We start from the raw sequence: 576,716 nt of genomic DNA, 5'->3' as shown, positions 1-576,716 counted from the left end.
GATCACTTCCTCCTTTGAGGCTCATCCACATTTTCTGTCTTCTGGCCCTCCTTAATGCTCTAAGCGCCCCACCCTTCTCCCGACCCAGATTCACTAAGTACAGGGGTCCTGGGGTTCTCTTCCAGGGGATTGCCATCGTCTTGGGCATATTGTTATCCTTGCTCAGTTCCTTCCCATAGCGCTAGACTCCCAGTTCTGAATTTCTTCATCGTCAGTGATCTTCACGGCCAAACCCCTTTAGTCACACACGCCTGACACATCAGGCCCATCAGTCATCACCACCAGGAAAGGCCTCATCTCTGATAGATAAACACCGTCATCCATTCTGTGATATAAATAGCGTCCTACCCTTTTAATCCTCCCAGGATGTAATTAATTCTGGGTACGGGCATTATGGTAGATTTCAAAATACTTTAAATTACTTTTGGGTATTTCCTAAGATGTTAGGATGTATAACATGAATAATTCCCTCCCCCCCAAATCCTCTACACATTATTTTTTAATCTTTAAAAGTATGTGTCATCTACCTGCACATCCATCATTCTACCTCTCTCCTTCTAGAGGGAACAGAGAAGCGAAAAAGTCCATGTTACATTATATACAAGGTTGGACAATTAAGTTTGCGTACTCATCCTAGAAAAAGTGCTATATCCCTCATTGCTGAATATCACTACGGTCACCTTCGAAGCACTCCCCTTGGGAAGCTATACACCGATGCCAGCACCTAGTCCACCCTTCAAAGCAATTTTGGAACTCTTTTTCTGGAACCGCCATCAGAGCTGTCATCATATTACCCTTGATGTCCTGAATGTCATCAAAATGTCTTCCTTTCAATATTTCCTTTATCTTTGGGTAAAGAAAGAAGTCATTGGGGCCAGATCAGGTGAGTAGGGAGGGTGTTCCAATGCAGTTATTTGTTTACTGTCTAAAAACTCCCCCACAGACAGTGCTGAGTGAGCTGGTGCATTGTCGTGATGCAACAGCCATGAATTGTTGGCAGAAAATTTAGATCGTCTAACTTTTCCCACAGCCTTTCAGCACTTCCAAATAGTCAACTTGATGAACTATTTGTCCAGTTGGTACAATTCATAATGAATAATCCCTCTGATATCAAAAAGGGTTAGCAACATCATTGCAACAAGTTCTCGAACTTGTCAGACTTCGTAGTCATAATTACAATGTAATCAGAACCCACAGTGATGGAGTTTCTTTAAAATGAAGTTACTGTAATTATTTTGGAAGATCTCCAAACGTTAAGACAAACACAGCTGACCTAGCCATGTTTGAGTGGCATGTTACGATACTCATGGTGGTTCATTTTATGTGTCAACTTGGCTAAACCATGGTACCAGTGTTTGGTCAAACACCAGGCTAGATGTTGCTGTGAAGGTATTTTTTAATATGTGATTAACTTTAAATCAGTAAACTTTGAGGAAGCAGATTATGCTCCATAATGTGGGTGGATCTTATCCAATCAGTTGAAGGCTTTAAAAGAAATACTGAAGTCCCTTGAGGAAGAAGGAATTCTGCCTCCAGACACGATCGCAATATCAGCTCTTCCCTGGCTCTCGGGCCTGCTGGCCTGCCCTGCAGATGTCGGACTTGCCAGCCTCACAAGCTCATGAGCCACTTCCTTAAAGTTTCTATCTATTTGCCTCCTATTGCTCCTATTCCTCTGGAGAATCCTGACTAATACACTGGGAAAAGGCTGGATATGCAGGACAAAACTTCTGCACAGCACAAACGAAGATAAACAGGAAGCGCCTCTAAATTACTTCCCACCCCACTTCTTAGCCACAGTATTCTGTGTATATTCTGTGTATATACTGTATTAAATCAGGCTCAGCATCCGATAACCCTCATGTACGGTTGTTGTCTAAGAAGTTATTATACTTAGCAAGTGGTTTTCAACCAGTGTGTGTGACGTCATTAGCATTTTAAGCTTCTTGTTTCTAAGTTGAAGAAGGAAGAGTCTTAACATTATCCTTGAATAAAGAATGTACCACTAACAGGCTAAGAGATGTGCTTATCATCCTGAAAGTAAATCTGTCTTAAGCCTCAGGGTGGGGGCACAGCCAGGTTTTGTGGAACCTTAAGTTTATACAATTTGTAGATCCTGATTTAGAAAAAAGGATACAGAAATAATCTATCGTTTGCAGTTTTTCAGTGATATGTGGTCATATGAACACCGAGCTATGACCCCTCCCAGGGCTTTGGAAGGGAGACGTAAAGTAAAGGGCTCTGAAGCTTAAGTTTTATTAGTTTCAGGTGGTAAATCTAGCTGTGCTTCTGGGCTTTTTAGGGCAGGGACAGAAAGAAGGGTGTTGGCCTCTCCTTAGCTTGGTTCCTGCTTCCCTGGGGAGGAAAGCTGAGGCTGGCCTCTGGATCCAGAGTGTCCCTCCCCTCTAAGCAATGGGCGTTGACAGATCCTTGCCCCACTTGCATCCTTCCCTTGCCCCCTCCTCTGCCTTAAACCCTTGTTCCAGAGTTTTCGGGGGTCTAGTTTTTCCTCTCTTGCACTCTGTTTCTTTAGGGAGTGTCCATTGGTATTTCAGATAACAACGTGCAGCCTGTCTTGTCTTCCATCCTGCAAGTGCAAATGCATTTCTATGCTTCCTGAAGTTTTCAGTATCCAAGGGTAGCATTTCTGACTGTAGGGAGTGGTATGATTTGCAGCTGTTTCATGAGTGGGCACTTTTGTCAATGGTCCTTTTGCCATATCTATGACCAGCATCTCTTCCCTTCTTCCTGTCTGTTCAGACTTCCAAATGCTGGGTTTATCTTATAGAATCACAGGAGCAGACTCATGCTATTCAAAGCAGTGGCTTTCTAGTTTTACCCAGGGATAAATATTTTATATATTTTGCTTTCATGTATTTCACTGAGTATATGAATTTATTAGCAACTCCTCTCCTCATTCTGGAGAAAATTTCTGCAAATTCCAGGGGGCTGACATTTTCAGTGTCTCTCTGAGCTCTGAGTTTCTGCATCTTTAGAATCACTGGGCTCATTTGCACCCCACATTTCATGGCAGTTCCTTCCCCTCCGCTCCCACCAACTAAAGTTGGGTCTGATCTTGCTCCAGAATTACTCATACAAGACACATATGTGTATCATATATACTTTACTGAAAGAGTTGGAACAATGGAGTTGTTTTATATCACAGCAAAAACAAACAACGTGAAATTATATAATATAATCCTCATTTCTTACAACCACTTTTGGGAATTCCTCTCTGGCTTCCTTTCCCCCAGACTCGAGCCTCTGCTAAATGAATTGCCATCCCTTTCCCCTCATCCCTTACTCCCTCGGAAGGCAGAAGCAGCCTCATTCAGTTTAGACTGAAAATAAAAACAAGTTCTTCATCTTCCTATACTTAGTATGAATAAAACACAGAGAGGTATGAAGAACACAGAAGCTCTCACCATTGTGCAAAAATAGATCTCCTCTTTCACACGTTTAAGCACTTCAGATGTAGATAGTAGATGCACACGCACACTCACGCACACGCACGCGCACACACAGACGCACACGCCGCACATGGTTAGAACTTAGAACCCTACCTGAGGCCCCAGCAACACTCCATCTCCTCTGTTTCCTCATTTCATTTCCTTCTCTGGGGTCAGAGAAAAGCTATCAGAGAAAAGCGCCGCTCCTTGTTCTGACTTCATGTAAGTTCATGGCCAGGAACCATGAACATAGTGAGACAGGAAAGAGACAGACCTGGAGAGAACAGAGGGATAGAAGTAATCCTATGAGCTGGAAAGTTTATTTCCGAACAAGGAAGATGACACCTGTGCTGGAAAGCCACATTGTGGATCCCAGGACATTTCCATGCTATGCCACACAATGGCCATCCTCAAAACATTCGTTACAAAAGGCTAGCACAAAGACAGATTCGTAACCTAGACACCTCCACCCTGCAGCTCGGCCCCTGCCCCGAGTTTCTCGAGCTCTTCGCTGCTGTAGCTTGTGGGGCATGGCTGGTACTTGGCACCTGAGGCCCCTTTCCCGGAGGAGCAGCGGTGATGCCATAGGCTGCAGATGCCATAGACAGCGGCCAGCATGGCAGCCCCTAAGGCCAGGTGCCAGCAGAAGAAGATGGTGAGGAAGGCGAGGTCCCGGGGTTTTCTCCTCGCCAGGGCTGCCCGGATGGAGGAATGTACATCACCAAGCAGATCTGCAGCAGCCAGTTGCTGAGCACCAGTCCCATCCAGGTCTTGAGAACCCAGAGCTGGGGCTGGTCAGGCACCCAGACCTCGACGGCGAGCACCAGGCTGACCAGGAAGGTGGGCACTATGAACAGGACGTGCACTCGGACCTCCAGGGCGCTCTTGTTCTCGATGTGGGCCACCATCAGCAGCGCCAGCACGCAGAAGGCCAGGGCCTCGGCCGCCCGCTCCAGCTTCATGTTCTGCTGTGCCTGGCATGACCGGCTCACAGTGTCTACCATGCCGCTGAGCAGGAAGAAGCCGTACATGGTGATATGCTGCCAGCTGTTCTGGAACAAGAACGGCCGCCGAGGGTCCTCCCAGTCTACGATCTTCAGCCGGTTGACTCCTGGGGGGTAGAAGAACTCGAGTATAATGCCTAACAGGCCGATGGCGACCTTCACCACCCCTTCCAGAGGTAGCAGCTGCCACCAACCTGTGTCCTCGCTTCTCCCTTGGGGGCAGAGGAGGCTTGAGGAACCTCTGTCCCCGTAGCAGGGCCAAGGATACCAGCACCGAGTAGTAGAGTGAGAAGAAGAGGAAGACCACCCCGGTAGCAGGTGTCCCTCGAAGGTCCCCATGGTCTCCGCGTTTTGTCGGGCCAACAGGGCGAGAGCTGGCAGGTGAACGGCAACCTCACGGGTCTCTCCTCACAAGCTAGAGTGACTGCCTTTGAATGGGAGAGAGATCTCCCGATGCAGCCGCACCCCCGCCTCCCACACGCCCGCCCCGAGAGGCATACCTCTGAGCTGGGGCCACTCCCAAGTGGATCTCGTCTAGTGATGTGGCACTTCACCTCTCTCTGTTCCTCACTTAGATTGGCTAGGCCTGAGGTTGCCACCTATGCACTGTTTACTCTTTTTCTCACCTTCCTTCTACCTCACCCCTCAACACAGAGATGGGAGGGAGAGTTAAGTTGCTCCAACAAAATAGGGTGGTAGCTGACTCTCTTTTATGACTGTTTCTTGCTGCCACTCACATTGTATTTTTTTTTTCATTTAAATCTCTCAACATCTCTATGAGGGAGTTACTGTTGAGCACATTTTACAGGAGATTTTAAAGCTCAGAGGGGTGAGGGAATGCACACGAGGTAACACACTTAGCAAAGCAGAGCCAGGAAGGGGTCCAGGTCTAGTCATCTGTTTAGAGAGTCCACAGTTTGTGTACAGCTCCAGCACTCAGCAAGTCACATGCCTATGGGCACGTTACTGTGTATTCTTGAGCCTCAGTTTCCTGATCTTTAGAATGGGAACAATAATTATTTCACAGGTTTGTTGTGATGATTAAATAGAATAATGTATAGAGGTTCTGATACATAGCAAATAATAAATGGTAATGATTATAGTAATTTTACTATTATTACTAACATTTAGCAATTGTTAGTGCTAAATTCCTATGATGCTAAAGTTGGTCAGATATTTCTATGAATGATACCAAAGCTTGAATCATAAAGAAAAATAGTGAAAAACTTAATTATATTTAAATTTTTAAAAGTTTTTTATTAATAGAAATTAACTATCACAATTAATTATTTATATATTAAATTACTGTTAAATTTCAAAAGAAAAACTGTTAAAATTTTACTCCATATGTAGCAAAATATTAGTCTCCTTCCAATATAAAGAACTCTTACAAATCAAAAAAGTTAAAAATGAACACCTCAGTAGGAAAATGGATAAATAACAAAATGGCTGTTCAATCCAAGAGAAACAATAAATGCTTAATAAACCTATGAATTCAAGATAGTAAATCTCACTTGCAAGCAAAATGAATAATGCTAACATCTTCATGATACCTATTTTGGACTGAAAGTTTGTCACCCTCCCAATAGTCATATGTTGATGCTCTAACCCCCAATGTGATGGTATTTGGAGGTGGGAAATGATTAGGTTTAGATGAGGTCATGAGAGTGGGACCCTCATAATGAGATTAGTGCCCAAAAGGAGGAAAAGAGAAAGATTGTCTCAGAAGAATGTGTGTAATATTCTTGTTGGGTAGAGTGTTCATATATGTTTGTTTGATATATTTTGTTATTGTGCAGTTCAAGTCTCTATTTCCTTACTTATCTGGTCTGGTAGTTTTCTTCATGTGCATACAAATAGTGAGGAAAGACCATGTGAGCACACAGCGAGAAAGTGGCTGTCTGCACGCCAGGAAGAGGGCTCTCATTGGAACTCAGTCATTTAGCACCCTCATCTCAGACTTCCAGCGTATAAAACTGTGAGAAAAGAGTATTTGTAGTTTAAGCCACCCAGGCTCTGATATTTTGTTAGATCAGACCAAGATGACTAAGACAGAATCTTGGTACAGTGAAGTGGGTACTGTTGTAAGAAACACCTAAAAATGGAACTGGGTAATGGGTAGAGGCTGGGAGAGTTTTGAGGTGCGTACTATAAAAAGCCAAGATTTCCGTGAAGGGTTATTAAAGGTGATACAGGTGACAGCTCCGAAAGAAAAAGAGGGAGGGAGGGAGAGAGGGAGAGAGAAATGAATTGAAGAAGCAATTGTTAAGCAAAAAAGAACCAGAACTTAAAGATTTGGAACATTCTCAGTCTGTCCATGTTGCAAAAAAATGAGGAAAATTTGTTCTGAAGAGAAGTAGGGTGTGGCCCAACAACGCTTTGATAAGGAGATTAGTGTAGGTATAAACCACGGACAGATGTCAGCAGCCATCTCATCAGAAACACTGCCAGTTTGAACAGAAGACGATGGAAGCAAGAAGGAATGAAGAAAGGCTGTTAGACTTCTTAGATCCTACAAGACTGGACCATAGAACTGTTTGGCTGTGAATGTGTGCTGTTCTTCAAGACAAGGGATGATGGTCCTGAAGACCACTCAGAGATTGTCAGGGCTGGTTTCAAAAGACGGGGACTATTGCCTTGGTTTCAACAGGCCCGACAGTGGCCACCTGGAGACTCGGGGGTGGGGCCACCCAGCACTGTGGGGTGGCATCCTGCCCAGCAGAGCCACAGGGCTGGTTCTGAAAGTAGAGCCACAGGGGGTCCTGAAGGTAGGACCACCACCCCAATGGGCCAAAGAGCAGAGTATCAAATCAAAGAGAATTATTCTCCAGCCTGAAGATCTAATGATGTTTGTCTTGCTAGGTTTTGGACTTGCTTGGCACCATCTCCTCTTTCTTCCAATTTCTCTCTTTTGGAATGGCAGTGTTTACCTATGCCTGTCCCATGACTGTATTTTGAAGTACATAACTTTTCTGGTTTCACAGGTTCACAGCTGAAGAGGAGTTTTGCCTCCGGATGAATCATACCTTGAGTCTTACCCATACCTGATTTAGATATTAAGATAAGACTTTAGATTTTAGAGCTGATGCTGGAATTGGTTGAGAGTTTAAGGGTGGAATATATTTTACATATATTCATGATTTTTAGGGGGGCTGGGGGCAGAATTTTGTGGACTGAATATGTCCCCCCAAATTCACATGTTGAAGCCCTAACCGCCAATGTGATGGTAGTTGGAGGTGGGGGCCTCTGGGAGGCAATTAGGTTTAGATGGGGTGATGAGGGTGGGGCCCCATTGATGGGATTATAGAAGATAAAGAGAAACCTGAACTCTGCCATGTGAGGAATAAGCAAGGAGGTGGTTATCTGCAAGCCAGGAAGTGGGTCCTCTCCAGGAACAGAATTGACTGACACTTTGTTTTGGACTTCCCAGCCTCCAGAACTGGAGAAATAAATATCTGCTGCTTAAACCTCTCAGTCTGTGGTACTTTGTTTATGGCAGCCTGAGCTGACTAATACATTGACCCATTGGTTGTTTAAGAATGTTTGTTTATGTCTGTTATTAATTTCTAACTTCATCCCATTGTGGTTGGAAAAGGCACTTTGTATGATATCTTTCTTTTAAAATTATTGAGACTTGACTTGTGGCCTAACATGTGGTCTACGCTGGAGAATGTCCCATATGCGCTTAAAAAAATGTGTGTACTGTTGTTGGGTAGAGTACCCATATATGTTTGTTAAAACTAGTTGGTTTCTTGTGTTGTTCAGGTCTTCTATTTCCTTACTTATCTTCTGTCTGATCATTCTGTCATTGAAGTCTCCAGCTATTATTGTAGAACTAATTATTTCTCCCTCCAATTCTGTCCATTTTTGCTTCATATATTTTAAGTGTTTGTTATTAGGTGGGTAAATGTTTATAATTGTTATATCTTCTTGCTGTATGGAACATTTTATTAATATATAATGTTCTTCTTTGTATCTTGTAAACTTTTTTGCTTTAAAGTCTATTTTGTTATTACTAGAGCCACTCCTGCTCTCTTTCAATTAGTGTTTGCATGGAATATCTTTTTCACCTTTTCATTTTCATTCAATTCATGTCTTTGGATATAAAGTGAGTCTGTTGTAGATTGCATATGGTTGGATCATATTTTTAATCCATTCGGCCAATCTCTGTTTTTTGCCTGGCAAGTTTAATCCTTTAACATTTAAAGTAATTACTTAGCAGAAGGAACTGGCATTTTGTTATTTGCTATGTGCTTTATAGCTTTTTTGGTCCCCCCCGCCCCAAAAGTCTTCTTTTGCATTTAGTTAATTTTTAATAGTTAAATGTTTTCATTCCCCTCTATTTCCTTTTGCATATATTCTATAACAGTTTTCTTTGTGTTTACTATGGGGATTACACTTAAAATCCTAAAGTTATATCAATCTAATTAAATTTATATCAGCTTAACTTCAATAACATACAAAACTCTGCTGCTATACGATTCTGTCCCTATCCCCTTTCGATTATTGATGTCATAAAATTACATCTTTTTTTTTTCTCCCAGCCCCTGGTTTTTAAGCCATTGTTTCTCAGTCCAGTTGTGTAGGGCGCAGCTCCCTGGCCCATGCTGGTATGAGGAGCCTTGCGCTCCCCACCAGCTGAGGTAGTCGGTCGCCGGTTCGCTGCTCACATCAGCTCTTGTTGGCTGCCGGCCACTCACACTGCCTGCCAGCCAGTGCGGCCACCAGCCACTCACGGCAGCCCACATCAGCCCACGGGAGCCCACATCAGCCACATTAGCCCATGGGAGCCCACATCAGCCCACATCAGCCCACATCAACTCACAGCAGCCCACAGCAGCCCACATCGACCTCCGGCTGTGCACAGCAGCCCAGTTCCAGGGAGAGCCATTGTTCACAGTCTTAGCTGTGGGGGGTCACAGCTCATTGGCCCATGTGGGAAGCGAATTGGCGGCCTTCGGTGTGGGGAACCCGGCGCTCCAACCGCCTGAGCCACCAGGCCGCCCCCTCGTAAAATTACATCTATGCATTGTGCATCTAAAACTATAGGTTACTAATTGGTTTTAATGCATTAGTCTCTTAAATTGTATAGAAAACAAATGTGGAGTTACAAACCAATGTTACAATAATGCTAACTTTTAGATTAATAATTGTTTTTTTAAATGTATTAGTCCCTTAAATCATATAGAAAACAAAAAGTGGATTTATAAACCAAAGTTACAATAGTACTAGCTTTAATAATTGCCCATGTGTTTACTTTTACTGAGATATTTATTTCTTCATATGGCTTCAAGTTACTGTCTAGTGTCATTCATTTTAACCTGCAACTCCCTTTAGCATTTCTTGAGGAACAGGTCTAGGAGTAATGAACTCCCTCAGCTTTTGTTTATCTGGGAATAACTGATTCTCCCTCAGTTTTGAAGGACAGATTTGCCAGACATAGGAATCTTGGTTGACAGTTTTTTTCTCAGCACTCTGAGTATGTCAGCCCATTGTCCTTAGAGCTCCAAAATTTCTAATGAGAAATCTGCTGAAATCTTATTGAGAACCTTGCATATGAGTTGCTTTTCTCTTGCTGTTAATAATTTCAAGTTTCTCTCTGTTTTGGGCTGTTATTAGGTTGATTATAATGTGTCTCGATGTAGGTCTCTTTGAGTTCATCCTAGTTAGACTTCATTGAACTTCTTGGATATTTATAGTCATGTCTTTCATGAAATTTGGAAAGTTTTAGGCTATTATTTCTTCAAATATTCTCTCTGCTCCTGTCTCTCTTTTCTCCTTCTGGGACACTCACAATACATATGTTGGTCTGCTTGATCATGTCCCACATGTCCCTTGTTTCTATTCATTTTTTAAAAAACTTTTTTCTTTCTGTACCTCAGACTTGATAATTTCAATAGTCTTATCTTCAAATTCATGAATTCTTTCTTCTACCTGATCAAGTCTGCCTTTGAATCCCTCTAGTAGTTTTATAAATTTTTTTTTAGGTATTATAATTTTCAGTTCCAAAATTTCATTTTTGGTTTCTTTTTATTTTTTATTTTTTTTTATATCTCTCTGTTGACCTTTTTATTTTTTAATATATAATTTTCTTGACTTTCTTTATGTCTTCCTTTAATTCTTTGAGCATCTCAGGACAGTTATTTATTTTATTTTTCAATTAAACTTATTGGGGTGACATTGGTTAATAAAATATATAGGTTTCAACTGTACAATTCTATAATACATTATCTGTATATTGCATTGTATGTTTGCCACTCAAAATCAAATCTCTTTCCGTCACCATATATTTGATCCCCTTTAACCATTTCTACCTTCCCCCTGTCCCCTTTCCCTCTGGTAACCACTAAACTGTTGTCTGTATCTATGAGTTTTTGACAGGACAGTTATTTTAAAATCTTTTTCTGATAGGTCTGCAATCTGGTCTTTCTCAGGGATGGTTTTTGTTGATTTACCTTTTTCTCTGAATGGGCAATATGTTCCTGTTTCTTTGTATGACTTGTGATTTTGTTGTTGTTGTTGAAAACTGAACATTTGAATCTAGAAATGTGGTTACTCTGGAATTTAGATTCTTCCTTCCCCAGGGCTTGCTGTTTTTGTTTTTGATTTTGTAGGCTAGCTCTGTGCTGGGGAGCACCCTGAGGTGTAAATTTCATATCTTCTTGGGATTCTCTTACTTGCTCCTTTCCCTAGGCACATGCAATGATTTTCTGAATTCCCCTGTATGTGCGATTGTTTTGAGTGTCCTAGTCCTTAAATGTTTGGTTCCCAGAAGGTAAAAAAGAGAAAAAATAAAGGGAAAAAATGTGCTGGCCCTTTAAATCTCCTGAAAGTTGTTTCCACTGGGGCAGTGGGGACAATGGATGGACAACAATGGCTCCCCACCCCTGTGTCTGCACATCTGCAATCAGTGGTTAGTGCACAGATCCCTGCTATTTGGAGAAAAGGGTCCTTTTGCCCACCCTTGCTCCTGCCACCTGTGTGCAAGCTGTTCCTGGAATGTGTGTATGGCTGCCTGACACGGGGTTGAGAGATGGGGAATAGGTATCCCATGCTGAGCTAAGAGCTGAAATTGACTGAAATTAATAATTTACCATCAAAGCTTTCTTCTGAGAGTTGCAAGCCTTCAATAGACCACAGTTCCAAAATAGTTACATCAGACAGAAACTGTCAGTACAATTGTTGTTAGGTAGAGAGATGGATTCCTGGTGCTTCCTACTCTACCATTGTCCCAGAATCCTCCTTGGTTCCTTCTTATATTTTCTGTCTTTTTATTTATATTTATCTTTTTATACATTGTTTTCTTGACTTTATTCACATCTTCCTTTAGTTTTGAGCATCTTTAAGACAGTTGCACTCAAATCTTTGTCCTCCAACTGGTCATTCTCATGACCAGTTTTTGTTAGTTTATTTTTTTTCCTTTGAAGGACCATAGTTTCTTGTTTCTTTGTATGCTTTGTGATTTTTTTTTTTTAAATGATGAGACAGCTCTGGAAATCAGATTTTCCCCCTTACCCAGAGTTTGCTGGGTTTTGTTCGTTTTTTAATTGCTGTAGGGTGTCTGTGCTAGGGATCAGCCTGAGGTATAAACTTAAGGCCTTCTCAGCTCTTTTCTGAGACTATCATTTTTGCTAGGCACACAAGGTTACTTTCTAAATTTTTCTGTATATACGGTAGCTTTTAAATGTCCTGGCCCTTAAATGTTTGACTCCCAAAAGGGAAGAGGGGGAAAATGAAGAGGGCATAAAACATGCTTTGTCTTTTTAAAATATCCTTGAAACTGGTTCTGCTGGTGGGGGTTGCCTCACCACAAAGGTGGGCTGCCTCTTTGTGTTCACCTTTGTGATTAGAAACAGTAATCAGTGATCAGAACACAGATCTCCAATATTTGGAGGAGGATAAAGTATTTATTGTCTACTCTGGCTGTCTCAAATCTCTCTAGGACGGCTGGTATGGCTGCCTGTCATGAAATTGGGGTGGTTGGGGATGGGTAATCCTACAGTGCTAAGCTGAAGTTGATAGAAAATAATTGGGACTTACTGTCCAAGACTTCCCCTGGAAGCTGAAAGCCTTCAAATAGACTCCAAAGTTCCAAAATAGTTACGTCAGATAGATTCTGACAATACAGTTGTCTAGTTGGGGAGACCGAGACCTGACCCTTCCTACTCTGCCATCTCCCCTGATGTCACTCTTTCATAATTTTGTACATGAATTCATTTGTGTGTGTGTTTTCTTTCTTTCTTTCTTTCTTTCTTTCTTTTTCTTTCTTTCTTTCTTTCTTTCTTAATTAAAATTCATTGGGGTGACAATTGTTAGTCAAGTTACCTTGGTTTCAGGTGTACAATTCTGTAATACATCATCTATATATTATGTTGTGTTGCTGTGTTTCTATGCAATTTTATCTCATGCACAGATTCATGTAACACCACCACTTTCACTTTCGTATCTTAAAATTCTTGCAGTTATCTGTCTTTTGGCCACAATTTCGTTATCAAAGACATGGACTGTCAAGCCCGTTCTGATCCATAGCATTGGTGAAATCATGCTGGGAAGACCTAGAGAGCAAGAGGTAATAGGTAAGACACATGTCTTGTAGAGAGTAGGAGGTAAAACAAAAATGCAGGATTGTGCCACCACAGCAAAAGTTTTAGGAGTCCAGTAGTCTGTAGCATGTCAAGATATTCTCTGAAAGGGAAAGACAAGTTGCTGAGCCTTGTACCCACACCATTAAAAAGGAGAACACATTTTAGGTCTCTTGGAATTAGGAGGTAACATACACAATATCTGTGTGTGCTCTTCTGGTCCTCTTACAGTTTTTAGGTGGAGGCCAGTGTAAAGGAATAATTTCCAACAGGCACAAATTGCAGTGCAAGCATCTTTATCATTGCCTAGTGGATTCAGTAGTGGTAAATTTCATGGGAGCTATGCCAAGTCCAGATAGGAGAATCACAGCGAAGTCTCCAAAATTTTGGAGCAAAACCACGATCATGTTGGCAAGTGACTATCCATTCTCATTGTGAGAAACCTCTCTTAGCCTGCAACTGGGCCTTTCTGGAGACTGGCCACTTTCACACTGGCACCAGGTGACTATAGGATCTGGGTGCTTTCTGATTCTAAAGTCAGGAATGCATAACAGTGCTCCATCATCAAATAGGTATGGTGCAGTGAGGCTCGGTTTGGCCATATACCGATAGCACAAGTAAGTGGCATGAATATGTTGCTCCCATTCTCAGCATGCTTCCTCCTCCCTCGTCTCCCTCAGCCCACACTTACGTGTACAGTTCTCTGTGACCACTCGATGAGGGGGAAACGTTCAAATTTGGTTACCGACGGCTCTGTCAGGAATGCCGTCACTATATGAGCCGCACTCTCGTCCCCATCCAGGATGCTCTGAGGAACAGCAGAGAAAAGGAAACACTTCCAGGGAGCAGGACTTTGAACAGAGTATTTAAAAAAAATTTTATTTTCTACTTTTTCTGGAAAGTCTCAAGGACAACTAAATCATGGGTTATGGTTAAAGTCTGGTCACATGATCAGTGACCTGGAAGAGCTAAAGTGATAGGATTTATGACAAAGAGGTTTGGGGAAGAGTTAGTGGCTAGAACTCTCAGAATGGGCCCACAATATTTGTGTCTTGTGTGAATGCTCAGCAAAATATCCCCACAGTGGGCGTTTTCAGTAATTAGGGACCAGAATCGCCCACACTGTGGATGTCATTCTGCTCCCTTCCCCGCCACTCCAGTGAATGCTCAGTGGACTCATGAACTGTGTAGCATCCATGGTGACTGAGGTGGAGCTTATCTATGGCCTTAACCACAAAGACTTGCCCTCACAAAGGATGAGTACTTCCTCTACTCCTCAATGTCAAACAAGAAAAGTGGTAAAGAATGATGAATGATAAACCAAAAAAAAACAAAAAAAAACAACAAAAAAAAACAACCCAGATATATATATATATATATATCTTAAGGCTACTGAAATAATGAATGGCTATATAAAATATTTTTACCATCGTAACACTAGACCCTGAGGGTTCAGAGTTTTAGCACTAAAGGGAAGAATATTCCCAAGGAACACATTGATGATTTAATTGAACTGGAAGCTGAGGCAGTCACATGGGTATTTCAGGCTCCTCAGGGCACAAAGCAAACAAAGAGGGGTATGGTATTGGCTGTGGCAAGAGTTCTAATTAACACAGGGACATAAACAAGAAGGTGGGAGGAAGGGGTGTGGCTGAAACAGGTGCTTCACCAGGTTCCTTTCTTAGGCTACGTGTCCAGTTAAAGGAAGAAACTTTCACAATCCTGGCATGACCACCAAAGGCCCTTTGATTCATTTACTCATTCAATAATGAATAGTACTAATGTCTGGTACTGTTCTAGGCCTTGAGGATACAACAATGAAGCAGAGAGGCAAGAAACAAATAAATATACACATAAACAAGAAAAATGGTAAGGAATGATAAATGATAAGCCCTGCCGCCCACCCAATAAGGCTATAGCAATAGTGAGTGACTCCTTTAGACAGAGCCATCAAAGAAGACTTACAAAAAAGTAGCATTTAAACCAAGATCAAATCGGCATCAGGGTCTAGCTATATGTGATTGAATGTTTGGGTCATTCTATCACATAAAGACCCTGGTAAACCCATCTCCCATTGATGATGTATGTGACTTTCAATCTTCCCAGTAATGTCCTTCTCTTCCTAACCAGAATTCGACTTTTTTTTCACAATTAAGAATCTTGATGGGGGCACCCCAGGTAGTAACGCCATGAGTAACTTGTCTTTCCTTATTTATTTTTTTCTGCTGTTTTACAATGAACAAGTATTTTTGTAATCAGAAACTAACTGAAAACTTGAAATCAATGATGCAATTTTTAATGCATAGAGAAAAACCTTGCATATGAGAACATGAAAATGTGGCAATTTCTGGATGATAATTGTATGGAAAATATTAATTTGTGTCTCTATTTTCTTGTATTTTTTCAAGTGTTTTAGAAGACTATTAATTTAATTTTATGGTAAAATTTTTAACATGAAAAACTTCATAAGAGCTCTCCTCATTCGTTAAAATTCTTCTTTATACATGTATATGTGTACAATTATTTATAAAGATATAAATGTAATATTGACAACTTTTAAAGATACTGAAAAGCCCAAAGAGAAATAAAAAGAGTAATATAACAGCAAATGCCAAAACAAAGTGACCAAGTATTAAGTTTTTGTCATGTTTGCTTCCAGGGTTTAAGTAAATAAATAAATGAACATTCACATCCTTCCAATCCCCTGTACATACCTTTCTCCTTCCATAGTGGAAACCAATATCATGAGTTTGGTGTGGATCTTTGTTGTCATTCTGTCATTTTATATATGTTTGCATCTCTCTCTCTCTCTTTCTTTCTCTCTCTTTTTCTCAGGGTTTCTCTGATCTGTCTGAGCATTTTCTGTGTATTTTTAGTTCTGTAGAACCAAGCAAGAAACTCTCCTTGAACAAGACACTGGTCATGCCTCAGTTAGAACCCATGTAAGTAAAGTTCCTTTGTAATGAAGTCAGTGCAGTTAAAAAAAGGGGGGGGGTATTCAAGAATCATGCAAAAATACCGTTGATGGGAACCATATGTCCGAATGGCTATGTTCCCGTAAACTGAGCGAGCGCACAGATGTGTTGGTCCTAAATTCCTCTTCTCCCAAGTCTTATTGTGTCCACAGGATACCTAGGTAAACAGGACTAACCTTTATCACAACCCCCACAGCAAAATGCCATGAGTCCCTGGTGTGTCTGTCTCTCCCATCTCCCAAGTTGCCAGTTACTCATCACCTGCTACTTTCTGAGTCTTACTGGCTTTCAAGGAGAGACAGTGTCTGATAATAATCACTTACACTGCTGCCTGATAGGTTAATCTTTAGCAGATGCGTTTCAGTCACTGTGATGTTTCAATCAGTCATGTTAAGCCCCTCATCTCCAGCTGAAGAAGGAAAATCCTTAGCTTTACCCATGACTGTAAAGGAATTTCAGACACTGGCCAGCAGGTGCTGCAATGTGTTGCTATGGAGAGGGGTTCCTGAAAGTAAATCTGATTTAGACCCGGTAACCCAGTAGTGTTCAAGGCTGCCCATTAGAATCACCAAGGAGCTGTTTAAATGTTTGCCCCCACCCCTGGACATTCTGATGTAATTGGTCAGGGATTGGACTTGGGCATTCATAGTTTTTAAATCTCCTCTGTAGGCATGGAAGGACAAATACTACATGACTCCGCTTGTATGACGTATCTAGAGTAGTCAAATTCACAGAGATAGGAAGTAGAATGGTAGCTGCCAGGGGCTGGGAAGAGGGGGATTGGGGAGTTGTTCAATGGGTACAGAGTCTCATTTGGGAAGATGAAAGAGTTCTGGACAGGGGTTATGGTGATGGTTACACAGCAGTGTGAATGTACTTAATGCCACTGAACTGTACACCTAAAAATGGTTAAAATGATACATTTTATGTTAGGTATTTTACCACGATAAAAAAGAAAAGAAAAATAAACTCTCCCCTGGTGATTGTAATTTTCAGTCAGGTTGAGAACCACCTTGTGTTATCTGGAGTGACTGTTGGAAGGGTGGCTCCTAACTCCCGTGGGAGGCTCAGCTAGGTGCTGTTCTGGTTTCAACTATTGCTGCTACTGGGGGCAAAGCAGTCTCACTTGGCACTTTTCCTTTGGTCTGTCTCCTGCCCCAAATTGGTCCCAGAAACCCTCTCCATGCCTGCTGTAACACTTATGCATCTAGTAGCAACATTTCTGGTTGGGGGCTGAATGGCAACCTCTCTCCCAGCAGGGGTTTTGTTCTCTGGTCCCTTCAGATATCTGAGGCTGGAGCCTCCTACCTCCCTTCTTTTTCCAGAACTAGACAACGTGCTTGGTTTGATTCAGCCCCATAATCTGACTCATACAGGTATAAATCACACAGGAATAACCAGCCAGTTAATGTCAAATAGGGACGATAGTTCTTTTTATCCTCTCTAATGAAATGCCATGCTTATCTAGTGTGTAACCCAGATGTTAACTGAGGTCACCCTCATTTTTTGAAATGTGTATGAAGTTGACTCCGCCCCTGTCCCACACACTGAGGGAAGTCCAACGCTCTGTCCAAGATTCCTCGGTATTTCAGGGCTAGGGTTCTCCTCCTGGCTGACTAAGTGTCTGAATCGTCTCTAAACACGTTCTACAGAAGCACCCTTTTTTCTGTTTCTTCAGAGTCTGATCCGAGGGGAGACTCAGCTCCTTTTCATTGATTCTCACCTCTTCCCTTTGAAAAACAAGACAAAACATTTACAAAAGGCATTTATTTGTGCATCAGGCTTTATTATATGTGTGAGGGTGATGATTGGGTACCATGTATATCATCCCAAAGCAGAACTCTCAATGTCGGATATTAGATATTTGTGTTCTTAAAACCCCTTCGGTAATACCATATGATTCCATTCATATAAAATCCCCAAACTGGCAAAACTAACCTAAGGTGTTAGAAGTCAGGTCGGCATGAAGGGGTGTGACTGAGAGGAATCATGAGGAGGATTCTGGGATTCTGGTACAATTCTCTTCCCTGATGAGATGCTGGCTACACAGATCATTTTGGACGCTATTGAACTATACACTTTCAATTAGTGTACTTATCTGTATTTATGTTATGCTTCAATAAAACACTTATAATAAAAAAAAAAAAACAAAGAACACAGCAGAAGCCTGTCAGCAACCTCGTATCCAGACATGTTGCTCGGCTCGCTCTCTCCACCCAGGCTCTCCCTAGATCAGTGTAGAGAATTCTGTCACCCTCACAGCCTCTGCATCCAGAAGTCAGTTGTGGGTTTTGACCTATTAACTGCTTTCAAAAAGGAGAGACATGCAGACGCAGGAGCATGTCGTCAGTGGGGAGCCAGTCGTCAGTGGGGAGCCAGTGCAGACACCCCCTCATGCACCCTTCTTCCCAAATGTCCTCATCAGTCGCACCAGGGAGAACTGGAAAGACTGGTCCAGTTTCCTACTCCCTACTCCTTTCCTATTGTCAGGAGCGACCAAACCTGTTAGCAGAGAGACTTTGCTTCTGACCCTCCAGAGAGGCCAGGAAACCACCTCTGCACAGTGAGACAGACAGACAACAGATCCTGAAGCCATCCCAGGAGCTAAACAGCCCCCAGAAAACAGGAGCATGGCGCATGGGATAGGAATGAAAACAGAAGCGTGTGGCTCTCAGGACACGTTCATCTGCCCGCCTGTGCGCATTTTCAAAGGGCAGGTCTGAGCCTGGATGCCCCCGTCCTGCAACACGACCTCTGCCCTAAGCTTCTGGAGTTCTGCCACTGGGGTCCACCGGGCATGGTGGGACCTGGCGCATGCCATTCTACAGGAGGAGCAGCAGTGGTGCCAGCACGCAGCCCCTAAGGCCAGGTGCCAGCAGCAGGTAGTGAGGAAGCAAGCTCAGGGTGTCCAGCAGGGGTGGGAGGGCACGTCATCACACGTAGCTGCCGCAGCCAGGTCAACAGGAGGTGCATACCGTGAACACCTACCTCAAAGGCCAAGGCTTTGGCTGCCCACTCCAGCTGTATGTGCTAATGTGCGAGCCATTACAACTATCACATGCTCAGGAGGAAGGCTGCCAAACCCAGCGACCCGCTGCCCTGGCACATGGAGGAGGGCCAGCTGTTCAGGTTCTTTCCAGGCTGCCATCACCATCTGCTGTATCCTGGAAGGACAAAAGAACTTAGGAGGCAACTGCCTCCCCCAACTCTTCCACAGATACCTGCTGCCACCACCTCTGCCCTCACGCCCCTGGGTAGGACACGGTCCCAGCAAGGCAGGGGTACCAGCCCTGAGGAGAAGAACCCAGGGAACATGCTCCATGGTCACAGGGAACGACTGTTCCTTCTATACTACCAGGAGCATGACGCCGGCCCCACAATAGGTGACTAGGGGGGCTCACGGCTCAGGTGGGTGCTCCCAGGTGCAGGAGGCCTCAATAATACCACTGTGCTCCCTGTGCTTCCACTAATGCCTCTGTTCTGCCCAGGCATTAAGCTAATACATGAGAATGGTACCCGACGTGACAGTTCTGTCCTTTAACATGACTGGTAGCAGCACGCTGGGTTTCGCCAGCCTGGGACTGCAAGTGCAGTCTGACTAACTTGAACACCCACATTTTAATGGCTCTTAGCCCCCAACATTTGCACTACCACAGAGGGTCTTAGAATCTTGCCAAGTTTCTCTTCTGTGCTGAGACTATCAGATCTCATCTGCCAAGAGTCAGTTCTGGTTACTGTTCTGTCAACACATAGCTGTTCAGGTGCAGATGTCCTGTCCATGCTACTTGCTGGGCACTGATTCTGCAGCTGCCACCCTCAGCAATGTCCAGAACAGCTGCAGCCGGCTGGGCCATAGCCTTTCTGCCCTGGCTTAGCCTGTGGTGCTGTCATCGCTGTCGGGGCCACTCTTGCTGCTAGTTGAGCTGGGTCTCTGGGACTGTGGCTCCACAGATAAGAGGGGCCCTGGTCTTACTTGGTGTAGATCTCTGGCAGTTCCCCTCGGGGAATGGTGCTTGTGCTAAGTGAGATGAAACAGCTTTTTCCACTGGAAGGGGAGCTGACAGGAAGATTTCTTGAGCTCTGCAGGGTTCCACCATGCTGCGAGACCATTCTCCCAGGTCCTGCACCTAAACTATCTTCTTCTGTAACTGTATATCTGTGGCTGGGTGGGCTGGGTAAGGTTGAGAACCAGCTTCCAGCTTTTCTGAAACCACTAAGTCTCTTGGATCCTCAGGATATGAAGATGAGTGGGGTTTGTAGTATGAGATGCCTTCCTTTTTTGTATCAAATATTCTCTTTGGTGCCATATTGTTCCTTCTTACACGGCTCTTGTCAGGGACTCCCAGCGTATCAGCTATCTCTGAACATTGACTGTTAACAAAGTTCAAGTTCTTGTTTCTCCAGACATACCTCAGGCTCACATAGTTCAGGGGACATAGATGGCTGCCGGAGAGGAGCCTAGTGGACAATTACTCTTTTTTGCTGCTTAGCAACTGGACGCCCTTCCGCTGTCTGGGGAATTCCCCCACCGACTGTCTGGTAGGAGGCAGAGCTCAGCTTCCCAAAAGGAGCTAGCAATGCCAGTTTATCTTTAGTGGCCTCCCTTGAAGTGGGCACAGGCCCTACACACCTGCCCTGAACTCAGCTTTGGCTCTTAGCCCTCTAAACGATTCCTTTAATAAACCTCCTTTCTGCTTAAACCCGCAGATAGCTTTTGTGGTTTGTAGTAAGAACTCTGCCTGACGTGAGGGGTTTCATTTCCACGTGACCCCAGCTCCACCCTGTTAGATAAAGACGTTTGGTTGTCTCTCTTCCTCCCTTTCTTTTCCCTCCGTTCGTACCCTCCTCTCTATTATGAATGGGCTCCTTTCTACTCCTATTCCTTTTTCCTTAAATTCATCTTAGAATTTACCCAGCATGGCTTCCTCAGCCCTTATTGCTCTTTCTGGAGTCGTTTAGCTCGGAGGCCTTTCTGAACCTCGTCAGGCTTAGTGCAGGGGCCTTGGTATTGCTACTCAGACCTTTCTTTGAGGATGATTCAGCCCCCAAAAGTCCACAGCTTGGTCTTTGTACACCTGCAAAAGTGATAAACAATGTGGGCTTGGGCAGGGACTTGCACAGGAAGCAGAGCTGCACGTGCTTTTGCTGTAATTGTTCTTTCTCTGTGGTTGGCCTGCCTGGCCATGGGAACTTAACATGACAAAGGTGGCACCACAATTCTAAGGGGAAAGGATGGATTGTTTAATAATGGTGTTGAGAAAATGGACTCACTCTAAGGAAAAACATACAAATGAATATCACCTAACACTGCATACAAAGGTGGACTCTCCATGGAGTTATGTGCTACATGTGAAAGATAAAACTACATACAGTTAGTAGAAGAAAGTGAAGGAAAACATATCATGTCCTTGAGATATGAAAGAACTTCTTAAAGTTTCAAAAGCTCAAATCATATGAGAAAATAATTAATTTATTTAATGAATTTTATTGTATAAAATGATGGAGTTCTATTCATATGGGAAAGTTAGTAGGTAATGGTGGAAAAAATGCTCAACCTCACTAATCATTAGAGAAATACAAATAAAAACCACAATGAGATACCACCTTACCCCAGTGAGAATGGCTATCACCAACAAATCAACAAGCAACAAATGCTGGTGAGGATGTGGAGAAAAGGGATCCCTCGTGCACTATTGGTGGGATTGCAAATTGGTGCAGCCACTATGGAAATTAACATGGAGGTATCTCAAGAAATTGGAAATGGAACTACCTTATGACCCAGCAATTCCACTCTTAGGTATCTATCCAGAGAAACCCAAAACACTAACTCGAAAAAATTTATGCACCCCTATGTTTATTGCAGCGCTATTCACAATATCCAAGACATGGAAACAACCGAAATGCTCATCGGTAGACGACTGGGTTAAGAAACTGTGGTACATTTGTACAATGGAGTATTACTCGGCCATAAAGAAGAATGAAATCTTACCATTTGCAAAGATATGGGTGGACCTAGAGAACATTATGCTAAGTGAAATAAGTCAGATGAAGAAAGACAAATACCATATGATCTCACTTATATGTGGAATCTAAAAAAATAGAATAAGTTAACAGGCTAATCAGAAACAGTCTCAGATATATAGAGAAAAAACTGAGGGTTGCTAGATGGAGGGGGGTGGCGATGGGGAAGAGGGGATTAGAAAGCACAATCGGTAACCACAAAATTGCCACGGGGATACGAAGGACAGTTTGGGGAGTATAATCAGTAATGTTGCAAAGATTTTGCAGGTTATCCGATGGACACTTGTCTTATTGGGGAGAATACTTCAGGGATGGTGTAGATGCCTGATCACTGCACTGTACACCTGAAGCTAAAGCTGAATAGTGATGGGTGTCGACTGTGGTTTTATATATACATAGTCACAGGATGTGGAGCGCAGTGCAGGAGATGGGGTCAGTGAAACTGGCGGCTATGTGTGATGTCGAAGGGGTGGTAGATTGGGGGAGGGGGATTGTCACTTTGTGAGGGGTGTAAATGTCTAGCTATTGCATTGTTTTGTACACCTGAAACTAATAATAATAATAATAATAATAATAATAATAATAATAAAGGCAATGGTGGAACTGGAGAGAACATTTGCAATGTTTAAAACTGACAAGGTATTACAATCATTTTAGACTACAGAAAGAAATCCCACTGATCGATAAGGAAAAAAACAGCAACTGCAGAAAAAAAAATGGGCAAAGGACATGGACAGGCAAACAACAGAAGAGAAACCCAAGAAGTTAATAAGTATATGACAGGTTGCTTAAAATCACTGATAATCTGAAAAATGGAAATTCAAACCTTCATGAGATATCATTGGGCACCTATTTGACTGGCAACCATTAGAAAGCTGGGTTTTTGGAGGGGATTTGGTGACACGGGAGTACCTCGTGTATCACTGATGGAAACGTAGACAGGTGCAGCCATTCTGGAAAGAAGACTGCTTCTACTTGGTCAAATTGAGTTCTACATAAGCATACCCTATGACCTAGCAATCCTGTTCCTAGATACATATTCCAAGGAAATCCTTATACAGACCCATAAGGGATCACTTATAAAGATGTTCATCACAACATGTTTCTGTAGTGGCTGGGAAGGGAAGGCAACCTGGGTGTCCATGCTGGGAGAGTAGAACGGGTACACATGACGGGGCATTTTGCACAGATTACACAGCTTGAGTTAGATGTCACATAGCACCACATTAAAAACACAGAGATAAGGACACAGAATAAGATATAATGCATAATATCTTTCACATAAACTTTTAAAGTATATGCGTATAAATCAACAATGAACATTTTGCAAGAATACATTCAAATGAAGATGCCTGTTACCACAGTAAAATAATGACCTGTGGAGAGAGGGGAATGAGAGTAGGGAATAGGCATAAAAGAGAATGTTAATCAATAAAATAAGGGCTCTGTGCCGACCAAGGATAGTAATATGGCATGGACTGAGCAATAGCAATAACCAAGCCTCTTCAACCAAGGCAAACAAAACAAAATAAAAACAACCACCAGAAAAGAGAAGGCACAATATGTACCTAAAATCTTGATTCATGTCAGGTAGAGAGTGATGTGGGCCCATGGCAGGTACTGAGAAAGGGCCACAGGAGACACGGCAGGAAGAGACCTTGTTCGTGTTAGGGGAATCAGAAGAGGCTTCATGGAGAAAGCATCAAGTTTGAGTGAACGTTACCCACCTAAGAACGAGCTTCTTTCCCAGGTGGCTCACTTCAGAGAGATCTGCTCATGTCAAAGAAGAACCTGTCCACCCATTTATACAGAGTTTGGGATCAAACCCATACCAGATTATTACACTGGAAGCCCAGCACTCACACCAGTGGTGCTGATATATCCTGATGGATGGTCAGGGAGACAGGAAGAGGGCCTCTTGGCTGGGCCCAGAGCCCTCTAGTGAACCCAGGGGTCTGGGCAAGGTCATCTCCAGTGGCTTGTTGTAATGCCCTCCTGTTATCCCCATGTAAAGTTCAATTATGGGTGAATAAAAGGAAAGATCTAAGTTCAGCCAGGAAAGAAGTGGTACCAGTGTCATTAGAGATTCCCTAGCATCTGCTTCCAGTCATGGTAGACTCAAGGATAAACCACCCTCCCTCTAAAGAAACTATAGAAGTTAGAGAAGACATCTGAAGGCCTAACAAAAAGAGGAATTAACAGAGTAGAACAGGGAGGAGATAAAAGCCTAAACGAGTGAGCCTTTGCTTCTTATCTGAGGTGTGTTCACCCACTGGGAGAAGGCAGCTAACAGGCCAAGCTTCTTGGGTGAGTAGGAGGAGTGATATTGCATCCTACAGTGTCCTGATGACACAAGAGTCATTTGCTTTCTCACTTCACTGCTATTTTTACCCTGGAGCTGTCTGCCAATCCTCAGAATCTAGAACATGGAGCTGGAGGGACATAGTTGGCGTTCACTGTCCACCAAGGTGGACACCCCAAAGGGTTATAACTGGAAATGGGGTGGGGACTGAACCTGTGGTCATCTAGAATATTCTCAAGCTCTGTTCCTGGACTGAATGGCCTCAGGTGCTGGCAGAAGGAAAAGAGGATCCTCTCTGGAAGGAAATCCGAGGTCTCAAATTGATTTTCAAAATAGTCATTTCAAATAAAACATCCAGAAAACTCACAGGCACACAAGACACTTGAGAAAAACAACGGGTGTCAGAATCAACAGAAGCCATAAATGACAGAAAAAGACCCATCAAGATCCCAGATATTAGAATTACAATCTGTAAGAAAGCAATGATTACTGTGTCCATGGAGATAAAAGCACAATTTAAAGTTTTATGTAAGGATATGCAAAATTTGAAAGTAACATTGCAGATTTAAAAAAAAAACACAAAACAATTATATATCACAGAACTGAAAAGTACAAGAATCCAATAAAGAATTCAGTAGAAAGGTTAATAACAGTCAATGGAAAGGAAGGTAAGTCAGAAGAAACCATCGAGAATGAAGCCCAGAGGCATAAAGATAGAAAATACAGAAGATAAATGAGATAGAAGATAAAGTGAGAAAATCCAATATATATTTAATTGTAGTTCCAGAAGGAGGGGAGAGAGAGAATGGAGCAGAGGCAACATTTGAAGAGATAATGGTTGAGAATTTTCCAGAATTGATGACATAAGCCAATTTTCTGATTCAAAAAGCCAAATGAAAGATTCCCACAGGAAATACAAATTTCAAAGAACCAGGTACTGGTTAAGCCAAGGATTCCTACTTGTGGACGTTCTCCTTTCATGACAAGATGTGGAAATACTCTGAGGAAGCTAGTGGATTTCTTTATAGAGTTTTTGTTGCGTGTTTTAAGATGGGAGAAATTTGACCTTGTTTATAAGCTGAGGGAAGAAGCCAGTTGAGAGTGGGAGGTTGAAAACATAGGAGAAAGGAGAGGCAATGAATGAAGAAGTTTTTAGAGGGGGCAGGGACCCATACTATGAATAATTAGAATTATTATTTATTGAACATTGCATTGTCGGAGTCTGTTTCAGGAACTTGTCACACATTGATACTACTTCTTAAAATGTTTAACAATTAGTATTTCTATTCAGATATCACGGATAGGTTAATTGATGCTCACAAAACTTAAAGACAAAACGAAACAAAACTTGGTTGCATAGCCAGTCAGTGGGAGCACTAGGACCCAAATCAGGTCTGACTTACTCCAAAGCCTGTGTTCTTTCTACTCTTCCAGGCTGTTTTCAGAGCCGCAGCTGGCCTTAGAAAGGCCTTTCCTGTCTGAGATTAGAGGGGAGGAGAGGATGGTGGTGGAGGTGAAGCTGTTTGTAGAATATAGAGAAAGAAAGTCGAAGTAGTTCAGGTTGGAGTCTTGGTTATTTTCGAGAAAATGGTAATGGATATTACTTGCAGAGTTTGAAGGATGTGGGAATTGAACAGAGAAGTAGCTACCAAGGAAGAGTGGAGGGAGAGAGAGGCGGAGAGGAAAGGAGCGGAGGTAGATGAAAGAGGAAGAGGTATCTAAAGGGCTCCAGGAGAAGGGAAGTCATAAACGCATGGAGGTCAATGACAGGTGCAGGGGGAAAGGCACGAAGCAGAGAAGACAGGTGAGGAGGAGGGACGTGTAATACTGTGACTGCCTTAGGCGGATGGCAGGATTGGAGTGAGAGGAAGACTGTGAATCAAGTGCCGAATCCCTCAACGCCAGCATGTACAGGTGTCCCAGAGGCGGACCAAGGACACCGAGAAGTGGGGGGAATTTGAGGAGATACAGAATATTTCATAGTCTCAAAGTATGTTCCTGCAAATAATTATTAATCACAAAAGGGGGAAATAGTAACTTTACAGTGGAGAAACCTAGTAGACTTCGCCTTAACCAAGTGATCTCAAAATGCTGTTTTATTAAAGAGATAATCAGACAAATGTCCCAGTGCCTGGCAAGGAAAAGTAATACATTATTGTAGTCCTTGAGGGAATAACAACGACATCCTCAATGACGGGCCGTCCAAAGATGTCCACACCTCAATCCCACCGCAGTGCAAAATGAATCTGTGCGGACCAAGGGTTAATGAGTTGTCCTCGGTAATATGTGGTTAAATTCATGTGTACTTGACTGGTGCGACGGAGACATTGTAACGTGGGGATTCAGGCATGGTGGCAGCTTTGGGACAACTGCTGTGGGGCTAAGGTGAGGGCAGTTTGGGGTCTTGAACTGTACTGGGTACCCCTGTGCAGCTCCACCTTACGAATTCCTGAGTGCTGTCTGATGAATCCCTAGCCACGGTTCTTTGGGTCAGGCACTGCCGACCTCGTCTCCTCCAGATGCTCACGTCTCTAGTTGGCTGTGTGTGTATTGGGATGGGGGACGCGTGCCTGGCTCCGGGTCCTCCTCCACTCTGACCTGGCTGTGCACTCCTTCCCCTTGCATCTGCCGCCCTTAGGGCAGAACCATCTACGTGGACGAGGGACACTGGAGCACAGAGAGAGGACCCGAACCCTGGGACGGCGTCTTTTGGAAAGCGCGCCAGTGCCTTCTAGTGGATGAGCTCCGAACTTCCTGAGGGCCGGCTCCTCCGACTGGGGCGGAGTTAGGAACCTCCTCCAGCTAGACTTGGGTGGTAGGCTGAGAGGCGGCCTGAGAGCCACTGAAAGCCGGGAGCAGTGTAGCCCTGGGACTGTGCGGACCGCGGGCTTGGGCTGAGCCGAGTGAGTGTGGTGCGGTTCTCGAATGAGACAGGTCTGAGTCAGCCCCAACCCAGGCCCGCGCGGACGCCTCCACCTGCCCCTCGTCCCCTTCGCTGCTTCCACTCCTTTCAGGTCTTCATTCTCCTCAAGGGAAAAGAAGGGAGAAATGACTGTATATGTGCCAGACAGCTTCACATATTCACGTGGAAACACACTACTTCTAAAAAGAATTTGATGTGATCACAGAGATTTCTGAGGATATTAAAGAAAGGGAAAAGGATGGGGCGGGCGGAGAGAGGTAAAGTTAATACTTAAGATAAGTTTTGAGACCCTGAACAGTTACTAGACCAGAAGACTAGAAATCATTAAAGTTTCAAGAAAGAAGAAACCAAGAAAACTCAAGCAGTCCCTCAAGAATCAGGAACAGGAGACCAAAGGGGAAGGGAAATCATGTAACTAAAAATATAAAGGAAACCAGTAGAAAACATACCAGACATCATAATTATTGCAGATGAATTAAAGTCCCCAATTTAAAGAATCCCCTGGTAAAAAGCCTAGGACAAACTACCTACCTCTTTTGTGTTTGTGCCTAAGAGACATAGCTGAAGCAAAAAAACAGAGTTTGAGAACAAAGAGCCCAGTAAAGATGTATCAGGCAAAGCTAACACTCCCACATCCACCCATTTTGAGTTCTTCACCCCACTGCCATTCCCCAAGCGAATTGTGGTGATTTCCCACCTGGAAAACAGCAATAGCTTTCCAATTGGTCGCTCCTTGCTCCTCTTGCCGTATTCCCTGCAAAGCAGACAAAATATTCTTTTAAAAACATAAATCAGATTTTAGAAACTTAAATCTTTCCCTTGCCTAAAGTCCTTCAATGTCTTCTTCTGGCAATTAGGATAAAATTCAACCTCCGTATTCTGGCCTATAAGCCCCTGTAGGGTAGATGTGGAGGAAAATTTGCCTTCATTGGTTGATGTGAGCTTTTGTCTATTAGCTTTTATCTGTTCCTGTATGTGAGGTGATTTCTGTGCTGTGATCAGGGGTTGAATAAATTCCCCCTTTGGTTTCATTCTCCTGAGCAGGGGAAACATGAGATGAGGTTGATGTTCTGTCTGTGCTGTGAGGTGATGGTTAGCTTAGGGCTAAAGAAATTCTTGATCAGGAGTTGAGAGAATTCCCTCTTTGTTCTGTCTGTTTCACCCACCTCAATAGATAAAGTGAAGAAGTCGCTAAGTTATATCAGGATGATGTGACAGGCACATCGCCAGGACCTGTTGTTTATCCGGATGAATTGCCGCTTCGGCTGGATGGGCAGTAACTGCCGGACCCTCCTGGAACTGGCCATTCCTGGAGGGGGAGGCGGGAACACGAAACTTGGCTCTAAGGTACATCTGAGAAAACATGTAAGACAGACCTCAGTTGGCAGTGTAATTATTAGTATCATTTCATCATTTGGTCATTTGTCATTGGTGATTTCTCATCATTCTAACATTTTGAAGACTTCCAGCAACATGCAGCTTACAACACCAGGGCATGTCCTGACTTTCAGCCACAAACCTGGTGAGGGCTGGCTGGTTCCTGAGGCTAATTTAATTTAGCCTTCTTGAGAACTTGTTAGCATCTAGAAAACTTGTATGCAGTTTGCAGCTTACAACATCAGAAGATGTCTTAACTTCTAACAACAACAGCAGCAACATTCTTCAGATTGTTAACACCTTGAAAACTTACATGTAGCTGGCAGCTGATAGCATCAGAAGACACCTTGACTTCTAACAACAATAACAACAGCAACAACAGCAACAACGGCAACAGCAACAACATTCTTGGGAACTAACAAACAGCGGTGTGGGAGACACCCGAGTTTCTCTCAGCTACAGACTTGGCAAGGTTTTGATTTATGACTTTTCCAGTGTTGTTCCCCCTCAGTTTGGTGAGCTTTTGACATCTCCTGTAATAGTTACTATCCTATAGAGCTTATTACTGCTTTTGGATACCCCTTACTGATGTTATTTGTGTATTTAGCCAAGTGCTTTTTGATCAATAGTAAACATATGTTGAGATCTCTTAAACTTATATGTATAATAAGTTTACATGACATTGGTATCAATGTATATAGTATAGTCTTAACCACCTTTACTTTCTGACATTAGCATATTCTATTAATTGCCTATGTCTTTTGCTATTGTACTTTGCTAAATGAATTGATTTGATGTTAAATACATTAATTCATTAGCTCCATTCTAGCATGTGTCCCTCCTCCTTCTTTTCCCCGCTCGTCACTACAGCCCCACTTCCCATCCCAGCCTCGCTTACACCACCCCTCCCTCCTAGCTGCTGCCACAATGGCCTTCTTACTGTTCCTCAAACGTTCCCTGGCACACTGTCTCCACTGGCTGGAATGCCACCCTGAGCTCTTCCTTCTCATCTCTCAGCTCCAACTTCTGGCTCTATCGCAGAAAAGCCTTCCCTGGCCGGCCTGTCTCGAGTCAGACCCTTCGCCTAGTTAGTCTTTATCATTACCCCATTTATTTCCTGCAGAGTACTCACTGCAATCTGTAAACAACTTGTTCATCTATTTGCTTATTTATTTCTTCTCCAATAGAATTTTTACTACAGTCTTTTGGTTCCTCTCAGTATACTGTCACATCATCTGCAGGTAGAGATAATTTTTTTCTGCTCTAAGAATTTGTTCTTATAATTCCATTTTGTTTTACTAATGCAAGAGAGCCTTTAAAATAATGTTGAATAATAGTGATCACGGTGAGCACTCCTTTTTTGTGCTTAATTTTAATGGAATAGCTTGAGGATTTCACTGTTTTAGTAAGATATTTGCTATTTAGTAAGATTTACTAAGATTTACTATTTACTAAGATTGCATATTTAGTAAGATATATGCTTTTTGGTGAATATTCTTTATTTTATTTTAGAAGTGTCCTTCTATTCCTATATTACTTTACTTTTCCAGTTTCTTATACGGTAATTAATCTATGTAAAATTTTTGTTTCTTTTTGTGTCAATTTGCATTTTCCTAATAACTCAACAATTTTCTCTAGATTCTTGATTGGTTGCCATACAATTGTATGTAATATTGTCTTATAATTATTTTTCTCTCTTTTGCATCTGGCGTTATATGGCCTTTCTAATTTCTAATGCGTGATCTCTCTCCTTTGTCCCCAGTGGTGGCCATGAGATATCCATTAATCTTACAAAAAATTAGATTTGGCTTTGAACTACCTTGTGACCCAGCAATTCCCTCCTATGTACACATTCAAAAGAATTGAGAGCAGAGGTCAAACAGCTATTTGTACACCAGTCTTCATAGCAGCATTATTCACAATAGCCAAAAGGTGGAAACAACCCAAGTGTCCATCAAAAGATGAATGGATAAACAAACTGTGGAATATATACATGATGGACTATTATTCAGTGATAAAAATAAATGAAATTTTGATAACATGCTATGACATGAATGTACCTTGAAAACATGCTTAGTGAAATTAACCAGACAGAAAAGGACAAATATTATATGATTCCATTTAGATGAGTTACCTAGAATAAACAAATTTACAGAGACAGAAAGGAGAACAGTGGTTACCATGGGTTGGGAGAAGGGAGGAAGAGAGAGGTTTTGTTTAATCGGTACAGAATTTACGTTGTGGGTGATAAAAAACATTTTGGGTATAGATAGTGGTAATTGTTACACAGCACTGTGAATGTAATTAATGCCACTGAATTGTACACTTACGAATGGTTAAAATGATAAATATTATGTAATATGTATTTTACCAAAATAAAAAATTTAGATTTGAGATTTTTGAATTTTTCCATTATATTTTTGACTATTTCACTAATTTTGACTTTTACTTTTATTAATTCCTTTGGCTGGATTGTTTATTGTTTATTTTTAGTTTCCTAAGATGAGTTCTTAATCACTTCATTTTAATCTTCTTTAGTGATAAAGCCATTTAAGAATGATTTTCTCTTGAATATGGATTTTATATTCCAAAACATAGGTTTCATTACTTTCTAGATAGTTTTTTATTCCAATTTTGATTAATGTGTTGATCTAGAAGTTACTTTTATTTTAAATAGTTAATAGTTTAGAGATCATCTATTTGTTATTCATTTGCATTCTAAAATATTGATCAGAAAATATATCCTATGAAATCTTCACTTTTAAAAACTTATTAAGTTTTATTTGTGGCAAAGTACATGATGGTTGGACATATATAACAATAGAAATATTTTATTGCTATGAAAAAAAATCTGTATTTGTAGCTTGCAAAGTTCTATACACATCTATTAAATTGAGCTGGTTGATTGTAAGACTCAGATTCTCTATGTCTGAGCTAAATTTTTGTCTTCTAGATCTGTCAGATTTTACTAGACGAATATTAGAATCTTCAACAATAATTGTGCATGCATGTTTTAAAATCAGATTTTCCTTGTATTTCTCATAGATTCTGCCTTATATATTTGGCTGCCATGATGTTTAGTGTTTAAAGGTTTATGACTAATACCTTCTTCTTAAAATGTGTCTTTTATCATTACTCATTATATCTGTCTTATATCATATTTTTTACCTTAAATTTCACATTATCTATGTTGTCATTTTTTTATTTCTCTTTGTTTGCATTTGTCTGATATTTCTTTAATCACCAACCTTTCTGTAGCACTTTGTTTTAGGTATGCTTCCTAGAAGCATTATATATTTGGATTTGGTTTTGCAACCCAATCTGACAGTCTCTATCTTTTATAAGGAAATTCCACTCCGTTTAGTGTAACAGTTGATATACTTGAGTTTATTCTTTCTATATTATTTCATTTTTTAAATTTGTTTTAATTTTCATCTTTTCCCTTTTTTCTGGCTTATTCTCATAACTATTCATTTCTTCCTTTCTCTTTGTTAATTTGGAAGTATTAATCAAAAGTATATTTCTTTACAATTATATCAAAACATGCTAATAACACCCCTCTCATACCACGCAGGTGCTCAGTGCTCCCCGCAAGACAGAACCTTTCAAACGTTTTTGCCTCCTCACTCTTCCCACCTTTTCCAAACTCTTTGTTTTTTCTAAGACAGTTTGATGTTCTGGGTTTGTAACTAATAGTAAGTTTCTCTTGTATGATTTAAGAGTTCTTACTTAGCACTTACATTACAAATTGTCAACCACACTATTGTCATTTATTTAAATGTAACTATATATATATAGTCTATAACTTTCTCCCTTCGTTTCTCATCTTTCCCTATGTTGAAGTCTATTCGGATTCATTTCTTATTTGATTAGAGTACATCCTTGACATCTTTCTTTTCTTTTTTCCTAGCGTAAATCCTGTTATTTATTGTGTACAAGTATATACCACAGTATGGCCTTCCCCAGCACAACCAGAAATCAACATAAAGAAACAAATATACAGTGAAAAAATTTTGTATTTAGAATTAGCCAGCTGGACTCAGTGTAGACGATCCCAATTTTGTTGTCAACATCCGAAGCATCGTAGTCAGGAGCCAGGGGAACCTATGCCTTCTTCTCTCCATCAGGCCGGATCAGGGTGCTGACCTTGGTCCCTGTCAATGTCATAGAGCTTCTTCACAGCCTGTTTGATCTGGTGCTTGTTGGCCTTGATGTCCACAATGGACACAAGTGTATTGTTGTCTTCTCTCTTCTTCATGGCTGACTCGGTAGTTAGGGGGAATTTGATGATGGCGTAGTGGTCAAGCTTGTTTCTCCTGGGGGCTCTCTTCCGAAGATATTTAGGCGGCCTTCCGAGCTGCAGTGTCTTAGACCTTCGGAAGGGGGGTGACATCCGTATCTTTTCTTGTGGCTGTGGATGTCTTTCAGGACTGCTTTCTTTGCCTTCAAAGCCTTTGCTTTGGCTTCGGTTTTGGGAGGGGCAGGGGCTTCCTTCTTCGCTTTTGGCGCCATCTTCGTGAAAGGTTTCCGAGACCCTTTCCCATCGGCTTATAGAGCCACGTCTCGACATCTTTCTTTTACCTGACAGGTGAGTGCTTTTTTGCCTGCGCAAAAAAGTGTTTTAGGTCACCATCTTTTCTCTCAATATCCGTAAACATTTCTACTGTCCCTTCGATTTTAAGGTTGTGATTAAACAAAAAAACTCTCAGCAAATTAGTAATACAAGGACATTTTCTTAAATAGTAAAGACATCTACAAAAAGAAACTTATAGCAAAGTTCACAATCAATGGTAAAATGCTGAAAGTTTTCACCTTGAGTTAAGAGATGAGGCAAAGGTACCCAGTTTCGGTACTTCTACTTAACGCATTATTGGAGGTCCTACCCAGTATAATAAGGAAAAACAAAGACATAAAAATTTTACAAATTTAAAAGGAGGAAATAAAACTGCCGTTAACTATAGACAATGTGATCATGTATGTAGAATATCTAAAATAATCTACAGACAATATATTTTATTTAATAAATTGATTTAGCAAGGATGCTGGGATGCAATTGTAGTCTAATTCGCTTATTATCATTGCTACATGTAACAATAGGAAGTAACCTCACAAAATATAATGCAGAGTGAAAGAAGCAAAGGATAAAAAACCACACAGTATCATATCATTCCACTTGAATAATGTTTAGAAAAGGCAAAACTAAACTATATTGTTTAGGGATACATACACAGTTTATTTCAGAAATCTGTCATTACAGAAATGAGAAATCCCTCTCTGATGGAGAGAAAGTTTGTCATCTACAAAGGGCACAATGGGACGGGGGAGGGCTTCTAGGGTATTAGAGTGTTGACAATATTCTCTTTCTATGTATATGTAATATACACTATATTATACACACACACACACACACACACACACACACACACACAGAGGGTGCCCCAAAAAAATGTTTACACATTTTAAGAAAGGAAAAACTGTATTAAAATTACACCGATGGTAACTACTTTGAGCACCTCTTATAATTGCAGAAGTCAAACGTGACTTGTATTTATCTTTTGGTGTTGGTATATATTGAGTATTACAATTTTAATACAGCTTTTTCCTATCTTAAAATGTGTATAGATTTTTTGGGCACCCTCTGTATATACAGTTTGTTGTGTGTATATGGGATATAAAATATAAAATTCCTGTTTTCTCTGTGGATATATATATATATATATATATATATATATATATATCATGTTTATCAATAGGAAGTCTCAATATCATAATGATGTCAATTTCCCAAAATTAATCTATGAAATAATTGTTTAAATTGAAATACCAAAAAAGATTTTGTAAAACAAGCTAATTCTAAAATGCATATGAAAACATAAAGGACCCTAAACAATAGTCTTGAAAAATGTGGAAATACATGTTCATCTATAAATCAAGATTTATTATCAAGGTACAGTAATTAACAGACTATGGTATTGTTCAAAGACTGACAAATAGACCAACAGAATGAAATAGTGAACCCAGAAACAAACCAACACATTTTGGGAAATTTGATTTATGGCAAAGCTGGCATTGCAGGTGACTGGAAAAGAATGGGCTAATAAATTGTTGTAGGACAATTGTTATTCATGCGAAAAAGGAGATCTCTCCATAACTACCTTCACAAAGAATCAAACCTGGGTGTATGTAAGACTAAATATAAATTTTTTTTTTCACCTTTCAGAAGATAATATAGGGAGATTTATGACCTTGTAAAAAAGAATATTTTAATCAAGTCACCCAAAGTACAAACTATAAAGAAATAGATAAATTAGAATACATTAACATTTAAATTTTCTTTGCCTAAAAAGACACCATAAAAAATTATGACAAACCACCGCATGAACTGTAATATTTGCAACACATCCATCTGACAAAGGATTAATATCCAAAATACATATGAGTAAACTATTCTTAAAAATCAACAAGAAATTATAACAACCAATAGAAAAATAGGAAAAGGTTATGGACAGGAGTTTACAGAATAAAAAATACAAATGACCAGTAAATGTATTCATAGATATTCAACCTCTAACCTCATAGTAATCAGGGAAATGCAAATTAAAACTATAAAGAACTAAGACTACAAACCTGTTAAATTGGGGGGGGGGGATTAACAAATCTGACAATAACAAGTGCTGATGAGGATTGGGAACACAACTCATCTGTTGCTGGCACAATAACTTTGGAAAGCAAATCAGCAGTAACGAGGAACGTTGAAGCGAGGCATCTTTGGCAACACTGCAGCCCCAATCCTACATGTGTACCGTATAGAAACTTGCACACACGTGCACAAGGAGACATGGACTAGAATGTCCATAGCGACATTGTTTGTAATCAGAACAAAATGCAAACGTTCTAGATTTTCATCAATAGGAAAATGGATAAATGAATTTAATACAATGTTAATACAATAGTATACTATACTGCAGGGAAAATGAAGTTTTATTTATTAAAACCCCCCCAAAAGTTTTGTAATACCATATGCCAAATCCTGTTCTAAGTTCTTTATAAATATTAACTCATTTATTGAATGAACCATTGCTAGATTTGTCAACATGAATAAAGCCCCAAAGCATCAGTTGACTGAAAAAAGTAAATCACAGATGTATACATGTAGTACTTTACCAGGTATGTACAGTTCGAAATATTTAAAATAGTATATAATGCTCAGGAATTCATTCATATATAATAAAAGTGTAGAGAGAGGTTACCTCAAAGGTGAGGGTGAGGGTGAGGAGTACAGAGTATCTCTGATGGGCTTCATCAGGAAGGATACTGCATTTCTAATGCTTAGTCACGGCTAAATTATTATCTATACCTCAAGGTATCTCTGAAATAGTTCATAAAACGTAAAAAATAAAGGGAAAAATCACACACTCTCATTTAATTGATTTTCTTCCAGTCTTTCTTCTATGTTTATTTTATATACTTGTGATGATCCTATGTAGACAAACTTGTATTCTTTTTCTTTCATGTAATAAGATTGTTCCTCATGTTATCAAAACTTTTCATAGAACAAACAGATGGTCACCAGATGTGACGGGTGTTGGAGGGATGTGTGAAGAAGGTGAAAGGGATTTAGAAGTACAAATTGTCAGTTATAAAAAGTCACAGGGATGTAAAGTACAGCATAAGGAATATAGTCAATAATATTGTAATTACTGTGTGTGATGTCAGATGGGTATCAGACTTATCAGGATGATTGTTTTGTAAGGTATACAAACACCTAATCACTACGCTGTACACCTGAAACTAAATAATATTATATGTCATTATAATTGGAAAATAAATTAATTTTAAAAATCCCCTTTGATCACACCTGAGTTTATGCTAATAAGGTGATTAAGAGTGGGGCACCTAGAGCCTCAAGATGGGGCTGGTTACCTAAAAGACCAAGTGATTAGAGGGATGGAACTCTCAGCCCCATCCACTGACCGCTGAGAAGTAGGGGTGGCTGAATATTGATCTCTATAAAAATTCTTGACCAATGAGAATCGATGCACTTCCGAATTGGCAAACACATCTATGTGCTAGGATGGTGGCACACCCCAACTCCATGGGGACAGAAGCTCCTGTGCTTGAGACTCTTCCAGACTAACCCTATGTTCTTCTTCATGGGATGTTTGTTTGTATCCTTTATGATAAACCAGTAAACATTTAAAAAAACGTTCATAAATGTTCGTAATGACAGAATGACATTCCGACTGTGGACGTGCCATAATATACTTATCTAATTCCAAACCCGTTGATTCCAATTTTAATAAATTCTTTTTCATTTTCCAGTGCAAACAATATCTATGCTTTGAGAGAATGTTTGGGATTATTCCTTCTGATACATTTCCACAAATAGAATTACAATATCAAATTGTGCAAGCATTCAAAGACTCTTAGTACTCTGTATTATTACATTTTGCCAAGAGTTGGACCAGTTCACTCTCTCTCACCCCCAACACTGGCTCCATTTCTTCTGCAGCTTTGTCAGTTGTAAATATTGTCGTTTTTCTTTTTTAAAAAAATTCTTACTATTTTGATCGGTGAAAATAGAAGCTTATTTGTATTATTTGGGGAATATTTTCCCCAACTGCGAATCAAACATTTATGAAGGGAAGAAAGCTTTACTGTTGAGGGCGCGGTGGGACCCTGCGGTTCTCTCCCCGGCGGAGCGCTGCGGAGTGGGCTCCGCGCTCCGGAGTGGGCTCCGCGCTCCGGCAGGTGCAGCTCCGAGGATCCATCCTTTGGTTCTCCGGGACCGAGCGCCCACCCAGCCCTTCCCACACTCAGCACTGTGGGGACGGTGGCTCTGATTGGGGGAACCCAGCCCGCACCCGGAGCACAGCGAGGTCGTTGGGGTCACAGTTTACTTTTCACTGTCATTCTTTCCTGACGGACGAGAAGCATTGGCTTCCCTCCTGGGTGGATGGGCGGGGGCTGATTTTCAGAGCTGTTTCACAGTCGTCCTTGGGCCTCTTTTCACCCAATGACACACTGGCCATTGACATCCCGCCCACAGAGCGCGGGCACACAGGACTCCATTCACCCTCCCCAGGCGGGGTAAGCGGGGTGGGCGGGCCAGGCATCGTCCCTGGGGAGCCACCTCCCCCCCGCCCCCTCACCACGCCCCACACACACACACCTCGGGCCACACACAGGCGGGGTGGGACCAAAAGAGTTTTTCCTTTCCCATGGTCAGGACTGGAATTTGGGGGGGAGGTGGGAATTGAGGAAGTTGGAAAGGGAGGAGTGAAGGGGTGGGTGAGAAATATGAGGCAGCTTCTAGAGATGGGGGAGTGGAGCATAGAGGGGGGAGGGATTGAGAAGATGTTTCACGAACAGAGAGTTAGGGACGGAATGGGGGAAGGGGAGGAAGGGAGAGGTGGAGGGTGGCAAAGGTAGATGGGGGTGGTGGTGCAATAGGGGAGACCCAGGGAGCAATCACGGGGGATCGAGCTGGGGGTTCCAGGAGCGGGAAGGGAATGTGAGAGTAGCGAGATGAAAGGAATTTCAAGAGCTGCGGAGGCATTGCCGTGCCTCTGCTGCCCCCTGGAGGGGCCTGGGCAGTGCTTTTGCCAAGGGCTCTGCTTGGAGCCAGCGCAGGACCTGGGGGGCAAGTCTGCAGCTCCAGGCTTGGTCCCGATGGAGGAAGGTGGTGATAGAGGTGGGCAGTGGGCATTTAGCGCATGGATAACAGGGAAGGACAGTACTTCCTCCGCTGTCAGGAGTCTCCTGGGAGTGGACTCTGAAAAGGTGAAGGGGTCATCTGAGAAGTTGGGAGAAGTGAGAGGGACCCACAGCAGGGAAGAGAACCCTGCTGGAGGGAGGATCTGAAGAAGCACAGGACTACTTTGGGAAGCCCAAGATCCTCCAGGGACCAGCTTCTTGTCACAGGGAAAAATCCCCACCAGTGAGAGATAAACTAGATAAATTATAGTTTAGACATGATATGGGAGACAATGTGGCTTTTAAAAATGGCGCTGTAAGGCAATGCTCCTCATACTGTCTGGGGCATATAAATCCTCAGAGGGAGCTTATGAAAATGCAGATTCTGATTCAGCAGGTCTGAGGTGGGGCCTGAGACTCTGCATTTCTCACAAGTTCCCAAGTGTTGCCTGTGCTGCTGTTTCAGGACCACACTGTGAGCAGCAGAGTGTGAGGAATTGCGTGTTGGCATGGAGAAATATCTAGGTCATATGGCAAAGTGGAAGAATAGTCTATGTGGGATGAACCCCATTTTGGTTTTTTTTAAAAAGTGTGTGTCTTACACAAACACATAAATACATACACATACACAGAAAAAAATTACACCAACTACATTTTTCTCTAGGAGATGGGATTATAAGTGATATTAATTTTCTACTTTTTGCTTGTCTCTATAATCTGAATTTTTTTCAAGAAACATATATGCCTGTTATAAGAAAAAAGATTATCTTAAAACCTCTGAAGTTGTGTGTTTTAAAAAGAGAACTGAGGAAGAAGATCACAGATTTCCTTCAACTGGATTAGTTGCTCTTCCTCTTCCCACACTCACCTGAGCATTTACTTACACGCCACATGGAAAGGGGACCCTCAGACCGTGTGGCTTGCCGCCAGGGCTCATGTTTGTCCTGCTAGAGCTTAGCACAGACCCTCAATAAATGTGTGCTCACCTACATGAGCATACGGAACAAGGTCCCCTTGAGGTAAATTTGGTTACAGCAAACTCTAGGAACACATTAAATTGCAGCATGAATGTAAAATTTTCTTAGTGGCTGTTACTTTAACTGCTTGTATTACGTGGGCTCACCCAGCCAAGAGATCTTAGTGCTCTGAATGGATAACTCTTTCCATTTATGTATCATCTGGTAATTTATATTTTCTTGTTGATCATCTCATTTGATCCTCTGAGATAAGTGCTGTTAGCTCCCTTCTATAGAGGAAGAAACCGAACTTCAGAGAGTTAAGTAAACTTTCCTAAGGCCAACAGCTAGTAGTAAGAGGCAGAGTAGTGGGCTTTTTAACTCAGAATGTCTGACTCTAGAATCTAATTTCTTACTGAGATGTACTACATCTCACAAGATGCTGGACTCAAGTTCAGAAACCTACCCTTTCAGTTCACGTGCATCCATATCCCCAGAACTCTGATTTCTCATGTGTGAGCTTGGGTGATGAAACCTCTACAGCACACACAGCTCAGGTTGCAATGGGGGAAGCAGAGCGGTGTGGGCTCACTTAGAGAGAAGCTGGCACATGGAAGGGGTGCTGTGATTGATGATAGGGTGGCGGATGGCGACGACAAGTTTAGAAGAAGGCCTGATAACATGCAAATTAAATCTAGAAACCGATCACTGGGACTTAACTAGATATCCTTGCAATGATCTTTTTTTCTTCTCTGGACTTCTCTGTAAAATGAGAAGCACTTTTATTATGTTTTCCCCTATCGTTGAAAAGATTTAGTCCATCAAATAAGCTACATTTATTAACTAATAATTGGTTCTGATTTTTTTTTTATTAATCAAACTCATTGGTAACCACCACAGCTTCTAGTTAACCTGAAATATAAATATAATCACACCGAGCACCTGCAGTTCTGTACAAAAGAAAAGAAATTTGGCATTTTAGTTGACCTGTGCAGCTTTATAAGAGGTCAATGCTTAAATGTTGTTAAGGCTTTTAAAATAGTGAAAAAGAACCATGAACCTCTTAAGAATCGATCCTATAGAAACTATTTAAATTGCAGAAGGAAAAATTGTATATACAAAGATGTTCATTGCATTATTTATTGTAACTTAAACAGTAGAAACACACTAAATATTCCTTTGTAAATAAATTAGGGCACATTTGCATGTTTGCACAATGGCATATTTTACAGCCATTAAAAGTTCTCTCATCCTTAGAGTGGAGAAAAATTTCCTATTCAGGTCACCAAACCCAGAAGCTATTAAGGAAAAGCTGACAGATTTAACACCATAAATATTAAAAAGGCTTGCCCTTGAAAGACATCATAAACAAAGCGAAAATACGAGTGACAAACTGAGATAAAATATGCAGGAAAAATATTAAACCCATGTGTTTTTATTTTCCCCATAAATCATACTCTCATTCAGCTTTTCTCCTCCAAGGCTAAGCCATGAACCTCAGTGACCAGAGAAAAGAAGGCAGGAACTGCCTGGGACAGAGAGGCCCTGGAAAGACTGAGTCTCAGTCCTAGCTTCCTTCATCCCCTTCCTTAGCAAGACAAGGGGCTCAAATGCCATCTGTTGTAGAGAAATGAAAAAGAATTTCATTCTGAAGTTTGCCCTTTAAAAAATAAAAAAGACCGAACTTGGTGGACTCGATCATATCTACACAGGGAGAACTGCTATCGAGAGGAAGTGGAGGAAATAGCCATCTCTTCCTCTGGGAGGATTGTGGGAAGAAGAGATGGATGGGGATAGGGGAAGCAGTTGGTGAGAGGTGTGCATACTGACTGTCCTGAAGTTTAGACAGGTAAATTGAAGGAAACATCAAAAGCAGAAGAGAAGCTTCAAACCCCGGTTTTGTTCGGGGTTCTGGGATGAGAAACCTCAGAAGCTACTGGCCCTGGAGCAAACTCTCTGCCTATTTAGACAGAGAGAAGGCCAGTATTTAGCTACTCAGAGTCTTTCATGGCATTCATTGGCATGAAAGGTATCCAGCATTTCCTGGATAGCCTTGAGAAGGCAAGTACAGTTCACCCTGTACTTGAGGACTGGGTCTTCCCCCAGGATGTAAGCCAAATGGGAGTTGCAGCCAGGCCTCAAGGGGGTTCAGAATACCAGTAGGACCGAAGTGGAGAAGAGTCCATTGAAAGGACCACTGGACTCCAATGGAGCTAAGCAAGACCTTGAGTTTCTTAACCACAGCAGTAAGCAACAAAAGTCAGCAAGATGCATGGCCAGGGAGCAGGCCAACAAAAAACATGGTTGCAGAAATCAGAGGCGCAATAGGGCAGTATGAGGACCTGTGCTCAGGCCTTCACTGTCACCATGAGACCATAGCAGCCCCGTCTCCCATACACCCAAACGTCATCTGCGAGAATTAGCAGGAGCAGGAGAATAAGAGTTAAAATAGTGGATAGGCCAACTGTAACAAAAAGATCCTAAAATATGATGGCTTAACCAATAGAAGCTGGTTTCTCTCTCAGATGAAGTCCAGTTGAGCAGTACAGGTCTGTATGGCAGCTTAAAGGAGTCAGGACTAAAGTTCCTTCTATTCTGTTCCTCTGCTATTCTCAGCATGTGACTTCTGTCTCATGGTTTAAGATGTCTATTCTAGCTCCCACCATCATGTATGCATTCCAGCCAGTGGGAAGAGGGGAAAGAATACATCAAAGGCACACCCCTCCCCATTCCTTTGAAGGGCATGAGTTGGAAGTCACGCACCTCACATACGCTTATATACTGTTGTCCAGAACTAGGTGACATTGCTACACCAAGCTGCAAGGGAGGCTGTGGAAATCTGCTGGGGAGCAGCCCAAATATCCATAAATCTCACACACTTGCCCTCCTCCAGGATCTCTGGGTGCTGCAGGGTACTCTTCTATAAGTCTAGATGAGACTGTTTACGTCTGGTGACCTATAAACAAAAAGAGAAGTTACCTCCCTTACCTCCAATCACACATATACCCAATGTGCACCCACAGAGAAGGAAAAGGATGACTAATAAAAAAATTCCATTCAGAAAAGGGAAGAATGAAAAACATGCAGTAGTCACTAGGCCACCAGAATTATAAAACCCTACCACATATGGGGTTACAAACACTTCCTTCCCTGGCAGTGGAGGTAGTGCCTTGGTATGTCCACCTGGTAGCCACTTGCCAGTTGACCCCAGAGAGGACAAGTGAGTTTGGGGGCAGATTATTCTTTGTCTGTTTTCCTCCAGGGCCTCATCCCAAGTGGACACTGGAGAGTATGGCTTTGTGGGGAGGCTCGTAGATTTCACAACCTGTTTCTTCCTCCAGTCCCTTTTGGGGTACGTAGGAGTTACTTTAGAAGTCAAAACAATCACAGGCTTTTTCAGGCCACATTCATGTTTGTTTTTTTTAAACAATAAAATTCCCTCCAAGAGTCAGCAGTCTTCTAGTCCATTTATTTCCTGTCAGTACCGTGTGCAAGTAACCACAAAGTTCTTCAGGCATGCTTTTTATACTTGAAAATTCTGTTCTTTAATTTACTGGCTTCTGATTCTGCCCCCTTTACTCTGGAAGGCAGTTGAATTACTAGTGGATCTTATTGATTGTCAGGTTTTGTCTGTTTTGGTTTTGTCCTTAGTCCTGAGGAATGGTTTTTACTCTAGGGCATGGTCCTTACTCCTAACTATGGATTGGTTGGAACTCCTCCATCTTCCAACATTGTGCGACCTCTGATATTCCCATTCAGCTCTCAGCCCCATAGCAGCCGCCTTCCTCTAGGCCTGATGACGTCCCACCTGCACACGCTCAGCCAAGCCGTCAGCCAAGGAGCATAGGAGAACCCCAGTGTGCACTTCCCAGCACCCTTACCCCCAAGCAGCTCCCTCATCTTTGTTATCTTGCTTTGAAATCTCTAGCCAATTTAGCATCCCTGGATTTCTACCTCTTCAGCTCAGAAAGATTGCTATGCTGTGTGTAAACGCCATCTCCCTGCACTATAGCCCAGAAAGAGATGCCAGGAAGAAAGCCAGGGCCAGTACAGGATTCACCTCATGTATTTCCTTTCTCTTAAGCATCACACTCTGGTACTGCTTACTGTCCAATGCATCAAAACATTGTCTAATGCCTCATATATTTTGTCTAGTATTACAGTTGTTTATCATGGTGGTGGTGGGAATCTGGTATCAGTTACTCTATCAGGGATATAATCCAAATCCCTTCCTTCTTTAGTTAGAGAATTTTATTTGGATGCACAGCTGTCCAGGGACTTGGCCCATGGTATATGAGCGGAAGCAAAAGCATGTGCTTCTAGGGTGCTTTGTTGTCTTTTCTCCCTGGACTTTCACATATTGCTGGTGGCTATGTAAACTGTTACCACTCTTTTGGAAAATTGTTGTGCAGTTTCTTATATAAAGATAAACATATATCTGTCTTATGACCTAGGGTAGTAGGCAGAACAATATCCCCCATAAAGAGGTCCACCTCTTAATCCCTGGAACCCGTGACTATATTACATTAGGTGGCAAAAGGGGACCTTGCAGATGTGATTACATTAATGATTTTTTGATTAAAAAATTATACCAGATTATCCAGGTGGGCTCAACGTAATCACACATGTCCTTAAAAATTAAAAAGGGAAGGGGGAAGCAGAAGAGGAGGTCAGAATTATGTAATGTGAGAATGACTGACCCACTGTTGTAGGCTTTGAAGCTGGAGGAATGGGGCCATGAACTGAACGGGGCATCTTCTAGAAGCTGAAAAAATATGGAAATGAATTAACCCTTGCTGTGGACTGAACTGTGGCCCCCTACAATTCATATGAGGAAGCCCTAACTCCCAATGTGATCATATTTGGAGGGGAGGATTTTGGGAGGTAGAGTTAGATGAGTTCATCAGAGTGGGGCCTTCATGATGGGATTAGTGCCCTTGAAAGAGACACCAGGGAACTCTCCCCCACCCTCATTCCCACCTCCCACCAGTGTGAGCCCACAGAGAGAAGGTAGTTAGCTATTTGCAAGTTGGGAAGAAAGCTCTTACCAGAGCCTGACTGTGCTAACACCCTGATCTCAGCCTTTCAGTCTCCAACACAGTGAGAAAATAAATTCCGGTTGTTTAAATAGCCAGTTTATTGTATTTTGTTATGGCAGCCCGAGCTGACTGAGACACTCCTAGAGAAAGGAAGGCAGTTCTGACAACTCCTTGATTTCAGCCCAGTGAAACCTGTGTTAGACTTCTGACCTACTATAAATAATGAATTGTGTTGTTTTAAGCCACTAAGCTGTGGTAATTTGTTACAGCAGCAATAGAAAACTAATGCACCCAGCAATTCCTCTTCTAGGTATTTACCCAAGAGAAATGAAAACAAAAAAATCTATAATAGTTGTGTGTGAATGTTTGCAGCAGCTTTTCCACAATAGTAAAAAACTGGAACTAACCCAAATGTCCATCAGTAGGGGAATGAATAACAAATTGTGGCATATTAGTACAGTGGAATACTATTTAACAATTTTAAAAAAGAATGAACTGCTGATATATGCAGCAACATGCAAGAATCTCAAAAACATTATGTTAAGTGAAAGAAATCAGACACAAATGAGTACATAATGTATGATTCCATTCATATGGTGTTCAAGGAGGGGCAAAACTAATTTATGATAGAAATTGGAATGGTCATTGCCCATGGGGGTTGGGCACAAGGGAATTTTCTAGGGTGATGGACAGTCTACATTTTGGTTAGTGTGTGGGTTACATAGGAGTAAAAATTCATCACAACTTTTTGTGTTATACATTTGACATGTTTGTATTTCACGGTACTTAAGTTTTCCTTAATTAAAAAAAGAGGGAGAACAAATATTGGGGGGGACATCTCACAGTTTCTGGCATATCTTTTATATGTCTTATATTTTTTCATGTAACATAAAAAAACTCCTTTGTGTAATCATGTTTGCTGCTGTAATTGGTGAAGCTTGAAATCCCACCATCTTAACACAAAAAATGTTTCTCATTCACCTGAAGCCCAAAATGGATGCTCACGATCTGTAGACATTTCTCCTCTAAGTGGTGATTTAAGACTCTATCTTGGCCACCACCATCTCCATAGCATGGCTTCCAAAATTATTTCATTTGTCTGCCTCAAGCTAGCAAAAGGGTTAAAGCTTAGAGATCGTGCATGAGAGGTTTCGATGGGCCAGACCTGGCAGAGGCATCACTTCTGCTCTCTCTCCGTGGGCTTGAATTTAGTCACATAACCACACCTAACCAAGAGGGAGGCTGGTAATTGTTATGGCAGGCTGAGAGAAGATGAAAAAGATTTGATGATAAGTTAGCAATCTCTGTCACACTGTGTTATTAAAATCTCATATTAGTTAACATGTGTTAAATATTTACTATTCACGAGCAAGAGTTCTAAGAGCTTTACAATCTTCAACAGCTCTTTGAGGTACATACTAGTTTAATTCCTATTTTTACAAGTGAGGAAACAGAAATATAAAGAAATTGAGTGAGTTGTCAAAGTCATGCAGCTCATAAGAGGTGGAGCCTGGGCTGAACTTAAACAGCCCAAGGTCAGAGCAGGTGGCCCTAATCATTACTTTATGCCACATCCTTTGAAAGATTGCATAATATTCCAAATGTTTGGATAAGCAAATTTTACATAACTATCTTCTATTGTTAGAGATTTAGATTATATATCGATTGGGCTCTGCAAATAATTCATTACTGAACATATTAAGTTTTTCCCCCTCTGCATCATGGATCAATTCCTTAGGTTAATTCTTTTTTATATTTTAAAGTTTGCTAAATTAGGCAGACAAGACTCTGCTTCCTCTCTGAATTATGTACTGCATACAAATGACCTCATTATTGACAAGACATTCACCATTGGGTGTTAAATGTTTTGGTTCAGCTCTCTGAGTTTGCAAATTATTCTCTGCAGAATATTAATCTGCTTCAGTTGATATTTGGCCCTGAAAACACTTGAGTAGACAGGCAGTTCCTCACTTTACACAACAGAGACATGAATTTTTCATTGGAAAAGATCTCATAGATTATCTGTCCAAGTCTTTAGCTGATGGAGAAAGATAGTTCTAAAAATGACGGGACAAAAATAGAAATTTTAGAGCTTGAATCACATTTTGTACTTGTACTAGGGGAGCTTGCTGTCAGAGACAGTCTCTGGAAAATGCTGCAGTTAGTGAAAATTTAGCTTGTGAACAATTAGCAGCCATTAAAGTCAAGATGCAGAAAGGGGCCAAACTTCAAGCCGACAAACTGGACCTCAGCTTTGGAAGTGATTTGACTATTACAAAATAACAGTCAACATTTCCTGAGTCTTACTGTGCATCAAACACTGTACACAGCACTTTACATACTTTGTCTCATGTAATCCTTACAGCAAACCTATGGTGTATATTTTGTTAATATCCCTGTTGTACAAATGAGGAAATTGGGGCGTGGAGAGGTTAAATAAGGATGCATTACTTTTAAAAGCAGAAAACCACCCCCAACAAAGTAGCTCCTGGAACCTCATTAATACTGTTTATATCTTTTTAGATTCTTTGTTTGCCAGGTCGAGGTGGAGTGGGGATTCCACTCAGGTAGATAATTCCAAAGTCCTAAAATTCTCTTAGTTTCTCAGGTAAAAAAAAAAAAAAAAAAAAAAAAAAAAAAAAAGGAATAGGATAGAAAGTTAACTAATATGGTAAAATCTAATCTTTCTTGAACTCAGAGTGGGAGGGATGGGCTACTGATGTTGATTGATTGGTTGATGACCTTTCCAGGAGGGTTGACCCGCCAGAAAGACTATTGTATTGTTTCAGTTCTCTGTCACTTGTTCATTCTTTATTTCAAAGCCCTCCCACCAGGTGTCAGGGTATCCCTCCCTCTTTCCTTTTTTTCTTTTACCTTCTCCCAAAGCCTCCTCCTAGCCTCTCCCAGGCCCAGGCTTCCCTGCCTCTAGGTCCTTCCAGGCCACAACCCTGTGGAACCTTCTTGAACTTCTAAGAAGGGAGAGGCTGATTTCCTACAGCTTCCATCTATTTAAATGAGAAATTCCTTCTCAGATGCCTACTCTTGTCCTATGGCTCCTTTTCCTCTTGTAGAATGAGGTGTGTCTCAGGGGCCGTCTAGTCCCCTGATAACTGTGCTTCAGTCTCAGGTACCATAGGAGAACGAGCTCTTGCTCAGAAGGGGCTGACGGGGAAGCAGGTTTCAGGGACAAGGAGCGACGCGATGGGTTCTTTCTGGTGCCCCTGTGAGCACTGTGTGGATCCGAGGAGAGCCAGACACTGGATGAAAGCTTGGCTTTTGCATAACTCCGGCATTCCAGGCCTGTGGCCTCTGCTGTCCTCACCTAGATTGTGGCAGCTTCCTCTGGCATGGGGGGAGGAGATTCCAGGGAAAAACAGTCACAGGATGATTGTACACTGTGGTGAGGTGTGGGGGGACATGTGGAAAGGGGCCTTGGTTCCGGCCACCTGAGCTGAAGCTCGTGCAGCCCAGCCAAGGCCGCAGGGAAATTAGGTTGTGGGTTGGGACTGGCTGGGACACATGCAGGCAGACTTCCTCAGGGAGCTCACAATCTCCTTAGAAAGGCAAGACATACATGTGTGGGCTTGCTCACGCACACTGTATTCACACACATGAAGCATAGAGGACGTGAAGACACCCAAGCACAGGGAAGAACTAGCTGACTTAAATGCCGCAGTGACTGTTGCTGGGCCTGCCAGACCTTACAACTTGGTAGGCCTGACAAGACCCAGCTCACAGCGGGCAGTTCTGGCTGCACGGTCACTTGGTGCTCCATGGAAGTTTGTTTTTGTTGGTTGATGCATAGTTCTCTGCTGCAGATGGCGTGACCTTGAGGGAGAACCTCAGAGGTCTCATCAGGAATCTCCCACAGGGGCTTGCCACCAACCCCAAAGGCAAATTTTCTCATCATTGAAACCTTCCGCACTATGGAGTCAGCTGGGTTATATGGCTCAGGTGGCAGAGCCGTTTGCATCTCAGGCACCAAAGGGCCACTGGGAGACATTGGAATGGGGCAGCCCGAGTGGGAGCGTCCCCTTCCTTCGCAGGTGCAGCTCTACAAAGTAAATGTGTTAAGTTCTTAGAAGAGACAGAGAAAGAAATGAAGTTACTCTTTGCTGGATTATCTTCTTGGATTCTTTTACGTACATATCTCCCAACGAACTATGATTCCTTTAGGGTGTCGACATAAGAAATGTCCAAATCTGTAGAGATTTTTATGAGTTTATTTGAGCCAAACTGATGACAATTTCCGGGAAGCAAGATCTCAGTGGATTAAATAAATGCTCTGGAGAACGGTAGTTTTGCAGCTTATTTTATACATTAGAATCAAAGGAGGAGACGTCAGGAGGGTTACATGAAATCTACTGGTGGTAGATTAAGGGGGCAGGAGAAAGCAAAGCGGGGAAATCTCTGGGATTGGATAAAAAGTAAAAGGGAGAGACATGTACTTCTTTTATATTGGTGGGTACAAGATAGCTAATAATTAACATTTACAGCACATAGAGATGATATGTGAGAAACAAGATAACAATGAGGGGTTCTGTGGTCAGCTCTGGTGCAGTGGGTGTACACTGAGGGGTCTGGAAAAGGGGATTACTCTGACATTCCAAGGGTTTGTTATCTTAGATGCAAAAAGACCATGGACGGGCTTACTTAGGGGAAAGATTGATCTTTGTCAAGGAAGCTACAGGCCTATAATTTGACTACCTGCCATGACCTGCTTTTAGTTAAGAATTTTTATGTTCAAACCATCCTGTGTGGGTTACTTTCCGTCTCTGAGTTTGTAGGGCCCACCATGCAGGCCTCCCCGGAACTTGTCAGGCTTAGTACGTGACCCCTTTTTCGTGCACAAGGGAAATATTAGAATCCTAGCCCCTCTGCCTACGTAGCTATGTGATCCTAGGCAAGCCACCTAATTTCTCTGAGCCTTGGTGTCCCCTCTGAAAACAGGATAATGCTAGAGCCCATGGTCCAGTGGTGCTGTGAGTATCGAGAGAGAGAAAGCACACGAGCCCCTGGCACAGTGTCTGCACATAGTCAGCTCTCCTTAAAGGCTGGCTGTGCTTCTCCTCCCCTGTGACCCTCTGACAAGATTCCCCGCCCCAGCCTAGCACTCAGTAAATCTGCACTAATGTGTTAGTGGGTGTCGATGAGTTCATGTAACCCTTGGGTTACATGTGGTTAACATGTGTGCATTTTAATAGGCTCTTTTACAGTGACTCTAATGATGTGTGGATTGTCTGGGGGCTCTGGGGGTTGTTCTCTCAAGTTGTGAACTCACTGCTGCTCTGTTTCACATTCTCCCGAGTCCCTGGCCTACCTCCTCTGCAGCCCGGTGGCTGCCCACAGCCACCCTCCCCACAGGTGCTCAAAGCCCAAGACCGCAGGGGGTGGGTACATGGTTTGTGTGGTGTGTGCACAGGTGTATGTGTATTGTTTGTATGTATGTGTGTCGTTTATGTGTTGTATGTATGTATGTGTCCTATGGTTAAGTCCCTAGAAGCCAGAAAAAGCCACAGACTGACTCTGCCTGGGTCCTACCTCCTCATCTACCTCCATGGGCTCTGAGCCCTTCCCGGCTCCCCCAAACTCGAACTGTGGACAGTCCCTGTGCCCTGATCTTTGTATCTCGGCATCTTACCCAGGGCTTTGGCCAAACAGGTGCCCAACACAACAGCACGTCCTTTGTTCATTAAACGGAAAAACGCGGTGCTGGGACGGTCTGTTCTGGGCAGTGCTGCAGTGTCCTCTAGTGGATCTTCTCTGAACTTCTCAAGGTTTGAGGTTGTGCCAGTCCTTGTGCCTAAAAGTTTGGAAGTCTGTCCTGGGAATCCAGCCAGGTTTTGGCCTCTGTTGCTGTTGATCTTTCCTCTGTCTTTCAGAAAGTGCAGTTCAGTAGGAGCTGAAGCTGTGTGGGGGTGAAGCTGGGGTCAGGCTGTGCAGGGTGTTGGTGTCGGGGGACCAGATCCCTCTCTTTTCTTCTCAGACAGAAATGACTCAACAGATGGCTCGATCCTGTGAATGAAAACAAGGGTACCTAAAACGAGATGACACACAAAGGTCAAAATTCTCATACCAGGCAAATGTTTGTGTACCCACATCTAATCCATCAGCAAGTTCTGGATCCAAAACACATCTCAAATCCATCCTCACTGCCAGTTGCTTAAGCCACCGTCAGCCTCCATTTGAATGATCTCAATACCCTCCCTGTCCACCTTCTGTGTTCTACTCTTACTCTCCTACAATCCAGAATCCACACAGTAGTAGAATGTTCTTTTAAAATAATAAATCAAATCACAGTGCCTCACCTCTGTTTAGTAATGCTTTATTTGCCCCTCTCCCCCGCTTTTTACCTGGAATAAAATCCAAACTCCTTCCTGTGTCCTATGAGATGCTGTGTGTAGAACGAAGGAAAGATGCCACTCCAGAGGGTGGAACCAGGACCAAATAATAGGAATGGCAGAGCATGAAATTTCCCTCCAAAGGAAGAAAGACTTTTCTAATAATCACAGCTATCCGGGCTGTCTGCTCAGGGAGGGGGAAGGTCCTGCCATGGAGAGTGAGCTGTTGCTGAGAGGTCGCGTGGAGATTGGAGGAGGTGATTCCCCCATTGCCTTCCTGTATCAGAACTCAGCATCTGCAGGAACAAGAACCGTGAGGAGGCAATAATGTTGTAAAGATTTTGTAGGGTATCCGGTGGACACTTGTCTCGTTAGGGAGACCACCTCAGGGATCATGTAGATGCCTGATCACTGCACTGTACACCTGAAGCTGAACAATAATGAATGTCAACTGCAAGTTTATATATACGAGAAGCGGAGTACAGCATTAGGAATAGAGACAGTGGAAATATAATGTCTGCGTGCGATGTCAGAGGGGTAGTAGATGGGGGAGGAGGGTTGTCACTGTGTGAGGGATATAAATGATAAATGTCTATTACATTGCTTTGTACACCTGAAACTAATTTTAAAAATGTTAAAAAAAAAAAAAGAACAGGAGGAGGAAATTCCGACTTTATTGGCAGTGGCGAGATAAACAAATAGAATCTGAACAAAGGCAGTAGTTCTTTAGGAAGGGTCAACCTGTGCTTCTTCTGGAACACTTCTTCTGGTGAGAACCTTAGTGCTTCCAGTGGTAGGAGTCCTTTCTGTCGATACTTCAAGTGTTGGGCAGGCCAAGTCCGTCTGCCTCCCTGCAGCTTCCTCTTCTCAGTCTCAGTTTTTCCACTGCTAACGCCTGCGACTGTTCCACACTGCGGATATAACGATGACGAGGGCAGACTGCTGTCAGGAAGTTCATGGATGAGGGGGAACTGGGCTGGCTAGCAGTTCCAGCACCACAGGGATGCTTGGACCAGCGGGGTACAAGTAGGGGTACAGTGCATAGGAACTGGAGTGTGTGAGACCTCAACTCTTGCTGGGTTTCAGCACGACCCAGGGAACCAGGTAGTCATGGTGTCTGGAGATTTCCAGGGCCAGGCCCAAAGTTTGGTGGTTTTGAAAGATCCTCAGGTGGTTTTAAGGTGGCTAAGCTTGTAGACTCCCCACTTATTTGGGAAGAACTTTGTCTTTGAGATATTTGGAATTGAAACCCACTTCTGTCATTTGACAGTGTGACTGTGGCATCTCTCTCTCTAGTCCTGTGAATGAGCAGGAAGCGGACCAGGAAGGAGGGAGGGAGACAGGGAGAGATTTGTTGAGCAGTGTACCTGGCCAGAGAACACCAGGGCAGGACGAGGGTGTCTTTATGAACGGCCACATCACACAGGCCCAGCTGCACCCAGGCCGTGGGTACAGTTGTGGGTATCCGCTCAGACCAGTTTCCATTTCTGAGACACCTGCTGCCAGGATTATTGCAGAAGGAGCCAAGATGGTGCCTTCACATAGGGAATACAGAAAATCCTTACAAAATGTTATGAAAGGATTTTCACAGGCACCTTATAAGAAAGTATGAGTACCCCCATTACAGAGAAGGAAATGGGGACACTGGGAAGTTAAGTAGTGTGTCTAAGGCACTTGAAGTTAAGTACTGGACTGGAATTGGAAAGTAGCCCTGTCTCAGGCAAAAGCCTACGGTGAGTTTTGCTTACCCACCATCCAGCTTAACAAATAAAATATCACTGAGACTCAAAATATCAGTTGAAACCTCTGTATTCCCCTCCTGACCCCCTAACCTCTCTCCCCTCCAACCACTGTCCTGAATTTGGTGTTTATCATTTTCATGCATGTTTATATACCTTACCATATATGCAAGGATTCATAAATAGTGCATAGTATCCTATTTTATAGACATCATCAGAGTAAAGAGATCCTCTTGTAGCTTTCTTTTCTCTCAGAATTATTTTTGACATTTATCCATGTTGCTAGATATAGCTCTAATTTATGTATTATCATCACTTTTTATTTTTTATTGAGATATGATTGACATATAACATTGCATTGGTTTTAGGTGTAAAACATAGTGTTTTGATATATGTCTATCTTGTGAAATGATCACCACAAGAAGTTTACTTACTATCCATGACCACACATAGTTACAATTTTTTTTCTTGTGCTGAGAACTTTTAAGATCTATTTTCAGCAACTTTCAAATATACAATACAGTATTGTCAGGTATAGTCATCGTGCTGCACGTTGCATCCTCAGCATTTATTTGGCTTATAACTGGAAGTTCATACCTTTTAACTTCCTTCACCCATTTCATCCATCCTTCCCCCTCCTGCTTTTGGCAACCACCAATTCGTTCTCTGTATCTATGAGTTCAGTCTTTTTTTTAGATTCCACATGTAAGTGAGATCATACAGTATTTGTCTTTGTCTGACTTATTTTACTTAGCATAATACCCTCAATGTCTATCCATGTGGCTGCAAATAGAATTATTTCCTTCTTTTATGGATGAATTATATATATAAATATATATATATAAATATATATTTATATATAATTACAATGATATATATCACAATGATACATATATATATCACAATTATATATGTGTATATATATATATATATATATATATATATATATACACACCACATTTTCTTTATCCATTCATCTGTTGATGGACATGGACACAGGGGTGCAGATATAATTTTGAGATAGTGATTTAATTCCCTTGGATAAATACCCAGAAGTGGAATTGCTGGGTCATAAGGTAGTTCCATTTTTAACTTTTGGAGGAACCGCCATACTGTTGTCCATAGAGGCTGCACCAATCCACGTTCCCACCAACAGTGCTCAAGGGTTCCCTTCTCTCCACATCCTCACCAACACTTGCTATCTGTTGTCTTTTTGATCCTAGTCATTCTAACAGGTGTGAGGTGATAGCTCATTGTGGTTTCGCATTTCCTTGATGATTACTGATGTTGAGCCCCTTTTCATGTACCTGTTGGCCATCTGTATGTCTTTTTTGGAAAAAAGCCTATTCAAATCCTCTGCCCAGTTTTCAGTTTGTTTGTTGTTGCCATTGTTTTTAAAACCCATGACTCTGTTGATGGACCTTTAGGCTACTATCATTTTTTTTCACTATTACAGACAGTGCTGCTACAGACATTTTTGTTCAGGTATCCTTTTGCACACACACGACTGTTTCACAAGGATGTACACCCAGGAGGGGAATTACTGAGCTGAGGGCATTGTGCTCTCCAAATTCATTGTGTAGTTTCCCCTGGTGCCAGCAGGGTGCCAGAGTTTCTGTTACTTTATGCCCTCACCACACTTGGTTTTGCCAGATCTCACATGTATAGCCTACTTCTTATTCTGTGTTTAATAGCCTTTTGTGGTAAGAAACGACGACAACAACGGAAGAATAGTTACACAGGGAATGCATTTAGACTCTCTTCTTGGCTATTAAGACCTCAGCAAAGTCTGGATGGGGGTGGCTAAGGCAGGCTGTGCCATTATGAATTCAGAGCATCCCGCAATGAAACATGGAGTGAGAGACATAAAGCACAGTAGGCATGTGGACTGGTTTGTTGGCTGTCTCCACCAACAGTCTGTTTCAAGGCATCATCCTCTTGTCTTGACCTTTTGTTCGAGGGAATAAACAAGGAGCCCAGACTTCCGGGTTTGCCTGACGTGGCCCCAGTTCATGTCAGGTGTCCCGGCGAAAGTACTAATAGATAGCACCTCCTTTGACTCTTCAAAGTGTTCAGGTTTGAAAGATAAATTATATGGTCACACTAAATATAAAAGTAGTAATTTAAACCAGTTTCCTATCCAGAGTATTCAGATTTCTGATATTCTGCTGTGGTCAATGTGGATATGATTGAAAGCCGAAGAGTAAATCACAGAAGAAGATCTGCAATTGTTGCTGCAACAACAAGATTTAAGATGGAAGGAGAAGCCCTCAGAACCTTTCGGGAGGGAGCTGACCACAACCCAGAAGCCCCTTCCCCGAGAAGGTCTCGAGTTCTTACTATTGGGTCCTGACCGTGCTTCTTGCATTGCCCATGGGACAGCCAGCTCCAGGGAAAGGTGGTGCCGGGAAGCCTGGAGTGTGTTCCCCCTCCCAGGCTCCTCGAGATCAGAATCTGTTCCAGGCCACCAGACAGTGCTCCCTGCCAGCCCTTTCATGAAAACAGTTCCTGGATGCACTTGGTGAGTTGTGGCCAAGCTCTTGTGACACCTCCTAGAATAACAAAGGGATCCTTTGTGGGCAGCCGGCTCCAGTTAACAGCTTGTGGATGGCTGGACTCCCTCTGGCACTTTCTTTTCTAGACAGCCCCCCTCCCCACTCCCATCTATTCAGTTCAAGACAATCTGGGATCCTAGATAGATAATTGGGCCATTTGATCAACCTGAAGAGGTAGGTCAGGGCAGCCTTCCAACATTAAAACTTCCGGAGGAAATGACAGGACACAATGGCAGATCTGTGGTGGGAGGCAGCCCAGTGGTTGCCTTGCAGCCGTGTGCCACCTCTCAAGTGAAGGCCTCCAGCTCAACAGTGTTCTCATGCAACAAAGCCTTATCCTGAGAAGTAAGTCACGAAGGATTTCCAACTGAGCAGCCTCAGCAGCCTTGCCTCTTCCTTTAAAATGTAGACCCATTGACCAGTAGCATCTCAAGACCCCTCTGGGGATCACCCCCCCCCACAAAGTCTTTGTTAAGATGCCGCCCACACTGGCCCAGATGATGGTGACCCTTTTGCTTTTGTGCTTCCTCTATTATTCACTGTGTGTGTGTGTGTGTGTGTGTGTGCACGCACACACACATGCCCGTCTCAGCACAATTACTCTCTCAAGGACAGTGACAGTATCTTACTTATTTCATGCACTAGGGGCTCAAAAGTTTGTTAAATGAAGAAATGAGTCTATTCTTCACCTAGAGAGGGTTAGTCCCAGAAGCGGATTGGACAGAAAAACCCAAATGATATTGTCAAGACTCTTTTCGCCTTTTGCCTTTCTTCTCTGTCTCATTTTCTGTTATGCAGACGGACTGTCTCCATTTGGGGGAGGATGGCCACCCGAGAGCCCTATGTCACAGCATTTCAGCTCAGGGAAAGGAAGGCAGCTGCGTGGCCTCCCCTAGGCCCTCGATCACCCCTGGGGTCCACTCACTGGAGGGTCCACTAGAATCGCATGATTGGACTGGGGCATTGAGGCGATCCTCAAGAGACAAAAATCACAGACGTCCAGAGCAGTAGCACTGAAGCTTAAGGAATTCCCAGGAAGACAAATTCTGAGCTGTGGACCAGGGCTGCTCCTGTAGGAGGGATGACTGGCTACCTACTCCAAAAACTACCTACTGGGGTGGCTGGTTAGCTCAGTTGGTTAGAGCGTGGTGCTGGTAGCACCAAGGTTACCGATTTGATCCCCACATGGGCACTGTGAGCTGCACCCTCCTTAAAACAAACAAACAAACAAACAAACAAATAAATAAAAGCCTCCCGCTAAATGCCAGACACCATGCAGGTCTGGGAGGTGGGGGGTCAGTGGTCAGCAAACCAGACACGTTCCCTGTCCTCGCGTGGCTTGCCATCTATTGGATACCCCCTGTCCACTGAATGGTCCCCACTGAGCCTCAGCTCCCAGCAGACTTTAGTTCCAGGATGACTGGGGTGGGAGGCCATCATACCAACAGTCAACATTCTCGGAACTGGCCTCGATGGACATGGCCCATTTCATCCTGGCAACAGGGCTATAGTGTAGATTTTAGGATATAGGGTCAGAAACAAGCCTTCATGGGGAGAGAGAGAGAGAGAGGGGGAAAGAGAGAGAGGTCACAAACTTGAAGGAAAAGCTGAACAGCCAGGCTTGGGGTGGCTGGGACAGGACCAGGACTTGCCATGGCTGCATGGACTCTGTCTCAAGGGCACTGCTGCTCTGGCACACTACCAGCTCCCTTCAGTCCCTGTGCCTTCTCAAGAGAGTCCGGCTCCCTGGAGAAGGCTCTGACCCGCCTGACCTGGGCTAATGCTGACCCCTGTGATCGAGATCCGGTTCTGAGACTGGTAACCCCAGCACGTGGAGTTGAGGACAGGCGGGTCACCTAAGAGAAGGATGGAAAGGAGGGAAGTATATTGAGGGTGACAAAAATAGCAGCCGTGTACTTACCCAGGTTCTGTTTTATCTCCATTTTCCAGGTGAGGAAACTGAGGCTTAGAGAGGTTATATGGCTTGTTCAAAGTCACACTGATGGTGGCTAACAGGAATTAAACCCAACCTGCTTGATGCAGAGACCACACTCTTCTTCTCCATATCGGGGATGGGTGACCAGCGGGGGCACCTCACTCGATTACAAATGGTAATTTGAAGGAATAACATAGTGGTTAAGAGTTCGGGGACAAGTAGGAAGGTAACTGCAATCAAACAGGCAGGATAGGAAGGACTACCTCGTACAAAGGCAGTAGCTAAGGTGGATAGGAGGACATGAGTGACTCGAGAGCATGAAAAGAGATGTTAAGTAGCTAAAACCTGTAATGAGTAATAACCAATAGGATGTCTGAAAGAAGCAGGAGTCAACACAGACGCTCAGGTGTCTGGTGTGGGCACCTGGTGGATGGAACTGTCCTTCATTGAGATACAGAACCGGGAAGCAGGAAGTGGTGGGGTTCGGGGTAGAAGGGAGATGGCTATAATTTTGGACATCTTGGCGTCTCGGGCATGGGAAAGAGCCCTGGGTGTAGCTGGGGTCCCCCCAAGAGCACCATGTCCTGACAAAGTCTCGAGGAGCACAGCAGTTTGGGGCAGTTCAGAACACTTCCTGGGTTCTGCAGTTTGTGAGAAAATATCACAAGCTGTCTCATCCATTACTGTGTATGAGTGCGATTCTTTCCTCTTCTTCCGGCCCTGCCCCTTCTCCCCACCCTGCTTGATCCCCGTAAGTCAGTCTTAACATCTCAGCGTCCACGGCGTTTCCTGAGCATAGATAGCCTTGCCTGGCCTCCGGAACCTGCTTTATAACATCTCACATTCCTTCTGCATAGGACTTACTACACTGTAACAATGTAATCTCATCAGTCATGCTTTCCCTCCTAGACCAGAATCTCCGTGAAGGGACCATGTCTCCCTTGCTCATTGTTGTATCCCTGTGGGAGGTGGAGAGCCCCTCCCTTCCTGGCCTTTTCCTTGTCGCCGAACGCCACTTCCAAGGATGCTGTTACTCAGCCAGTTTCCAAGGCACAGAGTATATTAGTACTCACCCACATTCCTGCAGCCCTTCTTCTGCATCCTTCGCCTGTGCCACTGGGTCAATAGGACAACCTGGGCTCTCTTGGGGACATCTTCTCCTCTCCTGTCTTTCCCCATGAATATCAGAGCACTTGGAAGGGTCCCTCATTTGGGCCAGTAGCTCCTGGGAAGCACTGGTCTGGGCTGTGAGTCGGAAAGAGGGACCCCATCTGACTTGGGGAAATCATGCACTCCCCCAGCTAATAATAAAGTGGCCCTTTGGTTTCTTATTTATTTATTTATTTATTTATTTATTTATATTTATTTATTTTTTTGGTTTCTCATTTATTTTTATCCTCGCAGCCTTGAGAACTTTATGGGAAGAAGGATGAGTGAAGGGCAGATTTGGCTATTTCTGGGTCCTCTGGTCAAAGTCCATCTACTAGACCCTTCACCTCATTTGATTCCTGTTCAGTGAATGAAAGAAAGAAGGAAGGAGGAAATGCACAAGCCCGAGCTGGCTTCTACCCTATGGTCATGACCACTGATGAAGCTTTGTCCCTGGGATGATCTGTCTTAGAGCGTCCGAACAGGATGCAATCCTTGGGCTTTGCTCTCCTGTATGCAACCCAGGTACTGTGAGCCAGGCTGTGGTGATGCTACGACAATTCCCTGCCTTCATCCTGATACATTTTTGAAAGGTCCCTGTCATCTACTGGCAAGTAGTGGTGCCAATGTCCGTAACTGAGCAGGACTTGGAAGGTCTGAGGGCCTGTTAGGTGTTCAGCATATTCTTGGCCCATTCTTAGCCTTTAAATCTAGTACAATGTCTCTCAAACTGCCTGCCCGCTGTATTCACAGCAACTCAGCAAGATGGGCGTCACGTCTTCTCCTTATTCTGCAAAAGAGGACACTACAGCTCAAAGAAATTCTGTAATTTAGCAGAGCACGCAGCACGAGTAATAATAATTAACATTAATTAATAATAGTAAATGGCAATACCATTTATTGCAGCACACAGTACTGTGTGCTGGGTTCTCCATTAAGACCTTTACGTATTTCTCTCATTTAATCCTCACAACTGTCCCTTAAGGTTGGCATGGTTATTTTACAAATGAGGAAATGGAGAATCAGATGAATTGACTGGGTCAAGGTTACAAAGCTAATGAGAGGTGGGGTCCCGATGCCACGCCAGATCTGACTGACTCTGAAGCCCCACTTTCTTTCACTGTGATATTCTCCTTCCAGCTGGGAGCAGGAGGGGCAGCGAGGCATCTGTGAGTAGCAGTAGGGACCCAGACAGGCCTGACAAAATGCATTCTGAGAAGGAACCAGCAGTGAGGTCTGATCCCAGGGTGGTAGCTTCAGAAACCAGGGAGAAGAAAATGCCTCTCTTACACTGTGCCTGCTAAAACACTGGGACAGGTCAGGAGCCATGTCTGGCTGTGCAGGGAAAGAAGCCCCGGATGGAACTGGCCAGAGCCAGGACCTGGACTGCTGCTGGGAGTGGGGACACGTGGGGAGAAGGGGCCTGGCATCACATGAGCCTTTCCCACCAAGGCACGTTCAAAGGACTTGCAGTGCCCAGAGGCCCGCAGCAGGGCCTGGCAAAGGCCTCCCGCCCTGCACAGGAAAGGAGAGCATGTCCCACTGACCCTGTGGTCCTTCCACGTCAGCTGAGGAGGAGAGGGAGGAAGGGACGTGCTCGCCTAAACGGCATTGTTTTAGAAAGCAAATGCAACTGATTTACTCCTCTGCTTGAAAGTTCAAAACCCAAATAAGGCTTCCAATCTCCTTTGGGCCGAACTCCAAACTCATTGACTTGGCTGGGGAAGCCCTCTGCAATGTGGCCACGGCTGACCTTACCCAGCGACTCCTGAATCGTGCCCCCAACACAGACTTTATGATCTAGTGGTTCTCCTTATCACCCCACAACTTAGACCCACCTGGGGAGCTTTTAACACACATCAGTGCCAGGCCCTGTCCCAGACCAGGACCTCTGGGGGTGGGCATCCTTCAGTTTTTAAAACTCCTCAGGTGATTCCAATAGTGCCTGGGGCCAAGAACGCCTGCTGCTCAGTCCTTTCCCTCTGTCACCTCTCCTGGCCAACTCCTCTGAATCTCCAGGCCTCAGCCTGGTCTCAGCTCGGTGTCTGCCGCCTCAGAAAACCTTCTGTGACCTTACCCTGGAGTTCTCCTTGGCAGGGTTGGTTGCTGCCCAGCTACACCGGTGCCCCTCAGCACACAGTAAGTGTTCAATAAGTGGGCTGAAACGTTACGTATTAAGTTAAAATCTGTCTCTCATTTCCCTTAGTCCTTGATACTCCTTCCTTCCTAACTAAACATGAATGCCCCAGTCTTTTCCATTTTTCATCTTTCCCCGAATGTCTATGGGCATTGGTCTTTAATTAGCACTTTTGGATCCCTCTGGGTCCTCGCGGTCCTCCTGAGCCGGGAGCTGGCTCTCTGTTCCTGCAAACATTAGTGTTTCCCCAAATAGCTCCTAGAAAAGGAAGCACGGCTTCTCCACCAAAAAAGACAGTTTGCAAACAAGAGCTCTGCACAGGCAGGCTCAAAGGTAAGTGAAGCATCCCCGTCTCTGGGAGATGTTTAAAGCACCTCCACCTAAGATCACAGAGAGGATTAGTCAATACTCATCCATTTCCTTCTCCACCTTTCCTCAAGGGAAGCCAGAACTGAGCTCTTGTCAGAGAGGGTACTGGCTGCAGAATAACTTCAGGAGAGTGGAGGGGATGATCCAGGTAAGATGGAAAGAAGATGAAGGGGAGAAGAGGCCAATAGGGCATTAATTGTCTTTGGAACAGCTAAGAGCCTCATCCTAGCCCAAAAACCGGAGGCAATTTCTGAAACAACTGTGGAGGAAGAAGCCTGCACCTTTCTCACCTCCTTTGAATAGGTGGCTCGGAAGTGGGGGGAAGGAGCCAGGAATCCACAGGGCATCCTTCTTCTGTCAACTGCCCAGGGCCTGGAGGAAAGCCAGGCTGTGTGCCTCCTGCGGCTTGGAAATGTGCCAAAGAAGAAGGAAGCTGCAGCCCCCCACTACCCGTCATAGAAAGGAGGTGCTGACGCAAGTGCCCAGGCCCCGGCGGGAATCCAGGGGAGAGGGATGGCCGCTGCCAGCGCGCAGGGTGTGGACAACTACTCTTTGTTGGATTTCTGGCTCCATTGACTTTTCTTCTCTGAGCTCAGTTTCCTCACTTAAAAATGAGGGTTTTGTTGGACTAAGTGTCAAAGGTCCCTTCTAGCCTTGCCTTCTGGGGCTGGTGAGAAAACGGAGGAAGCAGAGAGATCGAAAAGTACAGGAGTGGTTGTGACTCAAGAGAAACACAGGAACTGAGCTCCCTGTCTGGAAGGATCTGGCATGTCTGCAAGTTGCATCAGGTGCTAGACTGGAGGCCCCGCTCATAGAGGAAGTGTGGGAAGACTCCCCTACATCTTGGATGACATCAGATGAGGAAACTGAGGCCCAAGGAGCTTTCAAAGACTCACACAAGGTCACACAGGTAGTAAGCAAGGGAACTTTGTCCACTACAAGGAAGGCAAGTCAGTGAAATTTCACATGTCAATTCTGATAGGTTGACAAGGGCTGTCCATAACCAATTCTGAAAGGAGGCAACTGTATAAGAGCTGGAAGGGATCATCTAGACAGAGGAAACAGCCAGTGCAACGGCTCTGAGGTGGTACCTCCAAGGGACAGAGACAGATCAGAGTTCAGGCTGCTTAGATGGCAAGGAGGGGTCAGTGGAGGAGATGGCAGTGGTGAACTCAGCTGTATGCTCAGTGAGCCCGTTTGGATGTGTGACAGTTCTCCCAAACAGCCAATCCAAAATGACACCCTCGGTCCCTAGCCCATGCCCCCTAACCAAATTGCTCCTCCCCAAGTCTTTCCTTTGCTTCCTGTACGTGACCACCCACCCCATCGCTCAGACACTGTGCTATTATACCCAGTCCCCAGGCTGTTACCATCAACTCTGGCCTGTGGCCTCCTTCCTGGTCTCCTTGCCTTCATCCTGGTCCTCGACTAAAGCCCGAAAAGCTCTCAACAAACCAATCCCACCATCACTTACTGCCCCAAAGCTCTCCTCTCCCACTTTTGTCTTTCTTGCAACTCTCTCCAACCCACAAGCACAGGGATACATATTATCTTTTTAAAAGAGAATCTGGAGTTGGTCGCAGCCCCAGGGGCACTGAGCTCCAATTCAGTTCACACACGTTCCTCTAGATGTCCCCAAACTAACAGTGTTTCCAGCATGGTTCTGGGGATTGGGTTTTAATTACCACAGGGACCAGTTATCAGGTATGTGCAGTGCTCCTGGTCCTAGCCAGGGCATCACAATAACCCTGCAAGGGAGTTATGATTCACATCCCACCTTCACTCCTGTGGCTACTTGGACTCAGAAAGGTTCAGCTTCTTATCCTAAGTCCTCCAGCTGGTAAATGGCTGAGCCAAGATTTGGACTTAGGTCTTTCTGATGCCAAAACCCAAACTGTTCCTTCTACATTAAACTTCCTCCAAGACTCAAATGGGCAAAGGAGGACAGTCTCAGAGAAAAGTCACCTTGACCTCAGTGTGGACCTTTTCCCTTCATTCCAAATCGAAGGTCAGAGCCTGCTCCCTGGGCTCCTCGGTACCTCCGCCTGAAAAGGTATGAAGGTTAGTACCTTCTGTCCACCTGGCCCTGAAGGGATGGAGGTGTTCCAGCTCTCCTTATCTGGCCTGGCTTTCAGTTCCTGTGCCCCCACCAGCCCCCTCTCATGTCCCCTCTGTTGCCAGGCTGTTGTAACCAGTACCCAGGTGCCCTCCAGCCTGTTGGCCTCTTGTTCAGCAAGCATTCCCGTGGGAACCATGGTGCCAACATCCGGTGAGGACAGGCCCTCCGTTACCTGCTGGCCCTGCTGCCTCTGCTATCAGGCCCAAGAACAAAGGAGCTCGGTGCCTACCGCTCGGCAGGCTGTGTTTGTCCAGGGCGAGGCCTAGCCTGGCACAGATGCTGAGCAAACAGGAGTGCCGGCTTCACAGATCCGCCTTACAACGAGCAGGGCTTCAGCTCAAAGGTTTTGCTGCTAGACCACCTGCTGAAATATTACCCTGCCCAACTCCAGCCAGCACCCCAGGGTAGAGGGAACTGGAGGGCAAGCAGTCCGACCTCTGAGTCTCAGGCTTTCCAGCTCTATAATGGGAGAGTTGTACAGGATGATCTGAAAGACTCCTTCTGTGGTCTAGGGCCTTGAATGATGTTAGTGGAAGTCTCTACGGCTTGAGAACAGACCTGGGAGGCAGACATACCTGGGATTGGGTGTGGAATCTGGGCCTCTGTCTCATGGACCCTGCCTCAGCTCACGTACCCCATATGCCTCTGCTGGTCAGGAAGACTGAGCTCTCTCAGAGCAGGGTCCTTGAGCACTGGGTCCGTGGCCTCATTTACCCAAATGGAGTTCCAGGACTGCAAGTAGCATACTTCACTATAAGATGATTAAATGTTACCATCTTGCTTCTGAGGCCACCTAAAACCAGGTCTCTCTGCCCCCAGAAATCTTAAGGTAGCTGGGAAAGGCTCAGAGGGACCATGAAGGGCTGTTTCTCCAGTTACAACAGTGAAAGGCTGCATGGTGATAGTGATTCTCAGATTTTAGTGTGTGTAAGAATCACCTGGAATGCTTGTTTAAAATACAGAATGCTGGGCCCCATATCCCAGATATTCTGAGTCCCAAGATCTGAGATGGGGTGGGTGGCTCAGGATTCTGAGTTTTTAACAAGCACCTGGGTGATTCTCAGATCTCTGATGAAGTGGCATGAGTCAGTCTAAAAGCTACACAGTCCTGGGTTCAAATCCTACCCCTGCCACTTACTAGTAGCACTGTGGCTTGGGCAAGTCACTAAGCATTTCTAGTCGTCAGTTTTGTTTGTTAAATGAGGCTATAATAACACCTACCTCTTAAGAAAAGAGACCTATTGTTTCAGAATGTTTATTGCACTTTGCAAATATTTGTTGAGCAAACGGGGCAGAAGTCCATTTGTCCAAACCAGATACCTAGAGGTTCTCCTTGATGTCTCTATTTACCACATACCTCTCAACCATTCAATCACAAATCCTGAGAACTCTACTTTCTAAAACATCTTAGACTTGTCCACTTTTCTCCATCCTCATCGTCACCACCCTAGCTCAAGCCACCACCTTCCTTTACCTGATCATTGTACAGCTTCTTCACTGATCTCCTGATTTCTACCCTTGCCTCCTTTCACTCATCCTTCCCAGCACAGCCTTGCCAATCAGATAGGGTGATGCCTCTGCTTCAAACCCTAGCTCTTAGGAAGGCCTTATGAGTCTGAAAAAAATTCCTCTGCTTCCTCCACACCTACTTCTAAGCCTCCTTTCAACCCCTCCCAGCCTTTACACTAAAGATTTGAATTTCTTTCAGATTCCTTCAATGAATATCAGTTTCTCTTGCCCCTGGGACTTCACACAAAGTGTGTTTGCTCTGCCTGAAACAGCCACCACTCCCACTCCCAAAATACACATCCTTCACCTACTACTCATCTTTCATATTTAAGGTTGAATGTCATTTCCTCAGGGCCAGACATAGCTGTCCCCCTCACATGTGCTCCACCAACTCTCTCCTTCCTTCATAATACCTGTTAACACTCGGCTGTGATGACTTCATGCCTGCGTCTACCACTAAACTAGCTCCAAGAGAACACAAACCTCTGTCTTATCTACTGCTGTAGCACCAGCAGTTACTAGAGTCTTTGACTCAAAGAATGATGAAACACTGATGAATGAATGAATGAAGGAACGAACGAACGAATGAATGAATGAATGAATGAGAGAGAAGGCCCTGGTCGCAGGATATGTCGCGGTGGGCGCCCTCTGGTAGTGCCTAAAGTGAATTTAGGATCTGAACGTTCCTAGAAAAGACAGCTACGTCGGGGCGTCCCTGGACATCTACGGGCCACACGGGGGCGCGCCTGGCTCGTTGTATCTGGATGGCAGCTCCTTGGACTCAGGTTGTTACTAATCGCCAATGGGAGACAAGAGGCGGGGTTCTTCCTCTGATGGACAGTATTGCTCCGCCCAATCTAATTCATCTTTTCCTTCGTCCCACCCACTCCAGGCCTCGGAGACCCCGAGGATGGGCCTGATAGAGGCGCCGCCAACTAAACTCCCGCAGAGTGCTCTGGGGGCTGAACCAGCGCTCCTGAAGGTCTGTGAGTGGGCGCCCGGTGGCTAGGGGCGGGGCCGCAGCGTTGACAGGCAGGCTGCCCGTTCCGCCCCTCTCGCCCAGAGCGGTCGCGCCAGCGCTGGGGACAGCAGAAGTGAGTACGTGAGCGGCGCAGCAAGAGCCCTCCTCGGACCCCGGACGGCGCGCGCACCCCGACCCCCGGATCAGAGTCGGGCCCGCGGCGGACCGCCGGATTACTGTACACCCCGAACTACGACCACTTGCGCCCTCTCGCTCCGGCCCGCCTTCCCCGAGTCCTCTGGCTCGGAGCTCTCTCGCGCCTGGGATCCTCCTGGACCGGTCCGTCCAGATTCCCGCGGGACCGACTTGCCAGCATCGCCCGCTCGGGGCGCCGCCTCGATCCCGCAGCCACCCGCCTGCATTGCACCCCCTCCTTGCCAGGATCTCCTGGGACCGTGCGCAAGCCTTCCTCCGAGCCCGACGAGTGGACCCTCCCCGGGGAGTCCGCAGCCCCGCCGGCGCGGCTCGGCGCGGCCGGGCTCGGCTCCCGGAGCCCGCCCCAGCCATGGCCCGAGCCCACCCGTCTCCGCCACCGCCGCCGCCGGGGCTTCTGCCGCTGCTCCCTCCGCTGCTGCTGCTGCCGCTGCTACTGCCCGCCGGCTGCCGAGCGCTAGAAGGTGAGCGGCGTCGGGGAGCGAGTCCAAGGGTTAAGGTGCCCCGGTCGCCCGAGCGGCGGCCGGAGAGGGCCAGCGGTATGGGTACAATTCGGGCTGAGCGCAAGTCGGAGGAGGGTCCCCTACCTTCGCCCGCTCCAGCGGCCGGAGGATCGGGCGGCAAGGACACCCCCGGAGCCGCCTCGGAGGCGCGGGCTGGCTCCGAGGCCCGCGGTCCACGAGTTACGAGATCGCGGGCAGCTGGACTTGGGTTGAGAGTCTCCGAGAGTCGTGGCCCTGTGATGAGCTTTTGTGGGAGTGCTGCGCGGAGAAACCCGGCCCTCCGCACCACCCAGAGGCGAGGAAGTGTGGGAGACCCCAGGCAAGGCGAGGGCTCTGAGCTGCTGCGGAGTTGTGGCGGGTGGGGGTGCGAAGCGGGACTCCCCAGTTTGGGGGGCGGCGATGGTTAGCAACCCGTTGGAGTTAACTGTGAGGGTGTGAGTGCGTGCACCCCGCTTTGTCAGGGGATGGCTGCGGGGGTGGAGAGGCGGGGGCCTGTTATTGTTTATGGTTTACCAGTGCGCAAACGGCACACGAGGTTGCGTGTGCTCGGGTTGCACACTGCTCTGCGGATCCCCCTCCACCTTTTAGCAGGACACCCCCGTGTGCTCAGATACCACTGAACCCCTGAGGTGGTGAGGTTTGCCCCAGGTAGCAAGCAGCCCAATGCCTTACCCATTACCTAGTGGGAAAAGGCCCGGCTTCTCAATAGGTTCTGTGAAACCTGTCAAGACTGCTGCTGAGGGGGTAGCTCCAACTTCCAAATGACGGTACTTGGATGAACAGCCCAAGTGTTGGTTGTCCCTTGTGAGAGAGCTCACATACATGTCACTCGACACAAACCTGAGGGGAACAGCGGCACTAACACTGGTCACAAACAATAGACACACACACACACACACACACACACACACAAATTTTTAAAAATTTTGGAGCCATTACATGAGGGAAGAAAAACCTGTAATGTGGAGGGAAGAACACACAAAAATTTTGGGGAAATTAGAATACAGGCAGTACTTATTTTTGGCATCTTGAATAGATCTAGTCACTCTCTTAGTTTAGGAACAAAAACATGGATTCTGTATAACTTAGTTTGTTCATATGTTCACAATGGGTAAACTTAAAGGTTGGAAGGAAAAAAGAACACAGTTCCAAGAGAAGGGCATCTTCGGGTGCTTTCTAATTTTCTCCAGGGGAAAAAATCCGAGCCCCCATCCCTTTTATCTCTGAGCCCACTAGTGCTGACAGACCGATTCACACGGTTGGACACATGCAAATCCAGACAGACACACTGAGGTCGCGCCCACACTTGCGCACACACTCACCCACATGTGTGTGATAGGATCGCTGGCGTGAGAAACCAATGTGGGGCTTTGTTGTTGATTGCCTCAAGGGTGTGAGCCAGGGAGCTTGTTGGAGTTCCCAGGTTTGTGTAGCCCAGGAGAGGCGACACAGGCACACATGCTTATGGGGCTATGTGTGTCAGGCCCCAGGGCCCTTGTTGCGGGGTGGGGTGGGTGCTAGTGCTGAGAATGGGGTGGGGGTGTGGTTTGGGTCAGGTGAGAAAGAACTACCTGAGGAGGCTCTCCTGCTCCGTCCTTCTCTCCCGCTTTTCCTCCCTTTCGTTGTCCTTTTCACCCCTCACCATCTGCTCGACCCTCGGAGGCAGGCCCTACCTGGGAGCATCCAGGCCTCCAGGCCAAGTTGCTGAGGAACTGACTAGGAGGCAGAGACCTGATGAGCTGCGGCCTCTAACCTATCCCTCTCTTCCCTGCCCAGCTGTGAAGTGGGATCTAGCGCTGTTCCCTGGCTGAGAGGCCAGGCCAGTGTGAGGTGCCCCTAGGAAGCAGCAGTATTCCCCAAGTGTGGCTGTCCCCAGTTCCTTTTGTCAACCTCCGACCTTAGGGTCTTCGGTTTGTGTGTGAGAGAATGAAAGAAAAAAGAGAGATGCCTCAGGATGCTGATACCTGCCCCGATGGGACCCCTATCCACCCTGCTGTTGTCTCTCACTGTGAGACGGGATTGGGTAGTACCCACCTCCTAGGGCTCTTGTGAGGACTGAATCCTTAATGTGTGTAAAGTGCTTAGTTCCATTGTTATTTAAGTATTAGCTGTTATTATTATTGTTATTATCCTAGGGTTTGCTCCTTGGGGAGCATCAGAAGTGAAAATTCATGTTTGTGCCCTTAAGCCAGCTGGAGGGCAATTATAGGAAAGAATGATGGCGGGGTGGGGGAGGAAGGTTGGTCTGGAGAGGGAGAAGTTGTCCCTCCCACCGCCATCCCTTTGGCTCTGGGAGGGAAGGGAAGGGATAGGATGGGAAGAGAGCTGTCCCTGACTCCTGCCTGTCCCCCACCCCTATTCTGGAGCTGGAAGGATGGGATGGGTAGACTTGAAGGTCCTGGGCTGTGAGCAGAGGGAAGGCACTGAAGAGCTTTTCCATGCCTCAAGCTTTGCAGACAGGGGATCTAGCCTCCTTGCTCCAGTCTTCCATTTGGCTTTACTAGGATATGGTTTGCCCTTGGCCTAGGGCAGACTTTTGCTGTCTGCATGGGGGGCGGGGGTCATTATATTCAGGTTCAGGGTCCCTGAGCTGAGGGTGCTGCCTCTCGTGGACACACTCATTAGATACTATCTAGCACCCAATTGCTCCGCCCTCCCTGCATACTTGGGGTTCACCAAAGCTCTGTATCCAGGGATCTCATCAGTGTTCCACGAGGATGGAGCCAGGGTCCTTGCTTGTCCTCCCTGGTTGAAGAAACACCCTTTGCCTTCCCCTGATGGGATTACCCCTTCCCCCACCAAACCCAAATTGTCCTCGGATTTCCCGACAGACACAGGGAAACAAGGCCACCTTGTTGCTCACTCTCCTTTTGAGTAATACTCCCCAGCACCCCCCGCCCCCAGGCCAAGCTCATTCTCCCTTTCAGAACCAAGTGTGCGAGTGGAGACCAGTAGGTGAGCAGACCAGGAATGGCGTGTGGAATGAGGAAGGCAGTTTGGACCACAGGGCCCTTATACCTGAGATAGGATAGGGAGGTCCCTGCTAGGAACAGACTCTTGAGGAAAGAGAAACAGTTATGAGATTGTAGCTGAGTTGTGGCTGCAATGGAACCGGTCCCTGAGGGAAAGAGGCCGTGTGTGAATCCATCTCTTTCTCAGGCAGCAGCAATAGTGACCGCCGTGTAGGTGGTAGCTGAGAGGGGAGAACGCCTGGGATTTCTGTGGCTGGCTTACGTATTTGAGTTGCCTCTGGCCCCCCTCTCCCTCTGTCCCTGTCTATCATGAGCTGGCACTTCAGAGCTGCTGCTGAGGGACGACGGCAGGTATTTGGGGGAACCAGTTTGCTTGTCACCGTCATTGCCTTCCCTTGAGCCAGAACTGCTGTGCTGCTGCCACTGTGGCCTCAGCGGCAGGAGCTCAAGCCGAAGCTGCCGTGGGCAAGGCCTCCACCACCCGGCCTTACACTAATTAAACAGCATGAACAGGCTGAATCACCAGGCCTGCATAGTTTGAAAATTGTAGCCCTGCCTGTTGTGCTGAGTCAAACTGGTTTGTCGGGATTGGGCAGCTGGGCTAGAGGGGAGTGGTGGTGGTGGGGAGCCTGGGTACAGCTGGGCACCTGATGGGGTGGGGGAGGCCCTTTGCCCCACGGGCTGGCTCTGGCACTGGGTCTCCTACTACGTTCTGTCCCCCCACTCCTGGCCAGAACCACTGTGGCCCAGATCCCTGGGAAGGGCTCACATGAGGGCTAGCTGTCCATCCGTCCTTCTGGCTGGCTGGCAGGGCCAGGACTGGGGTGGGGGGCATAGATGAGCACTGAGGCATCCGGGCTCCCAGCCCTGTGCTTCTTCCTCCCTTCTCCTCCCTCTCAGGTTTATTTAATTAACAAGCCCCATGTTCTGAGGGGAAGAATGAAAAACAAAATGTGTTCTCTGTTCTGAGATGCTTCCCTACCCGCCTCCCAGACTTGAGAGCCTGGGACCATGGCAGGCGGGTGGGTGGGGGATGTGGCCCTGGGTGAGTTAGTCTTCTCCAGGTCAATGGCAGGGTCCACCCCCAAGAAACCTTGCTGCTTAGGCTGACCACCCTGAATGCGCAGATTGGTACATGTGTGTACATACACCAACACACCAACACATGGGAGGAGTGGGATGAGAGAAGAGGGGACAGATCTCTCCGGTTGGTTGGCTGAGGAGAGACCCAATGTGTTGGGGGGCGTGCAACTCAGAGACAGCATGCAGTTCTTCCTCTCTTTGCAGACAGTGCTCCACGGTGTGCCTTCTTGCCCAGCCCAGAGCCCCTCTGACTCCTGCCCCTGCATGCTCTGCTAGCCCAGCCCTGGAGCATAACCTTTCCAGCCACCTCCAAGTCCCTAGGCTGGAATTTGGGGTGGAGGCATCTCGCTTCTGTTTCTAGACTATTTTGGTTCCCTGGGTCTTACTGACACTGCTGTTCCCAGGGTTGGTTGCTGTGGGGTCTGGCAGGTAGCAGGCTCTCAGCTGGTGCCTCTGCACCAGAGTGGCCCAATGAGGCCCCCAGACACAGGTGCTTCTTATGTTGGGCCCCCCACTTACGTGTGGAAGTGTTACCCGAAGTTCCTGGAATCAGATCTTTTCAGGATGCCACACTCTCCCCAAGGGCTCAGGGGCCCTTGGGATAGTGCCATTGTTCTGGCAGAGAAGTGGCCTGCTGCTCAGGCAGGGGCTATACCTGCAGAGGCTGCACCCATCCACACCCAGAATCATCTTCATGCCCTCCGTGACAGCTCCTGCCTACACCAGGGTCACAGGAAGCAGGTCTGGGGCTTGCTCCTTCCCTGCACCTCGGGCCAAGACTGCCCCAGTACCTCTGCTTTCTTAGCAGACACTGCCCTCTCCTAACTCTTCCTTCACCCCACTTGAAGCCTCATCACATAGAAAGAACATGCTTGCAGTGTGTGTGTGTGTGTGTGTGTGTGTGTGTGTGTGTGTTGTGTATGCATGAAGGATGAACCTCTGAGGCTTCACACAAACTAGATATTCACACTTATGCTGTGTCTGTATGCTCCTGTGGCATGTTTCAGTGCAAATGGGCACCTGTGTGTATGCAGCTGATGTGGTTTTGGGTGACTTTGTAAGAGCATCCTCACCAAGTCTGCACAGGAAAACTGGTGTTTGTGTTTGCACTTGACTACACTCAAGACTGTGACTTGTGACTGGCAATAGTGTGTGCAGTTAGGTGTGTAAGGAGAAAGCACTGTTGGGGGCATGTGCCCTCTGTGTATGCCTACGTCCCAGGAAATCTGCATATATGAAGACTGTAAGAGTGAGTCTTGGCCTAGGGCAAGCCAAATCTGTGTGTAGGAAAGATTCACTGTGTATGAATGTCTAAAGAAGACTAATCTGTTTGTACCATATGCATCCATGTGTCTGAGAAAGACAGACCATAGCTGTGTGTGAAGCTGTGTGTGTGTTTGCAGGCGGCTGTGGCTTTGTGTGTTTTTGTCCACCATATGGGTTGACTTGTCACTCTTTGGCCCCAGTGGTGGGGAATGAGCCCAGCCACTGAGAACTGGGGGAAATGTGTGCATCTGTATGTTTGTGCACAAATGAGGGCCACACAGCTGCTGCCACGTGGCTGTTCTCCTCCGTTGCTCAGTGGAAACCTGAAAGGGGTGTTGCTTCCCGTCTTAGTACGAAGGCCCTGTCCTAGAATGGCCCCAGGCCTGATGTCCACTTTCCTGCTCACATTGGGGGGACTGTTGGGGTTCTCTGCCTGACTGAGCCCTGTGTCTGGGAGTGGCAGCTGCTCTAGTCTCCCTCCAGCAGCCACAGGATGGGACAGAGGAGGGTAGGGGTGTAGTGAGCAGCTGGGGAGTTTGGAGATTGCTCACTCACTTTTCTTTTGTGCTTATCCCCGTACCTCCTATCCTTTACCCCAACCCCTGCATGAATACACACACACACCATATCAGAAAAGGTGGGCTCTGTTGGGTTGGGTCTCTCTCTCCCAAAGCCATAGACAGATGCGTTCTGGGACTGCCCCCCCCCAGGTCCTTCCTGAGGCTGGAACACAGGAACCTCAGGGTCTTCCTCTTGCTAAGGGAGCAGGCCCCTCCTCTCCCCCCGAGAGCAAGCCCCCTTCTCATCAGGGAGACCGGAGCCCTTCCTCAGGCACACATGACTCGAAATCCAAGTCCTCTCCTCATTAATGGGAAAAATGTGCCGAGATTGAGCGATGGCCAAGGGCCGATCCCCTCCCTCCCTCTCTCGCTCCCCAGAAATTAAACAGAAATGAAGAGCCTCCCCCTCCCTCCTGCCCACCTCCCGCCTCCCACCTCCCCACGTCCCCTCCCTCCGCTCCCTCCGCTCAGAGCCAGCGCTGGGCTTGTTTTAAACTGTGGAGGAATCTGGCTGGAGGGGGGAGGGGGCTGAATATTTGGGTTTAAACAGTTCCAGATGGGTTTGGCACAGGCTGAGCAGAAGGAAGTGAGGGAGCGGGAGGAGGGAGGCAGCCGAGGGAGCGGTGGGAGCTTTGCCTGCTCGGGCGGGCTGGCTGGTGGCGGGCAGCGGGCAGACAAGCAGGCGGACTGGCTGGCTGGCTGGGGGCGGGGCGCGTTTGGCTGAGCTGATCCCAGGGACAGGACTACTCTGGGCGGCTGGCTGGGGAAGAGGCCACTTGGCAACCTCCATCGCTGTCTCTGTCTCCTTGGGCCTCCTTGTCTCTCCATCTCACTGTCTTTTGTAGTCCGCCGCCAGCCATCCCGGCTGTCTGGTCCTAGCCAGCTGCCTCTGCACATCCCTCCTGCTCAGTGCCGCCCACCAGCCACCTCTACAAGGCCCCTGCTCCGGCTGCCCGCCTGTCTCTAGGCCCCTGCTTCTGCCCATCTCCTCTTCCCTCCCATCCCTCCTGCAGAATGTCTGTGTCTGTCTGTCTGTCTGCCAGGGGGGCCTGTCAGGCCACCGACAAGGCTGGGAGAGCTCACCCTGCAGCCTGCCCTCCTGGGACCAGCCCTGCTTGCCAGCAGGGACAGGAGGGAGCCTCACTCTCCGAAGTGACTGGCTGCCCCCATTGCCTCACATAAGGACGAGGGGCCACAATGGCCTCATCCACCACCCTTAGCTCAGAGGGCAGAAAACCAGCGACCGCCACAAGCCTAGAGCCTGTGGAATTTGGGTGCCCTCAGCCTGCCCCACTGTTAATGTAGAGGCCTCCAGAAGTTCTGGGGTAACTGTACCCCATTCTAGCTCAGAGGTGAGGGGAGAACTGCTGGCAGCCCTGTCTTTCAAGCTATAAGAAAGGAGTTGGCACTTCTTTCCTCTCTTTCCTGCTCCTAGATCTGATCTTGCTCACACTGTCGGAGAGCAGAGTTGTCCAGCTAGAATCCAGAACTGGGTTCCTAGGGGAGCAAGTCTATGTCAGAAACATTAATGGGCTCCTCCTGTGACCAAGCAAAGGGAAACAGATAGGAAACCGCAACTCAGGAAAGGATTGGTGCTGTGACAAAGCCCTTGGCCCTGGATGCACAGAAGAAGGCATGGGGTCAGGGAAGGCTTCCTGGAGGAGGTGACAGCTTGGTTGTGACTTAAAGGATACAGCTTTCCAGGCTTTCTCTGTTCCCCTTTTACAGAGGGGCATATTGCAGTCAGAGTGTCCTCGTTTAAGGGGTTACTTGTGGTGTCAGTTAGACCTGAATGTGAGCCACCTCTCAACACTTCACTCCAAGTCCTACCAATTTTACCTGAGGCCATATAATTACTTTATCTGGGCTTCAGTTTTCTCATCTGTAAAAGGGGTACACCAAAATTACCTTTATCTGAGGATTGTGGAAAGAAGTACACTGGCTCTTGGGGAGCTGGGCTGGGTCTTGGTGGCCTTCACCTCACCCTCAAAGAGCACTCCTGCCCCATCCCCCTGAGGTGGGAGGCTGGGTGGGAGTGGGCTCTGGCAGTAATTGCCCTCCCCTTCCCCTGAGTGTGTGTGGAGCTGCGCCTTTGTATTGAGAATAGAGTCCGGGGAGGCCTGGGCAGCAGGGTCTGAAGCACACAGCCCTTTGTTCCTGGATAAAGGCCGCCGGCCCCTTTGTGTGGAGATTAGCAGAGCCTGTAGGTGCCTGAATCAGCCCTGGTCCCTCCCTCATTGACCCAGGCCTGGGGTCAGCAGCAGACACCCACTCTCAGCTGGCCTGACCTGACATCTCGGGGGCTGTGAAGGCTCTGGCCATGGCTTCAGAGCCTTTTCCGGGGTAGGGGAGCTGAGGGTTTGGGGGGTTGGGGGTGGGGTGGCGTGGTGCCTAGTGGGAATCAGTCTCTGATGTCCCGGATTTTCCTGGGTGACTTCTTTCTTCCCATCCTGAGCTTAGCGCCTGACCTTTCTTCTGTTACTCCCCCAGAGACCCTCATGGACACAAAATGGGTGACGTCTGAGTTGGGATGGACATCTCATCCAGAAAGTGGGGTAAGACTTCCTCACCATCTCTCCCGAGTGTTGATTGCCATTTGCACCTCCAGCATCCATCGCCCTCTGCTCATCGGGGCTGGAGGACGGCTGCCTCTCCCTTTGCCTGTCAGCTTCATCTCCTGCAGCTTTCTTATCCTTTTCACCTATCACCTGCCTCCGTTGCCTGATGGCCCATCTCTGTGGGAGTTTTTCTCTCACTTTCAGCCTGCCTGTGTCCCCCCTCCCACATAAGCCGTCTTTGTGCCACTCTCCCTCTGCCTACCCCTCACCCTGTCTTTAGCCTATTCCTGTCCTTCTCCTGCCTGACAGCCCTTTGCATGTCTGCCCCAACTGTCTCCCTCCTTCCTGGGTCCTTGGGAAGAGCACTGGCTTGGGAGCAAGGAAACCTTGGTTCCAGAGCTCTAACTTGCTCTGTGACCTTGAGCAAGGCAGTTTATCTTTCTGAGCCTCCATTTTTTGACTGTTAAATTCCTGTAGTCTTGACGTCTCAAAAAAAAAAAAGAAAAAAAGAAATCCAATTAACCTCCTTAGATAGCATCCACAACTACACTAAGCTCTGGAAAACTGGGGTCAAATGACACTACAATTCTTCTGTCGCCAGGCCTGACTGTGTGACCTTGTGCAAGTCTCTGCCTTTGTGAGCCTGGCTTCTTTTGTCTGGTGTGGGGACCACAGATGCACCTTGTCAAAGGGCTATTGCAAAGGATAAATGTGATAGACAATATTTATTGAATGCTTGCTCTCCATAAGGCACAGTTACAAGCCCATTACATGTATTAAACTGATTTAATTCCTTACAGCCTCATTTACTTCCAATCAGCCCTTTTATACAGACAATGAAACTAAGGCACAGAGATAATAAATATTATGATAGCTGATATTTATATAGCTGTTCTAAGTGCCCTGTTCTAAGTGCTGTATTCATTTAAAGTCATTTATTCCTTGTACATCTTTGTTCTTGCCCATGTTACAGATGGGGAAATGGAGGCAGAGGGAGGTTAAGTGAGTTACCTATATTTACACAGCAAGCGGAGAACTGGGATCGGAATGGGTAGAGTCTGTGTGTCCAGCCACTACACCACAGAAGCTTCTCTACCGCGTTTCCCCGAACCTAAGCCCAGGTCTCACACTAATGTGTGCTCCAAAAAACACATCAGGGCTTATGTGGAGGGGAGGTCCTCCTGAGAAGTCATGCAAGGGCTTATTTTCTGGTTAGATCCTATTTTTGGAGAAATACGGTATGAAGTAAATATGGTGGATCTGGGCGGGTGGTAAGCACCTGGCAAGTGTTGACGCTCACTCCCTGTCTTCTTCACTCGGTCTGCGTACAGTGGGAAGAGGTGAGCGGCTACGATGAGGCCATGAACCCCATCCGCACGTACCAGGTGTGTAACGTGCATGAGTCCAGCCAGAACAACTGGCTCCGCACGGGCTTCATCTGGCGGCGAGATGTGCAGCGGGTCTACGTGGAGCTCAAGTTCACGGTGCGTGACTGCAACAGTATCCCCAACATCCCCGGCTCCTGCAAGGAGACCTTCAACCTCTTCTACTATGAGGCTGACAGCGACGTGGCCTCGGCCTCCTCCCCCTTCTGGATGGAGAACCCCTACGTGAAGGTGGACACCATTGCGCCTGATGAGAGCTTCTCAAAGCTTGATAGTGGCCGGGTCAACACCAAGGTGCGCAGCTTCGGGCCATTGTCCAAGGCCGGCTTCTACTTGGCCTTCCAGGACCAGGGCGCCTGCATGTCACTCATCTCCGTGCGTGCCTTCTACAAGAAGTGTGCATCCACCACCGCAGGCTTCGCTCTCTTCCCCGAGACCCTTACTGGGGCCGAGCCCACCTCCCTGGTCATTGCCCCTGGCACCTGCATCGCTAATGCTGTAGAGGTGTCGGTGCCACTCAAGCTCTACTGCAACGGTGACGGGGAGTGGATGGTGCCTGTGGGTGCCTGTACCTGTGCCACCGGCCATGAGCCAGCTGCCAAGGAGTCCCAGTGCCGTCGTGAGTGGGGACTGGCCTGGGGGTGGGGGGCAGAAGGAGGGAAGGGCTCTGGCTATAACCACCTACTGTCCTTACCCACTGCTTCCTACCTACCAGACAAGATAGTCTGATATCAGGTCTGGGGCAGAGGGAGGAAAGGGAGGACTGTATCAGGTGCAGAGAATGTGGTGCAAGGAGGGAGATGAGAGAAAATGAGGAGAGATACCAGGATAATAAGAGAAAAAAAATGAAACTAAAGAAAGAGGAAGAGAGATATGGAGAACCCTTGACAGGGAGGCCCATGGAGAACCTGGTCAGAGACTCAGGAGGCGGCAAAGATGCCTGCTTGCCCCGCCCCAAGTATATGTGTCGCCCTAGAAATATAGCTGTGGGGACAGAGGATGTGGGCACGGCGTGCTTGGCCCTTTCACCTTGGGGTCTCATCTGCTCCTTGAAAGGTAGTATTAATGCCCAGTGGACAGGGGCCCAGTTCCTGAGATCTGAGTCCTGCCCCTGCCTCTTAGAACCTGTGAGACCTTGGGCTAGTCACTTAATTCTTGAACTTTGGTTTCCTCGTGTGCAGAATGGGATCAATGATGATTCCTTCGTAGAGCTGTCATGGGGCTTATGCATATAGATGCTTGTGCTGGGGACAGGTCAGAACAGTGCCTGGCACATGGTGAGCATAAAGACTGTGAGTTTAGCCACGACTCTCAGGAGCCCTGGGATGCATGTGGGTCAGGGATTATTGGGTCCTTATTTCCTACATGAGGAGGTTAGATTAGGAGGCTTGTCTCTGGTGGCTTGCCAAGACTCCTGAGACCTTACAATGTGCTAGACTTTGCTCGTTTGAGCCTTACCACAACACTTGTAAGGTCGATTCCAGTTATGTCCCCTATTTTGCCACTAAGGAAACTGAGTCTCAGAGAGGTTCTGCACTCCAGGCCTTATAGCTGGGATTGTGGGAACTGGGACTAAAGCCTTGGCCAGTGCTCTACCGTGCAAGACGAGGTACTCAGGGCCTCCCCCTATTTTCTCCCCGGCATTTGAAGCCTGCAGCTTTGAGGGGTGGGAGCTAGCTCTTAGCAAAGCCCTAGGTATGAGGGGCCTGGCAACCCCAGCCTGGCTATGAGGCCTGGTGTTGGATGTTGTCCTGAGAAGGTGAATAGTGCCTTGCTCAGCTCCTCTCCACTTCTCTATGGGAACCTGCCCCTAGACCCCCTCTTCCTAACTGGAGAAAGGGGGTGGGGGTGATGAGCCTGACAGCCTGAAGAGGGGCTAACACTCTGCAGGTCCCTCGCAGGAAATGCATGCAGGTTCCCATAGCAACCAAGCTGGCCTGGCCTCTGCCCCCTCCCCCCACTGGCTCAAAAGAGCCTGGATGGAATATCACCTTAGCAAGGGGAGATTAAACCTCAGGAAAGGGCATATCCCCAACTCTGGGCATTCCACGCTCTGGATTGCCTCCCCAGAGGTAGTCATTGATGGATAGGTTGATCACACACTTTACTGTGTCTAGGACGTTCCTGGTTTATGCCCATTGTCCTAACATGGTTATTCCTGGTGTCCCCTTCCACTTTCAAAATATTCCAGTTTGAATAATAAATTATATGGCAATCATAGATCTGGAGAACTACAGAGCCCAGGTCCAGGGGCCCGAGTGTAGCTGGCAGGAGAGAGAGAGGAGAAGGGATATTCAGGCATTGAGCTCTAGGCTCTCTTTAAAGCCTAGGGTTCCCCTCTTGGATGCTTTGAGGCGTCTGAACTCCAGGTGACCCCAGCTTTCCTGCCTGCTGTCTTTCTCTCCTTTTCTCACCCCTCCTCACCCCCTAGTCCTGCCCAAGGGCAGAAAGGAGCCACTGCCCTGCTCCTGGTGGGTAGGGAGAGAGATTGACTGTGAAACTCAGAGGCCCCACCTTTATCTTGTTTTGGGGTGTCCTTGAAGGTCCTCAAAAATGATTTTCCTCAAGCTTCAGGAAGGGGTGGGGAACCCAGAAGAGTGCAGGGTGCTGCCAGCTGCTAGTGGCCTCTTCACATCCCCCACCCCCTCCCGTCTCTTCCTCCCAACTCTCTTCCCTGCCTTGACAAGCCCGGGCTGTCCAAGTTATGGGGCTGACGTCTTAGTCCTTGAGGCCCGGGTGGGGGTGGTGGGGGGCAGGGTCGGGGAGGAATCCGCTGACATGGGGTTTCCACGGGGCAAAAGGGCCTTTTGTAGCTGCAGCTGTAGTTAGGCAATATCATCATGGCCCCCACAGTCTCGGAGGTGGCGAGGCCAAGACCTGTGCTGGGGACGGGCCAGATTCTCACGGCAGTGTGGAGGACTGGAGTCTGCAGGGAAGGGAGGTGAGCACATCCATCCTCTTTTCCCCCACAGCCTGCCCCCCTAGGAGCTACAAGGCGAAACAGGGAGAGGGGCCCTGCCTCCCCTGCCCCGCCAACAGCCGCACCACCTCGCCAGCCGCCAGCATCTGCACCTGCCACAATAACTTCTACCGTGCAGATTCGGATTCTGCAGACAGTGCCTGTACCAGTGAGTGAATGCGTGTCCTGGCAGTCTCCTACTCCAGGCTTTGTCTCTCTGGGTTGGCCTGGGTGGGCCTAAACAGTCACTATGAATATCTCCATTTTCCAGATGGGGAAACTGAGGCTCAGCAGGTTAGATGTTAGCATGGCACAGCTAGGAAGTGACTGGCTGTAAGCCAGAATCCACGTCAGCTGGCTCGGTCCTTCTACCAACATTTAATAAGCACTTACTAGCTCCCAGTTGAGTATCACGAACTGGCTGGGGACTTCTAGTCCATCTTCCTCTGCATAGAACTGCTGCTCTCTTGGGACAACTCTAAGTACAGAGGGGGCTTCACATCCCTGGGGCAGCCTGATGTCCTGCTTTCTTCCTGCTCTGGCCTTTGGTGTGCCAGGCATTATGCCAGGCACCAGGGATATGGAGGAGAATAAGATACAGTCACTGTCCTAACGGAGCTTGCAACCTGGTGGGAGAAACAGATATGAAAACAGATAATGACCATATAATGTGCTAAGTGCTGGGCTGGAGGGATGCCCAGGAATTGTGTCATGGGAGTGCAGAGGATGGGGAGCAGATGAATCAAGGAAGGCTTCCAAGAGGAGGTGACATCTCAAGTTGAGTCATGAAGGCCAAATAGGAATCTGCCCAGTGAAGAGGTATAGGAAAGACACTCTGTTTATTAAAGCAGAGGCGCAGGCAAGGAGGTAGGAAGCAGCTTGGAATGTGCAGGAACTCTGGGCAGAAGGGTGGTCCTAGGGCCCCTAGCTCACTGCCCTTTTCCTGCACGTTTCCCACAGCTGTGCCATCTCCACCCCGGGGTGTGATCTCCAATGTGAATGAGACCTCACTGATCCTCGAGTGGAGTGAGCCCCGGGACCTGGGTGGCCGGGACGACCTCCTATACAACGTCATCTGCAAGAAGTGCCGCGGGGGCCCTGGGGCCGGGGGCGCCTCAGCTTGCTCACGCTGTGATGACAACGTAGAGTTTGTGCCTCGCCAGCTGGGCCTGACGGAGCGCCGTGTCCACATCAGCCATCTGCTGGCCCACACGCGCTACACCTTTGAGGTGCAGGCAGTCAACGGTGTCTCTGGCAAGAGCCCTCTGCCCCCCCGCTATGCGGCTGTGAATATCACCACCAACCAGGCTGGTGAGGAGGGCACTCAGGAGGGTAGGGTCTGGGTCATCTTCCCCCACACACAGCTGAGGTTGCCCAGGGCCTAGCAACAAACCACTGAGGGGCCCATGGGAACTAGGTCCTTGGGATGGGTGCCAGGGCCCAAGGAGCCTGTGGTGAGCCCCCCACCCCCGATCTTCCCCTAGCCCCGTCCGAAGTGCCTACACTCCACCTGCACAGCAGCTCAGGCAGCAGCCTGACACTGTCCTGGGCACCCCCAGAGCGGCCCAATGGCGTCATCCTGGACTACGAGATGAAGTACTTTGAGAAGGTCAGAGCCTCAAGGGTCAGGAGGAGGCCTTGGGACGAGAAGATCACCCCAAGATAGTATCAGGGCCCTTTGGGAGTAAGGCCTCGGGGCCTGCGAGGGCCACAGGGTGGGCCTGGGGGTGGGCAGGGCCGGATTGGCCTCAGAGCCCACTGAGACGCCTCGTTCCTCCTGGTGTTACAGAGTGAGGGCATCGCCTCCACAGTGACCAGCCAGAAGAACTCCGTGCAGCTGGACGGCCTGCGACCCGATGCCCGCTATGTGGTCCAGGTTCGCGCCCGCACGGTAGCCGGCTATGGGCAATACAGCCACCCGGCTGAGTTTGAGACCACAAGCGAGAGAGGTACATGCGCCCCTTCCCCATCCCTGCCCCAGCCCATACCTCTGTCCTCCCGCTCACCAGTGTCCTCTCCGTCTCCAGGCTCCGGTGCCCAGCAGCTCCAGGAGCAGCTGCCCCTCATTGTGGGTTCTGCCACGGCTGGGCTTGTCTTTGTGGTGGCTGTCGTGGTCATTGCTGTCGTCTGTCTCAGGTACCCCCAGACCCACGGGAGCTTCCCTTTAGGACCCTCATGCCACATAAGTGACCCATCACCCACGTCACACCCAGAGCTGCCTTCCTGTGCCCTGGCTCTCCTTGCTGGAAAGGCCCTCCAGGCCACACCCACGTCTGCATCCCACGCCCACCACCACCAAATCTACCGGCAGAGTAGACCAAGTTCACTGAGCCTCTTGTCCAGGGACCCAGTGGCTGCTATAATCACTGGCTGTGCGACCAGGCTCTCTGGGCCGGTCCCTTGCACTCTGCCCCTCCTGTGCTCCCAAGGCTCCCCAGAACGAAGGGAGCTGTGGGACTTGTCTCAGGACTCCCTTTCCCCTCCCCCTTCCAGGAAGCAGCGACATGGCTCTGATTCAGAGTATACGGAGAAGCTGCAGCAATACAGTGAGTTGAGTTTGTCTCCTCATCCTGGCCTCCCTAAGCTCCACTGGTCCCCGCAGGGCTTGGACACGCCCCCTCCTGCCTCCAATCAGTGTCATTTCCTGAGCCCCTACCTCACTCCGGCCTGTCTCAGAGATGAATGAGATGTGACCCCTGTCCTCCAAGGCAGTGAGTCCTGTGAGAAAGACAAGATGCGTACACACAGGAAACAATGAGAGAACAATTAAGTGTTAAGCCGGGTGTTCCTGTTATAAAGGGCAGTAAGAGTTCAGAGAAGAGGAAGGCTTCCTGGAGGAGGTGGCCTTGGACTGAGCTGAGCCAGACGGGATGAGCAGGGTTTAGAGAGGTGGAGGAGAGCGTTCCTGGCTAGAGGAGCCTCTAGATGGTAGTGGGTGGGGTGAGGAGAGTGCCCAACTATGGGGGCAGTGAGAAGACTGGTTTGACAACTGTTGGGGAGCAAGGCTAGTAGTTGCCTTGGAGGGTCGTGAAAAGCAGGCAGAGGAGTTGGGACTTGACTCCACCATAGGTAATGCGAAAGGCTCTCAAGCTGGGGAGGAATACAATGAAAGTATTGTTTTAGGAAAACAGGTATGCGGGTAGATTGGTGTGAAACGTCCAGAGGTAGAGAGCCCAGCTGAGAGGCTATTGCAATAGTTTGAGTGTTGAAGGCCAGGACAAGGTCACGGGCAGTGGGAATGAAGGGAGGGGCGAATCTGTGAAAGGTTTTGACATGATGAGAGATGAGGGTGAAAGAAGAAGAATCCTGGGTGTCTTTTTTTTTTTTTTTTTCTGGGTGTCTTTTATGGTCACTAGTTCTCATGGAGAGGGTGGTGGTAAGGGCAGGGGGGAGTTATGGCTTCAACAGAGAGGAATATAAAACTGGCGTAGCAAGAAGATCACAACCTGTGCTCCCATCAGGGGTGACAGCCTGAGGGTGCCAGCCGATGAGTTCCCTCACCATGTCCAGCCTGAAGAGCTGTGCCCCTTTCATGCCCACCTTTTGTTTCTTCCTCTAGTTGCTCCTGGAATGAAGGTTTATATCGACCCTTTTACCTATGAGGACCCTAATGAGGCTGTGCGGGAGTTTGCCAAGGAGATCGACGTATCCTGTGTCAAGATTGAGGAGGTGATTGGAGCTGGTGAGTCCCCAGAGGCACAGTGGGTGTGAGAGGGCGGGGAAGGGTAGGGGAGGAGGTTGTTACCCCAAGGGAGGGCTGATAGACTGAGTACAGGAAGGATCCCAGAAATAGCTCACCTCCTATGTCCTGTGCCCTGCAGGGGAATTTGGGGAAGTGTGCCGGGGTCGGCTGAAACAACCCGGCCGCCGGGAGGTGTTTGTGGCCATCAAGACACTGAAGGTGGGTTACACCGAGAGACAGCGGCGGGACTTCCTAAGTGAGGCCTCCATCATGGGGCAGTTTGACCATCCCAACATAATCCGGCTGGAGGGCGTGGTCACCAAAAGTCGGCCCGTCATGATCCTTACGGAGTTCATGGAGAACTGTGCTCTGGATTCCTTCCTCCGGGTAAGAGCCAGCCCCTTGCTCTTCCTCTGTCCCAGAGAGCTGGGTTGGGCAAACCACCCCCTCCCACAAATCACACAGACTTTATTCAAGTCTATGAATAATTGTTGAGGTGGCATGGTGCAGGGAAATAGTGGGGCCTTCAGAGCCAGAGAGACCGGAGTTCTCATTCCGACCGTCCCTACTGCCTGTGTGACCTCAGGCTTTGCTTAACCTCTCTGAGTTTCAGCTGCCTTGGTTGTAAAATGTGAGTGGTAAGAACTGTTGGATCCTTGTGGGGATCAGCTGAGATGTTGTATAAGATGCCTGCCACACAGTAGGGCAGCTTCCTCACTTTCAGTGTCCTATGGACATGGTTGCAGGGATAGGCAAAGCATGGTCTTGGAGGACTTGGGAGGGTGGGCAGGCAGGCCCTTGGCCAGGAGGGAGGTGATGGGCCCTCCTGAGCCTGCTTGTTGCCTCCAGCTCAACGATGGACAGTTCACGGTCATCCAGCTGGTGGGCATGTTACGGGGCATTGCTGCCGGGATGAAGTATCTGTCTGAGATGAACTACGTGCACCGTGACCTGGCTGCCCGCAATATCCTGGTCAACAGCAACCTTGTCTGCAAAGTCTCGGACTTCGGCCTCTCCCGCTTCCTGGAGGATGACCCCTCCGATCCTACCTACACCAGCTCCCTGGTACAGGAAGCAGCTGGGAGGGAGACTGGGGGCGGGGCCAAGCAGGCAGGGGCTCGGGGCTGGGGACCAGCCCCGAGTCATAGGGTGAAGGGCGTGTGCCCCCCCCACCAGGGCGGGAAGATCCCCATCCGCTGGACTGCCCCAGAGGCCATAGCCTATCGGAAGTTCACCTCTGCTAGTGACGTCTGGAGCTATGGAATTGTCATGTGGGAGGTCATGAGCTATGGAGAGCGACCCTACTGGGACATGAGCAACCAGGACGTGAGTGGGGCCAGCCAGAGCGCTTGGTGGGTGAGAGCTGGCTGGGGAGCAGAGTGGTGGCTCACTCCAGGTTTCCCTGCCCTCGGTCCAGGTCATCAATGCCGTGGAGCAGGATTACCGGCTGCCCCCACCCATGGACTGCCCCACAGCTCTGCACCAGCTCATGCTGGACTGCTGGGTGCGGGACCGGAACCTCAGGCCCAAATTCTCCCAGATTGTCAACACCTTGGACAAGCTCATCCGCAACGCTGCCAGCCTCAAGGTCATTGCCAGCGCCCAGTCTGGGTCAGTACCTCTGCTTCTGCTCCCACCCTGGTCTCGAGCCAGCAGCCCTATCCCTGCTTCCCCTGCCAGGTCCCTCTTCTCCCCACAGCATGTCACCAGGTCCTTCTTCTCCCCACAGCATGTCACAGCCCCTCTTGGACCGCACAGTCCCAGATTACACAACCTTCACGACAGTTGGTGACTGGCTGGATGCCATCAAGATGGGACGGTACAAGGAGAGCTTCGTCAGTGCGGGCTTTGCATCCTTTGACCTGGTGGCCCAGATGACTGCAGAGTGAGTGTGCCTCAGATTTGGAGGGGCAGGGAGGTCTGAGCTGGGCCCGGAGTGGTGGGCAGGAGGGGAGGGACTGACCCTGCCCTTGGTCCATCTGCAGAGACCTTCTCCGGATTGGAGTCACCTTGGCTGGCCACCAGAAGAAGATCCTCAGTAGTATCCAGGACATGCGGCTGCAGATGAACCAGACGCTGCCCGTGCAAGTCTGACACCTGACTCCCACCGGATGGGTGGCCCCAAGGACTACGCAGGGACTCTGACCAGCCAGCTGGACTATTGGACTTTTGGATGCCTGGCCGTAGGCTGTGGCCCAGAAGATGAAAGTTTGGGGAGAGTCCAAGCTGGGACTTCTCCTCCAGGCCTGTGCTCTCTCCCCAGAAACTGTGCCCCAAACCTCTTCATATTGAAGATGGATTAGGAGAGGGGGTAATGACCCCTCCTCAAGCCCCTCAGGGGCCCAGGCCTTTCTGCTCTCCAGTGGGGGATCCCCACCACCTCAGACTTGGCTATTCTTTAGTGCTGGAGGTCCTGGCACAGTCAAGTGGGGGATAAGCCTGGGTTCGATAGGGCCCAGCCCTGGTGGGGGTCTGGCCCCCCAGGTAGGCAGAGAGCAGTCCCTCCCTCAGGAATTGGAGGAAGGGACTCCAGAAATGGAGAAATGTGACACCCCCATCCCAAAGCCAGCTGGCATCTCCAGTTTGCACAGGGACTTGTTCTGGGGGTTAAGGGCCCTGCCCCACCCCCGCCCGTGGTGCTGTCATAAAAGGGCAGGCAGGGGCAGGCTAAGGAACAGCCCTTGCCCCCCAGAGACTGACTCTCAGAGCCAGAAATCAGATGTGTGTGAGAGCGTGTTTGCGTGTGTGTGTGTGTGTGTGTGTGTGTGTATGTGTATACGCACTGGCCTGCACAGAAAGTGTGGGTGAGCGTGTAGAAGCTTGGCCCTGTGCCCTGCAGTGGGGCCAGATGGGCCGTCCGTGGAATAAAGGCAATAAGATGATTCTCTTGCCCCTTTTCATTGCACCTCCCAAGGCAGGATTGCCTGGTGCCCTCAAGTTCACAATCCCTGGCTGCCAGCCTTCCAGAATTCCCTGGAGTCACTGGGAGACCAGATCAGGCCTATCCAGGCTCAACTTCTGCTTGGTGCTAAGGCCTCAGTGCATCTAACTAACGTCTTGGCAGTGAGGTGATGACAGTAGAGCCCATACCACCCCAGAGCTGCTTCCTCCTAAGGCCCAGCGTCCCTGAGTATGGGGGTGGGGACAGACACTTGAGTCTGGATGGTGTCTTACAGACAGCATCTTTTCACATCCATTGTCTCTGAGGAGCTGAGGGGAGAGGGAGGCTAGTCAGCTCCCAGGGTCACATGACCAAAGACAGGGGACGAGAGCCCACTGGTGTTTCAACGCAGAAGACACTCCTTTCAGCAAACATCAGCCCAGAAGTGTGGCTACTTCCTGAGCACCTACTATGCTCCAGGAACTAGGCTAAAATGCTCCATTTATACACAGATCTTATTTAATCTCACAACAACCCAGCCAGGGAAGGAAGTATTTTTATCTCCTTTTTAAAGAGGAGGAAAGGGGGAGGTTAAGTAACTTGTCCAAAGTCACTGGGCCAGTAAGGGATGCCCCCAGCTGGGGTTCCCACTCAAAGACTACCTGAACACTTGAAAGGTTCAGAGGATAAAGAATAAGAACCAGGGAGAGGGTTAGGAAAACAGCTTCTGGAAATGTCAAAAGGGAAAACGCTGGGGGGTGGGGGTAGGGCACTCAGAGACCCCTTGGATATTGAAACGGTGGTGGGGTGGGGTGGCAGGTGCAGTCATTTTCCCAGTGTCAGGAGGGGCCCTTGGGCAGTAAACTCTTTGCGTGGTATGGAACAGTGTTATGTGGGGTCTCTGGTCCTGCTCCCCGCATAAGAACGCAGTATACGGCTAGGCCAAAAAGGAACACCCACGGAGCCGTGGATAGGGGATTCGTACTGCTATATTCTCGCTGGCGGCTGGGTTGGAGACACAGGGAGCAGGAGCCACAAGATCCGCAATCTGCCTTCCGCTTCTCTGTCAACCGACCTCACTTGCTAACTGCAATCCGTGCTTGCTAGCTTAGCCACAGAGGTTATATCAGTGGCTAATGGCTAACTGGTTACAGCTGACGGCCAACTAGTCACAGCTGATGGCCTTCTACTATCCGAGCCAGCACCTTCCCACGTGAGGTCGACGAGAGCCTGGAAACTGCTCTCTGGGACTCTGTCCCCACAAACAGGTCCCCAAGGTACCTGTATAGCCTAAGTTAGAGGGTCCTTGGTTGGACCCGCTAGGGGGAGGGGCGTAGACAAAGCCTCCCAGATCGCCGGCATCACAAATGGAGGCCCCACACATTTTCCGGACGTTTCCAGGTCGGCCGAACTCTGTAGGGGATTCTAAGTGGGGGTGGTAGCTAGCAGTTGGCAGAGCTGCAGGCCTGGAGGCCCGGGACAGCGCTTTCATGTGCAGGGTACCAGGCCCGGGAGGGCAGAGAAGGTCGGAGTAGGAGGTTGGGAGTTTCGTTCTGCGCCCAGGCGGCGGCTGCCTGGCTCCGGGAAAGGGATCCTGGTGGTGGGAGCGCGGCGCAGGCTGCCGGAGCCGCTCCCGCTGCGCGCTGTGTCCGCGCCCGCTCCTTAGTATTTCCCCCACGGAGCCCAGTGCAGCGCTGCAGAAGCTGGCCCGGGGGAGGGGCGCCCCGCAAAGCTCCGGCCCTCGGTGTCTCCAGGGCGGCGAGAGGGTGGGGACGGAGCTCTGCGAGGCCTCCTTTCTTCCTAGGCTGGGGACTCTGCCGAGGGCAGGGGGTGTTGAGGAGACGTTGTGGGGGCCCGAGGTCGCTTTGGGCCCAGGCGCCGGGACTGTCAACAGCGCGAGGTGTCGCAGGCTGCTGGGGGAGGGGACGCAGTGTTGAGTGGCGTCCTTCCTGGGCTCGGGGCTCAGATAAAGGGGAAGAGGCGCTCCAATCTCCTGCTCAAGTATTCACTTCCTCCTTCTCAGGCTCCGGGATGGGGGAGGGTCTGTGGCCCAAGTCTCCCGGACTGACCCCCACACTGCCCTATCCCGCCACTCTAACCATTTTAGCGGGCATCTGGGAGGGGGGATCCGCTGGAAGAGGTAAGACATCACCCCCTGCGGGGTCCGCAGGGATGGCGGGATCGTGGACGTAGAGCTCCAAAGGAGGAGTGGGGGTTGGGGGCCGCACAGTGATCCGGACACTTGGTGTGCGCGCCCCAAGATTTCGAGGGACGTCTTGAACCCTGAAATCCGGGATGCATAAGGTATTCTGTTGGATGCATCCTGTGCAGCACACCGCACATATCTCTCTCTATGCGTGTCCAGATAACCTGTAGGCCCTGCCTGCACGCCTCTCTCCCAGGAAACAGCAGGTAGGGGCACACTACACTTACCAAAGACATACCTGTGCCAGGTCCCCAAGTCACCTCCCTTACTCAGGTTCACACGTCCTCAGTTACAAGACTCCCCCTGGTCCCACCTCCCAACCCACATACCCTAAGAGGTAGAGGAAATGATGCAAAGAAGGAAGGACAAAAGCCATCCCCTTCCTTGAAGGCTCCTCTCAGTGCATTCTTACCTGGGCGGCTTAACCAACCCAGCAACCGTGTTTCATCTGAGAGGGCTGGGATAAGTCCTTAGACCCCTGAGCTGGGGTGCAAGGAGGGGTGAGTCTGGTTATGGCAGAGGAAGAATGAGGGTACTCAGGAGGATCTGGCTTTCCTGGGGCCAGATAAGGAGTGTGGGGGAGTGAGGTCTTAATCAGCCCAGCCTTAGTTAATTACATACACTCCTGGGGACAGAAAACTAGATCTCCAAGTTAGTACTTAAAAGGGAAGGCAATGGGAGGGGGGTGTTGACCTTGGGGGGGGGGCAGCTCTCCTTTACACCCATCTCATCTGCCCCAGAGAGGCAGTTGCAGCCCCAAATGACCCATTTTGTGCCCCTCTCTATGACTGAAGTCAGAGTCAGGACAGGTAGGGAGAGCAAGCTGCTGTAGGCTGTGTTCAACCCCGGCTACATCCTCCTCCTCCAGGGTGGCCCCAGCAATCAGGGATCTGGGGAGCAGCCCTTAGATCTAAATCTGGGTAGCCAGTCTCTGATTAAAACTGGGAAAATCTTGGGTGATTTGGGTAGTGCAGTGGGAAGGGCTGCAGATTTAGAATCCAGGCAGACCTGGGGTCCACGCCCAGATTCCTAGTCTGTGACCTTGGGCAGGTTGACCTCTCTGTGCCTCATGCCCTCCATCTAGAAAAGAGTATAGTAATCATTCCTACCTCAGCGATTCTTACACGCATCAAACAGTTAATATATATAAAGTATGTGCAGGATCATAGTTAAGTACTCAGAAATGTCAGCTACTGTTTTTATTAGTATGAAGTCTGAATGAAATGTAGGAACAGATAGGAAAATGCTGGATAGTGCTTGGCACATAGCAGAGGTCGAATAAACCGAGGCACTTGGTGAAATCTACCAACCCCATTCCACCCATGGGGATGTTGAACACTTTGCTGCAGGCTTAACCTAGGCCCTGGCCCAGTCCCTGGGAGAGGGCTGCAGGGGCCTGGGTGGTTTGAAGGCAGTGAGTGTGCAAAAGCTCTTTAAGGGGTAGAGAATGCAGCAAGTTGCTAAGGGAACTTGGTTTCTGCATTTCTCCCTTTAACGCACGGATCCTTCATCTGGGTGGTAGGGGGCTCCAATATTCATTCATTCTTCAAATAGTGACTGTATATCTATTATGTGCCAGGCTCTGTTTTGGACACTAGGGATACTGGGCTACTAAGGAACAGAGACAGCCGCTGCTTCAAAGAGCTTAGTCTAATAGGGACATGGATGGAGGCTATTCAAACATCGTACAAAGAAATGTAATAATCACACTTGAGGTAAATGTTACTGATGTGGGACCGAATCGCAGCTCTAGGGACCTAAGCGAGACTTGGGCAAGGCTGGGCGCCCTTTAACCAGTTATCTGATGCCCAGGAGAAAACTGGGCCCCCATTACCATCCAGGTCCCTTTAATCTTTGGGTGTCTGACCCAAAGGTTATACTCGTATGTGTATCTTCATTCACTTCCTCCCTCACTCATTCATTTATTCAACGTACCTTCACTGAGCCCTTCTATATGCCAGTCCCAGTGTATGGAGCAGGGGCTGTGGAGATGAACGCCACAGCCCTCACTCCCTGCAGATAAACGCAGCTCAGAGGGGATCACTGATGTATAAATCAGCTAGAACGATGTGATGAGGTAAGTGCTACAGCTAGGTAAACACTAGGTGCTCTAAGGAAGAGATCCAGGCTAGGCATTCTGTGAAAGAAGGCTGACCAAGAAGGTGACTTGAATTAAGCCTTGGAGGCTGTTAGCAGTTAGCAAGAGGGGAGAAGAAAGCAGTATATGCAAAGGTCCTGGGGCAGGTAAGAGCAGGGCAGTTTAGGGGCACACAGACCATTCCAACTCAGAGGATGAGGAAGGAACAGGGTCATGAGCATGACATTGACCAAGCATTCCATTCCCCAGAATTCATCCCCATCTAGGGCCATCTGCTTCTCACAGCCCACAGGGCCACCTGGCCCCAGCAGTTCGACAACCCCACAGTGTTCCTTGGGTACTCTGTAGGTTGCTACTTCTATAGTCATCTGCTCTACCTCTTCCCTGCTACCAGGCACATTTATCCACAAGCGTTTCTGAGTACATGGTACATTATATTCCCGTTTGTACTGAAGAGCTCAGAGCGATTACATGGCTTGCCTGAGGTGACAGAGCCAGTCAATGGCAAAGCCAAGATCCAAATTCAACCTAACCCGTCCATGCTTCTGTGTTCTTCCTATTACATCAGGATACCTTGGAGGGGGGCCTATGGGAACCTAGAAATGCTGTACCTGGATCGCATACCCAGGCCCTTCCAGGGCCACTTCAAAATGACACTCTCCCCCCACCACCCCAGGAAGGTCTTTGCACACATGGGCAAGGGCTGCCTCAGCTTTCCTTTTTCGGAGGGTGGGGTGTTAGCCAGGTGCTGAAGGCACTTGTGAGGAGTACAGTCCAGGAGTGGTATAGGGTTCCAGCTTGGGGGTGGGGGCACAGGTCTGACAGGCAAACAGCAGTGTCCCTCCACTTCCCCTCCCTGCCCCTCTCTGTTTCTCATTAATTATTCCCATCTCATGGAGCAGGAATGAAAACAGACTCAGGATCTGGCTGAAGGCCTGCTGTGACATCAGCGCCAGAGGTGGCTGCCCTGACCCTGACTATTGGGGGCTGGGGAACACCTCCTTCCCCACTTTGTCCTAGCCTGACAAGGAGAAGGAGGGAGGCAGGAGACAACTCTCCCTAAAACACTCTCTCTTCTCTGAGCACTGAGCTTGGGGCAGGTGAGTGAGGTGGTGCTTGCCTGCGGGGATCAGGAAAGGGTGCGTCTGCAGGAATGTGGGGGATACAGGAGCTGGCTTTCTCCAGATACCACTGCCTCCCACACGCCCTGCCACTCCTTTCCCCACAGCCACCCCCAGCACCACTCCCGGGCATTGTTCACCCAACATCTTCTCCACTTACTTTGGAAGCCACCTCCATTATTAAAATCTTCCTTTATACCGCCTTCTTTCCATGCTTGCCTTTGTCATCCTTTCTGAATCTCAGGTTCACAGTCAGGTTCCCAGGACTTGGTACCTGGCCAACCAGATTCTTCTCGGCTTTCACATCCAAGACGTTGACCTCTCACCTCTAGTGACCTCCTCCTTCATTCCCTATTGGCCTTCAACAACACAGTGGGCTAGCTTTGATCCTGGTTGTCATTGAGCCATCTGCTCCAAGATTGCAAGTCTGATATCCTAGGCTCCCACTACTTCCTCCAGTCTGCCCAGTTTTTAAAAATCGGATCCCTCAACCCCCTTTTCTCCTCATCTGGGGGCCTTCTGGGTATACTTCTCTCCTTGCCCCAGCTGGACTATTTCTACCTCAAACATTCCTATCATGATGTCTCTGAGCAATCTTTTTCTTGTTTTGCTGACTTCCAATAAAATTCCCCCAGATAGTGCAGACGTTTCTACAGTACTCAAGCCCCCAACTGTGACTTCTTCCATTCTCACCTACTTTCCAAACTAATGCATCCTCTCAACAAATACTTGTTGCAGCTTCCTCTTTGCCAGTCACTAAGCCTTAGGCAATGGAGATAAGTGAGCCAGTCTCAAGAAGCCTACAGTTAGTTCAGTGGAAGAGCAAGGTAAGTGACAGGGTGACATAGGAATATTCCTGGTGTCACTGATGGAATCGGAAGAAGAGAGTGACATCTGGAGAACAGTGTTTTGGGAAGTGGAGTGAGGCAGGTGTGGGATGGATTGGACGACATAGCGATGGTGGCAGGAAAGCAGGCGAGGGAGCCACGGTCTGGGTGAAGGGTAACAAGGTCCCGGATGGAGATGGGGTGAGGAGGAGGTGCTGTAAAGATCACAAGGAGGGCACAGGTAGGCGGGATCTTGCAGCGATAAGTAGCAACATGCTTAGTGACTGATTGGATGTGGGAGGGGAGAAATCCTAAATGTCTGAGCCTGGGTGATTGTGAGGACTGGGCAATTATGTGTACTTTGGCACCATTTACGGATTCCGAAAGTACAGGAAGAAGAACCGTGTGTGTGGAGAACAATGGGTTCAGTTTGAAGCTTTCAAGGGGAGATGCCGAAAAAGCCACTGAATAGAGGGATCTGGAGCTCAGGAGTGAGGTCTGAGCCGGAGGATCGGGCCCCGTGGAGGCCGGGCAGGCCGTGGACAGGATCGCCCAGGAGAGCTGCAGAGAGAAGAGAAGAGGCTGAGGTGGGGGTGGGCAATGCCCTCTACTGCTCCTGCAGGCGCCCGTCTGCCTCTCCGAGAGCTCTCATCACACTGCATTCTAATGTCCCTGTTGTCTTCTCTGCCTTCACGTGTGCTCCTTAAAGGAAGCACCACCTCATTACGATGTGTGTTTTCCGGGAAGAGGTGCCAGGGGCTGGCACAGGACAGAGACTCAGTAATGCCCACGGGACAGATAATAGTGATAATGTGTTGAGGGTTTACTATGTACCAGGCCCGAATCTAAATGTTTTACATTTAGTGGTTCATTTCATCTTCAGGGCAACTCTACATTTCTGTCTCTCAAGGGAAGTGTACTCTTATCATTTCCATTTTACAGATGGGGAAGCTGGGCTAAGAGAAATTAAGTAACTTGTCCAAGGTCACAGAATGAGTATGTGGCAGAGCTAAAATCGGAATCCAGGTGGTCTAACTCCAGAGCTGATGCCTTCCCCCGCCCCCGCCATTCTGTTTCAAATAAAATATTAGAGTAAGAACAACTACATTGATTACCATTATTGAATGCTTACTGTGCCTGGCATTGTACTAAGAACTTTATTAGGTTATTTAATTATATACAAATGAGTTAATAGGTAATTACATTGATGGATGGAGTAAAATATGCATATGTGTATGTCCGAGGTCGGGCAATTAAGTTCGCGAACTCATCCTAAGAAAAGTGCTGCATACCTCATTGCCGAATATCACTACGGTCACCTTCGAAGCACTCCCCTTGGGAAGCTGTGCACCAATGCCAGTGCCTAGTCCACCCTCCAAAGCAATATTGGAACTCTTTTTCTGGAATGGCCATCAGAGCTGTCGTCGTATTACCCTGGATGTCCTTACCGTCATCAAAATGTCTCCCTTTCAATATTTCCTTTCTCTTCGGGTAAGGAAAGAAGTCATTCTTTCTGATCTGATGGGCCAGATCAGTGAGTAGGGAGAGTGTTCCAATACAGTTATTATTTCTTTACTGGCTAAAAACTCCCTCACAGACAGTGCCGTGTGAGCTGGTGCATTGTCATGATGCAAGAGCCATGAATTGTTGGCGAAAAGTTCAGGTCGTCTAACTTTTTCATGCAGCCTTTTCAGCACTTCCAAATAATACTCTTGGTTAACTGTTTGTCCAGTTGGTACAAGTCCATAATGAATAATCCCTCTGATATAAAAAAAGGTTAGCAACATCATTGCAACAAGTTCACAAACTTAATTGTCAGACCTCGTATGTATGTTCAAATGGATGAATGGATGGGTGAATGAATGCATGGGTAGATGAGAAAGTAAATGGATGGATAGATACAGGGATCAGTGAATAAACAGTGAATGTATGAGTGAATGAATGGTTGGATGAATGGATAATGAGTAGGTGAATGGATAGATTAATGGATATGTGGATGGAAAGGTGGATGGATGAATGGTAGGATGGATGAAAGAACAGGCAAGTGGGTGTTTGAATGAGAGAATGCATGGATGGATGGATGGATGGATGGATGGATGGATGGATGGATGGAAGTGTAAATAGATGAAAGAAGGGGTGAATGGATAAGTGTATAGAATGATGGGTGGAAAGAAAGACAAATGGATACACAAGCCTAGATGAGAAGATGGATAAGCAGATTAATGGTGAATGGATGGATGAGTAGATAAATAAATATATGGGTGGATGGAAAAATGGATGAATGGTAGGATTGATGAATGGATAGACAATGGTATATGGATGAAAGGATGAATGAAGGGACAACTAGATGGACAATTAGGTGGCTGGATGATTGGATGAATTGATGGTTGGATGGATGAATGAATGCTTAAATGTTTGGATGGATAAAGGAATGAATTACTATATTTAGGGCTGTAAAAGAGAATAAGAAAACCCACAAATTATAGTCTCTTCCCTTTCCACTAGTTATATCTATGCCTTCTTTTGGCCACATTGTATACAGAATCTATCCTGCCCTGTTCCCCCCGCCAACCACAACCAGGCACCAAAACTTGCTCCTCACCACCCACCCTCACCCCTAAGTACAGACACATCCTGGAAGGGTTCTAGTTATCTTGATTCCTTTCCTCCTCTTCTGCCTTGATGTCCAGAGAAAGTACCTTCCAAACAACCAGCCTAGGAAGAAGGCAAGTGGTGATTGTGGGGGCTCCTCCCTCTGTCCCTGTTGTGATAGCTTTACTAACCCTGGAGCCCCCACACCCAAGCGGATGCCAGGGTTCGAAGGTTGTGATTAGAGTAGGAAACTAACAGGTGTCACAGAAAGTGTTAGGGGCACAGTGTCAGGGGTATTCTGTGAGGCTGGCATATCTTTCTCTGGTAGAGAAGGGGTTTTAGGAAATAGCTGTGAAGCAGATTGGATGGGATGAGGCCTTGCGAAGATAAAGGCAGGATTCACCTCTGAAGGCATCCAGTTGTGAGGCCTCAGCTCCACTGTGTGGCCTTGGACATCTCCCTTAGCCTTTCTGAGTTTCCTTATCGTAAAATGAACTAGTAGCATGTACCTCACATGGTCACTGAGAGAAGGAGACAAGATGATACAAAGAAAGTGTGTGGCACATAGAAGGGCTTTAACAAATGCTTTCAAGAAGTAATAAAGTACCTGTGTGTTTCATTTTTTCTGGAGGAAGGTAAACTAAGGAACCTGTGCTCTGTGTGGGTTTGGAGGGACAATGACATCATAGGTCTAGGGTCCCCATAGCCTCTGGGCACCAGCACAACCTCATAGAACCTCCTTGAGAAGCCTTCTCCTGCTTCCTGCCCCCATCCGCTCAGGTCATCGGAAATTGATAAGGCCTAAACAGAAAGAAGTAGCAGGTGCAGGTGGGAGCACGAGTTAGCTGTGGAACCCCTGAGGAGGCCAGTCCCTCCTCACAGCCCCTAACCCCCACTCTCTGGGCCAGGCGCCAGCAGGCAGGGCACCCAGCTCTGTGCTTAACAAAAAAGAGCTGCTTGTTGTGGAGGATGAGTCATGGAGACCCTATAATGGCCCTGGGAGGCACAAGGGGGAGAGGGTTCCTCCCGGCCCAGGAATGGGCCTTTTCCCACAGCCAGACCTCAGTGTGGAGCCTGTGGCTTAAAGGAAGCTAGAAACTGGGATTTCTATCTTTTCCTTCCCCACTACTTCCTTTCACCTCTCTTATCTCATTTAATCTCCACCATGTTTACATGTTTTCACGTAGAAGAACAAAGGCTGGGGATCTTGCCTTAGGTTTTGTAGGTATCTATAATATTAAATTGCTGGAGTTTTGAGTCTGCTGGGGCACTTTCTCCTCCTAATCTGGGCTTGTACTGGACTTGAACACAGCGTATATAAGGGAGGAGAAGGGAATGACTATGTCTTGTACCAGACATTTTACATAGTTTCATCCCTATAACATCCCTATGAGGTTATGAGGAAGATGCTATTACCCCATTTTGCTGGAAACCGAGGCACGGGAAAGTAACTTACCCAAGGTCACATGCCTGGTAAAAGTTAGAGCTTGTATCTGAACCAGGGTCTCTGACACTTGGCCAAAGTGGTACCTTAGAGAGGGAGCCCGAGGAAAAGGACCACAGGCGTTTGGAAGAGGAGGTGAGAGGCTCTAGCGGTGTAGGGAGGACTGGGTGCTGTTCTGTTTGACTTGGCGCCAGGACTCCTGGCTCCACATGCAGCTCTGTGCCGGGAGCCCAGCTCTGCGTGTGTGCAACAACGATGCTGAACGGGTGCCAACAGGGCCATACCCAACCTCAGCCCCCACCCGAGGGCTCAGGAAATGACACACCTGAACTGCAGAGCAGATTGTTGGACCCGTCTCCAGGATCACCTCCCAGAGGAGGGCTTTGCAGATGGTTGCTCAGCAGCCCCTGGGAGGCAGGAGGGCCTGGCCTCCTGGGTTGAGGGGTGCCCTCCAGGATGACCTGGACCGGGCAGCATGGTGTAGTGGACACATCAGCCTGCACGTCAGGTGGCTGGTTGCTGTGTGATCTTAGATGATTTGCTAAATATCTCTAGGTCTCATACTTCTCTTTTGTAAACAAAGGGAGACATTTTTTTCTGCCTCCTTCTGGGTATAGGGCCTGGAAGAAGAGATCTCCTACACCATGGGGGTCTGACTCTGGGTCAGAACACAGTCTCTGGAACGAGGTAAGGGAATGGGATCTCTGCCTGATTTTTCTAGGGGCTGCCTGTAATTTTTTTTCACAAGTCTGCCTGTACACAAGGGACAGCTTCCTCCTGATACCCTTGCTATGGTATCTGACACACGGAGGTTTTCCTGCTCTTGGGGCTACAGCATGTGTTCGGGAGCGGGCGAGGATGGCTAGGGGGATGGGGATTTGCTCCAAACTGGCAGCTAAACTCTACTGGGCTCGGGGCTCAGCTCTAGAACCTCATCTATTCCTGGCACAGGTAGGGTAGCTGAGGCCCTAAAGGGGACAGCCAGCAGAGCCCAAGTGGCCGTGTTTTCAGGCCTGAGAATGCTGAATGGCCAGCCTGCAGAGCCTCCCTTTTGGGGTTGCAAGCTGTGTGGAGGCCAGGAGTGCCCAGAGAGAGGGGATGGCCAGTGTCATTTCAAGTGTGTGCAGAGGTCCACCCCTTCTTGCAAACCAGCCTTGGTGGAGGCAGCAGCTTAGGCAGAGGGAGACTGGGGGAGGGGAGGGCAGAGCTTTGCAAAGGAGGAGGCAGGAATTCTGGTTGGAAATCATTCAAATGAGGCTATGAAACCAGAACCCTGTCTCAGAACAAATTGGCTAGATTTGGCCTGGGGGGAGGGGGTTACAAGGATTGTGGAGGAGGTTGGGCCCTGGACGAGGGGGGAGGGGCTGGCAGGACTCTGATGTGTGTTCCCAAGAGGAGCCCAGGTCTGAGCCGTGATGGGTAGAAGCTGGCGGCCGCCCCTCTGCCATCCCTTGGGCTGCCTGCTCTGATACAGGAGGGAGCAGCCAGGTGCCCCAGCTGGCTTCCCACCTGGCCGGTCCTAGAGGGAACGGGTCTGGTCCATGAATGACACTCTTTAGGACTGCTCAGCTGGTGACCCTGCCGCGTCCCTGCCCCTGATCCTATTCCTGCTCTACTTCTGAAGCAGACAAGTCCCTGTGACTCCACATCTTACCATGTATTCATTCAAAATTTCTGTTTCCCTTTTAAGTCCCCTGCTCTATGCTAAGCCCCTGGATAAAGGATGAACTCAGCTGAGGCTAGGTGGGGAGGTGTGACTTAAAAAATGGATTCTCATTCTTGTCCTAACTGGGAAGGTATCTGAGGGGGCCTCTCACAGAGTAGAGCTGCGGCCCCCACCCCCCCAGCCTGGGGAATGCCTCTCCTCCCGTCATTGGTGGGAAAGAGAGGAGGGGTGGGCAGTGGGGGTTCACACGGGGTCAGGCAGGGGCCTGCAGGGGAGGAAAACCAAGGCCTTCAGAGACTCATCAAAGGAGCTGCTGTGTGAAAGAGGCAACCTTGGAGGGGTCACAGGGTTCACACTGCCTGGAGAGGGATGAAGGCCTAGTCTGAAGGGGGCTGGGGGGAGAGCGGGCTAGGGGACAGGCTAAGAGAGGAAGTGGCAAGGCGCAGGGCAGTAGGCTCCTCATCCAGTTGTAGCTTCCGGTCCAGCTGGCTGGCCAGCCACAGGCAGAGCTCCAGAGAGCATTTTTCTAGGTTCTCGGGAGAAGCTCTGTCTTCTGCCTGTCGTGGTCTGGGTATTTTGGCCCCTTCTCAAGGAGGAAACAAGGCTCCTTGGCCACCCCACCCTCATATTTCCATATCTCCTCAAGGGCCAAAATCATCTCATAGCCAGATAGAAGCAGGAGTCAGATGCCAGCCGTGACATGCCCCCACCCCCAGCCCTGCGCCCTTTTCCTGCCCAGATCCTGGCATAGGGGTGTGCATCTGCATCATGCAGGATTCTGTCTTTGTCCTTTCTGCCTCTATCCCTTTGTGACTCAAGTCCCACCCTGTGGAGAGGGAACCAGAGACTGATTGGGATCTCCTTTCTTACTCTTCCTTGAGCCTACTAACCATCTGAAGACTTTATTCCCCACCTGTCTCTAATGTGGAGGGGCTCAGAAGCCTCTGTGCCCTTCCCCCACCCCGAGCCATTAGAGGCTCCCAGAATCCTCTCTGCTTTGCCCTCAATGTAGATTCCCAGGTCTTCATTGACCTGTCTGCCCCCTCAGTGTATGGCTCTTAGGTCCTGTTCACCACTTTTGACACCCCCACCCCACCTCAGGGAGGTCTCAGAATTCTCTCTGTCTTCCCCCAACTCCACTGTGGACTTCCAAAGTCCTCCTCTGTGCGCTCCTCAATGGCAGCCCTAGAAGAAAGTCACTTTGGAGGGAATGAAGGGGGGCAGCCATGGCTCATGATGGAAGGAACGTGGGCTTCTGGCCCCTCCTTGAGGATCAGGCTGGGCCTGGACATCTACTCTGAACCCCTCCTCTCAACTGAGGGGGCCACTGTGGCGGGTGAGTGAGCTGGAGGGAGATGGGAGGGGCAGGGAGGTGGGGGAACTGGTCTTGTGTTGTTCTTGGCTTGGAGCCCCCAGCCCCAGGGAAATCCTGACTCTGTGGAAAACTGAGCAGGCAGTCAGGCAGGGGAGGAGGAGTTGGAAGAGGAAGAGGAGGAGAAGGGGAGGAGGACCAAGGGCTCAGGGTGAGATGGGGGTAGGGACTCCTCTCATAAATCAATCCCACCAGCTCTCAGGCCTGACAAAAACCAGAGACCCAGCATCCCTTGGGAGCTGAGGCCGGGGTGGGGGGTGCACATCATCCATTGGGCTTTGAGGGAGGAAAGGATGAAATAAGGAGCAGCATCCTGCTCAGAGGGACTTGCCTGAAGCCCCCCAAAACAACAGGTGTGTGTGTAGCGTGGGAGGGGTCTGAGAAAACGTCACAACTACAGGAGCCGAACCAGGGTGTGACAGATTGATGGAGGGAAGAGGGGTGCCCCACTGATCAGCAATTCAGAACACTTTTATTGCCTTGAAATCTGGCCTGGTTCAACGGAGGAACTGTGTGACTTTAGACAAGTTGTTTTACCTCTCTAGGCCTCAGTCTCCCTAGATGTATGAGGGTATGGGTTTCGTCCAGCCCTACTCAGGCGTCTCCTGACGCTACACTACAGCCCTTCTCTGTGCTTGGCAGAGTAAAGACAATTGCTCTGGAGCTGGCAGGACAACCATGGAGTCCAGGCTCTGCTGTTTAATAACTGTGGCCTTCGGCAGGGCACATAACCTCTCAGACCCTCAGTTTCTGCATCTGTCCAGTGGGCATAATAACGCCTCTCCTACAGGGCTGTGATGCCAGGTGAGAGAGACAATGTATGTGTGAGTGACACAATGTATGTAAAGGGCCTGGTGTGGCAGATTCTCAGTCAAAGGCCGTTGTTTATTTTGTCTCCACCACTTGGATGTCTGCAAGTCTTTCAGCCTTCCAAGGATCCCCTCTTTCCTTTCATACTCAAGTATTAATAATAATCAAGTGGCCCCAATTCCCAAACCAGCGACATAGAAACCCTCAGTATTTGCAAGGACTCTGGAGATGTCTGTGCTTCTCCTGCTGCCACTTAACCCTCCTGCCATGACTGGTATCCCCCTGCACTGTTGTCCCACATGGTCACTGCCCCACTCAGGACACTCTGGGCTTGTGCCTTGTGGGCTACCACCGAAGGTCTGGGATGTGGACGGAGGATGCGGCCAGCAGAGTACAGCCAACCATGTGCACTTGAACATCAGCCGCCACTGCCCTAACCTCCTAACCCCTAGTCTTGCCAGCCACTGGCCTCTTGCTGCAGGGGTTCAGCATCGCCTTTTCTCAGCCCTCCCTTACTGCGTACTCCTCACAATGTCCCGTGCTTGCCCCTCACTCCACGCCCATCCAGATTCCCGTAGCTATTAACAGAGCCCCTCAACACCCCTTTGTGCTGCCCTCCAGTCCCTGCTGGACCTGGGCCTCACCCAGTTTTATTTCAACCAGACCCCCATTCTTATACATCGAGATACTAGGTTGGTGCAAAAGTAATTGTGGTTTTTGCAATTATTTTTAACCTTTTAAATGGCAATTACTTTTTGCACCAACCTAATATTTCAACCAACAAAAGGGGCTGATTTTGAGGCATGATCTGTGCCTCTGAGAGAATGCTGAAGGGCAGCACTGTATTTATTTCTTAGAAAATAATGATTTCTTTGCAACTATGTTATATTATTATTTCCCAGAAAAATAGCTTTGACCAACTCATCATCTGCCTTAAGCTCACCTCCCGCACCCCCAGACTCACCTTCTCCACGTCTCGGGAAAGCCCTAGAGTGTGCATGTGGGTAGTCGAAGAGTGGGAAGGCATTGGCCCAGCCCACCCCAGTTCCCTATTCTAGGGTCTAAACCCACTGGGCTGGGCCATGCTGAGGGCACAGCTTGGGGCTAATTAGGAGGGGGCTGGTAGGATCTCCCTTTAAATCCTGGGGTTCCCTTTCCCAGAAGGACTTGCTTTCCTCCAGGACTTCACACCCGGAAGCAGCTCCAAGGGTCCGTGCCCCAAGATGTACGGGACAAGGAGATTGGAGGCCCAAGAGGACCTGGACTCTGCTGGGTGGCTCTGGTGGGGACCAGAACCACTGTGGTCGAGGCAGGGGCTCTCCATGGGGAAGGAAGTGGGAGAAGTCTGGAGGAGGGATGGCGGACAGGTGCCCAGATAGCACCTTCATAAATCTGTCTCCTGCACTAGATGCCGGCCCCTCGAGCATGTGGTCAATACAGGCATCTGTGGGGGCCCTCTGGCTCTCTGTGTCCCCTCCTGTTGTGACACCTCATCTTCTCTTGGGTCGCCCCAGGGCTGCGAGGAGTCCATCTAGGACAGCTGGGAATGTCTAGAGAGACCATTTCTCAGTGTCTCCACTCTGCAACCTCCAAGACAAGGGGGCATCTGGCCTCTGCTTGTCACTCCCAGGGACAAGCACTCATTGCCTCACAAGTCCGCTCCCTCTTGGTTGGGTAGCTGAGATGATAGAAAAGTTAGAAATGGAGAATCCAGCAAGCATGTATGACTGGTCCTTCTGTGGGAGTGAAAAGGGGGTAGGGGAGCAGCTCTGGATGTCTTCATGAGGGAGGGAGGTAAGGCAGGGTTGCATGTTTAGGGTGAGGCCCGGGATCTTGGGGAAAGGGCTCAGGCCTGGGAAGCAAGACTCAGGGTTTGAGTCTTTGCTCTGTTGTTAACTCACTTTGTGGCCTGGAGGGAATCACTCCCTTCTCTAGGCCTCAGTTTCCATAACTGTAAACTTTATAGGCTGGGTTTGAAGACTTCTAAGAGCCCTGCCCCTGGCAACAGATGCTCTTCCATGAATCTATGAATAGCTGGCGCAGAGGGATCAGGTCTTCGTCCATGAGGGCCAGGCTGGCTGGAGAACGCTCAGAGAATGGGCTCTGTGTGGGACTGGACAAGGTTCCCTTTCATTTCGTGAGGCCTTGGCAGCAGCCCAGGGCCTACAGATTCTCCCTTCCGCCAAGGTCAACCTGACCCTGACCTGGGGGGCACAACTGCCTGGGGCAATTGAGGTCAGGAGCTGGCAACTTGGGAGAAGGAGTTCAGTGCCAAGGTTCAGACTCCTGTCCCCTGGCTGAGGTGAAGGTCTCAGCAACTGCAGCTCTGTATGCCTCCAGTGTCTGACAGTGACCCAGGCCCGCTCCCCACCCCCCCAACCCTGCAGTCTTGGTGGTCTCTGGAAAGACCTCCACTGGACTTAGTGTCAGACAAGCGTGGTATGGAATCCAGACCTGCCACTTACTAGCCCAGGGACCTTGTGCAAGCCACTGCCCCTCCTCATCTGGAATTCAGGGACTCTGATTTCTACCTTACGTGGTCGCTGGGAAGATAAGGCACATGAGTAAGCATCAGAGGCCCAGCCAAGCACAGACAGAGGCAAGGAACCAGAACAAGACTGGACTCTCTTCTTGCTACCTCAGCCCTCTGTCTTTTGGTCTGTTTGTCCATTGGGGCATTGGGGGCTTCCAATTCTCAGGCCCTAAAATCTGCACAATTTAAAGTAGTCAAAACAAACCCTGCACTCTACTTGTGCTGAGAGGGAACAAACTTCTGGCTGGATCTAATGGGTTCCAGGTGTACTCTGTAGCCTGCAGTGGCTCAGCCAGCCTCGGTGGCTGTGTCTGTGACTACCAGGCTAGCTGGGAAGACTCAATTAGCCAGACATTTAGAGTTCTGCCCTTTAGCCTGTGAAGAGTGTGGAGCTGGCCCAGGCTCTATATAGTATGGTGAGGCAACCAGCCTTGAGCTTAGAGAGCCTGGGGTTCAAAGCCGGGAGGCGCTGGGCCTACCCCCAACAGCATATGTAGGGGTCTCTCACACTCTCCCTCTCCACCTCTCCCTAACTACCCAAGTCAATGCTGAGCACCTACTGTGTGTCCGGCCTTGATCTCAAGAGGTTCTGGTGTTGTGGAGACGATTTTCACAGACCTGTGAAATTCCTCCTCACAGGAGGTCGACCGTGGGAGTGAACTCCCAGAGAGGCTCAGGGAACCAGGTGGGAGCCCAGAGGGCATGAATGCGGTTTCTTTAATTACAATTATATATTAATTATCATGTTATATAATCAGAGTGACAGCTGTCATTTATGAATGGCGAATCACGGGTCAGGTACTGTGTTCAGTGCTTTCTGTACATGAGCTCATCAAATCCTCACAGCCATACATGGCGACAGCTTCTGTTCTCTCAGACAACGGAGTGGGGGCAGGAGGCTCCGGGGTACCGAGAGCTTTGCCTGAGGTCACATAGTCAGGAGCTGGCTAACGTGGGATTTGAGCCCAAGTCTCTCTGACCTCAAAGCAGGACCTGTCCAACTCTGCTACACTTTTCACAGGCTGGTCCAGCCCTTCCCTAAAGAGTCAGGGAGAGTGCATGTGCGTAAGTGTGAGTGTGTGTGGCAGGATCTGATCAGAAGGTAGAGCAGGGTGGGATTTCTTCTTGGAGTAATGCCAGAGGCTCAAACACCCATTCGCTGGGCCCATTTCCCCCACCTCCAGACTCAGCCCACCTCTGCCTCCAGTACTCCCAGTTTCAAGCCTCAGCCCTGACCTGCTATCTGGGTAACACCCTCTCTCCCAGCCTCCTTATCACCTCTGGATTACCGCCCCCCCTTCCATCCTGAACTGGGTAGCCAGGGGCACTGTTCTCATTGGGGCCACCATCTAACCACCTCATTCCCACCCATGTCAGTGGGTCCCTCTGGAACAGACGGGGTGGTCACAGGTAGGGGAGGACTGAAGACCCACTCTAGATTGTAGGTGATGTGTGGGTATGACTGCAAATAAGGGGTTGCCCTCAGCCCGCTTGTTTGGGTAATTATTAGTAACGATAATTTTTAGCCTATTGTCTCAATAAGCATTCCATACAATAACTTCTTATTGTTCTAACTTCTCAAAGTATTCGATACTTTCTTTCATAATGCTGGTATGTAATTATAAATCTATTTACATATCTATTTGGTTAATTCTGCCTTCTTGCTAGACTGCAAGCTCCGAAAGGGCAGCCTTTCTGCTATATTCCCAGTGCCTGCCACAGTGTTGACACATAGTAGGTACTTGACCAATTTTTGTGTAATATATTTATGGATGAATGAATGAAATGGAATCAGTGGGAAGCTAAGGAGAGGTAGGGCAGGACCAGAATGCTGGGGAGCAGGAGAGGTACGAGGCTGAAGCTTTTGAAATCTGTCTGTGGAGCTGGGGTGGGACAGTGTGGCTGGTGCCCCTGCGCAGCTCTGGGATGGGGCAGCTAAGCTGTAGGGCCTCTTCATCTGCCAGGAGCTGAGCTGCATCCTTCCCCAGGTAGGAAATCAGAGGCATCCTGTTAATTAAGGCCTCTCTTGCATCTCCAGAGCCTTACAACCCAGAAGAGCCAGCAGGCAACGTTTTGTCCCCCCTCCTACTGACATTCTCAGAAGGGAATTCAGGAAGAACCTCCGTATTTGGGCCACTTCAGAGAGGTCTTGGGGAGCTGATCTAGATTAAAATTTCAGGATGGAACTTTTCCCAGCCTGTGTCCCCTTCCCCTTGTGTCTCTAGAGCTACTGAATGCATGACACTTTCTCCGTCCCTCAATCTCTTCTCCTTAGCCCCAATATTCTGGGATGGGGAAGGGGAAGTTGTTAAGATCTGGGTTCAAAATCAGCTCGGCCACTTTCTAGCTGGGAGATCTTGGGCTTAGCTTCTCCAAGCCTCAGTTTCCTCATCTCTAGAATGGAGGGTGCTGATCTCCACCTTGCAGTGTTTGTTGAAGGGTTAAACAAGATCATGTGGGCAGAGCTATTCTAGTACCAGGCACATAGTAGGCACTCAGTGAAGGCCTGGGCTCTCATTCCTGTTCTGCCACCATCTGGCTGTGTGATCTAGGGTAGGAACCATCTCTCTGGGGCTCAGTTGCATCTGTCAAACAAGACGGTTGGATCAGATTGTCTTGAAGGCCCCTTCCAGCTCTGACTTGCTTGGTTCTATTCTGAGCCGTGAGCCCCACCTCTGGGGCAGGGGCGACATGAACATTCTTTCAGCTCAGATTCAACCCAGGCACATGCTTGCCCAGCCCCATCCCTGCATTTAGCCTGTAGCTGTTGCCACATTGGCCGCACCCTTGGCACCACATTTCCTTCCCACCCCCACCCCACTTGCCAGGGCCACAGGTGGGTGGCTCTGTTCTTGTGGGACTGAAGGAGCCCAGCAGAACAGAAGAAGAGGATGGGAAAGAAGAGGGAAGGATAAAGGGGCTGGAGGAGTGTAGTGAGGTGGAAAGGGCAGGACATGACCTGAGCCCTGTAGCTCTGCCACTTTCTAACGGTGGGTGTCCTTGGCGAAGCCTGTTTCCACATTTACGCACTACTAGCAACAATTAAAACACCCCATTAGCCTTCTGTGAAGATTAAATTAAAGAATATGTCAAGTGCCTGGCATTCTAGTTTTGTTCTCTGGGGTGGTAGGGACAAACACCCTTCCCTCAATCCCCCTAGCGGGGGCAGTTCCATGAAGGACCTGTGGGGGCGCTTCGGCAACTTTCCCGAGGGCCTGACGTCCTCATCCCGCAGCCCAACCGGAGTCCCTTCCCCCTGGGTTGGCAGCTTGGGGTCCTTGGCCAGGGAGCCCTAGCCCACAGAGCAGGGAGAAGCCTTCGGCCCCAGCCAGCCCCCGCCCCCATCCGCACAGCCTCTGCCTCTGAACGAGCGTCTTTGATCTGCAACCTTCAGGGGGATTAAGAGCCCGAGAGCCCTTCTCCCCGGGGTCCCCCGCTCCCCGCTGCCCTCCCTCCGGGCTGACCTCCCAGTCGGCGGCCGGGGCTGGGGGCTGGCTCCGCCGCCGGTGGTCCCTGCAGCTCCTGCCCGCCACGCCTCCGGGCAGGCCACTTGGATTACAGGGGCAGCAGCCGCGGCTGGCGGCTTCGGGGAGCCCCAGGGCTGGGGCCCCGGAGCCCGCGGCGGGGGAGGCTGGGGGGGGCGGGGCGAGAGGAAAGGGCTAGGGGTGGGTGCGGGCCCCGGTGCCTCCTGGCCATTTTGGCCGGGGAATCTGTGTAAAGTGTTTAAAAAGAAAAACTCTCCGGAGGAGGACGTAACCTTTTCTTAACATCTGGGGCTCAATTAGCTAATGACAGCAAAGCCTTCTCCGGTGTCGCTGACCCCTGGGCAGCAGCCCCGCTCCCCCACCCCCGGTATTTATACAGCTGCGGCCCCTCGCTGGGACGCGGGGCAGGGGGCTTGGCTGGGTTATCTCGGCGGAGATCCGCCGCCCACCCCAAAAAAGAGAACGAAAAGGCTTAGCACACGGTCCCACCCGCCGGCCCCGCGGCCCTCCTCGTCGCGCTCCCTCTCTCCCTCTTCCTCTCCCTCTCCCAGCTCTTTTCGCTGCCTTGCTGTTTCCTCCCCCTGGTTCTCTCGGCTCTCCCTCTCCTTCCGTCCCTCCTTCCTTTCTTCTCCTCTCTTCGTTTTTTTTGTTCCCTCTCCCTCTCCTCTCTTTCTCTGCTTTCTCCCTTTATACCCACTCTCTCCTTTGTTTCTCCTGCCCATCTGTCTCACTCCACTCTCCCCCTTTGCTCTTTCTGTCTCCTCCCTGTCTTGCCCGCTACCCCCTTGCCTGTCCGTCCGTCTCCCTTTTCTCCCCTCTTTCTCTGTCTTTTCTCTCCCCCCCCATGCGGCCTCCCCTCTCTTTCTCGCTCTGAATAGCTCCCTTGTTCCCTCTCTGGGTTCCTGTCTCTCCCTCTCATTCTACTGCTTCCTCCCCACCTTTGTCTGTCCCTGTCTCAACCTCTCAATGCCTCTCTGTCTGTCCTCCCAGAGGTGAGTCCTGCCCTAGCTGCCAGGCAGATACCCCGAGGGGAATAGGCCTAGTGCTGGGCCACCTTTGGGCCAAGCAGCTTTCCACCTGCAGGGCTGGGCAGGTCAGGGGCTGGACACTTGTGGACTGCCCTGATCCTTACTGGGGAAAGTGTGGGAGACCTGTGTTTAAGGCACCACCTCTTCCTGGTTAGAGCCAGAGGGGACCGACCCCCAGGGGTTTCCCTAAGTGCCCTGACACCCCAGCTCCTGGAATCTCACCTTCCCTGCCATTCCGCCTACCCCAACATCCTGCCTGGTGTTTTGAACCCAGATGCAAGTGCAGACACATTTTCATCTTTGTATTCCTTCAGCACAGTAAAAACAGGCTGGAGTCTTCTTCTTTTTTTTTTTAATTCACCAATACGAAGAGAGAAAAAATAAGTGCAGAAACTATAAATAGCATAAAATAGTCATGTCCAAAGGCAGTGTAGAGTAGCAAAAAGGCACAGGATTTGGAATGAGAAGAGTTGGGTTCAACTTGGAACTGTTTTTTAAACAATTCTGTAATCCTGGGGGAATTACTTAGCCTCAGTTCTCTCATCTATAAAATGGGGGTAGTAATTGTTATTGCCTAAACGACCTCAGTCAGCGAAAGGTGACATTCTTCTACTAGGTCATTTGCTTTTTGTTTTCCTGGAGAAAATCTTGGAGTTAATGATTTTTCCAAGATAGCGCCTGTTCCAAAATTCTACCTCTTCCTCTCCCAAGTACACTTGAAAATTCTCCCATCCCTTGTAGATACCTCCATGTGAGCGAAGGCTTCAGATGCGTTTCACAGAAAAACGCAGGTAAGGAACGTTTGCGAACAATGGAGGTGAGAGGAGATCCCTGAGTCCCTGAAGCCCTCGGGTCGACACTATGTACTTAGGGCCCTCAGCTCACTGTGTACTGGGCTCTGCGGCGGCGCTTCGCATACGGGGTCGTGAATCCTCACGAGAACCAAACAAAAACATTGCCCCTGATTTACACCTGGGGAAACGAAGAAGCAAGTGTCCAAGCACCACAGCTACCTCAGGGAAATAGCAGGACTGGGACCTAGGGTTCTCGCCTCTGGAGCCCAGGAGGGTGTCTCCCCTCGGGTAAAGGGTAGAAGAGGGAGAGGTTGTCGGACCCCTTCCGCAGCCCGAACGGGGCGGAGGAGGGGCACAGATGGCGTTCTTTCTGAAAGGTAGCGACAGACGAGCTCCACTTCGACCTCTAGCTGGCCGACCCTTGGTGCAGGCGGGAGGGGGCGGGAATGGAGGGTGGGGTGCAGAGCCGTTGCTACTGCTGCGGCGCCCGCCCCCCAGGACTGGCTCCCCGCACGCCGGGCTTGCTGCCGGCACCGGATGGAGAGTCCTGAGAAGGCTTAATTTGCAGGAAGACAGTCTCATCAGATCGCGTCTCCGGCAGACGAGCGCTGCTGCCGGGGGTCGGACTGGGCTCCACCCAGCACCCCTCCCCCAAGCCCTGGCGAGGCGAGAAACCGAGATGGTGGAAGCAGAAACTGGAGCCCCGGCGCCGGGCAGCCGCGAGGGACCGAGCCTTTGAGGGTTCTGCTGCCTCTTGCCAAGGTCAATCAAACCCTCCCGTCCTCGGGAGGCGTGCGCCGCGTGCGCGGCAGCAGGCGGCGAACCGGCAGAGGTGGGCGTCGGGGGCGGGGCCGGGCCAGGTGGGCTAGGAGCCCGGCCTCCGCAGGCGCTGCTCGCCCCCTCTCGGGGCAGGTGCTGGGAGCCACCCAGGCCGGCCGAGGATGGGACGGGGGTGCTGGGGCCAGAGGCTGGGATCCAGGCGGCGGGGTACGACCCACCCGGGCGGAAACGGAGACTAATTAGGGATGTTTTATGCTAATATGCACCTGGCTGGGCTTTTTTAGGGCTGAGAAAGGGTGTAGAGTAGAAGGGAAGAAGTTCCGGAGAGCCGGAAACTTCCGGAAGCACTCGATTCCCTGCCTGATAAAAGACAACCCGGCTCCAATGCTCACCGGCTCGCTGTGTGGCCTTGGGGAAGTTACGTGGGGACATTATTGGGCTTCAGTTTTCTCCTCTGAAAAAGAGAACGCGGATCAAGTTTCTTCCCAAGCTCAGTCACTCTGTCAGCCAAGAGTTGGAAGTCCGGCCGTCGGGTCGCTCTCGGAAGATGGATTGGAGACGGATTGCCCGAGGTGTGAGGAGGACTGATGCCAGGGCAGAGCATTTGAGGCAGCAGAAGCCAGGAGCACGTTTCCACGGGCCTGTGGCTAACTGTCTCCACTGTTGCCCAGAGGTCAGAGTGAGGAGGAAGGAGGTTGAACAAAGGTCGCTGTGAGGAGGAGGCAGCTGGTAGTCAAAGGAGATGGGAGATGGGGAGGAGAGCAGGGGAGAGAAGTGGTGTCTTCACGGGTATCACCTGAGCTTACTCATAAGGTTGGGTTGGAGGGGAGGAATGGGTTGAAGATGACTGATGGGGCCTTGTCCTGAAGAAGGCTGAGGGGGGCACAGGTGGGAAGGAACAGGAGACACTTTGGGGTGGTGGGTAGGGGGAGGAGAGAATATTTTGACGAAATGGGGGGGGGCACTCTTCACTGGCCTTACACAACTCGACTCAGTGGTGGATGAGGCCTGGGTGTAGTCAGTGAGTGAGGAATAAGAGTGGACCTGGGCAGAATCCACCACCATGTCAGTAGCGTAGGGAAGATGGAGGGGTGATGAGCAGGGATGCAGCTGAGGTTGGCCGACAGGAATTTGAAAGCAAAGTAAAAGAAACCCTTGAGGGACCCGAGAGGGCTGGCATTTACTGAAATTGTCCATACATCGTCTTATTTAATTCCCGCCACATGGTATGGTAGGTGTTATTAATCCCATTTTATAGATGGGGAAACAGAGGCTCAGAGTGGTGAGGAACCTTGCCCAAGGCCACTCAGCTGGTAAGAGATGAAGGCACCATTTGAACCCAGGTTTGTCTGCCTCAGAATGGAGGCTGCTACCATTGTGTTCCACTGGGCAAGAGTCCTGACCCCTGAGCCTCAGCAGTGCTTCCTTCTCCTTCTCCAGGTGTGGCAATCCTGGGGACTGACCCATTTGGCTGGAAGGGGCTGGGCTTTCAACCCTCTCTTGCAGCCTGTCCTGAGCCAGCCTGAACTTAGCAGGAAGTCTCTACCCAGGTGAGAGGAGGGGGAAAGTGTGGGCTTTTTTTCCCCCTAAATGAGATCAAACCATATATGTTGTTCTGCAACATGCCATTTTTCTCTTACTATTTCCATGTGTATATATACATATATATGTATATATTTAAAGTTGTATAGTACTCCTTCATGTAGATATTCCATTTGGTGTTAATCTGTTCCCCGACCAGTGAACATTTATATTGTCTCCAAAGTTTTACAGTCACAACCAGTGCTTTAGTACATGTCCATCTATATTGTCTCCAAAGTTTTACAGTCACAACCAGTGCTTTAGTACATGTCCATCTTTGTAAGAGTATCTTTGTGTAGATGGAGATTATAGGATAGATGCCTAGAAGTGGCATTTATGGGTCAAACTTGTTTTAAATTCTTATAGGTAGAACTAAACTTCCCTCCAAAGAGGCTACATCAGTCTGTACTCCCTCCATCGAAGTATGAGTGTGCCCATTCTTTCACATCCTTGCCACTGGGGATCATATAATAAATACATATTTGCCAATCTAGTGAGCCAAAAAGGTTCTCACTTTTGTTTTCATTTGTAAATCCCTGAGTCTCTACAGCTCAGCCAAGGCCCATTAGCTAAAGAAAGCATTATTTGTGAAGACCTGAAGAAGAGCTCAAGAGTGAGAAGCAGAGATTTAGGGCAACTCTGAGGAAGAACGGAATGTCAGTGAATGCTCTCAGGACCTAGATAAGAAAGGTAGCAGAGTCTGTTCCTATGCTCCCAGGTGGAATGGATACCCCCCGGAGCTCAAAGTAAGGGCTGGCGATGTAGGGTCTCATGACCAGCCACCAGACAGGTACCTGCTGGGAAAAGCCTGGCTCCACAGAGGTTACAGGAACGAGCTAACAGGCTGTATGTGGCAGAACAGGGCAGGTTTCAGGGAGGGCACAGGAATGAGTTCAGCTTCTTGAAAGAGCCAGGGAACATGAGGGTCACCAGGCTCTGGGTGCTTAATGAAAACTGGGAAACCATAGGCTGGGGAGGTGAATGATGGGACTCAGCTTAGCAAAGGTGAGGGTGGGAGTACATGGAGAGTGGTGGCAGCACCCCACCCCCCATATGTGTCTCTAGTAATAATGATACACCTGATATTTTTGAGTGCTTATTATGTGAGACATTGCTCTAAGTGTGTCAATTTATTGAATAATTTTATCCTTGTAACAACTATATGAGATAGGTATAATTATTATCCTCACTCCACAGATGAAAACATGGAGGAATAGAGTTAAGTTGCTTACCCAACATCACACAGCTAGAAAGTGGCTAAGCTTGGATTCAAACTCAGGCCATAGTGCTTCAGAGTCCATCCTTCCAACTACCACACACATGGCTTTTCAGGGACTTCCTTAGTCAATATAATAATAACTGTCACTAATTGAGAGCAGAACAGGTACTGCTGTTCTGCTATTTTCTTTTTATCTCTAATGCTTACAACAAGTCTATGTAACAGAAGGTGTTATCCTTAATTTAAAGAAGAGAAAAGTGAAATTCATAGAGGCTGAGCACCTTAGCTGAGATCACCCATCTAAAAAGAACTTGAGCCCAAATCTGCACTCACATCTGTGTGAAGCAAAAGCCCCTGCCCCTTCCACGCCACCGTAGGGCCTTTCACAACATAAAAGAGGAGAAATGACACATCACAGAATGGTCAGGGCTGGACGGGACCTCTGAAACCATCTAATCTGAATCTGTAATTAAGGATGGAGAAAGGGAGGTGCAGAGAGGATAACATGCCCAAGTTACACAGCAGGTGTAACAAGGCACCTCTTCTGGTCTTCTGTGGGAACAGAATGCTTTGCCTCATCTCTGCAGAGAGAAGGCATGTGAGTGCAGCCTGGAGGGAGAATCTAGGTGTATGTGGGGGTGGGGGCGGGGTGAGGGTGGTGGAAGCAGGGGCTGTATGCAGTGCTGGGCAGAGCCCTCCCTCATCAGCAGGGCTGACGGAGACAGAATGGCAGTGTGGAAGGGGACTCTGAGGAAGCCATCACTTTCCCCTAACTGGAACCCTCCTCTCCCCTTTCCACCCCCACTTCCCCCCCACACACACACATATCCACCCTCAACCTAAGTAAAGCATGAGCTGGTGTCCTTGACAGAGCTTCTTTGGAAGGGTTTGAAGAGATTCCCACCATCCTGGGTGACCCAAGGACTGCCATTTCACCTTACAAGGCCACCTGATAAGTTATCCATTGTTCTTTCCAAGGGTACATGTAAAAATGCAAATTACCCTGGAACCTATGGCACAGTGAAAAGGATATATCAGTCATCCACACCTTCCTGTGAATTTTTTAGTTAGGACAGTGTTTCTCAAACGAGGGTATTCCACCTCAGAGTTTCTAAGTTCTCTGAATAGTTTTAAAATTTGGATTTCATTGATATTAAAATATTTCAGCAGTTATAAAGTCAGAACTCTTTGCAGTTAAGCATTTTCATAGACTAGGACTTCAGTGCCTTAAGTTGGTGTTGCATAAAAACATGTCTGGGAACTGTTGGGAACTCACAGGATCTATGAGAATTGCTTTTCCTTTATGAGAGGTCTGTTCATACACAAGTTTGGGAGACTCTAAGCAAGGGTTAGAGAGGGGGTCCAGAGATCCGGGCTCTAGTCTTGGCCACTTGTCCACTTGGGGCCTTGGTTTCTTTAGGTATAAAATTCACTTACTCTTCACCACTTTTGTGGCATCAGGTCTGCCAGGCCTGTGCTGGTTGCCGAGAGGGATAAGTGAACAAAGTTCAAGCCTATGAGGCCGAGAGAAGCTGGGTCAGGGGCTGAGCCTGGCGCCCTACAGTCTTAACAGTTCAAGGCAGAGGGTAGACAAAGGCTATGGGGTCCAGCAGAGGAAGAGGTCACTTCCGCCTGCCGAGCACAAGTGGGCTTTGTGGCACAATTGGCTTTGAGCTGGGCCTTGAGCCAGGGCCACAGCATGTGAGGGGTCTGTCTGGCCCTATAGGCAGAGAGGATGGGTAGGGTGGGCTTGTGGACAGAGCTAGGGTGTGAAATACGTTTAGAGGACTGAGCACATAGCTGAAAGACCTGAGGCCATCTTGTCCGACTCTTTATGTTATGAGGGAACATCATGAAGCCGAAATTTTAAGTACCCACCTAAAGTCACACAGCCAGTTGGGGCCATGCAGACAGCAAGAAGGTAGACAAGAAGTTTTTCAATCTGGAGCTGAGTTCCCAGCCTCAAGAATCTTTTTCTGGAGTCTAGTCCAAATTGGTCAGCTTTTCTTCCACCACACACTCCAGCAATCCATCTCTCCCCCATTTCCTGTGCTCCTGAGGCACACTGGCCCACAGACCTGGGGGGGGGGGTGTTTTAATTATATTTACATTCAACAAAACATCCTTATCCTGGTGAAAGCCCAGCTGGAAGGGGGTCATTAGGCCACCCTTCCCAGCCTCTAGTACATGAGCTTCAGTGGTAGAACTCAAGCTGGAAATAGGTGTGAAAGCCAGAACTCACCAGAAGCCTCTTCAAACCCAAACCTGCACAACTTCCTGGGTTGTGGGGGCTCCAGCAGCTGTCAGCTAACAGGCTGTAGATTCCAGTCCTGGGCTAGGAGAGCCTGCCTCCACCTGGCCCTGGGAGCCTTTTCCTTTCCTGGGCTGTGGGTTCTCTCAGGCTGTGCCCACCCCTTTGGGTGGGAGGAAACCTCCCATCACACAGGCTGCTTGAGGCCTTCAGCCGCCCGCCCTGTCTGCTCACTGCCCCAGGGCTAGCAGGACAGTGGAGAGGCAGGCAGAATGAGGCCGGGCCCAAAGTGCCGGGAGGCTTGTGCCCATTTCTCGCAGCAAATATTTGGGGAAAACAGGCTGATGTGGGTGTCTGTCGTCGATGCCCCAAAACAATGACTGAAACCCAGATTCACCATGTCTATTTTAGGTTTGATTGCTGCTACCGTGACCGCCACCACTGTCACCATTTCCATCTCTACCACGCTCATTGTTTGCATTTCTACCACCACTGTAAAGTACCATCATCTCCACCACCACCACCACACCTCCACCCACCACTAACAATATGTCCGTTACCCTCATCAGTCATCTCCACTATAACCACTTCCCCCCCACCACTATTAGTATGTCCATCTCAATCTCCGCCACGATCTCTATCTCCACAGCCATCACTGCATCCACCGCCACTACCACCTCTACCACAGCCATCACTTCCATCTGCAACACCATCATCACCACCTCCACTGGTATCGCTCCCTTCATCACCAGTATCATGTCCAGCACCACCACCCGCCATCTCCACCGTTGGCATCACCCCCACCAGTACCCCTTACCCCCCAAACACTTTGTCTCCTGCCACCACCAGCACAGTTATCTCACTCACCTCTACCTCTGCTATTTGGGGTAACCCTTCAACCTCTTTCCATTTGCTCAACCCCAGAAAGGCCAACCATAGACCCCAATTCCCCCATTTTTCTTTCGAGACTTCTCATGGAAGATGCATTTAAATGCCTTGCTCTTTAAGTTAAGGAAGATTATGTGTCTCTTGCCATTCCTGACTTACCAGGCCCATCATTCTGTCCTGGAAGGAAATTGGATTACTCTGACAGAATGTGTTCTTTGGAAAGCAGTTCTGGTTATTACCTAATTCCTTATGACCTAGTGTTTGCAGATTGATTTTTTGACGATGTGTCCCAATAGTTTTCTATTATATAGCAGCTCGGCTGATGGGTCCTGCACTTCCAGAGGCATCTGCTTTTCCCCAGGTTTAAAGAGAGGCAGGGACAAGCTGCCTGGGTCTCCCTCTGGTCTCCAGGCCCCTCACCAGTTCTCCATAAATCCCCTCAGGAGTGAGAGCTAGTGATCTGACTCCACCTTGGGCCAATTCTTTAAGTACCTAAGCATGTAAGTCATCAGAGCCTGTGGATGTGAATATACAAGTTCTTCCTCATTCTCTCTTGGCTTCCTGCCTTCTCATGATCCCATGCGGTGCCTCTTTTCAGTTTTCAGATCACAGCTGACCTTTTCAGGCTTAGAAAAAAAAATTAAAAGCCTCTGCTTTTTTAGTGTCACTGCTTTATAGGCTTTCTCTCCCCAACTCAAAACGAGCCAGCAATCTCCTTATCCCCTTTCGTTGGCCTGTTCGAGTTAGAAAATGTTTTTCTCATTCTTTGCCGCCTTGTGCAAGTTATATCTCATTTCTTTTTCTAAACGACTTTTCTGATTTTTATCTCCATAGCCTTTTGTTATTTTTTTGTACATACCCTCCTTCGTATCCTGGCCTGATTTCCACTTTCTTTGGCATGGCCTTTATCTTTCAGTTCTCTGGGAAGCTTTCTGCATAACTAACAAGCAATCTCCAGGTCTCTTTGAGCTGTTTTATGCATCAGTTTCATTCTCTTTGCCTAATTTTGTTGCCTTATGTGGAAATGTCCTCTTCTCCTTAGAGAGTGCCTTGGTCCTTAAACTCAGTATTTGTGTTTTTCATCTTGGTTCCCAACACTTGGTGCGGAAAGCTTTTAGAAAGAGCCAATTTATGAATTTTGTTTGAGTTCCCACTTTTCTTCCTTTCTCTCAGATGGTAGTCACCTTTCTCAATACTCCCTTCCATTCTCCAGCACCTGCAGTGTGTGAGTGTCAAACCTAGTAGTCAGCACCTGCTCCCCAGGACACATATTGGGGTAACAACACGGGAGGGGGCTGGCACCTGGATCTGGTCACTGGTGCCCACACTGGTGTGTGGATGGGGACACTTACCAGGAGTACTTGGTTATGTCCATTCACAGACCCATTTGTTCATTTTTAGGACTCCCTCATTCCCTCTAGAACCTCTGTTATTTTGTCTGGGGCCCTGCCAGCTGTGGGCTCACAGAATGGATGAGTTCTCCTGAAAATCAGGTTGAAAACGGCCTGGAGGTGAGCACCAGCTAGAAAGGTACACAGACCTGAAATCAGGTCAATTACACAGATGGTGGCGATTACAAAGCATGAAGGCAGTGGTGTGTGTGTGATATGTTCTGCCTCGTAATGCAGGAGGCTTCTACAAAAAAGCCACATTTGAGCCGGGTCTTTAAAGTTAGGATGGTATTCTCCAGGAAGGGGGATGTAGAGGGCCTTCCAGGCTGGACAGGGTATGCAGAGGCAGAGTCATCTGGGACCGGTTACGTGGGGCCAGCTGAGCTCCCATACCCATGCAGGCCCAGGGTCTTCCCAACGCTCCATTGGTCTGGATGGATCACATCAAAATGGCCCTGTAACCGCCCCTGTCTGTGCCTCCCCTGGGGTCCCAATAATCCCAGAGTTATCTGCGGTCATCTCCTAACTTGCTCCTCTGCAAAGACTTTCTCCACCCAACCTGGACAACCAATGTCCTTGGATCTCTGAGAGGAGGCTCGGGACTCGTCCCTTCCCTTTCTTAATGGCTGTGACAGTGAACCCCTCCATGAACCCTTCCTGCATTAACATAGCTTTTCATAGATTGAGTCAGCTCATCTCCAGCTCAGTTTGCCTAGTGAACTCCTACTCATCTGGCAGCACTCTGTTCACACAAAGATTCTGTGAGGGTTTCTTTGACCTGTTCCCTCTCCCAGGACAAAGAGTCTGTCAGCTCCACTATAATGGACTGTGTCCACTATTCTAGTCACCCCCGAACCCCTACCCTTTATGGATTGAATGACTTTCTTTCTTAGTCTGACTTCTGTGTCTTGTATATTATTTTTCATTGTTTACTTTATGCTGTATGTGTTTATATACTTGGGAAACCTCTAAGCTATGCTCAGGATAGAAAGATTCATTCTGTTTCCAGAAATTTTTCCTATGGAAGACATTTTTTGTTGCCTACTCAGGAGCCATTCCCTGAAGTCTTCTTTGCTAATAGACCTTGATCTTGTTCAAGCAGCCTTGTGCCCAGAGATACTTTTGCCAGTGATTTATCAAAGAGTGGTCTAATCCTGCCAACAAGACATAAGGGATTAGTCTTCAGGGGCCTTCTGGGAAATGTTTTTCTCCTTTCAAAGAAGAAATGAGACATAACTATTATACCTTCCCCTTTCCTCTGATTTGGGACAGTATTGTGTGAGGGTGTGATGTCTGGAGCTGTGGCCTCCATCTTGTGACAATGAGGCAAAGGCCAAGAAAAGCTCAGAGACATGGATCCAGCACTCTGGCATTATTAAGGAACTAAACAAACCCCAGATCCTCCTACCTTCCAACTTCTTGTTATGTGAAGTAAGTAAATGATTGTATTGCTTAAGACACAAGTATTTGGATTTTTTGATATTTGCAGCAGAAGGCATCCTTAACTAAAAAAAAGTTGTGAGTAAACTTCTTATTTTGAAATAATTGTAGACCTGACATGTTTTTATGAGATGATGAAGCACTGAATATCCAGATGGTATAGAACAATCTGTATTTTCTCCCTCAAGTGACCATACCACATCTACCATGAGTGGGCCTCAGGGGGGCTTTCCTTTCTATACTTGTTTTTAAGTCTTCTAGCCTCTCAAACCTCCCCTAGGAAAAGGAAAGAGCTTCCTCCTTTGGCCCCTGAGCCAGGCTTCAGTCAGTCAGTCAGTCAGTCAGTTCCATCTAGTTTTCTACCATTGGAGCTGGGGAGAGAGGGTTTAAGGTCCTAGATTATCTTCTTAGCAACCCACAGAAAAAGGTACTGTTACTCCATTTTGTAGACAAATTGGAAGTCAGGTTAGTAAAAAGCCTAATCGTGATCACACAGTAAGCAGAGGAGCCCAACAGTGAGGTCTGCCCAAATGCATCATCTTTCTACCTCAACATCTGGCCTCCCTTGGGCTTAAATAATGTCAGTGTCATGCAGGTGGTAGTGCCACCTGCTGTCTTTGGGTGCAGCCATGCAAATGTGCTACTCAGACCTCCTACTGTGGGAGTGTAGCTGACCAAGGGTCCCAGCTCCTGTGAGTTGATGCCAAGGCCACACTTCCCGTGGGCTGCTCCCCTCTGAATGCTGAGCACAGTAGGGGTGCTAAGTCAGGAAAGGGTGCTAAGGAGGGGTGCTAAGCCCATTCCTGAGAGATGCAGGTCTCCTCTGCGGACAACTTTAGCTTGAGGACTTCCTGTTGGCCTGGCTGAAACCTCCTTAGAGCTAGGCTGTAGTCTGAGACTGTCCATCCAATCCCCCTTTCTTCCCTCCCTCCATCACAGGGGCCAGACCTGCATCGTGGTCTGACAGTTCCGCACCCCTTCTGGCTTACTTCCCTTTTTTCTTCAGAGGTGTTTCTACAGATAAATCTCTTATGTATCTAATCCCATCTTGGGGTACGGTTTCTTGGAGGACCTGAACTAATGTGCTTTGATTTTTAAACCCCAAACTCAACCTGGCAACCTGTATATAAAGCACCTGGCATGAACTGGATTGTTCCTCTTCTCCTTTCCTCTCAGAGTGTATGAAGGGGTCAACAGTGGTTATGTCATGAGGCTGTTCCTGTCTCCGATGGGAGCAAGACAGACCACCGCGTCACATGTGCATACCTGGACACTTTATATCTTGAATTCAGAGAGGCTGAGGCACTCACCCAAGGGCACACAGCTCATGCCCAGGTGCCCACACATATACACACTAATATGATATGTGGAGTGGAGAGGCAAAGCTAGAGTGAAAAGATAGGGTCAGGATGTAGTGTGGGGCAGGCAAATGGCATGAGGAAAGCAGCCCCTTCCTGACCCTCCCAGCTGACTTCCCACCACTGGTTTGTGAGTTTTGGTGCCATGGCAACTGGCTGTGAGACCTACAAGTGGAAAGTGAAGCTTAATCTTAGGACACTGTCAGAAGTGACATGGGCCTAGAAGATACCAGGTCCATGACCTAGTGGCCTCAGTCACTGAGAAATACCTGTCTCCGTTCACACTCACTGCCTGTCTGGCCAGTTGGGCTCAACTGCGTGGCCGTACTAGCTCTGATTCTGGAGTGCTCTGTTCTCTAAATCTCCCCATCTCTCAGAGCCGAGTTCCAACCTCACTTCTACCTGGAAGCCTTCCCTGATTTCCCTAGTACACATAAACTTTTTCTTCCTCTGAATGTGTCTAGCAGTACTGTGCTCTCTGTAGCATTCACATGATGATGATATTTGGACTTTGTCCCAATCTAATTCAATGAGCTCCTAATATGTGCTGGACACTGTGCTAAGTGTTGAATGCTTATGTTGGTATCTTGGGTCTAAGTGTACTCTAGGCTCACTAGACTTCACAGGGAAGCAGCAGACCATCTAACATCTCTGGCTTTATGACCAGGAGAGGCCCCCATCAGCCCCCCCAGACTAGGCAGGACAGATGATGTGGGCTGCAACTTACTAGAGCCTTGTATCTGAGTCTAGACAGGTCGCTGTCTGAGTCTCATTTTTCTCAGCTATGAAAAGAGGATGATCGTACTTACCTCACAGACTTGTTCTGAGGACGGACGAGATGACCTATGCCAAGAACCTTAACAGAGTGATCGACTTGGTAGTTCTCTGCCTCTCTCTCTCTGCCAACCCCTAGCCCTGCACCCCCTGAATCTACCTAAATGGAAACATTGTGTTCTCCTCTTCCCCTCAGGACTGTTCAAAGAACTCACTGTCCTGGGTTGTAGACCTAAATAAGGCAGAGGGCGGCCAACTAGGAGCTCACCATCTAGTGCGTTCACACACTGGCTCTCAATTAATCCTCCATCAGCGCTGGGACAGGAAATAGTACTTGGGAGTATATCAAAGATGACAGAGCCAGGGCTCAGAGAGGCCAAGCCCCACCCCAGATCACAGACCTAGTAAGCAGTGGAGTTGGCCTCAGAATCAGGCTTGAGACATAAGAGAAGCCCACAGTAAACAGAGAGAGCATGGTGAAGACATCAGTTCTGCCCAAAGAATTCTATAAATTCAACACAATGGCAATCACAATCATTACAGGATTGGTGTGTGTGTGTGTGTGTGAAATTTAACAAGCCAATTCTAAAACTATTCTGGGAGAATAAATGTGTTGGAACAGTCAAGAAATATTTGAAAAAGAAGTACAATGAGGGAGTACTTGCCCCATCAGATAACAAAACACTACCAAGCTGTGCTAATTAAAATGGTGGTGTGCTGGCACAAGACAAGACAAATGCGTCGGTGTCACAGAACAGAAAGTTTAAGTGGGTTCTTGTGTAAAGAGGAGTTCAGAATAGGATAAAGCAGCATTTAAAAGCAGTAGGGAAAGGATGAACTCTTCAATAACTGTTGTAGAGATAATTGGTTATTTGTGTAAAAAAAACATAAAGTTGATCCCTGTTTCACACCATTCACTAAATATATTCCAGATGGATTAGAGAGCTAAATGTAAAAAAACAAAGCTATGAAACTATGAAAAGAAAATATAGGAGAATTTGTTTATAACCTAGGGGTTGGAAAGGCTTTCTTAAAACACAAAAACCATAAAGGAAAAGATTGCTAAATTTGATTACGTCCAAATCTAAAACTACTGTATGACAAAAGACACCTTAAATATTGTTTAAAGACAAGTGACAGGCTGGAAAAAGGTATTTGCAACATATACAATTGAAAAGGATGAACATTCAGGATTTTATTTTATTTTTTTATAACTTTTGTTGGGGGAGTATTGGGGAGCAGTGTGTGTCTCCAGGGCCCATCAGCTCCAAGTCATTGTCCTTCAATCTAGTTGTGGAGGGTGCAGCTCAGCTCCAAGACCAGTTGCCGTTTTTTAACCTTTAGTTGCAGGGAGCACAGCCCACCATCCTATGTGAGAATTGAACCAGCAACTCTGTTGTTCAGAGCTTGCATCCTAACCAACTGAGCCATCCCGTTGTCCCTCTGGCAGCTCAGCGGCAGCTCATTGTCTTCAGTTTAGTTGTGGAGGGCGCAGCTCACTGGCCCATGTGGGAATCGAACTGGCAATCCTGTGGTTCAGAGCTCTCACTCCAACTAACTGAGCTACCCGGCCGCCCCACATTCAGGATTTTATAATGAATTCCTACAAATAATAAGTAAAAGACAAACCACCCGAAAGAAAAAAAATGAATGATGGTCGGAACAAACAGTTCACCTCAGAGGAACTGCAGATGTCCAATAAATGTATGACTACAGTCTCAGCCTCACAAGTCATCAAAGAAATGCAAGTCAAACAACACAGGGCGAGGAACACCTTTTTCCCCGTTGGTAAGTAAGGAATCTGTCATGGTGTTTGTAGAACGTGACCTGGCAGTGCCTGTGACAATGTAAGATGCCCAAGCCCTTCCCCACCGCAGCTCCACATCTCTGCCTGGAGAAGTGTTCCTCGTGCACCAGGAGGCCCTGTCACAAGGGGCCATGGTGGCAGTGGTGGAAATCTAAACCATCAGAAACAACCCGAATGCTCACTATAGAGAAAGGGCTAAATACATTTCCGAATATCCACATTAGTAATGGTTTTTTGAGGTACAAACAAATGAGGTAGACCTCCGCATCCTGAAGAGAAAAGGTCTCCTTATGAGAGAGAAGCAAGTCACAGAGCAATCTGGCTCTGTTTATGTAAACACAGATGTGTGCTTTAAAACTATGTGCATGAGGAAGAATATTCTGGAAGGGTACATACCAAACTGACAATCCTTGGGGAGGGGAGTGGGATTGTGTAGGAGCCAAGACGGGCTTTATTTTAACTATTTAAATTTTTTTACAGTGAGTATGTATAACTTAACTAATAATAATAATACATTTAAAATAACTAGAAAGACCAGCTCTATATGGCCTTAGTTTTCAAGCCTTGCACCTGATAGTGCCCTGGACTAATTGTTTAGATCCCGTTCCTGGTTTCTGACTGCACACACCCCCCACCCTTTAATACCTCCACCCCACTGGGCTCCTAGCCTGGGTTCTTGATCTCTGCCACTGGTCTATGATGGGTCAGGAACAAAGGGGAACTGCTTACGGCCCTAGCCTCAGAAGAGCACAATTTCCAGTAAAATAAGAACTTCAGAAAAAATGTGATTGGAAAAACCAAGGAAGTCTTCCTAGAGGAGGTGGCATTTGAGCTGAGACTTGAAAGATGGATCATTTTTATTCTAACTTCTCCCCTTAATTACGTTAAAAACTATATAACATCATTATAGAAATTTTAAGTAACAGAGAGAAAAAACATCACCAATAATCCCATTACCCTAAGCCAACAACTTCTGTGAATTCCCTTCAAGGTGTTGTCCACAAGGCACACATACATTTAAGTATTGCTGTGGACTGAATTGTGTTCCACCAAAATTCGTATGTTGAAGCCTTAACCCTGAATGTCATGGTATTTGGAGATAATTAGGTGTAGGTAAGCTCACGAGGGTGGGGTGCTCATGGTGGGATTAGTGTCCTTATAAGAAGAGGAAGAGACGCCAGAGCTTACTCCCGCACTCTCTTTCTGTGTGCACACAACTAGGAAAGGCCATGTGAAACCGTAGTGGGGAGTTGGCTGTGTGCAGCCCAAAGAGAGAGCTCTCACCAGGCACAGACGCTGCTGGCACCCTGCTCTTGGACTTCTAGTCTGGAGAACTGTGAGAAATAAATTTCAGTTTCAGTTGTTTCAACCAATGGTATTTTGTTATAGCCGCCCAAGCAGACTAAGTATGCAGTCCAAATACTGCATTTGATTATATGTCTTGTTTTCAATATAACATTATATCATAGCCCTTTTTATATTACTAAGTGACATTTAGAATGGTCACTTTTAATGGCTGTGCAGTATGCCATCCAGTGAGTGTACTATGCCTTAAGTACCCATTCCCCTATTGTTGGATTTTTCTGTTGTTCCTTATTTCTAAAGTTGTAACGAACATCTTTGAGCGTGTAGTGCTTTTTTTTTTTTCCTTTTGGGCTATTTCCTTGGAACAAATAAATTCTCAGAAGTGGAAATACTGGGTCAGAATTTATGAACACTTTTATGGCCCTTGAAACATGTTGCCAAATTGCTTCTAAAAGTATAGTTCCAGAATACACTGAAGGCTTTGTTAGGCAAATATGAGAGGAATAAGAATGGAATTCCCAATTCCAGGAAACAGCATGTGTAAAAGTGTATTGACCAGGACAGACTTCTGGGATTTATCCCTTAAATGCCATCACATGGACCAAATGTAGAATTCTGTGACAGATTCTGTTGATTGGCAAACTCAGTAACCATTCTTAATCACCTTCTGTCTTTGTTATTCTCTCACTGTAGAAGGTAAAAGCCAGATAATCTGCTTCCCGGCTTCTTTTGCAGCTAAAACTGACCATGTGACTCTATTCTTTTCAAAAAGATGTTAGGAAAGCCTCTGAGATGAAGTCCTTCCTTGTTTCCTCCTTCTCTTCCACCTCCCCTCCCTCTCCCACCCTCCCTTCTATCCTTCCTTCCTTCCTTTTGCATTTCAACCTGTTTATTACATCTTTCAACTGTCAAGTTGAAGGCTTTTGATTTCCTGATTAAAGGGGAAAATGTCATTGGCACCATCTCCTTCCTTCTTCTTGCCTTGAATGCAGATGTAATGCCTGGAGCTGCAGCAGCCACGTTAAGATCATAAGGTTGGACAAGCATGAGGACAAAAAGCCAACATAGTGAGGGTGACAGAAAGTCAAGACACAAAGAACCTGGATCCTTGATAGCACCATTGGAGCAGCTGAATCAATACCACCAAACCACCTATCTCTAACTTCTTGTTTTGTGGGAAAAACAATCATTTGATTAAATAAATCATTGTTAGTCAGATTTTCTTGCAGTCCAGTGCTTTCTAACAAATATGAGACTCCACCACCATGCCCTGTTTCCCTCAGGTAGCACCTGGAATTTAGATTCTAGTCCTGTTATACTAGAGTTTAATCCTGTCTCTTGGAACAGGTGCCTGGGATCTCTGCAGCCCAGCACATGTGCTGCCTGCCCTCCACTGTCTCAGTGATGTCCCCGAAAATAAGACCTAGACGGACCATCAGCTCTAATGTGTCTTTTGGGGCAAAAATTAATATACGACCTGGTCTTATTTTACTATAATATAAGACTGGGTCTTTATAATACAATATGGTATAATATAATATAATATAATATAATATAATATAATATAATATAATATAATACCGGGTCTTGTATTAATTTTTGCTCCAAAAGATGCGTTAGAGCTGATTGTCTGGCTAGGTCTTATTTTTGGGGAAACACGGTAGCTCTGGATGCCGCCAGCAGACTGCAAAGTCTGAGGCCTGTCCTATAGTCTCTGAGCCCTGTTTGTTTTTTCAAGAAGAGCTACCAGGCCAGGACCTTGTGTTCAGGATATGCCAATCACTGGCTCCCTTTGAGAACTAAAGAGAATCCTGGGCCAAGAGTGCTGGATTCATTTCTGGATTGTCCCCTTACCAGTCTTGGTCAAATCACTTAATCTCTCTGAGCAACAATCTCCTCATGTGTAAAATAGGGACAATTGGGGTTGCTGACAAGACTTAGAACTGCAAATCTGGTCACACGGAGGCTGCCCACGAAATAGCTTCCATTTGAAGACAACTGAGGTTCAGAGAGGAGCAGCAAGGAGCCCAAATCCTCACTCAAGAGAACCAGGGATAGAATCAGTGTGCTGAGTTTCCATCAAGGTGCATTCCAGTAGCTGTGTGGCCTCCTCTGTGGAGACTTGGTGCCGGGAGCGACACATGCTCTTCCCCAGTCACTCAGAATGGAAACACGGTGTGCAGTGGTGAGATTGGTGTTTACCATATTCCGCAACAGGCCCCTAAGAGAAAGGAGCCTCTGCTTCCGGGCCGTGGGGCCTGCAAGACCTGCTGAGACCCTGGGAGCTGGCGTGCTATCCCTACCTCCCTGGGGTACAGCTGGGGCTCCCTACATCCCTCCAAGTAGCCAGAGTCCGCTCAGCCGGCTCACCTTGCACAGTCTGCAGAACCAGCTCCAGGTCTCTCCTGCACATTCTCAGCTGACAACTTGAGGGATACATACCCCAAGCCAAAATTAGGACATGTGCTCTGTCAAAGGATTCTTTCCATGGCTGAATGTATTTATTTGAAAGTTCTTATCAAGGAATAAAAATGAACTCCACTAGAGGTGTAATGAATCACCTTAATTGGAAGGAACACAAATATGTGCAAACAGGGCTATCGTGGGCACACTAATGATATCAGGACAGGTTGCCTTCTCAACAGCCGAGAGGTTGAAGCCTTAGGCCCAGGGCCAGACGTGGAGAGATGGAAAGGGGGTGGCCATGGGCAGAAGTTACTTGCCTTGAACAAATTCTCCCAACGATTTTTTAAGGGACTATAGAGGCATGATGATTAGTGAAACCAGAATGCAAAGATGTAAATGGATGTAGCATGAAAGCAAATCCGGGGGCCACAGACAGCAGATTTTCAAAGGGCTGGCATTGTCATTTTATTCACTAGTCACCCCTCCCCCATCCCTCCCCCACCCCAGCACACGCCTTGCCAGCCTTGCAGGTCCTGTACCCAATCCAACCCCAGCCTTCCCTGTGTAATTCTCCACTCCAGACTGGCCTCTACTCTGGGGGAAACCAGGTTCCCGCCCGCCATAGACAGTTTCCATCTACTTTCGAAGTCACCTGCAGCCTAAGGGATGGAGAGTGGGGAGCGCTAGAGGGGGAGCGCTAGAGGAGGGGTGTGAGGCCCAGAAAGGCTGTTTTCCCTGAAGCATAGCAAGGTTATTTTGATGGAGTTTCCACCATCCCATAAGAAAGTTGGACCCCGTGTAAGTGCTTATCATCTCACCTGCCATAGTGGACACGTGACTCACCCCACCCCACCCCCACCCCGGCCCTGTCTCCTTCACTCACCATGTGACAAAGCTATGTGCTTGGATGGCAGAAATCTGCATTCTGGTTCTGACTGGGTCCCAGGATCCCATCAGGGAGGAGCCCATCAGGGGACTGCTTGTCACCAAATGCCAGGGGAAGCAAATCCTTGTTTTGCATCTTACTGTGTGACCTCGGTCAAGGTAGTTAATCTCACTAAACATCGATTTCCTCATCTGTAGTATGGACCTAATGACCTCTCCCTTATGTCTAATCATATGCAGAGTACCTCTTTCATTGTCTGACACATAGTAGGTCATTGATAAGTAGTGACTATGAGTGTATAAAAACGATTACAACACATGAAAGTATAAGGGGTACCAGCATTAATGAGAGAGGGAGGCAAGGAGAGAGGGCTATTAAAGCGCGTCCGGCTCCAACGCCTGACTTCTCATGGGGCCACTTGCATTGCTCTTAGGCAGATGTGGTCTGGCTAACTTCCACGGCGACTTTCTTCGCACACAATGCCATTCAGACCCACAGAGCTGGCACGACCCTCTTCTCAGCTGGATCGGGTGCCACTCCCGTCCTCTCCGTCACAGTCAAGGCCTGTGGCAGCCACCCCCTTGCCTCTCTTTGTGGGGGCCCGAGGAAGCTTCCTCTCCAGCTCTTCCAGCTCCCACATTCCTTGTGCATGATCCCTTCTCATCCCTCATCTGCCCCACGCAGCCTGCTCACCAGCAGCGGCAGTAACGCTGCGCGTGTCCAAAGGGGAGACTGAGAGGAAAGCCATGCTTCCTGCTATGGTCCTCCCTGTCTCCAGGCTGGGCCGGCGGGACCCCTGCGAGATGCCCGTGGCCTGGCCTAGCCTCACAGCCGATCCAGTTCCTTCCCCCCACATCCTCCAGCCTGTGGGGGTGGGGACTGAGGGGGAGATCTTAATTTCTCCGCTTCTAATCAGCGCAGCTGGGAGAACCAGCAGGCAAGGGCAAGAGGAGGTGAAAGGCCAGGGGCCTAACCTACAAACCACCCAGTCACCAGAGCCCAGCGTCCCTCCTAACAAGCCATGCAGCAAACAAATTATCTCTGTTGTTCCTGGGAAATCTGCAAGTACTTACCCGTGTAATTAGCATCTGTGCCTTGTGCCCGCAGTTCAGGTGAACAGGCCACGGCTACCCGGTGCCAGGAGGCCTGTAATCAAAACCAAAGCAGCCGCCAGGGTGCTCTCCGGCAAAGACGATGTCAAGCTCAATCGGGCCCTTACCAAGAGCCAGCACACGTTGGAGCCTTAGTAGCTCTGAAATGCAAGAAAAGGGTGGGTGAGAGGCCGGTGTAGCCCACTCTGGCACTCTGAAGCTGGGGCAGATGGAGGGCCTGAAGCCTGACCCACTGACGCAAGGCCCTGGGCCCAGACATCTGCATTTTAAGCAGTTTCCCAGGTGACTCTAATGCAAAGCCAAAGTTTGGTAAACATTGGATGTTCTCCAAGACCCCTTTGGTTGGAAGAGTATAAGTATCTATATAAGCATACCTCATTTTACTGTGCTTTGCTTTATTGCGCTTCACAGATGCATTTTCTTTTTTTTTTTTTTTACAGATTGAAGGCAAGACCCTCTACCAGCAAAAGGATTATGACTCACTTTATTGCAGTGGTCTAGACCTGAACCCTCGACATCTCTGGATTATCCTGTACTGACTCGGTATAGTCTACTCGGTACAGGGGCTTTATATATGAATCCGTTATTTCATTTAATTTCTCATACCAGTGAGAAAGGGATGAACGTACCTTTTTAAAGAGAGAATAACTGGCTTGGCCAGAGTCACAGATTGGAAGGACTGAGAGACAACCCGAGGTGTGTTTGTCTCCAAACCCTGCTCTGGGCCTCTTCCCAGAGTCATTTCCCACTGCAAGCATCTTGTTCTATGCCATGTAGAGACGGAGTGGTGTCTCCTTGATGTTGTACATGGATGGAGTAGCAGGTCCCTCTGTCGTCAGAGGGGACACTGAGGGCGGACACGGGAAGCTTCCTGATGTCTTGTACCTACCCAATGGGGGAAGCTGTTCTCTGCTTCCTGCTCAAAGCAAGGGATAACACACAGCTCCCTTTATTCCAGTGGGGCAGGACATGTCCCCTCCCCTCCCCATGCAGACCAGGAAGGACAGGCAGAATGGGCAAACATGCACACTAGGAAGGAGATGGAGAGCAGAGGCTGTGCAGGGAGCCCCGGGTGCGAGGTACTGCCTGTGACAGCAGAGGGCCGGCTGAGGCAGCCCTCCTGAGGACAACCTATAGAGACTGCACTTAAATAAACCCTGAGTGAGTGCACCCTTGGAGACTGAGGGTCTAGGCAAAACTCTGGAGCAGCCAGCGTGGAACTGGAGTGGAGGGAGTCTGGTGAGAAGCCGCGGAGTTTGCATGGATGGTGTAGGGTGTATGAAGATGTTGATTCTAGCCTGCATAGCACAGAGACTAGGTTTTCATCAGTTGCTCAGTGAAGAGGAAATTGGAAATTAATATCAAAATCCCACTGAGTAGCGTCCATAGTTTCCATATGTAATCATGCTTGGCTTAGCTAGGTAGTAAAATGTTTATGATTTTCTTTCCAAGGTTGAGTTGAATCATTCTCAACGAACCGTTTAGTTGGCTTCATGAAGTCCTGCATTAAAGAAGCCCTCTAGGTGATGCTGTAGCTGGATAGATACCTGGCTAGGTGGACCTTCCTGGCTGTTGAACTCAAGGTCTGGGGCCCAGACTATGCAAGTCTCGGGAAGAAGTCATCTTCCCAGACAGCTACTTTGACAAGGCTGAGGCGCCACATGTTACATGAGGCACTGGCTTGACAAAGAATGCGCCATAAATCTGTTTTGAGGACTTCTTGTGGTATTTGTGATTCATATACAGAAATTCAAATAGTATGCCCCTTTCCAACACATGCTTTCAGTCAACTGAGACACTGCCAGCTAACAACTGGAGTGGAGGTGGGTGGGTGAGGTGATCATGGTCAGGCAAACTGATTGTGGGCACAGAGCCAGGAGAGCAGTTTCCAGGCTCTCGGCCTCACGTGGAAAGGTGCTGGCGTGGGTAGTAAATGGCCATCAGCTGTGATCAGATGGCCATCGGCTGTGGCTATTTGGTCGTCAGCTGTAACCACTGAGCTATTGGCTACTAATAGAACTGCCGTGGCTACGCTAGCAGCGGATGGTGGCTGAGCTAGCAAGCGTGGATTGCAGTTAGCACAGGGGATTGCAGTTAGAAGCGCGGATTGCAGTTTGCAAGTGAGGTTGGTTGGCAGAGAAGCGGACGGCAGATTGTGGATCATGTGGATCCTGCTCCCTGTGTCTCCAACCCAGCCGCCAGCGAGAATACAGTGGTATGACTCCCGTATCTATGGCTCCGTGGGTGTTCCTTTGTGGCCTCGCCATGTCCTGCGTTCTCGTGTGGGGAGCAGGAGCTGAGACCCTGCCTGACACTGATACTTCTTCCTGCTCCATTGGGAAAAAGGTAAGAAGTGCAGCAGCTTCTTGCCCCCCTCCCGATCTTTAGCTCACTCTACACTAGAAATGCCGACACAGATTTAAAGACCTACGTGCTCAATCCCCTTATCATCTGTTGGGAGCTGGAGGCAATGCTGGCAGGTGGGGGGGGGGCAGGCTGAGGTCCTGAGGATCCCATCTCATCATCCATCCACACACACACACACACATTCATATGCACACACATGCATGCTCACACATAGACATACACATTTATACACACACACAGACACACATTCATATACACAGACAGACACACCTTCATTCACAAAGACAGACCATAAACAGACCATGCACCCAGAAATAGACATGTACTCAAACTTATATACAAAGAGATACATTCTAGCACAAACACTCAGACCGGCATACAGGTTTATACAGACACTAACATACTCATACAAGACACTCATTTATATGCAACACACAGATTCCAGACCCTCAAACACACCCATGTGCACACACACATTCCCTCTTCTCTTGCTCCTTGGACAGCATCTGGGGATGCCTACTGGTTCCAGGCAGAGTGAAGCCTACTGCCAGGGCCCGCCCTGCCACCCCGACCTTGACCACTGACAAGTATCCTGAAGAGGACCGCACACTTGGACCCAGCCGCCCCTGCCTGTCTGATCTTCTCTCCCACACATCAGCAGCCTCTTTCACAACAGCCTCTAACACACACACACACACACACACACACACACACACACACACACACACACCCGTGCTCTCTCTGTCTCTCACCATCTCACTGTCACACTGGGCTGCTCTGTCTCCAGCCTCTCCCAGTCACATCCACACCACTGGCCTGTCAGCTTGCCTCCCACCCCACCCCCAGTTTTGGTGTTTGTCTCATGCACAAATATACATGGTCCCATGGAGACACCCTGTATCTGTCTGTCTGTCTCCTGCACACACGGAACAACTTGAGCCATGGCAAGTGGGAGAGGGTGTCAGGCCTGATGGAAGCTGTTACTCTCAGCCTTGTCACTGAACACTTCTACCCCCTCCCCACTCGTCCCTGCCCTGCCCATCACCCTCCCCACGAGACACAGCCAAACCTGAGGCCAGTCTAATCCCCCATCTGTGGAGAGGGAGGGGAGGCAGTAGGGGATTGCCGCCCTGCACTGAAAAGGAGCAGAAAATGGGATTTATTTTTGCTGCCCCCCCCCCCCCACCCCCTCTGCCTCCAGCTGCTCAGAGTACAGTTGTGTGGAAGGGAGGGAATTTGCATTTGAAAATACTTGTTGGATGGCCTTAAACATTTGGTGCCCTTGCTGATTCAGTTCTCTCTCTCTCTCTCTCTCTCTCTCTCTCTCTCTCTCTCAGTAGGAGCAGGCATGTAAGGGGAATGGGTGAGAAGACACTGAAGAAGCAGGAGTCAGGAGAGGACACAAACTAGTGTCTTTCTTAAGATGTTTCTTATCCCTTTCTTGCTTTCTTGCTTTGGAGCTGGAACTGGCCATAAATAGATCAGACTGTCTCTCAGCTTCTGCTCAGCCCCAGGGATTGCCAACTGCCAGAACTCTCTGTGTGCCACTGGACCCTGTCTAGGCCTCTGCACCTGCCAGGACTTGAAGTGGGGGACTAAGGAGAAGGAGTATTACCTCTAGGAGGTCCCACAAGTGCGTCAAACTCAAGGTTCTTGGTGTTTTCCTCTAAACATCTCCTCCCCCTGCCGTGTTCCCTAAGCTGGACATGTCAGACATCCCCAACTTCCTTCTTGCGCCCCCTTTTCTGGTTGAGTTTCAAATCTTCTACCTCAGAAGGTGCCCTCCGAGAGTTTACTTGTCTCCACTCCCTGAGCACAGCCCTGGCCAGCCCTGCTGCCGTTATGGCCTAGACTATTGCAGTCGCTCTTAGCTGGTCTCCACCCTCAGTCTCCCTTCCTGCCAGTCCATCCTCCAAACAGCTGCCAGTGATTTAGAAAGTAAAAATAAATAAAATCTGACCATGTCACTCTCCTGCTCAAAACCCTTCCCTGCCAGCCGCCAGAGAGACGCACCTCGGGGGGCACGCCGGGCTCCTCGTTGGGTTCCTTGTCCCTTTGACCTCTCCCTCTGCTCCACGCAGGCCAGTGCCTCCCTTCGCCCACCAGGCCCCTTCCGTGCCTTCTGCCTTGGCACATATTGGTTCCTTAGCCTGAAATGCCTTTCCCTTCTTCTTTACCTTGGGAATTAGAATCCAACTCAGCTGTCATTGTCCCTTATGAAAACTTCTGCCTCCCCCTACCTACCACCACATGGAAGTTTTTAATCTTCTTTCTGTTCTCAAGTGTTGACACAAACCTTAAGTCTAGCCCTTACACCATTGCCCTTCAAGGATCCCTGATTTACTCCTACCTCCCGTCTTTGCCAGTTCAGGTCCTCTTATCAGAATGCCCTCTCTGGACTTTTCCATTTGACTCAGGCCTGTCCAGCTTGAGCCTAACCTTTCTCTCTCTGACATGGACCCTGGTCTCCCTTCCTTTGGGATTTTCCAGTCTGTGGCCTACACTGGAGCCCAGATTCTTTTGCCCTGTGTTGTCCACACTGTTTACAGCCTAAGGTGTAAGGTCGTCCCTGCTGGTCTGTGTGCTCCTGAGAGGAGTTGTGGTGGAGTTCCTGCCACAGTACCCCCATGGAGCTCTGAGTGGTGCTGGCTCATGGCCAGGGCTCAGGTTTTTCAGGGGATAGGGGTGGAGGCACTGAGTTTAAGTTCAGGAGAGGGAGGCGGGAGGGAACAAGGAGCCCTCAGCAGGTGCTGTGTGAAGATGGCTGCAGCCCCCGGGGCTCCAGTGCACAGAGCAGGGCTGGGGGCACAAGGCCTGCTCGCCCTTGTCAGCTGTTGGCAAAGCCTGTCCCCAGCGGTGATGCCAGAGGTAGGGGCCAGTGGGAAGGCTCCATCTCTGACATTGGCCTGTTGACTGTCCAGGAGCGAGAAAGAGGCTCAGAGTTGGAAAGGCAGAGATAGAAAGCCAGAGTAATCGACTAGGAGAGAACCAGAGATAGAAACTGACAGGCCCAGGTAGGGAGTGAGACAGACAGAGACACAGTGACAGAGAGAGGGACAGAGAGAAGGAGAGAAAGAGATAGAGACAGAGACACCAAAAGAGAGACTGACAATTCAGAAACCGACTGAGAGACTTAGAGACACACACAAAGACAGGAACAGAGTCATAGAAAGAAGGAGAAAGTCAGAGAGAGACAAATAGAAAAGGAGATGAAAACAGGGGTAGACAGAAAGGACGGAAAGAGACAGAGAGAACAGGGAAGCAGATCTCAGAAGAGAGAAAGAGAGGCAGAAAGAAAGAGACAGAGAGAGAAAAACAGATACAGACAGACATATGGATATGGGAGACCTGAGAGAAGCTTAATAAACGCATGCATATACATACACAGAGGAAGCCAGGAAACCACCTAGAAAGACAGGCAAGGCGTCCAAGGGAGAAGGCTCAGGGGGCCAGTGTGGGCGGGGTGTGGGGGGTGGGGGTGGGGCTGGGAGGCCAGGGCCGTCAGCGGGGCTCCTTTCCTTGGCTGTGAGATGGGGGTTGACGGCAGGCTTAAAAGGAGAGCTGGGTGGAAGGACGTTGTGGGGTCAGGGGAGAGCCTGGGTCCAGCCTCCGTCCCTTCAGGATCTAGAGGTGTCCTCACAGGAGCCGCAGGAAAGTGGGCCTGAACCAGAGAATGGCAGGTGATGAGAGGCCCAAGCCAAACCCAGCAGGGTGGCCCAGCAGCTACTGGGTCCAGAGGAGCTTCCTAAGCATGGAGCCGCTCAGCTTAGCAGGGAGAGGAGCTGGGGAACCATAGGAGACCTCAGTGTCTGTGCCTAAGCTCCAGGTAGACGCCTCAGGGCCTTGGCAAGCCATTCTATTGTTCTGCCACTCAACACAGCGAGCCCTTTGGAAGTCCTCCCTGCTGTCTAATTCAGATACCTCCCACTGCAAGTGCAGCCCACTCAACTCTTTAGTAGGTTAAAAAAAAGAAAAAAGAAAAAAAAACAACTCCAACGAAATCTGAAATGCCACAGAGTGCTCAGACAAAGACCCCTTTCTGTACAGTTCCACTCCCTCCTACACCTCTCTCCCCCTCCCCACCCCCCTTCCTTACTGCAGGCTAAATTGGCAGTGGAGAGGTTTTGAGTCAACAAATGCAGTGGGCTGGGGAAGGGAGCCTGAAGGGGATTCCTGTCTGGGAGACATTTGCTGACAGCAGTTACTGTGACAACAAGGAAGGCCTGCAACAGACCCGCTGGCAGTCCCGCCTCCGGCCTGCTGCCCCCTCCCACTTCTAGCTCTTCCTGCACCCCCTGCACCTCCCCACCCCCGTTTGCTCACTTAATCATTCATTCCATCATTTACTCAACTTAAATCTCTGGACCCCAACCATGTGTCCAGCACCCGCTTGCCATTTTTGTGTTGACTGCCTCATTCAGTCCTCACAGCAACCCAGTCAATTATCTAGTATTCTCCCTTTAACAAAGCAGAAAGCTGAAACCCATTATACTGAAGTGACTTGCCCAAGGTCTCACAAGATGATACAGCTGGGATTTGAAACCAAGAGGTGGAGCTGAGATTTCAGCCCAGGTCTGCCTGGCTTCCCAAATCAGTGTGTGCACCTCTGGCCATTGCCAGGAAGCCAAGCACCAGGTGGTGAGTTCCATGAGGGCCAAAGCTATACCTTCCTTAGCTCTACATTCCTAGAAGGGTCTGCACACAGTAGGTGCTTGTTACTTGCTGGTGGCATGAATGCTAGCTTATCAAGGGGTGTGCAGGTATCAGCAAAATTGGGAGCCTTCGGGAGAGAGGGCCTTCCTACTTGGAAGCAGTTGTATCTGGATCCTGCAATCCAAGCACTCAAGGGCATTTATAGAGTGCCTACTGTGTGCCAGGCACTGTGTGAGGACCTCTGAATACAAAGATTAAAAAAGTTACATTTGTCCTTTGCCCAAAAGGAAATCTTTGTTTAGCTGGAGAGACCGACACATTAAACAGATGAAGTTAGTGGTGCTATGGAAATAAGTACCCAGTGCTGGGGGATTCCAGCTGGAGCATAGACCTAAATGTGAAAAGCAAAACAATAAAGCTTTTAATAAAGCAATGAAGACAACATAGAAAAATATCTCCATAACCTCAGGGTAGGGAGAAATGTCTTTAAACAACACACAAAAATAATGCTAACCATAAAGGAAAAGAATGATATATTTGAGTACATTAGAATCAAGTTCTGTCCTTCAAAAGATGCCATTAAGAGAGTAAAAAGGGAAGTCAGAGTGGGAAAAGATTTTGCAACAAATATAACCGACAAGGGCTCATCTCCAGAATGCATCAAGTTCCTACAAATGAGGATGCAGGACAGTGACAAGCCACTGGAAAAACTGGACCAAGGAATTGAATATGCAGAAATGTAAATAGCCAAAAGTATATGGCAAGGTTCACCACCTGCTTAGTAATCAAGGAAATGCTAATTAAAATCCCAATGAGATTCGACTACGTAGTCACCAGCTTAGCAAAATTGTAAAAGTCTGATAAAACCAAGTCTTGGTGAAGACGTGGAACAGGCGTTCTCCAGTACGTTTCAGAAGCAACCTATCAATATCCAAGTAGTCAAGTTCCAAGATATGCCGCCCCAAAGGAGAATTCACGTACCAGAACGTTCATGGCCAGCATTGCACGGGAAGGCCTCAAACGAACTGAGTAAAGGGCAACAGAGAGAAGAGCACAGTGAATTCTACCTGAGGGCCTAGGGTGTCTGGGAAGGTGACCTTTGACTTAGTTCTTGGAGGATGAAGTTTCCCAGTCAAGGAAGAAGGAGGGCATTCTAGACAGAGGGATTGGCAAATGCACAGGCGTGGGGTTCAGAGCAGTTCCCACTTGTCCTGGAGGCAGTTGGGTTGGGGGTGTCAGGAAGAGAGGAAGGAAAGGAGAGCAGAAACAAGGGGTTGGACTTATCGAATATGAAGACTTTTGTGGGCCATTGTAGGAAGTTTGGCTTAAATGTAAAAGTGGGGAGAGAGTCAGGAGCAAGGAGCAGGGAGAAGAAGGGAGACCAGTCAGAGGCTATCACAAAAGATAAGGATGGGGAAAAAAGAGGAGCAGCTTGAAAGAAGGGATAGGGTGGGTTTGGGAACCATCTCTGAGGCAGAATAGATAAGATATGGTGATTGGGTGTGGGGAGGGGGTTGGGAAGGAGCTGAGGCAACTCTCAGCTCTCTCGCTGGGGGACCTGGGTGGATGGTGATGCTACAACTTGACATCCAGAGACCGAGGAAGGAGCTCAGAGGCCTAGTTGGAAACATGCTGCAGATGGGATAGACGGGTGAACATCCAGGACACCGGGATGAGCTTGGACATGGAGCCACAGGTATCAGAGTTATTGGAGCGAGACGCCATGGGTTTAGATGAGAAAATTTGGGGAACAGGAACAGGGCAAGACCGGAAGTCATGGATGGAGCCCTGGGAACTAAACATAGAGTCAGAGGAGAAGTAAATGAAAGAGACAGAGAAGGGATGATCAGAAAGTAAGAGGAGATCTGGAAGAGGGTGGTGCTGTCAACAGCAGCTAAGAGAAGAAGTTTCACAAGGTCTGGGTGGTCTACGGAGTGCAAACAAGGTATTGGAAATAGGTGCGGTTGGGTCTGTGATAAGCAGGGAGGAGGGGTAGAGGGAAATTCAGAAGTTCTGGTCTGAAAATCTCCATTTTTCTCTGTCAATTATAAGTCAGGGAGGAGGCAGGCCGGAAGCCTGAAAGGGTGGTAAAGGTTTAGAACAGGAGCTGACCATCAGGGGTCCAGTGGCCTGGAGGGCCGGGCTGACGTCAGGACCATAAATCTGCAGTGGCACCAGTTTGCACGGTCGGGTGATTTTCCTATGCCTTCTTGTAGCCTGGGAATCATGATGGGGAAAGCAGATGACTGGACTCCTCCAGGGCTGGGAAAGGCAGGGCGAGGGAGTGTGGGAATGGAGGGTGCCAGGGAGAGTGAAGGATGTGGCCCATCACAAGCAGGTCGATAGAGGAGGAAGTGGAGCCAGGAAGGGGCTGACAGCCTGGCAGAGTGCCTCGTCCAAAGCCAGCCCTCCAGGACTAGAGTTGAATGAGCAAGACAGAATGGGAGGACTGCAGAAAGTTTTGTAAAAGGAAGACCAGGTTTTATGGGAGGAAAAGAAAGAAGTTGTGGCCCAAGTGGGGATACTGGAGTTTAAGACTTTACAGGAGATATTCCAGGCAGTATGTGGGTGGCGGAGGCGGAGAGAAGAAGGTCACTGAGGATGGGGAGGTAGAGGAGCCAAGAAGTGACGATGTTGGCACGTCAAGGTACCTAGGTTGATGGCTGGAGTTGGGTTACAGAGGAAAATCATGAGCCAGGTGTCCAATTCCTAAAATGATGTTGGGTGACCCATGGGTGGATATGTGCTGTTGGCCAGGTTGGATAAGGGGTACAATGGCTGGATCGTGGGAACCTGGAGGTCTGACTTTGCGTGGGAGAGGAAATGTAGTGGATTGAGGTGGCAGAGGGAGGTGAGAGAATGCTGGCTCTCCTCCAGCCTGGCCAGGTGCTCCCTGGCCACTCTCTTCTAGGCCTTCATTGTTCTTTGAGTCTGAAAGACTCTGCTTAACCCTTGAGTATGCACAACCCCTGTGAGTGCTTTTTCCCCCTCAAGATCATAGGGCAAGACTTTACTCTGGGAGTGGATGTGTCCCTTACACGTTGTGGACCCAGAGCATTCTGAGAAATGGGACATGGGTACAGGACAAAGAGGCCTGGTCTGCAGCTTGGAATAGAGAAAGTGCGGGCTGTTCTGGGCCGAGCCACACCGTCCGCTGGCCTTCTTGCCTCTTCCCCATCTCCCTGGGACATGCAGAGCTTTCTACCCTTCAACTGCCACATGAAAAATTAAGCCAGTACACAGAGATGCCGCGTGTTAGAGCATGAGCTAAGGCATGATGGTATCTAGTACCACGGGGGCTCACTCTGTCTGAAATATGCCCCTCCTTTACCTGCTATCAAAATCCTGCTCGGGCTTCCAGGCTCAGCCAAGCAGATGTCACCTCCTTTCTGATCTCCCTTTCTCAATACAATTACTTTGATAGCAAGATTCTTTGGTACATTTGGCATTTATTTCCATCAGTCTTAATGTTGGTGGCTAAGGGTCTGTGTTTTCTATGACTTCATTCTTGAAGGCAAGAGCTCTGAAGGAGCCCTGGGGACAAGTAAGACATGGCCCCTTATGGGGAAGAGCTTGCATTCTGGCCTTAGTGTCAATGAACTCAAAATTTCTGATCTGAAGACCTAGGACTTGCCAATCAAAGGCCAGCGGATCCTCAGGGAGGTGGCGTGGGAACCACATGGAGAACCTTTCAAACTTCCAGAGGCCATACCCAGGGAACCTGATGCAGCAGGTGGGGAGGAAGGGCCAGGATCTCTGGATTTTTAGGTGGTTCTCTGAATCTTACTTCTAGTTGAGAACCTCTTTGGGGGAAATGAAAAGAAGTGCACTGGGGACTAACAAAGGAAGAACAGAAAAGCTAAACTCATACTGGCTCTGTGCCGGTTATGTAAGTGACAGCATCTGTGAGCCCTTCTTTCAACCCAAAACTCATCACTGTGAAGCACAGTAGCAACTGGGCATGTCATTGAAAGGCTCATTTTTTGTAGGTAACATTGGATTGTAACTCTAACTACTCAGGACTGGCCAGGCTGCTATATTGTTAAGGCACCAAGTGCTAATCACAGTCTCTTTCTCACCGTTTCTCTCTCTCTCTCTCTGCCCCACTGTCTTTCAATCTTCTGGCCCCTGGAGCTAGATACCCAGAAAGAAGAAAATTAAGACAATTTGAGCACCTATCATGTGCGAGGCACTTGAAGTATTTGTCTCATTTAATTCCCAGACTTCCACATATTAGGGAGTAGAGCAGTGTCCTCTGCTGACCTAGGTCCACGCCACGACCCTTCAGCTCAGTAGTGAAACTTGAGCCAGTTTCTTAACCTCCACAGCCTCAGGGTCCTTATCTGTAAAGTGGGGCTAAGACGATTTACGAGTATTTTATCAGGCACATACATGGTAAATGTTTAATACTTTTTAGTTGTTTGTTGTCATCATCCTCATTTTACATCAATCCACGGATGAATAAACTGAAGCCCACTTGTAAGTAGCTGTAGATATTTGCGCTCAGGTCTGCTTGATGGTCCAGGCTCTTTTCGTCACTGCTCCCCCTCCAGGCAGCTTGGCCTTGGCTAGGAGTGTGTGGGTGCCCTCTGGGACCCTGTAGAGGCTGTGGATCTCCCCTGGGGGCTGGGAGGTTGGGGGAGCACCTGTGGCCATTAGGAATGGCTTTTATGAGCCTGTTCCACCAACTAGCTCCCTCCCCCAAGTCTGCAGCACGTTGAAGCTCTTCCTGTTTGCTCCCAAGCAGATGGTGCTGGAATCTCTCTACACCAACTCCCATTCATAAATCACTGCCTTCCCCTGGTGCTGGAGCGACCATTCTAATTATAGTCGGGGAGGTTGTGTGTGTGTGTGTGTGTGTGTGTGTGTGTGTGTGTGTGTTTGAAGAAACATAGAAACTGTTGGCCAGGAGCTGCCACCTCTTTCAATTGGGGATACAGCCACTCCCCTCACCAGGCTTCCCAGGCCACCCTGCTTCACGGAGGGAACTCTGGGGGGTCCTAGGCCTGAGGCAGGAGGCCCGTGGGAGTGTTTTCTGCTTCATGTGGAACCCACCCCCGCCCCTCACTACTTGCACCACCAGAAGAGACCCTGGGACCAGGCAGCCATTCTTAACCCCACACTTTCTGGCCCTAGGGTCTCTGCATGGTGGTAGGGCAAGGGTGGGGGTAATATTAACAGAGACCCCAGTGTGTCCCTGGCACCCTGATAGGTCCTTGAGGGATTGTAAAGGGAGGGGGGGTTGGTTGGAGATAGGGATGGAGACCTGGTCCCAATTAGGGTAACTCTTATCTGCCTGGTGAGAGTGGGGTAAGACAAGCTTGAGAGAAACCAGGCTGGGGGACTCCTGCTGAGCACCCAAGCTCAGACGCAGGAGCTCTCTGGGTCGTTCCTTACCTCAGGCCCCTGGGTTGTGTGTGTGAACATTATTTCCATACATATCCATACACCTGAGTGTGCACGTTTGGATACAGTTGTGGATCTGGGGGTGTTGTGCTTGTTGTGTGTATAAGCACTTTGTAAACTCTAAGTCATCCTGAGCTTTGTTCATACTTGTGCGTGAGTCTGAATGGGCTTGTACGGGTGCGGTAAGGACTGAAGCCTGTGTGTTGGGGTGTATATAAGAGGGTCTTGGGGGTGTTTGTGTTCAGGGTGGGAGAAAAGGGGCTGCGTGCGTGTCCGAGTTTAGATGACAGGTATGAGGCATGGCGTTGCTTGTCTACGGCTGTGTGTGCGTGTGTGTGTGTGTGTGTGTGTGTGTTTGGGACAGTGTGATGCTGCTGCCTGAGTGTGCTGTGTGTGTGGTCCCTGTTCCCTCCACCCCCTCCATTCTGAGCACCTGAATGTGCAGGTGTGTCCAAGGGTTCAGATTCTCTCCCTCTTCCTGGGGCTTCGCTTATGAATCCGAGGCTTTGACCAGCCTCTTGCAGTTCACTGTGAGGGATGGGAGGTGGGAGGGGCCAAGGGACACCCGTTCCCCACCCGCCCCCATAAGCCAGAAGGGGGCATTCAGCCCCCCAACACCCCCACCTAGGGACAGTGGCTGTCCCTCAGTGACTGACCCTCAGTGTCTTTCCTCCCTCAATCCCTTCCCTTGTCAAGACCCCTATCAATGTGATTCTGCCTGGGACGCTTCCCAGGCGACTCCACCTTCAAGTGGTCCTTCTTTGCCTTCTCCTGCTCCCAGAGAAATCTGCGACTACCTGCTTATGTCCCCTCACCTGCCTCTAGCCTTCACCCAGGTATGAGGTGGCACACTGAGGCAAGTGGGAGTGCAGACACCATAGGAGACCCCGCTGAGAGGGAATACTTATTTCCCCACGCCCCGCCCTCCCACTGCTTGCTTGCCTCCGTCCCTCAGCACTTCCCCCAGCAGCTCCAAGTTGTCCCAGCAGAAAGAGCCCTGGCTTTAGCACACAAGATCCCTATTTGCCACTTGCTAGCTGTGTCTCCAGAAGTGTTTGCACTTCTCTAAAACAGTTTCTTCACCTGCAAGATGGATATGAAAATACCGGCCTACCTACCTCACAGGATTATTGTAAGGACTGAGGGAGGTAATGCATATGAGAGTAGCTAGAAATGATGAAAGACTGTATACATATGCTAGCTATTATTGCTTCTGTTTTTCCTTTGACCTAGCCAACACTAGATCCATTTCACAGAGAGATAGACTGAGCCCTGGAGAGACTTGACCCTGTGTTGCTCCTGTGGCTTTTTGCCAGGATCCCAGCCCCCACTCCCCAGCCATCACTCCCAGTCCTTAGCAAAAGGAGAGCCTGACCTTGTCTATCCCTTCCTCCACCTGCTTCATCTTGCCTGTTTTGGAAACTCTTAAGCGTCCTCCAGGCAGCAGCTCAAAGGGCACCTCTTCTGGAAAGACTTCCCAGATCTGAGCAGAGCTGGAGTCTCCTCCACCAGACTTTCCGGCTCTCTGAACACACCTCGTGGCAGCTCTTATCAGGCCGCTCTGTAATTGTTTGTTTTTCCAGCATGGTTTCACAATTACTGTGCAGTTTACAAACACTGACAGTGCAGTGTGATCCAGCTACTGTAGCTACTGTGAGGTGCCACCCAGGTGTTAGTTCCTACAGGGGCAGCCCTTCCAAGGTAAAACCATCCTCACCCCAGCTCTTACCTGTGACCACCCCCCGCCCCAGGGCCTAACCCACAACCTGGCTCCAGGAAGCTCTTGGTAAATGGTTACTGACTGAAGGAACATATGAATGAGGGAAGAGTGGAGACTGGGAACAAGACAGAAGGGAAGAGATGCGTCTCGTTAACATTGCTTCATAAAAGCCAGTTGAGTTCCTACATCCAGCTGGTGTCTGAATTGGGGCCAATCATACAACAGGGAAGCCCCTGAGGCTGAGGGCAGCTGGCTGGCCAGTGGGCTTTATAAGGCAGTTTTATGGACTCAGCTGAGATGTGGTGATGAGAAGCCAAACTTTAAACATCCTCTTAAAGTTCGCTTTCACTCCCCTGGGCCTCTGAGCTGAACAGAATTGAGGAGAAGGCCTATTGAAGAGGTGCCCGTGGTGGGATGATGAGGATAGCATCATCCACATGGACCAAAAGGAAGTAGGTAGGATTTACAGCAGGAAGACTATAAGTTAGATATGAGGAAGGACTTCCTTCTGGGGTAGGATGAGGCAGGGGGTGATGGGGAGGGGAACAGATGGACTGATTTGCTCTGGATTACTCTGCAACATAAGGGGGTCACGTCAGGTTTACTTTCTGCACCTTCCATTGACTTTTGTTTCAGGAGGGTTACCACCTGCTCCCCATCTCACCCTGCTCTCTCCTGACATCGCTCCTGTTTTGAGCCAGACAGAAGCCTCCAGAAGGAGGGAGAAGAGAAAGAGAAGCTGAGGTCAGTACCAGGATCGGCTCAGGAGCTGGGAGCCCCGGCTGAGCCCAGTGCAGACAGGCCTGTGAGCACTGGGTTCCCATGATCTGAATTATGAAGCTTTTCCTACAACTTCCCCAACTCTGCTATTTGACTGTGGATGGAGAAAAGCAGCCAGTCTGAAGAAAATGCTGAAGAGAGAGTTAGAGCTTAAAAAAGACAAGGAAAGAGAAAAATCAGAGAAGAAAAAGAAAAGAAATGCAAGAAGGGGAATAACATGCATGGAGCACATAGGATAGGCTTGAGCAGATGAGCTCAGCCATCTTCACAGCCCTGCAAGGAGTGTTAGCGTTTTACAGATGAGGAACACCCACTCGGAGGGGTCACATGGGGTTTCTAGCTGGTGAAGGTCTAGAACCCAGGACTGTCTAATTTAAGCAGGGTGGGTTCCCTGGGGAATGCAGGGCTTTCACATGCTGGCATCGTGGCAGAGACTCCTGGCTTGGTCCCTGTGAGCTCAGGTAGCCTGGGATACTCTAAGTGCTGGTGTCCTTGTGGCCGGCGGGCAGCCAATCCCCCTGGGCCCACTGGGTCTGGGCCAGCCTGGGCCTGCTGTCCACTGGGAGGATTGATGACGACGCTCTCCGGGAATTGATAAGTCAGAACCCAATTAAAAGCTTTTCAACTCAGGCCAGAGTCCTCAGCCACAGAGAAGGTGCCCTTTGCTTCGGGGGGGGGGGGGGGGGCAGCTCATTCTCTGCATGAAAGCCTCTAGTTCAAGCAGGATTCAGCACCCCCCTTCCCTCCATTCACAGCTCCTGTCTGCTGAGAGTGGTCAAGGTCAGGAGGGGCCCAGCTCTGCAGTTCCCCTCCTTCCTGGGTGGCCTACCCTCTGTAGGGGGTGCCGGCTGCCCTAGGCAGGGAAGTGGGAACAGAGCTCTGCAAGACCCACCCCAACCATACCCAGCTGTGAGCGCCTGGTTGGGTGGGGAGTAGAAGGGTGGAGAAGGGTGTGTGTGGGTGCTCCTCCTCCTCCCTGGGTTTGGCCTCAGGCCCGAGTCTGGCCCAACCACTTCTTGATTCCCTGGGGAAGGGGAAGGAGGAAAAAGAAGGAAATGGGAAGTGCATGGATTGCACTATCTCGTGCCAGGAGCTTTATATACATTAGCACATGTAATCTTCACAGCCACCCCAAGGGAGGGAGGCTCATTATCCTCATTTTACAAGTGACAAAAATGAAGTTCAGAGAGGTTCAATATCCCACTCAGGCTCACAGAGCCAGTAAACGGTGGAGCTGGGATTCAAACTCCCAGCTCTCCCAGCCTTGCTCTTGCACTCTGGGAGACAAGACTTGACCACCCTTTCAGAACTTCCAGGCTCCAGGCATTCCCAGGCACACTCCATGTGTGCATGTGGCCTCTGGGGGCCCAGGCCTCCCAACTCCAACAAACACCTTTCAGACGTTTCCGGACACTTTCCACCCCTGCTCTGGGTCCTTGGGAAAACTGGGTTGACTTTGAAGGGGCCCCCCAGGCCCATCAGCATCTCTACTATTTCACACTTTCCCTTCAGGATCATCAGATGAGGAACAGCTGGGCCTGCAGATTTATTAGGGTTTTGCAAGTGATTCCATCCGCTCTTCCCTTCCCCAGCTAAGCCCCGCCCCCGCTCCCATTAGTAGCCGCTGGAAAGCAAAGGGAGTTCCTTTGTCATTGCCCCAGAACCACTTAGTCGGTGTGATTTTTGCCTCTCCCACTCCTTACAGCAGTTGGTAACCAGCCAAACATCTCCCCAGAAAACTCCTGGCTGAAGAGACAGAAGACCCATCTTTTCCTCCTGGTTCCTTCAGCTGTGGCTGGAGGCAAGTCATGTAATCTCCCTAGGCCTCAGTTTCCTTTTCTATAAACAGAGACAATATCTACCCTGAGTACTGGCAGGAGGGATGTGAGAATATCAAAGCCAGTGCTTTGCACTCTCCGAAAGCCTGCCCCAGACCTTCTTCCTCCTCCCTGACCTGCACCCAGAAGCCTTAGGTAGTATGCTAACGTGTAAGCCTACTGGATAGCCCACCCTCAGACACAGTGAAAATATAGTGTGACCATGGAGTTTCCACACCAACAAACCTTCAGAAACATTGAACATGTCTCATTTTCCCCCTTTGTTTTCCAGGGGCCCCCTTTGACCTACAGCTGTGTGACATACATGTGTGGCAGCTCCCAAGGGTCATGTGGCATCAGGAGAGCCACGCGGAGGAGGCCCAGGAAGCAGTGGGTACTAGAGCACAATATGAACATTCAGTGACAAGTAAGAAACAAAAGGCCCCGGCTACCCCAGGGCTCAGAGTTCCACGTGTGACCAGTTGTCACAGGTGCCACTTGCAAGAGCAGGGCAAAGCCCTCAGAGAGCTGAGTGAAGGCCCAGACTGAGGACGATATTTTAATAATCAATCATTATGAATCATTCTAATTATTAAACAAAATATATTAGTATTTGGTTAACTATTAAAACACTAGTGAAATCACTTATGATTTTAATGGCTCAGGGTAGTTATGATGTCCATTGCAATCATCCTATGCTGAAAGAATTTTTTTGCCAATAGACTAATCAGAAAGCAATAGGTATATAGCTGTGATTGCAGGACAGATATATAATGACCATAAAATATAAGTATGCATGTGTGCAAATAAGAATGCAGGTATTAAAACAATAACTGTCCACCAAGCTTGGCAGAAGGGCTCTGTCACAAAGGGGCTTTGTGCAGCTGTGGCGTTGCCTCCAGAACTACTGCAGATGAGGGCAATAAGGCAGCCTGGACCTGAAGGAGGCTGAGTCTGACCAAAGTCTTGGGAGCGGGGATCGAGAGACGCTGGCTGTAGGAGCTCAGGGGAATAAGGCCAGCATGGTGACTGTGGAGAGAACAGGAGTACAAGCCAGCAGAGGGTGATGTGATGAGAGATGTGAGTGAGAATTGGCAGTAGAAAAGCTCTCATGAGCTTTGTGCCAGTTCTGCAGCCAAGCATTGCAATATAATCACCAGGTATTAAGAAAATAGAAATGGGGTCTCCAGGCGCCTGGCAACATGGGCAGATGAAGAAGATAGAAACTGACAACATGGAGAGATGATTGACGTCCAGAGGCGGTACGAGGCTCACCCACCTCTGCCGGAGGATCAGGGGTGGGCCGCGAGAGCCAGAAAGACAACCGTGCCTTACACCTGTAATTAGACAAAATGCTTACTTTAGTTGTTTAATATAGTTGTAGTTGACTCTTTCTGTGATTTGGTGATTTACTGGGGATTCAGTAATGCCTTTGTTTTGAAGTCCCCACTTCAGAGATTCAACCAGGATGGACTTGCCTAAACTTCTGGTGTCCAGACAGAACCATTCACATTGGGGAGTCCAGAAAGGGACATTCTGAGCAATTGATCCTGACCAGGGACCTTGCTGCATTCAGAATTCCCCCCAGGGGTGAGCAACCCAATTCACACAGACTTGGGATAAGGCCTGCTGTCGCCTGTACTGGGCAGAGAAGCAGGGTCACTTGACAGACTGGATAGTTACCCAGCTGAGAAAGAGCTGACAAGGTTTGTTGACGAACCAAGAGATCATCCTGGGAAAGGAAGGTTTGGGGCAGTGGCCTCCAACTCCTCCTTTGGAGAAGGCCTTCTGGAGTTATTTGAATCTGCTTTGAAGTCTTCCAAGATCCAGTCTGTGCAGGCCCTTAATCTACTAGAGATGGGCTGTAGGCAAGGAAGCTGCAGCTAGGCTGGCTGGAAAAAGTGCATTTTCAAATCCTCAGACATTTCCTTTCGGGGAGGGGGTTGGGTTTGGAGTTCACACTCTTCTTGGCTCGAATCCCCAGAAACCTAATGGAGGGCCTCGCACTGTCTTTTTGTAATCATGCATCCCATGTGCTGTTAGGAAGCAGTTTAATGCATTAAAGCGCCAGCCATTCTGTATTGTAAAATAGGAAAATTCCAGCAACCTAAAAGTTCTGCAATGCCCTGAGTCTTTCAGTGAGTTCTAGTGTCTCTCTCCACTGGCAGCCAGCTTGCCATGAGGCTGTGCACACAGTAGGTTCTCATGAGCACTCATACGTTCCCTTTCCCTTCTGGTGCAGGCCCAAAACACATAAGGTTATTATAACAGGTCAAGTCTCACTCCAAGATTTGTTTAACCTCACACCATGTTGGATATAAATTCCTTACTCTAAATAACGGTCACTCATTTTCCCCTTGCCTTGAAACAACAGGCATTTCATTCACCCCAGCTGGCAACGCCCGGCAGACTGGCTAACTGGCTCTTATGGGCTGAAACGTGCTGCGGCTTGTTCCTGTTCCATCTCTCCTCCTTCTCAGCTTTTCTACAAGCCACATGCAAAAATCTCCCTCATTACTCGATTATCACATTTCATATGAAATTAGTTATTGCAGGTCTCATGTTAGTCAATTAGTTTGGTGTGGACTGAGGGCATGCTGCAGAGGCGCTCCCAGTTTCACTTCCTTCCAGTCATGCCCTGCTCCTTTATCCTGATCCCTGAGAGACCCTGTCTTGCCAGGACACCCTTCTTCCTCCTGAGGCTTAGGTGAAACTACACTCCCAAGCCCCTTAGTTCCAGGACAAAGGGACTTTTTCTGACCAGCTTTCTTATCCATCCCCTTGAACTCTGACTTGCCAGTGTCTCCTAAAAGTACTCAGATGAATTACCACCCTTTGCCTCCCTGATGGTGTGGCCTGCAGCCCTGTGGGCCAGCGCTGTGCTTACCCTGGCCCTGGCGGCTTTTAGTCTCCCTGTCACTAGACTAATGGTTTCTCTAAAAAGTTTCAGGCCTCCAGGCTGCAGTGTCAGCAGCTCTGGGTGGCCCAGCACACACTTCCTCCAGGTACACGTGAGCGTGCTAGAAATCCTGGTCCCACCCACACATTCTGGCCTGGTAGCCTTCCCTGTTCCACTTTGCAGACTTCACATTCTCAGCTCCCATGTTAACATTTCATCAGAGGCAAACCCAGGCTTTCTGCGCTCCCATCAATCCACAGTGATGTTTTTGGCTATATCCCCTGCCCCTGGAAATGATTTCCCACCAATCCAGAGACAGACAAATGTGGACCTCCTTCTCTTACCGGCACTTTCCATTCTCTGCTCAACTGTCCTCAGAGGTGCCAGAAAATGCATTTGGGGTTCATTTATTTGTTCAGTAAAGTTGTCTGAGTACCTACTATGCATAAGACCAGATTTGTTACGTTCAGGATTTATAACCTAGGAGGAAAGGTGAGGGAAAAAAAACACAACTAGTAATAACATGAGAGAAAGTGCCTCTTATGAGAGAGGTAGAGGAAGATAGGACACTGGTGAGGCTTACTCTGCATATTCACTCTAGAAATGCTGGGTTATCATGTCTGAATGCCCAAGGACCTCTAGGAAACCGTGAAAAGGACTTTGGGTCTCATGATCAAGTCTTAGGAGACTCGGTGAAGACTATTAAAGACAAGGTAAAGGATGAATCAGCTGTGGTTCTGCCCTGTGAACCCAGAACGTACCTTGAAAGATACAGGTTCCCTTTTTTAACAATGAGCTGAATCAGCTTCCTAAGAAGGGCCTCCCTTAATTTTGAGGTTCCCTTTGGCAATAAGCCCTGTTAATTGCTCTAAAGTTCACATGACTGTTTGAAGCAAAAATTGTAACATTGCCTTGTGGCTTTTATAATGTATGTAGATGAAATACATATGATAACTATAACATAAAAGATGGGGGTAGGGAGTAATGGACCTCTGTGGTTGCGAGGTTTATACATTTCACTTGAAATAGTAACCTTAAGTAGACTGTGAAAAGTTAAGGATGTATATTGTAACCCTGGGGCAATCATTAAAAAATTAATGCAAAGAGGTATAGCTACAAATCCAATATATAAATTTAAATGGAATTCTAAAAATTCAAAAGAAGGCAGGGAAGGAGAAAAAGAGAAATAGAAAACAGAGGGGACAAATAAAATAAATTCAACCATATAAATAATTACATTAAATGTTAATGGACTAAACATTTCAATTAAAAGGCAGAGATTGTTAGAATAGATTTAAAAAACCTAACTATATGCAGTCTATAAGGGATGTACTTTAAATACAAAGAGACAGATAAGTTGAAAATAAATGGATGAAAAATGATATACATTCAAAAGCTGGAGAGGCTATATTAATATCAGATAAAATAGACTTCAAGACAAAGGGATAGGGAAAACACAATATGATATATAGATGATGTATTACAGAATTGTACACCTGAAACCTGTGTGACTTTACTAATAATTGTCACCCCAATAAACTTTAATTAAAATAAAAAAAAAGACAAAGGGATAAAGAGGGGCATTTTATAGTGACAGCTGGGTCAATTCATCAGGAAAGGAATACACTCATAACCATTTTTGCAACTAGTAACAGTGCTTCAAACCCATGAAGTAAAAATTGACAGGACTAAAGGGAGAAATACACAATACCATAATCAAAGATAGAGATTTCATCAGTAAGGGTGGAGTTGACTGATTGCACCTCCAGGACAAATGGATTTGGGAGCCCATCCCCTGGGCCAGGGCTGGGCTATGGGCTTTGGGCTGTGGTGAGACATCTTAAGGAGAAGGCTGGGTGAGAGCCAAGTGGTAGTTCAGCAGCAAAGCCTGCAGACTCTTTGAGGCTGGCACACTGATGGTACCTGGTGACTTTTATGGAGCTCAGGCCCCATCTGAGGTGGGGAGGTAGCAGTTGAGGGTATTGAAGCTGGTTCTGAAAGGTAGTGGTGATAGCACCCAGTTGTCACTTTTGTTAGCTGTTCCAGAACAAGATGCCTAGTAGTAGAGTGGAAAGCAGCAGCAGAGGCCAAAAAAAGCTTACCCACTTCATTATTAACCACTCAGAATTTCATTAAATATACCTGATGGGGTGGGCTCAGCTGTCAAAGACTACAACCAGAGCTAAGCTTACCCTTAACTGTCACCAAGACTGATGGGGTCTGGGGAAGCAAGAGGTAGCCCAATGGTTCTCAAAGTTAAGTGGGCATCAGAATCCCTTGGAGGGCTTGTTAAAACAGATGGTGGGCCCAATGCCCAGAGTTTCTGATTCAGCAGGTATGAGGTGGGATTTCATGCTGACGCTGCGGTCTGGGGATACACTTGGAGAAACACTAAGGTGAACAAAGTGCCAAGGGGGCCCAGAAGAGGGAAATGTCTTTTTTGGCACAATGAGTCAGCATAGAAGGTCATCGTCGGAGGTCAGGGTGAGCGGAGTGCCAGGTAGAGGAGACAGCCTCGGAAACAGAAAGGACAAGGTGCATTTATGGGGCGGAACTGTAATGTCCATGGTAGGAGCAGAGCAGAGAAGCCTGGTAAGATGAAGCAGAACCTGAATACGGCATGGCCTAACTTAGAAGTGAAGAACACAGGCTTAGAAATCGGATACTTGGGTTCAAATCCTCGTTCTGCCCCTTATTAGCTGTATGACCTAAAAGAGGTTACCTAAATGTGCAGAGCCTCAGTTCCAAAATCTGCAAAATGGGGCTCAGGCTCTTGTCTACTCAGGATTGCTAGTGAGGAAGTGCAGGTCAACATCTGGCACAGAGTAAGAGCTCCGTCAGTCAATGTCAGGGTTGTTGCTGAACAGAAGGCTAGGGATTTGCAGGCAGAGTGCACTTGGCTGACCCATCTGTGGGCTGATGTTGTACACATCAGGTCTGGGCTGCAACTTTGGCAGTAAGTTAGTCAGACAGTATTTGTGAAAGCCTTCCTGAGGACAGTGGACTTTTGGCTCAAAGAGTTCCAGGTCTCCTTCTCAAGATGATCACTTTCCTCTAGGTCAGGCTGCTCCCCAGCTCTGCTCTGGTCCTTCCCAAGCGCCTGGGCAACCATAATGGGTGGCTGAGGCAGCTCCCCCGGGGCCCAGGCAGAAGAACTGAAAGCAACCGTCTGGATTTTTCATCCTGCTTTCAGACTTATCAGCTGGCATCCAACAGAGAAAATGGCAGCGGCATTTGGATTTCTTTTTTTAAAGCAAGAAGCAAAGGGGATTTAGTCCATCTGCATTAAGGAAAGAGGGTGAATTTCTCCTCCCTTACCTGTGTTCTGAGATAAAATGGTTCATTTCCATGAAAATTGAAACTCAGAGAAGAATTCTTGCTGCAGTGCCTTTTGGAGTGTAAGCTAAAAAGGGACAGAGCAATGACCACAGGTTAGAGAACCACGCCCATCTCCCATGTCTTCTGGCGTCACAGAGCACCCCAAGGCATGAGCACTGGCTCCTGAGTAGCCCCCGTGTGGTTCTGAGCCTTTACGGGAATATGAGTGCTGGCTTCGATTAGACTGCGTTCTCCACAACCCCTTGGCAATTATGATTAGGCTCCTAGTCCCCAATCCCAAAAAGTTTTTCACATGGGCCACTACTCTTCACCCCAATCCCATATAATTCAAGTTTACTCCTCTTCTTACTAACCTACCACTAAGGCCTTAGCATGTCTTGTGCCATATCCTTGCAGGACCTTACAGGGACAGGGTTGCCAGGCGTGGGTCCCAAGGACTAGAATCTCCCCCAGTAGTTTCCTTACCCTGGGATTTGCAACTCTGACCCCTCAATAAGGGTGCCTGGACCCCAGTACCATCTCCGTCAATCCTCATCCCCACCCCCTGCTTTCTGTCTCTGTGGTTTGAATGGAGCTCAGGATAAAGCCAAGCCTGGTCATCTTGGGGAAGCGTTGTTCGTGGTTGGAAATCATGAGTACATTTTGAAAAATAGTCAAAAGAAAATCCTGCTGAGGGAAGCAAGTTTCCCAGCAAGGGGAGAGAAAGCCAACTGGCAAAGTACAACAGCAATAATCAGAAATAGTCTCTGGATTATTCACCTTGGGTATCATCCACCCCTCCCAGACCTTCCCTGCAGCACGGGTAAGCGAGAGATACCCACATGAAAATGATTGCCTAGGAAGAATCAGCTTAGACATGAAGCCAAATTCCTGAGCAGTTTCCACTGCAATCCAGATTCCCTCACGCTGCCTTCTCCAACTCCTTCTTCATCCAAATGCAGTTCACATTATGTATCTATTCCCTGGGGGCGGTTGGCCCTGGCAGATGTTTGCGGCAGAACCCTGGGACTGATCCAAGGGTTAGACCTTCTGGGCCCTGTGTGGGGGAGGTACAACTTAAAGGTGTAGGTGGATTTATCTCATCGGCCAAGTATTGCCTGAGTGAGTGTCTGCATGAACAAAAGGACAGTGAACTCCCCTCACTTAGCCTTGCAAATCAGCCCCTCAACTTTCCCAGCCCATGTGGGGGTACTTTCCTCCCCAGGGATGGAGTAGAATAAATGAGGCAGAAACCCAGGTGGGAGGCAGAGGATCTGGTTCCAAAGCAGCTGAGTCATCATCCCCTGGTCCTCCCCCTCCTCCCCACCCTCCACCATAGCTTTAATTCAGCCTCCATTGTCCCTTGCCCCAGGTAAGCATCAGCCTCCCTGCCTCCACTCTCCACAGAGCAGCTTCTTGGAAAGCAAATCTGAGCATGTGAGTGGCCTGGGACGACGCAGGGCCAACCAGGTGTGGAGCTTTGCAGAGACCTGGAAGGGAGGTTGCAGGAGAGGCTAAGTCTGGGTTAGGCCCCTGTTTTTGGCCCAGTGGGGCTAGGGGGCTTTCTATCTGCAAGTATGGGTTGGTCCCTACTGGTTCAGGTCGTGGTCTAGGGGAGACACATCTCCCTTAGTGAGTGTTGTCACCAGGACAACTGGAGAGATGGAAGCCCTGCCCTTCTTCAACCACCTGAGGGGAGGAGAGGGCTCCTCTCAGAGCCCTCCAGTGCCCTCTACGTTCTTTTGGGCCTCCGTGGATGTTTGTGGAATGATTCGGAGGCATCTGGGAATGCAGCAGGGTCCAGCAGCTTTGGAGTGGGGGTGAAGAGGGATCATGTTTCTCTCCCAAGCCCTCCCCCAACTCCTTGGGACCCAGGCGTGAGGCCTCTGAGAGTTGACAGGCTTATTTTTAGTTCGGTTTCTAGCTCACAAGCCCTATTATTTTTCGGTTTTGCATAATTTGGGCCAGGTCCTGGAGGTGTCTCCTAGGACCCTAACTTGGGCTATTGAAGGTCTGCAGGACATAAGTGGTTGGGGCAGGGAAGTCCCAGTGCCTTCCTGTCCCAGGGCATTGGCAGAATGCAGGCTGCCTAGCCAGGCCACCCTGGGGCCTGGACTAGCCGTCCTCGTTGGAGGCGGAAGGAACCTGGGCCCCCCAGAGCTGAGCCTTTGGTGATTTGGGGTGGGAGGGGTATAGACTTAACATCCTGTTTAAATTTGGCACTAGTCGCATTTTTTAACAGGGGTTATGACCCTCCCTCCTCCCTCTCCCAGGCCTTCCTTACATATTCCTCTAATCAATTTTTCAATTTTGGCTCTAATTCTGCTCTTCACCATGGAGCTTTGGGCCTGACCAAGGGAGGGGCAGTGTGATTTTCTGAATGCTGCCTCTGGACAGAGCTGACCACGGTCAGGCTGCTGGGAAGCCCAGCAGCAGCCAGGGGACAGAAGATGGGAAAGAGGGGAGGAGCAAAAGGACAGAGGAGGACAATAAAGAGAAGAGGACAGGAGAGACAGAGGGTGTGTGTGTGTGTGTGCACGCGTGCACTCGGGTACTCACATGGAATGGTATTGTGTTGTTCCTGTGAATGTGTTGAGATGAGAGGTGGTGGTGCAAGAGGTCTGAGAGGAAAGGCAAGAGAGAGGGAAAAACGCCTAATTACAGCCAGGCACCACTGCCCTCGAGCCCGGTCCCTGGCCAGCTGGCCACGTGAGCAGAGGCTATGTCGAGCAAACACCCAGCCTTCTGTGACTCCCAGGCAGAGGAGCCCACATTCCTGCCCTGCAAAGGCTGCTTTAATCAAGGCTCCAGATCCTTCCTGCAGCCGCCCGGGGGGGACTGTAACGCTAAACACATTAGTGTGTGAGATTGAAAGGTAACACATTCTCATGGAAGCCCCCGGAACAATGGGCCCTGGGTCTGGGTTTCATTTGGAGGAACAGTGCGGTGGGAATTTCTCTAATCAAATAAAAGGAAAATGAAAAATTCTATCGTTCGCAAACTTTAATGCTCTTAATTGCATTAATTTGAAAAACATACAAGGTTTTTCTGAGTGTGGTGTTGGAGCCTGATAGGAGAGGAAGCGTAGGGTCTGGGCAGGGAGAGGCCGGGGTCTAAGGGCAGTGAAGGGTACCTGCAAGAGGCAGCCACTGTAGCCAGGCCTGAAGGATGGCCTGGCAGAGACCCAAATGATAGGAGGTTAGGCCTCTGTCCCCCCATTGCCCCTCCCAGCCCTGGTATTTCCGGGGCCTCCATGGTGGCTGAAGAGGCCTGAGAGCCCCGTCAGGCCACTTGGCTTGGACCTGCTGCTGTCACTCACTCCTCATCTGCCTAAACCCAAGGGGGAAGGGCAGACCCTCTGTGCTCTGTCAGCACCCACAGCCCAGGGCCAGCTGCTCATCTTGCAATACACCACCCCTTGGATGCCTCCAGGAGCCCAGATCACAGCCTGCCCTTCGCTCCGGCTTCACCCTACTGGACCTGCCAAAGTTTACTAGCCTCTTCATGTCTCGACCTCCATCTCCACCTAGGATGGAACAGAAAGAAACACCTGCAGGAGGGCACTGAGTCTGTCAAGATGTGATTCGAGCTCTCTGAGTTCTGAAGGAGTTACAGGTCTTCCCTCTGCCGGCCTGCTGTCGGGCCTGGAGCTAGTAGGTGCTCAGGCGGGCCTCATTTCTCACCTGCATTTCAAGGAGCTCTTCACAGTGTTAGGGCCCAGAGCCGTGTAACTGGGCCCTGCAGAGGGTTCTGGAGCCTGGAGGTTCCTAACCACAGTGGGGCACAGTCCCCCTTGAAAATCGGATGAGAGCTAGAGGCTGCTTCACTCCTTGCCACCCCCACCCCCTAAGCGTGCACGTGATTTCAGAGGTTTCACAAACACCTACCATCTACCTAAGGAGCCAGGTTAAGTCCTGCTCCCGAGTCTTGGCAAGGACATTGACTTGCTGGAAGTCTTTCCAGGGTAGTGGGATTCTGGGCTCTGAGGCCGAGTGGCAGATAGGGGTGAAGATGGCTCTCTGGTATTGGGGGGGACCTGAAAGGCTAATGTTTGGGCATGTGACACACAGCGAGATGTGACAGGAACCGTGAATGATGGGGTTTAACTCCAGCCTCCCCATGCTCAACCTGTGTGACCTTGAGGCAGTTGACCTTCATCTGTAGGAATAATGTAAACCCCACCAGCACTGTGGTGAGGATTAAATAACGTATGCTACATGTAGGGTAAGCAGTAATAGCCCCATAAATATTGGTTCCCCTTGGGGGGGCGCAGTCCTCAGGTGACAGTGGGGGGTCGGGGCGTGAGGGTTAGCAGTGTGTACATAGAGCTTCAGACCTTTGTTTTCAGTGGCTATACAAAGGGACCTCTTTCTCTCTTCCATAATCTCCTCCCTGGATCACTGTTGTCCTGTGGGTTTCTCAACCTAGAATTCCCATCTCATCCTTGAAATTGTAGTAAGGTCATCTCATCTCTCAAGTGTCACCGCCTGGATGAAGTCCTGTGAAATCCCTGAAGAACTGATTTCCCTGGGAGGAAGGCTGCGGACTTGTTATTGTTCCTATTCCCCAGGCAACTGAGACTCTGAGAGGTTTGTTGACTTGCCCAAGGTCATACAGCAGCAGAATCAGAACTAATATTCCAGATAATGGCCTCCACTCTCTAGCACCTGCCCTGAACCCAGCCCAACTGGCGATGCAGGTCACTTTGTGTATGCGAACTTGCTGCATTTTACAGAACCCAAGTGTCTTGGCTCCAGGTCCACATTCTTTCCTGGCACCACACTGCCTCCCAAAGACAAGGATGAAAAACCAGGAGGCTTCCAGCGCTCCTTTAAAATCTTCCTTTGTGAAGAATTTTGTCAGCCATCAGCCAACACCACTTACTCAGAGCTCTGGGAGTGGATTAATGAAGGACACAGTCCCTACCCGGATGGAATGCAGGCTCCCGGGGCAGCCAGACCTGCCACCCTCCAGGGGAGACAAGAGAGAGAAGAGAATCTGCTTCTCCTAAGAATCTGCTCTCATGCTGGCTCTGTCACTAACCAGCTGTGTGAACTTGAGTAAGTGATGCCTCTCCTGGCCTCAATTTCCCCATTTGTACCACAGGGAGCTGGAGGCATAAGGCCTCTGAGGACACTCCCAACCCTGGATTCTAGGATTCTGAGAGTGACCTCTGAGAGTGCCTTGGGCTAGCTATGCCTGGGTGCAGGGAGGAAAGGAACAGCAGGGGTTCGCAGGAAGTACCTTGGTTTACTCTAATCTTGCGGCTCCATTGTCTGCCAGAGTTCAGAACGCAGGAGGAGGGGCTCATCTGGAATAAGGGGAGCCCTGGTTACAATGCTTTGCAAAAGCAGGATGTGCTCAGGTTAGCAGGGCCTAATGGTGTGTTGGGGAACAGGCAGATGTGCTCCCAAGCTGGCAGATGTTATTTTTTAAGAACTTCTGAAGAAAGGGTCCTGGGGGGAGGGAATCTCATGGTCTTGCCTCTCTTGTGCCCCAGCAAATGCTTCAGGTTATGAACATGACCTGATTTCATCCTCCCACATAATCTATTGAAGAATATTGGCTCCACACCCACGCGAGCTCCCTCCTGGCTCAGAGGCAAAAGCAGCCCATAAGGTATGTAAGCTCACCTGGCTGGGAAGTGGCAGAGCAGAGATTCAAACCCAGGCCCAGCTGGTGCCAGTGCCCAGGTGTGGCTGCCTTACTGTGCGACACTGCACCTCATCGATATTGGGGAGGAGTGCACATGACAGCGCAGGCAGTTGAATCCCAACACCATGGGGATTCATGACATGGGGAGCCCAGAGCTGAGAAGGAACCTCAAATGAAAGGGGTGCAAACTAGTTTAATTTGGGTTTAACGGTGTGCCTCAGTTTAAACAAATCTGGGATACCCAAATCTAAAAATAATAGCTCCTTATATTGGAACTCTTTCCCATATTAATTCATTCCCCTATAAAAAAGAATCAGTGGTTCTTTTCTTGAAGAAGCCAACTCCATTAGTGCATTAAAAATACAACTCAAATTGCCAAATGCGATTTCAAATCAATCCCCTCTCCCCGCCCCCAGCCGCAGCATACGTCTCACTGTTGATCCCAAAGGAATACTCCTCCTTACCTAAAGAGAGGTTCGCCTACAGTAAGAGGGGCTGGTAAGCAGCATGGCAAACACATGTCCTGGATTTTCTGAGACTGGCTGACTTTCTAATATTAGGTTTCCATTGTCCCATGAGAACACTTGAAGCTATCTTGGGGACTGATGCTTTGGTTCGTACAATGTGATCACCATGTAGAGGAGGACACTGTCCTGTCAAACCCATTTCTCACCCTGGCAGGGCTGAGAGTCCAGAGAGGGGTGACATGGGGAGCCCAGAGCTGAGCATGTGAGGTGGGGCGGGGCGTGCTGAGTGTGGAGTGAGATAACTGAGAGGCAGCCCCTTGGGTTCCTGGGATCTGTTAGCGATCTTGCCACCAAAATAGGCAGGCGGAGAAGACCCAGGGCTCCCTCACTGGTGCTTGGTCCTCTGCACGGGAAATGGGAGGACGGGCCCTGGAGGGTGGCCAGGGAAGAGCAGCTCCTTGATTAAAGGGTTGGAGACCTGGACTTTTGAAGTGAGACAGTGATGGCTGGTTATATATGCATTGGGCTCTGGGTTCTGCCTCTGCCCCATCCTACCCCACCCCACCACCCAGCAACTCTGACCCACAGCCCAGCCCTGGGCCACACACTGGGCTCTAGGAGGGTGGCAGGGAAGTAAGGATTTCCAAAACCTTGACCGAGGTTCTAGGGTGTGCTGGCCGGGGCTTTAGCACATATGCAGCACGACTCCTCCCAACGTGCCTATGGGGGTGAGTCACTAGCCCCATGTTATAGATGTTGTCACTGAGTTAAAATGCTTTGCTCAAGGTCACATGGCCACGTGGAACAAGGTTTCAGGTCTTCTGATTCCACCTCATTACAGCAAAAATGGAAGAGACAAAGGTTGAGGGTAGGGAAATGTGACTGAATCCCTCCAACGACTGAGTTGTTTCCCTAGGGCTGTTGATATGTGAAGTGGTAGTTCTCAAAATAGTAACAGCGATGAGGTTGGTGCTTCCTACCACTTATTGAGCAGCTACTACATGCTCAAGATTACTACATGTAATTAATTCTTACAACAATAGTCCAGCATAGGTATCATAATCCTCATTTTGCAGGTGAGGAAACTGAGACTCAGAGACATCACCTGACTTGCTCATGGTCACAGAACTAATAAAGGGCAGAACCAGGATTTCAAACTTGGATTGTTCTGTCTTCAAAGCCCACGATCCTTCCCTCACCCCATGCCCCATCTTACGTGTGCTGGCACTGCTTTATCTATGGGATAGATGGGAAGTGACTCAGGAGCCATCCTGGGAACATTCTTGGAGCACAGGAGGGTTGCCCCAGGAGGCTGCTGGCTGGTTAGTTGTTTTCAGCACCCTAGACTAGCTCACCTCCATGCTTTGGTTCATGCTATTTCCTTCCTGCATTAAAAACAATTTTTTTATTTTTCACATGTCAAGTCCTACCCATCCTTTAGGACTGAGCTCAGATGTCTGTTCTCCCATAACTCTTCTCTGATCTCCTAATATATTTGTGTATCCTCTCTCTGAACTCTCTGTCTGCCATTTGTATAGCAGGGAGGACCCTTGGCCTCCCCTGTTTGGCTCAAAATGGTTGGAGGAGAGAGATTGAGTTATGTTTAAGGAAGGGCTTCCTTGCTGAAATTTCAGAGTGGGAATTATGAAGTTCCAACCCGGAAGCTTGAGTGAGTCATAGAGAATGGTTTCTCTTAGTGATTAGGGGATGGGGAAGCAGGGCCTGCCCCCGACACAGGCACAGATGCAGCTCTGATTTGGCCTCTGTTTCCCCTCATCCTCCTTACCAGTCCTGTGTTGCTCCGTCACATTAGGAAGCCTAGAGTTTCCTGTCAGGCGCCCCATACCCTTTCCTCTTATGCTGCATAATCGTGGTTCCACCATGGTGCTGTAGAAAGAACTCAGGAGCAGGGGTCCCACAGGTCTGGGGTATGGTGGCCTCAGCCTGTGTGACTTTGAACGAGTCATTTCCCTCTCTGGGCCTCAGACTAGCCAGTGGGCTTTCCACTGAATTCAGGAAGTACAAGGATCAAAAATAGAGCATCCCTGGCCTCAAGGAGCTCCTAGTCTGGAGAGGGACACAGTCAGGTAAGTAGATGATTGTAAGTCAAGGTGGCTACTTCTACACTAGAAGGACAGACAGCACATGGAGGGGAAACAGGGAAGCTCAGAGGATACAGGGACTAGCCCTGCCAAGGGGAGTCAGGGACGACCTTACAGAAGAGGTAACATCTGAATAAGGATTTGAAAGATGATAGGAATTTGTTGGGCAGAGAAGTGGGTGGGAGTACCCCACTTCGGGGTTTGGTGGCCTGATTCATTACCTGAGCTCTACTCTGACTTCTGATAATGGTGTGCCCTGGGTTTCCCTGGCACCCCTAGGGAAACCTCAACTAAGCCACCATTTAAATTCTGGTCAGACTCAGAGAGCTCCCCAAGGAAATGGGTGGTAGGACTGGAGCAGAAACCAGAGAAGCAGGCCGGAGGAGGGAGTTTTAAGAAGCAAATATTCAATAGCATTAAGTGCTACAAGGACCAGAAAAGATGAGGATGGTGAAAAGCAAGAAAACTCTTGGAATAATGAGAAAAGACTGAAAGGAAGTATGCCAAAATACTCACAGTGGTTACCTGAGGGTTGTGTGATTATGTATGGGTTATTCTTTTTTTTTTTTCCTCCTCCTATGCATTACTCTATACTTGCCAATTTTTCTACAATGAGGCATTTATTTGATAATCAAGAAATAAAACAACTGAAACTTGTTTAGAAAAGAAGTCACTGGTGACCTTGGCAAGAGCAGATTCAGTAGAGCTGTACGGCCAAGCCAGATTGCAGGGCATTAAGAAAGTGGCAGGGGGTGAGGGAGCGGAAGAAGTGTGTGTGGAACACTCAGAGAGGCTTGGCAGTAATAGAAGGGCAGAGATGATACCTGAGGCAGTAGGGCCAAGCAAAGAAAGATGTGTGTTCTTTATTTAACGGAGGAGGAACTTTCAAAAGGAATGAAATTTCCTGAGTAAAACAAAAAAAAAATCAAGATCTTATAAAGGACGTTTGTGTCTCTTCTAGATACAAAACACAGAAGGAGCAAATTTATTGGAATTTCTGGGACTTTTCTGTGGCTTGCATGGACAACAGAAAAAATTACATAAAACTGGAGTTATCCTGCAAACTCCAGGTTTTGTGTCTGCTGAATATTGTGTAGGTTTCCAATCAGAGGGGAAGGAACAAATAAAGGGAAAGATAAAGAGGATGCAAGAAGGAGGGGACACCCATGTTCACAGAAGCATCATTCACAACAGACAAAAGCTGGAAGCAACCCACATATCCACTGACAGATGAATGAATCCACAAAATATTGTATATTCATACAATGGAATATTATTCAGCCTTAAAAAGGAAGGAAGTTCTGAAACATGTTACAACACGGGTGAACCTTGAAGACATTCTATTAAGTGAAATAAGGCTGTCACAAAAGAACAACTACTGGATGATTTCAGTCAGATGAGATGCCTGGAATAGTTGAACTCGTAAAGACAGAAAGTACGATGGTGGCTGCCAGGGGTGGAGAGGAGGGAGGAATGAGGAGTTAGTGTTAAGTGGGCACAGAGTTTGTTTGGAAAATGAAAGAAGTTCTGGAGACAGATGGTGGTGATGGTTGTTACAACAATGTGAATGTACTTCACGCCACTGAACCGTATACATAAAAATGGTTAACGTGGTAAATTTTATGTTATGTATAATTTACCACAATTTTAAAAATTAAAAATAAATAAAAATATGAAAAGAGGGGGAGCAGGAGGAGGAGGGGAGGAAGTAGAGAGAAGGGGGAGGGCAAGAACTCTTAGAGGCCAGAACTGAGGGGACTTGGCTGTCCCAGTGCAGATGGTTTTGGACAAGTGGAAAGAATACTTTCTATTCAGAGCACAGAGAGAGTGGGAAGGATAGAAAGAGGAACAGAAGTGTGATGGAGAAGGGGATGGAATCAGGAGAGTCTGCCCTGAATCTGCCCTACTATGGCTAAGATTTAGAAAGCAGGTTGGAATTATTCATTCTTTCATTTGTTCCGTGAGGTGGGACTTCAGCACCAGCAGGACTATTGGCATATACACAGCACTTTGTGTATAAATAGAGAAAAAGAACCTCCCCCCCTCCCTGGGCAGACACCTCCTCAGGGCGCAGGGCTTTGTAAGTGGTCAGCATCTCTGGGATGCTACCCCTGTGGGAGTGGGGATGTCTACCCCTGCCTACACCCTCTGCGGAGTACCTCTGTGTTGTAAACCACGGAACCAAATGTACCCAATCAGCCCTGTGTGCCAGGTACTGTGCTCGACCCTGCAGAGGTATCTCAGCTACAGAAGACCCAGCCTCTGCCCCAAGTAGCCAGGGATACCAGGGTTGAGGGAACAGAGGGAAGAGAAGAGAGAGTATGACCTTGAACTCCATGCACTTTATTTCTGCAGGGCTCTACAGCCAGGACACAGGGATGAGAAGGATGGCAGGAGTGAGTGGGGTGGACATTGGCATGCAAGTCAAGAAGACAGGGACATGAGGAGGGCCACACGGAAGTGGCTGACCTAGGGCAGTAAATGTGTGAGGCGCTTGTTCTGCTTATCACGTGGAGGAATGGCTGTTAATACAGGGTATCCTCAGGTAGTCACGCCTCTCTGTACCAACCCTGAGGTATATGCTCAGCAGCATTGACCATTTCTGGATCATCCCTAGGCAGGATGCTTACAACCAATTTTAACTAGAGGTTGTCTGACCTGCCCACTGTATCTGGTAGGTGCTGCCTCTTCCACTGTCAGCACAAGATAATGAATGATCTTTGGCCTCTTTGTGGCTTGAGGTGACAGATTTTTGGGGTTGAGGAGATCAGGATTCAAATCCCAGCCCTTGGCTCTATAATTTACAAGCTATATAACCCTGGATAAGTGTCAAGTTTCTTTATTTGAAAAATAAATTCAATTATACCGTCCGCCCAGGAGTTTATAAAGATTGAATGCATATACACACATATATATACTTTTTTTCTCAAAAAAGTATACACATTTTGAGAAAGAAAAAGCTATTAAAATTGTAATACTCAATATATATCGATAACAAAAGATGAATACAAGTCACGTTTGGCTTCTGCAATTACAAGAGGTGCTCAAAGTGTTTACCATCAGCGTAATTTTAATACAGTTTTTTTGTTTCTGAAAATGTGTGTACGTGTTTTTGGCATTCTCTGTACATATGGTCTGACAATTAAGTTCGCAAACTTGTTGCAATGATGTTGCTAACCTTTTTTTTTATATCAGAGGGATTATTCATTATGAATTTGTACCAACTGGACAAACAGTTAACCAAGTTTACTATTTGGAAGTGCTGAACAAGTTAGATGACCTGAACTTTTCACCAACAATTCATGGCTCTTGCATCATGACAATGTACCAGCCCACACAGCACTGTCTGTGAGGGAATTTTTAGCCAGTAAACAAATAACTGTATTGGAACACCCTCCCTACTCACCTGATCTGGCCCCCAATGACTTCTTTCTTTACCCGAAGATAAAGTAAATATTGAAAGGAAGACATTTTGATGACATTCAGGACATCAAGGGTAATATGACGACAGCTCTGATGGCCACTCCAGAAAAAGAGTTCCAAAATTGCTTTGAAGGGTGGACTAGGCACTGGCATCAGTGCATAGCTTCCCAAGGGGAGCACTTCAAAGGTGACCATAGTGATATTCAGCAATGAGGTATGTAGCGCTTTTTCTAGGATGAGTTCGTGAACTTCAGTGTCAGAACTCGTACATAATATCTTTATCCATTCATCTATTGATAAACACTTAGATTGCGTCCATATCTTGGCTATTGTAAATAATGCTGCAATGAACATAGGGGTGCGTATATCTTTTCAAATTAATGTTTTTGTTTTCTTCAGAAAAATGCACAGAAGTAGAATTGCTGGATCATGTGGTAGTTTTATTCTAACTTTTTTTGAGGAAATTCCATACTGTTTTCCATAGTGGCTGCACCAGTTTACACTCTAAGCAACGGTGCGCGAAGCTTCCCTTTTCTTCACATTCTCGCCAACACTTATTTGTTGATTTATTCATGACAGTTATTCTGACAGGTGTGAGGTGATAGCTCATTGTGGTTTTAATTTGCATTGCCCTGTTGATCAGTGATGTTGAGCATCTTTTCACATGTCGATCGGCCATCTGTATGTCCTCTTTGGAGAAATCTCTCTCTATTCAGGTGCTCTGTGCAGTTTTTTAAATTTTAAAGTTTTTAATTAAAATATAGCTAACATTCAATATTATATTAATTTCAGGGGTACACCATAGTAATTCAACATTTATAGACCTAAAGAAGAGATCACCATGATAAGTCCTGACACCGTCCCACACTGTCGCAGTATCATTGACTGTATTCCCCATGCTGTACATTACATCCCCAGGACTTATTTGTTTTATACCTGGAAATTTGAACCTCTTATTCCCCTTCTCCTTTTCCCTCCTTTTAAAATTTTTAAAATTACAGTTGACATTAAATATTATTTTGTATTAATTTTAGGTGTATAGCGTAGAGGTTAGACATTTATATAATTTAAGAAGTGATTCCCCCTGACTAGTCTAATACTCATCTGGCACTAGTTATAACATTATTGACTATATCCCCCCATGCTTTACTTTACATCCCCAGACTATTTTGTAGCTATAACTTTGTACTTCTTACTCCCTTCACCTTTTACACCCTGCCCCCAACCCTTTCCCATCTATCACCCTAACACATCTAGTACCCATCAGACATCGTACATAGTTATTACAATATTATTGACTATATTCCTTATGCTATACCCTATATCCCCATGATTACTATGTAATAACTGATTTGTACTTAATCCCTTCCCCTTTTTCACCCATCCCCAACCCCCCTCCCATCTGGCAACCATCAAAATGTTTTCTGTATCTATGAGCTTGTTTGTGTTCTGTTTTGTTGTGTCTGTGTTTTGTTAATTTTGTTCTTTAGATTCTACATATAAGTGAAATCTCATTGCATCTGTCTTTCTCTGTCTGACACTCCACTCAGCACAATTTCCTCCAGGTCCATCCATGCCGCCACAGATGGCAAGAACCCATTCCCTTCCATGGCCGAGCAATATTCCCTTGTATATATATGTACCACATCCTCTTTATCCATTTTTCCATCGACAGACACCCAGGCTGCCTCCACATCTTGGCCATTGTAAACAATTGCTGCAATGAACATACGGATGCACACATGCCCTCAAAGTAGCGTTTGGGTTTCTTCACATAAATACCCTGAAGTGGGATTACTGGGTCCTTCTTTGTCTCCTGTTATAGCCACCTTTGTTTTAAAGTCTATTTTACCTGGTATAAGTATTGCTACCCCAGATATTTTTTGTTGTTTTTTTCATTTCCATTTTCATGAAATATCTTTTTCCATTCATTTACTTTCTGTCTTGTTTGTCTTTCAATCAGAAGTGAGTCTCTTGTAGGCAGCATATTGTAAGGGTCTTATTTTCAGCCATCCGATGTCTTTTGAGTGGAGCATTTAATCCATTTACATTGAAAATAATTGTTGATAGATATGTAGCTATTGCCATTTTATTTGTCATAATTTTTATTTATTTTTTTTCCATCTTAAAGAAGTTCCTCTAACATTCTTTGTAATACTGGTTTGGTGATGATGAACTCCTTTAGCTTTTTCTTACCTGTCTTTTTTTTTTATCTGTCTTTGATTCTAAATGATAGCTTTGCTAGGTAATCTTGGTTATAGGTCCTTGCTTTTCATCACATTGACTCTTTTGTGCCAATCCCTTCTGGCCTGTAAAGTTTCTGTTGAGAAATCAGCTCACAGTCTTATGGCAGCTCCTTTATAAGGTACTAGTTGCCCTTCTCTTGCTGCTTTTAGGATTCTCTCTTTGTCTTTAACCTTTGCCATTCTAATTATAATGTGTCATGGTGTAGGCCTCTTTGATTTGTCTTGTTTGGGACTCTCTAAGCTTCCTGGACTTGTATGTCTATTTCCTTTGCCAGGTTACGAAAATTTTCAGTCATTTTCCTTCAAATAGGTTCTCAATCCCTTGCTCTCTCTCTTCTCCTTCTGGTGCCCCTATGATGTGAATGTTGTTACACTTGATGTTGCATCAATGGGCTCTTAAACTATCCTCATTTATTTGTATTTTTATTTTTGCTGTTCCAATTGGGTGTTTTCTGCTATCTTGTCTTCCAAATTGCTGTTTCATCTAGTCTGCTGGTGATTCCTTTTAGTGCCTTCTTCATTTCAGTTATTGTATTCCTCACTTCAGACTGGTTCTTTTTTATGGTTTCTATGTCTTTTTTTATGCTTGCTCTCTCTTTGTTGAAGTTCTCACTAAGTTCCTTCAACATCCTTATAACCACTGTTTTGAACTCTGTCTCTGGTAAGTTGCCTGCCTCCATTTTGTTTAGTTCTTTTCCTGGAGTTTTCTCCTGTACTTTCATTTAGGATGTATTTCTTCGTTTCTTCATTTTGGCTGCCTCTCTGTTTGTGTCTATGTATTAGGTAGATCTACTATGTCCCTTAGTCTTGGCTATGTAGCCTTATGTAGTAAGTGCCCTATGGGGCCCAGTGGCACAGTCTCCCTGGTCACCTGCACCAGGTGCTCCAGGAGTGTCCCTTGTGTGTGCCCTCCTGTTACAGTTGAGCCTTGGTTGCTGTTGGCACCTCAGTGGGTGGGATTGACCCTCAGGCTGGTTGGCTGTGGGGTTTGGCCACATCCACAGCTTACAGGCCACTGTGTAAGGCCACTCAGTGTGATTCACCGCAGCAGGCTCTGTTGTCTGTTGAGACCACCCTTTGGGTGTACCGCTTGTGGGACTAGTTGGGTGGTGTTCTGCTGTGGTCTGAAGCCAACCTTCAAGTATGTTCATTCTGGGGCCTATTGTGAGGGGTTCTGGTGTAGGCCCACTGCCTGTGACCTGCCAGGGACTACCTGGTAAGGCTACAAAGTGATCCACAATTGTTCATTGCCTGTGCTAACCCTGGAGGTGTGTGGGAGAGGCCACACTGCAAATCGAGGATGTCTGCCACCAGTACTGGGTAGCTCTGAATAATGCCAGGACACCCCGAGGCCTGCTGCCACCTGCCGGCTTCCTTAAGTTTCAGCTACCATTAAAGCCTTGTGTGGTATGCAAGTTGGGTAAGGCGGGGGTCTCAGGGAGTCACTAGAGTGGGAAGAGTTGTGTACTTGCATACCAGGTTAATGTAAATTCTGGTGTGGTGCCAGTGCTGAACCTGAAGCTACTCAGCAAAAGTCGCAGGACACACCAAGGACAATCATCACCTGTGTGGGGTCTGTCCGACTCTGATAGTTTTCCAAGAAAGAATGCAATGTAGGCGGGGCTCGCTGCTTTTAGAGAAAGTGCCTCTGGCATTGACAGATATGGGTGGGGTGGAGTCACAGTGAGTCAGCAGGGCGGAGCTGCAGAGTTCACAAGACCAATCAGATTCAGACTTGGATGTAAGCAAAGGGGGAGGGCTGAACACAAAAAAGATGGCGCCAACCTGCGGGCTGCACTCAAGAAGGATTGCTCACAGGGATAATGCCAACTGTCCTCCAGTTCTCCTTCCAAAGCCACACAACTCAGTCGGCCCCCCCACACCCCCGTGTGTCTCCGATATCCCCGATTTACTGCCCCTCCGCTGGAGCCCAAGGTGAGTGCCTGGGAGTGAGAGAGACTGTGCATGGGGCCTTTAACAGATGCCTGGGTTTCCTGCTGCCTCCCATCCCGCCTGGATGGTCAAAATCCCCATTGTTTTTCACAGCCAGATGTGGGGGTTCCTCTTCCCAGTACCATTACTTTGGGCTGGGGAGGCTGGTGTGGGGCTGGGGTCCCTCACTCCTCTTGGGGGGAACCTCTGAGGCTGAGATATCCCTCCCTGTTCTAAACTACCACCTGGAGGTTTGAGGTTAGCCAGTTCCGCTTCTCTGCCCTTCCTACCAGTCTTGACGTGGCTTCTTCATATCCTCCGTTATAAAACTTCTGTTCAGCCAGGCTTCAGATGGTTCTCCAGGTTGATTGTTCTATAATTTAGTTGTTATTTTAATTTGTTCACTGAAGGAAGCAGGCACAGTGTTTATCTCCCCTTCTATCTTGGGTCTCCCTCTGTCCGTTTTTGAATCAAATTGTTTTTTTGATGTTGAGTTGTATGAGTTTTATATATACTAGGGGTGCCAAAAAAACTGCATGCAAGTGGACACTTTGGTTAATGTTGCTCAAGCGGTAGTTCACCATAATCAGAAGTGTCTGGACGCTGGTGGTAACCACTTTGGGCACCTCTTGTAACTGCAGAGGTCAAACGTGATTTGTAATCATCTTTTGTTATCAGTATATATTAAATATTACAATTTTAATAGTTTTTTCCTTCCTTAAAATGTGGCTGTAAAAACTAATGAACGTTTAGTAGATGTCACCCCCACACACACACACACACACACACTTGTTTGGAATATCCTCATCAGTGAGGTTTGCCACCTGGCCCAGGTCGATGGGCTGTTACAAGGTGGTTGGGCTGACTTAAGCTTCTGTCTGTGGGAACATAGAGACCCATTCTGTTTGCTTGGTGTCAGGTCTCTCTTCTCCGCTCTGGTTCCTTTACAACCAACAGGCTTAGAGACAGGGTTGCTTCTGCTGAGCATGACAGGGCCTCAGAGCTTCCACACCACACACTGCATTCCTGTGGTATTGATGAAGAAGTGTGATGTACTGTGCTGAGTGGCACTGTGATGAGGTAGGGTGTGCTGTGGGGAGGGGAGGTGTCCTGTGATGAGGTGAAGGATACTGGTAAACTGAGGCCCCCTGTGGTGAGGGGAAAGGCTCTGGTAAGGAACAGTGCTGTCCTCCAGTTTATAGCCCTAGCTTGCCTTCTCACTTCTGTTTCTCCACTCTTAAATTAGACTTTTCATGGACAGGGGCCCCTCCCTAATGGACCTAAAAATATCCCTCTCCAACAGACTACCCTGAGAACAGCCCTGTGACCTCGTACCTGGGCTCCTGCCTGCCAGCGCCCCTTGCTGTAGGGCGATAGTCACTTCCCGGAGAGCCCACTTTACCGTGCCTCACCCTGGCACCTAACATAACCTGATGGATGATCAGAGCATTAATGAGGGGATGAACGGCGCCCAGGGTCAATTCTGCACAGACTTCCTGAAACCCTCCAGGTGTTGGCACTGTGCTAGTCTCTGGGGATTCTACCTGAAGAAAAACTGGTCCCCACTCTCAAAGAGCTCAGTGTGGCAGAGGACATAGACCCCTAGTTTCACTTGGGCTTAAGCGCTCCCAGAGGCTTGTACCACACGTTCATTCAGAGCAAAAAGCACGCCATCAGCTCTGCCTAAGTAGGTCTGTAAGGCTTCCCAGAGGTGGTGATCTCTGAGGTAGGTTTTGAAGGAGGGGTAGGAGTACAGAACTAGCGACCAGGCATTCCAGATTAGGTCTCAGTGGCTCCAGAAGGTTCTAACGGTGGGGGATGTGTCTGTGGAGGTTCTCCAGGGACCTACAGTGCCATCCTGATTTTCTGAAATCCATGGGGACCTTAATAGGTTGATAGAGTCTGTGATGGGGTATCGCTGTTTCTATTTAGAGGGAGGCAGGGGGTAGATGGTCAGAGAACCTGGCTACACACATCTCTCCTGGTTACAATCTATTCATTTCCAGTCAAGGAAGGAGGGAGGCATGGAGGGTGAGGGAGGGGCTGGGTGAACTGGGATGGACCGGCCTGGCACTGGAGGGACTGGCTGTTGGGCGGGAGGACGCTGTTTATTTGACTATGATGTATATTTAAAGGTCTCAGTTACAATGGGCCTCGGGCGCTCCTTAACAAGCTGCAGCTGTCTGGTCGCTCATTAGCTTTCCTGACATCTTCTCCGGGCTGGGCCTCGGGGAGCAGCCCCCAAATCACTCCCTGTGGGCCGGGGACCGGGAAGGCTGACTTCTTGCCCCAGCCCCGGAGCCACCATGATGAATGGCATTGCTACCCCATGCAGACGAACGTCTTCTTGGAACAAGGCCTATTTGTTTAAGACAAACAGTCCTAATGGACTCTGGCAAAAGCCCCTGGATTGAAGGCCCAGCCTCACCTGCCACCAGCTGCCCCTCTACCTCTGGGCACTGTGAAAAAACGTATCGTGGGTCAGGCCGCTCGCGGCACTGTCCTCATAGTGAGGTCACAAAGAGGTCTCCAAGGACAGCAGGGCCTGGAGATGAGTTGTGAGAGAGAACTAACCCTCCACGGAGAAGTGGAGAAGCCGGCGCGACTCATGGGAAAGCAGGGGCTTCGCTGGCTCGGCATCTGTTCTCTGCCGTTCCCACATGTGTCTCTGCTCAGGTTACACCTCTCTTGGCCTCAGATCCCTCAAACATAAAATAGTCCAGTTTATTAGATCAATGATTCTCAACCCTGGCTGCACACTGGGGTCACCTGAGGAGCTTTTAAGAAATAGTAATGCCCAGACTCCATTCCCAGAATTCTGATCCAATTGGGTTTCAGATACTGTCATTCCTTCTATCCCACCCTGGCCTCAAAGCCCTCAAGTGATTCTAATGTGCAGACAGGATTGAGAGTCTTTGGTTTGGGTGGTTCCCAATGTCTCTCTGACTCTATGGCTTATTAGGTCTTCTTTGAAAATTCCTAGTTCCTTAGCAAAAACTTCCAGGAAGCCATCAATGTGCAGAATGTGGGCCCCAGAAGCTCCTCTACTAGGAGTTCCTCCTGAACAAACCTGCCTGGATTGGGGCAGGAAGGGGCCTCAGAACTCATCTGGTCCAAATCGGTTTTAGAGATGGCAAAACCAAGGAATCCTTTCCTCCATGAAAGGAACTCCAGGCCATATGGAAAGTGTTTTTCAAATGTAAGCATTGACAATGCGGGTAATTATCCTTGTTTCAGATGGAATAGTTGAAGATGGGGACCTAGATTGCCAGCCCCTTAAAAACAGACACCAGTTCTTTTTGTTTTTTGGAGGGGGGGTCCTCCTCCTGACTTAGCAATACATAACTGTGTGGATGGGACGAATGGGTGGGGTCGTCCTTGTCTTGGGCGTCCATCGCTACATTCACTTGTGGGTCACCTGGGCTGTCATCACCACTGTCACTGCTGTGAATAATGAAGGGGCAGGGGCTGAGGGAGGCACTGAGAGAACCTGTTAGCCTTGGGGACTCGGGAGGGCCCTGAAGCAGGTCTTGACAGATTGGCTGTGAATGGCAAGGCCAGATTACATAACCATTATACTCTGCTGTGAATTTACATCTCCCAAAGCCCATCACACAGAGTAACCAGGAATGTCACGTCCTCAAAGGTCTTTTGGCCAAAGAGGCCCTTTCTGTCAATGGAAGCACGTGGTCCTGCAGGCATCAGGGGGGAAGGGAAGTGGCCTAGCGCTGGGTGAGGATAGGAGTTGAGCTTTGTTGTGCTCCCTTTTGGGCAGACACTCTGTTCCTCTGAAGGCACAGAGGTAAAAAATACCCTGCTCTTAAGGAACGCACATTCAAGGACTAGAAGCTGTCAGGAAAAGAGCCGAGGGAACCAGAGGAGGAAGTGCCTGACAGGGTCCGCAGTGGGGGATGGCTACCTAGGGGTGGCACGTAAGCTCAGTGGAGGTTCTTCAGGGTGGGTCCCAGGAATCTGAATTCTGTTAAAAACTCGTCAGGGGATTCTGTTGTGCAGACAGGTTTAGGACTCGTTTGGCTAGTGGTGGTGGGGGAAGGCATGAGAAGTGGAGGGAAACTGCATGTGCAAAGGGAGGGAGGTGGTCCCAGGGCACACAGGAAATGGCCAACGGTCAAATGTGTCTCAAAGCCAGCTTACTGGGGGAAAGAAGGAGATGTGATTAGGGTGGGAGGATGGACTCGCAATGCCTTTTTCTTAGAATAGTTTAAAATAATTCCCCAGGAAGCAATAATCCAGTTCAGTCCTCCTCATGCAGCACTGATTTGCCCAAGTTGTGAAGAGATATGGTGCCGACTACCAGGTTTCGGTGCATTAAGTAATGCAACAATAAAATTTGGGTCATTGCAGCACAAAGTCCCCTTTATTTTGACAAGTGTAGTTTTTACTCTGAAGTGTTATCCTAAATAATTAAATTAAACCAGTAAATGGCGTGTAGTGTGCTTTGCTGGAGTAACAAAGTCTCTGTAACCCCAGACACTGAGCCGCTCCTTTGGGGAATTCTTGGCTCAAAAACGTTCAGGAATTTTTCAGAGCTCAAGAGTATTTGAACTAGTCAAAGGAGAGAGTAGAGTGGAAGGCTTATCTCATTCCCCAGCTGCCCCCTTCTCATTGGTGTGTTCCCATTTGGCTGTGCCCCATCCTGTCATTTGACCTGTTGTCATCGGAATCTGAATTTGATTGCTCCCCAGCTCTGGGCTGGCCCTGGGTCAAGGGGTCAGGGCCCAGCACACATACTGGGCCAGGCTATTTTTCATAATGCCTGTCCAGGCGCTAGGCTATCGATACGCCTATGTCGGTGTTTTGGATCTTAGGGTGACAAAGCTTGCTGGGACTCCCAAGACCACCCAACTCCCCACCTGCACCTACTGCTCCCATCATTTTATAAACAGGGAAACTAAGGCCCAGGGAGGCGAGGTGGTTTGCCTTAATACTTGTTGGCTGATGGTTAGGGATGAGCAACGTGTAGAGCAGGAGTGAAGAAGACTCAGGGACCCAAAGGGAGAACATGTCCTTTTGCTGCAGGACAGAGAAAAGAGATGTGGGGAGGATAGAAGGAAATGGGAAATAAGGAAAGAAGCAGGAGTGAGATTTCTTGGAGGGAGGGGAGCTTTGAACCTGGCTCTCGGGGGACATCCAGGAGGAGACCCAGAGGGGTATTCACCAGAGTCCTCAAGCACCCAGACTGCATCTAGATAGTTCTTAAACTAAGCAAGAGGGAACTGAGATCTTTCCAGCGGAGAGGAAAAAAGGTGCTAGAGAGAACCCCAGAGGCAGAGCCCGCTGGTTAAAAGCAGGGCGGAATGTTCCGACTCTCCTCAAGGTGAGTGGACAAGCTTTCTCCTCTCCCATCCACTCCACCCCTCACCCATACTGTACCTCATCCTGCCTGCGGATGTCCAAGCATCAGCTCCCCTCATTGCCCTCAGACCCCTTAGATAAGGTGGTAGCCTGGTTGGAGAGGGGTGCATTCCTATTACCTCCTCTTTTGGTGGCATTCCAGGCTTACAGAGTTCCATGCAGGGACAATTCCTTTCTTCAAGCCAGAACTCCCAGCGAGAGTTCCAGAGCCCAGGCTCCCTCTGAGTCCCAGGCCACTTCGGGGAACTCCCAGGGCCTCCAGCTGAGCCAGCTCGGAGTGTCACAAGCAGGTATCTTGGATACAGGAGTCGATCAGAATGAGGTGCCTGACGGCGCATATGGCCTTTCCTCCTGCCTCCCTCAGACGATGTTTTTCATAGCACCTTCGGTGGAAGGGAAATCATGTTGTTCTAACTCCATGGAACACTGAACTATGTAAACAATAGACATAGAGCTTGGAACAAAAATCACCTACAGGGCAGGGAGAGCCGCACTAGAAATCCCAAAGAGGAGGTGGCCGTTAACAGTACACACACTCAGATGTTGATGAGGTGTTGGGTGGCGTGGGCTTTTGCCTTGGGGCTCTTGGTCTTTTTTGGAGGGTGGTGGAGGGCTGGTGGCCCAAGTGGCAGCCCCTTCTCTCTCCCCACCATCCAATGCATACATCGCAGGGAATGTGGATGGGGGAGGGGAAGGAACTCAGCTGACCCAGAAAACCTTACCCCATGAGGCCTGTGCCAGCTGGGAAGCAGGTAGGTGCTGCTGGCTCACTAGCCCTCTCCACCTCCCATAGACCTACAGGTTCTAGGCTACCTCTCCGGAAGTGGTGGCAGGGCAGGGGTGGAGAGGGAGAGGTGATCTGCACACCAGGTGGGATTTGAAACTCCCAGAAACCTGCTGCCATTAAGCAAGGCCCCAGGGCGCTCTTTCCGAAGGGACCTCTCCTCCCTGCTGGCCTCTTCCTCCTCGGATGCACTACCTCCTCCAGAAAGTTCTCTCTGAGCCCCAAGGCGAGCTGGGTACCCTCCTCTGTGCCTCACTGTACCGTCACACTCAAACTTTGTCATCTCAAGTCAATCCTAAGGCAAGTCTGAATCTTACTTGTCTCCGTGCCCACTTCCATATACAGCAAGTGCTCAATAGAAGCTTGTTGTACAGAACAAGGCATCTCTAGACATACTTGGGGCCTCTTCAGGGCTGAAGGCTTTAGTGGGAGGTCTCATTCCCTGGCCAAGGCTGCACTTTGTCTGCAGGTACCAGCTGGGGAAGAGGCCTGCGAGTCAGAGCTGTGTGCATCACCCTGCATCTAGCCACCCGTCTGTTCCCTGTCACAGCAGGAGCCTATCTCTTCTTCACCAAGCAGGTCTGTGGCTACTGCATTCCCTCTCTGTCAGGCACTGTGGGGATGTGTGTGTGTGGCCAGGTTGGGGGGAGGGGACTTTTAACAAACAGCCCATGGCCCCAGTGAATGCCAAGGCTCGCGGCACTCCCCTCCCCAGACAGAGGCAGATCGCTGGACCGTGTGACAAGGAGCCAGCAGAATTCATTTAGCAAGAAAGGATATGGTGCTCGGCCTCCCACTCCTCCAGCCAGGCCAGATAGGGCCTTGGCTACCCTCCTGCCCTCCCTCCCCCTTGGGCCTTTCACCCCCTAATCCAACGAGTGGGGAGCAGTCACGTGGGCCCCCAGCTCTCGACAGGAAGCTGTCGGCACCACTGGCTTGCAAGGCCGGCTCCCTCACCGCCCGGAAGGCAGGCTGCCTTCCCCAGCCCTGCTCACTGAAACCCAACTCCTCTTTCCAGCTGCAGCACGAAAAGAGCCCCAGGCCCAGCCTTCCCCGGGGACCCTGCAGCCTGCAGATCTCACGGTCAGGGAATTTTCCCTGAGCAGTGTTCCAAGCCGGCAGAGCCTCCAGAACAAAGGCCAGGGAGAGACAGCAACCATCTTCCCCCTTTCACTGCACCCCCCAATCCGGGCAGAGGAGACCATCCGTCCTGGGGAGGCCTGTGCTTTGGGAAGCAGTCCCTGGAGCAGCCAGGCCCAGATTAGTTTGGATCAGTCCCCAATTCTTCCAGCTCTTTTCCCTCAGGGAGGAAACACACCTATGCTGGCCCTGACCTGAGTCAGTCAGGCCTACTCAAAAAGCCTCCCAGGTGCCTTAGAGAAGGGGACTGTGGCCGGGTAGTAGGGAGACAACGGTTCCAGAACTCACTAATTCCCTTACCTGGGGAAAGGCTATTTACAAAAGAAAAATTGGGCTTTTCATTGTTGTTCCTAAGAACAGACTGTTCCTCAAACTCAGCTAAGAAATCGGTGTAGTCCTGACAACAGTATAATACAGTGGGAAGATCCCAGAGAGCAAGGGATGGTTCAAACCCTGGTTTCACCAGTTTCTAGCCCTGTGGCTGGTCCAGCTATAGCGACCCCTCAAGATAGACACCTCAAGATATGTTACATACAACTTTGAGCCTTATTTTCTCACCTGAAATATGGGAGTAATATTATTTGCCCTGCCAATCTCCATTCCCTTAGCAACCATTAAGTACCTACTATGTGCCAGGCCTTAAGTCAGTTGCTGGAGACTGAAAAGTAACATGATCACCACCCAATGGTCACATCAGAAAATGTGTATGAAGGTGCTTGGAAAACTGAAATGTTGAAATGAATAGATAAGGACCAGCTGTAATGATCTCATTAACGTTCTGTGAATGAGGCTGCTAAAGCGATTTTTTAAAGTTTTTAAGAATGGTTTTAAGTAAGCCAGACCTGTCTCTGTAATCTGTCCTGCACTATTTATTTGCTTAGCAAACCGTTTCTTCATAGATAGTGCAAAAGGAACGAGCAGCCCAAGGCAGAATTTATCCCAAATTCAGAGTGAGTGGGGTCTGAATTAATTAAGTCTTTCTCTAGCTTAATGTATAAACCTGGGCTCAGGAAATTTGGCCTTTAAAGCAGGTGCCCTTTCAAATGAGATGGGTTTCATGTAACTATTTTAACTTCAGCTCCATTACCCTTTATGAGCTGCAGGGGTGGTGGGGGAACAGGCAGGGAGGGATCTGGTGCGAGTCTGCTTCCGGGAGAGGAGAGCCAGAGGCGCTGTAAAACAGCCTTCTCCCAACTGGGTAAATTCACACTTGCAGCCCTGGCTGGGGTCTCCTCCAGCAGGGGTGAGGGCAGGCCCTACTTATCAGGCTGGTCCCCTGCTGGGGTTTTTTTCTCAGTCTTTTATTAGCCTCTTGTTGTCTTTGGACTCCCCCCCCTCCCTAGCTTGCGGGAGGTATAATTGACTAATAACATTGTGTGTATTTTAAGTATGTATATAGTAACCCGATGATTTGATATACATATACATTGTGAAATGTTTACCACAAACAAGCTAATTAACACATTTATCACCTCACAGAGTTACTTTTTCTGGTGAGAACACATAAAATGTACTCTCTTAGCAAACTTCAAGTATATGATACAGTATTATTAACTAGTCATCATGCTGTACATTAGGTTCTCAGAACTTATTTATCTTTTAACTGCAAGTTGGTGCTCTTTGACCAATCTCCCCATTTCCTCCACCCCTCAACCCCTGGCAACCATCATTCTACTCTGTTTCTGAGTTCAACTTTTTATTTTATTTTTTTTTTAGATTCCACCTATAAGAGATATCATATAATATTTGTCTTTCTCTGTCTGACTTATTTCTCTTAGCATAATGCCCTCTAGTTTCATTCATGTTGTTGCAAATGACAGGATTTCCTTCTTTTTAATGGCTGTATAGTATTCAATTGTATGGTATGTATTACATCTTTATCCATTCATCCATCTACTGACATCTTAGCTATTGTGAATAAAGCTGCAACAAACATGGGAGTGAAGATATCTCTTCGACATAGTCATTTCATTTCCTTTGGATACTCATATATACCCAGAAGTGAGACGGCTGGATCAAAAGGTAGCTCTATTTTTATTTTTCTGAGGAACCTCCATACTGTTTTCCATAGTGGCTGCACCAATTTACATACATTCCCACCAATAGTGTACAGGGTTTTCCTTTTCTCCACATCCTTACCAACACCTGTTATCTCTTGTATTTTTTTTATTTTTTTGAGATTATTTATCTTCTGAATTTACAGTCTCGACGTGGTCTCTTCTTTATATCCTTAGTTATAGGAGTTCTGTTCAGCTAGTCTTTAGATGGTTCTCGAGGTTAATTGTTCTATAATTTAGTTGTAATTTTAATGTGGTCGTGGGAGTTGGCAGTCATAGCATTCACCTATTCTGCCATCTTGCCTGAAACTCCTGTTATCTCTCGTGGGATGATATCTCATTGTGGTTTTGACTTGCATTTCCTTGATGATTAGCGATGTTGAGCCCCTTTTCATATACCTGTTGGCCATATGTATGTGTTTGGAAAAATATCCATTCAGGTCCTTTGCCCATTTTTTAATCGGGGTGTTTGTGTTTTTTTGCTGTTGAGTTGTAAGAGTTCCTTATATTTTTTGGATATATGGTTTGCAAATATTTAATTCTATTCCATAGATTGCCTTTTCATTTTGTTCATTGTTTCTTTTGCTGTGCAGAAACTTTAATTTGATGTAGTCTCACTTGTTTATTTTTGCTTTTGTTACCTGTGCTTTTGGTGTCAGATCCAAAAAATAATTGGCACGACTAATATCAAGGAGCTTTTCCTCTACATTGTATTCTAGGAGTTTTACATATTCAGGTCTTACGTTTAAGTCTTTAATACATTTTGAGGTGATTTTTGTGTGTGGTGTAAGATATGGGTCCAATTTCCTTCTTTTGCAGGTGGCTATCCAATTGGATACTTGTTCTGGCTTGTGGGGGACTCCAAACTCCCTAGCGATCAGAGTGCCATCCTGGGCACCAGGTCACAGGACAGTCACTTAAGAATCTCTTGGCTGAAACTCCTCACCTCCAATCCATGGATCTTTTCCAACTCCTCTTATCATCTGCCTAGTGGGATTTCAGGTCAACTGCCCCTTTAGCCAGTCCGATACCGTGGCCACTAGCCACATGTGGCTATTGAGTGCTTGTGGCCTGTCTGAATTGAGGTGTGCTGTGAGTGTAAAACACACCAGATTCTGAAGACTCAGTATGGAAAAAGTAATGTAAAATGTCTCATTAATAACTTTTATACTGATTACATGTTGAAATAATATTATGGGTATATTGGGTTAAAAAAAGTATATTTTTAAAATTAATTTCACCTGTTTCTTTTTAATTTTTTTAATGTGGCTATGAGAAAATTTGAAATTACACCTCTGGCTCCCATTTGTGGCTCCTGTTATGTTTCTGTTGGACAGCACTGCCTTACAGCATCAAGCAGTAAAATGGTGTCTAGGCAGGGTGGGGGTGGGCAGGTTTCAGTGACCTTTCTAAATCTCTGCTTCCTTTTGTCTCAAAAAGGATTAAAAGTATCTGCTTCAGACGATTGCTAGAACTTAGATAAGCTGAGTTGTGAAAGCACCTGGCATATACAAATTAACTCAATACATGTTGGGTTCTTTTCCAAATCACAATTCAAAATACCTCCTAGAGAAATGGCTCTCAATTCAGGATGCACCGGATTCGCTTGGGCAGCTTTTAAAAAATATGGTCAAACCTGGACCCCATTCTGGTTGAATTGGTCTGAGTGGGGCCTGGGCATCAGCATAATTTCAAAGCTCCCAGCTGATTCTCATGCCGAGCCAGGGTTGAAAACCCCCTGCTCCAGAAGAACTAGTCACTCCTTTACCCCTCAGTGCTCTGACCCCCCCTGCTTTATGTGGTGTCCCTTTAGCATTTTACATGTGTTTTGTGCTACTTTAATTATAACCAACAATTCTGAAAGCCTACCAAATGTCTGGCACTTTACATACATTGCCTCTAATCCTTACCACAACTCTGCAAGGTGAATTAGATTAACCCCATTCTGCAGATGAGGAAGCTGGGGCTTAGAAAGGTTAAAGTAACTTAGTTGTTTAGTAAGTGGAGGGGAGCCAGGGGGAAGCACTCAACCCAGCTAAGTCTGACTCCATTGACCACTAGACTACAGGGTCTTTTTTCAAATTCTTCAGTAACTAGAATATAAACTTCCGGGGGTAGGGACTATTTCTTCCTGTTTGCAACAGAACTCAAACGATGCATTCAGTAGCCCCTTGCTAAATACCGACTAAGCCTCAGAGTATCTGTTTGAGAGCACCCCTGAGCAGACTCATGGGCTGGAGACCCACCTAGCGATGAGTAAGCACTGAGCTCTGTGCTCTGTGCCACGGGGCAGTCAGAGCTTCTAGGGCTGCCTTCCTCTGGCAGGTCCCTCACAAATGCAGGAAGGCTCTGGGAAGAACAGCAGGCATCTGACAGGCTCTTTGGTTTCCAATCTAACATTCTCCTACTTAGTTTCTCCTGGCATCTCTTTGGCACAGGGGCAATGCTGAGAACCTAGGTCCCGAAAGGCCAAGAAGGCAGGGGACTGACTTCGTGACTCCTTGGTTGGTGGCAGGTGCCCCAACCCCAACGCCAGCTCAGCTGTGCCTCCTCCACTCTCAGGCCCCCTCCCCAGCCTGCCGTAACCAAGGGCTGCCCAGATTTTCTGGACCAGCTCTGAGTCCCTATAACTTTATTTTTTCCAAACTAGGCAGTTTATTAAAGGCTTCACTAAATGTGATTTGAGTTTTCTCCTTTTCTAAGACTTCCAATGAAAACATTCTTAAATCAGAGGGTGAAAGCCTTTGCTTCCACCCACATGAGGGCCTCACCTGTAGCCATCCAAAGGAGGACAGGCAAACTGCACAGTGACGTGGAAAGATGATTATGATGTCATGACAAGTGGTGAGAAAATCTGGATCCACATTCTGGAAATGATATAATTAAAATAATTTAAAACATTTTTTTTTAAATAAAAAAGAGGTGGGAGAGCTGGGAAGGAACTACACGAGAATGTTACCAGTGGTTGTGTTATGGTGGTGACATTACAGATAATTCTTTTTCTTCTATTTGCCAAATCTTCTGCCATATGTCTATATGACTTTTAGACTAAATGGAAAGGAAAAATTCCTTTGGGATGATCCATCCCAACAAAAACCGGAAGATTTGATCTGTACTCCTTCATGCTCTGCCTCAGTCCAGGCCACTTGGCCCCCACCGCTTTGATAAAAGAGAGAGGGGAAGCTCAGCAGGACACCCTGGAGAGCCTGCCAGCCCCTGCCATGAGGGCTGCCATTTTGCCACTCCCAATCTGGGAGTGGAAGGCTGAAGGGTGCATCGTGCTCTCCAGGAGCAGGGTTCTTTGGCCTCCATAACCAGGCCCCTGTTGTTCTGCAAGGAGCAGGAAGGGAAGTGAGGAGCCCTCTCTCTGGGCCTCCTAGTGCCTTTCCCAGGTCTGGAGCCAAGGGCTGGAGCAGGCCACCCTTGACATTTGTCCTAGCTAGGCACAAGAGCAAGGCAGCCCTGTGGTCTTAGTCTCGTGCATGCAGGGCTGGTGGGTGTGCGGAAGTCCAGTTACTGAGAGGACACAACTTTCCCTTTCCCCTGAGACTCTCTCCTCTCCCTGGTGTCGCTGGGGACCCCATCTAGAAGCTAGTCCAGCCCACCCTGCCACTGTGGGCCTGGGCCTGCCCATTTTCAAGCAGGCAGTGGTAGAGTGGCTCTGAACTTTGGACCCAATCAGACCCTAGTTCAAATCTTGTCCATTTTTGCCACTAACTAAATGAGCAATCTTGGGAAAATGACATGCAATCAGAGCCTCATCTGAAAAAATGACATAATAACCCCTTTCTGGCACGGCTGGCATTAGGGTCTTGTGAGAGAAGATGGACAGAAAACACCTAGCACTGGCTCAGCAAACAACAGCTGTTGCTGGTGCTCCTGTCTCCCTGGCCCTTCCTGAGGTGGGCTTTTGGGGCTGGGGTGGACCCTGGATTTGATTTTAGGGATCAGCCCCTTTTAGTGCTCTGCTCTTCTGGCCCTGCCTCTGAGGCTGGCTCTGGGAAAGTCATGTGACTTCTGGCTGGCAACTTAGCCATCCCTACTTCTATCCCTACTTCTCCCTGTATTTATGCTGCTGGCTCTAAGGGAGTGAAGTAATCCCTGGGGAGAGAACCTCACTCTTTCTTGGGGGGTATAATCACTGTCCTCTTGCTGGAGGTTAGATGGTGATGGTGAGAGGGCTGACCTTCCCCTGGCCCTCCTACCCTGGCCATGCAGGGTCCTTTAGGAGACAAAGACTCTAGTGTATAGGGTTCTGGTGGTGTGCCCTTAAAAAACATGCACAAGCTTTGGAGGTATTTCTGAAGCCCAGGCCTATTGTGTAATACTTGTGGATTATTATTATTATTAATATTATTTGGCACTCTGCAGTTTGCAAAGCGCTTTTGCACACCTCATCTTATTTACTCCTCCCAACAAACGACCTTGTGGGGGTGATACTGTTATTATCTCCATTTCACAAATGAGGCCATTGAGTCTCAAAAGAGGAAATGATGACCACAGGAAAGTGATAAAATGATGTGTCCTGACTGCAAATCCTGGAGAGTAAACATGGGCTCAGTGGCAAGTCTCCTGGGGGTTCTCCCTTTGTTTTGAGCTCCTGCACACACCCAGAGGAGGTCCTTTTTCTTCTCCCTTCAGTAGAGAAACTGGGAATCTAATTAAAATGGTGGAGGTGGGGAGGGGAAGGAGAAGTGATTTTCCCCAGGTGCTGGGTGTGAAATTAACGAACGAAGAAGGCAGATGCCTTGGTGCCATGGGTGGTATTTCAAGTGTAGGAGGGTTGCTGGCTCCACATCTGGGGCCTGTTAGGTGGCCCCCACCAGGATATGACCTAGTCCTCCCCATGCTGCAGCCACAACGCTGGGGAAGGGAACGAACTTCTGCTTTCTGGTGCGCCCCTGGCAATCGGGGGAAGAAAAATCTCTAGAAAGGCTTTCCAGTGAGCAAGACCCCCCACAGTGCTCAGAAGAGGCAGGAAAGGAACCCCTTCTCCCACTCGTCCTCTGTCTGGGTCTAGTCCCTATGTCACCTACCTGCTAGAATGGGAGGGATGGGGGCAGGCTTGCTAAGACCAGGAGAGAACTGCTGGCAGCCCGCCCAGCCTCCATTTCCTGGTCTGTCTGCCTAGTGAGTGTGGTGGCCCAGGATCCCACCACCTGGGAGGCCCAAACCCAGTGACAAAAACTTGTTTCCAGAACCTTTGACTTCCAAATTGCTGTGGGGTGTCATGGGCGACGAGGGAGGAAGGGAAGTCCTGGACTCAGTGTCCTGAAGCCAGCCATCAGTTTAGTTTGGCTGCGGCCTGTCCCTCTGCCTCTGTGGCCAGCGGTGTGGTGGTCCTATTTCCAGCATGAGCGGCAGGAGCACAAATGTCCTCGTTTGCTGTCAGTCAGCTTTCTAAAGTGAAACCCTAGCCTAGAGGTCCCAGGACCCTCCCCGGGTGGGCGGGCACATAGGCAGGGCCTCAGACTAGTTCCTGGAAACGTTAGGGCCCCTCTCCCTGCTCTGTTCAGTGCCTCTCTCTGGGATTGCTCAAATCATACAAGAAGGCATTATAGTAACAGTGACCATTTATTGATCACCTACCATAAGCCAGATACTGTGTAGGCGTTTCATTTATGGTATCTCATTAGCTACACCTTCTCCTGCTTCTTCTATATCCTGCTTTAGAAAGAGGTATACTATGGAGAGAACATGTCTATGGTTTCTAGTTCATTACATTTGTTGCTGATAGATTAGTCCCCCCAAAGCTTTGTTTTCATGGGGGGAAGTAAGACTTCATTTATATTGTTTTGCTTTGCAGGAAAACTTCCAGAAACCTCAGTGTGAGCCAGGCCCATAGCTGCTGGTATCCACAGGGGGCACGACCTCTGTAGACATGTCACTTATAATTCACAACACTGTCTGGTCCCAGCCGTTCTTCCCATCAAGGAGGCCGTATTTTAGATGTCTTTCTCTCCCTTGCACCACAACTAAGATCTTTGCTATTAGAATTGGAGGGACCCCGCTTCTGGGTGCAGCTAAGACTGGTGGGCCGTGGTTCCCCGCCTCCCAGCCACTGGGCCCTGGGACGCTGCCCTTGCAGGAGCTGCCAGCAGAGCGGAGGGTGGAAAAGGGGAACTTTCCTCCAGCTGGTGGCAGGAGCTGGCTAGCCAGAGGCCTTTTTCACGGCCCGATACAGTGCGGCTCTTGTGTTTATGAGCTTTGTGAGATTTAGATCACTCTGTATTAGCCACAGGTTTTTTTGGGTCACATCAAAGGGTAGAAAGCCATGGAAAGAGTTCTTTCCCCATGAATCACACTTCCCAAAAATCTAATTCTCTGAGAGGAGCCAGCTTGCTTTATAGGGCTGGGAGGAGAAAGGGGATAGCAGGGGCTCCTAAAGAGTTTTCCTAAAGAAACCTCTGAAAGTCTGGACAAAGGAATTCTCAGATAGGAGAAGAGCCAGAGGAAGAGAAAGACCCACTGGGACCAGATTGATGGACTAGGGTTTGGGGGTTGGGGTGAGATGGCAACGGGGCTTCAGATGCTGCTGGCCTGGAAGGATTGGGCCCCTGTATTGTACGACTCCAGAGAGTGCCCTAGCTTGTTCAGTGCACAACCTGCACAGCCACACACGACAACCCTGAGTTTCTTTCCTCCCTCCTGGATGGATTGGGTATCTCTTTCATGGGCTCCCATAGAATCCTCTAGATGGTCATAGACTATAGTTATCCATTACAATTATGTGCATCCCATTCCTGGCCGTTTCAGTTATACCTTTGAGGACAGCCATTTCTTCTTAGCTTTTGCTTTCTAGCCAGGCAAATAGTATATGCTCAGTAAATGTTTGTGAAATGAATGAATAAACATTGTTGAGAGAATTCTTCTAGCATTTGGGGAGTGGTATGGCTAACTTAAGTATTAGAGGCCAAGAGGGGTTTTGATGCCTTTGAAGAAAAAGTACTATCCAAACACACCAACTCCTTTAAGACCCAGATTGACCGCTCCCTGCTTTAGGAAGCGCCCTGATGAGTTCACTTAGTCCCTCCTTCATTTCTCAAACACTTACCAGCCCCTCTCTCAGAAATCATGATGGGTACCCTTGAGAAGCCCACAGTCCTGATGGGGTAACAGACATAGATGCTGGCCATTACAGTAGAGGGGTCAAAACTATCAGAAAGGCACAGATGAGGCATGTGCAGGGGCCACAGGATGCTAGGAAGGGAGTGGCTTACTCACTGCCAGAATAGCAGGCTTCACAGAGAGGGTGACAGAGGCAGAGGCTTGAAGGGAGGGGCTATCCCACAGACATGGAAGGAAATTGTTTTTGCTGTGCTCTTTTCCAGGCTTTGGCTCTATTGAGCACAGAGAGGTCTATTGCAAGGTCACTTGGCCAGTAAGTACGTCTCAAACCTGATGCTCCAAGTCCATATCCTGTGACATACCACTGCTCCCTACGCCCAAGCCCAGGCCTTGATGAGCTGTCCATCCAGAAGTTCCCCTGGCCTCACAGAGCATTTGATGTGGGGGCGGCCTCAGCAGTGGCTCTGGGGATTATTCTTGAGCCATCCAGTGACCCGCCTGGGCCTCCTGTTATCTCTACTTGTCCTGTTCACAGTCCAGCTTGTTCCTAGCGCCTCACCTATCTCGCTCCACAGTTTGATTCTCTGCTGACCTACTTGGCAGCCATCATGCTTCCTGCTTTGTTCCCCAGGCCCTGCATGGCAACCTCCCTCATGGTGGATTATATGCCTTTACACCCTCGGGCATCTGGCCTCCAGGTTGCCATAAGGTACGGGGGGCATTAATTCCTCCTGGTCTACATGTACCTCATTCCACCAAGCCTCCTGCACTGGCTGAGCCCAGACAGCGTCCCTCCCTCCTGCTGCGGGATAACCCCAGCCAGTCTCCTCTGCAGGGACTTGGTCTCTTCCCTTAACTCACCAACTGGGACGCTGCCCATCCTTGCGCACTGGGCTGCAATAGGAGAGAGGGCATGGCCTCCATAGCCAGACAGACCTGGTTCAACTCCTGCACCTGCCAGTTTTCAGAAAGTCGTTAACTTCCCTGAGCCTTATTTTCCCATCTGCAAAATGAGAACGTTAATACCTGCCTCACAGAAGCCGATGCACAATATGTGAAAATGCTCTGTTCTGTACCTGAAACGTGGCTTAGGAAGTGGGAGCTGGTAGCCGCTACTGCTTATAAAAGCTTTTCTCTATCCAGGCTTTGGCTCTCTTGAGCACAGCGAGGCTAAATGTGTCCTACAAGTTCACATGGCTAGCAAGTATGTCTCAAAGCCAGCTCTTCAACTCCATACCCTGGGACATGCCAGCATCTCGCTTTCTGTCTCGACCTCAGGCCTTAATCACCTGTCCACCCTAACGGTTTTATTTGACCCTGAGGTACACAGAGAAAGCTTGGTTTAGCCTGTTTTACAGGGAGGAGATTGGGGCTCAGTGAGAATAAGTGAGTCACCCAAGGTTGCAGTGCTCATCAGAGGGGAGCTGGGTGAGAACCCGTTTTGATTCCCCATACTGTGGCCTCAAAATAAATCGTTCCCAGCTCTTTTCCTCCATTCTCAGAGCATCTTCACTCTACTCTGAGAAAGCCCTCTCTCCCCATGCTCAGAATGCCAGCAAGTCTGGGCATAATTCTGGCTCTTTCTGTGTTCCCAAGCAGGGCCTGCAGGAGGAGAATGCTGAGAAGGACACCCCAGGTAGGTCTTGGGGTGTTGGGGCTTCTGGGGGGCTGAAGAACACAGTGTCTGGAGCCCTGGAAAGGAGGTTGTGCTGGTTGAGATCCCCTCCTCGTGGCCCTGAGTCAGCCCAGATTCTGCTCTTCCCGCACCCCAGCCCCTGGCCAGAGCAGCCCTGTGGTCAGTTGGCGGCTGCCGCCCAGCCCCCAGCCCCAGGCTGCCAAGGTTGGCAGCCTCACGGCCACGCTGCACAACTCTGCGCCTCTCCTCCTCAGTTTATTCCTTCCAGATACACAGTTGCTGCTTTGTATTTGGATCACTTTTCTGTGTTATGGTATTTTGGTGGTTTTTCCAATCCCTCCCTCCTCCCCCTGCCTTTCCCCGTGGCAGGATTCCTAAGAAGAGGAGTTTTGGGAGAAAGCTGTAAGCACATCTGCTCTCTGGCTGCAGCATTCCAGGAGGGCCCTGTCAGGGGCTCAGGTCCCAGGGAGCCAGGACACGCTGGGCAGTGGAGGCTGGAGGGCAGGGTACAGGGCCCCTGGCAGTTGGGGCCTGTAGTGGGCACTCTCAGTGCAGCAGGCAGGGCTGAGCCTCAGGGCCGTGGGTGGTGCCAAAGTCCTGGAGCCACAGCTCGCCAACTCCCTGGCCCTGCTGGCTGTGGCTGCTGGCTCTCAGCTCAGATCTGTGTATGCCAGGCTTGGTGTGAGAGAGAAGCGAGGAGCCTTCGGAAACACCCTGGCCTTCCGTCTCCTCTTTTGTCAGCGATCCTGACGGGCTGGGGGTCCTATTCCTATGTGTGATGAGTGTGGGAATCAGTGTGGGAGTGTGGGAGTACACTCATGTGTGCTAGGGAGAGTGTAGTGGTTACATACAGGCTTAGCAGTCACAGGGCCTGGGTTCGATTCCTGACTTTACCACCACCGTCTCTGTGAACTTGGGCAAGTTACTGAGTAGTGAGGATAATAACACGTCTCTCTCACAGCGTTGTTGACAGGTGAACTGAGGTAATACATGAAAGTACTTCTTGGAACATAGTAATCGCTCAATAAATGTTTTAGCGATTATTATTATTATTATTTATGCATGAGGGTCTACATGAAATTTAGTAGATTTGGGATGGTGCTGCTTGGACTTTGGAGTGCGAGTCGTCTGGGAAGCTTGTTAAAAGTGCTGGCTTCTGGGGCTCACCCGCAGATTCTGATGCAGCTGGACGTGGGTGGGCTCAGGAACTCACTTTAACGCAAAGGCCCTGGTGATGCTGATGTTGATCCAGGGGCCCATCTGGAGTCGTTTGAAGAGTCGGGGTGAATAGATCCTTGGAATCCTGGGCTCAGGTACATCAGTCAGAACTGCCTTGCAAATGTAGCTGAGACCAGATGAGGGGCTGGAGTGGGATGAGGCTGAGAAGTGGGCAGAAGCCACCCCAGGCCGAGCCTTGAGGCTCTAGGAAGGAAGTAAAGTTTTAAGCAAGGGATCGACACAGTCTTACTGAGCGATGTGGGTTGGACCAGGCTGGTTTACAAGCCCAGGGCACAGCAGATGTCAAGGAGGGTATAAAATTGCAGTTCGTTCAAGGCCAGAGTAGCAAAAGGGCCTATGCCCGGAAAGCAGAAGAAGCAGTATCTGGCCCAGATGGAGCAGCTGTGCCAATGCCCTCCTCCCTCAGACTAGGCATCTGAGCTGCTGGCAGAGCCTCCAAGCAGGGCCTGGGTTCTATGTGCCGATCCCCACACCAGCGAGCCAGGCTGCGGCCAGACTCCAGGGTGTGGCTAGGGATAGGAATTCGGCCCTGTCAACTCATCCCCTCAAGAGCTTGTAGTTTCTTGATTTATTTTTCTCTTAGTAAAGATCTTTTAGAAAAATTCCTTGTTTTGACGGAGCTCAGGAAAGAAGGAAGTGGTGTGCGAAGGCTGCGGGGAGGGCTGTTTGCCTGCTGCAGGGAAGGGACTAGGGACTAGCAGTGGGGCTCCAGATGTGGAGCTCACCCCTCCAGGAGCAGGCTGGTGGGACAGCTCTGAGAGCTGGGTCTTCCTCACCTGGGATCCGTGGGACTTCTAAGATGCTTGTTTTCTCCCACACGGCAAGAAGAGAGACGGGTCAAGTTCCTGCTCCCCTCCTTCTAAACTCTCCCAAGGAGAAAGCTCATGGCTTTGGCTATGTCCTCTAAGAGGATGACTCAGAGGGTCCACCTTCAGCCTCAGTGTCCCTTCTCTGCTCCATGGCTGTGTCCATTAGATGTCCAACTGAGCAACTGAAACTCAGTGTGCCTCAAGCCCTATCCATCTCCTTGACCCCAAACCAGCTCCCCCTGGGCATCCAGCTGTTCTGATGGACAACTCCAGAGTTCTGCCAGTCGCTCCAGCTTGTAATTGCTGAGCTATCCCTCGCATGTCCCTGTTTCATTTCCCACAGCTAATCAGTTATTGAATCATTTCAAATTACTCCTTGAGCCAGTCCTTTCCCACTGCCATACATGTGGCCACTACTCCCCGTGTCATGCTGTTTTCAACTCCTATTTGGCCTATTGCCAAGGCTCCCCACTTGGCCTCCCTGCTCCAGCCTCCACCTTCACAACCCGCCAGTCCACCTCCTAAAGCACCATCACGCACTCATTGCTCCCCTCAGCCACTGCCCCCAGCTGCTTTCTCCACCCACAGCACCTTCTCTCCTCCATACACTCTCGCCTCCAACCTAACTGGTCCCTTGTGGTTCCCAGTACACCGTATGCATTCCTGCTACCTTATCTTTGCTGGAGTTTTCTTTCATTTCAACCTTTTACCTAAATTCTAGCCACCTCCAATACTATACATAACACCCAAACGTTTTGAAAACATGATGAAGAGAGGTAGGAAAAGTGAAGGGGAGGGAGCTATCATTGTTGCTGGCAGTTCTAGAGGGAGAGAATTTAGTTCACCTTTGGGGCAGATTTTGCTTTGTTTGGGGAAAATCAACACAAACCTGAAGCTGCGTAGTCACTGCCAGCCTGAATGCAGATGTTCGCTCTTCTGGTTCAGCAACGTAAATAGCCTGCCTTGGGAGGCAGGGGCTGCTTTTTGTTCCTTTTTAATCTAAGGTATGAGGAGAGGAATTGAGGAGGAAGGGAGCCTAGACTGGTTCCTGTGGAGGTGACTATTTTCAGCTGAAGTTTGGAGAGTTACTTGCAAGAGATCACAGCCTTCCTGAGGAGGTTGGAGAGGGCCTGGCACTATTGCTTTGGGCCCAGGTGACACATCTCGGCACATAGCCGGGGAGAAGGACACTCTGTCTATCTCTGCACAGAGCACGGCATCCCTCCAGAACCCAGGAGTCATAGAGGAGGCAGCAGCCATGGATGCCGGGGACCCCACAAGAAGCATCTCCCGCAGAGGCCTCCACGAGCCCCACCTGGATAGACAGACTTGTGACATCATTTGAGATGTCCCATTGGGAACTCCTAGAAATATTTGAAGGAAATATTGCGTGGAGTGGGGCTCAGTGTCTCTGCAGCTCATTGTTAAAGTAGCAACCAATCCTTTATTCCCTAGGCAGGTGAAAACTAAATACACACTACACTTAACTGTGGTTGCCTCTGGGCACCGGTATTCTAGAGAGTCCATTTTATTCTTTATATTTTTATGGAACTTTCCAAATTTTCCACTCTAAGCAATTGTAATGAGAAAAACAAAAGCTATGAATCAAGAATATTTGCTCTTTCCTTTCCCTTCTCGCCCAGCGGAAGCCTCTGCACTGCCTAAGGCTGCTGTGGTTTCTCCTTCTGCTGAACTCCTACAGTAACTCTTGGGTGCAGATCTGCGTTTATTCATTGTTTGTGGTACTTGTGCCAGCGCTGGGAGCTCCTTCAGGAAGAGGAACTCATCTCCTACTCGAGCCCTCCCCCTCCACTCACTCTGCTTTCAGGAGTTCTTTCTCAGAACCTGCCTGTCCTGCTCCCACCCTGCGCCTTCATCCTTGCTGTCTCATCTGCCAGCACCCCCTCCTCCCTCATCCCAAACAGCGTGTGGGCTCCCTGCTTGGCACCTTTGGTTTTGACTCAAATGTCACTTCTCAGCGAGGCTTTCCCTGACCAGGCTATTTATAATAGAATTGCACACCCTCCCAGGACTCTTGCCCCCTTGCTCGCTGCATTTCTCCCTATGTCATAGATTTCCATCCTCCATGCTGTGCATTATACTTCTTCATTCTATCTCCTTACACTAGTATGCAAGCTCTATGAAGGCGAGGATTTTTGTCTAGTTTGTTCTCTGCTGTAATCTCACCACCTAGTATGTATGCTTAGTATGCACAGAAGATGCTCAATAAATATTTGTTGAATACGTGAGTACATTTTCTAATAACAATAGTTACCACGGACCAGATACTGTGGTAGGAGTTTAGTCATTCCTTCATTCGGTCTCCACAGTGTTTTGAGGTAGGTAGCATTATCTTGGTTTTAAAGTTGAGGAAACCAAAGCTCAGAGAGGTTAGGTAACTCAGCTGAAGCCACATGCTGTCATGTAGCAGAGGGGCCAGGAGCTTCCACTCCAGCAGGTCTCCTCTGTCGGGTGGGTCTGGTGAGGGGGTTGTCCCTCGCTGGGCTCCACAGCCAGCGGGCCTCCTGAATCAGCTGGTGCTGAGGCTGCTGCTTCCCCCACTGCGGGAGCACAGAGCTGCTGCTCAGAGGTATCATTCCTCAAAAATGGGCGCCTCTCCCGATAGGTCCCTTCTCCTGACAGAAGGTCCACGACCCTACAACCGGAGAAGCCAGCTTGTCCCTCCCCGCCACTGCCTCGACTCTCTTGTTTGCTGCTCTAGGTTCCCGTGTAAATGAGCACAGGAAGTTTTCTTTCCTTCTCTCTAGGCCCATTTTCCCAAAGGGAGGGTGGTTGCTCCCCAAGCATCTTCTGAAGACTAACAGGGTAGATACCAGCAAGAACCCAGAAGATTTGGGTCCAAGCTCTGCATCTGCTGCTCGCTGCTTATATTGTGTGCTTGGGCAAGTCATGTAACTTAAGGCATTGACAGAACAGAACAGAATTATTCTTTCCCTGTGGTTGCCCTACGGTATTGTAATATTGGCAAATGTGGACCCTGCCTCGTGGGACTGTTGTACAGATGCATGAGACAAAATGGTTATCATACTTAGCGCCATGCCTGACACATAAAGCTTAACAAATGCCGGCTGCCATTGTTACTGTTCATGCGTGGTTCGGAAACTGGGCAGGGTCTGCAATCAGCTCGTAGGACTGGGTGTGGGCGTGAATTGTAGCTGACGACCACTCCAATCACCCGTGAAACCCCTAGAGCTTCAGTTCTCAGAGTTTGTATTCTTTGTTCAAGGTCACATAGTCACACTTTAAAAGGCCTTCATTAGGACACTTTTCAGAATACCTAACCTCCTCAGTCAGTACATTATGTTTCTGCTGGGAGGTAATTGTTGCCATCTCCGCTGGGCAGCACAATTTGAGGAATAATTTGCACAAGCATCAATTGCCACCATGACCAAGGCACGAAGCATAATTATCTCTAGTGGAAACTGTGATTGAGCCTGTGAATCGAGGCCTAATTTGCAGGGGCTATACCTGAACTCCCACCTCTGGAACACTACGTGCCCGCTCGATGCTGGGTTGTAATCACCCTGAGCCTGTTTCCAAACACTCATTCTCCAAGTTCCAGTGCATCGAAAGTCCCGACCCTGGTGTCAAGCTCTCTGCCGAGTCTGTGGCTGAACTGCGACCTTCCTATTGTCCAAGACGTGATTCATAGTTTTCAAGGGAATTTCCGTTACTGGCTTTGCTTCCTAGCTGCAGGTACAATCAGTATGACTTGGAGCAATCCATCTGCCACCATTCCCCTGGTAGCAAGGCGCTGCTCTCCCCACTCAAGTGTTTTACCCAGGAAGATCAAGTTCTATTTGTGCCTGAAGGGAAGGAGATGGGGGATCCAGGCCTTCCTTTTCCCTCATGTGAATGACCATACACAACAGAATTCATCTCTTGCCCTCACCACGTCCAGTGTCTGCTTTACACATGGGCCCAGAGGCCATACTTTGAGTACTTCTGAGAAGCTGATGATGGCATCTGTGACATGGGAGGTCTTTCATCCTGAGGCCAGAGTATGTGTTCTGCCAGCCCTTTGTACCATCTGGAAACAACACTGGGAATCATATTTGCAGGTCCACAAATGTTATTTGATTGTTCCATGGCATGAAAAACTTAATTTGAGGCTTAGTGGAGAGAGCAGACTAAAGAAGGCTGAGGCAACACAGCCTTTAAGAGCAAAACATGCTGAGTTTGAGCAAAAACACACATTCTCCCTGCAGTCAGCACTCTGTGAACACTGGGGAGAGTACGCAGAGCTGGGATCAACGTGCACAGATAATTCTCCAACTTTACTTTCGCCTCCTTTTTACCCTCCTGCAGTCCAGTGTCTTGTCATAATTACCTCGGCTACACAATCCTTGTTTGTATCTCCAGAGAGACAGTGATGTCTGAAGTAAGAACACGAGTCCAGAGACAGATGACCCAAGTGTGGGAGGAGCCCCAAGATGAAGGAAACAGTGAAAAGTAAAACAGTGAAAAGTGCAGGCTTTTGACTCAGTCAGACTTCAGTTCCAATCCTGGTTTTGTTATGCACCATTTGTGAGACCTTTATAGCTTCTCCAAGTCTCAGTTTGCTTAGTGCAAAATGGAACAGATAATATCTAAACTGTAAGAGTGTTATAAAAATCACTAAAACATATGTAAAGCATAAAAAAGCTGGCTCATCTGAGGTATTGAATACATGGCAACATCTGTAAAATGGAGGTATTTAGTAATAACTTTGCAATGTGGTTGTGAAAAGTAGGGGAGAAAATGCCTTTGGCCTATAGTAGATGTTTAATAAATGGTACCGTTAGTCCTATCCTTGCCAGCAAAGTCACATCTGGTAAAATGGGGAGTAGTTCTACTCTACCTCCCATAAGGACTGGAGAAAATTATATGTGCCTCGCTTGTTTTTTGCAGTTGTGATAACTAAAATTACACACAATATAGTGGAAGCCGGGAACGGGGAACAATGTGCTAGAATGAAACACACTGGATTGGGGGGCAAAGCACTTGGGTTCTAGTGTTGGTGCTCCTTTGCTGACCAAGTGACCGTAGGTAAATCACCAAGTAATCACACCTTCAGGGGCAGGTGTACACATGGCTGAACTCTCAGCTGTGAGAAAATCAAATGTGAGAAATTACTGTTACTGTTCTTTGAGGATAAAGCCAGTCTTCCCTTTTTAATCTTTAGAACCCAGCCAAGTCCTTGGCATATAGTGGGCACTCAATATTTTTGTTTAATGAATTATAAACTGCCCAGAAGTCGTATTTTTAATCATTAATTTTTTTTTGCCTGTAAGTTTATAGCCTTTTGTCTCAGTGTGACCTGTTGGATCTCTGGTACTGTGTCCCAAAGAATTTGTATTCCATGCTAACCTTAACATACTCAGAAATGTGTTTTGGATATACTTGAAAGTAGAAAAAAACTGGCAATAAAGAGAGAAAGCAGCTCTTCTGTATTTGGCAGCTGAAGGACAGTTTTATAATTCCCCCAAACCCATCTCTGGTTTGGTTACCGCTTCTCTAGGTTCCCTATTATTTTATGTACCCATTCTACAGGATTTCTCCAGAGTGAAGGTGGCAGGCATTGCAGAGGCCTGGGCTGCTTATGGAGATGACCCTTCATGGGTAGTCAATGTGAAGGATGCCTTGTAAGTCTCTTCTAAGTGGAAGGTGGGAGGTGGAAAGCAGCAGGTAGAAACATGGATGAGGGCACTGGGCTTACCGGTGCCAGGAGAGAGATCTTTAAGTGTAACTTCTTGGTAGTAGGGTACACCGTATGTGCCTTCCCCACCCACACTACATACTATCCCAGAATTGTTACACTCTTTGGTCTCTGAGGGCTTTGGTAGAAGAGGGAACCTTGTAGCGGTGAGAGAAGGGAGATGGAGAAGACCAAAATGCTAAGTCACCATCAGTGTGTACTGTAATAAACTACCCTGGAACAAGAGCACTGCCAAAGGTAGAATGCTTTTCAGATCAAGACTTCCCGCATTACCGAGGAACATCTGTGATCTTGTCATTTTTAATACCATCTCCCACCCTCAACATCTTCTTCCTCTTTTCCTTCCCCTCCCCTCTACCCACTTCATCTTTTCCCCATCGTCCCAAAGCCTGAGTAAAACCTCAAGCACTCCAGCTGGGTTAGGTGTCCCTCTGTAGCCTTTATCTCACTGCACCGTAATTTCTGGTTTAGCTACTTACTGTCCATTTCTGAAAAGGAGGACCTTTATATTGTTCAACATTCTATCGCCAAATGCCCCAAATAGTGCACCACACTCAGGATGATGTTCAGCAAATGTTTATTTAGTGTGCCAGTGTATACTTCTAATTTATTGCATTTTTTTCTCTAGATACTATAATAGCTAAGCAAATAGAGGTACATGTCAGTCTTTTTGCTTTATACAATAGACAAAAAGTGTTGGGAAGCTAGACCCCAATCAGCTATTTTTTTCCTGGTACCAGATCATCAGACTGCAGAGTTCCTTCAAACCATGAAAGTACAGTAGTACAATGCTGCATAATTTGTTCAAGATCACAGAATAAAATACAAAGTTTTTCAAACCATTTTTACAAAACCTGCAAAACTCTACAAAATCCTACAAGAAAAAGTAGAGCAATCTCATTTATAAACATCAATTTAACAATGTATGAAATATAGCAAAATACAAAACTTAAATCCTAGTTACACAATACAACTCAAGAAATAACAACCCTCCCCCACCTACACTATTTAGGACTCAAAAGTAGCTTCCATACCCCGCCTTGGGCCGACCACCTTTTCATCAGCTCTCACCAGAGCCCTAGCCTTGGCCCTGACCCTGCCTCTAGCCCTCAGCCCTGGCCGTCAGCCTCATCTGCCAGGGCCCCACGGCACTGCACTGGCTAGTGCTGGGGTTCTTTCTTATAATGGAGTTTGGCCACGAACCCCAGGACTTGCATCTTGCTGGTGTCTAGGTTGCTTCGGGGACCTCAAGAGAATTCACATTCCGGTGGATTGGTGTGAGGCACTCGCCTGTAATTGCGGTATCGCTGCTGCACGAAATCTTCCATCATAAGCCTCTTCGGGTACCCAAAGAGGAAGTGGTACTTTGAGGGACATACCCCCAACCAACGCAGCATCTCCCAGACCTGGGCCTCCCTGGCGCTATTACCTTTCAGGTAAATAAGGCCCAAGATCATCATTAACAAGAGACCCTCCCAGATCCTCCTCCTCCTCAAGGTTTTGGTTTGTTGGTCAGGATGTGAGTGTGGTACTTGCGGCCAAGCTTTCAGCTAGAAACCAAAGGCACACCGCAGATATTCTGTGGCCCTAGCGACGATCTCAGGGAACAGAGATTTCAAGTCACCGACAACGTATTTCACCATCTCGGAGCGAGTGATGGGACTCTTCTTTTTGTCCTTCACCAGCAGCCACTGCACCCACTCCGCCACCGTCCGATCCAGACGGCGGTGGGGCCTGCTCCCGGCCCCCTTTCGGGGTGAGGGCGGGCTCCACGGCCCCCTTCTCCCTCGTGGCGCCAAGGTCCTCCTTGGGGCTGTCCTGCAGCAGGGGGCTCGGGGCCTCCTCCTGCGAGGCGGTCAGGGTCGCACCGTCATGACCGCCATCCTTCTACCCCTCAGCCTGAGAGATGGGGAGATTCGCGCTCTCGTGTTTCTGCAACACGTTTTCCGGCAGCCAGGTGCAGAGCGCGTACACGCGCCGAGGGGTGTGCGAGCCGCTGCACAGCCCCCAGCGGGGGGGTCGGACAGCGGCTGGCGGGCGGGAAGAGGACTGGGAGCGCTGACGCCGGGGGCTTCGCGGCGGCTGGACAGCACCGCGGAGAACGCGGGCCCGTAGCGCAACGCCCCCGGCACCACAGCTCGGCGCGGCCACTGCGCAGCCTCAGTACAAGCCCGCGCGCCGGCTCGCGGGGCCACTTCCGGCCAACTCAGGGAAGATGGTGGCGGGGGCCGCACGAAGACCCTCCCCTTCCGGCTCCCTCTCGGTCGGGGGTACGCGCTGGCTTCTTTGGATACCCGGGGTGTGTGGGAAATGTCCACTCAGCGGTGCATTTTAGGCTGGAGAGCTGGAGGGGCGGTAGCAGGGTTTTCATTTCCAAGGCATGCGGACTGGGGAATGTTTCAATGTACAAGCGTGAAATAGGGATGGAGTTCTAGCCACCTCCTTTCAGCAGGTGCTTATTTATAAGTGTGTGTATCTATTAATAGGATTTTGAGTGATTTACTGCGGCTCAAGTGCAGAGTGCATAGAGGTGAAAGCTGGGAGATAAGGCTCTGCGGACCAATTAGTGAAGGGCCTTGCACAGGATAGGATGCTAGGGAGGTTGAGATTTATTCTGAACACGATGGGAAAAGACTACAAGGGGATTTAAGCAAGGGAGTGTCTGGACCAGCCTCTATGTTCACAGGGTCCCTCATGGCAGTGTGGAAAATGGATTAGAGCAGGGCCGACCAAAAGCTGGGAATCCAGTTTGGACTATTACCGTGTAGAATAGGAACTGGGCTTTGGCCTGTCTTGTTCATGGGTGTACCCCTAGCGCTCAGAACAGTGCCTGCTGTGTTGAGGCACTCCGTAAATACTGTAAAATAGATGACGAAGGCACGGATAAGGATTGCAGATTCTACAGGGGTGAAAGGAAAAGGATGAGATACATGGAATGAAGTACAGCTGGCAGAAATAGTTGATGGAGAAAAGGGAGATATTTTTTTATCTGGTCAAATTTAACTACTCCCATTTTTTCTTTTTGTATACGCTACTCTGAACTTTCTCCCACTTCTCTCCCCGTCCCCCACTCCCCTGACATTTAAGGTTCAGCTTAAATGTCACCTTTCCAAAATCTTCCTTAGTCTCCATGTAGTTATTTACTGCCACCTCCGAATCACCATAGCAATTTGTTTTTATTTAACATCCACTTATATAGACCTTATTATGTGCCAGGCTCTGTTCTAACCACTTTTCAAATATTAATTTATTTAATTCTCATTATGGTAAGTACTATTATCATCATCCCTATTTTACAGATATGTCTTTCTTACGGCATTTGCTATTTACTAGCTATGTAATCTTGGGCAAGTTACCTAAACTCCCTGCCCCTCAGTTACCTTATCAGTAAAATGGGTATAATAGTAGAAACAACATTGTGGAGGTTATGTAAAGTTATATAAAGCAGTTAACAGAGTGCTTGACAAATACTGTTCAATGAATGTTAGCTATTATTTATTGCATATTTCTCATGTGGTGATAATGTGCTAGGTATTTACGATTATTAACTCATCTACTCCTCATAAGCCCTGGTAGATAAATGGTATTATTATCCCAATTTTACAAGTGAAGTAACACCTAGGGAGCGTAAGTAACTTGCCCAATATCACATGACTGAGATTGAATCATAGTATGACTCCAGAGATCATGCTTTTAACCACTATATTAATAAATGTTAATTATTATTATTGACCATACCCTGCATTATAATTATTTTTATGCTTATCTTATTACTCTCCAAAAACAAACATCCTAAAAGCTAGGGCCATGTCTTTAACTTCTGTGAAGAGCCCCTCTGAGTTGGCACTAAGCATATAAGTGCCACTGAATAAATGATGGAAAGCTTTACTTCTTTACATAGGAAATAACACTGATTTTATTAATAAGTAAATATCTGACAAGTAGACTTTTCTAGACATAGTCATGAACTCTTCATTTTAGTATATGTGCTGCCGAAGCGAGCACGTGAACTCTTCATTTTAAAAACTTATGAAATATATATACCCATTTATACTATATGACTTACAAAATCTGAAAGTGTGTGAATGAAGCTGGAAGATGTTTATTATAGTCTAGCTTGAAGCTATTATTAGTTTCCATTGTGCCAGACATTTTATGTACAGTATAATTTAGTCCTCACAAATCCCTATTAGGAAGGTATTATTACCCTCATTTTACAAATGGGAAAACAGTCACAGAGAGGTTAAATCACCTGTCCCAAACCACCCATCTGTTAAGTGCTAGACCGGACATGAAAACCTAGATCTGTTTAATGTGAACACTATACTCATGACCCCCATGCTGGATTGCCTGGTTATTTGTTTCTCCTGAAGGCAGACAGAACCACTCTTACCTAAAAGGACAGCACTAGAGATAAAATAGTCCACTTATACCGGGATGCCAAAAATATGTATACAGGTGGACACTTTGGTCAACGTTGCTCAAGCAGTAGTTTGCCATAATCAGAAGTGTCTGGACGTTGATGTAATTGCAGAAGTCAAATGTGACTTGTATTCATCTTTTGTTACCGGTATATATTCCATATTACAATTTTAATATAGTTTTCCTTTCTTAAAATGTGTATACATTTTTTTGGCACCCTCTGTATATCTTCCTCATATCAAGCATCGCCCGCATTGCCAAGAAGACATGTAGGAGATACAGGCATGGAAAGGAGCATATAGGAAATACACTGGAAAGAATTTTGAGGAACAAATTAGCAGTAATATATGGTAATTTAAAAAACTGAATGAATAATATACTACTGCTCATCCAGAAAAAGGAACAAACTACTGATAAAATCAGATGACATATTGAGAGAAAGAAGAAAGATACAAAAGATTACATGCAATATGATTCCATTTAATCTGGTATTTCAGATAGGTTAAACGAATCTGTGGTGCTGGATATTAGAACTGTAGAGGGGTTGACTGGAAAGTGGTCAACCCCTCTGCATGAACTTCCTGGGGGTGACGGGAATGTTCTTTATCTTGGTTTGGGTGTAGGTATACATTTGTCAAAGCTTATAAAACCGCCCTTAATATGTATGCATTTCACAGTATATAAATATACCTCAACATTACGGAAACAAAAGTTGTTTTATTGAGGTATAATTGATATAATATTAGTTTCGGGTATACAGCATAATGATTCTATATTGGTGTATACTGCAAAATGATCACCACAATAAGTCTAGTTAACATCCATCACCATACACAGTTACAAAATTATTTTTTTCTTGTGATGAAAACTTTTCAGATCTCTCTCCTAGCAACTTTCAAACATGCATTACAGTATTATTAACTATAGTCACCATGTATAAAAGATTTTTAAAAAGTGAATCATACTCTATGGGGTATGTATTTTTGTCCTTACTTTATAAAAGGAACCGGAGGCTGAGGAAAATTAAGTAACTTGCCTAAAGTTACCCAGTGAATAAATGGCAATGCCAAACCAAGTCCAGATATTTTTAACTGCAAATCCCATAATACTTTTCAAGACCATTGGAGCGGCTTTCATGTTCAGATTGTCACTGAAATTCACAAGACACAATAGGCTTAGCAGGCATGAGGTTGACTTCCCCTTAAGAAGGGACACAGAATAAGGAGCAGAATAACCATGTTAAGCTAACAGTATCATAAAGGCCTTGGATATCCAGAACCAGTGTCCCAATTACCATTTTGGGTTTTTTTTTGTTTTTTTTTTTAACTTAAGGGAAACTTTAAAGCAATCTAGTTTTAAAATGAGTTCTGGTTAAGAGAGAGAAGAAAGAATGTGAAAGCTTCAAATGGAGTCAGACAGGAGGGAGGAGGGTCACTGGACAGGGACGTCACATCTTCTGTCTTGGAAATGAGGTGGGCACAGATTCCGGTCAATCCATTGTTTTCTTCAGTCTTCTGTTCAGCGGTCCTCTCCAGTAAGTGGCTGTGCACCTGCTCCTTTCTCAGGCTCAGCAGGAAGGCCAAGGCCTCTGCTTGGGCTTTGCTGGGGACCTGGGCCATCTCCTCGTTTGCCAACTTGAGTTTCTCTTCAAGTGCATGGTCTATTTGGCCATCCCCAGTTCTTACTGTGTGATCCTCAACACACTTCTGAGTTCGGGTGACGAGCACTCAATAGGATATACAGCTGTCAGCTTACAGTGGACACCTAAAAATTACACTGTTACCAACCAGTGTCACCCCAAGAGCTTTAGCTAAAGAGATAAGCAATCCTTCCCTAAACCATTAAACCGGAGGGAATGTCTCTTTGGTGGGGAAGGGGCAGCAAAACAGATCCTTTGGTGACTGTTAGATTAAAGCCTTCAGGGAGGATCCTTTTAGCCTTGACTAGAGTGTTTGAAAGCCCACAGGGCTTAGCACAGTTTAGTATGCGGAAAGGGATCAGGGGGTTACCCTGGAAAAGCAGAAAAGCAGACGTACAGGATGAATTATCCTGGAAATGTCCGGCAGTGTGGGTGTAGACAAGGTGTGTCCTAGAACAAAGCACTGACCTCGGTCAGGAGACCTGCGTTCTGGCGTCCCTCACGCACTCATTCCGTGGTCCCGCACGGGGACCACCTCTCTGGGCCCGGTTCCTCATCTTTAAGGCCTGACAGCCCTTGCTTCGCCCATCCTCACAGAGTTATGTTGAGGTTCAAGAACGATTATAAATGCAAACATACTTTTAAAGTGCTCTACCATTAAGAAACAAATAGAAAGTGTTACAGCATTTTTTTTTTTTTAAAGAGAAGTGGTAGAAAAAAATCTCAGTAATGAGCGTGACTGGCCTCTCATGCAGACATTTTGGAATGAGCTTACACATTCCTGGTTGAAAAAAACCGTCTGGCCAAAAAAGATTAAATAAAGAAATGTAAAGTCCTGACACACCATCTAAGGCCAGTGAATGCTTTGGTGGGAAGCCAGGGTTATCTTGTTGGATTCCTTCTAAACTTGGAATAGCGTCCTCCAAAGTCATGAGTGCCTTCTTCACACAGATGCTGAAGAACGTCTCACCCCAGATCTGAGGGAGCCCCAAACTGCACAGTGTTTGTGTTTTCCCTCTTTCTCCTGGCAATCTTGACAGCCATGCAGCTGATCTGGCTCAAAGAAGGCATCAGAGAAAGAGCTTTGTTCTGTATCCCCGGGCCAGGGGCAAAATGGAGCCCAGTTTTGTCACAGCAGAATCCGCAGAGCGTGAGGCCATGGGCCTTGTGGCAGGATGGCTAGGCAGATGATTCGATCTGACTTGGGTAATGAAAATTGTTACTGTTTGCGGAGCAATTGTGTAAGCAACAGTAGTTCTATGTTGGGCTGCCTGTGACCCACCAGTGTCTGTAACATAACACCCGACCCAGAGGAGGAGCAGAGCCTGGGCAGCGGGGGAGGGGAGAGATGCAGGGGGCACAGGGCCTCCTACTCCCTCCTCCACTGTCCCACCCCCTCTCTAAACCTCGAAGGAGAGTTGGCGAGAAGGCATTTGCCACCTGGACACAATGAGGCCCAGTGCAAGGGGCAGGCGTGAGGCTGGCTGGGAGCCAGGGTCCTGGTCTGAATGGCTGTCGCCAAGGGGCTGCCAACAGCCCATCTCTATCCCTGTGAGGCTGGGCCAGGGCCGGGTGGGTGGGGGGATCCCTCCACCCCCAGTTCGGAAGCCCAACTCACGCCATTTGCTGGCCGTGATCAGAATGCGCGCGACGCGGGGACTTGGAGCAGCTGAACAGAGCCGGTTCCCTTCTGCCCGCCGCCAGCGCCCTTGGATTAGAGCAGGCTCTCCGGAGTCCCTTTGTTGGCTGCTTGTTATTCCGCACGCACCGAGCACTGTGCATTCATCTTTATTAGTTCTAATTGCTTCCCTATTCTAATGGGATCTTGATATTCCCATACAATTGAAAGGAAATGTATTCATTAAAATAATTCTTCTCCTAACTGCTGCTTCAAGCTGCTCCTCTAAGTGACATTGTCTTCTAGCCACAGCCTGCTGAGGCCTCTTATTAAGACTCTAGTCAAAAGCCAACTTTGGGCAGCAAACTTTCCTTGCAGGAGTTTCCAGACACTGAAGAGAAGGAGCTTTTTAATCGGCTCACACTGGAGCTGGAGGCCAGCTGGTGTGATTGGGGGTGCTGCTGTGGCGGGTGAGGGGAGAAGGGCTTGCCTCCAGCCCTGCCTCCCACAACAATGACCCCTTTCTGCACACCCAACTGGCTTAGACAGGGCTTCCCTTCCACCCCCCTGTGAAACTTTTTGTTTATGCCACTAGCAGTTACTAGGTGTGTTCTAAGTGCAGGGGTGCAGGGCGCTGAGGAAGGTGCTGTGGGAAGTGTGAAGACGGAGCTGTAGTCTCAAGGTGTTTATGGGCTCTGTGGGTGGCTCCAACTCCCCGTCCCTAAAGTTAGGCAGGAGAGGAAAGGCCAGGACCGCTCTCAGCATCCAAAACACTTAGGAGAATAAAAAACTTAGAAAAGCAGGCTGCTATTTCATAAATGTGTTTGATTTAATAACCCAAATCTTTCAAGCCATGGGATCATAGGGGTAACACAAGAAGCTTCTTTGGGACATTGGGAATCATTGATCTATTTGGGGGAAATAAGGCATTATGAGACAGAATGACTATGTAAACGTATGCTCTTTACATGCGCAGTGTAAATAAAGTGCTACAGGAGTTTGGAGGAGCGGAAGGGAGCATGTGCTGTTGCTTGACTCTTATTGAATCCCTGTCACAGGCCTGTGAGAGAAGCAGAATTCTTCCTCATCTTACAAATAAGATCTAAGAGAAGTTCAGTCATTTGTCCAGTGTCAACAGTTGAAGTCAGGGTTTAAACACCAGCCTTCTGACTGCAAAGCACTGGCTGTCTTCACGGCATCATGCTACCTCTCACGTCGTATCTGTCAGGGGCCATCAGAAGAGGTGTAGTGTGGAAGGTGGTATTTGAACCCCCTTGAGGCTTTTAGGGACCGTGGGTTGTCAGCAGGTAGAGAGCGGGGTCCACAGGAAGGAAAAGACTGGGCAAGAGCACAGGGGCTGGAAGAAGCTGGCATAGCAGGAAATTACAGGAGTCCAGGTGGCCCAGCCACTGGAGAGTGTGCCAAGCAGTAGTGGAAGGAAGGCAGAGAGGTTTGTGAGGGGCCTGTTAAGAGCCTTGCCTGTCAGGAGTTTGGATTTTATGCTATAAGAACTTCTCCAAGGAGGATACTTGAACCTCCGGATAAACACAATATTTCTTTCAGGAGCATCAGTTTTCCTGGAGGTGAATAATTATAAACATCTTTATATTAAAAGAAATTCAGATATATCATAGAATAGGATGCAGAGTTCTTATGAATTTTTAAAAGAAAACAGAAGACTTCAAAGAGAGGTTGGGCGTGCTGGCGGGAGCTTCGGGCTATGCAGTCCCATGAGGGACTGACGGCATTTCTTTTGTCTGCTGTTGCTGTACTTCAGCCAGAAAGTTTGAGAAGTACTAATTTTGGATAAAAGGTTTTGATCCCAGGTATAAAATAATTAGGTATATTTCAAGAAGTATGGCAGGGGCTTGAAAGATGGGTTGGAGGGGGCAGGGACTGAAGAAAGATAAGAGACCAGTAAGAGACTGCTGCAATAAACTCGCAGGAGACATGAAGGGCCTAGGGGGCTGCAGGGGCCTCAGAGCCCACCTCTTTGCCCTGGCTCTTTGGAGGGGACCACCTGACAGATGTCCCACCCCGAAGCCACTCCTTCCTTTGGGAAGGACTAAGATGAGACCAGGCTGACAGGGAAGGCTGTAGCAGAAGCAGCCCAGGGAGGGCCTGAGCCTGGGCCAGGACGGGGTCCTCCCAGAGAATCTTTGTGCCCTGGCCACCTCACCCACCACACTGGCTGCCTATTACCTTCCAGCCCAGCAGGTTTATTAGCTTAACTATCGGAAGGCAAGTGGTTAGGCCAATGATTCTCTTGCGGGGGGGCAGGTATGAGATGGTAGGATGTTGCCATGTTGCAGCAGCCTGCCGTCTTATACTGGTGGGTAGTGCTGTGGTACCCATGCATGGTGGCTGACATCCTGTGGTCGGGAGAGACTCAGAGGGAGGAAGGACGGAATGAGGGAACTCAGCTTAGGACCAAGGTGTAGCTTTACTTCTCCTTGTCATCAGGTGATGGAGATAGCCCACCCTAGTTAGCATGACTCTCCTCTTGGACGGGTGACTTTTTTTAGATAGTTTAGAATTTGTTTCTTGAAGCATCAGTTTTTTAAAGCATTAAAAATTTCCTTAATGCTTTATTTTTTTCTCATTTTAGAAGGGATTGCTTATTGTAGAGCATTGAGAAAATCCTGATGATAAAAAAGCCCACAAAAAACAAAAGTAAAACACCAAACAAAAAAAACCCACCTTTAATTCTACCACCGAGGGGTAACCGTAGTTAACAAATACCTTGGTGTGTATCCTCTCCCAATTTTTCTAAGCATATATATTTTTAGTGGAGTTATCGTGTATACTGCTTGTATATGCATAATATATTTCTTCACATACTATGAATCTTTCACGCTAATAAATACTTTTCTAAAATGTAATGATTTGTGATTGAAAATATCCCACAGACCCTATGTCACCTTTAATGCCTATTATTATATGTTTAGGTTGTTTCCAATGTGATAAACTTACTTGTGGTTAAATATTTCACAAGGCAATATTGTAAATAATGTTTCCTTTTATTTTCCATTACACACATAACCATTTCACTGCAGAAAAACAGAAGTTAAGACAAGAAAAAAATTAAGTACCTGTAATCCTACCATCCAGAAGTCATACATATTTACCTTTCAGAGCCTGTCCTTACAGATTTTATTCTGTGCATATATTTATGCCTATACACAAATGCATACACCAAATAAAGTCTGTAAGTTTGGTGTAGATATATTTTTATTAAAATGAGACTATTTGCCAACCGCTTTTCCATCTTAGTATATATGGCTGTCCTTGTCATTAAACAGTGTTCAATATTATATTATTGCTTTCTAATAATACATTGTATAAGTATACAAACATTTATTTAACTTATTATTCATTTGAGTTTTTCCTGGAGCATTCTTTTGTTATTTTTTGCAAGAGTTTTTTTTTAAATATTAAGGATATTATTTGTCATGTTGCAAATCTTTCCTGGGTGATTATTTTTTTTTTGAGGCTTGTTTAAGGTAAGTTTTTTTTCTCTTTATTTTGTAATAATAGAAATAAAACATAATCATTTTACAAAAGTGAGGCAATGGAGATAAAAAGAAAAATAATTAAAATTAAATAACTGTAAATCCTCCCATCTGGAGATAACCACTATTAATATTTTAGAGTGTGTCTTTCTAGATTTTCCTACTTCCCAGTATATATAGGAATATGACCATATACATATGATTTTTTTAAAAGCAAAATTGAGATTATTCTATCTACATATTTCTGTGACCTACTTTATGCACTAAATCCAGTTTGAAAATCTGTGTATCAACACAAATGATGCATTAAAATAGTTTTATTTTAAAAATAGACAATATTTCCACATAGTTTAAAAATCAAATCAATATAAAAAAGTATACAATAAGAATTCTTTCTTTCCCGACGTCCTCCTTCACCTGGTTTTCTAATTTTTTCTCCCATAGTTCACTGCTTTTAACTGTTATAGTGCTCCTTTTTGAAAATACAAGTAATGCAACTATATATACCCTGTCATTTCTTACACAGAAGTTAGCACATTATATACATTAGTAGGTACCTTGTCTTTAAGAAGCAATTTAATAGTATATAATGAAGTCTGTTTCATATCAGTACATAGAGAGGTTCCTGATATTTCATGGTGTGGATGGACCTTTATATCCAACCAATTCCATGTAATTGGGCATTTGAGTTATTTCCAAATATTCACAATTATCAGCAATGCATACACGTCATTTCTGTATTTGTGCAAATATATTTGCAGGAAACATTCTGAGGGTGAGATTGATGAGTTAAGGGGTAAATATGTTAGAAATATTAATGGAAAATACCAAATTGTCCTTCATAGCAGTATACCATTTTGTGTTCCTATCAGCAATGTATGAGGGTGCCAATTTCCCTACGACTTCCCTTTGTCGAGTGTACTTTGGATATGTGCAAATCTGATAGTGAAAAATGGGTAGGTCATTGCAACTATAATTTGTACTCTTCTTGTTAATGAAGTTGAACATTCTTTCATATGCTTAAAGCCATCTGTATTTCTTTATTCTGAAAATGGGTATTTTTTTCTATTGGGTTATTGGTCTCCTTGATTTATAGAAACAAATTATATATTAAAATGACTGACCTTTTGTTAAACGAGTTGTAGTTTTTTTCTTGAAGTTTGTCATCTGCTTTTTAAAAATTATTATTGTTACTATTAATGTATTTCTATTTTGCTTATGGTACTTTTGTCGTGCAGGAGTTTCAAGATTTTTATATAGATGTATACATCAGACTTCTATTTCATGACTTCTGGATTTTTGAATCAGTTAGAGAGGTTTTCATTACTCCAAGATTATAAAGGAGTTCTATTATTATTCTGGTAATTTTATAGTTTTCTTCTGTGCATTTAAATCTTTGACTCAGCTGACATTTATCCTGGTGTACTATGTGAAATATTGGTTCAACATCTATCATTTCCCAGTTAGCTGAACAACATTGATTAAAAAGTCCGTCTTTGCCTTACTGATTTGATATTTATCACATACCAAATTCTCATACCGTGTTTCCCCGAAAATAAGACCTAGCCAGACAATCAGCTCTAATGCGTCTTTTGGAGCAAAAATTAATATAAGACCCAGTCTCATTTTACTATAATATAAGACTGGATCTTACATATAATATAATATAATATAATATAATATAATATAATATAATATAATATAATACCGGGTCTTATATTAATTTTTGCTCCAAAAGATGCATTAGAGCTGATTGTCCGGTTAGGTCTTATTTTTGGGAAACACGGTATATATTTGGGCTTTATTCTATTCCATTGGCCTGTTTATCTATACAGCAGCATTTTTTGGTAGCCGCAGAATATTGCTTCTTATGCATATAGAATAATTTATTTGACTAATTCATTTTGGTTAAACATCTAGGTTGCTTCCAATTTTTCAATATTCCAATGACTGCCTCAACCCTTGCACTTATTTTATAGGCACGTGCATGTGTAGTGGATCAATTTTTTCCTTTGTATAGAAATTTTTATATCTAGACTTACTGGGTCAAAAGATATGTGCCTTCTTAGGCTTGTTTTCATCCATATTGCCAAAATGCCTTCCAGAAAGACTGTACCAATTTACACTCCCTGCAACAGCATACGAGTGCTGATTTCCCCTCACCCATGCCAACTCTCGGTATTATCATGCTTTTTAATCATTGCCAATCTGATCAACAACAACAAAAGTGGTCTCTTCTTGCTGTTTTAATTTGCCTTTCTTTGAATACTAGTGAGGTTGAATATTTTTTCAATTTATGGTGGCTTTTTGATGTACAGAAGTTTTTAATTTTTTATGTAGTCAAATCTATCAATCTTTTCTTCTATGGTTTCTGCTTTTGTTGACATGTTTAGAAAGTCCTTCCTCCTCCTAAGATTATAAAATATTCCCTTATATTTTCTTCTAGTACCTTTATGGTTTCATTTCCATCATTATCCATCTGGTATTCATTTTGATGAACGGTGTGAGCTGGGAAATAGCATGTTTTGTTTGTTTATTTATTTCCCAAATGGATACCCTGTTGTTTTTTTTATCATTGTTAAAAAGCACATATGTGTGTGTGCGTGTGTGTATGTATGTAAGTAACTATTACTAAAATGAACAACTTAAACAGCTGGATACCGAGGGGTAATCCAGCTCTAGACTTTGGGTCATCATTAGAAATATCCGTTATGGTACTGAACAGGCAGATATGGCATTTTCTAACATGTGGGCTTTTGAGTCAAACCAAGCGGCGTTTTACATTCGAATCCCAGCATTGCAGCTCAATGCCTATGCAGCTCCGAGCAAGCCTGTGATCCTCCTCAAGTCTTGGTTTCTTCACCTGTAAAATGGGGTAATAACACTTAGCGCTGTGATGAGAACTGAATGAGGTAATGTTTGTAGCAACTGTCAACATATGCCTTACATATCCTGGACAGGCACTTGCCCTTCACACAGTAACCCTCCCCCATCTAGCGATCGCCTCAGGCCCTTGCTGTGAATAGGATAGGCTGCAAAGGGGAGGGGTGGAGTGCTGTGTTTGCTTTTTATAGGTTTTCTATCTTTACACTTGGGATCAGACTCTCATTGTTATGTCTTTACATCTCATACCAGCTAGGAAGCCAGACAACTGGACTGTTAGAAGTGCATATAAATTAAGAGTAAGTGGGATCTGAGTGAGTTCCTGAGGGCCTCTCCTGCTGTATAATGTAGTGGTTCTCAACTCTGGCTGCACATTAGAATCACCTGGGGAGTTTTTAAAGCATATGCACGCCTGGGCCCTACCCCAGACCAATTAAATCAGCATCTCTGGTGGTGGGGCCCAGGCTTGGGTGTGTTTCAGCTCTGCAGGTGATTCTAACATGCATGCAGGGTTGAGAATCATTTGCTGAGCGCACGGGCTTTGTGAGATGTGCATTCACTCTCAGCGGTCGATCTCGCCCTCTGGTTCTCTCCCAACATGTGCCCCGAGTTGGGGAGGTCGCTGTATGCTGCGCAAGGCCAGATGGCAGAGATGCCAGGGATGTTCCGAGGGCTGTTGCCCTGGCTAAATCGAGCAGCGCCAAGTCTCAGGTCTGTTTCTCTGGACATTTAGAAATGATGTTGGCAGTTTCTCTTCAAAAGACAGAGCTGTCCCAGTCCCCTCCCAGGCATGCCTCCTGCCACTAGGGGCTTCCTGGGACCACTGGGGCAGAGCAGGAGGTGATGAGAAACAAACCTTGAGAAAATGCCTTTTGTTTTTCTTTCTATTTAGTTTATTTGTTCTTTTCTTCTTTTGGCCATTTTTTTGTCCCCCAAAACATGTGTAGGAGATACATGTCAAGCCTGCGTGGTCCTCAATTTTGGTGGATCTACTCTATCTGGGGATAGAAGCACTCTCTCTGAAAGGTTGACTCACTGCCACCAACTATTGGTGGACCCACTTTGCCACCTGACAAAACGGATACAAGTGTGCTCTATGCAGCCCGTAGGATGGGTCTCCACATGAAGTCTCTTTGCCACAAGATCAGCCTTCATCTCATTCTCAAGTTTTGATAACCTGACCGTGGGCTTTGCCCACGGGCTTGAGTCTCCTTCTAGGTGTCTCATCTGGTTTATTTAAAACTAGGACCTCCCTGGTCCCATGAGACCCTGTGGGGAAGAGTTACTACCTTTCCTAATGAAACCAACTCCTCCAAGCTCAGCAATGAAGGGAGAATCTCTGTGGGAAAAGATAAATGGAATTTTTCCTTGGAATCTCATCACGGACACTTGTCAATGTCCCCACCCTCCAACACACACACACACACACACACACACACACACACACACACGGCAGCTGAAACTGGATCCTTCAGACCAACCTTTACCACAAGTTGGGGATAACAAAATAGAAATAAACAGAGAGAGAGTAACATGACTCCACATAATCTGGTTTACAAGATGTGACTTGATCATGAGTTCTCAGGCGGCCTTATCCTGGTGTGGGGGCTACCTCATGTGCCATCACAGCAACCCAGCCTTGGGGCAGAAGCCTGGACAGCTGCCCTCTTGAAATTTCAGAAGGATCCACTAAAAGAAGGAAGCCACGAAGGTGACGAGAGTTCCGCTTCTGTCTGGTGCCACCATCTGAATCCCAGTTTCCTCTGTGCGGAGCTGCCTCCTCCTGGCATGATTGCAATGATGGCTCCTTGGATTGGGAAATAGCACGTTGGATTCAAGTAAGGTTTTGTTAATGACTAAGGAGGGAAAGAGGTGCACACACATCCGCTCACCTCAGTGCTTTGACTGGTCTTGCCACAACTGCAGTTTACACCTACAAAAGACAATGTTTTTTCTTTAGATATGTTCAGTCAAGAGGCAAAATGTCATAACATTGTGAAATACTCTCTGGTGTTGATTCATGATGGAGCCATAGGTGAATTTTTTTTCTTTTCAGGAGGGTACAGCTCACAGTGGCCCATGCAGGGATCGAACTGGCAACCTCAGTGTTATTAGCACCACACTCTAACAAACTGAGCCAACCAGCCACCCCGAGGGTCATTTATAGAGTGCTGAGGATCTACTTCTCAAAGAGGTCCCAAAAGTTGTCCAGGGAGAGAAACATACAACGGTTTGTCAGTTTGCTGAGACTTTCTACCTGGAAGTCTACATGACATAGCTCTGCGTGTTTTAGTGCTCATTTCTTCTTCACACTCTTCAAGAGTGTGGGAATGGCCCCAACCAAACAAGAAAGTAGCAGGACACAGCAAAACACTGGGTTCAGAGTGCCATTTGCTGGTAGATTTCCCCGATGCTGTCTGTCTCGTCCGGATTCCTGCTTGTATGGCTATGGCCCTGCATTCCTTATCAATTGGATAACCTCATCAAGCCTGGCCCACTCATCCACAATGGAGTCAGTGCTGCCCCTAGAGGCATTTTAGAAATCTGCGGTGCGTTTATGTGTGTTACACTGGTAGCAGGGGCACTATTTGGGGGAGACAGAGTCAGGCTTCTTGCTTTAGGTGGCGTAGTTTTATACAATGAAGATTTGTCCTGCACTTCGTGTGACATTGTATGCCCTACCAGACATTCATACAGGTAGAAAAGCTTTTTCTATTGGTCTCAGCCTAGAACTCAATTCCATTTTGTATATAACACAAAGTACTTTTTGTACAGTTTTAATATACACTGAATTTTTTGTGAATACTACCATCGTACAAATCGAGAGAATACTATATTTTTATCCTTATCAGAAGTTGTTCACCATTTCAGAAAACCACTATACGAACAGCAAAATGCTCATGGTATTTGAGCTGCCAAAATAATGCACCTCTATTCATCTGTATTTGTACACATCTCTATGAATATATAGTACTTATTTAAGCTTGCTCAAGAACATCAAATATAAAGAAGTACCCATAATGTTCCAGTCCATATTGTTTTACTTCTCTTACATTCAAACTTACTCATTATAAGTAGGTACAATTGCCTTATATTTTCTAGAGTGGTTATGCTCAAACATTTATAGATTAAAATGCATATTTTTACTCTAAATTATTTACTTTTAGTTCTTTATTCTACCGTTAGGGCAGTATACTGATTCTTTAAAAAAATTGTGTGTATAAGCGAGTTACATTATCTATAATTTTCATTTCAGAGTACTAATGGTGGTCTTATATAACATTTGTTATAAAATGGGAGCATTGGGTCTGATAGGATTGAGACCCATGGCTCTAGGCAACCTCCTGAAGGATTTTTTTGTCTCATGTAATTTTCATAACACCTCTATGAGCTAGGTCCTATTGTGACCACTAGTTTGCACAGAAGGAATCAGAGTCACAGAGATACGAGGTAACTTGCCCAATGTCACATATCTAGAAAAGGCGGAAGCAGGATTCTAGAGTCCTCTCACGACACCAGTTCGCTGTTCTGCCTTCCATCCACCATGTTTGCCCCGTCTTCCATGATTTGTCCAGGTGCCTGGGCCTTTCTACCTGGAAGCCTATCTTCTGGCCCTGCCAGAGCCTAGCAGGGACTCAGACTAGACAAAAAAAAAAAGACTTTTCCCTTTTGGATAGAATTTCAATAGAGCAAATCAAAGGGAAATGCTTTGCATAAAGCAGACCCCCAGTAAAATGTGTTGGTGGAATGAATGAATGCGTGATTTGGTAGTGTTTTGGGAAGAGTGGTGCTGGGTCCTTCAGAACATCCCTGGACTTTTAGTAATAGATTTCAGTAAACTGATACAAATTTCTAAGGGGGTAACACCAGGTTCACAGGGCTCCCAGCTCAAGGATGGATACTTCCATTGTCTCTCGGGGCTGAGCTAGGCTGGCCATTGTTGAAACAGGAACCAGCACGTCTCCCTCCCTCTTTCCTCTTGCCCACTGACAGGAGCCTAGGCCCTGGAGGTGGAGGTGTTCTTTAAATAACTGCCTTTCTTCGTGCCCTTTGGTCTATGGTCTAACTCTGGTCCAGGGGACGCCAGTTTCTACAGTAAGCAACCTGCAAAGGGCAGACTGTGTTACCTATGGGTCTTTGGCAGGGTCTCACTGAGAGACAGCTTCTTTTCTTTCATTCAGCAATGTTTTTTTTTTTTTTTCCTTATTTTTTATTGGGGAATATTGGGGAATAGTGTGTTTCTCCAGGGCCCATCAGCTCCAAGTCATTGTCCTTCAATCTAGTTGTGGAGGGTACAGCTCACTGGCCCATGTGGGAATCGAACTGGTAACCCTGCTGTTCAGAGCTCGTGCTCTAACCAACTGAGCCATCCGGCCACCCCCAGCAATGTTTTCTGAGGTTTTGTTTTGTGACAGATACTGGGGTACAGGGATGAGCAACAACATGTGGTCCCCACCCTCCAGAGACTCAGATTTAGGACAGAGGACTGACTTTTGCAATAAAGTGTGGAAAGAGCTGTGACAAAGGAATATACAGAAGCTCTGGGAATCGAAGGGGAGGAGTAGCTGATCCAGACTGGGGAGAAGAGGGAAGCCTCCCTGGAGGAGGTGTTGCCTGAGCTTAATCCCAAGGAAAGATTATGATTTAACAAAGATAATGGATGACTATATTAGTCAGGACCCCAACAGGGAATAATATGACATACAAGTTAGGGTAATTTGAGGAGGGTTTAGGCACAAAGGGGTTATTTGCAAAGGTGTGGGTGGGGGGAACATCACAAGTTATCAATGAACCCCAGGGCTAGCAGTTGCAGAGCTCTCACGATCTCTAGGCCAGAAGAAATGGGGAAGGAGGACTACTGTACTCTGGAAGGAGAGAAAGTCCAGCCTTGACAGAAGGAGTAACCTTCTGTCTGGAACCAACCAGCCTGATAGGACTATAGGGAGGGAATAAATATCCTGACTGCATTCTCTCCTATCCTTTAATCTCTACTGGTGCTCCCCATTGGCCAAACCCAACCAGAAGCCAGAGGGCCCTGGGGTTTGTTTATGTGATCCGTATGGGGCAGCCTGTGGGGCACAGAGCAGGGCAGAGAGTGGAGCTGGAGGGGCAAGTAGACCTACCCAGCACTCTGGGTTAGGGAAGGCATTCCCAAGGCAGAAGGACTGTTTGTGAAGGCCAGGAGGTGGGGCAGAGCATGTAAATTGGGGAAATCCATTCTTTATGGCTGGAGCTTGGAGTGAGCAGCGGTAAGAGTTGTCTGTCATGAAAGGCCTTTCATGCTATTCTGAGGAATTTGAAAATCTATCCTAAGGGAAGGGGAGCATGAAGGATTGTAGGCAGGAGGTAACATGATTAGGTTTGTGTTTTAGAATCGCCACTCTAGTCCTGGTGTGCAGACGTATCTTTTCAGACGAGATATGGTGAGGCCTCAGTCAAGACAGTGATAGTGGACAGAGGAAGAAGTGGATGGATTTGAGAAATTTTAGGAAGGAGACTCAAAATGTGATGAAAGATTGGCTATGGAAGATGAGGGAGAGGGAGGTGTCAAGGGTAATGCACTGGTGTTTGGCTTGAAGCTCAGGCAGGGGAAGGAGCATGAAGGGAGAAGGTTGGCTACCCAGGTGTCACCTCTCCAGCTTTGCTTTCTGGGTTCAGGAGAAGATTGGCTCTCCTTGGCAGGACCTTAGGCTTTCAAGGGGGCTTTGGAGGGAATTCCTAGTCATGCCGCAGGGTGGCCCCACTTCGGCTAGTCCAAGAGCAAACCAGACTAGAGAGCAGGAGAAGGCACGTTTTGCTGCCACCCTGGGGTCTCCTGAGGCGGGACCTGCACCCCTCCAAACCCCTGTCCCTTCCCATATGGAGAGAGGGTGTGTTTTCTTTTAACGTGCTTCATTGCAGGGGCAAATGAGGCCCAGCTGAGGGGAGAGAGCCAGCAATGACGGCAGAGTATGGGCTCTGCAAGCTGGGGCGAGCGCTGGGGTCCTGTCATCCCCAGTTTCCTTCCCTGGCTTTTTTGAAGGCCCTCCTCCGTCCCCTTAGGCTCATATTTCATCACTAGCAACTCTGAGGAACCTACTATCCAGCAACGGGTCCCATTCCTTGGAGTTCTGTGCCCAGAAACCTGGAATAATTTTCTTTTGTTTTAGAGGGAAATGCTGAGGTAGTTCTTTCATGTTCTAAGAACTTGGGTAGTCATGGCAACACACAAGGGTGGGGTGGGTGAGGTGGGAGGCTTCTTAGCAGCATTTCATTTCAAATGCTAGATTAAAGGAAAAGCTTCTTTGGAGTTTGCCTCATTAAGACATAGCTGAATGCAGGCTTGCTGGCTGATTTTCTAGTTCATCATTTTACATGTTACATTTTGCCTACATTTTCTCACCTGATGGACAGTCTTCTGGGACTTCTCCCTGAAAATTTTGGCTCAAAGACTTCTCTGAGAATTTCAGCTCTTTCTTGGCAAGAGAAGTGGTGGGAGTGTTCCCTTTGTTCTTAGCCCAGACCTGTCCTGTAAGTCCCTTTCTTATAATGGGACTGCCACTTAAAAAAAAAGTCAACGTGTTTATTGAAGTTTTGCTCGGTCTTCGGTCGGTCTTCGGAAGGAAAGATATTCATTGAGCATTCTTCCACACTATACTTTTGGTCTGGGATCTTTCTGTCTGAGTTTGACCTGGCCCAGGGACCAGAGAGAGTCCAAAGCTGGCTCGAGTTCTGGGACTCTGGGGGATCCCTTCCGACTGCTGTCTGAGGGAATCTAGGAGAAAAAATAAAGGTGGAAATGTTTAACCCAGAGACTGAATTCCAGTGCTTTTCTCCTAAACTGAAATGTATAACCTGGCTTGAGGTGGCTTCAGAATCCTTCTTCAGCTGGGACTGAACTCCCCACTCTACCCCAGCCTAAACCTTCTTTCCCAGCAAGGCATTTCAATTCTGACCCATAAAAGATACTCATTATAGGTGCCCAGGTGTCAACTAAAATATTTCCCACACTCAGTCAACAAGTCTTGTCAATTATGGCTTCCAAGTGTCTCCCAGCTTCTCGTTATTGATGTTCTTATTAACAGTGGCCCCCATTTATTGAACACGTCCTGAGAGCCAGGATTTCTACATTTCACCTATTTAATAGTCACCAAAACCCCTGCCAGGCAGGGACTATTATTCTCATTTTAATATGAAGGGAATCAAAGACCCCAAAAGCCGATTTGTCCAGAGCGAGATAGCTGGTAAGAGGTAGAGCTGGGTCTGTCTGATGCACACACTGTGCTCTTTCCTCCGCGACACAGCCTGTGTCCTCGGCCACCACCCTGGCTTTCATCCCGTCTCACTGGACCACACCGAGCACCCCCATACAGACCCCGCACCTCATTTCTTCCCTGCTTCATTCCATCCAGTATGTAGCTACTGAATGATCTTTCTAAAGCTCCCCCTCATTGCTCCCCACTAGGCTCAGTTTTGGGGGTGCAGAGACGACAGCTGTCTTGTTCACCATGGTGTCTTCAGGACTTAGCCCATAATAAGTCCTTACTTATTTACTTAGTGGCTCAATGAAAAACGTCTTTTTCCTCCACCAGCCCCTCCCTCATTCTCTTTCCTTGGGTCCCTCCCAGCTGGAGCCACCGCTGTCCTCCACCATCAGGCATGGTTTACCTGATTCCTGAGTCAACCCTGTCCAGGCAGGTGGGATCCTATCAGAGTATGCGAGTGTGTTCATAGGGTGCATTCCCGTGGAGCTCCCGAAGTTCTGGCTGCTTCCGCTTCTTCAGGGAAAAAGTATTTCTGCTGTGACAGACCCAAGATGTGGGGTGCAGGGGATGAGTCCTGGGCCCCTAAATGCCCCCTGGGTCTCATCATCTCACCTCCTTCACACATCAGCCTCATCCACAGAGTAGCCACTTACTAAGCACCTATTGCAGATACATTATCTCATTTAATTGTCACAAAATCCTCAAAGGCAGATATTAGTATTTTCATTTTACAGATAAGGAAACTGAGGCTTGAAGAGATTAAATCACTTGCTAAAGGACTCACAGATAGGCAGTGGTGGAGGAGGGATTCGAGCAGGGATTTATCTCTGGTTGGAGCCTTTGATTTTCCCTTCACCGCCCTTTCTCACAGGGGTTGGGCTTCTGCCATGCCATTCCCATCAAACCGCTAAACCCCTCCTTATTTCTGGGAAACTGACAATTTCAGGGGCTAATAATCATAGTAAGAACAGGTACAATTTTGTGAACATCTGTATATGCCAGTAGCTCCACAAATGACCTTACTTAATTCATCACTTATTCCAAAAGCTATGAAGCAGGTGCTACGAGCATCCCTACTTTACAGATAAAGAAACTGAGAGACATTAAGTGTCATCTCCATTGTCATATATTTACTTAGGTTGAGGGAGCTGGGATTCAAACCTGGCTTGATGAGTCCAAAGCTCATGCTCTTTATTACTCTTGCAAAAGCCAGCTGACTGGGAGTGGGCCCTGACAGTCCTCTACTCCCCTCAGTGCACCCCACTTTTAGCTGAGGTCCAGCCACCCAAAACCAGGTTGCCACTGCCTTCCAGCCTCTGGACCTCTGCTGCTCTACCTCACCTGCCTGATGGACTAACCTTCCAGGACGACTAGACCTGAGCCATGTTCACCTGCCCCTCTGGTTGCTGGGCTTGGCACTGCTGGCCACTCTGGCAGCCAAGTGCGTTCTTCCACATCTGAATCCCTACCCTTGCCTGAGCATGGAGGTCCCTGGGTGACTCTTACCACCTACCCCACTCACCAGCTTGCTGGGCTGCTCTTGTCCCTACATGGCTTTCTAAGGTGGCTTAAGTCAGTCTTAGCTCCTCTGCCTGGCTTCCTGGGTGTCATGTAGCTCCCCTGCTTCTAGCCACCAGTGACAACCTCTTCCTTGTGGCCCTGGGACCCGCACGCTCTGGAGCCAGTCCCTGTGCTTGGCTGAGCTGGCTCAGGGCTTTCTGGGCACTGTAGTGAGGCTCCTTGCTGCCTCCTGGCTCCCTGCTGACCTCTTGAATACGCTGTTCTGCCATTTGATGCCTGTTGGAGTCTGTCTACCCCGACTCCTGCCCCTTGTTCCCCTCTGACCCCCCGGGAAGCCCTGCCTCGCCACCCTTACCCAGTCAGTCACCTCTCTCATCCCACTTGATCGGATGTTACCCAGCCTTTCTTTCTCAACGTCTCCCAACTTGGACTCTGCTTCACTTAGAGCAGAATCAATCCCTCAACTAATAATCTGTGCTGGGGGCCCATGCACGACATTGTGTGGGGTCACGGAGACCTCCCAGCTGTCCCTGCTCCCCAGACCTCTGGTCACATACCTTTTGTGCCTATTTTTGCTCTGCTCCTTGATTCCCACGACTGCAGTAGACCCCTACCCCCCGCCACACCCCACGAAAGCCTTCTATGCTCGGAAGCCTACTCAGGACTGTCAGCTTGGCTTTTCAACATTCTTCACACACAAAGGAAAGGCAAACTGGGGTAAATGAAGGGAGGGCTGGCAGCCTCGGAAGAGCCAGCCTGAAGGTCCAGACACCCCAGGCTTAGCCCCAAGGGCTAAAGGGATGGATCGAGGGTCTGCTTACCTGGAACCCATTCTGTCGAGAAGCTCTCTTCTAAGCCATGGCAATAAAAATTGTGATAGCTTCCTTTAATCCAGTGATTAAAATGTGCCAGGCATTACATGTGTCTCTCGTCCTCTAAGTCAGGCAATCTTTATCCCCATTTTACAGATGAGGACCAAGGCTCAGGGACACTCAGCAGCTTCCCCACGGGCTTTGCTTCTCTGAATCTGGAATGTGCTTCAAGTCGGTGCCATGTGATTAACCCTATAGCATTCTTAGTGTCCTCCATAGGTACCCATCTTGCACTGACACAGGGAGCTCTTCAAGAGTGTGTCGGATTCCTGTCTGCGTCCCCACCCTGCTGGCACACTGGAGATGCTCTGTGCTACCTATTCTCAGGTCCTTCCAGGAAGCCAACGCTCCTTAGGTCCAGATCTTTCTTTGCTCCCAAAGGAGTAAGCCCTCATGTCTTCCCCAAAAGAAGTCCGGACCCCTTCTCTGGGGGGCTGTTTGGGAACTGGGGCTGAGGGGTCACCAAGTGGCGTGCTGACTGTGGCCCTAAGGGAGTAGAGTGTTTCCCGGTCAAAGGCTGTCCCTGCCTGTTTGTTCCTCCTCAGCAGGACATCTCCACGGGTCCCGGCCTCAGGGGGGCTTTCCCACTGCAGGGATTGAGAAATGGCAAGTATCTCTATAAAGATGATCCTATCGTTATACCCAGTTCCGCATGGCAAACCTTGGCGGTCAGAGAGAGGGAGAGAGAGACAAAGGAGAGAGAGAGTCAGGGAATTGAGAAGTGGGTCCTATCACCACACTCCTACCTCCATTTATTATGGCTAATAGATGATGTTAGGTCAGTGTGACCCTAGGAATTGCTGAGCTGGTACAGTCTCTCCCTTTATAGATGGGGAGCCACGGCCCGAAGAGAGGAAGTGTTTCCTGCAAGGTCACACAGGGAGAAGAGGCAGGAACAACCTGACGCCCCATCTAGGGCTCTTCCTTCCCATTATGTTGCTTCAGCATCAACTCGGTTACTGAGGTGCTGTCACCCAGTTCAGGTTTCTGGAGGTCACTGACGTTTCTTGGTTGCATCCTGGTTGGAGGACTTTGTGCCTCACCTGTGGGGAGCAGGTACTGGCAGGTGAGACGACTAAAGGGCAAAAATTCAAATGTGCCCACATGGGCCCTTTTTGGCCCCTATAACACTTGGTGAGATGGCAGGTTGAGCCGCTCATGCTCACTGTTGCCCACTCTCTCTCTTCCCATTGTCTGGAAGCCTGGTGGGAGCGCAGTTACCTCTATTTTGAGGACTGTAGTTGCTATGGGCCCCGTAGTGGCACAGACTTTCTATGGAGTAGAGCTCTGTGCTCTTTGGCAAATCAAAGGGCCTGGCTGTTCCTCAGCCTGACAGGACCAGTTGGGTTAACTGGGAGCTGCCCTCCTCCTCATCGTCACCATTTCTTTCAGACAGAAGGAGCGAGCTCTCTGCCATCTACATATTTTCAGCTGAGTTATATTTTGCATAAAATAAACTTAGCAAACAGAGAACACAGTGAGAATATATTTGGCTTTGAAGCGTCAGTGTTCTGACAGGCATTTCCTATTAGCTATCTCTGAGCCGACCAGCCCAGCTAGGTTTTGCTTAAGTGGCATAATTCTCCTGCAGTGGCGACAGCTCATTCATTAGTCATTCCAAAAGCCAAATACAAAATATCCTTCTCTAAGCCAACTCTACCAACCAGCTCTGCAGCCCGGGTGGAACAATGAAACTGTGAGGCTTACCAGGCCTGGCAAAGGTCATCCTGAGAGCCACCTGTCTGCCAGGCTTTGGAGGATGGCTCTTGGCTCGAGCCATCATTCCCTTTGGAACAGGAAGGACACATCTTCCTTTGTTGGCAGAGGCTTGGGGAGCCTTTCAGAGGGTGGGCGCCATCCCATTTCTCTACTGAGTCATTTGCAACAGCTCGAAGCCATGACTGAATGCACTCTGTTTTGTTTATGTTTTTTTTTTTTTTTTTTTAAGGTCCTAGAAGCTAAAGGTATCCATTCTAAGAGGAAGCAAAGGAATGTGTTCTTTCCTGCTTGGTTCTCTCAGCTGAACTCAGCCCTTCCTTGACTGGCATCCTGCGTATTATCTCTTTTAGTCCCTGCCCGGTGAGGGCTTATGTCCCCATTTTACAGATGAGGAAACTGAAGCTCAGAGAAGTGAAGTGATTTGCCAAAGGTCACACAGCCTGTCAGGCCTGTAAGGCTCCAAAATGTGTTTTCTTTCTCCTGTTTCAGGAAGCCTCCTTTAGGATGATTATCTTGAGTTTTAAAATGAAAATATACATGGGGGTGAGGGTCTTCTTTTCTCAACCTCAGAAGAACGAAGACTGACACTGTACTCCAGGCATACAGAGCAGGGTGGGCTGAAAAGCCAGCCAGGGAGAAAGCAGGTAAGGCATGTTGTTCTAAAAGGAAGGTTGAAAACACCTGGAATGGGAGTTTGGGGCAGGGCATGCATAGGTTTTTGTTGTTTTTTGACAGGTGTAGCTGTTCCCCAAAGTGGTTCTTTTTCTTCTTCTTTTTTTTAAGTTTCAGGTGCACAAAACAATGTAATAGACAGACATTTACACCCTTCACAAAGTGATACTCCCCCTCCCCCAGGGCATGGAGAGTTTTGATTCCAGCAGAGCTTGGTTTGACGTGGGCCAGGAGCTGGGACCAGAAGAGGGACAGGGAGGGTTCGCGGTGGTTCCACACGTGCCCTACTGAATGGGCCTTCTGACAGAGCCTCACTAAGCAGAATGCATGGGGTAAAGGCTTCACTAACACCCAGTAATGAGGGAAATACCAGAGGAGCACCAAGAAAGTTCCTGTACAGAGGCGAAGAGCTGAGGCTGTGGCCACAGCTGGCGGTTGGTCAGACTCCCAGGGGGGTCTAATTAGCACTCCAGGTGGACAGACACATTCCCAGGTGCCCAGGCCAAGGGGAGTGTGTGTGTACGGGGAGAGACAGGCCAAGTCAGAGGCAGAGTATATCGACACAAGGTAGGAAGGAGAATCGCAGAGTCCTTCCAGAGCAGACATCCAAAGCTGCAACTCGAGTGGTGCCCTCCTTAGCCTGTCATTAAGGCCTTCCTCAGGCTGCCTCAACTCACCTCTGTAGTGTCATTTCCCACCTTCGCCTTCATCCCTCCGCACTACACATTCTGTGTCCAACGATTTGTTGTTTCCAAACACCCACAGCACTTTTACTCTACAGCTCTTCCACATGCTATTTTCTCTGCAAGCACCTCACCTCTCTCATCCATACACTAACCTGGCAAACTCCTACTCCCCCTTCAAAACCTTGCTTGAAGGTGTCTGGAAGCCTTCAGCTCCCTAGGATACCTTTTTCTGTGTTCCCGACGCTTTGTCTAACTCTAGTGAATCATTGATTCTAATGCACTCTTAGGTACCCTGTCCTATTTTATCTCTGGGTTCCCAGGACCCAGTGGACAGCTGGCGTATAGATATCAATCAATTGATAAAGCAGTACAGTCTGAATTGTTGTGAATTTGCCAACATGTGCCACAAACCTGGCACATGTGATGGGCCTCAGACCTGGAAAAAAATACACAATTTATTTCCGTGAACCACGTCTCTGATGCTTGAACCCTTATCTGTGTTCCCAGCCTGAGGTAATGCACATAAACCACCTAGTCTACTAACCGGCAGATAGTGGATGCTCAGTGAATGGTAGCTGATATCGTTGTTGTTTCTCAGGGACTCAAAATGGGCCAAAAAGAGGCCATAGAAAGAACACTGACTGTGGAGTCAAGACTGTGGCTCTGCCTCTAAAAACCCATATGACTTTGGAGAAGTCATTTCAGCTTCTCTAGACCTCAGTCTCCTCATCTAGAATGAGGGACACAACTAGATATCCTACGAGTGGGTCTCTTTCTGCTCTAATCAAAACAATCCACCCAATACCAGAGCAAGCATCACCGGTAGATCTTCGGGATTCCAGGTCCGGTCTTCCTGGTGTGACCTCTGATTAGAAACCAGGGAACTGATCTTGACCTTACTGGCCCTTCCAGGGGTTGTGCCCTTCCCCCAGGCAGGACCCATCCTCAGGGAGGCAGAAACAACTCCTTGCCAAACTCGAGGCCAGTCATACGCACTTTGCTATCCTGAAGAAGGAGGGAGGCAGTCTGTCATGGAGCTTGTGGCAAAATCCCTCTTCCTCCCCAAACACCAGCTATGATTAGCTGTGTCCTCACCACAAAACTGCAGGGGTGTGTGTGAGTGAGTCACAGATGTTCAGATCACATTTATAGAGTGCTTGTAAGGCGGGGTGGTGGGGAGATGCTTGGTGGCAGGGAGGGGGCTCAGAAGTACCCTACTTCCCTTTCCCTCTCCTAGCAGTTGTTGAAATTTTAGGACCCAGGTATTTTGGTTACAGACTATAAAAACGAACCATCCTCTGATGCCACCTAGCCACGGCGGCTCTTTATGCCAGGCCTCTGTCACTCAGAGAAGCTCCCCTGGAGGTGGGCAGGGGCCTGCCCCTCATGCCGTCGCCTCCATTGCCCCCACCCCACCGAGGAGGGCTGTCACGGGGACAGGCCCAGGCCTGAACCCTCTCTCTCTTGAACCCCTCTTTCCCTCGTCCCTGCCATCTGCAGGGCTATTCTGAAAGAATCAGATCTCTCTAGAAGTGGGTGGTCTGACCCTCACAACCACCAGGGGCATCAGTGGCCACTACCCTTACACCCTAGGCTCACCTGTGGCTGCTGATGTGAGATAGGGCTGCAGCCAGTGGCGCAGGAGTTCCAGCCCCTCTGAGCTGGGCACTCTGTTCCAAAACGTCCCCTTCATGCTCCCTTCCCATCTAGGATGAAGGACCCTGAGCTGCATTCAGGAGCTGGGAAGGAGGAGGAGGCCTTTTAGGTGGAAGAATCCTGGCAGGCGGGCAAGTCCCAACAGGTAGACCAGGACTACAGCGTGCAGACAGTGAATCACCTGGGTCCCCACTGCTTACTGGACAGAGCCAGAATAATGACAATAATAATAGAGATCCAGGGTGCTGTTATTAACGCCCACCTTTCCTCCCAGGATGGTATCTCCTCCATCCATCTGACAACCCTCAGGGACAGGGAGGAGCCACGGGCAGAGATTTGGTAGCCCTGTCTTAAATATGGAGGAAACTAAGGCCAAAGTTGTTCTCCACTGAACCCGAGCAGTCCTGAGAAAAAGACGTTTCTGCCTCCTGATGTCATCCTGATGTCAGGAGAGTCACATGGGCCCACAATTAGTGGTCCACCTCACTGGCAAAACTCTAGGCTTAGAGGTGGAAAGAACCCATATATGTTTGAGTTCTCACAGCCTATCCTCTAATCCTTACCTATAATAGCCGTAGTGGGTAGGGATGAATATTTCCCCCATTTTACAGAGGAGGAATTTGAAATTCAGAGAGGTTAGGTAATTTTTCTATGGGCACACAGCAAAGGAGTAGCAGCGCCAGGATTTGAACCCAGTTGGTTTGACTGTGCCTTCTTGGCCTCCTGTACAGCTATGCCATTCACAGTCAGAATCCCAGGATCTCCAATGCTGGTTTCCTAGGCCTTTGGGCCTGACCTTTTTTTATTGCCTTCCCATCCTAGACTCACTCTGTCTCAAGATTAGGGCTCTTCCCAGAGCTTTTTGGAGGCCAGCTTTCATTTTCATCTTTGAGAAGCCGTGGAAAAGTAAAGACCCAACACTTTAATTTTGGGGTCTTAGTAATTATCTGGTATTCACCGCCCACTCAACTCTACCCACTAGTTATTATAATAACAACAATAATAATTTAGAGAAGCAATGATGGTGATCACAACATGCACAGTGATCCCCCATTGGAGGTTGGACACAGATACATAGAGCCTCACCATTTTTCAAAAATTTCAAAGTGGTCCTGGATTTGGGAGTCCAGAATATTGGATTCTAGTCTTAGCTCTGACAAAAATGCCATACATCATATGGCTGAGCGAACCCCTAAAGCCCTCCACTCCTTCATTTTGCCCTCAGTAAAATGGGGGTAATAATCTGGCAAGACGCTGTGCTTTAAACTTCTTGAAAGTCGTAATAAGAACATTTTTCCTTTAAGCATCATCACCCCATGTTTACTATTAAAAAGGACCCAGCAGGCTGCTGCCTCACTGCTATGTTACCTTCACGTTGCAGGCTCCACTGCTCTGGCTGCCTAGCCCTGGGGAAGGGTGCTGGGTCGGGGCTGTGGGCACGGGGCAGCGGGCAGGGGCTGATTTCTTGGTTGCAGTGGGAGTCTTACCTTTCTAGCCCTCACCCTCAACAGCTGCCTCTGCCAAGCCCCTGGAGCTAGAAAAAGCGAGGCCATTGCCTGAGTGCAATAAATGCTTTTATTAGTTCTTTTATTAATGATGGTTGGTATTTGTCGAGAAGCTGGGACAATAGTTATTCCAGTAAGAGGATATTAAGCTCCCGCTGACAGGTCCTGTATATCTAACATTCTCTGGCCCCCCGCCCTTCCCCCAAGCTGCTTTATTACAATGCAGCATACCCCTGGCCTCCTAGCAACTCCAAGAGAGAGGAGGGGTGGGGGAGGTAGGGATAAGCTGGTGTCATTAAACACACAGGTCTTTTCGTAGGTTACCAGAGCCAATAACAGGAAGCTTTTTCTTCCCCCCTGAGAGGTTAGGGAGCTTGTGTAATTTTCCCATTCTATTTTTTTTTTTTTTTTTTTTTTGCCACCTCTGGGCTTTTGGCTATTTTACAGCCAGAGCTGCAGGTGATGAGTTGATAAAGGAGGACGACATCCTTGAACCATTCCCATTCTTTATTTTCAGCCATTTTACATTATTTTTAATTTTTCAAACACATTTATAATACTATATGCTGGCAGGGTTCTGGGTGCTTTTCAAAAGTAATTTATTTAATATTCATAACATCCCTATGCGTTAGATACTATTATTATTCCTATTTCATAGATGAGGAAATTGAGGGACACAAAGGTTAAATGACTTGCCCAAGGTCATACAGCTAATAGCTAACAGAGCAAGGTTTGAACCCAGGAAGTGGTCTCCAGAGCCTGCGCTTTTATCTGAAATTTTGAAACTGAGCCTGAAAAGAACTAGGAAATATTTCCAAAATTCAGCAGCTTTATCAAAGGGAATTAGATATTTTCATGTAGGGGATAGTATATAATAAATTATAATAGCAATCCTCAGAATCAGAATACCATATCTGTGAGTTGAAAGGATCCTTAAAGGTCATCTGATCTAATTCTCTGACGGGTACAAGAATTCTCTCCGCAGCATACCTCCATGTGGTCCTCCAGCTTTTGCCTGAGCACTTCTAGTGACAGGAAACTCACCACCTCACTTGGCAGACTATTCTAGCTTTGCACAGTTCTCACTGTTAGAAGAGAAGGTTCTTCCCCAGGCTGAACTGAAAATTAGCTCCCGTAACTTACTCTCACAGACCTACTTTTGTCATCTAGAATAGGGGGCAGGGGAAGCTTTATCTCCCTTTTTTATAGGATAGCTTAAAGTACTTGAAACACCTTTCGTGCCCCCTTAAATCATTTTTCCTCTTTGCGGTGAAACTTCCTTAGTTCTTTCATGATCCTCGTTTAATTTCCAGATTCTCCGTCTTCCTGTTTCCACCCCTCTGATGCATGATAGTTTGTCAGTGTACATCCTAGAATGCTGTCAGAAGGAAACACACACATCAGGTGTGACCCAGCAGTGCTGAGAAGAGGACCATCAGCTCCCTCACCTCTTTCTTTCACGCTCTCCAGTTCCCGTGGTGCAGCATAGACTCGCTTTAGATTTTTTGAGAGTCACATTATACCCTTGACTCATACGGAGCTTGCAATTGGTGTGTAGCTTTTACGTCCATCTTCCAAATTTGAAATTATACAGGTGTGCTGTTTGTTTTTTTGAGCCTGAGGGTGGGACTTGACGTTTTCCACTAGTAAATTTCATCTTGTTAAAGTTCAGTTCCTTGTTCCAACCCATCAAGGTTAACTTGGAACCTTACTCTTTTACCCTATTTAGTAATTCCCTACTTGATTTTGTATCCTCTGAAATTTTGATAAATGTGCTGTCTCCATTCAGGTTTTCATTATTTAATTTTTTCCTTACGCTGAACAGAATATTTTCTGAGGTTGGGTTTGTGGAGGAAGACGAGGCAAAGCTGGAGTGACTCCAAAGGGACGTTTTCTGTTTGGATCAACACGAATGATTGGTGCTGTGCACTTTCTGGGAATGTGAGTGGCTGGGTAACCAGGTAAAGACGAGCACAGCATCACTACTGCGTCACAGTCTGTGACCCATGACGAGGAAGGAAGGCAAATATTGATAGCTTGGTTCATAGATCTAATTATTTCCTATATACCCTCTGCCAACTAGGACTGAGAGTTGAAATGGGGGATGTTATGCCATAGAAGCCAGGCCCCTGTGAGAAGACAAACAGAACTCCCAGACCAGAAAGAGCCAGGTGATTGCTGTAAGCATTAAGACCTCCAGAAGTAATAAAGAAGACATTCTTGGAACAAAGACAGAGCTCACAGAAAAAGAGCTTTAGCACGCTGCATGGAGTTGGAATAAATTTTTCTCAGCTCAAATAACCATTCCCTTCTGTCATTCCTTAGAGGTCACACCTAAAAGCCAAAAGAATCAGACTGAGGCCACATCATTGGGGTTCATAGCAGGGGATCTCTGTTTATGCCAAAGAGTGTTGGAAATAATTTTAACGTCCCAATCATGCTACCATTGGCCCTTTAAAGAACTCAGCCCGCTCATGCCAAGTACCACAGAAGTATATTTTTAACTGTTTCTAATATTCACCCCAATGGTTCTCCTTCTTGTCCATTTCGGCCCACTCTTTTTATTCTCTAGTTCCCACCCCTTCGTCCCCACATGCCCCCTCCCCACCCCCGCCAGGAGTCTGGCATGCTGTGGTGTCCCAGGCACCTGAGTTGAATGCAGCTGCAGAGACTGAGGTAGATTTTGGTGCCTGGGGGTTAATTCTTGGTGGCTGAGACTATGGGATTTCCAAGACAGTCATGAAGCAGAAATGGAACCAGGTTGCCAAGTCCAGATAGGATAAGCCAGGAAAGCTGAAGTGGAAGAGAGCCTGGGATTAAGTGGGAGCCGATGTTTGGGGCAGAAGACAGCAGTGGACCCTGAACTGAAGAGAAGGCAGTGTTCTTCTGTAGTTCCTGAGGCCCAGGCAGAGGCACGCTTCTCGAGGTTTGGGGCCCAGGCTAGGGAAGAACGTCCTCAGCTCTGTGACGCCCTGCTCCACACTATAGATGGCCCTGACACCCAGCAAGACTCTATTTTGTTCCCATAAAGCACCGAGACCCTGTCTGAGTCAAGTTGACCTGCTACTGTTTCCCCGAAAATAAGACCTAGCCGGACAATCAGCTCTAATGTGTCTTTTGGAGCAAAAATTAATATAAATTAATTTTTTTAGTATTATATTATATTATATTAAGTTGGTCTTATATTATAGTAAAATAAGACTGGGTCTTATATTAATTTTTGCTCCAAAAGATGCATTATTGCTGATTGTCCTGCTAGGTCTTATTTTCAGGGAAACACGGTGTAACAAAAATATCATAGGCTGAGTAGCTTAAGAAACAAACATTTATTTCTCCCAGTTTGGGAGTCTGGAAAGTCCAAGATCAAAGCACCAGCTGATTCCGTGTATGGTGAGGTCCTAATTCCTAGTTCATTGCTGGTCATCCTCTTATTGTGTCCTTACAGAGTGGTGGGATGAGAGAGCTCTCTAGGATCTCTGTTACAAGGGCACTAATTCTGTTCATGAGGGCTCCACCGTCAAGATCCAATAATCACCTCCCCAAGGCCCCACCTCCCAATAGCATCCTACTGGGGATTAGATTTAAACATGAATTTTGGGGGGACGCAAATCTGTAGTCCATAACACACCTGTTTTGTCAGTTTGCTGAACCGGATGTGCACAGCCACTCTCAACTCGATAGATACATCCCTTCCATTCAAAGGGCTTGTACTTGTGGTAAGAGATACTCTTGCCACCTGCCTCAGCTCATTGGAGTCCCACTAGGTGGCCCGCCCCACCTAGCCTCCCTGGTTGGCCAGGGTGGGGGTTGGGGCACCACTTACTCAGCATCGGGTGGTGCGCCCAGGAAGAGCTGAGCTCTCACAAACAGGGGGAGACCAACCTCAAAAGGATGAAGACCATGCCTGGATTAATTATTTCACTTCGCAATTTACCTTTTGGTCACACCAATCCAGTCTCTGGCAGACCACTGGCCTTCTCTTTTATTATTATCATTTTCTATTATTAGCCAAATTCTTATTCGCCTATGGTCTGATTCAAGTCTAGGCTTGTGGCCTATGTTGATTTGTAGAGTTGAGTTATTTATGTTGTGTTACAATCTAGTCTATCACTTTCCTACACATTTTCCCCTCAAGATGAGCATTAATTCAAAATGAATTAAAAGCCTAAACCCAGGGAAGGAAAAAAAAAAGGGGTGAGAATGGGATTTGAGAAGGACTGAAGGATTATCTTTCTGTATTTTGCTCCAGTGTCCTAGACCCCAAAGGAAGACAAAAGCAGGCATTCCCATTCTCTGCTGCTCACAGCTCTCAGGCTCGGAAGGAGAGGGAAATGGGAAGATAACACCGATAAAAACATCAACTCCACCCAAATGACTCAGTTGAAGGCGCGTCTCAGAGTCTTGGTGCTTTCCTGAAACTCAAGGCTTGAACAGAGAATAGAACTGTCCAGCTGCCTGTGCTCGAATGAGAACTTCATAAATCTCCAGAAAGCCTCTGACCCTTTCTTCTTTTCACTTTGGCTCTGTTTCCTTCTTTGCTGAGGGTCCCTATTTGTCAAAGCAGAAGGGAATTGCATCCGTCAGTTTTGAGTCAGACAAAACAAAAATAAGTGGACAGCCCTCCTTGAAAAGGAAAAAGTAGTGGTGAGATTTTTTTTTTTTTTAAACCGTCCCTTATTTATTAGGCAGCACAAAGTGTGTTGGAGGAAGGTGGCCAGGATTTTAGATACAGTATAAAGGGGAGCAGTTTGAACACTGGGGGTTGGGTAGGAAAGCAAGGGTTTGGATTCAGCCTCATGGTTCTCCCTCTCCCCCTGCAGGTGAGAAGAGACGCACAGAGAGACAGAAGCAGAGCAGCAAGGAGACCTGCAGATGTGAGTGTGCGTGTGTGTGTGCGCGTGTGCGTGCGCGCCCGCAGGAGTGCCCATGTACACACTGATAAAAGGAGTAAACAGAGAAAGGAGTCCAGGATCAGAAAAGAAAAGTTGATTGAAGTTGAACAAGAATATACTCTGGGCAATAATCATGATAGTTAGAACCATGTGCTGTACCCATCCACTCAATATGTTTAGTGACTGCTGCTCTGGGAAGGGCAGAGGATACAGAAGTAAATGCAACCAAGCCCCTGCCTTCAAGGAGCTTATGCTCTAATGTAATACATGTCAGGCACGTAACATACGTTTTCTCATTTATCGACTCCATAAGACGGTTTCTATCATCCCATTCTGCAAACAATGAAACTGAGGCACAAAGAAGCTATAATAACTTGGTTGTGTCTCACGGATTTGAACTCAGGTCCGTTAGAACCAGAGCCCCTGCTTCTAACCCCTGGAATGTGATACACCACCCGCACTAGCGAGTCCTCAGCTAAAGCCCCACTGATCCTGCCTTAGTTATTAAAACTCCTTAGACAGACCATTTTTCCTTCGTGAATCAGTCTATCCATCTGTAAAAAAAAGACAAGGATTAGTGGATCTCTGAAATCCCTTCCAGCTCTAGAGCTCTATTATTCCGGAGGGGGGGAAGTGGGTAATTCTAGATTGGTATTCTCCCCCCTGCCAAGTGTTTCTTGTGAAGATAAGCAGAAGCTCAGTAGATGTTCAGAAAGAGATGAACACTCCAGAGTCATGTTTCCCACACTGGGTTCCAAGGATTTCTTTCCAGGGATTTGGAGTTTTCTATGAGAATTTTATTTTTTGCAAAACATATTTTTTTGAGTGTCCTTAGCCCCAGAGAGAAGCAGCTATGAGGTTGCCTTTTGGCTGGCAGAGAAGTGAGAGAAAGGGGGTGGGAGGGAGGGAGAGAGGGTGGGGAGGAGGGTCTACTGGGGATTAGGACTCAGCTAGTTCAGGCAGTTGCCTTTCTTCCTGGAGGTACAGGGCTGGGGAAGTCCCAGAACAGTTTTTTTTTTAATACCTGGCATATCAATATCTTGCTCAGGTAATTCCTACCTGAGGCTGTGAGAGGTGGAAGGCAGTGGGGTCCATCTGGGGCCCAAGGCTAAGAGCCCAGAAGGGCAGGTGCGGTTCAGGCTGCACCTAGAATTTTGTGAGGATCTGGCTAGAATGTTTGAGTGGGGAGGAACATGTTGCCAAATGGTAACATATGTGACCGATCAAGGTGAGACAGGTCCCAGCTTTTCACCTTAACCCTGACTCACCTCACCTGGCCAGTCAACCACTCCTCTTGGGAGCTTTGTGTACTGGAAAAGTGAGGTGGCAGCAGGAGCCCAGGTTGCCCAGTGGCTAAATGCAGCCCAGGTGCCCCTGATAAGCTTAGTCAACTTACTAAATGACACAGGAAAAATCGAGATGGAATATTAATTCCGCACACCTCTGCTCGCTGCCTGGGGAACCTGCCTTCCTGGGTTTCACTTTTCAAAGGCTGAAATAGATATGGAGATTTCACACTTAATTAAAGGAGAAGGGTGCTCACTTCAAGTCTTTTCAAAACCATTTTGGTTCTGAGCTTAGTGGAGCCAGTGGGGACCCAGTCACCATCTGGCATGAAAGGTGTTAACTCGGAGACTCTGGTCAACTCTAGACATCAGATTCAGAAACAAAGAGAATTAATTTCGGAGGCCCCCTTAGGTGGCCCCTCCTCCTCCAGCCTGTAAGCCGAGAGCTCCTGTATTGACTTCTAGGTATTAGAAAGTTAGGTCTGAGAGGTCACCTGCAATGCAGAACGCCAGGTGCCAGAGCTCACCCCACTGGGCAGATTATCTTATCAGCCAGGCTGATAAAGCTCAGGAAAGTCTGGCCATAAGGAACAAATATTTATAAGCCCAACACCTTTCAGTCTAACAGATTAGGCACAGAACATAAGCGGGAGCAGAGGTGAGTTAGCCCTGGGGACTGCGGCCTGATTTTCGATCAGAACCTTTCCGGGCTCCTCTGGTCTCATTACGAAGGATGCATGTGGAATGTCGAACTGTTTAGGACGCATTTTCACATCTATCACCCCACATGACCCCGATGACAGCCTGGGTGAGGACAGAGCTATTATCACCCCCATTTTATAGTTGGGGAGACGGAAGTGCAGAGAGGTTAAGTGATTTGCCCTCTCACAGGGCTGGCAAGTGGAACTTGGGCTCAAGTCTCCTGTTTCCAGAACCTGTGTGTTTTTCACACGCCGGCGGTGTCCTTGACTGGTTCTCGCACGGCTGTCCTTTAAATTAGCAGCTCCCGAGGGAGCTCCCTGCTTTGCTCCTCAGTTCCCCAGTCACAGGCCTGCTGCCTTGGCAGAATCAGGGAGAGGTAAAAGAGCAGTGACTGACGGGAATGGCTGAGGGGTGCTCTGAGATAGCACTTGCCCCGACAGACATCCCTGTGGTCTCTCCTGGGGCTTGGGATTCTTTCCTTCGGGTCCCCAAGGCTTTTCTGTTTATTCATTCTTCCTAGGAGAGGTTATGAAAAGATTAAATGCAAATGTATTGAAATGAGAGACCCTTAGTGTCAGTGGAGGGGTCACTGATTTCCTCTTGTGCTAGTGTGGAAAGGGCATGAGTGGAACCCCTTTGGGGGCCTGCATTTCTCTCCGCCACGGGCACAGACAGACTAGATGATCTTAGGCCTTCCCTACTGCTTGGACCGCTCAGGCCAAATCTCCTGGGAGGAGGAGCCCCTGAAGCCTTTTTCTTTCGATCCTTAGCCAGGAGTGTTCTGGAGGAAGCAACTTCTAAGTTCAGAGGAGAGGAGGTGAGTAGCTGGAGTCAGGGAGCAGCTGGTGCAGAGGCCTGGAGGCGAGTGCGACGCCCGAAGCTATGGTTACCAGAGGCTGAGAGATGAGGCTCGAGAGATAAGCAGGAGCCAGATCACAAAAAGCCTTGTAAAACCGTATCAGGGAGCGTGGGCTTTGTCCTAAGAGCAACAGGGACTCAGAAAGGATTTAGAGCAAGTAAGTAGCATGACAATATTTGTGTTTTAGAATGTTCCCTCTGGTGCAAATGTAGAGAGAAAAATGGAGAGAGGGGGACAGAAGAAGGTGATGGGAGGAGCGAGGGCAGTGGGAGAAAGACTTCAGGTGGATTTACTCCCGCTTCCCACCCCACTGCCTCTGACCTAGGCTGGCCTGGTTATGCTAGTTATCTTTGCAAGAGTAATAATAATGGCTCCCATTGATAGATGCTTCCTCTGTATCAGGTGCTGTGCATGTCTTGCCTCATTTAAGCCTGATGATAACTCTACGAGGTAGGGACTGTTAACACCCATATTTTACCGTTGAGAAAATGAGGCTCAGAGAGGGCAGGTGTGTTGCCCTGTGTCACACAGCTGGTCAGTGGTAGCACCAGAATATAGGCAGAGGTGTGGCTCGTTCCAAAGTTCCTGCTTTTAACCACTGGGTGCTCTGCCTCCTGAGGTGGCCTGCACAGCACAGTTAGTCTGTACGCTCCAGTGCTGAGATGGAGCCCTACTAGCCAGCTTCCTGCTGCAGAGGAAGATGAGAACAGTCACAGTTGGTACAAATGTGATTTACTATGGATCCCCTTTAAACAAAGTGCAGGTCGTGTCTGGAGAGGGTGTAAGGTTTTTGGGAGGTTTGGGCTTAATGGCTGGTTCCTCTTTGCCTATCAGAGGAGAAATGGAGCAGGGTCTGAGCCAGGCGAGCACTAGTATTAGTGACTCTGTTCTCCATCCCCCTCTCACATGAAGGAGCTTCTTTTCTAAGAAGGCTTGGGGCTTCAGGACCCATTTCTGAATCCAGGGGGTAGCTAAGAAGTCGCACTTCCCAGTGGCTGGAGAACAGAGAACGGCTACTACACTCTCACATGCTGTCTTTCCTAAACGGGGAGCAGGGCCCCATGGCTGGAGCAGGGAATGCTGGAGAGCACACCGAGGCACAGTGCTCCCAAAGGCTCAGGGTGGAGAAGAAGGGCAGACTGTCATCTCTGCTCCCTCACTGGAGGGTCACTGGAGCAGTGACATCCACCTACTTCCAGCCAGTGACAAGGAGCAGAGGTTGCTTTGCTGAGAGCCCGAGTGCAGGCCTCTGATCTGTGTCCTATCACAGTGAGCTGGGTCATCTTGGAAGTTGCTTCCCTACTCCGTGTACCTCAGTTTCCCCACTGGATGAGGTAAACCCTTAATTCCTCCTTCTCCCAGCTCTGGAGTCGAGAGTCTCCAGGGCCTGGATGAGGCTGTGGTCCAGGCTATCCGGTTCCCAGCCCTCCCAGGGCCCAGCCTCTCTCAGGTCACCTTGGAGCCAGGCTGGATAGCAGGCTGCCCCTTGGGCCTTCCACAGCTACCTGCCCACTCCAGGCCAGCACCTTGATGCTGCCCCACTCTCCACCCCCACCCCATAAGGACACCAGCCGTCAGGGTCTGCCCTGTCAGCTGGAAGACAGGGCTGGTTTACACCTGCAGCAGGGAACACTGATTAACTTGTTTTGCATCATTTTGCATTACCTGGCTCCAGGGCCTCCAGCTTGACATGCAGATTTATGTAAAAGAGACCTGACATGTAAATGAGCCAGGCCAGCCGCTCATTTTAGTAACAGGGAGGACTGCAGCCCAGCTGTTCCTCCCATGTCCCACTGGTTGTCACAGCCTGAGGAGGTCCAGGCCCCTGTGCTGCCTCTGCTTTGCTCTGAGCATGGCCAGGTAAGAAGTCAACTGGACATGAGGTCAGAAAGAAGGAGGAGGCTAGAAACAGTGCTTCCCCAAGTTGGCGGGGGGGGGGGGGGGGGGGGGGGGGGGGGAAGGAGAGAGAGAGAGAGAGAGGTGGATTCAGAAGGGGTGGGAGACATGCCTGCACATAAGGCAAGCATGGAAAGAGAGGGACAGACAGATGGACAAAGAGCAGACAGAGACAGCAGAGTCAGGGTGAAAAGCAAAGAGAAGCAGAGACGAGACAGGAGAGATGGGGACACGGAAAGGGGATGCTTCTAGAGGGGGTGGAGACCAAGAAAGGAACAGATTTCAGAGTTGCTGTGGAGGAAGACGTGAGGATGTAGCAACAGCCTGGCTGTGGGGAGGAAAAGTGAGGGAGAAGTTGGTGACTGGTGACGATGACAGCTTGACGCAGGGGAGTTGGGAAAAGGATTGACAGGCGGAAGTGACTGGAGAGACCCATGAGGACAGACACAGGAGCTGCCCCCTTAGAAGTGCTGGTAGCAGCTTGGCTGCACAGGCAGGCAGCATTGCCGCCACCTCATAAACCCCTGATTTGTATCCATCTATCTATATTTATACACACACATATCTCTAGACACACACACCCTTATATAAACCACACAGGCACACATTGGGTAGAAGGAAGCATTTTTAGAGCCATCAGGCTGTAGAAAGTGAGCTCGAGGGGTTATCTAGGACAGCAGTGCATCTGTCATAGAACAGAAGAGGGTCGTCTCTTCCTCTCCGCGCAGGTCCTGGCCCGTTGAGCAGCCAGCACTTCAGGTACAGGGCTGCCCCTTCAGCACCTGCCTGAGCCAGTCTCCCCAGGCTCTGTCCTTTGAATGTGCTAGATTTGAGCATGAAAGCAAGCAAGCAGACAAGTCCAAAAAGGAAGAGGAAAACCCCTCTTGTTCCCACAACCTCTTTTGTAGGGAAATTGGCTTTGTGGAAGGAGGGAACTGAGTGTAGGTCCTGGGTGGGTGGTCTTGGAGTGCAGGGGAGAAGGCTGGGAAAGCTTCTTGTGGCTTTTAGACAATCTCCTCTTTCCCCACACAAGAGCTCCAGGGAAGGGACAGAAGGGGGCATTTCTGAAAACGTAAGGTGGCAGCCCTGAAGGTGCCCTCAGAGATCCGACAGCCGTACATCATCATTTCGTGGCAGAGGGAACTGTGACCTAGAAAGGTTCAATAGCTTGGTCAGCGCAGAGTTAGGCTAAGGGACTTTTGGCTCAGATTGTTTCTTCCAGAATTGTGCCCTTGGCATAGATGACCTTTCCCTTTCCCGTGATTCCTCTGACTTGCCAACGTCAGAGCTGGACATCTTCATAGCCCCTTGAAGAGTGGATGTTATTTTTACTCTAAGACTGTCGGACTTCAGACACATTGTGCAAGCTCTGGGTGCAGACCCACCTGTGCACTTTTCACTGATGCCCCGGGAAGATCACCTTTACCATCTGACCAGCTAGTACCTGCCAGGGCCCCAGATCAAGCCAAAAACAGATCAGCCCTGTGAAAGTGTGTCATGCGACTCATGGGATTGCACCTGACAAAGCTCTGCTTTCAGGTGGGGTCTCCAGGAACCTAGGTCATCTCTGGAAACCCCTCTCCCCCATATCCCTCCACACATTGAGATGTTAGGGTCACCTCTTCAAACTCACATTACGACTTGAGCTTGACCCAGTCTACATGTTTCAGCCAGAGGTCATCCGGCTCCACTCTGGCCCGGTCCTTTGGGTGACTCTGGCCAGCCTCAAGTGTCGCCTTCATGTTAACCTCGAGTCCTGTGGTTTTTCACCTCTTGGGGTGAGGGATCCTTTTGAGAACATGAGCAAGGCCATGGAGGTTCTCCCCACAATAATGTCCATATCCACAAGCTTTTGCGTGCAATGTCAGGGGATTCGCAGACTCCCTGAAGCCCTCAGTCCCAGACAGACCGCAGAGCCCTGCTGGTAGCTTCAGGCCTTACGATGCCAGTGTCCACAGGTGGAGGCCTCAGGACCCCACCCATGTCAGAGGCAAACTGTGACCTTGACAAAGGAGCATTCCAGGGTAATTCCCACAGAGTATCTTCTTTCCTTGTTTCTATCCCAGATAGTCCTTTCTAGACAATGATTGCTTTCACATTGAAAGTCAGAGCTAAGCTGCCACTCTCCCTTAGCTATACATCCAGGCAAGCTCAAATGTCACATTATCCAAAACTGATTTCTCTTTTCCCTCAGAATCGTTCTCTCTCTATCCCTCTCTCCAGTGGCACCCTCCTACTCAGTCCGTGACCCTGACCTATTTTGCTCTATCTCAAACCAGGGCGCAGCTGAGGACCGGATCCTGAGGTGGTCCCAGCAGATGAACAGAGCAGATGATACACTCTCAGAGAATTGAAAGTTGTCAAGTATTGTCCCCTCATCAGTCAGGGGAGACCATGGATGGCCATGTTCTCAGAAAAAGGGCCTCTGAGGGCCACAGTGTGAGAGATGAGTATAGAAGCCAGAGGAGAAGGGGGGTAGGGTGGGGAGCAACCAGAGTGAAGATTCTCTGCAGATTCTGGATCCTGAGCACTACCCTGCCCCCACCCCCCCCACCAACCCCCACCTCTCCTTTCCCAAAAGCTGGTGATAGAGGAAATTGTGAACCTTAGGCTCTGGGCTTGGCTAGAGAATGCTGAGTCCTCTGTGTGAAGTCATAATGATGGGAAGACTGGACTCTCTGGGGGGCCAGGGCAGGGTAGGGGCATGGGAAGTTCCTTGTGGAAGGCCCAGGACTCAGGGTGGGCCCGGGCTCGGAAGATTGAGAGGAGGCCCCTCGCCAGAGAAGGGTCTAGCCAGCCTATGGGGTGGCCCAGGCATCCAAAGTGCCTTTAGATGGAGAAAGCTGCTTAATATCCCCCTGGAAATCAGGAAGTTGGAATCCACACGGCTGATTATGGGGCCAGAGGAGCGATTTCAGTGAAAAGATGAAAAGAATCAAAATTGGCTCAGGAGAGAGCAGATGAGAGGGAGCTAGGGGCAGGTGGGGGCCTGAGGGGGTTGTCTGTAAACCCCCTGCGACCTGAGCCCAGCTGGAAGGGATTCTTGGGGTGGAGGTGAGGAACCTTGCTGCAGTGGAGTCTGTGGGTGAGGGTCAGGCCTGCCATCGAGGGTCATTCTGAGGGGGTGAGGGTCAAACACAGAGTGGGAACACCGAGGAGGTCTGAAGATCACAGAGAGCTCTGAAACGCAATAGCAAGAGGTCAGGAATAGAGCATCAGCTCATTTGTCCAGTCCAGGCAGCAACATTAGAGGGGTGGCGCTGTGGGGGAGATTGGTCCTCTCAACTACACCTTCTCCAGGCCTGGAAAATCCAGCCTGAAATCTTCTGGCTAAGCAGGAGAGGAGAAGAAAGTGTATGGTGAGTGTGTGTGTTATGACTAGCAGGATGTGTCACTGAGGCTATCCTGGGGCGAGGGGCAGGGACAGGGGCTATTGTCCCAGGAGACCCCAGGGTGAAGGACAAAGACACTTCTAGGGAATGGCCTTGTCCCCGCTTCAGGTCTAGACAAAAGAGTCAAGGCTGGAGGACAGCTGGGGCTCAGGCAGAGACTCTGGTGATTCCTCTGTTCCGCTGTCTGCTCTACACACACACACACACACACACACACACACACACACACACACACACCCACTCAGTCATACTTGCTTGCTCTCATATTCCCTCCTTCTCTCTCCCTCCCTCTCTTGCTCTCCCTCCCTTTCTCTCTCTCTCTCTCACGCACATACACGCTTAAACATACATTTAAATAACTTGCAGACGTATATTAGCAAAAACATTCCATCTGGGCTGGGATTTCTCTCATTGCTTTGAATTCCCCTGGGTTTGAACTTGAAAAAAAAAAAAAAAGGAAGAGGCAAAGATTTGACTAATGTTGGGTTAAGGTTTTTTCTTACCCCTTTCTTTCTTGGTTACTGACTGCCAAGAATTTATGTTTGCAAAAGGAAAAGAATTAACTGTGTTGATTAAGAGGCAAACTCCCTGGAAGTGTTCTCTGTTAACCCTTTGGTGCCCTCTCAGTGAGAAATACTGGGGTTTGCTGGAGGCCCAGAACCTTCTGAGGGGCTGATCCTCCCCAAAGGGAACTTATGGAACTTGCCCTTCTGGGGTGTGTGTGTGTGTGTGTGTGTGTGTGTGTGTGTGTGTGCGCGCGCCGATGCATGCTATATGGTGTGAGAGGCTGTGTGAGCGTGGGTACTGAGGGAGAGGAGTGTATGTGTGCACGTGTGAGTATGTGCACGTGGGAGTGAGCTTGGTGACTGCGCTTGCATGTCCCTCGGCCAATGGGTTTGCGGGGAGTCTCTGTGGCCTGCTGGCTGCGTGGTAAAACTCCATGGAGTTGCGGGGACCTTCACTTTGACCAGAAGAGCAGGAACTGATTTGGCAGGAGCAAGGGCCTGAGCAGGGAGCAGAGGGACTGGGGGTGGGGAGGCTTCAGCTGAAGAAGCAGGTTCTTTCCTGATATCTAGCAGCTGTTACCATGGACTAACAACAACTGAAGTCTAACCCTGGCCGTTGGTCAGTGTCCTTGCATGGGGAGTAAGGGGGTGGGAGAATTTTTTGTACTTTTTCCAGCACCCACCCCTGAGGGTCTCCCCTCCCCTTTTTCTTTCCACAGCTTCCCTGTCCCCTAGGAAGAGCCTGGGATGCATGACTCCCAAGCTAAGACATCAGAGAGACCGAAGCCTCTGGGAAAGGGGCAGCTGGAGCTGGGGCTGAGTAGTCTGACCGGATGCATATGCATCCAACCATACAGAAGGATTTGTTTTTCCTCAGCCCTCCACTTGGCCTTACTCCTTCCGGACTTTGCACAGGCTATTTCTCTCCACCTGGACGAACCTTCCATCCCTCCTTTGTTTAGCCAGTTCCTATTTGTTCTCTATATGTTAGATGTCGCCGCCTCCAGGAAGTCTTCCTTGCCCCCGTCACTTAGCTGTCCCTCTCTTGTATGACAGGACCTGAGCACACAGGTACTTTCCACGTGGTATGGTCCTGTGTCCTCTTGTCTGGACCCTCCATTCCTTGAGGACAGAGGCACTGTCTTTTTGATTTTGAATCCCCAGTGCTTAGCACCATGTCTGGCATATAGGATGGGCTCCGTCAGTGCTTCATGAGTTGGATTTAAGGCCTTTGACTGCCGAAACCAGTGTGAGTCACGCCATGGGCTGTGATCTAGAGCATCCTGTGTACATGCCCTCGCTACGACACTTACCCCAGAACCCCAGGATTACCTGCACATGTACTTGACCTTCTCAATTTTCTGTAAGCTTCTCAGGGTGCGGATTTGGTCGTAGTCAGCCCCAGAGCCTAGTACAGCATCAGACAAATAGTAAATGTCTTGTAAATGTGGAATGAATGAAAGAGGAACCAATGCATGATACATATTCAAGAACACACGTAGAGGAAGCTAATTGTAGCTGTAAAGATTGTTAAGGGCTAGAGTACAGAGAAGAGGCTATGCTGTCAGAGCAGGGTGGAGAGGAGAGAAGAGAAACATTTACTGAGTACCTAATGTGTGCCAGCACTGACCCAGCACTGCGCCAGGCGTCTGGGGGGTCATTAGTTTACTTCATCCTGTGAGGGAGAGGTACTTCCCTTATTTGACACATCAGGAAATTGCGAGTAAGAGAGGTTAGGTAATTTGTCCAAGGTCACACAGCTGGTATAGGTTAAGCTGGGATTCAAACCCAGGTCTCTCTGAGCCCAGCGTTTATGCTTCTCCCACTGCGCCATGTTTCACGAAGGATGTGAGCTTGGGGCAGTGTTTTGAAAGATGAGAGGTACATGGCTTTGTAGAGAAGGATGTGAAAGCCAAGCAGGCGGAGGAGCGAGGGTTACCCACAGGCGGACTGCTGGCTAGTTTGTCCCATGATCTTACATAAGCTACTGTGTGACCAGGAGGTCAGAGGAGAACCAACACGGACTGTAACTGTGGAGGCAGGTGTGGAGCCGACAGCAGTCAAGGAAGGCCTCAGAAGTAGATCTGAAGCCCGGTCCTGAAAAGGCTCTGAGTGGGATTTTCACCCAGAACCACCACCAATGTGGGGCTTGTCGGGTAGCAAGCACTGTGCTGAGCACCTTGTTAATAGATTTAATTCCTACAACAAGTCTACAAGGCGGCTCCTACTATTATCCCCAAATACTGATGGGGAAGTGGAGGCCCAGAAAGGTTAAGGAGCTGCCAGGGTCTCTGCCAAGGACTCTGAAAGCAGAGTCTGTGCTCACGGCCACTGGACCAAGGAGGGAGAATGTGGCTATGGAGGACCCTCCACGTGGAGGGGTAAACGGGAGCCAGAATGGCAGGCTGAGTCTGGGAGTGTGACCTGGGTCTGGATGGAGGGATAGACGGGGTCAAACTAAAGGAAAGACTTAAACCCAGGCTGATGAGCTAGGAAATTATTTGAGGCTGGGGAACACTTGTAAGTGGGGAGCGGGGACATAGTCTCTGATGTTCTAAACCTTCCCTGTGAATGTGGAGAACTTGTCTTTGCTTTAGGGACTTTGGGGTTCATTAACCCTGTCCCAGCCCCCATGAGGGAAGCCCCAAAGGGCTATAATGATGTGGGGTATTCCTAGGTTTTTTGCCCCTGGAGGGCTCTAAACTATTTCTTCTCCCTCCCCCTACTTCCACCTGTGAGCAGGGGGTCCAAGCGAGAGACAGCAAGTGGCAGGCGGGCCCTGCCCCTGGCCTTGCCCTTGTCCCTGCTGGACACCTGCTGCCCTGGGGGACTGTGCACATCACTCCCTCTGTGGTCTCCTCCTTTCTCCATTCAGGGCAGCCCCCCCACCCCCCCGGAAAGGGGACTTTCAGGCTCTTGGTAGCTCAGCTCTGACTGCTCCCTCATTTGTGGGAGACTGCCACTTCCCAGCCATGCTCCTTTGTCGTCTGGGTGGGTGAGTGTCATTGGCTCAGGCCAGCCCCATGCCTTTGTCCAGACAGTCCAGAGACACTTGGGAAGGGTACCACAGCCAGACCATGGGCTGTTGAAAGAGGATGAGTCCCATACACTGTCCTGGGCTTGTGGTTTTGGTTTTTGTTGTTTTTGAGAGGGGTGCTTTGTATAAGAACACCAAAAAATGCTTTCTTTCTTGAACACCCATGTTCAAGAAACGCTTTCTACCCAGCTTTGGAACTTTGGGTCTGGAGGCGCCCTGGGGTCCTCCTACAACTTTTCTCGTAGCTACTGCAGAGCAGCCTCTAGCCATCATCTCTTCAACTTTCCTCTGGGCAGGAAATCATCTAAAAACATCTTTTTTTAAAAAAAATTTTATTGGGGAATATTGGGGAACAGTGTGTTTCTCCAGAGCCCATCAGCTCCAAGTCGTGTCCTTCAATCTAGTTGTGGAGGGCGTGGCTCAGCTCCAAGTCCAGTCGCCATTTTTAATCTTTAGTTGCAGGGGGCACAGCCCACCATCCCATGCGGGAATTGAACCGGCAACCTCGTTGTTGAGAGAATTGAACCGGCAACCCTGTTGTTCAGAGCTCGCACTCTAACCAACTGAGCCATCTGGCCACCCCTAAAAACATCCTTTTGAAACATCCCCTCAAACAGCCCCTTACAAACACCTTACAGTCACCAAGCATTCTTTCATCCTCAGCCCCTGGGATCCTCCTCACAATGGCCCTGTAAGGCAGGGAGCTCAGAGATTATTAGACCCATTTCACAGATGAGGACAATGAGGTCACATGGTTGGTGAGTCACATTGGCTGCACTGTTAGATTTCTAGGCAATGGGACCAAAAGGTAGCCCAAAAGCGGGTGGTAGTAGGGGCTGGGATCTGGGTCCATGCAGCCAAAGAGATGGAAGAATTGGAGGGGTATGTAATCACAGGTCCTCTGTGCCCAGAAAGTCCCACTTTGAGTCACCTGCCTTTCCCTGACTGAGACAACAGCAGCCTCCCCGCTGAGCAGTGGTGAATCACTCCCTTTTGCCACCTCCCGAAGGTGCTCTCAGCCCGGCCCTCCTCTTGGCTTTCATAGGATCTGACTCAAGGTCCATTTCAGGTAGGCAGTATCTGTGGAGACTTTTGGTGTAAGGCCCACATCTAAACAAGCGGAGGCGTTTGAGAATTATTTGTGAATAAAGAAGCCCATGAGCAGCATTTGGGCTCTTCAGAGAAAAGAGAGTCACAAGGCCACAGAGGTTGTGGCAAGAGTAATACCCGATTACATAACAGCATCAACAATTACATCCTGCATTTCTTTAGCACCCGCTTCCAAAGAGCTTTAAGCACCTCCAGGTTTATTAGGCTATTTGATCTCGTAAAAGTCCCACAAATGGGTGGTGATATTTATTATTACCATTTTATAGATGAGGAAACTGAGGCCCAGAAAGGTGTTAAGTGATTTGCCCAAGGCCTTGCAGCAAGGAAATGGGGAAGTAGGGCTGGGTCTGTCCTATTTCTAGAAGTTTCTCTAGGTGTTTTGTGCATGGGATTCTCTTTTGGTGTCTACATTCCTATAGGGCAAGGTGTGGACGGAGGAGGTGACTGGCAGCAGGCTCAGAGAATTTTCCTGCACAAGGTCACTGAGAAACAGTGAGTCAGGCATCCTTATATTGAGGTCAGTTTCCTCTTTCACTTCCCAAAACATTTGTTGGGGAGTGAGCTCACTTGTTGCCTATTCTCAGATCAGGAGCTGAGTGTATTTGCACAGTTGCCCCTGAGGTAGTGGTGATCTGAAACAGAGGTCATCACTTCTACCCTGGGACTCCTGCCCTCCTATCCCACCTATCCGCCGGCCGGATGTGGGGTCCTCTCTAGCCCTGTCTGTTACCACAGTCTCTCTACTGGTTTCCTGGCCTCCACTACCATTTCCACTCAATTCTCTCCACGACTGACTTTCCTAACGCTCTCCCCTGCCTCATAAATTATCAGGGGAGCCCCATTACTTCCAACCTCAGCTTGGCATTCAAGGCCCCACCTTCTCAGGTCCCAAACTGTCTTTCCGGCCTTGGCTCCTCTCCCTCATCATCCTCTACAAAACCCTGTCTTTAGCCAAGATTGTAGGACTTGCCTAGACATGCTGTGTGTTTTCCCAACTGCACAGTTGACTGCCGTATCAGTCCCCTGGCCTGGAAAGCCACTCCTACCCTCTCTGCCTGCTGGATTTCTATCCATCCTTCAAAACCTAAGACAAATGTGACCTCCTTTATGAGGACCTCCTTGATTCCACCACCAGGAAGTGATCTCTCCTTCCTGGGATGTCTCACCTGGCATACACCTCTCTACACAAGCAGGTCCCTAATTATATGTTGTGGTGATGGTGTAAAGCTTTGGACGTTTGCAAAGCTGCATAGGTAGCAGAATACTATAATACCGTGTGTGTGTGTGTGTGTGTGTGTGTGTGTGTGTGTGTTGGTATGAGAGGTGAGCATGGCTATGTGGAACATCTGAACTCAAAGAAGGACTTGAACACTTACTAGGCTTGAAATGTGTCAATCACTTCTCTGCGCAGGAGGCTCAGGGACGGACCTCAGGCCTGCCTTTGTCCTGAGGTACAGCCAGGCTTTCAGTACCCCTCCGAAGTCAGCCTGGCCATCCTGTGCCCAAGACACCTTCAAGAAGACCACACCCAGAAAGTCCCCCAGGGGAATCACCCCATGAAGAGAACAGTCTCCCCTTTTAGAAAAGATCTAAGAGGATCTGGTGTCAAATAATAGCAGTGAGAAGGCATGTATTGCTGATCCAGTTACTGATGTGTTTCTGTTGCTGTCTGCTTCTTACACTTTGGAAACTTTGATGGTGGAATCCAAGTGTGATGTTCAAAATATTTACCAACCAGAAAACACCAGGACAGTCCGAGTAGGTGTGCTGTGCATCCCAGCTGAACAAGAATTAGACCTGGTGGGCTCCGCAGGACAAGGATGCATTTCCCCTAGTGCCATGTGCTGGGGAAGAACTCGGGAAGGGCTTTTCAGAAAACGAAGCCGAGAGAGGCAGGTCTCCTGATTAAACTGGGCATTTGGCTCAGCATCCAAGGTGGAGGTAACAGTAATTTATGCTGTAAGCTTCTCCATTTTGCAGGGACTATGTCTTACTCAGCTCTGTATTCTCCCATACCTAGTACAATAAAATTGGTTACATGAAATCTGTGTGGCTCTGGACAAGGCCACCCTGCTCTATGCCTCAGTGTCTTCATTTATAAGATGAGAGATTTCCAAACTCTGTTTCTTCTTGAAAAAGGAAAATCTGGCGAAGCCCCTTTAGGAGAAGGGAGGTGAGTGGGCTGGGCCCAAGCCTCCTACCCCACTTTAACCAAAGCAACTCCTCTTGTATTTGTTTATGCTTCCATACGGTTTCACTTAAACCAGCATTCCTCAGCTGAAAAACAAAGCCTGGGAACCACCGGGCTGCATATGATATCTGAGGTCCCTTACACATGACTCCGACATGTGCGGATGTGAGAGAATGGGCAAAAGGATGACCGAATGAATGAATGAATGAATGAACTAACTCTTTGTGTACCTAGCTAACCTAGGCCAGTCTCTGGTCACACCCAGTCTTGGAGCAGATGGCCAGCTGTCCTGCTTTGGTTTGGAGGTATACACAGGGCTAGATCAGAGCTCTCCTGAGGTCCTGTCAATTGCAGGATTCTGTGTGTCTCTGCCACAGCCACTGACAGGAGGCTCCTCCTTCAGGCACCTCAGATGCCACCAGTCTGAACGGTAGTTGTCTTCTTTGACTCTCCCAGTACGTTGACTCAGCTGAAAGAGAGACTGACAACAGCAACACGAGTCACTGGCAGGTTTGACAAAAGAATCACTGGGTTTTCTCGGTGTGTGTCTCGGGGTGTGGTACCAGGTCTGGCTTGCTTCAGCTCTCTTCCATCACAGGGGAAGGGTTCCCAGTTTTGTCTTTGCCCTCCCTCTCACCGTCCCTCCTTTTCTGCATCCCTTCCTTTGGTTCTCAATCTTGACTGCACACTGGAATTGCCTAGGGAAACTTAAAAATTACTGATGCCCAGAGATTCTGATTTCTTGGTTTGGGGTGTGGCCTTGGCAATAGGATTTGAAAAAGCTCCCCAGGTAATTCTAATATGCAGCCACGGTTGAGAACCACTGGTCTAAGGACACAGAGTAGGGATCCCAACTTCAGGCAGCCTTCACTGTTTCTAGCTGTGGGATTCAGATGTGTCTGCGGGATTTGGGGAAGTGTGTGGCACAGCATCTATTAGTAGTGAAAGGAAGGCAAGGGAAGAAGTAGAGGGAAGTGCACTGCACCACAGCCTGCCCACTACCCTAGCGTCTGAGTCCTGTGGAGAGAGAGGTCTCAGCAGTAACCGAAGGGGCTATTTTCATAAGGGGCCCTATGAGACTCCGAGAGCTCAGTGCTGTTTGGTATCCAAGTGACAGGGTGTGACAGAGTGGGGGAGGGGCACAGGACACCATGTGATTCCAGTGCACTGAGGACACCAAGTGGGCAGGGGGCCCTTTTGGGGAGCTTCATGACCGTGCCCTGGGCATAGTCAGTAGCATTCTTACAGGGCAAGCCAGCATAAGAGAGCAAACAGGGTGTGGGGAGGGAAGCTTTGTTGAGACACAGCATCCACTTTCACTGTTGGTCCTGTGCTTGAGTACATGTGGGGCGTTCCCAAGGGGTCCCCCAAATCACAGAGTAAGCCTAGGGTGTGCCACAGAGATGGGCACAAGCAGTAGTGAAATCTGGTACTTTCATTGATGGGAGCCTACCTGCACTTAGGGGATGGTGACACCTGGGACACTCGGGTCACAGTCATATACCTGTCTGGTAGTGGCAGTGGTGCGGTGCCGTCTGACCGAGGTGTACCAGAGAAGCAGACATGTGCCAGCCTGCTCTGAAACTGCCCACTGGTTGGGTTAGTGCCCTGAACAGTTTTCACTTTGTGTAAGCTCACTATGGTACATCAGGGTCTTCTCAACTCAAGGCTTTTCTGCATGCATGTGCTCTGTGCGAATTATTTGCTTTGCTTCCTGTGCAAGTCTCTCTCTTTCTCTCTCTCTCTCTCTCTCTCTCTCTCTCTCTCTCTCTCTCTAAATCACATTTTCTCCTAAATTAGAAAACCTCTTTAATTGTTAGCAGGAGCTGAGGTTCTGCGCCTTGCATGGACAATATCATTAAACATTGGAAAATAAACAAACTGGAAAAGTTTAAGACATTTTCAAACCCTTTGCTTCCCAGAGGGCGTCTGGGGCCCTGGGCAGGACAAGGTTCTACTGGCCTGGGTTTATACTGTGTTGATGACTTGACCCCTCCAGCTGTGAGAAGCCAAACTGACAGCAGGGTTGTTTTTACTAAACTTCCCAGGATTGCAAACTTGATTTGGGAGGCATTTGCGCTGATTTGCGCTGAGGTCTCCAGCGACTGCGCCGAGCTTCCTCCTCAGGCAGAGTGCATGATGGGAGTGGGCCAGTGGCTCTTGTAGCTGACAGCTGTTGTAAACCATCGCTGTCCTCCAGAGTTATTCCACAGGGCTGGGGGAGGAGAGGGGCGCCGTGGGAGGGGGTTGTGTGTGAGAACATTTCTTTCCATCTTGCTGAAATGTGAGTCTAATGAAATGATAATGAGGTTGTGGCCTTTAAGCTCCATTGAGCTTCTTGCGCATTGTAATTTTACCCAGAGTGGGGCTAGTTTCTGAAATGATTAAAACTATCGATTCCTAGGCCCGTGTGGCTTGAATTGGAATTCATTAGAGGCCCAGAGGTGAGGGATAAACATTTCCCCCTAGTTCAGCCAGGAAACAGACCCCAATCTTGTGTGTGTATCCTGCCTGCCCACCCACCTCTCTAGCAGAACCCCTGGCAGTGATAGCAGACAGACAATACAAAGGTTCCAGCGTCCAGAGAGTCACAAGTTGTAAAAGCCCCAGCCATAGGCCCTAGTCCATTTTCCTGGGACCTCTCCCTCATGTCAGAGGATGGAACTTCTCCGTGTTTGGCCTTGGTTCTATTTTCTTATAGGCATTATAAGTGAAATGTCTTCTCTGTGAAAAGAAACACACAAAAACACATAAACACCCCTCCAAAGTGTGACCCAGAAGAACACTGGAAGGAGAAACTGTAGCAGGGAGTGGTAACTAACAATGTAGCCTGAACTTAGATCCCCTGAGCACTAACTTTCTTAGTATAGAAAGAGGGGTTTCTTCCTCTGATTTTTGTTGTCAACACCGTGCTGGCTTCCAAGAGCATAAGACTGCTCCTTTCAAGTTCTAGTTCAAGTTCTTTAGAGCTGAGACAGATTGGTATCTTAAAAAATAACCTTACTTTGAAAACAGCATGGAGGTGCCGCAAAACATTAAAAATAGAACTACCATATGATCCAGCAATTCCACTTCAAGGTATTTAGCTGAAGGAAAGGAAAACACTAACTTAAAAAGAGATCTGCACTCCCACGTTCACTGCAGCATTATTTACAATAGCCAAGATATGGCAGCAAACTTAGCGTCCGTCAAGATGTGGTACATATATACAATGGAATGTTATTTAGCCTTAAAAAAGAAGGAAAACTTGCCATCTAAGACAACACGGATGGAGCATGAGGGTATTATACTAAGTGAAATAAGTCAGAGAAAGACAAATACCATATGATGTCACTTATATGTAGAATCTAAAACAAACAAACAAAACCCAAAAACCTAACTGGCTGAGAGGGGTTCCAAAGGTACAAACCTCCAGTTATAAGATAAATAAGTCATGGCTGTAATGTATGGCATGCTGAATATAGTTAATAGTACTGCATTGTATATTTGCAAGTTACTAAGAGGGTAGATCTTAAGCAGAGACAGGGGAGGGGGGCGGGTAGTAAATGACTTAAGGAGACAGCTGAGATACTGTCGTCCACGTGGCTCAAAGCAGTCTGGCAGAAGTCCCCTCGGACTCCATCTCCTTTTTTACAGCCTCATGAGGCAGTTGTGGTCATAAAATGCACACGGCGTAATTATATTCAGACTGGAGCATTGATATCTGCCTTTGAGGTCACACACACCATGATCATATTGACATTTTGGAGATGATGTGATATATTTCCAATTTTCCTGCTCCCCTTTTACAAGTCAGCTCAGGCATCCCCTTCCTGATGCCCTCTCTATACCAGGCAGGTGCAGTGCCTTTTCTCTGACTTTCCACAGCACCGTGGGCATCTAGGTTCCTCTATACCATCTTGTATTAGTCTTCTCATCTTTTCCTCTGTGTGGCCCCCGCTAGACTGTGGGCACCTTGAAGGCAGGGTTTGCATTTTATTCCTTTTTCCTATATGGCCTATAACATAACATAACCTGGGCAGATGATTGCTGAGTGAATGAATGAAGAAAAGAATCCACGATGGATGCCATTTGATTCTCAGGACAATCTTGTGAATCAAACAGTGTAGGAATACCAGCTCTGATTTCCTGAAACAAGAAAAAAGGGGTTCCAAAGATACAAAGCTCCAGTTATAAGATAAATAAGTCTTAGAAAGAAGAAAGAAAGAAAGAGAAAAAGAAATGGAGCCTCCAGGAGGGTGGGGCCTTGCTTAAGGTCACCTGATTCCTGAGCAGGTGCCAGGGCTGCAGTACAGCCTGGCCGTGCTGCGAGAGGTGTGCCTTTTGCTGCCCACATTTGCTCATAAGGCACTGTGCCGGTTGAGAGTCTCTTCCAAGGTGCCTCCAACACAGGTGGTTCCCAAGTGGTTCATATCAAGGTTCCCTTTTATTTTCTCCCCCTGCCCCACCCCCAGCACCTGGGCTTTGAAAGATTTGGCCTAGCAAATGAACTGCAATTATGCAGTAATAATGACTCCATTTTCTCGTTTTTATTAATAAAAGACATATGCGACATGCCACTCAGAGGTTTCAGTTGAGAGCAAACTAGTTTCCCCACCAGGTGAATAGGATTCCGCCCAGAGGCAGAGAGTTAACAAACGGCCTTCTCTGCTCGGGCTGGGATCACAGCGCTGCACTTGACAGCCCTTTCCATGGGCCTCCATTGAGGCGGCTGCCTGCCCTGGGTCTCTGAAGTCGGAGGAGACAGGGGCCATTTCAGCTGCTCCCTGCTCGCCTTCCCGTCCCCTCTGGAATCAGCAGACCCTGACTTTTGGAGAAGCGTTACTGCGATGTGTCAGCTGCTCTGGGAGAGCCCAGAGTGATGTATTCCAAGAGCTGTCAAGAGAAAGAGTTTACGGTCAGTTAGGAACTGTAAACTCCTTCCCATGGAATTGTCGGTGGAATTTTAATACTCTGTCTCCCTCTGTCTGGGCACTTCCTTCCACTCTTGGCCCACTCCTCGATGCATATGGAGCAGGGCTCATGTCTGAAGGTCCCCAGGGAGAGCACATGGCTTCACTTGGTCCAAGTGTCACGACTGAAAATGGGAGGTGAGGCTTAGACAGGACGCCAGCCTTTCTGCCGCCCGGGCCCCTGTCCCGTTCGTTCTCCAGGGCTTCCTTCCCTTTCAAAGCAGGAGTGGGGCCCTGCACAGTCCTGAAGGGAGCAAAAGAAATGGAACGCTTCTCCTGGCTTCTCCTTCCCTTCTCTATTCAGGCAACAAACACTGAGGGCCTCCAGACTGAGGGCCCACTGGGTGCTGGGCAGAGAGCTAGGCGCTAGAGGACAAGAGGGGCACTGTCCCGCCCTCATGGCACTCCTGCCTGCTGCTAGTCAATCTTCATCACCCCACAGGGAATAAAACAAAACCGGAAAAACAAAACAGGAAAAGGGAAAGAGGGGGAAATAAGAGATAGAAGAAGTGGCCAGAGGAAGAGTCATAACCAGGAAGGACCTCACGAGGAAGTGAAGTAGAAAACCAGAATCTAGGAAAGATTTGGGAAGCCCAAGCCACTGCCTTCCTGCATTGATGGCTCTCTGCCCACCACTCCTCTCCAGGCGACTTCTCTACCACAGCTACGCTGATAATTCCAAAGTCTCTGTTTCTTGCCTAAACTCCTTTTGAATGTCAGACCACCTGTATCCAACTATCTTTATCTGGAGGTTCTAGGGGCAAATCATCCAGGACCAAAGTCACTATCTTCCATCAGCTGTTTAAGTATAATCTCTGCCTTCCTCCTCCTCTTCCTCCTCCTCTACTAGACTATGAGCAATTTGAGGCTAGTCCCCACGTCTTGGTTACCTCTGTGTTCCCAGGGCCCAGTACAGCCTCGGGTACATGGTTGGGCATCGAGGAGAATTTGTTGAAAAATGAGCAGTACCACTTCATAGAAGAGGCAGCTTCTACCGGATCCATTTCCCTCGCTTTTCCCTGAAACTCCTGTCATCTGTTTCCCCTCAAAGAAAGGCCATCCCTTGGCTACAACTCTCAAGACTGTTGTTTTAAAAGAATCAAAATGGCACCAGTGAAATGTCTGCATCCCACAGGGAACTCCTCTGACTAATTTCAGGGTGGAAGGGGCTGTCAAGACTTGCGTTTGTGCCCTAAGTCCTCTTGCACAGGCTGGATTTGCATATGTTAATGTGGAGAACTGTAGCTATTTAATGAGAAGCAGTGGGCCATGTGGGTGAGCGGAATTCCTCGGAGTATTTTTTTCAGATGTCTTAATTCACTCTTTGTTGTATTTCCGCAGATCCAGGTGTTTGGATTGAGTTGGTCCTGGTCCCCACTCCCCTCCCCTAAATCTTGAAACCGCAGCTCTTTCTAGACGCCAGACTCAGCCTTATGTCCAGAGAGTGATGGTGGGACGGGGGGAGCATTCTGCCCACCTGGAAACAACCCCCAGGAGATGGCCTGAGGGAGACAGCTTGGGGTTGGAGAGCCCAAGCCTGGCGATTGGGGTGCCGGTGTTCCTGAAGGGGGTGGGGAGGAGAAGATAGAATTCCAGAGACAAGAACCCTCTATGGAGACAGCTCGCTGGGCTTCCAGCCCTCCATCTGGGTTCCACTAAAAACACATTTTGCGTGTTTCTGTTGTTCTTAAGTCTGGGTTTATGTCAAGGGGAAAATTATAAAGAAACATCTCTGCCTTTATTTCAGCAGCAGCTTGTGCTAGGGTGGATTCTCATAGGCTTGGCCTGTTCTGCTTCGAGGTGAAAGGAAGGGGCTAGGGTGGGGTCCCAGAGAAAAGACTCCCCAAGAGACCAAGGCTGTAGGTTGTGGTTGCGGCTGGTGCCCCAGATCAGTGGGTCTGTCACTACTTCTCACCTTTCCAGTTGACAGAAACATCGATGAACAGAAGAGACCCTTGGTGGTTTGAGAATGAGAAGAGGGGACTGGGGGGGCACAGGGCCAGGAGAGATGTGCCGTGGCTGCCCCGCCTGGGAACTCTTCACAGACAGAGAGGCGAGCAACAGCGTCCCCAGGGCAGCATTAGGCAGATGACCACCTAAGTGAGTCTGGGTTTTGCTCTGATGAGAAGCCAGGGGTAGCATTGAGGATTCGGGTTCTCATCCAGTCTGAGAATCCCCAAAGTTACTCAGAGCCCTTGAACTTGAATCAGCCCACACCTCAGAAACACAAAGAATGAATGTCAGAGCTACAAAGGCCCTTTCTAGAAAGGCCCACCTACCCCAGTGTTTCCATTTCACAGATGAGGAGACTGAGGTCCAGGGAAGGAAGCTGTTTACTCAGGCCACGCAGGGGGTCAGTGAATGGACGAGTCCTATATCCCAGCCCCAGTGCGGTCTGGAACTTCTCTACCGTGCTGTTTATAAAGGTAGGTGGGTGGTCAGATATCCAGGGAGGGGCCAAAGGCTCTAAAAGACATGCCCATGCATGGACTCACACTTACGTGTGCACACACATGTAACTGACCCTCAGACTGTCAGCAGAGCTCCTCAGTACCCGCCCCTCAACACAACCTGGTTCTCTCCTCCAGGGTCATCTTGGACACCCAGGCTCCAGGCAGACACACGGACTCAGAACACTATGGGAGATATGGCCCTGTCTTTGCACAGAGCTAGTGTCAGACACAAAGAGAGAATTCGCAGCCTGGCCTTCACCTACCAACGAGCAATCCTTACAGAGCCCTCTCCCCTGGAGAAGGGCCTCTGCAGGACTGGAGTGGACCTGCTTAGGAAATACTCGATTTCCCCCTGGTGGCCATGTATGGCATCTTCAGCCCAAACTCCCCAGTGCTTCAGTCCATTCATTGTGCGTGTATATATATGTTTACATATATACGTGTATATATATACGTGGGCCTGGGAAAGGAGTGGTCGATATACAGTAGAAGACAGATATGCAAAGTAATACAATACAGGTTGATTTGTGCTTTTATAGAGGTAGGCTTAGGGTATAATAGAAGCTAAATAAGAAAGGAGGGGAGGGGGTATCCTCCCAGCTTCTAGGCAAGGAGTCTCAGAAAGATTCCTCAAGGGGTGTGGCCTGATATCCTTCCCAGGCTATGCATAAACAATCAGTAATTAGCATTTCATTTGTCTAGGAGTTTACAGTTTATTGAAACATTGCACTTGCATTTCCTAGTTTATCCTACCCAATAGTCCCATAGTTATGTATAATTGTCTCCATTTTACAGATGAAGACACTGAGGCTTAGAGAGGCTAAGTGATTTGCTTCAAGCCACAGTCTTGTATTTGACTCTTATTTGATGACTGCAGTTTCCAGACTACTCCAATTGGGCCAGACAGCCCGTGGGGAGGTGGGTACACCAAGCAAGGGTTGCATGCAGGGATTGACCCCCTCTGCCACCAAGGGGTTGCTAAGTTACGGGTTGCTGAACTAAGCAGCTCTCTCCCATCCCTCAGGGAGCAGAGTTCTCTTCTCCCAGAGCTGCACGGTGGTGCCTGGTAGGCTTCACGGGACAAATGCAAACCGGAGAGTCCTGGGTATGGTGGCTATGGCACAGTCTCCTCACCAACCTGGACGTGATGGACATGAGAGAGGGACATTTAATTTCCTCTTTACCACCACTGGGCAAATGGTTAGATCCGAGCTGCAGAACACAGTATGACACTGAAAGACCCTTGCGAGATGGGATCCTTAGAGCCACAGTAAGGTTGGCTGGCTTCTGGGTGGGGAGCCCAGTTCTAGGAGGAGCTTTGTCCTTCACAACCCCTCCCCACCCCCACTGCCAAGCATAAGCTGCAGGTCCCAGTGGACTCCTTGTTAAATAAAAATGAAAAATCTGGTGCAGCTATTTAAAAATAAATGGAGCAAAGTGGCCGACAGCAGTAGGGCACAGCTCAGGCAGTATCTGGGAAATCATTCACCACTGTCAGCCCTGGAAAGAGAGACCTTGCATTCCTGGCTGAGAGCGGGGTGTGAGTCCATTTAAACTTCCCTCTCCTCCTCGTGCCCCAGAACTAGTTCATCAACGGGTCCTGCTGGCACCTTCCCTGCATGTCACAACAACCGCACTGCTACCCCAGGAGCCGGGTCCTGTCACACTTTGCTTGGAAATCCAGTTTGTTCCTCAACTGCTCCCCCTTTCTCTTCTCCCCACAGCCTCCCCTGACCGAATAGGACCAGGGCCTCAATTCAACCTGCTGCGCTTCCCTCAGGGTGGGTCTGGATCTCAGGAGGATAGAAATCTCACCAAGAGTCGGGGGCTGCCTCTGGGAAGGGGCTGGAAAGGGACAAAGAGCAGGGAAAGAGCTGGAGTAAAGCAAGTCCCCGCAGTGGTAAACCACCCAGAGGGGCTTGAGTGTGAGATGCTGTGTGCAGCGGCCTGTGGACCGACATGGCGGGGCGTGTCGACATTTAGGGGCGAGCTGATGTGAAGACTGCTGGGGCTCAGTGTCTAGTACCTCCTCCCAGAGTCCAGGAGTATGTGTTTTCTAGTGAGCTGTAAAATGGAGAACCTAGGAAGCCTCGTGTTCCAAGGGCAGGGCTCAATGAAGGTCTTTTGGACCAAAGCAATTGGCAAGGGGTGGAGGATTGAGTCAATGAACCTTCACTGACAGGCTACCTTGGACCCAACACTGTGATAAGTGCTTGTTCATATTTAGTTCCATTTAATCATCGCCATAGTCCTATAAGGTTATGAAACTCAGAGAGATGAAGTAACTGGCCCAAGGTCACAAAGCTAATAAGGGACAGACAGCACTGAGATTCCAACCCAAGCCTCCTGATTCCAATGTGGGTTGTTACAAGAGCATCTTTTGACTTTGCTAATTTTTCAATACGATATGGAGACTTCCATGAAAGAGTCAAATATGTGGGAAACCAAACATTGAAGGGAGGGAGTGCCAGGTATTTTTATGTAAGCAGATTGCCTCTGCCATAGAGTCTGATTCCCTGCCAGCTTTGCCCTATCCCAGGACACATATTCTCTGGCATGCATTTGGTTTTGTCAGTAGTCTGTGGAACTGAATTTTCAAGGACCTCCATCACTCCCCAAGCATACAAATGTCTCCTTCGTTTTTCCTGTTAAGCAGATTTAAAGAACGAACTAAGAATCTTGGCCACCATTAATTTCACCGCCTACAATTATTTGCATCCCTTTTTTTGCCTGAGTCATTTTTAAAAGCCCTTATGATTCCTTTAATCCCCTTTGATGGAACAGATTCCATTCTCTTCTCTCCTAAACTCCTCTCTCCTGAATGTCCCCCACCTCCCCACCCCCACCACAGAAAGCTTTAAATAATGCAACAAATTCTTGTTTCATTTCCTTTTCTCTGTTTCCAGATGGATTTTTCTCCCCAGAACATCCCTGGGAATCATTCTGTCAGATGCTTCACTGGGTGTCCCTTCGTCTTTACATTCATCCATCCCCTTCTAGCCTCCCCTCACCAACTCCCCTGAAATTGCAATTTGCTGTTTTAATTATAGTTTCTCTTGCCACACTTGAGGGGTTTTTCCCTTCGCAGTCCTCTACCTTGCTTAGATTTTAATCCTTTCTTTCAGTGCAGAGAATTCATTACGATTTCTAGATTCCTCTGAATTTGCTCCTTTGATGGTGAAGAATTCTTTTTAGTCTATTTATAATTCTGATTGTTCAGATGCTGAATTAAGTTGCTGAACAGTGGGGCCAGGGTACCCCATGTGCACTAGTGGACCCATCCAAGTGCAGATTGAATCATCACTCTGGAAACGGGGTGCCCCTGGTTGTTGCAGTCTTGGAGGTCTATCTGGTTGTTGCTGTCTTGGAGGTGACCATCTCCAAGACCTGACCATGGCCCTAGGGCAGCCGGCCACATGCCTCTGTCTCCCTCGACAGCTGGGGAGAGGTCCTGGGACTGTCTGTCTTTGGGTTCCATGAGTTGCTCCTTGCAGGCTGGGCCAGCTGGCCTTGACTGCAAACCATTTGGGTCACCTGCAGCTGTTTCCCAAGTGCCTGCTGGGCCTGTGGACTGAGGGTGAAGCTGGAAATGAGTCTGGGCAGGAAGAGAAAGGGGAAATGACCTGTGTGATTAGGAAGCTGATGAGACCTGCATTCGAAGGCAGGATCAGAGAGAGCAGTTCTCCAACACATTCCAGGCATAGAGGCTGAGCTACTCACCGTAGAGAGGAACTGCTCGAAAGCTGCCACCCATCCTGTTTGGGCTTACAGACCTGTCCTGTTCTGTCCTTCAGGCAGGTCTGTAAGTCAGTACTAGTAAAGGTCATTCACTGCAGGAGTGCGTAAACTTCAACTTTGAGTCTGGTTCAATCAGAAACACGGGTGCTCCAAGGTGACCTAAAGTCCGTGGGAAAGAGTGATACACTTAGAGCTGTGTAACCTGCCGTGGGTCACATTACCCCCCGAACTTCAGGGCTGATTTGATAAGATGTCCATGAAAGGCCAGTAATGGGCAACGCTGGTATTATTACCCAGTGAGGACACGTGAGAGACATCATTCTCTCATTCGTCCATTTCCTACCGTATTCTGAAAGGGATTTGAGGCAAGACACCTCTCTGGAAAATAGACAAAGGAAAATGATTTTGAGATCCTAAAGTGTAAGATAAGGTCTGAGATTGTCTCCAGTGGGAGTAAGGAAGTAAACAGGTGGGTGGCCCTGTAAAACCAGATGAGTAGAGAGGATTTAGAGGCTGAGGCCCCAGACAGCCTGGATTTTGACATGGACCGCTAATGTCTTAATCTTACATAAAATGTGAATATGAGCCCCTTTAGAAAAATGGCTATTTTTATTGGTCTGGAAAGAATCAGTTGAATTCCCGCCACAGCTCTGAGATGAGTCCCCTGTTCCTGCTTCCAACCAGATAGCTGTTCCTAAGTGTGTTCTAGGCAGAAAACCTACAGTGGCCATTCCAGGGGCACTCTGCCATGTAATGAGTGAGGGCCAGCTGAAGAAGGGATGCTCAGATGGGAACGCCCCGGTGTCTGGGAACCTGAAGGATGAGTTTGTGGCACAGTGGGAATTTCAGCCATACTGGATGTAGGGAAAGTAGGGGTACACTTCTCCTGGGGAGGAAGGCACGGTCAAAGAGGGAGGTGGGAAAGAGTCTGGCTGTTCAGGGAGACACGGGTAGATCTGTCGAAAGGGAGGGTATCTGGAAAGGAGAAGTAGGAGGTGAGATTGGAGAGATGGTGGTGCCAGATCCAAGGAGGTCTTGAGTGCTGGGTAGGTCTGGTCCTTGAGCACGACCCTCCACGGAAGGCTCCTGAGCCCAGGAAATGCGGGGATGAAAAACAGTTTTTAGGAACATTGGTCATATGTAGGGTAAACTGGAAGGTTGGAGGCCTGGCCAGAGAAGCTGGTAAGGGAGCTTTGGCTCTGAGTCCAGCATGAAAAGCAAGGGACTGGATTAATGTGTATGTCGAAGGAATGAAAGGATAAACAATAAGTGAAATGGAAAGGACATGCCAGTAGGAGGAGGAGAACTCAAGAGTGGGAGGATTTGAATGTTATGAGGAGAAAAATGCGCCAGGAGCAGGTGACATTGGTGCTTTATGATCCCAGACAAATTCCTAGGATGGGGTAACTAGTTCGTCAGGTTAGTTACTGCTGTCCAGCTTCTGGACAGCACAATTTGTGCACAAGAACAGCAGAGAGATTTTCCACAAACCTCCCCCAGGAAGCAGCACACTGAGGTAGGTAGGGGTTAATGTGGTCTGCAAATAAACTGAAGATTAATCCTCAACAGTACTTAATGCAGGGTAAAATGTGATAAATTATTCACATCGTACAGTGTAATAAGCAGATTGAATCGGTGGCACCAGGCCTCTTGAGCTGTACTTTACACTTAGGTCCTCCTCTTATTCCTCTTATTTAATCATTTTCAGAACACCTGACTTAAATAGGTGTTTCAGCTCCCATTTTTACCCCTGCAAAAATAAATTAGATCATACATTCATCTCATGACATTCTGACATTTACCGTATTCTTAGATTAAAATAAGCATGATTAGAAAGAAGAGAGCTCAGTAATTAGGCACAGGAGAAAGCTGAAACACCCTTTTCCTGAGGTTACCCGTTCCGGCCTTCATGGAAGAAGTTCTGTTCCACAGAGGCTGCAGAAAGCTCATTTACATATGGGATCCTCCCAATTTATGGTGTATCAGAGTGAATTAAATCGGTTTATTTCGAGCTGACAGGGCTTGTCTCTCCTGTGGAGTGGGACGTCTGGGTAGAGGTTCTCGTAGTCCTCTGAGGTGTCTGTAAAATGTACTATCAAGAATGGGGCTTTTGTGGCCAAGAGCCTCCTACTCATGGGCAGCCTTTGGCTCTGGTCCATGCCAGCTAACAGCCTGGAACAGCGGTGGGTTTGCTCCACGTTCCTCAGGCAGTCTCCCTAAAAGGATACAAGCCTCTCTGAGTACAAGGTTCCTGGGGGAGGGGCCATTTCTATCACAGTCTCACTGTCTGTGGAACTTAAAAATTAGTGGGGAAGTGCTAAGAAGCCACAGAAGGAGGAGGGTAGAGTAAGGCATGGCTGGTACAGGGGAAAGAGCACAGAAAGAAGAGGGGAGAGCCCACCAGGAGGTGGTGGACTAAAGCATCAGGCACAAGGAGAGAAACGGCCCCTGGAGAAAGGCAAGCTGAGGTGGAAGGTGAGGGTTGGGAGGTCAAGGGATAGCCACGGCTGGCAATGAAGCTTTGGGAGAGAGAATTAGCGTTCTCAGGAAGAAAGAGAAGCCAGAAAGGAGTCACGTGGGAAGAAGCCAACAAGAGAAAGAGCAGCAGGAATAGCGTGGAAGGCAGTTTCCATTCCCAGCCCTTCTGAGGAACCAAGCTAAGGGTAATTGAACTGAGTTGTCATCTGTGCTTATCCTGACTCTGCTTCCTTTAGTATAAAGCAGGACACAGACGCACACCAATGTGTAGTTCCCAAAGTCTTTCTTGCTTTACTCTCTGCAAAGCACTTGGCAAACTCAAACGTCTTGCTCTCTTCCCCACCCAGTGATGCCGTGGGTCTGCCCCTCTCCTTTACTTCAACGGCTAGGCCGAGCAGGACAGTTGTGATGTTTAATTATAAATATGAGACAGATGGGGACCGTTAGGTTGTGAAAAATGCCAACAAAGTGGTGGGCTCTTTGTGTCTCAGAAATGGGGTTGCAGTGCCCTGGGCAGCCATTCTGCAGATCCAGGGAGATGTGACCATGGCTCTGACTGGGCATTGTCTCTGAGGGAGGCCCTGGCACAGATAGGAGTGGCTGGGGCATAGTGCAGGAGCCTTTTCTGGCAAAGGGAACTGGCAGCCAATGTTTTAGAAGTAAGTTTCTTATGGATATTCAGCAATGACTATGAAAATTCCAGATTTTATTGGGGGATGGCTCAGGTTCATATATATATATACACTACATTATATGAGAAATCTGAAAAAGAGATCGATGCAGCTCACATTTCCCAATGACTATGAAAAGCTGATAACACTGTGATGTTTACCACCGAGGCAAGAGGCCCCTGATGTGGTGTGTATCAGGGGATGTGAATGACGGAAGGAAGAAACTTAGCATGTCTTTGGGGAGGCTGGCAGGCAAGCCCAGAGCTAAGGAGACTTCAAGCTGCACCCCAAAGCTGCGCAGAGCCTGAGGAAGGTATAGCTGACTGTGGGTTGCAGGCTCGGACCCCCCACAGCCCCACTTCCTGCTCCCCAAGCAGGTTCCTGGGAGCTTCTGTTAGTGCTCCTTGGCAGTAGGTGGTGAGCCAGGCGTCGTTGTCAGCACCAGGCTCTGGAATGTTGCCTTTCCATCATCAGCACGGAAGGAAGTCCCCCTGCCCAGACTTCCCTGGGTAAGATGGGCTGAGGATGGCCAGTGGTGGTGTGGGAGCCTGAGATGGTGCATGGTCAGCTTGGAACACAAACGGTGCAGGAGAGCCATGAGATGGAAGAAAAAGATTTTCAGCATTCCCTTTCAGTGTAGCCCTTCTGTCTTACTGAAGGCTGGTCTTTATGTCGTCTGGTCATTTAAGTGGAATCAATATTTACTGAGCTCACACTTAGAGATTAGCCCTCAAGGAGCAACCAGTCCAGTGAGTCCAGTCTGAGGGACAGACGAGTGAACTAGTCGTCTCGTTTTGAGTTAAGTGCATGATAGATTTTTGAACGAGGTACAGAAATGATATAGGAGAGGGAAGAATCTTTTTGAGGGATAAATAATAAAAAACAAACAAACATTTATTAAGTGTTTATCATGTTCCAAACACAGTGCTAGAGCCTTCCATCAAAGAACTCCCTTAATTATCAGAAAAACCCAATGAGGTAGGTTTTGTTGTTACTTTCATTTTACAGAAGAGGAAACCACGGCACAGAGGGTTTAGGAAAGGGACCCAAATGGGAAAGCAGGATTTGATGCCACTACATTCAACTGACTTACTAAGATAGTAAATGAAAAAGGAGTTCACCTGGGAGAGAAGGTGGAGAAGTCATTGACGGCAGAGGGAAGAGCACATACAAGGCTTGGAGGCACGAGATCACATGACATGTCCCGGGAATGATACGTAGCTCAGTTTTGTAGGAACAAAGTGTAAGAGCAGGCCGGCGTGCGATGTGAGGCAGGAAGAACAGGGAGGGACCAGATCATGTGGGATCTGAGAGCTGAGACTTCTTCCTCTTGTCATAAAGCATCTTAGAGGGAGAGTCACAGAGCCAGACATACTTTTAAGACCACTCTGGCTGTGGGGTGAATTGGGGTGATGGGAATTGGGCAGAGGAATAGTTGGAAGGCTTTTATAATAGTGAACAAGTGAGACGATGAGGAACTGAACTAAAGCAGTGAAAGGAGACATCTTTTAGAAGATGACCTCAACAGGCCTTGGTGGTTGACTGTGTGTGTGTGTGTGGGGGGGGGGGGGGTGAGTAAAGAAGTGAGAGGTGAGGAGGATGAGTCCTAGGTTTCTGGCTTATGAACTGCTCTGGTTACCAGGCAGGGTAGAAAGAGCAGGTTTGTGGGAGGGTGAAGGTAGGGAGTCCATGAGTTCAATTTTGGCCCTGCTGCTTTGGGAGTGCCTGAGGGACTCCCAGGTATGCAGAGAGCAGCAGGCAATTGGATACACGGGACTGGATGGCCGCTGGCCACCGTTCCATCTTCTCTGCCCCATCCTGCAGACAGTTCCTCACTGGGAGCACAATGACAGGAAACATTAGACGATGGAATCTGGAGTTGGCAAGGCTGAGCATGATTAATGCAGAAGAAATGAAGTCAGTATTGGATGGCAGTAAACCCAGACTCTTAGACACAGCAGAAAGTGATCAAAGAGGAGGGGATAAAGGTGGTAATGGATGCTCACGATATTCACTCCACCAGACAGTGATTTGAAGAGAGAAGAATTCAATAAAGGCACAACTGTCTTTTATTTTTAGTGTCAACTTTTGATTCAATACAATGAAATTTGTTGAACAGTCATTGTATTTATCGATTCAACATTTATTAAACGCTTACATTTATTAAACGCCTTTATAAGAGTTGGGCATATAGCAGTAAGAAAAGCAGACAAAAATCCCTGCTTCGTGGAGTTTACCTTTTGGTGAGCGAACGTGGAGAGACAAAGGATAAACAAACAAAAAAAGTGACATATGTAATATTTGGGTGTCAACTAACGTGCGTCATCTTTATGCAAATTAGGGAAAGGCCACTCCTCTGGGCGGATGCAACCCGGTGCCCTGGTGCACAGCTTGGCAGGCTCCTCCAGCCAGGCTTCCAACCCACACAACTTTGCATGGCAGCCCAATATAGAATGCCAACTGCACGATGGAAAAAAATAACACAAGATAAGGGAGACAGGCGTAAAGGGAAAAGAGTACTGCACTTAAAAAAATGAGAAAGCCTCGACTAGAAAATGCCGTTTGAACAAAGACCTGAAGGGGACGAGTAAGCAAGCCACATGGCTTTCTGGGGAACGAGCATTCCTAGGCAGAGGGAAGGAACGACGCAAAGGCTTGAGATAGGAGCATGCTTGGCATATCTGTGGAGCAGCAAGGGGGCCTCAGGGAGCAGGGAGGTGGCAGGAGCAGGGAGAGCAAGGGAGAAAAGAGCAGGAGACTGGATCAGAAAGGCAGCTGGGGGCCAGATATTGCCGTGTAGACCATTGTAAGGACTTTGACTTTCACTCTGAGTGACACGGGAAGCCTTTGAAGGATTTTGAGCGAGGAGGGGGTGGGGGGCATGATTTGACTTACTTTTTAATCAGCTCCATCTGGCTGCTAGGTTAAAAATACAGTACAAGGGGAAAGAGTGGAAGCAGGGGACCACTAAATGAGCTACCGTATGACCAAGGTGAGAGGTGATGGCAGCTCAGACTAGGGAGGCAGCCGTGGAGGTGAGAAATGGTCAGATTCTGAATGTATTTTGTGAGGCCAACAGAATTTGCTGATGGATTGGATATGGGATGGGAGAGAAGAATGACTTCAAAGTGTTTGACCTGAGCAATGGAAGAATAGCGTTGCCATTTATTGAGAAAGTGAAGGCTGCGGGAGGCAATGTAATCGGGCATAACCTCAAAAATTTTAATTTGAACACTGATGTGAATGTGCAAAACGACCCTCCCCTGTAATAAGCCCTGACCCTTGCAACCAGCCCACATTACAGAGGACAAAACTAAAAGCCAGAATAACGTGTTTGAATCTTGCCCACCTAATAAGTGACAGAATTAGGATTCAGACAGATCTGTGGGACTCCAACACCCATGCTCTTTGTCCCAAACCACATTATCTCAGAGAATTCCTTTCTCACCAAGGGACCAGACAGAAATAGACCATGAGCTGAGGCTGTATCTCTTTCACTTCTCTATCCCCAGTGTTGGGATTTGGTTGAAGAAACCAGTAAATACCACTCCTCTCAACTCGGTTTTGGGACCTATTGGGAAACAGATGTGAGTCATACAGATTTAAAAAAAAAAAAAATCAGCTTTATCTTTGATAAACTTGGGGTGGAAGACAAGGCTTGAATGCACGGCCACAGTGGGCTTCATGATGTTAGTCCCCCAGCTGGGCTGGCAGAGCATGGACACTGCAGGCCCCTTCCTGGAACCTCCCCTGGAGAAGTGACCCAAATGCAGGTCTCCTGCCAGCAGACCTGCTCCAAGAAAGGGAAAGGGAGAGGAAAGGCTTGAGCTTTGCATGCTCAGATCTTTCTCTCAAACTCACTATCCGATAAATCGCTTCTCCCACAGGGAGCAGGGAAATGAAGATACCCTGTCCCCCTACCCCAAACCTGGCACACAACAGGTGCTCAGCGAGTGTTTGCAGAATTTTTTTTTTTTTTAATGGCTGAAATACAAGCAAGTACCTACTGTCTTGCAAAGACTATAGAAGGCACTTTACATACACATTTACTCCACTATAAACCTGTGAGTAGGCACTAGTTTTATTTCCATTTTGTAAATAAGTAAATGGAGACATTGAAAAGTTAAGTACTGGAGTCAGGATTTAAACCAGGCATTTTGTCCCAGAGTCAGACCACGGAACAAGCACATGTGCTTCCCTCACATGCTGGTGACGATCCCATGCAATAAGTGCATTAGACATATCATTAGATGTTAATATGAAGTGTGTTGGGGGCCAAATGAGTGAGCAGTTAATTCTGCCTGGAGTTGGGATGGGGGCAGAGAGAGCCATGAACGGTCACAGAAAGAAGGTAACAGTTGACATGGGTCTTGAAAGGTAGGAAGAGATTTGCCAAAGCGACAAGACTAGGGGAGGGAGGAAATCTCATTCTAGGTGGAGGGAAGAGCTTGGGCAAAGATCCTGAGACTTGAACAATATATGGTCTGTTTGGAGAATAACGGGTAGATCAGACCACTCAAAATAGAGATTACAAAATGGCAGCCCACTCTCCAAATTCAACGTGAGGACACGAGTACAATATATACTCATATATTATCTAATATATATTTAATTGTCCCGACTTTTAAAAATTGGATGATTTCATTAAATTCTGGACTTTTGGCTTTTCTTGAAAAACCGGAAGGTAACCCTAGGTAAGCCTAGGCTTGCATTCCCATATGGCCACCTTTGTTGACAGCAGAGGCTGCTACCTCCTTCAGGAGGACATGTGCTCCCTACCCCTCCTCTCTCTCCCCAGCACCTGGCTGCTTTACTCATGTGTTTAACCTACCTGGCTCCTGTGGGCCTTTGGGTTTGCAACCCTTGGGAAAGATGCACCGACGAGTTTTGAAGGGCTTGGTGTGCCACGCCAGGACTTTAAATTTTATCCTGAAACCAATCAAGAGTTTGAAAGTTCTTAAACAGAGGCTCACGTGATCAGATTCGTACAAAAGACAGGGTGGATAGGAGAGAGATGGAGGCAAGGTTGACATTATTAGCCATGAGGGTACCAAAGGATTCTCATGGAGAATTCCTCCTCTGGCTGAAGCAGCAGTTGTTCCAGGAGAGCACTGCTCTCAGAGTCAGAGGGCCTGAGTTAAAGAAGTTTCTCCTTTTAAACACTGTTACCCCACCTCTCCAGTAAGTCCTGCCTATTTAGTGAAAAAGAAGAAAATAAGCACAAACCCAGGTCCAAGTCCCGGTTTTGCCATTTGCTCCCTGCATCTCTGGCAAGTCACTTAACTTCTTCGAGCCTCAGTTTCCTCAACTGTAAAACAGGAATAACTACCTGATTTGCAGAGTGGTTCTAAGCTTTGAATGAAGAAAAGTGAATATGTTTGTAGATAACAGAGGTTCTAGGAAGCGTAGAGGATTCCTGGGATTGATCTTATAGGAAGACCCCATATGTGGAGCTTGGCTCTGGGAATGTTAGACATCTAGAGGTGGCAGGAATCCCCAAATAGCTGGGGCTCCTGCCATCCTGGGGCTTTTATCAATGACACAAGCCGACATCAAGCAGCATGAACAAGAACATATACATAAGGACTTACATCCCCTGCCTCTCCCTGCCCCCAACACACAGACACACACACACACACACACACACACACACACACACACACAGTTTGGTGCAAGGGCAAAAATCCAGCCTACAGTCTGAGCTGGATTTGACTTTGGGGTTGGGGTGGGCCATAGGGGATCCAAGTCGCTTGTGTCCGGCATACAGCATCATGGTGACCTAGGGACAGAGGCTGCACAATCAGTCTGGTTTCAGCCTCCCCTCCCCTCTCTCTTTTCTACCCTGCTGTTCGCTCCTTTCCCCTCCCCCTCACTCTGTCTCCAGCCCTGCAATTCATCATAGCTCTGTGTCCATGCCCTCTGTGACCGTGTCTCTCTGCAGCACTACTTTTGCATTTTGATGTTAAAACAATATTTTACCCATTATATGACAGCACTTGGAGCCTTTGCAAAGGCCTTTCACATCTGTTATTTCGTTTGATCCTTGCCAGGTCACTGTCAGGTAGGCAAGGAAGGTATTATTAGCAGGGATGATAGTCAAAGTATTTAACAACCAATGTACTACCTGTGAGCCTAGCCAATTGGAGTGGATACAGGCCATAGGGCTGGGAGAGGCCCTGGAGGCATCCTTCCTTAATTAGTGGGGGAAGGTCTGGTGTGGTGGGGGGCAGTCCCGGAGTAGGGACCAGGAAGGCAGGGTCAGAGTGGGGGCAGTCCTTCCCTGAAGGACTCAGGGAAGTGACTTTTTATCGAGCAGTCTCTAAGCATTTCTGTTTTTCAAGCACGGATACCTGTATCAGTGCTTACCGTTGACTGTGATTGTCAGTCCAATGATGCTGATGTGGGAAGTGAGTCTCAGGCAGATAGTAACTTGCCCAGGTGAAAAGAGGACCAGAAGTTGGGTCCTCTGACTCCTGGGGCAGAGGTTTTGCTACCATCTCAGAGTGCAGGCTATACGCAAGCGCGTTTGTTTGCGTCTCATCCTCCCCAGGACAGAACACTGATGACTGCTGCTCTTGAAATTTGACCCCTGCCCTCACACTTCTCTCCACACTTCTGTCACCAAGTCTTCTTATCTAGTCACTATCTCCTCTGTCTCACCTTCAAATGTGTCATCAGTCTGCCCCTGAATTCCCTCACTTGACTGTCTCACTGATGATGTCCACAGATCCCCATCTCATTTGCTATTATCTAGCTGATAATTTCTAGAAACTCCCAGAGGCCCTCATCCCTCTCCTTAGCTGCCCATTGGATATGTCTCCCAGGTGTCCTACCACATGCCCCAAAGTGACCTCACTACCTTCTCCTCCCAAACCTCTCTCACAGTGCTTGTAAATGGCAGCACCATTTCCCCGGCCCCCTAGGTCAGAGGAGTCACCCGGCAGACCACCTACAGGCCAGTGCCCCAAGGTGGCCGTCTTCCTGCTGTCACCTGATACTCTCAGAAACTCCAGTGAAGAACAGTTCTGAAGACAAGATTGAGGCTGGAGTGTGGTCTCCTCCAGCCCTTTCCTACCTTGAGATGACGACCCCATCTTCCTCTGCACTGGCCTGTTCATTCTTTGGTAAATAGAATTTTAATTTGTATTAAACTAATTCATATACAATATTTTAAAAGCTACATAGTCCTACTACTAAGTAGATAATGAAAAATAAATTGCTTGATTTCTCCCCACCTCTGATTCCTACTTCTCAGAGGCAATTGCTTTCATCTTTGGTGGGTTTTTTTTTTGCTATTTCTTCTGGTGCTTACCTCCATTTTTGTAAAGGAGGTAAATGCTTACATTGTAATTTTAGATTTTCCCATTTTAGACATTACCTATTGACTTCTAGCTGAGATGCTGTTAGTGTTGCACCTGAATCCCTTAGAACTTTCCTGCACTTTCATTTCTTCACTTCCAACTCCCAGGGTCTGCATCTCTTTACCTGAAGGCTTTGGGGTTCTGCCCTCACACAGCAGGCTAGCATGCCAGGAAGTGAGTATGCCATCTGCCCCCCTTTTCCCCTCCCTCAGCAGCCCTTAACTAATGACTCACAGAAGCTGATGTATAAATACCTCAGCTGCCTCCTCCTCAGGTGGAATAATTCTGAGGTGTGTGGCTTTTGCCTCATTGCCCGGAGTTTTCCCAGTGGGATTAAGCTCCAGTTACCTACAGAGGTGTCTGGTGTAATCCCACGTTCTTTATTGGTTGTTTCCCCTTTCCTGTACCACTTTCCTAGTTCTCTCTGAGTGTCCCCTGCACTTCCCAAATAAACTGAACTCGCCAGCAAATCCTAGTCTCAGGGTCTGCCTCTGGAGAAATCCAAACTAAGATAACTCCATAGGAAGATGAAAATTTATCTCTTATGATCCCTTTCCCTGAACACACACACGCACACACGCACAAACACACACACACACACACACACACACACACCCCACACACAAAACCACCCCACATTCTCTCAATGTTGTTCAAGCATGATTTTAGTTAAATCAACATTCAGCATTTACATTATTATGATTATGTCAATATTGTTGACAGCTAAGCGACATAACCTATAGTTATATTTCTTTTTTAAATAGCATTTTCCTCATAAGTTAATAGCTGCTTCTTTTTTTATACCGGTATAGTGAAATAAATCAGGTTACCTATTCATATGTTCTGTTATTTTCTTGGAAATTTCACTCCTGAAGCATGATGTTTTCCTGCTCCAACCTGGATTGGTTGCTTTCCTGGTTTGCCGCACAACTGTCATCCTGGGGCTTCTTTCATCATCTTTCTGGAAAGTTCTTTAGTTTTTCTCCTTTAGTCTTTAGAATCTCCCCTTTTCTTGGTGATGTAGGTGATGTTGGATCTGCCGGCAGTTTCTGAATGTGGGCCGGGATCGTGTCTCGTGAAGCCGAAGAATGGAAACACGGGCCAGGAGAGGCAAAAAGTTTTAAAAAGAGGATAGGTTATTAGAGGCAGGAGAAGTCGTTGCAGCTCCTGAGCAGGAGGGTGTCCCGAATGGGTGTGCCCCCTGACTGAGGCAAAAGCTCTTACTTTTATACCTTCCCTTGCCTGCTTGGGGAAGGAGAGCTGTTTGAAGAAGGGAACTTGTTTGAAGAAGGGAACTGGGACCTTTTAATGAAATTCGTCTACCAGGTTTGTTCTGCTTGCCCATCCTAAAGGAATTAGCAAAGTAACCCACTCTTTATCTATCAGATCTGCTCCATTTGTCAGGCCAAAATGAATTTTATGATTAACCTCAAGGCCTTGTTACATTATGTCCTGGAGCGAAGGAGTGATTTGAAAACCTGAAGTTTTAGGATATGGCTGTCTTTGTTTATTGCACCAGGGACCTCCCTGTCTACCTAGGGACATGCTAACTCTCCCATATCAATCCCCCCTCTGAAGACGAAACCCTAACTGCTGTTAGGGAGTAGGGGCAATGACCGCTCTGGCTACTTCAGGCTGAGGAGGGATGTAGAGAGAGACCAGCAGCTAGGGCTTGTCCAGAGGTCTATCTAAGGGTCCCCGGTAGATGTGCATATCGAGATGAGGAGTAATTCCTTTAGGATGGGCAAGCAGAACAAACCTGGTAGACGAATTTCATTAGAAGGTACCAGTTCCCTTCTTCAAACAAGTTCCCTTCTCCAAACAGCTCCCCTTCCCCAAGCAGGCAAAGGAAGGTATAAAAGTAAAAGCTTTTGCCTCAGTCATGGGGCACCCCCTTCAGGACACCCTCCGGCTCAGGAGCTGGAACCTCTTCTCCTGCCTCTAATAAACTATCCTCTTTTTAAAACTTTTTGCCTCTCCTGGCCCATGTTTCCATTCTTCGGCTTCACGAGACACGATCCCGCCCACACTCAGAAACTGCTGGCAGATCCATCACCTACATCATTGGGGTCCCTGGTCTTTTTTCTTGATTTATTTCTCATTATGTCCTTTAGTAGCTTTATGAGAATGGGTACATCAGAGACAAATTTTTTGAAACTTGGCATGTATGCAAATAACTTTGTTTATGTTTTATTGACAGTTTGGCTAGAGAATTCTAGATATAAAATAATTTTCTTTCAGAATTTGAAAGAAATTGCTCTTATCTTCTAGCTTCTATCCAGCATTGTTTTTATTTGGTTTTGTTTTACTTTATATAGTAGTTTATTTGAATGATATGTTTAATATTTATACATGGCTCATTTTACTAGCTATTTTATAGTATGTTTATACATTTTTATATTTGACATGTTTATTAATTCCACAGTTTTTTATTTTATGAATTCTTTTTGTTACATTATTGAGGTATATTTTTGGATTTACAAAATTCACCCCTTTCAAGTGTATAATTTAGTGATTATTTACTAAGTTTACCAAGTTGTACAACCATCAACACAAAACAGTTTAAGAACATTTTCATTAGCCCAGTAAGATCCCTAATGCCCATTCAGCATTGCTTTTGAGACGTCTGATGCACATTTTGAATCCCAATCCTTTGTATTTGGCCCAGTTTTTCTCTCTAGAAACAGATCTCTCTAGGATCTGCTCTTTATTTCTGATGTCTGAAATATTACAGTAATGTGCCTTAATATGATTCTTTTTACAAATAGCCTGAAAAAAATTTAAATTATTTCTTTGGCAATTATTCCTCAAACATTTCTCAGTCTCCTTTTTCTGCAACTACTGTTGTTCTAGTATTGAATCTTCTGGAATAATCCTTTAATATTCTTGTCTTTTTTTCTATTATTCTTTTTTAAAAAAGAAAAACTTCAATGTTTTACTTTTGGGAGATTTCCTCAATTTATTTTTCTTCCAAACCTATACGCTTTAAAAATTTTTGCTATCTTTATTTCCAAGAACCCTTTCTCACCTCTAAAGTTTCTTTTTTTCTATAGTTCTCTGATCTTATTTCATGGGTGCAATGGTTTCCTTTCTCTCTGAGGATATTACTTATGCTGTTAAAAAAATTTTTTTTTTCCATGAATTGTCTGTTTCTTCCGAGTGAATTGAAATCCCTGTGTGTGTGTACAGGCATGGCGGGACCATGCTTTAGGATTATCTGGTAGGAAGCTGATCTTTTACTGGGGACTCCCCCAAATTCCAGTATCAGTAGGTCTTTCTTGGGTCAGTTGGTTTAATCATCGGATACCTTCCTAACTTCTTCCCTCCAGACTTCAGCTTTCTGGGAGCCTAGCAGGGGAAGAGGTTGGTGATCACATTGTTTAGGGTGCAGACTTGCCTTTAATTTCCTTTTGCACATGGTGCCTTACTCTTTCCATTTGCTTTGCCTGGTGTCTTTCTCAAGTTCAGAGTCTCTCTCCTTTGCCCTCTCCAGAGAGTAAACCAGTATTTTTCTGAGTGGGGTAGAGAAAGCCATCTGGCTACAAGGGCTGGGAGAGAGGAATCATACTTTCAACTCATCCTTGTGTTTTTAGTCCAACTCCATTCCATCAGCTTCAAAGTTGCCTGGTACTGCTAATTTCTAAACTTTTCTTTTTCTTTGGTTTCTGCTTTTTTTTTTTTTTTTTTTTTTTATCAAATTGGCTTCCTTCTTCAAAGCTTCTCCACCCCATGCCTGCCCTGCAGGCAGAATTCTTGTCTTCACTAAGTTAATACTCATCTGACTACTACTCATCTTCCAAATTTTTCTTGACATCTTCCATCAGCTATTGTCTTTTCTCTTGTTCCTAGAGTTCTTGTGGGCTTACACTTTATTACTTTACTGTCATTTTAGGAACAGAGTCAAATGCATCTGTTTAATGTGCCAAGTCTAACCAGAAATTCCCTTCCTGTTCCACTGCCACACTCTTGAGCCTGACTCACATTTCTAGGGTGGACTGATTACTATTCCCCAAACATGCTCTTTCTGGCCTCCTTACCTTTGCTAATAAAGTTTACAGAATGCTCTCCTCACCTTCTTTGCATCCATCAAGGCTAACCTTAAATGTCATATCCATGAAAACTTCTCCAATTGTCATTGCTAGGAAACAATCTTGGCCACCTCTAATGCCCACTGCCTGTTTCACCTCTCCTAAGATACCTCCTATCAAATGGTATATACATCCATCACCTCCTTTATGTAAGTTCCTTGAGGGAAGGAACAATATCTTAACATCTTAAATCTCTTTCAGTCAGCTCCATAGTTATTTGTTGGATAATAAAAATTGTAATAATCAAATATCTGCCCTACTATGTGCATTTTTAAAATGTACACTTTGACCACATTGTCTTCTAACACTCATGGTAATTCTGCAAGGTAGAGTATTAGCTTCAAGTTTTAGATAAGGAACATGATGCTCTAAGATGTTAAACAACTTGCCCAAGGTCCAGCAAGAGGCAGGAACAGAATTCAAATTGTGTTCTTCCTGTCTCTAAAGTCTTAAGCCCAGCTGCTGTGTTTCATTTATTTTTTAAAAATTTGTTAGTAACTTTTGTTTTATTAACTTGGGTACTTAACATTTTTCTTCCAACTCTGTGCTACCCCCAGCACTCTGAAAGTGTAGGTGCATTGTGGTTATACTGCTCATTCCAAACCCTTGTTCCTCAAGCTGGAATCTTCAACGTTTTCCTTATGGATCCATATCAGTCATTTACTGGGCATTTACTCTCGGCCAAACAATTGGTAATAAATGTGGTTAAGGGTATAGGCTCTGAAGACAGGTTCAGATATGGACTCTTCCACCTACTAGTTATGAGTGTGAGCAAGTTATAACTTTTCTATGCTTCAATTTCTTCCTCTGTAAAATGCACTTAATAATAGTAGATACCACATAAGGTTATGGTAAGAATTAAATGAATTAAATACATGTAAACTTCTTTGACCAGTGTGTAGTAATTATTACCTATTGTTTTCACATACTTTATCTTGTTTAACTTAACTTCATACCAACCCTGTCATGTGGAAATTATCCTAACTTTGTAATGAGGAGGCTGCTTTTAGATATAAATTGAGGTCTGTCTGTCTCTGAAATCATGTTCTTAACCACTATGTTACATACCAGAGAGACAGATGGTATTTGTGGACATTTTTCAGGGTTTTAAAATTTGTTAGATTTATGAACAAGAAGTCAGGACACCTTTGGTCTCCAGTGCAAGTCTAGAGAGAATGTGAGAGCGTCATTACTGTGCAGGGATAAGAGCCACCCAAGGTGAGTCAGGAAACCTGGACTCCAGCCCTCACTGCTGAGTGACAACCCCACCCATACCCTCCTTTGGTCACATTTCCCTTGTCTGTAGAATGAGGGGTTGCACTGACCATCTCCAAGAGCCCTTCGTTGGCCTTACAAAGGCTCCCAGCAAAGCCAGGGTGTTATCTGCTGAATGCCAGCACCATCTGGTGGTCGTGGGCCATAACCCAAGCCCGTTGATTCCCACTGCCACCTGGTGGCCACTAATGCCACATTAAATTTGCATGGCATTTTGAATTTAAAAAAAACAAGAGCAAAACATTGATACGTTAGCACACATTATCTTTATAGAAATCTGATAAGATAGGTAGGGCAGGTGTTGGTATTGACTTTTGCAGACAGGAAACTGGTGCCCAAATTGGTTAGGTGAATGTCACGGAGTCACACGACAAGGTGGCAGGCTGTCAGAGCCTGGTTTAAAAGTTTCAGGGATATTAAGCTACCCCTGAAACAGATTTGGCAGATATTTATTGAGAACCTATTACATGCAAGATGCTTCACATAAGTCACTTCATTTAGTCTGAACATACAAATGAGACTCAGTGAGGTTAAATAATTCATTCAGCATAGGGTGTGGCAGAGGTAGGATTTAAACTCAGATTCTACAACTCTACCGAGGCATATTTTTCCTCCTCCTCAGTGCCTGGGGCTGGCACATGGAACAACCAAGGCTTCTTCTACTTCCTCTTCAGGACCAAATACCTAATATTTAGCTCTGCTGATAGTCACCCAGAATAAAGACTACATTTCCCAGCCTCCCTTGCAGCTAGATATGGACAGGACTGGTGTAGGCAATTTTAGGAAAGAGTCTTTGAAGGGAGTGAGCAAGAACCATCTTTGCAGGCAGCTTCTAAAATGGTTCCCAGTGATCCCACTTCCCGGAAGTCACACTATTGGTCACATCTCCCTTTGAGTGTGGGCTGGACTTAGTGCTTCTAACAAATTGAATGTAGCAAAAAATGATGGGAAATCACTTCCAAGATCAGCTTACAGAAGCCTGTGACTTTCATCTTGTTCACATTCTTGATGGCTCTTCTTCCTCGCCTGCTTGGATGAAGGCGAGCTGCTATTGTGAGCTGCCTCATGGAGAAGCTCATGTGACAAGGAGCTGAGGGCTCTTCTGGCCAACAACCAGTGGGGAACTGAAGCCCTCATACAATGCCTGCAGGAAAGCGAATCCTGCCAATAACCATGTGACTGATATTGGAAGCAGGTCCTTCCCAATTTGATCCTTGAGATGTATTTGTGAGACACCCTCAGTCAAAGGACCCACCCTTGGACTCCCGACCCACAGAAAATTAAGATAATAAAGACAGTTTCTGTTTTAAGCCTCTAATTTTTATAGTAGTTACACAAAAATAGATACCTAATATGTCTTCTTCCTTCCTCTTTTCTTCCTTGCCAATTGGAAGGTGGATGACATGGCTGGAGCAGAGTCTTGGACTGTGAGATAGATTTGGGAATTGAGGCCCTACATGGAGGATAAAGAAGATAGAGAGTTTGGGTCCTGACAAGTGGAATATCACTATTATTTTGAATTTTCTCTCATTCTCAGCTGAGTCCAACTCTTCCTTTTTTGTGTGTGTTTAAGAGGTAGTTTGTATCCTTTTATTGTAAGCAATGCGATCCCCAGGCAAATTGGTGCAATAGTTCAAATTTGCCTTTGATGCCCCTGTTGTTTCTGGATCCTTTTTTACTCTTTCCTTGCTCTTTCTTTTGTCTAATGCCCAGTCTTTGTCAGTGCCTGCCTAGGGTACCTTTCGAGCCCAGGTGGACTAGGGTATGGACCTCCCTCTATACCCTCTTTTGGCTGTTGAGTTCCAGCAGGGCTCCCATGCTGCCAGTCCTCAGTTCAAAAGGCTGGTAAATGGTGTGCTTATTTGCTTGCAGGGGTAAAAGAGGGGTGTAGGGGTGGAGCTGGAAGATAAAATACTCTAAGCGGATTTCAAATGACATCATTTCTGGAACTGTGAAATTACTGGGAGGAGAAATGCTTTTAAATAGTGAGATCTTCCAGGTTTTTATCAACTAAGTGTGCATGGGCTGCTATGTACTTTAAGGCTGAGGTGAAGAGGTATGTGGAAAGGCACTAGAATAAATGGGTGAATAAAAAGTGAAAGGCAGCCCATTGTCAAGAATACAAAATGATACGGAATAGAGATCTTATTTCTTTTATGACTTTGGGAAGCAACTTATAATTCCCTACCTGTACCCTCCCCACACCTGGCTTTTTTGTTGTTGTTGTTGTTGCTATTCTAGTAATATTTGGATATAAAGTCTGATTCTCTCCAAAGGGTGGAAGAATTTGGCTTTTTGAGCTATCATAATTTATTTCTATTATGGATCTTAATAAATATTGCAGTTTTAAAATGTTGTTCTTGACTAGGGATCAAAGACTAATTGTCATAACAATGTTCCTGACACCAAGCATGGTGCTGGCACATAGTAGGCACTCAATGCTTATGTATCCTGTAAATGGGCTTCTTTGTTCATTGGGAAGTGTCTCAGGTGAGTGTATGTGATAGCCCCTCCACACACAAATATAGACTGTCATTGCAGAATTCATTCATGTATTTCATAAAAAATTATGGAGCTCCTACTGTATGTTAAGCACTGTTCTGGATGATGGGGATAAACCATAAAGGAAGCAGACAAAAATCGGAGCCCTCAAGGTGCTTATGTACTATTGGAGAAGACAGAAACTTAACCGATAAATAAGTAAAATTCATAGTATGTTGGACAATGATAAGTGCTATAGAGAAAAATAAAGCCTAAAAGGGATTGCTGGGGAAGGGAGGAGTGGTCAGGGATGACCTCACAGGATGTGAGCCCCAGATATTCTGAGTGCTCCCCTATGCTTCCTGGCCTCCATTGCAGTAAAGCAGGGCCAGGTGGCTCGTGCTGGCCAATGGACTGTGAGCAGACAGGGTACATGTCACTTTCAGGCGAAAGCAGTTTAGAGCTAGTGGGCCTTTCCCACCCCCGCTGCCTCAGAGAACTTGGTGGCTATGTGTTCAGTGTCACCAAATGGAAAGAACCTGGGTCCGTGAGGCCTGAATGGAAGAGAGTACTCTTTCCCCATCTGCCTTGTGTCTATTACCCTGACTAATGCAGTAGCATTTGAGCAAAGCCCCAAAGAAAGTGAAAGAGTGAGCCGTGTGGTTATGGGGGTAAGAGCATCCCAGGCAGAGGGAAGCTGAGGATGACATCTGGCCTAGCTTGAGTAACTTACAGATAACCAATTTCACTTCTCTCCAGCCAACTTGGATATTTTGACTCCATTAAGAATTCTATACACCAGGTTCTATTTTAAAAGAGAAGAGGCCAATTTATTCTGTGACTGTAAGCAAAAAAAGAAATAACACAACTAACCATCTCCTAGCCTCTGCCCCTTGTTCCCAGGCACCAGATACTTTTTCCTTTAGGATAGATGGGTCTTATTCTGGAGGCAATGCTACCAACAATGTCTGGACCACGCTCCCCATCTTTCTTGTCTTGGGAGAGCTGGAGGAGTAAGACTGGTATAAGGACATCATCCAACTGCAGCAGCCCTTGGGTGATGCTCCCCTTCCAGCTCCTGGCCCTCCCTGATTCCCATGCCCCAAAGCACCTGCATTGCATGTGAGGCTTTTTTCTCATGGGTTTAATTTCTCCTAAGCCCACTTCACAGAAGTTCCATTTTAATTGCTATCTGCTTAACTATTTTGTCTTACTTAAAAAGACAAGTTTAATCAATCCAAACATACTTCTGTGTAGGTCTTACTGACCTGTACAAAGTTAACTTTGACGAATGGTTTGTTTTAAGCCAAAACATACTCCCTGAACCCTAAACATAGTATAGCTTTTGGTGCTCTTTCCAAAGGCAAGAAAAATCATAATAATGTTCTGTAGAGAAAAATTTCAATGCTATATAAGCGGACACCACTCTTATTTTTTTTTTTAAATCTCAATGCCTATGTTTAGATAATTACAAATGAAACTTTAAGAAATCTCCTATATCAATGTCTCTCAAACTTAAATAATGTTTAGGTTCCTTGGAGGGAAAAAAGATTCTCACAGATCTTTAGAATTGGATTAAATTATTTTTTATAATGTTGCATACATATATATGTATATGTGTATATATATGTGTGTATATATATGTGTGTATATATATATGTATATATATACACACATATATATGAAACAAAGGAAAAGACTCCTTATATTTTTAGATTTTATGCATTTAATAAACCAAAGCAAATTTATAAATTAAGTACAAACAAAACTACCAAATGAGGAAATTAAAATTTACAATGTTGATTTAATGTAAGGAATGACACTTTGCTGGAACCAAATCACCTCTCACAACATAAATGTTTTACTGACTTTAATGGCACCGACCTATTTAACCACATACCTTGTGATGACTCAATTCTCCCACTAAACGTTGTTTGTACGGTACACCACAATATAATTTGGATATAACTTGTGTGACCACATCATTTATTTTTTAAATCCCTCTCTGTTTTTTCTTTCTTCTCGTAAATCTGCAACAATTCAGTTAGTACTATTTGCCAATCACAAATGCAAACATAGTCAGTAAAATTTCATTTCTAGAACAACTATAAAAGGCTGATAAATTTATAAAGATATTCCACCCCACTAGTAATCCAATATAAATTAAAATGAGAGGCAATTTTCTCTATCAAACTGGCAAAGCTTTTTTAAAAGATAAAATAAAGGCTGGTAGGTATGTGTGATGGGTACCCTTAAACACTTCTGGTGGGAACAAGAACTGGCCTGACCTTTCTGGAAAGCAATTTAGCAGTAGGTATTAAGAACTTTCAAAGTCTTTGAATCAGTAATTTTACTTACAGGTTTCTATCCTAAGGAAATAATTGTAAAATGTGAGCAAAAATTTCTGTATAGGATATTCATGGCAATGTTCTTGCTAACAATGAAAAAATAGGATATCCCTGAAATGTCAAAAAACAATAAAATAAACTATATTATCAACAATTATGTAGTCATTACAAATAATATTTGTGAACAATTTTAATAACAGTGTTATAGTTATAGTGTTAAAGATATAACATTGAGCAATAAGAAAAAATAGGATACAGGAATACATATTCTATATAGTTTTATTATGACAAAAATGTAAATATGCAAAGTAAAAGACCCAAAGCGAAAACCACGAGTGCTTTTTTTTCTGGATTGTGGGTCATTTCTGCTTTACTTTTTATATTTCCTGATTTTTCCAAGTTTTCTATACTAAGCATATAATATTTTTATTTTTAATTAAAATAAAATAAACAACTCTGTAAAGGATACCATGTCAGCTTGGACCATCCTAAAACACTCCTTATTGTGAGTTGGAATCACTTCCCTCCAACATCCATCCACAGGTCCCAGGTTTACTTTCTACAATTACCATGGCTATAGTATGCCACTCCTCTGCTTAAGAACCTCCAAAGGCTCTTACGAGGCAAGAATGCCCCAGCTTGGTATTCAATGTCCTCCTGAATCTGGTCCCCGCCTTTCCAGCCACTTATCCCAATGTACCTCTAACTCACTCTACATCAGTGCTTTCCAACTATGCGTTGCTATGCATTAGTGAGTCATGAAATCAATTTAGTACCAGCATTAAAAAAAAAATAGAATAGAAAATACCAAGTTGCATTGCACATACTAAAGGCAATTATTGTCTCAGGTTGTACACACACACACATACACACACATGCAGTGTGCATACATACTAAGACATACCTGAAATGTATATCTTACTGTGAGTGATGATTAAAGAAGTTTGAAAGCCACTGTCCATACCACAGCTACATCAGGCCAGCAGGTAGCCCTCAATCTTGCTTTGTACAGTAGCCCCCCTTATCTACAGTTTCAGTTACCCATAGGTCAACTGCGGTCCAAAAATATTAAATGAAAGAAAATTCCAGAAATAAACAATTCATAAGTTTTAAATTGTGCTCTATTCTGAGTAGCATGATGAAATCTCACACTTTCGCACTTTGTCATGATGAAGATGTGAATTATACTTTTGTCCAGAGTATCCACGCTGTATACACTACCACCCATTAGTCACTTAGTAGCCCTCTCAGTTTTCAGATCCACATCAACTGTTGCAGTATTGTACTGCTTGTATTCGTAACCCTATTTTATTAATGGCCCTGAGGTGCAAGAGTAGTTATATTGGCAATTTGGTGTGCCCTGTGTATGGCTTCCGAAGAGAAGTCATAAAGCATTTCCTTTAAGTGAAAATATGAGTACAGTACAATAAAACGTTTTGAGAGAACATGTTCACATAACTTTTATTACAGTATATTGTTGTAATTGTTTTATTTTATTATTAGTTTTTACTGTTAGTCTCTTACTGTGACTAATAAGTATTTACGTAGAGGAAAAATCATAGTACATATATATAGGGTTCAGTACTATCTGTGGTGTCAGGCATCTAGTGGGGGTCTTGGAATGTATTCCCCTCAGAGAAGGGAGGACTACTGTACTGCCTTTGAGCCCACTGTTCCTTCAGCTAGACATTCTCCCTGCTCTCTGTCTACTGAAATCCTTCAAGGCCCTAATAAGACACCACCTCCTCCCTGAAGTGTTCTACATTTCCCCTCCTCTGTGATCCTAAAATGATGGTGTCATACCTTTCTTATACCACTCAAAACAGCCTGCCTTATATGACTACGTCTGTACACTGAGTCCTTAGACAATGTATACCGTGTGGGCAGGGCTTGTGTTACCCACCTTTGGGTCCTTCAAAGGCCCAGAAGTGTAGTGAACCTGGTTAATGCTCAGTAAATGTCGGCCCAACTGAATATTTTCTATATCTCCTTCAGGAGCATGTTGTGGTGTTTTTCATCCTATATTCTTTTTTTTTAAAAAAAGATTTTATTGGGGAAGTGGGACAGGACTTTATTGGGGAGCAGTGTGTACTTCCAGGACTTTTTTCCAAGTCAAGTTGTTGTCCTTTCAGTCTTAGTTGTGGAGGGCGCAGCTCAGCTCCAGGTCCAGTTGCCATTTCTAGTTGCAGGGGGCACTGCCCACCATCCCTTGCGGGAGTCTAACCGGCAGCCTTGTGGTTGAGCGCCCACTGGCCCATGCGGGAATGGAACTGGCAGACTTCGGCGTTAGGAGCATGGAGCTCCAACCGCCTGAGCCACCGGGCCGGCCCCTCATCCTATATTCTTGACCATAAGCTCCAGCAGGCATAAGATCTTTGCCCTGGGACCAATGATATCTACAGTGGTACTTCTAAAAACCAGTTTGTCCTGAAAGCTTTCATCTTTCTTCAGGAGGAATAAGAGAAATAAATATATGTTTTTATTCATTTAAAAGATATCTCCTTTATTGAGAGTGTGTTTCTCCTATATTTTTGATGTTAGGATATATTTTTGTGGAGAAATGATGATAAATTAGAAAATAATAGCTGGTTTTTAGTCTCTGTGTGTGTTTACTGTCTGTATTTGGAAAAATAAAAATCTGGCAATTCTACGCTCGTCTTTAAAAAGATTAAAAGAAAAAAAAGTATTTGTTGCAAACTCTGGAAGACTGGGAATCAATTGCTCTTTCTGGGATTGCTGAAGGTAGTAGGTTCACTTTCTTAAAGGCTAGATTAATTCATTAACGTAGGGCTGGAGGAGGGTTTCTCTACTCATCTCAAGGACTGATAATAATTGGTCTGAGTTCGTTCTCAGATGTTCCCACTCTCCTGTTCCCGAAGATGTTAATCACACATTAAGTCCCTGTGAGACAGTGTATCTCTGGCCCTTTAAATGAGGGCGTGGTGTAGAGGGGCGGACCGCCCAGGGCAGACAAGAGTGAAAGCTGGAAGCGGAAGCGTGGCCACTAGTGGTAGATAATGCGCGTGCGTGAGGCTGAAGGGGGGGCGGGGTCACGTGGGCTGGGCGTCCTGGGCTGGAATCGCTACAATCGCAGGTAAAGAGTCTCTCTAGAATGGGCCAGTGGGATGGGGACAGTAGTGAGGGGCTTTACTCCCAGCGGGAAGAGAACGCGCGCTAGATCCCTGAGCCTCGGCCCTTTTCCCCGCGCGGCAGCAACGCGGCCTCGGGGTGGCTGATCGAGCTGCCTGTGACTGGCTAACTGGATCAGGGCCCACCGGCCGTGCGGGGTTGCCTCTGGGGCGGAGAGGTGTGCCCACCTTTTGGGCTGGGACTGGCTCGGGCAGTTTCCACTTGTTGATTATAAATGAGAGGGAGGCTGGGACCGGTGCACCCTCTTCTCCTGATTGTGAGACTAGGGGGCAGGTGATCACCCCCATTCCCAGGACGGAACAGGTGTGCAGCCCACCTTTTGGGCCTGGGGCACCGGTGAGGTAGGCACCGCCATCCCTCGAGGACTGGGATGAGTTTGCTCCCCACGTGTGAGGCCGAAACTTACCTAGCTAGGGTGCCCACCTCTTAGGATTGGTGTGCACTCAGTGACGCTAGTTCCAGTTTCTCTGCCTGCAAGGTGTGCCCCAGAGTGAGGGCAGCAGGGGGATAGGTGGGTCTCTAAAGTTCGAGGCCACTCCTGGGTCCTCGTTAGTTCTAAGTGTGGTGCCTGGGGAAGGAGGGAAACAGCAGTCTAAAGTGTTCAGCTGCGTTTCAAAGGAGGTTAGGACAGGATGAAGTAGGATCAGCGAGAGGCTCCGTGGTCATGGGTTATCAGGAACACCTGGGAAGCCTCCAAGTAGACAGGCCTCCTCCCCACCTTCCTAATATTAGACTGATACTAGAATGGACAGAAAGGCTTGTGTCCTCTGCATGGCCCACCCTCCAACACACTTTCCTCAGCGCCTCACGCCCCCGCCCCGCAAGACCCCAAGCAAAACAAACATGGATGTTAAATTGTGGCACCAATTCTACTCCAAATGTCTGTGACTGGGAGATAATTACATGTCAGGTGTGTGTGTTTGAAGTATATCTAATACAAATGGGGATGGAGTATCTACATATGTTTGTGTAAGATATGGGTTTGCTCATGGTTAAATTTAAGCAAAGAATAGATACTGAATCCTCTGGCAATAGATGGTGTGTTCCATAGAATGTAGAATAAAGACAAATGGGGGGAAAATTCTGGTTGAACTATTGGGCTTCATATGTTAAAGAGACATAGTTATATGTGAGAAAATTCATTCCAGAGCTCTAAGAGAATAATATGTTGAGTATCCTGTATATATTTCCTTTGTAGTTGGATCAGCATCAACAGATGGATGTTTTCTGTCTTCCAGAATATTGGGACAGCTTGATGATTTTTAATTGTATCTCACTCTTTTCATAAGCATTTCAACCACTGTGACACCACATCTCAGCTATGTATGTGAATGAAAAGGAAGGCCTTTTGAACTTAATGATGTCTGTTTAACTTTTGATCTTTTTTATAGTTTTCACATGGGTTAGATAGCATCTTTTCTTGACCTACAGCTTCTGGTGTCATCTGTGTATATTTGTAAGATCAAACTGTTCTATTCTTAACTGAATCTTGAATTGTTGTTTGAATTATCTTCATTCTGTATACCAGCCCCCGGTTACATCTTCTAAGCTTCCAAGCATCCAGAGTAAAGAGAAAATTCCTACCTTCATTGTTGATGGGTACAAAACCTAGGGAAGGACACTGATTGGCCACATTGGACCAAGAATATTGTGTGCTTATTCTTCAGGCTAGGTAGATAGATATTTGTTTGGCAGCACCACCAAAATTACATGGTTGGAGTGGGGGAGGAGCAGTTTTCCAGAAGAAAGGTGGTGAAGGTGCAGGGATGTTTTAACAGTGATCAAATTTGTTTTTTCCTCTGCAGTTCAGCAAGAAGCTTCCTCTTGCTCTTTGAAAAAAAAAATCTTTTGTGACCCATGACACCTAAGACAAATTGAGGTGACAATTCAATTAATTGGTAGTTAATTAGGATGGGTGGGAAGGCCACCATCTACTCAGCTTACAACTGAATGGAATCCTATTTTCTGTGTATTTAACTTAGAAAAATTCACCCATGCCAGCTCAGTGGAGAAGAAGAGGGAATATATTTCAGCTACACATGGCCCATGTGCTTCTTAGAGGAGTTCTCTGAGATTGGGGTGGATCTTGGACGGAGATTCTTATAATAGTGGGGACTTCTTACAAGCTGTAAAGAAGTGATGATTTTTCTTTTTCATTCATTTTCCTTATTGCCTCATACACATTGATATAAAGCTGATGAATAGTATTAAAGTTTATACATAATACAGATATTTGTAGACTTCCTTCTTGTTATTTTGTATTTCTTGTAGGGGATTTAGATTTTTGTTTTCTAGAATGGGGCTATCAGAGAGTTGTGTCTGGCAATTCATAGTAGTAACAGCACCATGCTTAGGTGGGTTTCAGGCACTCTTCTTTTTTTTTGAAAATGTCATTTATTTATTTTAATTAAATTGTATTGGGGACACTGGTTAACATAAGTTTCAAATGTACAATTCTATAATACATCATCTGTATATTGTGTGATCATCACCCATAGTTCTAGTCGCCCTTGGTCACCATATAGTATTTGGCCACTTTTACGCTTTTCATCCTCCCCTCCACCCCTTTCTCCTCTGGTAATCACCCTTCTGTTGTCTGGGTCTCTGATTTTGTTTGTTTGTTGCTTTCTGTTTTATATCCCATATGGTTCTCAAATTTTTCTGTCTGACTTATTTTGCTCAGCTCCAAAAGATGCATTAGAACTGATAGTCGGGCTAGGTGTTATTTTCGGGGAAACACGGTAGCCATTCTAACATTGGTTGTGTGTATCTCATTTTGGTTTTGATTTGTATTTCCCTAATAGCTAGTGAAGTCGAACATCTTTTTATATATCTGTTGGCCATTTGTATGTCATCTTGGGAAAAATGTCTAGGTCCTCTGCCCAGTTTTTAAAAGGATTGTTTGTTTCTTTGTTGAGTTTTATGAGTTCTTTATATTTTTGGATATTAGCCCCTTATCAGAGTTATCGTTTGCAAATATCTTCTCTGATTCGGTTGGTTGCCTTTTTGTTTTGTCGAAGATTTCTTTTGCTGTGCAGAAGTTTTTGCGTTTAATATAGTCCCATTCATTTATTTTTGCTTTTACTTCCCTTACCTTTGGGATCAAGTTCGTAAAATCCCCCCTGAGACCAAGGTCCATAGTTTAGTACCTGTGTATAGTTTAGTACCTGTGTTTTCTTCTATGTATTTTATTGTTTCCGGTCTTATATTTAAGTCTTTAATCCATTTAGAGTTAATTTTTGTGTATGGTGTCAAATAGCAGTCTAGTTTCATTCTTTTGCATGTGGCTTTCCAACTTTCCCAGCACTATTTATTGAAGAGCCTTCTTCTGTCCATTGTATATTTTTGGCTCCTTTGTCAGAAATTAGTTGCCCATATACATGTAGGTTTATTTCTGGGCTCTCAATTCTGTTCCATTGGTCTCTGTATCTGTTTTTCTGCCAATACCATACTTTTTGATTATTGTAGTTTTGTAGTATGATTTGAAGTCAGGGAGTGTGATACCTCTGGTTTTATTCTTTTTTTTTTCAGGCTTGCTTTGGCTATTTGGAGCCTCCCGTGGTTCCATACAAACTTGATGATTTTTTTTCTCTACTTCTTTGAAAAATGCCATTGGGATTTTGATGGGGATTGCATTAAATCTGTATATTGCTTCAGGTAATATGACCATTTAAATTATATTGATTCTTCCAATCCATGAATATGGAATATCTTTCCATTTCTTTGTGTCTTCTTCAGTTTCTTTCAACAATGTCTTGCAGTTTTCAGTGTGTAACTTCTTCACCTTTAATACCCCAAAATATAAAGAACTCATACAACTCAACAAGAACAATGAAAAACGATCCTTTTAAAAACTGGGCAGAGGACCTGAAGAAGACATACAAATGGACAACAGATATATGAAAAGATGCTCAACTTCGCCAACTATAAGGGAAGTGCAAATCCAAACCACAATGAGATGCCACATCACACTTGTTAGAATGGCTGTTATCAGTTAGACAATAAACATTAAATTTATTCCTAGGTATTTTATCCTTTTGTTGCAAGTGAAAGTGGAGTTGTTTTCTTCATTTTCTTGATATTTTATTGTTAGTATATAGGAACACAGTGGATTTTTGTACATTGATTTTGCATCCTGCAACTTTACTGTAATTATTTATTGTTTCTAATAGTTTTGTGTGTGTGTGTGTGTGTGTGTGTGTGTGTGTGTGTGTATGGAGTTTTTAAGGTTTTCTATATATAGAATCATATCATCTGCAAAAAATGACAGTTTTACTTCTTCATTCCTGATCTGGATGCCTTTTATTTCTTTCTCTTGCCTGATTGTTCTCGCTAGAATTTACAGTACTACATGTTGAATAACAGTAGTGAGAATGGGCATCCTTGTCTTATTCCTGATCTTAGAGGAAAAAGCTTTCAGCGTTTACCATTAGTATGATTTAGCTGAGGGTTTGTCATATGCAGCCTTTATGTTTAGGTATTTTCCTCTATACCCATTTTATTGAGTGTTTTGATCATAAATGGATGTTGTGTCTTGTCAAATGCTTTTTCTGCATCTATTGATATGATCATATGATTTTTATCCTTTATTTTGTTAATGTTGTGTATTACATTGATCTATTTGTGTATATTGAACCATTTTGCACCCCTGGAATGAACCCCACTTGATTGTGATGTATTATCTTTTTAATGTATAGTTGTATTAGATTTGCTAGTATTTTGTTTAGAATTTTGTTGTATATTCATCGGATATATTGATGTGCAATTTTCTTTTTTTGTGTTGTCCTTGCCAGCTTTTGGTATCATGGTAATGTTGACTTCAGAAAATGAGGTAGGAAGAATTGCCTCTTCAGTTTTTTTGGAAGAGTTTGAGGATAGATATTAAATTTTCTTTGAACGTTTGATAGAATTCACTAGTGAAGCCATTTGGTCCTTGGCTTTTATTTTTTGGGAGGTTTTTGATGACTGTTTCAATTTCCTTACTGTTGATCGGTCAATTTAGATTTTCCAGTTCTTCATGATTCAGTCTAGGAAGGTTATATATTTCTAAGAACTTGTCCATCTCTTCGAGATTATCGAATTTGGTGGCATATATCTTTCATGGTATTCTTGTATAGTCCTTTGTATTTCTTTGGTGTCCATTGTAATTTCTCCTCTTTTATTTCTGATTTTATTTGTCTTTTCTCCTTTTTTCTTAGTGAGTCTAGCCAGAGTTTTGTCAATTTTATTTATCTTTCCAAAGGACCAGCTCTTTGTTGCATTAATTTTTTTCTATTGTCTTTTTGTTCTCTCATCATTTAATTCTGCTCTAATTTTTATTATTTCCTTCCTTCTACTGACTTTAGACTTTGTTTTTCTTTTTCTACGGTAGTTGTTTAAGGTGAACTGTTAGATTGTTTATTTGAGATTTTTCTTGTTTTTGGAGGTAGGCCTGTGTTGCTTTAACTTTCCCTCTTATTAGCACTTTCACTGCATCCCCAAATTTTTGATACATTTTATTGTCATTCTCATTTGTCTCTATGTATCTTTTGATCTTTTATTTCTTCTTTGACCAGTTGTTTGTCAATAACATGTTGTTTAATCTCCAGATATTTGTGGTTTTTCCAGCTTTCCTTTTGCAGTTGATTTCCAGTTTCAAAGCATTGTGGTTAGAGAATATGCTTGGTGTGATTTCAGTCTTCTTAAATTTGTTGAGGATAGTTTTGTGTCCTCACCATATGACCTATCTTTGATAACGTTCTGTGTCAAGCACTGTTCTTTTCCCTCACTTTTCTTTTTAACATTTGTTGTTCTGTATGTACTTCCTAAGTTTTAAATGATCACTTTTCTCATTTTGACATTTACCAAGAGAAGAGAAAAAGAAACAGCAGTTGGGGCATTTTCATAGTGGCAGCTGTAAGCATTGTGGGCCATAGTTACCTAAATGTGTCTATTCTCAGAAAGAAACTCAGGGATCAAGTAAGCTGCTCATCCCACTATAGTAGCATTGCATCTAATACAAGGTCTATTTCTGAAGTGCATGAGTCAGGTGAAACTTGAGTACCCTTGAAAAGTACCTTGAAAATTGAGTACCCTCAAAGTATCCAGGGAAGGAGTCATGTTGGAGACTGATGCAGGTTCTCTCAGGAAGTCCAACACAGACAGGTTTTGCTCCATGTTGGAACAGCATGTTGTTTGTTATTTTGAGCACACGTGCTATTGATTGCTTGTATATGAGGCATACACAAACTGAGACTGACCAAAAGGGCAGCAGATATCCATGTCCTCTCCCAGGCTCACTCTGAAGCATATAGTTTTGTGCAGTGGTATACATAGCATCCCTGGGTCTGTGTGAATCATTTCTTTTTTTCTCTTTCCCTCTGCTGAAAATAATAGTTGAATTCCTGTAAATTAAATGGATAGAGGATACATTTTCATTGTTTTCATCATGGCCTGTAGGCTGAATTAATGTAAAAGAACGTGAAACATCTGAAATTTTGGAATTTGTGTCATATACATGAGCAAAATGTTATTTAAAAAAATCAGTGTTACAGATTAAAACAAATATCCCTAGATGTAAAGAATGAAACTTGCAAGATGGAAGGCTTTTTGGGGTAGAACGACTAGCCACATCTTATTTTGAATGACCAGAACTGCTATTTGCGGCTCTGGAAGCCGGTGATGAAGTGTTGCTTGGCTGCTTACCTAGGGAGGGAAGGATGACAGGCTGGCTGGCTGGATTGGTAGGTTATGAGCTACTGTGTAATTAATCATTGGAATACAATGATGAACAAGGCAGATCTGGTCTTTGTTCTCCTGGAACCTGCATTCCAGTACAGGGAAAGGAAGGGTGGTTTTTTCGAAGGGTGGTTTCGAAAAAATGATTGCAAAGTGATAAGTGTAATAAAAGAGTACAATGTTGTAGGTGCGTATTAACAGGGAACCTAGTCTAGTTGAGCAGGACATAAAAGGCTTTTTTGAGGAAGCAAAGTTTTAGCTGGTATGTGAAGGATGAATATGATCAGCAGTAGTTGATAAGCCTGATTTCAAAAAGGTAGAACTCAATCATAACTTGGTTTATTATGGTATAGATTCCTATATGCTGTGAGACAAATAATATCCTCTGAATATTAACAATTACAGGTAATAAAACTGATATATTTAATTTGCAGTACAGGTGTTATTCCTGGCTTCCAGTTTCTGTGTTAACTGACTGAATGTGTACAAAGCTATGCAAGTCAAAGAGCCTAGTGATATGGAGTATACAAAGAAGGATGGCCCCATTATCACTGAATAATAGGGGAGAAAAAGCATAGTCACATGGTAAGTTAACTAATGAATCAATATGAGGAAGGTGCCAAGGCACTGTTCTAAATGCATTCATTCTGGATTCAGAGGGTGCTTGGGGGAAGGAAGATGCCCAGAGGGAAGGAAGGAAGGAAGAAAGGAAGGAAGATAAATGGAGAGAAAAAGGAAAGGGAAGGTGAACTAGCGTGAGCAGACATGGAGGGCAAGTGGAAGCTATTCTGGAAGGACTGAACACAAATAATAAGTTTAGTTGTAAAGGAAGGTAAAGTCAGCTCATGTGATGTCTGGAATCATAGGCTTAGAATTTGGAATTTTATCCTGTGGCCATTGGGGAGCTGTTAAAAATTATTCCATTTACCCAAGAAAGATAATAGAAAACGAATAGAAATTAATCCTCTATTATATTTTTTTTCACAAAACAAACTCCAAGAAGACAAAACAAAACAAAGAAATGGAAGAAGAGAAATACTTGGATTGGGAAGGTCAGGAACAAATTTGGCATGTAAAATCGTTTCCATATCATGGTTTCGTGGTATCTTTCTGGGGCTATAATAAACTGAAAAAAAACACAAACAAAAAAAGCCCCGCTTGATTTGATTTCACTGTAATGTGAAAAGTGTCTCATGTGTCACTTTTAGGAGGTAAAGAATGTCAGTGAGTTAAATAGGATCTTGGAACTTGAGAATGTTTGCCAAAGTAAAAAACCTGGCGAAACAGTTCCACATTAACCTGGCCTAATTTAGGTCACATTCTAGAGTTATTATTCAGTTGGCCAATGTCATAATGGGGTCATTGCTGTTTATATGGTACATTTCTTTTTTAAAAATGGTCCTTGAATCTATTATTAATTGGTTGGGAATAACTGTATTCATTAAGAAGGAGAAAACCTTGGGAACTATCAAGATGTCAGATCATCTTAAGTCACAACTATTAAAATATTAGTTTATCAGCAGCACTCAGAAGAGGATAACATACTGGATAACCATGATTCTGTGACATACATTTCCTGTCAGATTAATGTGATTTCTTTCATTCTGGGAGAGACTAAGAACAATTGACGTAACCTTATTGTTTTGTCTGTAAGTACTGTCTGGCATGGCACCACCTTAAGAACTATAAAAACACTAGATCACCCAATGATTAGGTGAAAAACTAGTTGTAGAATTGTATGTCAAGAGGAAATTATAGTAGTTCATTGCCAGCCTTTGTATAGGGATAGCACTTACGTGATATCTGAAGGCAGTATCTGCATCAAGTGTGTAATATTAAGCACTCTATAGTAAGCATTTCATCATTGTTCTGCATGTGGGAATGAAGGGCTTGCTCAATAAATATTTGAACAATACCAAGTGACAAGGGAGGATTTAGTGTTTCAGAATGTTGGAGATGTGGACAGAAACAAATTAATTGAAGTTGGTATATTTGTTTCCTATTATTGCTGTAACAAATTACCGTATATTTCATGGCTTAAAACAACGCAGATTTATTGTTGTACAGTTCTGCAGTTCACAAGTCCACTGGTCTTACTACCATGTTTCCCCGAAAATAAGACCTAGCCGGACCATCAGCTCTAATGTGTCTTTTGGAGCGAAAATTAATATAAGAAGACATATTAGAGCTGATGGTCCGGCTAGGTCTTATTTACAGGGAAACATGGTAGGCTGAATTCAGGTGTTGGCCGAGCTGCGGTCCTTCTGGAGGCTCTAGGAGAGAATCCATTTACTTACCTTTTGCAGCTTCTAAACACTTAATTCCTTGGCTCCTGGCACCTTTCCTTCATCTGCAAAGCCTGCAATATAACATCTCTCTGCTTCTGTTGTCACATCCCTTCTTCTGACACTTTCTTCTGCATCCCTCTTCCACTGTTAAACACCCTTTAATTACATTGGGCCCACCAGATAATCCAGGATAATCTCCCCAACTCAAGATCCGAATTTAATCACGTCTGCTAAATCCCTTTTGACATGTAAGTTAACGTAATGACAGGTTCTGGGGATTAGGATGGGCATCGTTGGGCACTATTCTATCTACCACAGGTGGCTTTGTGCATAGCTCACTTTCTAAAAAATGTACAGAAACTGCCCTAGTGAACGCTTCTTCTTCTTCTTCTTTTTTTTTTTTAAATCCAAGCATGGTGACCTTTTGATGCAGCAGGTCTATTTGGTTTGAAAAAATTTGCTAACATAAAGAACGCAAAAACTGGTGGTAAGTGATAAAAGAAGAAGTTGATGTAAAAAAAAGACATAATTTTAGAATGAGTTAGTATATGACAATTATCATAATTAAAAGTTTTTATTAAGTGTGTGTGATGCTTTGCTGGGTGGGGGTTGTCCTAGTCTTAGGTAAAACCCCACGGTTTAGCTCATGAGGAAATTTCTAATATGGTATTAGAAGCATATCCTTTCAATAAGGTATCCTTCTGATATGCTTAGCAAGGGCTACATCTTTACAAAAGTACTGGGTCTTGTTTCAGGGTCTTTAGAAGAATTTGGAGATCTTGAGGACATTTTAAATGATGGTAGCTAATGTTTCTTGAAAACCTATTCGGTGTCCAGGCGTTATTCTAAATGCTTTACAGTCATTGTATCATTTATTCCTCACAGTAGCCCTGCAAAGTAGGTAGTTGCATTCCTAGGAGTCAGGACTCTCAATTGTAAGTGACCAAGAAAAGAAAAGAAAGAAATTGGGAGAGTGGGGAGAGTACGTTGGCTTATGTAGGCAAACTTCCAGAAGGCTATGACCAGAGCTAACTTTATAGAAGACCGGAACCTGGGGCTTGAATGACATCAGGACCCTCGTTCCTCTTCTTGTCTGCATGTGTTTGTGGGATGAGTTCATTCTTGCTAGAGAATCTGGACCTAGAATGTTTAGTCTGTCCATAGAGGTGGAGCTCCAGTGACGGAGGCAAAGTAGGTGTTTGGTTGACTTGTGACCTCCTTTTCTGCAGACCAGTGTGTGTGTGGGGAGGGAAGAGGGGGTTGGAGTGTGTGGGTGCTGACCATCCTTGTTATTCATTGTTTAGAGAACAATGGAAATAGCTCTTCCTCAGCAGTTCCATTTTAATGAATCCTGGTGAAGGACTCTGGCTATTTTATATGATTTATATTACTAAGGGATTTTTGATTTGCAGCCTCCACAAGAACCACGTGGTTTGAAGGAGCCCTGCCCAGAACAAGAGGTGCTGTTCTGTGTAAACAACACAAATGACCACAATAGTACATCTTAACAGATGTAGAAGTAGAGGGGCTCCCAAAGGGTAGACAGATGGAATGTGATAAAACCCAGATTCAAACCTGTTATAATTGACTTTTTTTTAAGTAAAATTTATTGGGGTGACATTGGTTAATAAAACTGGATAGGTTTCAAGTATATAGTTCTATAATGCATCATCTATATATTGCATTGTGTGTTTGCCACTTAAAGTCAAATTTCCTTCTGTCACTATCTTCTACCTACCCCGTCACCTTCTGGTAACCACTAAACTGTTGTCTGTGTGTATGAGTTTTTGCTTGTCTGTCTTGTTCATTTGTTGCTTTCAGTTTTGTATCCCACATATGAGTGAAATCATATCGTTCTCGACTTTTTCTCTCCGACTTATTTCTCTTAGCATGATAATCTCAAGATCCATCCATGTTGTTGCAAATGGCAGTATTTCATCTTTTCTTATGGCTGAGTAATATTCCATTGTGTATAAGTAGCACATCTTCTTTATCCCATCATCTATTAAAGGACACTGGTTGTTTCCAGGCCTTGGACACTGTAAATAATGCTGCAGTGAACATCGGGGTACATGTATTTTTATGGATAACTGTTTTCAGATTTTTTTTGGGTAGATATCCAGAAGAGGGACTGCTAGGTCATATGGTAATTCTGTTCTTAATTTTTTGAGCAACCTCCTTACTGTTTTCCATAGTGGCTGCACCAATTTACATTCCCACCAGCAGTGTATGAGGGTTCCTTTTTTTCCGCAACCACTCCAACAATTGTCATTACTTGTTTTGTTGATAATAGTCATTCTAACAGGTGTGAGATGGTATCACATTGTGGTTTTGATTTGAATTTCCCTACTAGCTAGTGAAGTTGAGCATCTTTTTATGTATCTGTTGGCCGTTTGTATGTCTTCTTGGGAGAAGTGTCTGTTAACTACTTTGCCACCATATTGCATCAATCACAGGAGCTCAGTGAGGTGAAGGTTGGAAATGGAGTAGGGCAGCATGGCAGGATGATGTTCTTTCTTCAGGGAATGCTTGATCACTTGAAACTTCTTTAGGGTGATACTGGTGTTCACAAATGCTGACCTCTAACTCCAGATGGGAGATATAAAAAGAGCCAGAAAAAATTGTTTTCCTTTCTGAGTTATTTTGGAAAAACAAATGTGAAGAGTGAAACATTTTGGATTATTGACCATTTAAATAAAAGTTTTCTTTTTTCTTTTTTCTCTGTGATCTTTTACACTATTTTAAAAAATGTATATATAAGAATAAACCTCAATAACTTGTCTTCAAGCATCACTGAATATGAATTAGATTGCACGTTTGCAAACATTCCTTGATTAATTGTAATCATTTTTGCTAAGCGATACAAATCAGAGTGAACTTAATTAAGAAGCAATTTTTCACGAGCCAATTCAGTCTTCTTTGGAGAAAGGCATATAAATGTTAACATTGCTGCATTTGGTTTATTGTAAACGAAGCAGTACATTCAGTAACTGAGATTGGAAAGATGCTTTCTAATGTTGCCAGATACAGAGTGCCCTCAGTTATGTCTTCTAGGAATGTATTTAATAATATGCGTTTCATAGAATGGAGCCTTACAATCTGTCTTCAGTAACAAGTGAAAGAAATTAGTCTGTATTTGGTATTATACCAGTTGTACTAGCTACAAAAAAATGGTTTCAACTCCTAAAAAAAATTAGACTTCATGAGTCTAGTGTCTTTAGATATTAATTTCTTTTAGTATAACAAAACTGAAACATCAATGGAAGTGAAATTATAATACTGAAAAAATGAGCCTAATTAGAGAAAATTTTGAGTTTTTAAAAATATGAAAATTTTTATTTTAAAAAACTTAATTCTCCACTCTTTAAAAAAATTAGTTCTTTCAGTGGCTCAGTGGTTGTCAGCATTGTTTCTGCCTTTACTTCACTGGGAGTAAGAGAAATTGTCAGGTGGAGAGAGTTGTTGGTGGGCCTGGTGATTATGCCCTGCCATTCCCCCCAACCCCTCCCCGGCTGTGGGCAGAATGTACTTTGAAAAAGTGTCCCACTGAGAGTTACTGCTAGTTGTTTGGTACTGCGGAAAACATCTCGTCTAGAAAACAAAATGACCTTTGTTTTTATTGTCATTATTATTATGGCATTGTTTTATTTTCATATTTTAGCTTCATTCTAAACAGGCAGAGCTAAGTAATGGACTTTTTAAAGTTTGGTAACTTGGAGCCTAATTATAACATAAACTGAAAACATTTAAGAGTAAATTTAATCATTAAATTTGTAATTATTTTTTTCTGAATATATTTTAATTTTCTAGAAATTTTGCGCACAATTGGTTTCTAGAAAATTTTGCAAATAAACTAAATCATCTTTTTGATATAGCACTGTATCATTTAGAGCTGTGAAATCTACAAAAAGTTTGCATACTTTTTTTTTTAAGTTATTTTAGTTTTCCCTGAAAATGTCCATGTTTCTCTGTGACTGGCTTTCTTTCTAGAAATCTCTAGTTGGCTGTGGAATTATTTTATCCTGGTGTCATCGTTGTGTACCTTACTAGATCTGAATCCTTAGTTTTGCTAGTGTCATATTAAGTCACTTGGTACCCATTCTGGGCCCCTCTGTCTACACTAGGCTCCCTGAGAGATCTGAGGTCCTGCATGGATGCCAACGACAAAATTGTTCTGCATGCTTATCTGCAGGAGAAGGGATCTACACTGAGGCTTGGGAATGAGGAAGGGGTTAATTGCAGCTTTGGGCACCAATTTACCATCATGCTCTTAGGTACATACATCTAGTTAGTACCTGGTCTAGTGGCTGAGTGTTTCCCAAGTCTGTCACTATCACCAGACTTAAGACTTCTGGTGGTGGGTCATTTCCTGTACTTCAGAGTTAGATGTTCCGCTTTTGTGCTCTCATAGAAACTCTCCCCGACATCACACACCGTACCCTAGTATTGATTCCTTTTGCCTATAATCAGGTAATTGAGTTTCCACATAAGTCTGACCAAGTAAGTCTTCAGAATGTCCAATTGAGGAAATCTAAACCACATATTGTTTTTTTTTCCGAAAAGAGATCATCATGTAGGTCATCATCTAAGGCCAAAAAGAAAAGAAAAGAAAACAAACAAACACTTGCTTGGATTGACTGACTACGGTTATTAAAAGTAAATATGGAAAATGAACCAGACCATGAAAATGTGGAACAGAGCTTCTGTGCCAAGACTACTGAAGAAGGACTGAATAAGTCTTTTAATCTAGAAGCTTCACTTTCAAAATTTTCTAACATAGATCTGGACAAGGAACTGGAATTCAAAAATGATCTGGTAAAAGTTCAACTTTTGTCACGTGATGTTTAAACAAAATATTGGTTAGAGTATACTTTATAACTCAAAAATTGGTCATTTTGCATGGATGAAATGCAAAAGGAGTCAATGTACAGTTTCAGATAATATCACTCTTCATTTGTATAGTTCATTTCAGTTTATGAAATACTTTAATGCGTGTTCTCATTTGAGCTTCACAACACTGAAAATCCATTTTATAAAGGGAGAAACTGAAGTGCAGATCGTAGAACTAGTGGTAGGTTTAGAATTCTTTTTTTTTTAATTCTTTTTTTTTTTTAATTGGGGAATATTGGGGAACAGTGTGTTTCTCCAGGGCCCATCAGCTCCAAGTCATTGTCCTTCAATCTAGTTGTGGAGGGCGCAGCTCAGCTCCAAGTCCAGTTGCCATTTTCTATCTTAGTTGCAGGGGGCACAGCCCACCATCCCATGTGGGAATCGCACCGGCAACCCTGTTGTTCAGAGCTTGCGCTCTAACCAACTGAGCCATCTGGCCACCCCAGATTTAGAATTCTTGTGCAGTGATTTGTTCTCCATTGATTTGTTATTAATAGGTTTTTGTGAATAACCTATTTGTGAATAAATATTCATGAGAATATTTAACGACATATTTAATGACCATGAGAACATTTAATGACAAGTTGTTTGACCTAATTATTCTCACCATAATTTATAAAATAACTAAGGAAGGCAATGTCAGACCTTTGTATATTGCTTATGACTTATGTCTCAACTTAGAAAATTAGGGCTTGTCATAAAACATGCTGTTTGTCATGTCCAAGGAAACAGATGCCAAAGTCCTTCATCAGAAGCTCTCTGGACAGGGGTGTCAGGATGGTTCAATCAGTGCATATTTGTCCTGATCATCACTGAATACGTGGATAGGAAAGGGAACAATTCTGTAGTCTTTTGACCTGACATATACTATCATGGAGTTTTATTGAGTTGGTTGTATGATCACTTTGGTAGTATGTTTGTCTCTTAATTGATAGTGGTTCTAATCAATTAAAACACCCTCACGATTATAAGAGGGAAAGCATCATTATATGAGCATTAATTTCTTTTCTCTATTTAGATTGACGACAAGGAGTTTGATATTCCTCAAGTTGATACTCCTCCGACACTGGAAAGCATACTAAATGAGGTAACTATGTATTAATGACCACTATCAGGTTGTAGTACTGATTTGAATACTTCCGGGGTACCGTAATTATAGTGTACGTATCAAGATCTGCACTGTCCAATATGGGAGCCACCAGCCACATGTGGCAATTTAAGTTAATTACAATTAAATGAAAATTAAAAATTCGCTTCCTCAGTTGTAGAAGGCACATGTTAGGTGCCCAGGCCTCCACCTGGGGCTAGTGGCTACTATAGTGAACAGTGTAGACACAGAATATTTGTATTGTTGCAGGAAGTTCTGTTGGACAGTGCTGATCTAGACGGTGAGCTGCTCAAGGGCAGAAGCCATGTCACATTCATCTCTGCCCAGTATAATGTCTCATACTTGGTAGATTTTAAAAAATGTTCTATGAAGTGAGTTGAAATACCAAGTTCTTGTCACTTTTGAGATTCATATTGTTTTGATAACGTCAGTGATAGTCAAATAGCTCATCCTCTGATACTAAAGAGCATCTACAACCTTGTAATGTGCCTCATCACCCTGCTGTGTAAAGAAAGCGAAACCTCCATAGTTTATCTTATGAGTGCCATCTCTAGTAAAGAGTTTTTCAGAGTTTCCCAATGATATCGTTCTTTTCTGTAGTACCGATCACACAGGCTTGATGAAGGACTTGGTGGAGGCACACATGGGTGAAGTGTGCTGGTTTTATGTACCCTGCATCTGCTGACAGTTCTTCTGACAGTTCTTCAACTCAATTTTCTTGATCTTTTAAAAACTTGTTTAAGACTCCCCTTGGAGGTTTTAGCTTCTGATTTGAGAAATATTTTTTAATGTGTAAATCTATTTCAGATCCAGAGTTGTTTTCTAAAAGATAATGATGCAAAGGTACCGCAGTAGAAAGGCCCACTGATCCCATAGCTCTGCGTGAGTTGGGCCTCAGTCTTAATTACTGCTCTACCCATGTGTGCTACTGTTAGGGTCAGAGCCAACACTTTATAGGATGAAGACTATTTTCTCTGTGAATTGTATCTTTCATTTTTCTCGTATGACTTTTATTTCTGTGTGTGTGTGTATACATATATATATATATATATTTTAAGGAGGGCGCAGCTCACACTGGCCCATGGGGGGAATCAGACCGGCAACCTTGGTGTTATTGGTACCATGCTCTATCCAACTGAGCTAACCGGCCACCCCTATTTCTATTTTTTATATCAGTTAATGTTGCTGTGACTTTGAATATATTTTAACTTCAAAAGTATTATACATGTTCTGTGTTAACACTTAATACATTTTTAATTTTGACAAAGAAGGCTTTGGTCAATGAGAGAATATCCTGTTACAGTGATATTTATTTATCGCTTTCTAACATGGAGGAAATCTTTCTTTTAGAGATGAAGAGATTGATTTTGTTATCATGGTCTTAATCACATCTCATTTCAATTACCTTACTAAGTGGGAAATAAAAATAACCTTACAGGACTGTGTACAAAGCCCTATTTTACATATTTATATAATAAGGGCAAAGAAAATAATGCTCATATGAGTGAGACTGTAGTTCATAATGAAGGGAAACCATCTTTGCACGATTTACTTACCTACTAGTAGAGTAAGTACAATCATTAATAGTTTACTGAGAAGGTAATGCTCTTCTTAGTAGTAATTTGCGTGCCTTGTGTACTTGGGTCGTAGTGATAGATACTGGGATTATAAAGTACTGTATGACTGGCTCTGACTTTGAGAGAGAAATGGGGCTGGAAATTAGCAGCCTTCACACTTCAAAGGAGCTAAACAAGTGGATAAGTGAAAGTAAAAATAATTGAAGTTGTAGAACATTATGAAGACTATAAGGGAGAAAAGGTATTAAAGAAAATGATTTTTAAAAAGAAAAAATGAAAAGGGCAGAAGTAGAAAATGTAAATATGAGGTGTGATAGAAAAATACAGTGAATGTCTAAAAAAAAAGATGACACTAAAAGACACATTGCCATGTATCCCCCTCAAAATACTCCCCCTCGCTTCGAACACACTTATCCCATTGTTCTTGCCACTTTCTGAAGCAGTTCTGGAAGTCCTCTTTCATGAGTGTCTTTAATTACGCTGTTGTGCCTGCCTTGATGTCCTGAATCAATTCAAATGTTTACCTTTCCTGGTCATTTTGATTTTGAGAAAGAGACAGAAGTTGCATGGTGACAGACCCGGTGAATAAGGTGGATGAGGACACACCGTAATGTTTTCATTTGACAGAAATTTCAATACCAGAAGCAATGTGTGACTCGGAATCTTTCCATTGTCATCAACAAATAATGTTGAATGCTGCTGCTGAGTGCCATCTGATGGTAAGGCAGGGATCTTCAATATAGGAAGCGGTGCATCGAATCTTAGTAATGTGTGATAAGTTTCAACTTGTTCGGTGTAGTCAGTCGGGTGTGAGCTATGGTTGAGAGAAGGTGTGTTTTAAAGTGTGCTGTAAATCATCTTCCATCATGACAACGCTCCCTGTCACACATCGCTTCTGGTATATGGCAATTTCTGTCAAATAAAAACATTACAGTGTGTCCTCATCCACCTTATTCACCGGATCTGGCACCGTGTGACTTCTGGCTCTTCCCCAAAATGATTCAGGACATCGAGGCAGCCATGACAGTGCAACTAAAGACATTCACAAAAGAGGACTTCCAGAACTGCTTCAGAAAGTGGCAAGAAAGATGGGGTAAGTGTGTTCGAAGTGAGGGGGAGTATTTTGAAGGGGATTAATGGCCATGTGTCTTTTACTGTAATAAAATTTTTTTTATTTAAACCTTCACCGTATTGTTTGATCACACCTTGTAAGTACTTGCTTTAGGATATATGGGTGGAAATATTTTATAGTGTTCATTAATATCATCCTGAAGAGATGCTGGGAAGAAATGGACATCCAAGATATTTTAAAGAATGGAGAGGTAGAGATTACTGGGACATCCGAAATCTCAGAATTTAGGGCACGAAATAATGTTGCTAGGCCTTGTCATCCTTTGAAACTGTGTTATCTTTGAGGTTTTTAATTTTGAAATTCGGTTTGCTAACCATAACAACCCCCCATTCCTTTACTTCCATTAAACTTCTTCTTTGACTACCAAGTCTCTTGATCCTTCCTAGTCTCCCAGTCTCTGAGAGTAGTCCTGTTTCACTTCAGTCCTGATGTATTGTGCAGTCAGAAATTTCTTCTGAACTTTCTGTTGAAGTATAACATATGTATATAAAAAGTGCACCAATCATAAGTATACAGCTTGGTGAATTTTTACAAACTGAATGCCTTGTGTAACCAGAATCCAGGTGAAGAAATAAGACATTCCTGGTACCTGAGAAGCTCATGTTGTGCCCCTTCCGTACCCAACTCTGGGATAATAACTGTCCTAACTTATATGAGCACTGATTAGCTTGCCTGCTTTGAACGTCGTATAAATGGAATTATACAGTATGTGCTTTTGGGTGTCTGACTTATTTCCCTCAATATTGTATCTTTAGATTCATTCAGATTTTGCATGTACTTGTTCATCCATTCCCACTGTTTTATGAAATTATGTATATACCATTATTTATTCATTCTACTGTTAATGGGCATTTGTGTAATTTCCCTTTTCTGGCTACTATGAAAAGTGGTGCTATGAATATTCTTATTCATGTGTATATGAGCTATACATGCATATACATACGCACACACATTTCTATGGGATGTAAACCTAGGAGTAGAATTTCTGGGTCATTAGGTATGAGTATGTTGAGCTTTGGTGGATATTGCCACAAGTTTTTCAAAGTGGTTGTAATAATATATACTTCCAGCAGCAATATATGGGAGTTCTGGTTACCATGTATTCACCAACTTTTGAATTTTTCTCCCTTTTTTACTTATTCTTTCTTATAAGGGTGTAGTGGTATTACATCATAATTTTAATCTCAGTTTCCCTGAAGACTGATGAAATTGGGTATCTTGATATATATTTTGGCCATTTGGATATCTCTTTTGTGAATTTCCTTTTTATGTCTTTGGCCACTTTTCTGTTGAATTGTGTGTCTTTTTTAGAACTTATTATAGGAGCTGTTTATATAGAGGGTGCCAGAAAAATGTATACACATTTTAAGAAAGGAAAAAACTGTATTAAAATTGTAATACTCAATATATACCATCATGTTGGACTCAATATATACCGTCGCGTTTGAATACAAGTCACATTTGACTTCTGCAATTACAAGAGGTGCTCAAAGCGGTTACCATCAGTGTAATTTTAATACAGTTTTTTCCTTTCTTAAAGTGTGTATACATTTTTTTGGCACTGTCTGTATGGAATGGATATACGCCCTTTATTAAATATATGTATTGCAAATATCTTCTTCCGTTCTCTGGGTTACTTTTTCATTCTGTTAATGATTTCTTTTGATGATCAGGAGTTCTTAATGTAGTTCAGCTTATTAGGTGTTTTTCCATTATGGTTAGTTTTTCTGTGTGTCCTATTTTAAGAAAATTTTGCAACTTCCAACGTCCTGATGATTCTATCTTATTTATTTATTTATTTATTTATTTATTTATTTATTTATTTATTTATTTATTTATAAATCTTTATTGTTCTACCTTTCACAGTTAGATTTGCAATTTATCTGGGATTTTTTGGTGTGTGATGGTGTGAAGTATGAGCCAGTACCATTTCCTGAAAAGAGTATTCTTTTCTGTGAAGTCACTTTTGTTTTAAGTCAGGTGATTATATATGTAGGCCCGATTCCATTGGTCTTTCTATACTTGCTCCACTATCACATCCTAATGTTTGAACCTTTATAATAGGTCTTGATAGCTAGTGGTTTCAATATTCCAGCTTTATTGTTGTTCTTCAAGATTGCCTTCCTAATTCTTGGTCTGCATTTCCATGTACGTTATAGAATCACGTTATTAGTTCACACACACACACACCAGCTGAAATTTCATAGTAAATTGTACACTTCAGTTTGGGAGAATTGATAGCTCTACTGTGTAGCTACTAATTTTAAATTCAGCCTTACTGATACCCTCAATTCTGTTCTTTCCTTCACTTTTCCATTGATTTATCCTGTAAGTTCTCAATCCTGGCTTAATTTAGCTGATCTGTTTTCTTTGATCATGTCCCTAGGCGGCTTAAGAAAATCAAATGAGATTCTGATTGACTCTCTTGTTTAAGACCTTTGTGCTATAGTTCTTATTTCTAAATTATTTCCTTTCCCTTTTCCTATAGTAGTTCCAATCTTGAACAGCTCTCAAGGAATATATTAATATCTCCTTGGTAATCCTAATACTGTTCTTAGCAGATTTGTGTGTGGAGATACATGAAATGCAGTTGGAAATATGGGCCTAAACATCAAGAGAAATGCCAATACTGAAGATACAGATTTTGGAGTCATTAGCATGACATGAGACTTGAAGCTATAGGTATGGATTAGCTTGTTCATACAGGAAGTGTGTGGAGTAGGAAGAGAAGAGAGCTAAGAATCTAATCTGGGGAACAACATTTAAAGGTTGAGCTGAGGAGAAAATAGAGAACATTGCCTGATAGAAGAGGCCACATAAGCTGGAGGAGTACCAGAAAAAGAGATGCTCTGGAAACCCTGGGAAGAGGAAGTTTCGAGAAGTGGGGAGTGGTCAGTGGTGTTAACTGCACAGAGGTCAAGAGCATGCTGACTGAAAGTGGATTTGGCTAGGAGTTTCAGCAAAGGTAGTAGTTCGTAGCTAATAATGGGTGGAGAAAGTGGAGATAATGAGTATGGACTGTTTTCTTAAGAACATTGATGGAAATGCTAAGGCAGAAGGCAATCCAGCTGAAGGAGAAGGTATGATCAGAACATTTTTCTTTAATGTCTGTCACTCAGAATCCACTTGTTCAAAGATAAACTCCTTATTCTGCTTTATCTGCTATTCTTCTACTTTCTTATCTCAATTAGTAGTATCCTTTTGTCTAGTTGCTCAAGCTGGAAACCTTGGATTCTTTTTTTTTTTTTTTAAAGATTTTTATTGGGGAAGGGGAACAGGACTTTATTGGGGAACAGTGTGTGCTTCCAGGACTTTTTCCAAGTCAAGTTGTTGTCCTTTCAATCTTAGTTGTGGAGGGCGCAGCTCAGCTCCAGGTCCAGTTGCCCGTTGTTAGTTGCAGAGGGCACAGCCCACTATCCCTTGCGGGAGTTGAACCGGCAACCTTGTGGTTGAGAGCCCACTGGCCCATGTGGGAATCGAACCGGCAGCCTTCGGAATTAGGAGCATGGAGCTCCAACAGCCTGAGCCACTCGGTCGGCCTCAACCTTGGAATCTTTGACTTCTTCTTTAACCCCTTACCCCCTCCAGTCAATGGTAACCAGGGACTTAGGATTTTTATCTCAGTAATGTCTCTCTCATTATACCTTCCCTTGACCTCTTCTGTTGCATTCCTAGGCTGGATTTTCCTCTCTTTCCTTGACATTACAATAGCCTTCTTACTGGTTCTTAATAGTCTCCCTGCCTCCGTTTCCCCCTCTGTCCTCATCCATCCTCACACTGCCTCATTTATGTTTCTAAAACATTGTTCCCATCATGTGTGTCCACTTAAAAAAATCTCAGTTGCCCTCCCACTGCTTAGTATATACAGTGCACTAATTCATTAAATAAATGGGTACTGATTATATGTCAGGCATTGTACTAGGCCCTAGGGATACAGTTATGGGCAAGATAGACATGGGCCCTTCTGTCATCTAGCTTAATGGAATATAAGGTTTTTTATAATTCAGGTCCTAGCTTTTCTTTCTGGGATCACCTCCAACTCCTACTCACATACTCCAGTCATTTTGGACTACTTCTTTTTCCCTGGGCAAAAATCGATATTATGAAATCACTGTGTTTCCACTTGCTATTTCCAACCCAGAATGCTTTTCTTGTGTCTGCTTGTCATGTTTTCATCGTATACTATTTATAGTCAGGTGGTATTTGTTTTCTTCTAGTTAGCCTTGGCTCTTAGTTAACTGGTAAAGCATCTGTACAGATTTGAATTTTAAGAAGTATTCTGCAGCTAACAATAATCTGCATAACTGCTCTTGCTTCTTCCTCCTACAAGAAAGAAATTTTTAGAGTGAACTCTTTTTTTAATTTTTTTATTTTTTTTATTTTTAAGTTTTTTTTTTTAAATTAGTTTCAGGTGCACAAGACAAAGTAATACTTAGACGTTTATCATTTATATCCCTCACACTGTGTGAACCCCCCTCACCCCATCCACTATCCCTCTGACATCGCACAGAGCCATTACATTTCCACTGTCTCTATTCCTAATGCTGTACTCCGCTTCTTGTAAGTATATACATACATATATATACATATATATATATAAAATTATAGTTGGCATTCATTATTGTTCAGCTTCAGGTGTACAGTGCGGTGATCAGGGATCTACATCCCGGAAGTGGTCTCCTAATGAGACAAGTGTCCATCGGATACCCTACAAAATCTTTACAACATTATTGATTACGTTCCCCAAATTAATTTTCAAAATCCTGTGGCCATCTTGTGGTTACTGACTGTTTTCTAATCCCCTCACCTTCCCCCTTATCCCCATCCCCCCGCCCAAAAACTGAGCAGAGTAAACTCTTTGTAGAAGGAGATAATCTATCTAGAGTTGAAATTTAATTCTGTACTATGCCTCTCTGGTCAATAACAGTGCATGGAAAAGAGATGAAAGCAGAAATAAGCATGTGAATGTTTTGGAGAAACCCATTAATGCTCTGACTGATCTCATAGAGATTTGGAATTTGGAATTTATTGATCTATATTCTTCCAACTTAGACTGATGATGAAGAAGAGTCCTTTGTTCTTGAGGATCCTACATTGTTAAACATTGATACTATTGATTCTCACTCCTATGATACTTCATCTGTGGCAAGTTCAGACAGTGGTGACAGGACCAACTTGAAAAGGTAAGTATATAGTCATTTAAATCACACTTGCATATGGTTGAAATATTTGATCATTTAAGATGTAAATATCTCTTTGTAGTACAGTGTGGTCTGCTGAAGCCCTGCGCAGGAAGTAGAAGGCCTACTTGGGTGGAAATAATACGCTTATTAGACCCTAAAAATTTTGACATTGTTGAGGGGAGAGGATAAAAAGGTGGATGCCATGACCAGTGTCTTGTGTACCCTCAGTAGGAAGCCATAATAACAGCCAGGGACTCCCAGAAGCAGTAGAGCCCTTGGAGGGAGCACAGATTAAACCTGGCACAGTGGTTTACTTCACTGCTCTTCTGTTCCCTGCCCTCCTCACCCCTCCTTCCCACTCTAAGGTCAGCTCCAGCGTTCCTTCATCTTCTTGGAATGCATTCAGAGGAGAGTAACAAAGATGATTAAAGATTTGGGAAAAGGACTTCTAACCCTAAATAAGTTCATTTTGGCTGCTTTTCACCTTCCAAATTCTTGGAGAGCACATGAAAAGGAAGGAGAATTGGAGGAAGCATAATGTAAATACTTCATTGAATTCATGTGTAACTTTAAAGTTGATAAAGTTGTCTTTGTATTTTTCCTTTTTTCTTTTTTTCCTTTTTTCTTAAATTTTGCCGCTATCAGTGCTGTCTTCTTTAGGTTGTCAGCTCTTATGGGATACGGGCCATTGCTGGATGTATTAACCTGTTCATTACTATTTCCTAGTATTTAAATAGATAACTTAAATTTTTTAAATAGATAACTTAAATTTTTTTCCAGCTTTTTTGAGATATAATTGACATACAACATTGTATAGATTTAAGGTATACAATGTGATTCTTTGGTATGCATATATATTGTGAAATGATTACCATGATAGGGTTAGTTAACACCTCCTTCGCCTCACATAATTGCCATTTCTTTTTGTGATGAGAACATTTAATAAGATCCACTCTCTAAGCAACTTTCAAGTATATAATACAGCATTGTTAGCCATAGTTATGCTGTACATTAGATCCCCAGAACTTATTCATCTTATAACTGGAAGTTTATACCCTTTGATCAATATCTATTCATTTCCCCCACTCCCCAGACCCTGGCAACTACTATTCTATTCTCTGTTTCTATGACGTTGGCATTTTTAGATTCCACATTTGAGATTGTACAGTATTTATCTTTCTCTGTCTACTTATTTCACGCAGCTTAAAGCCCTCAGGGTCCATCTATGTTGTTGCAAATGGCAGGATTTCCTACTTTCTCATGGTTGAATAATAGTCCTTTGTGTGTGTGTGTGTGTGTGTGTGTGTGTGTGTGTATACCACATCTTCTTTATCCATTCATCTGTAGATGGACAGTTAGGTTGTTTCTATGTCTTGGTGATTGTGAATAATGCTGCAATGAACATGGGAGTACAGATGTTTCTTTGACATAGTGATTTCATTTCCTTTGGTTTTATACCCAGAGATGGGATTGCTGGATCATATAGTAGTTCTATTTTTAATTTTTTGAGGAACATTCATACTGTTTTCCATAATGGCTGTACCAATTTATATTCCTACCAACAGTATGCGAGTGTTCCCTTTTCTTTAGATCTTCACCAACACTTACTTGTTGTCTTTTTGATAATAGCCATCCTAACAGGTGTGAGGTGATATCTCCATGGTTTTGATTTTTATTTTCCTGGTGATTAGTGATGTTGGAGCATCTTTTCACGTACCTGTTGGCCATCTATATGTCTTTTTTGGAAAAATGTCTATTCAGATCCTCTGCCCATTTTTTTAATGTGGATGTTTTTGGTTTTTTTTTTTTTGGCATAGAGTTGTAAGAGTTCTTTATATATTTTGGATATTAACCTTCATCAGATAGATGGTTTTCAGATATTTTCTCCTATTCTATAGGTAGCCTTTTCCTTTTGTTGAATATTTTGTTTGCTCTGCAAAAGCTTTTTAGTTTGATTTAGTCCCATTTATTTATATTTGCTTTTGTTGCTTGTGTTTTTGGTGTCATACACAAAATGCTGTTGCTAAAACCTGTCAACAAACTTTTCCCCTATGTTTTCTTCTATGAGTTTTATGATTTCAGGTCTTATGTTTAAGTCTTTAATCCATTTAATCCATTTAATTTTTGTGAGTGGTATAAGATGGGGGTATAATTTATTCTTCTGCATGTGATCATCCAGTTTTCCCAACACCATTTATTGGGGAGAGTATTCTTTCCCCATTGATTATTCTTGGCTCTCTTGTCAAATACTAGTTGACCATATATGCAAGTGTTTATTTCTGAGCTCTCAATTCTGTTCCATTGGTTTATGTGTCTATTTTTATGCCAGTACCACACTGTTTTGACTACTGTAGCTTTGTAATATACTTTGAAATCAGGAAGTATGATGCCTCCAGCTTTGTTCTTCTTTCTCAAGATTGCTTTGGCTAATTGGGGTCAGTTGCAATTCTATATATTAACAATAAAATGTCTGAAAAAGTAATAAAACAATTCCATTTACAATAGCATCAAAAAGAATAAAGTACTCAGGAATAAGTTTAATCAAGGAGGTGAAAGATTTATACACTGAAAATTATAAGACAGTAATGAAATAAATTGAAGACACAAATAAATGGAAAGAGATCCCATGTTAATAGATAAATATCGTTAAAATGTCCATACTACCCAAAGCAATATATATAGATTCAGTGCAATCCCTATCAAAATCCCAATGACATTTTTCAGAAATAGAGTAAACAATCCTAAAATTTGTATGGAAACACCATAAATTAAATGTTTTTGTTGATATGGTCACTACCCGCTTAAAAGTTGTGGTGTCTTCTTTTTGCCTATATGATGTCAGAATTCCTTTGCGTGGCACCAGTCTGGACGCTGTGTACCATTTTGACTTAATCTCTAAGCACTCCCACTGCCATCCTCCCGGTTCATGCCTTTTGTGGACTCACATTCCCCCCACACACTGTGTACCTTTACATCTTCATATTTCTGCTTGTGCTTTTTTGTAGCCTGACAGACGCCTAGTTATCCATCCAGGCCAGATCTGACGTTCCTCTCTTTTCTGTAGCTGTCCCTGATGTCGCCCTAATAAACAAGGATTAAACTCTTCTTTATTTTGTTTCTATAGGGCTTTATTCATTTTTCTTTTCTAACATTTATCCGTTAAGAGTGAGTTTCTTCTTAGTCCTAGTCTGACTAGGCCATGAAGTCCTTGAAAGTAGGAAGCTTGACTTTTATTATTTTTGTTATTTTATTATTTTCTCCAGAGTATACTTTTAGTCACACAGAGTAGGTACTCAATATTTGGTAAAAGTTTAAAAATTATTTTTTGTATGATGATGAGTAGGGTAAGTAAAAGGAGTGGTTAGTAGGAGCAGTAGAGGATGAGTAATGAGTGGGGAATTTGAGGTGGTTGGTTGAAGAATGAGAGGTTGGTTCGAGGCAGGAAGAGGGCAAGAAAGGTGGGCAAGTGTGGCAGGCTGGTAGAAGTGGTGCAGACACGGAGGGCAGGAGGAATGCTCTATAGGCAATCTTCTGTAGTAGACTCCCTTGCTATGTTACTTAAGGTGGGCAAGGAACAGTTTAGATCAGTGAAGAAAGAATGACAGTTTTATTTTCCTGCTTGTGCTTCTCTGAGGTTCAGAGTGGATGTAGTACAACATCTTAATATGGGGCAGTTAGACTCTTTATACCTCTTTGTAAAACAGAGCTCCCCAATAACACGCAGTGGTTTTTTTCCTGCTTTCCTTATTTTTATGAGTTTTTTTTTTCCTTTCAAAGCTTAAGAATCTGCCTTTTTAATTTGTTTCTGTTTGTAAATGTTTTCTTTGCTTTTTAGGAAGAAGAAATTGCCTGATTCTTTTTCGCTCCATGGATCAGTTATGCGACATTCACTTTTGAAGGGGATTTCTGCTCAGATAGTGTCTGCAGCTGTAAGTATTTTGTTCTCTTCCCCCTGCTTTATAACCTGCGATGGCATAATGAAGCAGGAATGAGCGGAAAACAAAGCACAGCACTTCTCTTGGCCTGAGGCTTAAGAAAAATAGAATCTGGCTTCATGAGTTTTGTGTGATTATTTTTGACTCATAAGATCTGGCTACACATCTTGACATAGAAATTAGTGCAGCCATGAAATAAAGGTCTGCTCAGAGTCTCGGGTGTGCCTAAATGAAATATGGCAGCAAGCCTAAAAGAAACACTATCTGCCTTTTCTTCAAATTCCTTTTCAGTTTAGTTGCCATCGTGTATATTTGGTTGAGGTAGAGTATTTGTTTTTTTTAGTCTTTTCATATGGAGAAATGATTGTCCAGAATCTTTTACAACTGAGTTATTTTTTTCATAATTCACAAAGTCTTTTCATGTACCTTATTTCATTTACTCTTACAACTCTGAAAGTAGGGAAAGCCATATCCTATTTTCAAATGAGAAGGCAGGCTTAGAGAGGTGATATTAACTTGTCTTACATCATTGGGTTAGGAGATAGCAGAACAATTACTCAAAATTGGGTTTTCTGGGTCTCAGTCTCGTGTTCTTTGTTGTGAAATGGAGGTGGTATCGGTGAATGTGGCCAGTGTATAATGGCTGAAACAGAATACCTGTGGTCTCTTTTGAAAATGATTTAGAGCACTAGGTTAATGCAAAAACATTTAATAGTTCATCAAGATAATAGATGCTGATTCTGGTATGTTTTGTATGTAAAATAATCTTTGACCTCAAAGCCTATAGTTTTATGTAATTTTTCAATTTTAGTATAGTTTTTAAATTTTAGTTTTCTGAATTCAATATATACATTCTGTTTATAATATTATAATTAATAGTAATACTAATAACAGATTGATACCCCAAGAACTTTGATTTGTTTTTATGTTCTTTGCATGAAGTTTAATTGGTATTTTGCATATTCAATTGAGACAAAGTTTTGATTTTTCAGGAGGGTAAGAGATTGATACAGAAGTGGCATTATGACACCAAAACCACATTGCAGTTTTCAGGTTTATTAAAGAAAGCTCTTTTTGCAGATGCCAAAAGACAAAAAAAAAGGAAAGAAAGAAAGTAAGAAATAAGAAACAGAGAGAGAGAGGGAGGGAGAGGGAGAGTGAGAGAGAGAGAGAGAGAGCGCGCGCGAGAGCTAGAGCGAGAGGGAGAGAGAGGGAGAGAGAGGGAGAGAACAGGCAGGAGAGAGCGTTCTCTGTGGGCAATTGATATACCAGCTCATATATCATGAAGTCAATTTAAATAGAGAGATAGTCAAGCAAGGGAGGAAACCTGGGCAATTGTCCTTCCTCTTTTAGGTGGAGAGTAACTCATATTTGCTAGAATGGGAACCACCTGTTGAGGATTACATTTCCATGACGTTTTCTGAATTTAATCCTTATGTAGGTGATGAAATTCATTCCTTTCAAAATCAAAATGAACCAGAACAGTCATTTGACCCACCTGTGTAGTTTAAAAATATTTTGAATAATGGAGACTGAACTAAAACTCAGACACTGAACAATGATTAGATAAATCTGTTATTTAAAAGGATTTCTTCTCCCTCTTGAAAAGGAGGGAAAAATTCTAATAAATCCCAGAGTGTTTGCATTCTCTTCTTATTTCATTGCTATGGCTGAGCTCCTTTGGTATGTAAAATGAAAACTGCTTTTCCTGTGACAGTTTTCATCCTCTGCTTTCTTACTTTGGGATTACCAGCTCAATTTAAATCTTATGCTTTTCTGTGATGGTTGGTTTATGAACATGTAAAAACTAGTTATGTTTTTGGGTATATCTCCTGAATATTTGCTCAGTAATGCCTTCAGCCATGTGGACAGTGATGCTCGCAGGGCTGCCTCAGGCCTTGATCATCAGGGCTTTTGTCATCCGTACCTGGAGAACACTCGCGAAAGATGAACTTGTGGAGTTTGGATCCTCATTGTTTAATTTTGGAAGGCTCTTCAAAGTGATGTGACATGTGACTATATTTAAAATTAATTCAAATGAATTTTTAAATGACATTTGTCATTTGTATGATTACCTAAGATAAAAGAGATACCTTACCATAGTGTTTTTTTCAAAATGTGCCTAATGTGTAAGAATCTCCTGGGGTGCGTATTTCCTGGCACCACCCCAGACCTACTCACTTGGAATCTCTAGCTGGGTAGCATAGGGAGCTGCAGTTTAACAGTTATTCCGGTGATTCTAATACACACTGGCTTTTGAGAACCACGACCCCAAGATGTTGCAACATCAGTACTAAAATTCTGTAATCTCTAAAGTACTTCCCACATCTGTGGGTTTTTTTAGCTCTTCAAGTTAGTTGACTTCTGGTTTCATTATGCAGGTTCCATTTTGAATCTCCTTTATGACGTTCATCTGCTGTCTCATTTTTTTTTTTTCCTATCTGGGACACAAATCAATCATTTATCAAATATTTGTTGCATGCTTCATGATTGTGGAGCATTGTGCTAGGCAAGCTTTTATGCACACACACATATCCGCACAAAGCTGGGTGTGTCCTGCTGCCCAGGATCTTGTACGTAGTAGCCTTGCTATGTTTATTCCTTATTCCTTATTCCCATGCAGTGAAGAAAGTTTAAGTTAGTTCCCGGGAAGCTCTGTAAAACTGGGTAAAACAGATTCAGCCTTCCGAGAGATTATGATAACTAACTGACCATATCGCTAGGGACAGACATAGAAAAGAAATATAGACGAGATATAGAGAAAGAGCCTGGCCTAGGACCTGGAAGCCCTGAGTTTGAGACATAGTTCTACTATTTGCTGAATAATCTTAGGCAAGTCATTTAAGCTCTCTGAAATTTCTATTTTCTTAATCTGGAAAATCCTAACCCTACCTGTTTTATCTACCTCTCCCGGTTTGAAAATCAAGTAGTGTAATATATGTATGTGAAAGGTCTTTGCTAATACGGTGGTAATTATTGTAAGCCATTACTATTATTTAAAGCTATAGAAGCATCAAATAGATAGCCTTACTTTTACATGATACTTTACATTTAGTTTGATCCTCAGGACAACTCATTGAGATAGATAGGACAGTATATGCTATTTCCTTGAACAGATGAGGAGACTAATATCCAGAAGGGTTAGGTGATTTTCCCAAGGTGATGAAGTTACTGATAAGGAGCTGGAACTAGCACTTAATTTTTAATTTTCTTATGCTTGAGTACTGACTGAATATACCCTGCTCAGCTTTTATTGAGAGGTTATTGCATAATCTCCTGGATAAGAAGCTCCTACTTAGAGTAAGAATATCTTTAGCATATGTTTGCCTTTTTTAAAATCTTTATGTACTCCTTCCATTTTGACTCATACTATTTATGCTTTATTCACATTATTGAAAATGGAACCTCTTGCCTCTTTTTCTTTACATTTTCATTTATAATCAGTACCTCTCTTGAAGTATCTCTTGCTCTTTATATTTTGTTCGTATGCAAGTACATATACAACTTCTGTAGTTTCTCTTAGTTGGGAGCAAAAACGAAGGTTCTGCCTCTTGTCTGAATTGACTTGGATCAAAGTATATGTAAAGAGCAGCCTTATATCATTTTCCATTTTATAATGAGAGTATCTTTTCAAGTACTTTTTTTGTTCTAAATTTCATTTAGGACAAAGTAGATGCTGGCTTGCCTACAGCAATTGTAAGTATACTTTAAATAATCCTTTAAAGGTAAGCTTTTTATTTGATTGGGGTTTTTTTTTAACATTTATTCTTCTAATGTTTAAAGTAATTACATAAATTATTGTGATAATAAATTTATAAGTCTTTTATTGCCAGTAATCAGGTTTAAAATTTATCCATGTTGAATGTTCTCTTTCTAGTGTATTGTTATTCTCAGGCTGTTGTTTGGGAAGTATATAATGGAATAATGATTAGCACTTTCCAGGTTTATTTGTATATGGTTCTACACTGGCCAAGTAAATTTGCTCCTTCTGAGATTTGGCTTCCCTTTGGTTATAGGGAGTGGAAAATAGTATTTGGTAAAATCACTTTGTGGTAAATGGTACATTTAACAGCTTTGAACTCTATTGCCAAGCTGGCTAAGTCAATCTGTGGAGTGATTATAGAGAACTGGGGCATGTTGGAAGCACACTAGTGCCCTCTTTTCCCGACTACTTCTAGCTGCCTCCTGTAGCTTTCTTATTAGTTAGTTAATTGGTGAGGAAGTTGGCTGAATTTTGAGCATTTCTGGTGCCTTTTGGCTCTTGGGACTAAACTAGAGAAGAGCTTTCTAATCCCTTCTCCACACCTCATAGGAGGTTCTTGGTTGGGTAGCATAAGTGCCTCTTACTTTGTCTGGACCCTTGAGTTTTTAAAAAATTGCTTTAGAGGAAGGTAAGTGTCATGTTTTTGTCTATAATGTTGAACACATGGTATTTTGATATTGTTACCCTCAGACTAAATTTAGAGGGATTCCCAGAAATAAACTGTCCTGCGTTTCATTTCTCATTTTGCTTCCTAGATGAAATTATCCTTATTTGTAATAGTTGGTATGTCATCTGGTGCCTAAAGAAGGAAGACCAGCAAATTCAACTCTGCTTATTTCAAGATCCTTGATGTAATATCTTAAAATATAATCTCCCCTTTTGTTCTCAGGCAGTATCCAGTCTGATAGCAGTGGGTACATCTCATGGATTGGCCTTAATATTTGGTAAATTTTCTAAATACTTTATTTTAAATATTAAGTATCCTTTTGGGTTTTATAATGTCTTTTAATCATAGTTTATATTGTGAACTTTATTTTCCTGGAAAGGACTTGAAAAGTAGCAGTCAATATTTTTGTAGTTAAAAATTACTTGACTCAGATTCATTTTGTTTCTTGTTGCAAGTTTTATTTATGAATTTATAAGCTATCATATCTGTTGACTCTCTGCAGACCTAGACAAAAAGAATATAAGAAAGGGTTGTCATCTTGTCTGCCTCCACTTGGTGGTGGTTTTTGATCCTAAATCATATCCGAGTAATAGGTATTCTAGAAGATCTTTAGGAAAGAGGTTTCCAGGCATTCTCAATAATTTTCTCTCACTGTCAATAAACTCTTTTTTCATTTCCACTGAAATCCCTGTAATTTGAAAAAAGTTTTTAGTGCATAATCACATTTTTCTTGGTTGAGAAGATAATTAATTTCATTTGTATGGTAGAGGTTAGTCTTAAGTATTTTTTCGTTTTTTTCTATCTGAGACTAAATAACCCTAGTCTTTGGTTTTGAATTCAATACTATGACCAGAATATTTTGTTCTGTTTTTTTATTTAAAAACTATTAGATAATATTTTTCTGTCATTTTTGTGTTCTTCTCTGGATCTTAAGTCTTTTTCATCTCTCTTAAATGGAATTCCTGATGATAATGTATTTCATTAAGGAATCTACAGGGTATCGTATAAGGATTACCTGGGAATACTTTAACAGCAGAACCACAATTTGACCTTCGTGGGCATTGCATGTTTATTTACCATAGTGGTTATTTTTCCCTTGTTTTAGAGCAATATGACTTCCTGTTTATAAAATTTTTTGTTATGCCAAAAGCCTTATTTATTCATGTGGTTTTCACACCTAGTCTTTTCAAAGGTGATTGATTTAAATAAAAGAGTTTTATTGGTTGGAGATGACAAGAATGGAAATAAAAATGCAATTCTCCAGAGAACTATAGAATTGATTCTTTAAATAATTTTTTTTTATTCCCAAATTGAGATGTGTTTCTAATAGGAAACTTAGAAAACATAGATAAGCAGAAGGTTGAAATATAAAATACCAAATTCTCCCATGCAGGAATAGTCCCTAATATTTTTGTATTGCCTTCCTATCTGTGTGTGTGTGTGTGTGTGTGTGTGTGTGTGTGTGTGTGTGTGTATACATCCATATACCAATATGGGATCATATAATTTGTAACCTGCTTTTTCATTATAATGATCGTCTTTCCATATAATTATATATTTATCTGTAGCATCATTTTTAATGGCTACATAGTATTTTTTTAAAAATGGACTCACCATAATTTACTTAATCATTTCCTACTATAAGATATTTAGGTTGTTTCTAAACAAATAGGATAGTAATGGACATCTTTGTTACTACATTTTTGTGCACATGATTATTTCATTAGGACAGATTTGTAAAAGTGGATTTCCCTGGGTTAGGGTGTGAACATTTTAACCACTTCTGATGTGTATTGCCTAATTACCTTCTAGAAAGTTTTACCAGCTTGCTCTCCTGTCAGGTGTAGGAATGCTTGTTTTTCCTATGGCTCCATACTTAGTATTGGATTGATAGAATTTGGGGAAAGGGTCTTAAAAGGTCTTCTAGTGCATCCCGTTATTTTACATATGAGGTGATTGAGAACCAGAGAGGTTGAGTGACATATACGGAGCCAAGGTTAGAATCAGGAATATGGAATCCTAGATCAGTGATTTCCACCACTCTGGGCAATTCTCCTATCCTGAGAGAAAAGGAGACAAATTCCAAGATATATGAAGTAAAGAATATATGAACACTAAGTAAAGTGAAGTAAAGAACACTAAGGTGAATGGGGATAGAATATAATGCATGTTTATCTGGCAGCAGAGTGCATGTTGAGTTTTTGTTCCTACTTACCATTACTCACTTTTCCTCAACTCTGCTTTAACATTCCCTCCTTACCATGAGGTTATAAGAATATGTGCCTGCTTGTAATCAAACCCATGTAGAGCTTACTGCAACAAATTAAAATGAATGTACTCAAAATAAAAACTAACAGAGGAGAAAAAGAGCACATTATCTTTTGCTATTGTCTCCTTACTTTCCTTGGGCTTGCCTCCTAATTTTCTTTAGATCCTAGCAGCTTTCTTGTAGATATGATGAAATAGTTATCTTTCATTATAGTCTCATGGAAAAGAAAGTATATGCCAAAGTGAACATTTTGAGAAAGACTCTTAAAATTCTGGTTATGCTTTGAGTTTAATCATACAGTTACTCAGTTTTACTCATTATTTTTGTAGGAATCAGATATTTGGACAATGAGTTTTAACAAATGAACTAAAATTTTCTTGAAAGCCAGCTACAAATGGCAGAGTAATAATACTATGAAGTGTCTAGATTAGAGATCTGGGTTAAATCTGATCTCTTTTAAACATCTTCATTGACCATAGGGAAAAGTGTAGAGGGAAGAACTACACTTGTTTAAGTACCAGTAGATTCCCCTTTGGAATGAAGGCCTGGGTCATTAAAATAGTAATCATTATAAGCTTCATAAAGGTTGATGTATGTTGCCTATTTTTATGGAATTATAGACATGTGATATTTATTGTGTGCCTTGGTTCTTATCTATATATAGGATCTCAAAAATTCAAATCTTAATTAAGATGTTTCCCTATCCCAAGGCCCTTAGTTTTTCCGTTTTTTAGGTTGTTAGCATACTTTAGTAGATTGTCTTTTTGAAATTGTTTTTGTTTCTATCAAACTTAATGGGCTTGGATTTACTTACTGTGATGTGACTTGAATATTATGCCTTTCCTTTTTCCCCATAACCAATACCTAAATATAATTGTAAACGCTAGACATCCCTTAATCACATTTAGTATCATTACTACAGATAAAGTTTGTCACTTAAGCTCTTGAAATTTCACCTGTCTTTTCTTTGAACTTGTGAACTGATTTCTTGCTTTTCTCTCTTTTAATCTTTTCTCCATGGATTCAAAGGAAAAGGTATAGTAATTTGGTTTGCATGAGTGACTCTTTCTTTTGACCTTTTTTAATGTTGAAAGAGAATGCTGTCAATTAGTGCCCTCTTATGAAATGCATATAGAAGAAAACCAGCTAATTGAAAGATGGGGTAAAGCAGGGAATTGTTAAAAATGATACATTTATGCATACTTTCAGTGTTTTAATTGAAAACATATAAATATTCATGTTCCCCTTAATCTTTTGATATAGTCCAAAGCCTTTACTTTGAGTTTGTATCTGCCAGTTAGAGGTCTGGGGCATCTTTTTTGGCATTAACTACATCAATAATGGGCAATGTAAAATTTATACTTTTAATTTTTAAAAATAGACATAAAACCTTAAGCACCTGTGAATTAATCAAGGAGTGCAAAATACTAGATTTTCACAAAATTTTCTTCAGTCTTCCACAGTTGTCTTGTCCAAACCTTATTTCATGAATGTTTTTCAAAGCACTTGATCTTTACCAAGTTTTTCTAAAGCATTCATGTAGTTTTCATAGAAACAACAGCCCTTTCTTTTTCACTCTATTTCATCAGTTCAAGTATTGTTAATTAGGTTTTTAAAGTACAACGATATTACAGTGGCATGAACAGGTTTGGGAATGAACACAAACTGATTCTTTGTAAACATTAGCATTCTAGAAAATAGCCAGTTAGCCATGGGGATTCAGTGTGTCCTGGGTTTCAGTCAGTAAACTTTACATAGGGAATGAGAACTTTCATTCTGTGTGTTGGTTATATGGAAATCAGGTGGAAGAGTTTTTGTTATTTTATTACTATACAAAAATATTTCTTAATATCTCTGCTTCTCTTTTGTTCTTAGAGGATATTGTATATGCTCAAAGTGTAAGAAAAGAGCAATATTGAAGAATGGTGACTATTAGCAATAAAAGTAGAGCTCTACACACAGAATTAAATTTGACTCCTTCTAGGATCTAGGTATTTCCTACTTTGATGGTCTTTAAGAACTAGTTAAAACAAATTTCGATGAAGAAATAGAAGATTGGGTTAATTTTGGTATATGGATAAAGAGAAAAAATCCTTGAAATATGGTCAAATTCAGATTTTATAGCTATGATAGACTCTTTGTCTTATTTGTGACTTTTTATTGCTGTTCAGAACATTACTCTTAAGCGCAGAATATGCTGAAGAGATCTATTCTAAGCAATAGATTTGAAAAATACACTAGTAAAAGAAATAGGTATAATCCATTGCTGTGTCAAATAGATGTGCTTTTTGTGATATCTGGCTTTCGACTTAATCAACTGGTGAGCTATTTATTGTTGTTAATCTCTTGCATTTGTACCATTTTGTAGTTTTCAAATTTTTATAGGCATTTTCTTAAGTGGTATGTCAATTCTGTGAAGTTTATAGGAAAAATGATGGTCTCATTTCTTAGTATTTCTTGCCCAGATTAATTTGCTTTATAAGGACCCACTCCAATTTTTTTTAAAAAAAACTAAGTTGACAATGTCAACCAAATGTGATATGTGTGACTTTGTAAATGTACTACTGTACTACTAATTTAATCCCTTTTTCCAAACGACAGACAAAGGAAACTTCAGAGAGTAGGGGGAGAACAGAATTTTTCCTTTTAAATTAATGAGATCAAGAACCCCCTCTGAGGAGTAGAATGTGGAGAGAGCTCTGATTTTCACCTTTCTTGCTTCTGTCCATGTTCTTTTGTCCTTTCCATATAACTATGGAACTTAAGTGTTTGGAAGACATTTTATTTTTATTTTCATCGAGTACCTTTCCCCAGAATTGTCCTGAATTATCTGGAATACAGAATGTTTAGTTACTCTAGCAAAGAAACCTCTCCAGTAAGACTCTGCTTTATTTTTTCTACAGAAATCTACCTTTTCTGAATTTATTCTAAATTGCATAATAGCAAGTTTGTTAATATGGTATCATGAAAATAGAATGTATAAAGACAGCAATAAGAATTGATAAATATCTTTTGGAGTTAAAACAGATTATACACTGTGCATCACCTCGTAGCCATGCTACTTTATAAAGGGATATTATGAAAATAGTAAATACGTTGTAACAATCAAGAAAAAAGCTGAGAGTATTTTCATTAACACTGTCTTGTGGGATGTAAATTTAATACATGTTTCAGGAATGACCAGCGTTGATAATTTGGTTCCTTGTCTTAGCTAATTTTTAATACATGGGACCCACAGTCAGGAAAGCAGAGTCATGTTTGTTTTTAATCTAGACGTTAGATATGTTTTTTTCCTTTTCTCTTTCCTTTTCTTAATGGTACCCTTATTCTCTATTTTGTCATAATCTTTAATTCTCTTATTCTTGTGCTCGCTTCGGCAGCACATATACTAATTCTCTTATTCTTACTTTTCCTGAGTGATAAGAATACTTAGTCTAATTTAAAGTATGAACTTTGTTCATTCGGAAAACAGTAGTGATTGTCTCTCTAAGTAACAGCTCAGAACTGTATAAAGTTTGGAACTCAAAGCAGGAATTACAAAAGGGTCACAGCAGGGCACCCTTCAGACATTATTCTGTCCCTGGAAGCCAGGCAGCCCAGATTTGAGCCTTCTTTGTGTGGCTGGTATGGAACTTCTGCCATTGTCCTCTTTCAGTCCACCCACTGCCTACACGCATGCCCCTCAGTAGTGCTATGTATACTTGTAGAACACTGTTGTCCAACCGTTGTATCTTGACAGTTTGCAAAATAAGGTACGTACATGGCTAATCTGCTAACTGCATAAGGCATCCCTGACAAAATAAGGATCATGGGAAACACCATTTTTTGCAGGCAGGTTCAGTAAAGCAAAATAAAATGTGATATCATATTTAGAGTCAGAAAAATAGAATAAAGGAAATTTTAATAATTTGAATTAAACTGGGGGAAGGAGGAAAAAGTGTGTAAATAAGCAAAAAAGGAAAAAATCTGTAATTATAATAATGCTAGATGTGAACAAAGATAATGCTTTTCAAATACATCAGACCTTGTATATTTGTGAATTTTACTCCTATATGAATGTTCCTCTTGGAAGGCTAAAATCTGAAATGATTTCAGTACGTGTCAAGTATTTTCTGTGTGCCAGATACCATACAGCTATCAGTTGTGTCAGAATTCCTTGGGGAGGTGGAGATTACTGTTTGAGGATTTACATAATATTATTCCCTAGACCTGAGAACGAATGTTTTTAGGCTCTTTCTGATAACGAGATTTACTCGTATAGAAGGAAGATTTGCAAATGTGGAAGCTATTCAGATGATTGTCAGATGCCTCTGAGTGTAAGCTACCATGCTAGGGGACCTTAGAGACGTCTTAGGTAATAGTGGAAGAAAGACATAGTTATCTCCAAAAAGTAGTATGTAGATAGTGTTAAGAAAACAAAATTCAGCTGAGTAAATTTTAAAGATCTTATTGGCTTTATTCAATGATTCATGCCTCAGGCAGCATCCCATCTAGCAGATAGGAAGGAGTTCGGAGAAGCTATACAGAATGAAAAACTTTTATAGGCAAAAGGGAATGGGACGAGAAAGTAACACTAGCTAAAAGCTAACATTCCCTTTAGGGGATGACGGGTCATCAGGCAGGTTAGCTAACTAATTGTCTACTGACCAGGCAATTCCTGATTGACTGGTTTAAGATTCCATTCCTGGGAGAGGCCAAAACTATAATGAAGTTAAGTATCAAGTCTCAGTTTGGTGATATGGGACTTAGCAAAAGTGACTCCATTTTGGATCTGTTGTCCTGTTTTTAACAATAGGTAAGGGAGGCGCAAACAATTACCGGTCAGTTCAGAGAACTCCAGATTGGTGCAGTATGGTGGGTTTATTTATTTTCCCCTCTAAACAGTTAAATTTTGGAGGCATGCCTTCTTATAAATTTTTTATTTCATTGTTTTCAAGTGGATCCGATAATGAATGCTATACAAAATAAGCATTGCTTAGGAGAAGCCCTAGAGGAATTTCTTTTAATTATTAGATAATAAAGTTTAATAAATAATTGAGTGCCTCCTGGAGAAATCAAAGGTGATTAAAGCAAGATCCTTGCCCTTAAATAATTTAATCTAGTAGAGTTGAGTTATTTGCTTTTTGCATATCAAGTGTTGATGCTTGAAATAATTTTCTTAAGTAGTTTAAATGTTTAATTGTATTTGTACTGTTAATTTGCCTAGTAAAGCTTTTGTCATGAATAATATAAATGTAAATTTCAATCAAATTCTAAATTAATAAATTTTGATTTTTGAAGTTTTAGAGGTACTTTAAAGATGGTATTTCCTGTAACTTTGCATCCTAAAGATAGCAAGAAATACAGTGCTAGAATGAGAGAGATAAAAGATGGTTTATTCAAGGAGATACAGATTTCTTATGGATTTTTTCACTTATCATTAGCAAGTTTTGTATTATGCTTCCTTGTACGTATTGTTTTTTTTCTGCATTGTAATTCAGTGCCCAGCCTCTAGTAGGTGCTTAATACATATATTTTAAAATGAATGTGACTTCATCATTGATTCTTCTGATTCCTGCTACCTCCCAAGTTTTTGGAAAAAAAGTCTATATATTTACTCCTTCCTTTTCTTTCACTTGATTCGACAAACTACTTTCTTTAGATCAGAATCAAGCTCTGCGACTCTGCCTGGGTAGCACTAGTGTTGGAGGCCAGTATGGAGCCATCTCCGCCCTCAGTATTAACAACGACTGCTCAAGACTTCTCTGTGGCTTTGCTAAAGGACAGGTAAATGTGCATGTTATTCTATCCATAAGATAATATTAAAATCAATGTTAGAAAAACGGGTATCTCTAGATCTATTATCTTGAAGACCAAAATGCATGTTATAAAGTGACATGTCTTTAGAGATAAACTGAGATTACTCAGTCTGACTTTTGTTCAAATTTTTAAATAATTGTTATTGATTGAGCCAGAGTATGAGATTTAAAAAAAAAAATTGAGGTATAATTTATATATTAATTTCAGGTGTACAATATAATGATTTAATATTTGTATATACTGTGAAATAGCACCACACTAAGTCTATTTACCACCTGTCACCATACAAAATTGCATAATATTTTTTCTTGTGATGAGAACTTTTAAGATTAACTCTCTTAGCAACTTTCAAACATGCAATACAGTATGATTGACTTGAGTCATCATCTGTACATTACATCCCCAGGACTTCTATATTTTATAACTGGAAATTTGCACCTCTTGACCCCCTTCACCCATTTCACCCAACCCTCAAGCCCCCTCCCTTCTGACAACCACCAATCTGTTCTCTGTATCTATGAGTTTTGTTTTGTTTGTTCATTTGTTTTGTTTTTTAGATTGTACATATAAGTGAAACCATATGGTATTGGTCTGATTTACTTAGCATAAATACCCTCAAGTATCATCCATGTTACAAATGGCAAGATTTCCTTTTATTTTTTTATGGTTTAGTAGTAGTAGTCTGTTGTGTGTATGTGTGATATATATATATATATATATATATATATATATATATACACACACACATACATATCTATATCTATCTATCTATCATCTCGCATCTTCTTTATCCATTCATCCACTGAAGGACACAGGTTGTTTCCATATTTCAGCTAGTATAAATAATTACTATAATGAACATGGGGTTGCAGATATCTTTTTGAGTTAGTGTTTTCATTTTCTTGGAATAAATTCCCAGAAGTGGAATTGCTGAATCACATAGTAGTTCTATTTTTAATTTTTTTAGAAACCTCCATAATATTTATATTTTTACCATAGTGGCTGCACCGATTTACATTCCCACCAACAGTGCACGAGGGTTCTGTTTCTCCACATCCTTGCCAACATTTGTTATTACTTGTCTTTTGATCATAGCCATTCTATAATAACATGTGTGAGGGGATACCTTCATTGTGGTTTTGATTTGCATTTCCCTGATGATTAGTGACATTGAGCATCTTTTCATTTGCCTGTTGGCCATTTGTATGTTTTCTTTGGAAAAATAGCTATTCAGATCCCCTGCTTATTTTTTAGTCTTATTTTTATTTTATTTTTCTTACTGTTGTGTAGTATGAGTTCTTCATATATTTTGGATATTAACCTATTCTCAGATATAGGATTTGCAAATATTTTCTCCTATTCAGTATGTTGCCTTTTCATTTTGTTGATGTAATCCCACTTGTTTATTTTTGCTTTTGGAATCAGATTCAAAAATGTATTGCCAAAACACAAGTCATGGAACTTACTGCCTATGTTTTCTTCCAGGAGTCTTACGGTTTCAATTTTTTGTTCAAGTCTAATCCATTTTGAGTTAACTTTTTTGTATGGTGTAAGATACTGGTCCAGTTTCATTCGTTTTGCCTGTGGCTGTCCAGTTTTCCCAGCACAATTGATTGAAAAGCCTGTCCTTTCTCCATTGTATATTCTTGGCTCCTGTGTCATAAATTAATTGACCATATATGTGTGGGCTTATTTCTGGGCTCTCTGTTTTGTTCCATTGATTTATGTGTCTGTTTTTATGCCAGTACCATATAGTTTTGATTACTGTAGCTTTGTAATATAGTTTGAAATCGGGGAGTATGATGCTTTCAGCTTTGTTCTTTTTTCTCAAGATTGTTTTGGCTATTTTGGTCTTTTATGGTTCCATACAAATTTTAGGATTGTTTGTTCTATTTCCTTGAGAAATGTCATTAGAATTTTGATAGGAATTACATTGAATCTGTAGACTGCTTTCGGTAATATGGACATTTTAACAATATTAATTCTTCTAATCTGTAAGCTCAGAATATCTTTCCATTTATTTGCGTTGTTTTCAATGTCTTTCATCAGTGTCTTATAGTTTTTAATGTATAGGTCTCTTTCACCTCCTTGGTTAAATTTAATCCTAGGTATTTTATTTTTGCAATTGTAAATAGGATTGCTTTCTTAATTTTTATTTCTTAATAGTTCGTTGTTAGTGTATAGAAACACAACAGATTTTTGTATATTGATTTTGTACCCTGCAACTTTACTGAATTTGTTTATTCTACTAGTTTTTTGTGGAATGTTTAGTGTTTTCTGTATATATAAATATATTGTCCACGAATAATGACAGTTTTACTTCTCCCTTTCCAATTTGGATGCCTTTTATTTTTTTGCCTAATTGCTCTGGCTAGGACTTCCAATACTACGTTGAATAAAAGTGGCAAGAGTGTTTATGCTTGTCTTGTTCCTGATCTTAGAGGAAAAGCTTTCAGCTTTTCACAGTTGAGTATGATGTTAGTCATATATAGCCTTTATTCTGTTGAGGTATGCTGCCTCTCTACCCACTTTATTGAGAGTCTTTATCATAAATGGATGTTGAATTTTGTTAAATTATTTTCTGTATTTATTGAGATGATCATATGATTTTTGTTCTTTATTTTTTAAATGTATTGGATCATGTTGATCCTTGGATCCCTGGAATGAATTCTACTTGGTCATGGTGTATGACCCTTTTAATGTTTTGTTGAATTGATCTGTTTAACATTTTGTAGAGGATTTTTGCATCTATGTTCATCAATGACATTGGCCTGTAATTTTCTGTGTTTTTTTTTTTTTTTTTTTTTTTTTTGGTGTTCTTGTCTTGTTTTGGTATCAGGGTAATGCTGGCCTCATAAAATGAGTTTGGAAATGTTACCTCCTCTTCAGTTTTATCAAAGAGTTCAAAAAGGATAGAACTTTCATATTAAATCTTCTTTAAATGTTTGGTAGAATTCACCATTGAGGCTATCTTGTCCTGGAATTTTGTTTGTTGTGAAGTTTTTGACTATTGAATCAATCTCCCTACTAGTATTGGTCTATTCATATTTTCTATTTCTTCATGATTTAGTCTTGGAAGATTATATGTTTCTAGGAATTTATCCATTTTTTCTAGGTGGTCCAATTTGTTGGTATTTAATTATTCATAGTAATCTCTTATGATCCTTTGTATTTCTGTGGTATCAGTTGTAACTTCATTCATTTCTGATTTTTTTATCTGAGCGCTCTCTCTTTTTTTCTAGCTAAGCGTTTGTCAATTTTGTTTATCTTTTCAAAGAAGTAGCTTTTAGTTACATTATCTTTTCTGTTGTCTTTTTAGTCTCTATTTTACTTACTTCTGCTTGATCTTTATTATTTCCTTCCTCCTACTAACTTGGGGCTTTGTCTTTTCCTCTTTTCCAGTTCCTTTAGGTTTAAAGTTACATTGTTTATTTGAGATTTTTTTTGTTTGTTTCTTGAGATAGGCATGTATTGCTGTGAACTTCCTTCTTAGAATAGCTTTTGTTGCATCCCATAGATTTTGGTATGTTGTACCATTTTCATTTGTCACAAGGTATTTTTTCCATTTCTCCTTTGAGTTCTTCGTTGACCAGTTGGTTATTCATTAGCATGTTGTTCATTCTTCACATATTTACAATTTTTTTCAGTTGTTTGCTTTCTAGTTTTACACCATTGTGGTAGGAATAGATGCTTGATATGACTTCAGTCTTTTTATATTTATTGACAACTTGTTTTGTGACCTAACACATGATTTATCCTGGAGAATGTTCCATGTGTACTTGAGATGAATGTGTGTATTCTGCTTTTTGATAGACTGTTTTCTGTGTATCTCTTCAGTGTATCTGGTCTAATGTGTCATTTAAGACCCATTTAAGGCCCCAAATAACCAAAAAATAAGTTTCCTTATTTTTTTCTGTCTCATGATCTAGCCATTGATGTAAGTGGGCTATTAAAGTCCCCTACTATTATATTGCTGTCAATTTCTCCCTTTAGGTCTGTTAAAATTTATTTTTATATACAGAGGGTGCTAAAGAAATGTATACACATTTTAAGAAAGGAAAAAACTATTGAAATGGTAATACTCAATATATACTGATAACAAAAGGTGAATACAAGTCACATTTAACTTCTGCAATTGCAAGACGTGCTCAAAGTGGTTACCATCAGCGTCCAGACACTTCTGATTATGGCGAACTACTGCTTGAGCAACGTTGACCAAAGTGTCCACTTGTATACATATTTTTGGCACCCCTGGCGTTTAGGTGCTCCTATGTTGGGTTCATAAATATTTACAAACGTTTATTTTGTTGGATTGAACCCTTTATCATTATGTAATACCCATATTTGTCTTTTATTACAGACTGTTTTGTCTGATAAAAGTGTTGTTATCTCAGCTTTCTTTTGGTTTTCATTTGCATGAAACATCTTTTTCTATTCCCTTCACTTTCATTCTGTGTGTGTCCTGATAGCTGAAGTGAGTCTCTTGTATTCACCATATAGACGGGTTTTAATTCATTCAGCCACTTCTATGTCTTTTGTTTGGAGAATTTATTCCACTTTCATTTAAAGTAATTATTGATAGCTGTGTACTTATTACCATTTTGTTGATTGTTTTCCTGGCTGTTTTGTTGTTCTTTTTGTTCCTTCTTTTCTTGCTTGTTTTCCTTGTGGTTTGATGACTTTACTGTTATGCTTAGATTCCTTTCTCATTATATTTTGTGTATCTACTGTAGCTTTTTGCTTTGTGTTTACTATGATGTTCACAGATAATATATATATTGTAATCAATCTTGCCCTAGCTCTTGGTCGCCTCTTGAACCTTTGTGATTGTCTGCACAGTCTGATTTATTCTTATTAGGGGCCAGTTTTTGAGGATTTGCCAACATCTGTCAGTGTTACAAAGGGAGGGATCCCAGTCAGCACCCAGTTTCAGGCTGATTGGAAACCAGACCCTCCAGCAGTATTTAAAGAATGCAAATATATACAGTCCTTCGGGACAGCAATTGTAAACCCTGCAGGCCTCCAGACCAGGCACTCTGGAGATGTCCCCTTGGGCGTTTTTCTCATCTTGTGAATTATACATCACTAGTTAGTTCGGTAGTAAGCCTTCCCTATAATTTTTATCAGCGCTAAAGAAGTGGACTCATTAAAGAAATTTATTTTACCTATCAGTATAAAAACATTTCAAATCTAAAGAGAAAAGCAGATTGGGCAGGATGAGGGGTACATGAAGATGGAATGAGAGCCCCATGCTTTCATGGACCTGCAGCCTTTAGTTACGTTTTAACTTTATAGTTCTTTGCCTGCAATGTTTATAGACCAGCAATAGGTTTTTTCAGCCAGAAGGTAGGATACTTAAGCCCAAAACAGAGCAATAAATTTGTTTTCTAAAGCATTTAGTTGTCTTACAGATCACTATGTGGGATTTGGCCAGTGGAAAACTTCTAAGATCAATAACAGATGCTCATCCTCCAGGAACAGCAATATTGCATATTAAGGTAATATTTTTGTTTGCTTTTTCTACTAATTTTTTTATTATGTCTATGTATCCATTTTTAAGTAGATTTTGTTCTAAACAGAATCATTGAAAATGAATTGTCTTTTATTTGACGAGCCCAACAAAACGTTTTCCTCAGTGAAAAATAGAGATGGAGTAGCACGGTAACATTCAGCTGCAAGCTGTATTGAAGTCTGTTAGATACAGCAGCAACAAGAGTAAATTGACAGGATCCTAGATGAGAGGTTGATAGCAAAGATAGGCATGAAACTCATGTGAAGATTTTAAAGAGTTTTGTTTTTTTTTTTTAAGCTTTTGTTTAGTCTACCAAGATTTTATTGCTGAGATTGTGTGCTTGGTCATACTTTGCTGGGAGTTACCTGAGGTTCAAGGCACCAATGTGAAAGAACCAAGGTTTGCATTATGTTTAGAAATGAATCTGTTGGTTTATTTTCTTTCAGGCCTCTAGAGGAAACACATTACGATTTGAGTCTTGGCTTTCTCCTTACAGGCCTGAAAAAAATAAACCAACTTAGATTTTATTTATAAATACAATGTGAACCTTGGTTTTTGTATGCTGTTAAGCTCATGTTCAGAAGCATAAAAGGTAAAGGACTATAACTAGGGAAGTCTAAAATTAGATTTTCTAGATTTTAATCATGTACACATTTGGTTGCTTAGCTGTGCAGGCCCCTCTTACCCATACATATGCTTTTTAAAGTCTGCAAGCATCTGGAGTTTGTGTGTCTGTATCTAGGTTAGTTACATAAAAGTCTTTTGACAAAGCAGCATTGAAGCGTTTAGCAACAATGAAAACAACCAAGACAAGTAAAACTAGAGAGAATTTCTTCTTTTTCTGAACATCATGGCAGTTTATCTTGACCTCTTTTCATATGATATGTGCCAACTTCTAATATGTTATAATTAGTTGTGTTTATGTTTTATCTCCTTTAATAGATTAAGATCTTTGAAACCAGAATCTGTTTCTTATTTATTTTTGTGTGTTATGCATAGTAGCTGCTCAATAAATGGTTGAAGGAATAACGAGTTGGTGGTGTTTATAAAAGGCCAGTCCATTTGCAGGAAAAGCATCATCTTTGGGAGAAACAATAGGAAATAGAAGTGAAAAGGCAGAGAGAAAAGAGAAGAACGCCATGAAGGTTAAAAGCATGGTAGTAGTATCATTGTGTTGCTTGGGAATGGTGGTCCAGGGGGTGCGTACAGACACTGTGACATTGGAGAAAGGCGCAGCAAGAAGTATACGGGATGGACTACTTCTGAGGTCTTGGATTGACAGCAGCCCCATGCACTTCAGTCCTCTTCCTCGTTGTTCTCCAAACTTAACCCTACAGCCCATCGGTATCAGTTTGGGCTTGCATTCTTCATATATACATTTACACACACGTATATACATGCATACTTAAAAATTATGTAAATATACTACTGTCCTAATATTTAAGTACATTGTAAAACATATACATAAGAAGTAGAAAATTAATAAATAAAAATATGAGTCCTGTTATTTTTCCTGCACTCCGAGGTATATGCCTCCCACTTTGGCAACTGCTCAGCGGAGCTTTGAGAGCAAAGGTGTGGGACTTCTTTACTGTGCCTGTGTGTGGGGCTGAGGAAGAATAATTTTACAGTAGCCTCCTGTACCTCAGTTACCCCTGATGAAGAGCACGAAGCCAGGCCATTTAGGGATGGTTCACCAACCATTGGGGTTAGGGAGACGAGTCACTGTCAGTGATACAAGTTAAGTTACTCAGTTCCGTGTCTTACAATATCCACATTGACTATACCTCATAAGCCCTTAGGACAATCTGTCATTGTGAACATTATTATTTTGAGTTTTCCAGGGGGGTACATAATAATAACTGAAGTATATTCAGTTGAAAAAGATCAAGGAGGCAGCACATTTTAGGAAGAATTACACAAAAAGATAAACTATTTTAAGTATAGTGGCTTAACTTTTCAGTTATTCAGAAAACATATTCAGGCAAGTTTATTCCTCCAAGATACCACATATCTTTTATTGTGTCTTTATTTTTGAAAACTAGGCAACTGCAAATATATCCAAAGTATTCTATTCACTTTAATAGCAAATTAGAAAAAGTTAATGTAAGAACCCAAGTAGAGAACTTTAGGGCTCTTATGAGTCATAGTTTGTATTTTTCTTTTATCCTGGTGGTTTTGCTTTCTTAAAGCCGCAGTTTTTTAAAGCTAATTGAGCCACTTTTGTTCTGAATATGGGTAGGTTTGTGTGTTTAGAGTGATGAGTTAAATCTAGTTGACATGATTTCAAATGCTATTAAATGTGTTTGTTTTAGATTTTAAAAAATTTATAATTTTTTCCTTACCTTCAACACTTGACTGGTTGTTTGAAAATCTACAAGAAAATAAATTCTTTCTCTGTTTAGTTTACAGATGATCCAACTCTTGCAATTTGTAACGACAGCGGAGGCTCTGTTTTTGAATTGACATTTAAGTAAGAGTCTAATGGACATTTGTTGACAAATGAAAAGACTAGCTCTAGTTAATGACTTGAAGTTGAACACGAAGAGGTCTGGAAAATCTATGTGATTGAAAATAGGTTATGGTTCTGTATTACAGTTACCTGGGGAGGCTTATAGAACATACATAGTTCCAGGCCTGGTCCCCCGTAATTCTATGGAAGTAGGTCAGAGTTGGGATTCTAAACTCCTACTTCTCAGGGGATTCATATGCGCTGTCAGGCTTGGGAACCATTCTGGAGTATTTCACTAATTTTGGTTTATGCCCCAGGCCCAGTTGATTATAAAACTCTAATGGCCAGGTGTAGAAAGGTTTTTATTGCCTTGGAATTGCCCTACTTACTCTTTAAATAAGAGCAAAAACTGTCTTGATACATGGAAGAACACTTATAAAGCTGAGTTAGAAAAAAAAGTAGAACATAAAATTCAATGTGTATGATGTTTCCATAAGTTCTTTAAAGTAGGGACTATGCTTGTTTCTTGTATTTCTTATACTTTCTAACAGTGCTGAGCCCAGAGTAATTGCTTAAAAAAGACTATTCAGCTAGTGTTTATTGAGCATGTCCTGTGAGTAGGCGTTGTTTTAGGACCAGAGTTACGTCTGTAAACCAGACAAGGTTGCTATTCTGATAGAACTTACATTCCAGTTGGGGAGGGGGTCGGGAGACAGACAATAAACCAACACAAATGGAATCATTTCAATAGTTATATGAGCACGGTGAAGAAAACAAGATAGATCAGTGTGCTGGAGTGCACTTGAGGGTAATTTGGGGAGGCCCCTCTCAGAAAGTGACATTTGAGCAACGAGCTGAATGGTAATGTGACTAACAAATACAAAGATCTGGAAGGAATGTTCCAGGTGGAGGGACATTCGAGCACAAAGGCTTTGAGGCAGGCACAGATGTGGCTTGCTGGGGCAACGGAAGGAAGGCAGGTGTGGCTGGAGTGGGACTTTTTCAGGAACAACAGCAGTGGGAGAAGGGGGGCGAGGGCCAGAGGCAGATCATATAGGGCCATTTAAAACATGGTGAGACATGTGTATTTTAGTTTATGTACAGTGGCACGCCATTGCAGTGTTTCCAGAAGAATAATAAATCTGACCTATCCATTAAAAAGGTCATGCTGATGTCCTGTGGATTTGGATGGCTGAGGGGCAAGAGGAGTTAGGAGGCTATTGTGGGTAGTCCAAGCTAGAGATGATAGTAGCTTGGGTCATTGTGAATTGATTCTGAATTTTTTTGTTACATTTTCAGGAGAGTGATGGGAGTGAGAACGTGTGAATCTAGATGCCTGTTCAGTGGTTCCAAGGGTGAAGTGTGCTGTATTGAGCCTCTCCATTCTAAGCCTGACTTGAAAGATCATCCCATCACACAGTTTTCCTTATTGGCCATGGCATCCCTAACCAAGGTAGGTGCATTTAGAAGATGAAATGCAGAACGTTTAGAGGCTTTGAATACCAAAAAATTTGAAATGACAAGAGTATTAAAAATATTTTTTTGCCCTAAAGATACTGGTCATTGGATTGAAACCATCCTTGAAAGTGTGGATGACTTTTCCCTATGGACGAGTGAGTAAGCCTCTCCATTTTATTGGCTAAAAGACCATGTCCGGAGGTTGGGGAAAAGGACTTGTAAGTGGTGAATTCTGTGCGATTGTCAGAAAACTAGGCAGCATGAAGTCTGTGCTCCAAAGATCATTGTCTGGACTTGATGTGACCAAAGCAGCATCCGATGGTGACGAGAGCAGTGTTCTGGCGATCAGGATAGCCATACTTTTCTACCTTTATTGCTCTAAGTTTTTCTCTTATAAACAGCTTCTGCTGAGATGCTGAACACCCCACCATAATATCCAGCATTAATTGCTACTGGTATTTAGTCTGGGGGTACCTCTGGTATTTGGTTCCTGCCTCTGGTATTTTACTTTGGGGGTGATACTTCCTTGAAAGTATTTATGCACACCCTAGTGTCCCCTTTCTTTCCTGCTTGGCCGTTTTCATAGAGTTGTGGTCTTCCAGTGTATATGTGGGTAGAAGTATTGATGGGATGGGATGGAGAATGATGGTACAGAACTAAGGCTAGTTCAGACAGCAGCCCCTATACGGGGGGAGATCACTCTTCTGTTTTCTTATTGGTACTCTGTGTACCTCTGGGCCCCAGAGAAAGCCTGGCAAAGCTGACTTAGATTGCTGTTAATGTTTCTTAGGTTAGCTTCATTGGCTAATTGAAGTTTATCATGATGGCATGTGATTGCATCTTTTTATATATTTTTGTTGGTATTTTTTCCAACATTTTATTATGAACATTTTCAAACAAATAGAGAGGTTGAAAGACTTTTACATTAAACATCTCTATACCTAACATTAACATTTAAATTCTACCATTAACATTTCACTGTACTTTCTTTATTATATATCTGTCCATCTCTCTATCCACCCATCATAATGTGTTTTTTTGTGTGTGTATATTTCCAAGTAAATTGCAGAAATCAGTGCTGTTTCCCCTAAATATTTACCATGCATATGATTAGCAGGAGTTCAATAGTTATTTAAGATTTTCCTTTGGTGTAAAATTTACATACAATGAAATGAAGTGCACAGATCTTGGATGTACACTTGCTGAACTTTGACAGATGTATATATTTTTGTGACCCAAACCTCTCCCCAGATACAGAACATTACCATTAACTCAGAAAGTTTGCTTGTGACACTGGCCAGTCGGTCCCTGCTGCTTAGGCTATTTTAAGGAGAAACTGGAAGTTTTATCAAGTAACACTAATCAGATGCTATTTTTAATCAGAGTTGTTTCTTTGTCCTTCTGTCTGTTAACTGTAATGACTTTTTAATTTTTTGGGGGCCTTCTCCTCCCTTAGATGGATCCTTCCAGTGTTCCATTGCTGGCCTGGCACTTTGTGGCCGTGCATAATTACGTGAACCCCATGCTGGCCTTCTGCAGAGGAGATGTTGTTCATTTCCTTTTGGTAAGTCATAATATGATGCTAGACCTGTTATAAAGGCCTGTATCATAAGATTTTCTTTTTCTCATTCACCGGTAATTTAATACTGTGTCAAAGAAATACGCTATCATAATTCTTTGGTGAGAGAGTGACCTATTTAATTTTTTATTTAAGGCTTTAATGGTTAACGTGGAAAACAACTGCTCACCCTCCGCTCCATGCCCTTTCATGGTGTATTTCTCAGTCCCATCTCCTTTGGCTAACAAATAATGAATGGTGTGTGTGTGTGTAAATATATGAATGTGCATATGTCTGATGAATGGCTTACCTATCCACCTAATGTTGGCATTGATCATTCATGGAATATTTTCAACATATGAAAGATACGGAACAATTTGGTGCTGTCTTATTTGCACCTTCCAAATGAGGAAACCGAGAAAGAATATGTGATTTGCTCTTGCTCACACAGCTGTAAGAGTGGAACTTAAGCCCGTGGCTCTAGCTCTCATGCTGCTTTTGCCAGATCTCCCTTTCTTACACGGGAAGCGACTTAGTGAAGTGAAAATGGGAGTACACGAAGGGCCCACAGTAAGTGGTGTCGGTTGTTTGTTAAGGTTATCTGGTAAGGTCAGTACTGCAGGTGATGAGACTAGGAGAGGAATTGGGACTTAAAGGGAAAGGAAGACATCTGGAACACTACTACGGGGAGTGTAAAACAAAACTCTTTGAATTGGATGTCCTGAATTTCTGGGAGGTCAGGTGTACGTTGTGCTGTCTCTCTTCTTCAGTGCTCTGTCACTTAGGAGCAGAGGTGGAGAAAGCAAATTATAAGGATGACTGAAGGTTATAGAGTGTATGTGTACAATATATAAATCAAATATTGACGTTTGAGGTTCTTTGGGGAAATGTTTTGTTGTTCGAACTAAACTATTATACAACAACTTTTTGTTGTATAATAGTATTATACACCAGAAAAGTCTAATTTTTGTCATTGTAACAGCTATTTTTTTTCTTTTGATGAACTTTTTCACACCATGTCACCAATCCCATTTTATGCTTTAACTCTACCTAACTGTAGTCATGGATGTGATGGAGGTAGGTTGTTCTGAATTATGACAGAGTTAATATTACATTACAGCATTTGCTAATACTGACAACTAGACCGCTGAACAGATATGCCTTGGATTTTGATACAAATCATTGTGTGATACTTTCCATCATTTGTGTAGTAGTTTCTTTCATTATCGGTATTTTTGGCTTATCCATACTGTGAATGCAAATCATTTTCTAGGTGGAGTATAATTACGTATCTAAAAAAGTCCCTCAAATACTAGCTAATATTTAGGTTGTTTTTATTTCGTCATCAGGTTAAGAGAGATGAATCTGGAGCAATACATGTTACTAAGCAAAAGCATCTTCACCTGTACTATGACCTCATCAACTTTACAGTGAGTATTATTCAGAATATGTATCCCCATTTATTTCACTTCATTGTTTTGAGTCCATGGTGTATTAAAGCTACCAGGATTTCTGCCATGAACCATGACCTTTAGGATTATGTAAAATATGGAGAAAAGTGAAGTCATGCGTATATTGAATACAGTCTGAGTTTGGTGCGATGCCACATTATTTTTGTTGTCTTTCAACCTTGTGTCCTGCTGAGCAAGATTGGCAAAAGTTTTCTTTAATGTCCTATTTAACTCAAAGGGGTGTTCAGAAGAATTTAGATGGGTTTTTTCAGGGCCATTGCCCAGCTTTACTTATAAACACATTTTTATCCTTCTGAGTTTGTCCTGATAGTTTCAGGCATTTATGTAACCTATTTTTTCTTGTGGCTAAAAACTTTGCAGAGTTCTCTTTCTACCATGCATCTCAGTCCTGAGTGACATTTTGATTAAAAAAAAGTATTATTTGTTTTTGTGTCAATTTTTTCATTTTCAAATAGTGTGTTAATTCTGCAGTAGTATAATTATAATATCTCTGGGTTTCAATCATTAGTGCTTTTAGCACTAATCAATAGCTGGTATCCAGTGAAGCATTCTGTATGTGCGTAAATATAGATAACCCTAAATATAACAGTGCCTCATTTTCCCAATAAAAAGTCTAAAAAAAAGTTTTTACCCCCCAATTTAATAATACACAAATTTTTAGGATCATAGATGAAATAGATCTTTTCTTTATATGATTTAAAATTTAGTTGCACATTGCCTTTTAATCTTACATACGGACTACTGATTTAGAAATAATGCTTTTTCTTACGCACATTACACAAAATAATTTTGTTCCACCTCTTCTCATGCATATAAGATACCAATATCTTTGTCATCACTAGAACCCCTCGTTGAAATCACCAAACACAGTTTTCTAGAATTCATCATCATCATTTCTGTTTTAAGATGTTTGAGATACAGCACTTTTAAAATTGGCCTATGATTCTTTACCTGGAAAAATTTCCCCCAACCACAAGGAACCTTCCTCCTAACAATACCACAGTCAGTATTTTCATTTGTCCTGTGGCTTATCCATGATGTAACCACTAACTGCCTTGCTCTGTAAATTACCTTTAAAAGGCATGTTTACAATAATGTCAATACTTGTAATTGTGAGGGATTAATCTCAGGAATGACTGCTAAACTCTTAACATTCTTTCTCTGTCATTCGATCTCTGTTTTAATCAGGTGTTCTTTGAAAACATTAAAAAATTATTACTGACTGAGGTTGTATAAGGCTAATAAATAATGTGTCTTTCTTAAATGGTATTTTGTTTTCTAAAGTAAAGTAATCAAGAGAGTACCTTATAGGAGCTCTTTGTAAAAGATTTAAGTACCAAACTGTGTTTTCTGAGAGAGAATTTTTTTTTGGAAAAAAAGCCCCAGAAAAACAAAACCCCTTATAATAGCCACTATATAGTGATAGAGTATATCTTTAGCATATGTCAAAAGAAAATAGAATCATTTTCAACTTGGTTGTCATTGATATGGTATTATGCAAATAACCTCTGACAACATGCAATATCATCTAAATAAACCAACATGAATACAAGAGAGATAAAGTGCAGGGGAAACATTTTATTCCATCTAATTTAGAATTCTAATTGAGCAGTTTTTAAAACATTATTTCTTGGAAGGGATTGAGATTCAAAAAAATATATTTTGAAAATAAATCTCAAATATAACCTAAGAAATTTATCAAAATGGCATCCTTCAGAAGATTTAAAAAATTATTATTACTTTCAAAATCATAATAGTACTTATTAAACAAAATTCAGAAGATAGGAATAGAGCAAGGAACTCTCCTAATAATTTTTAGGAAGGTTTTGAAGGAAATACATACTTTAAAGAGCTTCCATTTTAAAATATGTATTACTTAAAAGCTAGCAATCATCCTTTGACCACCTAAGTTTATGAGATTTAATTTGTTCTTTTGTTTTATTAATGTCATTAAAAAACAGAAATGCAAAGTTTGTCACTTTGCTTAAGTCATTTGTGCCAATGTACCTTTTAAAAAATGTTATAAAAGCCAATAAATCCTGTAATATATTAGGTTGGTGCAAAAGTAATTGCGGTTTGTGCAATTGTTTTTAACCTTTTAAACCGCAATTGTAAAGATCTTAGGTGACCTTCTTTTAGACTATGAGAATGTCATTTTAGCACTGTCAACCTCAATACTATGTTATGCACCTGTTGTTCTCTGGGCCGTTTACTGAGTACTTCCTGCTGTGATTGTGTTGTCATCAAATTATTGAGCGGATAAAGTCCTCAGTGTCATTTCATTGAGCGGCCAGTCTTCTTGTTCTGAATGAGGGCATGGGATGGGCCTCATTTTTGTTTTGTTGTGTGCTTGAATTGCAGTGGATAAACTCACGCACAGTTGTACTCTTGGACAGTGTAGAGAAGTTGCATGTGATAGATCGGCAAACTCAAGAGGAACTGGAAACAGTGGAGATCTCAGAAGTCCAGTTGGTCTACAATAGCAGTCATTTCAAATCACTAGCAACCGGAGGAAATGTTAGCCAGGCACTGGTAAGCATAACCCATTAGCTTAGTGTTGATTTGATAAACTTGGTATTTTGTTGTTGCTTTGTTTTAGAAATAGAAACTCTGAAGCATTGTCTTTATTTCTTGAGGTGTTTCCTTAAAAGCCACGAGGTTGAAGTGAATGTGGGTGTATTTGTCAGTATTCAGGAATGTGAACTGAAATAATAATAATAATTCCTGTTACTTTCTAGTGGCTGTGAGCATTGATGACTTTGCGAGAAAGAAAAGATTCTTTAGGAATAGCAGATAAATGAAATGTCAGAGCCTGGAGGGAAGGAAGACATAAAAGTTTTGATCTTAGTACCAAGTTTACTGTATTTTAAGCAATGACGATAATGGCCTTTAGCAATGGACACAAATAATTTACAGTTAAATTACTTTGAATTGTCATCTCATGTTTCCTAAAATAGTAGTCTTTAAGCAGGAAATTTAGACTATTGTGAGGATACCCTGGGTAATTTCTTGAAAAAAATAGTAATGATGGTCATAGTTAATGTGTCTGCTGCATGATATGTAGACATTGCTCAAATCTCCCTGAGATAGTAGAACTTCAGAGCATAGAATATATATGAAAGAGTCTTCCAGCCTCAGAATTTAGAAACCAGGAAATCCAGAGTAACAAATGGTAATGCAATAGAATTCACAAAAGTAAGAATAATTACTGTCTCACACTTAGATATTTTGTTGTGTCTGAGTGGCTATTAAAAATACTGTTAGACTTTAAACTTGCACTTTTGGTTTAGATAGAATAATGGGAATTGGATTTACTCTACTGTCTGGGGAAAAAAAAGTCAGAAACAGAAACAGTGGTTTTTAAATTACTGGATACTAGGTAATGAAGGCTAGTGATCCCTGACAACATGGAAAACAAATGACATGAGCCCTATGATTATAGCATTAGCCTTGAGAGAGTTTCCAGGCTGTGACACAGGGAGAAAGAACCCACTTGGAGCGTGGAGGACTCCATGAGTTGAGACAGAACTGAGACTATGGGAAGACAAAGGTGGGCTGAGCAGACAGAGTACTGGAAAGGAGGGCATGATACAAAGAGTCCCCCTTGGGTATTCAGCAGACTACTACTACCCAAGGCCAGGGAAAGATTTGAAAGGTGAAAGATTTGAAATATTTGAAAGGTGTAGAAGGAACTATATTCAGTGCTCCCACCGGCTTGTTTACACCAGCCAGACGGAAAACTTCATGATTCATAGAGCATTGGGTAGAGTTCTCAGAGGCTCTTGCCTCAGTAATGGGGAATAATTAGGTTTAGATTAAACATTGCTCTGAGCCCCACTAACAAATCTTGAAAACAAGACCAGAAAGGATCAAACCGCTTCCAACTAACTTAACTCCTCCCAAAACAAAGCACAAGAATGTTAATAGGAATACAGAAATTTCCACGACCCCACAAGGTAAAATTCACAATGTCTGCCATCCAATCAGAGATTACTAGGCATGCAAAGAAGAAGAAAAACACAATTTATAATGAGGAGAAAAATCAGTCAAAACTGACTTAAACCTGAAACAGATGTTAGAATTAGTAGATATGGACATAGCAGTTATTATTATTATTTTTTAATTTATTGGGGGTGACAATTGTTAGTAAAATTACATAGATTTCAGGTGTACAATTCTGTATCACATCATCTATTAATTACATTGTGTGTTCACCACCCAGAGTCAGTTCTCCTTCCATCACCATATATTTGATCCCCCTTACCCTCATCTCCCACCCCCCACCCATAACAGTTATTTTAATAATATTCCATATGTCCGAAATGTTAGTTAAAAAGATGGAAGATAGTTAAAAATATGCAAATCTAACTAAAAACTACAATGCTTGAGATGAAAAATACACTGATATTAACAACAGAGAGTAGATATTGTAGGAAAAACATTAGTGAACTTGAAGATGCAGGTTTCCCTTGCTATCCGAAAGTAGAGTGTTGCTTTGAAACCATTTTAAAGCTGAAATGGCGAAAGTGAAGAAGCAATTACCATTAATTTATATGGAAAAATTTTTGAGTGTTCCCAAATCCAAAAAAAACCCTACCAAATTGTACCAAATATGCTTAACTACATACAGTTTTATGCTAAGTGTAACACCCTTACCAAATTCTCTTAGGCTTTTCTGATACCTTAGGACACATCTTGCTAATGGATGCACAAAATAAATCAAGATAAACCACAGATGCTCATAGACATAGGTCAAAGCTATGGTGGCTTGATGCTGAGATGCTGAGGTGTTTCCCAGAGAAGTAGCTTGGAAGGACCACTCTAGGTACTGGGGTGTGCACTGCCTATATTACAGCTTGCTACAAAACAAATGTTGAACACTATTGTTACTTTTTACCTTTTTTTGTAAAAGCAAAAGTCCTTTTTGGATTTCTTTTGGTAGTGAAAACAGGTACTAATGTAGGTCTTTTGTAAAAATGATGTAGTGTGTCATGAACTTTGAAAAAGTAAGGAATACCTGTGTAGCAGTAGAATCTAAAATAAAATATAGAGAAAAAATAATTTAAAAAATAGTGTTAGTGACCTGTAGACAGCATCAAATAGCCTAATATATGTGTAGCTGGAATTTATGAAGGAGAAGAGAGAAAAAATTAGGAGAAATAATGGTCAAAAACTTTCCAAAATTATAAACAGACACATTCAAGAAGCTCAATGAACCCAAGAACAAATAAAATAAAGAAAACCATATAGACTGATCAAAGTGAGCGGTAAAGAGAAAAATATTAAAGCAGCCAGAGAAGAAGACACATTAAATGCAGAGGAGCGACAATAAGTATGAGAGCAGATTTCTCTTCAGAAACCATCTGCAGCAATCTCTAGAGAAGATACACCAATGGCCAATAAGTTTAACAAGATGCGTAACATCATTAATCATTAGGGAAATGCAAATCAAAACCACAGTGAGATACCACCTCATGCCCACCAGATGCAAAAAGGTGAAAGGGATTAAGTACAAATTGTCAGTTACGATAATAGTCACGGGGATGTAAATAAAGTACAGCATAGGAAATGGGATATAGCCAATTACATTGTAATAACTGTGTATGGTATCATAGGGGTGTACTTATTGAGGTGATCATTTATAAGGTACTATATAAATGTCTGGTTACTATGTTGTACATCTGAAACTAATATAATATTGTATGTAAACTGTAATTGAAAAACTGAAAAAAAAAAAGACACAATAACAAGTGTTGGTGAGGATGTGGCAAAACTGGACTTGTCATACATTGCTGGTGGAAGATGGTATAGCCGCTGTGGAAAATGTTTTGTCAGTTTCTCAATCTATTAAACATAGATATTCCATATGATCAAGCAATTCTACTCGTAGGTATCCATCCAAGAGAAATGAAAGCATGTCCACACACACATTTGTACACAAATGTTCATAGCAGCTTTATTCATTATAGCCAAAAAGTGAAAACAATCCAAATGTTTCCCAGCTGGTAAATGGATAAACAAAATGTGGCTTAGCTGTATAATAGAATAGTATTCTGCAATTTAAAAAAGGATGAGCTATTGAAACATACTACAATAAGGATGAACCTCAAAAATACTATGTGAAGTGAAAGAAGCCATATGGAAAGACAGCATATTGTTTGATTCTATTTGTATGAAATGTCCAGAAAAGGTAAGTTTATAGAGACAGACGTAGATTAGTGGTTACGTGGGACTAGGAGTGGAAATAGGGTTGAGTGGAAATGGGTCAAAGGGATCATTGTGGAGTGATGGAAATGTTCTGAAACTGGATTTTGGTGATGGTTGAACAAATATAAATTTACTAAAAAAGCTACTGAATTGTACACTTAATGAGTGAATTTTATGGTATGTAAATTATACCTCAATACTGTTAACAAAATCAGTTGACTGTTTAAAAGAAAAATAATGTAATATTTATGATAGGTGGAAGTAATAGCATGACAAAAATAGTAATAGTTTCAGGGAGTGGGGGATGCAAGTGTATCATTGTAAGGGTCTCACATTATACATCTAATAGTATAATATTATTTAGATGTAGATTGAAATAAGGTAAAGTTGCATATTGTAAATACGAGAGCAGTCACAGAAAAAGAAGTGTAACTAATAAATCAATAGTAGTGACAAAATACTTTAAAAATATTAAATGCAATGAAACATAAAAAAAGAAGAGATAGTAAAAGTAGAAAACAATAATAATAAAATAAAATAATAAAATAAAAGATAATAAACCTAAACCCAACCATATCAATAAATACAGGAAATGGAAATACTCTAAACATTTTAATTAAAATGCAGAGATTGTCTACAAAAAACTCACATTAAATATAAAGACTTAGGTAAATTAAAAGTAAGAAGATGGAAAGAGATATCATGCAAACATTAATCATTAGAATGGCTATATTAATATCAGACTAAGTAGATTTCAGAGTAGGAAATATTGTTAGAGATAAAGAGAAATTTCAAATTGATAAAATGGGGTTGATTCATCGAGAAGACATAACAATCTTAAAGTTAAGCACCTAATAACTGACCTTCACAATATATGATGCAAAAACTAACAAAACTAAAAGGAGAAAGAGACAAATTCACAAGTATAGTTTGGAAATTTCAAAACTCCTCTCTTAGTAATTATTAGGATTAGTAGACAGAAAATCATTAAAAGTATAGAGGACTTAAAAAAACGCTATGGACTAACTTGACCTAACTGACATTTATAGAATATTCCATCCAACAAAAGCAAAGTACAAACTTTTTTCAAGTGCACATGCAGCATCCACCAATATAGATTATATGCTAAGCCATAAAACAAGCTTCAAGAAATTGTTGAAGGAACATTGGGTAAATCTGGAGAAAACTCATATATTTGGAGATTAAATGACATTTTTATAAATAACCCATGAGTCAAGGAAATAATCTCAAAGGAAATTAGAATATATTTTGAACTAAATGAAATTACAACATCAAAATCTCTGGTCTACAATTAAATCAGTTTTTGAGGGTAATTTATAGCATGAAATAGTTACATTAGAAAGGAAGAAAGAACTCAAATAAATGACCTAAGCTTCTGTCTTAATTAAAGAAATAGAAAAAGAAGAGCAAAATAAAGTATATTGAAGAAAAAAATAATAAAGATGAACACAAATTGCTTAAATAGAAAATGGACAAACAGTAGAGAAAATTAAATAAACTAAGCACTGGTTCTTTAAAAGATAAATAAAATCGATAAACCTCTAGTGAGACTAATCAAGGAAAAATGGGTAACGACGCAGTTACTAATACCAGGAGTGAGAGCAGTAATATCACTATAGAGCCTATAGATATTAAAAAGATAATATGAATAACTTTATGCCAGTAAATTCAAAAATTTAGATGAACTATAAAAATTCTTTGGAAGGCACAAATTACCAAAGCTGACTCAAGAAGAAATGGAAATCTAAGTGGCTGTTCATCAATTCAGTAAATAAATTTCATACAAACAAACTGCAGGCCCAGATCGCTTCACTAGTGAAGTCTGTCATATTTAAGGAAAAAAATAACACCAATTTTACATAAAAGTCTTTTTAAAAATAGAAGAAAAGGGAGCACATAACGTTTTGTGTGAGATTAGCTTATGTCTAATAATAAAACCAGACAAAGACATTACAATAAAGAACACTACAGACCAATGTCCCCCTAAGTATAGGAGCAAAAATTCATAATATATTAGCAAATAGAAACCAGCGATGTATAACAAGAGTAATAAGGATCAAATGCTCATCCAAGGCATGCCAGGCTGCTTTAACATTAAAAAGTCAATGTACTTCACCACATTAGTTACTGATAAAAGAAAAAAACATAATATCTCAAAAGATAAAGGAAAAGCATTTGACAAAATTCAACATCCAGTCCTGATAAAATTCTTAGCAAACTAGGAACAGAAGGGAACTTCTCCAGCCTAATAATCAGGGCCTCTACCAGAATCCTATAGGTAACACCATACTTGAAGTATTCCCCAAAACCAAAACTCCTGATTCTGAGCAAACTTCTGAGAAAATACAGAAGACAGAGGAACATGTTAAAAAGATTTCTTGGGGATGCAGTTAGCAAAATCCAGATAGGAAACTCTATGGAATAAGTGTTCCAGCTTCTTCAATGAATAAACTTCATGGAAAATAAGGGACTGAGAGAGGGGGCGGCAAAACCTGTAGATTAAAAGAAACTTATGAGACTTACCAGCCAGCTCCAGCATGTTGCTTTGTATATAGATCTTGATTCAGACAAGTGAAATGTAGAAAAAAACAAAACAAAGCATACAACAAAAACATCAACATTTGACATTCGTGAGACAATTTGAAATCCAAACACTGGTAGGGTATTTGATATTGAGGAATGATTGTTAATTTTTTAAAGTATGTTAATGAAATTGTGGTTATGTTAAAGACCACTGATTTTGTATGCGTATATTGAATTTTTATAAGTGAAATACTCAAAATCTGAGATTCATCTCAAAATTATACTGTGGGACTATGATGGGACAAGATTGGAGATGAGTTAACAATTGATGAAGGTGGTTAATGAATGCATGGAGTTCATTATTTTATTTTCTCTTCTCTTGTATATATTTTTAATTTTCCATAATAAAAAAATTAAGAAAAATTATCATAGTTACCTGTTATTGACCACTTACATATTTTGGGATATTTATAAATATGAATGCATTTAAGCCTCATAGAAACTGTGCATGGTTTTCAAAGATGTGAAAACAGTGTCAGAAGTCTGAAACTTATTTTAGGTCATACCTAGTAAGTGACAGAGCCAAAGTTTGCAACCCAGATTTATCAGACAGTAGGTTTTGTTTTCTATTTTGCTGGGCTATGCTGGCTCCCATATACTATGCTGCTTTGTCTTCCTGTTTCTTCTTGTGTTTTTTGTTGATATTTATTTTAAAGAACTTAGAGGTACCCCTTTCAGTCAGCCCTGTTCTATGCCAGAAGCAGTGCCTACCTTTCATCCAATAATGGGAAGGTTGCAACTGTTTTTCTTTAGATTTGGAAGTTGGCATGTTGCTCCATTTTCTGCCTTCTGAAAAATAAAAATACCCTGTGTAAGCAGAGAATTACTTTTTGCACTTTGTCTTTTCAGCCGCTTCCACTTGACAGACTGGCACTTGGTTGACATTCTTTTCCCCACTCACTATGGGACGGAACCATGTTGACCTAAAATGTTGTCTCTGTGATTGACATTCTTCAAAACTTGATGAGACTTCTAATTCATGTAATCTTTATTTATTTATTTATTTATTTATTTATTTATTTATTTATTTATTTATTTATTTATTTTTACAGGCTTTGGTTGGAGAGAAGGCTTGTTATCAATCCATCAGTAGCTACGGTGGTCAAATCTTTTATTTGGGGACCAAAGTAAGCTCTTCCACTCTGTGACTTGGCATTTATTTGTGTTAGGATAGTCGGGGCTACAGGAGGTTGCTGGTAAAGAGGGTAGTGCATTACAAAGTGAATATTGATCATAAAACTTTTAGGGGTTAGATAGTCATGATTTTTAGCTAATTAATTTATTTTCTCACTTTTAGACGTACTTTTACTTTCATTTAGATTCTAATAGGATGCTTATTTTCTTGATTCAGGGATATACTTTCATAATCTGCCTTCACATTTATGGTTTCATGACTAGGAAGATACCTTATCATGTACATTTGTCATGTAATTAAGATGTCTGTAGCTTAGATCAGCTTAGGATATATTAAAATGCATTTGATTTAGAATAGAATCACTGAAATAGGAACTTTTTGTATAGCAGTTTGTTCCTGTGCTTTTTCTTTTAACTTAACATGCAGAAATGTTTCTTCCTTAAGAAAGTTCAAATATTCCCAAGCCAGTACAGGGAGATTGGACGTTCCTTGTTCCTTGTCCATCGATTTAACTCCTTTTTAGACTGTGGACTTACTAATGCTTAAATATTTGTTTGATTTACTCTTTAATGTGGGCCCTTGAAGACCCTTTAGTAAATCCTTCTAACTGTATTGTGAAAAGTTTTTACTTAAAGAGATATAAAGTGAGATGTAGGACTGGGGCATATGTATCTCCCAAACAAGTTTGTTAAAGGTAGTTATTTTAATTTCCTTCTCTTTGTTTTCCAGTCTGTTCACGTGATGATGCTGAGGAACTGGAGAGAGGTGAGTGCAGAGTAATTTCATATGTCAGAGCTATTGAGTTGATAGCATTTAATAGTTATGTTTTGACTTTGCAGAAAAAGATTATTTGAATTTGTGCTTTTTAATTTCAGAAGTGTGCATCAAAACCATTGTAACTGTTATGCACTTGATTGGTCCAACTTGACTATAAATTAGCATTAGATTTGGCAACATACTACATATCAGAAAATTCAAAATAACAGCGGCTTCAACAAGATTTCTCTCATGTAAAAGCAGTCTGTAGGTAGGCAGTCTGTGGCTAGTGTGGCAGCCCCGTGGTCGTTAGCATACTATCCCTCTCCACCACCCTTGTGCGTGGATTCTAGTGGCAAGGTCATTTTATATTTCAGTATGGGTGCTGGAGCTCCAACTCCTAAGTCCACATTCCAGGAAGGAGGGAAGAGAAGAGAAGGGCTGGCTCCTGCCTTTTAAGGTGACATCCTGGAAATACCAAACACTTCCACTTACTTACCATTGGCTAGACTTAGTCACATGGCCCCAAGTGGCTACAAGGGAGTCTTTGAAATGTCCTTTAGCTGGTATATTGCTGTCTCAGATAAACTTGGGATTTGTTATTGAGGAGCGAGTGAAAGGATGTTGTGATGAACAACCAGCTGTTTCTGTTACAGTGACATTCTAGTTGTTTCCTCTTCATATCTAGGCCTTATGACTTCCAGTATAGTACACTAGCCTATACAGATACTGTACTGTCTAGTGCTTTAAGAAATTATTTTTCTTGGAAATCAGATATTCACATGGTTATTAGAATAATTGTAGCTTCTAAGCAACAATGTCTGGAAAGATATTTGGTAGAATAGGAATTCTGACTTGTGATTCGTCAGACAAAGGGGTCTAGCTTCTCTCATTTATTCGTTTTAGAGAGTGGATCATCTTCTGAAACAAGATTGTCTTACAGAAGCCTTGGCTCTTGCATGGTCTTTCCATGAGGGAAAAGCAAAAGCGGTAGTAGGTAAGTTAACAGAATTCTGGTGTAGTAGACTATGTTTTTCTAGAGCAGAGAATGAATCTCACTAATCATTCCTAGAATGCTTTTTAGCTTAGTGTTCATCTAGTTTATAAACAAGATGCTATCAGACCTTACAGATTTCAGTGAGAAAGATTAACGATAAATACAGGATAAAGAATTTTAAATGTCACTTTTTAAATTCTTTCATTGCATAAGAATAAAAGGGAAGTGCATCGATCTGCTATCTGGTTCAGTAGATGTCAGATGTTTCTATTATGGCATGTTATCCAACATTTTGATACCTAAGGATTGTTTTAATTATATATCTATTGTTAGCATAGGTTATAAATAGAAGACTAGAACAATTTCACTCCTGAAGATGTGGATTAACTTTGTTTTTATGTTGGATTTTGCTTCTCTGCAGGATTATCAGGGGATGCCAGTAAGCGAAAGGCTGTGGTTGCAGATCGAGTACGTATTTTAATAGGGTCTTTCTAGAGTACAGTACAGATTTGCTTTGGATATTTGCTAATAATCTTTGGGCATGATTAGGTAAATGGCTACAGTCAAGGAGGCAGTGTATAAAAAAACAAGTCAGATTATAATTCCCTGAGGTCATCTTGAATTTATAAATTTTTAAATTTCTTCTTACCACCATTTCTTTTTTTCTTGCTCACTCTCTTATGAAGATGATAAAGTACTAAAATAGCCAAAAGACTATTTTATTGTTTATAGCAGAAAGGAGGAAGCCCGTGATCTGGATTATTTCTGAACCTCATTATAGCCCATAGAAAGTTGACATTTGTTATTTTTTTTTTTATAAACTGGTAATCATGAGAAATGATATGTAAGCAGATGTGTTGCCTGAGGTAACAGAGGGCTGATTTTTTTTTTATTAATTAGTATTAACATGATTAATATGATTAATGCTATTTAATAGTGGCTTTGTTTCCCTAGTCTATTGTCCAAGTGTGTTAGTAAAAATTATAGTCTAAATTAGTATAAACATTTAGAAAATGAATAGAAATTGGTCACCCCTTAGACTCATGAATGATTTTCTCAGTATCTGCTAAAATATTTAGGGTTCTGTGATCCATCTGTTCTTTAGGGACTTTAGGAAAATACCTACGACAGAGGATTCCTGAAGAGCTTAACTTCAATGTTTCATTTCCTGAACAACATAGATGCTACTAAGCCCTAGAACCTGGAGATATTTTTAGGAAAGATTAGCAAATTAATACTAGCCCTGATGCTGAAAGAAATTAGGCTGGGGTTTTAAAAAATGGGAAATAAAGCCACTAAAATTTTTAATATTTTTAATAGCAAAGCCTGATTTTGTATTATTTTGTAGGATTATATATATGAAGTACTGAAAAACTTTAGAGATGTAGTTCACTTTCTATACAAGGCTATTTTCCTTTCAGATGGTAGAAATCCTATTCCATTATGCAGATCGAGCTCTGAAAAAGTGCCCAGACCAGGGAAAAATCCAAGTGATGGAACAGCATTTTCAGGTACGCCTGCCTTTTCACGTGCTTCTAAGAGCCATTGCTATGAATAGGTCTAACACTACTCTTTCATTTTACTTGAGAATGAAACTTTCATGGTTTAGTTAAATAATTTTCAGTATTCAAAGCTTTATTTCAGGGCTGGTGGAGCATTCTAAAGGATTAAATTTTGAAGTAGCAGGTCACATGGAAACAGATGAATAAAATGTGAAGTGCTAGTGCGAAGCTACTCAGTGCTGTGTGGAAGGAAAGGCTATGGGTACAATACCTGCGAATTGACACCTTGCAGTGGCTGAAACCTTGCTATGACTAACATTTATGTTAACTAGGCTGGTTGGAGGAGAGGTGAGCTACCAAGTTTTAAATTTAGTTCTGCTAGGAGCTCCTGTGACTCAAGAACAGATCAGTTACAAAAAAACAATCTCTAAAATATGCTGGTGAAATATCTTTAGTTTCTCTTGGAATTCACTGAAAACTGAAGTCAAGGAATGATTTAAGGCCTGTACAGTTTTTATTCCAGTTTTACTGTTTGTAGTGATCTACAGTTATTTTTGTTGCAAATCTGTTTCTCCTTCCCCATTCCTAGAGCTCCTTTCCCTCCCCCGACCCCCTCTTTCAGCAAGTATTTGAGGATATAATACAGGAGTCAGCAAACATTTTCTAAGAAGGGCCAGATCGGAAAATTTAGAGCACGTATGATCTCTGTCACATATTCTTATTTAAAACAACAACAACAAACCCTTAAAAAAATGTGAAAACTACTTTTAGCTGTGAGCAATTCAGAAACAGGCTGTGGGCAGGATTGGCCTATGGGCCAATCACTGTCTGCAACTCGTGGTCTGATATATGCTAGGTACTGGGCAATAGTGAGTGAAGTATACGTGGTCCTGCTACCTTAAAGTTTGCAGTCTAGTCAAGACAAGTTTTCTTAATGTATGTTGGCAGAAAAATTTAGAAGGATCTAGGGGTTTTGACATTCAAGAGCAGGCCCAGGTTCGTATCTTTTCCTATCTCCATTTGATGCTCTTACCTTCAGAAGATAAGGATAGATACAGCAATTAACATTTGGTGGATATCAGAGGAGGATTTGGTTTCCTGAATTGTACCTTTAATGCCACAGTCGTGGGCTTCTGGCAGAGTAAATTTTATTTACTGTTTGGAGGTTTATTACATTTATCAGTAAAGAAGATAAATAAGCCCAGATAAAGTTATAAAAATAGATAATATAGGAGGAAAACATAGGTAGAAAGAAAGCATTTGAGAATAAAACTCTTTGAGAACAGTACTCCTTGTATATAAACACTTTCGTATGCAATGCAGTATATATAGTAAAGAAAACAATATTTTAACAGGAGAATATCTGTTATTAAGAGGTTGTAGGGGTGATATTTATGAAAGAACTCTGGCCATTTGAAGGTATACTTTTTTGAAAAGAAACATTTAATAGGGAATGCTAGAAGGGGCGTGTGTGTGTGTGTGTAAGTAAGATAGAAGCCACCATGTGGAGAATATGGTTGAGAGCTGTAAAAGAAGAAAAGAATAAAAGTGATGTTTTGATGGAAAAATATGAAAGAATCTCAGCATGACAGAATGTAGGTGATGGTTTCTAATACAAATTATAAAATTTACAGTGAAACTGTAGTATTATGTATTCTTTAACCACCTAGGTCCCTGTGAGAAGTTTCATTCTGCTAAAAGAGTATCTGATAAGATTTTTTAATTTATTAATAATTTAGTCTCATAGAAGGTAAAGGAAACAATAGTGGGAACCATTACTCTGGATTTACTTTTTATCATTGATTGGGGAAGTAGAGGGGATGGACTCTTGAGAGAAAAAGATTGTAATAATGATGAAAAATACATTCAACATAAATTCTATATTTTATAAAGCAAATATTTCAGGAAAAAAAATATGGGCACAATGTCAATATTATGGGCTCCAAAAAACGTATAGGAAATGCTTAAGTTTTGACATAACCACAAACAATCCAAAGAGAAAGGAAATTAGGGAGGAACGTTGGGAGAAGTATCAGTCTACAAAACACAGACCAGCTACAAAAGATGGAGAGAGGCAGATAACCAAAGATATATGCCAAAAACATCATGAACCTATAAGACTGTCAGAAAGGAGACTAGTACGATCCAGATTGGCCTACCAAATACTAAGGGGTACACAAAAGGGATTTTGATAAAGATACACTGAGTATCTACTACATGCCAAGTACTATATAAAGGGTGTGACATTCGTTTTTATTCTCACAACAACCCAATGAAGTAGATACTGTTTCAATCCCCATTTTAGAGATGAGGAAATTTAGACTGAGAGAATAATAGTTAAGTGACTTTCCAAGATAATGTTGCTGGTAAGGACTCAAATCCAGGTCTTTCTGACTTCAAAACCCAGCTCTTAACTAACCATTGAACTATACTATTGTTTTCAGACAAGTACATGGAAAAGATGGGTGAGAAGGGATGCTGTTAATAGGGGCTCAAGAATCATAATTAGAACAAAAATCTAAACTGTTTAATGTTTATTGTGTGGCAGGCACTGTTACAAACTCTTTACACATACTAACTCATTTGATTCTTATGACTCTGTAAGGTAGGCACTGATATTCCCCTTTATAAATGAGACAGAGGCACAGAGAGGTTCAATAACCCATTTCAGGTGACATAGCTAGTAAATGATAGAGCTGGGGTTAGAATCCAGGCAGTTGGGCTTCAGGGTCCACATCTGGACTGCTGCACTCTGTTATAGAACAACAGTTGTTATTTTCCTTCCATTTTCATGAGCACAGTTTCCATGTCTTTAACGTGGAAAAGTCCAGATAAATATATTTAAGAAAATAGCTGAAGCTCAGCATATGTGACATTATGATTGTTTAGATGTCAAGATTTTGAATTATAACCCAGCATACTGTTTGAACAATCTGAATCATTGTTAATAATTTGTAAGTAACTTTGGATCAGTTTTCAAATTGAGGCACACTCAATTAGCGTGGATGCCCAAGTGGAGGAGACACGATTGATTTCACTCAGGAGGACTATTTTCTTTTGGAAAAGGTGATTTTCAGCCTATTAGGTTGAATTTTAAGTGTTTAACCTTAGATATGTAATTATAAAATAATTATAGTTTGACTCTAAAAGTGTAATATTTTAAAAAGAAGAGTGGAGTTCAGGAACTATCCGCTGATAACCCCAATGTAGTTTGTGAACATTTTTTATGAGTTCACGTAAAAATGCCCATGTTAAACTCATAAATTGCCCTTTTGAAAGGAATATGCGAACAGTATATTCATGGAATGCCTATTATATAACATCTTGATTTCATTAAAGCATTTGTCTAAATTTTCCATTATCTTCATGGCTGAAATAGATTAGTAAATAGATTTGCTGCTAGATAAACATCCCTACCCAAAGAGTATTCTTTGGTGGCTTAGTATTAATTACATGTTAGGGCTCTTTTATATCCAAGTTTTTTTCTTTGATTTGGATGAAGATTTATTGAGTGGCTTGTCGAATTTAGATGGCACCTAGAATCAGGGTCCAAAGTGGTCGTGACAAAAAATGCAATCAAAATAGTTATGAGATGAAATGTAACAAGGATAAAAATCAAGACTTCATTAGATTCAGACATTAATAATTAAATTGTGTGAGTACTGAATTGAGACAATCTGGCTGGACAGGATTTTAGTTGACCACAAGCTTAGTATGAGCCAATAGTGTGTTAAAGCCTAGATAAAGAAAAGTAAGGAAACCCCTGGGCGAACTGTTGGAAATAAAACCTCTAAGGTATTTTATAGATTGTTGTCAGACTAAGCTGTATCCCACAACTTGGATGGTGGGAGGTTTTAAAACAGAAACAAATACGGGGGTTGTTTCATCTGAGGAGAAAACAAGTGGAGACTGCTTGTCTTCAGATAATGAAGGGCTGTCATCATATAGGGATTTACTGTATTGCTGCAGAAGGCAGGCTAGTATAAGTGGGTAGAAATTACGAGAAGGTGTATTTCAGTTTAAAATGACCTAGTGCTGATGTAACAGCTTTTGGATTTATGCACCTCCTACTCTTGAATGTATTGAGATGAAGAGAGGCTAACAAACAGACCAAAAATGTTTTTAAAAGACTTTCTTTGCTGGGTGGGAAGATCTGAGATTCTGCATCACTATCAAGAAACTGTCATTAGAACAAGATAACCTCTAATCCAGGGAAGACTAGTTTCTTAGTCAAAATTCTGAGAATTTGTGTTTTACCAGCAGGTGGCACTCATGCTTGCTGCCTCAATTTTAATCTTTACCTTTGAGGAGGGGCCCCTCATCTCACCTTTTCTTTAAGCGTCAGAATATATAATGCCATTCAGTATTTTTACTTCCCTCTAAACATAATGCAATATTTTGTCCTGTCTTAACTGTAGAAAATAACTTTTGGATCTTCTGATGTGTTTGAAGTCTGTGGCTTTTATTTGTCTAAGAAAAAATTTGAACCTATAATTATAATTTACTTGTATAATAACTAGTAGAATTAAAAGGAGATAGTGTTCTTTGTGTCGTACCTCTTGAACATCACTTTTTCTTCTGGCCAAGGCTTTCCCGTTCCAAAACAAAGTCAAACAGCAAACACATCCTTTCTTTCCCCTACATACCCAATGGCCTTACGTTTCCTGTTTGCAGATTCTTTACAGAGCCAAACATATTATAAGAGTTGTCTGCATTTCCTCACCTCCTTCTCATTCCATGTCTCTAAATTCTGTGGACCCTTTTATTCCTCATCTTCCTGATCCTCTATAGCATTCAATACAGTTAATGACTTCCTGAAACATTTGGCTTCTCTGGTATCATACATTCCAGTTTTTTTCTTTCTCTCTCAACTGCTTATTGACTTTCTTTGTTCATTCTTCCTGCTCTTCTATGTAACCAATAAATGTTAGAATTCTGCACAATACTCTTATCTTTTATTTCTGTATTAGTGTTTCTCAGGATATTGTCTGTGGACCATTTGCTTTAAAATCACCTGAAAAGTAGTTTCATGTATTTTGGGTTATTTTATCTTTCCACACTCATGTTTGTTTCTTTATGAATAAATAAACAGGAGGACTTTTATTAATATGAGTCGAGGATTTGAAATACAAGGATTGAATACAAGGATTTGAAAAATAGTATAATTTTAAAAGATTTTAAAAATGAAGCCTTACCATAATTGTTACCAAGCTCTCCTTCCAGCTTCATTTCCATTTCCATGAGGAGCAGATCATTCAACGCCATTGTGGCAGCTGTTGGCAGCTGTTTTTGTATTAAGAGTTCATGCCGAAGAGTGAATAGAGACCAAAAGCTGAACCCAGAGTGAGGCTTTCCGTGTCTAACTCGTGCTTCCCTGAGATGATTTCGGGAAGGGAAAACTGTTGGTGCCCAGCACACCTTCTTATCCCTGAGGCTTGCTTAAAATGCTGCTTCTGGGGAGTCAGGTCTTTCCTAAATTATTTTGTTATCATCATACCTGAAAAAAAATAAAGGAAAAATATACATATATACACATACACATACAGCGAGATAGCTGTATAGCTGCAAATGGTGTTTGAATACTAATAACTGCTGCCTAGCTTTCTGTCTGTCTGTCTATCTATATATCTTTCTATCTTTAGGAATGTTTATCTCTTTTGCTATATGTATTCTAGACTTTGCTAAAATTTTGAATCATTTTTAAACAATTCAGTTTTCAATGCCTGATTGACTTTTAGAATATAAATTATGAGAGTTAATGCCATTACTCCAGAAAGCATCTGCTATCTCATTTCTTTTCATATCATCCCTATAAATAGGGAAAGCCAGAGATTATACCTTCAGTTGGCAGATGGTAAAATAGTCATGATGCGATAAAATGATTTATTCAGTCACTCAAACAATTGAGAGGCCTAAATTTAGGTTTTCTGTCAGCTCAGTGTTCTATTCACATATCCACATTGCTTTCTTGAATGTCTTAAATATTCATTAATATGTAACAAGAAAAACAATCTTTGGCCAATTATGGGGCTGTGCACTGGAGAATAGATTAGAAAAATATTTACTTTTTTTTTTTTTTTTTTTAATTCTAAAGACCAAAACTTCAGCCATTTCTCAGGGGCATCCTGCAAGCTTTTGAGACTGAGCAGAGTATTCTTAAAGCAGGTGTAGCTCATTATGTTGGTGTTGAAAGACTGGAGGCAAAGAGCAGCAGGCAGCACACAGCATGGGCTGAACTTAAGGGCAGAAGGGCTGGAAATTTGCACACAGGCCCTTGATCTCTCAACATCCCATAGAGAGCATATGTAGACCAGGTCTAGCTGGATGGATTGAGGGTTTTGCTTTTCCATTTTCCTTTCTTTTAGGGCTCTCATGTGAGCAGCCTTCCTAATGGATTATCTGAGTTTGGGTACCAGCTGCTCAGAGTGGTGTATATTAGTCCTGGGAATGTCAGCTGCCGAGCGCTCACTGCAGATCCTGTGGGAAATTCAGTTCAAGTTTACCCCTTGCCACTGGGGAGATGGAGAGCTGCTGATCCCACAAGCTCCTTTTCAGGCATCTAGGAGATTGCCCCCAGGGTTATCCACTGGTCAGTCTAGCTTGTCTCTTCATAATCAGATTCTAGAAGAGAAGGCTTAAAATATGGAAATAGATTTGGCTTTAACTAATGTCATGTTTTAAATGTTCAAAATTGATAAAGGCTTGGTTTCTTTAAGAAGCCAAATTGAAAGTGTTAATTTGTATGGTTTAGCCCTATTTAGTGAGTTACGAACAATTAGGGGCAGACTTGAGGACTATGTGTATCCTTTTTTTTAAATTAAATTTTTAAATTTTGGGATAAGATTCACATTCAGCTGTAAGAAATAATACAGAGAAATCCTATTGTATCCTCAACTCGATTTTCCCTAAGGGCAGTGTCTTGCAGAACTGTGGTATAACTACATAAGCAGAATATTGACCTTCACAACCAGGATAGTGAAGATACAGGACATCTCCATCACCACACATATCCCTCATTTTGCTCTTTTATGGCCATACTCACTTCTCTCCCGCCCCCACCCCATCCTTAGGCTCTGGCAACCAGGAATTGTTCTCCATTTCTATCATTTCAAGAATGCTATATAAATGGAATTATATAGTATGTAACCCTTTGGAATTGACTTTTTAAATTCAGTGTAATTCTCTGGTGATTCATCTGGGTTGCCGTACCTATCAATAGTTTGTTGTTTTCTATTGCTGAATTGTATTCCACTGTGTGAATGTACCACAGTTTGATTACCACTCACCCATTAAAGGGCATCTGGGCTGTTTCCATTTTGGGGCTATTACAAATAAAGCTGCTATAAACCTTTGTGTACAGATTTCTGTGTGAACATTAGTCTTCATTTCTGTGGGAGAAATGCCCAGGAGTGCAGTTGTTTGGTGTCCACATGTTCATTAATAGCATGCAGAAATATAATTGATTTTTGTATGTTTATCTTATATCCTGCAGTCTTACTGAACTCACTTCTTAGGTCTAGCAGGTTTTATTATAGATTCCTTGGGATTCTCTATGCACACAATCATGTCATCTGCAAACAGGAACAGTTTTGTTTTTTCCTTCCCACTCTTGTGCTCCCTTCTCCCCCTTTTCTTGCTTTATTCCACTGGCTAGAACTTCCAGCCTTTTGTTGAATAAGAGTGGCAAGAGCAGCTTTTGCTGATATAGTCAGTGGCTCAAAAGCCACTCTCAGAGAACCAAAGAATATAACTATCATGGACATATAATATATAAAGTGCTCAAATATGCTGTCACCTGTATAGACTTTAATGAGGGCACTACCAATTCCAGTTATTTATATTCTGCAGTCTTAAAACTTTCTTCAGCACAACCTCTGAGAGTGCTATTTACTGAAGGCTCTACCATAGTAGGATAGAGATATGTACAAGTTATTGAAAACTTAAACCTAATTCACAGTCACTAAAATGTAAAATACCTTAACTTTTCTATTCTTCAAGATCAAAACAAACTTTGCCTCATCTTTCTCTCTCCACCTGCAAGAAAATGGAGTACTCTAAAAGATGTCAGATGAAGTAGTCAATGCTTTTATAAATACGTCAATTCTCCGCAAAAAGCTTAAGATGCCTCTTCTTCTACTTCAACATTCTAACTCCTTTTATTTTTTAATTAATTAATTTTTAAGGAGGACTCAGCTCACAGTGGCCCATGTGGGGATTGAACCTATAACCTTGGTGCTACCAGTACCACGCTCTAACCAACTGAGCTAATTGGCCACCCCCTAACTTCCTTTTAAAAATGAGCCTTCCTGTACTTCCTGTCCTTTGTCTTACACATACACACACCACACACCACACACACACACACACACACACGAGTGGTAAGAGCAGACACACTTACTTTGTTCCCACTTAGAATGAAAGCATTCAATCTTTCACCATGAAGATAATGTTAACTGTAGGTTTGTTGCAGGTACTCTATCAAGTTGAAGAAATTCCTCTGTATTTCTGTTTTTCTAAGACTTTTTTTTATGAATGGGTGTTGAATTTTGTCAAATGCTCTCTCTGTATTGATTGACATGATCATACGGTTTTTCTTCTTTAGCCTGTTCATATGGTGTATTACATTGATGGCGTTTTGATTATTGAACCAGCCTTGCATTCCTGGAGTAATCCTCACTTCGTCAAGATGTATTATTTTGTTTGTATATTGATGAATTATATATACTAATGTTTTGTTAAGGATTTTTGCATCTTTATTCGTGAGGGATTTGGTCTGTAGTTTTCTGTTTTTGTAATGTCTTTAGATTTTGGTATGAGAGCAATACTAACTTCATAAAATGATTAGGGAAATGTTGCCTCTTATTCTATTTTCTTGGAAGAGCTTGTATAGAATTGATATTAATTCTTTAAATGTTTGGTAGAATGAAACCATCTGATCATGAAGATTTTGGAGGTATTTATTTAAGTCCTTTTATTTGTTTTTGCTTATTTTTTCAGAGATATCACATTCACATGGGTCAAAAAATGACAAATATAACATAACTGGTGAAAAGTCATATACCTACCCTGGCATCTCTCCAGTTTCCATTCTGTACCACCCCTTTCTCACACCCTATCATGCAACTGCTTTTGTTATGTTCTTGTGAATTATTGCAGACTTCTTAAAGGCACATACAAACAAATATAATTCCTGTTCTTCTGGAGGAGGGAAATTTTTAAATTACGAATTCAATTTCCTTAATAATTATAGAGGTATACAAATGTTCTGTTTCATATTGAGAGATTTGTTATAGTTTGTGATTTTTGAAGTATTGGTCCATTTCATCTAATTGTCAAATTTATGTGTGTAGAGTTGTTCATAGTACTATCTTTTTTTTAAATTCTTGCACCCAGGAAAATCATTCCATGACAATTCCCTATACTGATTCAAGGGATATATTTGTAATGTTTGGAAGGAAGAAAATTTAGAGGTGGAGAAGTACAGTAAACATGTAGGTTGAAGAGAAGTGAAAAGGCAGAAAGTGCTGTAGATGAGATTACAGGTGGCCTGCATTTTAACAAGCTGTGTGACCCTGGGAAAATCACGTAAACTTTCTGAGTCTGTTTCCTCATCTCTAAAAGGGAAAAAAAGTCCCTTCTTGCCCAACCTAATCATTACGTGTTTCCAATGTGAAAGTGTTTTGTAAACTTTGAAATGTAAGACTTTAAAGGATTAAAAGCCTTAAAAATATAGGCAGGGTGATATTCATTAATACTTACTACATTTTCATTTGCAAATACTTAGTGGTGGCTTTGATGAACAAGGAAATGAGAACTTTTTACACAGAAGGGAAACACAGTGATAAACTACATGTAGGGCCAAGGAATACATTATTATCACAACGTACATGAGGCTTTCTGAGTCATTCTTGATTACATTAACAGAATGGGAATTCCTTCCAGTCTGGACCCTTAGTATATTTCAGAGCACTGTCCTACCATGTGATCCTCTATTTGATTCTCACAGCCCAAGTCACTCTTAAGTAGAGGTAACTCAGGTGCCTCCCTTGGGCCCTCAGTACTAAAGAACCTCCCTCCTGTATCCACCCCTACAATGTGCGACTTAGAATGTGATTAAAGGCAGACTAAGCAATTATGGCATTAGGCTCAACAAATAAACAGGCAGAAAAAGTAAAAAGAGAAATGCCTTTCCTAAATTTGATATTTTAGAAAAATCAAAGTAGTGATAAGAAAAATCAGAGTTGTGTCAGACTTGTGACTAATTTTACAGTTTAGTTATTGATTCTTCCAAATTATATATAATGTATAATCTGTGTTTAAGACTGCTAATGTTCCTTTTTTTTCTTTTAAATAAGTATTTACTAAAATAGGTAGGGGGTGATTATGCTGTGAAAACAATTAAAAAGTAATTTCAATAAATGATTTTGAAAAATAGTCATTAATTCTTCCAGAACATAATTATCCTGGTAGCCTACCTGTGCATTCCTAGTTACATTTGTTAGAACTTCATAATTTATCTCAGTAATCACACATTAGTGTCAAATCCAGTCTTAGGAATGGGCCTCATAAAGCGAGGTGCTTTCTCTTGGAGCATTTTAATTGGAAATATGATGAACTACTTCTCCTTATCCCTTGGTATATATAATAGAACTACACAGTATGTTAGGTTGTCCAATTTTTAATTTTAATTTTAATGTATTTAAAATTTTTACCTTTTGATCCACCTCACCCATTTCTCCCACTCCCTTCCTCTGGCAACCACCAATGTGTTCTCTGTATCTATAACCTGCTCCTGCTGCTTTCTTTTCTTTTTTGTTTTTTTAGATTCTATGTACAGTATTTGTCTTTTTCTGTCTGATTTATTTCACTTAGCATAAGTACCCTGGATGTCCATCTTTGTTGTTGCAAATGGCAAGATTTCATTCTTTTTTTTTATGGCTGAATAATACTCCATTGTGTACATATACCACAATTTCTTTATCCATTCATCCATCAATGGACACTTAGGTTGTTTCCATATTTTGGCTATTGAAAATAATGCTGCAGTGAACATGGGAGTGCATATATCTTTTTGAATTAGTATTTTTGTTTTTTCAGATACCCAGAAGTAGAATTGCTAGATCATATGTGGTTCTATTTTTAATTTTTTGAGGAACCTCCATACTGTTTTGTCGCGTCCTGCGCGACAAGAGTTGTGGGGAGTGAGGAGGGCGGTGCAGGGTTAAGAAAAGAGAGTAGCCATGAATAGAGTTTAACTGCGGAGGCCAAGAGACCAGCAGCCTCAAGGTCTGGGCTGTGGTGCCTAATCGGTCCTAATCGGTCCTGCGCCATAGCTTTTATTAGTTCGGTGGGGAAGTAAACGAGATATAGCTTGTCAATCTCAAGATCTGTGAATCCTATACATCATAATAGGAAACCGATTTAAGTCAATCACCCTTGCCTGCAGACAGGTGGACTGTAAGTCTCAACTTCCTCAAGGGACAAAAACCTATATGCATATAAATAGATGGAGAGCACCTCATTGAATCACTTCCCTTGCAGGTTCTGGGAAGGAATGCAGTCACAAAGGCTGAGGCTTTCCTTAGCCTGAGGAAGGTGGGGGGCTGTGCCCACCTGTGTGAACCCAGTGGGTTCTCCTGTTGGTCCCCACGACTGTGCCTGGCTTGAGTTGTTCCTTTCGTGAGGAATCTTACTCGTCATTGACTGTCCAGTCATCTTTCTGGGACCAAACAGGGAGGCATAAGGTACAAACACAAAGGTTTAGCAAAGTCCCTGAAAGGATCCGTCTTACAGACTCTCCTTTCTTTGGGGACAGGTAGAAGGAAACAAAACGGTTAACCTGTTGCGTGGCTAGGTTAACCTGCTGCATGGCGACACTGTTTACCATAGTGGCTGCACCAGTTTACATTCACACCAACAACAGTGCTCTAGTGTTCTCTTTTTCTCCACATCCTCACCAACACTTATTTCTTGTCTTTTTGATAATAGCCATTCTAACAGGTGTGAGGTGACATATCATCGTGGTTTTGATTTGCATTTGTGATAGTTTGTGTTTTTTGAGGACTTGTCTGTTTCATCTAAATTGTCAAATTCATGCGTGTAGAGTTGTTCATAGTATTCCCTTGTATCCTTTTGATGTCTACAGAGTCTTTAATGGTATCCCCTCCTTTATTCTTAATATTGGTAATTGTGTCTACTCTTCATTCTTAGTCAGTCTTGCTAGAGGTTCATCAATTTTACTGATTTTTTTCAATGAACTAGCTCTTTGTTTTATCAACCTTATTATACTGCCATTTTTTTAAATTTCATTGATTTCTCCTTACTATGTTCTTCTGTTTGCTTTGGATGTATTTTGTTCTTTTTGTAGTTTTTAAAATTAGAGTATAGATTGATATGAAACTTTTTCTTTTTTCTGTTGTATACATTTAATGCTATAAATTTCCCTCTTAGCACAACTTTAACTGTGTTTTACAAGTTTTGATATGTTGTTTTTTCATTTTCATTCAATTGAATGTAATTTTAAATTTCTCTTGTGACTTTCTCATTGATTCTCGGTTTATTTGGAAGTGTGTTGTTTATTTTCCAAGTGTTTGCATATTTTCTTGTTATTTTTCTGTTATTGATTTCTAGTTTGATTTCATTGTAGTTGGAGAACACAGTCTGTATGATTTCAGTTCTTTCTGGTTTGCTGAGGTTTGTTTTATGGCCCAAATGTGGTTTATCTTGATATATGTTTTATGAGCACTTGAAAAGAATTTGCTTTCTGCTGTTGTTGATTAGAGTGTTATAAAAATAATCAATTAGGTATTCAATAGTTGATGCTATTATTGAGTTCTTTTGTATCCTTGCTAATTTTCTGTATAGTAGTTCTATCAATTGTTGAGGGAAGGGTGTTGAAGTCTCTAGATAGCATTGTGGATTTGTTTATTTCTCCTTTCAGTTCTATCATTTTTTGCTTCATATATTTAGCAGCTCTGTTTGGTACATATACATTTGGGATTGCTATGTCTTCTTGGTGGATTGACCCTTTTATTATTGTAATGTCCCTGTTGCTATGTAACAATTTTCTTTGCTCCAAAGTCTTTATCTAATATTAATATAGCCACTCATCTTTTGATGAATGTTTGCATCATATATCTTTTTTCATCAGTTTACTTTCAACCTTCCTTTAGTGCTGTATTTGAAAACAGTTTGTTGTAGACTTATTTAATATACTTTGCAAACCTCTGTCTTTTAATTGGTATATCTAGACCATTTACATTTACAGTAATTATTCATATATTAGGGCTTAAGTCTGTCATTTTATTGTATTTTTTAAATAATTAAAAAAAATTTTCAATACAGTTGACATACAATATTATATTAGTTTCAGGTGCACAACACAGTGATTAAACATTTATGTAACTTAAGAAGTGATAACCCCGATAAATCTAGTACCCATCTGACGCCTTTCATATTACAGTATTACTAACTATATTCTTTATGCTTTACTTTACATCCCCATGACTATTTTGTAACTATCAATTTGTACTTCTTCATCCCTTCCCCTTTTTCACCCATACCTCCAATCCTCCTTTCATCTGGCAACCATCAAAATGTTCTCTAAATCTATGAATTTGTATCTGTTTAGTTTGTTCATTAATTTTGTTCTTTAGATACCACATTAGGTGAAATCATATGGTATTTGTCTGACTTGTTCCCCTCAGCAGTTACCCCTAGGTCCAGCCATGTTGTTGCAGATGGCAACATATCATTCTTTTTTATGGCTGAGTAATATTCCATTATTAATATATATATATATATATATATATATATATATATATATATACCATCTCTTCTTTATCCATTAATCCGTTGATGGATACATAGGTTGCCCCCATATATTGACTATTGTAAATAACGCTGCAATGAACATATGTATGCACATGTCCCTTCGAAGTAGTGTTTTGGGCTTTTTCAATAAATACCAAGAAGTGGGATTACTGGATCTTTCTTTGTCTTTTGTTATAGTCTTTCTTTTAAAGTCTATTTTGTCTGGTATAAGTATTGCTATCCCAGTTTTTCATTCCCTTCATTTTCATGAAATACCTTTACTTTCAGTCTGTGTGTCTTTTGATCTGAAGGGAATCTCTTGTAGGTGGCATATGTAAGGGTCTTATTTCCTTCTCCATTCAGCCACCCTATGTCTCTTGATTGGAACATTTAATCCATTTACATTTAAAGTAATTGTTGATAGATAGGTAGTTATTGCCATTTTATTCATAATGTTGATCTGTTTTATCCCCCTTCTTCTTAAAGAAGTCCCTTTAACATTTCTTGTAATACTGGTTTGGTGGTGATGAATTCCTTAAGCTTTTTCTTGTCTGGGAAGCTCTTTTATATGTCCTTCAATTCTAAATGATAGCTTTGCTGGGTAGAGTAATTTTGGTTGTAGGTCCCTGCTTTTTATCACTTTGATTATTTCCTGCCAATCCCTTCTGGCCTGCAAAGTTTCTGTTGAGAAATCAGCTGACAGTTTATGGGAACTCCCTAGTAGATAATTAACAGCTTTTCTCTTGCTGCTTTTAAGATTCTCTCTTTGTCTTTAACTTTGGGTATTTTAATTGCAATGTGTCTTGGTGTGGGCCTGTTTGTGTTCATCTTGTTTGGGACTCTCTGTGCTTCCTGGGCTTGTATGTGTATTTCCTTTGCCAGGTTAGGGAAGTTTTCAGTCATTATTTCTTCGAATAGGTTTTCAGTTCCTTTCTCTCCTCTTTCTGGTATCCCCCTGATGCAAATGTTGGCATGTTTGAGGCCCCTTAAACTATCCCCATTTTTTTGGATTCTTTTTTCTCTTTGCTGTTCTGATTGGTTGTTTTGTGCTACCTTATCTTCCAAAAGTAGCTGATTCTTTGCTACATCTCTGCTACATCTAATTCTCTACTACATCTAATCTACACGGTTGATTCCCTCTAATGTATTCTTTACTTCAGTTAATGTATTCTTCATTTGTAACTGATTCTTTTTTTATGTTTTCTGTCTCCATTTTTATGTGTCCTGTTTCTTTGTTGAAATTCTCACTGAGATCATTGAGCATCCTTATAACCAGTGTTTTGAACTCTGCATCTGGTAGATTGCTTGTCTCCATTTGATTAGTTCTTTTTCTGGAGCTTTGTTCTGTTCTTTCATTTGGGACGTGTTTCTTGTCTGCCAATTTTAGCTGATTCCTTGTGTTTGTTTCTATGTGTTAGGTAGAGCTGCTATGTCCTCCCGGTCTTAATAGAGTGGCTGTATGTAGTAGGTATCCTGTGGGGGCCCAGTGGGCTCAGTTTCCCTGGTTACCTGAGCTAGGTGCTCCAGTGTGTCCCTAGTGTGGGTTGCATGTGCCCTCCTGTTATAGGTGAGCCTTGGTTACAATTTTCACATCAGTGGGAGGGATTGACCCTCAGTCTGATTGGTTTTGAGGACTGGCAGTTAATGCAGTGGAAGAGCTGTTGTGCAGAAACTGACTCCACAGAGCAGGATTTGCTTTAGCGGGGCTCTGGTGTGTGCCTAGTCTGCCCTTTGGATGTGTCATTTTTGGAGGTGGTCTGAAGCTGACACCGGGTGTGTTAGTTCTGGGGCCTCTTGGGATGGGCTCTGCTGCAGGCCATGATCAGCCTCTGCCTGTGCCCTGTCCGGGGCCACTTGGTATGAGCTGCAGATGGTTGCCACTTGTGCTCGCTTGGAGGTGCCTGGGAGGGGCTAAGCTGTGAACCGAGGCTAGCTGCCACTAGTGCCAGGCTTGGACCTGCTTAGCAAGAGATACAGGGCAATCCAAGATCAGATTTTGCTGTTTGGGTTTGTGAAACTTTGAAAGATTTTAGGAAAGTCTATAGTATGAGCCAAGACAGGCCATTTGGAAAATCCACTGGAAGTCGCTTGGGCAGACATGTAAGTTGTGTGGGGCAGGGTCTCAGGGAATCACCAGGGCAGGGCAAATGGTGCTAGCCAGGTTGATGGAGACTCAGATATGGTGCCTGCCTGTGTGAGCATACTGGGAAGGGAGAGGGCTCAACACAGAAACAATGGCTTCTGCCAGCACTTCTGTCTGGGCAAAAGCTGCCCTTCCAGCCCTTGCCCTAAAGCCAGACAATTCACTTCCTCCTGGTATGTCTCTGTCATCTTTCAAGCTACTTTGTCAGTGCTGGAGCTCAGAGCAGTTGAGTCTGTCAGCGAGTAAGTCTGTGCACGGGACCTTTAAGAGGAGCCCCTGGGACTTCAGCAGCCTCTGTCTCAGTCAGCCACAATGTTTCCTGGTTTTCACAGCCAGAAGTTGTGAGGACTTCTCTTCCCAGCACTGGAACCTGGGCTGCAGAGCCTGAGACCCCTTGATACTCAGGAAATATCCCTCCCAATTTTTAAACTGCCACACGTGAGTGTGAGACCAGCCTGTTATGGTCTCTGCCCCTCCTACCAGTCTGGAGGTGGTTTCTTATGTATAATCCTTAGTTATAGGATTTCTGTTCATCTAGACTTCAGGTGATTCTCAATGTTGGTTGTTTTGTAGTTTAGTTGTAATTTTGTGTGGTCATGAGAGGAGACAAGCACAGCATTTACCTACTATACCATCTTGACCGGAAGATGACAAGTACTCTGTCGTTTTAGTTTCATTTTTTATTGGTCTCTCGGTTTTTGTTTCTCTATTTTCTCTTTCCTGTCTTCTTGTGAGTTACTTGAATTTTTTAAGAATTTCATTGTGAAATTACATACTATAGTATATTTGAGTATCTTTATAGCTTTTTATAGTGAATGCTGTAGGTATTTTGTATATATATATCATTTATCACAGTCTACTGGTGTTATAGTTCTAGTTGAAGTAATGTAGAAATCTTACCTCCCTTTATATCTGTTTATCTTTCTCTATTTATAATATATTGTCTTAGATAATATTGTGCCACTTTGAAAATATATTTTTTTTGTCTTTAGTTTTTGGAATTTTGCAAATGTCTTTGGTATGGTTTTCTTTAGATTTATCATCTTTGAAAAAAATCTGTTTTTGTCTTTTGACAAATTTGGGACATTTGCAGTCATTATATCTTTGAGTACTTTTTCAGTCCAACCTTCTTTATTCTCACTTTCTGAGTCTGATGACACAAATATTAGATATTTTGTTATAGTCTCACAAGTCCCTGAGTCTCACTTCATTTTCTTTTTCCAGTCATTTTTCTTCTCCTTCAGATTAGACATTTTTTTTTTTCCTTCCAGTTGACTGAATCTTTCCTCTGCAGCCTCTATTCTGCTGTTGAGCCCATCTTTTGAGTGTTTAAAAATTGCAGTTATTTTTTTTTTTAGCTCTAAAATTTCCACTTGGTGATTCTTTATATCTTCTTTATTTCTTTGATGAAATTTTCTATATTTTCATTTGTTTCAATTGTTTCTAGTTGCTCATTGAAGCACTTTTATGATAACTGGTTTAAAAATCTTTGTCAGATCCTGCTAACATCTCTGTTATTGCAGCCTGGGCATTTATTGATTATCATTTTTAAATTCAATTTGAGATCTTCTTGGTTCTTGGTAAGATTTGTGGTTTTCTTTTGCAACCTGGATATTGGAGTGTTATATTGTGAGACTTCAGATTTTTAAACTTTCTATTTTAAGCTGCTTTCCTCTGATACTGCTCTGGCATGGTGTCACCTTGTTACTACCAGGTGGGGGTAAAAGTCCAGGTTGCCCACTCAGCCTCCATTAATGGGAAGTGCTCCTTTTCACTGCTGGATGAAGACGGGAATTTCTGTTCCTTACTAGGCTTTCACTAATACCTCACTGATAGTTAGGGGTAGGAGTATATCATTGCTGCTCCCCATATGGCCTCCATTGATACCGTGGTAAGTGTGACCTCACTGACGTGGATTGGGCATTTGTGAAAGTTCTGATTTATAGAACTCTTCTGATACCACTCCAGTGGGTTCTCATTAGTTTTGGGTTAGGTAGACATTCGGCCTCCCACATGATCTCCACTGACAGGCTCCATGGGTTAGGAGGAAGGAGTTTGTTACTGGCTCTTTGGGATTGAAAGTCCTGACTTTCTATACCTTTCTCTGATGCCACTCTGGTTGCAGGAGGTAGTAATGGGTATCTTGTTACATCCTGTGGAGGATGGAAAGCTAGGTTTTCCACTCAGCCTTTGATGGCATGAGTGAGTGTATCAAGCAGGGTTTTTTAGAGAAACAGTGTCTCTCTCTCTCTCTCTCTCTCTCTCTCTCTCTCTCTCTCTCTCTCTCTCCCCTCTCCCTCCCCCTCCCGCCTTCATATACATACATATATATATATATAATCTCTCTCTCCCTTTCCATATATGTATATATATGAAATCTCTCTCTCCTTCTCCATAGATATATATATAAGAGAGAGAGAGAGAGAGAGAGAGAGAGAGAGAGAGAGAGAGAGAGAGAGAGAGATTGATTTTGAGATTGGGATTTGAGGTTTATTAGATGTAATTAGCTCATGTGATTATGGAGTCTAAGTCCCAAGATCTGCGTTCAGCAAGCTGGAGGCCCAGGATAGATGATGTGTAAGTTCCAGCTCAAACTGAAGGCCGGAGGATCACAAGAACTGATGGTATATTTTCAGTCTAAAAGCTGGCAGGCTCAAGACCCAAGAAGAGCAGATGTTTCAGCATTAAGGAGGGCAGTGTGCTCTACTCAGTTTACTGATTCCTATGTTAATCTTATTCAAAACACCCTGACAGGTACATCAGAATAATGTTTGATCAAATATCTGGGCACCTTGTGGTCCAGCCAAGTTGACACATAAAATTAACCATCACATTGGGCATGGAGCCACAGTTTTTTCCTGTGGTGTTCGGCTGGAGTAGAACAATTATTTCTGAAAGGTTTTCTTTTTCCTTTTGCCAGATTCTTCCTTTTCTGTTTTTTATTTTTATTATTATTATTGTTGTTAGAGAAATTAAGCTTTTGTTGGAGGAATGACCCCCATGGGTATTTACATGTTTCTTCAGCTCCTAGCCTGGGACATGTGGTTAAAAAGAAACTAGGGAACTCACCATTTTGTTGTTCTTCAGGTCCTAAAGTTACTAGCTGGTCTTCCTTCTTCTCTCCACCTTTCAGAGTCTTTCTATGTTTGTGTTGTATATACTGCCCAGAGGTTTTAGTTGTACCAGGAGGAGGAATAGGGAAATATTTGTCTGCTCCATCTTCCTGGAAGTGGAAGTCTCCTGTGTGTCCTCTTCTTAAGGCGTTTCAAGGTCCCTTGGATAAAGAAAGAGAAGGAAGTGAGCAGAAATTTGGAATTGCAGATGGTGAGAGAGTCTAGGCCAAGAGAACTAAGAAGTGCTGTTGGGAATGGGAGTTGGCAAGTGGCATAACAGTAGTAGAGATTTGCAAAGAAGTAATGAAAGTCTACACATGTATTCTAATGTGATTGCATTGCATTTTTATTTTTGTGAGTGACAAAAGTAAATAGACTCTAAACCGCTTGTAATCCTGCCACAATTCTTAAATATTTAATCTCACTTCTCCGCTTAAAACCCCTTCAGTGGTTTTCCATTACCCTTAGAATAAAGTTCAGAATCCCGCATATTGCCCCTTCTTCATCCAGTGCCAGTCTCCTCTTTCTGTGCTGTTGTCACAGTGTCTCTCTCAGTTCCTCAAGGTTCTGTGCCATCTCTTACATGTGGACTTTCCCACAAGTTATTGTTCCCTCTGACTGGAGCATTCTTCCCTACAATTTAGTTGGTGAATGCTCTCTCTTCGGTGTCTACTTAAGCGTCACATTCTCGGGAAGGCAGACTTAGGTTAGGTAATTCTGCAAATAGGCAGAATTACCCATTGCTGTAAGTTTCCATGGCGCTCCATATTTTCCCTCTCTTAACTTTTATCATACTTCATTGGTACTACTTTTTAAGTCTTTGTATTAGACAATAAGGTACGTCTGCTTTCTTAAATACATATCATTAGCACCTAGCAATGTGCCTGGTCCAGAGGAGATGCTTTATATAAATATGGTTAAATTTCACCAAGGTTTGGTATATATCTTGGTCTATAAGTCCTATCCAGTTATATTTCCATAGAATCAAGATCGACTATACATAGTTGTATTACCTGCTTCTGCTCTTTTTAAAACATTATATTAATTTAGTTTTTGGATCAGTTATACATTCATATGATTCAAAAAATTAAAAAGTGTAAAAATGTATACAGTGAAAATTCTCCCTCCCACCCTAATGCCATCTGCTCACCATTGTTAGTAAGTTTTTAAGTGTATTTCCAGATTTTCTTTATGTAAATATAAGACAATATTATATTTATATAAATATAAAACATATACTATATTTACCTACACTCATATCATAATTCCTCTTTCTTTAACATAAATGATAGAAAACTGTATTTGTGATTTTGTACTCTTTTTTTCCTCTTAATATATCTTGGAAATCTTTTTTGTATTGGTTCATATAGAATGCTGAGAATGCCCTTTTTTGGTAGTTGCATAATATTCCTTTATTTTTTGATACTACTGTAAACAGTAGTTTTTCCTTCAATTTCAGCTTGTTCATGTTTTATATATAGAAATACAATTGATTTTAGCATATTGATCTTCTATCCTGTAATCTTGCTAAGATCACTTATTAGTTCTAGCCACTTTTTATACTTTCCATCAGGTTTTCGTCATAGACAACCATATTGTCTGCAAATAGACAGAATTACTTCTTTTTTTTCCCCATTCCCCATGTCTTTTAGTTCTCTTTCTTGCCTTATTACACTGGCTCCGATATGATGTCGAATAGAAATGGTGAGGGTTGAGATTCTTGTCTCTCCAGTGTTAGTGGGAAAGCATTGTGTTTCGCTGATATACATGATACTAGCTATTGGTTTTCAAAGATGAACTTTATCAGGTTGAGGAAATTCTATTCTTTTTTTCCCTTTTTTTTAAGGAACAAATGTTGTCTTTGGTCAAATTCTTTTTCTGTGTCTATAGAGATGCTCATATGGTTTTTTTATTTGTTAATATGATGAATTATATTGATTGATTTTCTTTGAATGTGAAGCCAAACTTGTTCTCGGAAAAAACCCACTTGATTATGATGTAGCATTATCTTGTTTTGAGAACATTTGTATTCATGAGGAATGGTGGTCTGTTATCTTCTTTTCTTGTAATATCTGTGTGGTTTGGGTATTGGAGTAATGCTGGCCACAGAAATAGTTATGAATTATTCCCTCCTTTCAATTTTATGGGAGCTTGTGTAGGATTGGTATTGTTTCTTCCTTAAATGTTCGATAGACTTTACCATAGAAGGTATTAAGGCTTTGAGTTTTCTTTGTAGGTATGTTTTAAACTGCAAATGCAATTTCTTTAATATGTTATCTATTTTTTTATTTCTTCTTGAGTAAACTTTGGTATTTTTTATTTTTAAATAAATTAGGACATTTCATCTACATTGTCAAAGTTATTGGCAAAAAGTTGTTCGTGACATTTCTTATTATCCTTTTCATATCTGAAGATTCTATAGTTATGTCATCTCCTCATTCTTTATTTTGTTAATTTCTAATTTAATTCCGTTGTGGCAGAGAACATACTTTATATGACCTGAATCTTTTTAAATTTAAAACTTGTTTTATGGCATAAAATATATTATCTATTTTAGTAAGTGTCTGTATATTTGGGAAAAATGTGTATTCTGTTGCTGTTGGATGGAGTGTTCTAAAAATGTCAATTTATAGATTTAAGACTTAATTCAATAAGAACCACTTTCATTATTATCTTTATATTTAATCTTCAACTTTGATTGATATTCTTTCTCTGACGAGTTCTAGAGAAGGCTGTTATTTTTTTAGGTGGAAAGCCCGTCTTATTTTCTGATAGGTGATTACTTTCTAGTGTTCTTGTGTTGTGATCAGATAATGTTTTATGTACTAGTACTACTTTTTGGAATTTAGATTTTCTTTGTAGCCCAATGTATGGCTAGTTTCCATCATTGTTCCTTGGGCACTTGAAATATAGTGCACTTTGTGTGTTTTCACAGAAAATAGTTCATTATTGATCAGATTTTAAAAATAGTTAGATCTTCTAAACCATGGTGTCCAAACTGCAGCCCGCAGGCCAACTGTGGCCCGTAATCCATTGTTAATTGGCCCGCAGCAAATTCCAAAAATATATTTAGTTTACTTAAATAAACCAGGTGAGGCAATACGTACTTCACCTCGAGTGAGTGGCCAGGCTGTTTGTGTATTTTACCGCATATGGCCCTTGGTGAAAAACGTTGAAAAAAGTTTGGACACCCCTGTTCTAAGCCCTTACCCACTTTTGTCTAACCAATTTCTTATGGACAGTGAGAAATAAAGTGCCCATCAATAGAGCTCTTTTCTCTAGTTTTCCTTCCATCTTCTCTTTGTGAATGTTAGCACTGTGTAACTTAGTATGTGTTATGTACATATATGGTGTATAGAAATAGGAAATTTATCTTTATTATGAGTTATTAGTTCATGTAATGCCCTTTTAGCTTGAATTCTAATTGATAGATCACAATTCCTGATTTTTCTTTGTATGATATACTTTTGTCTATTCTTCTATTTTTAATCTTTGTGGATCACTTTGTATTTGTATTTGTTTCTTACTTACTGCATAGTGTCAATGTAAGAAACGCCCAAACCTGTAGAGAATTTTTATAACAGTTTATTTGAGTTGATTTGAGTCAAACTGACGCCGGTGCTGGGAAGCAAGATCTCAAGTGCTCCAGAGAATGACAGTTTTGCATTTGGAATTGAGAGAAAGTGAGAATGAATATATGAAGGTGCGAGAAAGCAAGGCAGGGAAATCTCTATGATTGGATTACAGGTTTGTCAACAAGATTATGTGCTGCCTTGGAAAGAGAGGCATTAACCTAGATGCACAAAAACAATGGATAGGGCTTGCTTAAGGTGAAGATAATACACCTTTTATAGGCCTGGGGCATGACTGCCCTTCATGACTTGCCCAGTTCAGAATTTATGATCAGATCATACTGTGAGGTTACTTTCAGTTAGATTTATCACAGAGCTCCTTTTTAGTCCACAACAGCATTTGGGGTTTGCTTTTTGAGATTTCGGATTTTTGCTTTTTTCAAATTTCAATCTGGAAATCTCAAGTGAGCTAAGCCAAATGTATTTTTTTTATTAAAATTTATTGGGGTGACAATATTTTTTTTATTTTTTTTAAGAAAGGTTTTTACCACTTACTCTATTTTTTATATGTGCATGTACTGCTGATATTTCGGAATACCCTGTTTCCCCGAAAATAAGACCTAGCCGGACAATCAGCTCTAATGCATCTTTTGAAGCAAAAATTAATATTATACTAAATATTATACTAATATTAATATTATACTAAACTTATACTAAAATAAGACCGGGTCTTATATAATATAATACAAATAATATAATATAATATAATATAATATAATATAATATAATATAATATAATATAATATTGGTTCTTATATCAATTTTTGCTCCAAAAGATGCATTAGAGCTGATTGTCCGGCTAGGTCTTGTTTTCGGGGAAACAGTATGTATTTAATTCCAATGAATACCTTTATAATTATAGCATTATATGGTACCCTTGATTCTCTTATTTCCTTGGTCATTGTTCCTTGCTATAATATGATGTACCTATTATGTCAGTATTTACTTTTTAATGTTAAACATGCTTCTAGTTCCAATTTTAATTGTGAGCTTTAAAGAATATCTTTTAACTACTAGTTTACAGATGAAGCCAATTAATCTTTTCTACCTCCCACCTTCTTTTCTCTTTCTCCTTCCAATTTGTCTTCTATGTAAATCTTCTCATTATCAGAGTGTGTCTGTTTTAGGCTTACTTTTGTAGTTAAATATAGTTCATGCTCATCACCAGTGCTTTTGCTATAGTTTCCCCAGTCATTTCTTGGTTGCTGAAACAGTTTCTTCAAGAAACGCTCAAGAGAGCAATATTCTTTAAGCTGTTACGTCTTCAAATTATTGGTCTCTAGCTTTTATAAAGACAAACATTTTTGTATTGGTTTAAAATTACCCCTGGTAGTTCGGATAACATGAAAGAATTCATGAGACTGAAAATTGAGAAAGCAAGGAAAGGTTTATTGAAAGGCAGAGAAAGAGAGCCAGTAGCAGTGTCTAGAGAAGATGGCTGGTTTCTGTTTGGAAGTGAAATACTGGCAAAAGGAGTCTGCCGGGGTAGTCTGATAGAGACGGCTGTGATGGGTTTCATTTTAGCTGGGGTTTTATATTTTTCTATGCAGGTTGTCAGCTTGCAGGTGCAGTGCTAGCCAGGGGATTCAGAGCCAAGCAGTTAATTTTGAAGCTCGTTTCTGCTAGCTCACAAGTTCGTTGCTGTTAACTCTTTGCCTGTTTCATCCTGTTAGCTCACAAGCTTGCTCTTATTAACTCTTTGCTTGTCTCATCAATTTTGTCTTTCATTAAGGATCTTGAAAATATTGTTCTGTTATCTTCTGGCATTGAATGCCACTGTGGAGAAATATGAGGCTACTCAGATATTTTTTCCCTTTAAAAATTGACTGATTGCTTTTCCTGGTTGTTTCTTAATTTTTGGACTCCAGTAACTTCACAGCATTGAATCTCCATATAATCATTCTAGGCTGTTTTTTTCTGGCATATGATGTGCTCTTTCAGTATGTAGATTTATCTTTTTATTTCAGGAAAGTTTTCTTGAATTATATCTTGAACTATTCATTCTGTTACACTGTTCTAGTTTCCTTACTCACTGATTTCAGTTGTGTGTATATTGATGTTTTCTCTTTCACTTCCTCCCTCCCTCCTTCCACTCTCCTCTCTCTCTTTCCAGTCTCCTCCCTCTTTCCCTTTCATCCTTATCCTCCTCACACCCCACGCCCCAAATACTCATTCACCACTTAATTCTCTGCAGGCTGGATCTCACCCATCACTGTACTTACCATCTAATCAGGAAAATAAAACACCTTCTTACTAAACATACCAATGATATCTTAATTACTAAAGCTAATAAACACATTTCATATCTTACTTATCCTCAGTGCTGTATTTAACAGTGATAATCACTCTTTTTGAAATTCCATATCCTGCAGATATCTGTGACTGTGTTTTTCTGATTTTTAAACCTTTGTGACTATTCCTGAGTTGAATTTTTTTTTCCATCCTCTGACCATATCATAAACATTGGTCTTCCTCATGATTTACTCCATTGTCCACTGATTGATATCTCTTATCTATTGTGGCCAGTTTTATTATTCATATACATTGTCTCCTCTCATTAGAAATCTATAGTTAGAAATCTAGAATTCTAACTCCGATGTTTCAGATTACTATATTCAATTTCTTATTATTCTACATCTAAGTAAAGATGTTTCTCAAATCTACCATAGCCAAAACTAGACTTACCTTCTTCCTCCTAAGACCTCCTCTCATATTTACCTCATTTTATGATATCCTCGTTCAACCATCACTTAGAGACTTAAGAGTTATCATAGACTCTTCCCTATGCCTTCCAACCCACAACCAAGTTGTCACCAAGCTCTGCAGTTTCACCTTATAAATACTTTTTAATTCTGTTTGTTGTGTTTTATACCTACTGTGTTTCCCCGAAAATAAGACCTAGCCGGACCATCAGCTCTAATGCGTCTTTTGGAGCAAAAATTAATATAAGACCCGGTCTTATTTTAATATAAGACTGGGTATAATATAATACAGTATAATATAATACCGGGTCTTATATACTATAATTAATATAATATAATTTAATATAATGTAATATAATGTAACATAATATAATAAAAATATAATACCAGGTCTTATATAATATAATATAATAAATATAATATGATATATGATATAATGGAATATAATGTAATATATAATACTGGGTCTTATATAATATAATATAATAAATATAATATAATGTAATATAATATATAATAAATATAATGCCAGGTCTTATATTAATTTTTGCTCCAAAAGACGCACTAGAGCTGATGGTCCAGGTAGGTCTTATTTTCGGGGGAACACGGTACTATCATTATTCTAGTTTATTCCCCTATTCTTTCTTTGATTACTATAGTAAGCCTTCTGTCTTCATTCTTGGGTTTTCCAGACCCTGTCATCATAAAATCACCAGAGTGATCTAAAGGTATAAATCTGATGGTTTTACCTTCCATTATCCCTATAGTATATCCTTAGTACTTAGTACTAGGCTAGGCACTTATTTCCTTATTTTTTTATGTCTCTAATCATTTTAAATATACTTTAATAATTTTCTACCTGATAATTATATTTGAAGTTTCAGCAATTTTAGTTTTTGCTGATGTTCACACATAGTGCATTATTTCATGAGGTGCTTTAAATTTTAGTTTTGAGCACATTTCACTGGGGCTTTATCAGTAGGACGTATTTTGCCTGCGTCAAGCACTGTCTTGGGAGAGATTCTGAATTGGCTTCTTTCAGGGGCCTCCGGAGCATCCTTTTTCAGGATCATTTTTGTGTTAATTTCCTGTCTTGATTGTTCATACACTGAGCTAGTGTAAATTAAAATCCCAAATTCACCTGTAGGCAAGGTCTTGATTATGGATTCTTGGAGAGTACAAACGTGCTCCCAGTGAGTCCAGGCTGAGACAGACAACCTTTCTTGTCATCTTCCTTTGCCGATAGACAGATTTTTTCCCCCCTAATTTCCTTTTCATGAGGGATGCAGCTTTTTAAGAATCCTGATTGTAGGCAGATATTTTCTTTAGTTCCTTATGTTGAAGGGTATAAGACCTCAACTTCTTTCTGGCATTAAAGCACAAGCTCTTATGTGATCAACAGATTTATAGGACAGTCTCAGTTGACAGCTCAGGGCTTATTTTTTTTGGTTTTCAGCTCCCCTTTCACTTTTAGACCCTGGTTATTGCTGTAAACTTTTCTTGGGAGCTCAGCTGTGTATTTTAAACAATGTTTGTTAAATTCCCCCGGCATCTCTAGAGAGGATTCCCACCCCCCAGGTTATCTGGCCCACTGTATTCTCATTCGGGGTTGAGACTTGGTATAGCCTTAACACTTTTCAAATGTATGATTTTTCTTTCCTGTTTTTGAAGAATCTAAATAAGATTTTAAATCTAGTCACGAAGAATATTGATGACTAAAGGAAGCAGATGGATGGGTCAGGGACAGTAGCCCTATAATCCTTTCAAGGATTGTAGGTCCTTTTTCTGATACTTCTCTCTCAAATAACAAGCATTGCTCAGTGTTGTTCTTTTTGTCAAATAAGTGCTAGCATGTAATATTTTTCTTCACATAGGGCCTTCTCCCTCCTGATGGGATTTTTTTCTCCCAATAACCCAGGCCTTCTAGGAGCATTTTTTTTTTTTTTTAAGGAAACCATTTTTTCTGCAGCCAGCAGAAAATAAGAGTACTGCTGAAATCTGATGTTTGATTACCTGACAATTTTCAGTCATAATAAACTATTTCTTCCTCAAACAATTTCTCTTACAAAAGGCCGAAATTATGGATTGTCGTTCACTTGATATGAGTTTATACATGATAAATTTAAAGCAGTAAAAATATTATGAAACTGAGATGTTAAATCAACCTTAAAATAGCTAGTTTGGAGGATTATGATAAAATATGAACAACCTTAAGCACCTGAGCCACCAGCAAGACCAACTAGATCCTATTATCAATTAGATATATTTTATTGTTATTTTTCTTTAAAAAGTTGTGAGATAAATATTTTTTACCTAATGTTCATTATAATGTTATTGTCAACTCTTTATAAGCTTGTAATAGCTACATAATGTTTTCTTTTAATAGCAAATTTAACTGTTTACCCATGTGGTATATTTAATTCTAATTTCTTCCTCCTTTCCCCTCCTTCTCCTTCTATACAGAGCTGCATTCAACACCTCAATGTATTATACATCGTTTTCCTTAAAAGTATTTAGGATAAATTTCCAGATAGAATTACTGTATAAAAGCGTTTTCACATTTTGAAGACTTCTGACACATTGTGCCAAATTGTTTACCAAAAACATGGTATAAAGTTACGTTTCTCCCAACAGTCTTATCTGTGTGAAGCAGATCGCTTTCATTGCGTGTTGTGTCTAAGGAGTGGGCCAGTGGACAGAGATGTGGTGCTGACGTTGTCCTTGTGGTTTCTCTCTAGGATACAGTGCCTGTCATAGTGGATTACTGCCTTCTTCTACAGCGGAAGTGAGTATACCCTGCCTGTCAGGTTAAATTATTTTGAACCCAGGCTGCCTCTTGCTTATATTATACTTTACTGCCATGAATTGTGGCACATTTGACTGGATAGGTTTAAAAATTTTTTTAATTCATAGAAATTTGATTCTTTCACAATGTGTAGTCCACTTACCTGATAAAATTAACTTTTCCAAAATAGCTGCTGTGGGTGTATCATTTATGTATTTGTGTGGCAGGGTAGCAAAGGGGAAGAGCATAGCTAACAAAAGAGAAATACTACTTAAAAATCTTCAAAGTAAAAATGTATGATTCATGTACTGTATGTATATACTCTTTTATGAACCATCACTAAAACACAGTATTTCAAACTACCCCAAAAAGGGCAAGATTCACTGTGCTTCTGCAGTGTTAATTTATAGAGCCTTTTTGTTTAACAGAAATCAGTGTAAATAAACTCTTGCTGAGGCTTTATTGATGTAAATAGTAACTAAATTCACCAGCCTATACTGGTTCACAAATTTTTCACACTTACTAACAGCTCCCTACATGCCAGGCATTGTTCTAAGCCCTTTACATTAATTTATAAAGACTTATCTAATTTTATAACAGTGGGGTAGGTATTATATCTTTATTCTACATGGGAGGTTCCAGAGGCAGAAAGCCATTAAATAACTTGTCAAAGCTCACTGACACTTCTTTTGAGGAGCAAAGGTGGAATTCTGATAACAGGCGGTCTAGTTCCTGGGCTCTCGTTCTTAAGCACTATCTTGTACCACTTCCCGAGTGGTAGAGAACAAATGTGAGGACCCACTGCAGATGCTCCTAAAATTCTATACAACATTGACTTGATTCATGAATTTAGATATATTCAGGTATCCTGAATCATCAAAGGTTGGATCATACTTCGCAAGTTTCAGTAAAAGTTATAAAGAGGGCAGTTATTTGCAACATCAGACCTTTGATTAAGTCACAAAGAGCTATGGCATCTGCTTCCTCAGAGCTGAAATTCATTGTAGTGTTTTAGCTATGGTGTTATATGTTATTATCCACTGAAATAGGTTGTTGTGGTATTGTTGAGCACATTGCTTTGTGTTGCACACTATCTTCTGTATGAGGGCTGAAGGGGGAAATTTCCCTCAGGCAGTAGTACCAGAAATACTTTTGCATCTTCTGAACAGCTAATTCACTTTTAGCTGATGGATAGTGAGTTGTGTAGCTAATTACTGTTTCCTAGAAAGCTAAAAGCGATGGTATACTAACTTTACCCTAGCTTTTCTTAACTTACTTTTCTCTTTACCCTACTTTTCACACTTACTTCCTTGTCATTTCTCTTGTATTTTTCAAATCAGCCTTAATAGTTTATGGTTCAGTTTTACATACTTTATTTCATTTAATTCTCATAATTACACTGTAAGAGAAGTAATTTCATCTTGATTTTCAGATGAGGAAATTAAGGCTTTTTATATTCTTTTTTCTTTTTGCTCCTATGACAGGGTAATTTCCAATTCTCCAAGTCACTGATTCTTCTGTGTGATCAAGTCTGCTTTTGAAACTCCATTGAATTCTTCAGTTCAGTTATTATATTTAAGTCTAGGATTTCTTTTTGGAGTTTTTGGATTGTTGCTACTTCCTTGTTGAACTTCTCTTTTTGTCCATGTATTGTCGTCTTAATTGTGTTTAGTTATATGTCTGTGTTTCCTTGTAATTCGCTAAACTTACTTAAGAGAATTAGTTTGAATTCTTTGACAGTTCATAGATCTCCATCATTGGAGTTTCTTTAGTTTCCTTTGGTGGTGTCATATTTACCTGATTTTTTGTGATTCTTGATTCCTTATGATGGTATCTGCATATTTGAGTAATTGGCCCCTTTTTCAGCCTTTACAGGCTTGTTTTGGCAGAGACAGCTCTTCATCGGTCAGTTTGGGTTTCTGGGTACGTCTGCTGGTCATGTCCTTGGGCAGGTGGGGCCTGCTATTATGGTCTGTTTTTGGGGCGAGGCAACTGTTCAAGCTCTGGCAACATGGATGGGGGTTGTTGCCACTGGCTGAACAGTTGGATAGGACTTCTGTCTTGGTTCCCTACCCAAGTGAGACTATCGGATGGGCTCTCTGTTACCTGGATTCTCTGGTCAGGTTTGCTAGGTGGTCAGGACTGGGTACGATATTCAGTAAGAGTTGGGACTATGAATTCGTTTCCTTACCCAGGTAGGGCAGCAGGATGAGACTCAGGGCCTGTACATCTCATTTGGGATCCAAATCAGGCCAGAGTGCACTGACCTCCCTGGTCAGGTGAGGCCACCAGTTTTGCTCTGCAGGTAGGATGCCATGGGCTGTGCTCTCTGTCCAAGTGCACTGCACATAGGGCTGTTGAATGGTGTCTGCACCTTCCCGTGTGCTCTGGTTAGGTTCCCTTGTCGGACAGGCTGAAGGCTACAGTCAGCAATAAGCAGGGCTATGAATTATTCCCTGGTTAGGCATAGGGAGAAAAGCATCTCTAAAGCCAGTGAAGCTCTTTGTTGTCTTAACTCAAGCTGACCTACACCCCAAGTTCCCTGAGCAAACTAGGCCACTGGTTTTATTCTGCAAACTACTAGCTCTGCCTGCCTGCCTCTGGAGTTAAGTTTCACTGGGCCACCCAGCCTCCATGAATTGTCTTCAGACCTTCTGGTAAGATAGGGCCAGAAGTAGTCTCCACAGCGGGTGGGGCTGTGATTCAGCTTCCTGCTTGGGCGTGGGCAAACCAGGTTGTAGGGCCAGCAAAACTCCTTGTTTGAGGATTTGAATCAAGCGGATCTATACCCTACCGAGTTCCCTGGTTGGAGTGTACCCGTGACTTGGTTCTGCAGGTGAGCAAAGACACAGGTTGGAATTACTACTTGGGCACTGCAGGCATGAACTCCATCTGCCAAGATCTGTGTGCTGGTTGTCGCAAGCCCCGCCCCCTTCTCCATCACAGTCAAATCCCCAGTGGTTGAGCCATGCAGATTCCACCACAATTTGTGTGGTGCAATATCTGAGTAGGGGCTCGTGCCAAGTGACCCACAATGCTGGGGGGATGCTGGTTGTCCCCCTGGGTTCTCTTTTCCCACTGGAGGAACCATAGACTCAGGGGCGACCTCCCCACATGACGCTGCAGTGGCCTGGAGGGGCAGGAAATTTAGTCAATGTGTAGCCACTTTCCTTACCCTCCTAATTCAGTCTGCCTGGTCTCTGTGGTGCGGCGGGGGCTGCAGGTTCACTCCCATGCTTTAAGATTCTCTCTGTGGTGTCTTGTTCTTGATAGTTGTTGTTCTTATGGTGGGGCGAGTTAGGGACAGCCTGTGTTGCCTTCTTGGTGACAGCACTGTCTTCTCTGGCATTTGGTTCCATTTTACATCTGGGGTTTTCTACATTCCCAAAGTTTCAAAATATCTGTGACATTAAGATTGCTTTAAGGAATGCTCTGATTGTGCATAACATAAATATATCTTAGAAAACATAATTTAGGATTCAGCCAATTTCAAGTAACTTCTTTCACTTCTAGGGTCATCACTTAGACACTCAATCCTGGGCCCTAAATGCCTTTTGTATTAATATCTTCTGATTGGTTACATTGCTTATATAGTCCTCTTATTTTTACATATTATACTGTTTCTTATGTGGGTCAAATTATAAACACTTATTCTGAAATGAATTTTAACTCAGTACCACAACTGTTACACTGTAATCACTGTTACTTTAGAATCATAATTCATAGAATCCCATACTCAGCAGTAATATTAATTAAACTAGTTTTTATATATATATATGTATATGTATATATGTATTCCTATTCATACTTAAGAATTCTTTTATGATGTAAAGTCCTTTTTACTGTGGCAGGAACCACACTGCTTTTTCTCTGTAGGGCATACTGATCAGTGTGTATCATTTTTGGTTAAAATTTGCCTTTATAGTGTTTTCATGAATTCTTTAAAATCAGAAATGATAGGAAATTGTTTTTGAAGACTTACACTTTTATTTTCATAATTTGGTCTCTGTTCCACAATTTCATTTCAATTTGGTAGTGTGTAATTTTTTTTTTTTTTTTTAAATATTAAGAGATTTGTCTCAAGGCCCTTTGTAGAACATTTAATGATTTGTCATTTTGCCTATACAACAGTATCCATAATTTCAGTTTATTTTGAAAATAGGTCCAGAATTTACTTGAAATATAATTTTTAACATTGTTTGCAAATAGGTACTTTGTTATTATCTGTGAGTTATTTCTCAGTAAAGCTGTTACATAATGAAACAAAATAGGTGCTGTATATGGATGATCTTGACCACTTTGAGCTTATATTACTGCAAGCAGATATCCAAAAATAAGGCACCATTCAAATAACACGACTTATATATAAATATGAACTAAAAATATTTCTGTGAACCTGAAATCATCTTTGGATAGCCAGAGTATTTGTTCAATCTTGTTCAATGTCAGGGTTATTGTTTGAGAAACAGAAAAATCTTAATTATCAAACACGGGTGAAGAATTGGATGTTTTGCATACTATTTTTTTTTTTTTTTTGATAGCTGCATGCTACAATTTTAAACATCAAAGCTCAGGGGAAAAAGGTACCATGGCCTTTTTAATTTTATAACAGCTGTATTCAGATATAATTCACATACCATAAAATCCACCCTTTTAAAGTGTACAATTCAGTAATTTTTAATGTATTTATAGAGTTATGCAACCATCACAATTAAGCCGTGCCTTTTTAGAGGAAATCTTTACAAATTGTGATGCTTCTATCAGAAAACAGAGCCTTTTGAACACAATTTCTTAAAGTTCATTTGAACTTTGCTTTTACTTTTATAAATAAAGAGACCAGCCCCAGTCAACGTTAGGTTTATTAAATCCCACTTATATTTAGTGGGAATTTCTTTATCTGGCTCTGGTTATACGTTTAGTATAGACTGGAGGTTGTTAGAGTTGATGCTCTGACTCATCTTCAGACAGTCTCTGAATTTGCAGTTATCACCAAAGCGTAGTTCTTGCCTTTTTTTGAATTGTAAAATTGATACCGCACAAAGTGAATTTAGTCATTTTCTCTATCACTTTGAAGTTATGAATGATAAACTCCAAATAATGTCTTCAATATGAGTATTAACATAAAGTGAAGTTATACAGAAAGAAGACCACTTCGATGGCCCTCTATTCTTCAGAATTTTTTTTGTTTACTGGCTATAGGGAGGCTAAGCTTGAAGTGATAACAGCAGTTTTGCAGTTCGTCTTCCCAGTAAACAGTCAGCACTTTAGAGTATAATGCCTAAATATAGAAAAAAACACAAGAGCTAAACACTTTTTTTGTACATACTTTTCTTCCTCCTTCCCTCATGCTCTAGTAAGTATACACCCAGAATGATGAGAACGTGTCTTAGAATTTTGTTTTATTTTTATTTTAGGGAAGAGATGCAGATAGGAGTTGCTGAGTTTTATTTTTCTTGCTTCTTTATTATAGCTTCTGATTGGTTAAGAAAGAAACATACCGTTTTGACATTAATCTTACCAGCATTGTGTGCTGCTGTGTGTCACAAGAGTACCTTCTCTGTCAACTTTTATGCTCTGTTTACTGAATTTTTAGCTCTTTAATTTTCCTCCCCATGGCTTTTTGTGCTGAACTAAAATATATAATTATCTTCCTTGGCATGTTGTTTTTAACAACAAATTACAGTGTGCAAAGACTAACAAATACGACATTTTCTTTAAATTCATTGGAGTTACTTTGTTACTCTTACTGTATGTTTCTTACAGAAAAGCTTCATTAATCTAGTTTCTTTTATTGGGCCAGTAATTGGCAATCTCAAAAATGTGATGGAATATGGATGAAAATGAAACTAACATGAAAAAATACTCTGATAAATAATGAAGCAAAGGGTAAAAATGATACAAAAACTACATTGTATAAATGAAAAAAAAAAGGATATGGATTTTTTTTCCCCCTAGGATATTGCAAATACTGTTTATTGAAACGTAGCATGTGGTTCTGGTGCAGTTGCAGCTAGTCTGTTTATCATCTGTCTCCATCTAGGACCTCAAATGAGGCAGGACACCATCCTGCTCCTTTTAGAGTCTTCCTTGACCTTTTTGTGGGACTTCTCATGGAAGACCACAACTGTGGATGAACCATCTAGAACTTTTCACAGTTGACGCGATACGCATATAAAGAGATTATACATTTAGTAAAATAAATAAATAACTAAATCATATTAACATGCATAGAATTAGCATAGTTTCTGTATTAAAAAAAGGAATGAGTGAATTAGTGAATGGTACAAGGAAATACATTGCGTAAATGGAAACATGGAAAACATTTCATTTTACCAGTCATCAGATCTGTTTAATTAAAAACAGTGATGTTTAATATATACTTACAATTATCTAGGAGAAAAACAAGCACAATTGTCTGGTGAAACTCATATTACTATTTATTGCTAGTTGCAGTATAAGTTGGTACTGTGATGCTTTTGGAAGATAACTTAGAAATACATTTCAAGGGCCACAAAAGTTTTCATATATTTTAACTTAACATAAATTTCTAAAAGTAGAATGACTAAGGAATTAAACCCCCAAAATGGGGAGGACTGTATATGTAGATGTTTATTGTGGCCTCGCTCATAATGTTAAAATACTGGAAATAAACGATACAGCCAACACTACAGGAATAGTTAAGTAAATTCTGATGTTTTGGCATATTGAAACATTGTGAGTTAGACAAAATGGTTGAAATAGGAAAAAAGATGATACACTTAGTAGACTGAATTTAATGGGTGTTTGAAATGTTCCTAAAACTATATTTTTTCTTTCTGTTATAGGGATCTTTTATTTAGCCAGATGTATGACAAATTAAGTGAGAATTCAGTGGCCAAAGGAGTGTTTTTGGAGTGCCTTGAGCCATATATTTTAAGTGATAAATTGGTGGGGATCACACCCCAGGTAATGAAAGACTTGATTGTTCATTTCCAAGATAAAAAGTTAATGGAAAATGTGGAAGCCCTCATTGTACATATGGATATCACCAGCTTAGATATTCAACAGGTGAGTTTACAGACAGCGTACTAACTTACAGAATAAACATCATTCCTTTATTGATTATTTTTACCTGACTGATTAGGCCTCCCTGTGCCATCTAATCAGCCCCAATTACTGACTGAGCACTTTCCGTAAGATTATCTTACAAGCTTGTATTTGTCAGCATATTTCTTGTTTTTTAATGAAAACTAGATTATGAACTCTGTAAGCCGGGAGCTTTCTATTTCTTTGACATCTCCTAGAACTCTTCGTAGAGAGTTTATGTTTGGTAGTTGCTCACTAAATGCTTATTGACTGATCTTTCTTCATCTGTTCACTACTACGGTTTTCATTCTGCAAGTGAATTTCAACTAGAAGTTCTTCCATATGAATAATAAAATATTTTCACTTTTATGAGTATGATACCATTTTGTTTGTTTGTTTGTTTTAAAGCTAGTTTGTAAGTCCAGGGTTAGTAATTTTCATACACTGAGTTTTGAAATAGTATAAGAAGCAAATTACAGGACTTCTCAGAATCATCAGCGAGCCCATTGTTTTATAATATACTTCTAGTATATCTGAAGTCTCCGCAATAAATTTTCAGTCCTTCCCTGAGGAGCAGTATGTATTCTGGCCTAAGACATTTCACAATTTCCCTCTTTAGTTCCACAGTAGTCCTAATAATGAACAGCTACTCCTGCAAAGGTACACAGGCACTAAGCCCTATTGAGCTAAAATAAGGATAACTTCAACAGATCTTAGATAGACCAAGTTTTTCTTTTTAATGTGCAAAATTACATAGAAATGAAAGGTTTAGAAAAATGGTTATTCTTCCTGGAAACTTTATGAATGGCTGTGAGTTTTCAAAATAAAGCCAGATCCTCTTTTATATATGCCTTCCTATTATATGGGTAAATCGGTCATAGTCTGCACAGTTTGCTAATAGGTCTGATAATTTGAGAGCACGTTATCAATCTAGCTTTACTTACCTATCACCAATATAGGAGAAATTTCTAATTTCTTCTCTTTGCAACATTGCTAGCTTTTCCCCAATACGATGTCAATATTTTCTGTTCTTTTTCATGTTAAAATAGTTTAAAAACCTTCCCCTCGGTTTCCCTTCCCTCCATATCAGTCCTGCTCCCCTCTTCCCCTGGGTTACTGCCCCATGTCACTCTTCCCCGTCAGATTTCACCGCAGTTAGTGACCTCTGCGTCTACTATATCAACCAATATTTTTCAAATTTTATTTACTTTTTCAACAGCATTTGTTCCTTTCTTGAGTGTCAGGCTCTGAGTGTAAGGCTCCATGACCTTAGTAGACAAGGTTTGTCCTCTCATAGGGCTTACATTTTAGCAAAAAGTTTGACAATAAACATAAATAAATAAACAAATAAGAGATATTAAAGAAAAGTGTTATATTAAAAGTCAAACAGGCAATCTGGTAGGGAGAGAATTGCGAGTCTACTTTAGGCTGACTAATTATATAAAGCATTTCTAAGGAGGCAGCGTTGAGTTTGGAATATGAATGACTAGAGAAATCAGTAATGCAAATATCCTGGTAACAGATAAAAGGTAAATAGATTTGGACCTTGGTTGAAAAAGAGAGGGCAATGTACAGATTTTTCAATGTTATTCTGAGTGCTATGGGAAATCATTCAAAAATTTTAAGCAAGATCGCTCTGGTTTGCTTTAGGGATGGAATGAGGGGTGAGGGCCAAGTACAGAAGAATCAAAGAGACTAGTTAGGAGCTGGTCCAAGAGGTGGTCCTGGCTAGAGATGGTAGCAGTGAGATGGAGAGAGATGGCCTGATTTTGGATATGTTTTGGAGGTAGAACTGATCTGCTGATGAATCGGATGCAAGGGGGTGGGGGAAGAGTTTTTTAGCTTGAGAAACAGGTGGTGATTCTTTTAAGAGGTTTGGAAGACTGGAGTAGGTCTAAGTTTGGGAGACAAAATCAGGAGTTCTATTTTGCCATTTTACTTTGAGATAGCTACTAGACATTCAGGTTAAGATAGCAAGTGGTTGGATAGCAAGATAGTAGTGGTTGGATATGTGGTTTGGAGGGTAGATTAGGGCTGAAGCTGTAAATGTGTTAGTCATTGGTAAAGAGATGTGCAATCATGACACTGGCTGAGAGGGAGGGTAGTGGGAGGAGAGGAGAGCAGGTATAGGAGCATGCCTTTTTCTAGAAAGACTCTCCCGTGACACGTCCCTTCCACTTTCCCTCTTACCTCTCTGGCTACTCCTTATCATTCTGTGCTGACCTCTACTCTTCCACTCCAGTCCTCTCCTCCTCACTCGGTAGTATAGTATGGCTCTCATAGGAACAGAAGACGGAGTATGCTATACTTCGGTCATCTCTATTCTTCTTCCTAAATATTTTCTCAAATTGATTTTTCTCCATCCTTAAACATTTCAAGTTCCTTTCCACATTAGGACCATCCTACTTACTGCTCTGCCTGCAGAGTCTCGAGTTTCCACCTATTCTTTGGCTTATATACACGTATATGTATCCTTTAGGTCCTAGCTTAAGTATTGCTCCCTCTGGAATGACCTTCTGAATATTCCAGACCAAGCCAGGTAACTTTATAATACTTATCACAGTTGTAAATGAATTATTTGTGTAATTGAATATCTCCCCCAAGTCATAACTCACATACCATTTTGTGACCCTCCCTTTTAGGTTAGTGTCTAAAATGAATGAAAGTTCTGTAAGGGTAGGTACTAGGTCTGGGTTTGTTTTATCCATCCCTTTATCCCCAGTGCCTAGGAGAGGACCTCAATATAGGTGTTTAATAAATATTTTAGAACTATTGACCAAAGGTAAAATGAAGATGGAAAAGGCTAGAATAGAGACAAAATAAAATAAGACATTGGAAAATATTTAAAAGTAACTATTGTACTATTAAAAGTGGTATTGAACCTACAACTGCTCCTACCATGACCTTGTGTTTGAGTACTTCATTTTTTTTCAGAGAAGGAATAAGAAAAATTAAGAGAATTCAGGATCTTCTTCAATCTTAAAAGTTTAAGGAAAATAATTAGACTTAATTAAATTGTATGGACCAAGCAACTTTTTCTTTCTACAGGTAGTTCTCATGTGTTGGGAAAATCGTCTGTATGATGCTATGATCTACGTCTACAATAGAGGCATGAATGAGTTTATTAGTCCAATGGAGGTAAGATACTTCCTAACTTGGACACATATTTAATCTTGTCTGTTAATGTTTTTGCCCTGTTCTCTATTTGCTTTGAATAGTTTCTGGTCTCATCCAATCTTTTTTTAAATATCTTGTAGATTTATTAGACTTGTACTCATTTGCGAATTTATTAAGTAGCCTTTAATTTCATACTTTCTGCTATTCCTTTCTCTTTTTTTATCTGCGTAGTAGGTTTTTAAACCCTAGGGAACAATAGATAAAAGTAATTCATTCCTGTTAGACTTTAAGTTTTTTCCTTAAGAATTTTTGCTATTATAATAGCTTTTCTGAAAGATATAAGAAATATATATAGTTACTGCATAGTAAATATACTACTGAGTAATACTATTTGTAGATATATTCTGCTGGGGGAAGGTCCTGAAAATGTTGGGAGGTCATTATTTGTTCATTGCTGACTAGTTGCTTTTGCAAGTTGAGAATTTTATAGCATTCATTATATTAGAATATTTTCTTGTTCTCCTTATATTAGAAGAGAGCATTCAAAGAGCAGTTGGGCATTTTAAAAAGAACAAAATATCCATCTTGTTATTTGCTTATATTTGAGGGCAGAATTGTGAGTGATGGATTGTGGCTACATGTGCCTGCCAGCCCATTGCTTTATTACTGACTAAATACCTGGCTCAAAAGAGTCAGGCACCTGCTGAAGGGATCTGGTCAACATTTTTGAATATTAAATGAGCAGTCAAAACCATTTTCAATATTATTAAGTCAGCAGTCATTGTATGATAGTTCAGTCTTTTTTGAACACCTTTAGCTTCGTAGGTGAGTATCCCTCTAATTCATAATTCCTTCAGTTTTGGTTGCACCTCTCTTCTCTTGGTAAATTTCCAAAATTGGAGCCACAGCCCTATGTCCCTGCTTTTGACTCTGATTATCTGTGTGTCAAGTCAGTTACATTTGAGCACCTCTCAGCTGCTTCCTCACCAGGTCCAGTATTCCCTGAGAAAGAGCTGACAGCTGCCCCCTCAGTGAGGTCCACGTCTCTCTGCATGCAGAAATGTTTTCTGTCTCACTACTAAACCACCATTAGGAAGAATTAATGCAATTTCTACTTTCTCTCAAAATAATTTCTAAAAACAGATTCTAATTTGATGCATTTTATGTTGATAAAAATGATTTCTGGGTTTTTGTTATTGTTGCTTTTGAAGTTTTTGTTTTGTGTCGGTGTTTTTTTTTTCTTCAAGATTTTTTATTGGGGAAGGAGTACAGGACTTTATTGGGGGAACAGTGTACTTCCAGGACTTTTTTCCAAGTCAAGTTGTTGTCCTTTCAATCTTAGTTGTTGAGGGTGCAGCTCAGCTCCAGGTCCAGTTGCTGTTGCTAGTTGCAGGGGGCGCAGCCCACCATCCCTTGTGGGAATCGAACTGGCAACCTTGGGGTTGAGAGCCCACGTTCCAACCAACTGAGCCATCTGGGAGGCAGCTCAGCTCAAGGTGCTGTGTTCAATCTTATTTGCAGGGGGCGCAGCCCACCATCCCTTGTGGGACTCAAGGAATTGAACTGGCAACCTTGTGGTTGAGAGTCCACTGGCCCATGTGGGAATCGAACTGGCAGCCTTTGGAGTTAGGAGCATGATGCTCTAACCGCCTGAGCCATCAGGCCGGCCCCTTGTGTGGGTTTTTTATTTTTCTTTTCAAAATCTGGTTCATATTTATACCTATACATCTCAAATGGAACACTGAGGTTGCCTTGTTTTGTGTTAAGAGTAATTTTCAAATTTAATGGCTTTCAGCGAGGAGCTTGGTATGTTATTAAACAGTCACTTGGAGATTTTAGTAGTGGGAGGTTAGATGCATTCTGTGATTCCTCTTTTATAATAATTTTCTTCCTATAAGGAAATCACTTTTCAGTGTTTAAATGGTTGTTTCCCAGTGATCCTTCTGAAATAGTTCATGTCTACATTAAAAGTTTTTAATCTCAATAGCATATGACCATCTAATTCAATCAGAGAAAGGTGATTAATAGCATAAGATTCTTGATTATCTTTTAAAAATATTCTTTTAAAACTGATGGTGATTGTTTTTGTATTTCATTTTCATGCAGAAACTTTTCAAAGTCATTGCTCCTCCTCTGAATGCAGGAAGAACACTAACAGGTATTTTCTAAATCTTAATTTTTTTTGTATTTTAAGGTATTTTACTTAAATGTCATGCGATATTTTATTTAAATACCATGCTCTAACCTTTGTCCACAGTCCCCCCTCCAGGCAATCCCTGATTTACTTTGTCACACATTCCATGTAAATGGAATTACGCAATATGTCATTTTTGGTGTTTTCTTGCTTTCATTTAGCATAATGTTTTTGAGATTCATCCATGTCGTTGTATGTATTACTATTTTCTTCCCTTTTACTGCTGAATGGTATTTCATGAATTGGATATACCATCATTTGTTTATTTACCAATTGATGGACTTTTGAATTGCTTTCAGTTTGGAGCTATTATAAGTCATGCTGCTACATTTGTGGATGAGTTTTGTTTTGTTTTTAATTAAACTTTTTAGTGGGAGGAAATTTGAGATTCACATGCAGTTGCAAGAAACAACACAAGAGCTCCGTCCTGTATACTCTTTATCCGGTTTCCCCCAAGGATAACATCTTGCAAAACTAAAGCACAATATCACAACAAGATATTCACATAGATAAAGTCAAGATGGAGAACAGATTCATCAGCATAGGTATCCCTTATGTTGCCTCTACCCGTGTTCTCCTCTCCCCCCGTCACTGATGCCCAGCTATGAATAAGTTTCTGTTTGGGCATATGTGTTCATTTTGTGTGGGCATATGTGCCCAATCATATGTGGGCAACTTCGTAGGTTTGGAATGGATGGATTTTGTGGTCAATGTATGTTTTACTTTCTAAGGTACAGCTATGTTTTTTTTCAAAATGGCTGTACCATTTTGTATTTCCATCAGCAATATATGAGCGTTCCAGTGGCTCCATATCCTGGCAAGCACTTGGTACTTTCAGTCTTTGTAAATCTCTTAAAAATTTTAGCTATTCTCTTGGTTGTATGGTATCTTATTGTGATTTTTATTTCCCTGTTGGTTAGTGATGTTGAGCATCTTTTCATCTGCTATTGTCCATTCATATATCTTTTTTTGTGCATTGTCTGTTTAAATCGTTAGCACTTTTTTTGGGAGTAGGGAGGAAGCATTATTTAACTTCATATTATCGAGTTATAAGAGTTCCAAGTGAGTGAACTCCCCACCAAAGCCTATAAGAGTTCTTTATGTAGTTTGGCTACAGCCCTTTTTCAATATATGTTTAGCAAAATTTTTCTTCCAGTCTGTAGCTTACTTTTTTGTTTTTTTAACCATGTTTTTCAAAGAACAAAAATTTTAAATCTTCATGAAGTCCATTTTATTCACTTTTTTCCTCTTATAGTTTAGACATTTGGTGTTTTGTTTAAGAAATCTTTGTCCAATTCAATGTCAGAAAGATTTTCTTCTGTGTTTTCTGCTAGAAATTTAATAGTTTTAGTACTTGTATTTTAGGTTTGTAATCCATTTTGAGTTAATTTTCATGTATGATGCAAGGTTAGATTCAAGGATTTTTATCTCCCATAGACCTAGCAGTTGTTCCAGTAGCAATTTTTGAAAAGATTATCTTGTCTCCATCGAATTACCTTGACACCTTCTTATCAGAAAAATTGATTTTTTTCAAAAATCAATTGATCAATAAACTGTGGTTCTATTTCTGGGTTCTCTATTATGTGCCATTGATCTATATATCTATACTTATGCCACTAAAATACTGCCTTAATTATTGTACCTTAATAGTGAGTCTTGAAATCAGGTACCTTTAGTGTTCCAACTTTTTTTTCCCCCAAAATTGGTTTCACTAGTCTAGGTCCTTTGCCTTTCCAATGAACTTTAAAATCAGTTCATCAGTTCTTTTAAAAAAAGTTTATTAGAATTTTGTTTGCCATTGTATTGACTATAGATTAATTTGGGAGGATTGCCATCTTAACACCAGCGAGTCTTTTAAGTATGAATATGACATATTTCTCCATTTATTTTATTCTTTTAAAATCAGTTTGCTTTCTTAAAGTGCAGAAAGGAAGCTGGAATTTTGATAAGGATTGCTTTGAATCTGTACATATCAGTTTGGGGAATATTCCTATCTTAACATTATTAAGTCTTTCAATCCATAAACACAGGATATCTTTTCATTTATTTAGGTCTTATTTAATTTCTTTCAATGATGTTTTGCAGTTTTCAGTGTACAAGTCATATACTTCTTTTGTTAAGTCTATTTCTAAGTATTTTGTTTATTTTGATGCTATTATAAATGGAATTGGTTTTTTAATTTCATTTTTAGAATGTTCATTGCTAGTGTATAGAAATAAAATTGTTGTATATTGATCTTGTGTCCTGCATTCTTGCTGAATTCACTTATTTTAATTTTTTAAATGGATTCTTTAGAGTTTTCTACATATATAAGGTCATATCATCTATAAATAGGGATAGTTTTACTTCCCTTCTCATATGAATTCCTTTTATTTCTTTTTTCTTCCCTAATTGGCCTCACTAGAACCTCTAATACAGTGTTGAACAGAAATGGCAAGAGTGGACACTCTTATCTTTTTCCTGATGTAAGGGGGAAAACATCCAGTCTTTCAATGGAATGTTAACTGTGGGTTGTTTGGAGATGGCCTTATTAGTTTGAGGAAGTTTCCTTCTATTCCTCGTTTGTTAAGTGTTTTTAACACGAAAGAGTTGGATTTTATCAAATGTTTTTTTTCTACATCTATGAAGATAATCTTGTGGATTTTCTTTTTTTTTTTTTTGATATAATCTATAAGATTGATTGATTTTTGTATGTTAAGCCAATCTTACATTCTTGGGATAATCCTACTGGGTCATGGTGTACAATTTTTTTTACATGTTGTTAGATTGAATTTGCTTATATTTTTTGGGGGAGATTTTAATGTGTATACTCATAAAGGACATTATTCTGTAGTTTTATTTTTTTTTCATATCTTTTTGTGGTCTTGGTATCAAGTATACTTGATACCTTGGTGTATGTGCCTCCTAGAATGAGTTGGTAAGTGTTCTCTTTTCTGTGTTTTGGAAGAGTTGATGAAGGATTGGTGTTCTTTCAGTGTTTGGTAGAATTCATTAATGAAGCCATTGTGCTGGGGATATTCTTTGTTGGAAGTTTTAAAATTACCAGTTCAGTCTCTGCTTGTTAAGTCTATTCAGATTATCTATTGCTTCTTGAGTCAGTTTGAGTTTGTATACTTCTAGGAATTGGTCAATTTCGTCTGCATTATCTAATTTGTTGATATGTAGTGTTTATGGTATTCTCTTGTAATTTCTTTTATTTTTGTAAGGTCAGTAATGATATCTCTTATTACTGATTTTTTTTATACTTTGAGTCTTCTAGCTAAAGGTTTGTCAATTTTGTTGGCCTTTTCAAAGAACCAATTGTAATTTTATTGATATTCTTTATTTTTCTTTTTTCTTTCATTTATTTCAGCTTATTCTTTTAAAATTTATTTTGCTTTGGATTTAATTAGCTCTTTTTTTAGTTTCTTGAAGTAGAAGTTTAGGTTATTGATTTGAAATCTTTCTCTTTTTTAAAATAAATATTTATAGTTATTGATATTCTTCTAAGCAGTGTTCTAGCTGCATCCCATAAGTTTTGGTATGTTGTATTTTGATTTTCATTCATCTCAAAGTATTTTCTAATTTCTCTTGTCACATCGGTTGTTTAGAAGTATACTGTTTAATTTTGACATATTTGTGAATTTCTCACATTTCCTTTTGATACTGATTTCTGGTTTCATTCCTTCATGCTTGGAGAACATACTTTGTATAATTTCTGTATTTTAAAATTTATTGAGACTTGTCTTATGGCCTAACATATGGAATATTCCATGTGCCCTTGAAAATAATATGTTGAATGTGTTTTGTTGTTGAGTAGAGTATCCTGTAGATGTTTGTTAGGTCTAGTTGGCTTGCGGTTTGTTTAAGACTCTAGTTCCTGTTCATCTTCTGCAAATTATTCTATCCATTGTGAAAGTGGGGTATCGATGTCTCCAAATATTGAATTGTCTATTTCTTACTTTAAGTACATCAATTTTTACTTAATTTTATTTTGGAATTTTAAATGCTCCTGCAGATAGTTTAGAGTTCTGCCTTAGCCTTCACTTCCTGCTTGTGCAGAGTCTCACAGTCAGCCACAGGTTAGTTATAGATTAGGGCCTCTTAGGTTTCTCCTGGGCATGTGCACAGCCTTGTACACATACATGTCTGAGAGTTCCAGAAATATGTTGGAGCTTTTGCAAGCCTGCACACCTGCAGACCTCTCATTCTCCAGTTTTTCCTTTTAAGTTTTTTGGTGAGTCTCGTATTCATCCCTCTGGTAGCACTGTCTCTGGCACCTGTAAAATTAAACATCTGAGCTGGTTGTTTTCCACAAATGCCCTGGGGATACTGCTGTTTGTAAAGAGTAAGCTCTGAATCAGAACAAAAAAAGACAAGCTCTGAGAATGGAGCTTTTAAGTAAGGGGCCAGATAGGTCAAATAGTGACAGATATCTGAGCCTGGGGCTTTTGGGGAGCCTGAAACCCATTCTGCCTCCTCCAGTGGCCACTACGTTACTGGTTTTGACAGTTGCTGTAGTTGCAAGGCTGTGGATTTTCAAAGTTACAGTGTAGCTTGGGAAAGGTCAGTCACCAAGAAGCTGACAGTTCTTACTGAGATTCAGCCATTATTCTTGAATAAAGCATTCATTGGATTGTTGCAAGCTGTTAGTTAATTTCAAGAGTTCTGGAAAAGTTAATTTTGACCATTTTTGCCAGTGTTTTTACTGCTTTTATGGAGGAGCAGATTTTTGAAGGTTTTCTTCCACTGTCTCATATTGTCGCTGTAGGTGGTAAGAGTCCCGTTACAAATGAGAAGGCGTTATAGTTGTGCCTTAATATTAATTAATTGATCATGACTTATAATTAGTCAACTCATTACCTGCTCTACAGCTTCCCCTGGTCCCAAGTTACTGGTTAAGCGAACAATACATAGATCTCTACCCTCAGATCTATTTCTTACACATGTACCCTTGAATGAGTCATCAATTTTGTGTCTGTGAAAAGAATCTAATGGGAATTCTAAAAATAATAATTAACTGTGATCTTATCTCTGTTTTCTATTATTTGGTGATATACTTACTTTACCTTAAATGCCAAGTTTTATTTTTTGTTTCCACATAATAATTATATTTCTGAAAAGGTTTAGAGAGAGAATTGCTGACCATACCTTTTCTATTTTAGATGAGCAAGTTGTTATGGGCAACAAGCTTCTTGTATATATTAGGTAAGAGCTTTTTACTTAGTAATCTCTGTAAATGGCCCTTTTATAAGTTCCTCTCTATAGTCTTAGAGGTACTGTCATCTCTTATCTGTGTAGTGCTTTTCACTTCTCATTGTTGTCTCATGTACAGCAGTGCTCTCAACCGCGGGGAGTTCGTCCCCCTGTACTCCTCCCCCCTCTGAGAGTCATTGGCAAGGTCTAAAGACATTTTTGTTTGTCACAGCTGGGGTTGGGGGAGAGGTGCTACTGGCATCTAGTGGGTAGAGGCCACTTAGCAGCATCCCACAATGCACAGGGCCGGCCCCACAACGAAGAATTCTCTCTCTTAAAATACCGATAAGGCTGAGGTTGAGAAACCATTGATGTATTTTATTACCCACAACTTTGTGAGCTATGTGTTGTCTCTATATTATATATAAGGGCAAGAGATTTCTTTAAATCATGGAAAAGTTAGTGACAGAGGTAAAATTGCTGCCGGAACAGAGTTCTTTCCAATAGACTATGCAGGCTCAAAACTGTATCCTGATTGAACTTTCAGATAACTGGCTGCCAGGCTGGCAGGTAGGTGGGAAGGTGGCATCACCTGCCAGAGTATTGTCGTAGCTCCTATCTAGCGTCGGAGTTAACTTTGAAACTTATTTCATACTTTAAAGTTCTTAGAATATGCTGGTGTCCAGCTGTCTCTAATCTGACACTCAAAATTAATGACTAGTTTAAAGAGGTTTAAAATCCACCCCCACCTCCCTACCCCCAGAAAAAAGTGAGGACATATTCAGAAGACATTTTTGTAATTCACCCCACAGGCAAGTCATTAGCCATAAGAGAGGTCTGATTTGGAGGTAAAACTGTACAGTTAATTTCTCATGAGATTCTAAGTCTCCCTGAAGGCTTGTCTGATTGCAGACATGTTCCAGACATTTCTTTGCCTAGCTCATTCCCCATCTTTAATCACCATTCTTAGAGCCACTGGTTTAAAAGCCTCTGAGAACACCAGGCTTTTAACAGGTAAATCATACCGTAATGGTGCCATTAGGTTCTTTCTAGATGCTGGGTATGTTACTTTTAGACAGTCTGTTCTCACTACTTTTTGCCCCTTTAGTGCAGCTTGGGTTTTTCTCAGGCGAGATAAGAAGAAATGTGTCTTTTACTCAGTCACAGATGTGTTACTTCACCACCATCGCTATCACCCACATTTTCTGACCTGGCAATCATTTTGATCTGGGTTTGAACTAGGCCTGGGTTTGAACTTGACATAACTGATAAAAGCTGAGCCTGCTTAAAAATCAAACTAATATCTGAGGTGTGAGAAACAATGTGTTACCTGGAAGTTAGCCCATTAGAAATCACCAATTCTTTCTTTTCTTCTAGCTGTTGTCTAGCAGGTCGTGCCTATCCCCTTGGTGACATCCCTGAAGATCTTGTTCCCTTGGTCAAAAACCAGGTTGGTGCTATTTTCACAGCGTTTTTTACTATCTACTCTTGTTAAGATGCACTGAAGACAAATTGTATTGAGGGTTACACGTGGTCAGGAGCTGTCTGTCAGCTGTGATAGGAGAGAGCCTACACACCATCACTGAAGCCAATAATTGTAGCTGAGAGTGGTTAGAGAAGTTATAACATAGTAGCACTTTAAAATAAATTCGACTTGCCTTTGCTTTATCCAAATGGGAATCAATGCCTCAGCAAGATACTTTGTAAGGTGAGAAAATAATCAACTTTCTTTTTTTTCAACTTGGCAGGTTTTTGAATTTCTAATTCGCTTGCATTCAGCAGAAGCGTCCTCTGAGGAAGAAATCTATCCGTATGTTCGGACTTTGCTACATTTTGACACAAGAGAATTTCTAAATGTATTGGCATTGGTAAGAGATAATATGATTTCAAAGTGTTTTAAAAGCCAGGGTGATAAATTTTTTTAATAGAAAGAAAGACAAATAATCCTTATACAGGTCCTATTTTTATGCCCTAGCAGTAAGTGAAGGTTTCAAATGTTTAATTTTGTTGTGCCACTCAATATTTTCTAATTCTTTATCTCCCTTCCTTTCCCCCTTCTCTCCCTCCATTCTCCTCCTTTCCCTCTCTCCATCCCTCCTCCTCCTTCTTGTTTTTACTCTCTCTCTCTCTCTCTGTCTATCACACACACACACACACACACATTCTTATAAAGAAATTAAGAGAAAGCAGTGTAAAATATGGTGCGCCTTCGATTTTATAAATTATGTTAGTTGGCATACTGAATATAGAAAAAGGCTCTGAAGGACACATGGTGGTGATGATAGTGGAAATAACTGTAATTGAAATGGAACACGGATGCTTCCTGCTAAAAAAAATATCCTTATACATGTTTAATTAAAAATGGATCTGGGTGAGTCAGGTTCTCTGTGAAAATGCCACCAGAGGAATGATTATATAAAACTTGTCATAGCTTTCCAAATAAATAGTATTGTAGTTGTTTCTTAAAAGCTTTTGATAACATAGACAGTGCTTCGTTATATGTTTAGTTAAGCAGCAGGCTCACAAATGTATAAAACACACAAATATTGTATATGCACAGTATTTGAAAAAAAAAGATAGGAAGACACACAAGTACTGTATATGAACAATATTTGGATATACAATACATCTAAGTATTAATAGTGATTAACTCTGAAATAGACAATTTCTCTAATGAGCATATAGTAATTTTGTAAGTTGAATAATATAATAAACTGTTAAATAAAAAAAGCGAGTGTCCATGAGAAGGTTAACATTCTAATTATATTATACTTTAAAATCGTTTAATTTGAAAATCTGACTTCAGAAATAGTTATTTTAATTGCAAGGGAAGAAAGGAAAATAACACTTTTTTCTGTATATTTAAAGACTAACAGTTTCACTCGAAGATATCACTCAGAGTTGACTTTTCTGGTTCAGTTTTACCATACATACTGTGGGCCCTTTTCAATTGTGAATTCGAGTGTTTTTATTTCAAGAAAGTTTTTTTGAATTATAGATTTAAGTACTTTTTCTACTTTATTATTTTGTTTTTCTTCTTCAGAACCTCCAATTATTTATATATTTTATCTTTATCTTCTGTATTTATCAGCTTTCTTTCTGATCTCTTTTTCTTCTTTGTTTAAATTTCATTTTCTTGTTTCTTTTCATTTATCTTCTCTATTTCTCTAACTGTGCTTTTGGTTATAACTATTCTCCCTTGGGTGGCTAGTAATTGTCTTCATTTCTGAGATGACTTTCTCCTTTTATTCAGGTTTTTTTTTTTTACCTTTGAGTTCAATTAGCTCCTATTTCATATCTTTCTGCTCTTTGTTCACTTCTTTTTTAAATTCTTAAATTTCTGGTTTGTGATGTTCTTTCAAATCTACAATTTTATGTTTATGTTAATATATGTTGGGATGTTATAGTTTACTTCTGTTTCTATTTTGTGGCTAGTTTTTATTTTGTTTTACTCTAGAATTTATTATCTTGTTTTATTTTAGAGTTTATTTGGTTTTATTCTTCATTTACTGTTTTTATTCTCATTTTTCGAGTTGGATTTTTCTGGACTAGCAATAATAGGTGACCTTGTTGGAGGGTGGGGGAAATAATGTACTGGCTTTACCTAGTTCAAGTGCTTTCTTCATTTATTACAATTAAGTGCTATTTGTTACAAAAGTAGTGTCTTTTGAGGGTAGTCTGTCTTCTTCTCCATCTTTGACATTGTCTTGTTTTATAGTAGGACCATTATCTTGAGCCACTTCGTTCTTTACTACAAGGGTCCAAGGACTCTCTCCCCTTTCTGAGGTACCTCTCTCTAGCCCAAAAGCCTATCTTACCAAGACCTCTGCTTCACACTGCCAGTCCCCTTTCTGTGATCTTCTTATTAGCCAGTGGTCTGATCCACTAGGTCTCAGACCTGATCTCAGTACTTCCTCATCCAGGGTGGATCTCACTTTCCTTCTGGAGGTGAATTCTGTTTGCTACTATAGGTATTCTGCTACCACTGAAACCTTGTCACACCCTCCTTTCTGTCACACCCTACCCAATTCTATCCTGACTTTTTGATGTTGTGTGCTTTGGAGCCAACTCTGCTAATTTGGGATGTTTATTTTCCCCAGTTTATTTTATGTAAGTTTAAGTCTGTGGTATTTGTTGTCCATCTGTCTTCAGGCAGAGTCATATTTAACCCACTGAAACATCAAAATATTTTCTGTTTGAACTTTCCAGAATAAGAGCTCTTTGTAGTCTCCTTGATAACTCATTTTAGCATTTCTCAACTAAGTGTCAGCAAAGAAGGCTAGTTAAGGGAAAAGATTTTTAAAAAGATTTAATTTTTATCTGTAATTAACTGGAAAAATCAGCAGTCATTTGTTTAAAGCACTTACTGTGTGTCAGGCTGGAGAAAGCAAGGAAGGGCATGCTAAGAAGAGAATGGCAAGGGCAGAGGTACTCTGGAGAAGTTGGGGAAGCTCAGGGCCCATTTAAAGAACAGCAAGTATTCTAGTTTGAATGTAACTATAAGCAGTCTTGAAAGTTCAGGGCTGTGAAATTCACTTAAAAAAAAAATCTGTTGAGACAATACGTAGTCTGTTTTCTTGTTTCAGGAAAATCAGCAGTAAATTATTGCTATATGAATTTAAACATGGCACTTAGTGCCAAATGTACTAAGTGAAAGCCATAGGAGAGATCTTCAAGTCTTTAATCATCCTCATTATTCAATAAATAATTTCATTTCAATTTTTGATATGAATAAATTTCTAGTCCTTCATATATGCATCCTCTAGGTACTAGGTATTTTCAGGATCAGGTGCTGTCATTGACATACTTTGGTGCATGTTCTACTCAAAATATATTTGGCTCTACTTGAGCAGGGACATAAAATAAAAAGTTCTATACTGGGCAGTGTTATGAAAATAGGATACATATGCCTTGTATGTAGGCTTAAGGATTTTTTGACAGTTTTGCCATAATAATCGTGATAGGTTTGCCACAATATTTTTAAAAAATCTATCTTTGAACATCATTTTTTTCTTAGTTACCATGACAGTTATTTTTCATGACAGTTAATAAAGTGTTTTTCAGTTATTATTTCCAAATGGAATGATGGCTGAGCATATAACATGTATTTTATCCTTCTCAAACCCTTGCCCACAAATTGCCTCGTGCCATTGGTGTTTGTTCTTTTTCATTCCTTATAAACTTTGCCTCCTCTTCTTGAATCACTTTTTGGTTGTATGATAATTACTATACTTTTTAGCTATTTTTAAAGTCTCAGAATACCATGCAATATTAAATGCTGTAGCTTTCTACTTAGCTCACTAAAAATACCTTATTATTAAAGGTGTATAAGGAAAAACTCAATGAGGAATGGTTATCTTATTTGGGAATTTACCTGACTATTAATAAAAATTCAATACTTTGTTTCCTTCTAAAATTTGCAAATAGTAATTATTTTTTAAAAATTTCTCCCTTTTAGACTTTCGAAGATTTTAAAAATGACAAGCAAGCTGTAGAATATCAACAACGTATTGTGGACATTTTGTTGAAAGTAGGTATTCAAAAAATACATGTCTTTGTATTGATGTTTGTATTAGAAAATTGAATTGCTTTATAGCAAGTTCCAAAATAATCTTGTTTAATGAAGTGATAAGTTACAGTCATTTAAAAATTTTATTATGATGTTTTTGTCTTCAAAAGCTCAATGAAATACTAATCATTCATTCAAACAATGAATATATCTCAGCCTTAGACTGTATACTACTTATACAGGGTACTGCTTTTGAGAAATGTATATTGTGGTAATTGCTATATTAGTATGATTACCTGCAGTAATGAAGACTGACTTAAAGAGTGCTTTGAGAAAATAATTAAAGTGAAGAGTCTCCTTGTTGTCTCTTACCAACATCACTGTGTTGCTAAGGTAGTGCCATAATTTTGCCATGGTATTGAGATGACAGGTGACACATACGAATAATTTGAGGCACACAGAGATGATTATCCCAGTCTAAATCTAACGAGATTCAGTCCAAAGCTATTTTGAGATTCATGCTATTCTAATGAATGAATGCACAGACAGATTCTTTTCCATCTGCACAGCTTCAACCAGGCCAATTTCATCTTGTAGTTGAAAGCTCACCATTTTCGTCCCGTTCATTTGGCTGTAAAATGGAGATTTCTTCCTCATAGTGACTTTTAGAATTTTGGACAAGAGATTAATATGCAAATGTTCTCTAGTTGTGCATAACATTTGTGCATTATGTTTGTAATACTTTATAATTTTCAAAGCACATGTATATACACTATGTCATTTGAGCTATTTCTTGACCTTGTAAGATAGGCAGTGATGAATATGAGAATAGGATTGCTAAGCTTCCCAAACAATGCCAATTTGATCCAGGTGACTAGTATGGAGAATTTTTACCTCGATTTACAAAATACTTCCTAACTGGTCTCCCTATACTTAATCTTGTCCTCCTCTGCTTTGATCTTGTTTTTCCTCTACTTTGGCTCCACATTGGATTGGTTGGAATTAAGTTCTGCTATGAGAGAAAATTCAAAATAACACTATCTTAATTTTGACGGGAACTTATTTTTCTCCTATAAGTCTGAAGGTAGGCAACCTGATCTCGTAGAGTAGCTTCACAAACTTGTCAGGGATGCAGATTCCTTCTGTCTCACTGCTGTTTTTCTTAATACATGGTTTCTGGTTTTTTGGTCCAAAATGGTTGCTCAGGCTCCAAGCATCACCTTTGCATTCTAGCCAGCTGAATGCAGAAAGAGATGAAGAAGATAGTGTTTCCTCTCTAAGAAAATTTCTTAGAAGTTGTTTACTATAATTCTGCGTATATCATGTTGATTAGAATTTAGATATACAACCCCTTAACTGCTAAGAGAGACTGAGAAGTGTACTCTGTGTCGTGGATGACCATGTATTTAGCTAAAAATGAGGAATGTTGTTTCTAAGTTAGGAGGGAATAACAGATGTTGGAGCACAAATACTACTTTCTGCCATGCCCATCTCAGCTGTTTAAAGTAACATCCAAGATCCTTCTATATTTTCTGGTCTCTGACTATTTCCCCATAACTGCTCCCCAATCCTACTGCCCCTCACCCCCACTGTATTAGGAACTTCTCAACTGTATTAAATTATTGGAATTCACTGAATTTTCTGTGTCATCTTTATAGCTTACATTATTTGCATGAATTTTCTTTGATCCCGTCATGCCTTTTCTTTCCCTTTCTCTGCCTGGCAAATGCCTAACAATTTTCCAGGACATAACTCAAATATCATCCATGAGAAACTCTTTTAGAGTCCTCTCCCACACTTCCATTTGATTAGTTGCCCTTTCTTTGTTTGTGTTCATACAACACTTTATGCTATATGTGGCACACTGTATGGTAATTGCTTATGTGTATATTTTCCTACCTGTAGTTGAGCTTCTTGTAGGTGAGGACTGTTTTGTTTTTTTTGTAATTTCTTTCAATTGAATTATAGTTGGCATACAGTATTATATTAGTTTCAGGTGTACACCATAGTGATTCAATATTTTTTACATTATGAAATGGTCACCATGATAAATCTAGTTACCATCTGTCACTTTACAAAGTTATTACAATATTATTGACTATCTTCCCTAAGCTGTACATTATATCCTCATGACTTACCTATTTTATAACTGGAAGTTGTCCCTCTTAATCCTCTTCACCTGTTTTACCCATTACCTGAATTCCCCACCTCTTTCCCTCTGGCAGCCACTACTTTGTTCCCTGTTTCTATGAGTCTGTTTCTGTTTTGTTTTATTTTGTTATATTTTTTGATTCCACATGTAAGTGAAATCATATGGTATTTGTCTTTCTCTGACTTACTTCACTTACTATAATACCCTCTAGGTCCATTTGTGTTGTCACAAATGGCAAGATTACATTTTTTATGGCTGAGTAATATTACATTGTATGTATATACCATATCTTCTTTATCTGTTATCTATAAATGGATGCTGAGGTTGCTTCCATATCTTGGCTATTGTAAATAATGCTGCAGTAAACATGAGGTGCACATATCTTTCCAAATTGGTGTTTTTGTTTTCTTTGGATAAATATCCAGAAGTGAAATTGCTGGATCATAAGGTAGTTCCATTTTTAATTTTTTGAGGAATGTACATATTGTTTTCCATAGTGGCTGCACCAATTTACATTCCCACCAACAATGCACTAGTGTTCCCTTTTCTCCACATCCTCGCCAACACTTGTTATTTCTTGTCTTTTTGATAATTGCTGTTCTAACAGATGTGGGGTAGTTTCCCATTATGGTTTTGATTTGCATTTCCCTGGTGATTATTAATGATGAGCATCTTTTCATGTGCCTATTGTATGAATCATCTATATGTCTTCTTAGGAAAAATGTCTGTTCAGGTCCTCTGCCCATTCTTTAATCAAAAATTTTTTTTTATTTATATTGAGTTTTATGAGTTCTTTATATATTTTGGATTTCAACCCTTATCAAATATTTCATTTGCAAATATCTCCTCCTTTTTAGTAAGTTGCCTTTTTATTTTGTTGATGGTTCCTTTACTATGCAAAAACTTTTTAAATGTAGTCTCCCTTTTTTTTCTCTTTTGTTTTCCTTGCCTGAAACGACATATCCAAAGAAATATTGCTAAGACTGATGTCAGAGAGTTTACTACCTATGTTTTCTTCTAGTAGTTTTATGATTTTAAGTCCTACATTTAGGTCCCTAATCCACTTTGAGTTGTTTTTATATTTGGTGTAAGAAAGTTGGTCCAGTTTCATTCTTTTGTATGTAGTAGTCCAGTTTTCCCAACATCATTCACTGAAGGGACTGTCTTTTCCCAATTGTATATTCTTCCCTCCTTTGTTATAGGTTAATTGGCCATATACATGTGGGTTTATTCCTGGGCTCTACTCTGTTCCATTGATTTATGTGTCTATTTTTGTGCAAGTACCATACTATTTTGATTACTATAGCTTTGTGATATATTTTGATATCATGGAGCATGATTTGTTCATCTTTCTCAAGATTGCTTTGGCTATTTGGGGTCTTTTTTGATTCCATACAAATTTTAGGATTCTTTGTTCTAATTCTGTGAAATATGCCATTGGAATTTTGATAGGGATTGCATTGAATCTGTAGATTGCTTTGGGTAGCATGGACATTTTAACAATATTAATCTTCCAATCCATGAGCATGGAACATCCTTTCATTTATTTGTGTTGTCGTCAATTTCTTTCATCACTGTCTTATAATTTTCGGAGTATAGGTCTTTCACCTCCTTGGTTAAATTCATTTCTGGGTATTTTTTCTTTTTGATGCAATTGTAAATGGGGTTGTTTTCTTAATTTCTCTTTCTAATAGTTCATTATTAATGTATAGAAATGCAACAGATTTTGTATATTGATTTTGTGTCCTGCAACTTTACTGAATTTAGGTTCTATTAGTTTTTTGGTGGAGTCTTTAGGATATTTTACAAAGGATATCATGTCATTTACCAAGAGTGACAGTTTTACTTCTTCTTTTCAGTATGGATGCCTTCTTTTTTTCTTGTCTAATTGCTGTGGCTAGGACTTCCAATATTGTGTTGAATAAAAGTGATGAAAGTAGGCATTCTTGTCTTGTTCTTGATCGTAGAGGAAAAGCTTTCAGCTTTTCACCATTGAGTATGAGGTTAGCTTTGGGTTTGTCATATGTGGACTTTATTGTGTTGAAGTATGTTCCTTCTATAGTGATTTTGTTGAGAGTTTTTAATCATAAATGAATGTTGAATTTTTTCAAATGCTTTCTCTGCATCTATTGAGATGATCAGGTGATTTTTATCCTTTGTTTTATTCATGTGGTGTATTACATTGATTGATATGTGGATGTTGAGCCATCCTTGCATCTCTGGAATAAATCCCATTTAATCATAGTGTATGATCCTTTTAATATATTGTGGAATTTGGTTTGCTTATATTTTCTTGGAGGATTTTTGAATCTATGTTAGTCAGGGATACTGGCCTGTAATTTTCGTTTTTTGTAATGTCTGGTTTTGGTATTAGGTAATGCTGGTCTTGTAAAATGGGCTGGAAGCCTACCCATTGGAATAATTTGAAAAGAATAGGTATTAACTTTTCTTTAAATGTTTGGTAGAATTCATCTTTGAAGTTATCTTGGACTTTTGTTTGTTGGGAGTTTTTTTGATTTCTGATTCAGTTTCATTGCTAGTAATCAGTGTATTCAGATTTTCTATTTCGTCATGATTCAGTTTTGGAAATTTGTGTGTTTCTAGGAATTGATCCATTTTTTTCTAGGTTGACCAATTTGTTGGCTTGTAATTGTTCATCATAGCCTCTCATGAGCCTTTGTATTTTTGTGGTTATTGTTGTAACTTCTCTTTCACTTCTGATTTTATTTATTTGGGCCCTCTCTCTTTTTTTCTTGATGAGTTTGGCTAAAGATTTATCAATTTTGTTTATCTTTTCAAAAAATCAGCTCTTAGTTTTATTGATTTTTTCTTTCTTTAGTCTCTTTTAATTTATTTCTGCTCTGATCTTTATTATTTCCTTCCTTCGACTAAGTTTGGGTTTTATTTGTTCTTCTTTTTCTAGTTCCTTTAGATGTGAAGTTAGATGTTTGAGATTTTTCTTGTTTCTTGAGGTACCCTTGTTTTGCTATGAACTTCCCTCTTAGGACTGTGTTTGCTATGCTGTATCCCAGAGATTTTGGAATATTGTGTTTCCATTTTCATTTGCCTCAAAGTATTTTTTGATTTCCCCTTTGATTTCTTCATTGACCCGTGAGTTGTTTTTTCGTTATTGTTTTAACATGCCCAGTACGTGCCTAGCACAAGGCCTGCAACCTAGCAGATATTCAGGAAATGTTTGCAAATTGATTGCATTGGAATTCAAATTTAAACTATACTAAGCTGAAAGAATGATCCAAAGGAAGAGAATAAAACTCCATAAAATATTACTGTTGGCGAATTGCTACTCTTGTATATTGCTTTGATAGTATTTACCCGGGTCAATGAAGAATGAACTATTGAGATTATTTTCTCATTTCTGGTGATAGAGTTCTACTAATTTGTTAAAATGTACTTCTGAGGGAGCCAGTGAAAGCTAGAGTATAGGCAGTGGCTAGAGAACAGGCAAATGAGCATCCGACCTAAGCCATTTATTATGTGTGCTGAATGGCTGTAGACATAGAGGGGAAAAACTGTTAATTTGTGACTTTGTTCAAGAATGCCCAGAAAATTTTGTAAGCATGGCTCTGAAATAGGTAAGAAGGAGGAAATGGAAAGAAACGAGTATTTCTAGGATGATAAGCAGATAGACACTTGCTGAGATGGCAAGGAAATTGGTTGTGAGTTAGAACTATTTCCTCCAAAGGTGTTTCAAGGATCAGACAGTTAAAGAGTTTTCACTTACAGAGTAAAAAGACGGCTGAAAGTAGAGAGGAGCAGTAGCTGGGCCCCAAGGGTTGGCTCCTTGAAAAGGACCTGCATGACGAAAGGAAGTGATGGCTGAGGATTTTAAAGCTATAGAAAACTCTTTGAATATCGTAAATTGGAATTTAGATTCTGAGACAGATTACAACTAGAAATATCATCATACTCTAGTAATGATTAATGATGCACTGGAACAAGCTGTGATTGCTGGACCAAAGCAGGAAGAGGAAAAGAAAGGGATATGCTGCCAGCAAAGTAAGAAAAGTTAGGCCAAAAGCTAGGCCCCAAGGGAATGTTTTATAACAGGAAAAATCTTATTCTTTGTTTCAGAATGGAGAATAGTCCGAGGGAACTTAGGATTTTTCGATAGATAAGACAGGGTACTATTCCCTAATTTCTTGCAGAGTTGCCCCCATAAATTCAGCTTTCCAAAACAGTGCTTGACCTTCTTTCCCAAACTTCTGCATTCTCTCTCTGTTAATGGCATCATTATCCTTCCTGCCTTTACTTTTCACTCCTTCTTGAGCCACACATTTCCAGATACCCGAATACCTCCTGTCTCTCGCTTGCAGTGTCCTTGGTTCCCATTGCTCCTTCCCTTTGCGTTATCACTGCCTCCGTTCAGAACTCCTTTGTTTGTCCCTTGGTCCCCTGCAGTCATGTGCATCTCGGTCTCCCTTCTGTTTCTTCCTTCCGTTCTTTTATCCTGTATGCTGCTGACAGGTTCGTTTTGCTGAGCACAGTATTGATTGGGACCAACTCGCCCGGTTGAACACCTTTAGTAGCTCCCCAGTTTCCTATGGAATAAATTCTAGATTTTTTAGAATGACATTTGAGGCCTCATCTTTCCTTTCTGCTTTCTCCCTCCTCTTCACACATGCTGCTATATTGTAATGAAACACATAGTTTCTCCAAACAAACTTATGTTTTCCTGTGTCCATGCTTTTGCTCACAGTCTCCTCTTGACTGGCTCACACTTTTTCCTGACACAGGTTCCACATGAGCTTGAAAGCTTAGTTTAAAAAACGACTTTTCTCATTTCTGTTAAGTTCCTTCCCTAACCGGTTCAACTAAATTGTCCCCACTGTGCTTGCATAGTCATTTTTTCCTTTATAATAGTGCTGATGACTTTTATTATGCCTTTTATTTAAGATCTGTTTACCTGTCTCACCTTGTGTTCTTATTTATAATTCCCGTGAAGGCATCTACCGTAACATCTTAACATAGTTGGAACTCAGGAGAGGAGAGCTCACTTAAAGCAGTGCAATGATTGTGATTTGGTAACTAGCTGTGGTTGTAAAAGGCCCGTTAGGCAAAACTATCTAGTCAAGAAACTGCTTATAGACAAGGCAGAAGCCGTTCACTTCATTGATTCATGGGCTAGCTGACTTCTTTTCTGGGATACCTTCCCTCTCAAGTTATCTGACTTTTAAACCCCAAAGCAACTACCCGCTTCCTGTGTTGCTGGGCAGATTTTTATATATAATTTATATATAACTTTAATATTATTTAAATTTATTTTAGTAGGATTCTATTTTAAGACTTCAAGAGGGAAACATGATCAATATTTCTTTGAAAGTTACCTCTCAAACAGTTCGTTTCTCACCCAAGTTGTGTCTAGAAATGTGCCAAAAATCACAAAAATGCTGTCTTTACAGAGGATGCAAATAGTGGTGCTCCTTCTCTAATGGTATGGAGCTGAATTGTTGCAGGGTCAAAGAGTCTTTTCATGGGTCTTCAGTAATGAGGTTTACCCCCTTCTAATTGTACATATTTTTTGTTTCAAACCAGATAAGAGTACTGAATAAATGGTCTCTTTTGCTCATCAGGTTATGGTGGAGAATTCAGATTTTACTCCCTCACAAGTAGGGTGTCTCTTTACATTCCTTGCCCGGCAGCTTGCAAAGCCTGATAATACCTTGTTTGTAAACAGAACCCTCTTTGATCAGGTGAGTGTCTTTAACAATGGGAGCCAAAATGTTTTTATTCTTTTACTGGTCATAGAAAAGTTCGTTGGATTACATGGTATCTTAATGTAACAGCTTATTGGATAAGTGTCTTATCAAGGAGAAGCTTGTTTAAGTTTCAATTTGGGTCTAATTTAGTTTTTATTTTTTTATTTTTATCGCGTTGTCTGGGTAGTATGATTTTGCCTAGTAACTTGGTATCCTAGGAGTATGGTTTGTGGGGATTAGTTTATAGAGATTCTGTTCTCTCAATTATTCTTTTGCTCCACATTGCGTAGAATTATTTGCTCAAGAATTTTCCAATTTAGGAATCACCCATCTCACTGGTAGTATGACTATTACATTGATAATCTGGAGGAGAGGTTACTTTTAGAAAATCTGAATTTACTTACAAATGATTTTGAAAGGTATCTCCTCATCCCTGTTACATAGCTCCTATGTATCTACAGGTGGCAATGAAAATACTTTTTTATCTGCAGATAAGTGTTAATAATGAGTGGCATTTATTGGGTACTTCATGGTTCCAGGCTCTGTTATATATCTATTAACTCAATGATCCCGGTAGCTCTGAAACTGATATAGTTGTTACCCCATTTGGCAGATGAGGGAACTAAAGCCTGTAGAAGTTAAGAGTCACTCATCCAAGGTCACATCTAATAAATGTCATTATGAGTAATAAATGTTATTATTAAGTGTTAATAAGGTTAGAGTTCAAATTTAAGTGGCCTGACTCCAAAGTTTATGCTTTGCTTGGTCCCTGGTATCAGGGATCTTAAAGTTAAGGTACATAGATGGCACTGCCTTTTAGTCATGTTTCTAAACAGTAAAGAAATGTGTGTAAGGGACATATTCGATTGTAGCATACCTGAACCTCCTGTGCCAGATACTGGGCCACTCAGTTTGGGAGGTGCTGTATACCTGTGGTATTTGTTATGGCTGAGTGTTGAATGCATTGCTGATATAGAAGGGTAGTTGTTGTTTTCATTGTGACAGTGTTGTGGCATGTATCTGATATCCAATAAAAAAATAACCTTTCTTTGACCAGGTCCTTGAATTCCTCTGTAGTCCTGACGACGATTCCCGACACTCTGAAAGACAGCAGGTATGAACTACTAGGACACTTTTGCTAGAGTGGGAAAGATGACTGAGCAAGCCAGAAAGAACCCTTCTGTGCTAGGCCTTACCAGGCATCGGGGGAAAATGACTTGTGCCAAACCCTACTACTAAGCTAGATAGTGGGAACCAGAAAACAGTGTGGCTGGTTGGTAGAAGTACATATATAAGGAGCTTATATCAAACTAAATTCTTAGGCAGACTGGGCCTGTCTTGTATTCAACATGACATCAAAGAATACTTCATCCCTCTGCACATGTAGCGACCGTTGGCACCTGTTGTGTCCTGCTTCCCACCAGTGTCATTAATCAGATAACCACTGCTAGCTGCTATGGCCCTGAACCAGAGAGACTGCCGGATCCTGAGAGGGGGCACTCAACTTTGGGAGCATCCCTAGCCCCACTACATTGGGGCTAACCATTTCTGGAGACTAGGATCCATCTGTCCTTCCACTAATCACTGTGAGATAGTAACTGCTTAATTACCACAGCTACTTATGCTGCTTTCTTGAGGGTCCCTTCTAAGAGTAGAATTCTTTAAAAGTTTACCCATTATAATTGTGAGCATTGAGAGTCAACCTATTTAAAAGTAATAGCCAGACTTTTGTCAAATAAGCTACAAAAAGTAGTACTTTGAGAGCTGATTTTTTATGGTAATAGCCCACAGCTGGGAGGTTGAGACTCAGATAAAGAACATAGGTTAGCAGCAGTGACCCCTTTCTCTGCACAGCTGTGGCCCAGTGACAGTTGCAGACTATCTTAGGAAAGAGAACAGCTGCTAAAATTTTAGTTATTTCTTAAATTATATTGAATACAAACAGTAACGTGGACCCCTCAGTTAGCCTCTATTTCTTTATTGACGAGTAAAGTGAATCATGGTTTGCAGGGTGCTGCTATATAAAATGATAAAAACTTTTTCTATAAATAGTAAATTAAACACAAATGAAAACCAAATCTAAATGTAAAAGCCAAACCTTGAAAAGTAGTCATCATATAATAACATTCTATTATTAGGAGTCCCCTTTGAGATTACCTAGTTTCTTTTTCTACTCATTTTAGAAATATTGAAAACTGATAAAGTTGCTGAAGTTCACAACTAAGATTAGAACCCAGTTCTTTCCCATCTAATCCAGCACTCTTTCCCTTGTACCGTTTGTTATATATCAAACTTTGTTTACGCAGTATTTTTGAGTATTTTCCAGTGGTATGCTGATAAAAATTTAACAACTGGTCCCTCAATGTAGGTCTGATATGAATGTTGGTTGATATTTTCATTTATATAAATGAAAGTGCAACAATGAAAGCATGTCAGAACGTTATTCATTCATCAATGAAGTGACTTCTTTTCTGAATTGGATAACAGTTTTTGAATGCTAGAAAAATAATTCCTTAATTTTTTTGTGTTATTCACAATGTAATGACTACTATATGCACACTTTTAAGTTTGATCATCTTATGATCTTCTTCACTTTCTTAACCAAGCATTGGAAAACTTTTTCTGTAAAGGGCCAAAGAGTAAATATTTTAAGCTTTGTGGGCCACATATGCCATCTGTCACACATTCTTGTTTGTTTGTTTTACAATCTTTTTAAAAATGTAAAAAGCCCCGATTTACAGCCTTTGCCAGTTTCCATGGTATAAGTACTCTCACCAGGGCTGATTTCATCCTACCAACATGATGTCCCTGAGTATAGAATTGGAAAGAGACGCACAGAACACCCTTATGTAATATTTCCACCATACTGATAGAGTTATAGGTTATAGGAACTAACCTTGAGGGCACACATAGTAAAATGTAGTAACATAATTAGGAAGTGATGAGTTTTGAGTATTAATTACTTTTGTTTTTAATTTAATTTATTTAATTGTAAGTTTATATCACTTAATTTTTAACATGGCTGTATTCAACAACCAACACAAAATTCCTAAAAATGTAACAGTCAGCTCTAATGAGCTGGTAAGACTGACTCCACCAATGGCATTTCTATTATGTTATTCCAAATTCAGGCTTTCAATAGATGGGGTGGACTCCATCGTTGTTCTATATAACCGTGCATAATAGTACTCAAAATGGGTTACATTAGGGTTCTGAAATGTAAAGTTTGGATAGGTTTTATTTCTTGTCTGCCTTTTTTTTTTAACTTGAAAGTAATCAATTTACTGGGTTAGAAAAATACTTTTTTAAGTGGTCTCCTGGAGTTCTGAGAAGCGTCATGTTATTCTGCATCTTAAACTTACATGTAGGAGAGAGCTTTCTCATATTGCTCGAATGACTATGTAATGTTGTATTGCATTTTTGAGGTTTATTTAAAAATATTGATGAATCTATTGCAACATCCCAGTCACCTTTTTTATTCAGCTCTTAGTGTGGTAAAATTATTTATATCAATCCCAATGGTTTTGTTTGTTTTTTATTGTGGTAAAATGTACATATCGTGTAATTTGTTATTTTAACTGTTTTAAGTATATAATTCAGTGACATTAAGTATATTATCATTGTTGTGCGATCATCACCAGTATCCATTTACAGAACTTTAACTTCCCAAACTGAAACTCTATCATTAAACAGTGAGTCCCTATTATCCGCCCCCCAACCCCTGGCAACTACCACGCAACTTTCTGTCTGTGAACTTGACTAGTTTAGGCACCTCATATAAGTGGAATCATACAGTATTTTTTGTTTGTGTGTAACTGGCTTATTTCATTTAGCATTACATTTTTAAGGTTCATCCATGTTTTAGCATGTGTCAGAATTTCATTTTTTAAGCCCGAACAATATTCCATTATATGGATAGACCATATTTTGTTTATCCATTCCTCCGTTGATACACATTTGGGTTGTTTCCACCTTTTGGCTCTTGTGAATAATGCTACCATGAAAAACCCAATGTTTCATTAGAAAAAATAACTTGTAAACATGGATGCTCCCAGTGGACCATAAGACATAAAGAACCATGAGAACCGTAAGATATAAAAGCTCTAGATAAGAATGCATTTCTTGAAAGAGTACATATGGACATTTTTAGCTTAGTAGAGGATCAGTTAGATAGTCTAATAAGACTTTAGTTGCAAACACTATGACATTCCTTCCATGTTTGAAAAATAGTCATTTATCTTTTTATAAGACTTACAATATGTTCAACATTATAATGTCTGTCTAACTCATTATATATTTGAGAGCCAAGCCAAGACCTCAGCAAGTAATAAGACAAAAGGAAAAAAGTCACAGTTTGTACAGCTGAAGGGACTCTTAAAGAGCTAATAAAAACAAATTCCAATGTGTTTTTGCTCATTTATTTTAAATGTTCAGGTCCTTTTAGAATTGCTGCAGGCTGGAGGCATAGTTCAATTTGAAGAGAGTCGCCTCATCCGTATGGCAGAAAAAGCAGAGTTGTAAGTTGTTTTGAAGCCATATATTAGTTAATACAACTAGGTACCTTTCTCTAACTTGAAGCCTAGTTTATTCCTGCATTACCATATTTTAAATTAAGAAAAGCTATGCAAATAACAACAAAAACCTAAGTGTGAAAGTTTTTGCCTTTCAAGTCTAGAAATTAGTAAAATTTGCAGAAATTAACAGTGAGTAAATTTGAAGTGTTTGTACCTTTGTTGTAGTATAAAAATGAATTAACAGTCTTATGATTTATTATTTTAGTTATTTTTTTTACTTACAATCCCATGGTATTTAATAGATGTTTAACGGTTATTTCTATATATTGTAAACAATGCAGAATTTAACATAGCAAATAAGATGCAATTTGTTAACACTGCTATTTATCTAGTTTGTTGAATATTTCATTTGACGTATTTAATTCTGAACAGAGAAACATAATTAGTTAATTGATATCTAATATATTACCTATTTTTATGTGACACATTGTTGCTTTAACATTTATTTTGTATCCCATTTTGAAATTTCTTATAAACATATATTAAGCAGCATAGTAAACCTATATTTATAGAAATGACAGATATTGAGCCAGTTAGATACTATAACTTCATTTAGCAGTAGAAATAACGCTTTACTATATTCATTTATCTTAATACTAACCTTTATACCTGACCAAAGTTCTTGAAACAATTAGCTAATAACTACTTACTTGCTGGGTACACTGAAGTTTTTCCTTTTATGTCCTAGTTATCAAATTTGTGAGTTTATGTATGAACGAGAACACCAATATGACAAAATTGTTGATTGCTACTTACGTGACCCACTAAGAGAGGTGAGTTAAGAGCCTGCTCACTCTTTCTACTTACGCATTCCCTTCTACCCTCACATTGAGTAGAAATAACTATTCAGTAGGTATAACTATTTAGTAGAAATGTTTGGACATGTGTTTGCTGATTCAAAGTTTTCATTTACTCAGTAGGTTTTTATTGAGTGCCTGCTATTAGCCAAGTATACATTGATAATTAAAACAGATATAGTGCCTGCAATTTTAGAACTTATAATTTAGTGTGGAGATTGATGGTAAAAAACAAAATATATAATTACAAATTGTGATGAGCGCTAGAGAAGAAGAGAAAGTGGATGCAACTTTGGAGGATAATGGGGGAACTGACATACACAGAGCAGCCAGAGAAGGAATCTCAGACAGAGTGACATATAAACTGACTTTGGAGCTTGAGAAGTTAGTCAAGCAAAGAACCAACAGGATAGGGAACCAAATATACAAAGGTGCTGAGGTGGGGAAAATTTTGACAAGTTCAAGGAACTGAATAAAGATTATATAAATGCTGGGAACATCAGTATAAGCATAATAGACAAGGGCAAACGTGATTTGAGATGAAATTGGAAATGTGGGCAAGGACCACCAAAGACAAAAGTATGATATTCCCTCATTAGGTTAATGAAATTGAAACCAAAATTAATTGCAACAGATTTGCAACTTTTAAGAGTCTTTCCTAAACTTTAAACATTACTTTTTCTCTTTAGTATCAGTTTGTCATCAGTTAACTATAACACCTCCACATGGGTTTCCATCTCCAAATGATAGACCTTTACCAAGACTAATACAGATAATAAGTAGTGACTAAATATTGCGTAAGTGGATTAATGAATAAATTATGTTGTCTTATGCTCCTCAGGAAGAAGTCTTTAACTACATTCACAATATCTTATCTATTCCTGGACACAGTGCCGAGGAGAAGCAGTCTGTCTGGCAGAAAGCAATGGATCATATTGAGGTGCTGATTCAACACAACTTTTGAAACTTCCCCATTTGTGTGGATAGCTTCCCAATTAAGTTTAGGATAACTAAGTAATGGCAGTCATATTATGAAGCTGATTTACTTACTGATTAACATCTTTTTGAAATAATTTATTCCACCTCATATTTGTATTCATAATGCCTGTGTCATATACAATTCATTGTATCATGAATTCTGGAAATAATCCACGTTCAATCAGCTAGTTGACAAGCTGGAATATTAGTGGGTTTTTACAACGTTCTTAGAATGATTCTGAGAGTACTCCTGGTCTTTTTGTCTAAATACATAATGGGAGCCATTCCCCCCAATCACCCAATGGAATTTTGGAAACATTACTGCAATGAGTTTTTTTCTTTGTTCCTTATGTAACAGGACAATGATTCTGATTTTGTTTATGAATGCTATTTTAGAAGAATGCAGAAGTTGACATGGAAACAAAAAGTTCTTTTTAAAAAAAACATGCATATAGATGCCTGAATGGAGAGACTGACGATGTGTGATGAACATGTAATTAGAATGCGTTCTGCAAAGGGGCCCAAAAACCACTCCTCACTTTAGTTTCCTTAGGTTCGTAATAGGCAATATACCTCAGAAACCAACAGAGCTAGCAAGTTTGTTGACATTTATTCTGTTTTATGAGTTACTGATTATTGAAAAAAAGAATAGTGAAAGATGCTGAGGTAATCCTAGTTTGGGAAATAACATTTATATCTACAGAGTTTCTTTCCTCCTTCTACCCAGGATCGGGTGATGGAGTAACGAACTTCTAGTGATGGATTTAGAGATGCAGTGAAAGCCTGTGATTATTCAACGTGTTTTAAATTTTTTATACATATGAAAAAATGATGAGCAAGGATGAGCTCTGAAACTCTGAGAAAACATTGCATGTTATGTGAACACTTTGTTCTAGTTCCTGATGGTTGTAAAGTTTAGAAAAATCAGAAATGTGAACATCAGCTTATGTGAAACATCTGGTGTGAAAGAGGTAAAGTCAGTCATCAGATGTGTGGTCTGAAGTAATTTCCACACTTTCATCTATAGGATTGAGAATATATATGTGTGTGTGTGTGTGTATATATATATGTGTGTTATTTAATGTTATGATATTCTTGCTAACAAGATGAATATATCTTGATGAAAGAACCCAAGAAAACCTTCTCCTGTTTTGAGTTATATCTTTTTTCCTTTAATCATTCTGTATTCTTTTTCCTTTCATCATCCCCTTTAAGTCTCTATAGTTACATTATGGCTCATTCTTCATTTCATTCCATCTGCATCATGCGGTGGTTTGAGCACATGGACTCCAGACATCCCAAAATGAAGCTATCTCTTTTTGCATAATGTGAAACGTGATGAATTAATCAATGAGCAAACAAATTATTCAGCAGAAAACTCATACTGGAGAAGCAAGAAGTATTTTTGCTGCACAACAATTATTTCTGCTGATGATTTTCCCCACATCTGCACATTTTTTTCACCTTAAACTTTTTAATGTCTCTTAAGGCCACAATTAGAAATATATAGACTTTTTTTTGAAGGACTTCTGTGACTTCCGTAATGTAAATAAAATCAACATTAAATATGTAAGGGTAAAAGTCCTCATAATAAAGTTTCCCGACAGTATACACAGGGTATAGATTAGTGGTCCTAAACACTTTTGCAGATAGAGTCCTCTTTTGAGAATCTAATGAAAAATTTGGACCTACGCTTCATAATATTATGCCTGTGCACAGACATGTAATTTTATTTACAGTTTCAGGGACCCATAGACCCCCTAAATGCCATTCTTTGGTTGGGGCTGTAGATTCCAGATAAAGAATCTCTGGTTTATATGGTTTTTCCAATATGGACAAAATATATTTCATTTGATTTTTAAAAATACTTTAAAAATTTTATAATATAAAAAACATAATATAAATATAAAAAATATCTCCAAAGTGCATGAAACAAATGTGCAGTTGAGTAAAAAACTAAAAAGCAAACATTACAGGCCCATATCAAGAAATAGATATTTTCAGTACTCCAGACTTCCCACGTAGCCGTTCCTGATTACAGTCCCTGGCCTGTTGTGATATACCCATTATTCTGGTTTTTCTGATACTTTCTTGCCTTTCTACTGATATTGCATATGCCTATATCCCTAAAATGTTACATTTTTGTTTTGCCTGTTTCTGAACTTTATGTAAATGAAGTTATACTCTCTATTTTCTTTTTTTCTCAATATTTTTAGAAATGTGTACATTTTGTTGTATGTAACTCTGGTTCATTTTTATTGTTGTATAGTATTCCATTTTACAAGTATATCATAGTTTATTCATTCTCCTATTAGTGGACATTTCAGTTGTTTCCAGTTTTTGACTATTAAAAGTGGTCCACCGTAATCATTCTTAGATATGCATCTGAGCACAGCCACATGCATCTCTCTAGGCTGGTGGTTCTCAATTTGATCCCCACTCCAGCATTACAAGCATCAGCTGAGAACTTGATAGAAATGCAGTTTCAGTCTTCACTTCAGATCTACTGAATGAAAACTCTGGGGGTAGGGCCCAGCAATATGTTTTAGTAAGCCCTCCATGTGGTTCTGAGGCATGTTAAAAATATGACAATCTCTGCTCTAGGGTCTGTAATTGCCAATTAATTGGGATAAATATCTTACACTTCACCAAATGCTGGCATTTAATGAGATTTTGCATTGGTTCTATATCCTTGCTAGATTTCAAAATTTTGCCTGTCTAGTGGATGTGTAATGATACTTCATCATGTTTTAAATTTACGTATCCTTAATTATGAATGAGATTGAGAGACTTTTCATGTTACTGGCTGTTTGAATTTCCTCTCTGTGATGTACCTGTTCAAGTCTTTTGCCCATTTTTCTATTACGTAGAATGTCTCTTGTACTTACTGATTTTTAGGAGTTCTTAATGGATCTTGGATGTTACTCTTTTTCAGTGATACATGTTGTGAATATCTTTTCCCACTGTGTGGCTTTTTTTTTATGGTTCTTTTTTTAGGAAAGTTTTTTTCTTTTTTAAGTAGTCAAAATAATATATTTTTTTCTCTACACTGAAAGAGAAGTCCTATATTATTGTCTAAAAGCTTTCTTGGTTTTTTTTTTTCCACCTTTAAATCTGAGATCCATCTGAAACCAGTTTTTAAATATGGTATAAGGTGGCGGTCCAATTAATTTTTTAAAATATTGGTGCCCAGTTTTCCCAACACAGTTATTTTATTTTTTTTATTTTTATTTTTTATTAAAGTTTATTGGGGTGAAAATTGTTAGTAAAGTTACATAGGCTTCAGGTGTACAATTCTGTAATACATCATCTATATATCACGTTGTGTGTTCACCACCCAGAGTTAGTCCTCCTTCCATCACCACATATTTGACCCCATTTACCCTCATCTACCACCTCCATCCGCCCTTACTCTCTGGTAACCACTAAACTGTTGTCTGTGTCTGTGAGTTTTTGTTCTTCATTTGTTTGTCTTGTTCGTTTGTTGTTTTCATTTTTATATACCACATGTCAGTGAAATCATATGGTTCTTGACTTTTTCTGTCGGACTTATTTCACTCGGCATTATAATCTCAAGATCCAGCACAGTTATTTTAAAGGTTGCCTTCTTCCATTGCGCAGCAGTGCTAGTGTGTCATAAGTATATCAAGGACCTATATGCTTTGACTGTTTTTTTGGGCCCTCTTCTGTTTCATTGTTCTGTTGTCTGTCTCTATATCAGTACCACACAAGTATTTTAAATATTGTTGCTTTATAATAAGTCTTGATATCTTTAAGAGACTATTGACCTTTTGTACTTCCAAAAACATTTTAGAATCAACTTGTCAAGTTCCATCAAAAAAATTTGTTTTAACCTTATAATTCTGAAAGAGAGTACATTGAACTATCAGTCATTTTGAATGAAATTGACATAATCATTTTGAATGAAATTGACATCTTAACAGTATTGAGTCTTTCAATCAATGACCATATGGTATAACCCTTTATTCAATATTTTTCTATAAAGTTTTGTAATTTTCCAGAGATTTTTCCATCCTTTGTTAGATTTACTGTCATAACTTTATATTTTTTTTAGCATAACAGTGCTATCGTTAATGACATTTTTTTCATTTCCAACATAAGTACAATGTTTACTATAAGGATTTCTATGACAATCATCTATTTCTCGTATGTTAATAGTTTTCTTAAGAAAAAATTTTATCACTTTTTCTCCCTTATTCTGTTGTGATAATAGATATTAAACCAGCCCTGAATTCTGTGGATAAATACAACTTGATCCTGATATATATATATTTTTAATATATTGTTAGATTTTATTTTTCTTTAGGATGTTTGTATCAGTGTTTATGATTTAGATCTGTAATTTTCCTTTCCTTTGATATATGTTCCTATTGGGTTTAGGTATCAAAATTTTGCTAGCCTCATACAATGAGCTGAAGAAGTTTCCTTTTTTCTATTCTCTGAAAGAGGTTAATTAGTGTTGGAGTTTTTCTTCTTTAAATGGTTACTAGAAGTTACCAGTGAATCTGTGTGGGCTGGGAGTTTTCCATATGAAAATATTTTTGACTATTTATTCAATTTCTATAGTGGTTAAAAATCAGTTCAGGTTTTCTATTACTTAAGTTAGTTCATTAAATTATAATTTTCTAGGAATTTATCCATGTTGTCTAAATTTTCAAATTCCTGACATAAATTAATTCATAGTAGTTTCTTATCTATTTAATGTATACATATCAATAGTAATATCCCCTTTCTCATTTGTGATATTGATTAGTTGTGCTTTCTCTGTTTTCAGATGTATTGTATAAAAATAGCATAAACTGTAGTTATTTGTGTCAGCTTATCATTAATCTACAAACACTAACACAAAATTATTGGATATATCATGACTATTGCAGTCATACTTACTTGTCTAATTTTTTATTTGATAATATATTGTGTTGATCTATATTTGGTCTTTGCATTTTAGCCATGCAACATGCGATTGGAAGGGTAGAATAGTAGGTCACAGAAACCAAGTGAGAAGAGAGTTTCAAGAAGAAAAGGTTATCCAGTAATGTCTAAGAAGGTTTAAGGAGAGGACAAATTGGAAATCTTAAATTTGACAAAAGGTCTTATTAACAGTGGTTAATTAACAGTGGTCAACCTCTTATTTAAGACTTATGACCTTAAGTTAATTTCTTAAGACTTATGACCTTAAGTTGATTTCTAAGACACTTCTAGTTTCTAAATCCACCAGGCATCAGAAGTAAAGTTTTAGAATTCTTAGCCAGAAAAATTGCTACTATAGTCTTTTTTTCATTTCTTCAAGTTATTACTTTTGGCTGAAAGGTGAAATTCACTGACAGGGAATGTGGGAAATTTTTGTTCCTTCTGATCATCCTGCACATATCATGGCCTAAATCCAGAGTTTTAATGCTTTCATTTTATAAGAATTCTGAATTATCTTCTATATCAAAATCTGATTTTTTTACATGGCACATTTTAAATGTTGCTCATTTACAACATGCCTTTAAAAGGAGGCCCTACATCAAGGTCTCCTGAAATGCAGTGTAGAAGCTCATGAAAGTATTGAGGTTAGGTGATCATGCTTCCCATCTATGGAACTTCTATTTAAATAAACATTAAAGATTTAACAAAAAGATTTTACCTTTTTCTTTCTCTCCAGGAACTTGTGTCCCTGAAGCCCTGTAAAGCTGCAGAGCTGGTTGCTACTCACTTTTCTGAACAGATTGAAACAGTCATTAAAAAACTTCAGGTAAATATTGCAAAAACATTTGGGGAAGAAACATCTAGTGGAGATACAATTATTGAATAGCCACCTAACAACTTTCGATTGTAGTAATTTCTTCAATTAATAGTTGCCATTTAATAGCAATTTTTACATCGTGTGTGTGTGTGTGTGTGTGTGTGTGTGTATTTGACAGCAGTTATATGATGATATCTGAGTCCGGAAATGAGGGAGTTCATCTTTGTGCATAATAAACATTAACATCACAGAAGCATTTTTGGAGTTATAGATCATGACTATTGCAGTCATACTTACTTCTCTAATTTTTTATTTGACAATATACTGTGTTGATCTGTATTTGGTCTTTGCATTTTAGCCGTGCAACATGCTAGAAGTTGTAATATACAGAAGATCCTCTCCTCACCACCTCCTTTTTCTTTTGCTAGAAGCACTGCAGTTATATTCTCTTTGAGGTTCATGTTATTTATTTATTACTTGTATCATTTACTCAGATTGGGTTAATGCTGACTATTTAGAATTTTTCTGAGAAAATCTTTCCTAGAATACAGCTATATTAATGCTGAATATTGAGATACTCAGTTTAGAGTACTATTTAAGGGACCTAGTATTCTACTTGTCACTACCACGGCAGTGCTAACTGTGACTTTTGCTTACTACCCCATGACCACAGTGATAGAGGTAGGGAATGGTCAATGACAGGGACATGAAGCACAACCCAGAGTCCTCAAGTGACAATAATAGTAGCAGGGGATAGGTATGCAAGAGAGAATCCAGAGAAGTGAGTGGGAGGCAGCTGGCCTGAGAGACAAAGATATGGAATTCATTCAGTGAAACACTTGCTGTTACCATGGGCCCACTGTGTACCAAGTGGGATAAGCCTGGGGCGGGGGCGGGGGGCGCAAATAACAAAAAACGGGGGCGGGGGGCGCAAATAACAATGTAGTCTTTTTTTTTCTTAAGTTTTTCCTATGGAACAGAGAAGCACTTATACAGCTACACTATGACGTGATAAGTGCTAGAGCAGACATATGTGAATAGTACTGTAGGAACAAGAGGAGAGAGTGATAGACTGTGTGAGAACGTCAGACAGGAGTTCCCAGACATGACTGAACTGGGTTAAATAATTAGTATCCGTTTTCCAGGCAGAGAATAGGGAAGGACTTTCTAGAGAAAGTGTTCTGTATATGTAAAGACTTGAAGGCATAAAGCCACATGCTTATTCAGAGAATGGTCAGGTCTAAGTGAAGCATGATGTGGTTGGAACAATGGTGGAAGAAGCAATAGATTAAGCTGTAAAAGGTATGTTGGAGGGGAGGAGTTAGAAATACGGAGGCTGGAAAATAGTTTGGGACTGATACTGAACAACCTTATATGTAATGCTAAGAAATTATTCTGTATTTTCTGTGTCCTGGAGAATTACTAAAGTTTTTTAAGCAAAGGAGTGACATAATTAGATTCACTTTATAGGCAACTCTGTAGTGTGGAGAATGGACCAGCAAAGCGAGCAAATGAAGGGAAGAGACCAGTTAGACCGGTTAGAAGGCAGAAGGTGTAGGCACAGGATGGTGAGGACCAGGCCTAAGTCCCCGGCAGTGGAGAGGACAGGTCTCAGGTAGGTTTGTGACGTAAAAGGTACAGAGCTTGGAAACTAGTTGAATGTGATGGGAGGAGTTAATAATGACTCCCAGGTATCAGGCTTGGTGGCCCAGCATGATGAAGTCCATTAACTCAAGATAAAGACTCATCCATGAATTCATTAAATATTTATGTACCTGATGAGGGCCCACAACATTAAGTGCTGAGGATACAAAAACATAAATCTATCTGTGTGCTCAAGGAAGTGGACACTTGCAGAACAGTGTGACTTGAATGATGGTAGAGCACTGTCCAGGACACCGGGGAAGTACATGGAGGGGGATCCAGTCCACTCTGGGGAGGGGGGCAGGAGGACATTTCTTCTAAAACTACTCACAACCCACAGAGCTTCTACCCCCTTTAAAAGCCAGCACTTCTGATGAATCTTCTCGCCTATGGTGGTGTTTGCTATTGTCATTTGAAATGTAAGATTATCCATTGCAGGATTTTCTTTTTCATATAATCTCTAAAGATGTTTAGAGGCAGAGAGGCCAAGTAAAATGAACATACATAATGTCATTGATCAGGCAGATGTATAACAGCTGAAGTGTCATGGATTTAAAAAAAAAATAAAGTGGCTAGTTGTGGAAAGTCTGTGGACTCTTACACGTGGAAGTATTTCTTTTATTGCAAAGCTTTACTGATCGTGTGAGAATTCCACACACATTTTATGAAGTGCCTTTACTTTTGATGGCAAGAAACATGCCTCCTATTGTTTTCAGAATTCTTGGAATAAAAAATAAGCCAGAATATTAAGTTATAAACAGAAGGAAAGTCATGTAAAATGAAGTTATAGGCCCCCTGGCCCATTGATAGAAAGTCCAAGACTGGTAAACATATTTAAAATATTCTAAATCACATTAGTCCTTTTCAGTCTTGAGAGTCTCCTGCTTTTTATAGGTGAAGTTTGAAAGGGTCAAAAAAAAAAAAAAGAAAGAAAACAGGAAAACTAAACTATAATAATTTTTGCTTAGCTTTCCTCAGAACTTAGAAACATTGTTTCTATTCATATAGTATTCTAAGGTTTATGTCATTTAATTCTCACCTCTTCCCTGGGCAGAGGGCAGAGAACATACTGCTGTTCTCTTTTCACATAAGTGAACTGAATTGCTAAGGGAGCCAGTGACTTACACAGTCACATAGCTAATAAGCAGAAGAAACCGCACCCAGAGGTCTGGCACATTAATTGCTAACACGTGGCCGTTTGCTATCTCATCTGTAGTTGATCATATTGGGGAGTTAATGAATTTTTGGGTGATGTTTGTCATATGGACGTCAAACTCCTACCCTACCTAAAGTAACTTCTTCACAGTAGACCATTGTCACAAGAAGGACGGGGTGAGGCAGGTGAACCCATCAGAGCCGCCAGAACTCACTATGTGTAAAGCAGTTCAGAGCACCAGGCATTCCAAGCGTCTTCCTTTTGGGAGGGATTTGTTTCAGTAGATCGCTTTTTGGGGGCAATAACAAGGTGTTTGTGTTTCTTCTACACTCAAATTGAATGTGTGACACTGATTAGAATTACTGAGAGGAAAAGATCTCCAAATGGTTCTCTAGAATTTCTTAGATCTGTACAGAGGGTTTAATGGAAATACTCATATGCATGTGTGCATTTTAAAGGGATATTCTAGGGTCATTCTTTACCAAGGCATAGTTTGAAGAATTTGTTTTAATATTGTATTTTTTTTACTGTTTTTCTCTTCAGAACCAGGTTTTGCTTTTCAAATTTTTGCAGAGTCTTCTTGACCCAAGGTATGTTGATAAACTTTAGTTTTTCATAATACATAGATGAGAAATTAAAATAAGTTGAGGCTAAGAAACTGGTCTGTGGTATCCAAATAGTACACTCACCTCTTGATTTTTAATATTAGTAGGAGTACCATTTACATAGATTCTACCATAATAAATGATCTGAAAATAGTTTATATCTTGAAGGAATACTTTTCTTCCCATTTGAACATGAATGTATGTGGTGACTTAATAAAATAATTCAAATGCAATAATGAAGTCATAGCATGAGGACATGTTTCACCATCAAGCTTCTCCTTTCTGTCCTAACTTCATTCCTTTCTATTCCTTATTCCATGCTGCAGATTTGTGGCTTTACTTTTCAAAGTAAACACCTGGTCCCAGCCCACCTCTAAAAGTATTACCTTTTTTTTTTTTAAAATTTATTGGGGTGACAATTGTTAGTAAAATTACATAGATTTCAGGTGTGCAATTCTGTATTACATCGTCTGTAAATCCCATGGTGTGTTCACCACCCAGAGTCAGTTCTCCTTCCATCACCATATATTTGATCCCCCTTACCCTCATCTCCCACCCCCCACCCCCCTTACCCTCTGGTAACCACTAAACTATTGTCTGTGTCTATGAGTTTTTGTTTCTCATTTGTTTGTCTTGTTCTTTTGTTGTTTTTGGTTTATATACCACATATCAGTGAAATCATGTGGTTCTCTGCTTTTTCTGTCTGACTTATTTTGCTTAGCATCATACTCTCAAGATCCATCCATGTTGTCACAAATGTTCCTATATCATCTTTTCTTACTGCCGAATAGTATTCCATTGTGTATATATACCACACCTTCTTTATCCATTCATCTATCAAAGGACATTTTGGTTGTTTCCATGTCTTGGCCACCGTAAACAAAGCTGCAGTGAACATTGGGGCACACGTGTCTTTATGTATAAATGTTTTCAGATATTTTGGGTAGATACCCAGGAGAGGGATTGCAGGGTCATATGGTAATTCTATTTGTAATGTTTTGAGGAACCTCCACACTGCCTTCCATAACGGCTGCACCAGTCTGCATTCCCACCAACAGTGTATGAGGGTTCCTTTTTCTCTACAGCGTCTCCCATACTTGTTACTGTTTGTCTTGTTGATGATAGCCATTCTGACTGGGGTGAGGTGATATCTCATTGTGGTTTTTATTTGCATTTCTCTGATGATTAGTGATGTTGAGCATATTTTCATATGTCTGTTTGCCATTTGTATGTCCTCTTTGGAGAAATGTCTCTTCGGGTCCTCTGCCCATTTTTCAATTGGGTTGTTTATTTTTTTGTTGTTGAGTTTCATGAGTTCCTTGTATATTTTGGATATTAGCCCCTTATCGGAGGCACTGTGCAAAAATCTTCTCCCATTCAGTTGGTTGCCTCTTTATTTTGTCGATGGTTTCTTTTGCTGTGCAGAAGCTTTTAAGTTTCATATAGTCCCATTCGTTTATTTTAGCTTTTACTTCCATTGCCTTTGGAGTCAAATTCATAAAATGCTCTTTGAACCCAAGGTCCATAAGTTTAGTACCTATGTTTTCTTCTATGCAGTTTATTGTGTCAGGTCTTATGCTTAAGTCTTTGATCCATTTTGAATTAATTTTGGTACATGGTGACAGATAGCAGTCCAGTTTCATTCTTTTGCACGTGGCTATCCAATTCTCCCAGCACCATTTATTGAAGAGGCTGTCTTTCCTCCATTGTATGTTTTTAGCTTCTTTGTCAAAAATTATCAGTCCATATTTATGTGGTTTTATTTCTGTGTTCTCAATTCTATTCCATTGGTCTATGTGTCTGTTTTTCTGCCAATACCATGCTGTTTTGATTATTGTAGCCCTGTAGTACAAGCTAAAGTCAGGGAGTGTGATACCTCCAGTATTGTTCTTTTTTCTTAAGATTGCTTTGGCTATTCGGGGTCTTTTGTGGTTCCAAACAAATCTGATGATTTTTTGTTCTATTTCTTTAAAAAATGCCATTGGGGTTTTGATGGGGATTGCATTAAATCTGTATATTGCTTTGGGTAATATGGCTATTTTAATTATGTTGATTCTTCCAATCCATGAGCACGGAATGTCTTTCCATTTCTTTGTGTCTTCTTCAATTTCTTTCAAAAATGTCTTATAGTTTTCAGCATATAGGTCCTTCACATCCTTGGTTAAGTTTATTCCTAGGTATTTTATTCTTTTTGCTGCAATTGCAAAAGGAATTGTTTTTTGTATTTCTTTTTCTGAGATTTCATTGTTAGTATATAGGAATGCAATGGACTTTTGTATGTTGATTTTGTAGCCAGCAACTTTAGTGTATTCGTTGATTGTTTCTAATAGCTTTTTGGTGGAGTCTTTAGGGTTTTCTATATATAGCATCATGTCATCTGCAAAGAGTGATAATTTAACTTCTCCATTCCCAATGTGAATGCCTTTTATTTCTTTCTCTTGCCTGATTGCTCTGGCAAGGACTTCCAACACTATGTTGAAAAGCAGAGGTGATAGGGGACAGCCCTGTCGTGTTCCTGAATGTAGAGCAAAGGGCTTCAGTTTTTCACCATTAATGATGAGATTAGCTGAGGGCTTGTCATATATGGCCTTTATTATGTTAAGGTATTTTCCTTCTATACCTATTTTATTAAGTGTTTTAATCATAAATGGATGTTGTATCTTGTCAAATGCTTTTTCTGCGTCAATTGATATAATCATATGATTTTTGTCCTTTATTTTGTTTATGTGATGTATTACATTGATGGATTTGCGGATGTTGAACCACCCGTGTGCCCTGAGGATGAACCCCACTTGGTCGTGATGAATAATCTTTTTAATGCATTGTTATATTCGATTTGCTAGAATTTTGTTTAGGATTTTTGCATCTGTATTCATCAGAGATATTGGTCTGTAGTTTTCTTTTTTTGTGTTGTCCTTACCAGGTTTTGGTATCAGGGTAATGTTGGCCTCATAAAATGAGTTAGGGAGTACTGTCTCTTCTTCAATTTTTTCGAAGAGTTTGAGCAGGATTGGTATTAGATCCTCTTTAAAGGTTTGGTAGAATTCACTAGTGAAGCCATCTGGTCCCGGACTTTTGCTTTTGAGAAGGTTTTGGATGACTGATTCAATTTCGTTACTGGAGATTGGTCTGTTTAGATTTTCCAGTTCTTCATGGTTCTGCCTTGGAAGGCTATATGTTTCTAAGAACTTGTCCATTTCTTCTAGGTTATTGAATTTGGTGGCATATAGTCCTTCACAGAATTCTTGGATGATCCTTCATATTTCTGTGCTGTCCATGATAACTTCCCCTTTTTCATTTCTGATTTTGTTAATTAGTGACTTCTCTCTTTTTATCTTAGTGGTTTATCAATTTTGTTAATCTTTTCAAAGAACCAGCTCTTTGTCACATTAATTTTTTCTATTGTCTTTTTGTTCTCTATTTCATTTAGTTCTGCTCTGATTTTTGTTATTTCCTTTCTTCTGCTGACCTTGGGTTTCACTTGTTCTTCTTTTTCTAGTTCTTTAAGGTGTAACATGAGGTTATTTATTTGGGATTTTTCTTGTTTCTTGAGATACGCCTGTAATGATATAAATTTCCCTCTTAAAACTGCTTTCGCTGCATCCCAAAAATTTTGGTAGGATGTATTTTCATTGTCATTTGTTTCTATGTATCTTTTGATCTCTCCTCTAATGTATTACCTTTTAAACTCTCATTTGAAGTGTTTAGTTTTAAGTAACTGTTCCTGGTGGTATTAAGAGGAAAGTTTAAATGTTATGGGTTTTTTTTTAAGTGCTACTTAGTGGTACTCATCAAATAAAAACGAGCCCAAGGAGATGATGAAGTTAGTAATAGATGTGCAAGCAACTCAACTCTGCATGTAAGATCTTAACATTTTGTTGCGACTAAATGGAGTCTGTTGAGCATTGAGTATAATAACATTTAACACCCTTTAAGACAGTCACTCTTAACCAGAAGTGTGTGTCAGAACCACCTAAGAAACTTTAAAAAATATAGATGCCTGGGCCTAACCGCGCAGAATCACTGTGGGTGGGGATATTTGTGATGTACACCTTGAGGGGAGCATCACTGGCTTAAGTGTGATGTTCCTTCCAAGTCCCAGCCCCTTCTCTAGAGCCCATGCACCTCTTTCCCATGGCAGAATTCCTTCTGTTCCTCTCGTGTTGCTTCCAGTTTCAGATTCATTCTCTTAGGACCTGACTCCTCCTCTTCTAGGATAATTTGGTTTAACCAAGTCCCTTTCCCCAGCCATCCTACCTGGAGAGACTCAAGCTGGAAGTTCAGCTTTAACATGGCCTTTTCTCACATGTAACAAAGTATAAATGATAATGGTGACCAACTGGTACTTTTTTTTAATAAAAAGAATACCAGTACTAGGTAATGTAAATATCAGTACTAGTCATTCGCTTTGATATTGCAGTCATACTTAAACTTTGCAGTAAAAAAAATGGCACATCACAAGAGTTTCAGACGTCTTCCGTGGAAAGTCTTGCTCTGTTATTACCCTATGTCTAGTTTTGAAAGATGCTAATTAGGTAAGACCCTTTAAGAGTACTGTGGAAGTTGTTCACTAGCAAGCCACAAATAATTTTACATTTACATGGTATATTTTATCTCCCTGAACTAACCCTAACCCAGGATAATTACTCTAAATTAGCTTGTCACACATTATCCCTTCCTGTCAAATCAATGTGGCTACGAGGTCCTCTCTTACCTGCTTCAGAGAGAAGCAGTGCATCCACAGCCCTTCCTCTTCCTTCTCCCCAAAAAGCAACATGACCTGGAATGTCCTAACTTTTGACAACGGCCAGATCGCCAGCTTTACTTTAGCCTAGCAGAAATTAAGAGCTGACAAACATTCTCCCCTTGCCACACTTTACTCAGGCTCCTCTGATTCCTCTGCTCGATTAGGTCTGTCCTTAGGCTTCTGTCTCTGTCTTCGTAGAGCCTAATTTTAGCAAGAGTCCTGCTAAGTCAATTTAGCCAGGATCCCACACCCTTGATATCTCATCACCCAAAATTATCTGTCCAAATTCCCGCCTTCCCACCCCCCCAGGTGATATCTGATCACCCTGGCTTGCCTTCAGCAGGAAGCCTGTTAGGTCAGTTTAGCAAAGAATTACTCTACCATCTTAGTAATGTTCTCACCTCCTCATCCCACTTGTTTTTGTTGTATTTGGAGTTAAGCTTAGTCTTTCTCTCCTGCTGCCCAAACCCCAATGCAATAGTCCTTATACCTAGTATGATAGTCCAGATAAAGTCAGCCTTACTGTTTTAACAAGCACCATGGGTAATTTTTTCTTTAACAGAGCTTTGAATTGATAAGACTGATACTTTAGCTCCACATTTAAAAAGAGCTCACTTTCAGGGCAGCCGGGTGGCTCAGTTGGTTAGAGCGCGAGCTCTCAATAACAAAGTTGCCGGTTCATTTCCCGCAGGGGATGGTGGGCTGTGCCCCCTGCAACTAAAGATTGAAAACGGCACCTGGACTTGGGGCTGAGCTATGTCCTCCACAGTTAGGTTGAAGGACAATGACTTGGAGCTGATGGGCCCTGGAGAAACACACTGTTCCCCAATACTCCCCAATTTAAAAAAAAAAAAAAAAAAAAAAAACAGAGCTCACTTTCATAATGATCCATCTCCAAGATGTCAAAGATATAGTGTTCTACTTTGAGAGTCTCAATTCAGAATTCATCATATTTTATCCTCTTACTTTGTTTTATATAGGAGACAGGTATCAACTTAGATTATGCTCTAAATTCATTTGTAAATTTGATGTTTGGCATTTCAGTACAATATAAAGAGCATTTTAAATGATAATATCTCAGATTAACCCATAAAAGCCTGTTTAACCCACAATGTAAACATATACTACTAGTAGGGGAAGGAGAAAAATCTTTCCCTTTTACCCATCTAGGTTCTTGGCTAAGGCTCTGTAACAAAACACAGATTAAGAAAAGAAAAACATACAAATTTATTTAGTATAAGTTCTATGTGATACAGGAGCCTTCATAAGGAAATGAAGACCTGAAGAAGCAGTTATACATGAGCTTTTTTTGCTAGGTTTGGTGAAGAGTAGAAAGTCATGTGAAAATGTGATAGGACCAGAGTTTGTGACTGAGGATAATATACTGGGGGACACTGAGCAAGGCCTGTTTAGATTCCTCTTAGTGTCCCTCCATGTTCGGTGATAAGGTATTCCTTTCCTCCAGGTCCGGGGAGAGCACCTCTCACATGAAGGTCTGATGATCTGCTTCGAGGGTGGAGGGGGTACCAGAGAGTCCTTCCTGCACCTCCATTTCTCAAAATCCTTCTGCTTAAAATATTCAATATACCAAAGTACGAGGTGTGATCCAAAAATATGGTGAACGTTTAAATTTTTAAAATTTATTACTGTGAAAGACACATTGCCATTACTCCTCCTCAAAATATCTAACTCCCCCGCCCCCACTGCTTTGAACATACTTATCCCATCGTTCTTGCCACTTTCTGAAGCAGTTCTGGAAGTCCTCTTTTGTGAGTGTCTTTAGTTGTGCTCTTGTGGTTGCCTCAATGTCCTGAATTGATTAAAAAACGTATACCTTTCATGGTCATTTTGACTTTGAGGAAGAGCTAGGAGTTGCATGGTGCCAAATCCGGTGAATGGGTGGATGAGGACATGCTGTCATGTTTTTATTTGATAGAAATCACTGAACCAGAGCGATGTGTGACACGGAGCCTTTCCGTTGTGATCACAAAATATGGTGAATGCTGCTGCTGAGTGCCATCCAATGGAAAGCTAGGGATTTTTCAATATAGGAAACAGTACATAGAACCTTAGTAACAGTGTGTGACAAGTTTCGGCTTGTTCGGCGTAGTCAGTCGGGTGTGAGCTATGGTTGAGAGAAGATGTGTTTTAAAGCGTGCCATAAATCATCCTCCATCATGACAATGCTCCATGTCACACATCGCTTCTGGTATCAGGCAGTTCCTGTTATATAAAAATATTAGTGTGTCCTCATCCACTTTAATCACTGGATATGACACCGTAAGATTTGTGGCTCTTCCCCAAAGTCATAATTATTCAGGACATCAAGGCAGCCATGACAGCGCAACTAAAGACACTTACAAAAGAGGACTTCTAGAACTGCTTCAGAAAGTGGCACGAATAATGTTATCCCAATGTTATCCCAAGTGTGTTCGAAGCAAAAGGGTGTATTTTGAGGGGGATTAATGGCCATGTGTCTTTTATTGTAATAATTTTTTTAAATTTAAACATTCATTGTATTATTTGATCATACCTCATACCATATTTTGGGGTAGTGTGTCCTGAACTCTGTCATCAGTAATATATTGAATTCTGGATTGAGGGAGGGGAACAATATTAAGGTTGAGTGCAGAGGAAGTGAGGAGGAGTTGCTTCCGGAGCTGGAGTTTAGACAAAGTTTTGTATTATAGAAAGTTTGCCTTTGGTGCCTCCTGCTTCCTCTCACTCTACCCACTTCTTTGTAGGGGTGCAGGGTGCACACACTTCTTCAAGCTCTCCACTTCATAAACATACTCAGATATATAGTATTGTTCCTAGTAGATTTTTTAAAATACAAAATTCCTTCCTTCCATGATGCCCCAATCAAAACTCTTTCTAATTGCTCTGTCAATTTCTGTATTATGTGACATTTTTTTGGTGAGAATATACAAGTAACATATGAATACAATGAAGCATACACACTGATATAAAAATACCTTTCCAATATCCACTGACCTCCAGGGTAAGAAGAAAGCAGGTAGTATAGACTAGTTTACATTAGTCTCTGAATGATTTCCCATCACATTTTAGCCTTTTTAAATGAACATGCTTGCTTCTTGAATAACCTGAAGTAAAGGATTAGAATCTTGTCGGGTCTGGGAATACTGAAGTGGGAAACTAGAGGAGTATGGGAAAAGCTGTTTACTGTTGATGTAAGAACATCCAAACCTGTAGAGAATTTTCATAAGCATTTATTTGCACCAAACTGGTCACATGCCAGGAAGCAAGATATCAAATGCTCCAGAGAATGACCGTTTTGCAGTTCTTTTTTATACATTTGGAATTAAAGAGGGAACCAAGGACGATTACATGGAAGTGGGAGAAAGCAAAGTGGGGAAATTTCTATGATTGGATTACAGGATAGTCAACATGATTATGTGCTCCCTTGAGGGTGGTTATGCCACCTAGGGGTATGAAAAAGAGGATTACCCTGGCATTTCAAAGATGTGTTAACCTAGATGCACAGGAACATGGCCAGGGCTTTCTTACGGCAAAGATAAAACTTCTACTAAAGAAGTTACAGGCTCAGGGCATGACTACCCACCATGACCTGCCCAGTTAGGAATTTATGATCAGATCACCCTGTGAGATTACTTTCAGTTACTTGAACTTTTACATTCACAATAGGTACAAAAGAACATCAAGAGTAAGTAGACTGGCAATGCCTAGCAGTTCTCCCCGGCAGACAACTTCAGAGTGTTTATGCCTTTGATTCTTCCCTTTTTGTTCTGTGTAAAAAATAGAACTTTTTTTTAACATCCAGGTTTATCTTCCCCATGAAGCTCCTATAGTAACATTCTGGAGAGTAGAGAAAATGAAAGAAAACAGTTATTTTGAGATGGGGACTGCTCGTATATGTGTGTCATATCAAAATACTGCTTTTTTTTGCTCTTGCCCCAAAAACCTGAGTTAATAGGATCCTAATTCCTGTATATATAGTTTTTGTATATATAGTTTATGCATATTTGATTTAACATTTACATGTATGTATTCATTGAGTTGTTTTTGATGGGGTAGCTTTTTATTTTGTCAACTGCATTTTTAAAGGAGCAAATTATCTGGTTGAATTCTTATAGTTCTGTTTACTTTATTAAATTTTTTGTTACCTTTGCTATGTAAATAATGTCCTCAGTAGAATTAATTGACCTACAAAGATACTGGTGACATCTGTATGTAGAAAGATTAGATAGTTGGGGGTGAGGGAGCTGGGGGCAGGGGGGTGTTAATCCTCCAGAAAAAATTATTTGCCTGAATTGAGGCCAGAGCTTGGGAGAGAAAGGATTTGCATCATCTTCCAATTCCCTTCTCTGGGACAGCTGCTACATAAAGCCTCACCCCACCCCCACGCCCTGTGTACATTCCTGCTGGCCAAGAATTCTCACAGGAGTTCTCCTGATATATTTATATCCAGATGCAGGTCTTTTGTGCAGTGGGGCTGCTTGAAGGATAATACAAAAGGACACTGATGGTTTTTGTGAGGCTACAAGCTTCATAAGGAATAAAGAGAATGTGCAAGTATATTTATATTCACAATATTTTACATCGTGTGATTTTCTTGGTAATGTCAATTTAGCCTTTGTTAAGAATGTCCTGGAGGCCTCTGAAATATATGGTGTTATTTTCTCGCAGAAAAAAAAACACACATAAAATGTCACATTGTATTTCTAAGTCTTTAATCAAAATAAAGTGAAAATTGAACATTGCTAAGAGAATGAGTATGTTTGCCAAGGAGCAAAACATAAATTATGGAAATGGTTATACGTTGGATTTAAGTTGAACCTGTTAGTGTTTCTGTGGATAATTTTGAAGGGACATTTTGAGATAATGACACAATATTGAAATAGCGTATTTCAAAGTTAAAATAAAAAATTAGACCATTACATATGTTTATGAACTGACATATAAAAATACAATTCTACTTCAATGAGTGCCGATCAACTTGGCTATTCTTACCATCAGATACTGTATCTTTGGTCAGTGTTTTGCCAGCAGCTCAAATTCAACCTTTGAAATCCTAATAATCATCATCCCCTAATCTCCAGACCTTTCAGATAGATAGATAACTTACATGCATTTATTTCTTTATTCCTTTATCCATTAATTCTTTGTAATGAGAATGCTATCTGCTAAGTACTCTGAGAGTTTGAAATGGCTACAAATTATACTCACTTTTTTTCAATCCAAGCCTATTTCTTTTCCTTTATTTTCTCTTAGCAAATGGCATTATTCACCCATTTATTTAACAATTTACTGAATAACTGAACAGCATACTAGGCACTGTGACAGGCACAGGAGATAAAATGATGAATAAGATGGAACTCTGCTTTCAGAGAATTTGCATTCCAATTGAGGAAGTAGACAAGTAAGCAGGGAATTGTAGTGTAAGTGTGGAAAAAAATCCTAGAGTGATAATGACTTTTTCACTTTCCTTTGCTCTCTGCACCCCTCCTCAGCCACACCACAGAGAACCAACCAGTTATCAAAATCACCTTGCGGCTGTCTCTTCTGTGTGAGTCGTCCTGTTGTCTGCCCACACTGTCCTGGTCCAGGCACTCAGCGTCTCTCTCGGTCTCGCTTGCTGTCTCCTAACCAGCCCTCCGAATTCTTACTTCCATTTTCTAACAGACAAACAATGATAGTGTCCCCTTCTCCCTCTCACAGTTCTTTCAGTTCCTATTAAAACCCACACTGCGCACAGTGTACAAGACCCTTCTTGATCTGATACAGGCGCATCTGCCCAGCTTCATTTTCCCCCATTCTGACATTTCTCTTTTCCCCTTTATTCCATAGCAGTACCAAACGAACGATTTGTTCATAGGATACACTACACATTGTCATTCCTCCCTTTGAATATGTGTTCCTCCCTCTTAGTCCACTTTGTTTCCTTGAGAGCAGTGTACCTATATGTATTAAGAGCTCAAAAGTTATACATGTGCTTTGATCCAGTGATTCCATTTTGGAAAATATATTTTAAGGAAATAATGTGAAACAAAAAAAATAGTTCATATTCAGATGTCCACATTAGCATTTATATAGTGAAAAAGCTATTTTAAAAAGTGGATGTGGAAGATGACTAAATAAACACTCAGGTATATGGGCACAATTGATGACCAAATTGGCAAACTTGACAATGTGAACGTAAAAATAATGCTAATCTGGAAAAATACGTAATATTAAATAGCATGCACTGTTGGGGAGAAAGAAACTTTACCATTCTAGGTTCTTCCGATTGATCTAATAATTAAATCTACATGAGACAGATTAATGAGAGAAAATAAGCAAATTTAATTATATGTGTACGTACAAGAACACCACATACATGAGATTGTCAGAGATCCTACATACATGAGAGGTTTGAGACAGAAAGGTGATATGAAGAGTGTATATGCATACGTACATATGTATGTGTATACATGTGTATGTATATATATGTATGTATGTATATATATGTATGTATGTATGTATATGAATGCCATCTTGAGCTAAGCAATGAGGTAAGGCGCCTGGGGTTTTAGAGGATAGGAGGGTAATTCACAGAATGATAAGAGCAGATGTTCAGCCTTAAATGTTTGCCCTGCCATATAAATAGGTAATCAGTCTTAGATGGGCAAAGCTCCAATTTAAATTCTTTTTTTTTTTTTAAGATTTTTTATTTTATTTTATTTTATTGGGGAAGGGGAACAGGACTTTATTGGGGAACAGTGTGTATTTCCAGGACTTTTCCAAGTCAAGTTGTTGTCCTTTCAATCTTAGTTGTGGAGGGCGCAGCTCACCTTTAGGTCCAGTTGCTGTTATTAGTTTCAGGGGGTGCAGCCCACCATCCCTTGTGGGAGTCGAACCAGCAACCTTGTGGTTGAGAGGACGCGTTCCAACCAACTGAGCCATCTGGCCACCCGGGAGATGAGCGGCAGCTCATTGACTTCATTTTAGTTGCGGAGGGTGCAACTCGCTGGCCCATGTGGGAATCGAACAAGCAGCCCCGTTGCCCAGAACTCACGCTCTAACCAACTGAACCACCCATCTGCTCACCCCCTCCCAACGCCAGTTTAAATTCTTTAAGGGAGAGGTAAAAATTTCTCAAGGCCGCAGGGTCTTGATTGCCTTCAGTTCAAAGTAACCTACATGCCAAAGTAGACTACCCTGGCGAAGCCTATTCTGAACCCCTTCACCAGTGTACATATTATTTGTGAATATGATTGAATGAGAGAGGATATGGATTTAATGTTCACTCTATTCTTTGCCCCTGTTAAAGAACAAAAAATCACCTGAGAAGATCTTATTGATTTCGTTGAATGATTTATGAGTCAGACAGTATCCCATCTAGTAAATAGAGAGGTGTTCCATGAAGTTGTACAAAATGGAAGGTTTTTATTGGTACAAACTGGGCAGGACAAGAAAGTTATTAGCAAAAGGGAAGGATTGTTTCAGGCAAGACCACCTTTCTTTAAGTGAGGACTTATTGTATTCTATAAATGATGGTAAATAGCACTCCAGGTAGAATTATATTTAGCCACAGGAAATCTTTCCCAAATTAAGAGCTTTGTGACACTCAGTCCTGACCAAAGGTTGGGTGATGAATTCAATTAAGTTCTGCTGCTGGGGGCTTTCAGTACGTGCTGATAGGCTAATTCAGTATCTCCTCATATTGGCTGTAAATCCCAAAGATCAAGTTTCCATTTTTGGGGTTATTTTACAACTGCCTTTCATGCAGGATTTTGTTAAGTGACTGGCTATTCCCTATGTAGGTTACCACCTTAAAGTTCTTACTGCATAAGTTTCAACTTGAAAATTATCTAGTAAGTGTCTCTACACTCTGAGAGGATAGCCTGTGTTGCATTCATTGTTGTTTCCCCAGCATTAGCATAGTCTTGGCACATAACAGATGCTCAGTAAATGTACATTGAATTGAACTTAACTGACTGGAAATAATATATTGGACTGCCTTCAAACTGAGGGAGCCAAATATAGAATAGAGGGAGGAAAATTACAAGGACTAAGGCAACAAAGTCAGATATAGCCAGGAATAAATTATGTCAGAAAGTTCTACATGAAGAAAATGGAAGATGCACGTGAAAAATCCAGGGAGATAATAGTTCTCTATGTAGAATCAATGCTGTGCCTTAATAGAACAGCTAAAAAAGGGAATGCTAACCAACGTTTTTTGACATTAAGGTGAACCAGGGTGCTTTTCAGATGTTTATGCCATGTTGTAGATGGTGTTAATATTTTTGCTACATAATATTCTGTTAATATGTCTTATAAATGCAAGACTACAGAGCAAATTAAGATTAGACATAAGCATCTGCCAATGAATCACAGTATTTAATTCTTTCCAGACATTTATTGGCAAAACCCTTTATAAGTATTGAGGATGTGAACATGCATCAAACCAAGCAAATTACCCAAATGAACAGATTTTGATGCATTCATTTGTGAGGGAAATAATGTGTCTGCTGGGAACTGATCAGGCGACATCAACATAATCAAAACTTTAATAACTAAACGGTAGCTTAACGAATTTACATCCATTTGACTGTTGCTTATCAGTCTTGCAGATAAATACAACTTGTTATATCCATTTCTCGAAGCTCTTTCTGTTAGTCTTCTCTGAGCTACCTGCTTTGCTATATACTTACCCTCGGTTAACTTTAATGACCAGAAAAATGAGCACAGTCTTAGCCTAAGTCCATGCACAGTAAAAGCACACTGTTGTAGGGTTTTAGAATTCATTACTGAGAAGATCCCTGTGCCTACCCTCACAGAGTTTATAGTCTTTTAGAGAAGACAGATAATTAAAGAGGTAATTACAACATGGTGTGATTGGTACTACTATGCGGGAAGCATAGTAGAGAGTAGTTGAGACTGGAAAAATTGTGTGTGTGTGTACACACACTCATGAATCAAATTGTTTAAACTTGGGTCATCTGTTTCTTTCAGAGCAACAGTCCAACTTTTGGTATGATTTAGTAGAGCCTCCACTAAATATCATTTCCTTAATTATTCAATGTTAAGTGAATTGCCTATTCTAGAATGCCTATTCAATGTAAACTGTAATTTAGAATGCCTCTGATATAATATACAGTTCACCTTAATAATCTGAGTAACGGTGAGACTTTTTTTTAAGCGTTTATTCTAGCCTTCCCTTTTTTCATTACATATATATATATATTATATATATATTATATATATAATATATAATATACACACACACACACACACACACACACACGAACAGTGTGTTTTTCCAGGGCCCATCAGCTCCAAGTCATTGCCCTTCAATCTAGTTGTGGAGGGCGCAGCCCAGCCCCAAGTTCAGTCGCCTTTTTCTATCTTTAGTTGCAAGGGGCGCAGCCCACCATGTGGGAATTGAACTGGCAACCTTGATGTTGAGAGCTCGCGCTCCAACCAACTGAGCCATCTGGCCGCCCGCATTGAGACTTTTAATTCATGATTTTACCTGAAAAGGTAGTCTTGGTTTTAAGATAACATACGTTTTACCTGTAGCCTTAATTATAGGTGTGATTAAATAATGATATTCTCTTGCCTTTCATGTTTTCAGGGAGGGTATCCATGTAAATCAAGAATTGCTGCAAATTTCTCCCTGCATTACAGAGCAGTTCATTGAGTTGTTGTGCCAGTTCAACCCAAACCAAGTTATAGAGACGTTGCAAGTCCTTGAGTGCTACCGCCTAGAAGAAACTATCCAGGTAAGGCCAATAATGTAGAGAACGCAAGAGTGCACTTTTCCTAATCATTCACAATTTTACGAATGAACAAAGGGAGACTCACATATTCAGTTACTTGCCGAAGTTCTACTAGTAAGTGGTAGCACCTGCGATGGAACCCAGATAGTCTGACTCCATAGTGCATGCTCTTTCAAACTGTGATAATAAACTGCTTCTCTGTTTGTTCTGGTAAAGCCAGAAACAGCACATGTGCATCATTGTTATTACTCAAGCTTCACAGATATTAAAGCCAACACAATAAACATAAAAAAAGGAATACAGTAAAAATACTAAAAAGAAAAAAAAAAGCTCCTGTTTGTGGGCACTGATGGTTACAAAGTCCTGTGATGCAACAAGACTTACTAGGCTGAAGGGCAATTCAGTAGACTCAGCACGGTCATTGCCTTGATTCTCTTCCCTTGTTTTCTTCTATTTCGAAATGAAAATAATACATACATATATACACATATACACTTTTCTAATCTACTATAAGAAGCTTTTTTTAAACAGCATGTTTCCTGTTTAAAAATTTTTTTTAATGTTTTTTCTTTTTTAATTTGTTTCAGGTGTACCAAACAACATAGTGATCAGCCATTTACATACCTCACAGAGTGATAACTCCAATAAGTCTATTACCCGTCTGACACCGTACATAGCTATTACAATATTATTAACTATATTCCCTATGCTGTACTTTATATCCCCATGACTATATTTTTATAATTGACATTCAATATTACTTTATATTAGTTTCAGGTGTACAGCATAGTGGTTAGACATTTATGTAATTTATGAAGTGATCCCTTGATTAAGTCTAGTACCCACCTGGCACTATACATAGTTTTTATGGTATTATTGACTGTGTTCCCTATACTGTACTCTACATCTCCATGACTATTTTGTAACTACCAATTTGTACTTCTTAATCCCGTCCCTTTTCTCACCCACTCCCCAGATATATGTACCCCTATGTTCACTGCAGCGCTGTTTACAATAGCCAAGATATGGGAACAACCAAAATGCCCATCCGTAGACAATTGGATAAATTGTGGTACATTTATACAATGGAATGTTACTCTACCATAAAAAAGAATGAAATCTTAACCATTTGCAACAACATGGATGGACATAGGATAATTATGTTAAGTGAAATAAGTCAGACTGAGAAAGGCAAATACCATATGATCTCAATTATATGTGGAATCTAAAGAACAAAATAAACAAAACAAATAGACTCATGGATACAAAGAAGAAACTAAAATTTATTTTTAAGTTACCATTATATCTCCTTTCCTTTACTATCAATACTCATGAAGCAGTAACCTGTATTTTCTTCATTTACCTCCTGAACTTCCCACCCACTTAAAAATTTTTAAATTATGAAGTATTTCAAATATATAGAAATGTACAGAATATCAAATACATATATACTCACCAAGCCAATTTTATAGATGTTAACATTTACCATACTGGCTTCAGATCTTTGTTATTTTATTGTGTTAGAAATAAAGCACTCTTTTTCTGCCATGTCCCCCGTCTCCCTGTGGTCATCACCAACCTGAAGATGGGAAGTTGATACTTCCCATCCACGTTTTTTATGTTTCCTATTTTTATTTACCTATAAAATACAAGATACAGTTTTATATGTTTTTAAAATTTGTTTTAATTGTATCATACAATGCATATTCTATTGCAGATTGCTTTTTTCATTAAATTTTTTAATCTAACAATTTTTATGCATATAGATTGAGTTCATTCATTTAATGGTTTATATAATAGTCTATTGAATGAATATGCCACAGTTTATATATTTCCCTATTTATAGATATTCAGATTGTTTCCAATCTTTTGCCATTATAAACAAAGCTACATTAGACATGAGGTTTCTCTAAGTAGTACACCTGAAAGTGGAATTCTTTAGACCTTACAGTAGCTTAATTTTACTGATATTGCCAGGCTGACTTCCTCTTTGTTTCTATTCTCGTCATCAGTGTTTGTTATTTGCTGTTTTTCCACATCCTTGTTGATTCCTAGTATTTTTTAGACTTCTCAGTTTTTGCCAGTGTGATAGGTATCATTGATTATTCATGGCATTGAATATTGTTCCATATGTTTAATGAGCCTTTGGATTTTCTTTTCTCTGAATTATCTATTCATATCCTTTGCTCATTTTTCTATTGAGTTGTTGCCTTTCTCTTACTGATTTCTGGGTTTCTAATTCTTTGCTGATTTTATATGTTGGAGACGCCTCTTCTAATCTAATGGAGCATGTCTTTTAACTTGTTTTTTAGTGGCTTCTATTTTAATTTATCAGTCTTTTCCTTTAAAGTTTAATTTTTTTTGTATGTGAGTCTTGTTTCCTCTCCAACTTTGATGGCATAAAGATATCCTCTTATATGAATTTTATAGTTCAGCTTCTTACATTTAGGCTTTTAATCCATCTGGAATTTATTTTTGTAAACAGATCAACAGAGGGATTTGTATATTTTTTTCCATGTGGATGGCTAATGGTCCATGTGGCATTTTATTGTCCTTTCCTCTTGGTTTATAATACCATACTGCCGTACACCAAACTCCAAATGTACATGGATATGTTTGTGGATTCTGTTCTGTTCTTCGGTTATTTGTCTTTTACTTTACCCATGCCACATATTTTAATTAATATATCTTTACAATAAGTCTTATTATTTGAAAGAAGAGTCTTCCCTCCTCATTCTTTTTCTTTAAAAGTCTTTGGCTACTCTTGGCCTCTTACTATTCCACATCAATTTAGTAATCACATTGTCAGGTTCCTTTAAAAAACTATATTCTTCTGTGATTTTGATGAAAAAAATACATTGAATTTATAGATTAATTTAGGGAGGATTGACATCTTATGGTATTGTCTTCACATTCAGGAACATGGTTATCTTTTTAAAATGACTTTTATGCTCTTTGGTGAGGTTTTATAACTTTATATAATATTTTTCATAAGACTCTTACACATCTTAAATTTGTTCCTAGGTACTTACACTTTTGTTAACGTGGAGAGGAAATTTTTTGAAATGACTTTTATTGATTATTGCTGTGGTATATTATTAATTTTTGTATATTGTTTTGTATCTGGCAACCAGGCTGAATTCTTTTTTCATTTAATAGTTTTTTTATATATTTTTAATGAATATAATATTGCTATGAATAATGATAGTTGATTTACTTCTTTCCAATCATGTACTTTTTTCTTTCTCTTATCAGATGTCTGGGAGCTCTAGGATATTTTGAATAGAAGCAGTAATAGTGTGCACTCATATTTGTGATTTAAAAGGGAATGTATCTAACATTTTACATTAAATATGGTGCATGTTGTATATTAGATTTTGATAGATAATTTTTATTAAGTTAACAAAGTTCCATTCTCAGTTTGGGTAAGAGTATTTTGTCTTGTTTTTGTTTTTGTGAAGAACAGGGGCTGCATTTTATCAAATACTGTTTCTGCGTTTATTGAGATGATCACATTTTTCTCCTTTGATCTGTTAACCTGTTAATATGTTACTTGTGCCTCTCTATTTTTTTCACTCCTAAGAAAGTTTTATTCTACTTGATGAGTCTTTTGAGACTAATTTGGGATTTGTTAAACCTCTCTATTATTTCTCTATTGTTTCCTTCTATGGTATTATTTTCTGTACTTACTTTCTTTTATCCAAGCTTAATTGGTATTTTTTTTACTCATTAGAAACTTTATTAATTTTTAATAAGAACTCACAAGTTGATGGTTATTATTTTCATTATCATTTTGTTCTAAATATTCTGTGTATAATTACACTGATCAGTTTTTGATTTGTAGTATTACTGGTTATGTATGCATGTGATTATAGTATTAGTGGTTATGTATGCATGTGACATTTTCTCCCGTGGATATACCTCATTCAGGTGTGTAACAATTTTTAAAATAAATAAATGAAAAAAAATGAATGTACTTGGTCCAGTAAATCCCAAACGGGCCATTATAAGATTAGAAAGTCAGATATTTACATATTACACTGTAAAGTAGCATACTATTAAGTTATGAGTTCATTCTTATCATGTTATTTTTTCCCATTCTTAATAGGGTCTTCCTTCTTCACAAACAAGATTTGTGAACAAAAATCTTTATCTTCTTTCCTAGATTGCCCAGAGGTATCAACTTCATGAAGTCACTGCCTATCTGTTAGAAAAGAAAGGAGATATTCATGGTGCCTTCTTAATAATGCTAAAGGTAATATTTTACTCTATTTGCTTTAAATTTTTTAATCTAACAATTTTTATGCATATAGATTGAGTTCATTCATTTAATGGTCATATAATAGTCTATCGAATGAATATACCACAGTTTACTATGCTTCTATTGATTGACACCTGGACTATTTGTAGCATTTGGCTCTTATGAATAAAGCTGCTATGATCACTCTTACACACAGATGTTTTCATTTCCCGAGAGTCAATTCAAAGGAGTGAATTGCTGGGTCACAGAATAGGTATAGGTTTAGTTTTATAAGAAATTATCAGACCTCTTTCCAAAGTGGTTGTAGCATTTTACATCTCACCAATCATGTATGAATGTTTTGGTTGCTTCACATTCTCACTGACAGTTGGTGTTCTATGACTTTTGGAAAAAATTATTTTCCCATTCTCTTAATTGTAAAATATGTGAAACATGAAATTTACCATTTCAGTGGCATTAAGTATATTTACCTTGCTGTGCAACCACCACCACCATCCATCTCCAGAACTTTTCCCAATTCACAAACCCATTAAACAATTATTCCCCATTCTTCCTTTCCCCAGCCCTTGGAAATCACCACTCTGCTTTTAGACTCTATAAATTTGATTACTCTAGGTACCTCATTAAAGCGAAAATATACAGTATTTGTGCTTCTTTGTCTATAAAATCTTCAAGATTTATCCATGTTGTGGCATGTGTCAGAATTTCATTCCTTTTTAAGGCTAAATATTTCGTTTTATGTATATACCACATTATCTATTCATTCATCAATGGGCACTTGGATTGCTTCCACCTTTTGACTATTGTGAATAATGCTACTATGAACATGGGTATACAAATATCTTTTTGAGTCCCTGCTTTCAATTCTTCTCGGTATATACTCAGAAGTGGTATTGCTGGCTTAAATGCTGATTCTATTTTTAATTTTTGAGGAACTGCCATACCGTTTTCCATAGTGGCTATATCATTTTACATTCCCACCAGCAATGCACTAAGGTTTCAGTTTTTCCACATGCCCACCAACACCTATTTTCTGTTTTCCTTTTTTTAAAAATTATTATTATTATTTGAATTTTATTGGGGAGTATTGGGGAACAGTGTGTTTCTCCAGGGCCCATCAGCTCCAAGTCATTGTCCTTCAATCTAGGTGAGAAGGGCGCAGCTCACTGGCCCATGTGGGAATCGAACCAGCAACCCTGTTATTCAAAGCTTGCGCTCTAACCAGCTGAGCCATCTGGCCACCCTATTTTCTGTTTTCTTGATGGTAGCCATTTTAATGGGTGTGAAGTGTTAATATCAGTTTTTAAAATATTCATCTAAGAATAGATTACAGGTGTCTTATTTATATCAAAAAGTGCTCCATATGGCTTCTCATGTAATTGTAAAACAGGCCAGGAAGGATATTCCACAGAGGCTTTGTGTAGGCTCTTAACCTCTTTTAATCTCTAAGTTATCCCTACATCTCTTTTTTCCTTGCAATTTGTTGAAGATACCATGAACCTATTTTTAAAGGATAAGGAAAGGTATTCCTGGCATGGATGGGGAGAAAAGAAGCAGGAGATCCTCGCAGGGTGTCAGACTATCATTTGTAAAGGCATGGGGCTACAAAGAAATATGAACTGCTAGGAGAGGAGCCAGCAGCTTTACTAGCGCTCAGTTTTCCATGTATAGGCAGGTCAGGCTAGAAACAAAGGCTGGGCCCAGATTTGGAAAGACTGTGGGAAATGCTAAAGAATTAGGACTGATTCTATTTTCACACAGGAGCAAATAAAGGTGTTTAAGCAAGGAACTGATGTGATGTTTGTTTCATAAAGACTGCTCTGGTGACTGTGGGAGGATGGTGGGGGGTGGCGTATAGAGAAGGGGGAGGTAAAACTGGAAGCAGAGAGCACTTGGGATGCTGTTGCAGTAGTACAGGTGTGAATCAGTGAGGGCCTGAGCTAGGTGTGCAGTGATGGAGAGAAGACGATGTGAATTTGAGAACTTACTGATCATTTAAATACAGTATGGTGTGAATGAGGGGGAGTAGTTAATGACAATTCTATGATTTTTCACTTAACATTAGCCTGTAAGGGACCTCAAGAAAAGGAGAAGATTTTGGGTAGAAGGGATATATTCAAGTCAACTTCTGTATATATTAAGAAGCCTTTGGAATATCAGTTAAGAGTGTCTAAGGGTTTAGGAATCAGGAGAGCAGTGGCCTCTACGACTGCATATTTAGGCGATGTCACTGAAAGTGTGCCCCACACTGTGGGGTAGACTCATCATGTCCTTTTTTATTCCCACTCACCCCGTTTTCTCATAACCCAGTATGAATTTTATTCCCTTACCCAAAGCATGGATGACTTCTAATCCTCATTACTGTGCCTAAAGAATGTCAGTGGTGACTATGTGGGTGGTACAACAGAAGCAGAAGTGGGGGCAAATAAGTGATACTTGATACTATGCTTTCTATATACGCAAGAATTCTCTTCTGAATAACAGAAACCATTCTTAATTACCTTGTTGTTGCCTGAGTTTTTCTGATAAAAAAATGTTAATTCAGATATTTGGTGGATTAGAAATTAGTTTTCTTTTTACCTCCTAGAGACTACAAAGCAAACTTCAAGAGATCACCCATCAAGATGAAAGTAAGTTCTTGAGTGTAATTTACAATTTCTTTTTCAATCAACTTCATGTTGTTGAAGATGTTGTCTAATAAATTGCATTTATTAAGTAATAATTACTTTGATCTGCATAATTGCTGTTTATCCACTTTAACATCGATTCCAATTTTAGCTCATTTTCAAGGGCTCATAATAGGAGATCTTATAAACCATGTGGCTTTGTGATACTAATTGTCAGTGGAGTTCAATGTACAGAAAATTAGGCCCTCTTCGCTGGTATTGACTTTTTTTTTTGGTTATATTTCTCTACTTATGTTTTGGTTGTAAATGAGGTGCATAACTAATGTGTTAAAAGTTACTATAATATGCTCAGGAACAGTAAATCAGAGTTTCTAATCAGTGAGAGATAACCAGTGTTTCTGTACTGAATTTATATAATTTTAGCACAAAGCATAAAACCTGACAGTTTAGAGTCTTGAGTGGCTTTGTCACAGATAGATATATAATTCCCATTATACTTCTTTATATTTAAAAAATTTATTTGGTAAAATATGCTAACGTGAAATTCACCATTGAAACCATTTTTAAGTGTACAGTTAAGTGACATTAAGTACATTCACACTGTTGTGCAATTATCGCCACCATCTATCCCCAGAATTTTTTCAACTTCCCAAACTAAAACTTTATACCCATTAGACAGTTGCTCCCTATTTCCTCCTCTCCACTCAGCCCTTAGTAACCACCCTTCTACTCTCTGACTCTATGAATTTGATTACTCTAAGTATCTCATATAAGTGGACCATACAGTATTTGCCCTTTTGGATCTAGCTTATTACATTTAACATACTGTCTTCAAGATCTATCCATGTGGTAGCACATGTCATGATTCCATACTTTTTAAAGTCTGAATAATATTCCATTTTATATATATACCACATTTTGTATCCATTGACCGATCAGTGGACACTTGCGTTTCTTTCACTTTTGACTATTGTAAATAGTGCTGCTATGAACATGGCTGTGCAAATATCAGAAGTAGGATTGTTAGATTAAATGGTAATTCTATTTTTAATTTTTTGAGGAACCATCATGTTGTTTTCTATAGCACTATATCATTTTATGTTTCCACCAGCAACGCACATGAGTTTAAATTTCTCCACATCCTCATTAACAATTGTTATTTTCAGTTCTCTTGATAGTAGCCATCCTAATGGGTGAGGTGGTATCTCATTGTGGTTTTGATTAGCATTTCCTTAATGATTAGTGATATTTAGCATCTTTTCATGTACTTGTTGCCCATTTGTATATCTTCTTTGGAGAAATGTCTATTTAAGTCCTTTGCCCACGTTTTAATTGGATTATTTGTTTTCCTATTACTTAACATTCTCAAAATACATTTCTTGGACCCCTTGGCCCACACATTCCCCCAAACATCGACACCCTTATTCTCCGTAGATTATTTATTTTTGGAACCTCAGTAAACACTTCGTAACTTTTCCATATTTAATCCAACTAAACGTTTAATTACTATTTTTGTACTGTCAGTGTGTATTCACTCAATTAGACTATGTTAGCTTTGTTGCATTTATGACATTTTTCTTTTTCAATTTAGTGTTATGAGAATATCTTTTGCAGAGATTACATGAAAGATTGAGGGAAAAGTAAGAAAAATATTTCCCCAAAGCACTACAATGATTTGCAGGTGATATGTCTAGAGAAGACAGTTCTTTGAATTCTCATGAAGATAAATTTCTCAGTAGTAGTCTCATGTCTACCATTTACTTTCAGATTCAATTTTGACAGTATGCTTAAGAATTTTGGAGGATTTGCTGATTGCAATACACTCTGCTAGTTCCTATGGGTTATTTATACAGATGGCTAAAATACAGTTCTCACCCAAAGAACTACAGTCTTGTGAAGGAGACAGATATGTGAATTAAAAACTTCCAGAGCAGATAGAGTCAAGTGTTATAAAAGAGGTGCATTAAAAGTGGTGAGGATTGTGGAAAATCAGGGAACAATTTGTAGCGAATGAATCAAAGATACTTTTGTGGAAGACATGACCTTTGAAGTAATTAAGATTGGAATGAAGAATAGGAGTTTCATAGGCAAAAAGCAAGGAAAGGGCCTTCGAGGCCGAGGAGAACATGAACATGAAAGTGGCTGGCCGGCAACCTCAGGGAGTAAGAAATAATCTGGTGATATAAAAGCTCAGAGTGTGAGAAGCTGAGCCAGAGTGTTTATATGTTTACTTAGGGTCAGAGGTTTACTCACAGTCTATTTTTAAAAATTAGAAGTCTTTGATGGTGTTTGTGGATGGGACTTACATGTTTGGATTTGCGCTTAAGAAAACTTTAGTGACAGCACAAAAGGGAATGAGGGAGGCAAGATTTAGAAGTCAACAGTTTAATTAAGAGACTGCTGCTATAGTGCAAATGAGGTGATGAAGAGTTTCGCAGAGTAAAAGTAGTGGGCATATGAGAGTATGGAAGTAGAATTAACAAAATTGGCTGTGTGGGTAACAAAATTGAATGGGTGCATGAGAGAGAAGCATCAAAGGTGATGAAGGTTTATAAACTAGTTGACTTAAAGATGATAGTTCCGTTAATTTAGTTTGGAATTGTAGGGAGAGGAGTAGATTTGAAGTGAGAAAAATAGGTTGGTTTTTTCATATATAAAGTTGAAGATGATTGCAGGGCATCCATGTAGAGACAGATGTCTTAGAGTCCGTTGAAAATTCAACCTGCAGATTTTGAAAGGAATAAGGGCTGGAGGTGTATATTTGAAAGTTATTAACAAGGATATGAAAATTAAAACCATAAGACTGGCTGAAATTACTGAAAAATGAAAAGGAAAGGGCCTAAAGTGTTATAGTATCTCGGAGGAATACCCACATTTAAGAAATAGAGGAAGAAATAGTAGAAAAGAAAGGTGAAAGATAATCTCTCCACTAATCCACAAACAGATGATTGGGAATTTTCCATAACTAAAGCATATTAAATTGCCAAATTTGGTGTACTTTATATGTCCTACGAAAGTTAAACATTGATATAGAAAACTATTGCACAGAATCATCTGGTTTTGAATCTACTAAACCTCGGATTCGGGTCTTATCGATGATTATGTAATAGAAAACTAAGGGTATACAGAGAAAATTTTTTAATTTTTTACAGAAGCTTTGAGATTATCATTAATATATCCGTAAGTGATGTTAGCAATTTTTCTGCATCTAGACACCAAAGAGGATCCCTCGTTGAAGGATGCTGAAGATGCTGTGGCAGAGACAATCGCCCTTTGCCAGAGAAACTCACATAATTTGAACCAGCAGCAAAGAGAGGTAGGAGAATAACTACTTAGGTATCTAAAAGTCTGTTCTGGTCTGAAAGTAGGAATTAATTCTATTTCCACTGCCCTCTCAGTGACCTGAGTTCAGTCCAACTGGATTTTAATCACTGTTTAGTGCTCCCAGGTGTGTAAGACTCCCAAAGTTACTATGAGGTTTGCCTGCCCTCTTGGTTCTCACAAAAGGCTTTATATTCTTAGATTTGGCTGTGCCGCAAAACGTTGGTATGTGAATACTAAGATGTCCTTGTTCTCTTTGGACTGAGATTTTCTGTATTTTGTGTAGTAATATTGTGTATGTGTCATCATTTATCTTCTATTCCCCATGGATGAAAGTGAGCATGAGAAACTGGAGGAAAACCCCTCGGGATACAGAGAAAGCTGGAAAAGGTTGAAGAAGCTTATGATACAGTAGTTCCCAACCTTGGCTGCACATTAAAGTCACGTGGGAGCTTTGAAAACTCCCAGCACACAGACTGCACCCCAGGTCAACTAAAGTCTCTGTGGCTGTGACCCAGTCATCAGTATGTTTTAAAGCTTCCCACATGATTTCGGAGTGCAGTTAAGGTTGGAAGCACTTCTGCAACAGATTTCAGACTGCAATAAAGGAGAACACAAAACTGAGCTCCTGTGCAGGTGGAGTTACAGCAGGGAAGCAGAAACTAAGGGGGCGAGATGTGACTTGACAGCTAAGTTCCACAGTAGTTTTAAGAAGTGAAACTTTGGCAGCGTGATATGCATATGCATAAGTCCTCGGGTGCCTGGCCCTCCAGGCTGTGGCCTCTCACTTGCCACCACCTGGCCTCTTTGCACTGCCTGGTTTTCTGAAATGGGAAGCAGGGTAAATGTTTCATGTTAGCCATACGTGTTACAATGTCAATAATAAACTTAGTTTGTTTTCTGTTCTTATGAGATGGGTAAACTTCTTTACGTTTTTGTGAAGGGTTTTTTTAATTAGTTTCAGGTGTACAAAACAATGTAATAGTTAGACATTTATACCCCTCACAAAGTGATAACCCCCCTTCCCCAATCTACTACCCCCTGACATCATATTTAGCTGTTACAGTTCCACTGACTCTATTCCTTCTGCTGTACTCCACATCCTGTGACTATGTATGTATATAATATTAAAATATAGTTGACATTTGTTATTATTCAACTTCAGCTTCAGGTGTACAGTGCAGTGGTCAGACACCTACACCATCCACGAAGTGGTCTCCCTAATAAGACAAGTGTCTATCTGACCCCCTACAAAATCTTTACAACATTATTGATTATATTCCCCAAACTGTCTTTCATATGTGAAGGATTTTTTAAGATCATAAAATTTGATAACTCTAGAATATAAATTGTGTATAACAAGCACATTTACCTAATAGATGTGACTATTTTCTTTATTAAAATTTTTTTTTGTGTAAAAAAGATACATATCCGTCATTTAAAAAAAAAAAGTCCTGCAATACAGAAACTTACAAAGAAGTATGTTTTTAAAAATTACCCTGGCTTTGCTGCATCTATAGCAAAGGATAAAGTGAGGATGCAGACCATTCTCAGCAGTCAGACTGGACGTCCCGGAAAACGTGGCCGTCACTCTGAAGGGACCACAGTTACTGTGAAGGGCCCCAGAGGCACCCTGTGGAGGGACTTTGATCATATTCACGTAGAACTCAGTCTCCCTGGAAAGAAAAGAAGAGGCTCCGGTGACAATGGTGGGCACATAGGAAGAAACTGGCTCCTGTTCACACTACCTGACACGTACAGAACACGATCGAGGGTTACATTGGGCTTCCAATACAAGATGCGGTCTGCGCGTGCTCACTTCCCCATCAATGTCGTTATTCAGGAGAATGGTTCTCCTGTTGAAATCCGAAATTTCTTGTGTGAAAAATACATCTGCAAGGTTCGCATGAGGTCAGGTGTTGCTTGTTCAGTATCTCAAGTCCAGAAAAATGAGTTAATTCTTGAAGGAAATGATACTGAACGTGTATCAAATTCAGCTGCTTTGATTCAACAAGCCACAGCAGTTAAAAACAAGGATATCAGAAAATGTGTTTCTGAAAAAGGAATAGTTCAGCAGGCTGATGAATAAGATCTAAGTTGTCCAGCTACAGAAACACCGAGATGTCGAGTGATTCCTCAGACTCGTGTGATATTTTAAAGATGCAATCGAAGTCATGTATGGAAGAAAAAAATTACCCTGTATCTATCCTATCATGCAAAAATAACCATCATCATTTGGTGAATATCACTCTAGATTAACATAATTTTAGAAAACTTGAATCAAATGTTTGCTTTTAAAAATAAACATGGTATACAATCTCATTTAGGAAGATTATGTAAAACTAAGGAATTTCTAAATTTCAAATATTTATTTACCATCCTATTTTTTATAAATGTCACTAAAGTTTTAAAAAAATATGAACTCGAATAGGTTTTCAAATACATTTCAGTTTTTTATAATATCTGTGATGCCAAGCTAGGAAGGAAATTTGCAGGAACTCTTGCTTGCTCTAACCTCTCTTCTCCAACCCTCTTAATTTTAATCAGTTATGTTACTTTACCTTATTAAGGTTAGTAGCACGTTCTTTCCTGAATCCATAGTTCTCGTAATTGTTTAATTTTTATTTAAATGGATTATGGGCCTTACACCAGTCCTTTTGCCATGATTTTTCCATCCTAAGTTTTTATTTTCATTTATTTTTTGATTAGCTGGCTCTATTTGGACATGGTTATACTTTGATAGAATAACACAAAAGGGCAAAATTGTTAAAGTTATGTTTATACATATTTAATACTAAGCCTTTCTAATTTTTCAACCCATACATCTCCTCTCTAATATCTATTTGATATTCTTCTTCTCGTGGAAATTTTAAGGGAAAATAATAATTATGTTATAAATAGAGCAGTTCATATTTACATAAGCTGAAATATGTCCAGGTTTACATATATTAATGGTAGAATTAGATACAAAATCCATGCCTCTAGAACTTGGGGGATTATTATGACTGTATTTGAATCTGTATCTTTTAATCAGAAACAGGAACAAAGCCTTTGATGTGGCAAAAGGGAAATTTATCTTTTTTTGTCAAAAAGTGTCTGAATTAGAATTTGTTTAATAAAGATATTTGATGTTGGACTTCTTTATGATGATAAAGATTTTTCCTAAGTCTTAAGAGTACAAAATTTGGAGTCAGATACCAATTTACTAGCATTGGGATCTTTGGCAAATTATTTAACTTCTCTAAACTTAATTTTCTTCTTGCAACTGAAGATAATGCTTACTGTATAAGGTTACTGTGAGACTGAAATGAGAAAACGTATGTAAAGCATTTAATACAGTGTTCAGTGTAATAGGAATAAATAAAGGATAGCTCTGTCTCGTGATGTGGTTGCAAATGTTAATTGAAATAATGCTAACTTCCGTTGCTTGGTCTGTGATGACTAAGGAAATGCAAAATAATGCTTGATGTAGGAAAAAACTCTGGATAGCCTTTATTCAAATATCTTGTTTGATATAGCTGAAGAGAAATGGGGGGAAGGGAGGTGTAGGGGGAGTCTCTGTTTCCTTCTGCAGTGCATAGGGTTATTTAGACTCGGTCAGTGATGCATTTATACCAGAGTAAGTAAGAACCTAGCAAGAGGCTCTGTCCTGGCTCCATTGAATCCACCCTCCTGAGACACAGAAGATTGCAGTTCTGAGGTCTACACTTACTTAACTTCAGCTTCCTTTTTTCCCAAGGTGTATGGTAAAGCTATCTTTTCTAGCTATGGGCTCTGCTTTTTATTGTCTTTTCTCTTCCCAGTCAAGTATTCCATCTTTTTCTAATTTTACCAACAAATGTATGTGAGAAGCACATTTCAACCTGTGAAATACTATACTGATGTTACTTAAAAATAACAACACTTTTGTTTTTGTTTTCCTCTGATAGACACTCTGGTTTCCATTGTTGGAAGCAATGATGGCCCCTCAGAAGCTGTCTAGCTCAGCTGTACCTCATCTACACTCTGAAGGTAAGTTGACCAGAATCTACCTGGACCATTGCCTAATTTTTATCTGCTAAAGATTATCATTGTGATAACCTTTTCCAATTATCATTCTTTCTTAATGAAATCACATTGTAGTGTTGATCTCATCTTTCAGGTTCAGTTCTTTCTGTGGCACCAATTATGTCATTTGTCTCGACTAGTAATAGCTTTGCAACTTATCAATACTTAACCTTAAAATATCAAACTAGCTTTGGTTAGCTAAGTTTCTAGAAAGCCATATGAATCTACCATTTCCCACTGACTTGTAAGAAAACCCAAAAACTCTTATTTTAAACTAACCTTAATATTAATGTTTTATTATAACAGCTCTGAAATCTTTGACCATGCAAGTTCTAAACAGCATGGCAGCATTTATTGCCCTTCCATCAATCTTGCAAAGAATCTTACAGGTGAGTTAAAAGGGTTAAAAAATTCGATGTTGATCAATTTCAGCTAATACTTTAGTTAAATGTAAACAACAGCAAATTGGGCTAATGTTTAAAGGTGTCTCGAGCATGATGCAGGTAATTTGGGGCATTAGCTAAATATCTGATTCTCATCTTGAATCTTTCCTAGCACTCCAGTGGCATGGTTTTGCCTGGCACACACTAATGACCCGCATGTTAACTGCTAGCTCGGGGTTTCCTATTAGTGTGCTCACTGGGAGAGAATTACCATTATTTCCAGCTGCTTATATTTTTAGATCAAAAAAAGATAACAGAAACATTAAGTTAACATAGTCATTTCTTAATCATTGGTTGTTACTTAGGTTGTCTAACTCATAGTAAAACTTTATGTCCAGAACTCATCCCCTACTTTAGATTCTAGCAGGCTTGTTGGCCAAAGCTTTTGTAGAAAACATCATTCCAGCCTGTTTTCTTCAGCAAAAAGGCCTGAGCCTTTCCAACTTCATCAAAAGGAGAACATTAACAATACACTAAAATATATTTATTTAAAAATCTGTGAACATTCTTGGGGAAACAACAGGAATCCTCCTTGGAGTCCATTTTGTCTTCCTTCACTTTATGCAGTATAGAAACACACCAAGGAAAAAAAATCAAATAGTAATACGATGCCATTGGTCTTTATAGTTTTCAAATGATTTTTCTCCAATCACAAATGTCCCTGCCAGCTCTCTTTTAAGATTCTCCAAGCCCTTCTTCCCATCTGGTATTCAAGCATCTGGGCCTTTGCTGATAAAGACCATTGCACCCAGTAGTCTGTCATCACATAGCATCTTATCATTGAGAAGGTCTCTTTATGTACATTATCCCATTTGATCCTCGTCATCTTTGAATAATTCTTTGATATAGACTACTTCTCTTATATTCATTTAAAAATACATTTGTCGTAAGGTTTTTAATCACATAAAAGAAATATCTCCATAAGGCAGGAATACTTTAATTTACCAAGTAAATTAGGAAAGATGAAATCCTAAAGCTCAGAGAGGCTTCTCTTTCAGTGTATGTGTTTTGCTTTATGTTGAGCTTTAACCACACTTTCTGATACATAAATTATAATAAGTAAAAAGTCTATTTTTCCCTTGGCAAAAACATGATTTTTTAAAAAATTTATATTTTAAAATTCATGTCTTTGAAGGCTTTTGATACTTGAAAATCTTTGCTTTATTTTGAGTTATACTGGCATTCATTGTAATTATATTCTTATCATTTTCTACCCTCAGTGGTTATTAACTCCTGCTAATCAGGAGGGTATGCTAGTTTTTAAATTCCTTATTTGCACATTTGTGATTACTATACTAACTCTACCTTATATTTATAGAGAGATTTTTATTTTTTCATGGTACTTTCACAGATATTATCTCATTTAAAGCACACAATCTTTGAGGTAGGGTAGGGCTACCATAAAGTTTTCTGTTCACGAAGGGTGAAACTGAAGTATAGACAAGTTAAGCACCTACCCCACCATTAGTGGCAGAGTTTGGATACCCTCAAAGTCTCTTAGCTCCTAATTTATGCTCTTTCCTATTATATCACGTAAGCTTTTTCATTTGTTTCAGTCCCTCGTCTTTTGAAGAGTTCATTATTAATTAGTTTATTAATTATATATTAACCTGTTTGGTCATTACCTATATAGATGAAATGCACAGTTCTTACCCTAAAAAAGCTCTTAGAGACAGAAAAAGGTTGTCAATTCAGTCCCCATATGGGCCACTGTGAGCTGCACCCTCCTTAAAAAACAAAAAAAACACAAAACAGGCCTTGGTCTATGATAGACAAGAGAAGAAAATGTTCTAATATAACTATTCATAGGGCTCTAAGCAAGTAATAGTAGCCACCTTCGAGGAGTATCTGCTCTGAACTCCCTGTAGGGTGATTGTCACTCTCCATCCCGATACTTTTGGTCCACAGGATTATAATAGGAACAGCCACCGGAAAGTGTGACCCTGCCTCCTGGCTCTACCTGATTGACTCAAGGTGGGCAACTGGCCTAAACAGGGCCAATCAGTGTCCTTTACTGGAAATTTTAGAACTGAACTTGAGAAAGACGAGCAAGTCTCTCTTCAGTTCTCTGGATTATATAAGTCACAAAGTTCAGGAGCTGGCATTGACTACTTTTCCATCATATGGACCGAAATAGTTAAATATAAGTTAATCTATAGAGAGGAGGAGAAGAATGAAGTAGACACGCAAAGAGGAAAGTAGACAAGAACATAGAGAAGCGAAAAGTTACAAGGAGAGGATTCAAGACAGTGGGAGAGGAGAACACATAGAGAGAAAATCCTGATGGCATTTGAGTTCCTAATTGTAGTTCTTAAGGCTTACCTACATTCCTTTACTTGGATCCTTGAAATACCCCAGTACCTTTATAATAATTATCTTTCTTGAATAAGTTAGAATGAGTTGGATTTATGAATATATATATATCAATAAAAGTGTATATCTGAAACAGACTGGGGAATTTGGAAAGATTTCTTGGAGGAGGTGATATCTGAACTGAATCTGAAAGATCCTAAAGGAATCGGGAAAAAGGAGATAGGTCTATTCTAAGCAGAGTGAACTATATATATACAAAGAATTACAGGTGAAACGTGGTACATATGGGGAGTTGTAAGTGTTTATGTATTCTTGGAACATAGGACAAGAATAAAGGTGAATCACAGAGCTAAAATTTGAAGAGACAGACTGGGAATATCTCCTTAATTGCTTTGTAAACCATAGTAAGGGCTCTGGGTTTTATTTTTAAATCAGTAAATTCTCATCAAAGGATTTTAAGCAGAGGAATAATGAAATGAGGTTTCTCTTTAGAAAGGTCACTCAGCCTATGTTATACAGGATAAATTGGAAGGGATCCAGATTGAAGGTATAGAGATACATAGAATGCAATTGATACTCAATGTTTGTTAATTGAGTTACATAGAATCGATACTAGAAAATGGATTTGGAAATTACTTAGTTGATAGAATCCATTTGATTCTTTGACTATTTAGATGTAGGTGAACACAAGAAGAACCTAGGTAATCCCCTGGTATCAGGGTTACATGGCTAACAGTGAGCAGTGGGGAAATACAAAACTGGAGTTTATAGGAAGAGGTAAGAAGTGGAGATACAGACTTGGAAATCGTCCACATAGAAGTGAAACTCAATGAACTTTAGGAGGAAGTGAATGAGCAAGAAAAGCAGAAGGCCAGAAATGGAGTTCTAGGAAACAGCAGAGAATCAGGATGCATATTTTTTTCTGTAAGTACAGAAGGACCTTGGGGATATGACTGTACTTTGCCTAGACTCTATCACTGTCATCTCGCCCAGAGGCACCTGGCATATAATAGGGACTCAATACGTATTTTTAGAGTACATAAAAGTCAGGGATGGGAGAATCACACTGTGGCTAAGATGGAGTAACAGAAACTGGATTTACCCTCCTGCTTGGGACAACCAAAAAATGGACAAAATATATGAAATAGCAGTTTTCAAAAAACTGGGTATCAGGCCTTAAAGGATGGTGATTCCTGAGAGAGCAGAAGTAAGCAAGGTGAGCCCTGTCTGCCCCAGCTTAATGTTTTGATAGAGTGTCCAGGAAATAGTGTAGGAAGGGGGATCCCAAGAAGTTTCTGGAATACTCATTGATTTAAAATATGGAGCTGAGAGTCAAGAGAGACCAAGGTTGCCAGAATTTGCTGGGCAAGTACTAGGAAAGAACCCTGGGGATGTGACAAAGGCCATCCTCAAGTATAAGTTCCTGATCTGAGGAAACTACCTAAGCCAGGGAAAGAACCACCTGAAAGGATTAAAGGGAATAATACTCGCACTGACTCAGGGCCAACAATAGTATCTTTCCTACTAGTGAAGACTAGACTTCATAGTTCACAGAACATTGGATAGAGTGCTCAAAGGTCCTTGGTAGTGGGAAACAGTTGGCTAGCCCTAGACTGACTAAACATAGCACCAGTCATGCCTTACAAAGCTCAAAGGCAAGACCTGAAAGGATCAAACTGTTTCCAAGTAATTCAACTGCATCCCAGAACAAAGCTTATAAATACTTTTAGAAATATAAAAACATTCAGGTCCCAACAGTGTAAAATTTACAGTGTATGACATTGAATCAGAATTTATAAGGTATGCAAAGAAGGTGGAAAACAAAACCCAAATATGACATGGATATTAGAATTAGCAGACAAGAAAATCAAAATAGAAAAAAAAAGGTTAGTGAACTTGAAGACAGTGATACAGATGATCCAAAATGAAACACTGTAAAGTGAATCAGAAAAAGATGAACCGGAGCATCAACTCTGGAACAGTTAGCTGTGGGACACTTTCAAGTGGTCCAAAATATATGTACTTGGAGTCCTGAAAAGGGGGTCCGAGCAGAAAAAAGTATTTGAAGAAATATTGGCTGAAAAGTTTCCAAATTTATTGAGAATTGGTAGCACACAGATAAATAACCCCAAACTCAAAAAACATAAAACTGCAAGGCACATTATAGTTGCTCAAAATCAATGATTAACAAAACAGCTTAAAAGTAGCCGGAGAAAAAAGACACAAAGGAACAAAAATAAGGACAACAGCAGATTTCTGCTGAACACTTTTAACCACTTTGACTTAGTTGACATTTATAAATCAATTATAGTCGCAGAATACGCATTGTTCTCAAGTGTATATGGAACATTTACCAAGATAGACCATATTCTGGGTTATAAAACAAGTCTCAATAATTCCAGTGTTTTGGATTTTAACCATTCTAATAGGTGTGTAGTATCTCATTGTTTTAATTAGCACAACCCTGAGGAATAATGACAATGAACATCTTTTCATGTGCTCATTTGCCATCTGTATATCTCCATTGGTGAGGTGTCTATTTAGTTCTTTTTGTCTGCTGTTTAGTTGGGTTGTTTGTTGTTGTTGTTGAGTTTTAAGAGTTCTTTGTATATTTTTTATACAACTCCTTTATCAGATATGTGCTTTGCAAATACTTTTTCCCAGTCTGTGGTTTGTCTTTTCAATCTTTCAACTGTCTTTCACAAAGCAAAAGTTTTACAATTGTAATGAAGTCCAACTTTTCAATTTTTTCTTTCATGGATTGTGCTTTTGGTGTTGTATCTAAAAACTCATCACCAAGCCCAAGGTCATCTAGAATTTTTCCCATGTTATCTTCTAGAAGTTTTATAGTTTTGCATTTTACATTTAGGTCTATGATCTGTTTTGAGTTAATATTTGTGAAAAGTGTCATGTCATTATTCTGCATGTGATGTCCGGTTATTCCAGCACCATTCATTGAAAAGACTATCCCTTTCTCCATTGAATTGCCTTTGCTCAGTTGACTCTACTTAAGGGGGTCTATTTCTGGGCGTTCTGTTCTTTTTTATTGATCTATTTGTCTAAGTCTTTCACCAGTGCTACACTATATTGATTATTGTAGCTATAATAAGTTTTGAAGTCGGGTAGTGTTCTCTGACTTTGTCATTCTTCAATATTGTGTTGGCTATTTGGGGTCTTTTTTCTTTCCGCATAAACTTTAGAATCATTTTATCTGTATCCATAAATTTGTGCCCTGGCATTTCAATTGAGGTTGTTTTGTCTGCTTTTGGTATTAGGATAACGCTGGCCTCATAGAAATAAAGAAATGTTCCCTCTGCTTCTGTTTTTGGAACAGATGGTAGAGTATTTGTGTGATTTCTTCTTTAAATACTGGTAGAATAAACCAGTGAAACCTTCTGGGTCTGGGGCCTTCTCTTTTGGAAGGTTAGTACTTAACTGATTCAATTTTAAGAGATACAGGTCGATTTACATTATCTATTTCTTTTTGTGTGAGTTTTGGTGGATTGTGTCTTTCCAGGAATTGTCCCAGTCCATTTAAGTTACCAAGTGCTCCAACCAGGGGTTTTTATGTACCTAGTTGTTTTTATTTTTTTAATCCCCCCTCATTGGCATTTTTCTTATCAGTCCCGGTGTTTAACCCATTTTAAATCTTCCCCACTAGACTATTTCCTGTCCCAGCACAGTGCATGGGACATAGTATATACTCAGTTAATAGTAATTGGGTCAGTCACCTAATGTCCTTGAATAGTTCTCAACAGTTTATAAAGCACTTTATCTCCTTTGATCTCTGCATATATTAAGCTGGGGAAGTAGCGGTATCCTCCTGTTTCTCATGAGGAAAGTGCCACTCAGAAAGGTTAAATAACTTGCCTTAGTCAGGTATTAAGTGAGCACAGCTGGAACATTAACCTAGCTAACTTGGAAAGTTAGCCCTTTACTTCTGTACCTAACACCAGCCGTGGTAAATTTCATATCAACCTCGGTTTATCAGGTCCCCTGGGGAGACATAGGGAGTGACAGTTATTTAGATGCACCGTTGCTCAGATATTTTGTTTTTTTCACAAGAGATGTTTACGTGTGAAAAGGTTCTCAAAGAGCTTCCTGACCTCTAAATGGCTATTCAAACTGATGCCTGGTATCTGAATTGTACAAGTTTCTTTCAGGAACATTAGATGATAAGTTAGTGTTTCTAAGGGATCGTGTTTGTGTTACATACATTCTGTCTTCACTGCTTGCTTTTATTGATCTTCCCTCTATGGCAAAAGGAATTCTTGGCTTCTGAGAAGCTATTTATGGCTGTTTTACTGGTGGAGTTAAAGCAAACAAATGATTTATATGCTAATCTGCTGAAAGCATTATTCACATTTTAAAGTAATGCTTGATTAATAAAGGTTTTAATTTTATAACAAACCACATACATGATACAATAGATACTAAAAAGCAGTAGGGAAAAACGTGGTCACTGCATCTTTTTCTAATGTGCTTTAAAAAAAAGAAAAACAAGTTGACGTGAAGTACCCAAGTTTACCCTTCTAGTAAATTAAAGAAAAACCTCAGTAGTTATTCATTGCCGAAGAATCTAGCTGACATCTTTGGAAAATAATTTGAAAACCTAGTGGATTGTGTACATGCTGTGCTAGAAGCCTTGAGCTGCCTTTTGCATTCTATAATTTATATGTTGTCCCAGCATGAGGTAATTTTCATGATTTTGCCTTTAAATTATGCATATTAAAGTGAAATGTACTGATATAAATATGGACATGACCTATAAAGATTTCTTCTTTTTACCAGAATTTACCCTTTTAAAAACCTCTTTATTCTCCAAACCACCCTTGTCATAAACAAATGACAGAGCTTTTCTATGCTAGAGCAATATTAGTGTATTAAATGTATGTACTGTAGTATTAGGTTGCTGCAAAAGTAATTGCAGTGTAAAAGGTTGAAAATAATTGCAAAACCGCAAGTACTTTTGCACAAACCTAGTAGATATTATAATAGGTTTTTTATAATAAGGTATTACACTATATCTATGGATACTTTGAAAAATAAGTATTTATTAAGAGCTTGACCAAAAGTGTAATTGAGAGTAAGTTCAGAAGCATTAACATGGATTTATTTTTATGCAAAGAAAATTAAAAGAAAAATTTGTCTGGTGGGTGTATATGTGGCCTGGGTTGTTTTTCTAGTAAAGAGTCTGAGATATCTATAGACTTGCCTTTTGTAAGTGATCTGCATATGATTGACAGGTTTCTTTAACTTAGTGATACAGTCTCTAGCTGTGAAACAGAAAATTTCCTCGCTAAGCTTAAGTGGCCTGTTCAAGCCCAAACTTATGAACCTGTTAATTAGTACACAGATACGTAAGAGTAGTTATTCTCTACCTTTGATTTCTTCAGCATAACTTCAGCATGAGGGACCGGGAACTTCAGGCAGACAATATTGCGCTGCTCTAGTACTGAAAACTGATCTTAGTTAGAAATTGCACCTACCCAGTCTTCAAGAGCCATCATTGGAGCCTAGAAGAGAAAAAGAAGGAAATCCTAAGACTGTTGTGTTAGAGCAGGAAGGCAGTTTCTTCTCACATTTCTGAACCTCTTTTCTAAGTTTTTCCTGCTTTACTGTTTTTATCTTTTATCTTTCCTTTTTTTTTTTTTTAAAAAAAGAAGAGTTTATTTGAGCCAAACAGGATATGCCTGGAAACAAGATCTCAAGAGACTGAGAAAAAAATGCTTCTGCTTTTGTCTCTTTTCTTTCTTAACATCTGAACTCAGTTATTCTTACAGCACCAAGGTTTTAAGAACCCCAACTCCCTAAGAAGTAACTAGAAATGTTATCCATATTTTCCAGCAAACATTAGTTTATCATGTAGTTATCCACATCAGTTACCCATGTTATCTAGCAAGCATTAGTTTATTATTTAGTTTATTATTTAGTTTATTAGTCTATGTATATCCATACTTGGGAAACCAATATAGTGTGTTAATTAAAAACATGGTTTCTGAAGTACCTATTCAAATCCCAGCTTATCTGCTTCATAGTTTTGTGATCTTAGAGAATTTTACTTAACCTCTCTGAGCCTGTATTTCTTTACTTATAAATGTTCTGGAAGGAATTTAGTGATATGGTCTATAGTAAGTACTTAGCACTGTACTTGGCATATGCTACCCACTTAATAAATAGCCGCTACTTTTATCATTACTGTTTAGTTGGATTCCCCTGTTTAGCATGGAAGAGTCATTTATATCATATGTAACCTCATATTAAAGTGAAGCAATAGATTTGATATACTCATTTATTAGCAGAAACTTGTATTATAATTCCTAGCCTAGCCAAAGGTGCAGCAAAATGAGCACACAAATGGGCTGATGGAGATAAAAAATGCATAATACAACATTTTGGAAGAGCAGTTAGGCAGTGTGTATGAGTATCCATAAAAGAACTCTTTGAGACTGTAATTTCCTTTCTAGACATCTCTGAAGAAAGAGATCCAGACCAAAATTTGCAGCCACTGGCATTTGATAATGGTGGGATTTGGGTGTGGGGGTGGGCAGGGAAACTGGAATGTCTAACAACAGAGAATGGTTGAATAACATAATAAATAGTATTTTCACATGATTCATACTCTGTAGCTATTGCAAAATATTTGATGATATGGGAAACTGCTCACAATATACTATTAAGTAAAAAAAGGCATAAAAGTATTAACGTGAAACACTCAAATTTTGTACATTACGAAATACATCCCTTTTTCTTGCTCTTTCTCTCCTTTCCCAGAAACAAAACTGAAAGAATATACATCAAAAGTGTTTTATCTCTGGGTAGTTGGATTTCATATTTTTGTTGTTTTATTTTTGTACACGTTAGTGTTTTTCAAATTGTATATAATACACAAATTACTTGGCAAACCTCGTATGAGAAGCACTGGAGGGAAGATTGGGTATCTGGTGTTTATCAATAGTGACTTCATTGAAAAAAGCTTTGAAAAACTGAAAGCTGCCCCTTGGATTCATAAATTCATCTCCTAAACTGAAGTCTTTCTCCTAAACTAGAGCAATTTAGTTGGTTTAGTCCAGGAGGTGCCCAAATGTGGGTCGCAGGAGTTACTAGACAGGTTCTGTACTCATGAGTTCATTGGTTTTAAAGTAGCAGCTAAATAAGAGCTCCACGCAGAAGAGCTGGTCTTTAATATGAAGGAGAGGGAGGAAATTCTTTCAGAAACAAAACCAGAGTGAAATTAATTAGACTTGCAGAGAAGATTATTAAGCAAGAGGCTTGGATCATTTCAATTTTATTTTTCCAAAATATTTGTGATGGCCAGAGGGAGACCGATGTGCGTTTCCACTGGGAGCTTCATGGACGAATAAATATATTGTGACTGTAAAAAAAATACTTAAGAGTATTTGGCCCTTTCAGATAAGTTATATTTTAAAATAATTTTAAATTACTAAGAACAGCATTATAATTTTTTGCAACTTTTTTCAAATTAGGATCCAGTTTATGGCAAAGGAAAACTTGGAGAAATCCAGGGACTGATTCTGGGAATGTTGGATACTTTTAACTATGAACAGGTAAGCTACTTTATATTTTTAAGCCTGTCCTAAGGTAAAAAGAAGTGATTTTTTTTTTTCTTTGCATCTATGCTTTTTCTTTTCAAATTACCATCTATTTAGTAGAAGTTTGGTAGATTGACCTTAATTGATTAATCTGTAATTTTTTAATACACACATTCTAAAATGTGGAAATGCATCAAATTTGGATTCATTTTGTTTTGATTCATTGGCAGAGGGACAAATATCTTTTTTTTGAAATAAAAAATATGAGTGAGAAACTTTCTGGAAAAATAATTGAATGCAAACATACAACCCATGAAAAGGAAGGGTCAGCAGGAGTATAGAAAACTGCAAAATAAAATTAAGAGTATTCTTTTAAACATCCTAAAGCAGATGATTTCCACTAACCAAAAATGGTCATTAGTCTTCCTTCCCCTAACTCAAAACTGCCTGTAGCTTTAATTCTCAGTAGGAGCCAGCCTGGTGTACAGAATTTTTTCTTACTGTACTTCAAAGTGACTCACGAAGCCACCTAGGAAAAGTGCTACGTGGGCATGTTAGATATGATATCTGCTTTTCTAATAATCAGGGAAGAAAATGAAAAAGAAGAAAACATTTGGGTGGCAGAGCTTTTCTTAGGGTATTGTAGTAACTGCAGTTTTGCTAAGCATAGCCCAGTGAAGCCAATGCCCCTGCAGGCACACACTGCATGTTGGCAGAAGGAAAGCTGAGTGCAGGGCAGAAATTTTTTGTGAACTTCTGAAGAGGAGGAAAAGATGAGGTTGATTGGAAAGAATTACCTTTAATTCTAGTAGATGTACCATTAGAACTAAAAGTTCTGCATTACAGATAAAGGTAATGGACTAGGCTATGTAGCGAGGAGGATGGTTAGTGTATCTTTCCCCTTTCAGACTGACAGAAAAGAACCCAACTGTACATCTAAATAATATGCATGAGTGTTGTGAATTAGATATAGTTTGAAAACAAAACAATGCTTTATAAGCACATAAAGCCTTAAAAGGACTTAATGTATGGCTGCAAAAATGTCTTTATGTGACTTAATGACAGATGTCAGAGTCTTGAGCAGATTCAGATGACTAAGTGCTGATCAGAAAAATGTGATCTCTCTGCCTCAAGGGAGATGAAAACTGAGTAATGGCCATTAGCTTTTCCACTGAAAGGTTATTTGAAATATTGCCATGGATGCAGTTTCTATTAAAAAAAAAAATCAGGGATATTTTTGTTATTTGTTACAACACTTCAAGCCACTCAGAAAAAACTTATTTTATACATGTAATAAATAAAGAGATGTGGGTTTCTCTAGTCATTCAAAATGAATTAAGCTATAAACTGGCAGAGCACACATTTCTCAGTAGAAACCAGTAAGAGCCTTTTAATAATTATTTTGAGAATCTTAATGTCTGCACTTGTCATTACTCTGCACATTAAAGTTAACCACTTATTATGGGGTTTTTGATATTTTGTTAATTTTATGCCTTTGTAGTGTATTCCAATTTCAATTGTTTGTGGTTGAGAACTAAACAACTGATATTCCTTATTCATCCCCTGTGTCTCTTTCACTTTATAAACCAATTTGTTTATTTTTTTGGTTTGGGTCTTTCCCAGACCCTGCTGGAAACAACTACTAGCCTCCTAAACCAAGATCTCCACTGGTCATTGTGTAACCTGAGAGCTTCGGTCACCAGAGGACTGAATCCCAAGCAAGATTACTGCTCTATATGTTTGCAGCAGTACAAGAGACGCCAAGAAATGGCTGACGAAATTATTGTCTTTAGGTAAGAGAAGGAAATGTTATATGTGCCATGTATGTGTATTACCAGGCAGGAATACGGGTGGATACACAGCCCCAGTGAATCATTCTAGCAGTGAACAAAACAAGGCAATGTTCCTGCCCTTATAGACCTTACATTCTTCCTGGGAGTCGAGAGAAATAGGTTTTAGGGTGGTCGGGCAATAAGTACAGAGTAATAAGAGCTAGGAGGAAAAATACAGCACAGGTAAGGGGATGGAAGGATGAAGTGTTCGGGGTGAGAGGCCTATTTTAAGACACCATGATAAAGAAAAGCATCTCTAAGGAAGTGACATTCCAGCCGAATGAGAGAGGTAGGCGTGAATGTTCAGAATATATTTTAAAGGTAGAGCTAACTTGCAAATGTATTAGATGTGGAGTGTGAGTTGCCTGAGCAACTGGATGGACGGGAACCATTGTCTAAGATGAAGAAGAACAGGTGTGAGGACCTGGGAAAATCAAGAATTTTGTCTTGGAAATGTTAGGTTTGAGATGAGTATTAGACATCCAAGTAGGAATGTCAGGTAGACAGTTATTCTAGTAAGAAACCTAGAGACCTGTCTTAGAAATATAAATTTAGAAAGCATCAGCATTTAAATGATATTTAAAGCACAGTGCAAAGAGAGAAGAAATCTAGTATGGAAGTGACAGGTTTGATCTCAGGATCAAAGACAGCTCACCTAAAATAGGTAGGGGCAATGTAAGGTAAACTCTGTAGCCAAACTTCTCGAAGAGTGAAGGAAAGGAAAAATGGTAAGAGATGACTTTAGAGAAAGAGCAAAGGCCAAGTCATGTAGGAAGTGGGTCATTATAAAGAGTTTAACTTTTACTCTGAGATGAGAAACCATTGGATGGTTTTGAGGATAGGGTTGACATGATCTGACCTATGTCTTAAGGGTCACTTTGACCACTGTTGAGAATGGACCATAGAAAGTCAAGGGTGAAAGTAGAATGCCCAGTTAGGCTGTTGCAGTAATCCAAGTGAGAGATGGCCCAAGGTGGTAACGATGAAGTAAAAAGTGGTAGGATTCTGGATCTATTCTGAAGATAGAGCTGATAAGATCTGTTACAGATTGTGAAAGAAAGAGGATAGTCAAGGATGACTCCAAAGTTTTTGTCCTGAGAAACTGGAAGACTGTGTTGCCATTTATTAAGGTGTGGAAGTTTGGATGAGAGTACGCAGTGAGAGTGGCGTGGGGTGAAAATCAAGAATATGTTCTTGGATATGTTAAATTTAAGATGTCTGTTAGATATCCAAAATGGAGTTCTTGAGACCGATAGATGGGTTTTAGGAGAGAAGTGTAGGCTGTAGGTAAAATTTTGGCAGTCATCAGCTTGTCGGTGGTATTTTAAAGCTATGGAACTGGAAGGAATCACTAAAGGAGCGAGGGTAGCTGTATAAGAGAAGAATACAGAGGAGAAAAACTCTAGAAGAGACAGATTATATACTGAAAGAGAGTAGAGAAAGACTGTAAAGAAAGACTATAGAAAAGGATTGACTTCTGAGGCAACTAGTATTTCAGGGTGGAGAAATGAGGGGGGAATCAGCAAAGATGACTGAGAGTTATACTGAGCACTCACTTCTGGGAGGCTCATTTGGTAACTTAGTGTAACCAGTAGGGAATTTCTTCATAAGAATAACGTAAGAATTTACTATACCACTGACATTTTTGTAAATGCTTAATCAAATCACAACTCTGGACCTTGAATTTTATGAGGCAGACCACTCATGTTATTGACAAGCTTATTATCAATATCAATAATTTTGATTTTCCCCAATTAACTTTTTTTCAAAATGTTTAAAAATATTTTATAGTTTGAGAAATGAACAGAAATTCAACTCATCCCCCAGATGATTTGTAGCCAGAGAACTGCTTCTGTTCCTACTCACAACTTCAGTGTACAAATATGTGAGTCTGGATTTTTACAAAGAGAGGACAACAACAAGTATATTCCCTTTGTTGTTTCTTAACCTATACAACCATCAGTGCATTCCAGCTTATGAGAAATCTGTATCACTTATAAACACACTCTAACATAGCTTATGTTTATGGATTTTATGATAACGAAAAGTGCAAATTGGTTGCCTTCACTTTGCAGCTGCGGCCATTTGTATCACTCATTCTGTCTGCAAAACAAAGAGTGCACCATAGAAATTGAGGGGCAAACAAGATGGACATGCTACAAATGCAGCTCAAGTAACAAAGTAGGAAAACTAAGCGAAAATTCATCTGAACTTAAAAAAGGAAGGATAATCCCATCACAGGTAAGACTTGTTTTCATGTCAAGGTGGAGATGGGCTTTTCTTACCCATATCTTGTAGGCCTGCTCATTTTTTTCAGTTCCTGTAGCCTTCAGCAAATTTACCTGATGGGTATCCAGTACATGACATCTGTTCAGTCCCATGTAGAGGAGAGCTTCTCTGCTCTGTCCAGCACTGAAAAACGGGGATTTGAGAGCAACAGAAGGCATTTTCTGCCCTGAAAAAGCTTAAGATCTAGTTGAACAGAGATGTACACACATGAGCCTCCCTTAAGATTCTTTGACGAAGTTAGAGGTCAGCCAGTACAAATGCTACAGTACTAATGAGTACCTATGCTCGTATGTGCTGAAGAGTTCTCACTTTTACGTAGGGCTGATGGACGAGGTGCATACACGTGTGCTCTGCATGGTTTTCTCAGAGGGGTAACTTTCTTCAAAGACCTTGATGCAGCAGTGTTCATTTGAGACATTTTCATTGCCTTTGGAGTCTGACTAACGGACTGGAAACAATTTTTTGTTCATTTTATAGCCTTTCTTTTTTCTTCTTAAGTAGGCAAAACCCCCTTACCTAGTGTCTCCCAAGTAACAGTTTGGAATTTCTACACTCCAGTGGTAGGCATTCATTTATATGTTCTCTCAATATATATGGAACGGTGTGCCTGGCACTGTGCTAAGTGCTGGGGATATAATGGTAGGCAAGACATTTGACTTGTGGAGTTGACAACCAGTGAACTTAAGAAGACATTTTGAATAAGTGTTCTCAAGTTCTTTCTGACACCAGTTCTGTCAGTTCTCTGGACTGCATGTCCAACAATTCGATTCATTTCTGACATTGGCTTCATTCCCATAAGACTGCCCTCACTTTAACACCAGTCACAGATGGGGTACCCCGGTTACCCACACTCTTGTCTGACTTGCCCAATTCAGGAGTCCCCGTGACACCCCACTCCCCAACCAGGTTTGATAATTCACTAGAATGACTCATAGAACTTAGGAAAATACTTTACATTTACCTGTTTATTATAAAAGGATACAACTCAGGAACAGCCAAATGGAAGAAATGCACAGGGCAAGTATGGAGGAGATGGGTGTACAGAGCTTCTCTTCCCTCTCCCAGCACATCAATGTCTTCACTGGCTGGGGAGCTTCTTGAACCTCATTTAGGGGTTTTTAGAAGTTTTATTATGTGGTCATGATTGGTTAAATCATTGGCCCTTGGTGATTAACTCAATCTCTACCCCCTCTCCCCTTCCCAGAAGTTTTGGGAGGAGACAAAGGGTGGTAGAATTAAAATAATTAACCCTTTAAATCATGGCTTGATCTTTCTGGTGACCAGCTGCCCCTTCTGAAGCTATCTAGAGGTCCCCAGACACCCATCATCTAATTAGCATACAAAAGACACTCTTATTATTCAGGAGACTCCAAGAGTTTTAGGAGCTATGACAGGAACCAGGGACAAAGACCAATTTTTTTTTTTTTATTATACTTAGAGATGAACTGTGCTGTAAGAGGAGATAATGAATAGATCTGATCTAGTCATGGGAGGTCACGGAAGGCTTCCTCAAAATGCCGTGTTAGCTGACCCTGAAGGAAAAAAAAGAAGTAAGCTAGACAGGTTTAGGTGTAAGGGTAGGCAGGAGGAGGAGTATTCCAGGCAGAAGGAACAATACACAAAAGAAACATACAGCATCTCTACTGTGAAGCAGGAAAAAGCGTGCAACTAGACACTGAGCATGATTGGATCTAGAGAGTGAAAGAGAGTGGTTATGAGATGAAGCTAGCGGGGTGAACAGAAACCACATTAGTTATTTTTATGTTTGTGCTAAAAAAAAAAATAGGAAGATATTAAAGGGTTTTAAGGAAGGAATGATATGATCTGATCAGAATAGGTTTTTGTGTTTTTTTGACCAGTATTTTTAAAAGAACACTGCAGAAAATGGATTGAAAGGAAAGCATGAATGATATAGGGAGACCAAGAATATTGAAGTAATTTAGAGGAGGGAAGTGGTAACTTGGTCTAGAATGGTAGGAATTGGGATGAAGAAAAGAGGACATATTGGAGCTTTGTTTAAGAGGACCACAAACATCAAAAGGGAGAATTTATTGTTGGAGTTAATGAAGTCTGCAGGACATAAAGGTAAAGATGTTCAATATAGCTTCCAGATTGAAAATTTTGTTAACTATACATCTAAAACACTTTCTTGTTTTCATTTAGGGAAGGAAAGATAGGTCCTGTGATTCCCAGCATCTTTCCAAGATGAATCCAAATGCAGATGGGGAACCTTTATTTATGTAGATACCTAAAGCATTATGTCTTAGGGCACTTGAGTTGTTTTCTCTTTCAGTTATATCCTATGCATAAACAACTTGTGATTATATACATATTATGGCCTAGATAGTACCAATTAGATTTTTTTCCCTTTTTGCCTAGATAATCCTGAGAGGCTAAAATAGGCAATTACATATTATATATGTAATTATGTATTTTAATACACAATTTACAAACTGTAAAATTCACCTCTGTGAATTTTGGCGACCACCTATACAATCAAGATCTATAGAGCAGTATTATTACCCACCCCCGCAAAAGTTCCCCATATCTCTTTGTAGTCAACCTCTCCCCATATCCTCAACTCCTGGCAACCGCTGATCCTTTTTTAGTTAATTTTTAATAGGGTGTGACATAAGGACTGAGGTTCATTCTTTTGCATGTGGATATCCATTGAATTGCATTTGTACCTTAATTGAAAATCAATTGACTAGATTCTAGACTTTCTATTTTATTCCATTAGCTATATGTCTATCTTATCTCTAACTCTGTAGCTTTATAGTAAATCTGGATCAGGTAATGTGATCCTCCAATTTTATTCTAACATTTGGCTATTCTCCTTCCTTTGCTTTTCCATGTAAAATCAGCTTGTCAGTTTCTACAAAAACATCATGCTGGGATTTAATTGGGATTGTGTTGAATATATAGATCAATTTGGGGAGAGTTGACATCTTAACAATATTGAGTCTTCCAGCTCATTAACATGGTGTATCTCCGAATTTATTTAGATCTCTGATTTATTTCATCAGTGTTTTGTCATTTTTGGCATATGCATCTTGTATATATTTTACAAGATTTATTTCTAAATGTGTAATGACTTTTGACGCTATTATGTATTTTACTGTCTTATATTTCAATTTCTATTTATTGCTGAAATATAGAAATATATTTTTGTATATTGACCTTGTATTCAGTAACCAGTGACTTTACTAAGCTTACTTATTAGTATTAATACTTTTTTGTATTAATTCTTTGGTATTTTCTACATAGACAGTAATACCATGTGCAAATAATGAATTTTATTTCTTGTTTTCCAATTGTATGCTTTGTATTTCTTTTTCTTCCCTTGTTGCATTGGCTTCCAATCCAGTGTTGAACAGGAATGGTGAGAATAGACATCCTTTCCTTTGTACTGATCTTAGGGGAAAGTATTCAAATTTTCATCATTAAGTATAATGTTAACTAGGCTTTTTGTGTGTAACCTTTATATCATGTTTAGGAAGTTCCCTTCTATTCCATGATTTGCTAAGAATTTCTTCATGAATTAGTAATTGAATTTTGAAGCCATTTATACGGCATTGGTTGCCTTGTTTCTTCATTCCCACACCTCATACAATGAAGAAAGACAATAACCTATTTCATTATCTTTTCTCCTGCCTTATCTCTTTTCTCCTGCCTTATCTCAGAGCATCTAGAAAAGGGAAATTATTTTAAAGTGAATCTGGATGGCAAAGGCAGCTTTATTCTGAGACTATCCCATTCAGGGCAGAAGTGATTCAACTTTTGCATTCTTTAGGAAACTCCAGTAAGATTATTGATTAGATCTTGAAAACCTCTTTTTGATGCTTTTTAATAATGAAGCAAGCTAGAATGAGAATGATTTTGGATTTCTTAAAATTTCCTCTAGCTGTCTGTCTCCCTTGTTTTTCTTACTAAGATATTATTAAAAGATCTAGTAGATTGTTAACGCAAGAAAGAAAGAAACATCAAATATATGCTTGAGATGTGTTTATGTTAATTTTCACAACAACTTGATGAGGATGATATAGTCCTTATTTTACAGCTGAAGGAACTATATATAGTTCAGAGAGGGAGGGCCAATATTTGAAATCAAGTTTCTAAGACCATTTTCTTTCTTTTTTTTTTTTAAGTTAAATTTATTGGGGTGACATTGGTTAGTAAAATTATAGGTTACAAGTACACATTTCGATAAATACATCATTTATATATTGCATTGTGTGTTTACAACCCTGAGTCAGCTCTCCTTCCATCGCCATGTATTTGACCTCCTTTTCCCTTTTCTACCGTGTTTCTTCGAAAATAAGACGTAGCTGGACCATCAGCTCTAATATGTCTTTTGGAGCAAAAATTAATATGACCCAGTCTTTTATTATATCAAAGTAAGACTGGGTCTTATATTAATTTTTGCTCCAAAAAATGCTTTAGAGCTGATGGTCCAGTTGCGTCTTATTTTCCGGAAAACCCGGTACCACCCTCCCTCCCCTCTTACCCTCTGGTAACCACTACATTGTTGTCTGTGTCTATAAGTTTTTGTTTGTTTGTCTTGTTCCTTTGTTGCTTTCAGTTTTATATCCCACATATGAGTGAAGTCATATAGTTCTTGACTTTTTCTGTCTGACTTATTTTGCTTAGCATAATAATCTCAAGATCCATCCAAGTTGTCTCAAATGGCAGTATTTCATCTCGTGGCAGAGTAATATTCCACTGTGCAAATATACCACATCTTATTTATCCAGCCATCTATTGAAGGTCACTTTGGTTATTTCCATGTCTTGGCCACCTGAATTGTCCAATGCTGCATTGGACATCGGGTACATATATCTTTACGGACAGATGTTTTCAGATTTTTTGGAGAGGGATTGCTGGGTCATATGGTAATTCTATTCATAATTTTTTGAGGAACCTCCATACTGTTTTCCATAGCAGCTGTACCAATTTACATTACCACCAGTAGTGTAAGACCATTTTCACTCCCAGTTTCTCCTGCCTTCAGCCTGTTCTATTCTTAGCGTTCTAGCTGTATGGAAACCTGGTAAAGCTGATTTCTAAACTATATCCATACTGTACTGGCTGTGGTAATTAAAATTTCTTACCATTGTGTGAGCCATTCACATTTTTAATTATAAAAAAAAATTAAATGAAATTAAAATGATGGCTTTTATTATGCTTTATATCACGAAAATTCTACTTTGCTCTTTTAATTTCCTTTGAAAATATATTAGCCCTGGTTAAGTTCCTAGCCAGTGCAGGAGGCTAACAATGGTGAGGGCCCCGGTTACTCTGAAGTCAGTCTGAGACTGTCGGTCAGCTCTCACCTGTTGCTCTCTACCCCCCAGAAGGTACTAAATACATTTGAAGCTTCTCACTACTTTTTTAATGTGATCCTTCTATCAAATAGTTTTTTATTTCATCCTTTTCCGAGACTTGTGATAATTGACTTTTAGTTATTCAATTTCTGATTCCAATTCAACAGGATGCAACAGTTACCCTCAAAACTGTGGTTTTGGTGGATAAAATCTTTCTTCTTGCCACTCCTTATCTCATTTCTGTTTTTCACAACTGGTCAATATATATAACTAGTAACTGACCTAGCAGTTGCCTTCCAACAGATTTGCACAGATGTGATGAAAGGTATTTCCCTAGAAAGCTTTCTTTCCTAAGGAAAAAGCACTTTTCGCTTTTTACAGATAGGAAAAAAAATGACTCAAATTTCATTCTTTCCTTATCTCCTCTCCCCCCAACTCAAGCTTATAGCAGCTCAATCAGAAATGTAGGTCCACAGAATAGTCCTTGCAAGTCTCTATGAGTCTCTGGTTTGCTTTCTCCACATACTACCCACAGATGAAATACATTGGAATAACTAATTTTAGCTGAAGAACTTATTATTCTATTATATTTTCTCAACAAATGTTCCAACATAATATAATATAGTATAATACAATATATAATTTTCTTTGATTATTCCTTTATTAAATTTATAATAGCAAATAACCATCTTCATTGGTACTGATTAGCATTGGAAGACATTAACTTGCTATTCATTTTAAAAATAAATATTGATCAACAGGCAACTTGATATAAATTCAAAGAAACATAATTGAAGATTTACTAGATTTCAGTTTTAACGTTATTATATTATTAACAGGGCTTAGAGTTCTTGAGAGCTGGTAATAAACTAACACATTATTTATGTACCAGAAACATTCAAGTTGTTATTCCTTTTAAAATTTTAAAAAACAAGAGCATTTAGAGACTCATTTGAAAGAATTTTATAATGTATTGCTCAATATCTTTTCAGATTTGGATAAACCATCCCTTATATTAGAGTATTTTTGTTTTTTCAATGAGGTAACTATCCGAGGAAGAAGGGCAGTAGAGATAAACATATAGGCCTACTCATCCTTTAATAATCACAAAGGGAGATAATTAAATAAGTTGATATTTTTCCTGGTACTTGGAGTAGTTTTATTTCTTCATTTTTAAAGTTGTCTAAGAAAATATTTTGTCTTTCAGGGTAAATTTATAAGTAATATCAGAGGGAAGTATTTACAACTTCCAAGTAATTGTTCAGTAAATAACATTTATTTATGCTCACCGGTCATGATTTTCTATTAACCATTGTACATTGCTTATTTATTTGGGGTTCCCACCATAAATTGGATATTTGGTTTACATGCTATTGAATGAGATAGGAACACGGGTATTAATGCCCTGTTTTCATTTGTACATTTTTAAAGAATATTAGCTCCCAGTTGTAAATATGTTAGATTGAAACTAAATGCTAAAAAATGAGATTTCAGTTTTTGGTGATAGCAGCATTTCTTAGAAGATTCTAAATTTTAAATTAAATTTACAGATTAAATAAAGATTAATATATCTCAGAAGTACAAGAGGTGATGAATGTTCCTATTAAAAATGAATGTTTTTGAGACTTTTACCCATTTTCCAGTAATCTTGTTATACTCTAGTATTAAGCGATTTATTGCTGTAGCCAATATTTACTGTATGCCTGCTTTGGTCCAAGCACTATTCTTGGTACTAAGTATACATTGGTGAACAAAGAAAACATAGTTCCCACCATCGTGTAGCTTACCATCTAGTAAGAGAGCTAGACAATAATTAAACAAACAATATATCAAATATGTAATTTCAAATTGTGATCGGTTTATAAATGCTGTGACGGGAAAGAATAGAATGTTATGGGAAGAAGACCATGAGGGGAGACCTACTTTGAATTGGGTGGTCAGGGTATATCTATCTGCAGAGAAGATGCTTAAGCTAAGACTTGAAGGATAAAAAGGTACCAGCCTGAAAAAGAACATTACAGGCAAGAGAGAACAACAAGGACAAAGCAACTGAGGAGGGAGATGACCTGTTCACGAAGCTGAAAAAAGATCAGTGGTTGGAACATCATGACCGAAGGGGAATATGACAAGGAAAGAAATGAAGAGTTAGGCAGGGCCGGATCCTGAATAGCTTGTAAGACTCTGGCAAAGAGTTTCGTTTGTATTTTTAGAGAGAGTAGGATTTAAAAATCCTTTTTTAAAAAAGTATTAATATAATCCATTGATTGTGTTTGTAGAAAATGGATAGACAGCCACATCTTTATTACCAGCCCAGTCTTCACCTCTTTGCCTGAGCACTGTAACAATCAGATTCTTCAAGTTCTATACATTTGTGCACTTCCCTTTGATCCAGAAAAGGGCTGGTGTCCAAGAGACTGAAGGATGACAATAGTACCTTGAAAGTGTTTCCAGTCTTAGTGTAGAACAAAAGCTTTGACAGAAATTTAGGCAAAGGACATTAAAAAAATTATATTGTCTAATGAAATGTGAAAAAGTATTTAACTTTACTAGTGATCAAAGATATACAAGTTAAAGCTGTAGTATGATGTCACTTTTTTACTTATTCAATAACTGGAACATTTTTAAAAATACACATTAAACTGTCATACATTAAAAAATATATATGCATTTATATTGATAAGGATGTGAGGAGACAGACACTTTTAACTTCTACTAGTGGGAATGCATATTTGTACAAGTTCATAATCCCTTATCCAAATCCCTTTGGCCAGATATGTTTCAGAATTTTTTATTTTTTTATTTTAGAAAGGTAATACAGGGACTTCCATTTCTGACAGGATGCATTTGGAGTTTCTTGGAGGGAAGGTGGGGAATGGACAAAATATATTCAACAGTTCTCAAGACACTGGACCTCAAGCAGTGAAGGAAAGTGACCTCTGAGAGACAACAAATTATATAAACCCTAGGTTTGCCCCCAAATTACTGCCAGGAGAAAGTTTCCAAGCCATGGTACAAGGAGAGGAAACTGAGGCAGAGCTTATCAGTCTCTCTGAGTTGAAGAGACAACTGGGATTCCAGGGAAGGTGAGGAGACAGAGCTGGGACTCCAGGACAGAGTATTGGACAGGAGAGAGCCACACAGAGAGCTTCAGAGATCTGCCGAAGGCAACTTTGTGTTGAGTATTGATCCACTTGTGTGTGAAGAAACTCCTCAAGGCCAGAAAAAGAAGCACCCAAAAGGATTATAAGTAGCAATGCCCCAAATTCAGAGTGAGGAATAACACCAGCCTGGAAAGCTTCATAATTCACAAGGCAGCACGGAGGGTACTAAATAAGGTCCTGACCTCAGTATTAGGGGCAAAGTAAACCCTAAACTATCTGTTGTCTGATCCCACCTACCAAAGCTTAAAAGCAAAATCTAAGAAGATCACATTATTTCTAAGTATTTTAACCACATCCCAGGACGAAATTCAAGAATATATTAAGGATTAGAAAAATATCTAACCCAACAAGGTAAAATTCACAATGTCTGGCATTTGATAAAAATTTACGAGGCATACAAGAAAGCAGGAAAATACAAGTCATAAAGAAGAGAAAAAATCAACTATAAGACATTCTGGAAAAGACAAAATTATGGACACAGTAAAAAGATCAGTGGTTGCCAGGGGCCAGGGTGTGGAGGGAAGGATGAATAAATGGAACACAGAGGATTTTTAGGGCAGTGAAAATACTCTGTATGGTACTGTAATGGTGGATATACGTCATTACACATTTGTCCAAACCCATAGAATATACAATGCCGTGAGTGAACCCTAATGTAAACTGTGGCCTTTGGGTGATAATGATGTGTCAATGCAGTGTGTCATCGTTTATAACAAATTTACCCCTCTGGTGGGGGAGGCTGTACACGTGTGGGAGCATGGGATATATGCAACATCTCTGTACTTTCTTCTCAAGTTTGCTGTGAATTTAAAACTGCCCTAAAAAATAGTCTTTTAAAAACTTAGTCCATTGAAAATGGATCGAGAAATAGATTATATTATTATATTATATTATATAATAGAGAGATTATAAAATTAGTAGCTAAGAACATTAAAACAGTTATTATGACAGTTATTATAATTGTAGTCCATATATTCAAGAAGCTAGAGGAAAGATTTAACATGTGAAATAGAAATATGGAAGTTTTAATGACTCAATAGAACATCTAGAGATTAAAACTACAATGTCTGAGATGAAGAACACACTGGATGGGATTATAACAGCGTCATGGACATTGCAGAAGAAACGATTTGTGAACTTGACTATATAGCAGTAGGAACTGTCCCAAATCAAACCCAGAGAGAAAAACTGAATGAATGAATAAAAAATGAATGAATAAAGCATCAGTGAAATATGAAACAACTTCAAGTAGCAAAATATATGTGTAATTGGAGTTCTAGAAGAAGTAGGGGCAAAAATAATACAGAAAAAATATTTGAAGAAATGTAATACAGAGTTCCAATTCCAGTAATGGCAGGGTAGCCTGGCTGTATTGGACAGCCCTGCTGTCAATAACAATTATAAGCTCTAGACAAAATAAGAAAAAACATTGTCTAGAAAACAACCAGAGCAGGCAGATACTGTAAGAAACACACACCTTAAAGAAAGGAAGCAAACTAGGGGAGCTCAGCATTTAACCAGCTTTTCCCTAAGGGCTCTTCTCTGCCTAAGAGTACTGGGAAAAAAGCTTAAAAAGAAAGGAGCATTCTAACTGTGATGAAGAAACAGAAGGCAGAGTTCAGGACTACCAAGGCAGCTATAAATTGAGAGGGGGAAATCTCAGAAAGAAGGGTGCCAACGAGAAGGGAACTCCTATTCTTTTTATGAGTTTCAGAATTACACATGCACAGACAATGCTGTAAGAAACCAGACAGAAAGTTGCATCAGGAGGACTAAAGAACTGAGCAGATATTTCAGTAGCTACATAGTTGATTTTTGAGTGTAAGTCTTGTCAAATAGGGGGATTGATACACACCTCACTGAAGCTGCAGAAGGACTGTGCTTTACGACTCAGGGCTGCCCCAAGACTAAAGGCAAAAGCAAAATAAATCCTCTAATAAAGTCAAAACTCAAACTATCACACAATCAATGGAAGGAGGAAAATATAACTTAAGAGAAAAAACATCAACAGAAGCAGACCTATGCATGAGCCATATGTTGGAATTGGCAGTCAGGGACTTTAAAATAGAAAATACAAATATGTTAAAAGATGTAGAGGAAAAGATCAGCAGAATGATTGAACATATGGGGAAATCTCATCAGATAAATGGAAACTATAAAATAAAACAGTGTAAAATCTAGAGCTAAAAACAAAGTGTAAAATTTAGAGCTGAAAATCATATCTAAAATAAAAGTTTATTAGATTATCAGTAGCATTTTTAAGACTGAGACAAATGTTACCAGTAAGACAGTTCAATAGAAATAATCCTAACTAGCATAGTTAGGATTAGAGGATTGAAAATAAATGAAGAGAGTACTCAGTGACCTGTGAAACAATATCAAAAAGTCTAATATATATATAATATACATATATATTATATATATGATATATATCTGTCATTAATATATATATCTATCATTGGAATTCCAAAAAATGAGGGGAGAGAGAAAGAGAAGTGGCCGTGGAGTGACCTAGTAACGTCTGAAATTTTCCCACATTTGGTGAAAAACATCAACCCATATATCTAAAAACTGCAAATTGTAAGCAGAATAAATACAAAGAAAACTACACTCAGATACATCATGTCATAGTCAAACTACTGAAACCAAAGATAAAGAGGAATTTTTAAAGCAGCCAAAGATAAGACAATAATAATATGGATGACTTCTCATTTTAAAAAGGAGGCGGGGAGGCCAGAAGACAATAAAATGGCATCTTTGAAGTGCTAAAAGAAAGGTAATATGAGGCACACATTGTATATCATATAGCATTCCCAGTCTAGGCCAGCATCCCTTAATCAAATGCTTATGTGGGATAAATAAGGACTATAAACAGCCTCACTTCAGTTCAGGTCAGGTTTTGTTGTCAGAGGACTTCTGGTGCCAGACATTTTTAAAAAGAAATCCTTTTGATTTCAGAGTTTTTTGGATTTCAGAATTATAGGAAAAGGGTTTGTGGATTCATCTTACTTGTCAGGAGAAAAATTGGCAATGTGTATTTTTAAACGTCTGTACCCTTAGAAGCAGAGATTTCTAAGAATCCATCCAACAGAAATAACACATGAAGAATGTGTGCCAAATGTTATATAAAGATGTTTATGAAAGCATTTTTTTTAAATAAACAAATTGAAAACAACCTAAATGTTTCAATAGCCTCTCAATAGCTGGTCGAATTAGTTATGGTATAGCTATACAATGAGTGGACTACTTTATAGACATGAAAAATCATGTTGAAGAATATTGATATGGTCAAATAAACATTCTCAACATATACTATGAAAAGACCACAAAATTGTGATTCTAAATGTTAGTAGTAGTTACTACTATGTGGTTGGGTTCTGATTTTTACTTGCTGTGTTTTGCTCTTTTGTATATTCTAAATTTCCATTAGTGAACATGAATTCCTTTTATAATTAGAAAAATCAAGGCTTGTTTTTTAAAAAAGAGCAAAGTGATAAAGAGGTATTCTTATTGCTATTAAACTTCAGATCAGATTGCTTCTCTAAATCAGGGATCATTATCCAAGATCACTCACTAAAGTTCAGCATTATCATTAAGGCTGTAGCTTAGTTATATCAACCGGATCCCCAGATCTAAGGTCTGCACACCTGGATTTAAAGTATCTCTTTTAAACTGCACTGCCTGAGGCATTTCCAGAAGGAATCCTGTTAGATGAAAAATAAGACCTTTTCGTGAGCGATGCTGAACCATTTCTGTTGCCACTTCAAACACTCTCTAGCTTAATCTCCAGAGAACAGCTCTCTCAGATAAATTGTCCAGCACCACATCCAGTTCTTGGCTTATTTTTAAAAGTCTGCGGATTCTTTCATGAGGTCATTTTTTTTTTAAGCTTAAAGAACTACTTTGCTTTGAAAATCTATTTTCTCTCTTTTCAAAAAGAGCATACCAGGAATTAAAGTTGGATCACGTTTAGCAAGCTACATCATACATCTGGAATAAATTCCACAGTATTAATATCATGGTATGTTAGAGCAAAGACTGTCAAGTCTAATTTTTGCAGAGCTGCTGAATCTGAAAGGACAGTCTGGACAGCCAGCTGTTTTGATCCTGAGCTGAGGTATGTTTTCTAAAGTTATTCTGAAAGTCAGAGGGGAAAGGCGGAAAAGGCTGTGACATGCCACAGTGGAAGGAAACGTCTTCATCATCTATACTTACTGTCTGTAGGTTCTTAGAATTTGACTCTCAGAATTGAAAGAGGCTTGAGACCTTGATTCCAACTGCTTACCCAGTACTTACACCTCTTTTACATCAGTCTAGACAGACAGTATCTAGTATCAAACTACTTGTAATAATAATTTTATTTTTCCTTGTAAATTAATAAGTTGATGTTCTGATTGCATATATTAGTCTGTACTTAATATGGGCTAGAATTCATTGCTGAAACCATGTGAACTTGGAGTTTTCTTTGTGTGCAGGTTTGATAACAGCTTTAATTTCCTTAATAAATATAGGACTATTCATATTTTCTGTTTCATCTGGGGTCCTTTTTTTAAAGTTATTTTTCAAGAAATGTGTCCTTGTATTGCCAAATTTATTGATATAAAATTGTTCATGATAGGCACTTACTCGCTTTTAAATGTCTGTAAGTAATGTTACAGTAATGTTTCATTGTTGGTAATAGTAACTTCTACTCTCTTTTTCTTGATTAATCTACATAGCAGCTAGGTATTTCCAAATGACCGACCTTGGCTTTGTTAATTTTCTCTATTTTGTTTGATTTGTATTGCATTGACTTCTGCTTATTATTTCCTTCCTCTTACTTAATTTGGTTTTACTTTGATCTTCTTCTAGCTTCTTAAATTGGAAGCTTAGGTGGTTTATTTTAAACCTTTCCTATTTTCTAATATAGCATAAGAAGATATAAATTTTTTTAAGTACTGTTTTAGCTGTACCCTACAAATTTCTTTAAATGCTTTGTTGAGCTATCATTGATATAAAATAAATTGCACATGAAGTGTATGAATTTGACATATATACATCCATGAATCCATCACCACAATCAAGATACTGACCCTATCCATCACCGCCAAAAAATTTACTCAGTTCCTCACTTCTGTTCCCTGAGAACCACTGATTGGCTTTTTGTCACAGTACATTAATTTGCATTTTCTAGAATTTTAGACAAATGAAACTGTAAAGTATGTATGCTTTGTTGGTCTGGCTTTTTGCGCTTAGCATAATTATTTGAGATTCATCCACATTGTTGTATCAAGACTTCATTCCTTCTTACTGTTGAGTAATGTTTCATTTTATGGACATACTGTAATTCGTTTATGATTTCACCTGTTGATAGCCATCTAGACTTTTCTAGTTTCTGGCTATTATGGATAAAGCTGTTTTGAAGATTTGTGTACAAATCTCTATATGGACAAATACTTTCATTTATCTTGGGTAAATATCTAAGGAATGGAATGGCTGACTCATATGGAAAATGTATTTTTATCATGTTAAGAATCTGCCAATCTGTTCTCCAAAGTGGTTGTACCATTTTACCCTCCTACCAATCGTATATGAAGGTTTCATTTCCTCCACATCCTTGGTGTAGTCAGTCTTTTTGGTTTCAGCGATTCTAATAGGTGTGTAGTGTTATCTCGTTGCATTTTCAATTTACATTTTGTGAATGACTAATAATGTTCAGCATCTTGTCATGTGCTAATTGGCCATCTATGTATTTTCTTTGGAGAAATGTCTATTGAAGTCCTTTACTTATTTTTTAATCGGGTTGTTTTATTGCTGAGTTTTAGAAGTTCTCTATATATTCTGGATATTAGTTTCTTATCAGATATGTCATTTGCAAATATTTTCTTCCATTCTGTGAGGTACCTTTTTACTCTATTTACAATGTCCTTTGGTGCACAAAAGTTTTTAATTTTGATGAAGTTTTAATATTGTTTGTACCTGTGGTATCATACGCAAGAAATCATTCCTAAATCCAAGGTCATGAAATTTTTCTCCTATGTTTTCATCTAAGAGTTTTATAGTTTTAGCTCTTGCATTTAGGACTTCCATGCATTTTTAGTTAATTTTTGTATATGATGATAAATAAGCGTTCAGCTTCATTCTTTTTGCCATGTGGATCTTCAGTTTTCCCATCACTGTTTGTTGAAAAGACTATCCTTTCCCCCATTAAGTGGTCTCGATACCTTTGTTGAAAATCATTTGACCATATGTGATAAATCCCACTTGATCGTGATATACGATCCTTTTATTTTTTGTATTTTTCAATTACAGTTGACATACAATATTATATTAGTTTCAAGTATACAGTATAGTGATTAGACATTTATGTAACTTATGAAGTGATCACCCCAATAAGCCTAGTACCCATCTGATACCATACATATTTATTACAATATATTGACTATATTCTCTATGCTGTATTTTATTTACATCCCTGTGACTGTTTTTATAACTGGCGATTTGTACTTCTTAATCCCTTTTCCTGTGCTGTTGATTTTGGTTTGCTGGTCTCTATTCTACTCCATTTGGTCTATATATCTGTCTTTATGCCAATAGCACACTATTTTGATTACTGTCGCTTTATAGTAAGTTTAGAAATCAGGAAGTGTGAGACCCCCCCAACTTTGCTCTTTTTCAAGATTGTTTTGGCTACTCAGGTCCCTTAAGATTCCATACAAATTTTAGGATGGATTTTTTTTCTTTTTCACTTCTGCAAAAAAATGCCATTGGGATTTTGTTAGGGATTGCATTGGACCTATAGATTGCTTTCGGTAGTACGGACATTTTAACTATATTAATCTTCCAGTCCATGGACATGGAATGTTTTTCTATTTATCTTTATGTTTTCTTTAATTTCTTTGAGCAAAATTTTGTAGTTTCAGTGTACACATCTATTGCTTCCTTGGTTAGGTTTATTACTATTTTATTCCTTTTGATGCTCTGGTAAGTGTAATTGTTTTCTTAATTTCCTTTTCAGATTGTTCATTGTTAGTATATAGAAACACAAAGTGATTTTTATGTGTTGATTTTGTATCCTGCTACTTTGCTTAATTTGTTTATTAGTTCTAACAGCATTTTGGTATTTTTGGAATGTAAATTTAGAGTTTCCTACATATAAGATCATGTCATCTGCAAACAAATAATTTTACTTTTTCTTTTATAATTTGAATGCCTTTTATCCTTCTTTTTGCCGAGGCTAGGACTTCCAGTACTATGTTGAATAGATGTGGTGAGACCAGCCATCCTTGTCTTATTTCTGATCTTAGAGGAAAAGCTTTCAATCTTATACCACTGAATATGATGTTAGCTATGCTTTTTTTATGTATATAGCCTTTGTTATGTTGAGATAGTTTCCTTCTAATCCTACTTTGTTGAGTGTTTTTTGTTTGTTTGTTTTATCATGAATAGTATTGAATTTTTCCAAATGATTTTTCTGTATCATACAGTTTTTTCTTTAGTTTTGTTAATGTGGTATATCACATTTATTGATTTATGTATGTTCAACTCTCCTTGCATCTCAGGGATGCATTCCACTTGATTATAATGTATGATCTTTTTAATTTGCTGTTGAATTCAGTTTGCTAGTATTTTGTTGAGGATTTTCCGTCTTGTGTTCACTAATTATATTGACCTGTGGTTTTCTTTTCTTGTAGTGTCCTGCCTGGCTTTGGTATCAGGGTAATGATGACCACCTAACATAGTTTGGAAATGTTCCCTTCTCTTCAATTTTGAAAGAGTTGGGGAAGAGTTAGCATTAGTTCTTTAAATGTTTGGTAGAATTCATCAATGAAACTATCTGGTCTTGGGCTTTTTGTTGTTGTTGTTGTTGGGAAGGTTTTGATTACTGATTCAGTTTCCTAACTAGTTATTAGCCTTTTCAGATTTTGTTTCTTCATGATTCAGTCTTGGAATAGGTTTTGTGTTTCTTGTATCTTATATCCTTTTGATTTATTCTTTGATCCCTGAGTTATTTGGAAGTATGTTACTTAGTTCCTAAATGTTTGGGAATTTTTCCAGAGATCTTTGTGTTATTGATATCTAATTTATTTCTCTTGTGGTCAGAGAACATTCTTTGTATGATTTGAATTCTTTTAAATTTATCGAGAATTATTTTATTGCCAGAAAATGGTCTATGTTGGTAAATGGTCAGTGTGTACTTGAAGAGAATATGTATTCTGCTTTTATTGGCGGTAGTGTTATAGAAATGTCCATCTGATCAAGGTAGTTGTGTTAAGTCTTCTATATCTTTAAAAAAATATTTTAATTGAGTTATAATTGACATATAATATTGTGTAGTTTTAGGTGTACGGTATGTTGATTTGATACATTTATATATTGTAATATGATTACTACAGTAGCATAGCTAACACCTTTATCATGTCACATAATGATCACTTCTTTTTTGTGTTGAGAACAGTTAAAATCTAGTCTCTTAGCAACTTTGAAGTTTATAATACAATATGTTGACTCTAATCACCAAGTTGTACCTTAGGTCTCCAGAACTTATTTATCTACTAGTTGCAAGTTTGTACCCTTAAACAATATCTCCCCAACTTCCCCATCTCCCAGCCCCTGATAACCATCATTCTATTCTCTGTTTTTATGAGTTAAGCCTTTCTAGATTCAACATAAGAGTAATATATAATATTTATCTTTCTCTGTCTGATTTATCTCATTTAGCATAATGTCCTCAAGGTCCATCCATGTTGTCGCAAATAGCAGGATTTTCTTTCTTTTTATGGCTGTATAATATTCCATTGTGTGTGTGTGTGTGTGTGTGTGTGTGTATATATATATATATATGACCCACATCTTCTTTATCCATTTATCCATTGATGAACACTTAGGTTGTTTGTATATCTTGGCTATTGTGAATAATGCTGCACTAAACATGGTGTGCTGATATCTCCTCAAGATACTGACTTCTAGTCCTTTGGCTGTATACCCAGGAGTGGGATTGCTGGATCATATGGTAGTTCAATTTTTAATTTTTTGAGGAACCTTCATACAGTTTTCATAATGGCTGTACCTAAATTTACATTCCCACTGACACATCCCTTTTCTCAACACATTCCCTTTTCTCCACATCCTCACCAACATTTGATATCTCGTCTTTTTTTTTTTTAATAAAAATCATCCTAACAGGTGTGAGGTGATATCTCCTTGTAGTTTTGATTTGCCTTTTCCTGATGATGAGTTGAGCATCTTTCCTATACCTGTTGGCCTTTTGTATGTCTTTGGGACAATGTCTGCTCAAGAGCTTTGCCCACTTTTAAATTGGGTACATCCTTTCTAATTATCTGCCTACTTGTTCTCTCATTTATTGAGAGAGAGGTGTGAAAATTTCTGACTATACAATCTATTTCTCCTTGCACTTCTCTCAGTTTTTGTATTATGTACTTTTAAGCTATTAAATGCATAGATGTTTAGGATTGTTACATCCTCCCAATGAACTGACTCCTTAATGATTATGAAATGATCTTCTTTCTCCCTGGTAATAATCTTTGCTCTAAAATCTAGTGATGTGATGGCATATCTTTCCAGTCTTTTTGCTTTTAATGTTCTTTGTTCCTTTAAAGTATGTTTCTTACAGGCAGCATGTGGTTGGGTTTCACTCATTTATCTAATGTGACAATCTCTTTCAAGTCTTCAAATATTTGAAGATCTTCCTGCACCATCAGCCTTCTCTTCCTTGGGCTAAACATCCTTTTATTATGGTTTGGCTGATACTTTATCTAAATCCTTCACTATTATTATCAAACTCTTTTGTTTTGCTTAAAAGGGATATTATATCACAAAGCATACTTGGATTTGGACTTTGCAAGAAATTTTGACAGTTGCATTGACAGTTGTGTCAGTTTATTAACATTGTCAACAAAAATGTGTATCTATTTGTTTCCTCACCATTTGGTTAAAACCAACTTAGACCATCTGTTCTACTTTTCTTATCCTAATCATATTTTTAGCTTGGCTAACTACTGACTTTTTGATCTCCAGAAAAATTTCAAAGGGACTTAACAACAAATCTATTAATTATTCCTCTGAAAAAATCTGTTTTGTTTCAGTTATACCAATTCTAGTTGACTTATTTTTTTGAATGTTGGCCAAAGAAAACTAGACTATAAGAAGATATTAAAATGTTTGCCTTTTTTCGCAGGTAAAAATGTCCCCAGCCTGTCATTCATCCAAAGGAGATCCTGCTGTTAAGAAAGTGAGTTTTGAAGACAAAAAACAACTTCCTCCTTCTGTGTGTTTATTCTCCTCTGTTTAACAATTTTCCTAAAATAACAGTGATTTTTTAAAAATTAGTTTCAAGTGTACTAAACAATGTAATAGACATTTATCATTTATATCCCTCACACAGTGATAACTCCCCTCCCCCCATATACTACCCCTCTGACATCGCATACAGCCATTACATTTCCACTGTCTCCATTCCTAATGCTGTACTCCACTTCTTGTAAATATGTGTGTGTGTGTGTGTGTGTGTGTGTGTGTGTGTGTATATATATATATATATATATATAATTGTAGTTGACATTCATTATTGTTCAGCTTCAGCTTCAGGTGTACAGTGCAGTGATCAGGCATCTACATCATCCCTGAGGTGGTCTCCCTAATGACACAAGTGTCCATCAGATACCCTACAAAATCTTTACAACATTATTGATTACATTCCCCAAATTGACTTTCGTATCCCTGTGGCAATCTTGTGGTTACCGATTGTGCTTTCTAATCCCCCCACCTTCCCCTTTATTCCCACCCCCCTTCCATCCAGCAACCCTCAGTTTTTCCTCTATGTCTCTGAGACTGTTTCTAATTAGTTTATTCATTTATTCTTTTCTTTAGATTCCATATATAAGTGAGATCATATGGTATTTGTCTTTCTCTCTGACTTATTTCACTTAGCATAATGTTCTCTAGGTCCATCCATGTTATTGCAAATGGTAAGATTTCTTTCTTCTTTATGGCTGCGTAATACTCCATTGTATAAATGTACCACAGTTTCTTAATTCGGTCATCTACAGATTGGCATTTTGGTTGTTTCCATGTCTTGACTATTGTGTATAGTGCTGCAATAAACATAGGGGTGCATAAAGATTTTTGAATTGGAGTTTTGGATTTCTCCGGATAGATACCTAGGAGTGGAATTGCTGGGTCATAAGGTAGTTCCATTTTGAGTTTTTTGAGATACCTCCATACTGTTTTCCACAGTGGCTGCACCAGTCTGCAATCCCACCAACAGTGCACAAGCGTTCCCTTTTCTCCACATCCGCGCCAGCACTTGTTATTTGTTGATTTATTGATGATAGCCATTTTGACTGGGGTGAGGTGGTATCTCTCTGTGGTTTTTATTTGCATTTCTCTAATGATTAGTGAGGTTGAGCATTTTTTTCATATGTCTGTTTGCCATCTGTATGTCCTCTTTAGAAAAATGTCTCTTCATGTCTTCTGCCCATTTTTTAATTGGGTTGTTTGTTTTTTTGGAGTTGAGTTGAGTGAGTTTTTTAATAAAGTTTGGATATTAACCCCTTATCTGATATATCTCCCATTCAGTAGGACCCCTTTTTGTTTTATTGATGGTTTCATTTGTGTGAAAAAACTTTTTAGTTTGATGTAATCCCACATGTTTATTTTTTCTCTTACTTCCCTTGCCTGAGAGGATATATCAGTAAAAATCTTACTCCAGGTATGTTTGTAAAGGTTCTTCCTATGTTTTCTTCTAGGAGTTTTATGGTTTCAGATCTTACATTTAAGCTTTTAATCCATTTTGAATTTATTCTTGTATATGGTGTAAGGAGGTGGTCCAGCTTCATTTTTTTTGCATGTGTCTGTCCAGGTTTCCCAGCACCATTTATTGGATAGACTGTCTTTACCCCACTGTAAATTCTTGCTTCCTTTGTCATAGATTAAATGACCATATAGGCATGGATTTATTTCTGGACTCTGTATTCTGTTCCATTGATCTATGTGTCTGTTTTTATGTCAGTACCATGCTGTTTTGATTACTGTAGCCTTGTAGTATAATTTGATGTCAGGTATCGTGATACCTCCGACTTTGTTCTTATTTCTCAAGATTGCCAAGGCTATCCGGGGTCTTTTATGGTTCCTTACAAATTTTAGGAGTATATGTTCTATTTCTGTGAAAAATATCCTTGGTAGTTTGACAGGAATTGCGTTGAATCTGTATATTACCTTAGGCAGTATGGACATTTTAACGATATTAATTCTTCCTATCCATGAGCATGGTATGTGTTTCCATCTATTTGTATCTTCTTCAATTTCTCTCTTCAGTGTCTTATAATTTTCTGAGTACAGATCTTTTACTTCCTTGGTTAAATTTATTCCTAAGTATAAAATAACAGTGATTTTTAGTCATCTTAACGCTGTCAAAGGTTCTTTGATTGGTTGGCCTTATGAGGTATCAACAGGACTCCTTGTCTCTTCCAGAGAAGCTAAGTGAGGGTTTGGGCCTAGTATCCTGGCAAGCAGAGACTTATTATTGTTCTAGAATTCCCATTCTCTCTACCAGGTACGCATCCTGGTATCAGTCAGTGGTCACTGAGGAAATGTATTCTAAGGAGGAGCTATGTAGACAGCTGTACCTAAAGAAAACTGGCCTGAGATACCAACATTTCAGCACATACCACATAAAGTTCTCAGTAAGTACTTGTGGAATAGACCTTCAGTCCCTGAGTTTGAACTTTGTGGCACAGATAGGGTATGAGTCTCTCCACTGAGCAATCCTCAGATGATGTCTCCAGAACCACTGAAATCCTTTTCTTTATTCAGCTGCAGCAGCACAGTTGGAACGTGCTAAACAGATTGACATTTTTGTTGTTTTCTTTTACCATTTCTATTTCTCTGATAGTTGACGTGTCCCTGGATGTAGGTTTTCTTTCCTTGTCCTTTTTTACAACTTCAGTGAGCATTCATGTCACCAAAGGATTGTAGAACAAAAATAACAACTTGCTGGCTCTGTTGACTAACAGCAGGTTTTACCTTCAAAACTGTGTGCCAAAAATGGGTTCCCTTTCTCTGCCTTCAGAATCCCCTGAGACGCTTTCAAAAGAAAAAAAAAGAAAAAAGAAAAACAGAATATGATGTCTGAAAAGCCTTATAGCAAGCTGCACATGAAAATCTTTTTCACTTCTGTGCAGACAGCCAGGGCAGGCAGGACTGAGGTGATGGCTGTTGCTGCTCAGAACTGCCAGGGTAGTGTGAAGAGCTGGAAAGGGCTTAAGTACTTTAGTCTAACTCAGTAAACAAAAGAGGAAATTGGAATCCAGAAGGAAATTTTCCCCTCACAGGCTCCCCAGTGAGACACACTTCTAAAGTAGAGGTTAAAAACATGTGCTTTGGATTCAACCAGACTTCAGTTCAAAAACGACTCTTCCACTTATTTATCTGAATGACCTTGAATAAGTCAGCCTCTTTGCTTCCTCTGTAAAATGATGGTGCTACCTCAGAATTGTCCTGGAGATTAAATGAGATACAATTTGAGGGCCCAACACTGTGTTTGACACATACTATCACTTATTGACATATAATCCATAAATACTCAGCTGTTATTGAAACCAGTATTAAAACACGTCTGCAAGCTCCTAATCCGATGTTCTTTCACTTTATTATGCTACTTATATATTATTGTCCATTCAGCAAGTATTTCTTTATACTGGACACTGAGCTCAGAAATGGACTACAGAGATGGGAAACGCAATCTTTGTTCTCGAGGACCTCTGTACTGAGTGGGACAGGTAAACTGGCAGTGACCACACCACTTGGAAGGTACACAGGTGTGAGAGTGTGGAGGAGAGGCCCTGCTTTGAAATGACTAAGCTAAGTTAGTACTGTGCTGATGTGCTTTCTGGTGAAGAGCCCAATGGATTAATCTGCTCCCTTACAACCTTGTAACCAGATTATAATGATAGCAAATCCTACCGTACTTATAGGCATTTACTGAATACATATTCGTTTGAAATAGGTTCGTGCAACCTGTTTTGAAACTTCGTAATGTCCCAGCTGTCTGTCCTTTTAGGTGTCTGACCACTAGCAGGGATGTGGCAATGTTCCAGAAACAGGATTCTGTTGTTCTTGTAATCAGCATCAGACAAAGAGAAACTTCCTAAGCTAATGACTGGACACAGGTGGCCCCAGGCAGTATTCCTAAGTAATCAGGTGGAGACTTACTCCCTCTCCATGCAAGAGCTGGGATTGTCTCTAAATTATTTTATCCAGTCTCCGTATCTGGATACCTTTTATTTTGGCAGTGAGGTCAATTTCTAATATTTACCATTCTGATTAACAAGCCATTAATTTTACCAATAGAAAAATGTCTGCTATTTTTTTGAGCTAACAAGCAAAGTGTTGGTCAGTATATGTACAGCTAAAGGGCTTTCAATAGCTGCATTTGCGAGTTCATGATAGCTGGCAATCTCTAAAATATGGATTCTTGGTTAAGGTCACTGACCATCCCTGAGTAGGAGCCTAAACTATATATCACATACTTAAATACCATATGTTTATAGTGTCTAGAATAACTTTAAAATATATATCATAACAGGTGATTCTCCCAGACTAAAAGGTCAGAGAAAGCTTGCCAAGAGAGGTAAAGCTTGATCTAGCCTTGAAATACAAGGGAAAAGGTACTCAGGCAGACATGGGTGAGTCAGTCCATTTCAGGAAATGGCGGTGGTTCTGTATGGCTTAAATATAGAGCGTGCAAAGGCCTGGGGAAATAAATGGGAGTCCAGATCACAAAGAACCCCAGTCTGTGACGCTGGCTTTTTATCTTGAGGATAAGGGTTTCTGTCAAAGGTGAGAGGAGAGGTAAAAAGACCAATTAGAAGAACAGAACAGTTATCCAGGCAAGAAAAAAGGTCCTAAACCTCTGTCGTGTTAATGGAATGAAGAGATGAGGCAATAAATTCATCTTAGTTACTTTTTTTCCTCAGAACCCTTTCTGACACCCTAACTCTGAGTAAGGTAACTTTTTCAAGCCCTGCACTAGTCCCTCCTGCCTGTACTTACACATATACTTACCTGCCTTTCGTATATGTGTCCCCCATTAGACTGTGTACCTCGTGCGGGCAGGAGCCGCATCAGTCTTGTTTGCTTGTTTACTAGTAGAACAGAGTAGTCACTCAGTAGTTGTTGAGTGAATGAGAGGGGGATGCAAGACATTCCACAGGACCTCATGTTGTTCATGGGAAGTGAGGGGGAAAAGGAAGTTTCGGGCCTGGGTAGAGAATGAACAAATGAAACAGCATTGCTGTCCCAGGCCTGTATTCCCAGCATGGTCAGCTCTTACTGTTCGAGCTCTATCAGCAATACTCGGAGTGAGATCTATGTGAAACTCGTCACCTCATTGTTACTTCCCCCCGTTGGGCATGTGTTGGTGTGCGTGTGAGTTTGGGTGTGCATATTTATCTGTACTTGTACATCTACGTCTACATGCTGGTGACCATCCTAGAGCTGCAGTCTCTCTTCCCAAAGTTGTATTGACAGATGGAAGCACCAGCAGTGTCTGCTGAGCAGTGTGACTGCCAACATGACATGTGTAAGAAACACAAAGGAGCAGTAGTGTTCTTCATTTGAGCCAACAATTCTTTGTTGACCATTAACTGAAAAAATGTTTGGGGACTCTGCTATCACTATTGGCCCAGCCAGGAGCTGGAGTCAACTGCTGAGGAAACAGAAGCCATGTTCTGTCGGGCTCTGCGTAACTTCTCGGACAGGTGTCTCGTGTAGGAGTCACTCTTCTGCTCTGCTGCCACGCGTCAGAATCTGGCAGGTTCTGTGAGCGTGTACACATTGCATCTTTTTGCAACACCAGCATTTTGCATTTTGGATATTCTTTTAGAAAGCTCTGGATTATAAATATTTATCACATATAACATCATATAAAATTTGTATATAATATTTATCTTACATATATAAAATTTCTTCTTAATAGGCTCTAACTGGTAACTTCAATAAAGGTAGAAGATACACGTGCTTGCCTAAGACTTTTCCAGTGTTTGATCATGGATGGCCAGAAGTTTAAAACTCAGGAAGCATTTCCCTGAGATAAAAATTGCCATAAAAGTCCGTTGCAATAAACTCCCTAAAATAGATTAAAATTGGAGGTGTTGACAATGTTGAGGTGGATTAAAGGAATTTAGAGAGTTAGTTGAAGGCAGCATCAAAAACCACTGAGCTATGATGCATCTACTCAACTACTAAACTCAACTACTCAACTACCAACCAGGTAGACCAACCAGGAAACACCAACCAGGAACACCAAAGAACACCAACCAGGAATTTGTGTAGCAAAGTTGGGATTGTTACATGCATAATAAGCAGGGAAAGTAGTTTTGTGTTACTTCTTGATCACAAAAGCATGGTTGTACTCTCTGAGCCATCCCCTGTTTTAGATGACCTTTCCTGGTGTGTTTGTTAGAAGCCTGAGGGGCCAGGAGTTCTGGCTGAAGAGTATCCCCGGGCTTGTGGAATCCACTGGAAGAGTCTACTGATGTTCTCTTCAAAATAACTTCTTCCAGTTAGGGACAAGCTACTGGGAATGGCAGAGTGGAAAGCCTTCTAATAGTTCTGGGTAAATTCAGTAATATTCAACAAGGCTTGAAGGTGCCAGGTCTTAGAAGGACAAAGGTCAGTGAAATATAGTTCTTGCTCTCAACATATTTACAAGTTAATGGTGACTAAACTGGTGGACTTATTAATAAAAGCTAGCGCTCACAGAAATTGGTTATCGGCTTGTTGAGTTTCAAGTGTATTATAAGAATTTGGAGCTGATTTTTTTTTTGTTTTGTCCGGGTGTTCTGGTGATGTGAAATTTTTATAGCCAGTTCCCAGTCTTGCCACTCAGGTCAAGAATGTGGACGACTACACTTGCTCATGATTTTTATTGACTCACAGGGGGTTTTGAGGGTGTTTTTATTTTTAAGAGGAAAAGCCTCACAGAGCTGCTGTTTCCATAACAACAGGAAAAGCTGGCTGCGGAGTCTCAGCCGACTGGCCCCAAGAATGTGCTTGATAGTTTTACAGAAGTCAAGGGAAACATGAAAAGGAGAAAGCACTGAGATAGATGTGGCATTTTCTAGCTATCATCTGACAGTGGCTTAAATAAAAATTAATTTACCTTTTTATGTCTCACCCTTAACTCTCCTGCAAAGATACAAGTAAGTGATAGCCCCTGATGGATGGATGGATGCTGCCTGTTTCCTTAGAGTATTTGTCTTCGTAGGACATATCCAATTGTGACTTCCATGCCTCTATGGATCAAAAAAAGAAAGAAAGAAACAGAGCATATGCTTTGGTCTTTGTTTTTGCATAGGCAGGGTGGAAGATCTCTGCAGGCCAGGAGCCTTTTTGTGCTGATGTGCAGAAGCTGGGGTGCAGTTGCCTTCAGATATCTGGAGGGCAGTCCACCAATTTGAAAAGGATGCGTAGGCATTCTTTGTAGAGGACAGAATTAAGTGGTACTTGTGTGTAGCTGCTATGTATTAATAGATGGAGATGTCGGCTTGGTATGAGACATTTCTAACAGTGGGACAAGTTACCCGGAGTGACAGTGCATTACCTATTACCAGAGGTGTTTGATCGCTGGCAGGATGTCTGTCCCTCAGAGCTGTGGCAGTTTTCCTGCCGTGGCCGAGAAGTTGGGGTAGTTAATTTGTAGATCCCTTGGAGTATTAAGATTTTTTGAGTCTGCAGTTGTATTAAACTTGTGACATGTTCATTGAGGTGCTGAATGATTTTAGTCAGACCCTAACATCCAGCCTGAACTAACAGACTATGTTGTCTATCAGAGAATAACAAATTTGGACTTAGATGAGGAGACCTTATTCAAAAGAATTATTGCAATAAAGGGAGGGGGCTTATTGCAATAGTAAGAGAATGCTCTGACCATAAGATCTGCAAGGGTGTCAGAGATCAGGCAGAAAGGACATTTCTTTTATCGGGCCAGGTAAACAAGGCTGGAAAGAACCTGATGTGGCGGGAGCAGGTGGCAGCATTGGACAGTTGATCACGAAATATCTTTCCTTGTGGTCAGCCGATCTTAAGGGGGGGGTTGTATGCTGGCTCAGTCTGAGGGTGGGTCACAGTCTTAAGGAAAGAAGCTTAACTGAAGTTTGTTCATCACTTAACAAGCATTTTGTTCCAATCAGTGAAGCCAAATAGTTTAGCTAATCTTTTATGAAGCACTGAAAGGGAATTCTTTGTCATAGGCAGACGTGGTGATGTGAATCTTATCTTAGTCTTTTGGGGAGGGGTGATTCTCTGCAGCAAACTGTTTCCCAGAACAGAGTGGGGGGATTTCCTTAACTGGAGTGGTTTTTCAGGAGCTCAGGGCTCAGGGGAAGTTTAACATGCTCATGAGTACGAGTGCTGCTGCCATGTTCTTTCCTCATTCCTCTCCATGATTGTGACCTGAAGTCCTTGATCTGGGCTTTTCTGAAACCTGCTTATTGGTCCTCAGGCAGAGGGCAAGAATGTCAGCTGGAAACAGTTACAGTTACTAAGAGGGACAGTGGTAGGACATTTGTGGTACTCACTCTTCTCGCTGGTAATTATGCATATCTTCTGGCCGGAAAACTGAGACTAGCTGAGGATTTCAAAGAATCTCAGAGTTCTTGCCCAGGGTACAAATCTACTCCTCACCAATTTTTTTACATTAAGTGAATATTTTCTGAGGTAGCATTTTGATTTAATGATTTTTTTTGAATTAATACTTTATTTTTTAGAGCAATTTTAGGTTGACAGAAAAATTGAGCAGACAGTACAGAGTTCTCATATTTCCCTCCTCCAAGTTTCCCCTATTGCTACTGTCTTGCATTGCTGTGGTACATTTATTACAATTGATGCGTTAACGTTGGTACATTACTATTAACTAAAGTCCACAGTTTACATTAGAGTTCACTCTTTGTGTTGTACATCCTGTAGGTTCTGACAAATATGTAATGAAATGTATCCAGCATTTACAGTGTCATATATTATAGAATAGTTTCACTTCTCCCCAAATCCCCTGCACCGCCTATTCATCCTTTTCTTCCTCCCCCCAGATCCTGGCAACTGCTGATTTTTTTACTGTCTCCATAGTTTTGCCTTGTCCAGAATGTCATTCAGTCGCACAGGATGTAGCCCTTTCAGATCGGCTTCTCTCACTTATGATTCCTACATGTCTTCTGTGGCTTCATAGGTCTTTTTTTTTGTTTTAATGTTGAATAATATTCCATTGTCTGGATGTATCTCTTTATCCATTCACCTCCTAAAGGACATCTTGGTTCTTCCAAGTTTTAGCAATTGTCAGTAGAGTTGCTATAAACATTTGTGTGCAGGCTTTTGAGTGGATCTAGGTTTTTAACCCATTGGGGTAAATTCCAAGGAGCACAACTGCTGGATGGTATGGTAAGAATATGTGTAGTTTTCTAAGAAACTGTCAAACTGTCTTCCAAAGTGGCTATAGTATAGTATTCCCACCATCAGTGAAGAAGAATTCTTGTTCTAATACATCCTTGTCAGCAGTTGGTGTTGTCTGTTTCGGATTTAAGCCATTCTCATAGTTGTGTAGTAGTGTCTTGTTTTATTTTGCATTTCCATAATGGCATGATGTTGAGTTTGTTCATGTGCCTATTTGCCATCTAAATATCTTCTTTGGTGAGCTCTTTAAATGTTTTTTGAGAATTTTTTTAGTGGTTCACTAGGATTTACCAAATGCATCTTACTTTTCTGATTCAACTTTTGATTTAGATTACCTTAATTCCAGTTATATATAAAAATATTATTCCTATATAACTCTGTTACCTTTTTCCTCTTTTTTGGTCTTATACATAATACAACTATTAATGTTTTAAATCCAACAATATAGTGTTATAATTATTACTTTACCATCTGTAGTCATTTCCTTAGCCCAATAAATCTTTGTTCCCACCCACCTAATATATTATACCTATATTACATTTCTTTGTGTTATAGGCCAACATTATTTTATATATATATAAATATATATAACACACACACACACACACACACAGATATATAAAATACAATTGCCTTTTAAAATCAGGGAAAAGGGAGAAAATATATCATTTATACTATATGTTATAATTATGTAATTACCTTTACCAGTTCTTTATTTTTTTCATGTGTATCTGAATTAGCTTCTAGAATCACTTCAACCATTAGTGACTCTGTGAACAGTGTCTGAGAACTTCCATTAGTAGTCTTGTAACATGGGTCTCTTAGCAGCTACTTCTGTCAGTTTTTGTTTATTTGAGAAAGTCTTTTATTTCATCTTCATTTTTGAAAAGTATCTTTGCTGGATATAGGATTGTTGGCTGACAGTTTGTTTTTTTTCCCTTGGAATACTTTGAATATGTTATCTCACTGCCTTCTGGCCTCTTGTTGTTTCTGCTGAGAAGTCAGTTAATCTTATTGGGCTTCTCTTGTAATTGACTAGTCATTTTTCTCTTACTACTTTCCAAATTTTCTCCTTGTCTTTGAACTGAGCATTTTTACTATGATGTGTTTGTGTATTTCTTTGTACTTGCTTGGAGTTTGTTGAGCTTTCTGGATGTGTAGCTTATTATTTTAAAATAAATTTGGGACTTTTCAGCCATAATTTCTTCCAATATGTTTTCTTCTTCCTTCTCTCTGTCCTCTCCTTTTGTTATTCCCCTTATATATTATTTGTTATACTGATGGTGTCCTGCATTTCTCTAAGACTCTGTTCATTTTTCCTCATTCCTTTATCTCCGTTTTTCAACTTGCATATTCTATATTGACTTACCTTCAAGTTCATTTATTCATTCTTTTGCCAGCTCAAACCTACTGTTGAGCCTTTTTAGTAATTTTTTAATTTCAGTTATACTTTTCATTTCATTAGAATATCCATTTGATCCTTTTTTATAATTTACTTCTCTCTATTGATAGTATCTATTTGATGCAATTTGCCATCATACCTTCCTTTTTAAATCATGCTTTCCTTTAGTTCTAAAAATATATTTGTAATGGCTCTTTTGAAGTGCTTTCCTGTTAAATCTGACATCTGGTTACTCTCATGGGCAGTTTGTGTTGCCTGCCTTTTTTTTTTTTTTACCCCTGGTATATGATCATACTTCTTATTTCTTTGTATGCCTTGTAATTTTTGGTTAGAAAATGGACATTTTAGGTAATATATTGTAGCAACTGTGTGCATTGATTCCTTCACTCCTGGAGTTATTTGCTCCACTCTCCTCCAGGCTGCCATCATCAAAAACTGTTTTTGTTTTTAGTTCTTTTTAGTGACTGGCTGGATTATTCTAGTGAAGTCTGTTTGCCCCCCACAGTGGAAAGCTTCTGACATTGCTCCTTATAAGGTGCAGCCTTGGATATGCCCATCGTCACCCTGGGATGGCAGCGGTAATGGTGGGCTCCCTTTCTCTTTTTGTATGACCACACCCAGCTTTTAAACTCCTACTGTTTGCTCTGTTGTTTCCACTGGGGCATCTACTGGATCTACAAACCAATCCAGTGAAATTGTGGCTCCTGTGAAGGAATAGATTCTGAGGTCTGTTTTTCATATTTGTTTTGATCTCCTCACCAGGGCTCCTCCCAACTATTATTTTCCTCAGTTCTCTTCTGTAAAGTAGCTGGCCTGTAGTCTAGATTGTCTCTACATTAAATCCATGAATCACCCCCCAATTGCCTTTCACCAAAACCTCCATTGTTCTTAAGAATGCACTTAGGTTTGAACTCCTTCATATTCAGTTGCAAATGAAGTCAGTCCTTTGGGAAGAGATTAGGATCTGTTTTACTGCCTGCTTCTCCCTGCAAGGAATAATCTCTGAATCAGGACTCTTGCTGGAGGTAGGGACTGTGGCAACCTTCTCTCTAAATCACAGCCCCACTCTAAGACTTGAATGCTTTTTGGAAGGGGAGCAACCTGAAGTTGTCATGGCTTGCCTTTCCTGTTGTGGAACTACCGCTTCACAAGCTGGGGAAAGGGTGATCAGGGACCCACTATTTTCAGTGCACAGCATCCAAGGTATAGCCTCCATTCCACACGTGGAGTCTGGGTGGAAGAAGGGAGCCTAGGACTTCGCCTGAGCGACATTTGATGGAAAGCAAGATGAGAAATGCTAGAGTCCCACTCTTACTGAGAAGAAAGCCCTCCAACTAGGAGCTCTGGAGAGAAAGGAGCCAGGTGTTCTTGGCTGCAGCAGTGTGGAGTGGAGTCTTTACCCTGCTAAGCTGGGAGGGTGGGGAAGGGAGTAGTCTTGGTTCAGATACCACAGACTCACTTTATTACTTGCACAGATTTTTTTGAATAGCTATTTCTTCATTTGAATTGTTTTAGTTTCACTGGGAAATGGGTCCACAGAGCATTTCACGCTGTCATGCTGGAAGCTGCTCTCTCTCCTCATCCATTTCTAACAAGCATTGTTCTGCCTCTGCTTGAAAATCACCTCCTGAGGCAAGCTATTCCATCTTCCAAAGCTCTAAGGTAATTCATCCATGTTCTGGTGACACCTCTCTACCCATTCATTGATCTGGTCCTTTGGAAACCATCAAAAATATGTCTAATCCCTCTTTCTTACAGCAGCCATTCCAGTCCTTCATGTAGTTGAAGTCATGAATCCCCAGCCCCTGGTCTCCTCTTGTTCAGGCAGAACATCCATAGTTCCTTTCCCCGTTTGCCTCTCCTCTGTCATACCACATCTCTTCAGCTACCACCATTGTACTACAGGGGACATCAATTTAGAGCACAATGAAATCATCACTTTCCTTATTCTAGATTCTGTTTCTGTAAATGGAACCAAAAGCACAGGAACTTTTTTAGCAGCCATTTTGCATGGTGGAATCAATGAACATGTTGATAGCAAACTCGTGACTCTATTCACACATGCTACTGATCCCATCCTGTATAAATACTGTTGGTTTGTAGAGCCAAGTACAGGGTTTTTCTTACATTGTTTCCATTTGTAACCTTTGGGAATCAGGTTTCTTTCATCCCATCCATTAGCTTCTTTTATCTTAAGTCATTGATAAAATATTTGTATAAAACAAAGCCAAGGATAGAGCCCTGCAGCTCATCACCAGAGACGTAGGTGGCATTATTTATTAGTCACCATAATGGATGTGATTTTTCTGCTTAACATGACACCTCTTCATGAACAGTTGACAAAATTGTTTCCCCTAAGTAGAATCAGGTCATATGGGGCTATATGTAAGACTGTATTAGAGCCAGTGGCAGTTCTTTATTTCATCTTTGCTCTCTCAATATATGAAAGTGAACTCCCTTATCAAAACAATTAATGCCATCATGTCTACCATCTCTTTGGAATTTTGGACCCTACCGCAGTTTCGAGTATTCATTAAGTTACAAACGGGCTTTTCCCCTCCAACACTGTTTCCTGATGAAGCTTTTAGGCACTTCCTACAATACATGGCAGAGATCTTTTCTCTTCAGTATGTGTGATGGATTAACTAACAGCCTGTTAGTTATAGATTAGCTAACAACTCAGTAGGCCATTCTTAATTGCACTGTGCTGAATTATTACCTACTTGTAAAGGTCTCAGAATCCAAACAGCAAAGCTTTGCAGAGTAATATATGTGGTGTTCTTGGGTGGCTGATACCATTACTGCAAAATGTAGGCTTCTGTCTGGACCACAGTCCCAAATCAACTAATGTGCCATCCCTGAGAACTCGCCCTCCTTTCATACAGTATCAGAACATGGGATTGAGTATGTTCAAGAAACAGGAGAAATCCTCTTTGGTTAAAGCAGAAGAGAAAATGAAATATGGGCTGCTGGTGTTTAGTTAGTGAAGTCTGTTCTGTCTGACAAAAGTCACTGCTATGGGACTTTTGTGTTTTGTTGTTTTCTACACATATCCTAGGGGCATTCTATTTGTGATTGACATTGGTGGTTTTGTTATGGCATACATTTTAGCTCCCTGTTTTTTTGTTTTAAAGTTTATTGGGGTGACATAGGTTTCAGTTGTACAATTCTGTAATACATCACCTACATATCATGTTGTCAGAGTCAGTTCTCCTTCCATCACCATACATTTGACCCCATTTACCCTCATCTACCACCTCCCTCCTCCCTTACCCTCTGGTAACCACTAAACTATTGTCTGTGTCAGAGTTTTTGTCTCATTTGTTTGTCTTGTTCCTTTGTTGTTTTCAGTTTCATATACCGCATATCAGTGAAATCAGAGACTTTTTCTGTCTGACTTATTTTATTTAGGATTATAATCTGAAGATCCATCCATGTTGTTGCATATGGCAGTATTTCATCTTTTCTTATGGCAGAGTAGTATTCCATTGTGTATATATACCACATCTTCTTTATCCAATCATCTGTCGAAGGACATTGGTTGTTTCCATGTCTTGGCCACTGTAAATAGCCTCCAGTTTTTAGCCTCCAGTTCAAATTCTTTTTCATTCATTCAAAAAATATGTTGTACTGGACACCTACTGTATACCAGGCATGGGTCTAAGTGAAAGGACCCTGCAGGGAATAAAACCAAGTCTCCGCCTTCACAGAGCTCACATTCTAGTGGCAGAGGATAGGTATTAAACAAAGATATGATATATCAGATTTTGGTAAGGCTATGAAGAAGTAGTACAATGAGGGAGATAAAAAGGGAGATTTATACGGAGTCGTCATGGAAGGTTCATAGGTAACGTTTCAGACTTGAAAAAAGTCAAAGAGCAGTCCATGTGAGCATGAGGGAAAGAGCATGCTAGGCGGAAGCAGAGGTCATGCAGCTGGGAAATGCCTGGTGTGTCCCAGGAACAAGGGGCCAATGGGCTCCTTATTGGTGTGGCCGTGAGCACTTTGGGACGTTCTCCTCCACCTTGTTTTCTAGTTCACTGAGAAAATAGAAGTAGATGGACTCAATAGAGAATATGGAGGAGGTGAGAAATGTTGGAGGTTTAAAGAAAGAAGTGAAGGTATAAAACATCTAGCTTCTTAAGGTGGAAACTTAGATCACTAATGTTAAGCCTTTCTTGTTACCTAACGTAAAAACTTAAAGCTATAAATGTCTGTCTAAGCCCTACTTTAGCTACATCCCACAAATTTTGATAATGTTTCATTTTCATTATCATTCATCTTGATATTTTCTAATATACTTTGTGATTTGTTCTTTCACTTATTATTTACGAGTATTTGGAAGTATATTATTTTAATTTCCAGATATTTAAGCCTTCTCTAGATCTTATTGTTATGAATTTGTAATTCAATTCTGTGTTTTACAAGCATACTGTGTTTCCCCAAAAATAAGACCTAGCTGGACAATCAGCTCTAATGCATCTTTTGGAGCAAAAGTTATATATTAATTATAAAAAAAAATTACATAAGACCCAGTCTTATATTAAGTTTTGCTCCAAAAGACGTATTAGAGCTGATTGTCCGGCTAGGTCTTATTTTCGGGGAAACACGGTACCCTGTAAGATATAGATCTTTGGGAAGACATTGAGGCTTTTTTTATGGGTAAGGATTCAGTCTATCTAAATGAACATTATTTGTGCACTTGCAAAAAGTGTAATCCGAAGCCGTTGGGTATATTTCCTATAAATATCACTTAAGTGAAGGCAGTTGTTAATGTTATTCAGACCTTTTGTATGCTTACTGATTTCTTTTTTATCTCAATATCTTATTAACTACTGAGAGAGAGTGTTAAACTCTCACTATGATTGTTGATATGTTTCTTTTAGTTCTTTCATTCCTTCGTGTGTTTTGAAGCTCTACTATTAGACACATATACATTTATTATAGTTATATATTCCTGGTTTATTATTCCTTTTATTATTATGAAATGTTCTTCTTACTTTCTACTAATACTCCTGTATCAAAGTCTATTATCTATTCATATAGCCATTCAAGCTTTCTTATGATTAGTGTTTTCATTATATATGTTTTTTCCATATCCTCTAGCTGTCAATGTTTTTGTCTTGACATTTAAAGTGCATTACTTGAAAACAGTGTATAATTGAGTCTTGCTCTTTTAATCCAGTCTGACAATGTTTGCCTTTCAACTGAAGAGTTTAATCTATTTAAATTTAATGTAACGATTATATTTGTCTTTTACTTTTTTTTGCTTATCTGTATTTTGCTCCTCTACTCCTTTTTTGTGCTTATTTGAACACTTTTTAATATTTGATTCTTCTATTGCTTTTTTAGCTGTATATCTACTTTACTTATTTTTTTAGTGGTAGCTCTATGGATTACAGAATACATCTTTACCTTATTGCAATCTGATTTAAGTTAATATTTTACTACTTAACATAAAACAGGAACTTTGTAATACTATAGTTTATTTGCTAACCTCCCATTATTCAGTTCTTTTATACTTTCCATTTCTTTACAGGGGTTCCCTCATGTATTCAATTGTTAGGGTCATCCTTTCCTTTAAATCCTTAAACATATTTATAAAATAGATGTTTTAAATTTCTTGCCTGCTAACCCCATATCTTTCTCATCTATGAATCAGTTTCTATCAATTGCTTTCCTGGTTATAAGTCACATTTTCCTACTTCACGTATCTAGAAACCTCTGATTGTATGCTGGGAATTGTGGATGCTATGTTGTTGAACACCTGGATTTTGTTGTCTTCCTTTAGAGACTTTTGAGTTTTCATTACTGTTAAATCAGCTACATATTTTTGAGGCTTATTTTTAAGCTTTGTTTGGGCAGGTCTAGAGTATCCCTGCTCCTAATATATGTCTTTTTGGTGGTCTCATTGGATACGCAGGGTGTTTATCAAGGCCTTTTCACTCTAGCTGGTTAGTATTCCCATGCCTTCCAGCCCTCTGCAACCTCCAGAATCTCCATTTATCCCATAGCTCCCAGCATCTGTTCTCTGCCAGGCCTTTGGAGTCTTGCCTGCAAAAACTGAAGGGGACCTCTATGGAGATTCTGAGAGCTCCTTTTCAACTCATCTTTCTCCTCTTCAAATTCTACCCACTGTCCATCCCCAAACTCCTGTCTCTAACTCCTCAGCTCAGCAAGTTTGCCATGCTGTCCTTGGGCTCTCCCTCCCTATGCCACAGTCCAGAAAGTGCCTCCAGGTACAAGTCTCAGGAACTCACTTTGTGTGTTTCCTTCTGTCAAGGACCACAGTCCTACTCTGCCCATACTTTGTCCAAAGTTTGAAAACTGCTGTATATACTTTAGCTGATTTACATTTACTTAGGATGGGATAGATAGTCTAGTCCAGTACCATTACTTTATACTGGCAAGATTTGGAAGTCTCTAGTTTGTTTTTATGTACAATAAACAATAGCTTTATATATTAATTTCACTCAGCTTCCATCTTCTCACTTCATTTCTGACCCTCCACCTCCCAACAACCAGGTTCTACAAAGAGAAATGTTTCAAAAGCTTTTCTCTCTTTTAGATAGCAAATTGGTGTCTCAAATAACTAGATTACAGCCACAACGTATCAGAACTCTTTTTCCTTTAGTTTGTGACTACATTGTTAACTTACATTGGGTTTTGGCTTATTTCAGGGTTAAACTTGCTTTTCCGGTTGATTCTGTGTTGCTCTTATCGTCAGGTAATCATTGTTAGTTTTACCTAGTTAAGAAGAGCAGGAATACTGGAACTGGAAATGTTTCAGCAGTCGTGGCTCTGATAAAGCCATCAGGACCCTGCCCTCAGAGGGGCGCTGTCGTAATTGCTCCCCAAGCAGCATCCAGCAAGACAATTGTTTGACTTCCATCTTAAGTAGGCAACAGCCAGTCAGTTAATCAAAAGGTGGCAAGCCTTAGTTACATATGTGACATGAGTGCTTTCCCTGTTTTGATTTTTTTTTTAAATAAGGCCAATGATAATACAAAGGGAGATTTCTGACTAACAATAGAAAAATGCTGCCCCACTAAGAAGCTTTCTTTGTGACTCTACTTCCCATAAAAATAAATGTTTCTGGATTTTTTTCGATCTTCCTTTCCTGACAAAAAGAAAAGCAAGAATGGAGTGACCACATTATACCATGTAGCAAGAATCCAGGCTTGCCCAGGATGGTGCCCTCAGGAAGGAAAGAGGTTGGGGTCTCAGCTTAGTTGTCATCCATCTCATCTCCCAGTACTGTCGTTTTCCATTCCTTTTTATAATGGTCCTGGTCTATGTCCTTACAGCTCCGGGTAGTGCTGACTGTAGATAACACCTCCATTACACTGGGGGCGGCAGAGTCCAGCAATTATTTTTTAATCTGTTTGGGAGTTTGTGCTTCCTCTGCCCGTGGGACAGTTTAAGATAACCAACCCTTTGTAATAATAATTCCTGTCTAGATAACAGGCAGATTTTAATGAATTGGACTAAGGAACTACATTAGTTATTTAAAGTTCACAGTACCTTCTGCAGTTACCTAATCAGTTTTTAAAAGTCCATTTTTAGGCCTAATGAGATCATCAGTTTTTGCCACCACACACTTCCGCAGGTAGTTGCCTTTCAAAGCAGGATAGGTAGAGTGTATAGGTATCAAAGACTTTAAAGCAATGTGGGAACATTTCTTTTTGTGAGGGAACAAAATGGGTAAACAAACCAAACAAGAAAAAATACTGTGTTCCTTTGTATAACACAGGGTTATGTGGCGCTATCTTTACAGACAACCCCACCAAGGATCCGGGCAGGGCACTGAGGCAGATGCCCTGTCAACCTCCCAACTGACTGGGCAGCTCAGATCGTCCATGGGAAGCCCATATGCCTGTAAATTCATAGCACCTCGTTTGTCACAAACACGGTAGAGTGGGCTTTAGAGTTGGACCTCTTATCAGGACCCTCTGTCTCTTACAGATTGTATTTTAACATGTGTGAGTCTCAGTTTCCTCACATGTAAATTAGAGACAATAAAGCCTGCCTTACTGGGCTGGTGTATGTGTTAAACACAAGAGTAGCTAGAATAAGGCCAGAGACTAAATGACTACAGGAAATATGTCTTTTCTCCATGTCCCTCTCCTTTTCTATAACCCCCCCACTTCCCCTCACAGAGCCTTCTGAGGTAGGTTATGCAGAGATTTTTCTCTATCTTATAGAGGAGATAACTGACATCAAGGGTATTGACACAGCACAACTAATTAGTGTCACTAATCAGTATCAGGGCCAAGGTCAGTGTTATTTCTGTGATGGCAGAAAACATTCATAAGCACCTAGTGTGTGCACAAAACTGTCTTCTCATTGTGTGTGAGGTCTCTCACTGCACAACTTGGCTTAGTTCTCATCATCATTGGTTCTCGCAGGGCTTCTTCAGCCCAGCCTTCTAAAATTCATTTTTAAGCAGGATGCTAATAGCTATAGCTCATTTTCATCCACTGCTGTTTCTCCTGGGCCTTTTGTTGGGACTTCACAGGCCTGATAGGATGAGTTTCTTTAAGTAGAAAGCAGAAGGAGGATCCCCAGAAGGCGGTCAGAGGCCATCAGTGTTTCCGGAGCATGGCTTAGACCGGCTAGTCCAAGCCTCCTCCTGACATAACCTTTTGGGTCCCTTGAAAGTGACTGTCAGGCTTCTTCCAGACTGATACCAAGAGCATGGCAAGTGAAAGAAACCTCTGGGAATGGACTTCCCAAATTCAAATCTGGGCTCCCCCACCAACCAGGGTGACCCCAAGGTCACTGAACCCAGGACCTTAGTTTCTTAAACTGTAAAATAAAGACTACAAAAGTGCTGACCTCATAGGGTTTTTGTGATGATTAAATGAGAGAATATATGTGCAGTGCTTGGAACAATGACTGGCACATAGCAATTACTTGTCAATAACTCTTAGCTGTGGTGGTGATGGTGGTTACTCCTCCTCCTCACATCTTAGAAGATTTAAACCAGCATTTTCTTCCTACTGCTGTGAAAAGTCACTGTTATTTCTTTTTTTTTTATTATTACTGGGGAAGGGGAACAGGACTTTATTGGGGAACAGTGTGTACTTCCAGGACTTTTTTCCAAGTCAAGTTGTTGTCCTTTCAGTTTTAGTTGTGGAGGACGCAGCTCAGCTCCAGGTCCAGTTGCTGTTGCTAGTTGCAGGGGGTGCAGCCCACCATCCCTTGCGGGAGTCAAACCGGCAACCTCCAACCAACTGAGCCATCCTCCGGGAGCTCAGCGGTAGCTCAGCTCAAGGTGCCGTGTTCAATCTTAGTTGCAGGGGGCGCTGCCCACCATCCCTTGCGGGATTCGAGGAGTTGAACTGGCAACCTTGTAGTTGAGAGCGCACTGGCCCATGTGGGAATCGAACCGGCAACCTTCAGAGTTAGGAGCATGGAGCTCTAACCGCCTGAGCCACTGGGCCGGCCCCACTGTTATTTCTTTTAAATTGTGATACTGAAAGTCTTGGTTTTATGTGTGTTTGTTTGTTTAATTTTATTGGGGAATATTGGGGGACATTGTGTTTCTCCAGGGCCAATCAGCTCCAAGTCATTATCCTTCAGTCTAGTTGTGGAGGGTGCAGCTCCAAGTCCAGTTGCTATTTTCAATCTTAGTTGCAGGGGGCACAGCCCACCATCCCTTGCAGGAATTGAACCGGCAACCTTGTTGTTCAGAGCTCGCACGCTAACCAACTGAGCCATCTGGCTGCCCCTCCAGAAGCTCAGTGGCAGCTCCTTGTCTTCAATCTAGTTGTGGAGGGCGCAGCTCACTGGCCCATGTGGGAATCGAACCAGCAACCCTGTTGTTCAGAGCTTGCGCTCTAACCAACTGAGCCATCCGGCCGCCCCAAGGTTTTGAGGGGTTTTTTTTATGGATATTTTCCAGTCAGCCATTCACTTTCTCTATCTCCAACCCTCTTCCCTTAGAGCTGGTCATTCTAGAGCAATGATCATTGCTCTAAGTGACATCTTCTCAAGAGATGTTCTGCCAGATGTTTCCCTTCTCTCTTCAGTCATCTTAGCAATGTACTTGCTTATTTTATTATTTCATTACCTAATTCATTATTAGCTGTAGCCTATTGAGAGTTTTGAGGCCTTAGGAAATGAGGGTATGTGAGAGGTCAGGTTCTGAGAGAAAACTGTTTCGTGTGTGGGAATTTTAGCAAATGTGTTTTCTGTTTGCAGGGGGGAAGGAAGTATGGTTTCACTCTTATCTTTGAAGCCAAGGTTTCATTTTCGGCAAAAGCATTAAATATTAGTTTGAAATAGCTTGGGTTAAGGTGGCAAAAGTCTGACTTAGGCTGTAACAGATACAGAGAAAGGTTTGAACGTGAGGGCAGCAGCAGGCAGGGAGAAGTGGAAAAATGGCTCTCGTTCCACTCGTATTCCTCCCTCTACCCCCATCCCCACCACCACATTGACAGCAATGCCAGTAGAAGGCTCCTAGACAGCAGAAAAGGCCAGTAATCCTGTGGAATTATGTCAAGTGTCCCATGTCTCTCACCAACTAGGTGTGACCTTCTCACGTGCTAATGTGGGAAGACATGAGGAAAGGAAATGTTGGGGTTTTGATGTCAGGACCTTATTCTATTGTGGAGAATAAGAAATGAACAAGCAGAGCTTAGTTTTCTGGAACGGCCTCTGTCTTCGTATATGATTTGGGAGATTCCGTACCCAGAGACCCGAGTACTGTTATTATTCCTCTTCCTTGGAACCCAGCCTTCAGGGTGGCAGGGGATCATGGTTGTTTTCCTCTCTCAAAGCCTAATGTGCTGGTTAAGAGGCTTGTGGGTCCTGAAAGCCCTGATTTGTTTTCTTCCTTCCAGCGGATGTAATTACAGCTCCCACTTCCACCACGTCTGTGAGTCACTGAGCTTTGAAATGTGCTGGCGCTGTTAGCCCAACATCCCTCTCCCTGGGGCTCTACTACATTATCAGGACCTCATTTTCCACCGGGTTTACTTTAATGCTGAGTGTTACAAGGTCATTTCCAGGGCTGTCACTGTTTCTTCCTCTAATGTGCAAGCTACAGTTTAATTTTCAGCTCTCATCGCTGAACTTCATTACATGGGAAGAAGTAAATTTGCTCTAGCGGATAGTATCAGATGTGTTTTTCTTTCTCTTCCAGTTGGAAAATCACTCCTAATCAACTCTATGCTGGTGGGTTAGATGGCCTGGGAATACTGGGAAGGGTGCTTTATGTTTATGGGTTTGCCAAATTGAGATCGTGCTCAAATTATGTTGTTCCCACTTTTGTGCATGACACTGATTTGGCAGATCAGTTTCTCCGGCTGGCATTTTAGACTGAATGTATTACTTCTCTTCAGGGCAATCATGGGTCTTTGTGACAGCACCTCTAGTTGGTGGCTCTAGTCTGCTTCTGATTGTGCACTAAAAACCATGATCAGCCTCAGTAAACAGTACCATCTTGCTTGAAACTTTCATTCCGTAAATGCCTATCATCTCGTGGTGCCCATATCTTCCCCGGATGGTAGAGTGTGGCCCGAGGTGGCACTGCCCTTTAATAACTAGGAACGTAGACTGAGAGGAGCAGTGTGAACTGCTCAGGTTGTACAGCAGCTGTGACAGGATTAGAGCCAGGTTTCCTGGTTCTCAGCCCATTGCTCTTTCTTCTAGCACTTCTCTTGGGTGTACAGGTATCACAGTACAGTAATCGCTGCCATTTATTGAACCTCAAATAGATGCCAGGCCCATACATTATCTCTAATCCTCACAACAGTTCAGTACATTATCTCTAATCCTCACAACAGTACAGATAAAGAAACTGAGACGAGAAGCTAAATGACCACAGCCACTTAGGTCGTTGTTGCAGAATCCAGATGGAACCCAAGTCTGTCAGGAGCCAAGCCCTATGTACTTACTGCATCACAGAGGGTTTACGAACAGCCCAGTGAATATGTAAGAAGTAGGAAATCTGCCTGCTTGCCCTTCCCATCCCTAATCCATGTGATTAGCCGTCATTATTTCACAGTTGCTCTGCGTCAACCACAGTGCTGGGTGCCCGTGAGTGAGGGAGCCAAAGGCTCTGTCCTCAGGGAGCTCGCGTTTCCATGACACTTTCCCTGTACTGTCCCTTCCCTCTTCTGCAACGTCCGCCATCCTTCCATTGCAGGTTGGCCAGTTTTTTCAGCGTGGAGCCCTGATGTCCCCTTTCTTCCCATTTCAGCAGCCACGTTGGGACTAGGTACCCATGACCGGGGCCCCACATGGACTGGCTCTGCAGGCAGTGCCTGCGAGGCCCTCCCCTGCCCTCCAGTAATAACACGTAATGAGAACTTACAGCGTCCTGGGCTTTACCACCTGCTCTACACACATTCCCTCCTTAATCTCCTCAGCTACTTCATGTGGTGCGGCTGTTAGCATCATCCCCATATCATACACACACACACACACACACACACACACACACACCCCACAAGCCTAGCTCAGAGAAAATAGGGGTGCCTCGCCTAGGAGTGTGGTGCTGATGACTGGGGACCCCGGTGTTGGGCTTACGCACACAGCCTGGAGGGTAGGCTCTCACCCGCAGCATGGCAGTGTCACCGCACTTGAGGGCCCCTCCAGCAGCCTCGGTCACACTGAGGGACGAGGGATGGCTCTGCACGAGGGAGTGCTGGGGCCACGACAGCAGGAGGCATTTCACCACAAGTCCCACTCTCTGGGTAAAATTTCCTACCTTCTTAAAAGGGTTAGTACTCCTGTTTTCTGACATTTTAAAACTGATCCTTCCCCCAACAGTGAATTATAAAATAGATATTTTCACTGAGATACAGGACAAACATGCCAGAAATCACAAAGAATCTTTACAGAGTCCAAGTTCATGAAAATAGGAACATAAACGCCAAGGATTTCACACTGGGCGGGGAGGGCAAGCTGCTGCCTGCTCTGACACCTAAAATGGACAGTTCAGAGTAAACCAGGATGTGGGCCTATTCAGCAAATGTTTGTTGGAGGTGGAGTGCGGTTTGTTGGAGGTAGAGTGCTGGTAATAAAAAGATGAATAAAGCACAGTTCTGACACTCAAGGAGCTCACAGTGTAACGGGGGAGACGTCAAACAGATCATTACACAACAGTGAGGACAGCGTACGGTTGTGCACAGGTCGTGTAGACGCCGATCCCACAGGACGGGGCCACTCAGAAAAGGCATTCTGGAGAGGGGGCCATGTGTCATTATGTGTAAGAGTACAACCTGGACCCCACAAGGTTGTGATTTCAGGGGCATTCGATGGTTTATGTAGATAATGTGACAGCGTGTTTCAAACAAAGCCTGCCCTGGCAAATATGCAACATACAGTTTTATATGTAACCTCAGTAACCTCTCAAGCTTTGCTTATCAACACTGAAGAAGTTGGAACCTTTTTGTGGGGTTTTCATATCCCAGAATCTGAGACATTAACCTGCTCTTGACTCACTCATGTTCGTAGCACAGGTCTGATATAGTAGGGGCTCCGGAAATACTTGTGAACCACAGAACTAGATGCCAGCTCATGAGGCCGGAAGGTGACTGGACAGGAGCCTGAATAGGCAGGGCACAAACCAGCTCAGTGGGCCTTCTGTGGACAGGCTGCCTTCCCAGGGGCCCTGGCCCTCCCCTCACCCTCACCCACCCCACTTTTCAAGCCCGTAGAACCATGGAAAACAGTATAAAAATCCTCACCTTAGTGATTTATTAATCATTGTCCTGTATGCTTCCTTTAAAAAAAAAACAAAACTTGGGGTGGCCAGTTAGCTCACTTGGTTAGAGCGTGGTGCTCTTAACAACAAAGTTGCCGGTTCGATCCCCTCATGGGCCACTGTGGGCTGCACCCTCCACTTGGAGCTAAGGGGTCCTGGAAAAACACATTTAAAATAAATTAAAGTTAAAAAAGAAAAAGAGAGAGAGAGAGCATTTTGTGTCAAACTAAATTAAAAAAACAAAGAACTTTTTCTAGGAAGGATTTTAAGACAGCTGAGCATTTACTAAGTCCTAGGCATGTCTACAAATAGCACTCATGTTTTACCTCAAATGATTTGTCTTCAGGCACATGTTTGAAATTGAGTGTGTGTGTGCGTGTATGCATGTACTTACAGTTTGTTACTCCAGGTTTTCTCCCAAGAGTAGGGTTTATAAGGTAGAGGGCCTGGTTATGATGCTTAATTGGTTGCAAATTTTTTATTCATATTCGGCATGTCTCTTAGTCTTCTCTTCCTCAATTTATACAATCCTGTTTACTTATTTACTAAAGTAGGTGTAGGGCTTGCAGTTCAGTAAGATTCCAAATAAACCATGTGGCAGGAACATTCCTATTAAATTTTTTTATTATACCCAAGGGCTGCTAAGATTCATGTGAATTCAATGAGTTTTGAAAACAGCATACGTAATCGGGGTCCTTTAGAAAAAAAATGCTAATTGGTTGGTTGATTTGGTACAGGTAATTAGGAGCAGGCAGGATACCCACAACCTGACAGCGTCCTGTTACCGTAGGTGCTCAGTGAGGACCGGAAGTCTCCAGCCACCCCTGGCTGCTCTAGCAGAGTACATTAGCACCTTGTTGCTTGAAATGCAGGACCAGCCTTCTCAGCATCGCCCGGGAGCGTGTTAGAAACACAGAATCTCAGACCCCACCCCAGACCTACTAACCAGAATCTGCACTTTAACAAGATTTCTTCTCAGTGATTCTTCTGCATGTGAAAGTTGGAGAAGCGCTGGGTCAGAAAACATGGCTTAGACCATCATTTGAGATTTCTGTACTTTCTGCCTCAGTGAGCAGTCTCCCAGGGGCTAGAGCCTTTCACCCTGTGCCAAGAATAGTCTGCCAGGAGTTTGCTGGGGGCGGGGGGGGCGGTTGTGGAGGGGAGGGCGCATGATTCCATTTTTAATAGTAGTGTTTTCTACTAACAAACTGACATGACCTTCACTTTCCCAAAATGATTTGAATTGGCTTCCAAAATACATCCAACAGATGAAATAAATAAATGAGGAAAACTAGATTTTAAAAAACTGTATGTCTTTGGAAAATAATATAAAACCGGGTTATATAGTAGCACTCATAAATGTTTGCCAGTGGGTCCTGAGCAGTTGGTAGTTCCGCGTAGCCAACCATTTGGCCCCAAGTTCCCTAGTGATAAAAGCGAAAAAGAAAACACAATTATCGTGTTTCCCTGAAAATAAGACCTGGTCTTATATTAATTTTTGCTCCAAAAGACACATTAGGGCTTCTGTTCAGGGGATGTCATCGTGAAAAATCGTGCTCGGGCCTATTTTCTGGCTTAGGTCTTATTTTCGGGGAAACACGGTAGTAACAAGTCTACAGTGTCAAACAGAGCTTCTCTCAGTGCAGGATCTGATGGGAGTGTCTTCGTGGATCGTCCTAGGTGGTGTGCACCATCGACATCTCCCAAGAAGTGCAGTAGTTCGTGTCGTAGGGTTTTCTCTTACAGTACCCTTCAAGGCAAAGGGCTGCTTACGAAAGTGCCTCCATAGAGACGTTTTCTTGCTCTTGCTGCTTTGTCCTTTGCTAACTCAGCCTTACAACCTCTTTTTAATTAACCTGCCTTGTCCACCCCACCTTCCCAGCGCCGGACCCAGTGCATTCCCGAATTGTTCCCTCCTCGGTAAACCTTATCATGGTAACCAGGGAGTAAGCAAAGGTGAGACCCAAATAAGTAAGATTCCTTGTCCTATGACTGTTGTGAGGTTTTGAATGGCCAGTGAAAGGCATGCATCTGTCGTCCTTCTCCTTAATCCACTCCACTCCCCAGTTTAGGCCATTAGTACTGAAGGAATTAGGGAAATCAGGAGGCAAGACCATGTTTTCCATTGTTAAGTCTCTTGAAGGTAATTATATTTTTTCTTTTTTTTGCTTTGTTTGAGCTAGGTTTATAGTATTTCTCGAACCTTCATATCATCTTTACCTTGGATCCCTCCTGTGTGTTTTGCTAAGTATATATCGCAAGCATGATACTCCACACCCCTTCTCTCCAGGAATTAGTTCTCTATGAGTCTGTTGCTGTTTTGTTCATTTATTTTGTTTTTTAGATTCTACGTATAATTAAAATCATATAATATTTGCCTTTCTCTGTCTTATTTCACTTAGCATAATACCCTCTAAGTCCATCCATGTTGTTACAAATGGTAAGATTTGATTCTTTTTATGGCTGAGTAATATTCCATTGTATATATGTGGTCTGACAATTAAGTTCACAAACTTGTTGCAACTATGTTGCTAACCTTTTTTGATATCAGAGGGATGATTCATTATTAATTTGTACCAACTGGACAAAGTTAACCAAGTTTACCATTTGGAAGTACTGAAAAGGCTCCGTGAAATCGTTAGACGACCTGAAATTTTCACCAACAATTCATGGCTTTGGCATCACAATAATGCACCAGCTCACACGGCACTGTCTGTGAGGGAGTTTTTAGCCAGTAAACAAATAACTGTATTGGAACACCCTCCCTACTCACCTGATCTGGCCCCCAATGACTTCTTTCTTTACCCGAAGATAAAGGAAATATTGAAGACATTTTATTGACATTCAGGACATCAAGGGTAATACAACAGCTCTGATGGCCATTCCAGAAAAGGAGTTCCAAAATTGCTTTGAAGGGTGGACTAGGCCCTGGTGTCGGTGCATAGCTTCCCAAGGGGAGCACTTTGAAGGTGACCGTAGTGATATTCAGCAATGAGGTATGTAGCGCTTTTTCTAGGATGAGTTTGCTAACTGAATTGTCTGACCTCATATCTATCCATCTTTATCCATTTGTCTATTAATGGGCACTTAGGTTGCTTTTCCATATTTTGGCTATTGTAAATAATGCTACAGTGAACACAGGGGTGCATATATCTTTGTGAATTAGTGTTTTTTGATTTCTTCGGATAAATACTCAGAAGTGGAATTGCTGGCTCATATGATAGTTCTATTTTTAATTTTTTGAGGAACTTCCATACCATTTCATAGTGGCTGCACCAATTTGTAATCCCACCAACAGTGCACAAGGCTTCTCTTTTCTCCACATCCTTGCCAACACTTGTTTGTTGATTATTGATGAAGGCTATCCTGACAGGTGTGAGGTGATATCTCATTATGGTTTTAATTTGCATTTCCCTAATGGTTTGTGACATTGTGCATCTTTTCGTATGTCTAGTAGCCATTTGTATGTCCTCTTTGGAGTAATGTCTGTTCAGGTTCTCTGCCCATTTTTTTAAGTAGATCGTTTGGTGTTTTTGGTGTTAAGTTGTATGAGTTCCTTATGTGTTTTGGACATTAACCCTTATCTGATTTATCATTGGTGAATATCTTCTATTCAATAGGTTATCGTTTCATTTTGTAGGTTTCTTTCACTGTGCCAAAACTTTTTAGTTTGATGAAGTCCCATTTGTTTATTTTTTTTTCTTTTGTTTTCCTTACCTGGGGAGACATACCCAAATACCTATTGCAATGTCAAAGAATTAACTGCCTATGTTTTCTTTTAGGAGTTCTGTGGTTTCAGGTCTTACATTTAAGTCTTTAATCCATATTGAGTTTATTTTTGTATATGGTGGAAGAAAGTGGTCTAGTCTTATTTTTTTGCATGTATCTGTCCAGTTTGCCCAACACTACTTATTGAAGAAATTATCTTTACCCCATTGCATATTTTTTCCTCCTTTGTCATAGTAGTTGACCATATCGGCATGGGTTTATTTCTGGGCTCTCTATTCTATTCCATTGACCTATGTGTCTGTTTTTATGCCAATGCCATGCTGTTTTAATCACTATAGCATTGTAGTATAATTTGATATCAGGTAGCATGATACCTCCATCTTTGTTCTTCTCTCTTAAGATTGCTTTGGCTATTCAGGGTCTTTTGTGGTTCCACATGAATCTTAGGATTATTTGTTGTACTTCTGTGAAAAATGCCATTGGTATTTTGATAGAGATTGCACTAAATCAGTAGATTACTTTGGGTCGTATGGACATTTTAAGATGTTAATTTTTCCTATCCATGAGCACAATATACCCTTCTATTTATCTTCTTCAGTTTCTTTAATGTCTTATAGTTTTCTGAGCACAGGTCTTTTAGCTCCTTGGTTAAATTTATTCCTAGGTATTTTATGTTTTCTGATGCAGTTTTAAATGGGATTCTTTTCTTAATTTCTCTTTCTGACAGTAAGTTATCAGTATATAAAAATGGAACCAATTCCTGAATATTAATTTTGTATCCTGCTACTTTACTGAATTTATTTATCAGTTTTAATAGTTTTTTTGTGTGTGGAATCCTTAGGATTTTCTATGTGTTGTATCATGTCATCTGCAAATAATGACAGTTTTACTTCTTCCTTTCCAATTTGGATGCCTTTTTTTGTCTGATTGCTGTCGCTAGGGCTTTTAATACTATGTTGAATGAAACTGGTGAAGGTGGGCATCCTTGTCTTGTTGCTGATCTTAAGGAGAACGCTTTTAGCTATTCTATTATGTTGAGTATAAAAGATTAGTCGTGGCTTTGTCATATATGGTCTTTATTAAGTTGAGATATATTCCCTCTATTTCCACCTTGCTGAGAGTTTTTATCATAAATGGATGCTGGATTTTGTCAAATACTTTTGCTGCATCTATTAATATGATCATATGTTTTTTATCCTTTATTTTGTTTATATGGTGTATCCTGTTACTTGATTTGCAGTTATTGAACCAACTTTGCATCCCAGGAATAAATCCCACTTGATCATGGTGTATGATCTTTTTAATGTATTGCTGAATTCAGTTTGCTAGTATTTTGTTGAGGATATTTGCCTCTGTGTTCATCAGGGATATCAGCCTATAATTTTGTTTTCTGGTATGTATTTGGTTCTGGAGTCAGGATAATGCTGGACTCGTAAAATGAGATTGGGAGCCTTCCCTCTTCTTCAATTTTTTGCAATAGTTTAAGAAGGATAGGTGTTAATTCTTCTTTGAATATTTGATAAAATTCACCTGTGAAGTCATCCAGTCCAGAACTTTTGTTTGTTGGGAGTGTTTTGATTACTGATTTGATTTTGTTAGTAATTTGATTTTTGTTAGTAATCGGTCTGTTCAGATTTTGTTTCTTCTTGATTCATTCTTGGAAGATTGTATGTTTCTAGGAATTTATCCATTTCTTCCAAATTGTCCAGTCTGTTGGCATATAATTGTTCATAGTATTTTCTTATAATCCTTTATATTTCTGTGGTGTCAGTTTCACTTCTCTTAAATTTCTGGTTTTATTTATTTGGGTCATCTATTTTTTCTTGATGAGTTTGGCTAAACATTTATCAGTCGTGTTTAATTTTTCAAAGAATCAGCTCTTTGATCTTGTTATTGTTTCATTGATCTTGTCTCTTGTTTTTTTAGACTCTATTTCACTTATTTGCACTATGGTGTTTATTATTTCCTTCTACTCACTTTGGGCTTCGATTGTTTCTCTTTTTCTAGTTCCTTTAGGTGTAAGATTAGATTATTACTTTGAGGTTTTTCTTGTTTCTTTTTGAGGTAGACCTGTATTGCTATGAACTTCCTTCTTTGGACTCTGTTTGCTGTGTCCCATACATTTTTGGGTCATTGTATTTTCATTTCCATTTGTTTCAAGGTATCTTTTGATTTCTTCCCTGATTTCATTGTTGACCCATTCATTGTTTAGTTGCATGTTATTTAGCCTCCATGTGTTTGCGTGTTTTTCCGTTTTCTTCTTGTAATTATTTCTAGTTTCGTACCATTGTGTTCAGAGAAGTTGCTTGATATGATTTCAGTCTTCATAAATTTATTGAGACTTGTTTTGTGGTCTAACATTGGTCTGTCTTGGAAAATGTTCTGTGTGTACTTCAAAAGAATGTATATTCTGCTGCTCGTTCGGGATGAAATGTCCCAAAAATATCAATTAAGTCTGTCTGGTATAGTGTGTCATTTAAGGACACTGTTTTCTTGTTGATCTTCTGTCTGGATTATTTATCCATTGTGTCAGTGGGGTGTTAAAGTCCCCTACTATTATTGTCGATCTCTCTCTTTATATCTTCCAATATTTGCTGTATATATTTAGGTGCTCCGACGTTGGGCATGTAGATGTTTACAAGGTTCATATCCTCTTGTTGGATTGATCCCTTTATCATTATGAAATGCCCCTGTTTGTCTGTTCTTTCTACCTTTGTATTAAAGTCTATTTTTTCTGACATAAGTATTGCTATCCCAACTTTTTGTTTGTTTCCATTTGCATGAAATATCTTTCTCCATCCCTTTACTTTCAGTGTGTCTTTTGATCTGAAGTGGGTCTCTTGTAGGCAGCATATTTACAGGTCTTTTGGGTTTTATTTTTATTCCATTCATCCACTCTATGTCTTTTGATTGGACCATTTTGTCCATTTACATTTAAAGTAATGATTGATAGGTATAGAGTTATTGCCATTTTATTGTTTTCTGATTTTATTGTTCTTCTCTGTTCCTTATTCTTTTGCTCTCTTGTATGTTGTCATTCTGTAGTGTCGTGTTTGGATTCCTTTCTCTTTATTTCTTGTATATCTCTTGTAGATTTTTGGTTTGCGGTTACCATGTGCTTCATATATGTCAAACTATGTTTATAGTAGTATATTTTAAGTTGATGGTCACTTAAGTTTAAACACATTCTGAAATCACTACAATTTTTACGTACCCTCTCCCTGTTTATGTTTCTGTCGTCCTCTTTTCACTTCTTATGTGTGTGTGTGTGTATGTGGGTATCCCTTAATTTATTGCTGGAAATACACATGATCTTCCTCCTTTTGTCTTTTAACTTTCACTCTAGCTTTATAGTTGGTTAATCCACTGCTTTTACTAAGTATTTGCCTTTGTCAGTGAGAATTTTTTTCTCTCGTATTTTTTTTTTATTGATATTTTTTATCTTCTTAAAGAAGTCCCTTTAACATTTCTTGTAAATTACTGCATATGGAAATGCAGTAATTGGTGAACTCCTTTAGCTTTTTCTTGTCTGGGATATCTCCTCTTATAAAATGCTTTTTTTTTTTTTTTTTTTTTTTTTAAAGTTCAAATCCTCGTTGGCGGAGAAAATAAGGACATGACAGTACCTTTTCCATAAAGTGGTGCCTGTGTCAACACCCAGATCCTTCCTCATTGCAATCCTTCTCAGATAGGTTGGGAGTGTATTTAGTAATCTGTTATTCATGCCAAATGGGTTCATAACAAATACAGAGCAATGAAAGACATTGTTTTACTAGTCTCTTACATACAACACTTCTGAAATCAACATTTAACTAGTAACATTAAATGTAGTAATAAAAGCTAGTATATACTGAGCCCTTGCAGGGTGCCAGGCAAGTTAAAGACACTTGAAATATATATCTCATCTAATTTACTTTTCAGCAACCTCATAAGGGAAGCATCATCCTCTCTCATGTACAGGCGAGGCAGTTGAGGCTCAGAGAAGTGACTTGCCTCATAAGGGAAGCATCATCCTCTCTCATGTACAGGCGAGGCAGTTGAGGCTCAGAGAAGTGACTTGCCTAACGTCATCCAGCAGGTTGCAGAACTTGTATTGCAATTTACCTCTGACTCCAGTGCTCATGGCTGCCCCCCACAGAACCCCATTTCTTCTCTCTAGGTATGAGTTGGACCAGATCCCCTGAGAGTAGAACCACAGTATTGGCATGTCCTACCACTATAACAGGTGGAACAGAACGAGACTGCTATAGAAATAAGTCACCTCTTCCAAAAAAAGCAGTAGACCAACTTTGCAACATCATAGGTGGCTACCAGCCTTTTAATGAGACAGGGAAATGACATGATTTTTCCTGTGTAATGCATCCCCCACTACCACCACAGAGAAAGGCCACCTTTGCTGGCCATACTGAGTGATGGATATGGGAAGGCAAGGCTGGATGGAGACAAATTGCTCTGCATAGTAAAGGCAAAGAGGGATGAAGAAGTCCGAAAGGAAGCTCATAATTAGGGAAAATCAGAGACCACACTGGGGAAAGGGTACATAGAGGTCAGCCTGGGGGCTGACACCAAGGGATTTTTTATTTCTAATTAATGTTCAGTAAAATCTCTCTCACTAATTGCTGGCAGCATAGCTTTTCTTCAGAGGAATGGAAAAAGCGTTGTATTTCACCATTGGCCAACTATAGAGGCCGCCCGTGGGTGTTACTAACCTTATTGGTTTTCTATTTCTCAGGCAACCTCAGAACCTGTTCTGGATCCACAGCAAATCCAAGCCTTTGATCAGCTTTGCCGTCTCTACCGAGGAAGTTCCAGGGTAATGTTTGCATGGTTAAGCTTTCCTTTCCTTATTTATAATTACTGTCTTGGAAATGCAGTGTCAGCCCTCATTGATTTCCAGATCAGTAAGTTAAAGAGGTAGAACACAAACATAGCTCTTTCCTGGGAAACAGAAAATATTTTTTGTGGTTGATCTTTCTACCTCACAGTGTCTAAATGTGAAAGAACTTGACGTTTATGTAGCATTTGTTGCCTGTTCTGTTCATAGCATTGTATGTACTGTTTGTTGAGGAGAACTTCACAGGCTAATGGGCAGCTGAGAGGGTTACAGAAGTCAGGAAGTGGCATGAGGCGGAGCTTGAGCAGAGCAAGGGCCGTCTCTCTGTAACCTCTCCGGAGGGTGGTAGTGAAGTTCCTGGCAGGACTGCTTGAGCAAGCGTACCTCCTGTCTGTCCTTGGCCAGATAAGTAACTTGCAGTCAGAGCTTCTGAGCCAGTTAGGAACTGGCTGTAAATGGGAGACAGACACATACATCTCAGATCCAGGAGCTGGGCTGGATTATTTTAGATAAATTGGCACTTTGAACTTAGGGGCCTTCGGATGTCTCCCCAGTTACCACAGCCATTGGTAGTGAGTTATCACCAGAAGTGACAAATGGACACATGTGAGCCTTGTGCCACTATTGCCTGAGTGAAGAGAGATCCCCTTGCCAAACAGCTAGAAGACAGAGTTCCTGGCAGGGTAGGTGAGTACGTAACAGACGAGTTATCTCAGACGAGGGAAGAGAGAACTGTGGGAAGCTCAGCTGAGCAAAAATGACCACAGGGACCTGCATTTGAATCCCACACTACCACTCCCTACTGGGTGACTTAGGGCAAGTTACTTAATTCTTGGGGTTCCAGGTTTTTCACCCAGAGGATTGTTGGAGAGGATTAGAAATGATACACATGTGAAGCGGGTCCAAGATGGCAGCGTAGGCGGACACTGAGCTCACCACTCCCAAGAACACATCGAATGTACATCTATATTTAGAGCAATTCCTCCTGAGACACAACTGTGAGCCAATTGAACAGAGTCTGCACAACAAGCAAGAGAGAGGGACCACATAGAGAAGGTTGGGGAACCACAAGAGCTCTCCAGGAGGTGAGAGAACAATCCAGGTCCTGAGGAAGTGGTGAGCTCCACTATTTACATTTCCCCTGAATGTAGAGAACCAGTGGGAGCTCTGTCTAGGTTCCCTAACTGACCTGCAGGGCACTGGTATGTGTCCTCAGCCACCTCTCTTGGAACTAGATCCAGCAGGATCAGGAGGGTGCCATAGCGTGCATACAATGGCCCCTCCACCCAGTGATTGATCCAGTGGGTAGATAAGGGTGCGCTTTGCATGCCCATTGGTCTCTGCACACAAGAGGCTCCCTCACCTGAAGAGAGTAGAGAGTATAGAGCTAACAAAACACTGCGGTACCCACATGCAGGGATGCCCCTGGCAGAGTAAGTGGGGTGCTGCTGTGCAGACCTGCTCCACCTGGAGAAAGGACATTGAAATGCACACAGAGCGGCCCAGACCCTGCTCTGACTGCGGATGAGTAAAGCAACAGGGCATGAACACAGGGCTGCCCCTGTGGAGTGAGAGGGGCACAACTGAGCATGTGAGGAGCTACACTGTCTGGAAAGGGAGCAGAACTAGTAAAGTGCAACTGCAAGCTCGCAAAGCAGCCTCACCCAGATCCTGCTCTGATCACCGCCAGTTAAAGCGACAGGGCACACGCTAAGAGCACACCGAGCAGGCCCATCTGCATCAAGCAGCGCCACCGAATTAGAAGGGCCTGGACGCAAGCACATACCAGGCTGCCCCACCTGGAACCCTCTCCTCTAGGCCAGGCAACACTTCAGGCACCAAGCGCCGACTGCAACCAGCCTGCCAAAAGTATTCACTACACAGTCTACACAGAGACCACTCTTCCAAGACTGGGAGGGATAGCTATCCTATCCAACTTATAGGAGCCACAGAAAGTCAAACAAAATAGGGAGACAGAAGAATATGCCCCAAATGAAGGAACAAGAAAAGACTCCAGAGAAAAGCCCCAAGGCTATGGAGATAAGTAATTTGCCTGATGAGGAAGTCAAAGAAATGGTCATAAGGATGCTCAACAAACTTAAGAGTACATAGAGGACCTCAGAAAGCACTTCAAAAAAGAGCTAGAAAATGTAATAAAGAACCAATCAGAGATGATCATACAATAACTGAAATGAAGAATACCTTAGAAGGAATCAACAGCAGATTATTTAATACAGAAGAACGGATTAGCGACCTGGGAGACTAAATAGTGTAAAGCACCCAATCAGAACAGCAAAATGAAAAAAGAATTTTTAAAAATGAGGACAGTATGAGAGCTCTCTGGGATAACATCCAGTGCCCTAACATTCACATTATAGGAATTCCAGGAGAAGAGACAGGGGCAAAAAGAGTATTTGAAGAAATAATGTCTGCAAACTATCCTAATCTGGGGAAGGAAGCAGACATCCAGGAAGCACAGAGCGTTCTAAACAAGATGAACTCAAAGAGACTCACACACCAAGACATACTGTAATTAAAATGGCAAAAGTTAAGGATAAGGAGACAATTTTAAAGGCAGCAAGAATGAAACATCAAGTCACATACAAAGGAAACCCCATAAGGCTATCAGCTGATTTCTCAGCTGAAGCAACTTTACAGGCCTGAAGGGAGCAGCAGAAAATATTTAAAGTGCTGAAAGAAAGGAATCTGTGACCTAGAATACTCGTACTATATCCAGCAAGGTTACCATTCAGAACTGGAGGAGAGATAAAGAGTTTCCCAGACAGGCAAACACTAAAGGAGTTCACAACCACTAAACAGGCCTTACAAGAAATGTTAAAGTCTTTATGCAGAAAAGAAAAAGCTATAACCAGAAATAAGAAAATACTGGAAAGATAAAAAATCTCACTGGTAAAGGCAAATATACAATAATCCCAGTGAATCAACCACTTATAAAGCTAATATGAAGGTTAAAAAATTAACTATAACTACAAGAAATAATCAGGGGATACACAAAACAGAAATATAAAATATGGCATCAAAAACATGTCAGAAACAAAGAGTGAAGTGGGGAGAAAAAATGTAGTGCTTTTAGAATGCAATTGAACTTAAATGCCAGCCAGCTTAAAATAGGTTGTTATAATGTTCATTGCAGCTTTATTTACAGTGGCCAAGACATGGAAACAACCAAAGTGTCCTTTGATAGATGATTGGATAAAGAAGATGTGGTGTATTTACACATGGAATACTACTCTGCCATAAGAAAAGATGAAATAATGCCATTTGTGACAACATGGATGGATCTTGAGATTATAATGCTAAGCGAAATAAGTCAGACAGAAAAAGTCGAGAACCATATGATTTGACTGATGTGTGGTATATAAAGCTGAAAACAACAAAAGAATAAGACAAACAAGTGAAGAAACAAAGTCATTGTCACAGACAACAGTTTAGTGGTTACCAAAGGGCAAGGGGGCAGGGGGGTGGGAGATGAGGGTAAGGGGGATCAAATATATGGTGATGGAAGGAGAACTGACTCTGGGTGGTGAACACACAATGGGTTTTTTGGTGATGTAATACAGAATTGTACACCTGTTACAACAAAGTTACATAAATCTGTGTAACTTTACTAACAATTTTCACCCCAATAAACTTAAAATAGGCTGTTATAGATAGGTAGATATGAACCTCATGGCAACCATAAACCAAAAATATACAAAAAAATGAAGAGAAAGAAATCCAATAAAAACTCTAAAGAAAACCAACAAATCAAAAGGAAAGAGATCAAGAGAAGAAAAAAGGAAGAGTGAAGAACAACAAAAACAACAACCAAAAACAATTAACAAAATGATAATAAGCACATACTTATCAATAATTACTCTAATTGTAAATGGACTAAATGTGGTGAACTTATATGTGAAATTTTAAAAAATAATAACAAAGCAAAAACAGACTTATAGACACAGAGACGAAGGGGATGGGTGACAAGGGAAAGCGGAATATAGTCAGTAATATTGTGGTAAGTTTACATGGTGACAGATGATTCCTAGAATTAGTGGGGTGATCACACTGTAAGGTATAAAAATGCCAAATCACTACATTGTATGCCTAAGACTAACATAACTATTATAATACAGTTATGTACCAACTACACTTAAATTTTTTTTAAATTTTTAAATAGAAACAGTACACATGTAAAGGACCTGGCATAGTGCTGACACTTGAAAGGCATTCACCACAGTGACCTGGGCTGTTCGAAGTCCTCGTGGACTTCCGGCCTGGAGCCTAACACACAGGATCCCCTGGGTGTGGAATTCACCTCTTCTCTTACCAGCAGGGGCATCTCGAGGGCCGTCAGGCTCCCTCCTTTTGCAGAGGCTTCTTTGAGGTAAAAGGCTTGGCCCCTCGGAGTGGCAGCGCCTGGCTGGCATGGCCCTTTCCTCCTGCTATTCTCTATCCTTGGCAGGTCTTTCATAACTGAGCCCCTAATAGAGTGAGGGTTTCGTTGCTGTCATTGTTGGAAATAGGGAAGCTGGGATCAGGGAGGACTCTTAGAGGAGAAGGTAGTCTCTGAGTTTCCCCTGGAGCTCCTGAGTTTGGAGTAGCAGCTGAACATCCATGTGGAGCTACCCAGGTTACAAAAGAGCCAGTGGTCATAATGCAGGGTCACTCACCCTGAGGAGAACTCACCAAGACGGGGAGAATGGAGACCCTCAGCTCAGGGCGAGGCCACAGGGTCATGTAACAGGTGCGGAAGGAGCAGCCAGCATGGCCGGTTCAGAATCAGACAGTGTGATGTGCCTACAGGATTGACCTAGACCGGTTTTAACAGAGAAAATTTAGGCCCTGAAAGATGGAGTGAACTTGCCCAAGTCACATTACTTCTGTGTGAGATACAGACCTGGGGCCTGAACCCAGTTTTCACACTCTGCCCGCGGTGCAGCACTGCCCCTCGTGGACTTGAGGCAGGGGAGTCAAGGTACCCCAGCCCAGAATCTCTGCTCCCACAAGCCTTGGTTGATGTGTGTGCCTTCCTTTGCAGCTGGCTCTCCTTACAGAACTCTCCCAGAACCGCAGCAGTGAGAGCTACAGGCCATTCAGTGGCTCCCAGAGTGGCCCTGCTTTCCACAGCATCTTCCAGAATGAGAACTTCGAGCTACAGCTCAATCCCCCGCCTGTGACTGAGGACTGAAGCCTCTCTGGAGCCTGGCCCTGGAGACCAAGGACAATCGCAAGGTGTCTGGGGAGGGAACCTGTTGACTGGCCTGGCCCTCACTGCCTCCCACGTCTGAGCAGAGGGTCCGAGGTGGACTTCGTGCCCAGGGCTTTCTCACGCCCTCTATTCCCCAGGGAGAAGCCCTGTCTCTGCCATGACGTTGCCACAGCAGCAGTTTACCAGACTAATTGATTTTGTTTTGCTTCTTAAGCAAAGGAATGTCACATACCTCCATCCAGCTTGTTGAGAAAATGCGCTTTGCCTGTTGGAACTTTTTCCTGTTTCCCGTGAAGCCTAGAGAATAGGTGGAGGTCCCACTGATGGCATTGGACGTCAGCTTCTGCGGCTGTGGGGAACAGGGACCAGTGTTGGCTGGGCTGCCATGGAACTGAAACCTGCGCTGGGGGGCCACGGCCTGGGGGGCTGGGCACGTCCCTTTCCAGGTGTTTATGTTAAAACCCACTTGAGTGTAAGATTTTTCCCGTGCTAACAATAAATGCCTCTGTGTCTAAGTTCTGCTGGCTAGCTGTCTCGCTCTCGGTCAAGCCATAAAGGACATTTAGAACCTTTAGAATGTTTCTTGCTACATTTCAGTTTTATCAGCTCAAAGACCCTGGTTGTGACAACACCACCTTTATTCAAAGCGGCAGCTCCATCGTGACTGCGTTCAGTCAGCCCAACCACCCCAGTGCCCCTGTGATGGGACTAGACTGCCAAAGCAGGATTTTTACATTTCTTGGCCCTGGGACTTTGTACATTATTGAACCAACAACGTCAGGAGGTCACCACAAGCACAGACTAGCTTTCCACCTCACAGGCTCAGGGGCTGTGTTCTCACCAGTCCACTCAGGGATGGTCAGACTCGGACTGGCTTTCTTTCACCAACAAGCCCACAGGAAGTAGGTGCATAAACTAGATGCAGCATGCTGACCTTCAACAGACAATAGAGCCTGCTTCTGCCACACACTAGCTGCGATCCTGGGCAAGTCACTTGACTTCTCTAAGCTTCTATTTCTCATAAAATAAAGCTGCTGGGAAGACTAAAGGAAACAGTGCGTGTAAACATTCAGCATTGTGCAGGCACATGGCAAACGCCCCTAGATGTCAGCTTGGCTTCTATTATACAGGCACACTCATTGTATTGTGCTTCACTTAACTGCGCTTCACAGGGGTGGCACTTTTTACAAATTGAAGGCCAGACCCTCCACCAGCAGAAAGATGACGATACGCTTAAACGCTGTCCTCGACTGCAGGGCTCAGGAAGCAAACCCACAGGGCCTCCGAGGTGCACCTGTCACTCCTCCTGCGACCTGGCTGCACCTCCTGTGCCTCCTGGCGGAAGCCCGAGGAGGGCACATTGGAGGGAAGGGCTGGGCATTAAGTGAACACCAGATGCTGGTTGCAGCCGTATGAGATTGTCTCAACCCCATTTTATGGATGAGAAAGCTGAGGTTCAGACAGGATAAATAAATTAACCAAGGTGACATACTCAAGAAGCAGTAGAGCAGGGATCTTACCTCAGAACTGTGGTTCCAGAGCCAAGATGCTGCCTCCCCATGTTACAGATCAGAAGGTTTCTTGATGAGCCTAAAATGAAGGCCAAAGGAGTTTGATAGTCTCAAAACAAACTTGGTGATTGTCCTCCTTCATTCTGTAGCCTAACAATCCAAGGCAGTTACTGAGGCTCAAATCAGGGCCAGTGAATGCCACCAAATGACTCCTCTGTAGCCACTGTCCTATTAGATTAGTCCCCAAGAGTTCTTGAGCTTGTCATTCGAGTCACAGCACCACTGACTACATTACAGGAGCTTTACATGCAGGTCATGCCTTCCTAGGAAGAAACTGGACTGGATTTGAAATGCCCTCTTGCCTCCCCTAAGGGTAGAAGAGAAGCCACCGTCACTGTCCCTGTCCCCTCCTGTGGCACTCAGCACAGGTTCTAGTCTGCAGTGATGTCAGGTCCCACTTCAAAGCTGTTCCTTAGGGGCAGAAACTTATCTGGAAATATTTCTAGACTCAGTAACAGCAAGGGTTCTGCGGACCTCGCTATGGAGCTTACTGAGGAGAACGGGCAGCGCCCAGGACCCAGGAGCAGGGTAAGGGGCAGCCCTGAGTGCCCTGCTGCAGCCCCAGGGCTACGCTTCAGCTGTTTTTCTAAGTCACATGCTCAGCCCTGGGCTGTGACATGTGGTAAGAGGAAAGATCTGGGGGAGGGGAATGCCAGAGAGCCTTCAGCTTCCATTTGGAGAGGGCAGGTACCTGGTCTGAAGTTTCCTCCCATGCTGTGCCCGGATGGGGGGTGATCCTCTGAAAGGAAACTGGAGCCCTGACAGGAGAGTGGAGTGGATTCTGGGGGGCCAAACACGGCAGCTTCCATCACATCTTTCCTACTTGGTAAACAGTAATTATCTGAATGGACAACCTGAAAACATGGTTACGCTCAGCTCCGAGCTTCAGCTGAATCCCCCTCCCCTCATCCACAGTCTGTCACCGGGAGGATGGAGTCACCAGAGGCAGAATGGACTGTTGGAAAGAGCCCCGGGTTCTAGACACAGACCGCACTGGCCCTCGTAGGAGCTGAGGAAGGCTGTTTGCTCTTCTGGAAAAGATAAAAGCAATCTGCTCCATCTATAGCAAAGTTCAAGTGACATGTGGGAAGATGCTTTACAAAGTAGCATATTACCAACCAGAGCCTGCCCTGCTGAGGGGGAGGGAAGGTGTTTGTGGAAGAGGAAAGCCGACAGGGGCCTCATCAATGATGAATGCTTCAGCGAATAAATAATTCAGAGCTTTAGGGATCCTCTCAGAAGCTGTATGTTCCTACCGAGCTCTGCCTGCTGAAAATGTTTTTCCAAAGGCGCATCTCTAGAGTCGGATGCCTGTGATGTGCCCAGAGATGCCGGAAAGGCCTCCTGATGTGCTGTCCTCTGGGCGGCCCAGGGCAGACTGCAGGCTCCCAGGGAGCCTGAGCACTGCTGAGCTCCCAGAGGGCAGCCCCAGTCACCAGAGCTTCCTCCAGGCAGCCCCTCCTCTTGGGGTGTCCGTGGCCATGCTTCTGCCACCAGCGTCCTCCACACCCTGGTACTCGGTGAAACCTTCCCCAGCCCCCCGAGGAAAAAGCAGTTTGTCTCACCTTATTTCCACTCATGGGTGTTTCCTGCCTCCATTACTCCCGAGGTCAGGATTATGTTCTGTCCGCTCCATATCCTCCTTAGCGCAGTGCTTAAAACAGAACAGGTATTACCATCTTTTCTTTGAAGTCACTATTTTTTTTAGGTAAACTTTTTATGGGCAGAAATGTTCACAAACCCTATATGCACAGCTGGATTAATTCACAAAGTGAACACACCTGTATAACCAACACTCCAGAGGTCCCAGGTCCAGGTCAAGCCAGGCTGGGCACAAAGCCAGAGTGACTTGGCAACAATGGTTACACAGGTGATGGATGCCCAGAGGGCTGAGCTATGGCTCCTCGATGCCCCACCTAGAGCCGGGCTGCTCTCAGTCTGGGATGGGCCTGGGTGTGCAGGGGACAGCCCGGGGCCTCACTGTGGGTGGAGACAGGTGAGGGAGAGGAGAAGCCTGAGCAGGGGCAGGGCAGGGGGTGACTGCACAGGCTCAACGAGCTGAGTAACACCTGCTGGATTTAGAATCAGAGGAAGTTTGGAGCTCTGGCCCTGCTACTCACCTGCCACGTACAACTGACTCACCTGGCTGTATGGTTACCTTAGCTCTTGGTTGCTTCAGCCAAAAACTCAAAATTATCCTACCCCATCTACCACCCAGCGTCACTGGATATGGCAGGTTAGTTGACACCTGGGAAAATAATTGTAAGTCCCTATCCAGATGTGCGGTGCTTTGCTGATCCACGATGCTGCACTTTCTGTCATCATCTTGCAGTGACACTCTAGATCTGTTTCTTGGGATAAATCATCTGGGGTTTCACACTAGGTGACAGGTTAGGTGTCATGGAGGCTAAGATGTCTCACCAGAGCCCAAGCTTTCTGACCTCCCATCTCCAAATTCACATGCAGAGCTTCAGGCTGGGGACGAAGAAAGACAAGAAACAAATCCTCTCCTCTCTCTCCAACCCACTGGCCCAAGAACTTTCCTGCCATGGTTGGAAATCTGGAATGGGGTCACTCCTCAGCGGAGGCCAGTTAGTTCCAGGGCACACACTGCCCAGTCCAGCCTTTAGCCTCGTCCAGCAGGCTCATGCGCCCTCCACTTCCACCCCACGTGCCAGCAAAGTCAGGCTCCACCTGCACTCAATGTCCAGGACTCATTATCTTCAGCATAACTTACTGGGTTTCCTTCAGAATTTAAAAGTAATTATCAATTTATTTTAGAAAACTAGGAAAATTCAAAAAAGCAAACAGAAAATCACCATTAATGTCTACACATATTTCCTTTGCCTTGTTTTTCACTTGTATCTCCCTCAGATTCCCACGTCTGCCTGGCTCCTGAAGGATTCCATCTGTCCTCCAGTTGCCGCTCCTTGACCCAGACGTGGCAAACCTGAGTCCCGAGTTCCTGTCTTACCCACAGCTCTTGGCAGCACACAACTGGGCTGGCACTCCAAGGGTTAAAGGCATTACCAGCTCCCAGTGATTGCACTGTAATGAGGATGAGAGGCTAAATTAAGGTTTATTGCAGAAGTAAAGTGTGTGTAGTCAGCAATTGTAAGAGGCTACAATGAAATGCCTTCTAGAGCTTGGCAATACAATTATCTAGAGTTAAATTAGTAGAATGCACACAGAGTAGATGAGATTAGCTGTATGCAGAAGTCACTTTAAAATACAAGTTATCTTTTGTGAAGACAGAAAGAGCTAACCTTGAATGCTGGTCAAAATGTGATTAAACATGGAAGAAGCAATGGTCTAAGAAAAGCAGTGAGATATTTGTCAAAAGATAGATGGTGTGTGGGGGGCGGGGGGGAGCAGGTCTGTGTGAGGCAGACAAGGCGCAGAGACGAAGGAAGCCTGTGGGTGTTCATCCCACTGCCTGGAGAGCAGCCACCCGCCGGTGGGGAGGTTCGCTGGGTGAAAGACAGCAGTGGCACACCTGCTGCTGCCCTCCCAGGTGCACCAAGCAGCCTCCTGACTCAGCCTCCAAGTGCCTTGAGGGTGGGAAGGGCGCTACAAGGGTGGACAACACCAACAAAGGGCCGAGATCCCGGAGCTCTAGAACCAAAGTGACTGGGTTCAAATCCTGACTCCCACTGCTTACCAGCTGTGCCACTTAGGGCAAAAATGTTTACTTCCTGGGTTCTTTCCCTGGTTTGTGAAATGGGGATGCTGAAATCTCCCTCGGAGGGTGGCTGTGAAGATTACTCACAGAAACCAGTAAGGTAGCTATTGAACTAAAATTAGTAATACTAACTGATCTGATTACTATTATTAATAAAAGAATGTATTTAGCAGTCCCCATTGAGGTTACTCAATAAAAGCCAATCCCAGAAGTTATTCTTTTCTGGGTGTGCCGAATGTAAAAATTGAGCTCCTGGATTTACCAGACTGAGGTGTGGGCCCTGGACCTCAGTGACCGAGTGACTGCACCCCAAGGACCTGTGCTTAGCTCTTCCATGGCATGTCTGAACTGAATACAAAGCTTGTGGCTTTGTGTGAAATAAATACTGTTTGTGGGGGGATGTAAGTTTTATTTGTATAAATCTAATGTAGCCAACAAAAAAGTTCTTATTACAAAGGGCTCTGGGAGTTATCATGATGGGTTACCATGATCGTATATTATGGATAATAACATTTACCTGCACTTCATCAAGCTTTTGTAAAGTTTAAATGGGATAAGGATGTAAACTGCTCATTTCCTGGCACAAGGTGAGCACTCAGTGTAAGTGTTTCACATTTTACAAATGTGGGTTTTTGTTTTATCCAGTTCACATTGTGTTTTTTAAAATCAGACAGAACCTCTCTAAAGGAGGGATTGCAGGGACGAAATATTCCAAACTCCAAAATACCAAATTTGTGCTGGTACAAAAGGAAAAAATCACATTTATTTTACAAGGTAGTATTTTCCTAAAGTATGATACATAAAGGAAATTTTCTATAGGAAAACAGAATATCATTTTAGGAAATTACAGAATGGTCAACATTATGCTTAAAACTTTAAAATAGGTTTAAAAAATAGCACAGTAAGTGCACATTGAAAGGTATGAACAGCCTTAAAAAGTGTATGACACAGTGATATGGAAGCTCAATATTAAAACCTCTAGTGATGATTTGCTTTCAGACTTGTTCAAACAGGTCTATTAAGAGAGCACTGCTTCAATCTTAATAGAAAAAGAACTCAAAGCGCTAATAGAAACATGGCCCTTTCCTAATACAGTCAACTCTCAATTATCCGCAATAATGAAAGGGAGCAGAGACATAACATTTTTAAAAGGTAAATTATTCCAAAATTAATTTTGAGAAAAGTCATTGTACTTGTTTGGATGTGAGAAATACTGAATCCCTGGAATGACAGCACTGATAAAGAGAGAACTCCCACTTCTTTCCCCGCCCCTCCTCAGTGGGAAGAGACACAGTCACATCTACTTTCTAAAAAGCCTAAAATACAACTGGCCTCCTTAATTCTGACTCATACTTCCTCTGGAGAGAGGAATAAGAAAGAAAACTGTTAAAAATTTGTTTTCCTCATGTAAAACGCCAAAACGTTTCAATAAAATTTTGCAAACAAAATGGAAAAATTAAGAGCTGACTGTATAAATATTATTTTAACTTATGCTAGTTTTTTTTTTCTTGCCTAGTAGTATTGATACCGCCAAACATATCTTGATATTTTGACAGCTTTCTAAATTATCTGGTTGCATCCTACTACCCAAATAGAGACATGTGCATAACAAAAGGAGTTTGTTATGATCAGTTCCAAAAGAATTATGATGTTTCAAGCAGGCCAGGAAATGAAGGTTAAGCAATAAAACTACCATCCCCAAGACAGAATCAAACCCTAGATCAAATCCAAAACTTATGTCAGGACAACACCTTCACAGTTTGGTTCTTGTTTTGGTCGTTTTACTTTGTGTAGTACTATACCACCTTGAACTAAAAGGTTTTCCCTTTCCAGGGTTAGTCCTCAAATTCTCTTTTCAAATCTTGAAAATGACAAGGTACAAAAATAACCTAGATTTGATTATAAAGCCTTATTTGTTAATGTACCAATTAGGTATAGCCACAAGGGATTTTAATTGGCTTGTCATTTCTCAGAAAAGTTATGAGCACATTTGAAACCTGAAAATTCTAAAATAAATCTTAGATAAGAAAGCTAAATTCCATGCAGTACTTATTTTTTTATCTTCCACCTGATAACTTTTACACCAACTTTCAAAAAGTAGGAAAGGTGCCAGGTTTCTATCAAAGCCCAAGAGAGCAGAGTCTCCATCCACACAGCCCAACCCTGTCCTCCACGTGAGCATACCACAGGTCCAAATGATAAAGCTTTCATATCTCTCAGTGTACAAGTATCATCCAAAGGCTACGTAACATGACTGTGTCCAATATCTATAATACATGTTGCAGCTTACACATTTTCTAAAGTGCCTATAAATATGCTTATAGAAATGAGCGATATAATATCAGGATTACAGAGAAATTCTTGTATATAACATAGAACAGAACAGGCCTAGAATTTAAATTGAAACTACACATTTTTATATACTTATCTGTTGTTTTTGGAATGCAAGCATAAAGAAACGAATTCTGGTTCAATCATATATGATTTTCTAGAGAAGTATTAACAGTGCTAGGACAAAAGAAATTCTTGCTTGTGCTTATTTAGAAAAGGTTGTTTTGAGATCCAGGAGCATCTGATATTTAGAATCCAATGGAACATCTCCAATTGTATAAAATATATCACAGTAAGTGAAGCTTAGTGAGTTTTTAATTATAAAGAGATTGTGCAAATATTTAAAGTGATATCAACATTATTAAATCCAAAAATTCCATGAAAATCGTGGCTAACCTGAATGGCAGTTCAAGAGTTTAAAAAACAGGAACCTAGGCAAAGTCACAGGTCTTATTGACAAAGGGCCCAACCCTGACACAGCCAGCTTCAGAAACGTGGCCCTGTGACCACGTATTTGCATGGCTTTTGAGACCTGGTGGTTGACTCCCATTAGTTAAGGGGCAGGAATCTGGGCCCAGGTTAGAGAACTAACAGGAACGGCGTAGAGAAAGCGGACCCTCCGTATGCCCACCAGGGGATGCAGTAAGCCTCCCACGGGTGTAGGTGCAGACAGACCCGGCCCAGGTGGCGCTGTGAGCCCTGAGTGCCCAGCAGCTGACTGACGGCTTCTGAGCGCGCCTTCCGCTGGCCACTCAATGAGGGAGGCACTAAGAACCTGAGGCAGGGCTCATCAGGTGTCTGTCCCCAAGCCCCCCGGGTTAGGTGGGCCAGGCCGGTGGGGGAGGCCCTCTCTGCACCCCCGCCTCACCTGCCCTGCACTCTGCCCTGCTGCTCCTGGAGCTCCTCTCACCACCTTACTGGTTTCACTTGTTGAGTCCTTACATTTCAGTAAGTGGGAACTTGATGCTACATTTTCATCTAGTGTAGACAGTTTCAACTAATGTTGTTCTCAAAAGAATATACATACACTGCTTTCTAAACCCCATGGATGTTTTGGGCACCTAAACCCAACAAAGTGTTCTAGCCGCTTGAACTACACATACAACTAGGAAAGGAGATTCTGCCCAGAGAGATTTGTGAAAGAAGCCAAATGGAGGCCTCGGGGAAGAACACAACAGGCCTCTCTCTATTTCTTAAACCACAAACTAATGTGACACAGAAGAGATATGCCCTAATGCTGACAGAGCACAAGATAATGCCATGAGAGTGCTCTCTCGGATAGTCAGGATATAAGAAATAGTTCTCTGTCTCCAACTTTGATAGTTCTACTTGCATTAGGCCATATTTTAAATGTCCTGGATTCTTAATTATGCCTCACAGAGAGCAGATGTGGAGAAGTGGCAGATAACCAACTCACACAAGAACACACCTGGTATAAGCAGAGATTAGGAGGAGAATTCTGAAGAGATCTAAATAAGAAAGCATTATGCACTATTTTGCATGTGTGAAAAAAGAGAACATGTACAACAGATCGTGAATATTACTGTAGTCAAGTGAATATTACACAAAATATTTTCTTCTGACTTAGCAGGGAACTGTTTCAACTGCTTTTGCATTTGCATAAAAAAAACCCATGCATCATACTGAATTCTAATCCATTTTTCACCTAAACCATTCTAATGCTTCATACAACCAAATGAAGCAGAATTATTCAAACCTATTAGATTCATTCCTAATCCCTAAAGGACTGCTGTCTTTAGCATTTCCATGCTAACTAAAACTATTATTGTTTCTTTTCTTAAGACATCAGATGTGGCTGCCTCCTAAACATAATATCTATATAACTTCCTAAAAGTTTTCCCCAGATTTGAAGAACAATTAAGAAAAGCTGGAAAATGTTGGGGGAACTCCCTAAGAGACCAGCTCAAATACTGCAATGCGTTCCCCAGGTAAAAGCCAAGTACATCTCTCCTTCTGTGGGTTCCCAGAGCATGCTGGGTACTGTTACTTGCATGTGTTATCTCCCCTATTGGACTGTGGGTCCCTTCATGTGGGGAGTCAGGTCTTATTCATTCTATATCCCCAGAGCGCCCTGCAAAGTGTAGGCACTCAGCTAAAGCTGGATTGAGCATGAAATTGAAGATGTCATCTCCTGTTAAACGAAGGTCTAGCTCAGCCCCACCTCATGAGGGTTGTGCCGTAACTGGCCGTAACTAGAGGCCGAGCTGGCCTCTGGTACCTTCCTAGAAGTAAGCCAGGCAACACTGGCCCAGACCCATGCAGATGGTGGGGAGAAGGGCAAAGGGACACAGTGGCATCCACCAGTGCACGCTCCGTTCCCCTCACGTGAGCTGATGCCCATCCGGGACTAGCAGCCTGCCAAGAGGAACGCTAAGGAGTTTTCTGTGAAGAACCGGCTATTTAGGAAACACTGTCTCCTTCACTCTGGGTCGCTCCTCACCCTCACCCACGACACTCTGTGATCATCACCACATTACCGTTTGCAAAGTTCCCCGTGAAATTAAGGCTGCACCACAATGGATGACACCTGATGCTACACAGAAAGTGAGTCAAGATACAAAAGAAAACCATTTATAAGAAAAAGAATATCTTAGTTATAAGACAAATTTAAGAATGAAGCTCATCAGCAGACCATTGAACTGCTATTGTTAGAGACAGGTAGAAAATACCAACTGCACTGGGAAAAGGAGCCATCAGACAAAAGGAGGAAAGCTCGGTCGGTGTGGACCAGAAGGTGTGGCTTCCTGCCCGACTCACACGGTAGTTTCTATGGTTTCAATCACCTCCAGATCAGACTGCGATGGGGAGAGAAGGGTGCACTCGTCCGGTTCCCAGCTGCTCTCTGGACTGTAATCTTCCTCTGAGCTCAGTTCTGCGCCTTCTTCTGTGTCCTCATCACACGATTCCACATAGTGAGCCCCGATTGCATTGATTCCGGAGTCCTCAGAACTTGAGGGAGAAGAGCAGTGATCTATTTTTGGTGTATTGCTCTCTTTTGAAATTAAGGCATCGTGTGCAGAGACCTCCTCAGGACTCATTTTGTGGGAATGTGGTGCTGGCTGCTTCTGCACGTAACACATCTTCCCATTAATACATTTAACCTGATAGTTGTCAATAAAGAGGTCTGAGATCATACAGTACCTTGGTGAATCAGGCGGGAGGGGAGGCTGGAAGACAGATGCAAATTTCAAAAAGTGTTCAGTGAGGGAGACGGAGATCTGAATGGTGTTGGTGGGCTCCCGGGGCTTCGCGGGAATCTCAGTGCTTGGAAGCTGTTCCACAGGAGTCATGGGCTGATACACATATTTGCCTGTGGGGAGCACAACAAAGGCCGTCAAAATCTAAGAGTATGGCACCAGCTACAGTAACGCAGCCAGAATGGTTTCTTTCTGAGGACTCGGAATGTCCTTAACATTATTTCAATCACATCTCAAAAGAAACTAGTAATAGAATCATACCACAGAATCAATTAAAAACAGCATGCTACATAACATCGTGGTATTTTCATCTAAGAAACTCAACACGCTTGACAAACCTTCATTTGTATTTGAGTCTTTCTAATGCCTCTGAAGTAGGTGGGTGGAGACTATGATCCTTATTTTGGACACAACTTTAAATGATTACCCCTCATACTAGATAGAGTCAAGAATATCCATGATATAGTATAGTAAAAACACAAGTTGTAAAATAGTATACTATACAATAAAATTATAATTCCATTTTTATCTTTAATAATTATAGATTATTAATATATGCATTTACAAACTGGAGCAATACCTACCAATTTATTATCAGGATTACAGAACACTGACTTTTTAGGTTTCTATGTTTTAGTCAACACACACACACACACACACACACACACACACACACACACTTAGTAGGTGATGGCCTATTGGACTGAGCTGGCCAACCTCCATGGCCGGGGTAAGCAAGATAGAGGGTGTGAAATGATCTCTTTCAAGACCAAAGTTCGTGGGTGGCCTGAGTAGGGGCCGTTCTCCCGGACACCAGCTCCACTGGCATACGCAACATAAACCAAGCAGAAGCAAAGGCACAGACGAGTGCAGGGGGTGACCCACTGGATGTGCCTAAGAAACCAAGAAGCTTAGCTCCAAACCTTCCCCTCTGCTCTGAACCCTCAGTGTTTCTCACATAGTTTACATGGAAGTGAAACCTACATGGATCTGTTTCTGATGTGTCTTTTTCCTTTTCTTTGACTTCACTCAACATCTCACAAAACCTCCCATGTACCAAGTGCTAAGGAAATAGAGAAAGAGATGAAAATTACTCAGTCTGTGAATCTAAAAAGATTTCAAAATAGAAATACAGAAGGAAAAAAAAAAACCTAAAAAACCCCGAGATGCCCCATCTTGGGTATCTCGGGTTTTTCGTGATGTAGTTGATGCCTCAGCCTGTACCATATCTTCTGCCTGTGTTTAGGACAGGGTTTTGCAACCTCGGCACTCCTGGCATTTTGGACCAGACAATTCTTTGCTGTAGGGGCTTCCTAGGCTTTGGGGGATGTTTAGCAGTTTCCTTGGCCTCTACCCACCCCATGCCAGCAGCACCTCCTCCCCAGGTATGACAATCGAAAATGTCTCCAGACATTGTCACATACATCCTGGGGGGCAAAATTACCCGGGGTGAGCGTCAGTGATTTGTGATATCCTCCTGAGCGTCTCTGCAGGCAAATCACTCACTGCGCATGGCACCTGCTCCTGTGTGTCTCATTTCTTGGTCAGATTGAAAAGTCTAGGATAGGAATCACATTTATAATGAAAACTTATACCTTAGATTGTTTAAATAAGTTCATTAAGCAGAACAGCCATTCCAGATCAGAAATGTGAGCTGCGAACAAGCCACAAACAGTGCAACATTAGTAATCTATTAGACATTAATCAAGCCTGCCTATAATTTTTACTTCTCTTTTTGACTTCTGTACAAAGAAGTAGCATTAATTGCCATAATTTCTTTGTAACTAAATTACCTTAAACCGTATTCAGCTTCTGTGGAGTACAGCATAGGGAATAGAGTCAATGGAATTGTAAGAGCTGTGTACGATGTCAGAGAGGTAGTAGTGGGGGTGGGGGAGTTATCACTTTGTGAGGGTGTCAATGTCTAACTATTACATTGTTTTGTACACCTGAACCTAATATTTAAAAAAAACTGTATTCAGCTTCATTCTGGAGTAACACACGGAAAAGGTACACTTAAAACTATTAAGCCTTTGTGTTCCCAGGTCTGCTTCCAAGCCTAGACATACGTCATGTAAACCCTATGGTCTGATAAAAATACAAGTAAGAAGAACCTGTTCTACCTGCCTGGGAAACTATGTTTAAAACGTGCCAGGTATCTTCATTTCTCTGTTTCCTGTAAAAGAGGGTACTACTCCTTGTCAGGCAAAGTTCTAATCAGGTAAAATCTAACAGTTTGGCATGGTAGGACCTCTGCCTCCAAGCATTATGTTGGTATGGGCTTACCAGCTGAAGGGAAACCAGGCAGACCCTCCAAGCCACCTGCCCCAGAATTAGAGAAAGACATGTGCAGACAGAGGACAGAGAACAGACTTGGAGAAACGTGGAGGACTACTCCATTCTGTCTACAGGATGGTGAACAAAACATCTGGAATGGAGGTGTGGTCTTTTCTGTTTTTGACTAGTGGACCCGTGGTCGTTAAGTTCAGGAGGCCGTGGATGGTGGGCACTCAAGCAATGCTAGTTGCAGGATGCTAAATAAGCCCATTCTAGCCCAAGCAATCTCTGGTTTAGTTACCTACTTGTCACAGCCACAGGAAGAGGTTCCTGGCAACTGATCCTCAGACCCAGAGAGGTGAGGGCTTTATTTAGTCCAAACATGAACTTAAGGAGGTAAAGCCTGACTTTCGGACTTCTCTAACAACCTCTGCTCTCACTTAACCCCTCATGCCGCCGCCTCTTCCTTTCCCTCCTTTGTGTTTCTTCGTAATTCATTTCTTTACTTTTTCTCTTCTTCTGGGTTCTTCTATCTCGTTCTTTCTCTAATTCTCTCTTCTCCAAAGCTCTAGTTTTCTTCCTTGAAGCATAGTAAAAGATGAAGAAATGCAGCTGGGAGAGGAAAATGAATACTGCATTCTAGATTCCATTTCCTTCTACACAAGTTATACTTCCTACCATGTTTCCCCGAAAATAAGACCCAGCCAGACCATCAGCTCTAATGAGTCTTTTTGAGCAAAAATTAATATAAGACCCGGTCTTATAGTAAAATAAGGCCGGGTCTTATATTAAAATTTTTGCTCCAAAAGATGCATTAGAGCAGATGGTCCGGCTAGGTCTTATTCTCAGGGAATCACAGTAAATGTGCTTACTCAGAGCTAGGACACAGCTCATTATCTGGTGATGTGGGATACAGATGCAAGGAAGAAGGCAGAGAAGAAAAAAATAGTAAAGATGGCCAGGTGGGAAGGTCTAGCAAACATCTTTCAAATATTATATAACACTGTGTTGTCTGATTTGCTTATAAACACATAAATAATAAAACAAAGTCCTAACATGGATTTAGTTTTGTAAACAATACAGAGGGGTTAGTACGTTGTCCCAATCCCCAATAACTCGTATCTGTACACTGCGCTGTGAATCCATGTTCACAATGACAGCCCTGAAGCACCACAGGATCCTGAATTATCAGAGAGGCAGTTATGTCCACTCTACTGTACTTATTAAGAGAATAAAATGAACTAACACACTTCTGCAATAGCAAGGATTGAAACAAAGGGGTTTCTGGTCACTTAGCCAGGAAATTCAATAAACTGGTATACTCTATTCTCTAAACAATCTTCTTAATTAAGGATTTGCTACATTACTTAAAGAGATAAATACATGAGAACTTTTAAAACTTAAATCTCTAAAAGGACAAGATACTCAAGAGAGAGTCAGGGCTTGGAGAAGAGCAAAGGAGACGGAGAGTAAAAGGAGAATCTAGATACGATATGATCCAGCAATTCCACTTCTGGGTATATGCCTGAAAGATCGGAAAGCAGGTCTCAAAGAGATAGCTGTACACCGTGTTCACAGCAGCACTAGTCACAACAGCCAAAAGGTGGAAGCAACACAAGTGTCCCCGATGAATGGATGAACAAGATGTGGTAATATATATATGTATACACACAGTGGAGTATGATTCAGCCTTAAAGCATAAGGAAATCCATACTACAACACTGATGAAACTTGAAGACATTATGCTAAGTGAAATAAGCCAGTCACAAAAAGACAAATACTCTATGATTCCACTTATGGGAGGCACCCAGAGTAGTCAAATTCATAGAGACAGAAAGTAGAATGGTATTTCCAGGGGGTAGGGGATAAAAGGGAATAAGGAGTTGGTTAATAAGTACAGGGTTTCAGTTTTGCAGGATGAAAGCGTTCTGGAGATGGATGGTGGTGATGACTGCACAATATGAATGTAGTTGATACCACAGAACTGTACACTTAAAAATGGTTATGATGGTAAATTTTATGTTATGTGTATTTTACCACAATTTTTAAAATTAAAAAAATTAATTAGCATAATTAACTCGACAACAAATCCAATTTTTAAAGGGGTGTGGCTATACAAGGGTAACATGAAGGAGCCTTGTAATGATGGAAATGGCTGTAACTTTACTGTATCTTTGTTATGATACTATACTATTATTTTGCAACTATAGTTGTCATTGGGGGAAAGTAGGTAAAAAATACATGGGATCTCTCTATATTTTGTTAATGCACTTTTGGTGTGAATGTAAATTGGTGCAGCCACTATGGAAAACAGTATGGAGGTTACTCAAAAAATTAAAAATAGAACTACCTCATGACCCAGCAACTCCACTTCTGGGTATTTATCCGAAGAAAATGAAAACACAAATTCAAAAAGATATATGCACCCCCTATGTTCATTGCACCATTATTTACAATAGCCAAGATACAGAAACAACCAAAGTGTAACATCGATGAATAAATGAAGAAAATGTGGTATGTATATACAATGCAATATTATTCAGCCATAAAAAAAAATGAAATATTGCCATTTGTGACAACATGCGTGGACCTTGAGGGCATATGCTAAGTGAAATAAGTCAGACAGAGAAAGACAGATACCATATGATCTCACTTATATGTGAAAAAGCCAAGCTCATAGATACAGAATAGATTGGTGGCTGCCAGAGGTAGAGGGTAGAGGTTGGACGGAATGAGTAAAAGGAGTCAAAAGGTACAAACTTCCAATTATAAAATAAATAAGTCATGAGATGTAATGTACAGCATGGCAATTAGAGTTAATAATATTGTATTGCATTTGAAAATTGCTAAGAGAGTAAATTCTACAAGTTCTCATCACAAGAAAAATAATCTGTAACTAGGTATGGAGGCAGATGTTACCTAGACGTATTATGGTGATCATTTTGCAATATACAAATGACAAATCATTATGTTGTACACCTGAAACTAATATAATGGTGTATGTCAATTATACCTCAAAAAACTGCATGTTAATATAATTTTTCAAAATAAAATATACAATTTAAAACAGTAAGAAAAAAACCCACAGAAGTGATGTAATACCCTTTTCAGTGTATTTTATCAAGAAGTACATGCTATTGATATATCTCGTTACAGATGATGTTAAATTTGAACACTTGTTTAATGCAATACCTAAGTTTCTCCACTGTAAAGTTAGTATTTTTCTCTCTGAAATTATCATCTTGGGAAGAGAGATTTTGAAACTATGCAAATGTCCTTTTCTTACCATACTTTCACCTACTAATTTTAGCATGCAGGTGTGCAACTGGTCTGCAACAATCATTACTCTGGTGTTTACCAAACACTGATTGTCTACTTCCATCATTCCTTCTATATTCATTAATCAGACTTCTGTGTAAGCAAGAGCTGCTCCTTCTCCCTCTTTATTTATTCAATTATTTATTTATTCAAGCATTGACTCATAGAAATTTATTCTATTATATTGAGTGTAATCTATCATTATCATTATTTATTTTGTTGCTCAAATTGTCCCAGACTTAGCTCTCGGGAGCTTCTTCTAGTCAGCACAGGCACCCTTTCAACACGCCCCTGTCCTTTTTTGAAGACTTTCTGGCACCATAAGATGTTACTGGCTTATCTTGTACTTCCCCTTGCCCCAGTCCAGGAATCAGCCATTTTTCCAAGGAGCCCTAGTTCCTTTTCTTAAGAAATTATACACATTCTTAGCTTGTTCTTAAAATATTCCTATAAAACAGAATCTTAGTTTGCTAATAACTCATTCATTCACAAAACTCACCCATAGCAACATGAAGACTAAATCTCATTACACTACTTAGCACCTATTTAAAAAATAACATTTAAAATAAACTTCAGAAACCCATTAATTTATCCGGAGACCTTTCCAAAGGAGCTGAAATCACTTTCTTAGCAATGAAACTGATTTTACAGCACTAAGATCACAAAACCCGACTGTGTTCAGTAAGTAAAAATGAATTTCATACATCTTGTTTCAGGGAACCTGATTCAACACTTTCAGCTGTTTCTCAACTAAAGATCAATCAAAACCACTAAATGAGTAACTTCCACTATTCTTTCAAAGTCTTGGTTCACAATTTTTCTGATTGCTCTTCCCCTTTGGAGTTTCACAACGCCTTGTGAGACACTAAAAAAGATTTATGTTCTCATCCTAGTTCTTTGGTTAAAAAAAAAAAAAAGGAACAGAAGAGTTAATTACTTTCTCAAGCTCATTTAACAAGATAGGAGTCAGTTCTAGGACCCAGACCTTGTGATATCTTGTGTTCTTGCTTCACAAGGATACTCATTACTTCATTAATAAGGTTTAGATAATGCTCTTAATTTACACTGACATTTTCTGCCATTAACTTCAGCTAAAATTCCAATTTGTAACATAGTGTAACTACATAGCAGATATGTTTCCTTGAAGGGGTTTCTTTCTTTTGATTGTAGAGCACAAAAGGAAGAGAAAAAGACCCAAACCAATGTGGAAAATAATTTATATGCCGGGTTAAGTGACTATGCACTTTTTTAAACTTTTTTTTTTAAGGATCAGTTGTGCATTTTAATTCTTAAAAAAGATCCTTTGGGGGGAAATACGCTTTTTGCTTTTACAGATAGTTTTATGACTGTTAAATGTGTGTCCCCATGACACATAAAGTACCCTGCTGCCAGGAAATGCAAAGTAATTTTAAAATTAGCCTAAGCAAAATATAATTAAAAAGGTAAATCTACTGGAAAAAAAATTGAGTGGCCTAAGGGAAATTGTATCCACAGTTCAGTTTTTTTGATTTTATATAGTGAATCACAGTTATGTTTATTTTATTGCCAAGGGCATTCATTATATTAAAAGTACTGTTAAACGTGGTTATTCAGCTGTTGCTGCAATGTGCATTATTTACTAAGTTGAGTACCATATCACAAACTAAAAACAAAAAAACATACAGTTATTACCGTGTTTCCCCCAAAATAAGACCTAGCCAGACCATCAGCTCTAATGCATCTTTTGGAGCAAAAATTAACATAAGACCCGGTCTCTATATAATATAAGACCCGGTCTTATAGTAAAGTAAGACCGGGTCTTATACTAATTTTTGCTCCAAAAGACGCATTAGAGCTGGTGGTACAACTAGGTCTTATTTTCGGGGAAACAGGATATAAGCAGTATTTTTGCGGCTTCCACTGGCAGTCAATATGTCAATATTTTTGTACTTCTATCTGTGAGAATGTTATAGTTCATATATAGCCCAATGTGTTGAAGTCCCCAATCAGAAATGTATGCAAGACCCTAGTTTCTTTGTTTTTCAAATTGTATAACCTTCTTTAGTGCAGTGAAACATATTAATGTAAAGCAAAACCCTAGTGAGACAGAAAACTAGAAGCACGGTTTATTTACTCATGTACCAAGTATTTATTGAACATCTACCATGTTTATCCTACTAAATCAGATGCCGTGGGGAAATAAAAAGAAATGTAATATATACTCATGCTTCAAGGAGCTTCCAGTCAAACTGGGAGAAGAAGATAAAAAATAAAGTAAAAACAAATAAAAGCTGAGTAAAACTGTAAGAACATATACAAGGGTATTTCTTCACCAAGCAGTGGAACAGGATTCCAGGCTTCACTGGAGGATTTCATATGACTATCGAAAGGTACGGACCTGTGGAGTACAGACGAATTAGAACGGCTCTAGACCTGTTTCAGAGCAGGAATGTGTCCGTTTGACATCTGGGGTTCCAAGAGTCCACCACGAGAGCAGAGGATAGTTTGTGAAGAAGCTGGAGGCTGGGGCCCGCGTGCTCTTGTTTTGGTAATAACGGTGACCCACTGACGATTACCGAGACGGCAAGTAATAACAGGAAAAGGATTTTAGAGACGATGGGAAAGAGTTGCGGATGGACTGGAAAGAGAAGGAATGTGGGTTCAGAGGAGACTACTATGGATTCCCAAGCATCATATCCTGATGGAACACGGCTAGGTAGAGAAAGAAACCCAGGAGCCGCTCCTAGGAAGGTGCAGATTTGGGGGTTCAGGGCAAGCAGTGAAGAGTCAAACACACCTGGATTTGAATCTCAACTCTGCTACTTACTTATTAGGTTTTTGACCTTTATCAAAGTGTTAATATCCCTGGGTTTTCCGTTTCCTCAGGGTAAAGGTGGTTAGTGATATCTACCTTTTAAAGCACTGACTCAATGTCTGGCACACTGTAAACATTCTATCGCTGCTGTTCCTTACACACGGGAGGGCTGCCTGGAGGTCTGCAAGCCACTCAGGGGCTTTCTGGCATGGCCAGCGGGCTGGCCATGCCAAGCCTGTGACCCCCAGTCCTGAGTCTCCAAAGGCCATGAAGCATTCATTTTACTGCCTCCGCGGAGCCCAGAAACGTCTCTCTGACCACAGTTCTCGGCCAGCCTGCCTTCATCGCCGACCCCCAAGCCCTACAACCTGCTTTCATCCCTTTTCAAACTAACATTTACTGAGCCTTAATTAACATAGGGACATGGGATCAAAACAACAAGCAGACAGACAGCCTCCCCACCCTTACTGAGCTTCCACTCGAGGACGGGACAAATAGTTGAACCAATACTCACACAAAAAATGCATAATTACAAACCATGAAGAACAACAGGCAAAAAGTGATAGGGAGAAATAGCAAAACCAATGATTAGAAACTGCACGTGGAATGTGTGATTTGGGCAGGGGTGGAGAGGGGGGAGAGGTGTCAGGAATGACATCCCTGAGAAAGTGACAATGTGTGGTACATGTTGCTCAGGACCAAGTGGGAACTAAACAAGCCATGAAGGGGAAGAGCCAGAGCGGCTGGCAATGATGAGCCAGAGGAAAATGGTACAAGATGAGGCAGTGGAGGCCAGACGTTGCAGGGCCCAGAGGCCATGCTAAGGACGGGCTTTTTTATCTTACACAGTAGAATGCCATTGCAGTTTTAGGGGAAGGTGACATGATGAGCTTTGCACTTCCATTTCTGTCTGTTCCTCTCACAGTGTATTGGGCACAGATAAACCGAATCTGAAACACTAAACGGACTTCAGCAATCAGGTTACTACCCCTCCTGCTCCGGTCTAGACTTACTCAAATAGATGAGAGTGGGAATGGAGAAGGCAGAAGAAAGCGCCACGGAGCAAACCGTACTGAGCAGGAGCCCTTCATCAACAGGCTTCTACAGTCCACCCTGCTCCGGCCACATGCTGACGACCTCAAGTCTGGGCGGCTGGTACAGTGAGGCCTGCCTTACAAATAACATCTCTAAAAGTGTCATGAAGCAACAACAGAGAAGGCGTTCACCACACTTGCCAATTTACAGCACCCAATCTGAAGAGAGAGATCATGAAGGCTCTCTCTCTACTTTTTAACACCATGTTTAGTCCTACTTGAAGCCAAGTCTTCTGGTTTAAGGGAACAATATATGAAACAACTCTTGTGTATTTTAATAACTACCAGTGAACAACTAGGGGGAACGAGAAGAAATATAAAATGCATCCCTCTTACAATCCAGCCTGGGTCACACAAACTCCATAAACACGACAAGTGTTACGCTGTGCGGTATACACTATGGAGAGTGTAGGAGCTCAGAGAAAAGGAGGGCTGGAAGGGCTTAGAAAAAGCTCCACAGAAAGCGTGGGAGGCTAACTGAAGAAGAGCTGAGATGGGGGCAAGAGAACGTGAAGCGGCATGGTGTTACAGAAATCCAGAGGTGGAAGAAGTGTGGGCTGTCGGAGGGGTGGCGGGGTGACCAGCCGGACGGGAGCAGAGCATTCTCCTGTGACTGAGACCAGTCTCAACACCCAGATACTCCGGAAAGAAGCAACACCCTTCCCTTGCTTTGGGAGACTGGATACATTAGGGCCACTCTGCTGAATAAACTGGCACAACGGAACTCCTTGAACTTGTAGACGTGGAAAATTCCAGTTGGGAAAAGGCCCCTTCTAGGGCCAGAGAATTCAGAAACATCCTGATAAGTAAGTCTGGCTGGGGAAAAAAGAAAGAGGCAGAGAATGAGAACTCTCTCAGCTCTGCAGTTCCTTTTAAGTGGCCAAATAAGGGTTTCATGGAGCGAATATATCTACCTTTTTCCACTCAATCTGGAAAGTCCCACTTACCCACCAGGAGCTTTTCTGCAGAGCTGGTTTTAATACAGTAATTGGTTAGAAAAGGGACAGCTGAGGGAGTCCTCTCCTAAGGATGGGTCACTGAGGGTGAGATGAAACATGAAAACCATATGTTCAGAAAGGAAAAGATGGCTGCTGACAGAGCAGACACTCAACCAGTATGTTTTAAGTGTCTGCGCTCCGCAGCACAGGAAAACACCAAAAGAGCAGCTCGATGGAGGGAAAGATACGTAAATGGGAAAGTGGCTGATTATGGATCATTACAAGATGAGGAAGCTGTATGAGAACCAGCCCTTTTTTATCTACAGATGGATGAGGAGGACGATGAGAGTCATTACCTTTGATTTCTTTATCACAAGCCTTGAGCTGATGGGCATTTTATGAGCCCGTCTCAGCCTCCTGCTTTTCTCTGCAAAAATCAATAGTGCATGAGTTGAGTCACCAGATTGGACAACAGATTTCTAAAACTGCAATTAGAGAAAATTTGAGAACAAAGAAACTCCCTATGGAAGGCAGCACAAGTAGAGACCAGAACGTGGCGAGCTGGGCGCCGTGCGCTGCCATGCCACTGGACACAGCTGCCTAGTTCTACAGACGCCAAGGAAGCTACCAGTCGCCGTTAACTCAGTGGACAGATATTCCCGACAGACTAAGGCGAAAGGAAACAGTGCAAGGCATCTGTCACATTTATCTATTGATCTGGGGAGGAAAAGTTCAGAAATTCACAAGGAAAAGATGCTAACCCGTCAACCTGATCTAAGAAAAATAAGATCTTGAAGCATCTGTGCGTAGCACAGGGGCTCAGTAGGGACTCAGTTGATGTTTACAGAATTTTTAAAAATATATCTTTGTTAAAAGTTATTTTTGCAGGAAACCATGCCAGTACACGGTTCAAGAACCTCATTTTCAAATTTATACAAACCAATATGGCATTCCGGAACTCTTTTTGATTAGTTTTTTATTAATCAATAATAAAACATTCTAAATATTAATGAAATACAATTTAAAATCAAATTATTCATATTTATATGTAAGAATTTATATTTCCCAATATAATAAAAGAAAGTATATTCATCATTTTATTCTTTAATCAATTGGAATAATTACCTCTCATGTCTCTTGGACCTGGGGTTAGGCCTGCCAATTTCAAAATCAGTGCCACTGAGAAAATCCAAAGAGTTAGGGTTAAGAGTAACACATTTAGTATTGACAGCGAGATAGCATCTCTACTTAACTATCATGCATTTAACTACTCCTGAATGGGGCAAGGAGCCTGAGAGAGGGGGCTTTGTCCTGGGACCACCTCTTCCTCACAATGACTGGATTGTGAAATATACTGAGGGAGTCACTCGGTGGTTGACACTAAACAGTAAAGAGGACAAAAGGGGTCCAGATTACAATGAGACTATAAATGTGCTAGTTACCAGTTTATTGCCTCTCAACTGCAAATTTTCCCTTCAATATATGTTCGGCCATAGCAGATAGAATTCATTTAAGCATGGAGGGAGCATGATGCTAAGTTTTCTCAGTAAAGAGACATTTCTCACTCGAGGGACATTGCGGGAGAAAGAGGCTCTCCTGCTGCTTGGGACGCATGTGAAGGGTTAAGGGATAAGGAACTCCGTCAGAGCTCTGCCCCAACCGTGTACCCAGAATATGTGGTTCCTTGGCAACCCTGCAATCTTGGCCTGGTGATAACTGTTCCATGGCCCTCTCCACACGGAAATCAGCCTCTGAAAACCTTCTGCCTACATCACGCCCTCCTGCCCACCCAAGCTTCTGCCCCGCTATACACCCACACCTTTATCTGCCGGTTGCCCATCCTCCCTCAAAGGACTGCTTCCTGCTTGTCAAGCAACTGCGGACCAGCACAGCCAGGGCAAAGCATCAGACTTCTCTGCTATCCTGTGGGCTGAACTACACTTTCTCCCACAAGGTCTGAACCCCAGCATTGGGAGAGGGGACCTCCTTCCACCTTTGTCCTTCCTGAGTATTCTCCCTCAGCCCTAGGGAACCATACAGAGTTTCATTACATCTTAGTCACTTATTTCTTACAGTGTAATCATACTTTATATTAAACTTCCTCTCTGTAATCCACTATGTGGTTTCCATCTCTTGACTGGACTCACACTGATTCAATGACCGAGGTGAAGGTGTGGGATTTCCTGTAGGTGGTACTTGCCTGATTTGTCTACTGAGAAAATATAAGCATTATATTAAGAAATTAAGTAGATTATATATTTGGAACTTAGACTAATAGATATGAAATGTTGTATATTAAAATACTAATAATTCTTTAGAAGTTTAAAATTGGACAAACTGACAAACAATTAAGTTAAATAATAATAGGGGAGGATTTTAGAAGAATGCATCCTAAAACCTATTTTTAAACGAACGTTGTCTTTGCTACTTGAATATTTCTATCTCAATAATTAATGTCAAAAATAACTAAGAAAAACAAAGAGAGCTTACTGAATACCCTTGAGTGTTCTCTTCCAAAAGAATGACATATAAAAGTATGAAACTAAAAGTGCTTTCCCTGAAAAAACAAGCAGGAAAAAAATTCAGAACCAGCCTCTGTAACCGACCAACATAATCTTAATTCCAGATGGAAAAGATTCAGGGTAGTGTGGGAGTAACCTTCAGTCGCTTTATGAATGAGAGCAGAGCATCGTGGCTGCCACAGTACAGTATGGTGTTTTCCCTAGAGCCTCGGACACAACTGCCGAGGGAGACAACAGTGGAGAGGGGCAAAGAGGAAGAATCCCTGCCTGTACAGCATGTGGAACATAAAAAGTAGGATCAACCACATTCCAGAATAGAAATCCTGACTCCAGGTGAAGTTCAGGACAAAAGTGGAACCTATGACAGACATTCAGCCCTGTGATGAGCACTGGGGAGCTTTACAGCTATTTGCCCACATTGGTAACTTATGACGACAGCAGATGTCTGTATGGTGTTAGTCCACTGGTTCATCAACAAGTTGTGGGAATATGATAAGATTTTCAAGGCCAAATGAGATTTCTATGGGTTTGATGAGTTATTTCTTTATTTTTTTTTAAATCATCACTTGAAAACATAAAGGAAAAAAGGTACCACCAGCACAAGTATGACCCTATAGAGAAACAAAGCCACAGGCCTTCAGGGGACAGGCTGTGATATGGAAAAAAAAAAAAAAACCTTCCAGGGACACCAGCCCCACAACAAGGATGAAACACATCCAGGTGCAGTTGTTCTGGGCTAATCTAAGCAAATAAACCATTCTGGGAATTGTCTAACTGTGCAGATGGCTGGCTCAGAGAGCTCCCCAGCTGCTCATGAAAGAGACACACCAATTGTGGAATACGTTTTTTTAAATGTTGCTAATAACCAAATAAGATTTTAGTGAATCCTTTGCAGACCATGAACCTAAAATGTCAGGTGAGACCTTTTTGATGGTTTCCAAGAGATTAATGATGCTTTTGTTGTTTCTGTCTGGAATAAAATCAGGCCACATTCTATTCAAAACAAGTATCTCCTAGAATTCACTGATTAATACTAATAATTCAGAAAATCTCTAGTTTTCCCATAAAACCTCAAAAGATTACAAAGTAATATGAAAGCAGAAAGCATTTTCCTTTATAGTAAACATTTTTATGAAACCACAGGAAAAAAAAAGATGTATTTATATACTGTACTGCCTGAGGAAACTAATTAAACTCATTTCAAAAGTATTCATTTTACTGTTCGGTGGATGTGATGGTTAATTTTATATGTCAACTTGGAGGGTGTTTTTGGATGAGATTAACATTTAAATGGGTGAATTCTGGGTAAAGCAGATTGCCCTCCATAGTGTGGGTGGGTCTCAACCAATCAGGTGAAGGCCTGACTAGAACAAAAAGACCAGCCTCCCTGACCAAGAGGGAATTCTCCAGCAGACTGTCTCTGGACTTCATCTGCACCATTGGCTCTCCTGGGTCTCTAGCCTGCCAGTCCACATTGCAGGTTTTGGACTCACCAGCCTCATAACTGTGTGAGCCAAGTCCTTATGATAAATTTCTTTCTATATACACAAACATCCTACGGTTCTGTTTCTCTGCAGAACTGTGACTAATATAGTAGGACTCATTTTACCTGCAATGGTGATAAGATATTGCCATGGCAATATAATCGTATATGCCCAACTTTAACTTCCACTAATGGGGAAAATAATATTCCCAACTCTCTAGTCCAGTGCTCTTTTTCCTTGATGAGACCATCCCAAAAGGGGATCTTCTGCCTCATCTTCAACTGTCCCTGAGGCCAGCTGGTGAGAAGTAGCACAAGAAGTCCTAATCTTCCTTCTTTTAAGGCAAGCATGCATGAATATTATATATTTTAAATTGATTAGATTATATAGCTAGATCTAGTCTAATTCCCTTATAACAAAATGATGGAATTCACATACATCAATAAGTTATTTTCTTCAGGTCTTTCCATCAGGTTTTCTTATAAATACCATCTGAATGATTTTTTTTTCCCACTTGCTTTAGTTACCAATACTTTATCAGGTTGATACAAAAGTAACTGCAGTTTTTGCAATTATTTTTAACCTTTTAAACCACAATTACTTTTGCACCAACCTAATACATAGTTTCTTAAATATTTTAAAATATTGATTTCTTTTTCCCATCCACCGAACAATAAAATGAATACTTTATGCAATTTCGTTCTGGTTATGACAGTGAATAAAGACAAACTGCATTCTGCGTCTTACGTTCCAATTCAATGTTACAAAATCAAAGTAAAATTATATTAAGTACCTCAAATATTTTTCAGTTATTTCATTCATTTTCAATTACTTCCTTTAGGTATTTCGAGTTTTGATACTGGGGTTCATAGAATTCTGGTCCAAACTTTGCAAACCTTTTCTAGTTACTCGATGCCAGGATAACCCAGGATTATCATTAGGCAATGGCTGCCGTTTCTATCTTGGATCACAGTCCAGAAATAACTATTGTAATACAGTGTGGTGTGGTAAATGTCGTTAACAGGATGACATATAGAATACAGAGGAGGAGCGGAGAAACAGGAGAGAAATCAGTCACAGGGGGCAGGAATCAGTCACAGGGGGCACTTGTAAGAGGTGATGCCTGAGCTCAGTCTGGTGGCTAGAGGCTTGGTGGGGCTGGAAAACCAAGGTCCAGAAAGGTCAATACCCACTTTCTTGACACCAACAAGGAATCTAATGAAATCTGTATTAGCTTTCTGCAATTGCCATAACAAATTACCACATTTCTGGTGACTTAAAACAACAGAAATGCATTCTCTCCGAGTTCTGGATGTGGGAAGTCGGACCTCAAGGTATCAGCAGGGCCAGCCTCCCTCCAGAGGCTGCAGGGGAGATTCCTTCCTTGCCTCTCCCAATTTAGCCTATGGCAACAGAACTCCAGTCTCTGCCTCTATTTTCACAAGGCCTTTTCTTTTATCCCTTCTCTTCTGACTCTTATAAGACATCTGTCATTGGATTTAGGGCCCACCTGGATAATCCAGGATGATCTCACCACCTTAACTTATTTCTGCAAAGTTTTTCAACAAATAATTCGTATCAGCATCCCCAACAGGCTAAAAAATTACACTTATGGCGTTTGCATATTCAACCTATTCCCATCCAGTCTGCTGTTCACATTTTAAAAATAATTATTATGAAATATTTGTCTCACACAAAGGCATAAAGAAAAACACAATGAGCACCCATATACTGACCACCCAGTTTAAAAGAGTGAAACTAACATGATAGTTGAAGCCGCTGGGTAACACTCCCAACCTCCGGCTTGTCCTCTACTCCATCACTGCAAGAGGTCAACTCTATCTTGAATTTTCACCTAATTATTTTTCATTATATCCCTGGGCTTTGTATGTCTAGACTAAAATATTTTCTTTTTGGTATATTACATACCACCAAACCAACTCTCACTATACAATAACCAATAATGATCATGGTACTTCAAAAAAACAAAAAACACAAAAACAAAACCCAGAATCTGCAACCTCAGAAAAAAAAATTCCCATGATGTTATTTCGAACCTAAGTCACGGAACATGAGTTAAATTTTTAACATTTTTATTTCAAAATGATAGCTGCCATTTGACATGCACACAAATCCTATAGAGAAATGTGGCAAAAATAAAGCAGCATATCTAATATTTGCCTTCATGTAAAAGCTTTTATCTAGACTAGAAAAAAAGATCTACAATATGTAGAAAGTTGAAACAAAAGACAAATGAGACAAAGAACTAACTGTGCCATTACTTTTTGGATAGAATTATAAAAATAGAAGTTGAAAGAAACACAAGATTACTTAAAGAGAGTATTCCTTTTCTTTGAACATGGCTGAAAAAGCAGTGTCTTGATTCCTGCCTCATCTCAGATTTGTTCAGGAAGGAGAAGTTAGGAAAACCTTATGCAGTCATAAAATAATGGACAAGCACAAAAGGGACCATAAATAACACTAGTAGAAAAATTTAATGAAATAACCCTATTCATTAGTCTTAGTGAGCTTCTATTATAATTCATTACCAGAGAGTGCCAAAAGAAAACTTCCAGTTGTGATCTATATAGAGAAAAGACACAGTAGACAATTAATACCAGAATATAAAACAGTAATTAAGCTAACCAATATTTATTAAGCACTTCTTAAGTGCCAGGGATAGAGCTATGTGGGGTGGGGAAGGGAGAGGTACAAAGCTTAATCCCTGGAATATAATATGGCCTGCCTTAGAGCCAGAAGCTGAAACAATTTAAATTTCAAATACTACTTCCTGAATTAAGAAAATAACTAAATGAACACAAAAAAAAATTAAAGGAACAAAACTGGATGAAGTAATTTAGTCTCCTGTTTTATTTATATATTGAGAAATATTAGGATTACATTAAAAGAACGCAAGTAATTATTCAGATATTTTAATATATCCAGACTTGAAAATATCCAAGAAGTATTAGCAGTATTTTTCCTGACATTGCCTATCATGTAAATATGGTCTTAGAGGCTGTATGTACAATAAATTAATGAAACAAAGAAGCTCAGCTATTAAAAGCACTGTAATTTTAAATGGTGGTAGTATCTAGACTTTAATGATTACTTTAAAGATTCACCATCAGAAATCTATCTTAAAGTAGTTCAATTAAAGTGACTTAATGTTTATGAAAGCACTTGCTAGAAAGTGGAATCTTAATAAAACTTAATACAACAGCAGCAATTAACCCCATTTAGAGCAATAAAGCACACGCTTTATATTTGAAACTATAGGAGCACAGAGTTTTACTGACTGAAAAAAACCTTGGAAATGATCTTATCTAACCCCTTCATTTTAAAAAAGTGAAGAAACTGAGGCTAAGCGATGACTTAGCTAGCTAGCAGTAGAGCCAGGATTAAAATTCAAGCCTCCTGACATGAGACTAGTGTTCTTGCAAATTCTTTTGTTGAGCTAAAATTATGGAAAAAGAAAAAAAAAAAGAAGAAGAAAGGACCCAGCAAAAGCTTTGTTTTCACTAAAAAGCCCTGGACGCTGAGGCAGCAGGCCAAATCCTCACTCCAGCTCTCACTAATTACAGCCGTAGGCAAGTCACCAAAACTCTCTGGAATTCAGTTTTTATAGATAAACTGAGATGGTTACACTGGGTCAGTGATTCTCAATATTGGCTGTGCAGTAGAATCCTCTGAGTGGCTTTTTACAAAATGCCTACGTCTTATGCCCCAACGTCCTGTTTTAAAGGATCTGGGATGGTGCCCTGGCATCCATATTTTTTTAAAAGTTTCCCAAGTGATTGCAGTATGCAACCAAGATTGAGATCCACTGGAGCAAACAATTTTAAGGCGCCTTTTTATCAGTTAAAATTCTAACTCATTTTCCCTTGTTTTGGCTGTAGTCATTTGCCTGTGGGTTAACTAATGGGTAGGTTAGACACAATAAATACATACAAATGCAGGAAAAAACACTGTCTCCTTTGAGACTTTGCAGACGTTCATGGTGTGGGTAGATTCTGTACCATAATTCCTGAGCACGTATTGAGGCCTGTCCTGGAGAAGCATCTTCTCCTTCCCTGATAGATCCTTCTATATGGAGGGAGCTCCATTAGTATCAAACTCTTGGCCTTTCTTCCCTCTAAAGAAGAAATATAATAGCTGATCAGTTGGCAAATTTGGAAGAATAAACTACACGTGCTTGACTCCGCTCCCTCCTCTTGCCTTTTGGGAAGGAGCCAATCACAGAGAACACAGTGCTGACCTCGTTGTCTAAGGGCAGTCTCTGCATTGGGACGCATCTCGGTTCAGTGCTGCTAGGACTGGGTGAATAAGCCTTCTAATGCTGAGGGAAGAATCTGGAAGCTCACCTGCCAGCAAAAATAAGCTACATCCTCCAACTTATATTTTATTAGAAAGAGGGTGATATTTTGATTCTCAGATACTTATTCTTTTCTTATTTCTCAACTGATTTGGAACTCAGTGAAAGAAGAGGAATGCTATTTATTGGGTCCACTCATATCTCAACAAGGCTTACTCTGTATTAGATAATACTACAGGAATACAAAGGTGCTGTGCTTTGTGTTGTTTGGCGATATTCAGAGTGAGTGAATGAACAAATGAACAAGTAAATATTGCAGTTGTTACAGGCTGAATGTTTGTGTACCCCTAAAGTTCATATGTTGACATTCTAATGCCCAGGGTAAATGTATGAGGAGGCAGAGCTTTGAGAAGTAATTAGGTCATGAGGGTGGGGCCCTAATGAATGGGATTGGTGCCTTTACATGAAGAGACAGGAGAAATGATCTCTCTCTCCACCATCTGAGGATTCGGAAAGAAAGCAGCCATCTATAAAGAGGAAGAGGGCCCTCACCAGAACGTGACTGTGCTGGCACTCTGATCTTGGCCTTCTAACTTCCAGAACTATAAGAAGTAAATATCTGTTGTTTAAGCCACCCGGCATATGGCATATTTTTTACAGCAGCCCTAGGTGACTAAGACAAGAGTAGAGATAGAATGTCATGTCTACTCAAGGATTATATTTTAAGCAAAGGAAGTCTTATCCATCTTGCCTTAATGCAGGGTTTCTCAACTTTGTCATTATTAACATTTTAGGCCAGAAAATTCTTTTTTAAAAACCACTTTCTTGAGGTATTACTGACATACAAAAAATTGCACATAGTTAATTTTTACAACTTAATGAGTTAGGAGGTATGCATACACCCGTGAAACTATTACCACAGTCCATTTCATAACATATCCATCACCCCCAAAAGTTTGAGCTGGATAATTCTTATTGTGGAAGCCTGCCCTTTGCATTCTAGCAAGTTTAGCAGCATTTCTGCCCTTTATTCATTAGTTGTGAATAGCAACGCTCCAGTTGTAACAACAAAAAATATCGCCACACATTGCCAAATGTTCCCTAAGATGCAAAAACACCCACTGCTGAGAACCACTGCCTTAATTTGATATGCAAGTACAGGAAAGTAAAAGTGACTATCTGTTGAAAAAGCAAAACACGGAATCACAGCCAGAAAGGTCTTTAGAACTCAGCTAGTACAACACTGCATTTTTAGATAAGAAACCACAGTTATGGAAATATTAATATTTATTATTAGTCATTTATTGAAGAACAGCCTCTTACTTTTAAAATCAGCAACCTTGTTAATAAAAATGCAAGCAGAAAAATAACCTAAGAATCTCCCAGTTGTTTTTTCCTCATGAAAACAGTAGTCAGTATTATTTCTGGAATTGTAATATATCACTTTAAAATACACACAATTTATTTCCACCAGTTCCTGTTCTTATAAGACCTGTGAGAAATTTTTAGAAGCCATGCCCACTACTAAAGGTAAAAACCAGGTTCTTACCAAATGTGTATCACCAAAAATAAGGACTTAGAAGAATGGCCATTGATGTGGCACAAATGAAGGAACTACAATATTAAGAAAAAGTACAGAATCTATCCTGTATTACTTGGCAAAGAAACAAGTAGATATTAACACAGTCTTGCGTTCCCCAGCCTGTCCTCCAGTTAACCTTCCTCAAGAAGATCATTCTAAACCACAAATGTGATGTTTCTCTCAGACTGGCTTCAAATCCTTACATGGTTCACAACATCCATCATCTTCAAGATTAAAAACCAAACTTCCTCAAAGGGTATTCAAGGCCTTCCATGACTTTGCTCCCACCCACCCTCTCCAGCGTCATCTCCCTTTCTTCTCCCACACATACCCTACATTCTAGCCATTCTATACTCCTTGAAGACCTCTAAAGATACCCAAGAGACTATGGTTTATAAGAACAGCAAAAGTGAAATCAGTACAACTGTGTGAAATACTTGGTTACAACCCATCCTTCAGGAGTCAGGTCTAGTGTTTTCCTTTTCATTTTTCTTCATTCTAGAAGTCTTCCCTGATCCCTAACTCTAAGTTATTTAATACTCTACTTTTGTGCTCTGACAGCAGCACCCTGGATATAATTTTATATAGCATATACACTTGACTGCAGTTTTCTATTTACTTGTCTATCTCTATCTGTTTCTCCTATGACTATGAGCTCCTAAGGATAGGACTATGCCTAGCATCTGTGTACGAAGTTCTGACAATTAAGTTCGCAAACTTGCCACCATGCCCTTACACTGGTAGCACTGTACAAAGAGCTCGGTAAGGTTTCATAACCTTGGTATATCCATGTCTCACAGCTGTGTTTGTGTTGACATGTGGCAGTGTCTTGCTGAGTGGCGTTCATTATTGTTGTTGCATGTTTTCATGTGCCTTCGCAAGAATGTCTGAGCTTGAATTAGAGCAACGAACAAACATTAAATTTCTTGTTAAACGTGGCAAGAGTGGAAGTGAAATCAGGGACATGTTAGTCCACATTTATAGGGATAATGCCATGAAGAAAATGGCAGTGTACAAATGGATTAAACATTTTTCTGAGGGGACAGAAGGCGTCACTGATGAAGAGAGGTCAGGGCAGCCAGTAACAAGCAGAACTGACGAAAACATTGCAAAAATTCATGGAATTGTGTGTCAAAATTGTCAGCTGGCTGTGAGAAGCATAGCAGACCAAGTAAACATCGACAGAGAAACAGTCAGGAAAATCTTAACTGAAAATCTTGGCATGAGAACGGTGTGTGCAAAAGCAGTCCTGAAGGAGCTCTTCAGTCACACAATGCACCAGCTCACACAGCACTGTCTGTGAGGGAGTTTTTAGCCAGTAAACAAATAAGAATATTGGAACACCCTCCCTACTCACCTGATCTGGCCCCCAATGACTTCTTTCTTTACCTGAAGATAAAAGAAATATTGAAAGGAAGACATTTTGATGACATTCAGGACATCAAGGGTAATACGACGACAGCTCTGATGGCCATTCCAGAAAAAGAGTTCCAAAATTGCTTTGAAGGGTGGAATAGGCACTGACATCGGTGCATAACTTCCCAGGGGGAGTAATTCAAAGGTGACCGTAGTGATATTCAGCAATGGGGTATGTAGAACTTTTTCTAGGATGAGTTTGCGAACTTAATTGGCAGACCGTGTATGCTCTGCAGGAAGCACAAGTGCCTAACAGAGGAGGCATTCGGTACATGTTTGAATGCCTATAGATGTGCATATACTGCATTTTATGTGTGGGAGAAGAAAGGGAGATGACGCTGGAGAGGTGGGTGGGAGCAAAGTCATGGAAGGCCTTGCATACCCTTTGAGGAAGTTTGGTTTTTAATCTTGAAGATGATGGATGTTGTGAACCATGTAAGGATTTGAACCATGTAAGAATTTTTTGTCTGCAGAAAACCTTACTGAGTGAAAACATAATAAAATAAAGCTTGAAATAAAACCCCAACATTTAAATTACATTAAAGATTTTCAGAAAGGACTGTGACCTAACAAAATAGCTTTAAATTTTTTAAAAAAAAACTGTTCTCCTGGTGTGATTTAATAACAAAATTTAAAACCAGTATTATAACACTAAATAGAATCTTTAAAATAATAAATCAGTTCTAGGAAAACAGCACAGCTGAAGTTCGGTCATTTTAAAATAATGGTATCTCAAGAACCACCCTCTACCATGTTATCCCATTACTGAAAGGGTACTTTAACTTAAGAATTCCTCTGCAAACGACTTTACCCCTTTACAGACAATGGTAATGACTTCTGTAAATCTCTCCTTGGTCCCTAAATTGAAAGAGAAGAGTTGGATGCTAAAGCAAATTCATTTTTCTTAACACATGATCTATCCCTCCAGACTTTCGAAACATTAAACGTTCTTCCAATGATTCTTTAATGGACATAATTAAAACAACATAGGGATGGCAGCTTTATGTTATTTGGCTACTTCTGCCACAGCTCATAAATTACTGCACGTTTGACCTACTTATGAGCTAGTCTCTCCTAAACCAAGAATATATGAAGATTTCAAGAAACAAACAAAAGGTTAAAGACCAAGAGACTACCTTTTTTTCTACCTTACAATTTTATTTACAATGCAACAAAATGAAAACTCAATGGAGAGAGGGGAAGGCAGGGATAGGGCCAAAAGAATCATTCCGATTTGAATAGATGACCCACTGCCAGATCACTCTGTTTTACTGAATAACAGAACCAAGTGGATTACACTAAATCAGATAACTTTTTTGTGTCTTTCCTGTATCTGATTTGATTAATGAGATAAGACATTATTATAAGCTGTCTTCTTCTAGTTAACACATTTGCAGCTCATGGTCCTCACTCTTATCCCGGCCTGGGTGAAAGCCCCAGAGGCCAATACCCAGTCCAATTACTGTCTCATGGGCCTCCAGGAAACTTGCCTTTTCATGTGGCTATACATGAAAATATTTTTTCTTATTGCTATATTTAATCCAAAATTTATCTGGGTTTGCAACAAGAAGAGGACATTCCTTTATTTTCTCATACCATTATCTCACCTGGAAATTCCTTATTATTATAAGTTATTCTTTAGTGTGTCATCTTTAACATTTTAAGTCTTCACTAATGTCCCCTGAAAATAAAAATATTAATTACTTTCTAAGCAGATTTTCTCCCTCTTCCCACCATCAATGTCTGTTGATACTAATGACTGACTGATGAGTAGTTTACTACCACTTTACATTAGTCATCAAATGTCAAATCTGAACACTGTACCACATCTTATTACTATGCAAAAGTGAAAATGGACTGAAGTGTTTAAGTGATTATGAAGTTTTGAATTAGGCTTTCAATTAATCTGATTCTGAATTTGTCATAAAAGTATATCACTAATCCTTTTTCAGTTTTGTGTCTTTTGGTTGTATCTGCATTTTTTTACAGTTTTGGTACTTTTAGAAAAATGAAACTAAGTTTTATAAAGTATCTTACAAATATCCTATACTTGGTCATTTAATAATAACACCAACATAGATTACTTGAGATGTATGATAATTAAGGGACAAAGGGTAATTTAGCAAGTATAAATATGTACATTTCAGTCTAATGGGGATATATACAATGGAAGATATACATATGTAAGATTATGTAATTCCTGAAAACAGCAAAATTTTGAAAATTTATTCATTTGTGCATTCAATAAATATATATTATAGGCCAGACACTGTATTATTAAATGGTAACCATTCAGTGGGGAACAGACAGATAAGATCCCTTTGCCTTCATAATGTTGGCATTCCAGTGGGAGAAGGCAGACAATATAGTAAACAAATAGACATGCAAAGCAAATAAACAGAGATTGTGATTGTAACTAGAAGGAAATAAGCATGATTCTAACAAAGAATAGGGAGAGCCTACTCTAACAGGATGGTCAGGAAAGGCTTCTGTGAAGAGGCAGTATTTCAGAAGAGACTTGAAGGACAGGAAGGGTATTTACTAGAAGCTTACAGCATGGGAGCCTGGAGGGAGGAAGGGGCTAGGATACCGTAGAATTTGAGAATGTTCAAAGTAGAGACAACAGCAATAACAGTGGTTTACACAAGAAAGAATTTTGTGTGTTCTACACACTGAATTAAGGCTAGTTTGATGGGAGAGGAGTGAGGAGGGAGAGTGTAATGAGATATGTGAGGCTGGAATAGCAACAAGCCCGATAGGATAATCAAAGCAAGTCATGATTCCAGCCTGTATAAAAAAGTGAGGCCCAACAAACAATATGCTACCTACAACAAACCCACTTTAAACATTAATACATAAACTGGTTAAAAGTAAAAGGATAAAGAAAATATACCAAAGGAAAGATGAAGTGACTATATTAATATGAAAGTCGAGTTCAGAACAAAGGCTATTGTCAAGGACAAAGAAGGATATTACATAACGTCCCTTACATAAAAGGGCCAATTGACCAAGAAGATATAATAATCCTAAATATTATGTATAAACCTGAAAACAGAGCTTCAAAATACACGAAGGAAAATCAAATCTCTCCAAACCGATCACATAGTCAATGCAAATCTAATCCAAATCCCAGGAGATTTTATGTTTTGTTTTATTTTGTTTTGTTTTATAAATTAAGAAGCTGATTCTAAAATGTATATGGAAAGGCCAAGGAATTACAATAGCCAAAACAATTTTGAAAAAGAACAATAAAGTCGGAGGACTCAAACTACCTGATTTCCAGGCTTACAACATAGTAATCAAGACACTATGATACTAGGGCAAGGACAGGCAAAAGATCAGTGGAAGAGAATTTACAGTCAGAACATTTATAGTCAATAGATTTTCAACAAAAATATCAAGGCAATGCAATGAAGAAAGGAGAGTCTTCAATAAATGGTAGTGATAAAATTGAATATCCGTATGTTAAAAAAAGCTCTTGGTTTCATTGACTTTTCTGTTTTTTAAGGTTCTACTTCATTTATTCCTGCTCTGAACTGTATTATTTCCTTCCTTTTATTCACCTGGGGCTTTGTTCTTCTTTCTCTAGTTTGTTTAGGTGCATGGTTAGTTTATTTGGTATTTATCCAGTGACATAATACAGAGGTCTGAGTTCAGGCATCCATGTCTTTACACAGCTAACAAACTCTGCCAGCTGAAAGCTCTGGGCCCTTTCCTAGGTAAGACAGCTTAGAAGACTTGTAATATGATAGAAAGAATATGAGTCATAGACTGAAGGAACTATTTTTTCAGGCAAGTGAAATTCAGGGATATGTGACAAAATAGCTATAGAACAGGGTCATTACTGTTAGAGTAAGGAGTCGCAAATAACTTCCCTGGGTGCCTCCAGGTACATGCAGCTGGGAAGAGGCATCTGGGAAATAATTTAGTACATGGAAGTCACATTGCCTACTGGGGAGGCTCAGAATGGGCTTGGACATGTTTTGGCTCATCTTATCTTCAATCTAGGGAAATAGGTATTATTTTCTCTATGTTAAAGGCATATGTATTTCTTTGCCTTAAGTGGAAAAGGCAGGGCTGGCAACACCATTTACAGGGCCTAGTGCAAAATGAAAATGCAGGCCTTTGTTCAAAACTGAAGAATTTCAAGCTGACAACAGCAAATCCTTTCTCTGAGCGCAAAGCCCTTCTAAGAGTAAGGCCTATCCAACTGCACAGTCACATGGCCACTAAACCAGCCCTGGGGAGAAGGTACAGTCCACTGACAAATTCATAAACAGGCAAGAGACCTAGGAACATTTATCCATTTTCTCTAGATTGTCCAATTTGTTGGTATACAATTGTTCATAGTATTTCCTGATAATCCTTTGCATTTCTGTGGTGTTGGTTGTCACTTCTCTTTCACTTCTGATTTGATTTATTTGAGTCCTCTTTTTTTCTTGATAAATTCTGGTTAAAGATTTGTCGATTTTGCTTATCTTTTCAAAGAAATAGTCTTGTCCATGCCATCACTGCACTGATAATTACACCGTAAAAATAGTATTTAAAATCTTCACATTCAAATCTCCAGAGATTCTATGGCTTTTTAAATATCCATTTTACTGTCTCAGTAAAGCTCTCCAGGTATCTTTATCTATCTTTTCTATTGAAATTCCCAGTCTCCCTTATCTCATACCCAGGAAAAACACAAAATATCTTTCAATCACCTCCTGTAATACGTCCCTTTTATATGCTTGAAGGTCAACATGGGATGTATATCTAGAACCACAGGATGTAAAAGTAAAAATCTAATTCATTCTGACATTAGAGCTAAAAATAAGCTAATTCTTCTGGGGAAAAGAAATTAGTCAGTTTTTCAAGAGTGGGCCTAAAAGTGAGATAATAAATAATAAAGTGCTATTGAAAAGCTAAACATGTTGTAGAAATGTAAGCTTTTTATGATTTTTATCTCAAATTTTAATGAAAAGTCTAATCTCTAACTCCTTGAGAAGATATATAAGATTAATGTATAGAAAGAACTAAGAAAATCTAGAAATTATTCCTTTAAAAAACACTGTTTTTTAAAGTCCAAATGAACTTACCCCCTCAAAAAGTCCATATAACTGACACGTGGGGAACATGCAAAGTAGATCCACACAAGCATTAAAAAAGTGAGAGTTTGAGAAACAATTTTTATGAGTTAAGGTTACAGAATGATTTGGCCCAGATTTTCCCTTCAAGGGTAGGTTCAATTTTTTCATTAGTATGGGATCACAAAAAAACATAAAACTAACAAGATGAGCCCAAAGAGGCCCACACCAAGACACATCATAATTAAAATGCCAAAGATTACAGACAAGGAGAGAATCTTAAAAGAAGCAAGAGAAAGGCAGTTATTTATGTACAAGGGAGCTCCCATAAGACCATCAGCTTATTTTTCACCAGGAACTTTACAGGCCAGAAGGAGTGGCACAAACTATTCAAAGTAATGAATAACAAAGACCTACAGCGAAGACTGCTCTACCCAGCAAGGCTATCATTTAGAATTGAAGGAGAGATAAAGAGTATCCCTGAGAAGAAAAGGCTAAAGGAGTTCATCACCACTAAGCCCGTATTATAAGAAATATTCAAGGGACTTCTTTAAGTAGAAAAGAGAATATGAAAAATATGAACAAGAAAATAATAGGGGAAAAAAATTATCACTGACAAACAGTAAAGTCAGGGAATAAATCAACTATAAAGCTAGTGCAAGGGTTAAAACACAACAGTAGGAAGACCACATGTGATTTCAACAATAAATTAAGGAACAAACACACATAAAAGAAGCAAAAAATAATGAACAAAACATAAGTGTAGAGAAAACGAGTAAAAATTGTAGAGATTTTAGAATTTGTTCAAACTTAAGTGACTATCAACTTAAAATAGATTGCTATAAACATAGCTTGGTATATAGGAAGGACATGGTAACCACAAACAAACAAACAAACAAACAAACAAGAGATGTACAAGAAATAAAGAGTAAGGAATCCAAACACAACACTATAGAATGACATCAACATATAAGAGATAAGAGCAAAAGAATATAAAAGGAACAGAGAACTACACAATCAGAAATCAATGAATAAAATGGCAATAACCACATACCTATCAATTATGAATGTAAATGGACTGAATGCTCCAATCTACATACACAACGTGGCTGAATGGAATAAAAAAACAAGACCCATACATGCTGTCTACAAGAGACCCACTTTGGATCAAAAGACACACAGAGACTGAAAGTAAAAGTATGGAGAAAAATATTTCATGGAAATGGAAAAAAAGCAAACTGGATAACAATACTTAGTCAAAATAGATTTTAAAACAAGAACCGTAACAAGAGACAAAGAAGGGCATTTCATAATGATAAAGGGATAAATCCAACAAGAGGATATAACTCTCGTAGACATCTATATACCCAACGTAGGAGCACCTAAATATATGAAGCAAATATTGGCGGACATAAAGGGAAATACTAAAAGTAATACAGTCAGAATAAGGGACTCTAACACCCACTGACACAATGGATAAATCATCCAGACAGAAAATCAATAAGGAAACAGTGGCCTTCAATGACACATTAGAGAGATGAACTTAATTTATATTTTAAAAACGTTTTACCCTAAAACAGCAAAATATACATTCTCTCCAAGTACACATGGAATACTTTCCAGGATGGACCACACGTTAGGACACAAAACAGTCTCAATAAATTTAAGACCGGAATCATAACAAGCATCTTCTCCAATCATAATGGTATGAAACTAGAAATCAATTACCAAAAAAACCTGAAAACCACAAACAAATGGAGGCTAAATAACATGCTATTAAACAATAAATGGGTTAACAATGATTAAGGAAGAAATCAAAAGATACCTTAAGACAAGTGAAAAAAATACAATGATCTAAAATCTATGGGACACAGCGAAAGCAGCTCTAAAAGGGAAATTCATAGGAATACAGGCCTACCTCAAGAAAAAAGAAAAACGTCAAATAAACAATCTAACCATACTCCTAAACAAACCAGAAAAATAAGAACAAACAAAGCCCAAAGTGAGTAAAAGGAAGGAAATAATAAAGAGCAGAAATAAATGAAGTAGAGCCTTAAAAAATAGAAAAGATCAATGAAACCAAGAGCTACTTCTTTGAAAAGATAAGCAAAGTTGATAAATCTTTAACCAGAATTTATCAAGAAAAAAAGAGATAGGACTCAAATAAATAAAATCAGAAGTGAAAGAGAAGTAACAACCAACACGATAGAAATGCAAAGGATTATCAGGAAATACTATGAGCAATTATATGCCAACAAATTGGACAATCTAGAAAAAAATGAATATATTCCTAGAAATATACAATTTTTTGGAATGAATCAGAAGAAAAAGAAAATCTGAACAGACCAGTAACTGCTAACAAAATTGAATCAGTTATCAAAAAACTCCCAACAAACAAAATCCGTGGATTAGACAGCTTCACAGGTAAATCTTACCAAACATTCAAAGGCGAATTAATACCTATTCTCAAACTATGCCAAAAAATTGATGAGAAGGAAAGGCTCCCAAACCTATTTTAAAGGCCAGCATTACCCTGATCCCAAAACCAGACAAGGAAACTACACAAAAAAGAAATTATAGTCCAATACCCCTGATAAATATAGATGTAAAAACCTAAACAAAATACTAGCAAATTGAATTCAGCAATATGCTAAAAAGATCATACCATTATCAAGTGGAATTTATTCCTGGGATGCAAGGTTGGTTCAATATCTGCAAATCAGTTAATGTGATATACTACATACTCATAAAATGAAGGAAAATCATATGACCATATCAATAGATGCAGAAAAAGCATCTGACAAAATCCAACATCCATTTATGATAAAAACTTTTGGCAACTTGTGGATAGAGGGAACATATCTCAACATAATAAAGGCCATATATGACAAACCCACAGCTAACATCATATTCAACAATGAAAAGCTGAAAGCTTTTCCTTTAAGATCAGGGACAAGACAAGATGCCCATTTTCACCACTTTTATTCAACATAGTGTTGAAAGTCTTAATCACAGCAATCAGACAAAAAAAAAACAGAAATAAAAGGTAAACAAACTAGAAAGAAGTCGTCATTATTTGCAGATGACATACTATGTGGAGAGAATCCTAAAGATACCACCAAAAAAAAAAAAAACTATTAAAATAAATAAATTCAGTAAAGTAGCAGGATACAAAGTTAATATGCAGAAATCAGTTGCATTCTTCTACACCAACAATAAACTATCAGAAAGAGAAATTAAGAAAACAATCCCATTTGCAATTGCATCTAAAAAAATTAAATACTTAGGAATAAATTTAATCAAGGTGGTAAAACTATAAGATATTAAAGAAAGAAACTGAAGGAAATACAAAATGGTGGAGGATATGCTGTGCTCACGAAAAGAAAAAATTAACATCAATGAAATGTCCATACTACTCAAAGCAATCAACAGATTCAATGCACTCATTATCAAAATACCAATGATATTTTACACAGAACTAGAACAAATAATCCTAAATTCATATGGAACCACAAAAGACCCCAAATAGCCAAAGAAATTGTGAGAAAGAAGAAAGTTGGAGGTATCATACTACCGGATTTCAAACGATACAAGGCCATAGTAATCAAAACAGCCTGGTACTGAGATTAAAAACAGAAATAGATCAACAAAATAGAATAGAAAAAGCCCAGAAATAAACCCATATCTATATGGTCTACTAATCTATGATAAAGGAAGTAGAATAGACAATAATGTAAACAGTTTCTTCACTAAATGTTGTTGGGAAAACTGGACAGATACATGCAAAAGAATGAAACTGGATCACTTTCTTACACCACATACAAGAAAAAACTCAAAATGGATTCAAGACTTAAATGTAAGACCAAAAACCATAAAACTTAGTAATATTATTTTTGGATATTTGTCCCTGGGCAAGGGAAACAAAAGGAAAAAAATAAATAAATGGGACTTCATCAAACTAAAACGTTTCTGCACAACCAAGGAAACTAACAAAATGAAAAGATCACATACTAAGTGGGAGAAGACATCTGCCAATGATACATTTGATATGGGGTTAATATTCACAATACATTAGGGACTCATACAACTTAACACAAAAAAACCAATCTCATTAAAAAATGGGCAGAGGACCTGACTAGACCCTTCTCCAAAGAAGACATATAGATGGCCAACAGACATATGAAAAGATGTTCAACATCACTAATCATCAGGGAAATGCAAATCAAAACCACAATAAGGTATCACCTCACATGTGTTAGAATAACTAGTATCGAAAAGACAAGAAATAACAGTGTTGGCCAGGATGTGGAAAAAAGGGAACCTTTGCACACTGTTGCTGGGAATGTAAATTAACATAGCCACTATGGAAAACACTATGGAGGTTCCTCAAAAAAAATTTTTTAAACTACCATATGAGCCAGCAATTCCACTTCTGGGTATTTATACAAAGAAAACAAACAAACAAACAAAAAACTAACTTGAATGATATGTATTTTGAGTTCATTGCAGCATTATTTACAATAGACATGACATAGAAGCAATCTAAGTGTCCATTGATAGACAAATGGATAAAATGTGGTATACGTATACAATGGAATATTATTCAGCCCCAAAAGGGGAAATCTTGCCATTTGCAACAACATGCAAGGACCTTGAGGATTATGCTAAGTGAAATAAGTCAGACACAGAAAGACAAATACCATATGACTTCACTTATACATGGAATCATAAACAAACAAAAAACAACTAAATTATAGATATAGAAAATAGATTGGTGGTTGCCAGAGGCAGGGGTTGGGAGAGAAATGAGTGAAGGTGGTCAAAAGGTACAAACTTCCAGTTTAAAAAAAAAAATGGGTCCTGGGGATGTAATGTACAGCATGATGGCTATAGTTAACAATACTGTATTGCATATTTGAACTTTAAGAGAGTAAATCGTAAAAGGTCTCATCATAAGAAAAATAATTGTAACTATGTATGGTGATCAATGTTAACTAGATATTGCGATGATCATTTCACAATATATACAAATATCAAATCATTATATTGTATATCTGAAACTAAAATAATGTTATATGTCAATTATACCTCAAAAAATAAAAACTATGATGTATCCTTATTTATTATTCAGCACTAAAAAGAAATGAGCTATCAAGCCATGAAAAGACAGACGCATAAATGCATATTACTAAGAGATAGAAGCCCATCTAAAAAAACTACATATTGTACAATTCCAATTACATGACATTCTGGAAAAGACAAAACTGTGGAGAAAACAAAAAGATCAGTGGTTTCCTGATGGGGAGCAGGGAGGAGGAAGATGAACAGGCAGAGCACAGAGGATTTTTAGGGCAGGGAAAATACTTTGTATGATATATTAATGGATATATGTCATTACACATTTGTCCAAATCCACAGAATGTACAATTCAAAAGTGAACGCTAAGGTAAATGTACCATTCTGGTGAGTGATGCTGAAATGGGGGAGGTTATGCACATGTGGGGATAAAATATGTGGGAAATCTCAAAAAATATATATTAGGTTGGTGCAAAAGTAATTGTGGTTTTTGCAATTATTTTTAACCTTTTAAACTGCAATTTCTTTTGCACCAACCATATACCGTGTTTCCCCGAAAACAAGACGTAGCCAGACAACCAGCTGTAATGTGTCTTTTGGAGCAAAAATTAATATGAGACCCGGTCTTATTTTACTGTAATATAAGACCCGGTCTTTAATATAATATAATATAATATAATATAATATAATATAATATAATATAATATAATATAATATAATGTAATACCGGGTCTTATATTAATTTTTGTTCCAAAAGATGCATTAGAGCTGATTGTCCGGCTAGGTCTTATTTTCGGGGAAACATGGTGTGTGTGTGTGTGTGTGTGTGTGTGTGTGTGTGTGTGTGTGTGTATGGAATCTCTCTACCTGCTCAATTTTGTTTAAACCGAAAATTGCTCTAAAAAATAAAGTCTTAGAAAAAGATAAAAGACATTTCACCAAAGAGGATATACAAATGACAAACAAGCACATGAACTTTAGCTATTATGTAAATGCAAAGTAAAATTAAAACCAAAATGAGTTATCAGTACACACTTATCAGAATGGCTAAAATAAAACTAGTAAAAACACGAAATGCTGACAAGAATGTGGTGAAGAAATTGGATTGCTCATACATTGCTAGTGGGAATGTAAAATGGTACAGTCCCTAAAGAAAACAGTTTAGCAGTTACTTAAAAAATTAAACATGCAACAACCATGACCTAGCAATTGCACCCTGGGCATTTATCCCAGAGAAATAGAGACTTCTGTTCACACAGAAAACAATACACAAAAGCGTATAGTCGATTTATTTGTCATTACTAAAAACTGAAAACAATCCAGCTGTCCTTCAATGGATGAATTGGTAAAGAAATTGTGATACATGTATGCCATGGAATACTACTCAGCAATAAAAAGGAACAAATTATTGCTACACCCAACAACCTGGATGAATCTCCATGGAGTTATGCTGAGTGAAAAAAGGCCAATCCCGAAAGGTTACATAATGTATGATTCCAGTTATGTAACATTCTAGAAATGACAAAATTAGAGCAATGGAGAACAGATTAGTGAATGCCACATTAATGAGGGGCTGGGGCAGGAGGGAAAGTGAGTGTGGCTCTAAAAGGGCGACATGAGGTACGCAAGCCTTGTAATGATGGAAATGTTCTTTATTTTGTCTATATGGTTGTGATACTGTACTATAGTTTTGGATGGTACTACTACTGGGAAACTGGACGAAGAATACATGAGACCTCTGTATCATTTCTCACCACTGCATGTAAATCTACAAATTATCTCAAAATGAAAAGTTTAATTTAAAAGGGATGAAAAAAGAAATCCCCAAATTGATTAGAATCAGAAATAAATGAACCTAACTGAAAACATAACCATAAAGGGGAAAAAAAATTAATTCAAGAAACTTTTTTTTTTTTAATAATTTTATTTTTTTGTCAGACAAACATGGGTTGTTTTTTTTTTGTTTTGTTTTTTTTCAGGACTTTATTGGGGAACAGTGTGTACTTCCAGGACTTTTTTCCAAGTCAAGTTGTTGTCCTTTCAGTCTTAGTTGTGGAGGGCGCAGCTCAGCTCCAGGTCCAGTTGCCATTGCTAGTTGCAGGGGGCGCAGCCCACCATTCCTTGCAGGAGTCGAACCGGCAGCCTGGTGGTTGAGAGGACGCGCTCCAACCAACTGAGCCATCTGAGAGCTCAGCAGCAGCTCAGCTCAAGGTGTCGTGTTCAATCTTAGTTGCAGGGGGCGGAGCCCACCATCTCTTGCAGGACTCGAGGAGTTGAACTGGCAAACTTCGTGGTTAAGAGCCCACTGGCCCATGTGGGGATTGAACTGGCAGCCTTTGGAGTTAGGAGCACGTAGCTCCAACCGCCTGAGCCACCGGGCCAGCCCTGAATTCAAGAAACTTTTAAACACCATGCTCTAAGTATATATTCTTTCTAAGATATAGTCTAATGACCAAAATATGCAAAAAATCTTGAACTTTACACATCAGTTTGTTGTTGGTAGTGGTACTAATACTATAATCCCTAAACTATCTTGTGTATAGTTAAGGCTACAGAAAATGACAAATATTATGATGTATTGGAAACCACGATTTTTACCCATGAAGAGGTACAAACATGGAATACAGAAAAGTGAAGGATATACGCACACCCAAATTTCCTAAATCTGTCCATGAAAGGACCTAAACACAGTAACGTCCCAGTAGAAATAAGCACACTGGAAGCCCAGATAATAGTTTCCAAACAACTGTTCACTAAAGGCTCCCTGGGCTCCCTGGGAAAATAGCTGACTTCTGGTCTAGGACAGGGAAATTACTAGGTAAACCTGAAACATCTTGTTCTTCCAGAAAACAGGTAAGTGCTCAAAAAAATGATAAGGACTTATCCAAAGGACGCAAGAGCCAGATGGAAGGGACTGTCACTGGCCGAATTTAAAAAGTTTTGAGCATCAGAAAGAATTATTATACTTGATTATAAAATATTGAAAAAATAATCAAATTTTGAGCATCAGAAAGAATTATTATACTTGATTATAAAATATTGAAAAAATAATCAAATTGTCTGTAGTAATACCTAAAAAAAAGATGGGAGGCAGGTAGAGAAGGCAGGTGAAATATGGGACATTCTACAGACAGTTAACCTGGACTCTTCAAAAATTTCAATGTCATCCAAATATATGTGTGATTATTCTAGAATGATTAGAAGAGACTAAAGTGATATAATAATGAAATGTGATGTATGAATCTTGATTGGGTCCTGGATTGAAAACAAGTCAGCTACAAAAGTCATTTTTTGACAAATAAGGAAACTATATATTAGATGTTATTACTGAATTAGTGTTATCATAGTTACAATTAGTATTGTGGTTATAGAGGAAAATGTCCTCATTCTTAAGAGATGCATGCTGAAGTATTTAGGTGTCATAATGTCTGCAACTTACTTTTAAATGGTTTAGGAAAAATGTACGCATTTGTGTGTCAACAGGAAAATATAAGTGAATCTAACAGAATTTCCCACAAAATACCAAATTTTACACTCTTCGTGTTTTTATTTCACCAAAGGTCTGTTAAAACGAGATACAGAGGAAGAAATAAATCTGTAGTACACCAAAACATCTAGTTCTAAATGAACACGTAAGCACGAGGGAGGTTAAAGAATTGTCCTGAATGAACTGTTTTGGGCATTGTGCAGACACAGCTGGAGGATTCATTATATATTGTTGGCACTCCGGATATTGCATGTCTTTGGCAGTGTGCTTGCAGAATACTGTTAAATATCAGAAAATTTAAGAACAAACCAACAAGAATGGGAGAAACAAAACAAAAATTCTGTGACTTTAAGTAAAGTAACTTGCAAAGACTACAATTAAGTCTACTGTGTCCAGCATTCTAGCAGCCAGGAATCCTCTATTAACTAGCATTTTTGTCATTGTTCTATACAAAATCAGCATTCCAAATGATGGCCACATATCACCACAGGATTCTGACTAGACTGCTACATCATTAAAGTCAACTATGTTCAGTTTCATTTTAACGTATCTCAACTTTTGTAATATTCTGATCCTTTAAGATCTGTTGACTCATATTTGACATATAATAATAGCTCTCATCAAACTGGTCTATCTGATTAATGAGAAGGATCCATTGCTTAACAATGGTGGAAAACAGGATGGAGTAGGGGAGTGGGTGTTGAAGCACAATATATAAGATTTCATGATAAAAAGTAGATACTCATCACACAGTCACTTTTACAAAATAGACCTTCCAACAATGAGGGCAATAAACAACTCAACAATTTCTAAATGAAATATTCAAAATGTATATTTTTATGATCTTCGTTGTTTTGAGTGTTTAACTGAACATATGAGTATGGCCACAAAGTGAATTTCACACTAACCCGGACATCTGTGGAAGCGGGGAGCAGTTGGAGTTGGGGTCTTTGACAATCATCACATTATGAGGCTGGTACTGTTACTATCACCACATTTAAAGTGAGGAAACTGAAAGACAGAGATTAACTTCCTCCAAACCACGTAACTCGTAAGTGAGCATAGCCCCTATACAAAGTCCAACTCCAGAGGCTGCCCTCATGATGATTATACTGTCTAGTGTTTCCACTGTTCGTTTGTTTGTTTGTTTGTGGGGCTGATGCCACCCTTCACTGAACCCCTATACTAAGTACTTTATGTCATTTAATCTTCACAACAACTCTATGAATATATAATACAATATAGGATTTTTATTCCTATTTTTCAGAAGAGAGAACATCGAAGTTGAGAGAGATTGAGTAATTTGTCCAAAGCTACATTCCCAATGAATGGAAAAACTAGGATTCAAAATCAGGTGTGTCTCATTCCACAGCTCTTGTCCTTTCTAGAACTCCACTCTGCCTTCCACATTCTATGTGGAAGAAAACTAGGATTCAAAATCAGGTGTGTCTCATTCCACAGCTCTTGTCCTTTCTAGAACTCCACTCTGCCTTCCACATTCCTTATTTTTCAAGAAAGCAAATCTTCTACTAGACAACTTCTGGTGGTCAAACATGTATTCTTATATTTGTTTGGAAGTAATAACACTTAATTTCTCTGAAAATATTCTTTCTTATAATTAAGAGATTCTATAATATGAGAGAACAAAGTGAGGGTTTTATAATGTAGGTAATTATCATAGAAAGGCCCTCAAAAACTAGTTCAAATCCTTAAGTTCAACAGGCTTGGAAGCCAGTAATAATTAATGATACGTACACAAATCTAACCAAAAAAGGGCTTGCATCAGCTGGGGACCAGTTGAGGATATGACATGAGCAAAGCTTCATATTATACAAATACATTATTAAACGTTTTTTAAAAGCACAGTTTTACAGAGTTCACAGTCACTTCAAAAATGTTTATAATGAATGCATAGTGTTGCCCTTCTCTTAAAATAAGAAACCATTCTGATTTGACTTACCGTGTTTCCCCGAAAATAAGACTTAGCTGGACTATCAGCTCTAATGCGACTTTTGGAGCAAAAATTAATATAAGACCCAGTATTATATTATATTATATTATACTCAGTATTATATTATATTATATTATATTATATTATATTATATTATATTATATTATATTATATTATATTATACCCGGTCTTATATTAAAATAAGACCGGGTCTTATTTTTGCTCCAAAAGACGCATTAGAGCTCATGGTCCAGCTAGGTCTTATTTTGGGGGAAACACAGAATTGACTTAAATCCTGCTTGTTCCAAAAAGAATCTAAAACAGCTAAAATCATCCTCATTGAACCTTGAATAGAACCAAGAAAGCCAGAGTCCTGGTCTCCCGTTGGTTTGTAAGATTCTGATACACATTTACCATGTGCAGCCAGAGCAACTACTAGGTGTGACCTTTGGCAACTTCCCTAATCTGAAAAATAAGGATAATAACAGGACGTGCCTCACAAGGTCATTGTGAGGTTTCAACGAGCTGACACATGCACGATTACCACTGTGCCTGTATATTAAGCATCCTGTGTACTCTTATTGTGGAAGTTGATGTACATCCACAATTGAAGCACCGCTTGAATGGAAAAACAGCCATCAGCTGTCTTCTATCTCTGGAAAAGCTTTGAAGAAACTCACTCAGAACTTGATCTCACACTTGTCCTCCTAACATCTGAATCCTCTTCCTTTAACCACCACACATGGTAAGAACCCTCATCCTTAGAAAAAACAAAAAGCTTCAGCTGACTCTTCCATCCAACCAAACTACCACTCCAATTTCTTTCTCTTTTTTTGCTACTTTTCACTGTAAACTTCTTGAACATATTTTCTGTAGCTACTGTATTGACGTGATTGAGATTTGCCTTAGAAAACCCAGCTGGCACTACCCTGGGGAAGTCAGAACTTGATTTTGTGTGTCTCCCCAGAGCTGTGTAGAAGCAGGAAAACAGAAGAGAATAACATGAAAACCACAATGCTAATATACTAACAAAGAGAAGTAGTATATTTGGCCTAAGGTCCTGACAGTTAAATTCTCTAATCAGCTCCCTCTCTTCCTCTAGGAAATCTATAAATAGAAAGCCAAATTATAAAGCTACTTGCTGGGATAGTTCAGTCATAAGGACCAGACATTTAAATCTCTGGGTAGTGTACCACTTTCTCTGAACAGTCCCTAAAAAAGACTTCCAAATTCTGCTTCTCCAACTCCCATTTTTCTATATTTCTATGTTGCCCATCCACCTTCTGCTGTGACAGTCTTTCTTCAGATATGTTAATATCATTTGTTAGACTACATCAAGTCCCACTCTTCCTTTCAACCTGAAAGAGATAGACATCTCTTAAGATGTCGTCTGCAGAAAACTGAGCTTATCTATTACGTCATTTTATTAAGCCAATTCTGAGTTCTGCTGGTGGCATCTACATCACACCATGTAGACTCCCCCACCCCCACATACCCCCATCATCTTCTAATCAATTTCTCTCCCTTAACTCTTGAATTTCTCCAACCCATAAAGAATGAGAACTCTTTACAGTTCTCATTCTTTTGTATTTCACTATTGTTACTGACACAATTTGCCATACATTTCTTAAAAACTTTCCCCATCATCGGCTTTAATGGAGCAAAAAAACTGCTGATTTTGTTCATTAATTTTAAATTGCTCTATAGTGTCTATGGTGGTTGAGAGTCTAGGTCCTAGAATCGGACAGGCCTGGATCCAAATTCAGGCACTACTCCTTACTAGCTATGTGCCCAGGGAAAAGTTACTTAACTTCTCTAAGCCTTTTTTCTCAACTGTAAAACGGACATAATGACATAATTGCCTATTAAGTGCTTGGCATAATAAGCTTATTCTGGCACAAAGTAATTAGTCAATAAATATTTATTATCTCTGTGTCCTAACTCTTAGTTCCTGGCATTCTATTCTCTTATTCCTACCTTGAAAAATCCACTGTCTCAAATAGCTTTGACTAATACTGCAATTAAGTATATTCCTGAAGTTCCTGTTGCAGGACTAAGCAACAGTAGATTACTTTTGCCCTCTTCTTCAGTAATAAAATTACTGTTTGCATATTTCACCAATATCTAAGAAATAACCTGCAGAAAACTGATTTCATCTTCATACTCTTTTCTTAAAACACTCACTTCCCTTGGCATCTGCAATACCCTATTTTCCAGGTTTTTCTTCTCTGGCCATCTCTTCTTAGACTCTACTGCCAGCTCATCCTCCTCTACCAGACTCTAAATGGTAGTTTCTAAAGAGAAAACCTAAGGGTTTTCTTTATTTCTCATATTATAGTCTCTTCCTTGGCGAGCTCATGCTTCACGATGGCTACAACTGCAATCTATAAGTGGGTAAATGACTTCCATATTATCTGTGGTGCAGACCTCACCTCTGAGTTCTAGATCCCTACAGCCAACTGCCTACTGACATCACCAGGTTATGACAAGGTGACTTAAACTCAATAGATCCAAAATTGGATTCATGGTCTTCCTAGATTCATGATTCATGATCAACCAAACCTAGTTCTTCTCCAGTATTTTGTTGTTAGTGATACTGAATGAATGGCACTACCATCTACCCAAGTTGCATAACATGGAATTCTAGAAATCTAGGAATTATCCTTTATTGCCTTCCTCTTCCACCCCCTCCAAATCTAATCTATTCCAACTTCCATTATATGAATCTTCTTGCATGAATTTCAACCTATTTTTTTATACTAATACCAAAATAATCTCCCTTGCTGATTTCATTTTCCTACTGCCCATGTTATTACTATGATGTCAAGATTTCTATCAAATGAAACTCCAGACTTTCCCACTTTTCCTGTTCATCACTCTCTTGCATATCAACAATCTAATATCATATTCCTTCTAAATATTCTATCTACCCCAGCCACAAAAATATTCTTTACAATATCTGCATATGACTTATTCTTTCCAATCCCCCTTCACTGGCCAAGCTGTGTCTTTTTCCCTCTCAAACTCCTCCTGGAATCCTTCACTCATTAACTCAACCCAGTATCACTCCTTACTGGGGAAAAAACAAACTTGCAGATTCAGGGCCATAGTTTATTGTCCAATAATCTATCTAATCTAATGACAAAATATATTATCGTTTCCCTACCAGACATGGTACTCAAAATCTGTCATTACGCAAATACACTAATTATTTTCTTTAATAATCCATTAAGCACTGAATCTATGAATATATACATGTTTAAATGTCTTTTATGAACATGTATATATTTTCAGCCTTTTCTATTTCATAAGGTTGTGAATTTCACAAGTTTAACATCAACCATATAAAACTGAACTTCCTTTATTTGTTCTGAATTTCCTCTTTAAGCACGAAGGTAGTCTTCTCATTTTAACATTTTCAGATTTGGTTAACAAGCTGATAGTTTTCCCACCAATATTATTTGTGATTTTAAAAAAGTATAAAAATAAATACAGCTATGAGGATGCGTTCAGCGCAGGAAGGATGGCGCACTCCTGTGGGTGGCACGTGGGTCTGGCTCTGCACAGGATAGTGGCCACTGTCTCTCTAGCCCTCGCCCTGAGGCCATACAGCTCAGTCTTTCCCTGTGTGTCTCTGGAGCCTCTCAAGTTGCCGTCCCTCCACCAGAGCCCAGGAAGTCCGAGAACACGGTGCCTGCATGCTCAAGTTCTGTATCTCACTACTCCTGTTCTTACTTCTAGATGAAATCCTGCTTTTAAGCCTACTCAGTTCCTCCTGGAGAGTCTCTGCAAACCTGATTCCTAGAGACCTACACAGACTTTTTAATTCCCTTTATTAAAAACATGAGATTGCAAACATAAGTAAACAAACAGGCATGAGTCATGCCCTTATACTCTGCTTAAAGGACAGGATCCAGCTGTATTCATATTTGCATTCCTAGTTTCCATGATAATGTCTCATGAAGAGAAGGTGCTCAAAACATGTTTGACTTAATTAAAGGAACTCTGCTTAGGACTGATGTAATGTTCATGAATACCAAAAAGCATGGAGAACTTCTCAAATATGTTAACTCTGCTTCTTTTCAAGAAAAATGATATTTTGGCTTAAAAAAGAGTAAAAAGAATTGATGCCCAGTATAGGTGAGGAGACTGTAATGTAGCATCTTGCTGCTCTAAATGAGGCGCATTGTGAATGTGATCACACTGAATTGCTGCCAGTGGAGGAAGCATGGAGACTTGGAGGGCTGCCAAACACCGGGAAAGAGCAAATAAACATAGGTCTGATTTTTTAATATCTTATTCCTTCTACGTGTTCTGTATTTAGTATACTTCTAAATATCCAGTATGCTTGATGTCAATCTTTTTCTAAATTCAGGTTATATTAATATTGTACTATTATTATTAACAATCTGAATTCAGATTATATTAATAATATTGTACTGTTGTTAATAACATTAATAATTAATATTAACAATTAATAATATTAATAATCTGAATTTAGGAAAAGATTGACATCAAGTATACTGGATTATTGTTGGCAGTTTTTTCCATTAAAAAAAAAATCAGACCGATGTTTATTTTCTCTTTCCCAGTCTTTGGCAGCCCTCCGAGTCTTCATGCTTCCTTCACTGGCGGCAGTGATTCAGTGATCACGTTCACAATGTGCTTCATTTAGAGCAGCAAGATGCTACATTACAGTCTCCTCACCCATACTGGGCATCAATTCTTTCTACCTTCAGAAAAGATGAAATACTGCCATTTACAACAACATGGATGGATCTTGAGATTATCATGCTAAGCGATATAAGTCAGACAGAAAAAGTTGAGAACCATGTGATTTCATTCATTTGTAGGGTATAAACCTGAAAGCAACAAACAAACAAGACAAATAAACAAGCAAAAACTCATCGACACAGACAACAGTTTAGTGGTTACCACAGGGTAAGGGGGTAGGTAGAAGAGGGTAAAGGGCGTCAAATATATGGTGATGGAAGGAGATTTGATTTCGGGTGGTGAACACACAATGCAATATACAGAAGACGTTTTATAGAACTGTACACTTGAAACCTATATAATTGTATTAACCAATGTCACCCCAATAAAATTAATTTAAAAAATAGCTTCCAATCACTCAGAAAAGAAAATGATAAGCATTTGTGAAAACATCTTGAGTTATACCAAACTAATCTGATTTCCTTCTTTTTTTAAGGGAGTGTTTATATATAGATCATACATCAAAAAGCAGTAAAAATAATATGTTGGTAGGATTTCAACAAGATATTTGACCAGGTTCCCATTATATCCTTATGGATAAGAAAATATAAAATGGTTAACAGTACAATTATGTGGCTAGGTATTGTATGAACAACCATAACAAGTGCTCATTAATGAATTGCTATCCACCTGAATGGCAGTTCTATTGGCAAGCTTCAGGACTCAATCTGTGTGTGACCTTCTACTATTCAACAATTTTATCAATAACTTTAATGAAGACGTAAAAGGTTAGTATTCTACTGTTGGCATCCAATGTGCAGTTGACATGAAACCAGGGGGCTCAGGATATATATTATGAAAGAGCCAGGATCTAAAAACACACTGATAAGCCAGAAAAATGGGCTAATTCTAATAAAATGAAATTTAATAAGGAAAAATATCTAAGAGCTCAAACAATATCTGTATCCAAATACATCAGGGGTACCAAGAAAATGTATACACATTGTAACAGATGGTCAGCGTTGCTCAAGCAGTAGTTTTCTGTAATCAAAAATGTCTGGATGCTGATGGTAACCACTTTGAGCATCTCTTGTAATTGCAGAAGTCAAACGTGACTTGTATTCATCTTTTGTTATTGGTATATATTGAGTGTTACAATTTTAATACAGTTTTACTTTAAGAAGATGTGTATACATTTTTTTTTTTTGGCACTCTATATATAACTGTGAAAAGGGCAAGCACTGTGACTTAATTGACACATGCATAAAACACCAAGGGGCTTAAGGGCTTTAACTGACCACAAGCTTAGTTCAATCTGACAGCAGCAAACTCAATATGATGTGGATCTCAGAAAAGCTAATGGAATACTAGCTGCAGCAGTAGTACAATCTCAATAATGGGAGACAGCAGTACCCTCCCAGGGGTCATAGTCTTCAAGGGACCTTAACCATACTGGCACATATTCAGAACAGAATAACCAGAACGCTTAGGAGCCTGGATACTATTCCATAAAAGGAAAGATAAAGAAAACAGATTCTTATAAATAGGATAAAATGATGCCTTCAGAGGAAAATGATGGCTACCTTCATTCAGTCATTCAACAATCATGAATTTCAAACCTACTTCAGTACATTGTGACAATAGCTGGGAATACAGAGAGAAGATAATCTATGTCCCAGAGAAATTCATGTGTATATTTGAAAAGTTGAAACAGCCATGCCCTAAATAAGAATTAGAGTATTTTTTAAGGTAGAAACAGGACCAATGGAAAGAAGTTAGAAAGTAAGCGATTTCAACTCCATATAAGGGAGAGTAGTATTCTAAGTGTCAAAGCTGTCTAATGAAGAAGCTGTCTGAGAAGACTGCAAGGTTGGAATTACTAATGGTGTACTTACTTAGAAGGGAGACTGCTGAAATAAGACAGGCACTGAACTGGACCATCTTTAATGTTCCTCACATCCTACATTATGATTCTACACTTCCCCAGGAAATGGACTCTCCCCAATCATCTTATGTGTGTACTTCAGCATCACAGGTTTCCTACAGTTGCTACTTCCAACTTTGTACCCTGTCCCACACAGAAGCAATGCTTTATAACTGGGAATGGATCCAAGAGCAATAGGAATAAAGAGCTATAGGAAAAAACTAACCCATTAGCACACAGAACACACACACACACAAAATCAATACTGTTCAATATGCCACATATTTGTAAAGACAATGTAAGAATTTTCGATTTTTTAAGTCATAAATTCAATTTAAAACATTATGCTAATTTAATGTAAATAAGGATTTATTATCTACTGCATCTCTTGTTGGGAGCCATTTTTTCAAACAAACAAGGAAAAAATTTTAATGCAAGATCACTTCGAGAATTTGTGCCCTAAATAAGCACTCCAAAACCCTCTATTATAAGGTTATGTAGAAACTAAGTTTGGATTATATTTCTAATAAGAAATGATTCATCAGACACAGCAGGCCAACCACGAACTAACCAAATTGTGGAATTCTGATTAAATGGCTACTTAAGTTTAATCCATTTTAAAAATCACAGGCAGGATAACATAGAGAAAAGGCCTAGACCATTTACTTCTGGCTTTTATAAATTGGTTTAAGATTATTTAAGCTTACTTTCATTATTTTACTTTGTAATTTTAAAACAGTCTCAGATTTTGGCTCTAGATACTGCAGCTGTGTATTTAAGGAGTTTACCCTTCCAAACTGTTAATATTAACTTCTTGGAAGCAGTCCCTCACACTTTAGCACTTTCTCAATTTGGACGCAATAAATGGGCCACAATTCGATTTCCAAGGGCTCTTTCTTTTAAATAGCAGCCCGGAAAGACAAAAGTGAGAAAGAAAGAGGAGCATTTTTAACCACTAGCCCTGAAGAAAGGCTTCTCCTCCGGTTGTCATCAACTCTGAAGGCTCTCTACCATTTCTCAACACACTGCCTGGTCGTTTCGGTTTGAAAAGAAAAAGATTGCAGTTTTCCTGGGATGAGGAGATCCCCTTTTGTAGAAGTGGCTAAAGCTAGGCTACCCTCGGGATTTCATCTCGTTGCCGAGGCAGCGCCAACCCGAGTTGTCCCGCGTGAGGTTAACTCCCGCCCGCCCGGAGCCCAGGGCGGCCCCGGCCTGCGGCAGAGCCGCCCCGGCCAAACCGGGAGCCCCCGCGGCTGCAGAGTCCCAGCCGTGACCTAGGACGGCCCCGCGGGTGCCCCAGGACCGCGGCGTAAAGCGGAGAGACGCGGCTCGACTTACAGTGACACCATCCTAAGTGACAGCACCAGTGCAGCTTGAAGCACTTGCCATGGCTGTGCGTGGCACAGATGGAGAGCCCGTCGCACGGCTGGAAGTCGGGTCTGCGGGCAGCGCAACTCCGCGCCAGGGCCTGAGCTTCGTCCACTTTCTCGCTCTTCCAAGCCCGCTCGGGCGCGGGCGATGCTGCGGCACTCATTTCCTCTCCCTCCGCGGAGTCGAGACCGGGAGATCGGTAGAAGCGGCGCCTGGACGGGCAGGAAGCCGAGTCGGCTGCCGACGCGGGAGGGCGCGGCGCGGACCGGGAATCACGCCAGCGCGTGGTGGCAGTGGCGGCGGCGGCGGCGGGCAAGCGGCGGTCCCAGGCTCGCAGAGGAGCCGCCCCAGGCGCTGCGACCGGGGGGCTGGGCCTGCCGCCGCCCCCCTCCGTCCTTCCCTCCGCCGCTGCGCGCCCCGCGCCCCACGCGCACGCGCGCGCGCACACGCGCGGGCGGGCGGCCGGGGCAGCCGCTGCTCCTCGGTCGGCAAGCGGGGCTTCTGAACGCACACCCGGCGCGGGATCGCGGTCGTCGGCGTCCCCGTCTGTCTCAGAGAGTCCCTGCCACACAGTCACTCATTCCTCGGAGAATAACCCCAACCCACGGAGGGCCGTTGTGAACCGACACACGCCTCAGCGGCTTGGTTTTCACGCGCACACCAGTTTACACGCACACTTCCCTCCAAGCGGGCCGTCTCGAGGACTGACACACTCGTCCACACTCCAAGGAAGGCTGTGCGCACCGAGGACACGCCCACCCGACCGCTCAGTGGGCTGGTCCCTGCGCATCTGCGAGTGAGGTTTTCTCACGCACACAGCCTCTCCCCACACGCGCCTCACACTTCCCTCGTACACACCTCCCAGGGTGTCTGGGCACAGAACCCCTTGGAGGCGCCGATACGTTCCCACATGTGCGCACTCCCGGAGGACGGGCCTCCCGCCGCGAGCTGGGCCCCTGGGGCGCCTGGCAGGGACCAAAGCCGCCAGCCTTGGCCCGCCTGCGGATAAACCCGCGTCCCGCGCGGTACTCGGCTGGGGCTGCAGCCCAGGCCTTGATGAGTGGGAAAGTAATCAAGCTGAGTGCGGTGCTGTGGTGTGTGTGTGTGTGTGTGTGTGTGTGTGTGTGTGTGTGTGTTATGCGTTTGTGGTGTATGGAGCGGACTAGTATGTAAAATGTGTTGCATGTGTGTGTGGTTTGGTGTGTATGTGACGTGTGCGTGAGATATGCATGTGTGGTGCACAGTACTAATATATGACATGTGTTGCATGTGTAGATTAGTGTGTACGTGATGTGTGTGTTGTGTAGGTGTGTGATTGTTATGTGGAGTATATGTGGTGGGTATGTGTAGAGTTCAATGGATTATTTAGTGCCTACATAGTATATGCAGTGTGTGTGTGGTATGCCTAATGTACGTGACTGTTACGTGGAGTGTGTATGATGAAGCGTATGTATACATGTGTATGTGGCATGGATGTATATGACCAATATGGAGTGTGGGTTGTGTGTATGTGTGTGCAGTACAATGTATATGGTGTGTGTAATTGCATATGTGTATATTTATGTGTACATGGTCTGTGGGTGGGTATGGTTGTTATATAGGGTGTGTGTCTGTGTGTGTGGTGTGTGTGTGGCAGTACGGTGCGAGTGCCTGGCATGTTGAGTGTATGCCTGGTAGGTGGAGTTGGGTGTGTATGGTATATATACGTGTGGGCACACAAACAGGACTGGCGTTTGCCTTTGGGCTCTGTGTGTGCCTTTACATGTTAATGCCTGCTCTAGCCAGAGGTGTGACAAGCTGGATGGTGTCTCAGCTCCCCCACCCAATCAGCTTGCCTTCTTCCCTCCTGGGGACAAGTTGCTCCAAATAGATTTTTCCATGCCAGGCTGGGCTGCGAGAACGCACCCCGTGCTGGATTCAGTGAAGAGAAAACAAACCATTTGCTCCCAGGGAGCACGGTTGGGAATTAGTGTTTCCCTGCAACAAGGCCAAACCCAGCCTTGAACACAGAAAAGGAGGGGACCTCTTCTCATCATTTGCCAAACGTTTTTCAGAGCAGAGGATAATGCCTGTAATTGCCAAGGTTCAGGGAACAACAACAAAGCCTTACAGCACAAATGCTGTATTGGAACATGTTTATGCCCAGATTCACTTTCTCCATTACTTTATTCCTTTCCTGCTTTGCACTGACAAGGAGGCTCATCGTGGTTTTGAAATAACCAAATTCATTTTTAAGCACTGAAAATCCTTGCTTCTATACGCAACCTTTCATAATTTTCCCTTTTATTTAACCTTGGCTTAAGAAGGGAAATGTAATTTGCATATGTCTGACTCTATTGAAATCTTTATTTATTAGGGGTTGCGGAAAGACTCATTTTGGTGGCAAAGGCATTTTCAAGAAAGGTCTGAGTCAAAATGTCAAAATATGATTCCCATAATAACCTAACATTGAAACAGTTATAAACACGAAGTATCATCTCCTCAGCTTCAGCCCCAGGTTCCCCCCTCCCAAAAAAACTCCTAAGGTCTCATTCCTGACTCATAAAATCTATCCATCTCTGCTGTTAATTTCACAGTCTGATCCACCTCAAAATAACATGAGTAAAAGGAAGAGAAAACTAAATCAAAGAAATCCATAATTAATTATTGCTGTAGCAAGCCAACCCAGAATTTGTCAAAGGAGGATTCCCATTTCTCCTACCCTATTTTTCTCCTTCCCCAACCTATAAACTTACTCTAATACTATCCATATTATATGAGGCCTTATAACAGAATCCTATTAGTATTTTAGTAACTAATATTCGAACAGGATCCTTTCACTGGCTTTTACTCTAGGGTGAATCATGTTCTAAGATCCTACTATATATGAAACCATACCATCTCAGCTAGTGAAAAATGAGCATGAAAAGTAATACAATATAGCACCTGAGTCAGAAGGCAAGGTAAATTACCCAAATACCCTACGTTATGTTAGCCACATGATTCGAAGCTGAGACACCTTTACATTTTTTGTAACATAAAATTCATTTCATCTCCTTGCCCGAAAGATGTCATTAACCTCTAATGTCTGCAGTGCAGCAGGAGGAGGTAAATGTGCTGTGACCTCAGACATTTACACACACAGACTTCAGGAGGTTTTGTCAGGATACAAATGTTTAAATTTTTATTATAGAAAATGAAAACATATAAAACTAGAGAGACTAGTGTAATGAACCCCCACATACCCATCACCTGGTTTCAATAAATATTAACTCATTTGGAAAATCTTGTTTGATCTATAGCTCCACCCACTCCTAAACTCCACCCTGCCCCTGGATTATTTTAATCCAACACATCAAATCCAACACATCATATCATTTCATACCTAAATATTTTAGCATATGTCTCTAAAGGTAAAAACCCTAACCTAACCCACAATACCATTGTCACATAGGATACAATTTGATCATAAATATGAATTTGTCCCATATCTGCTGATTTCCTCTCCAGCTTCCTTTTAAGAATGCCACTCCTTCTGCCTAGAATTTTCTTCCTTCTCCATCGTTCTCTCCTGCCTGCCTCTTCAGCTTATGTGCCACTTCCTCAAAGAAGCATTCTCTGACCAACTCAGACTAAGTTAAACACACTTCATATCACTTAACTAAACTTTAAATGAATAATTAAAGAAGGAATTATTGAACCAATGTCTTTCCCCATTTCCCCCTTCCTCTGCCACAAACTATAAGCTCCTTGAAGACACAATCATGGCCTCTGTCTTACAGTACTTACTTAGCACGGAGAATAAAGAATTGCTGAAGTAGTGAAACTTATTCCATCTCAGATTTCCAAAGGCTGGAAAAAGTTCACCTGTGATAAATTGTTTGCAAATATTGGTGAACAATTCTTATAATTACCCTTCCTGTAACCACACCCTTAGATATTCCCCTCCCACACTGACTCTGAGCTTAGCTATGTGTATTAGTTGTCTACTGCTGTTTAACAAATCATTCCCAAATTAAAACAATGCACAGTTTCTGTGGGTCAGGAACCCAGGCATGACTTAGCTAGGTTCTCGGCTTCAAAGTCTCTCACAAGACTGCAATGAAGCTATGGGCCAGGGCTGCATTCTCATCTAAAGGTTCAACTGGGGAAGGGTCTGCTTCCAAGCTCATGCACAGACTGGTTGTTGGCAGTATTCAATCCTTAAGGAACTGTTAGGCAAGAGGAGCTCAATTCCTCACTGGTTGTTCACTGGAGGGCGCCGTCAGTTTCTTTTCACATGGACCCCTCCATAGGGCAGTTCACATGTGGCAGCTTGCTTTTACCAGAGCAAGCACATGAAAAGAGTCAGAGAGAGTGTCACAGTCTTTTATAACCTAATCTCAGAAGTGATATCCCTTCACTTTTGCCATATTCTAGTCATTAGAAGCAATTCACTAGGATCGGCCCTCACACAAGAGGAAGAGATTACACAAGGGCATGAATATCAGGAGGCAGAAATCATTGGGAGCCATTCTGATACTGCCTACCACACCATGTGACTTGCTTTAGCCAATAGCAAACATGGCATAGTAAAGATTTCCAAAGAGTGTGCTCATTGGGGTTTGCCCTCCCTTTCTGTGCTTGGAACCCTGAGACCACCATGTATACAAGCCTGAGCAAGCCTACTGGAGAATGAAATGGACGAATATCCTTATGGAGGTGAATGGAGTTGATGAACAGCCAATTCCTAACCAACGGTCCATCGACCAATAGAACAAACAGTGAGACTGTCCTTAACCATCCTAGACCACCAGCTGATCACAGAAACATGAGCGAGATCTGCTGAGCACGTCCTGACCAGAATAACCACTAGGGCAAACTACAGAATCACAAGCTACGTAAAACGATTGCTGTTTTAAGCCACTAAGTGTTTGGTGGTTTCTTACATAGTAAAAGTTAACTCATACAACTACCAATCCTCTCGTGTTGTAGACAAAGTGAATGAGGATTCAAGAGGCTAAGTGACTTGCTCAGTGTTGCAGTGCAGCAAGCATAGTGGGGAAAGTTCTCTAGGACCTGACATCAGAGCAATGCAGATGCTTCAAATCTAAGCTCTGTAGCTTTCTGGCTGAGAGACCTTGGCAACTCCCTTAGGCTTTCTGGGCTTCAGTTTCTTTATCAGCAAAACAAAAGTTTTTCCTGAGTATCTTTTAGCACTCAA

At 42.1% G+C, this 576,716-nt stretch overlaps 4 protein-coding genes, 1 long non-coding RNA gene and 2 pseudogenes across 11 annotated transcripts; 3 read left to right on the top strand and 4 right to left on the bottom strand.

The window, feature by feature from the left end:
- Window positions 1–3,179: 3,179 nt before the first annotated feature.
- LOC117036915 (transmembrane epididymal protein 1A-like) lies at window positions 3,180–4,792 on the bottom strand (annotated as a pseudogene).
- A 13,889-nt stretch (window positions 4,793–18,681) lies between these two features.
- LOC117032799 (60S ribosomal protein L23a-like) lies at window positions 18,682–33,145 on the bottom strand (annotated as a pseudogene).
- A 32,111-nt stretch (window positions 33,146–65,256) lies between these two features.
- On the top strand, window positions 65,257–85,202 carry EPHB3 (EPH receptor B3). 2 transcript variants are annotated; one of them, XM_033090850.1, is made up of 16 exons: window positions 65,257–65,816; window positions 74,227–74,291; window positions 75,626–76,298; window positions 78,652–78,807; window positions 79,599–79,949; window positions 80,123–80,247; window positions 80,428–80,587; window positions 80,666–80,774; window positions 81,132–81,184; window positions 82,198–82,320; window positions 82,460–82,707; window positions 83,170–83,385; window positions 83,497–83,646; window positions 83,738–83,931; window positions 84,050–84,205; window positions 84,306–85,202. In XM_033090850.1, exons 1-16 carry the CDS (start codon window positions 65,705–65,707, stop codon window positions 84,412–84,414), a joined length of 3,000 nt encoding a protein of 999 aa, XP_032946741.1. In that variant the 5' UTR covers window positions 65,257–65,704; the 3' UTR covers window positions 84,415–85,202. The 2 variants fall into 2 exon arrangements, with proteins under 2 accessions (XP_032946741.1, XP_032946732.1); XM_033090841.1 differs by having other exon boundaries at window positions 83,476–83,646; window positions 84,306–84,839.
- A 22,537-nt stretch (window positions 85,203–107,739) lies between these two features.
- On the top strand, window positions 107,740–123,118 carry LOC117013442 (uncharacterized). Its single transcript, XR_004421332.1, has 3 exons — window positions 107,740–108,009; window positions 109,398–109,507; window positions 122,964–123,118. It is a non-coding gene; the product is annotated as an uncharacterized LOC117013442 (long non-coding RNA).
- A 68,436-nt stretch (window positions 123,119–191,554) lies between these two features.
- On the bottom strand, window positions 191,555–197,029 carry MAGEF1 (MAGE family member F1). The gene is given in 6 exon segments (XM_033124433.1): window positions 191,555–192,455; window positions 192,457–192,483; window positions 192,485–192,532; window positions 192,534–192,728; window positions 192,730–193,147; window positions 196,846–197,029. Coding segments are annotated over 6 exon segments (1,230 nt in total). The 3' UTR covers window positions 191,555–192,097.
- Window positions 197,030–262,033: 65,004 nt separating this feature from the next.
- On the top strand, window positions 262,034–515,916 carry VPS8 (VPS8 subunit of CORVET complex). Of its 5 annotated transcripts, XM_033091423.1 has the most exons (49): window positions 275,707–275,747; window positions 279,335–279,460; window positions 289,372–289,623; window positions 290,717–290,785; window positions 298,568–298,698; window positions 302,534–302,627; window positions 306,297–306,329; window positions 307,286–307,340; window positions 310,362–310,367; window positions 314,974–315,098; window positions 320,543–320,629; window positions 323,049–323,116; window positions 324,395–324,548; window positions 324,649–324,708; window positions 326,010–326,117; window positions 327,461–327,541; window positions 329,945–330,115; window positions 337,447–337,521; window positions 338,259–338,294; window positions 339,192–339,282; window positions 339,704–339,750; window positions 340,704–340,793; window positions 368,925–368,971; window positions 375,796–376,018; window positions 379,085–379,174; window positions 381,260–381,311; window positions 386,492–386,534; window positions 387,900–387,972; window positions 388,271–388,390; window positions 391,981–392,052; window positions 399,775–399,894; window positions 400,958–401,014; window positions 404,335–404,417; window positions 405,163–405,247; window positions 406,113–406,211; window positions 411,918–412,007; window positions 415,342–415,388; window positions 429,749–429,896; window positions 434,059–434,148; window positions 436,742–436,784; window positions 439,994–440,097; window positions 444,032–444,113; window positions 444,456–444,538; window positions 454,393–454,473; window positions 456,082–456,251; window positions 458,366–458,531; window positions 477,242–477,295; window positions 510,088–510,168; window positions 515,231–515,916. In XM_033091423.1, the coding sequence occupies exons 3-49, from the start codon at window positions 289,471–289,473 to the stop codon at window positions 515,378–515,380; spliced, it is 4,287 nt and encodes a 1,428-aa protein (XP_032947314.1). In that variant the 5' UTR covers window positions 275,707–275,747; window positions 279,335–279,460; window positions 289,372–289,470; the 3' UTR covers window positions 515,381–515,916. The 5 variants fall into 5 exon arrangements, with proteins under 5 accessions (XP_032947333.1, XP_032947340.1, XP_032947306.1 ...); XM_033091442.1 differs by lacking the exons at window positions 275,707–275,747; window positions 279,335–279,460 and adding an exon at window positions 262,034–262,224; XM_033091415.1 differs by lacking the exon at window positions 279,335–279,460 and having other exon boundaries at window positions 275,696–275,747.
- A 4,431-nt stretch (window positions 515,917–520,347) lies between these two features.
- Window positions 520,348–571,915, bottom strand: C2H3orf70 (chromosome 2 C3orf70 homolog). 2 transcript variants are annotated; one of them, XM_033091471.1, is made up of 3 exons: window positions 571,502–571,915; window positions 526,148–526,316; window positions 520,348–525,955 (listed from the first exon to the last, which is right to left on the bottom strand). In XM_033091471.1, exons 1-3 carry the CDS (start codon window positions 571,695–571,697, stop codon window positions 525,760–525,762), a joined length of 561 nt encoding a protein of 186 aa, XP_032947362.1. In that variant the 5' UTR covers window positions 571,698–571,915; the 3' UTR covers window positions 520,348–525,759. The 2 variants fall into 2 exon arrangements, with proteins under 2 accessions (XP_032947362.1, XP_032947353.1); XM_033091462.1 differs by having other exon boundaries at window positions 520,349–526,316.
- Window positions 571,916–576,716: the final 4,801 nt, after the last annotated feature.

Source organism: Rhinolophus ferrumequinum, chromosome 2 (assembly GCF_004115265.2).
Source record: "Rhinolophus ferrumequinum isolate MPI-CBG mRhiFer1 chromosome 2, mRhiFer1_v1.p, whole genome shotgun sequence".
NCBI lineage: Eukaryota > Metazoa > Chordata > Mammalia > Chiroptera > Rhinolophidae > Rhinolophus > Rhinolophus ferrumequinum.
The sequence above is the reverse complement of the archived record's forward strand: the minus strand, read 5'-3'. Positions and strand labels throughout refer to the sequence as shown.

Coding starts and splice junctions, on each gene's coding strand:
- VPS8 (XM_033091442.1), top strand. CDS start 289,471: ATGGAAAATGAACCAGACCATGAAAATGTGGAACAGAGCTTCTGTGCC. Junction 337,522..338,258: donor TCTTTTATTTGGGGACCAAA/GTAAGCTCTTCC, acceptor TTTGTTTTCCAG/TCTGTTCACGTGATGATGCT. Junction 339,283..339,703: donor AAAAGCAAAAGCGGTAGTAG/GTAAGTTAACAG, acceptor GCTTCTCTGCAG/GATTATCAGGGGATGCCAGT.
- C2H3orf70 (XM_033091462.1), bottom strand. CDS start 571,697: ATGAGTGCCGCAGCATCGCCCGCGCCCGAGCGGGCTTGGAAGAGCGAG. Junction 526,317..571,501: donor TCACTTAGGATGGTGTCACT/GTAAGTCGAGCC, acceptor TGCTCCCCACAG/GCAAATATGTGTATCAGCCC.
- EPHB3 (XM_033090841.1), top strand. CDS start 65,705: ATGGCCCGAGCCCACCCGTCTCCGCCACCGCCGCCGCCGGGGCTTCTG. Junction 80,588..80,665: donor TGAGACCACAAGCGAGAGAG/GTACATGCGCCC, acceptor CTCCGTCTCCAG/GCTCCGGTGCCCAGCAGCTC. Junction 82,708..83,169: donor CTCTGGATTCCTTCCTCCGG/GTAAGAGCCAGC, acceptor TGTTGCCTCCAG/CTCAACGATGGACAGTTCAC.